Genomic DNA, 576,716 nt, shown 5'->3' with positions numbered 1-576,716 from the left:
CACTGTCTGATGTCTCCCTTCACCCACTTTTCTGTTGTCCGTCCCCAGGGAGGAGATTATATGCAGATCCCTGTAATTGGTTCTCCCTTTCCACCCCACCCTCCCTCTACCCTCCCTGCATCCGTGATGGATTCCCTGTGTTTCCAGTTCCTATCTGTACTACTGTACATCCTCTGGTCTAGCCAGATTTGTAAGGTAGAATTGGGATCATGAGAGTGGAGGGGAGGAAGCATTTAGGAAATAGAGGAAAGTTGTATGTTTCATCGTTGCTACACTGCACCCTGACTGACTGGTCTTCCCTGTGACCCTTCTGTAAGGAGTGTCCAGTTGCCTACAGGTGGGCTTTGGGTCCCCACTCCTAGTATACCATTGTTTCTTCTGGGAAGGCAGAGCCTTCAATACACGTAGGTAGCAGCAGATCCACAGGGTTTATGGAAGGTCGAGGAACAAACAGCTCCTACTTCAAAGAGCTGCCATACATTAACCAGCACATTGAAGATGTTACGCTTGGAAGGTGTGATGTATTTGTAACTGTAAATATTATTATTGTCATTATTACTAATAAAACTAATAGCCCATGCCCGTCTGTGACTTGGATTTTCCCAAATAGCCTTTTCGTGTTGTTTATTCTCATTTGACCCTCACAGCACCACCATCCCACCCCACCCCACCCCACTCATCCCTGTGGAAACCCAGTGTGGCAAGATTCAGGGCACAGGGACTTTAATGAAGGGAGAGAGCTAGGCCAGTTCTCACCCGTGTCCGGCGTCGTGGCAGTGGAGTGTGGTAGCTAAGTGACATCAGCTGCTGAGGGTTGAATCCCTGCTCCGGCTGTGCGGCCCTGGGCAGCGTCCTGAGCAAACTCAGCACCTTCGTAAAGTGGAGAAAAGCGAGGACTCCCGGCGTCCGTGGGAGACTGAAGCGAGCTCATTCCGGTGAGACGTTTAGTACCATGCCTGCTGCAGAGTGCATTCAGTGAACAGGTATGGCTAGTTTGAAATGCTTATTCATGAACAGGGGGTGCAGGAGCCCCTCTGTGCTCATGAGAGTCGTGCATTCCCAGTTGCCTCTCAGAGACGCCCTGTACAAAGGGAGCTACTAAACGCATTGTGGGGCTGACGCCTCACCCCAACAAGGCTACTTGGTCATTTTGCTCATGTCAAGTCCATCCCACAGGAGCGCTTAGCGGTAGTAACAGCTCCAGGCCATGGAGGAGGAGAAGGAAATATGGAGTTTTAGGCAACTGAGAATTAATCTGGCAAGAAAAGGTCAAAAAGTAAGGCCTGGCCCTTTATTATAGATGGGACCCATGTGCTTTGAACTTTACAACCACTATATTAAGTTGCATCGTAAGCAAGTTCACCATAAAGTTGAATTCACTACACAAATAACGCATCGAGGAATGCGCTCACCAGTCTGAATTTTTAAAATGCAATTAAAATCGGTGCAGACCCACTGCGCCGTGCCAAACCTTACTTCATATAACAGTGTGGAGAGTCACAGACTTCCATTACTTTTGGCAATGCCTTGGTTTCCCACTACAGGTTATTAAACGTGGCTATTTAGCTTGCTAATGAAAATTTGTCTTACATTCCTTTACAAAATATTGTGTTGCTGTGTTTTTGTGCTCTTTTGTGTTTGGGTCTACTTTCTTTCTTGTTAAAATAGTAAATGAGGTGGGGAGAGGGTTGCCTTTCGGACCATCCCCTTTGGGTTCAACCGTTTAGATGATTAGTAAACAGGCCCCAGAGTTGACCTCTCTACTCCTTGTCCTCCCCATCTTGTGCGTGCTCTTCCACCACACCAAGTCAACACCCACCCATGTGTAGCCCATTCCCTTCTCTTCCCTCCTTGGTTCTCCAATGCCCCCCCCGGGGTGGGGTCTCCAAAGTCTGTTCCCTTTGGTATGAATGTCTTTCTTTGGGCGTGTTCGGCACTTTTTCACTTATCGTGTTGGGCTTGTGTCATATCTGTCCTTTCACTCAGCATGATGTCCTCCAGGTCCAGCCATGTCGGGAGGGGGTGGGTGGGCTTCATGGCTTCGTTGTTGTATTTTAGGTATGCATCGTATGCCATTGTGTGTGTGTAGCAGAGTGTCTTTGTCCGCGCTTCGACAGATGGGCATGTAGCTTGTTTCCAACTTCTTGCTATCGTGAACAGTGCTGCGCCGCCCAGGGGTGTGGTATGCCCGTGTCGTTGATGCTGCTGCTGGGGGGATGTAGGTCCAGCGGAAGGACAGCTAGATCATATGGAATTTCCGTTCCCCATTGTTTGGGATGGAATCATTTGGCTTTCCACAGTGGCTGTATATGTGGTTTTTGTTTTGTTTTCTTTCTCTTTTATTCTGTCCAGCCCCTCTAGAAGAATTGCTGTCAACTAAAGAAAGCTCTCCAGCGGGCCATTTCTTCACCTAAGGCATCTTGATGTTTCTAGCGTCACCTGGGGTTGACCTCTAGCTTCATCTTGTGAACTTCATGTCTGTCTTCCACATCAGCAGTGTCAAGCATACGGATGACGAGAGTAAGAGTAATTATGGTTGTCTATTCAAAGCAATACTTTCAAGTCATTCGAATCATTTCACATTTCTCTCTTAACTCTTTAGCAGCACTAAGGATTATTTTTAAAGTGTAGGAGATGAAAGAGTGACATGAATGCTTATCTGTTACATGCTTCATCTTGAATAAAGCAGGAAAATAAGGAAATGCGATATAATGCTCCTTCTATGTTCATTTCACTGGGCTATCAGGTCTCTAGCTTCTCCGCCACTTTCAAAAGTGACACAAGAATACCCAGAGGATGTTAATAGCATTTTCACATATTTCACACTGCTAACTTCACAGAGATGTCATCAGTTATAGAGAAATCCTTTCTTCATGTGTGATGTGCTTGTTCATTTTACAGCCTTACTCAGCTAGGTAGCCTGCAAACTGAAGAGCTTGTGACCTCTGCCTATTGTTGACATTCACATAGAAGGCCAGAACTGATGCAACATGCCACTGGTCTGGCAATTTGTTATTCTGTGCTAGCTTGTGTGTTGCCCAAGTTTATGTCACTGGTATTTCAAATACAGGCAGGGTCACCCAAAGTGAACAGGTCCCAGCAGAGCTTCCAAAGGTAGAAAGATGACAAATAAGGGATAGGCAGTCCATGTCGGAGGCACTAGTCACTGGACGCCCTATGGATAGCATCGAAACATTGTTAGTTTCTGAAAACCTCATAAATCAAAGCAGAACATTGTCGGAGAAGGCACTCAAAATATGACTTAGGAAGAGCCACTTCAGGACCTTTCTTTGTCGATGGGGCGTCTCAAAATGGGAAGAAACAGATGCAAATATCTATTAGTGTTCAGAAGTTGGAATACCCAAAGCATGAATCTAGGAAAATTGGAAGTCATTAAAAATGAAATGGACCGCCTAAAGCTTCTGTTCTAGGTGTTAGTGCGCTGACATGGAGTGGCATTGGACAGTTTGAACCAGAAAATCATATGATTTACTGTGCCAAGAATGAAATAGTCATTGTGCCAGCTACTCCACACGAGAATGATAAGATTGTCTACTCCGGTAAAGATGTTTAGTCTTGGAAACCCTAAGTGGCGGTGGCTGAACTTGTCCTGTCGGGTGAGGATAAGAGTTTGTGCTAGGAATCACCTTCATGGCAATGGGCATGGGTGTATCAGGTACTCTTTCAGACATGTTATCTATTTATTCAATAGTCACAGTAATCCTAGTAAATTAGATCTTAGCAGTATCTCTTTTGGCATGGGGGGGGGCTGTGGGAAGCAGAAATTTAAACGTAGAGAGATCAAATAATTTGACCAAAAGAAGAAGGCTCTCGACGGGATGGGTTGGCACAGTGATCACGCAGAGGAACAATTGTGAGTGTAGACCCGGGCCAGGCAGTGGTTCACTCTGTTGGCCATAGGTTCTCTGTGTGTCCGAACCTGGGCCATGGCCCCAAACAGCAACCTCAAGCCTCCGCCTCCTCCCTTAGTCTATAGGATGGCTGCTCTAAGGGAAGTGATGGGTTAGAACTCTTGTGACCATGAATTCAGGACACTGATCGGTCCATCAGAACATTCCTTCAGCAGCGAGGATGGCAAGACTTTGACTCACTCATTTTGGACACGTCGCCCCGAATATTTGGTAAAGCAGAGACTCGGGAAACAGAGGGAAGCCCTCCTGGGGACCAGGGCTGACACAGCCACTACAGGATGGCCTCAAATACACCAGCGACGATGCAGGCCCGGGCAGGACTGGTGCAGGACCCTGCTACTTCCACAGTCTGGGCGGAAGGAAAGGGGCCAGCAGCAGTAGCAGCAGAGGCAATGTGTCCCCTGACTGCCAGCACTTTCTTTTCCTAAACATCCTCCCCCTTCTCACAGGGACTGGAAGAGAAAACAGGTTCCCTGAGGCCATTCCCGGGCTCTCCATGCCTCCTCTGGGTGTCCAATTGCCACCACACTCCCTCGCTCTGCGCTGCCCCAGCTCTGCACTGCCCCAGGCCCCCAACAGTCCTGGGCGCCTGGTTTGTGCACTGTCATTAAGGGATCAGCCTGCTCCGCAGCTTTCCAGAGGCCTGGCCCTGCCAGATCTTAAAGGTTAGGCCCTCCAATTGCAGAGGGCGGCCCTCAGATGAAGACTTCTATTAGAGAGCTTTGCATCTGGAATTTTCTAATGGTGCCTTCAGGGGGGAAAAAAAGAAAAATGAAACCACCAACCCACTGCCCCTCCCCCACCAGCGCAAGAGTTCTGACTCGGTTAAACAGAATTCATTAATAAGCAAGGGGGAAAATCACTCCAGGCAGTTTACTCTTGGAGACATAAACTGTTAAAACATTTTGCGGTGCAAGCCTTCCGCAAAGAATGCCTTTTCCCCCGGTGTCCTGTGACTCTGCAGGACTGGAGCTGTTTCGGAGGCCCACAGTCAGGCCTCAGACCTGGGGGGCGCTGGCTGGGGGGGGGGCAGGAGGCCCACAGTCAGGCCTCAGACCTGGGGGGCGCTGGGGGAGGCGGCAGGAGGCCCACAGTCAGGCCTCAGACCTGGGGGGTACTAGGGGGGGTGGCAGGAGGCCCACAGTCAGGCCTCAGACCTGGGGGGTGCTGAGCTGTGTGCGGTGGTTGGGGGTGAAAGTAGCCGCTGGGACATTTGAGATCCCTGGATCTCCCCCAGCTCCCAAATCCTGGGTTTTCGCCTTACAAATTAGGATTTATTCCCAGGCTGTGTCTGAGAAATCTTGGGCCCCTTGCAGGTATGGGATTATTGTCCAGCACGCTTGATGGGTGGGGGTCTCTCTCTCTCTCTCTCTCTCTCTCTCTCTCTCTCTCTCTCTCTCTCTCTCTCTCTCTCTCTGTCACGCATGCACGTATTGCTCACTGGAGTGGGGTGGGTGAGGAGGTCGAAGTGCCAGTGCGGCTGCGGGTAGGCATGGGGCAGGGGCAGAGGCAGAGGCAGAGGGAATCTAGAAAGAACACAAGAAAGAAGTGGCTGGCAGGCCCCTTTGAGGTCCCTGCTGGCTGGGCCAGTGGGGGGGAGGCGGGGAGGGAGGGAGGCAGGGCTTGGGAGGCGGGGCCTCAGAGGCCCCTTTGCAGGGGGTTCTCAACCTGTCTTTGTCTGCAGACTGGGCGCCCGGCCAGCCCAGCCCCAGCTTTGCCGCTCTTGGCCTGGGGCCCAGTGATGGATGGAGCTGACTGTCATTTCCCCACCCCCAGTGAGGCCCCGAGACACCCCGAGGAGGGGGGAGCAAACCTGGGCTGGGAAAGGAGGGGGGCGTGGCGACACTGGAGGGTCCAGCCTGTTTTTGTAGAACTCAGCTGGGAGGTGGGGGCTCCCGCGGGTCCCAGTCCCCACCTGTCAGCCCCCCTCCTCTGTTAGGGACAATAAGGACTCCATCAGAAGGAGGCTCTCTCTCGAGGCAGGAAGCCAGAGGAGGGGCACGAAGGCTTTTCTGCGTCACATCCAACGTGGCTTTACTTTTAGAGACTTCTGCAAAAAAACGGGAAGGCCGCACTCTTTCCCGGGAATGAATTCCACAGTTGAGCGCCCCCTCACCAGCAGGAAATTCTTCTTCACATCTACCTTAAATCACTCATACAACTCCCACAGTGCCCAGGGACTTGAAATACTGGACCATAACATATGGCAGAGGGTCGATTCCAACTCACAAAGACCCTTGTAAACAGGGAGACAAGAAGGTCTGACAACATGGGGCAAGTGAGCGAATGACCACTGGAGGAAAGCACTTGGGCGATGACACTGTATCCGCCCGCCGCTCCGCTGTCCCGCGCGGACTCCGCATCTTGTTCCCACATGGCTCCTGTTTGGGAAGGAACATCTCTGCACTGACAAGCGATTCAGCACCGCATAGAGAATCCCAGAGCTCATCTGGTTCAGTTTTCTTACCTTTGTGATGAGGACCTAGAGAGGTCACGTGCCTTTACTGGTCACAAAGGTAGGAGGGGCAGAGAAAGGACTGAAGGAGGCAAACCAAGCCAGCTGGGTGCTGTACCGCCGTCTCAGGGCACACTGCGGGCAAGGGCCATGCCTTCCCGGGTCTTCCTAAGTCCGTCAATGTGTGAACTTTATCTGCTTCTTTGCACACAATTTGGCCCGTGCAAGTGTTTTACAATCCGCAGCTCACCTAATCTAAAGATTGGTGGTTCTAAGCCACATAGGGGTTTGATAGAACCTCTTTCATTAAGACTCCAGCCAAGAAACCCACCCTGTGGAGCGCAGGCTGCTCTAAAACGTGAAGTCGCCAGGAGTCCGGGATCCACTAAGCGGCTGCTGACAGCAACAGAAACACCAGCATCCTTGCACCCAACACAGCTCGTACCACACACAGTTATCCCTCCATATCGCCCAGCCACTGGACTGTAAAACACATGAAATCATGATTCATATCTGTCTGGCTCTCAAAAAATCCTTAAGATCCAGAAAAACGACTGGATTCTAGAGAGTATGGATACGTGGTGAACAGATTAGTGAAGAAATAACAAGTGTCGGCACTGACCTGGCACAACCAGAAACGTGACAGTAAATCAGCCGGTTCCGACCCTTAGCAACCTTTACAACAGAACAAAACACTGTCCAGTCCTGAACATCCTCACAATTGTTCTCATGGTGCAGCCACTGTGTCGTCCATCTCTTTGTCACTGCCCTTCCACTTTACCAAGCATGGTGTCCTTCTTCAGGGACTGGTCTCTCCTGACCACACGTACAAAGTAGGTGAGACCAAGGCTTTTCCTTTCCGCTAAGGCAGCAATTCTCCACCTGTAGGTGGAGAACCCTTTGGGGGTCGAACAACCCTTTCACAGAAACAAGACACCATTATCCGTCTCCAGGCGGGTCTGCCCGCATGCAGATACGCCCACCTACGAGTACCCAGCATGAAGACTGTTACCCATGCTACACCATGCTGCAAGAAAATTTTCATTTATTTGTAATTCGAAATAAATACTTGTTTATTTTATTTTTTAAATCATTTTATTGGGGGCTCGTACAACTCATCACAATCCACACATCCATCCATTGTGTCAAGCACATTTGTACATTTGTTGCCATCATCATTCTCAAAACATTTTCTTTCTACTTGAGCTCTTGGTATCAGCTCCTCATTTATTTTACAATATATAATTACATATTGTTTTGTGATTAATCACTATGCTTTAATTATGTTCAATTTGTAACCATGAAAATACATCCTGCATATCAGATATTTACACGATGATTCATAACTAGCAAAATGACAGTGACAAAGTAGCGATGAAAATAATTTTATGGTTGGGGGGGTCACCACAACATGAAGAACTGTATGAACGGGTCGCGGCATCAGGAAGGTTGAGAACCACTGCTCTAAGGAGAATTCCGGCCATGCTTCTTCCAAGACACGGTTGTTTGTCCTTTTAGCAGTTGGTCCCTGGCATTGTCTGCATTCTTCATCAGTACCGTAATGCAGATGCGTCGATTCATCGGACTTCCATATTTTAAGGCTAACTGTGTTAGTCTGGGTACATTAGATATATCCACAGAAACTCATGTATAAGAGATAGTTTTATATAAAGATCAAGTGCACATCAAGAAAACACCCCAACCCAGTGCTGCCCAAGCCCACAAGTCCAACAGTAACCCATATGTCCAACACCAATCCACAAAGTCTTCCTCCATCTCACAAAACACATACAATAATGCCGACTACAGGAAGGAGGAAAGCCAAATTGGTGAATATGTAAGCATCTCAGCGCAAGTAGGGGTCTCCACACAGCTGCTCCAGCACCCAGGGCTGCATCAGGGTAGGTCCATGCAGCTTCACCTTGGGGATGTCTTGCAGGAAGTGAGCCTTGCCAGCTGAAGCAGGGAACTGGCTAAGGCAACTGACGCTGGTCCGACCATCGAAAAGCCAGAGACCTGAAAACTAGAAAGGCGAGGCTCACCGAGCCATGTATCCCTCTGCCCTTCACTTATCCCCACATGTGTTTATCAGTCAGGTTGGCACAATAAACTAGTTACCTCACTGACTTTCGCATGCACACAGGGGCTTGGGTCAGGCACACCTTAATCCTCGAAGTCAATTCCTTGCTTTTCAACTGTAAAGTGGTTTTGTGCAGCAGGTTGGCCTGGAGGTTCTTTGGCTCCAGGAAAAGCCCAGCATGACGGGGAGGAACACCTTACCTAGTGAACGCTTCTTGGACACTGGACCTTTAAAGGTCAGAGTCGTTCCTCCCTGGTCATGTCCTCCTTCAGGCAATCAAGTCCCCAGACTCTCCCAAGCTGGGCTTTCCTACAAATGAGTGGTTGGAAGTCATCAATTCAGTTCACCCGCTACACACACACTTCGCTTAACATCCCTGCGGTGTCGGATTGCTTATCCATCCGTGGCCCCACAGGTGTTTGGGCTTTTGTTTTCGTATTTGTTTGTTTGTTTTTAAGAGAAGGCATCCCTCCTTCTGTTTAGTATTTCTCCTGAGTAGTTTTAAGAGGCGCCTTGGTGGCTTAGAGGTGAAGCTCAACCTGCCGAGAGTAGACAGCGTGTGAGGTGAGTGTCATGTACTGAGTCAGCCCTCGACTGCTTCCTGGAAGGTTGGTTGGCAGGTGGAGCCTCGCACTGCTGCACAGGAGAAAGACGTGGCAGTCAGCTGCTCTGCTCCCATAAAGAGAATGAGTTTGGAGATCTTAGGGTCTTATAGGGTAGCTGTGAGTTAGAATCGACTCGATGACTTTGGGGCTTGGTTTTTGGTTTTAGTGACCGTGGCATATAATAGCATCGAAGCCTGTGAAGATCACGTCCTTTTTCAAATTTCCTTCCATCTTGCCGGGGACTCCTGGTCACCTTTCTTGTGAGCAGGGCATGGGTTCAGAGCTCAGGAAACGTTGACTAGAATCGATGCCATTGTTTCGTTTTCACATCTTCTATCATGGGCACCTCCACCTGTAGACGAGGAGCCCCCATGGTCTTGTGGGTGACACATGTCCCTGCTAACCACAAGGTTGGCAGTTCAAACTCAGCAGCTGCTCTGTGCAGGACAGAGGATTGCTTTCTGCTCCCATAAAGAGTTTCTGCCTCAGAAAGCGGCTCTACTTTGTCCTATAGGGTTTTTATGACTCCATGGCAATGTGTTTTGGGTTACTTATGACCTGTGTTTTTAAAACATCATTTGAATGATATTGTCACTTGAATGTCATTTGAAAATATCTTTTAAAAATAATAAGATAGCTAACATTTCTATAGCGCTCACTATGTGAGGAACCCATTCTAAACTTTAATGTGTATTTACCGACTGAATTCTCAAAACATTCCTTTCAGGTAGAAACCCTTATCGTCTCATTCTACAGATGAGAAAGTCAAAGCACAGAGAGGAACTAGGAACCTACGGTCCTCCAGTTAGGAAGTGACAGAACTGTAATCCAGGCATCCTCTGTCTGGCTCCATCACCTGTCTTTTGTGAATTGATCTAAAGAATGATGTTCTTCTTGGTATTGTTCAGGTAGTGTGTCCCGGTAGGAACCCTTACCAATAGAGAGCACAGATGACTGAACTTTGGGAAATTGCCCCTTGCCACAGAGTGACTTTTTGCCAGGCTTTTAAATAATAATGAACTATTGAAAACCCATTGTTGTCCAGCGAATTTCAACTCCAAGCAAGCCTGGGCAGGATTTTCAAGGCTACATATCTTCACAGCAGCAGAAAACCTCATCTTTCTTCCAAGGAACTGCTGGTGGGGTTGAACTAGCTTGTGAAAGAGAACTCCTTCTGCCTGGGTTCCAACAAAGAGCACAGTTTGCTCGAGTCTCACTGCCGCCAACTTTATTCCGACTCAGGCTGGCTCTGTGGTACAGGGTAGAATGGCCCTTGTGGGTGTCTCAGGCTGCAAATCTGTATGGAAGGTCAAAGGCTCAGCTTCCTCCTGCTGAGAGCCTGGCAGGCTCATACGGATGACCCTGAGGTGACCAGCTGCGTGCTTCACCCACCATGCCACAGAGAGCAGAAGATAACTCTTCCGAGCAACCAGAGCAGGGAAAGGTATTTGAGGGGAGTTTGAAAGAAAGAAGGTGGGCTGTGAATGATGGAGAGGGAGGAAGAGGATGATCATTTGTCCTTAGCTTTTAGGGACGCCCCTGCTAGAAGTGCTAGAAAGATTGGCTCTCACCCACCAGATGGCTTAGGTTCCTGCCCGCCTCCCCCCCTCCCACCCTGCAGTGCCAGCTAGTCCCAGCTGCTCCCAGCGCCTCTCTTTATAAAGGGCTTAAAGGAGAAACCTGAACAGCAATCTATTGATGGACTATAGATTGTTCTGTATTTTATTGAAAGTTTTCCATTTTTAGAATATATTGTGCAAACTAATTTGTACAAGGAAATTTAGAATCAAGCATAGCAGACTCCGGGGGCATTGTGGGGTGGGTTGCTAATGTAATTGGGAAGCGTTTCTTCTTTGGGATGATTGTGACTTTAGGGGGTCCCTAGTGGCAGAGTGGATTACACACTGTGAGGTCAGCAGTTCAAATACACCAGCTGCTCTGTGGGAGAAAGAGGAGGCTTTCTGCTCCTGTTAGGATTTACAGCCTCAGACACGATGCCCTGCCTGTGCATATGGACATAAGGCCAGTGGTGGAGAAACCTCAGAGGAGATCCAGATTCACATGTCATTCAGTAAACCTCAATTCAAGGTGGTGATTGAGAATGGGAGAATGTATATTTGTTATTGGTTAAGAGTGAACACATGAGTCAACTATCTATTTTCTCTCGTTCTCTTTTTTAAATCTACTTTCTCTTAACCTCGTTACTTTGGTTACTGTTTCTTAAACCGTGAGTTTAGTGGACCCTGACCTAATGCAAGTTTCCCAATTCACCAAAAAGACGGTATTTTTATAGCTGTCAGCCCCATTGTTTAATTGTTCCTCTAAGTAATTAGAGATAACTGAAACACCACTCCTCTTCCTCAATGTTAGGAGCATGTGTACAGTTAGACAATAGATGGCAGTGTTTCCACAAATTTTAATCTTCCCATGGTTCTTAAAGGAAGCTGAGTGTCCAGCTCTCTGATAACTTGCTGTGATCCCAGACTGGTTAGTACTCTGCCTGGTGGTTGCAGCAACCTCGGTTCGAATCCGAATCACGGCCGGAGGGGAGCAGCCTTGAAGGAGAGAACAGACACTGCTTTCAAGGCTGTAGAACGTTCAACGTTTCCTCAGCCAGACGTACGACAGCGAACATCCATAAAACGGAATCCGCCACAACCATCTTACACTTTAGAGCAGAGACATAGACGCCGTGGCTTGGTGAATGCACTAATCCTGTTGCGAGCGTGTTGTGTGTGGGTTTTTTTATTTGCGTTGACGGATAATATGATAAAACTGGAGTGCAGTGGGCATGTAATTATTATTAATTACAACTACTTAAGCTCTGCTTTGAGCAGCCTCGTCAAGTCTGCTTGCTTTTGAGCCTTGCCAGGGCTGTACAGTAATAACAACCCTGAATTATTTGGAAAGATGTCAGCCGTGGATGCGGAAATCCTGTGTAACCAGGCATGAATTGTTGTGAGGAGGTTGTTTGTCAGGATGACAGAGAGAAAATGAACTCTCCCTTATCAGTAATTGCAGGAAACATTTTGTGTCTATGATATGAACTGGCTGTAATTTAACTTTCCTGCATCCTTGGCTAATGTAAGGAGCCAGTTGTTGCACAAACCGAAAATCTCTGAAGTGGGCATTTGGGTCTGATACAAAGGGAATATTATAACTAGACAATGGGGCTCAAGCAATAAATAATGTCCACATAGGGGGAAACTTTTTGATGACATTTTTCCAAAAGACTGGGGTTTGAATTATAAATGGCTAAATGTTGAATTAATGTGTGTAACATGGCTTTGATGGGCCTTTCTCCAGGACTTAGACACATGAACAATGCAGCCTGAAAATGTCAACTGTGAGTCTGTGCGAATGAGGCTTTATGGCTCTAAAATTATAGCTTACCGCCTTTCAAAGAAAGGGCCACGAGAAAGCGTGTTTCGGTGCCTCGGACCCTTGCTTCACGGATGGCCTAGCAGAAACTCGTGTTTGCTATTTATGTGATACTAAAAACAACCACGTTGGGTAGAAATTTGGGCAGAGGGTAGGCACAGAATCTATTCAAGTTCTTTCAGAGTCAGTGAATTCCTAGAAATCATAGTGTAGGGAAAAGAGGCAATAAATACCAACCCCTTCTCTCCCTCTGCCTCTCACCCTCCCCTGAACACCCCCTCTAAAAAAGCTTCTAATTATAGACCCCAAATGGTTGACCTCAGGTCATCGTGAAATAAGGGAAATGTGCCTGTAGTCTCCTCCATGTCTCATTTTCAAGGTCAAGGCCATCTACCTCTCTGAAGTCTCTTGCTCTTCCTCCTGTGGTTGATTCGGCCACCCCCCATCCCCTCCCTGTATTCTGCAGACTGTCCTGTCCACCCACCAAGGCCCTGGTTGAGACTCTGCTTGAGGTCTGACAGGCCATCTCCTCAGGTTGGTGCTAGTGTGTCTAACGCAGTTGCTCATGAATTAAAAGTGATTTACAGAATAAGTCTATCTAAGATACTGAAGATACAATAAATTAATCCCTCGGGGAAGACTCTGAGGCAGAACTTGGTGGTTGCAAGTGACAGAAACCCAACATGAACTGATATAACGAGAAGGCAAGGCATACACCCAGGCCTGAGGACAGCTGGGCCTCAGGAACTATTGGAATTAGTTTGCCAAGCATGCCCGGAATACACAGCCACCATTTCTTATCTCTTATTTCTCTCTGAATGTTGCCTTTATTCTATCTACATGATAACAGGAAACATAGCAGCAAGCACCCATTCCTACTCATAAAACTTTATGTGTATGTGTGTGTGTGTGTGTCTGCACATGGGCACATGCAACAGAGCATCCCTTTACTTTCAGTTTCAAAATCCTAGCGAAGGAGCTGATTGGCTTGGCTTTGTCAGGTGGCCATCACCAGACCAACCAACTATGTCCGTGAGTACAGAATCCTAGGGCACAAAGAGAGCCTTCCTCTTGTCTTGAGGCCAACCCCTTCTCTCAGGAATTGCCAGCCCTGGAGTTACCTCCACAGAAGCTGAATGACCACATGACCAGCCCCCAGTCTTTGGTGGGTGTCTACACCACCTACCCTTGCGTTAGCATTTTCATTGCCTTGTGACGAAATGCCTCTCGAAGCAGCAGGGTTCAGTGATGAAGAGTCTGACCATCGTGAAGCCCAGGGACCATCGTGGAGACAGGAACTGCTTGACTAAAGGGGAGCATTTCATGTTCTCTCATCTCCGTTCAAAGGGAGGCCATCTTGCCCAGGATAGCCAGGGGAGATCCCCCAATCAGCCCACTCTGCCGTTGAAGATCTGTACCAACTCCAGCAAGTTATGCAAGCTCTCAGCATGAGGGAAAGCGTGGCGATGGTGGTGGAGGTGGTAGTGGTGGTAGAAGGAGGGAGAGACACAAAAGCAACATCCCGTAAAATATCAGTGTATAGATTTGGGATAAAAATAATAACCCAGAAAGGAAAATCACTTAGCACAGTGGCTCCTGGAGCACACGGAAACACCGGCACCTAATAATGGAGACACCTAAACCCCAAACCAAACCCACGGCCACCGAGTGCATACCCACCCACGGCGACCCTGGAGGACAGTGAGCCCTGCCCCTGTGAGTGTCCGAGACTGGGACTCATTACCAGCGGAGAAAGCTCTGTCTTTCTTCTGTGGAGCAGCTGGCGATTTCGAACTGCTGACCTTGCAACGTGTAAGCCATTTGCATTCTTTCTTCTGAGTCCAAGGCTGCACAGTCCCCTAACCACCGTACTGTCTTCCTTGGTGGGAACTCCACTAGGAAGAGCGTTAGGGAAAAGCCTTCGGGAAAAGTGACAGAGTGGATTCCAAATGAGTGGGGAGCCCAGCCCAGGAGTTCCACGTCTGCACATTTCATTCATTCTCACCTGCTTGTGGGGGTCACCAACATCTGTGGTGGCTTTTATAAGAAAAAAGGTTTATGTTTTTTAGGAAAAAAAAGTTTAATTTTTTTAACTTTTTATTGTGAACTTGGTGAAGGTTTACAGAACCAATCCATTTTCCTTTCAACAATTCATGCACGTTTTGTTTCGTGTCATTGTTTGCAAAGCCACACTATTACAGCACTCCTCCTGGGCTTTTGGTTCGAACCCCTTTCCTCACTCATCCTTTGGAACTTGACCTTGGTTCAATGCTGCCCTTTGGAACGCAAATGGTTGAGGGTTTGAAGGTGTGAGGACCTGCCTAGTGTGGTCAGTCCACTTACATACCGTCTAGTCTATTGTTTGCTGAAATTTGAGCTACGGTTGGGGGTTCCGAGTGGGTGAGCTCCTTCCTTTCCAGACCTGAAGGGGGAGTGGGGGACTAAGGTTCCTGGGCTCCGGAGTTCCACTGGTCTCTATCCAACAAGGAAGCCTGGAGTTTTGTATGATTTTGAATTTTATTCCACATTTTTCTATTCTGTCCACTACCCATTTCTCTGAAAGGAATTGGAAAATAAAAGTTGGTTGACATTGGCTTTCCTATTTGTCTTCTTGGCTGTTGTTAAACTACAGTGCTGGGATCTTAAAACCAACTCCTTATTCGGTTCGTTTTCAGAAACGTTGAACCGCAGATGATTAAAGGAAATGGATTCTCATTTTTAATTACTCTGATTTCGAGGCAGTCTCTTTTAAAAAAGCACTTTGCACATAAGCTCAGTGGACAGCATCTGCATGGTCATGACTGCACTCTGTGCAATTTCTTCAAAAGCCAGTGTTTGCTAAGGGAAAGTCTGCAAGTTTGATATTACCTTTCCGAAAGCATCCTTCCAAAGTGTCAGCTCTAAGCCACTTTGTGGCTCCCGTAACTCATTCTCAACTAGCTACCTCGGCAACTTTCTAACATGAATAAGGACATGCTTAAAGAACACGTCATGGAATCCACTCGAACCCTGCTTGTTCTGGTCGTACGCTGCGACAGTATCAATGTTGACAGCTGTCAGTGGCATCATGTCCGGCATTTGTTCATTCAAAATTGTGACGTCATTCCCTCACTGAAAAGTCAGGAAAGCGTTGTTTCCTTCTTTTCCAAGAAAAGCCAAGAGAGGCTTTAATTTGCTCTGATCGGTTCCCTGGGGCTGTCACATTGGTCCCAATGCCTGGGCCCCGCGTGCATCAGAGGAGAGCGCTGCAGGGTTTCTCAGGTTGATTCTACAGAGGTCTGCTGCCAGTCCTTTCTTCTGAGGCAACGCGGGGAGGGCAGTTTCTAATCTTTGCAGTCAGCAGCCAAGGGTGTCAGCCATTTCCACCAGGGACTCCTACTCGGCCACACAGCCTGTTCTCCGAAGCCCCACCTACTGGGAGGGCTGGGGATTGAGCAAGAGAAAAAGTTTTCCTTAATGTAACTCTAATGGAGTAACTGAACTAAAATGTGAGATCTATGATTGTATGTGTTTTGTTAGCATATGCGGTGGCTCTCGCTAAATGCCTCCTTTTTGCCCTCTAGAACATAAAACAAGAAGCCCACCTCCCTGCATTCGAGTCCCCTGTGCCTCAGAGCGATGCTCTAGAGCAGTGGTTCTCAACCTGTGGGGGTCGAATGACCCTTTCCCAGGGGTCGCCCGATTCATCACAGTAGCAAAATGACAGTGATGAAGTCGCAACAAAATTCATTTTATGGTTGGCAGTCACCGCCACATGAGGAGTTGTATGAAAGGGCCGCGGCATGAGGGAGGCTGAGAACCGCTGCTCTAGAGGGTGCCACCGAGACAATACATCTTTATAAGAGCAGTCTCTTCTTTCTGCCATGGCGCAGCTGGTGGATTTAAAGCACCCGCCTCGGGGTTGGCAATCCAACGTTGAACGTCCAGTGACCTCCAGGGCTCCGGAACGGAGAAGCATTTTCTCTATCATCCACCTGCGTACTTGGGGAGGGTCCGTCTTTCAATACGTTCTGTGCATAGAGCTCAGTGTGTCTTCACACAAAGAAGAGAAACAATTTTTTCCCTGCTCAAGTCATAAATGGAACGACCAAAAGCCAAGTCATAAAAAGAGTGCTTCTTATTGCAAAGTCAACATTGGTTCCCTAAGGAGAGAGAATGTAGTCTGACGTTACTTTGTGCAATCGGCATACCTTAATGCATATAAAACCAGGCGGTGTTTCAGTCTGCCATACATTGGATCACTACGGGTCACAACCAATGAGAGGGCACCTACCAACAGCAATAAGGTGTTAAAAAAAGAGAGCCTACAACTGGATTGGAATGGAGGGAGCTCACTCTCATGGAGGGGAGTCATGCTGAGTCATGCCGAGGAAATGGTGGGGGCGCTACCCTCAGCCTCACTGTGGGTGGGGTGAGGAGTCTGAAGACCAAGAATCGGAGCCTGGGGTCCCAGGGTGTGGCAGCTGGTGGGGATGCAGAGGAAATGTTTCTGGTATACCAAACGCTCCTGCAAATTCTAGCCCAGGAGGGGCCCATGTGAGAGCTGATCTGTGTGTAGTTTCTTAGGAACTTGTTGCTCAACTACAGGAAAGACAAGACCCGAAGAAACTTCCAGGGCCCTGGTCTGTTCTAAGCATTGCTGTTTGTCTCAGTCAGGCCTCAGAAAGGAGCCTGCAGCTGACACCTTCCCGGAGGAACGGCAGAGGAATGTCCCTGCGGACGCGGATTCAGGACAGCTTGTCTAGAGCGCATTGGGTCTTCACTTACGCTCTGCTATTACATTTCAGCTCACAGCGCCAAGTGGGTGCTTTCTAGCTTTTCTGATAAAGGGCCAGAACTGGGCAGGGAGGTCACGGGCAAGGAGGTGCCGAGAGGAACATCCGCTAGGTGGTGCTGCTTGTTGTTCTTTCTCCTCGGACAAGGGGCTCCTTTTTCTTTCCTTGTTTTTCCCTCCCCGATTCCTGGCCCCGGGTGTCCTAATCACAGCAGAACTTTTCTGTTCTCTGAAAGGATGTCCTGTTTTCAGCACATTGTCACCGAGATCTGAGGAACGCATAGACTCCACCCACAATCTGGGGGAATTACCTCAGCGGCTTGCCTTTCTCCAAAGGTGATGTTAAAAGAATACATTGTATGTGGACGTCAGCGTTCAAAGGCGCCAAGGCAGAAAATTCTGTTTCAAAAGAGAGTGTGATTCATGAAGCCACATAAATCCTGCGGAGGCTGGAGCCATGTCCGAGATCACACCACACAAATCAAAGAGACGAGTCTGTCAACCTCCCCTCTCACTTCTTCCTGTTCTCTGACTTCCGAGTGGTCTCACCCTTTCCTTTCCCCCAGAACAGGAGGGAACATGGTCAGTAATGGAAACATCACAGCCACAGCCATGCCTGCACATCCTTCACCCCGGAGAAGCCAAAGGCAGATTGGAGGACTGAACTCACATACCTCTCAGAGTGCTCAAAGGACCGCCATCCATTCAGGACCCAGTCCCATCAAGGTGTCTTATTGAAGACAAAGCAGAATTAAATGGTAGTGTAGAACCTTCCTGAAGTTACCCTGGAGAAGGCACTTCTCCATCTGTAGAAACATACTCTTCCAATCCCCTTTAGACACATCTCTGCCTCCAATCTCCCACTCACAGCAGCTGCTCCGCGCATCCCCTGCCCTCCCCGCTGGCGCTCCATTTTCTTGCTATCACTCTTCTCTGCTCTTGTGTCCTGGTCACACTTCCTGCCCCCCAAGAACCCTGGTAGTGAACCACTCAGCTTTGAAGCTGTCCAGTAGCTCCACAGGAGAAAGACTTGTTATCTGATCCTGTAAGGATCACGGTCTAGAAAATTGGGAGCAGTGCGACTCAGTCGCATGCGTGGTGCCAGCTTGTATAGGCGAGTGTCATGCAGCTTGTTGTCATGGTCAAGCTCATGGGCTCCAAAGTCAGATACAAGTAGTTCTTGATGACTTTGAATAAGTTCTTATACCTCCTTTTATCCACAGATAAAACAAGATTAAAATAACATCTCCTCTTGCGACAGGGCTGCTGGAAAGATTAAATTAGCCAGTTGAGCCAGTGGCATACGGAGCCACATCAGACCGCCGCAAGCTTCGGCAGGGAAGAGGAGACTCCAACATCACACCATCCCAAGGCCAGTGGCACAAGGTCAAGCGTTCCTCTAATTTCTGGTCGTCAGCCTCACAGCTTCACAGTCACCTTGCTTTATGGGCTTCGGAACTCCCTGCCCTGCCTCGTGAGCCCTGGTTAATGGTCTCGGCTCAGGTCCGCTGCGCTGCCTAATGGTCTTGGTGCTGTGGTCGCCGTGCCTCTGTGCCAACCCCACTTCAGGCAGAGATCTCACAGGTGGCTTCCCTGATGGTTCTTTTTGGTGCTGACCACATTCTCTCTCTCTCCCTCTCTTTGCGTCTGAGGTGGCTCTTTATATCCAGAAGAATGGCAACACCGACCAATGCCTTCTCTTAGTGTTGCACATACCTTATTTGCATGGTCCCACCCAGTCACTTGGTGAGAATTATAAAGACATGGATGGAAGAGTCATAAGTAATGGGTGGAAGGGCGATAAGTAGGTAATGTCACTATACCACACTAGTGTCAGTGGACGCCTTAAAAGACTGTCTTGCTCAGAGAAAGCAGGATGCAAACATTCACTATGACAATTAGTATCACCCTTGTCCTTAATTGTGCAGTAGCTCAGGCCATGGAAGAAATGATGAAGTCAAAGAGCTGAACAGGAAATTTCAAACGGCAGTTCAAAAGTCAAAGTAAAGTATTATAATGAAATATTCAAAAGCCGAGAGTCAGAAAGCCAAAGAGGAAGAACAGGCTCAGCATATCTTAAACTGAAAGACCTCAAGAGAAAAAGATTCCAACTTTGAGTTGTGATATGGAAAGTCTCTATGGACAAAACATTGAATGATGCAGGAAGCAGCCAAAGAAGAGGACAGGAGTACAGTCACTGCACCATAAGGGAATTAGCCCGCAGTCCACCGTCCAGGCTGCAGCATGTGAGCAGGAACCAATGGTACTAAAGGGATAGAAGTTCAAGCTGCATTGAAAGCATTAGCCAAAATCAAGGCTCCAGGCACTGATGGAAGGAAGAGCAATTGAAATGTTTCATCAAGCTGCCGGAGCCCTGGAAGCACTTATTACTGTGCACTAGGAACTTGGAAAGCAGGGCCTGGCACACCTGTGCTCTGGCTTTTCTTACCTTTGCCCGGATCTAGGGACTCTTCTTAAGGAGCCCTGGTGGTGCTGTGGTTGGGCATTGTGCTGCAAACTGCAAGGCCAGCGATTCAAACCCAGCAGCTGCCACTCAGGAGGAAGATGAGGCTGGCTGTTCTTATAGTGTTTCATAGTCTTAGAAACTCTAAGGTGGGTCTGCAGTTGAAGCAACTGGATGCCAGTGAGTCATTGGAGTGGCCCTTGCTATCAGGCTCAGCCTCCTCCTGAGTCCCTTACTGATGCCAAATCTCCTTTAAGGCTCTTCCCCCACACTCCCTGGCCCGGTGGAAAACTCCAGTTGCTGTCAAGGTCGCCCCGGCCCATAGTGACCCCCTGTGTGTCAGGTTAGCAGCACAGCCCTTGGGCCTCTCATGGGGGTGAGTGGACAGAAAGTCATCATCAGGCCTTTCTTTCAAGGTGTCTCTGGATAGGTTACAGCTGCCCTCACCTTCTCCCTGTGCTTAACTGTTGGTGCCACCACGGTCAAGCCCCTGGCTCCCCAGTCACCTGCCTTGGGGGGGCCCTGGAAATTTCTCATACCCCTGGAGCAGAGTCCTCATGCTCAGTGCCCCAGCCGACTCCTGCGCTCCTGGGTAGGAATCCAGCCTTTTCCCTCTTGTCTAGGCCAAAGCCCTAAGAGGGGAAAGTGGTGAAGATGCCACTGGGTCACCCTCTGCTCTCTCCCTAAAGGCCCCAGCCTCCCAGCGGGAGAACAAGCGGTCTTCCGGCCCCTCGTCTGATGTCCCTTCTGTAAAGTGCTCGTCAGTCTTAGACTGGCTAGGTCACCTGGGAGCGAAAGGCTCGCCCTCCAAAGAGCCTGCCTTTCTTGCCTATTGTTATCGTTACTCTGCCAAGTTCCCGCCCCGCCCGGGTCTGCGCAGTCAGTAGGCGCCCCAGCCCTGGTCTCTGAGAGATTGTGTTGGAACAATGAGTTCAGGAGGAAATTAAATCCATGCCTTGAAGATCTCCGAAGAGAATATCAGTTTTAAGATAATAGCACTGCGTTTCTTTGTTTCCTAATGAGGTAGTCGGAGGAATGCCGGGTTGCAGGTTGCCTTTGGGTAAATGAAGGCAAGTGTTTCAAGCTCAAATAAATTCAGGGAATGCCGAGTTAAACAAAATTAAATAGGTTTATTTAATGTGAAGCCCTCGGAGGCAGTGGGGGCTAAGGTTTTCTGTGGGTTCTGATTGGCTGTGTTTTCCAAATGTACGGGACCATGGAACACACATTAAACAATTCAGAAATAGAAGACCAGGAACATACTTCCTCCCAAGAATCAATTGTCCCTCTGTCGCACTACCCTGGTTCACCGAATCGACCGAGCTCTGTGTCGGCGCCACAGGGCTTCTGTGTCTACCTGCCTCCCACTGAGACCTTCCCTCTCTCCAGGGTGCTGTGCTTACAAAACGTCTCCCTTACAGCTGCAGTTCCATCCGGCTCCGGAGTGTTGTGTACCTTAGGAGAAGTGTGTCCCGAAGTGAAAAGTAAAAAACAAAATCAGCATAAACCATCTGTGCCAAAACAAGAGCTGCCCCACCAGCATCGGCCCCAAATGTGTCAGAAGAGAACTGTGTGCCCCCGTCCCCTGCACTTGGGGGGATCTTCAGGGATGGATTTTCAATTTTCAGATACATATCACCAGGACTTTCTTCCAAGGTGCATCTAGGAGGACTCACCCCCTTAACAGTCTTCACCACCGGGAGGGCTGCCCTCCCCTAGCTGCTCTGGGGATTCTCTAGTGACCACGCCCCCCAGCCTGCATGGAAGAAGGGGGTAGGGGATGATGGCTCCTGGCGAAAGACTGGAAACCCAAGATCTCCCGACTTTCCAAATGAAAATACATACGGTGTAAGATTACCGGGCCTTCCCCCACCATCCCAGGGAATGCAAATATTCCCTGCGTGAACAAGGAAAACAAGACAGAACGTGGGCTCCTCAGGACAATTTGGGCAAAACTGCTCTGCAGAGAACATAATGATCTCAAAATAAGGTCCCTCGCAGGGGCAAGGCCGAAAGAAAAATAATCAAATCTCAAAGGGCCCAGATGAGTTTGTCAGGAGGCCGATGATGGATGAGAGGAAATGGCAGGAGAAGCCATTGCCGCCAGGATAAGGGGGCCAGTGACCCTTTTCTTCTTCAAACGTCAGGCTTTCCTCTGGCCTAGTATCCACAGAGACGGGCCTCGGGCTTGCTATGCCAAGGAGCAGGGGAGATGGGCATTTTACCTGCAGCCACAGGGACGAGGGAAGACTAGGGCTCTGGGCGCGAGGGCATGACTTACATGTGCCGGTCAAATTTCCCTGGAGCAAATGCCCTGGGAAACAGGAAAGCTGGCGAGACTCCGATGCTGCTGGCCTCCCTGGGCCGCAGACTGTCCTTAAGAAAGACGGTGCCCAGCCTGTTGCCACAGGCCTTGCCCCTGAGACATCCCCTCAGAGCAAAAGTGATGCTCGTCAGTCAAAACTGGACACTGTGGGTACCAGTCCTTAAATTCTGTTGCATAATCCTGCGACAGCCTTGTGGACCCACTTGATCCTCACAGAGCTGTCTGTCAGCAGGGGTGGAGTGATCAACTGAGGCGCTTCGGGTCCATGTGTGTCTCTTAAAATGAAATGGAAATAAAACCCAAACCCCACACAATCCTTCCCGTACGAAGGCTACTACTCCTGAGCGCAGAATTCACGGAAATACACTGGGCTGCCTCTGGGCGCACCATTGTCAAATGCCCAGCGTCCTCTCTGCCCTTGTGAGCCTACTTCCTCCCCGACAACACTGGAGTCTGCACCCATGTGGCGCACCCCCTCCGGGGTCCCTGACCTCAATCTGACCACTAGAATAGCTACAGTGATCAGCCCAAGGTGTGGAAGCCTAACTGCATTGAGCCAATCAGAAGCTTTCCCAGGAATGCTGCTCCCTGAACGCTCGCTCAAGGATCTATCTTCAGAGCTGCCTATCCAATGTTTGGTTTTATCATGGGCCCATTCAGGGGTTTACAGCCCATTAGCCTATAAACTTTTTTGCTGTCTTCAATTTAAATGCATTTAAGCTGGTGCCTCTCACTGCATTTGAAAGATGCCCAATTAATGCAGGGCTCTTGGCAGGGTGATGACGGCATCTTAGCTTACAGCTCCAGCAGTCTCCTAAGAAAGTTGACAGAGGGCATACTCGGAGTGCCAGTCTGGAAATACAGTGGGGAGCAAACAGGCTCGCTTGACACCCAAGGAGGATACGATCGTGCAAGATGAGCACTGCAAATAACTAATAAATTTTGTTCAATAAGGAAATCTATAACCAGATGCCCAGTGTCTGCGGAAGAGGTGTCAGTGATGGAAGTGGCATTTAGGCTGGGACCTGAAGTGGGTGGGGCTTAGTCTCATCCATGTGGACCAAGGTCATTTTAACCTCAAGTAGCTCCTTGGGATTTAAAATTCCTTCTTCATTTTCCCCCTTACGTGAGCTGGCACCAGCTGCTTTCTCGAGAGTACCAAGAAGGCGACAAGGAGTTTTTCCGAACTTTTCACACCACCCAAACGTAGAGAGCTGCCTTTGAGTCCGTACCGATGGGTGTCCGCCCTGTCTTGCAAAGACGGCTCCTTGGTGTTTCCCAGTCTGTGCTGTGCGCCTCCGGGCGGGTTCAAGTCACCATCCTTGGGGCTAAGAGTCACGCGCTCATTTGTACAGCCCAGAGACACTTCCTGTAATGTCTCCAGGGAGCGCACACTGGAAGGGAAGCTCTTACCGGAACAAAAATGAAATGCTAGGTAGAAAAGTAAGACAAGTAGCCTCCCAAGAAAGAAAAAGCAGTGCTAATTGGTCTCCAATGGATCCAGTTCTCAGTAATTCCAAACCAGATACATGTGTATATATGTGTATATATATTTTTTACTTAGTCAAAAATCACAACAACACAAAAAGGCAAATTGTGTCTAATTCAGGACAAAGACTGCGTTCTTCTGTTGACTGTGCACTCTCAAGCTGAAGGTGGTGAATCTGGGAGAGGTTGTCTTAGGTGGCAGGGAGCTGGTTCTGCCACACAGGGACCCTGCCTATGAAACAGGGGGAACCTCGCCACCTGCGCCACCCTCCTCCCCACGCCCGTGGTGGAGCCCGCGGTGCCGGCCCTGGGTTTTCCCATCTCCCCCACTGCTTCCCTCTCTTTTTCGGCTGACCTCCTGCCTGACCGAGACGGTAGAAAGGAAGGGAATGCATGTCTCTCTCTTTAAAAGGCAGCGATGATTCATGTGAGATAAGATGCCTTTCTGCCTCACACCCAGGGTTTCCACATGATGTGATGGGGCGAGACATTAAAACCGTTCAAGGAAGGATGCTGAAAAGAAATCAATACGATGACTTATTAACTTAAGCCCAGCTTTTAGAAATGGAAAAAAATCGGCTTACTTTCAGTGATGCTGCTGTTGAACCGTCATCTAAACTATGATATAATTAGTGGAAGCATGTTAATTGAATTAAGTCAGCCCTGAGACAAGAGTGTCCCTTCTGATGGAAGAGATGCTCAGAATCCAGAACCCATTCACCCCTATGAGAAAGTTTCAGGAGTTTGTCTCATCCTGCCCCCTGGTCCTTTAGCACTTCTGAGGGAGCCAAATCTTGATTTCTCTGGTGTTAATTATCCAATTTGTGGGTTTTCTGGGCCCTTGGACGCATTTCCTCTTTTGCACAGGGTTACCAAGTTGCCAGCAGGGCTGGGTAGGCTGAAGCCCAGGAGCGGCTCTGTGATGCCCATCTGTTATTTGTACTACCAGCTCTCTCCACCAGGAAAAGATAAGGTGTAGGAGGAAATAATAATATTTGGGGGGGGGGGAGAGGATTAATGTGGAGAAAGAGATGATCTTTTCAGCTCTTTCTTCAATATGCCATTGTTAATTAAAATGTTGAAAAAGGACAGAAGCAGGGGCTGGGTGAGTTTGGGGGCTATAATTATCCATATGAACCTCATTTTCTAGTTGTTCCATCAGGAGCTGGTGTCAGTCCCGGAGTGATGCAAAAGCTAACGAAGTAAACAACAACAATGAAACGCACTGCCATCGAGTCCATTCTGACCCATGGTGACCCTCTAGGACCGGGTAGACCCGCCCCTGTGGGTTTCTGAGACTGTCACTGTTTGACGGGAGTAGACAGCCTCGTCTTTCTTCCATGGAGTGCATGGTGGTTTTGAACTGCCGACCTTGTCATTAGCAGCCCAATGCACAATCCCTATGCCAACCAGGATGCTTTGAAAGGTTAATAGCTGCTAACCCAAAGGTTGGAATTTCAGATCCATTTACAGGCACCTCAAGAGAGGCCTGGTGATCTACATCAGAAAAATCAGTGACTGAAACTCCCTTTGGAGCATAAGTATCGTCTGACCCCACCCACACCAGCCCAGGGAGACTGAGTCTGAACTGATGGCAACTGTTACCGGCAGCTTATCCATTGAATCATGTTCCTGACCTGACATTCATAAGCAAAGTTGCCTTAGGGAATTTCCTTCCTCTATCCAGGACTGAATTCACATTATAAAATGAGATCTCCATGATCCCCTTTAACTCCCAAATTCTACACTCTGGGGCTTTTCACTAAAGTAGCGCCGTGTTTGCCTGGGTTTTGAATATGAGTGGTGTAGGCTCGTAAGTTCTGGGCTGAGAAGACCACATCGTAGAGTGAATGCCAACCGTAAGCAGTGTGGCTTATGCCACTTGGAACTGTTCCTTTGACTTGACTGTAGTCACCTGGGTGTTGCTGTGGTGCCGGGAGATATGCCACCAAAGCTTATCCGGGATGGACAAATATCGGTGGCACTTTGGGACAAAAATGGCCTAGGGAAACCAACCTGGTAATCTACCCTCAAAAATATGCCAATGGAAATCCGCGGGATCCCAGCCTCGTGGCCCAGATTTTGACTTGCTCTGTCTGTGTCATGGCGAGGATTCGATAACTGGAGAAGGACATTGTGTTTGGTAAAGGGCCAAACAGAAAAGGAAGGAGACCCTCCCTGGGGTGGATTTGCCATACCAATGATCACGATGTTGGCCCGCGGCGGGGCTAGGTTCTATTCTGTTCCAGGGGCGATGGCCATGAGGTGGAGCTGGCTTGACCAGCAACTAAGAGCACCAAAATGATAAATGGAGGTGCAGATGCTTCCAGAAAAAGAGAGGAGGAGAAAGGCCAGGAGGGAGGAGGGATGGGAAGTTCCACACTGAAGTGTCCGAGAACCACGGCCGGCCCGGGGGGCGCTCCAAGCAGGGCCAGCCACATCTAGGCTGGGTCTAGCTGAAGCACAATGAAACTGCAGGACTCCTGGGCCAAAAGTTAATAAGAATTTCCACGTGGCACCAGCAGAGCATTAAAGCAACCAGGAGGCCCTTTGGTAGGGCCTGCCCCTGTGTGAGTGCAATTCTGTCTGCAGGCCGAGCTGTGGGGGGTTAATTCTGCTTCCAGAGACTGCAATCCCACTGACCTCCCTGCCTGGGTCCCTGCATCTACAGAGCTCTCTGCAAGTCAAGTCTGCTTTTCATTCGGTGCTTTTTTTAACAGTGCTGTAGCAGTATAAATATTTTACAGTTCCCTTATGAAAAGTTTCCAAGGGGCCCATGTTGAGGAAAGAATCTTTGAAAGGCCTTTTTTCCATAGCAATTAAAACCTTTCAAAGCAGAGAAAGCTCCCCAGTTCCACTTTAGCGAAACAAACCTTGATTTTTTTTTAAAAACCCACTTTGGATGGTCCTGTGTCTGAAAGGAAGCCAGCCCCTTTGTTCGGTGACATTTTGAGTGTAAGTTCTTTGCCTAGATGACAGAGCGGTGGGTAAAACCATCGAAGGTTTCTGTGATCAGAAACTCTGAACCCCGCCTCCTCTGTCTTCATTTACCGGGGCACGGTGATGATAAATCAACCCAAAGCTCATTTTGCCTCCCCAGATGAAGTCAAATGTGTACTCTGACTTACGCATTTACCATTTTTAGTTAACGCACCCATAAAAATAATTGTGTAAGCTTAAATTTGGAAGGGTTCCCAGCGTTTATGACAAAACTTAATAAAGCCAGGCACATTGAATATAATATGGGGATTTTATTGAAATGAAATTAGTCCATCATGTAAGCTGCACATTTTCCTCACATTTGTTGGACTCTTCTGGGGACCCAGATGCCAAAACCAAACCCACACTCACCACCTTGGTGTCAATTCTGACTTAAGGCCTCACAACAACCCTACTGGGCAGAGGAGACCCCTTCTTACAGTTGCAAAGGATGTCAGTCTTTACAGGCACAGACAGCTCTTTATCTGTCTTCCACAGATCAGCTAGTGGGTTAGAACCACCAACCTTGCAGCTAGCAGCCCCATGCTTAACCACTGTGCTATGAAGACTATTTGGTGCAGTGTGAGTTCTGGCTTGGGCTGCAGTGAGAAGCTTGCTATGCTCTGTGCTGAACTTGCTGCCAGCAAACCACCCACCCATTGCCCTCATGTTCTTACTCCAGGGTCCTCCGAGCAGAAATACTCAACCTCCCCATCACCGAGTAGATTCTGACTCAGAGCGACCCAATAGGACAAAGTAGAATTACCCTGTGCATTTCTGAGACTGTAACTGTATGGAAGTAGAATGCCTCACCTTTCTCCTGCAGAGAAACTGGTGGTTTTGAACTCTGCAATCCAACGCATAACTCACAATGGCACCAGGGCTCCTTAGCAGAAATCCTCCTCTGTTTTAGCTCAGAGTGTGGCATCGTGGGGAGTCGAGGATGGGATTCTTTATGATTCTAATGACAGCAGCGTGCTGCAGAGACCTGGTTGGCGATTTCCCTGGGGACCAGCATGGCGGCAGCCATCACGTTTGTCTGTATAGAGTGTGTTGCTTGACTGTGTTTAGGGATGAAAGCCAGGGGTGGTGAGATTTTTTTTTTTTGGTTGCTGTTTCTTGGCTGTGGTTGTCATTTGTTGTTGTTAGTCTGCCATCAAGTCGCCTCGGACCCACAGCGCCCCTACGTAAGCAGAATGAAACACTACACAGTCCTGTGCCATCTTCACCAATGTTCCTATGCCGAGCCCATCGATGCAACCACTGTGTCCATCCATCTTGCCCAGGACGTCTTCTTTTTGATGGCCTTCCACTGGTAACAACACGATGCCCTACTCCAGGGAATTCTTTCCTGGCACTATGTCCAACGTATGTAAGATGAAGTCTTGCCAGCCTTGCCTCTAAGGAGCACTCTGGCTGTACTTCTTCCAAGACAGATCGGCGTGTCCTTTAGCGGTCCATGGGACTTTCACTCTTCTTCCCCAGCACCACAATTCAAAGGCCTCTCTCTTTCGGCACTCTTCCTTATTCATGTCCATCTCTCCCATGCATATGAACACCACAGCTTGGCTCAGGCGCACCTTAGTCTGCAAAATAACATCCTTGTCCTTCAATACTCCAACGAGGTCTTGTGCAGCAGATTTACCGTGTATATTCAAGTAGAAGCCGAGTTTTTCCTGTAGTTTTTGTGGTAATATCACGTGCCTCGGATGATATCTGGGTCAGCTTCTACTCAAGTCTATATGGTACTTAAGGCAAGACACCTCTTGATCTCTTGACTGCTACTTTCATGAGCATTGATTGTGTATCCAAATCCTTGCCAACTTCAACCTTTTCTCCATTTACCAGGATGTTACCTATTGGTCCAGATGTGAGGCTTTTGGTCTTCCTTACATTGAGTTGTAATCCACACTGAAGGTAACAATCCTTGATCTCCATCAGCAAGGGCTTCAATTCCTCCTCACTGTCAGTGAGCAAGGTTGTGTCATCTGCAGGCCGCAAATTGTGAATAAGCCTTCCTCCAATCCTGATTCCACACTCTTCTTCATACAATCCAGGGTTGGATGGAGACATTCCAATAGAGGAATTCAAGTTCTAAACGAGATGATTCTCAAACTTCGATGTGTCCATAGACACTCCTGGGGTGCTTGTTAAAACAGCAGATACCTCGGCCCAACCCCAGGGTACTGACTGCATTACACCCATAGCTGGACCTGGGGATCTGCATTCCCAGCAATTCTCCAGATGGTGCGTGTGCCTCGCAGAGCTCCATTGTTCGTCATGAACAAATATGCTCAAAAGTGTTTAATAAAGTGTTTTCTGTCCTGGGACTGGGAGAAAGTCTTGCAGCCCAGTGACATCATTGCCTTTGGACCACGATCCAATAGGTGTCTATCCTCAGGGAACAGATATTTCTCAGCTTCCTTTCACAGTCCTTACAGCACTCAACTGTCCTACATGTTCAGATTTTTCCTGAGGTCTATCCAAGTACCTCCTTGCGGAACTTGGAGACCACCACCCCTCCCCCAGAGCAAACTCAGAAAGGCTGGAGAATTGTCTGTGGGGTTTTGATGCTAATTCCTTACAAGTTTAAAGGAGGTCAGAGCTCCCAGCCTCCTCTACCTGGAGACCAGAAGAACTAGATGGTGCCCAGCTACCACTACTAAATGTCCTGATCACAGACCCAAACGATTGGTCTTCACAGGTGAAAAAAAAATATGGAACAAGACTTGAAATTATTTTTTTAAAACCCAGACTTACTGGATCTACAGACGTTGGAGGTGTCCTCTGGGATCAACACTGCCCTGAAGTCACCTTTAAACTAAGCGTTTAGTTCATGACCATCCTTGAGTTCTGCCTTCTTTTAAAAAACGAGCTATATAGGACCAAGTGAACAAGAGCGATGGGCAAGCAAAGAGAAGAAGGTTGAAGGTCAGGGAGATTAAATCAATGACTGACGCAGCCAGCACAGGAATCAGGGTTGTGCTGACCCGAAGTGAAGAGCATGACCCGTGCTGAGGGTGACCCATGCCAGTGGGTTTGCTCAGTGAATTCTCGTGAAAAGGAAAATATTGTAAACACAGATGGACATACATAATAAAATAAAGCTAGGGCTAACTCCCTAGAAATCCGCAAAACAGATAGATGAGCTCATGGCTCAGGGGCCAATTTTCATCCGTAAGACCTCAGGCTGGTCGAGCGAGGATGGACCTGACACTTGGGTGCCTCCCCTCACAGCTGTCCCCAGAGCCCTCTTGGAGGGAGGCTGGGATCTGGGGAGCTGTGCTGGGTGCCGCCTTCCTCACTCTGTAGTTCACATGGGGAGAGGAAACTGCCTTCTCTCCGACCTTCACTTAATCACAGTTCCTTCCCCTTTCCCTCTCCATCCCCAGGTTTCATCCCTCTAATTAACAGACTAGAAAACCTTGCTTGACCTCTGTGGGGGGAGCAGAAAATGGAGCCGGAAATGCTGTGGACATCAGGCAATGTCTTTTCCTGCCTCTGACAGGGGTGGACAGTCTCTGAGATGACCTTCTGTTATGCATTGAACCCCTGACCTCTGACCTCCAAATATGTGTTGGAATCCCACTCCCCTACACCAGATATGCTCACATTTGGGAATAGGGTTTTCTCTGTCCTGTTAATTAGGCCATATGGAGATAGGGCACATCCTAAGCTTCATCACTTCGGAAGAGTAGGGAGAGCAGATTAGACACAGGAGCTCGCACAGACTGGGGACACGGGGGTCGTGTGAAGAATACCAAGGACCCCAGGGACGCCGAGGCTGCCGGAGCTTCCCCTGGAGCCGCCATGCAGAGAGAGCCAGCCCTCTGATTTGGACTTCTGGCCTCCTGAACTGTGAGAAAATATACTTCTTTCCTTAAATTCATCCATTTGTGATATCTCAGTTTCTGTAACCCTGGGAAACAAAGACCCACCCCACCCCTTACTCCCAATGACCCTCATTTCAGGGAATTCAGACTTTTGTGTGGGCAGGTCCTGTGACTGGCTTCTAATGACTAGAAAAGAGTGACTGTGATAGGATATCATTCTGTGACTATCGTGTATTATACAAGACTCTGTCTTGCCAGCAGATTTGCTCCTTGCTGGCTGGCTGAAGTAAGCGGCTATGTTGGGATTCGTCATGTGACAAGGAGCAGTGGGTGACCTCTAGGAGCTGAGGGCAGCCTCCAGACAACACCAATGAGAAGCTAGGAATAAGCTGGGAAGTAGAATTGTCCCCAGTCAAGCCTCCGGATGAGAATACAGCCCAGTTGATGGCATAGTGATTGTGTCGTGACACAGAGCCCCCAGCTGAGCCACGCCTGGACTCTTGACCCACAAAAACTATGAAAGAATAATTATTTGTTCTTTGAAGCTGCTAAGCTTGTGACAAATTTTTACACAGCAGTAGAAACCTAGGAGGTTAACCATTTCATTGGACTTACCTAGCTGTGTGTATGGGGAAGTATTCACGTTTCTATGACAGCGGTTCTCAACCTGTGGGTCGTGACCCCTTTGAGGGTCAAACAACCCTTTCCCAGGGTCACCTAAGACCATGGGAACACACATATTTCTGAGACACTGTTCCTCTATCCATCTGCAGGCAGGTCCCCCCACATGCAGATACACCCATATGCGAGTACCCAGCGTGAAGACTGTTACCCATGCTACACCATGCTTCAAGACAAAATTTTGCTTATTTGTCATTAGAAATAAATGTTTCACAATATAGAATTACATATTGTTTTTGTGACTCATCACTACGCTTTCATTATGTTCAATGTGTAACAATGAAAATACATCCCACATATCAGATATTTCCATGATGATTCATTGACAGTAGCAAAATGACAGTTATGAAGTAGCAACAAAAATAATTTTATGGTTGGGAGTCACCACATGAGGAACTCTATGAAAAGAACCACTGCTCTAAGAGAAGCCCCATCCACTCAGCCCCAAACCATTGAGCCTGGACATTAGCTCATAAAACTCAACTCAAACTCCCTGCCATTGAGGGACTTCCTCTTCATAGTGATCCTCTGGGGCAGAGTAGAACTACTCTTCTGGGTTTCCAAGCCCCGTCTTTCTCCCGCAGACAGTGGTGGGTTTGTACTGCTGGCTTTGACATGAGTAAGCCAGCACAGGCTCCTGGGAGCTTCATAGGTATACATCTATGGATCTATTTTTATTTTTATGGGTAAAACCTATTAAAATCTACCATCACGTTTGTTATATTATCTGTTATAACATGTATAAAGGGTGTCTTCCTTTAAAGTACATAGATTCAGGAAAGCAGCAGCTCGCGTTTGTTTATTGAGCATAGACAATATAAGCTAGGCACTCTTCCAGGTCATTGAAATACATCACTGACTCTTCTTCATTTCTCTCTCTAGTAGACACTAACATTCACCCCATTTTACAAACGGAAACTAAATACTAAGAAATAAGGCGATGATTCAGGGTCACAAACTATCGAGTGAGTTTGCAGGTGGGGCGGTCGGAGGAGTCTAAAGGGCGCTGGCTATTTGAAGACCAGGTCTGTTTCTAGAGGTCATGACTTTTAGCTTTGTGTCTCTCGAGTCTTGACCACTTCATGTGTGTGCAAGGAGGAAGGTGCTCCACAGCGTTTCCAATGGCGGAATTTTAGACCGGAGCCAGCAACTTCTCAGTGGGGTAGAGCCTGCAGAAAATGAGCTTGGCATGGGCCTCATGAGACTTCTGAAAATACCTGCGTAAACTCATCGCAGAGATGTTTAACCCAATGACAAGGTGGTTGGTAGTTGTCTTCACATTGATTCTGGCACCTGGCCACCCCCAGCGATGACGAATAGATGACTTCACTGGTCTTTCCTGGCTGCCGTCTTAGCAGAAGCAAATCCACACCCTTTGTCTTCATGATACCACCGGTGGGTTCAAACCACCAACCCTGAGGTTAGCAGTTGTTGAACACAAATCATAAGGACCGAGTATGCAGAAGTAAAGACTTCAGTAATTTATGAGGGTGAAAATGGTAGGTGATCAAACTCAGGAAGCCAAATCGAATTTCGACAGGCTCACTAACTCTTTGGCAGGCCCCTTGCAGCTTTGTCTCTATTTTAATGACTCTTTTTTTGTATATTTTCAGTTTTATTAATATTCTTTGGAAAAGGTAGAAATGACAGAGTAAGGCTTCCTTGGTCACTGGAAGGACTATTTTGTGGTTCTCATGGGTCAAGCGGATATTTTTTATGTGTCCTGGAAGGATATGAAATTACCTTTGGAAATAGCAGCCTCACATCCCCGACTGGTAAGCAGCCTATGATTTACTCTTTTTTGTAGGCCTTAAATTTAATTAAGCATCCCTAAATTCCACTTGCAGCTTTTAAATTTTTTTTAATATTTCTTTTGGCCACAAGAACCCCATTCGGATTCAGCTAACATGTTTTTAGTGAGAGCTAGGGGGCAATTCCTAGTGTCTTCACTTTACAGATTTAAAATAAAACAAAGCTGAGACTCAGAAAAAGCTCAACTATCCATGGTTAAGCAATGAAAAATAACAAATCTTCCCGCGTCCTGTCTACCAGGCCAAGATGAGGACTGGATTTTCCTCCAAAAATGTTCTCAGTGCGAAAGTCGAAATGGATGGACCTGGCTTCCCCAACACCTCCCACCTCCTTCCACCTAAACCTATTCACCTGTGAGTTATTTAAGAAAAAAAAAAAGCCGATTTAACCTGGACACCGCATGTGGAGGAGAAGAAGGATATCACGGTCGATGGCCAAGGAGCCAATGGAGTGCCGGGGCCACTGATGTGGAACGAAACAAGGCTCTCTGTCCCTAGAAATGACAGAGGAAGAAGCTTTCTTCGGGAGCGGTGGCCCTGAATTCAGACGTCTAGTCTCCTGAACTGGGAGAAATAAAGTTCTGTTCTTTAAAACCACCCACGTGTGGTGTTTCTGACCCCAAAAGAATGGGTGCCTTTGAATGCTGGTGTTGGCGAAGACTATTGAAGGTACCATGGACCGCCAAAAGAACCAACAGGTCCGCCTTGGAAGACGTACAGCCAGAATGCTCCTTAGGGGTGGCCGGGGAGACTGTCTCCTAGGAGAGACCAGACCCTGGAAAGGGCCACCTTGCTTGGTAAAGTGGAGGGGCAGCAACGAAGCGGAAGACCCTTGACAAAGTGGATTGACCCCATGGCTGCGACCATGCCTGAAGCATAGTGATTGTGAGGATGACAAAGGACCAGGTTGCATGTCACTCGATTGTGCCCGGAGTCACTATGAGTCGGAACCTACTCTACAGTATCTAACCAGAACAGGAAACATGAAGACAGTACTGAGAACAGGAGGTGGGGGAAAGGTGCGCTCATTGAGAACCCCTCCCAGTGGGAGAGAAGAGCCGGGTCTGACCCGGGTTACTTGTTCCCTAGCTGGCAGGTCCTATCATCCCACTTTGTGACCTCATCCATGTATTCATTTGCCTGATGTCTTCTCCTGAGTCCCTGCTAGGTACCAGCACTCTTCCAGGCCGAGTACAAATGCCATGGCCAGCCGAACTCCCTTCCTCAAAGCGGAAGCACTTCACTGGGAGTGTTAGACACACAGCACCGACTCTCCTCTGGAATAGTACATTATATGGGAACATATAGAAAGGTGGCCCAAGCCCACTGATTACTATCTGCTGTTTCATACCAGGACCCCCATTGTGTGTGTGTGTGTGTGTGTGTGTGTGTGTGTGTGTGTGTGTGTGTGTGTGTAGAAGTTATGAGTTGGGCTACTAACCATAAGGCACTCTGAGTTAAGCATTGAACAATTAACTGCAAGGTTGATGGTTCAAAGTCACCTACCTCTTGGTGGGAGAAAGATGAGGCAATCGGCCTCTCCTCAGGAGAAAGACAAGGCTTTCTGCTCCCATTACGAAGTGCAGCCTTGAAAACTCCCAGGGCCTAGGCTAGCTACAGAAACAACTGCTCCTGCTGCTGTTGCATATTGTTGGCTTCCCGGCTGGTAAGGTCCTTGGCCTTTTCCATGGCTGCCAGTGCCGTCTCCTTTGCTGTGTTCTTGGCTCCCTTAGAGGTTCCAACAAATGTTTTTGGAGCACGGCTTGCCCAGCAGCTTGGCCGAGATGTACTCAGAACCCTTCAGAGTCTTGGTCATGTTGCTTTAAACTGAGCCAGACAAAATTCCTGGATGTCTCTAGAGATGCCAAACAAGCTTCAGGAGACCCAGACTTCCTGGTGGATTTCTGCCCAGCCACCGGTATCCAAGTTCATGGAGCAAACCAGCCTTCCTGCAGCCCCAGCGTGGTGGATATTCCAGGTGAAGGTGCTCGTGCTCGGCTTCGGGGGTCCATGGGGGCATCCTCCAGGAGGTACACCGATGAACAACAGTGGCAGGAGACAGTTGCTTGGTCTCGGTCAGGAATCATCAGAATGAACAGGAGCCTCTGGCCAGTGGTCACCACCAGCAGTGCTATGTCTTCCATCAAGGCGTTTTTTCGCTGTAGAGATCAGATACTGCTGCCACAAGGTGGATCACAAACTTGCTCTCAGGAGCATGCTCCTGCCTAGGAAATACTTCATCATTGGCTCAGGCCGAGTGTGCAGCCCGGGGCTACAGGAAGGCCCCAACTGGGTTCTCCCACCAGGCGGCCAGCTTAGTCACCTCTGTTCCTCCTCCAAGCGGCCACCAGTGCCAAGAGGGGTGGCCAGGGCCTTTTAACTTCTCTTAACTCTTTTAATGTTTCTAATACCTTCCCTTACCACGAGCAACATATTAGTTATATTGCAAGACCGATTCCGGTTAACTCCTTTTCATGGGGTGTAAGTTCTTTTCTTTCCGTGTTTATTGATTCCCCTGCCACCGCCCACCCTACACATACCCATGGTGTTGCGGAGGATGAGGCTTGCTCTTAGGGTCCTGCTTTTTCAGGAAAATGGGGGAAGAGTGAGCTATGTCACAGACAGGCTATGTCTTCAAACCGCCGTATTGGCCGCTAATTCACATGCCACACACTCCAATGGTTTAAATGTATTTGACTGAGATGTGGAGTCATCATTGCAATCCAGTTTAGAACATGTTCTTCATTCTTGCACCACGATTATGAGCTCTCCCTTACCCCCTGCCCCCCAAACTCCTCTGCCAGCCACTCAGGGAACTTGTCGTAATCTAGTTACTTGCTGCTATGGCGTTGCCTACCCTGGATTTCATATAAAGGAAAACACACCAAAAACCTCAACAACGACAGCAAACTAAACACAGGCAGCCCTCAATCCAAAAGAAAGCAGATGATAATAGAAACCAGAGCAAATTAAAAATGGGTCAAACAGAGAAGCAAACAACAGCGAGTTAAATTTTAACCCAACTGTGTCTAGAGTCATCCACTCTCCAGAGCATTCTGTCTGAGGGCATGCCTCTTCCTCACATGCCTGCTCAGAGGTCTTAGAGCAGTGGTTCTCAACCTTCCTCACGCCGTGACCCTTTCATACAGTTCCTCATGTGGTGGTGGCCCCCGACCATAACAGTATTTTTATTGCAACTTCATAATTGTAATTTGCTACTGTTATGAATCATCATATAAATATCTGATAGGCAGGATATCTTTTCATGGTGACAAATGGAGCATACTGAAAACATAGTGATTAATCACAAACATCATGTCATTATATATCACGAAATATTTATTTCTAATGACAAATAAATGAAATTTCGTCTTGAAGCATGGTGTCGCATGGATAACAGTCTTCACGCCGGGTCCTCTCATGTGGGCGTATCTGCAGGTGGGGGACCTGCCTAAAGACGGACAGAGGAGCTGTGTCTTGGTCCCTAAGACCCTTGGAAATATGTGTTTTCTGATGGTCTTAGGTGACCCCTGAGAAGGGGTCATTTGACCCCCCCCAAAGGGGTCATGACCCACAGGTTGAGAACTGCTGTCTTTGCGAGTTCAAAAGCTTCATCTTCTTGGGGACTCTGCAAATACATTTTGGGATTTTCAGTAGCCTTTGGAAACTGGGTGCTCAGCATTGAAGTGCTTTGAGCTTGCATTTTATTATTTACAGTCATTGGATCGCACAGGCTGGTGTGCTCCTTCTGTGTGGACGCCTCACTTAGATGGCTGCCTGTTTTAAGACAGCCTTTAAAACCCCAGGCGCTAGTCTTCCTGAGAGCTGGGCGTCGGCTGATTTCTCCCCATAGTTTGCCATAGTACCATCTCTTATGACCACTTCTTGAGAGCAAGTATTGAGCAAGGCCCATTTTAAGAATTAATTGCTCTCAGATTAGGGTTTCCACTTAGTGGGAGCGTAAAATCCATTTGTATATCTGAAGTTTATGTCTACCCCTGGTCCACTGGAAAGGCAGCATTATCAGCTTGTTGAGAAGTAATTTAATTAAGTAACCTCCGTAAGAGATTTAGTAATTCTAATAGCAACATCATTAATCTAAGCCAGGGGTCGACAAAGTGTGGTTGGAGAACCATATGTGACCCTTTTGGTATGTACAGGTGGCTCTGAAGTAAAATTGAAAATGAAAATAAAACTATCATAGTTTCATTTATAATATGACTTAATTTTCCTTATTTGTAAAAATATATTTATGGGTCTCAAATAATTTTAAAATTGTTGTGAGGAACTGAACTGGCTTTTCTGTTTAGCCAATGATATAGATTTTAAAGAACTACTGAGACAAAGGAAATATGCAAATATAGGAAATCTCCTTAGACTAGAATCCATGGAATGTTCACTTACAGAAGTTAAAATCTTAGACACAAGGCAAAAATTTCAATCATGCTCTTTCATTAGGACAACGCTACATTTGCAGGACTGACATACCACAAAAAGCCAAGAAAGTGTGAAATAGCAAGTACATGGAATCTGAAGTTGCCAATTATTGGATAATTGCAAAAGCAAGAGATGTGAACCAAAGTCCACCGATGTCCAAATCTACCATCCAGTTCTCTGCTCTGCTCAGATGGAAGTGTTTCAGCTTTAAGTCCAAAGGACTAGTTCAGTTCTTTGAATCTGCAACAGGTTTTATTTTTGCTTGGTTTTGTTTTACATTTTATTGGGAGCTCTTATAGATATTATAACAATCCATAGTTCAATTAGATCAAATATAATTGTCCAATTGCTGCCACCATCATTTTCAAAATATCATCTTTCTTCTTGAATTCTTTGATATCAGCTCCCCTTTATCCCCGTCTTCCCCCACTCTACCCACCTTGTTGTTCTATTGGGGAGATATGTATGTATATATATATATATATATCTTACACCATCCAGTGTATCCATTCACCTACCAATCTATTATTGGTTCTCCTCGACTGGGGTTATACAGTCATCATTGCTATCAGTCCCCACCACCCCCTTTCTGTACCCTCAGGTGTTTTAAGAGTGAACTCTGTTTCCCTTGTGAGGGTTGAAAACCACACACTTCTAATGAGGTCCATGAAGAAACCTGCACATCTGAAAAAGACAGACATCTGAGAACCAGGTAGCCTCAAACAAGCATCCCTGGTCACCAAGGGTGAAGAAGAAATTCTGTAAAAAATGCGTGATTAGCAAGATGACACTGGGCAGATTCTCCCATTGAGATTCTAGATAAGCAATGTTACTGGTTTTCTTTAAGGACAAGCTGCCCCTCCTTGGCTTATCCACCTACAGAAGTGAAATCCCTTTCTCAGAGGCAGACACATCATGCTCTGGACAAGAATCCCCATTGAAATCACTGATCACCATTACAGGATGGAGACAGGGTACTTCCATGGCTGTTCTTCTGAGTGGTGGGGGGCTCTTTTAATCATGGGCAATGTCCCAAACCTAGAACTGATCCCTCTGAAGACATACCTCACTACTGCTGCCGCAATAGGGCGACGACAGAGAGCAAGAGCAGACCCAGCGCCATGGCTCTCCCACTGCAGACGCCCAACCAAGCCTTTGGTTGTTCTTAACATCCCTCATCTTTGGACTCCTTTGTGCCCCAAAGCTTACTTGAACCTGCTCATAGGAGCCAATTGTTCCATTCTAAGTCAATTGTTAAAGATAGCCATTGTTAAAAATGAATTTACATTGGCTGACAAAGAAATTACATTTAAAGTAAAAGTAATTACTCATAACTTCTTAATCAGTAAGCTACACGTTCCTCTTATCTAAGCAATGGAAGTCTTGGAAACTCACAGGGACAGTTCTGTCTCGTCCTTCAGGGTCACTAGGAGTTGGCATCAACTCAATGACAGTGAGTTTGCTTTTTCAGTTTCATACATTACTAACCAAGAGGTTTTCAATTCAAATCCACCCAAAGGCACCTGGGAAGAAAGGCCCAGTGATCAATTTATCTTTTAAAAACTCTCATTGTTGAAAATCCCATGGAGCAGAGTTCACGAGGCTTCCATGAGGTGGAAGTGCTTCAAGGACAACGAACTGGGATCTTCTTGAGGTCCTTGACCTCGGTCCTATCTCTGTGGTAGAAAATTAAACAGTGTCCTTCTGGGCACCGCTTCCAACTCCTCACTCATTGGCCACACTGGCAGCTTCACATCAGCCCCTGTGGGTGTCACTATATCGCAGATATCTGCAAAACTCTACAAATCAAAGTTCCTCCCCACCCTCCACTCTAAGAAATGGTTGTTACACATTGACCAGCATACACCTAGGAACCTTCTTCTGTGATTCTGAGCTTTTAGATCTGTACATGAGCCAGACTGGTTGGATTCAAGCCCAGCTACTGCCACTTACCACCTATGTGACTTCGGCAACTTATTCATTTCTCTATGTCTCATTTTCATCATATGTAAAATGGGGATAATATGACACCTACTTCATACGGTGGTTATGAAGATTAAATGAGTTGATTTTTGTAAAGCATTTTGGTACAGTGCCTGGGCCCTAAACGGTCCTATGTATTCTTCATTAAATTAAATCACATAAATATTTATCCTGAGGCTTGCTGTCCCCCTTTTAAATCCTATCTCATTGTTTCCCATCTCTCAACATCACTTCTGCTCTTCTTCTACAATAATCAAGCATCCGTTTTATTGTTGAATACAAGACCATCCAAAAGAAAGGCTGGTTTCGTAGCCTTTTGTGAATAAATTCTATTCACTCTAACCAGAACTATTATGAGCCAGCTTCCAGAAACCTCCCTACATGAGAGGTAGGACACACCCTTTGCCCTCTTCCTTCTTTTTTTCTCTCTTCTTTCACGATCTCTGAGACTTGGGTGTGATGGCTGAGGCCATGTATATTGAACCTTGGGGTACAAAAGGGATGGTGGGAATTTGAGCCAAAAAATAGGAAAAGAACCAGTTATTGCTGATGACAGCGAAGATATTAAAAGTAGCTGAAATAGACTAGTATCTTACAATGAGAATGAACATACATAGAGTCAGATTTCAAAGGCCCTTAGAGCTAAAGCTGACCTTTGGGTACCACATCCATGAGACTCAGCTAAAATGGCTCAGTTTAGAAATTAATTGCTGTTGATCTCCTATAGTAAGCCTTCCTGACTTGAGCTAATGCAATCCATTCCTTGTAAGCAACATAGAAACAAACTCAATCCTATGGTTAACAGTAGCACCTGAAAGGTATGAAATTGTACCCACATAGGTAATTAAGGAGCCCTAGTCAAGTAGTGGTTAAACTTGGGCCTATAAACCATAAAGTCAGCAGTTTGAAACCACCAGTGGCTCCAAGGGAGAAAGATGAGGCTTTCTGCTCCCATAAAGAGTGACAACCTAATGAACTTGCAGTGACAGTTCTACCCTGTCCTCTGGGGTCGCTATGAGTCAGCATTGACTCCACAGGAGTGAGGTTGATGGATAGATATGTTTTACACGTGTATATATTGTTTGTGCGGACAGAGGTATAGCAGAGAAATTGAGGCTTCCCTTTGGATGTTAGTGTGCTTGGATATCAGGTTGCATTTTCAAGGGTCTCCTGAGACATTTATTTTTTTATCATTTTACTGGGGGCTCGTAAAACTCTTATCACAATCCAGACATACATCCATTGTTTCAAGCACATTTGTTGCCATCATCATTCTCAAAACATTTGCTTTCTACTTAAGCCCTTGGTATCAGCTCCTCATTTCCCCCCGTCCCACCTGCCTCCCTGCTCCCTCACAAACCCTTGATAATTTATAAATTATTATTATTTTGTCATATCTTACACTGTCCAACATCATCCGGGGACTTTTCCATCGTGATCTGCATTTTCATATATTAATCATCATCAGTTTTGACCTTGAAAATAACAAAATTAATGAACTCCTTTCATTGTTTCCTGCCAAAGAAAGGGGCTCAGAAGGGTCGAATTTCACCAAGTCCATGTTCCAAGCTCCTCCATTAGAAGGAGCTCTCAAGGGTCCGGCAAGGAGCCCTGGTGGCGCTGTGGATCAGGTACTGGTCCACTAACTAGAAGGCCGGTCTATTTACCTTCCTTCCCGCCATCGCAGGTGCTCCATGGAATAAACACGAGGCTGTCTGCTCCTGGAAAGACATACCGTCTCAGAAACTATAAAGGGTCACTGAATTGGACTCGCTCCCGTGACACTGGGTTTGGTGTGGTTTGGGATGTGTCTTGTACCTGATTACTTCCACCTGGGATCTGCTCTAGGCTTGGCGACATCTCTCTTTTCCTGTCTCCTCACAATTGACCAATATCTATTTTTTTTCTCCCAAGGCATTACTAAATAGCTGTCTGGTTCGCTCATCAAAGCTGACCACTTGATTCGCATTGAGATAATATTTGTCTTCGCTGTGAGCTCTACTACTGGCTCTCATGGAGTTCTTCAACTGGGCCTTCCAGTGAAGTCCAAGGGAAATTTAATATTTGCACTTAGGTGTCAGGCACTTTATTTTAACCTTTATCACTAGGGTAGTCATCAAAGTTTGCCTTTGTGAGCAAGAGAAACCTGTTCTGGGTGACTAAACACAGAAATGAAATAAACAGATTCAGAAGTTACCAAGCTCCTGGGATTGTCGGGAGGGTCTCAGAGCCAGGTTTGGAAAAGGAGCAGGAGTCTTGATGAGACAACAGCTGTATCTGAGTTGTGATAAACTATCTGCATCCAGAGAAAAACTGTGACTTAGAATACAGTCTATTTCTCATTCAAAGTTCATGTGATGTTTGAGGGGTGAAGGTGTGGGATTACGATCTATGAAACCATCCATGAAGCCAGACTGGTTTAGCATTGCCACACTGGACATCCAAGATCACCTTTAGCTTCAGCATTCTGCCAGCATCTGGGAGCAAGAGCAAGTGAAGATACACTTTTTTTTCATGGATTAAACTTGGAACCAACATATGTCACTCCCATCCGCATTTCACTGGTCAGAACTCGGACACAGGACCACACTTAACTGCAAGACTGGGTAGGAAACACAGGCCAGCCAGGACCCAGGAAGAAAGAGGAGCTACGGGGTACCAGACCACCCTTCCAGTTGTCAGCTATCGATGCCACCCTTCTTGCAACGCAGAGAACACACTGCCCCAGGCAGGCCTAGAAAGATCACCTAACTTCGTAGCCAGTCATTAAGTTCTACTCAAAGTTCAGATTTCCTGGGGATGCTCAATATTCTCCACTGGGTCCAGGTTCTTGGCTAATCATTGTCCTCTTACAATAGTTTAGAAGGACAAATTGCCAACTTGCCTCCTTCCCGGTATAACCAACACGTGGCGGGGGGACAGTGATCAGTTAATTGCAGTAGGTAGGAGTCACACAGCAGTCGTGGGTACACCGCGACGATGATCCTACAGTGCAGGATTTGTGAGAACTCCTGTTCTAGGGGTCAAGAAATTTCTAGACCACACCTTAGATCTGTGTTCTGGGAGAAACTTAGTTGTCCACTGTTCTTCAAGGAGCCTGGCTCCACCATCTATAAGCTGCTTCTTCATCTCTTTCTTCCTTGCCTACTTCGGAGATGGGTGAAGGAAAAGAAAGTCTGTTCTTCTAGAAGATTGAATGGCTTCCTCCACTTACCTCTTGCTGATGAATTTGAAAGCCCAACCTCAAAGATGGTTGCAGCTCGAGCTTGTTTCTTTGACCCTTGAGCAGCTGGTAGACTTTTAAGCTCATTGCCTTCCAATCAGTCCTGAGTTTTAGTAACCACACCCAAAGTTATTTCTTAGTCCTAATTCTTGAGTCTGCTGTATGGTTTTGCTGCTTAACTCCCATGCTGCTCTACCAATTGTTGGAGCCTGGATAGGAAGACTTCACCCTTGATTTGATCTTAGCTGCAGGACTGCGGCTCATCTGATCTGATTTCTTACTGGTTGAGTTTCAGAAGAAAACAACTCTCCAGCTTTTCAGCACCTCTAGTCCAGTTTAATTTCTGCTTGAAAATAAGCCAATCCCTGCCTGAGTTCATCCCCCCTTAAAAATTGCCAGGAGCATTCTGTTTCACTAGTCTTTCCCCTGGAACTAAAGAACCAAACATGCACTCTGCTCATTTTCTGAGTCATCATAAAAGAGACTTCACCAAAGGTCATGCCATTGCATGACATAGATCTCCATCTTTCCAGCCTTCCGATCCAGATTCCTTGCCCTTAATTCCAGACAATTTAAATTTTTGTTACAACAACATTCCACTTTTAGTACTTACGTCTTCATTTGTTCGTGAAGTAGTTTATAGAGATAAACCCTGAAACACCAGCAGCAGAAGACCATGGAACTTTATTTTCCATGCACTAGAATCTAATTGGTGAGGAGGCTCTGCTCCCTGCAGTCACTCAGGGACCCAAGTTGACGAAGGCTGTGCCATCTTCAACATGTAGCTTCCCAGGTCTTTCTGAGCATCACCACCAGCCAGTAGACGGAGGAAGACCTTCTGGAGGGTTTCACCAGAAGTTGAGGTGAAACACTTGAAAGCGATATACATTCTCTTGATCACGCTCTTCTGATCAGGACCCAGGATGAAGGCCACAGCTAACTCAGAGGGAGAAACGGAAAGGCAGAGACCAACTTCTATCCAGGAAGGCGTGAAGATGGGTTAAGTCTCTTCCTGAAGCCAGTACCACAGAAACTCATGCCCCCAAAGTAGGTCACTAAGGGCCCCACTGTCAAGGCCACTGAAAACTAGTCACTGCAGCTTGTACCACCAATAATGCCAGCATTCAAACCAGGATGCTATTATATAGTACATTATTTGTTTAATTGGCATCAACTCGAACTCCTGGGATTCCCATGCATGTTGGAATAGGACTAGGTGCCATAGACCAAATAGCTGGGTTTGTTTTTTTTTTCAGAAGTGGATCACCAAACTTTTCTTCCAGGTGCCTCTGGGTGAGCTCTTTGACTTAGTAGCTGAGCACAGTCACTAGTTAACCCACAGGCTCCTGCCGTGCTGTTGCCGTTCCCTCATCACCAGCCAGAATGAATTCTCTAAGGTCCTTGTCTTGTGAACTCACTAATTCCCAAATTAAAGCCCTCAGCAGGCAAGATATGACAAAATAATAATTTATAAATTATCAAGGGCTCATGAGGGAGGAGGGAGCAGGGAGGGAGGGGGAAAATGAGGACCTGATGCCAGGGACTTAAGTGGAGAGCAAATGTTTTGAGAATGATGAGGGCCATGAATGTACAAATGTGCTTTAGACAATAGGTATGTGTATGGACTGTGAGAAGAGTTATATGAGCCCCTAATAAAACAATTAAAATAAATAAAGCCCTCAGCAGAGGCATATGAGTGTTTGAGCTTAAATCATATGCTTTCTCTTCTGTTGAAAAGATTGCTGGGAAAGCAAGTCTCTGCGATGTTGGACAATACGGCGAGTGACCGTCTCTCCACCAGAGTAGCATTCTTCCTGTGGGTTCCCATGAGTGAAACTCTTTACAAGAGTAGAAAGCCTCAGCTTTTTCCTGTGGAGCGGCTGGTGGTTTCAAACTGCCGACCTTCTGGTTAGCAGCCCAGCTTATACCCTGCTACACCTCCAGAGCTCCCAAAGGCCAACAATAGGAGTTAATAAAACTTCAATATTAACTTACTGAACAAGCCCAGAGACCCTCCTGCCTGGTTTCTGGCTGTGGGTGGGAACCTTGGTTAGTTACTTAGTGTGGTTTGTTGTTTGCTGACCTTGAACCAGCCCTGAGGCTGGAAATGGAATGCGCTGTGGCACAAAGCGTGGCCGGCCATCAGACTATTGGGCTCCATTGGGTTCTCACCGGCTAATTCACAGAAGTCATCCGTCCTACTCCTTGGTTTCATTATGCCAGTTGCTACCAAGTCCATGTCACCTCGTGGTGATCCTGTATGTGTCACAGGAGAATTGTGCTTCATGGGGTTTCAGCAAGTGGCCGATTTCTTGTAGGTGGGTTGCCCGACTTTTCTTCCAAGGCACTCTTAGGGGGACTCAAAACCTCCAGCCTGTCTCATAAAAGTCAAAAGCGCTGAGAACTTATGCCAAACAAGCGGACAAAGAAGAATAGACAAAGACAAAGAACAGACATAGAAGTGGGAGGGAAGACAAGTAAACTTAATTGGAAATTATGTTTTAAGATTTTTTTCTTAGTGTTCACCTTTCATAAAGAATGTCAGGAGATAGAAATCTGAACATTTAAATTGTTCTTTTTTTTTAATTCAAAGAGAGTCATATCTTTGGCCAGTACATTTGCAACGTTTTCTTTAGACTTTTCCTTTTCTGTAATAGGCTAAGAGGCTGGGGTGCTGGTAGCATAGTGGCTTCCTTGTTAGACTGCTAACCACAAGGTAAGCAGTTCAAGACCCCCAGCCACTCTATTGGAGAAAGAGTCTTTTCTATTCCTGTAAAAATTTACAATCTTGTAAACCCACAGGGACAGTTCTATCCTGTCGTACAGTGACAGGATACTCGATGACAGGGTGTCTGGTTCGGTTTGGGAAGCTTGTTGGCCCTCTGAGTATGTGTGTGCATCATTGGATCATAGAATGTCTTTCTGGGGGTGCAAATCATGACATCTCTTTGACAGACAAAGACTTGTTTTCACAGACATTTAAGTGCCATTGAGTTACCTGAGCTACAGAAGAATTGATGTGTTTGAACTATGGCAATGGCAAAGAATATTGAAACTACTAGAAGGACAAACAAGTCTGTCTTGGAAGACATACAGCCAGAGTGCTCCTTAGAGACAAGCATGGCAAAATTTTGTCTTACATCCTTTGGACGTGTTGTCAGGAGAGACCAGTCCCTGGAGCAGGCCATCATGCTTGGTAGAATGGGGGGAGAGCATCGTGAGCACAGGAACAATTGTGAGGATGGCGCAGGCCCAGGCAGCGTCTCGTTATTGTCCCAGGATTGCTTGGGTCAGAACTTTCGCACTGGCACCCGGCACTCAACAATGACTTCCCCGATTATATCTGAGAATCAGCTGATGACTCTAGGGGCAAGGAGATAGACTCCTTTTCTCTATAAATTAAAGACATCCTCCTTCCTTTTTGTGCTATTTTCGTAGGAACTGGAGCAGCATGACGGTCTCTGTTTTAGAGGTTAACAGTTAGGGACTGAATGAAATCTGAAGACAGGAAAAGGAAAGAGAAGGTAAGTTAGGAGGAAGCACTGAAGAGAAGACTGGGCGTGGAGGGGAGCAAGAGGGAGGGGAGAAGAAATGAAAGGAAAGGAGATGGGGAAGGCAGGGAAGAGGGGACAAAAGCCTAAGAGGGAGGAAGGGGTGGAGGGCGGGAAGGAGAAGCTGGCTTCCTTTCCCAGGACAACTTGGATTCAGAGTTTAAAGACGACAAAATTAAGAGTCTAGTTACCATGAAAACAAGGGAAACTTCCCGGGAATGGAGGACAGGACAGTGGAATCTCCTGGGCCAGGGAGGCGAGAATATTTGTCACTTGCATGGCTGTTGCTTGCAAAGCTCTGGGTTCTGCATTCTGCCCAGGGCTGCTCTGGATGGAGAGGCATCCCGCTCCTGTGGTTCATAGTCCTTCATGCTGAGATCTGTTAGGTGACGGGCTGGGCTGATGCACCCTCAGTTCAAATGATGCCCAAGAGGAGGCTCTCTGTCGGCGGAGGGAGTTCAAAGAGGCCCGAGACTGGTGGCCAAGGCGTGCTCCGCCTGATTCATGGTCTGGAAGCTTCCCAGTATCCACAACTGGCCTTTGAGACACTGGAGGTTTATAACACACTGCCTATTTTTGTTGTGGGATGAGGTGAGGTCTAAGGAATGTGTGGGTTTGTGTGTGTGTGATTTCATTTGTTTGTTTTTAAAGAAAAATCATCGCAAAAATGTTTGTTCCCATTCCGAGCACATTTGAGTTAATAGTTTTGGCATCTCGTGTTTTATTTCAAGGCTAATATAGCATGCCATCTGCCAAGTGGCCCTGTCTTTATTAGGTTACCAAGGTCTATAAAAAGCAAAATGCTTTGCGAAGGCTTTAAGCAAGACGACTTCTATCCTTAACAACCCCCTCCCTCCGGTTTTTTTCCCCCCAAAATATAAATTGACATGTTTTCGAGAAAACTGTCAACATTAGAACTATAAATATGATGATGCTAAACTACCCAATAATGCAAACCCTATTATTTTCTCTGACAGCCTTCATTGATTTTTTTTTTTTTTAGTGAGAGAATAATTCTGAAGCGGAAGGGCTCCTTTAAATGTATCTAGTTAAACTACGAAGCCCCCAATACCGGTGGCCACTGGATCAAATGCTCAGAATTCTTTCTGGAAAAATTCATTTTTGTAAGAGGGCTTTTCTCCAACCTTCTGAAAGAAAAAGGAAGTGGTTTCACGCTCCTGCGTATTCTGGAAGGCAGAGAACATGGTCCAAGAAAATGAAAGAAAGAAAGAAAAAATACTAGGGTGTTACACGTTTGGACATAAACTAAGAGTCTCGGTGTTAAAGTTGAGAGGCTGCGTGCTACTCTGCTACGCCGGCAGCGCGGGGCTCGCTTTGTCCCGCATGGGAGGCTCTCGCTGGTGTGTTTGAGGAGAGTGAGAGCGATGAGCGTGCTAAGCTCCGGCAGTCAACGGCCCAGGGTTTCTCATCCGCCTGTCTCGGGGAAAGTTGTCCAGGCTTCATTTCTTCCATATGCCTTGTAAAAAAAGAAAGAAAGAAATGTAGGACGTTGTTTATGTTCTGAGAGATGCATTTATTTAACGGAAATACGTTAAATACGTGCACGTATCTGACGGAAAGGGACAGAAACTCACATTCTCTTTCCAGGACTTTGGGAATTCATATAAGCCCACGGGAAGGTGTCCTGGCCCAGCCAGTACCATTGTGTTGCTGAGACAAGCATGCGATAGATTGTGTAAGAGAAGAATTGCCCTGGCCTAGCAGACACTGGGGGTGGGAGTGGAAAGAGACCCTGGTCTCCCCTTCCCTAGAGATGAGAGGAAAGTGACATGGGGTGGGCGCTAGGGGAGACCCAAAAAGCACTCTGCATCTTGAGTCCCAATTAAGACAATGTTTCTGATTAAAGACTCGACTATTCGGACCCACCATTTAGAAAGCGCATTCCTAAAGAGACCTGGGGTCTAAGAGAATGTAAGTTTCCAGGGGAAGACAATGAATACTTAATGGGTGGCTATAGATACTAGCAACTCTGTTAAAAACAAAATGAAGCAAACAAATAAGTCCCACTCCTGACTGCCCTACGTGTTACAAAGTAGAACTTTGCTTTGCTCCACCTGGGTTTCTGGATGGTTCTCTTTGCTGGAAGCCACACAGAAAGGAGGGAGAGACTGAGGGAGGGGCTTAAAAATGGCTTCAGGAAGACAGATATGGCCTCAGGCTTCCTGTCCCTTGCAGAGCAGCGAGGGGCTTGTCTTTCCCAGTGTTACAGAGAAAACGAAGACCCTGAGTATGGAGAGAAGTGCTCATGAGACAACTCTCCCAAGCCCGTAAGGTGGGCAGGACTCTGGCTGAAGAATGGCTGGAGGGAAGGCAGGGCTTGGCTGAACTTGACAAAGCTCAGATTCTGCACTCAGTTGCCTTGGCGAACGTTTGAGAGAAGGGCTGTTGAGAAGTCGGTATGTGGATGCTCAGGGGACTTTATAGTCCTCTGTCTGCTACGAACTGAAAGGTGGGTGGTTCTCCGGGGAGAAAGGTCTGTCATCTGATTCTGAAAGGTCACAGCCATGAAAAGCCATGGAGCTCAACACGCCTCTGCGCCCAACAGGGTGGCCGGGAGTCGGGATGAACTTCCCAGCAGCGGCTTTTTGTGTTGTGTTGTTTGCTTGTTTCTGTTTGTGTTATGAGTGGTGTGTAACTACGAAGCTGCAACTAAGCCACGGGTATACAGGTCACAGCCTGGCCGTCCACGGCGGGTGGGCTTCAGGTGGCGCTAAGACAACTAGGAAGAAAGCACTGTTGATCTGGTTTGCAAACTGCCCCGTCAGAACCTTCCAGATCCCAGCGGACTATTGCCTCAGAGAGTGCTGAAAGGTGAGCCCCTGGGTTAAAAGGGAACAAGGGACTCGAGTCACTATGGAGAAGACCCAAGACTAGATAGCAATGGCTCTGTTATACACAAGGTTGGAGCTGACCCGACACCAACTAACAATAACCTTCTCCAAGGGCCCTTTTGTTTTCCGACGGTGGGTTAGGTGCAAGGACATCCGATTCCGTATGCAGCTCAAAAGTTACCACATGTTATGGTTCCTTGCACCCTGTCCCCTTCCCCCGAGGGCCTTTGACAAAGACTTGTAATTGCCTGTCATATAAATTGCCTGCCACGTCTTGGAACTTGAGTAATCTAACTAGAACGCTACCCACATGCTTGTCTGTCCCTTCTCTGGAAGATTAGGTCCTGCTGGTAGAGAGACCCATCAGAAAGGGGAAGGAATGGAGATCCCCTTAGCCGGAGGAGTGGCCGCTGATTGGCCACTTCACAGGTGGCTCGCCAGGGAGGTCTTTGCCAAACCCTTACCTCCTCCCTGCCCCAATGATGCAATATCATCCTACCAGAATGTTTTATTCTCCACAAAACCTTGTTTCAATGGCTACGTCCCATGAACCAGGCCAGCAGATGTCAGTCCTGATCCACTTTTTCTCTGTAAAGAACCGGGAGGAAGAACCGCTCTGACTTCCCAATCGCTGCCTGCCTCCTATTTGCTGGCTTTTTGTCTTCCTGAGATAGAGCACCCCCCTCCCACCCCCACCCCACCCCCACCCTCGCTTGGTTTGCTTTGTTAATATTTGCATTATTCAATAGTTATTGTGCGATAAGCAGGTTGTTTGTTTTAGGTTTGGCTTGGTTTGTTCTCTGACGCTTTTATTCCTAGCTGGTAGCTTGAGTTACAGCTGCCGCCTGTAACACCATTACACAGCGTTGGCAAGATGAGATGCGTGTTGTTACCGCTTACCTGGTGCCCCGGCCATCCAAAGTGGGGTCCACAAACTGAAACCAATGAACAAAACATCCAGGGGAAAATGTGTAGCTCTGATTCCACCAAAGGGGGCTGGGCGTGGGGAAGGCTCCCTCCATGTCAGCCTGAGATTTATCTTGTTCAGAACGAAAAAGCGTGTGTTTGCAAGAGACTGGAAGCATCGCTTCGGAGGGAAAGTACTCCTCCGCCCTCCAATCTCTAATACAAAATAGCAGCCGCGACCATCTATCAAGCAGGAAGCTTGTCCTTGAGGGAAAACATTTTTACGTCTTAAAACTCAGAGGTACAGATGGAGCACTTTTAAGTAAACAATTCAAAACTATGGTTTGCGATGAATTCTGCTATTTATTATATACTATTTATTGTGAACGTATGCTTAAAAGTTAAAAGGGAAGTTTCAAACCCCAGGACTTGTTAGTGAAGAAAAATGCGTGTTTGTGCTTTTGATCTAGTACTGGTTTGTTCGAGCTGATTAACTGTTGCATGCGCCAAGGTACAATGGTCAAAGGAGATGATTTCAGCATGCTTTGGAAGAAGCTGAACATCGTGAGATAGCCAGGCACAAGAGCCCATTTGTCAGTCTGCTGCTGCTTCAATTAAATGTTCAATATTTATTTACCGTGCTGCTTACTTCAAAAAACGAGAGGTTTCTTAATTTACAACGCATGGGGATAGGTCTTCAGATATATTTGCAACTCCTAAAAAAATGCTCCTGCATTGAATGTTGTAGTGTTGTATAGCTTTTCAAAATGAAGAGTCTAATGATCTCCTGCCTAACATTGACGTTTTATCTTTTCACTTGAACTTGACATCCGAGTTTAAAGAATCGTTTAAAAAGCTGATGTAAGCAAGGCTTCAGAATGAACTTAAAAGCATTAGGATTCATCCGTGATCTGATTTTTTAAATCATCTGTGGGGAAGGCTTCAAATATATGCTCACTTGAGAGTCCCCCAGAATGGTAACATTTAAAAACCACAGAGGAGATGTTTGCCATTTTGGGTTTCAAGCTGTCATTTTAATTGTTCAAAATCTCCTTGCCTATTTTTTTTAAATTAAAAAGTGGCTCAGTGTTAATAAAAATACGTTTACGCAATGAAAACTGTAAGAACTGCGCTGACATGATGAAACACAGGGCTCGTGAAATATCTTCTCCTGCTGCACTTCAGACTGTTCGGTGAAGGTCGGCTATGAAATTAAATGCCAGGCAAAGGTCATTGCGAACATTTGTTGTCTTGGTCTGTGAATGCCGGTCCTATTTCTCTGCCAATCAGCATCGCTCCTTGTCTACGGAAACTTCACAGGAAACTCCGGTGATTATACTTGTCCTCCGAGGCACCTTTTGTAAAAAGTAAAATTGATTTTAATAATACAGCTTATTCCACCCTCTCCTGCCCAATGTCACCTCAACCTCGAACCAACATGTCAAAATCTCTAGATCCAGTTATTCTATTTAAGGTGAGCTTCATCCTGTTCTTCATATATTTTGGTTGCCCGAGCCAATACCTAGCCATTCCAATGATTTGTTTTCTTCAAAATTTTTTTTCACATTCAAAACAAAACTATATGTGACATATTTTCAGTTCTTTTCTGTGTCTTATGTCCTGGAAAATCCAGTGTGCCTCTTACACTGTTGACTCACCTCAATGTTGGCCAGCCACAATTCAGGTGTGCAGCCCCCCCCCCCCCCCCCCTAGAGCTAGTGCTCGAGTCCTGGGCCGTTCACGTCTAGATAATCCAAACCCTGTCAGGACACACGCTGCTGACCCTCCCCGCCGAACGGCTCCGTCAGAAAGCTCTCGGTGTCAGAGCAGGGTGTGCTGCGGAGCACTCTCCCCGAGTGGACAAGGAGTCGTTTGTGTCTGCTTTCTTTTGGTTTGTCACCCTCTGCTCCGTACACAGACCTCGATCCCCCACAAGCTGTGAGACCCTCTGGTGCCAAGCTGCTGAGATCGTCACTCTGAACAGGGACCTGAATCAAACATCCCAAAGCGGCCAGGCTGGGAGAGGGAGAGCCCATAGGAATTTCATGAGCGGTTCATCCATCCCAAACGTGGAAACCATCCCAGTGTCTGTGGGCTGGAACTGACACATGGGATTTCTCAAAGAATGTCGACTGCGTGCCTTGATTTTCAGGGAAAATCGATTTTTCAAGTAGTTGGGCCAGTTGTGTGTTGTTGGTTTTTTCCCCCAAGAAGCCCCTACTTCTATGTCACGTGTCTCAGCAAGGTGACTCCTCTGTACGTATTCCTGCAGAGCTCAGGCTTCTTTTCTGGGCCGGAGGGCTGGTGGTGGGGAGTGGGGAACATTTGGAACTGCTAATAGAGGGAGTAGGGGAACATTTGGAACTGCTAATAGAGGGATAAATGTCACGGGGGGAAGAAATACCACAGATACTCTGAGACGTCCCTCGCCCCAGAGACCCTAAATCACGGGGAGGTAGTCAAGGGAGAGCTTCATCGCTAGAATGGAAAAGAATCCACGAAACACAAACACCCTTCTTCTTGCTTCTCATTTCTCCGCTGTCGTGGGCCCCAGTACAAGGTCCTTACCAAAAACCAGTAAGGAGCCATTGGGCGTCACCATTTTAATCCTGTAACCCTTAACTGCGGGAAGAGATCGTGTTACACAAGCAATTTGCACATCACCAGGAATGTAGTGGGAACTCAATAAAGGAAGGCTATTACGAGAGACCCCACATGGGCTAGGAGCCATCCAGGCAATGGAGACGAGAAGAATGGCATCCTCACTTTAATATCTGCCACTTTTCTGTTTTATCTTGTGCACACTGAAGAGCAGTTCTACCCCCATTATTTCTTCCTTGCATCATTCTGAATGGAATCTTCTTTTCTTCCTTATTAACACATCACAATTAGCGGCGAGTTTGTAGTGTCCTGATGCCAGAACACCTCGGTCGGAGAGAGGTCCGGCATGACAGTGCCGGCTGCCTTGAGATCTCCTTAGGAAGCTGAAAGAGTATCGCTACCAAGATTGAATCTTATCTCTACCATGTCTTGCAAAGTAATTCAATGGCTTCCTTAAAATGGTACCGTCACTTCTTGGTCATGGATCATGTAAACACCCCTGAGGAATTCCCCAAATTTTGAAGGGAAAAAAAGTCCTCCCCCTACAATTTCCAACTTCTAAAGAACACTGTCAGCATAGAGCCATCAGAAATCTCCTAGAATTGAGAAACCAGATCTGTTTTCTTCAAAGTCAGCACTGCCCCGTTCTCTTCAGGACTAAAGATCCACTGCTGTCTGTGAACACTTGCAGAGAGCAGTTCCGGGGTGTTTACCTAATGGCACAGGGATGGTGTTCTCTTTGCATATTTACCTAAGGTACTCTTTGCACGGTTTTGTTATTGTTTGTTTTTTGAGATCATTATATATATGTATATATCACTACAGACAAATTTCAACTGAGTGGCTACAGCCATGTTATTGAAGTTAGGGTAGAAGAGGCAGCTAGTGTATCTGTGTGCGTGTCTCTGTGTGTGCATGTATGCATTTGTGTGTGAATGTGTGTGCATATATATTGCATGAGTGTGTGTATTTGTGTGTTTGTGTGCATGTTGCATGTGTGTGTACACGTGCGGCTCATTTCGCATTTCCACTGTTGCGTATCCAGTATCCATGGGCCCTTTATGTACAGAGAGTGGAGACTCTGACAGAGACAGAAAGGCCGGAACATGCACTGTTTATCACAAAGACGCCCCATCTTTCCACAAACAACAGGGAGACAGCTTGATTGGGAACTCAAATCCTACCGAAGTTTTGGAATCAAAATGGTGTTTACTCCTTGTTGAAGGTGCGACACGGGCACTAGAACAATAGCCTTCCCCAATCCATCCGCATCCCGCACCCGCTGGGCATCGCTCCTCTCTCTCCAGCCAGGCACAGCCCAGCTGATCACAGGAACCTCGGCTTTGAACGCAGAGGAAGCTCGCGGGTCACTGTTGGGCTCCGGTGACAATGGCATTTTCTCTGAGGGTTCTGCACAGCTGTGTCACTGTTAACTTTTAATGAACCTCCTTCCTCCCTTCCTTTGAAAAGTTGCAGTTCACCGACATGGCTGTGCGGTTTCCGCCTTTGTCACCAGTGTACGTGAAATGATACGCAGTCATCCTTTGCATTGACAAGCCTAATTTGGGGTACTCTGAGCTAATCACATAATTTTGCTCACAGCTCCACACAAAGGTAAAATAAGATTTCTTTGAAAGCTCGGTAGTCTTGCAATAAACATACCACCAAAGTGAAGCATCTCTCCACAGCCTGCACGGGCCGCCTTGTCCGTTTCAGGGCAGGGCAGGCTCCCCGGAGACCTCGCAGGGGCAGGCATGCCAGCCGCTCCCGGGACAATGAGGGCCCAGAGGCGCTACCACCTGGGTTTGAGAGCATGATCCACAATCCCTGGGCTCTGCGCATTGAGCATGAAGCCTCTTTTCAACCATGTGGAACTGTAATAAGGTGCTAAATTAGCCCGTGTGCCCGTCCATTGTCCCCAACATTCTGTGATCTATTATTCCATCATCCTTTTTATAAAAACAATAATAATAAAGGGGGAAATAGTAAGAAAGGGAAAGGGGTGAGGTGGGGTGGGAAGCCCAAAGCAACGACACGTTTTAAACCTTCAGAGCTGCTTTGCCAGAGCAGTGATTTATTGGCATTTTTTTTTTTATGGATCGAGATAGATATTTGGAGTCGACTGCGTTCACACGATGAAAGCCCAATTAATATCCAATAGCACAGTGCACCGCCAGCAACCGGGAGCTACAAGGACAATCGCTGGCTGCCGCAGCCAACACAGACAGCTGCAGTGGCCTGATAGAACGCAGCTTCAAAGGGCCGATCCCCGCCCCCACCCTACCCCACCCCACCCTCCCCGTCCTCCCTTCATCGCTCACCCTCACTGAGGCAGAGCCTGCAGGAACAGATGGGGTACCAGAAGCAACCCGTGGCTATCTGTGATGTCACCAAGTGAGGCATTCTGGGACGCTGTTTGGGTGGCAGAAAATGTCAAAAGAGGGGGGTGAAGAGTGGGGAGGAGGATGTTTTCAAAGGTGAAATCATCGGTGGGTGAAGGCGGTCTAATAGCTTCACGGATGGGCCATGGCGTGGGGCAGCTGACAATCTGTTTTCTTTTGGGGTGGATTCCAGCAGCTTTCTATTTCTTGGGCTCACAAGACGCCCCATGGCTCTGTGTCCTGTAGGTCCATTTGCTTTGGATTCGTCTAGGATGGTACACAGTGCCAGCCTGCCCTAGACCTTACCCGGGCGCTTTTGCCACCATGTGCCCTTCTCAGCAACTACTCTTTCTTCCAACCGAGATTCGGCCCTTCTTCCTTCGGATGGGGTTTCGCTGGCCTCGTGTTCAGGACTTCCCAACCGCAAGTTCATCTCTGACTAGATTGAAAATGAAGGTCTATCCCACAACTCTCCAAAGTGGCTGTCTTGGGATGCTGTTCCCAACAGGCAGAGGAGTGGCGGGGCAGTGATATCTAAACCAGTCTGCCGGGTGCTCTCCCACCTTGATGGCTGCTAGCCGGATACCCAAGGTTTGAGGACATCACCAGACAGCCAGAGCAGGAACGTTAAGCCTCACGTAGCTAGGCTGTTCCACAGAGAGAGAACAGGCCCACCTCAAATTGTCGGTGCTTACAGAGGTTGGGTGGGGCAGAGGGGCCTGTAAAAGGAAAGGGCTCCCCCTGCCTTGTAATATGAATCATTATGCATTTATCTTCTTATAGCCTTTTAGAGTTTATAAAGCATTCTTGTGGGATCTTCTCTGTAGCTCTGGATACTCCGGGCAATAATTGTGATGATACTGCTGTACACAGGAGGCAACTGAGCCTCAGAATTAGGAAATGAAGCGGAGGATTTGCTCCCAGCCTTCCATGTCCTCTGTAAGACATGGAGACCATCAGAAGCAACCAGGAAGCAGTCAGTTCTTACAGTACCACACTGCTCCTGTACCAGCGTGTTCCTCCAACGAGAGGGCCTCGTTTACTCTACAAGGGTCCTGCATGCTTTGTTTCTGCTTCTTGATCAGCCCCCAACCCCTCTCTGCCATTGAGGCAGAGGCTGCCTTATTCACTGCTGGGTCTCCAGCAGCCAGTATCATACCTGGCAATCAGCAAATGTCTATTGGAGGAAGATGGAAAGATGGCTGGCTGGCTGGCTGGTTGGTTGGCTGGATGGATAGAGTTGTGGATGGGTTGTGGATGGATGAATGGCTAAAAGTCTTTCAGCTATTTGTATTATTTAGCAGTCATTATCCCAATCACAAAACTCCCTTTCATGGCTTTGAAGAAATGCAATTTGATGGATTAGTCATTTCTATATTTGCAGATATCTCCCCCAAACACGTGAACTGGCACTAATACAGAAAGAATAAAAAAGGGGGGGCTGCCTCGTCTCCCTAGGGAGGGAACATGATAAAAATATAAGAACAAACATCCAGCCTGTGTTCAACTTTTAAAGAGCTGGCAGTTGAAGCCCACCCCAGAGCCCTGCGAGAGAGAGCCCTAGTGTTCTGCTTCCATAAAGATGACCCCTGAGAAAATCCTGTGGGACAGTCCTTCGCTGAGAAAACGGAAGGTCGCCACGCCATGAGTCACAGTGGACATGGGTTTGGTTTGGGGTTTGGGAAGAACAAAGTTACAGGTAAAGAAAGCAGGCCCTGTGGGGCTTTTGTTCTTGTAGGGTCTGAGAATGACCTTGGCTTGATCACTGTCAAGCCTGCTCTGGAGCCCCCGGCTAAGTGAGGTGAACTTCCTGGAAGGCAAACGCGTCTGAACGCTTCCAGTGCTTTTTAGACGGCATCCAAGCAGGCACTCGGTGCGGACTGAGAGCTCCGGACGTGCCGGCTAGATGTGGGGAAGGCTCCTGGAAGAGGCGGGAGTTGGAGACAGCCTTGGCTTGGAGAGAGTCGGAAAGCTTGGAGAGGTTGGGCGGAGGCTTGCCGAGACTTCTCCGGTACAGAACTACCTCCTGTGCTCAAAGGCACATCGGAACCGGCCCCTCAGGGAGGGAGACACAACTTCCAGTTGAGTTGGGGACAGGATTCAAAGAGGATTTGTGAAAAACTGGAAAGGCTGGCAGAATAGGGAGGAGTCAGACACAGGGTTCGTGGAGGCGGACAAATGCATGCCTGTAGGTCATACCCAGTGCTGTGAAAAAGCGGTGGATCCCCATAGTCCCCCCTGCTTCCCTTCGGCAGCATGTCGGGCCACAGTGCACGAGTTGGGGCCGACAGTAACTCTGCCTGGGCTTCCATGGGGAGCTTATGACGCACATTTCTCATGAACCGGCTAGACGTTACATTTGTTAGATGAGGCGGCAAAGAGGAAGGGCCTTATTTGAAAAGCAGCATTGTTCGGCTCTGTGCTGAAGTTTGAGAAGATCTCATAATCCCCGAGAGCATGGTCTAATTCATTCAAGTTCCATCCTGACCGGCAGAGAAGAGGGCAAAGTGATGGAAATGCCCAGCAAAGAAACTAATCATAGGATTCCCAGGAGCATTGATCTCTAAACATATGACTGGATCATCCAGGTCAGGTGGCAGGGCTAGCTCATCATTTTTCATGTTCCCCGAGGTAATCTGAATATTCCATTTTTGGAATGATCTGCTAACCTGCTCAAGGGTGACTCTTGAGAATGATACTTCCGACGCTGACCAATAAGAGTTATGAGTTCCCTGTGCCAAGCATGTGTTTACTGCCTTAAATTTCCCAACTACCCCAAGAGGTAACTATTTTCTGTAACCAACGTTTTGTTTTAGAGTAGTGTCATCTTATAGAAAATGTACAGAAGGGATACATAAAGTCCCAAATACCACACACCCAGTGTCCTCTATTTTTAACATGGATTAGTTTTCCATAGCTAATGAACCAATATTAATACATGATGATTAATTAAAAGCTACTTCCTTCAGGAGTCCTTAGTTTTCCCAGTGCCCCTTTTCTGTCCCTCGATCCCTCCCACAGCACCCCATTTCATTTCACTATCATGTCTCCTGTTTCTTAGACCATCTTTGTTTTCAATGACCTTGCCTGTTCTGAGGAAAACGTGGCAGGTATCTTAGAGACTGTGTCTCAGCGTGGGGTTTCCTCATATGTAGACCGGGATGTGAGTTTGGGGAGGTAAAAAAGTACCCTTCTCATAACACGAAGCGCCTGGTGTTAGATCGGTGAGGTTAGTGGCTGAGATTTGATGCCAGGTTTCTCCAGTGTACAGTTACTTTCTTCTCCCTTGCCATACTGTGTCCTTTGGAAGAAGTCACTCTGTACCCATGTGGGGACTTACGTTCCATCTCCCTGAGGGGATAATATCCACCTACATCATTTGGTCATTTCCTTTCCCTTTGCTCTGGGTGATTTGTCTATCCCCCCCTATTTCTTTCTTTATCCAATCACTTATTCAAATCTGTATGGACTGAAGGATGTTTAGTCTACACTTGTGATAATTCAGTATCGAGTTATTTATGTTGTTGCTCAAATTGTTCTAATTTGGGCCATTGGGAACTCTTAAAACTGACTCCTTTGACTCTTTGACTTAGCCCCACTTGTTTTTTGTTTGCTTTGTTGGTTTGTTTGTTTTTGAGCACTTCCTCATTCTCTGGCAAGGATCCTTCATGGAGTAGTAGTTATGCATCCGGCTGTGATTCACAAGGTCAACAGTTCAAAAGCACCAGCCACGCTAAGAAAGAAAGATGGGTCTTTCTACTTCTGTAGAGCTACAGTCTCAGACATTCACAGAGGCAGTTCTACCCTGTCCTATAGGGTCACAGTGAGTTGGCATCAACTGGATGGTAGTGAGTATTTGAGGTTTATTCTCTGGCATTACAAGATGTTCTAGGCTCATCTTTATATTCCCCGCTCCAGCCTTGGAATCGGCAATTTCCTTCTTCAAGTAGGCTGGTTCCTGCAATTGAAGGAAGGGATGAGAAACCATGATCTGTGTGCTGGATATGGAGGTAACTGTTTTTATTATCTCCCTTGTATGTGTGAGGAAACTGATGTTTAGAGAGAACGGAGCTTGGCCAAGGCCGTGCCTCAGTAAACTGCAGAACCCAGCCTAAAAGCTCAGGGATGCCTGATGTTATAACTGGAACACGGTCTCTCACCTTTTCCCACCTTCTGGGCACATCATGCCTCTTCCAGCCAATGAAGCAGTGCTGGGATGTCTCCTGGTCTGTTGGCATAGACTGTCTTTAGCCTCCTGGTTTTTCACCATCCCTGGGACCAGGCTTTGGTAAAATGTATTCAGGACAATGGCACTTTAGTCAGTGGTTCTAATCTACACTAAGTATCCCCAGTGGTTTTGCCGAGGGTCTGAAAGTGATTTTTCCATATTTTGAGAGATCTAATAGAAATCATACGTTTACCATGACACAGTTGCCAAGGTTAAATAGATTGTCACATTTCTTTGATTCTGTGTCAACTCACAACTCCATGTGACTGGCTACCCCAGTTGTTTCAAACCATTAGACACTTGGATTGGCTGACAATGACGTCATAGAAATTTCCGATGTTGGGAAGGATAATAAGGTGTCTTTGAGGGGGAGATGTTGCGAATGGCCTCCTGCGGTCCTGTGCTGTTTGTGATCTATCTCGACGGCAGGGAAAGAGTAACTTTGAGGGATTCCAAGTAGACATCTTTGTATTGGGTGTATGTTTTATCAGTTTGCTGTAACGTTTTAATGTTCAAAATGCTGGCCCAAGTTACTTTTTAACTTCTGCTAGATTTTAAATGTAGGCTTGGTTTAATTTTTTTTTGAAGATACACATTGGAAAGATTTTTTTAATTCTATTTTCTGAATGAAAAAAAAAGTATATCTTAGTGTAGATAAGCATATGGATCTATTTAATATGTTCAAAAGCAATGCCCAAGAATGACTCAGAGCTTAGGTTTGTGGTGTTTGGATGAATTGCCTGTTGGAGTGGGCTCAGAAAGGTGGGAGGAAGCAGGGGGAGGAGGGTTGAGGACCACGCAGAGCAGAGAAGAACCGAGCATCGATGGAGAAGCAACACGAGTGACGGAAGCAGGGGCATCCGGAAAAGAACCTCCAGTACTTCTAGAAGGAACGTTCTCAGTGGACTTTAGCGGCACTCAGCTTCACCTTGTCTTCCACCCAGTTTGGCTCACAAGAAATCACATGAGGAAACTGAGATGAAAACCCATTAGAAATGTAGAGTTGCGTTAGAAAGAAACCCTTGAGGTCATCCAATTCAGTCTTCCTCAATGCTGGGCTGCACACAGAGCTTTTTAAAATAATCGTGCCCAGACACCACCACTCATGATTCTGATTTAAGGCCAGCATAATAGCATGTGAGATTAAAAAATTTAAAAACAAAAAACCTTTTAATAACTAAAAATGAAACAATAAGAATGGGTAAAAATTACACACACATAAAACCTCTCGGCCCACCAATTCAATTCTGACCCCTAGGAGCTCCGTGTAGGATTTTCAAATGCGTAAATGTTTATAGGAACTGACTCAAAATAAACGACTCACTGCTACTGAGTCGATGCTGACTCAAAGTGACCCAAGGGGACACGGTAGAACTGCCCCAGTTAGTTCCGGAGACTGTAACTGTTTACAGGTGTAGAAAACCCAGTCTTTCTCCCTCCGAGAGATTGGTGATCTGGAACTGCTGACCCTGGGGAGTGCAGCCCACCACATAAGCACTAGCCACCGGAGCAGGCAGCCTTTACTTTCTCCTGTGGAGCAGCTACTGGGTTTGAACCGTCGATCTTGCAGTTGTAGCAGCCCCATGCTTATCCAACAGTGACACTAGAAGGACCCAGGGGGAAAAATAATCTGATTTAACTGGTTTGAGGAAATTCTTTAAAGCTTCCCGATAATTCTAAAGTATATTTAGCCGTAAGATCATTGACTTAGCTTTTTTAATAAATTCTGAAATATCTCAAAGATATGTTTTTGAAAATACAGAGAAAATATATTAAAAACATAGTCCCTGGCTATCTCTCTTAATCTCAAGGCCATCGAATCAATGATGACTCACAGAGATCCTGTAAGACAGGGTAGAACTGCCCCTGTGCCTTTCTGAGACTCTAACTCTTTCTGCCTCAGTGGGCTAGTGGTTTCGAACTGCAGACCTAGATGATCCCAACCCAACACATAACCACTAGGCCACTAGGACGCTTCACTGCCTAACATTGCCAAAACCAGACCCACTGCTGTTGAGCTGCTTCTGTTTAACAGATACACTGCCTGCCACATGTACTTCCTTTCCCTCCTGTTTAATGTCTTTATTTTTGTTAAGAAGTAGGATCTCACAGACATCCTTGGAGTCCCTCATTCGCCACCATATCCCAAGGCCCTCCCTCCCTCCCTCCCTCCCTCCTTCCAGAGGTAATTGCCACCTTGAATTTAGTGCTGTCTGCTTTTCTGTGTTCACTACATAGTCGTCTCTGTATAGATGGTTGTGTTGCTCTTTAAATTTCATGTCCATCGTATCATAGTATCATGCCACCTCTGGCCGCTGGCTTTTCCCCACCCCTCATGATGCTTCCGCGATTCGCACAGGTCATTCCAGTTCCTGTATTGTAACTGCTATGTGGTGCTCCACTGTATAAACATGCCAGAACCGATGTATGCTTTCCCCAGCTGATAATGACTTAACCTGTTGTTTTGGTTGGAAAATCAACATATTGTGATGGGCATTTGGTAGGCGTCTCCTCGAGTACATGTAGGACAGAGCTCCCCGCCCACTGCTGGGGAGTCATGAGTCATGTTTCATTGCTGGGTAAGAGCCAGGGATCCCCTCTGCCATCAGGAAGGCCAGGTGGGATATGAGATGATCCTAGTGGCCCCCAGAGTGGATCATTTCCTGCTCTGAGCAGTTCCTTTGGGTCACCCCAATGAACTGCATGACTACTACCATCTTCTGTGGGTGTCATCGTGTCAAAGAGATTGGAAAACACCGCCCTAAAGAATGTACCTAGAGGTGAACGTCTAACTCTACAAAGCAAAACAACAAAACAGACCCACTGCCGTCAAATTGATAGACTTCTAGTGTCCTTCTGTGCTTCCAAGACTGAGAATCCTGTGGGAGCAGACAGACGGACTGGTCCATTTCAACCATCAAACTTGCGGTTAGCAGTCCATTGTCTAGCCCATAGTGCCAAACTGTTATCCAAAGTAATTTCCTTCTTCTTCTTCTCCCTCTTCCTCTTCTTTTTTTTTGTGATAAATCAGGAGTCTTTTCATATGGCTATAGGTACATGATTATCATCTGTGTACTGGCAATTTGTATTCTTTGTTCTTTTTTTTAAGTTGAGTTGTTTCTTTCTGCTTTTCTGTAACTGTCTGTATTCTAAGTATTAATGTTTTATCTAGTCATGTATTGCAAATATTTCGCCTCAATATATGGTTTATCCTTTAACTTTATTTTAAGGATTATTTTCCTTTAAAAAATTGATTCTTTTTTAAGCTTATGTTTCCAAGGAAGAAACCTGAAACTCACATTTGCACAGTAATATTTCTTCACCAAACGTGTCACCATGCTTGCCACGCTAAAGCACTGTAGTCAAGTTCAGAAACACATTCATCCAAACCCAAGGATTCAGAGGTGCAGTGAGCCATTTACTTGATAAGGCTCTTCTACCAGAGTCTTGTAACTCTTTCCAGAGCAAAGCCCTGTAGATTGAGTATCTTTCCTCTTTCCCTAATGGCTGTCGGTAAGGGAGGATGGAGAAAAAATGCTAACAGGATAATATGTTTCAGTTGTGAGTTAACAAGGTTTATTGTCCTGGTAAAAACTTATCACTCTAATTCCCAATTAAGACATTCCTCAATTGTGCCATTCCACTGCCTATAAAATGAGGCATCTCAGAAGCAAAAAAGAGGTTGGGGCGGGGATTCTTTGTACCATCAAGAAAGAAGAGCCAGGAATAGAGTGTGTCCTTTGGACCCCGAGATCCCTGCATACTGAACCCTCTCCTCTACAAACAAATTTGCCTCCTCCAGGAGACAAAGACTTGAGGCACAAGTGACGTGACAGAGAAGTGGTGACCGTAGAGGCAGAAGCACTAAGAACACTAGGCAGAGAGGTGGGTTTCCCAGCCCTGGGATCAAGAAAGCCAAGTGTCTTCAGGCAGGAGACCCACTTGCAAAGCATGGTGCCTTCAGGCATTTAACTAGGGGAGCTAATGGCTGATTCACAGAGCTAGTGATGAGCACCTTCCGGCTGGGGGTTATGATAGAATTCGGTGCCCTTTCGGCATATAATAGAAGAGTTTGCGACATTGCTCAAGTAGGTCAAAGACCAAGCAGGGGCCTTATGGCTGAAAGGTGGCGAACCAGAGAGAGGTGTATTTGTGGGCATGACAGAGAAGAGGCACTCTTGACCAATAGAACTGTATCCTGAGTATTTCTGCACCTGAGTTATAAGCTGTTCACTTCCCTAATAAACCCTATCATTCTGCATACTGTCTGTGAGTTCTGTGTGGTCATGGAGATGAACTATTGAGCCTATTTTGATTCTCTTTTCCCTTTGTGAGATCAAAGGAGGTCAGATGTGGCCCCCATGCCACTATTAAGAGGGGTCTTTTAGAATTGTCATGGAGAATTCACCAAATATGCATTAAATCCCTTAGCACAGTTGCCCAGCGTAAGTTCTGAGAATTGCTTGATTTCCATGGGGATTGAGCCCAAGACTTTCAGCCAAGTGGGAAAAAATACCTTGAATGAGATACAAACGAATTAGCCGCCCTGGGCATGTGCACCAGCTCATAGCAAACACAACCAAACTCGCTGCCACTGAGTCAGTTCTGACTCAGACCCTCCCTACAGGACAGACCAGAATTGCCCCCTTTGGGGGTTCCTAAGCTATATAGGAGCAGAAAGTCTCATCTTTCTCCCAAGGGTGTGAAGTGTAGACCTTGTGGTTAGCAGTTCAATGGCGGCTGAACCAACTGCACCACCAGGCCTCCTCATGAAGAAGCTCCTCGCCTGAAAAACCAAGATCAAAGACTGGCTCCCAAGAGAGTCTACCGTGTTTCTGAAATTTTATTCAGGGCTTGGTATTGAGCTGTGCCTTGAATACCTTTCTGCCTTGATCTCCTTTCCACAGGTAGTCCTGTTCCTGCCATCTGGGATCATTGATCAACTCTCATTCTGTCAATGTCTCTTTATTGTAAACCTTACTGGAGGGTTTGGGCTGGTTTTGTTTGTTTGTTTTCTGACCTTTCTCTTGAGAACTATTTTTAGATATTTCTCTCTCTGGAATTGTCCTGTTATTAATCAGTGAGTTTACCCACATGATAATATCAACCAGAAGAAAAACCATCAAATAGCTATTAACAACCCCTGACCTTGGATCCTAACCTTCAGTCCAGTCACTTGGGATAGAAAAGTGCAGGTTGGACCATCTATCCCATAACCATATGCTTCTTTGTCTTTGAGATGGGGGAGCTGGTGAGGATTGGCACTGGAAAGGGGGGGGAAATAACTCCAACTTCAAATAAGACGTGAGCTTTGAAGGCAAAAGGGGTGGGGGAAAGGTTCCAAAGTAATGGGGCTTTTCTCCCAGGTATCATGGCAGGGTGGGGTTTGCTTTCTGTGCCGTCTCTGGACTGATTTTATCAGCAGTGTTTCTCCCAGGCGATTGCCTTGCGCCGAGTGTGTGTCAAGGCCTGTCGAGGAGGCAGCCAGACACGAACAGCTGAAATTTGGTCTATTTGGAGCACGATGTCTGCGAGGAAGTTGTGGCGGGGCTGGGGAGCTGACAGTGGCTGTTGCTATGAGAAAGAAGGGCTCTCAGGAGCTGTCATCAGGATGGTGATGCCTGGTTGCAGTGGATCTTTTTTCAAATGCCAACCACAGGAGGATGTGCAAAGGAGCATGTGGTGTTCTCTTTGTGAAGTGAGAACGGGCGGAGGGGTTCGCTCAGCATCATGCCTCCACCCCGCACCCCTGCAGCCAATCACCAGCGTGGGCACCCTAATCCCCTTCCCCACCAGCCCTTAGCCCCATGCCCTCCCCCCTATGCAGTTGCCCACTATGGTACTTAAAGCCCCGTTCCACAGCACCCTTGCTGTTGTAAGATTTCCCAAGAAGCCGGTGCCAAGAGGCTGTTCTTTCCCACTGGCTTTTAATTTGTACATTTAAATGGGTTCCTTTGGAGGTGGCAGTGGAGGTAGCATTCTGCAAGGTGGCCCGTGATGGAAGGGTCCCAAGTCAAGCTTCAGAGCGCATTGCCTGCCATCAGGACAGATCGTGTGGGAAAAGAGCCCTGATCAGATTCTCACAGTGGGCATGCTGCTTTGTAGAAGCCCGTTGTAAAAGACATCCGTGATCAGCGGCGCTCTTGCAGAAACTTGAACATTGCAGAGTTTTGTTCAACAGCAAACCACCCTGGAAAAGGCCAGGACAATGGACGGACCACTGACTCACTCTCTGCTCTATCATTTTGCCACCCTTCTGCCCAAACCAGATGGCCACCTTTCCCAGATGCCAAACGCTGTCTCGGCACACCCCTCTCTCCCTCCTGGTGCAGCCGCCCTTGTTTGAACGATGAGCCCTGAAACGCCTCCTGCTCCGAAGCCTGACCTCTCAGGGGCCACCTTTTCTGGAGACCACGGATGTTATCACCTGGCATCTTAGGACACACTTGTCTTTCGGGATTTCTGCTCCAAATAGCACTTGCTTCTGATTTTCAAAAGTGGGCCTTCAACAAAAAATGTATTTGAAGAATCACCGAATGGCCACTTGCCAACTGAAATTGTAAGCAGATACGCTCAACAGCTGACTTCACCTCTGTGACCCATTGCCGATATCCCTAAGCACGTGCGTACCCCGTGCTGTCGTGGAAGTTGCCAGGAAGTCGATTTCCACTCATGGCAACATCGGGCCAGTGGAGTGAAATGTTGCACATGTCCTGGTGGCTGCCAGTGGAGCGAAATGTTGCACATGTCCTGGTGGCTATCTTGTCACTCCATCTCAGCAGGGGACTCGCTAGCTCCTGTGGTCCTCTGCTTCACCTCGTACGACGTCCTTCTCCAGCCATCAATCCCTCCTGGTGACCTGTCCACGGTAAATGACTTGAATGACACTCTGCTGTGATACACAGGGCCTTCATTAGCCAATGTCCCCAAACAGATTGACAGATCTTTCTTCCACGCTGTCTACATTATCTTAGGCTGGCAGCGCTGCGGACACGGTCCAGTGGCGGTGACTTTGTGGGCATCTGAAATGACAGTGGCATTGCAGGAACTCACAAGCACCACGGGACTGCAAACTGACAGAGGGGCTGGACTTGGCTGCTGAAGTTGCTTTTGCAGATGCTGATAAGAGTGTCTCGCAGGTCAAGTAACCTGTGCCTTTTGCTCGATTTTTGTCATTGTCACTTTGCCTACTAATGCCCGTCACAGGGCACCACACTGTTCCCATTGGGCCTGAAGTGACGTTCTTCGTTCCTTCTCTCCAAGTGGCGGGATGCACTGGGAGGGGGGGTGTCTAGATATGGAGCTCAAGACAGTCGGGCATTAAGGTCACCGGGTCTCAGCTTCCCTTTCTGCGGGTCCTTCCAAGCCCGGTCAGTACTCCGTTCTCTTGCTCTTTCCGGGACTGCCTTCTCCGCATGCTGCTCTCCTCTGGTGGTGTTCATGTCCTTCCATCATTTTTATTGTTGGCATCTACTCCAGGGCATGACGCCATCGCTGTTTTTCCGTATCCTATGAATAGATGCTTAGGTTTTACAAAGAGCCCCAGGGTGAACGTTGTTATGCGTGTCACCTGGTAAAGGTTGATAAACAAGTGTTTCTTGAGGATTCATGCGTCAAGATGTATACATGATCCCGTGTAAATTAAACGTCATTCACACATAGTTAATTAAATTTAAAAGTCAGATCCACCCTCCAGGTGGCTGCGGTCTGGGCCAGTGTCTGTAGAACATCCCCACCATGATGAAGAGCTCTACTGGGCAATGCTGGTGACAGCAGTGTCTACACCCAATTCTGTGAGAACAGCATCCCGGCCAGTATGGAGATTGCAGTCGTAAATTGGGATAGAGGGGTAGGGAAAGCTGCAAGCTGAGAATAAAGAGAAGACAAAATACAATGGCAGTTGATTTGGGGGAGGGGGGGTAGGCACAGAGACACAAATTGATGTACCGTATACACTCGTGTATAAGCCGAGTTTTTCAGCACATTTTTATGCCATTTTTGTGGTAAAATTAGATGCCTTGGCTGATACTCAGGTCGGCATATACTTGAAGATATATGGCACATGGCATTTTGTGGGCAAACTGGAAGTGGCCGCAAAGACACTGACCCTTACTGGGTCACCAACAGTAAGCCACCACCACGGGTTATATCCACAACCGTTGAAGAGCGTTGTTTGTGCATGCAGTTTTGTTGTCTGAATCATGGGAAATGAGAGGGTGACAATGAGGAAGCCCAGGCTTAAGGGACAGGGACTTTCCATGTTGAGGGTATCTGGATGATGTCGGAACATACAAGGTGGACTGGTGACTACACCCACCAGCTGACGTTCAAATCCTGGCCCTGGTCTTGTCAGGCTGGGTGGCTTTGGGCAAGCTCTTCAGACTGGTGCCAAGAAACAGTGCCGGCACCGCAAAGTGTCACGTGGATTCGAAATGGTGTAAAGAAGACACGGCACCAGGCACCGGGGAAACCCCCAAGAATTGGTTGCCACTCTCCAAAATGACTCAGTGATTTGGCACAAGGTTCTTGGTAGGGTCTGATGGACAAGACAAGATGGGAACCGCACTCTTTAACATTTGCCTGGCAGCCACTTCCTATCGAAGGAAGAACTCGATCTAACCAACTGACTTAGTTCGCTAAGCAGGCTCCCTTCTATGCTATGGGGTACTGGAACATGTAGATGGCACCCAACATCAGAAAACGGCTTTTCTTTTTTTTATATATAGTTGTGAATAAATTTTTTTAAACATTTTATTAGGGGCTGATACAACTCTTATCACAATCCATACATACATCAATTGTATAAAGCACATCTGTACATACTCAGAAAACGGCTTTTCAACCCTGCCGAGATGGAGTGCCTCTTTCCGTGTGCTGAATGATAGGAAGTGGCTGCCCTGTAAAGACTTAAACATATTCTGAAAACTGTACATTATCAGGTGATGACAAGATGATGACAAGAGCCAGCATTTCCCTACACCCTGGACCCAAGGGGGCCAATGATGCTTCGTTTGCTTTAATCATTTAATTTAATTTCAATGTGCAGTGCTCTTTAGGAGAATCACTTTGCTTCTGGTTTTCTATAGAGAGAAATTCCGAGTTGGCTCAAAGTAAATGAAGACAGTTCCATGAAATTTAACCTCTTTCAATTCCCTTGAGTTTTTATATCACCAGTGTATTGGGTCAAAATCTGGCAAAAGGATTAGCCTAGACTCCGTGGTTGGTATAATTTGTTTCTCGCCCTCAGCCCTCAGGAGCGGAACTAACATCTTGAGTGTGCAGGTGCCATGGTTAGAAGCTTGACCTCTAACCAAAAGGGAGAAGGTTCGAACCTACCAGCCCTTCTGTGCAAGAGACAAGCGGCAGTCTGCTTCTGAGAATATTGCAGCCTTGGACACTCTCTGCGGCGGTTATTCTCTGTCCTACAGAGTCTCATGAGTCAGAATCTATTTGCTGGCAATCAGTGACACATTGTCCGTTAGGAGCCCGAGGATTCCTGGTGGGGTCGTGGATTAGGCACGGGACTGCTAACCACAAAGTCATGGTTCAAACTCAGCAGTCGCTCCCAGGGGCAAAGAGGAGGCTGTCTGCTCCTGAAATTGTTTCTCATCTCAGAACGTCTGTAAGATTACTATGACTCAGGATCTGCTCGATCGCAGTGAGCTTGAGTATAGAAGCCCTCATAACACAAAGGTTTAGCATTCAGCTACCAACCAAAAGGCTGGTATTCTTGATGGTGCAGAAGAAAGAACTGATGGTCTCCTGGAATAGAGATTCAGCGAGGAAAACTCTACCGTGCAGTTAGCTACTCTGTCCCGTGTGGTCACTATGAGTCCACTATAACTTGACGTCACCCAACAACAACCCCATTCCAAAGAAAGGTGACCCAATGGAATGCGCAAATTATAAAACAGTATCATTAATAACACATGTGAGTAAAATTTGGCTGAAGCTCATCCAGCAGTGGTTGCAGCAATGCATTGACCCGGAGCTGCAGGAGAACACTCAGAAGGGGATGTGGAACAAGGACTATTGTTGCTGATGTCAGATGATCTTGGATGTTTTCTTGCGTTTTATTGGACGTTCGACTTTGTGGGCCTTAACAAACCAGAGGTGGCCTTGAGAAGAATTGGAATTCCAGAGCACTCCATTGTGCTCATGCGGAACCTGCACCTGGATCCAGAGGCAGTTGTGGGATCAGAATAGGGGCACTCTGCATGGTTTAAAAGCAAGAAAGGTGAACGCGTTGTATCCTCTCACTGTACTTATTCAATCTGGATGCTGAGCAAAGCAGAGAAGCTGGATTGCATGAAGAAGTCTGAGGCATGAGCATTCAAGGAAGGCTTGTTAACAAATCGCAATATGCAGAGACACAACCTTGCTTGCTGAAAGGGAGCAGGGTTTAAAGAACATGCTGATGAACATTGAGGTTTGCAGCCTTCAGTCTGGGTTACAGCTCAAGGTAACGAAGGCCCAGATCCTTACGCCTGGACTAACAGGTGAGATCATGGTAAATGGAGAAAAGATTGAAGTTGTCGGGGAGTTCATCTTACTCGGATCCATAATCAATGCTCATGGAAGTAAGCAGTCAGGAGCGCAAATGACAGTGCATTGGGTAAATCTGCTGCACAAGACCTCTGTAAGGTGCTGAAAAGCAAATACCGTATATACTCGTGTATAAGTCGAGTTTTTCAGCACATTTTACATGCATATTTTTGTGGTAAATTAGGTGCCTCCGCTGATATTCGGGTCGGCTTATACTCGAGGATACACGGTCTATTACTCAGAAGACTTGGGCGTGCCTGAACCGAGCCGGGGTATTTTCATACTCCTCGGGTGAATTCGAAAGTCGAACATGGAATAACTAAGGCCCAGGAAGAAAGGATGCATATGAATTATGGTGCCAGCGAAGAATATTGAAAGTATCATGACCTGTCAAACGAATGAACACATGTGTCTCAGAGTAAACAGAGCCAGAATGCTCCTGAGAAGCTGGGTGGCGAGACTTTGTCTCACGTAGACCTGCCATCAGGAGAGACCCGTCCCTGGAAAAGGACATCTTGTTTGGCACAGTGGCAGGAAGCCCCCCCACAGACAGAGTGACACCGTGGCTACAACGATGGATGGAGGAACAACCGTGAGAATGGCTCAGGACCCAGCAGTGGTTTGTGATGTCGGAGAGAGAGTCGCTGTGTGTTGAAACCGATTTGATGGCGCCCAACAACAACCACCTTGTCTAGTCTTTTTAAGAGTCATAGGTGCACTGGCTTCCCCTTATTTGGCCCCATAGTTGAGGACTCAGAAGGATTCTAGGCGGGGTTGAAAGGTGTTTTCCTGGGGTTGAGCGCTATTACATTTTCCATTATCCCACAGTACAGAGGAGAGCCTCCTTAGTAAATTCAAGTCTATTCACTTAAACGTATTTTGAAAACTATAATTAGGTTAACAGATAGTGGCAGCAGCCAGAATTTCCCTAAGTCCTGGACCCAAAGGGACTCATGATGCTTATTTTGCTTTAAGTTAAGAAACCGTCTAGCTCCCTAGAAGAACAAAAAAAGGGGATTCTATAATCTGAAAATAAACCAAGCTCCTTGGTAACCTACTCTCCTCCAAAGCCAAAGGGAGGATCTAGGGACTATCTAACCAGTGACCAAGGACTGTGGGATCCTCAGTGGAACGGGCCAGGTTCTTTAAAAACCATTGCTGTTGTTCTCAAAGGAGTCATCCTGGTGGTGTAGTGGGTGAAGTACTTGGCTAGAAAACAAGAGGCTATTGGTTCGAACCTGGCTCCTGAAGGGAGAAAGATGAGGCAGTCTGCCCCCATGGGGCACTCCCAGGCTTTCTTCTTCAGGATCAGTGTGCATCAACGCTGCCTCAGGGCTTTGCATTTGGGGTTCTTATTTTCATTCAAACAGCCAGGTAGTAGGGGGGGGGGTTCACCTGCATGCACAAACAGCCTTTTATGGCTCAGCTGGTGAAACCATAGAGAGGTTGTTATTCTACAAAACAGCTTTTCACAGAAACCTAATTCAATTGGAAGAAAATGAGCGTGAAGGGAAAGTACCTGTTCTGCTCTCTCAGGAGCTCCCCCCCTCCCACTCCCACTCTTCTTTTCCTCCAAGCCCAAGGGTTCTTTCTCTTTCCTTCAACCGCCTGAGGAGTTTTCAGGGTGTCCAAACAAACGCCTGCCTCTCATTGTTCGGCTAGAGGAAGACCTACTCCAGCAAGCTGAGGGGACATAATGGATGTGCGGAAAGTTAGGCAAGATGGTAAGATGATGGATTCGAGAGGTGTTTGGTTTTCAGTTCTCCTGAACCCCCATCCTCCTCCCTGTAAAGTAATTCCATTATCTTCGCCAACATGACTCTGCTGGTGAGGTACAAAAGGCTGCCATCGGCTTTCTCTACGTTTCAAAAGGCTGTTTCTCGTACAGATGTGTGAAACGTCTCCATTCTTCTCTAACGTGACTGGGAGAGGGACAGAGTATCAGAAGCAAAATTGAATCCAAACCGTACAAAGTTCTGTTCTTTTTCCAAACTACACACTGACTTTTCTCTTCCCACGTGGCTGTACAAACACTTCCCCAGCTTCATCTGCGGGAATGGGGGAGGCAGAGCGTGAGCTGGGCCAAAGTACTCCTTTGGGCCAGCGGCATTGAGGCCGTGGGCTGTGACTTTAAACATTGCACGACTCCAGTGGAAGCACCCAGGGGACACTATGTTCTTCCCTTTCGGATGGTATGTTGGCATTAAGGATGTTATGTGGGAGTACGACAGGGACTTCCTGTTTTGTTTTTTCATTCAATATCTGCTCTTCCTTGATTACTAGTACTGACTTCATTAGGGATAGTAAATTTCCTTCCTAAAGACTGCTCCCAGGGCTGTGTGACTAAGATTTAGCCAATGAGTTATAAGTGAAAAGATTGAGTCATTGCTAGCAAGTCTCGGTGAAGGGCGCTTGCTAACCCACGCTGGGAGAGTGGCTCTTGGGCTCCCCCTCAATCCTCGTCCCTGCTTGCATAGAGCGACTAAATGATCCCTCAAGGAAAATTAGGAGGTAGCAGTGCTTCACTGGGAGAGACCGCCCTTTCAGGCCGGAGACTCAGGTGTGAAGCCACCGTCCGTGGAAGCTTGCGTGTTGCCAGGATGGGTATTTCAAGATGGTTCCAGACTTGGGCTAAGGAGATCTGTTTCGGAAAGTCAAAGAAAACTCCATGGATCAGATGGTTTGGTCTACAAGTGATCAGAAGGAGAACCCAGGTCTGGTTAGTATTTCATGTCACGGTGCCAAGGGGTCACCGTGAAGCGGAGTTGGCCCTGAGTTGGGGACCAACGTGCCGTAAGCTATTCAGCAAAAAGGAAAGTCATTAGCCAGGATGGTGGAGCAGCCCGTCACGAGCCTGCCTCCCTGATGGCACTGTGGAGCTGTCCTCGGAGCTGGACAAAGCCTCCCTCTGTGGTCTCTTTTCGGCTAGAAATAAGCTTTACTTACAGGTTTCAACTATTTGAGTCAAAATCCTTACCTGATCGAACAGGGTCTTTCTTTCCTTCGGGAGAAACGGGGGCCTGGAATAAGATGAGCATGCCATCCGTCCATCTGCGTGTCTCCATCTCTGCGCTCGCCTTTTCCTTCCTTGGCGTTACGTTGAATGAACCACGCTTTTGAAAAGCAAAAGCCAGCTTATGGAACAACCCATGGTCTGAGTCTTCAGTGCCTTGTACTCTAGAAAAGCACGTGCACCCCATCTTCCAACTCATAGACACCCCAGTGACCCGTCCTGTGGCTCCCCGAATGGCTGGAGGGAACATTGACTCAGACCCTGTGGCTGTCACCAGGCTGGTTGGAACTGAAGTTGTCTGCACAGATGAGCCCTTCTCACTTGTTTGTGTTCCATGGGGGGGGGAGGGGGTCCCATTTAAAACAAACCCCTGGTAAGCCCCCAGGCCCTACATGAATATGGGCTGTGTTTTGGGTATCCTTTGAAACCCCCATGCTGCTTTTCTCTGGGAAGAAGGGGAGGTGAAAGCTTAAATAAAAGAAGAGATTTTTGTTTTGCTTTTGTTTTTTAAGAAAGAAAGAAAAGGGAGGCGAAAAGAAACAAAATAAAAACCATATTTTTAACAAAGGGATTTTTGAAAGCCTTGGAAAATGTTGTGTTCGTGCACATAAGGCCCCACTGTTTAAAACATATTTTACTATAATTTTTCCTTCAAAATCCTGACATGCGAAGTTGAACAGGGCTCTTTCAGTGCACAACCCCGGGACATGGAGAAATAAAAAAACAGTATTCCAGCTAACGCGTACTCAGTGGAGACATAATATCGCATAATTGCTTGAAATCCACAGGCTGATCCGATGTCATCCTCAGAAATATGCACGTTTCCCTTTGTTTTCTGACTTAGAGATATTTCCTTGCTTTAGGGCTTAACCCTTCAGTTGCTGCCCCACCCCACCCCCACCCCCCAGTAACTGAAACCTGATTAAAAATGAATGTGGAGCTGACCTCCTGAAACCCGCTCCACATGTTAGGTAAGAGCCCCCCAAATCTGCCAACTTTGTTCAAACAGGAACACAAACTATGTACTGTATGTTTCAGTGAACCTCAAGTGTTCTTCTCTCCTTTAAATGTCTTTCTGTGAGAAACTTTAAAAGCATAGAGAGTTGTTATTTCAGAACACATAATGACATGTTCAAAAGCTCATCAATTCCCTCTCCTTCAAGCAAACACACCAACTGGCAATGAGTCTAAAATAATAATTTTTAAAGATTTAGAGAAGGGGAGACAAAAAGAATCTTTAAGGCTTCTTGCTCTGTAGCATGAGGTACACCATAAATATACCACTGATCTGGAAGTGATTACAGCAGGCTAGGAGACAAAAGATATGCCTAAGCGGATACTGCCAACAATGGGCCTTCTCTCCAAACCCCCTCAGCATAAAAGCAGAGTTGGGAAGGTACGTTTTTTGTAACTGCTAATCAGAGGTGCCCTCCACTCCAAAGAACTCCCAAGGGTACATTCCAAGAGTAAATTCGAAGTCCTCAGCCATAACTGATTGCAGGAACTCATTACAGCCAAGGTGTCCTTTCAGTCAAGGTCAGTGGGTCCTTTCCTTACGAAATGTCCCCTCCATCCTTCTCCAGTTTTACCTTTGCTTCTCAATCGTCAATGTCCAGGACTTCCTAAACAGGATCCTTGGAAAGAAGAAGCGAAAGCACTATATGAGGGGGTACCCCCCCAAAAACTGGATTTTCCCCCTCAAAGTGATGTATTTATTTGTTGTTTCATTTTTTTTTACAAAACAACACTATCACCTTCAAAGTACACTTAATCCATTTGTCAAATCTGTGATTCTATTCTTGGAAACATTTTTCAAACTCATTTGTTTGGAGGGCTGACAGCACCTCCTCTCTCCTTTCTTTCTTCACCTCTTCTAAGTCAACAAATCACTGCCCTTTCATGTTCCTCTTCATTCGTGGAAACAAAGCGAGGTCAGGTGAGTAAGGTACTGAGGGAAGACACGCATGCTGTTTTTGCCAAAAACTTGCACAGTGAGATGGCTGCGTGAGCAGGTGCATTGTCAGCAGTGGTAGAGCCAGGTGCCCATCTCCCACAAATCAGACCTTTTTTGGCCACACATTGTTATGCAATCTTTTCAGAGCTTCTAAATATAGAACTTGATTAACAGTCTGACCTGGTGGGACAAACCCCAAATGCACTATGAGTCAACATTTTCATCTGTTGGGGAAGTTGACAAACGTCCAGAATAGATTTGTCATCAATAGACATTTCACTTTTTTTGAAATAAGAAAACCACTCATACACTTGAGTTTTTCCCATAGCGCGGCCTTATAAGCTGTGTTTGACATCACAACAGTTTCTGTGGCATTTTTCTCAAGCAGGAGACAAAATTTCTCAGCTGCATGCTGTTTACTTTTAAAATACATCACCAAAAAGCAAGGTTCAAGCGAAACTGTTTCTGTGAAAAAATTTGCTGTGACCATAGAGAACCTCCCCAGGTGATGCCACTGGGTGCACTAACTCAGAGCAAGTTGCTTGATACTCGCCTAGCTGGAAAAAATGCATACTACCAAAGCTCTGCTCTGCCCAGCACAATACGGTTTTGGGTTTTTTTGGGGGTGGGGAGCATCCTCTCGTATAAATACTTTGTTCTAGAGGCTTAAGTCAGCCATGTATTGACTCCCCTGTACCCCATAAAAGGAATATCCAGCAAAATCTATGCTTCCCAATGTATGCTTCTGTAGGTGTTCTTTTTCCAGCCCTCTTTCCTGAAAGCAAAGGAAACCTGACTTGTTCACTCTTCTCAAAATGATTCAACACTTGGATTGGAGATACAGCTAAAAGAACATCAAGCATTGCATTTTTCTTGATGGGATAGCATTAGAAGTTAGAGCCAGCCAACTCAAAGGGACACTGCAATGCCATTTTATAATTAAGCAGAGCCCCGGCTGGACTGCACATTGAAACAGATGTTTCCTGGCCCCAGGTACTAAGCCAGCACACAGTAAAGGTGCCCAGAGCCTCCCCCGGAGCCAAGATGGGTCAGTGTCTGGAACAGCTCCTGTCTGGTGTCTCTTGCTTTAATTAGAGAGTGAGGCTAGCTTTTAGTCATTAATTCCATTTGAAAAATAGCCATGGCTAAATTAAAAAGAAAGGAAGAAAAAGAAGAAGGGGGAAAAAACCCACACCAGAGTGTGTATGAAATGGAAAAGCCCAATAAGAAAACTGGGATAATTTATTGGTGATTTATTATTGCAATCAGTGTTTTTAGACCTAATATAAATTCTGTACAATGCAAAACATTCACTCTATTTATAAAATGGATAATGTTAATGGCATGCTAGGTGTTAGGGCTGGGAAGGGTTATATAGCCCTCCCCATTGCCATCAAGCCGATTCTGACTCATAGTGATTGTGTTAGGCCAGGTTGACTAGAGGAAAAAATCCAGGGACTGACTCTCTCTCTCTCTCTCTTTCTCTCTCTCTCTCTCTCTCTCTCTCTCTCTCTCTCTCTCTCTCTCTATCTATCTATCTATCTATATATAACTTCAGTTGTCATATATATATATATATATATATGACAGCTTTATATGAAAGATCAAGTGTATATATTGAGAAAACATCCCAGCCCAGTCCAGATCAAGTCCTTAAGTCCGATATTAGCCCATGCGTCTGATACTACACCATAAATTCCTCTCAGACTGACACAGCCGCAGCAATGATGCAGCATGCAGGAAGATCACAGGCCAGTGGGTACAAAGTCTTGTAGATCCAATGGCGGTGGACTCATCACAAGGCTCAGGTCTCCACATGGTTCTTCCAGCTCTCCAACTGTGACTCTTCAACAGGAAGTTGAAACAGAGAGAGAGGAAATTCCCAGAATCCTCATGAGAAGGCCATGCCCACAAGGAGGCATCATCAGGCTGTGGCCTGATAGACAGGCTAGCATACACCCCTGCACTTCTTCATCAAGTTGACATGCAACTTCATGTAGGACAGAAGAGAATTTCTGCATAGGGAAGACATCTAAGGCTGTAAATCTTCATGGGAGCAGGATGCCTCATCTTTCTCCATGGAGCCACTGGTGGTCTCAACCCATCCACCTTGTGCTCAACAGCCAAGCTTTGTACCACCAACGTTCCTTGTAGATTGGTTAGTTTCCATGAAATCAAACTCAGACTCTTCTAGTGACCAATTGGTAAATGAACAAAGCAACTAAACCATCACCCTTTCTACCTATTTTTCTTTCGTTTTCAGTGAGACAGGAGCACAAGACCCTCTCTCTACTCTGAGAAAATGACAGTTCACGCAAGACTGGAACATAGGTGACGCGCACCTGGGGCATTGCTGTCGGTGGCTTTGAGTCTCCTCCAAACTCATAGCAGCCCCACATAGAGAAGAAAAATGCTGCCTCATCTTGTTCCATCCTCAAAATTATTGCTCTAATTGAGCCCACTGTTGCATCAGCCTGTCAGTTCATATACTTGAGAGTCCTTCTCTTTCTTGTTCTCTCTCTCTCTCTCTTTTTGCCAGCCCCCTCATTTACTAAACAAGACATCGTTCTCCAGGGATTGGTCCCTCCAGTTAACATTTCCAAAGTAAGCAAGACAAAGCCTCACTGTCCTTGTTTCAAAGGAGCATGCTGGCTTTACTTCCTCCAAACCAGTTTGGTCCATTCTTCTGTCCATGTTCTCCAGGAACACCATAACGCAGCTCCATCAATTCTTCCCCAGTCCTCCTGAAGTTAGCTCAGTCTTTATCGATGGATGCACTGATGCATCTATCTCCCCCTGGATCTCTCCAGAAACTCTTGGAGCTTCTGTGAGTCAGCTACTAGGGGGAGTAGCATATGTCCAGAATGCTACCCTGGCACCAAAGGCAGTGTCCACACTAATGGACCAGCCCTAATGCCTCAATAGTTACATACCATCCTTGAAAATAAGCAGAGTGAGAAATAGTAACTGATACAGTGCTTTGTATGTAGACAAAAGAAAAAAAAGGCAAGAGAAATTGATGAGGTCTCTGGGGCCCTGCCTTATGGAAAGGGGCAGCAGCTGTGACTAGCTGGGTAGAAATGTGGGGCCAGTGGGCCCAGCTCATCAGATTTCAAGGGAAGGTGATCGTTGTTGCCAACTTCAAACACTGTAAGAGGGAAAAAAGGTGATCTTGTGGACTAAATCTAGCCTACTGTTATTAATTGCTGTCAGGTCAGTGCTGATTCACTGCAATCCCAGGTGTACAGAGTGTAGCTTGGCTCCATAGAGTTGTCAAGGTGATGACTTTTCAGCAGTACATCAGTAGGCTTTGCTTCCAAGGCAACCCACCTCAGGGTGGGTTTGAACTGCCAACCTTGCAGTTAGTGATCCAGTACTTATTCATTGACACCATATAGTGACTCCTATGGCTTTTAGGTGCTTCCATGTCATCGCCAACTCATGCACAGGGTTTTTATTACCTGATTTTGGAGAACTCAATGGCTAGGTCTTTCATCCCAGGCACTGCAAATGTGCAGCCTTTTCCATTCCTGAGACACACTAGAGGACTCCAGTGAAAGTGGCTTGACCCAAGATAATTCAAGGGACCATGACCAGAATTAGAAGCCAGGGTCTCGATTCCTCATGCATTGAAGTCTGACTTTCTTAACAACTGGTCCTACAATACCCCTTAAATGCTTTTCAGAAGGATTTGTAGGCTGCCAACCCTAAGAAGTACAAACATAGATGATTTTAGGGTTACAGTTCTTCATACTAGTGTTTTCAACTCTGCGTTAGCAAAACAAAAGATCATATCTAAAACTGATCTATAAAGATGGAAAAGATGAGAGCTGTTCCAGAGATAAGTGAGACCTTACATGGATGTAAGAAAAGGCGGGTCTCTGGCTTGTGGAAAATTACTTTTTAGGCAAAGAAACTGATAGAACTCCAAGAATAACAGAGGTTGAAAACATCCAATGTGTGAAGAAAGCAATCCATTGATTCATAAGACAGCGTCCAAATCTAGAAACTTTACTATAACCACTAATCAGAGTTTAGTGGATTTCCATGTGTCCTAAGACCAATCTGTCATTTCATAGTTTATTGCCTCTGTTTTTAAGTAGAGTTGTGCCTGAATCAATTTTTTCCAATTGTTATCAAATAGATATGTTCATGTATGTAACATGTATCTTGAACACCTACTATGGGCCAGACTAGCATTCCTCAATTATTATTGTCTTACCATCTTCATGGTAAGCAACTTTTACCGTTTGCAGAGTTCTGGTAGCATAATGGGTCACATGTTGGGCCGCTAAACTCAAGGTCAGCAGTTTGAAACCACTAGCTGCTCCATGGAAGAAAGATGAGGCTTTTGTCTCCCATATATGGTCTCAGAAACCCTGTAAAGGGTTGCTATGAATTGGAATCAACTCAGAGGCAGTGAGTTTGGTTTGGTTTGGGGCTTTACCACGCATACTGCTATTCACTCATTAAAAACAAAACAAGCCATGTGCCATTTTTCCTTAGATAGCAGACTTAATTATTATTGTGTTAGGGTTGGCATTGCAAAGATGAGTTAAGTAGTTCTGAAATACAAGCCCCCATGAATGAATGGTTAATATATAAATAACCGACTGTAATAAACATGTTGGAAGTACTGGGATAAATGAGTCAACAGATGCAGTCATTAATTCTCCTTGAGTCAGATGAGGTGGGAGTGGTGGTAAGGGCTTTGCCCAGGGCACGTTATTAAATGGATCCTTAACAAGGAGTGAGGTATTTTCAAGGCAGGTAAAGAAAGGAAGGTCAGTCAAGTCAGTGTTTCCTAAAGTGAATGACACCAGATCCCAGGGAGGTGGGAATGGTCCTGGAGGCTTGGCAAAGTAGACACCTACACTTTATCCTGGATTATGGGATACAGTACAACAGTTCTCAATTGCTAGGAGTGCAATTAAAGTTTGGGAATTCTGTTCTAGGACGAGGAAGCAACTTGCTTGAAGGAAAGTACAAAGTCCTAAGAAGCGTGCTGGGTGCTTGGAGTGCAACTTGGGGGAAAGTGGTTCAGTATCAACCACTAAGGTGAAGGTCACACTACATCAGTGGTTCTCAACCTTCCTAAGGCTGCGCGATCCTTTCATACAGTTCCTCATGTTGCGGTGACCGCCCCCCCCCCTCAACCATAAAATTATTTTCATTGTTACTTTAGAACTGTAATTTTGCTACTGTTATGAATCGGGTAACCCCTGTGAAAGGGTGGTTCCACCCCCCAAGGGGTCATGACTCATGACCCACAGCTTGAGAACCACTGCACTAGATGAATGGCCGGGAAAGTCTACTGGCTGAGTTTTAATGTTGTTGGTCGCTAAGGATTCAGCCCTCACTCCTGAAGAACTCATGTGTCACTGAAGGAAAAGCAACAACAGAAGTGCTCATCGGCTACCTTTGAGTCTGCGATCGTCTAACCTCGGCCCCTTTCATTAAGGGCTCGCCTTGAGCCCGACCCTCTGCTTTGTCTAGCAACTGGATTCTTTTTATGACACGCCCATAAGCTAGTCAAAGTCTTACCATCTTGCTTCCAAGAAGAATTTTCTGGTTCTCGTTCTCTTAAGGTGGCTTTGTTCATTCTTTTGGCAGTTCCAGGTATATTTGGTATCCTTGTTGACATCACAGTTCCAACACAGCAATTCTTCTAGCTTCCTTTTGTGTCATTCTCCTTTCACGGGGGTGGGAGGCAATGGAAAAGACCATCTTCTGGGCCAGGTTCATCTTATTCATCAAAGTGACATTTCTGCTTTTTCTTTCCTTCAAGTTTAGAGAGCTCTATTTATACTAGATTTGCTCAGTAATATGTATCTTTTGAATTCTTGATGGCTGAGTCCACGGACACTGATGGTATTCCCAAGTAGAACGAAATTGTTGACAACTTTGATTGGCAACTTCATCTCCATTGTATAGACCTTCTTAACTTCCACCTGTGAACCTTTGCATTTTGTCGGCCTTCTGCTGGGCATGCCCCCCTCTGGGTACAGCTAATGGAGCTACTACAACCCTAAGCAGTTGGTTTTCAAGTTGATTCCAACTAATAGTCATCTTGTACATGCAAAGCAGAACTGCACTCTCTGAGGGTTTCTTAGCTATGGACTTTCAGAAGTAGATAGCCAGGCCTTTCTTCCGAGGTGCCTCTGGATGGGTTTGACCCACCAACCTTTCTGTTAGTAGTTGATGCTTCACCATTTGCCCCTCCCAGGAACTCCTATTCATCTTTAGCCACACTTGAGCTCAAGTGGTCTCTCCTCTGTGAAGCCTTTCATGATCTGTGTAGCCTTTCTAGTCTTTGTACCCACAATACTGTGTTGATTATAAAATCCCTCAAGGTAGGTCATTTTTACTTTTAATCTGTTTGTTTCCCTTATCAGACTATGAGCTCCTTGAGAGAACGGACATTATCTTCCACATCTCGGCATCGCCACAGTGTGCTGGTCTGCGGTACGGGCTCAATAAAATTGTGCATTAACTAGAATTCTACCCAACTGCTATTATCACGCATAACACATCACCAGCTAGGGGATTCTTGCCCGAGTAGACTTTCTTAGCTCTGCTCTTTAGTGTGATGGAAGACAAGACTGCGCTCACTCCTTGCTGTGTCTGATGCAAAGAAAAGAGGGATGTTGTCTACTGGGCGGGGAAGAAGAGAGGTCGGCGGAGCCCCTAATGGCTGGTTGTGTCACGGTGGCATTCAACAGATAAGAATTCTAGCACAGGCCACGCCACTTATCTCAGAGGGTTTGGACACATTTTCTGGGAAAAAGAAAAGAAATGAGCACAATTAAATTCTGTGGCCAGAGGTTAGAGAGAGAAAAAGGCGTGCGTTCCCACCAGGGAAGAGGAAATGGTCTTGTCTCTCGTAGCTGGGCTGTCTAATAAATCTGGAGAGTTTTATGGACTTCATGGGCGAAAAAATAACCACCCGGAGGAGACATCAGGTTTCACTTATTTTTTTTGGAAAGTAATTTTTCACAGACACAAGGTTAAAAGAAAGTGGCTGCACGGGCCTCGGCTGGGGTGGTGAGTCTCCTGGTATGCGTCATGCAATTGGGTCTCACTTCTGGGGCGATGCCCAGTTCCAGAGGTCTAAAGCCTCTGTTGAAAGCCGTGAGGACAAAGTGCTGCCAGCATCGTATGTAAGCAACTGGGGTTCGATTGTCTTGGTGAGAGGGGAGGCTTTGATCCACAGGGTCTCCTTAAGCACTGCTGCAGCCCAGAATTCTACAGTCTTGCTGTCTCATTGTTCCCAAGTCTACTACAAACCTCACAGGGCCCCGGCATAGGCCCTCCCCAGTCCACGGCTCTGTCTCAGGCGGGGAAGGTGCTCCTGAGTGAGAAGGAAACACCGTTGAGGGGGTGGGTCCTATGCTTTACTTTTGGGTCTCCTGTTAAACCACTCAGAAAGGAAAAGGCTTGAAGCTCTCTCCCTCCTTCCTCAGGCCTGGGATTCATTAGAAAAACTGGGAAAAGTTCCCCTGTGCAAAGACAAACTTTCCTAAGAAAAGACTTGATAAGAGGGTATGGTTGTAGGACGAATTCTTCCTTTAAAAAGAAGAGCAAACCCTATCAGGATCAACAATGGAAGTGTTAGCCTGACTTAGAAGGTGTATGTCCATTTCGGGACTCCTTGCAAACACCTTGATAATTGCGGAACAGAAGAGCCGCTTGGAAATGTTCTGAGCCTTTTAGAAGTGTCTTGCTCAGTCCCCAGAGTGAACTTACAGGGGTCCTCTCCCACAGGGCCCTGCTGCTGTTAACTGTGGCAGTTGAGCCCAGGCCAACTCCCAGCGGCCCTGAGGCACAGAGAACTTCCCCCTGGGGTTCCTGGGGCTATAAATCTTTACAAAGCTGGCGGCCACCTCCTTCCCCTGCAGAGTGACGGGTGAGTTGGAACCACCAACCTTCCAGTTAGCAGCTGAATTCATGCGCCTCTACACTACCTGAGCGCTTTCCTTGACCTCACCTGCTGTGAAGTCGGTTTCCCACCCCCCACTCAGGGCAGCCCGACGACGGACAATGGGGAGCAACGCTGCCAGCTCCTGCTCCGTGCCCACAAGTGGTCACCAATCCAACGATTGTGATCCATAGACTTCCCCCTGGCCGACTTTCAGCCGTAGATTGCCAGGACTCTTCCTAGTTCCGCTTGGTCTGGAAGCTGTTGGAATATGGTCAGCAACATGGCCACGCAGAAGCTTCCACTGTCAGACAGTAGGGGGACCAGGGGGTGGAACCTCTGCCTAGACCAACGAGCAAGCGGTGTACCCCTGAACCACCCCTGCCCAGCAGGGAATTTTTGTTGTTTGTGCTGTGTGCCACTGAGTGGATCTCGCTGAGAGGGCCCCTGTCCAGATAGAGCTGAACTTCCTCCGCTGGGTGTCCTAAGCTGAAATCGTGATTAGAGTAGATCGCCCTGTCTTTTCTCTCACTGAGCCCGTGATTCATTCAAACTGCCGACCTTCCCGTTAGCACTTAGCTCACACTTAGCATGAGGGCTCTTGCGGGAGCGCTCTCCGTGTCCTCGGAGTTCTTCTGCAAATCCACAGGAACACGGAAGAGCATCTGGCCATGATGGAGGAGCGTGGGGCCTCCTGGTGTGCAGGGGCCACGGTAGTGCCCTAGGAGTCCCTACACACACCATCAAATTGGTCTGGGGTCCACGAGCAAGAGGCGTGGCCATTGTATTGGGAGTCAAGATGGGGGGATTAAACTTAAAACCACCCCATTGGGGACAGTCTTCTTTTACGGATGACAAGAGTAACATGAGTGAGTTTAATGCTTGATTTCAGCAGCAGCGTTCTGGTTCAAAGCAAAACCTTTCATCAGAAAAAGTAGCAAGCATTTATTGAGCGTGGGATTTGGAGGACACTAGATGAGGCACATTGTAAGTATTATTTAATCTGCACGTTGTAAAATAGAGTTGTGATTATTTGTAGCTTTACATACAAGGAAGATGAGCGATTAACTATGCATTGTAAAGCAAGAGTTAAAACAATGTGAAACTCACTACACGAATCAAATCCAAGTGGGGATACTGGAGTAGAATTGGAGGTAGAATGGCACAGATCCTTAGTCCCTGCTTCTTTGCCCACCCACCAACCTCCCCTGTCTCCAAGGCTTAGTGGAGAATTTGGCCACCTCTTAGCCAGTTCACCCCCGAAACGTCTTCCAAGTCTAAGAGCCAGTGGCCCTCTTTCTGGGACCTGTACCATCCACTGCTGTTGAGTCCGACTCATGGTGCTCTTGAGTGTCAGAGGAGAACTGTGGTCCAGAGAGTTTCCAGTGTTTAATTTTCTGAAGTCAACTGCCAGGGGTTTCTTCCCAGGTATGTCTAGGTGGACCCCAACCTCTACATCTTCTGTGAGTAGCCAATCTCATTAGCTATTTGAATGGTCTGGGGACTCCAACCACGTTCATCATGAAAACAAAAGACAGTAAACAAAGCGGTGACTCTGCAGTGAATTGGAACTCATGGCAACCTGTAGTGGCTGTCAGAACAGGCTCCTGAAGTCTGGTCATCTGGCCGACTTTGCCTTTCTTCAAAGGGCTGGTTCAAGGCACCTTCTTACACACCTTGGAAGAAAAAATGTGTCTAACGAAATGGCTTCAATAAACACCCCCAATGAAATCAAGGAATCACACAGCTGTAAACATTCTGGGGCTGTAAGATGAAATGTGTTGTTTATATTAAAATAGCAGTGCTAAAAAGTCAGGGCCAATTTGTATTTCTTTGTTAATTGAGTTATGAAGCATTCTGTAGCTAATGCATTCACTGACAAATGCCCCTTAATCAGTCCAGCTACACCAAAGTCACAGGTGTGGGGATTGTTGCCCCTGGAATTAGCTACCAGTCTGGCTCAGTGGGGGAGGGAGTTCATCGAGGAGAGAGGCACTTTTGATCTCTTCGTTCGTGTTCCACCAAGGGAAAAACCCCACAGGCGGGACCTCTTAACTCCTAACCTATATCGGACATCCCTATATTGCATGGTTTTAGTGTTGCTGGGGGAGGGCTGGAGAAATAGGTTCTTTCTTCCAGAGTGGCTGGGCGGGTGGAGGGGGAAGCGCAGGGGGAGGTAAATTGTAACATTACTGAAGAGCAATTTGGCAATAACTATTACAACTGAGTCATACTCTTTGACCTAATAACAATTCATCTTCTTGGAATTCATCATAGAGCAGGGTTCCTACACGTGCTCAGGATCCAAGTGTAAAATGACATTTGTGAGAACATGGGTGACAAGAAAAACCGAGGTCAAATAGCCTCAAATGTGCACTGACAGGCCAAGGACACGCTTTGGTTGGGTTAGGCATGCAGTGCTATCCATGGGGCCGTTGGCGGGCAGACGGAAACAAGAGACATCACTTTATAGAGACTGGCACCGACTGATGCTGGGATAGATTGCCAAGTGGAAAGCAGCATGCTATAGAGTTGAGGGTATAATCCAGTTTTTATAAAGTGATAAAGAAAATGTTTATTTGTGCCTTAAACCCAGCATTCATGGCTCTCGGCTGATGGAGTCGTGCCATCACAAGAGCCTCCTGGTGTCGTGTGTTGTGCCTGTGTGGTTAGCTCAAGGTCAGGACCTTGAACCTACCAACCTCTCTACAGGGAAAGAAGACGAGGTGGCCTACTCCCAGAAAGGCGCACCGCCTCCGAAGCCCTGGAGAGCAAGTATTCTCTCTCTCCTAGAGGGTGGATAGGAGTCAGAATTGACTTGATGGCTGTTGGCTTGGGTTTTATGCTGGAGTAGTGGTTCTCAACCGATGGGTCAAAACCCCCTTGGGGGGTCGAACAACTCTTTCACAGGGGCTGCCTGATTCATAACAGTAGCAAAATTACAGTTCTGAAGTCGCAACGAAGATAATTTTATGGTTGGGGGGTTCACTACATGATGAGGAACTTCATTAAAGGGTCACAGCCTTAGGGGTTGTGCTGGAGTCTTATAATGGTTCAAATTGTGAATGTGTAGATAGTTGGATAGATAGATAGATAGATAGATAGATAGATAGATAGATAGATAGATAGATAGATGGATGGGCAGATAGGTAGGTAGGTAGGTAGGTAGGTAGGTAGGTAGGTAGGTAGGTAGGTAGGTAGGTAGATAGATAAGCAGGTAGATGGATAGGCAGGTAGGTAGGTAGGTAGGTAGGCAGGCAGGCAGGCAGACAGACAGACAGACAGACAGATAGGCAGGCAGACAGACAGACAGACAGACAGACAGACAGACAGATAGATAGATAGATAACTTGTATCTAGATGGATAACTTGTATCTGTACATGCCATTACTTCCATAATCAGGGAAAAATGTTTCAATGGCTTTTTTTTTTTTTGAGGGCTCAGTGGGAGAAGTATGGAAGCCTAGTCCAAATCTATCTACTGGAAAAGAAAACTTGGCTGTCATTGGGATAGTCATGTCACCTCACCCCCAAGAGGACCAGGCTTTAGGAGTCATTACAGCATGTCACCCACAAAGGAGTGTTCTACCAGTGAGAAGGGAGGGGGAGGGGGAACCCGCTGCAGGTCATTCATGAAGCACTGCTGCAGGCCTGAAAGGGCAGCTGAGCAGAAACATCTCAGCCCTACTAGGGACTTGCCAAGAGTTGGGGGCACCCATCAAAGATGAAGAGGAAACAATGTGTACTTTCCACGCTTATCAAGCTGAGACTTGGTGTAACTTCTCTAGCTGAAGGGCTTATCTCTTGTTGGTTCTGTTTTGTTTTTTAGGGGGGGGGGTCCTATATCTTAGGCAAGAAGTCCAGGTGGTACAGTGGTTAAGTTCTTGGCTTCTAAACAAATGGTTGATGGCTCAATGGCCGGCCGCACCCCCTGCCCTCCACCAGCTACTCCATGACTGTATGCTTCACTAAGGAGTTCAGCCCAAATACCAAACTCACTGCCATCAAGTGACCCTAGTTTCCAAGACTGGAGCTCTTTAGGAGAGTAGAAAGGCCTGTCTGTCTCCCAAGTGGAGGCTGGTAGTTTCGAACTGCTGATCTTGCAATTAGCAGCCTAATGTATAGCCACTGCAGGATGCCCCCAGGGCTTCTCTATAGAGACCTGCGGCTTTGAAAACTCTGAGTGGCCGTTCTACTTTGTCTTGCAGGACCACTCTGAGTCTGTGCAGAGCTCACAGAGCAGCCCCGGTGACACAGTGGCTAAGTGCTTGCCTGCTAACTGAAAAGTTGGTGGTTCCAACCCATCCTTTGGTGCCTCAGAAGAAAGGGCTGGCAACAACCTTCTCAAAGCCTAGAGAAACCTCTGGTCTGCAGCACCTGGGATCCTCCTGGGTCAAAATCAATTCCAACGGTTGGGTTGTGGCTTAGGTAGAGTTCCTCCAACGTAGAGGGCTCTTTTAACAAAAGAATGCAAGTTGAAAATGCAACACTGATCCAGAGGTTTGGAAGGGGCCCCTGGGAAAGAGAGGAGCTTAAGCTAAGCTTCCTTAGCTCCACTCTGAATCCGCTCTGCTCTGGCTCAGAGTTGGTCGGCCAGATCACACAGCCCGGGCGCATGTCCTTTTCCTGAAGGCGCTTCCTGTGCCAAAGCCGTGGAAGCCACAGGGAGAGCGTCCTGGGCCCCGGGAGACGGGGCCATCTGAGCTCTTCTGGGGATACTTGTGTTTCTGTGGATGCAAATGCTCGGGAGAAATGCTATTTGTTGATAATGGCAGCCGCCCAGTTCTTGATGCTCATAAAAACGATGGCAGTCAGCATCGGAAAGATATATTAGGTCATCAATCTAGACTTGGGTCCAAGGAAGATGGCTCTTCATTGTAATCATTCCAAGCCTTTATCCGAGCGGCCCTGAAATGTCTCAAGGGCTTAACTCTTAGAAGACTGTTTCTCTGGTCCAATTTCTGCACAAATGCTGCGGTGTTTGCTAAAGGAAGGGGGGGGGGGGAAGAAACAAGAGGCGTGTGAGAGTTGGATCCACACACACAACGACTTAATGCTATCCATCCACCTAGATTTGGATCAGAGGTTTCCCCAGGAAGAAACCGAGTGGGTGCAAAGAAAGCCTTGTATCTCCGGCATCAGGTTGCCATCAAGGAAGCAATGGCTGATTGTTTCCGGTTCCTTGTATTTCAACTGTGGCGGTGAGTTTCTCTTTAGCTTTAGGGGAAAAAGGCAAGCCTGTTTGCCTTCTCCGTAGCAGGGCACTATCAAGCGTGAGTAATACTTAGAAGCTGCTCTTGTTAATGGGAAGAGAGCGGCTTCCTTGCCTTTCCTGTAACCTCGGTCTTTGGTAATATCTGATGTGGCCCTAATTCTTATTTGACGCTACTATGGACGAGAAACACAAGGAATCTTAAAACCAAGTTGGTGGCCTCTGTGTCCCTTTAAGGTCATATTGATAGTCATCCCAATTTCCCGAAGGATTCTAGTGGCTACTTTTGGGTGACAGAGAGAGGATTGGTTTAAACACAGTGCGTGAAACCGTGCAGTCCAGACCTACCAGCTACCCTGCAGAAGCTGGGCCGTCCTGGAAAGATCGGCAGCCTCCGAGACCCTCGGGAGTGCCTCTGTTCTGTCCTATAAAATCTCTGGGATTCAGAATCGACCTGAGTGAGTCAGAGGGGAGCCCAAGCCCAACTCACTGCCATTGAGTGGATGCTTACTTAGAGCAGCCCCGGAGGACAGGGTAGAACCGCCCTTGTGAGTTTCCAAGACCATAACTCATTTCAGGAATAAAAAAAACCCCGTCTTTCTCCCTCGTAGCAGCGGGTGGTTCTGAATACACCACGGCTCCTCAATACACCAGAGTAAATCTCAATTAGGAGCCCTGGGGTATAGTTGTTATGCATTGGTCTGCAATCTGCATGGTCAGCAGTTCAAAACCAGCAGCAGCTCCTGAGAAGAAAGATTGGACTTTCTATTCCCGTAAACAGCTACAGTCTCAGAAACTCACAGAGACCCGGTGGCAATACGTTTGGTTTGGTTGTTGTTTTTTTTTAAGACCTCAACAAATAGCATTAATTGATTGTGTGTTACATGCCCTTAATGAAATCGCGTGCTCCTTGTGCCATGCTTGTGTGGGTCTGTGTGTGGTTTACTGGGTTGTTTTTGTTTGTTTTTATCGCTCTTTGAAGACTATTATTATCACCACCATTTATAACATAGGAAATAGAGGCTCATGGAAGTTAAGACCCTCATCTAATGGAGTGGCCATTCCAGGCACTGAATTCTACAAATGCTAACTCCAGAGCTGAGGTTCTTACCCACCAACCCACAGTGCCTCCTGGAGGCACCGTTTGGTTCGGTCCACATCACACCAGTATGCATCTGTGGTGCGGGTCCATGGGTGTTGCCAGAGCCATTTTCTTTTTGATAGGTAATATCACTAATTAACAGATCTAAAAGTGCTACGGAATAATATCACATTTGTATCTTTCCACTGGAAAATCCATTTCTATTTCAAACCAAGACAAGAGGTATTAGTGAGGAGTATTACTAATAAGTATTACCATATATACTCAAGTATAAGCCGAACCGAATATCAGCCTAGGCAACTAATTTTACCATAAAAACTACATTAAAATGTATTAAACAACTCAGCTTATACACGAGTAAATATTGGTTGTATTAGTAATGAGCTCAATTAGCAACATGTAAACACTCGGTAACCTTACTTAAAAAATTTTTTTAAATTATGGTTAACCATCAAGAGACTCGTGATGAGGATGATCTAAGTTGAATTTATCTGCCCTTCACTGGAGTAAAGATTTAAAAGTACACCTGGGAATTCTTCCACAATGTACTCATCAAAAAGCAAAGGTATTTTAAACAGGAGGAAAGGCACAGGGTTATGGTGCACAAGGTTCCTTTTAAGGCCTTGGACACTTGGTTAAAGCTAGGTATGTTAAGTGGGCGTATTTCTACTTCGTAAACAGTAGGTCTGTCTCAGGGATGTATGTGGCAGGTTATATTCCTCAGTGTACCTGTCCACCCTCACAAATGAGTAAAGATCATGAAAAACAAGAACCCTGAGAAAGGTATAAGATGCCCCAAAGTACAATGTCATTGAAAATCATTAGAAGGATATTCTCCCTACCAAAACATTCCATTTACCAGGAGATCTTCTTCTTTAGGATTTGTGAATGTATGTAAAAGCAGTTAAATACAAGAATTTAAAATATTTTACCTTCCTATTAAACACATTCCCTTTAGGAAAAATAATGAGCTTGTGTGAACTTCGAACCATCCAGTGAAACCAGGGTTGATGGTGAATCTATGAGGATAGCACGCAGAATAAAGGAAAGGGGGCAGAGCAGGGGGTGGGTGGGTGCAAGAAGGAGCTGATGTCCAGGGGTCCATGTAGAAAAAGAATGGTTGAGAACTGATTGAGGTAGCATGTGTACAATTCTACTTGGCGTGATTGAAATATGGAATGATATGTTATACATACGTGTTAAAGCCTAACTTAAAAAATAATCCATCTGGAAAAAAATAGAGACTGTATAATTGAGAAGTCATACGTTTCATGAGCTCACTAACTGTGGGCTGTACTGACCTCCTCGCCAGATCGGATATGTATTGTAAGCTCGTAAATGAAGTGGCTGTCTGACAACAGAATGCCTTAGACATGGCTCCCTCAGTCTGTGTGTGTGGAACAAACGAACCTGATGGAACTCAGGTCGATTTCGGAGGGTTTCTGGTTTGTTCTATATCTTCCTGATTGTTATTGTTAGTTCTGCCTGATTTAAAAGGTAACCAATCACATGATAGCAGTCCCGTGTACTTACAACCCCCTCCATGCAGATGATCACTTTCAACTGCTTCGTGCAAATGGACGAGGCTGCAGTAGTGAGAACCTAGTGTTAATCGAAAAGACATGAACTCATTTGCACAGTAAATATTCCAGTAGGACAATGGATCCAGCCTCCCAAACCATGTTGGCGGGAGATGTGCTCTCTTAAGATTCTAATTTCACTGCGCTTTGGGTTCGTTTGATTCTGAGGCAAACGTGGTGACAAAGATGGATCTACTCCGCAGCTCCCAGCGAGAAGAGAGAGTTGGAGCTGACCTCCCTTAGTCCCAGCTGGCCACAGGCCCGCTGCAGCGCCGGCAGGAGGGCTGCAATGTCGTGCTGGTGTCTCAGCTGCCTGTGGCTGCGCCACCAAGTTAAAACAACAGCCGCGGATTCTCGCTCCTTTCCGGAGGCCGGCTCGCCGAATTCAGTCGGGGCAGAGCCACACTTCCCAAAGTTCTCCAGAGCCCATTCCTTGTTTTTTTCTAGTTTCTGGTGGCTCCTGGGCTAACCCCCACCCCCACCCCCCAAATCACTGTAGTCTCTGCCTCCATGGTCACCTGGCCTCGTCCTCTCTCTCTGTGCCTCTCTGTCAGATCTCCCACAACCTCGGTAAGGACACACAAAATTGTACTTAGGGTCATTCTGGAGAGTTCATATCACAACCCTTAACTTCATGACTTCGGCAAAGATCCTTCTTTTCAAATCAGGTCACAGTGAGTGACACATTCCATGGATAAGGAGGTAGAGGTATCTTTTGAAGAGGCCTCTCTGAATGGCATTTCTTCAGCCCATGATCACTGGTGATTGTGTAACAAGCTCCTTGGCAGGAAGGCCACGCAGTACACATCGGACGTGTAGTATGTGCCTATTGTTGAAGCATAAACACTGTCACCATGGCCAATGTCATGCTGACAAAGTGAAGTCCAAAGAGTGGAGTCGGGGGGCCAGGGGTACCGAATAACACTCTCCTAAACAGCGTTCCCTCCACAGAGACCCGGCAGCTGTTGGTGACCTCAAGCAGGGGGTAATCATCATCAAGCGATCACTTCCAGAGTTGTTATGTTGGTCTTCTAAGGCATTTCAGTGGAAGGTTATACATTTTTTTGTTTGGTTTTGTGTGTGTTTTAATCATTTTATTGGGGGTTCATACAATTCTTATCACAATCCATACATGCATCCATTGTGTCAAGAACATGTACATTTTTTGCCATCATCATTCTCAAAACATTGGCCTTCTACTTGAGTCCTTAATATCTGCCGCTCATTTTCCCCCTCCCTCCTTACTCCCTCTACCTCATGAACCCTTCATCATTCATATATTATTATTATTTTGTCATATATTACACTGTTTGACGTCTCCCTCTGCCCTCTTCTCTGCTGTTCCTCCCCCAGGATGATTTTATATGTAGATTCCTATAATCAATTCCCCCTTTGTTCCCCACATTTTCTCCACCCTCCAGGCATTGCTACTCTCATCACTGGTTTGAACGAGTTATCTGTCATGGATGCCCTGTGTTTCCAGTTGCTATCTGTACCAATATATATCCTCTGGTCTAGCCAGATTTTCAAGGTAGAATTGGGATCATGATAGTGGGGGGGGGGGGAGGAGTATTTAAGAACTAGAGGAAAGTTATATGTTTCATTGTTGCTATCCTGCCCCCTGTCTGGTTCATCTCCTCCCCACACCCCCTCAGCATGGGGTGTTGGTTGGCTATCACTGGGCTTTGAGTCTCCACTCTGCACTTTTCAATATGATTTTTTGTTCCTTGATGCTTGATACCCGATCCCTTCGACAGCCCGTGGTGACATAGGCTGGTGTGTTTCTTCCATGTGCGCTTTGTTGCTTCTGAGCTAGATGGCCACTTGTTTATCTTTGAGCCTTTAAGACCCCAGACGCTATATCTTTTGATAGCTGGGCACCATCAGCTTTCTTCACAACATTTGCTTATGAACACGTTTGTCTTCATTGATTGTATCAGAGAGGTGGGCACCCACTGATAGAGTTTTTAGCTCTTTGATGTCTGATAACAAGATTATACATTTTAAACCTTAAGAGTGATGGCATTTGACTACAGGCACTTACAACTCCCCACTGGCTGGGTTGAGTTAGGATGAGCCCTGCAGAGAAACCCACTGGATAGACTATGCGATGGGACAGACCCGCGTCTTAGGACATTGGGTCCATGTTCTCCAAGGCACACACCCTGAAAATGGGGTGGGTGGCTCCTTCACAGAAACTCGAGGTGCTCTTCATGAAGGATAAAGGAATACGAGGAAGACGGGAAGAAAGCAGCCGGGCCGGCATCACGGTGTGAACGTTTTAATGATTGCGGGCTAAGAAAAGAACAAATTTCCGTCAGTTTCCGAAACGTCTAGTTGTACTTGTATTGCTGTGGACCTGCAAGTCACATCCTTTCGACCTCAGGTAAAAATGAACATCACTGGATTCAGCTCATAAAATCTGGTTTGAAGCGGAGGCACATCCATCTTCCCAGGTGAGCGGGCGCTGAAAGAGAGAGAAGCCAATGGTCTTCTTTGTCCTTGTTTTAGCTTCGCTTACGATGCATTCTACAGCAGGTCAAAACAGTCATCCCCTACGAGTGTGCAGCCCTCCATGCATTAGTGCGTCCACAGACTTGTGCAAGGATGATTACAAGTCATCTGAAAACACTGCAGCGCCCACCAGCAAAACCCCCCACCTTAACAGTCCTCATGCGCCCAGTCCCCTCTGGGTGGCCACAGATTGCCCTAGGCTGGTCGTATTTCATATAACTGTGGTCATCTCTGACTGGTGTCTTTCATGCAGCCTGATGTTTCCATGGTGTAGTATATACATCAGCATTTTATGCTGTGGGTGGCAGGACTGCATCTTTTAACCCTTTCACCAGTGGATGGACACTGGGGTTGGTTTCCCCTTTTGACGAGTAAGAATAATGCTGTGATATGCATTCATGTGTTTGTATGGTCTTGTGTGTGGACATACTTTTTTTTTTTCTCTTCAGCCAGTGGTCTCTGTAAGTTTAAAAAAATGACAAGTTTTCTCACTTTCCACATGACTGAAGAGATTGTTATGTAGGCCTTAAATCAGAAGCATCACATGTACATTCTCAAGGCTGTTAAATATTGGTTCACTCCTCCCACCGCCACAAGTTTGGGGCAGAGGAGACAGAGTCTGTTTGTGAGGACAGTGCAGGAGCTGCTTGGGTCCCACAAGTCACTGCCCCGGTTTGGTTGAAGCCCTTCTGCAGCACCTGAGTCCTAGCCAGAAACCCCAAACCAAACTCACTGCCATTGAGTCAAGTCTGACTCATGGTGACCCAGCCCTACAGGACAGCAGTTCTCAACCTGTGGGTCGAGACCCCTCTCACAGGGGTCACCCGAGTCATAACAGTAGCAAAATGACAGTTATGAAGTAGCAACAAATATAATTTGATGGTTTGGGGGTCACCACAACATAAGGAACTGTATTAAAGGGTCGAGGCATTAGGAAGGCTGTGAACCACTGCTATAGGACAAGGAGAACTGACCCTCTGGGTTTCTGAAGCTGTGAATTTTGACAGGAGTAGAAAGCCTCATCTTTCTCCTGTGGAGCGGCTGGTAGTTTTGATCTCTGTACCTTGTGGATAGCAGCCCAATGTGTAACCCACGATGCCCCATTGACTCACCAGAATAACCCTAATACAGTGACATTCCATATACAAAGTATAAAGTATAATATATATATTTAAAATCATTTTATTGAGGGCTCTTACAACATTCCATACATCAATTGTATCGAGCATATTTGTATACATGTTGCCATCATCATTTCTAAAACATTGTTTACTGAGACCTTGGTATTAGCTCCTCTTTTTTCCCCTTCCCTCCCCCTCCCTCCCCTCTTGTGAAACCTTATGAAACAAATGATATATTGTTATCATTTCATATCTTACACTGTCCATTGTCTCCCTTCATCCACATTTCTGTTATTCATCCCCCTTGTGGGGGAGAGGCAATATATCCAACCTTGTTTCTAGTTTCTCCCTGTTCCTCTTCCCAGACCATCCCCTTACCCTCATGATATCGCTACTCTCACTACTGTTCCTAAGGAAGTAATCTGTCCTGAATTCCATGTGTGGAGAACTCTTCCCTGTACCAATGTGTGGTCTCTGGTCTAGCCAGAATTGTAAGGGAGAACTGCGTCATGGTAGGCGGGCGGGGGGGGGGGGGTTGCGGGGAAGAGGAAGCTTTCAGGAACTAGTGGAATGGTGTGTGTTTCATCAGTGCTATGCTGCACCCTGGTTGAATCATCCCTTCCTTATAACCCTTCTGTGGGGAATATCCATTTGTCCACTCCAACCCCCTCGTTCGCATCAATATACTTGTTTGTTTTGGATCTTTTGATACCTGATCCCATCGACACCTCATGATCACGCAGGTTGGTGTGCTCTTGCCATGTGGGCTTATTTGCATCCACAATATATATATTTAAAACCAACTTACTCTGACCTAGAAATCAGGCTCGGGACCTGGGGGGTCCTGAGGGAAGAGGAGCAAAACTGAGTTTTCCTGGGAAGCCAGGGGAGAGGCTGGTTCTCCCGCGTGCCGGCCTATGGGGAGCGGTGTCTGCCTTGTGCCCTGCAGACCCTGCAGAGGAAGATGGGGCTGCGTCTTAATGCCATGGGCACTTTCTGCCCAGACATCCAAAGTATTTTTAAAAAGTCTTTCACTCAACTCCCCTGAAAGAGTTTACAGAACACCCACAAGAAATGGTTGCTTTGACAATGTACATGTTCCAATTAGCCAAGACTGGGCAGAAGCAGAACTAGGGAGCCAGACCTCCTGGCTAAACATTCTTATATCATCTGTGCGGTGAGTACATCAACCAAAACATAGCCTCCTAGACGGGATCTCCTCAGACTATCCCTAGGCCTCCTCTCTCCAATGAGGCTGATACACCTGTCACTGGGGAGCAGGACTCCCTTTCCAAGTCAGAACGCACTGGTTCAGCACTCACTCACAGGCAGTCCCCAAGGGTGTGTGTCAAAGGAGGGAGACTCTCAACCCGATGGAGTGGCCCAGTGGCTGCAACCACAGGCTCACACGGAAGAACAACGATGAGGACGCCCCAGGACCAGGCGTGTTGGCCTATGTTGGATCCAGGGTCCACTGAGATGGAATAGCACCGGACTCAATGGCACCGAACGATAACAGGTCCTCAGGAGCGTGCAAACCCAGAAATAGGGAGTCTCGATTTTCGTAGTGCGGTTCAGCCGGCCAAACTCAGCCCAGCAAGGGCCCTGGCTCGGCTCTGGTTCCCCAAAGCACAGCTTGTGCCGGGGCGGATGAGTCTGAGAACGTCTAGTAGGGTCCCTGTGGTCAGCAGCACCCAGGCCGCCACCCCAAACACTTAAGTTTCTTGTGTTGGGTTTTCTCCTCAAGATCATCTCAGGGTGAGGTTCTCATTCTACATTCCTGAAGGGAATGCTCCTGATTCAGGGACAGTCTAACTCAACTCGATTCCCAGCGAACGAGACTAAGGGAGTGTGAACATCTCCCTAGTGCTAGAGTCCCCACCCAGGCACTCCTGGGGGCAATCCTCCATCCAGGGAGTAACGCCCGTGCCCGTGCTGTGTTCACCCTCAGGCATGTTTTTTGGGAGCCCCTGTAATCTTACCCCGTACATTATTTAAAAGGTGACTCCACTGCCATGTAGGGCCAGGTCTGTAATATCTAATGCCCAGGACAGTAGGGCAACACAGGCCCCCAGTTCAGCAGGTCATCAAGCCAAAGGTAGGGCTCTATAGGACCACGCAGGCCACGTGACCATGAAGCAAAGATGATGATCTTGTCTCACGGCTAGAAAATCCACCTGTACCCCCACATAGCACAACAATGACTGTTTGCTTTAGAAGGGGCCCTGGTTGACTCGCCCCCTCACCCAGAGATAGGGGAGGGGCTCAGCTGCCATCAGTCAGCGTGTTTGTCCTGCTCTGCTTCTTCCTGAGGCCCACCTGGCTGAGTTCAAGGAAGCTGCCCCAGGAGCCCTGACATGGTGGCGATGATGAAGTGCCCTGTTGCTAGCCACAAGGTGGGAGATTCAAATCCACCCAGAGGAAGTCCCTCTGGAGAACGGCCAGGAGATCAACTTCTGCAAACACCAGCCACTGAAAGCCTTCTGAGTGCTGGGGCTTCCAACCCTGGCATTCCTGGAGACACCACGAAGCCCACCAGGCGGCAACTGGTTCCTGGCTCTGGCTCTACAGGGCCGCTGCCTGCTGTGGAGTAATGACTGCGCCCATGTCCACATCTGCAGAGCGAAGGGTGCAACCTCATAGGAAAAGCGTCAGTTACACACACACACACACACACACACACACACACACAAATTAATTGTGTTACTCAAGGTGGAACCAGTCCCTGGAGAGGGGTATCTTCCCTGGCAAAGTGGAAGTTCTCCCCCAAAGAGGAAGACCCTCGGGGGATGGATTGACATGGAGGCCCCAACAATGGGCTCAGACATAACACGGTGAAGATGGCGCAGGGCTGGGCAGTGCTGCTTCTGCTGTACAGTGGGTCGGAAGCAATTTAAGGCCTCTCACAAGAGCAGCGTTACTAAAAGACGCCACGTGCAGTGTGGGAGAAATTGCCAGAAGGTCTACAAGACTGCTCCCCTCCAAGGGTGCATGCTTCTCCTCAGGCCTGCTCAGCCTTAAAAATCACCTGCCTGGGCCCAGGAGGGCCCTGCATTTCAGTGGGCAGCCAGGCAGACAGCCTCTTCCAGGGGACATATTCTCAAATTGGTCTTTGTACCTATTTGTGGAAATGTTAGCCAGATTATAGCTGAAAACTCTGCTAATTCTCAGGAAGTTTTTGGTCTTGTGCCTGGAATTATTGAAGCATATATTCACACCTACCACATGTAACACTTAGTAGCATAATTTCCAGCACGACACTTTATTTTTTAAAGAAACAGGCTGGCGACGGAAGCCCCGCCCACTCTGCTGCTGACTTGTGAGAGGCTCCGCATAAAGTAGGGGTGGGGGTGGGAGGGTATGTGCAGAAAAGAGGAATCGTTTGCATTTTTTAAAAGGCGAGGGGGACTCTTTGCCGGGACTCAGAGAACTGCTGATGCCAGGACTTACGAAGAGGAGAAAATACTGTCAAAATTTGCCAGGCTTTCAGAAGAGAGGCTGCAGTGTGATGGTTAGCTAATAAGATTCCAATATTAAAGAGAGACGTGGAAAACAGCAACATCGACCTTGCTCTATCCCCTTAGGATTGAAGACAAGGAGAGGGAGGTTCTGACATTGTAAGGGCCTGGACGCAGACCAGCTTTCCACCTAAAATGCAGGAAGGATGTCTTTGCAGCCCATATACGTCCACCAGGCTACTTCTGAACAGGCATTGTCCGATCGGTGGGGAAAAATACATCACATACAAAAACCTCCATTCTCTCCACCCTGTCTCCGGCTCAGATGCAGAGTTGGGGATAGGCGAGCTATTTAAACTTCCATTCCCCTCGCCTCTGACCCCAGCTTTCTCCAGCTGGCAGGAGGTGAAGGGGTGGGGGCTGGCCGCCTCCACAGCCTCTCTGCAGAGAGCTGGCACCACTGTCCAGTCTGGCACCAGGGGGCGCAGCGTCCTTTGTCCTGACTCTAGCTTTGAAGGCAGGCTCTCTGATGCCTGGCTGGGCCTTCTGGAAAATTAGAAGTCCCTCCTTCCAAGGTTTCTCTTTGAAAACAGCCTTCTTCCACCCCCTCCGCCCCTCCATTCATTCTCCTAGGAAGCAGGCTTCTTCCTCCTCCTTGTCACTGGGATCTCCCCTCCCTCTGCACACAGGTTTGCACTTGTTGCTGGACTGAAGCTGGAAGTGTTTTTCCGGAGACCCTAGCCCCTCCTTACTTGTGGCTTTTCCTCCTCCTCCTCCTCCTCCTCCTCCTCGGCACAGCCTCCAGCGATGGTTTGCTCTCACACTGAGGCCCCCACCTTCCAGATGATTCCAGAAGGAATTTCCAGGAGCCCTCAAAGACAGGGCAAAACTCTGCCACGTGCACACCCTCATATCCCTTCTCTTTCCACTGCAGAGGAAAATAATAGACATCACACCACTGTGGTCCCGGAAGCTCCCCACCTCCTGGCACCCATCTCTCTGTCCGCACCTCAACATTGAAAGGACAACCTATCGTGGTGGCCACCAACCCCAAAGGGCTCACCCCTCCACAGCTCTCAATCATGTAAGGTGCATACCTCTTCGGCCCTCAGCGGCAGGGCACAGTCTGATCGCCAGTGGGAAAAGATGTCCTCTCCACAGCCCACAGACTGCCTCTAGGATGACAGGCTCCCCGCCGCTCGCAGAGCAACAAACACCCTCTCCCCTTTAGGCTGAATAAGTGAGGTTCAGGAAATCATTGGAATAAATGCTGTTTGAACAGTGGGTAGGGCAGAAGGGGTAAACCAGTTTGGGGCAAGAGGAAAGATAAAGGATTGGGCTCTTCCTTGGGTGTAGTTGGCACCCTGGTCATTTGCTGAAAAGGAAGTCTCTTCCATTGTGAGGCATCCTGCTAGCCCTACCCCTAAGGCCACAAAGAAACACAAAATGCCTCTGCTCTTCAAACCTCCACACACACATTTACAAAACAGAACCCTAAAACGCCACTGTCTCAAACCGAAGAGCCATTGGGTGTGACCCTGGCCTTTGAGGAGTAGCTGCTATGTTTACCTAGAGATTTGTAGTGTACACAACTGTTACCCATTCAAGCCTGTGGACAGCCCTGAGAGAGGGGGGGGGGCCTCAGTGGCTTAAGAGGCGGGCTGAGGTCCCACAGCTAGAATAGCAAGTGAAAGCACTGAGGTCCTGAATGTGAGAGGCTCGGGGGACAGCCGCTGACTGTCCACTAGCATTCAGGCCACTGTGGTGCAGAAGGAATATTGCATCACAAATACTGCGCTCAGACAACCTCTGGTCTCAGCTCCTGAAACACGGAGGAGCTGGAAGAGATGAGAGCAGAGTACAATAAGGGTTGGCAGAAACTCAGCTCAGACCTTGCTTTGGGTCTGGGGCCTCACTTGCTCCTTTTTTTGTCCCCACTCACCTTAGTTAAGGAGTCCCAGGAGCACAGCAGGTACGTGTACAGCCAGCAGTTCACAGGTTGGCAGTTCAAACCCGCCTCATAGCACTGAGAAGGCCAATCTGCTTCCAGAATTTTAGACGAAAGCCCAGAAACCACCTGGGGCTGCTCCCCTCTGTTATCTTTGGCCACTATGAGTTGAAAGTTGACTGGCCAGCACTTAATGACAATAGTGGGGAGTTCCAGGCCATACCATACTCATGGGCACGACTCTCAGATAAGAAGCAGACACCAAAAAGATGAAAACCGTAGCTGTTGACCAAGTGGAGTCGGAGACTCTTCTGTTCCTTTTTAGGATCTTTTGTGTTGTTTGTCGTATTGACTTCATGCATGGATTTCTGTAATGATTTTAGTTTCAATTTTCTTATTGGGGCTCAGGCCTCTCTTTAGAGTGGCTGGGAGGCTGTGCTAAACACCTGGCATGTGTCTGGCAAGTGGTCTAGCACGCCACTCTGTCACAGCAGATGCTCAATCAACGCTAGTTTACTATCAGCCGTCCCACCTGCCTCCACAGAGACCACGAGCACATGGACTTCCAATCAAGACGCCCGAGGTCTGGTCTAGGCTACTCTCTGCTCATCCAGCCCCTACTCGGCCTCAGCGTCCCCCATCTGTTAAAGCAAAGGACATAGGCCAGTTGACATGGTGAAGGGTGGGCTGGAGAGGCAATGTGCCCACCATCTAAAGTTGCTTCTAAAATTTGTTCGGGAGTTTGAGGTCACCCTATAGAATCCCTTCTTGCAGGGCTTGCTACCTTAGGTTGGCAAAAAACGCCAGAGAGAGTGGAATGCTGTAAGTCCGGGAATGAAGTGAGAGAACAAACAGCACTTGAACACGTGCAAGACAGGGCAGAGAGCATCAGTATGGGGTGGGTGAGAAAGAAAGTTTGAGCTCTCCCTTGGATGTAGTTGGTGCCATGGTCCTTTTCTGGTGAGAAAGATCCTTTGATGGCAGAGGCGGCATGACTGGGAGGTCTGAGCCTCCTGGCCCTGGCCAATGGCAGATGAGTTCTGAGTTCCCTAGGCTGAAATGTCTGTACCTAACACCTCGCTGGAACGGGTCCATCTAGAAGCAGAGTTGCCCTTTGGATGAAGTCGAAAGGAACCAGTGGGCCTTGAGGATTGGGCAAAGCATCTCTGAAGTCCCTTCAAGTGCTAACTTTATTTGAACAACAACAACAAAGTGGTAAGAAGCAAGCCAGAAGAGGTGCAAATTCCCAGGCACTGCTTCTCAGTTAGCAGCGAAAAAAGCCTGGCTTAGCTGGGTTGGGAAGATTCTTTGTCGGCCTCCAGACCCCAAGCATCAAATAGGGGTCTGATGTCGGAGCCAGGCTGATGGGAACCTGCTGGAGTGCTTGGACTTTCCAGTGCTGGGTCTTGTGAGGGGGCATGGGGAGGGGGCACAGGTAGCCTAGTGGGTGGGTAGACTGCCACTTTTTTGGGGTCGCCTTCCTTTTAAAGCAGCACCTCCTGGCAAAGCTGCCTCCTGCCAGCATTTGCAGGTCGGGAGATTTTCTGGCTTTGTGAAGGGGGGGGCGGTGTATGGGAGCAGATGGGAGCCCCTTTCCCCAGGCCATCAGGCACAGCAGAAATAGGTTACACCCGCACCCGAGAGGGACTCCCCTCCTCCACTCCCGCGGGCAGCACCCTGAAAGTATATGCGAGTACATTTTGAAAAACACGATAAAAAGGAGAAGGTTGGGTTTCATACTATCTTTTTTTAAAAACACACACAGACACACACAAAAAAACAAACGCCTGGAATCCTGAACCATCCGGACATGCCTGCCTCCCCTGGCGCTCCTAACAACTCCCCCCAAACCCCCGTTGTCATTGCCTCAAAGGCGGGTGTTTTCAGGTCTAGAAGGATCTGGAATAACGGGATGGGATTCGATTCGAGCGCTCCACACCTGGGAGACCCCTCCTGTTCAGGTTGCTATTTTGTGAGGCTGGAGGACCGAGGTGTGGAGAAGGGCGCTGGAGCGGTGTGCAGCCAGTCTCTGGCAGGTAGTGACAACTCCGCTGGCTCCCCGGAGGCAGAGCCAGCGACATGAAAACTGCTCCAGCCGACCTGCTTCACAAATCCTGCATTCTGCGAAATCCTCTACGATGGCGACATGCCCTCCGCGGGCCAGCAGACAAATCACTCACAAAGGCAAGCCTAAAGGGCTATACACTTGTTAAAAAGCGCCTCTGTGCTGTCTTTTCCGCCAGCTTCGTCCCTGCCTTCATTTGTGTCTCCAACAAGCACCCTCATTTCTTACCCTTGGGTCCGAGCCCCTGGGACCTATGGAAGATAAAATAGGAGCGCCCGAGTTGAGCGCAGGAAACGACTCCCGGCTGCCCAGGCCCAATGGGCCCCGAAGGGTCTCAGGGCCGCCAAGCGGCCAGCGCAGCCCAGCGGAGCGTGCGGGCGTGCGGGGCAGAGGGCAAGTTTGCTAGAGATATGTTGGGGTTTTTTAACCCCCAGACGCAGGGAAGTCCTGAACGTCCCGCAGTAGAGAGGAGCCAGCCGAGCAAGGAGGAAAATGCCACTGAGGGACGGGAAGGGAACTCTAGGACGAACGGGCTTATCGTGCGGGCGTCCTAAAGCGGGACTGCGTTCTGAGACGTCTTTTAATCCCCAGTCTCAACCTTCTTCCCTCCCAGTAACTTCTCCTCCATCCATTCTCTTGCTGCCGCCTTCAAAACCAGGATCTGAAACGAGACTCGGTTGACCGCCCTCTTGCCCCGCGGTCATCAAATGTGTGAACCCCCTTTCGTTGTCAGCCGGTTGGCTCTTTCGTGACCAGGGCGTAGGGGAGCACCCGCGCTAGGTAATAAAAGCCCACGGCCCCAGAGCAAGAGTCTCCTTCCCTGGAACCTGCCAACGCCTCCCCCCCCCCCCCAGCAAAGTCTCCCCCAAATCCTACAGCTCCAGAAACGCAGTGGATTTCAAAACCTAGAGGCAGAATCCCGCATCGGAAGACCCAGCCTTGAGTGCCTTTGTAGGTCGGGGTGGAGTTGGGTAGGGGTGTCCGGCTGCGCCCCGCCTGCGCCTCACACCCCTCAGTGGAAGTCCTGGTGGCGGGATCCGCTGCCAAGTTTGCCCAAAGGAGGTGGTGGCAACGGGCGCGCCAGACCCGGGCTGTGCGCTTCGCAGGGGACCCTGCCAGCCCTAGGACCCTGCTGGAGTGGTCTTCCCTGCGTTCGTGAGCCCCCTGCCTGCCACCCTCGGAATATCCCCCCAATAGACTCTCCAAAGTGTTCCGGCGGCCCCCGCTTACACTGGGTGGTTTTAAAATGCCAAGTCGTCTCGCTGGCAACAACAAAAACAAAAACCCAGCAGGCTGGTCCTTCGGCAACTCCAGCCAGCGTGGCCGGCATCCTTGGGCTTGCCGCGGGGCGCCTGCGCTAGCAGAGGTCCCCCCACAATTCACAAAGCGACCCGGCGATTTTCGGTGCAAGGGAGGAGTTCGGGCTGGGGGGCGCCGGCCAGGTGGTAACCTGTCGTGTGTTGGATGCGGAGCCGCGCGCCCACGAGCGGCCCCTAAGGGGCCCCGCTTCGTGCTGCCCCAACTGGGCCAGTGGAGAGGCGTTCTGGGCAGCCAGGGGCTGGTCTAGGGGATGACAACAGCACCCAGAAAGGACAGTTGTCAGGGACAGGGCCCCGCGAACACTCCAACCCTCCGCGCCTGGCCACTGCTGCCACCAGGGCGCGGGGGACAGCAGGACTGAACAGTGAGGCTGAGAGATTCTCCCAACAGGTAGTTTCACCTGAGCCGCAAGGTCAAGGGCCAGGCCACCGGCCGGGTGCTGAGCCCGGAGCCTGATCACGGAGGGGACCTTGGAACGAAAGCCAGGTCCTGGGGGAGTGGGAACTGGAAATAACCGCGTTTTCTCTCCTCCCGAAACAGCGCGAGTCGCGCTACTGGTCCGCTTCTGGGCCTCTCCAAAGCCGCCGGCGCCGCCGGGAGACACTCAGCCCCGCGCCCTGCTCTTGCTTTTGGGGTGCTCGCTCCTCTTTCCTCGTTTTAGGAGTCACTACAGGACCCCTGGACTCGGCGTTGGAGTGCGGGGTGTTTATTTGGGATGGGGACTTTCCCGCGGACGGCTGGGCTGAAGGTCGAGAGCCAGCGAGGCGAGGGCTGCGTGGCCTTCCTGAAGGGGATCCGAAGGCGCCTTCCCTGGTGCCCCAGGAGACAGGCCCACCGCCTCGCCCTCAAGTGAGCCGTCCCCGGCTTCCTGCCCTGGGCCCAGGGAGAAGTCGCCTTGGCCCACTGCGTCCCTTCCCGCAGCCAGGTGAAGGAGTCACAGATGCCAGGCTGAGGGTGCGTCACCGCGTCCCCTGCGGCGGCGCTCCGCAGAACTGCCGGGGCCCCAAGCCGTGAGCGCGGAGCTCCAAGCACTGGGCAAAAGCGCGCTCGCCTGTCCAAGCTCCCTGGGGTGCTCAGCCCTGCCGGGCTGGAGGTAGAGGGCCCGGCCCTGAGCCATGGTTCTCCTGCTGGTCCCAGTCTGGGGCAGAGTGGAGTCTCCGCCAGTTCGTGCTTTCCGCAACGACACCAACGGAGCCGGGCTCCGGAAGAAAATCCTCCCCTAGCCTTCGGGAGCCGGGCTCGGTGACTGTCATAGGCCGGGCACTCTGCCCTCGCCCGCCCTGCGCCTCCACCACCACCCGCGCTGTCCAAACTTTCTCAAGAAAAGTTTGCTCCTGCTTTGCCGCCGAGAGCTTGCCTCCACTGCCCGTAACGCGCAGAGGGAAAGACAAGCCCCCGCCCCCCGCCTTTCCTCGCCATTCCCCGACTCCTCGCGATCCAAACCTGGTGGCAGGCGGGCGGCCTGGAGACCCGGTGGCACAGCCAGCTCCGCCGCAGAGGGAGTTCTTGCGTCCCCACCCTCTGCGCCCCGCTGTTCCCGCCCCTTTCCCCCCCACACGCTATCAGCGGGGACCTGCAGACTTGTAGTTTAGTTTGGTTCAAATTTAACTTTTTTTCCTTTAAAAACGTTAAATAATAGTGAATCCACGCAGCAACGGTCTCCAGTGCCCGCCTTTCGTTTCCTTGAGAGGGGTGTGGAGTGGGGGTGGGCTGTCAGGAGACGCACCCTTGTGCCAGGCGCCCAGGGGATTCCTGGCTGCGATTTCTCAGGTCAGTTTTCATCTCCCAGGAAACCCGAACTCCTAGTGGGAGGAAAATGCACGCCTGAGTTTGGTCCCGGGGCAGCCTGCGGTGCGCCCTGTCCCAAATTTACTCAGGCTGCTGGCTGAGAACTTTGGAAGGTAGTTGTTTTATAGGGGTTGTGAGCCTCTTGGGTCCCGTCCTAACACCTTCCAGGTGTGAAAGTTCCTTCTCTACACCCCAGAAAGCGCTCCAAAGTGTGGGGGTGGGGAGTGGTTTTCAGCTAGGCAGGTTGTGACCCAGCACAGGACCCTAGGGCTACATTTCAAACCAGCAAGCCCACAGAACGTTCTGGAGAAACCGTTGTCTGTGGAACTCATAGAACTCCTTTGGGGAATGGAAACGAAATCAGCCTGGGATGGCGCCGCAGAAATCCCCGGATCTCAGAACGTCCTAGCTGGGCCAGATCAGAACCGCCCCTCCCCCTCAGGGGGTTGGGGTTGAGGCCGGATTGGACACACAGGCCCGAGGCCAGCAGGGCACCCTGAACCTTGCATGTGTCCCCCAATTTTTGGCATCCCTTGAAGACCCTGCCAGCCCGGGGCTGTGCTTTGCTTTTGCTTTTGCTCCCGGGTGGTGGTTTACCTAGAGTGGTTCCCAGCCCCCACTGCAACAGGCACCCTACTCTGCTGGGGACCAGCGCCTCATCCCCTGGGCCCACACCTACTGGGCCTGGGAACCAAAGGCGGCGCCCCTCCCCTTCCCTCCTCAGGGCTGCCCCTTCGCTTGCACCCAGGGTTGGAGAATGGCCCTGGTAGGCTGCCTGGGGAGGGGACCTTTCCAGTGACCTCCGAAAAGCTCCACAGCAGATGCAGAACCAGGTTTTGCAAGGGGCGTTTTTAAGGGATGGGGTTCTAAGGAAGAATGAGCTCACGGAGAGTGGATATAGTTGTGGGTGTAAGAAGCAACCCTATGTTTTAACTTCCAAGCACGACAACTCTGCTCCCTGCCCCCCCCCCCAACAGCTGAGCGGTTGACAGAATCCTCTCTCCTGAAGTCCCCAACCCTTAGGATATGGGAGGCAAAAGAACCCTGACCCCTGAGCCAGTGCTCGGCGGGGGGCACCCACCCTCCACCCTTTCTGAGGGCAGAAGCTCCTGCTCAGATCTGGGCTCACTGAGAACCTAATGGATCCCATTCACAGAGGGGGCCCTGGTCGGGGTCCCCACCCCCACCCCCTAGTTACCCACCACTGTAGCTGAGGGTCCTCAGGCTGTGCATTTGGGTGCCAAGAGGGGGGCAACCAGGGTTGAGAAAGGACTGGCAGTACATGGCGAGCACTGGGAAGGAAATGGCAATGGGCGTGGGGGAGGATGAACTTGAGAGGAGGGGTGGTTTAACTTTTTCTTTCCTTCAGACACTGCCCCTATTAGAGCAAACCCCTTTTTAAAATTACCTCGAGGCTAGGATGGGAAGAGTTAGTGTGGAAGCAGAAATTCAAGGTTTGTGGACACCCTTTTCCCCTATTTCAAATGAATCCATTGCAGCTCTGGCCCAGTTCAGGCACCCACTGTTCCTCTGTTGTGAAGGCAAGGTCAACACCCCTCCCAGAGGGCACGGGGCTGGGCTGTTTCTGCCTGGCCTGGGACAGAGCAGGAGCAAGGGGCCTGCTGTCAGGCTGTCAGGCCCAGGTTAAGGGCTTTGGCAGCGTGGGGGTGGGAAGGCCACCCCTCCTCTTCAGAGCCCCTCTCCTTTATTGAAAGCTTCAAACGTAGATGTCTAATCTTGCTTCCCTAAGTCAAGGAGGGGGTGTTATTTACCAACATATATTTGAAGTTATTGGTGCATTTCTTCATTTGCTGCCGTTTACCAGGCTTTCTTGTCCGTTTGGTTTTTCCCTGCCTTCCCCTGCAGGGCTGAAAACCCTGGCAGGGCAGGCTTAGCGGAGAGGGTGAAATTGCCCAGTTTATTCTCCTTAGCCAGGCACAAAATTAGCATAAACACTGACTCTTCTGCTTTAAAAAAAATCTGCTTTAAAAAATAAGGCGACAGTCATTTGGGGAGAAACTGGTTAGGGCTGAGAAATCAATACCACTAGTGAACTAGCTCATCCTTCCCCTTTAAGGAAAATCCATAAAGCGTTTCCATCAGCCTGGGAAAGAAGCAAACTAACTGCTTGGAACAAAAGAGACAAAGAGGCCAAACAACAAAACAAACAAACAACTCCCCCTGCCTCCCCCTCGGAGACAACAATAGACTAGACACAGCAAGTGCAGTGACTGCCTGGCCGGCTGCTCTGTCCACCTGCCAACTCTCCACATTTGGCTGGAGACTGTCTCTCGCACCCCCATCCTGTCCCCTGGTACCCCCCTCTCCCAGCCCTTTCTGTCTTTCTCAGTGTGTGATTCTCTCTGTGCCCCTCTCTTGGGGTCTAGCTGTGTGTGTGTGTGTGTGTGTGTGTGTGTGTGTGTGTGTGTGTGTGTGTGTGTCTCGCTGTCTGTCTCTTCCCTGCTTGTGGCTTTCACTGATGCCGCACAGCCTCAGACACCTTTTTCTTGTTCTGTCTCTTTCCGTCTTTCTCTTTAAAAGCCCTCAGCACACTCAGCATTTATTTATTTATTTGCTCGGGAGCCTGATTCTCTTCCAACAGCCTCCTCAGAACCTCAGGTTTTCTGGAGTCAGCTCCTAGTGACCTATTTTGTATTTTGTTGGCAGCAGCTCTCCCTGCTGGGAGGGTCCCCACATCCATTTGCACTTCAATCTTCGCCTTCAGTTCTTTGCTTCTTTGCTCTGGGGCTCCTGGCACACTCTCCTTCCCCCTCACCCCCAACAGCCCTTTCTCTGCTTCTTGGCAAGGCATGGGGAAGGGGAAGCTCATGCCTGCCTGCCTCTCTTTCTCTCCTTCCCTCCCTTTTTCTCCGCCCCCCACCCCAGCAGCTGGCCCCCACTCTGGCCCCCAACCCAGCCTTTCCCCAAACTTTAAAAGGATCCCCTGGACCTCTTTGGGTCTGGGGTTGCTTTTCTTTAGAAAGTGAATCTAGGCGTCATTGCACAGTCACGGCAGAGGCGAAAGCTGGGGACCAGGCTCCTGCCAACAGCCCTTCCCTTTCACACTTTTTTTTTTTAATAAACCCTTTTGTGAGAGCATCTCCTCCTGAAGCATCTGTGTCTGCTCCAGGGAAAACCTGGCCACGTCTGTCCTCCACTGGGCAGCAGGTGCAAGGCAGAGTGGCCAATGGGGAGGCAGGCAGCAGCCTCAGCCCTAAGCCTCCCCAGCCAGCCAGCCCCAGCTCCAGCTCCCCTTCCTCTTGGAGCTGGCGGGGAGAGGTCTTCCATCTCTCTTTAAGAGCCATGTTGGATGACTGTTTGGAAAGGGACTTCTCCAAGAGCGCTGTCTGGGAGTAAAGGAGGGCATCTCAACTCTCAGGGGGTTGTGGGCAAAACTGGGCTCCAGCTGTGGATCTGTAGGCCACCTGAGAATTCCCGGCAAGCAGTACAGTGAGTGAGTGACTTTCCAGCTGGGCACAGCCCCCTAATGGCACCTGCTAGACCCCAGCACCAGGGCAGGTGGTGGTTTTCCTAGGCCTCACCCTTTCTTCTTTTTCCTCTCTGGTCAATAATATTCAGGCAACACCAGGGGAAAACGCTCAGTGACAACCTGAAAATGGAGAAACAGTTCTCTTGGGAAGAGTAGTAAAGAGAGACAGAAAATGTACCCCATGTTTGGTTGCTCGGTGATGGGGCAGTAATAAGAAACCTTGGTGTTTGTTATAAAACAATCTCTCTGTCTGTCTCTCCTTCACTCTCTCTCTCTCTCACACACACACAGGCACATGTACACTTTTGTATGTGTGTCTATTTCATAGGTGGAGTCAACTTGGAAAGAGGGGAAAAGAGGAATTTTGTCATCAGACCAATCTGCCACTTATTAGTGAGGTGACTGCTGGCAGGCAGGCCACTGTGACCACCTGACCGTGTTGGCTGAAAGGTTCAGTGGCCCTGTGCATATGACAAAGGTAAAAGGGAGACAATGTCCAGAAGTCCATGTAGGAAAAGAATGTTTGGGAATGGATCATGGTAGCAACTATCCAATCCTACTTGGCATAATTGAAATATGGAATGATAGATGTATTAAATCCCAATGAATTAAAAAAGCCCAAAGAGGCAAAGTGCGCTGGCCGGCCCACAGGCCGAGCTCAACCAAGGAGTCTGTCCTTTCTCTTCCCTCCCTCCTTTCCACCCACTCCAGCTTCGCTGAGCTGCCCCCAAACCCCTGTGTGCCTGGATGTTCAGGATCTGAGGGAAGCCATCCTCTCCAAGTGCTGGTACTGGCCCACCAGTGCAGACTACTCTGATGCCTGAAGGCCACCTGGGACCCTTTGTTCTTGATGGGAGCACTGGGTTCCCCAAATCCACCTTCTCCCCCAGTGCTGCCTTTTTAACAGTGGGGCGGGGCGGGGCGGACTTGGAGCCAGTACCCAACCATCATGTTTTTCTCTTTGAGATGGGAGCCCAGAGTGCCTCTGTTATTGGGGACAGATTAAAAATCATCCCCTGGCCAGAACGCCTATGAAGGGAGGAGCTGACATGAATTTGCTCTGCTGAACTCTGGACCTGACCCAGAACTGCCCAGCTGGGAATGCTGTTTGCTTGGTATTTTGACCTTGTCAGAATGACTGATTCTTGTTCCCTCCAGAGGAGTCTCTCTCTAGCCCAGCAGTGTTTCTTGAGCAGTGTTTTGGGACACATCGGTGCATCTGGAAGCACTCACTGGTGGAGGCGCCTGTGCTGGCCCTGCTGTTGCTGAGATTCCTGCTCCTTCGTTGTCTTTCCCAGAAAGGGAGCCCAGTTCTAACACTATCAGGCTAGTCTAACAGTATCATGGCTGGGCCCCTGACTTCAGTTGGTGGGTAAAAGATCACATAAAAAACCAAAATCACAACAATAACAACGAAGAAACCTGGCCCCCAACTCAGACTCCCTTTCCCCTGGAATCTGATTGTCTGCCATCCAGACCCTCCGTGCGCACACCTCCCCACTTCCTGTGCTATTTGCTCGTCCCGTTGGAGGTCCACCCACTGGGGATCAGCAGCAGCAGCGTATGCTCTCCCCGCCCGGTGCTTTGGATCATTGCCTTCCTCGGGTCTCTCCGCCACCTGCTTTTCATTCCCAAGTTTCTGCTACCTGTGCAATGGACGATGTGCAAGGACCCATCGTTCTCCCGCCTCAAACCAAACCAAATAAGCAAACAAGGTGCCACGGGCTCATTTTTGCCTCCTGGTAGCCTCACCTGTTTCAGAGTACAAGGGTGTTCCATGGGCCCTGGTTTTATTGAAGCAGATCACCCGACCTTTCTCCCAAGGTGCCTCTGGGTGGATTCAAGGCACCAAACTCTCAGTGAGCACATAGGCCTTTACTTCCACTAAGGACTCCTTAAACCAAAGTCCACACTCAGTGCCCTGAAGTGGATGCCGACTCAGAGCAAGGACCCCATAGGATGGAGTGGAACTGCTCCTGTGGATTTCCAAGACTGCAACTCTACACAGGAGTGGACAGTCTCATCTTTCTCCCAGAGAGTGGCTGGTAGGTTTGAACGGCTGACCCTATCGTTAGCAACTTCCTTCATAGCCCGCTATGTCACCAGGGCTCGTTGGGGATCCCATAGGCACCACGCTTTCCATCGATGATTTCTTGTAGCATCTTTATATGAACCATAAATAGAGCTGCCAGTCGGATAGTGGTTACATGATGGGTTGCTAACTATGAGGTTGGCAGTTAGAAACGGCCAGCTGCTCCATGAGAGGAGGGTGGAGCTTTCTACTCTCTTGTAATGAGTTACACTCTCAGAACCTCACAGGAGCAGTTCTGTCCAGTCCTATAGGGTTGCGAAGAGTCCACATGAACTTGATGGCAGTGAGGTGTTTTTGTTTTTATTCTTTCCCTTAAGCACCTCTTCCCAGTGCAGATTTCCGCCCCCTTGGGCAGCGTACAACCTGCACCACCTCACGTGGGAGCCGTGAGCTCCCCAATTGTGACAGGTGTGAGTGCTGCGGGACATTTCGTCACTTAGGGGTGTTCCCCTTAATGGAAGAGACCGCCACCAAGTGGGGCACCAAAACACTAGCAGCCTCTGTTGCCTTCCCAAGCCTTGTCGTTTATTCTTCTCGGGCTCTTGTCCAGCAAGAAGCCTGAGATGGTGTTTCCTTATTTTGTCTTTGACCTACATTATCCAGCCGCCCAAAGCTTGGTTGCCATCCCAGTGGCAGGAAGGCATTTGTTATTGCAATGGCTAAGGTTATGTTCAAAGAAACAACCCGCCCCCGCCCCTGCTAAATGGATTTCTCTTTCCCTCTAATAGGTCAGTTTTTGTAGTCAACAAGTAATCAGTGCTGGAGCTCTCGACACCTTTAAGGTCTCAGGTTGGCACAGTGATTTGCGTTCGGCTACTAATCAAAAGGCTGGTGGTTCAAATTCACCCACGAGGTGCAGTAGAATAAAGACCTGGCCATCTATGTACTTTCTCAATATTAGACCCATGAATACCCCGTAGAGCACAATTCTGCTCTGGCCCATGAGTTGTCATGAGCTGGATTCCATCTCATGGGTATGTGTTTGTCATCGTTTCTAGGCTCCTGACTGTCTACACAGCCAAAGTCAAGTTCAGCAAAAATCACAGGTGTAAACAGTCCCTGAGTAAATCCAGCTTGACTTGTGGACATTATGCACTTATACTTAAGGATTTAAAGCCTACTGTCTTGCGTCTCAGCCTTAAGATGCATGGTTTGTGATAAGGAGCACACACTAGTCTGTGATGCTCATGACACTGTGTGGCTCTAGCTTCAAGGAAAGAGACTCCCTAGGCCTTCTAAGCCCAGACCTGGTGCTGTGGACACTGCGTTCAGTGCATAGCTTCCTATTTGGCTTCCGATATCGTTATTTGATCCTTACAACCAGGCCTCCAAAGCTGACATACAACGCAAGCGCTGGTAAATGCACTCAAGAAAATGAAACCGTCACCACTGAAAATGAAGTGGAAAGAGCAGAGCCATCGAAAGAAGTGACAGGTCTTTGGTCCTTGGAACGGTGTGAGGGCTGTAGTTGGTCGGCCATCTGAAGCACTCTAAAGGATCGGGGAGAGAGTGATGGAATGTGTGTAAGGTCTTAGGGAACGAGAGCTGTCGGGGACAGCCTTGAGGAAAGACTCCAGAACCAAACACGGTTTGGATGAGAGTTCGAAGGAAGCCCTTCTCCTGGCACGGCCAAGGCCTTGGGGTCCTCAGACTGAAGGTCACCCAAGTTTACCCTGCAAAGATTTAGGGGCTCAGCTGCCTGCAGGTCATGAATGCGAGCACAAGCACATGTCTGCAAAAAGCTAAAAAGCAAAAGCCTCTCTCGGGGTCCACGTCAAGCAATGGGTCCATCCTAGCCCCCAACCCCTCCAGCAGCTGAGTCAAACTCTGGTCTGAGCGTCACACTGCCATCTTCAAGAGCCGCCTTCTCCGCGCCTTTTTCTCCTGCACTCACCGATCTTCGGTGCCAACACAGTGTCCCTCACCAGTGTCCCTTCTGGCGTCCAGGTAATGATGGGGCCCATGGTCAGCTTTCATCACGATAACTTTCCTTTTCCTTGCTGTCTGGCATGTTGTGGGAACCGTTGGCTTACTCTTTGCTTTCCTCTCTCTATTCCAGTAAAAAGTTAGTCTTGGACACCCACAGGGGCAGTTCTCCCGCCCCAGGAGTCGCCATCGATTTGATGGCAGTATTTGTTTGCTTTTGGCAAACGTACACACATACTCACACAGATTCTCTCTCCAGTACTAGTTAGGAACCCTGGTAGGGTAGTGAGTTTTGCATTGGGTTGCTACTCACCAGCTCAGTGGATCATACCCACCTGCCTCTCTGACAGAGAAAGATGAGTTATTTTCTGCTCCCATAAAGATTTCTAAGTGCCCCACACCCAAAGGAACTCTCCTGGTGGGTCGCTCTGAGTTGGAGTTGACTGATGGCATTGAGTTTTTTGGGTTTGGTTTTCAGTACAGTTTTGTATGGGGTTACTATTATTAACTTTGTTTTTATATGTATGATGCTCTGGTATGGTTGGAAGTCTTTCTTGCGTATTCCGGATGCTACAAAGGTAAAATAGACATGATATACCAAGACAAACATTTGAATAACTAATGCTAAATAAGGACAACAAAAATTCTGTTCCAACATGCCTACAACTTAGACAGGAAGACAGACGTAGGACCAGATCTCCTCCATAACCCAGGGGCCATCTGTACCAGCAATGGATGAAGAGGTTGCTCACCAAATCCTTTTGAGCCCAGCCAGTGATGTGATTCACATTCTCATCAGGGGAAGGGAATGCGGCTTGGTCCAGAGGTTGGTTTGTGACTGCTAAGGTACCAGGATTCTGTGCTGACCCCTTTCTGTATAACAAGCCGCCCGGTTTAGGAGTCTTTGGAAAAACACTTTATCCTGGGAGGCGACTCTCAACCCTGGCTGCACATTAGAATCGCCAAGGGAGCATTAAAAAATTACCAGTGCCTGGGCCTTTCCTCAATCCAATTAAATCAGAATCTCTAGGGGCATGGTGTGGGCATCGGTATTTTTTAAAAGCTCTCCTGGGTGATTGTAATGTTTAGCCAGGGATGAGAACCACTAATTTATAGGTAGAGAGAACAGTGAATTGTGGTGAATAGTGCTCATTCCTTTAATACATTTGTCACGTGCTGGAGACAGCCTTGACCTTGCTGGAGACAGAAGGCTCAAGTTGTGGGCACCTCGCTTCATTCATGAGCTTAGTTGCACCGGGCAACCTCTCACGGGCCAGTGTCTGAGGCCAGATGAGCTGTGCGTCTGGATTCTGACAAAGAGCATGGGCACTGGGGATTCAACTCCTCACTACACAGGGAAGTGCCCCCGGCCAGGTCGCTTTACTCCTCTGGGTCATCTGCCCAAAGGAAGTGTCTGGGCTGCAAACTTTATCTTAGCCCACATCCCCACTTCCGCCTTCCTGTGACTTGCTAAATTTTCCAGGCAATTACCAAACACATTTGTAGGCTGGCTCACTTCAATCCTGCCTTCTCCTCCTGACAACTGCCTTTCTGATATTCCACCAAATCCCTTTGCCCAAACCCTAAGTATCAGAGTGTTAATTTTTAAATAATCCTGGGCTCCCTTAATTCTCTCCCCTGGTCCTTTGCAAATTAGCAGATGAAGGGAGTGGAGAAGCGGTAAAGTGGATGAGCAGTGGGTAATGACTAACAGAAGTTTATCCAGTTGGGTAAATGTCTGGTGAATTGCTGCTGGGGTCAGTGTTAGTTCTGGTCTTAATTAACATCTTCATTAATAGTGTGGGAGAGGGAATGAACAATAGCTAATGATATTTGCAGATGGTAGTAAATTCAGAGGTGTTGCTACTACCAGGGAGAGCAACGAGAGCCATGGGGATTTCGGAGATGTGAACAAGAAGTGATGAGAATGATGTTTGTTCTGGAAATGGCAGAAGGAAGTGTTTCGGGGGAAGGATGCTGGGGAAACTGGGAGATGCTCAAAGACACAAGCATCACTCCCATTTGTAACTTGGTCCAGCACTTGGCAAATGGTGTAGCTTGTAGCCTTCCAGCTCCTGCTGTACATACAACAACAACAACAAAAGTAACAGTATCCAACCTTTACTGAGCGCATACAACATGCCCTGCCGGGCTCTAAGTGGTTCACATAGAAGTCATTTTGTTCCTAATATGAGAATGCAGTGCTCGTAGGCTTCCTGTGGATGTGGGCTCTCCCAGCAGCCCCTGCGGTGGTGGTTCTTGGATTCCTCGGATCAGAAAGGTGTGAAGAGACCTGTGCCTTTAAGGGAACAGGAGGGAGTGGGCCAGCTGAGTGCAGCCTGATGTGTTCTCTGAGCTCCTGGCTCAGAAGCAGAATCTTTCCATCTTTGATTTGTTCCTGTTCCCAGTCCAGCCTACCATCCTTCTTCCCCTTTAAGCAATGGCTGGGGAGGGCAGGCAGAAATACCTTGCAAATGCTTAGCAATCAACAAAGGAAGAAAACAAGGAAACAAAAATGTAGCACTACTCCTCATCACACCACAGCAGCAGGGGTTCAGGTAGCTTCCTTCAGCTGGTTCCCTTGCCTACCCCATGGCTGTCAGGGAGCCGCTGAGTCAGCCCCAGGCACAATGGAATGGAAAAACTCGCTGCCCGGTCCTGATCGCCTGTCATCAGTTGGGGATCAGACGCTTATGATTCAAAGGTTTTCATTGGCTGATTTGGGGGAGTAGATCGCTAGGTCTTTCTTCCATGGTCTTAGTCTAGAACAGTGGTTCTCAACCTTCCTACTGCTGTGACCCTTTCACACATTTCCTCCTGGTGTGGTGGCCCCCTAACCATAACATTATTTTCGTTGCTACTTCATCACTGTCATTTTGCAACTGTGATGACTTGGGTGGCCCTTGTGAAAGGGTCGCTTGACCCCCAAAGGGGTCGTGACCCACAGGTTGAGAACCACTGGTCCAGAAGCTCCGCTGAAACATGTTGGGCATCCTAGCACCACGCCGGTCTCTCTCTTTTTTCTGTGAACCACGGCTGCCTCTTCATTTTCCTTATCGTGTAGTCTCTCCGAGTACGGAACAGGGATGAGGGGAAGCATTAGGGATCCCTTCCCAGCTGGGGCTAGGTCCCTTCGAGGAGGCGTCCCAGAAATGCCTCGGAATGTTTTCTCCACATGCAGGCCTCTCCTGATAGGCAGGAATCAGACGTGGGCTCCCTCATTGCAGACGGAGAGCATTCTACGGTTGTTGCCACGTGCTCCATCGCAACCCCCTGTACAAGAGAACAGAACATCGCCCAGGCCTACGCCAGCCTCACAATTGTCTTTCCTTTTGAGCCCATTGTTGCAGTTACTGTGTCGATCCATCCTGTCAAAGATCATCCTCTTGTTTTGCTGTCCTTCTCCAGGGACTGGTCTCTCCTGACAACAGGTCCAAAGTCCATGAGACCAAGTCTCACCATGCTTACCTTCAAGGAGCATTCTCGCTGTACTTCTTCCAAGACAGATCTGTAGGTCGGTTGGGCAGCTCATGATCCTGTCAGTAGTTGTCACTGGCACCGTCGTTCAAATGCATCGATTATGTCTAACTTTCACATACACGTGAGATAATGGAAAATACTGTGGCTTGGCTCGGGTGTACCTTAGTCACCAAGTATCCCACTTGCTTTTCAGCACTTTGAAGAGGTCGCACGCAGCAGTCTTACACAGAGCAGTCTATCCGTTGGTCCCTTGACGGTTGCTCCTATCAGCCTTGATCGTGGATCCAAGCAAGATGAACTCCTTGACAACTTCAATGTTTTCTCCATTTGTCTGATGTGAACATTCCACCACTAGATTCATGGACAAATCAAATGCTCACACTGACTCTCTCTAGTGGTGATGATCAGCCCTGGTTTCTGTTGAGGAAAGAAAAGAAGGCTCAGAGAAGTTAGATCTCTGATTGTGAACAGACAGCTAGTAGGTGGAGTTGAGGTTCAAACTCCAGTTGGTTTATTCTGCAACTCACGTGCATTCCAGCCACGGATACATATTTTCTTTGCTTTCAATTTAGCCCTGCCAGGGTTCACGGCAATGCACAGCTGCACAGAGCGAGCCAGAAGGTGGGAAGATTAAGAAAAGCATAAACACTGAGAAGCAGAAGTATCAAGGGAAAGTGGCCAGGACACAGAGCCACGGCCCAAATCAAGGTGATTGAATTATTCGTAATTATATTTTGAAATTAGGAAAAATGGAATTTCCAAACAGAAAAGCCTTCAAGACAACAGAGCCCATAATAATGTGGATTTGCCCCTTGAGGGAGTTTGGCCCAGAGCAGGAGTGTCTGAGACGAAAGTAAACTGAAAAGAAAAACAGTGGGATGTGTGGAAAGCCAAGACTCTCTCCTTGGGGAAAGTGAAGCCCAGGGCCAGGTGGGCCACCCAAGGTCTTCCAAATGACATCAGAGGGGCTTCCGGAGGGCAGGGTTCTGTGACCTTGAGCATGAATACATACCCTCATACCCTAACCTCACGGTAAAACAGGCTCAAAATGCCAAAGCAGGTTTAAAAATGAGAATGAAACATTTAAAGTGATGGATGTCTACACAGAGAGGGGACATGTTCCTGAGCATATCTCATTCAAAGACTTAAATAATTCACTGTCATTGAGTCAGTGACTACACATAGTGACCCTAGAGGACAGGATAGAACTGCCCCCATGGGTTTCCCAGCCGCTAATGCTTTCTGGGAGTCAGCAGACCGTCCCATTTTTCTCCCAAAGAGCGGCTGGTGTTTTTGAACTGCTGATCTTGAGGATTGAACACCCCCCCCCCAAATTGCTATGTCACCAGGGCTCCTGATAAAGAAAATACCAATGTAATCATGACGCAGGCCAAGTAATGCAATGGTGCCAGGAACCCAAAGACTCGCTCCTCATTTATCCCCATTTTCCTTAAAAATCAACCATCTTTGACACCACAAACTTGCTTGTATTTATTTTTTAGCTGAGTTTTAGCTAAAACTGGGTAGGCTTCATTTTGAAATGTGTAGAAATATAGTCACGCGACATGGATGCTTGTCTTGTGCGGATAACGTTGCAGATCCGGAAACTTCCCGTGCATTCACCCACTCGACTGGCGAGGGACCTCTTGGTCGTTTTGGGTGTGGAGGACTGAGGAACGATTCTGCTGTGGCGTTCTGGTTTCTGTCACTTGCTGCACATGAGCATTCATTCTCTAGGGCAAGGCCGGAAAACTTGCACGGACGTGTAGGCCCAAGGCTGTTCAGTGCAGCTTGTGAGCAAAAAAGAATGGTTTTTACATGTTCAGATGGCTGAAAAGAACCGAAAGAAGACACTTTTATGATACATGGTGATCATTTGATGATGATCAAACTTTCAGTGTCCACAATAAGGTTTCATTGGCCTGCAGCCACGTTCACTGTTTCCACACCGTGAGTGGCTGCTTTGGGTCTGTATCATGAGAACAGAGCGGTTTTGACAGGCCACAGGGCCCACCCTACGTAACAAGCCCTGCCAAGTGGAAAGGCAGGGCTCCTACTTTACAAATGGGAGCTCTGTTGGTTGGCACAGTGGGTTAAGCATTAGGCTGTTAACCGTAAGGTCAGCAGTTCAAACCAATCAGCCACTCTTTGGGAGTTAGCTGAGGCTTCCTGCTCCTGTAAAGACCGAAAGCCTTGGAAACCCACAGGGCAGATCTACTGAGCCTTACAGGGTCGCTGTGAGGCAGAATCGACTCAATGGCAGGGAGTTTTGCTTTAAGAACTACATCGAGTCTGAAGATAACAATAGCAGCAGTGTGAGCGTTCAACGGGGCCTTTCTGAGCACAGGGACCCCTGCGACTACGCAGATCCATCGGCTTGAAGCTGATTCTGCTTCAGATATTTACTCTGGTTCATTACAAAAATGGTTTACTAGCATCTGCTTTAAAACGCACCCCCAGAAGTGAACTTACACAGGACTTTGATAAATAAGATAACTGCATGAGAAACACCCAACACAATACCTAGTGACTCCCAGGCAGGTCTGCCATTGGAGTCCCCTTCCTCAACCCTTCCTCTGGGGCTTCCATGGCCTCCAGGGGTCAGTTCGAGGGCCTTTACAGAAAGAGCCACATCTCAGCTGGTTGTCAATTATCATAATGGCTGATGACTCTGTGGCTTATGTTACCACCATCTTACTCCCTTGGAGGTTCATGCATTCTAATAATAATAAAATAATATAATTATAATAAATCTTTGAGTATAAAGTGATATTTGGGCCCAAAGGATGCTGTATCCAGTTCCAAGTGGAAGAGAGTCTGGTAAAGCAGGTTCAAGGTTTTTCAGAAGTAACTTGTTTAAGGAAAAATACACCCAGAGGGTATATGAAATGACTAACATGAAAGAATCCCTCAAAAGACAATGTTAGGAAAATTGGTTGGGTAAGACCACCTGATTTCAAGACTTATTTTAATGCTATAATAACTTCCAGTGTGATCGTGGCAGCAAGCTAGACAAATAGATCATATAAATAGAATAGAGTTCGGGAATAAACACACATATGAGGAGATGCCCCCCACCCCAAAAGACAGGGATTGTGCTGGGCAGAGCAGAGCTTTCATAGAACACATTTTCCTCTAGGAGATCATCCAGCTACTTGCTCTGAGTTAGTGCACCCAGTGGCATCACCTGGGAAGGTTCTCTCTGGTCACAGTGGATTTTTTCATCAAAGTAGTTTTGCTCAAACCTCACTTCTTTTGTGTGATGGCTGATTTAAGAGAACAACATGCAACTGTGAAATTTTGTTTCCTGCTTGGGAAAAATAACGCAGAAACTGATGTAATATTAAGCACAGCTTACAAGAACAGTGCTATGGGAAAAACTCAAGTGTATGAGTGGTTTTCTCATTTCAAAGAAAGGTGAAATGTTGATTACTATCTAACCTCATTCTGGAATGTCTGTCAACTTCCCAAACAGACAAAAATGTTGACTCATGCATTTGGAGACCAGACTGTTAATCCTGCTTTCGTTTTAGAGGTTCTGAAAAGATTGCATAACATTGTGTGACAAAAAAGGTCTGATTTGTGGCTGAGGGGGGACTGGTTTTGTCACCATACCAATGCACCTGTTCACACAGTCCTATCACTGTGCCAGGTTTGGGCAAAAAAATAGCATGCTTCTCTTGCCCCACACACTTTACTCACCTGACCTGGCGCCGTGCAATTTCTTTTTGTCTCCTGGAATGAAGGGACATGACAGGGCAGGGATATGATGACATTAAAGAAGTGAAGAAAAAAATGAGGAAGATGCTGTCAACCATCCAAAAGGATGAGTTTGAAAATTGTTTCCAAGAATGGAATTGCAGATTTGACAAATGTATTAAGTGTAATGGAGAGTACTTGAAGGAGATAAAGTTGTTTTGTAAAAAAATGTAAATACATAGCCTTGGGGTGGGGGGATCCATTTTTCTTTCGTACCCAAACATATACAGACAACTCACAAAACTGGAAAGGCAATTCAATGAGGAAAAGATGATATTTTCAATAAGTGGTACTGGAACTGTTTGATGTTGATATGAAAATGAAATTTCAATCCATATTATACACTATACACAAAATTTAATCCAAATGGATTAGAGACCTAAATGTAAAACCTAAAACTAACTGTAAATGTTCCAAAAGAAAACATAGGAGAAAACCTTTGTGATGTAGAATTGTGCAAAGACTTCTTAGCTATTAAAAAAAAAACACCAAACTCCCTGATTCATAGATTAAAGATTAATAAATTGGATTTATTCAAAATTTAAAACCTCTGTTAAAATTTAAAAGATGTTGTTAAGAAACAGAAAAGAACAGCCCTGGTTTGGGAGAAAATAATGCAAATCAAGTGATAAAGGACTTGTCTGCACACACCAAAACAAAACCCAAAACCCCTCTATAAACACAGTAGCTAGACTACTCCATCTGAAGACCAGCCAAAAGATTTCAGTAGCTATTCCACACAACAGTATCCATAAAAGATGCCCAGGCTTACACCGTTTGTCTCGAGGTCCACAAATACTGAAATGAGAATGAAAACAGCTGCCCACCTGTTGGAATCACTAGAATGAAAAGGACAAACTTCACCGAGTGTTGGAGAGGGCATGGAGGAACCGGAACTCTCACGTATTGCTGTCGGGAATGCAAACTAGTGCAACCACTTTGGAAAACCTTCTGGCTGTGTCTTAAAAATTAAACAGATACCTCACATTTGCCAGGAATTCCAATCCTAGGCATTTACTGAACATAATTGAAAACATGTGTCCATACAGAGATGTGTACGTCAATGCTCATAGCAGCTGTACACGTAATGGCCCCAACCCAAGAACAACCTGATGGCCCGTTAATAAGGCGATGGGTAAATTTTCACATCCCATTCAATGAAATGATGTTTTATTATGCAATAAAAATAAACTATGGATTGGTACACACAACAATATGGATGCATCTCAAAATCATAATGCAAATGAAGTACAGACCAGAAGTAATTATACTCTGTAAGACTATAGAAAATTCTAGAAAATGAAAATGAAGCTGTAAAGGAAGGAAACAGATTAGTGATTGTAAGAGAGGAGTAGGAAGAATGGACACAGAAAGACTTTCGGGGGTGATACACCCTGTCTTGCCTGTGGTCATGGCTTCATAACGTACACATATGACAAACTTACCATTTTAAACTACACATATATAAAGTGTGTAGTACATCAATTCTATTCAAAATAGCCTTTAAAAACAAGCCAGCCAATAAGTTCACTACGAAAGTGAACTTACAAGGCACAGAGTAAGAAATGATATTTGCAGCAGATATCATTGGCCAAGGGCTTCCACTTAGAAAATACGGGTAAATAAAAAGGCATTGGTAATGCTCCCAGGGTTCTAGTTCACACATGCATGAATTTATTCCAAGCAAAACAGGAACAAACATGTTTCTGCAACCTGTGGATGGCTGGAAATAAGTTCTCTGTCGTATACTTGTCTTAGTCTTGCTAGGGTGCCTAGACACACACGCACGCACACACATGGGCCCAATCAAAATTGTGGCTTACACACACACACACACACACACACACACACACACACATACACACACACATGGGCCCAGTCAAAAGTGTGGCTTCTTAAGGACTGCTGTGTGCTGGGACAGTTCAATTCAGAGCAGAGAGGTCAGTGCGGAAGGTTAGGGAGGCTCCTGTTGGGATCCCTCAGAAATCATCTTGACAGATTTTCTCAAAGGACACAAGACAATCACCGGGGCTTATAAGGAAGAGGTGTTAAGAAAACTAAAAACTGCATAGGTGAGAACGAGGCTAGGAATTTGGACCGAGAGATTTTTTCCCCCATCACAATTCACCAGCTTGTTCTTGAAAGGTAGCAAGGGCTGTCCTATGAGAATTTTATTGGGAAATTTTATCTTTCCTACTCTACCACCCAAATTTTGTCCCTTCAGATGTCTTTCTGTTCCCACAACTCAAAGAACACTTAAGATTTTTAGAAAAATCATTTTATTGAGGGCTTGTACAACTCTTACCACAATCCATACATACATCCACTGTGTCAAGCACATTTATACATTTGTTGCCACCATCATTCTCAAAACATTTGCTTTGTACTTGAGCCCTTGGATTGGCTCCTCCCTCCCCAACCACCACCACCCTCCACAACTTCCCCCCCCCCCCCCCCCGCCATGAACCCTTGGTAATTTATAAATTGTTATTTTTTTCATGTCTCACACTGTTCGGCGCTTCCCTTCACCCACTTTTCTGTTGTCCATCCCCCAGGGAGGGGGTTATATATAGATCCTTATAATTGGTTCCTCCTTTCTACCCCTCCGTCTCCCCACCCTCCTGGTATCGCTACTCTCAGTACTACTTTTGAAGGGTTCATGTATCCTGGATCCCCTGTGTTTCCAGTTCCTGTCTGTACCAGTGTACATCCTCTGGTCTAGCTGGATTTGTAAGTAGAATTGGGATCATGATAGTGGGTGTGTGTGTGGTGGTGGGGGGGGAGGAAGCAGCATTAAAGAACTAGAGGAAAGTTGTGTTTCATTGTTGCTACACTGCATCCTGAGTGGCTCATCTCCTCCCACAACCCTTCTGTAAAGGAATGTACAGTTGCCTACAGATGGGCTTTGGGTCCCCATTCTGCTGTCCCCCTCATTCACAATATTTTTGTTCTTTGATGCCTGATATCTGATCCCTCATGATCACAGAGGCTGGTGTGCATCTTCCATGTGGACTTTGTTGCTTCTAAGCTAGATGACTGCTTGTTTACCTTCAAGACGCTATACCTTTTGATAGCTGGGCACCATCAGCTTTCTTCACCACATTTGCTTGTGTCCTTATTTGTCTTCAGCGATTGTGTTGGGAAGGTGAGCACCATGGAATGCCAGTTTAATAGGACAAAGTGTTCTTACCTTGAGGGAGTACTGGAGTGGAGGCCAATGTGCAGACGGGTTGATACTTTTGTTTCATAAAAGTGTCCATGATTTTGTAGCAATATTTTTTCTGACCAATCCTCCTATCTAGAGAACTTCTGTAGGTAAATAAAAAAAAAAAGAAAAGCCTAGATAGGAACAAAATTATCACCTATTGGGACTGGTAGTTGTATGGGTAATGCACCTAGTTACAATCACTTCTGAAGCCCACTCGTCTGTATGCCTGCTACATGGTTGTCCTTTTCATGACCTTTCTTTTAAAAAAAAATCATTTTATTGGGGACTTGTACAATTCTTATCTCAATCAATATATCCATCCATTGTGTCAAGAACATATGTACATTTGTTGCCTTCATGACCTTTCTTAAAACATGAGTAAGGGGACAAGGGCTCACCACCTGAGGGATATGAAGAACTGGGTCAAGGTTGCTGACACTCCAAAATCCACTACCATCAAGTCGATGCTGACTAATAGTGACCCTAAAGTACAGGGTAGAACTGCCCAACTCTTTTTCAGGAGTAGAAAGCCCCGTCTTTCTACCAAGGAGTGGCTGCTGGTTTCAAACTGCTAACCTTGCAGTTAACAGCCCAACTCATGGCCACTATGTCACCAGGGCGACTTCTGTAATGTCCCTTAGTGACCGAGTCCTGACCAGCCTTGCAGTGCTGCTCTGGAGTTGTGTCAAGGTTTCTCGGCTGCTATGGGTCTGAGAACATGTCCTCAGAGAGGGAAGGAGGCATTTCAAGGGTGGGCAAAACCACTCTGATGGGGAAGAAGGGGCATTCAGGGAGGAGGATGTGATTGGTGGCTAAGAGTCGAGACTCTGGGACCACTCTCCCCGGAGCTAGGGCGAGTTTGCCTCTGTTAGAGTTGGGTTACTCTAAGGATTGCATGAGTTGAGGTGCTTAGTGAACAGTAGAAACACACATCAGACAGCTTGAAAGCAGCAAACAAGACCAGAAGCAGGCACGCTTGTGGCTTCTGGGAAGCGAAGCCCTGGGGCTGCTAGCTCAGTGGCCCAAGCTTTAAAGTATCTATAGAGGCGGGTAAACACTTCCCAGCAAGCTTTCCAGAACCCTCAGGCCATTCTCCCAGCCTCAGGGAGAGGTCTGAGACCTGTGGACTCAGAGCAATGCACACAGACTCTAATGCAATTAGTTACTTCTGTCTCCTGATCGCCTAAAAAGCACCTCTGTTGTGTTCACACTATACCTCCTGGACGGGGTAGGCGTTCTCACCCCTTTGGAAGCACCATTCTTTCTTTTTTTTCATTTATTAAAAGATCATTTAATTGGAGGCTCTTACAACAATCCATACATCATTTGTATCAAGCATATTTGTACATATGTTGCCATCATTATTTTATAAACATTTACTTTCTATTTGAGCCCTTGGTATCAGCTCCTCTTTTATCCCTCCCTCCCCTACTCCCTTGTGAACCCTTGATAAATTGTACATTATTTTCTTATATTTTTTACACTAACTGCTGTCTTCCATCACACAAGGTTTCTGTTGTTCGTCTCCGGGGTGTGGGGTGTGGGGTGTGTGTGTGTGGTTATGTGCTGATCATTGCAACCGGTTCCCCCTTCCTCCCTTCCTGGTATCACGACTCCCATTCCTGGTCCTAGATTCTATGGCGGTCACCAAAGCAGCTCTTGGGAGACAGCTCCTGAAGAGAGGTGTAGTAAGTGACCTTTGTCCCACACTGAACAGAGTGCGGCAGCGGGCAGAACCCCAAACCAAACTCACTGCCATTGAGTCGATGCCGACTCATGATGACCCTACAGGACAGGGTAGAACTGCTCCTGTGAGTTTCCTGGACTATAAACCCTGTCTTTATTCCAAGGAGCACCTGGTGGTTTTGAACTGTGGACCTTGGTTTTGCAGCCCCTTGTGTAACCACTAAGCACCAGGGCTTCTGGCTGGCAGAGGGGAGGCAGTCTACACACACTGCGGGAGGAGAGGACATACTCAAGAGGCTTTTGTATTTCTGGAAAGAATGAGTGGGTCAGAAACTTCCACAACTCATCTTTCCTTAAATATATCTCCTTTACTTAGCATCAGGGAACTAAGGGCCTCATTCATTCTTTCTTTCTGCATATATATATTAATGGGAGCTCTGACAGATATTGTAACAATTCACACTTTAATTAGAACAAGCATAATTGTACAAATGCTGCCACCACCAGTTTCACTCTTACTTGGTTTTGTCTTTTTAAAAAGCCAGATGCCAACAAATCAATTCCATCCAGTCAGCTGGAAGGTGACCCCTTAATATGTCCCAGTAGAATTGTGCACCATCGGGTTTTCAGTGGCTGATTTTGGGGAAGTAGACTGTCAGGCCTTTCTTTCAAGGCACATCTGGGTGAACTGCACCACCAATTTTTCAGGGCTCAGCCCATATTTACACAGAAAGGTTGCACAGAGGGGGCTCAGAGGCCTCATCATTGACTCAGACCATACCAACTGGTTAATGGTGTGACCTCACACTTTTAGGATGAAGACAGAAACATCTATTTTTGGATTCAGGAAATATTCACCCTAAGGACCATGGCTCAGACATAAGCAGATGTATTTTGACATATGATATCTTTTGATTTTCAAACAACCACAATGAAGCAGGCATTATTTTCTTAGTTCTCTTGGCAGGTACAGAAAGGAAACCTCAGTTATCCATGATTGCAATCCTTGCCCAGGGTCACAGAATTGGGAGTGGCCAAGCCAGGATTTGAACCCAAGCCCCTGTGGCATTCCTAAGACCTAACTGAAAGCCTGTATCCCATTACTTTCTCAGCCACGGTACCTGGTTGAGAATGACAATAATCTTGCTACAGTCTGCCAGGCCATGTTTTCCCAACCCAAACTGGTTTACCCAGCTCGATAAGTTCTTAATCACCACCAGGTATTGGATGAATCATGGCTGAATCCAAAACTCAAATCCACATTCAAATGAGGAAGATCTGCCCCACCGATAATGTTTGAAGGAATGTGCCTGTGGTCCCGCAGACACTTTCACAGGATGAGGGAGAGAACTGCTGTAAGGCAGACATACAAAGCCTCCTGGGAAGGGGCTGCCTTCATCCAGTCAGTTCCAGCCTGTGCTCGCCCCTTCTTCTTGGACTCCCCTGCTGTGGTCATGGGCCCCGGGATCAGAAGGACCTGGCCTGTCCTTCCATGGGCTCTTGAACCCTTCCACCCTCAGCCATCTCATATCTTTAAAACCGGGTGAGCTGCAGCGTGGAATGGGGCAGCCACCAAGGCTCCAAAATGCTGGGATTTCCACGGAACCTGACATATGGCGAGCTGGCAGCCGTCTAGAGACAAAAGCAGGGCGGACGAGTAATTTTTGAGGGTCAGTCAGTTTGGGGAAAGGGTGAAGGTTCAAGAAGTTCATTGAAGGATGGAGCAGTGACAAGTGGAGAGTGGTGATGGCTAAGAAGCGATGAAAGTAACTCAGGTCACTCAAGTTCATTTGTTTTAAAAAAAGGTTGACGTGTGTTTTGTTACGCACACACACATATAAATAGATAGGCACGACTTTTTAAAGATGATATATGTGACATGCATAGCACAAGGCACAGTCATAGGTAGACTCTGGTAAACACTGCCTTTTCACCTGTCAGGAAACAATGCTGACAGAAACTCAAACTCACTGCTGTTGATGGATGCCGATTCAGAGGCCTCCAGAGCAGGAGAGAACTGGCCCTGTGGGTGTCTGAGATGTACCTCTCTATGGAAGTGCAACTGTCCCATCTTTCTCCCTCAAAGGGGCTTGTGGATCACAGCCCAACCATGGGGAAACCATTCAGGTACCTCCATGGACCTAACACAGGACCAATATTCATCATTGCCAAGGAGATTCCTCCTTAACATGCTTCCAAAGTAGCTGGTCTAGTTGCATCAGAAGGAACGCCATCCAGAGGTGTCTGCATACTCTAACATCCAGCATTCAGTCCCGTGGCCACCCTGCCCAGCTCAGACAGCGCTTTGGTCGGAATGAAGGCCACCAGGCCACCTACTGCAGCTGCAGCCTGAAGGCGTGAGGACCTCTTCTGTGCTTGGCAAGAGGGTGACTGTACACTCAGTTCAACATGTGCGTCATGGACAAGCTTCTCAATTATTTACCTGTTGACTCCTTGACACTGTGTATCCTCGGGCCCATCTGCACGTGGGGGGCAGAAGCCAGGGAGCATGTGCCTGTGTCCCAAGAAGCAGAGCACAGGAGCGTGTCAACTATGCGAGACACTTAAAGCTCACGCCAACATGGCAGCTACCATCATCAAACGTCATTTTCTAGGTAAATGGTGAAGAACCAACCCCTGTTGGGAAAGGATCGGGCACTGTTGGAGGCTATTTATTTTTATGATTGGCGATAAACCATAGCCAACAATGATTCAGAACCCTGGTGGTGTTGTTCCGTGTTGGGCTGCCAACTGCAAGGTCAGCAGTTTGAAATCACCAGCTGCTCTGCAGGAGAAAGACAGGGCTTTCTGCTGTAAGAAAAAGTCCTCGTCTTGGACACTCAGAGTGGTGGGTCTACCCTGTCTTACAGGGTCACTGCAAGTAGGTAGCAACTCGATGGCACTGAGATTTTTTTTTCTTTTAATATTACTTTTTAAAAAGACTTTTCAAGACACTTTAAAAACGTTCTTGGTTGCACCTCATGTCCAGGTTCCATGCTCAAAAGCCTGCTGTCTGTCGTTCTCTGGTTCCCAGGAGAGTGATTGGGAAGGTACCCCATCTCGTATCCGTAAAGTGTGTCTGATAGGAGAACTATACAGTACTTAACATTGCAATGAGGTAGGGCTTTTTACCAGCAATTTGATGTTACCGCTATTAAGCAATCCTCTCCCTTGCTATTTTATTCTGAGTCGGAGAGAAAAGAGCAGTTGAGCCTTGGGGTGAGTGGGCCCAGCACGTATGTGGGGCCCAGCTGCTTGGCTGGCTGGTGTCAAATGGTCTCTTGGAGCAGGAAAGGTGACAAGTGACTGTCTCAGGAACTTTGGGGCTCTGAAGCAACTCTTGTGCTCACAGCAGTTCAGGTGAGGCTGTTCACACTGGTGCAGGGAGCCAGCGCATTCTGAAATAGCGCAGAAGACAAAGGGAGCTTGTCTGCAGCCAGGAGGCCTCTTGGATGAGGTGGGCATGGCTGCAAACCAGCTTAGTAACCTTACCTTATGCAAGTCACTTTACCTCTTTGCTCTCAGTTTTCTCTCCCCCCCACCCCCGCCCCCGAGCAGCAGGGTATTTGGTCTGCATCAAGACTTGTCAACTCATGGGCACAGCAGTCTAACCGAAGTGAGGACCAGGGGTCAGGGTAGCAGCCCCATCTAAAGGGCAGCAGCCACTCCCCTCCAACCTGCTGGTGCCATGGGCGATCATTGTCCTGAAGTGCCACAGCCTGCCCTGTTTTCAAGAGAGGCAGATCTAAACTTTCCAGGGAAAAGGCCCCATTTTGAACTGTTGACAATGATGCTCAACATGCACATGGCGCGGGGAGCACTAGCGTGCTTCCAGTCTTGTCTCTTAATCGCTTGTCTAGAGGGCTCTCTCTAAGCAGTTACTAAGCACGATGTCATCCGTAGCTATGCAACTAGTCTGTGTATAATGCTAGAATGCCGTATCCACAACAACAACAACAACAAACATGTTTTTGTTTGTTTGTTGTTTAGGCAATGGATGTAGGCAGATGTCTTCCATATTTTGGTAATTGTTCATTTAACGTGGTTCTGAAGGAGCCCTGGGGGAGAAAGACGAAGCTTTCTTCTCTCATAAGGAGTTACAGTCTGAGAAACTCAGTGTTGGTGATGGTGGGGCGCAGTTCTTGCCTGTTCTATAGGGTTGCTCTTAACCTTATGGAAATGAGTCACTGGCTTAAGTAAGGCCTGGTGGCGTCTTGGGCTACGCAATGGCTGCTAACCACGAAGCCAGAGGTCTGAACCCGCCCACGGCTCCAATGGGAAAGGTGAGGCTGTCTACTCCTTTAAAGAGTTAAAATCTCAGAAACTCAACAGGGCAGTTCTACTCTGTCCTGGAGGGTTGTATTGTGTTGGAATCAACTCGATGGCAGGAAGATTTGTGTGTGTGTGTGTGTGTGTGTGTGTGTGTGTACTATTTGTACAGACAGATAATCAGTAACACAAATATGCAGTAGCTGGAGCAGGTGAGCAGAGTGTCGTGCAAGCTGATGCAAATAGAAAGGTGGTTTTGTTGTTATTTGAACTCGGAGAACTCACCTCTCTAGCCATGCACTCTCGTTTTGCTTGTCAGCCATCCTGAGAGAGTAAGCTGGTAAAAGGTATCTTCATGCGGAGTACACCTTATGTGCCTGAAGTGTTCCTCCTCCCCCTCCAGTGCTGACAGAGATGTTCCCCATGGCCTGAAGAAGAGTGGTATAAGACATTTCTAACCTTGTGGACTTGGCTGGGTAGGCTGGGGAGGTGAGGGCAGCAGACGAACTGTTCTTAATCACATTTTTCTTTGGTTTCTAACTCGGTGTTTCTCGTCAGCCCACATCGACTGCTGGTAAAGTGAGCAGGAAACCTAGGGCTGTCATGTGGCTGGTTTCTTTGCAGGCTTTCAAAATACCCCACGGGAAGGTGATTCTCTCCCAAATTTAGAGAAGCTTGTTAGTACACAGGGAAGGTGGTGGTGGTGGTGGTGGTGGTGGGGTGTGTGTGTGTGTGTGTGTGTGGCGGGTGTGTGTGTGTGGAGGGTTTGCATTATAAATGGAGAACTCCTGTTAACACCCTGCCTCTTGGCCTGGCAGCACCCAGCCCATGGTGCCCAGGATAAACACACAGTGCACAGGTACAAGGACTGGATTTTTCCCCTTCTCTCTGGCAGTCATTTCCGCTTTCTGCACCTTGCGGGTTTTTTGTGATTTTTTTTTTTTGAACAGTAGAATATAGGCACACAGGGTGCTTCTTGGCCTTCTGTATGTAGTGAGTAATTCGAACTGACTTGGCCATGTTCTAGATATGCCAAGAGAGATCTTTGACACTGGAGCTGTCAGGCCACAGTGCATGGGGGTCGTGGCATCCACCTGACTGGAGAAAACGGGCCACGGGGCAAAGGGTAGGTGGCTCGTTGCCAACACTCTATGGGAAGATCAGCAGACTGTCTCGCGCTTGTGTGCATCCTGTTGTCTCCCTGATTTCGGGATTGCCAAAGACCTCTTTTAAAAAAAATTGGTTAAAATATAAGTAAAAATACCTTTGTGACTCTGTTGTTTCAGAATCCCTACAGATGGCACAAAATACCCTGAAAAACTTTTGAGATGACAGTGGATGGTTGGGTTTTTACCTTTTTTTCCATCTCCCATTGCACAATCTTATCAGCAAGATAGCTGGACTCATTCACATTTATTTCTTGACTTTGTATGGACCTTTCAATGTGTGGAATTCAGTGTGAGAAAGGAAGGTCGGAAAATTTCATTGCTCATTGGGTTTTTTGTTTGTTTGCTCCTAAGTGAATCTTAAACACCTAAGTGGACTATAGAATGGTTTTCACTTTCAACTGAGACTTCCTACCCATTTGGAAGAAAGTTATTTTGAAGCTGGTAGGCACCCACAATGTACTGCCATTGGATCAGAGAGCAGCTTGTTTCATATACTGAGTCATAACTACAGGATCCCCCACCCCCACCCCTTTCTCTCATTCCCTTCCATTTTGGTAACCACCTTAAATTACTCTTTAAAACCTCAGACTGGTACAAGGAGGGAGTCTGCCTCTATTGAACCTGTGAAATTTAACGATGGCCTGGGCTTGGTGAGGGGTGAGCCCTACCACCCTCTCTGGGTTTTGATGGCACCACAAACCACTTGAGATTTATTATGTTAGCAGATGTCACCAGATATGTGTGTGCACAGGTGCAGCATGCAGCCCGTCAAAGAAGGCACATTGAGGGTGTCTATTTATTTTTGTGCCCATGCTCTCAACAGTGAGACAGGGACCTGGCTGGCCTGGCTGCCCTGGGCAATGTGGAGTTTCAAGTCCATGGCGAGGCCTATCTGGGATCTCCTGACGTCTTTCCCGCAGATAGAATCCAGTGTGTGATGACCAGCTGTGTCTGGTGAGAAAGATACTCTCTGTAGTTGTACAGCCAGTGTCTAAAGAAGAGGCATTAGCAGACGAATGCCAAAAGACTGCTAACAACCAATGGCCAAGAAAAAGTGACTTGGGTTTTCTTGTAAAATGATTATTTTTTAGACAGGCCTTCTACTGGCCCTATATGCAGAGAGTTCTCACCTATTGAAATCTAGCAAAATGCCCAACTCTGGCATGGTATAAATATCCTTTATTAACCTTCTAAATATTTTTAAAATAATGACAAGATCATCGAGACAGTTGTCAGGAGGCTATCTGAAATCTGAATGTTTGCAATGAATTACCCAGCAGATATGTTTTTAATTCTAAAAAGTAATTATCTAATTGTTTTTGAAAATATGATGTATGTTGCATTTCCTATTCTGCCACAAATACCTCACTATCCTTATTTTTTAACTACGTTGAGTTTCTACAAATGCTAGCATAATAACCAACTAAATATAATCTCATAAATTAGTGCGTACCCACTAATAATTTTAAAATAATAGAAATAAAAACACACTTCCTATATTTTCAAGAAATAGTAAGATAAAATAAACACCTTTGGGGTAATGACTGAAAATTACTGGTTTAGATGGGGTAGAGGAATTACTTCAATTATGACATAAAGCATTGTAATAATGCATGCCTTTTAGAAATAATTATATAGTGATTATTCTCAAAGATAAACACACACAGATGTTGCTAGTACATTAAAAAAATTCTTAATTTGAAGAAAACATACAGAAACTGCATTTCCAGTTAATTGGCTTTAGGAAGACCCAGAAAATCTAAAGTATCAGTGTACCTACGGAAGCTTCTAGTAAGTTCTAAGGGATGATTTATGGCTGCAACCTGAGATAGAAAGCCATTACCTTTTGGCATGTCAGTTAGATGTGCCAGGGCCAGAACAATGACATCGCAGTGTATGAGAGGGCTCAGTTCTTCATATGAATGGTTAGTGATCATTTTTACCAAGATGAACATAAAAAAAACATTCTGGACCTGAATTATTCTAAGGAAGGCTTTTAATCAAGATAATTCTCATCTCACAGCAAGCATCTATTTTTAAAACACTTCCCAATTTCTACATACTTCATAGCATCTCTAAAGAGGAGAGCATGAATACCAACCGATGTTACAGAATCGAAGACCACGATCGTTCATTCATTAGAAAATGTAGCAACCACATCCCATCGAGGTGACTACAAATCAGTGAGAGTGATTTCTAGAAGCCATGCTTGGTAAATCAGTCTCCTAATTTTATAAACTTTGTATATTATTTAATTATGATATGTGTATGAATTTGACAGACAGGGGAGTGATGGGTACAGGAATAAGCATGCTTGTAAGCTTCACATGTCAAAAGAAACAAATGACATGCAAAGAAAAAGAGAGAAATTACGAAAAGATGAACATGACTTACAGTGGTCTATTTTATTACTAAATAATATGATTAGAAAGAAACCCTCTGGCAGGTGACACTAAATCTATTCAATGAGTCATCAATAAAAGTACAGGAAAGCTATTTCTTTCACCTTTTCCCATTTCGTCTCTTTCTTAGGCTAGATCCCAAACAATACTGGGTTCTCACTAGAATTTCATTTCTCCTTTACATGGGAAGGATTAGTACCTCTGCTCTGACTTTCGATCATTACAAGAAAGACTTCCTTGCCCACGTGCATGTGTGTGTGTATATATACATACATACATACACACAGATGTATAAACTGAACTGCATTGGATTTGATATTTTATATTTGGTTCCTTGGTGCTAAATTTGATTTACAGAGCTACTAAGGGACTATTAGGACAGCCTAGAATAGAGATAGATTTGTTTTTTATCCACTTGAATCGACCGCCTGGATGGACTGAGTTATAGCTACATTTGCCGAGTGGTTACATTACTTAGCTTGGAGCAAGGTAGATGTTAAAAAATAATTTTCCTTGGGAAGTTAGAGCTATGTGTGAAGAAACAGGCATTTCCCATGGCCCTCTCTTCCCAAAGACATACACTGTGCTACTTTTCGAATGAGACATTAACCCTGCAGTTGAACAATCCATTTTTAAAACTTAGGCATATTCTAAAATCTCATTGGGGCAAACCCAGCTTTACAAAGTTTTCCATTTATTACGAAAAATAAGTATATTATTCACTTGTAGCCAAATATTTATAGAATGTGTACATGTGTATCGCAGGTTCTTTCTTTTTCACGAGGCCAACCTGTCATCTTTTGTTTTTAAAATGTGTAGGGTGGAAACTCAGCTTCTGAACAATGTTGTGTAAGTTAAGTTCTCGTGGACTTTGAGGGGAAATATGATTTGGAAGAAAATACTGACACGCTCCCATTTGGCAGGGAGATAAGAACAATTCACTCGGAGCTATTCTGGTCCCACTGGTAATCACATAATTGAACAGGGTTTTTAGAGGATATTTGAAGCTATTGTTGTCTCTTGTGCAATTACATAATTAGTCAGGATCTCTGTGTAATAAAATCTTTTCTAAACACATGTGGGTTAGTACTAAGTAAATTTAGGGGGATGGCAGTGGGTTTGGCTATATTTTTCTTTTCCATCCTTCAATTTAAAATTAAAATTATCTCCTCAGTTTAACCATTGCATACCATTTGATCACAGAATCATTTAAAAATAAAATGCTATGACTTGAAACACAAAACGAAAAACTACCCAACTTGCACACCGACATGCTAAGCATTTACAAAATGTTCATCAAAACTGCTGTATTTGTGAAGGTGCACTCATTAGCAAATCTAACTGAAAATGTGTGGGATCCAGGGGCTGTGTATGTTGGCTGTTTCTTCCATGTACCCTGAGATTACTAACTTATTTTTATTTAAAAACATATCTTAAAAACATTTTACTTACTTTGTTGTTGAGAATATCTACAGCAAAGCACACACCGATTCAACAGTTCCCCTCTGTCTAACGGAGTGACACTGATTAGTGACCTGTTTCTGACATTCACTCGGTTGCACGCAATGTTTCAGGTGCATTTTTCCTGCCATCCCGCTTTAAAGCGAACGCAGTGAGAACATTGCCCAACTGCTTTCACACACAGACAAACGTGGCCCAGCGAAGTGGAACCCTGCACGGTGGTGGGAAATCGGGAGGGCTCACATATTCCATGATCTTTGTCGTGATGTTTGAACAAGTCTCTGCAATGCTTCTGCCCGCGCGGACCGACCCCACGCGGTCCCCCAGCCACGGCCACGTACTCCGGGAGCACGGAGACCCACGAGGTCTGGCACCCCCCATCCAGGTGCTTCCCTCTCCCTCTCCCCCGCCCCCTGACCCTCAACCCCCCCTATCCCCCGGCCGCACAAAGGCCAGACACACTGCCCCTCCCGGACCCCCTCCACGCAGGGCGCCCGCCCCCGCCCCCTGATGAATATGAATGATGCGACGCCCTCGGTTCCGCCTCCGGGGCGCCTTCCCGCCGCCAGGCGGAAGCGCAGAGCTGCGCTTCCCGCGCCCCGGCGGCGGGGCGGGGCAGGCGGCTTGGGGAGAAAGAGAAAGCGAGGGGCGGCGGCGGCGGCGGCGGTGGCCGGCGCGGGCGGAGCGCTGAGTGCGCGGGCGGTTCCGGGGCAGCCCAGCCGCCGGCCAGGCCAATCCGGAGGCCGGCGAGGGCCCGGAGCGCACGGGGTCTGGGCCGACCGCCCCACCCCGCGATCGGCCCTGCTGAGACAACCATACAACTCACCACGCACACGCACGAGCGCGCGCGCACACTCACTGGACAGCGGTTAAGTCCAGCAAGAAAAGCAGTCTTCTGCCAGGGGGAGGATGAAGGCGAGCTATTTTCTAGACAGACCGGGGCTTCTTGCTTTTAGTTTTGCCGCCTTCTCTACTGCAAAAAACAAAACAAAAAAAACAACCGGTGCATTGCCGAAGCAATCATTAAACAATAAGACTCCTGGATTGCTCTAAAAAACAAGACAGCTAAACCCAAAAGGCGACACCAAAGCAACCCTGGAGACAATCTAGAAATCTGTAGAAGTCTGTGGGCCACGGTCGGTTACAGCTTCAAGATCTCTCTTGCCCAAGACAACACAGGGCGGTCCTGTGGTGACCTGAAGTGACAGATCTTGGGCTTGGTTGTTTTGTCCCCTGCACCCCTCTTTATCCCTGCACAGAAAAAACTGCTCGTCCCTAAATGCTGAGGTCATTTCTGCTTTACTGGGTGAGCTAGCTTGAGTGCTGGGTTTCCATGCCCGAGGCAAATATGTTTCTTATTTTAGCTTTGGCAACTTTAGTGTTATGTGCCATGCGTTTATGGCGGGAACCCCTGGATTACATTGTGAGTCCAGATAGTGGGGAAAGCAAGCATTTTCCTTGTGCCAACTCCCTGCTGTCTCTACACCCGTGGCCTCCAGTTTCAGACTCAGTTGTAACATAGGGGTATGGTACAGTGCCTCCTATGGTTTCCCAGACTACACATCTTTAAGAGGCAGATTGCCACATCTTTCCCCCGTGGTTCCAATGGTGCTTGAACCAACAGGTTCATGAGGGGCAGACCCTGCAAGGTGACACACTTCCAACGGGTGATACCAATATGACTAAAATTTCTTGACATGAAATTTACTTTTTGTAAAAATATCCCTTTAGTTAGTTGTAACAACAAAACTATATTCCAAAAGCCAAGTTTACATCTATCAGTATATTTACAGTGCTAACCACAACGGAGGTTAGTAGTTTTTGAAATTTTTTTAACCTTCAGTTGGATCTGCCATTATTTCAGTTACAATGATGCTTTCAATCACGTGATTTCCCCTGCACGTGGCACAAGTATGAGTGGTTGGGGTGGTGTTTCTGCAGCAATACCGGATCAGGGAGTATTTATAAACTGATCCCAATCCCCACCCCTCATGAAATAATCATGAAAAGAAAAGGAGGGAAAAAAGACTTATACGCAGTTACTAATAATATTGTAACTAACAATACTGTAACAATGTAGAAAGTTAACAAATTTGTTATTAGTATTCATATCATTTGAGAAATAATACATCGAAGCAATTTACAATTACATTCCCCATACATTATCATCTTATTAACACTAACAGCAAACATTCCTGAGGGTTCCTTAAGGTCTGGTAACAGAGGTGACCCTGCGTGGCACCAAGACATGGCTGGAGCTGCAGACCTTCCCATTAGCAGCAACGCTCTCTCAACCTCTGTGCCACCAGGGCGTCTCTGAGGCATCTTCAAATGTTGGAGAACATTACTGTACAAATAATACTTTAGATGTGTCTATCGCCCCTTTGCTTGCAGAATTGTTTTTTTTAAGGAGTTTTGTTGCATGCTTATTTAAAGCATCCCCCCACCCCAACGGAAGAACTGTTTTGCTTCAACTGTCTAGTTTGTTGGAGTTTTAAAAATCAAATCGGTGTTTTGCTTTAAAGTTTAACACTTCCAGTCTTTTCAAGTTCCCAAACCTTTCCACCCTACTCTCATCCCCACCACCAACGTTTTGGGATCGAGTTGCTATATCTCTTCCCGCCCCTCCCCGCCTTTTATAAAGGATTCTGATGGATTTCTTCCAGCTCCTGTACGACTCCCCTGTACCCACCCTGCCTATGTCTGCCTCTCTCCTTCTTTCTGCCCGTCTCCCCTTTCTCTTGTCCTCTCTCCTCCAGTATGTCTGCGCCACATTTTAATGCACAATATCCCATCCATTAAGTTGTGGTTGAATGCGGAGTGGGTTTGGACTTGGCAGCTCTCAGGTTCAAGGGGGCGGGGAAGGCAGTTTCGACTTTGACACAAGATGCCGAAGTGGCGTGATCGGAATTATTATTAGGGCTGTGAAAATGGCCATCTTCTCCTCGGGTTGGAAGAACTGCCATTGAACTTGAGACGGAGCAGACAGGATCCCCAAGGCTTCTCCCCTCCCCCCACTCCAAATACAGTAGCTGGCCGGGGAAAAGGCGCCAAAAGACCGGAGATTAATTCTACCTTTCTTTGCAAGGATCTTACATGGCACCGTCCTTTGTAACTTTAACTTTCAGCAGGCAGGAAAAAGTTAACTTTTGAACCCAGATTTAAATAGACATTTACAATAGCCCCACAATGGAATAAATCCAGGAAGTTATATACACATGCTTATGTGGTTAGAAAAGAATGCACGTGTAAATAAGCGGTGTGTGTGTGTGTGTGCTCGCGCGCGCGCGCGCGTGCATGCGCAAGGGTGTGTATGTGTGCGCGCGCGTGTGTCTCAGAGGAACACACGATGGAAAAAAATCAGAATGTGTGAGGCTTGCGGGTGCCTTTACTGTTCAGGGCGCGCATTGTGAGGCCAAGAAATTGACCTTTAAGCAGCCAAAGTAAAAACTGTAGAGAGTTGTGAAACACATAACGTTGTGGTTTCCAGTTTTACATTTGAGGTTTGATGTTTTCATTTAATAGTATGAGAGATGGAGAAAGCTCCAGCGCTGAAAAGTCCCTATTAAATCATACTTGGGCAAAGGTCAAGCACTCCCAACTCACTGATACAAAGTACTGCAGATTCCCCGCCTCCTTCCTGCCTGGCTCCTGCCTCGCCAACGGGTAGCTCAGGAAAAAGTGCTTGGGCAATAAAACTGTAGTAGGCTGGCAATTACCGTCCGCGGTTGGGGCTGCATTCTTGTGCGCTGGGAAAAGGTTTTTACTGACCCTGGTATTGTTGAAAGCTGTTTTAATAGGAAATTGATTAGCTGAGTGCTTCATACAATAAATAGTGACACTTTCACTGTTTGATGTCCAAAATAAATCCCTTTCATTCTTTTGCAGGCATAGGCATCCGTTTACTTTACATTTGATCCCAAGGTGCAGCAGCATAATAGTCAGAGTGCATGTGATGTCACAACCCTCTGTCACTTTGCTTTTAGAGTTTGTGAGGTCACCTAGTTGGACCGTATTCCGTAGGGCTTCGAAACGTACTGGCTTGCTGTGCTGTGAAAATGATTTCGGATGCATTTCAGAGGCAATGTTTACTTACCATGCATTTTGCCCAGGCCCAAGTGTTTGGTTTTCCTCTGTCGGACATTAAGTTAGCTGTCCCATGGATTTAAAGTGAAGACATGTGACTGTTGTTATTCCTGCTTGTGTGTAACACCCCCCACCCCCTTCACATAGAATGGCTTTCAGAGGAAGAATTAGGGAGAGGTGGCAGCAAGTGTTGGTTGGTTTGCAATGCAACTGTTACCCTTTGTAATACAGAATGTAAGGATTATTTAGGTTATTTTGGAGCAAACCTTCCAAACACCCCTTTACCACCCATGTGATTTCAGATGTGGCAAAGGCAGGTGCCCGTGGACCACAACAGGTGCTAAGACAGAGGAACACTGAAATGATAGTCCAGTTTGATGTTAAAGATCAGCGGCCACTTTCAGAAGTCAGCAGTGAGGCTGTGTATTACTTTAGGCCAAGCAACTATTATTATCATTTTCCAGGTTCAAAATCAATCCTGCAAAAGGCTGAGGCTTACAGGGCAAGTGCTACCTTGGTAATCCAGGGAGCAGATGTCTTGCCAAGATAACCCCTCAATCTTTGTAGGGAAGTGCAAACCAAACCAGCCAACCTGTAGCTTGTGTATCTGTCCACCCCGTCCAGTGTACATGCACTTGGTGGGACCACCCCTCTCCCCCTACAAATAGTTAAGTACAGGCATTTCAGCAGCCAAATCCATATTAACGTCATTTTTCTCATTTAGTTTTGTCCTCAGGGGACACCAAAAGGCTCTCAGAGGAGGGAGGGAGGGTAAATCCATGATTATTTATTCATTTCAGTGAAAGGCAAAAGTTCTGTGGGTGGGGAAGTTAGCCTGAGTGGATTCTCTAGTGGGGAGAAAGTGCTACCCGAATTTGACAGGAGTGTGAGCGGCTGGGGAGCTGGGCATGATTTTGCAATTCCCATCAAGTGCAGGCAATTCCAGTACTTGCTGGGTGGTTGTTTATAGACGTACTTTTGTGGGGGTTGTTTGGGGATCTAGCCTGTGCGTATAAAGTTGCCTGGGCCAGGTTGCACACCTCGGAGGGAAAGCCTTAGAGAAGGTGATTGTGATGTCCGGATTACCGCCTTTTTGTAGGCCCATTTCCTGAGGTCAGGAGGTCAGCTGTCCCTTTTGTATTTAGTTTTAAAATATAGATATTGGTGATGAAGCCAGGGTGAGTGGAATAGTTGAGCCTCCTCTCAAATCACAATCAAGAGCGAGAGGGAGAGAGAAATAGGAGGAAAAAAGTCATCGGAGTGTATTGGAAATGACAGCTTTGTTAAGTGCCAAGAAATCTTCCCTAAACTGCTCGGGATTTGCAACCTGTCACTGTAGTTTATTGAGAAGAAGTATTTAGACCCCTTTGAGATGGCCAGCCTCTCTGGAGAGGCCAGTGAAAGGTTAGTTCAGGTTGGCTGTCAATGCTGAAGTGAAAGAATGTTTTTAAAAAATATGTAACTGGGTTTAAAAAATCATTCACCGGAAGAAGCGCTGGTGTTCCTTTTTTTTTTTTTAAACATCACTAAACATTCTTCCAACTAGAAAAGAAATCTCTCTGTAGAAGGTGACAGGAATTAAGGAATCCAGAGAGGAGCTCGTGAGGAATCCAGTGCTGACTTCCCAGTCCTCAGTAGGCTACTCACATCTCCCTGCTTTTCAGGCAGGTTTTGGAGTGGCATAGACTTGCCAGTCACCCAGTGCTTTCATGTAACCCTTTGGGGCTGGGAGGGGAGAAGAGAGTTTAGAAGCAATTAAGTGCTAAAGATTAAGATGCCCAGTTTGATTTCCTGACACTTCCAGAAGGTTTGCAGATACAGACATGGTAAAATGAAGAAGGAGAAGAAGAATTATTATTATTATTAAATGTGTGTACTTTCCCTCCTTTCTGTAATGCTGGTATTTCTCAAAGTCAAGGTGGTGGGGTGGTGTTGTGCCAAGAGAAGTAAGATGTTAAAGAGAACCAAGAGGAGATGATAGGGCCAAGAGAAGCCATCCAGACTCTCTACAGTGACCTGAGCATTAGTTGGAAGAACAATATTTGTGTGTGTGTGTGTGTGTGTGTGTGTGATCCTGCTGGTGGCCTCCAAGTGTGAAAGGAAGGCAATCCATGCCATATAATGTAAGCACCCCATAGATTCTGCCAGAACACCTCTGGTCCTCACTGCCCCAGCACCACCACCCTTCCCTGGATTTCCTCACTTACCAGGACTCCTTTCCAATTCAAACCCCCTCCCTCCCAACTACCAAGCATCCTCTATGGTCATCAATCTGTAATGGAAGGCAAATGCCACACCCAAAGTGAAGCACCTGAAGGAGGTTTGACCCCCTTTGTGCTACATCTGTGGGTCCCCAGCTGTCCCCGATTTCCATTTCCTTGGGTCTTACCTGTATTGTCATCTGCTGCTGCCTGTTTGTTCGGCTGCTGCCGCAGCCCTTCGTGGGCTCTTCTGGCCAGTACTCATCCATTTCTCGTTGCTCTTTTCGAAGCTGGTGGAGAATTTTGGCTGCCAACTAGTTTGAATGGCAGATATGAAACCGTTGGAAAGGGAAGCTGAAGGGGCACACACTGCTCAGCCCTGGGCCTCTTTTGCCAGGGGACAGTGGATGGGTCTGGGATCTCTTGTTGAAAGGCTTGCTCTCTGGGTGCCAGGATTCCTCCGGGGGTGGTGTGGAGAGGGGGCGGGAGGAGGGAGGGATCGGGGCGAGGAGGGAGATGGGCACTGGATTTTTAAAGAGAACCCTAAAGAATGACTTTTGTAAGTCCAGGCATTCAAAGAGGTAGGTTCAAGGACAGGAGCGCATTCATGCCAAGGGGAATATCTCTTATGGTAAATTAACTCCAGTTAAATTGAAGATTTGTTCAAAGGAAAGCTCCAGTAGTTTAAGCCCCGGCCCCACAACACACAAAATCTTGGGGCGGAGGATACAAGAGGGCTGCAGCCTGGGAGCCATCCAAAGATGCCGGGGTGTTTTGTTTTTTACCTTAAGAAGAGGCTGCCCAAACATTTCTGAGACATGAGTATTGATTTCTTTCATCTGCCAACTTTATTCCAGTCTTGCGGGCACACACAATATATCTATATAAGTGTAGTATGTGAGATATCCTGTCTATATCTATAATAAAGAAGGTAAGAAATGACCCACACAAAGGAAAGGTCGCCGCTGCCATTAGGGCTTTTGCCAGGGAGTGAGGTGGATGGGGAGTACGGAAAGCTGATCCCAGCGGTGCGCACCCTAAAGGGTTAAATTGCAGGGACTCTCTCCATTTCGTCTACTTTACCTGTCTCCCCGGACCCCTCGCTCCCCTGGCCCCGACCCACGACGCCCCCCCCCCCTGCCCCGCGGCCTTTCTTCTCGGGGGCTCGGGTTGACTGGGGCTGCAGCTGGTAGACTTGGCAAAGCTCTCCTCATTAAGAGCGCGCTTTGAAAACGGACTGTTTGAGCATTTCCCTAATGAGGACAGGACGGGGTTAAAAAGTGACCATTTCATGGTTGACTTGAACCTGCCTACTTTTCTGGATGTGTCCTGGTGAAATGTTTGATGTGGGGAACTCGCTCCAAGAAGGAAAAAGTCACTGGTTCCTCCAGGTCGGCGGGGGGCGGGGGGCAGAAAGGGGGCGGGGCAGACCGAGAGAAAAGAAACTTGGGGAAATCGGGACCAGGGGCCGGGAACAGCGGAGAACCTGGAAATCCGCTGCTGCCCCCACCCCCCAGTTGGGGGCCCTGGGCTGGCGAGGTCCCTGCCTGTCCTGAAGAGCTCATTTCCCGCCCCCCTCCCCATTGTCTGGGCGCCTGCGGCCGCCCCCAGCTCTCTAGTTCGCCCCAGATCCAAAGGCAGAGTTGGGGGAGGTGGTGCCAGGCTTCCAAATCAAGTTCATTTTCCCGGGTGGGGGCGGGGCGGAGACACAGGCACCCCGCGAGCGAGCTGGCACTCCCGCCCCGCAGCCCCAGGCGCGGCCCCGCCTTGCTGCCCCCCGGCGGAGAGGGAGCTGCGTTCCGCCGGCGCCCCGGGACCCGGGGGTGGGGATTGGGTGCGCGCCAGCCGGGCTGCAGGAAGAGGGGAGCGGAGCGGGGCGCGGGAGGGAGGAGGCGGCGGCGGCACCGGAGGAGGCGGGAGTGGGAGGTGGCAGCGGCCCGGCTCGGTCCTCCCGCTCGCAGCATGGCCACGAGCACCCGGCACCCCAGGGAGGGCGGCAAACCGCGGCGAGGCACCGCGGGCCGCTCAGGCGGAGCCACCCGGGCGCGAGTCTGCGCTGGGAAACCTCCGGCCTCCCCGCCCCCCGCAGCGGGCGGGAGCCTGGGGGGCTGGGCGCCGCACCCCCAAGTCCAAGGGCCCCAACAGTCGGAGTTCAAGTTCGCAGGGCCGCCGCCTCCCCCTCCTCCTTCACGCCGGCCGCGGCCGCCTCGGGTGCTAGTGCCCGCGGCCCCGGCCCGGCCCGGGCCCGCCTGGGTGTGAGGGAATTTTCCATTCCTTCCTTCCTGGGGCCCAGACCGCTCCAGCGCTTCTCCCAGTTGGCGGTGCCCGCGGCTTAAAGAGTCGGCCCAGAGCCCCGAAATGCCCGCAGCTGGGCGGGCTGTCGGGGTGTGCACGTGCGAGCGGGGTCACAGGGAGGGTGAGGGGCTCGTCCAGAAAGATGTGTGTGTGTGTGTGTGTGTGAGAGAGAGAGAGAGTGTGTGTGTGTGTGTGTGTGTGTGAGAGAGAGAGAGAGAAAGGAGAGAGAGAGAAGAGAAGAGGAGAGAGAGAGAGAGAGAGAGAGAGAAGAGAAGAGAAGAGGAGAGAGAGAGAGAGAGAGAGAGAGAGAGAGAGAGAGAGAGAGAGAGAGAGAGAGAGAGAGAGAGAGAGAGAGAGAGAGAGAGAGAGAGAGAGAGATATGGGGGAGAAGTGAGAGAGGCAGAGGGAGAGGGAGGAGGAGGAAGGTGGGGGCCGGGGGTGTGGAGAGGCTGGTGCAAAAGGAATGCGCGTTTGCAGGAGGAGGAGGAGTAAAGCGATGATTGTGTAATTAAATAATAAAACAATCCTTAAGTCTGATTTGGAGAGAGCTCCAGCGGGGTCCAGAGGGTGGAACCGGTGAATTTTTCAACTTCCAAGTTTTGCAACCAAGGAAAGCGAGGGGGCGGGGGGGTTGTCGGAAAGCGCCCCGCGCAGAAAAGAGAGGAGTTTGGAGCCCAGCGGGCACAAGGGCGCGATCGGTTGGGATTTCTCCGGAGAGCGCTCCACTCCCCTTGGGCTCCAGGCGGCGGCGGCGGCGGCGGCAGCGGCGGCGGCCTCCTTGCTCGCTCAGCCCGGTCAGCTGCGCGGCGGGCGGCGGGGCGCGGCGGAGCCGGCGGGGGCGGCTGCAGCCTGGGACCGCGCGCGCCGCGAGCCTCTTCCGCCCCAGCCCCGCGCTCGCGCCCCCCTCCCCGCGGCCTCTCCCTGCGCTCCCTCCCCGCCCCCACCCGGCTTCTCCCGCGCGCGCCCCCCCACCCGCGCGCACTCCCTCACGCTCCCCCTGGCGCACACACATGGTCGGCTCGCGGCAAAGTTTCGCCGCCGATCGCCACTCCGGGATCCTGCCGCAGTGCTCGGGGCTGTAACCTTGAACTTTCCCAGCGCGGTGACACATTCTCCACGCTCCCCTCCCCTCCCGCCCTCCCTCCCGCGCCCCCCTCCCCGCCTTTTAAAAAAAAGCATTCCACCACCAACCACCACCCCGACCCAACCCAGGCCGAACCTCTTCGCACCCCAGGCCCCCAACACCACCACCAACTGCAAAGCAGAAAACAAATCCCCAAAGCCCGGCGCACGGCAGCCCGCGGAGGCGGCGGCAGCGGCGGCGGCGGTGGAAGCAGCGGCGGCGGCCTCGGAGAGCGACGGGCTGGAGGGTGAAGGAGTAGATTGGATTTCACCCCGGGAAATCTAGCTCGCGGAGTGAACTTGAATCTTTGGCTATTTAAGGAGGACTGGGTTTGTTGTGAAGTTGCGGGGAGCCAGCGCGCAGCCCTGTCCTGATTGATCGCAGCGCGGGGCGCAGATGTCTGGAACATGAATAGATGAAATTCTCGCTTCTCGAAGATTATTTGGCCATCTCCGGGAAAGTGCGTTGTAAGGCGAAGTCATGATGTATTCTCCCATCTGTCTCACTCAGGTACACGGCGCGCTCGCTCTCTCCTGCTCTCTCTCTAGCCCGAAGTGCCTTTGTTTTGTTTTGTTGCTCTCGGGTGCGGACAATTAACGGCTTGACTTAACCTCTGCACCGCGGCGCGTCCCTGGCTGGCACTAGTGGCCCGGCGGGGCGGGCGGCGTGGGAGCGGGAGCGCAGCCCCTCGCCCACGGGCACCGCGCGCGCCCAGCCCCACGTCCGGGGCACGGAGAGAGGCGCCCGCGCGCCGATGAGGCGGCCAGCGGAGCGTGGCTGCCGGTGGGCAGGGCTGGGGCCCCAAGTGCGGGCTCTCGGTGCGGCATCCCCGCTTGGGGTGCCCGCAGGACCCCTAGGCCGCTGGCACGCGGGCGGAGGCGGACCCTGGCGCTTGAGTTACTTTCGGGAGCCGGGGGCTCCCAAACACGCAGGGAACTTTGGCGAGGGGAGCCGGGCGGGCGTGGGTCGGTGTGGGCGCTGCAGGCGGTGGGCCGGCGGCGAAGCGAATCGGCTTTGGCCTGCGGGAAAGCGCTTCTATGCGGGATTTGGGGATTTGATTCCGGGTCAGCACTCCCCGGCTCCACGGGTTGCTGGTGACTGGCCACAGAGGTGGTCTGCAGTGACACGGGTTTCCTGGGTCCAGTGGACTCCGCAGGACCTCCAGAACGCGTTTTACGCGGTGGAGACCTGTTCCTTTGGCGCTATTTGGGCGTAGCTCGTAAGGCTTCAAGTAACACTGCGAAGTCAGGTCTCTCTCTTTCTGCCTCACCCACGCTCTCTCTCTTTTTTTTGGTTAACTTTGAAAATTGCCCCCAATCTTAGGAACAATGGCACTAGGCAAAGCGCTGGCTTTCTACTTAACACACGCACACAATTTAATCATTTTAGAGCAGATGGTCCGATGCAAAGTGGGGAGACAGAACCTACTTACCTGAGGGCAGTTTTCCTCGATGCCCAGCTAGCTGACCCACTAACTGACCGACATAACCACTTTCGTCTAGAATAGTTGTAGGAAGCAGCGGAGGAAACCCCTAAAGGTGTGGGGGCAGTTCCCTTCAGCTTTTAGGGGAAAGTGCCACGAGGAGTTGGGAATTCATAACCACACATTGGCAGGAAAACGAAACAGTTTTGAAGTGGCGGCTGGTTTGGGGTATGTTTAAACATTTTTAAAAGAGTTAATATGAAGACGATGCGTTTTTATAATGGACAAATGATTAAGATTTCAATTGTATGACAATTAGAAGCCATTGTGATTCAAAAGGACAGAGGCATTCATAAATTGTGAGAGAAGATGAAAACAATGATAAGGCTTATTCAGTGATTGGATACAGCCCTGTAGCTTTTTGGCTGACACATTTTTTATTGTTTATATTTTGTTTGGCATCTGAGTATGATTGACTTAGATATGGCTATTTTCAGCAAGTAAACGTGCACTTTAATTGAACAAAACTGGACAAATGAGTTGCTGAGTTATTTGTATTTTAGAAATGATGGATGATTAACAGCCAATAAATATGAGGAGGGAAATGTTTCAGGTATAAGGGGTTGCCTTTTTACCTTTAGTCTTACCTATCAACAGATCGAAAAAATAAAATTTATCTTGGTAAACTACTTCCATTCCAGCCAGTTTTTATACTGGGATGATTCTTGAAGATTATAGCTAAAATAGAACAAAAAATGCAGTAAGCTTTATACTTCCAAAGCACTGCATGATTTCTTCTCACCTGTAAAGTACTGAGCAGTTGTCCCTTTCTCTATATTCATATATACAGTTCAGCATCGGCTTTTTGCAAACGCTGCTTGCGGCCAGGCTGCATTTTAAAAAAGCCTCCTCTAGATCAGTATGAAAAAAGTAACTGGCTTTATCGTAATCCATGTATGTTAAAATGACATGGCAGTGTCCTGACATATGACATCAGGCACTCACACAATACAATCCTTCACCTTTCACTTTAGTATTCAAGGATGCACATTTCCCGAGAATTCACTCACGATGACTAATCGTCTCTCCTATTTTAGCAATGTAAACCTGGGTTGATACATTTAAGCTGTTTGGAGGATTTAAGGCCTATAGTAGAGAAGGCATCTTAGCTTTCAATGCTCACTAACCTCATGCCCCTGACTTTAGAGGTCACAGGGAGGAAAAGGTGTTGCAAAAGTGAGGAATCGTACATAGTTTTAATTTTCCATCAGCCTGCTCTACATTGATGCACAGGGCCTAACAGCAAATCAAAACAAACACATTTTTTTTAAGGACATGCAAATACAAAAGAGTAACATTTAGGAATTGGTTGAGAACTTTCATATGTATCTCATGAGTTAAAAGAAAGCATCTAGGTTTTGAAAGGGATCTTAATTCAAAAGGAGCTACTGCTAAAGTTAATATTTAGCAAAACAGTGTGCTATATAGTAATGTGCCCTGATAAGCATAGCAGCCATAAATCAGATGAAAAAGGAAAATGAACAGCCATCATACATACTTTTTTTCCCCTACCAATAGTGAAAAACCTTCCTAAGATAACTTTCAGTTGCTATCATTGGGTCAAATATGTATTTTCTTCTCGGTGTCTTTCAAGTTCTTTGAGTATATATCTATATACATAAGTACACACACATATGTGTATATATTCCCCCCACCCCTGCCCTCCTAAGTTTATTGTTCCACAGCACTGCGCCTGGAACACTCAGAATCAGAATTGCCCCTTCCATCTTTATAGGGGTCTAGTTTCCCGGCCCTTTCGGGGAAACCATTGTGTCCAGGAACTATCAATATGCCCACTGGAATGAAAACCATTTCTTCAGACCATATATGAAATTTGTGACTTGGTTATTTGATCGATTATTGAGTGCAACTAAGAGATGTTTTACTAGGGAAAGGAGGACTGAAATGGAATGCATTTGAGTAAAAATCCTGAAAGATCCAGGTGGCATGTGATCTAAATGGCGAGTCACTGCACCCCACGTTCCCTGTGTCCTTTACAGAGTGTAGCGTGCCCTGCGACTGTGCTGCCGATTCACGGTCCCCTAAATCACTACGAGTATGTACAGCTTAGTATCAGAGAACAGTCACACTTGGGAGATGGCATTTAGGCATGTTAATAAAGGTATGCATGTGACTGATAGCAAACCTCCACTAATAATGTAATTAAAAATAAAAAATAAAAAATATATAGGTTCCCTTGTCTAGTAAATGACTAATAATGTAATTAAAAATAAAAAATAAAAAATATATAGGTTCCCTTGTCTAGTAAATGTTTCGCTGGTAACGAATCAATGTAATAGCGAAGCTTTGGGAAAGGTCAATAAGGCTGCTTTTCAGCCTGGGAAACTTTCCTACGTCTACTTATCAAGGAGAAACCCCCCAAAAGGAGGATGTTTTAAAATCCCGTTTGGCAGCAACAACACATGAAAACAATCTCAGTTAACATCACTTGAGCAACTCGATAAACTCAGATGCCCAACCCAAGCCTCAATGTTTGCATTCTGATCATGCAAAGTCATTTATTAAAAACGCCGACGTCTGTTCACCTGGTAAATCGGGAGCTTTCTGATCCAGTGGTGGAACGCAAACAGACTTCATCAACACTATGCGTGACGTATTTATAAGAAAGTGAAATGTCACTGAACATAGTACTTAACGACGAAAGTGCTTACGTGTTGCCTCATCGCTTATTATCTTGTTAAAATAATACTGCCTTTGAGAAAGCGGGACCAGAGTACGGCGTGAGGCCCAGCTTCCTCCTCCTCTCCATGGGCCTCGCGGTCTCAAGTTTTAAGCTCATGATGTGTATTTTTAAAAATCAGACCAGTGACTCATGGTAGCTAGTCAGGTTATAGGAAATGCTCTCCTGTAGCATGTTCAAGTCCACATTTCCGGGAGCAAGCTTTCCTTTCGCATAGGTTTCTAAGGGGTGGGTGGGATCCACAAAGTTTTTGTAGTTACAGCGAAAGCTGAAAGCATGTCCTCAGAAAGTGTGTGCAGATAGGGAGGTCTTATCGTGGGCTGTGGTTACAGTGAGCAGGGCAGCCTTCCCACACAAAGAACAGATTGTGGTTTAACTCTTTGCACGGCCTAGTTTCATGTGCTCGCGCGCATAGGAACCGAATTGTTCAAATCTCTGCTGGAAACGACCGATCGGTTTAATGATTTCCTCTATGGCATTTGGTTATGCCTCATGCTGTGATGTAATCATCTGCATGCTGCATTGTGAAATTTTGGTTTCCGACTTACTCGGCTGCAGCAGGGCTCTTCAGGGCAAGCTGCTACACCGCCAGAGGACTATGGTATGGATCGGGTGGGCAGGCGCCTCTCCAGGCCCCAGGGTCTGTGGCCTTGGCACTCTGAAACTCCCCCTTCACAAGAGCTCCACAAACTCCCTGGGATCCTTGGGGCAGCTTCTTTGTTAGGGTCAGGAGTTATACTTTCCTCACCTCTCCCTAGTGGAATGCACCAGCCTGCCGCTCTCCAAGGGGACTTTGTGCCTCAGTATCTGGAAGGATTGGTGCTAGCATGGCCATCCCAGTGGGTCCTGACCAGTGAGGGAAAGCTCCTTGGGGGTTGGGGTGATAAGAGAGCCAGTGCCACCAGCAAAGTGGTCCTGGTGGAGGCCTCGCTGCTTCCGATCTGGGACTGTGATCCTAAGCCATGTGCACGGACAGTGAGTGAAGCGCTTTCTGTGAGCAGAGAGGCCTGGGCGGACCAGCTGGGTCTTACCGTGAGCAGGAAGTAATGAAACACTGACCAGACCTGGGAATCATTTGAAATATCTTTAGGTCAAGATGATTTGACACCGCGCATGCCCCCCCCCCACCACCACCCTATGCCAATATAAAAAATAAAACCCAAAGCCCTTGGGTGAAATGGGCAGGGAAGAAACCTCTGGGCCTCAGGTAAACCATGTCCCGTGAGCGGCCCACACAGCCTCGCAGCCACGGTTCTTCGCAGGGCCCCCAAAAGCAGCAGCCGACCAGCAGTACATCCCGGTGTCACCCGGCACACCGAAGGCAGACACACAAAGAATGCGAAGTTGGTGCCAAGTTGCCATTTTTCATTGTTCAACTCAGATTGATTTTTAAGGGGTTTTGAATAATTGCCGTCTTCCTGCGTTCGGTTAACAAATTAACTGCCTTGGTGGGTCTTCGGGCCCTCCAGCAAAACTGCCGGAAGAATCCGTGCAGTTTGTCTTTTCAACTCCCGAAACTTTTATTTTTAAAATGCAGGAGTGTGCGTGTGTGTGTGTATGTGTGTGTGTATGCAGAGGCGGTGTACTGCTGAAGGAAGTATGGAAACCTTCTATTCAGGACGCGGATAGGGCAAGCTCTGTCCTTTGCCTACTTTCCCTCACTGTATTCCGGTTTCTCTAGTTACCGCTCTTGGAATGGTGCTGTTTCAGTGTTGGAATGTCGGACGTTTGATAAGAAAATGGATCAAGTTTAATGGCGCATGCTCTTTGTGCCACCAGCAGCCTCTTGCTGAGAGCATGCTCCAGAGTGGGGACTGTTGGCAATGCACGGAGCCTCGGTGTGCTTTGTGTTTCCGTGCCACAGAGAAGAGAAATGGACGGCGGGGCCGCTCCTGCCTCCCGAGCACCTCTGCTCTGATGTTGAAAACAACGACGAGGACACCACCCTCACTCTGGTCTTTGTGAAATGGTACTTGGCCAGTGGAACATTTAAATATTAAATTAGGTGTCAGGATTTTTTTTTTCTTAAAAGCAATATAGAAGGCATGGCCTGGGGATGGGAGTAAGGGGGCTGGGGTGAGAGTGGAAGTACCCCATATACACCTGACTGGGCTTTTCGGAGGGTGAATCCACTTGGGACTTTTGGTGGACAGGGGCCTCTTGGTGAACTCTCTTTTCATCTTGTCCTGCTATTGAGATAATTCTAAATAGGAATGTGTTATTGTCAAGGGTAACTTTTGGTGTGGGATTGACAAGGAGATGTGGTATTATTATTATTACTTATTATTATTATTTTCAGTGTTTCCAATCAAACTGACTGTGTCTTCCCCCACCCCCCGCCCCAATCTTCCACAGGATGAATTTCACCCATTCATCGAGGCCCTCCTTCCACATGTCCGTGCAATCGCCTACACTTGGTTCAACCTGCAGGCTCGGAAACGCAAGTACTTTAAAAAGCATGAGAAGCGGATGTCGAAGGACGAAGAAAGAGCAGTCAAAGATGAGCTGCTCAGCGAGAAGCCTGAAATCAAACAGAAGTGGGCATCCAGGCTCCTGGCCAAACTGCGCAAAGATATCCGCCAGGAGTACCGAGAGGACTTTGTGCTGACCGTGACTGGCAAGAAGCACCCGTGCTGTGTCTTATCCAATCCCGACCAGAAGGGTAAGATTAGGAGGATCGACTGCCTGCGACAAGCAGACAAAGTCTGGCGTCTGGATCTAGTCATGGTGATCCTGTTCAAAGGCATCCCCTTGGAAAGTACCGATGGAGAGCGGCTCATGAAATCCCCTCATTGCACAAACCCAGCACTTTGTGTCCAGCCCCATCACATCACAGTATCAGTTAAGGAGCTCGATTTGTTTTTGGCATACTACGTGCAGGAGCAAGGTAGGAGCACATTGTTCTTTCTTCTCTATGACACCCCCTGCCCCCCAGCCCCGCCCGCCTCCCCCCCACCCCCCACCCCCTGTACAGAATATCTGCCTTGGGTGAGATGGGCCTAGAGGCCTTAGTTCTGCACCTCCCCCCTCTGGGTAGCATGGCGTGCCCACTTTCACACGGATGTACACTCCATGTACTCATGTGCAAGCCGTGTACATAGTCACACTGCCCTATCGTCCATGCCTCAATCGGCTTGGAGATTTACAGATGCACCGCACAGCTGTGTGGCTTTCGAGTATCTGAAATAGGATCTACCGGACACTGAATAGCCTAAAAAATATATAGCTGCTCACGCATCACTTTCTGGCCTAGACAACACTTGGTGTATAATAATCATGTTCCCTCAACTAGAAACTGTCCATCTATTTGTGTGGCCAAACTGTCATCTCAGCATCCTTGCACCGGCCTCGTGAACTAACCAGGCAGAGAAACCGATATGGGATCGAGATGCCCTATTGCAAAATGCTTAAGATGGCCAGTTATCACCAAAACAAGTAGACCTGACGTCGACCAACTTTATATAATCGTAGTGTTTCCATCGACACCCACTTTTTGATTGCGCAATACCCGCTGTAGATTTAGGGGGGCTGTGGTTCTTGTTTGAAATAATCTGTCATGATCTCTTCCCCAGAATGACGTGGGAACATATTGTGATTTTACTCAAATGCAAACGCATAAAACTTAACTGAGGAGGAAAGAAGGAGCTTTTCCTTACGGAGCAATGCAGAACCAAAACACAGCGTGGACTGGTTACACTGGTTCAAAGTAAATCTAAAAGAATGCAGACATGGCATTCCGTACATAGTTAAAAAAGCAGTAAAGAGTGTGATGTAAATATGTTTGCTAAATAATTCAAAAACAGGCAGTACTTATGAAAACGTTTGGAAATATGCCTTTAATATTTTTGTATTTCTTAATATGTTTTCCTTAAGTAGGTGAAAACTTTCTTTCTTCAAATGAATGTACCAGGCAATTGATGTCTTTGGATTAGCCAGCAGCCTCTAGTGAAATAACATTTAAAAACGCAGCACGTCAAAAGCAGGCTAAAGTTTGACCTGCCATGGAGAGCAGGTCGTTTCCTAACTTGGCCTGGTGTTAGGAGAACTGGCCTGCAGACAGCCAGGTGGCAGGCGGTTATCTGATGTGTGGGATTTAATAAATTTGGTATGAGCTTTATTCTCATCATCTAACGGTAAAATACCAAACCTGCTCATTGACTTAGAAGTCTAGGTGCTTGCTTCCTACTTTTTGCCTTGCTAGCGGGGAGATAGTTTTAGAGAACCACTTCAACTACTGTCTAAACACGTTTAATCTGATTTTAATGAATGGTGCTAGACGCGGCGCACATGGCAATATTACATTTGAACTTTCTTAAAGAAAAAAAATAAAGCAGCATTTTCACTTAATTTCATGCACTTAAGAATTAAAACTCTAAGCAGGATGAATTGGTGGAAGATATGTATTTCTGCCTGATATGCCCCGACAGAAAAGATCATTAACACCTAACAGTTCATTTGATTGACAGCTGTCTCAGAGGAGACGGTTGAAGGTGGGCTGTCTCATCTGTGTGTTGGCTTGACTGTGAATGTGTGCTAACGGTCTTGTGTAAACTAAGGGTGGAAGTAAAGTTCTGAAAACTGAGGCATGTAACTTGTTAGAGCAGGCAGGGGGAAGATCCGCAGCTCCCTCCTGGCTGTTCACATTTTAACTGGCCCAGAGGTGAAACACACACACACACACACACACACACACACACACACACACACACACACACACACACTCCCTCCCTCCCTCCGGGGGCAGGCTGCCAACTTGCTTGCTTTTGATTAGATGACAATAAAGAATGCATCCTTTGCACTTGTGAAGAAATATGGAAGAAAGGCACATACCTAACTGCTTTCGGTGGCCCCACTGAGGAGGGCCATCAGCAAGTTTTCAGCAACTCTTAGTGACCACGTTTCTGATCAGCCCTGGGCGCTGGTGGTGGGGTGCTTCCCCAGCCTCTTCTCAGAACCCTTCATGATTACACACCGTGCAGGGTGGCTCTTCCCAGCTCCCCACTACCTGCCCGAGCGTCCTCTCCCGTTCACATCTGCTGGCCCTTTCTCTGAAAAGCAAAGTAAAACTCACACCGGGATGCTTTTGTGTCTCTCCTCCTGTTCAAGATCCAGATCTTTTCTTTGTCCAGGGAGGTTAATTATGCCACTTGGCAGTGCGATTGATTAAGGGGGAAGGTAGGTTTAAAAAGAGAAGTCTGGGCTCTATCAGACAAGGCTGTGCTTGTCACCTCACGGCGTGTTATTCCCCCCCCTCCCACCTCCCCCCGAGTGTGCAGAAACCCAGGAGCGCCTGTTTTATAGATCAGGTAGAGGAATTGACAGAAAAAGATGCGAAAGAAAAGAAAAATCAGAAGAGAAACGCGTCATGCATGCAAGAGAAAGAGCAACAGCATCGCTGCACCCTCCCCCTTTTCTCTCTCTCTCTCTCTCTCTCTCTCTCTCTGCCCTGCTTCTAAATGACTGGGGAAAAAAAAAAAGCAACCCGAGAAAGAACAGAGAGAATGCCAAGGATGGTTACCATTGGCACCAGGATTGGCATCAGACCCTCTTTGTTTAGCTCAGGATGCTTGTGATTTGTTAGTTGGCGTCCGCATTGCAGTGTGGAACTGTGCTACAATAGATTGACAATTTCCAGATCCAGAAACGTCCATAGTTCTCTTGGTGATTCCTACAAGATCACATGTGGCGGCTCTTCAGGGAATGCCGTAAAGACCAACATAATAAACTTCCCTTGTTGACCAACTTCCTGAGCTGTTCTTTCCCCTCTTTCTTGTTTGGTGCTGACCACCCCCCCGCCCCTTCTTCATGCCCAGCTGCCTCTTTTTTTTTTTCCCTCCCCTGAAATGTGGAAAGAGTTACTAGTGCTTTCACACAAACTAGAGCACTACATCTGCATCTGATATGGTTTTGGGGAAAATGTATGCATTTTGAAATCATTTTTGATAGAGAGTTCATTAGCCTTTCGCATCACATGGCCGCAAAGCGGTTATTTTCTGTACCGCCTGGCTCTCTTTGTTAGTCGGCTCCTTGTGCGCATATAGCTGGCTTGGCCGCAATTGAGCCCGTCTTGCTCTTTTCTTTACATTAGCTGAGTGTCCTGTCCGATGTGGTGGTTTGTAGAATTAGATCCCATGTTCCCTAAACCGTGCGCATCATTTGGGAGTCCCTGCGTTTAAGTCCATAAAAATCACTTGACGTTACTGTTTCAGAGGGCTGTGCTTCGGCTGTTCCGTTGCTACAAGAACCGCCATTTTGTTTGTGAAGTGCCAGGGGGGGGAGGGAAAAAAAGGCAGACACTGTGCTTGATGCCAATAATGGTTGCCAGTGGCACCGAGGTTGGCATCAGACCCTCTTTGTCTGGTTGCTGAATGCCTTTGATTCGTTGGTTGGCATCCGCAGTGCAGTGACCACACTGGAAAGTTTGTGACAATCCTGAATGGAGGGCTGCTTGCTTGTTCGCTGCAGCAAACCTTAGCTCCTATAAAACCTGCCCTTTTCTTTCTCGCTTTCTTTCTTTCTCTTTTTAAAAAGGCTTTTCCTGTTCTTTTGCTCCTAGGCTGTGACAGATTACAGGGGAGGAAAGTCGCTGTGAAGTAGCTTCCATCTCCCCCCACAGATTTCAAAGGTGGCCAGTGATCCTTGGGCAGGTGGAACCCATTCCCCCTATTGTCTTTGTTATTGCCTTCAGGAAAGCAACGCAGAGCAAAACATAGCAGCCAAACCAGGCAAGCCTTGCAGGGCACACACCTCCCTGGGCTGCAGGTGGTAGCCTAGGATGCACCTTGAGAAGGTGTGTGGAAGACTAGCCTCATGGAGTGATGTTGCTCTCTGTCACAACTTTGCCGCTTCTCTCTTACACGCCCTCCAGGCCCCTCAGTTTCCCTGCTAGCACATTTTAGAACTATAACCCAGACCGGGAGAGCTTCTCTCTCCTTTCTAGCTCAAATGGGGGGCCAGTGTCCACCGTGAGAGACAATAGGAAACCCCTGGTGAGGTCTGATAGAAGGTAGTCTTCCCTGAATTTCCCAGTTCAGCCTCCAAACGTTGACACATTCTTAGTGCACAATTCTGCAGGCCAGGAAAACCAATCGAAAGGGTAGCGTACTTCTGCTTGAAGTTTCCTAGATAGCTGGTGCTAATATTGCTTTCCGGTTAACCACCATTATCTTGTTAACTAATAAGAAGGATTAGCAGTTGTACCCCAAGGGCTTCACACAGGAAGTATGGCCTATAGGAGGCCCCGAGTCGCCAGACTGTGTCCTGTCTGAGGGGGAAAAGGCAGGCGGGAGGTGGGGGTGAGGGCTGGGGTGGGGGCATGGAGGGGGGACTGGGCTTTCTGTGGGGAGGAGAAGGGCTTGGCAGCAAGAGAGAGGTCACAGCATACTCAGAAGTTAAAACAAAATAAAAGTCCTCAGAGATGGGAGCTGGTGTCCTGAATTTAGCAGATTAGAGTTTAATCGAAAGGCGCCTAGCTGATTTTTGGACTGTACTTTGCACTCTTACTAAGCCGAAGAGAGTCCAGAGACCTCAGGCCGTCCTGCACGCCTCGCTTCTCTGAAGCCTGGTCGACCCCTGTAAAGTCTGATCCTCTGTGGAATGGCAGCTCTTGTCCTTTCATTGTAGGTTGTCCCTGGCGTGAGAGTCTGTTCTGAAGTTGTGAAAGATGGGTCTTGTTTACAGAAGAAGTTATAGACGTTATGAACTGGTTTTGAAATAGAATCCTTCCTGGTTGTCTCATATCATTAGCCAGGAAGCGAACACCAAGCACTATTTTCCTCTCTCAGTGTGTGGCTCTCCAGGCTCCGTCTTTTGGCGGGGGTGGGAGACGGGGTGGGGTGGACAACGATTTCTTTCCGAAAAGCTGAAGTAGGTGATTGTTTGCCAGTGGACACCGTCTTTGCACCTTTCTGTACATCTCCCTTCCTTTGCAGGTATTTCCTATGAGAAGGCCAGAGAAGCTGTTTTTGTTTGTTCACATGGGGCTGCTGGGCGGGATGGTTTGGGGGGCTGGCGGTGGGAAAGGCTCAGGGGAGTGGGAAGTTGGTGACTTCTTTGTGAGCCTCTGCAACTCAGGGGAGCACTGTTTAGTGTCCCCATCTCCTGTTCTGTCCTTGACTGAACCCATGAACTCCAGGCCACATTTGTTTGCTTTCTGGCTCATACACAGCTCACCAGATAAAGAAGGGCTCTGATTGGCATGTCTCGCTTCAAGGCTTAATGAGACCTTGGTGGGACTATATATTGTAAGATAAGATACTTGCCTCTTTTCTCTGTGATTAGCAGAAACCACCGTCTCAGGAGCCAGGAGGTCGTCCTCTCTGCCCCGATGCCCCAGTCTCACCAGAGCTTTGCCAGACCACTCAAGAGTTAAACTCCCCGGCCCCTGTTGCCAGCTGGGGAGCCTGGCATGTGTGTCTGATATGGCAAACTAGGCTCGTGCATGGCTGTTAATATGATCTCACTTTTGAAGGGGTGGGGGAGAGGGAGAGAAGGCTCATCTGTTACATCAATTATGATTTTTCAAATTAAACAAAAAAATCTAACCGACCCACTTTCTGGAAGTAGCAAAAGTAGTTAGAAGATCCTGCTGGTGGCACGAGGCACCTCACTTTTACAGGCACGCTCCCTCTCCGGCATCAGCATTTCACATTCTGCAGTCAACCCCCGCAGCTAGAGCATCATGTGTTTGGATTTGCAGATCCAGTGCATGCTGCCTCTTGTGTGGAAAAAGCGCTCCCGAGGAAGAAAAGCCGAAGTTACACCCACGCTCTGGACTGATGGCCAGTTTGGGAAGGAGTTGTGTGTGGCAGTGATGGATGGTGGTGGCTGCGGTCCCCGAAGGATGGCATCCTCCTTGTCTGAGTTCCTTTCTGGGCCTGGACATGTGGAAATGGGCAGGGACCATTGTGAGAGGTCACTTATTCTGGCCACAGCTTTTGTCCTCTCAAAAGTTTCTGTCTCCCAAAGCGTCACCCTTAAGAAGTCCATGCAAACAGCTATAGGAGATCTGTAATCGATTGGATATGATTTAGACTTTTTTTTTATTTCCTTGTTCTTGCCTTCGTCTGGAAGGTAGCGGGAAACTGCCAAGAGGAAATGAAAGTTTCAATCCTCGGTTCAGCCCCTCCCCCTCCCTCCCCCCACTTTTCTGACGTTGGGTCTGTAATTTGAAACAAGGAGCCACGGAGGCCAGCTTAGTAAGGCCTTCCTCCTCATTTCTTCCTGCTATATGAATCCTAAAGGCTAGAGCCATGGGGTTGAAACTGATGTTGGTTTTATGTCCCTCTTTGGCTCCGGCCACCTTCTTGCTATTTCAGCACCTGAACTGGGAGGAGTCCAGTGGGAGGCTGGGGTAGAATTCTCAAAAATCGAGCTACGCGTCTTTCCCTTTCGGTGCGTCCGAGCAGTGGCTTGCATGTGAGCCGGCTTCGTCATCAAAGCGTAAGGATGGCTCTGTCTTGAGACGTAGGGTTTGCAGAGAATGGACACAGCTTTTGGACCACCAAAGAAAACGAGTCATTCTCAAGTAATGGAAAATTGTGGGCCACAGCAAAGGGGGACCCCCTCCTTTAGTCTTTCAGCTGGCTTTGGGGTACGGGTCTCTCTCTCGCTTTTGAAAAAGAAATCATGTCGGTGATGTGTACACATACCTTCCCTGACCTGAGGTTGATGGGAGTAGAACTGGGGTCCCTGGGGAATTTTGGAGTGCATATGTGGTCGATGTTCAAAGCAGACTTTCTCTGCTTCTTTCCCACCCTCCATCCTTGTGGAGGAGGGGTAATTTTAGAAATCTCAAGGACTCGTGGTTATGGGATCGGAAATGGGGCTTATTACTGCAGCACGCCTCCACACCAAAGCATGGCAAGAAGACGCGCCTTCTCGGGCCTGCTCATGTTACTGTGGCCCGTGGTGCGTCGTCTCTCTTTAAAGTTCAGTTCTTAGGTCCTTGAGCACCAATTATGCGATGTGGTTAATTTAACTGCAGTCGCTTGTTAGCGTTTGGCATGAAGAGTAAATCATCAGGCTACAGAGAACTTGTGAGAACCAAGCAAGCGCCCAGAGTGAGGCTGGAGCTTGCAGGATTCGACTGTGCGAGGCTGAGCGGTTCCGGCTGTAAGCCTAATGGGACTCGAGAGGCTGGGCATTTTGGTGGTTATAGTATTCCAAAAAAGTGGAAGAAAAATGGTTACCAATTAACCAATGAGGTAGAAAGACCTTGAGGCTGCAGCCCCACCCCCTGTTCCCCCCAACCCACTCCAACCCCGAAATTAAATAAATCTTCAAAATTTAAATGAGGCAGTGTTCTAAGATAGGCTTGCAAGCTACTCCTGGGCATAAATTGTTGGTAATAAAACACACGTAGAAGCACATTCCCGCCGTGGGTGCTGGTAGATTAAACAGGATGGCACCGACGGCTCACAGACACGAGTGAAAAGAATTCTGAATAAAGACTTCATCATTGAAAATGGGGGTGGTCGTGGTGGCAGTGAGGCGGCGTTGAGGGAGAAAGTCATGTAACTAGCTGAAAGTTGCCTGCAGGTTATACATTTGCAGAATCCTGCTTTAAGGTGGTGCAGAGCCTCTAATCAGTTACTGATAAAGAACAAATCCGTTGAGAGTGTGATTTGTTTAAACACGTGCAAAATAAAATCAGGACTGCAAGTGAAACCACAAAAGCACTCCCCACCCCCACCCCCCAAAAAACTTTCAAAAAACCAAAAACTTCAATGCTGAATGGATGCAGTTTCAACATTCTGGTTCACGTCCACTCCTTTTCTCAGAACAGGAAATAACACTCGGCGTTCACTTGAACGTTTCCATGGCACGAAACAGCAGAAAGACAGTTGATGAGCATCAGTACCACGATTCAAAGTCTCAAGGATTTCTCATGAACTTCATATTTGTGGCTCACATATTAAAACAGACACACCAAGAAGGGTCTTGCCACCAGGGAAGGGAATCGGTAGCGCTCCGGCCCCCAGATCTAATCCTGAGCCCAGGCGTTAAGAAAGTTATTTGTCCGAGGGTGTCTTCTGTCGTTCAAGTGAGTGGGGGATTACTTTTATGCCGATGTTAATGACATGTGTGTGTCAATATGGAGTCTATACCCATCTATTAGTGAATTCTGAAGTGTGAAAAATGTCCCTGCTTTGGGCCAACTTGTATTTTATTATTCTGACATCTGCAGTTTCTGGATGGATTACCTTAAATTTGCTATGCTGTGTTAAAACCTTGTTTTATGAGCTCAGTCTCAGCTTCTGGCCTTGCTGTCAGGAACCCTGCTACGTGATGCAACTGGCCTTGTTAGGTTTAATTGACCAAAGCTGATGTGTTAAAACAATTCATTTGCGCTGTAACTTATGCCCTGGCTAAATTGCTACCTGAATCCCTTGACCTTGACTTGTCTGGGTCATGAAATGGCTGTGAGCAGCTTTTGACCTTTCTATTGTGTCCTCATGTCACTGTTTCCTCTTACTCTTTTATGGTAATCGGACTAGCGGTCGGACAGAGGGGCCCCAGCCCTGCCTTTCCACCCCAGTGGATTCCGGGCGTCCCCTTGCAGTGGCTCTGTGGTCTGCCTGTGGCAGGGCCTTGCATGGGTTTGCTGACAGTGACGGGGACCCGTCTGCAGCCCTCCTCTGTACAGGAGGTGGAGGCAGCCCTCTGCCATTTGGACGGACTTGAAGTTCTTCTGCTTCGCTGTTCAGTGTCCCCTCTGCCGCTCTTTGGAGGGAGGTTAAATGCTCAGTTCTTGATGTTTATGGCTTCCTTACGAACTGCCTTCCAGTGTTTTCACCTGTCACAGTCGAAGCACCGGATTGCTACTACGGGGAGTGAAAGTAGGAAGCTCTAGGATGCTTTGGGCTACTCATGTGCCAATCCTCCGACGCATGCCTTCTGAAAGGACTTGGCGCTGTCATTCTTTTGTCTGGTTTTGGGGAAAATCGCTATCCTACGAACGCGAAGTGAAGACAACAAGATAATATTTTTTTGTGTGGCGTAGTGGGGTGGGGCGGAGAGGTAGGGGAAGACTTAAAAAATGAGAGTGAAGTGGTAACTCTGTATTCCACCTTATCATTTTTATGAGGCAACTGCCAAAAATTAAGGAAAAATCCCACAATCTTCTCGCTTCCACTTTCCCACCGACAATTTGACACCCGCCCCCCACAATGTGTTCGGGTTTTAAGGAAAGCCTGCTTTCTTTGCAACTTCAAGAGCCGAAGCTCAGGATGTGGTAGAGAGTCACAAGTCAGCAGCAGGCTTTTCTTTCTCCGAGCATTTCATGTCCCAAGTACGTGGCACTAAATATTGATTTCTATTTTTTAAAAAAATAGTTTTTTTGGGGGGGGCGCTTGTACAACTCTTATCACAATCCACACACATATACCCATGTGTCAAGCACTTTTGTAATTTGTTTCCCTCATCATTCTCAAAACATTTGCTTTCTACTTGAGCCCTTGGTATCAGCTCCTCATTTTCCCCCTCCTTCCCTGCTCCCTCTTTCCCCTAAATATTGATTTCTAATGAATGTAAATATACTCATTTTCTATTTCTCATAAAGACCTCAGATGCAGAAACTGAACTTTTTACTCCTGATCTTCTCTTCTGCAGCAGTGAAATTATTATTATTATATTTTTGGAAAAAGATTGGAAATGTCTTCTAAAATGTGAAAACACAGATATTTTTATCCTACCAAATTTTTCTTTGGCAAATATGACATTGTAGTTTGTGATTCCCCCTCCCCCCGTATTTGCCAGATTAAATATTTAAAACCCAAGCTGTTATGTTTTATTTTTACATTATTAGAGGCGGAAAGGAAGTTTAAGTTAGAATGAGCATTTCCTTACGTGTGTGTGGCATACTGTTTACACATGTGTGGATACACTGACAGATGAGAGACAATGTGGCTGAGGGACTAGAATCTTGGAAATAGCACTAGATTTTAACATCCTCATTTAAAAAGTATCTGTCAACAGCAGGTAGGAAGGGTTGTATGTATGTGTCTATGTGTGTGTGTGTGTGTGTGTGTTTTGTAAGATTCCCCCTCCACTCCCCTGCCCCCCATGATGTTTGCAAGATTGGGGACTTTAAATGCTTTTCAGAATTTTAACTGTGCTGAGAACCCAGCATCCTACTGGCCAAAGGAAGAGCCAATGCAGTATACCGAGACTGTTTCGTGAATAGCCCGTTTCTCTTTCTTCGCCTGTATGAGCTGGTCAACTCAGAAGTGGGTCCCTTGTCTTTCTCCTCTTCTCTCGCTTCTTCAGTGTTAGGGCCAACATGGAGTCAGGTTTGCATGTGGGTAGTGGGCAGTGCCGGGGGGGCTTGGCCATTAGAACAGCCACCAGCTCCCAAGGAAAAAAACCCCAACCCCCCAGAGCACCTCCAGTACCATCAAGTGGATTCTTACTCATAATGATGGGATAGGACGGGGAAGAAAGGCCCCTGTGGGTCCCCGAGACTGCAAATCTGTGTGGAATAGGAAGCTTCATCTTCTCCTCCAGGAGCGGTGGCTGAATTTAAACCCTGGCTCTGTGTTTACCAGCTCCGAAGGACTGGAGTGGGGAATACAAAGTCCGACGCCCGCTCGATTCCTCCGTTGAAAGGAGGAGTTCCTAGACGATGGACAGTTGGTGGGCACTCGGGTAAGGAACCCTGGAGGCCCTCCAGGGAAAGTGCCGGGCCCATCAGGTCTGCAGTTCAAACCCATCAGATGTGCTTGGGAGGAAGATGGAACTGTCTGCTCCCGAAGGATCGGCAGCCTTGGCAACCCTTTCTAGCGTCGGTATGAGCCGTCATCGACTGGCAGTCGGTTGGTGTGTGGTTGTGTGTGTTGGGGAGAAATGTCCTTGGGGGCGGGGAAGGGAGCGAGAGCGAGCAGTAAGGTTTAGCAGTGGCAGGAATTACTTAAGAAAGAAGGTTCATTCACGGACGGAGGAGTAAGTAGCATGCAATTAAAAATACTCTATTTGCCTTTGAATTTGGGATTGCTGTCAGAGTTGGGCAGGGACACCGCCCCCCCGCCCCACTGTCTTTGTATTTTCTTAGAAAGTAGGCCCATCGAAAATGATGTGTTGTATTCTAGTCTTGGTTCTGCCTTTTCTTTATCAGCTGTGCACCCCACTGGAGTTTCTTAAGCTCCCTGTTCTTGGTTTTCTGTTTGTAGAGAGGGTGTTGAAGAGCCGACGTTGTAGGGTTATGTTACCATTAACTGACATAACGCCAGTAACGTGAACCCCACATCCTTGATAACCCCCGCTGCTGTCACCGTTGTGAGCTGGGCTTGAGTTCATTTCAGCTCGCTGAGCCCCCATGTGATCGCATCCAACTCCCCAAAGAGTTTCTAGGGGCGGAACCCCACGTCTTTGTTCTGCGCAGTCGCTGGGTGAGTTTCTCCCGCTACCCTTTCAGATTGCGGCCAATCGCTTCCCTGTTGCACCCCCAGGGGTCTTCAATATTAGCACTTGTTACCATGGCAGAAGGCGCGGAACCGGAGCTAGACCTTCTCCGAGAAACCATCCAATAGTGGAGCGCGGGAGCGTGGCGCATGAAAGCAAGAGGTCATCGAGTAGTTTATAAACATCTCAGGGGATGAGGTACCCCAGAAGGAAAGCGTTCTGCATCTAGATACTGATAGGGGAACCCCTGTGATGGTAGCCACTTGTGCACAATCATACAGCTTGTATACATTAAAATGACTGTGTACGGTATGAGACACCTTGAGGCCTGGTGGCGCTGTTTGGTAAGCGTTGGATGGCTCACAGCGAGTTTGGCGGTTCAAACTCACCAGCCACTCCAGGGGAGAAAGATGAGGCTTGTGTGTTCTTGTAAAGACATACAGCCTTGGAAACCTCAAATAGGGTTACCATACGTGTCCAGAATGATTTGATGGCAGTGGGTTTTGGTTTGGACTGAGGATACATTAACTCTTAGGGTCCAGTGAAGGGTGTGTTAGGAAGGACTTGTAATTCATCGCATTACTACCAGCCCTCTAATAAAAGCGTAAGATTTTCATTTATCCCCTCCCCCTGCCCCCCACTCTCCCCTCACACACAGGAAAATAGAAGTGCCAACATTTGGGAGAACTGCCCTTCTGTTTTACATTTAGTTGATGATGCTGTGGCTAGACTGGATTGTTTTTGAAGAAGAGCAGGCTGCTGGTTTTTACAGACGCTTCGTAAGTCTGAAAGCGGCTTCCTTAAAAATGACTTTTAGTTGGGTCACATCTTTGAAATGTGTAATGAGTAACATGAGCTGCTTTGACTTTATTGTCATTTAACTCATCTTTAAACCTCTCTTTCCCGTTCCCCCTTTTTGTGGTAGTGGGAATGAAATTCTAGCACTCTACAGGGGGAAAAAAGTTAATATTGATTACTTATGATGATCTCACCTTTACCAGGAATAACCAGAGGCCAGCTAGGCAGTGGTGAGAACATTTACTTCTGACTAAGCTGGTTTGGGGGTTATAGTCTGTGTCTTGGGATAGCTCTGGTTGGATGGCCCCTTGTTGCCCCCTAACCACACATTTGTGGCCACATCCCTGGGGAAGGCTACCTGTGGTCATCGGGTTGTGCCCCTAGCTCAACTTTGGACACCTGGTTTGGAAAGTGGAAGGATTAACTCGTATCCACAGTCTCTAAATGGGGAAATACCTTAAAGCCCATGCCACTTGGATGCAGTGTGAAAAAGCATCATATTCTTTTGTGAAGGATTTTATAATGTTGTTTATCATTCTATATCTTGGGGTTCTGACCAGGAGTTAATAGGAAAAGCGATTTCACTGTTTGCCTTCTAGTTAAAGAGTAACTGGGGTGCACAGAAAGCAGGGTCAGAACAGCGACTAGCTGGTTTAGATCCCGACACAGCTTTTAATCATCCATGGCTTGCGTGGTCTTCTCCAGAACGTCCGTGGTGGCACTTAGCTGCTCATCACGGTTACAGAAAAGTACGAGAGCACATCTCTTAATACACAAACGGCATCCAACCATTCAAAAGAGAAGTAAACTAGATTGTTTTCAATTGCAGAAGGATTGGGCATGTTTTGCCTTTCTAATGCATTAGAAAAGGTTTGCTTACACTTCATGATTTGGCGTTCATGTTGACCTCCAATGGGGCCGTGTAGATGGTTCTTACATACTAGCTGCCTTTCATGATCTTCTGGAGATGCTAAAGCGTGCCTTTAACGCTCCTGATGGTAAAGCATCAGTACTTTGGGATATGACTTGAGAGTTATCGTGTAACAATTTCTGTTCTATTTACAGTCTCCAAATAAGGGAAAAGCTGCTTATAGTAATATGAGGATCACTGGTCTTACAATAATTAAATAGACTTGTTATACTACATTAATCCCTTTTGGAACACTTGGAATGACTTCTTAGTACGAACAAACACAGCATTAGGGCCTACAATTAATCTGCTTTTTGTATCCAACATTTGTATAAAATAAAACATGTGGATAGAGAAACATACTTCAGGTTTAAGATGAGTTCATGGGAGGATAAAACAAAGCTATGTTGGATGGTTGAGCAATAGGAGTATAATTTCAAGTGCTGAAATCATGTGGGATTCGTTTAGGATCAGCACAGGTAGATTGTTCTTCGTGTGTGTCGGTTGGTGAATATCATTGGCAAGCACTCAGAGTAATTCTCTCGTATCCCAGGATCCCTGTTTTGTGCATGACACACCAGGTGTGTGTAGTATAAAATGTAGCTGCCTTTTGGTATTTTGGGATTAGTTCCAGGACCCCCTTAGATATCCAAATCCACAGACGGTCAAGTGCTTTTTATAAAATGGTGGAGTATTTGCCTGTAACCTACCCACATCCTCCTGTGTGTTTTAAATTACCTCTAGATTACAATGTAATTCAATGCCAATGCCATGTAAATAGCCCTTTACTCTCCCTCTTAGTCTTGGAGGGATTACTTTGACCACGTAATTGTCCAGCCGCCCCTCGGCCCCAGTCGTTTCTGTCTGAGGTTGGTTGAATCCATGGATTTTAAAGCCCATGGGTCCCCCGGGCCAACTGCAGAAACATTTGTTTCTGTCTTAATCCAGGAGGTTGTGCCAACACTTCACGAGCTGGTGTCTCAGGGTACCTGCCGGGGACACATCTGAGAGGAGATTCAGTACACCCAACCTTAAAGTCTCCCCCAGTGTTTGTTCTCTGCTGTTCACAGCGTGGTTTACAATGCGGGTTGACCTTGCATTTGCTACTCAGAGCACATTGGGAGGGACCTGGGGAAGGAGTCCGGCGCCTGCGCCCATCTTTTCCTGGAGGAGCACCCCGAGGCATCTTTCCTCCTCTGTGCAGGCTTCATAACAGCTGTTGAGGTTTCCACACCTGGGATGCGCATTCGTTCCCGCCCTGGACCAGCTCTAGCGCAGGATCAAGCGCTCCTCTGATTCCAGCACAGCTTGCATGTGTGCGCACAGACAGAGGACCGCGGCAAGCCCGAGATTACCGAGTGGTTTGCAGCCCTTTTAGACTATGTGCCTGGGACCAGCTAACACACTGTCAGGGAAAAGCACGATGTAGCAACAATATTAGATCATGCAAATGAGACTACTGAATAGTAATAGTTATGGGCAATATTTTGGAAAACACTGATTAGTGACAGTTTTATTACAGCAAATGTATGTATCAAGTCCCCAGATTTCATTGTAATGTACTGAAAACAGATGTCAAAGTGTCCCAAGCAGGATTTCATGGTTAATCTACATATTGCATGGAAAGTACAAACAAACCATTTAGAATTCTGTTATTTAATCCTTTTAGAAGGAATGAAAATACACAGTTTAGAGTTCTTCCATTCTTTCTTTTAATTCCGGTTTTTGTTTTCCAGGGGTGGATGATAAGATATTTTTGGTTTGCTATTTTCTTGAGTTGCATATAGGAGAAGACTTTTCTGCAGGTGGACATGGTTTTCCTTAATAGACTTTGAACTGTAAGTTTCTGAACATTGGCTTTTGAGTTTAAAAAAGAGAAAGAAAACAAGAAGAAAATTAGTCTCTAAATAATGAACTGATCCAGGTAATGGAATTGCCTTCTTCCCTCCCTTTGTTGCCTGGCATCCTCACTGCTAGCCAGTCAATCCAACTCAGAGTGACCCTTTGGGATAAGGTAGAACTGCCCCTGTGTGTTTCTGAGACTGCAGCTCTTTACTGGAATAGAAAGCCACGTCTTTCTTCCACGGTGTGGACGGTGGCTTCAAACTGCTCAACTTGTGGTTAGCAACCTAACAGTTGATGACTGACATTGTTCCATTATAGCTCCCAGGTATGTATACTGAAGTGGAAGAAGAGGGTGTTTGTAGTCCTCATGGCTCTGAGGGCCATGGGATTTGGGTGTCAGGTGAGGGATTCCATATCAAAGGGTCCTCCCGCCCCTCTTGGCCCCTGGCCTTCTAGGATGTAGGCTTACGGTGACCTTGGCAGAGGGAGGTCTCCTTCATACTCAGCGCTCTGTGTGCGAACATTGCACAAGCCGAAGTCCACAGTGGTCAAATCATTGGGTGCAGTCTGCCTGAAAAGCTTGTTTGTAAAGAAAGAGACCTTCAGCTTGGCGAATTCCAGAGCTGGCAGAATCCCTCAGCGACTCCTCACTTTGTGTCTGTGGGCGTCACGTCTTTGAGGCCCAAAGCCACTTGAGTTGCTTGTACTCATTCCATTGCCTCTTGGGCATAAATAAGCACATCCTTTCGTAGAATCAGCTGTGTTTATTTTGTGACGATAACAGCAGCTTTTTTTCCCCTTAAAGACATACAGTGACAACCGTGTGACAAAAAGGCTTGTGCTATGTCTTAGCATTTGTTGAAGTCAATTGATTCAAGAGTCCCGCTTTTCTTTAAGGCTTCCCCTCTGTAAGATGTGTTTTCAGGACGCGGTCTGTAGCTCCGGTTCGTGGGGTTGCTTTAATTTCTTCACAGGGCGGATTGCCTTTCTCTCTCCTGGTGGACAGAGAGCACGCGAACTTCTGGTCCACTAATCTCAGGGATTTGCTAGTGATCGGAAACCAGAAAGGATCCAGTAAAATCCACCGTCAGATTTGCAACAGTATTCAAAGGTCCCGGGTGAGACTGGTTGTAAGCAAACCCTCCTGCCCAGTGGAAATCAGATATTGGAAGACAAGGTGGAAGCTAGTTCTGAGGAACTGGTTTAAATTCTTGTTTCCTGGATGTGTACCGTTTTCAGACTAGCTCGTCAGTTAGCAGGTGGTCATACTCCTTTGTCTAGTATATATCTCTCATCTCAGTTAAGAAAAAGGGGTGTGTGTGGCCGGTTTAACACAGCCACATGCCTTCTTTTACTTAAGAGCTGTGTCTTACGGGTTCTTTCCTAGTATAATTTTTAGAAATCCACACAATAAATTCCATTTCAAAGAGGGGAAACTCAGTTTCAGGAAGAAACCTTCCCTGAGTCCTTTGGTTAAGGTAAGGATCCTTACAGAGCCCGAAAGCTTTCTCTGTAATCTTATGTTTCCACGTGCTTGAATACGTGACGGCATCCTTGAACACAGCAGCGATTGATAGCGAAGAGGCATTGGCAGTCTTTAAAAAAAGTTTAACACCAACTCACTTCCAGTTTGACTGTTTGTGGAGGGAACTTGAAAGGTGTCCTAAAGGCGCAGTTGGAAGGAGAACAACAGGTGAAGATGGGTATTCATGAAGGTGAGAGGCTGGTGATGCCATGGTTAAGCCCACAGCTGTTTCAATGGGAAGGGTGGGGTTATAACCTATCCTGCAGGCCTCCTCCCATACCGTGTTCCATCTAGAAAATCCTGTGAGCCGTTCTGCTCCACCTCATGAGTCACTCTGAGGTGGAACCAAGGCGACAGCACTTACTGACCACCATCAGGCAATTGCACAAAATCCAAGTCAATGAGCATGTTACGTGAGACCTCGCTAACATTCAGTATGATTGAGTGAACAAGTGGATGAATATACGTGATTTAAATGGTGTACGTAAACCATCAGGACCAAATTTGAGTCGTACAAGGGGAGTCCTGCGAACTAGGAAAATCCCTCTTGGTAAGACTTGTTTTGTATTTATCGATAGGGCCCCTGGGCATGGGGCCATTATCTTCATGCCATCCCCACCGTTATGTATGTTACACGTCAAGAAGGAGTAACATAAGACCATATAAAACATCTCACGCGCTTGGTGACAGCTTATACTCTGGGGTTGGACTGTGGGTTCAATTCTCGTTTTGCTAGTCTTTGCCCTGCCGTTGGGTAAATGCGTGTTTTTGTCTCCTCAGTCCTGGGCGCTTATGAGGGTGAAAGATGACGTGCTTAGCATCTTGCCTGTCCTGTTGTGGGTAGTCACGAAAACATTTGCCGTTGTTGCTGTGGCGTCCAGCACCCAACATCCTCTCTTCCCTTGGCCATCAAGTGGAGTCCGCCTCAGCCTGACCCTCTTGGACAGGGCGAGCTGCTCCACGGGGTTTCCAGGCCATCAGTCTCCGTGAAGGTGGAGGTGGTAGGGTCAAGCTGCCGACATTCCTCTTGTCATCCGAGCCCTGTAGTCATTGTGTCACTAGAGTGCTTGTACTCAGTGTCAAAATCCAAACCAAACCCACCGCCACTGAGTTTATTCCAGCTCCGAAACAGCCTCTGAAGGATTTCCAATCACTGCAGGAACAGGTAGCCTTACCTTACTCCAACCGAGCAGCTCGTGGGCTTGAATCACTGACTTTGTGGGTAGCAGCCCAACACTGATGCACCTCGTCTCACCACCATGACTCCAAAATTAGTTGTCATCCACCATAGGGCTCCGACCTCTGGTGACCTCAGGGGTGGCATGATGGTTGTTAGGTGCCATCGAGTCTGCGTGGCCATGTGCTCTATCCAAAAAAATCCCCAAACTCACTGCCATCTGGGAGATTCCATCATAGTGACCCTATGGGACAGTGTTGGACCACATGTGTAGAAAACTTGCTCTTTCTCCTAGGGAGTGGCTGGTGGTTTCAAACTGCCGACCTTACTCTTGGTAGCCCAGCCCGAGGCCCATTGTGTCATGGCTCCATGTAACGCCCCAGAGGTGTTTGTCAAATAGGCTGACTTTCCGGAAGTAGATCCCAAGTCATTCCTTCCCAGGCACTTTCGAGTTGACTCAAATTTCCAAACTGGATTTGTAGCTACTTGCTTCAGCCCTTTGGCCCCACCCAGTGACTTGTCTACATAGTAGGTATTTAGTACTTAACTAGTTAAGTGAACTCAGTATTGTTTGTGGAGAATTCTGGAAGATTTGACCTCTTTTTTACAGGCAGGGACAATGCTATCACAAAAGCGAGAAGGAAAGATAATTAAATATGGTAAGAAATTCAAATATTGTGGTTGCGCTATAAGAGTCCACTGAAGATGTGACCGAATCCCAGCAAACTGTGTGTTCCTTTCACGCCTGGTGGGTGACTTGAGGAAGCAGTCTTTATTGGGAGCCATTGAGGCGTGCTGGGTCCCTGTAGAAATTCCTCCTTGGAAGCCAGCATACTTTACTGCTATTCATTTTCTCATAAGGCCTCTCATTTAGGTTATAAGAAAATTCCAGACAAGAACATAATTGGAAACAAAAGTGAATGTACTGGTGACTGTTGCCTAGGAGGGGAGACCAAGGCGGTAGTGGTATTTATGTAGGAAACCAAGATTTTAAAATCCCAAACATTTCCAAGGGCTCGGCTTGTGGTGTACATACACGTGTATACACACACACACATATGCATATGGCTTTCAAAAAGGAGACATACGTGTTCATTATGACTTCAGTAATACACAACTACAGTTCCACAAATAAAATGGGAGGAAAGATCTATATCACTCTTTGGGGTAGAAGATTATTTCCCAAAGAATAATTTAGACTACTTTGTGACTGAATTTAAAAATAACTTTACTGGAGATATATTTTAAGTGCTTAAAAATCTTAGTATTGGAAACATTTCTCAATAGTCAATGGATGGTAACTTTATTTTAATTATGTATTATAAATATATGGTATGTTATAAATTATATATGTGTATGTAGGGGTGTATAGATGTCTCATGCATATAACCACACGCACTCACCTTTAGAATATCCATTCTTCTATTAAAAATAGTGTTAATGAGCTATAATTCACATGTCAGAAAATTTGATAATTCAACCACATTAAGAAGGGCTATCATCACCACAACCAACTTTGGAATATTTTCTTTCTCCCAGTACCCATTGCTGTTGATGAATATGCATTCTCCTTGCGATTTTGCCTGTAGTAGGATTCCACACACACCTTCTAGTTCTGGGAGTGCGTATATGTGAATGGATATAAATGGGTCTTCAAAAGAACGTGGAGGACACCTGGGATAAAGCTGGGAGGAGGATGGAGAACATGCATTTTTGCGTCAGCCCGGCCCCCTCGAAGACAGAGACCTAGTTCCAGGAGTTCGAAAGCAGGTTAGAAATAGGGAAGTCCTCATCCAAATCCATTCTGAGTAGAGAGCAGAGCATAATGGCCACTCGCAGTGTTTATGGGAAATAAAAATACCAAAGATAGTGGGACAAGTGTATAACCAACCAGCCAGTCTCACCACCTGCTATATATAGGGATCTCTGCAGAGCCCCATGGGAGGACCCCCGGAGGGAGTGCGATGGAAAGGTCACCGAGAGGAGGTGAGCCTCGGCAGAGTATTCTCAGGGGTTATGTAACAAAAACAAAATGAAGTGAAATAGAGAAGCAGCCCATCGACTCGACTCGGCAATGTGCTAAGCATAATGTATGTGGGGATTTTGGTTGGCACATATTGGTGTTTTGGTTAAAATAATTTTACTAATAACCCCCCCAAAACAAACAAACAAACAAACATCTAAGAGGATGTATTTATCCAGGTGTTAAAAGACTCATGACTGAATGGCTTTGGTTCGTCTCTTTGGTGTTCGTTTGACCAGTCATGTTAGATTCTGCCATCTAAGTTTGCAGACAGGGCTTATCTTTCAGACTCAGTCTGTTTACGGTTGTAGGGGTTTTGCTTACGACTACCTTATGAAGTACCTTCTTTGTTGAAGACGACTTTGTACAGTGTGCCTGCTTATGATCTTAAGTTTAAAATACCAAGGATAGCTTGGTCAGGCATCATTAATCATCATTGTTTGGAGCTCTTTTAACACCGAAAAGATCATCCTCCAGCAACCCAAGCAGCTGGAGAGCAGAAGCGCCCCAGAATACTCTGAGGTTCGGTGAATTCAATTCTGCCCATGTTTACATTACTCTCAACTATTTTTTACATAAAGCATGGCTCCCTGACACAGCAGGGAGTAGTGAGAATAAAAAGCATCTTTCAGTCTGGTGCGGCGTGTGTTCGTTGTGGGGTTGGGCTTCCCTAACTGTTGACATTCACATTTCCACTTTTGCTGAAAGCAAAAGTTGAGGCCGGAGCCCGTCCAACAACAAGACCCAACCCCATTTCCCGGCTTTGTGGATCTAGTGTTCCAAGTGCATTTTCAAATGATCCCTGTGGAGCACATTGTTTCTTCGGAGCTGATCACAGAAAAACGGACACATCTCAGGGGTCCTGTGATTATCGCTGTAGCTCGGCTCTTTTACCCAGCTTTCTGTAGGTCCAGGTGGCTCGTGTCATTCAGTGTGTGAGGTTCTCACTTCCTAAATTCCCTTAGCCCTATCAAGAGTGGATGTAAGGGTCTAGAACAGTGGTTCTCAACCTGTGGGTCGCGACCCCTTTGGGGGTTGAACGACCCTTTCACAGGGGTCGCCTCAGACCAACGGAAAGCACATATTTCGATGGTCTTAGGAACTGAGACACCTCTCCTATATCCGTTTCCAGGAGGGTCTGCCCACATATGACTACCCGGCATGAAGACTGTTAGCCATGCTACACCATGCTTCAAGACAAAATTTCACTTATTTGTCATTAGAAATAAACATTTCACTATGTAGAATCACATATTGGTTTTGTGATGAATCACTGTGCTTTAATTATGTTCAATTTCTAACAATGAAAAGATATCCTATGTACCAGATATTTACAGGATGATTCATAACAGCAGCAAATAGACAGTGATGAAGTAGCCATGAAAATAATGTTATGCTTGCGGGGCCGCCACCCCATGAGGAACTGCATGAAAGGGTCACTGCCTTAGAAAGGTTGAGAACCACTGCTCTGGAAGGAAATGATCAGGCTTTGATTCTCTCCCTATCTCTTTAGCCTACACTTCTCTTTTTTATTATCTAGCAGGGGGTTTTCAGTTGATTTGCGTTGATGGTGTAACCGAACATTGATTGTGCTGTGCCAGTGTGGCGGAGGACTGTCACAGCGCTTTAGAGAGACGTCTGATTCAGTGTGCCGTTTTTAAGATGGCAGTTAAAGCCAGGTTTTTTTTCTGCCCACGGGCACGCTGCTTAGTCACTGAACAGATTTTTTGGAGCACCTACTATGTTTCAAAGTGCTCTCGTGGGTAGGGTAGGCCTTGACCTGGTAACTGCCAGGTTGGTGGTTCGAACCCACCGGCCACTCCACTGAGAAAAGATGTGGCTGTTTGTTCTTATCAAGATTTACAAGCTTTAGAAATGGGCTCTCTGAGTTGGAATGGACTCACTGGCAATGGGTTTGGCTGGATGACCTGTATCAGGCACTGTGTCAAGTATTGGAATAACAAGATAGAGAAGACATTTCATGGACTTTGTGGTAGAGAGACAACAAGGACCAACCGACCCCGATTCTGTCCTTAAAAACATGGAGATTGTAGAGTGTCAGATAAGTACTTTATGGAGTGATGTCGTTATTATGCAAACAGCACCTGAAGGAAATGATTTACAGAAATGTGTGACAATTACTGAGAAGGCATTGTGATCCCAGAAATGGATTTCTCTGATGAGCAAAGTGATAATGTTTTTTCATCTGTACAGTGGAAAATTTTTTTTTCTCTCTTTGTAAGCTATAAATGGCAATGAGGACGATTCCCTACGACATCTGCAGCAGGCAGCTTTCCTTGCAGGACATTGGAAACCTAGATGGATGCATCTCTGCATTCTAGATGTGAGTGTTGGCATTGGAGTCTGGGCAGTGGTAGCACCAGACTGTGGGGATTGATAACACATCTGGGTGGTGTGATGGTTCATGTGTTTGGCTGTTCACTCAAAGGCTGGAGGAGAGGCAAGTAAAAGAATGGGATGTGGAGTTGGGTCACAACTAATCATTTCTCCCAACTCCTCCGAGACCAACAGATTACTGTGTTTTCTGGCCATTCATCAGTCAGTCTGGTCATGCAGAGACATGAACGGCAGTGTCTAGGAGGGCAGGGGGTTTGAACTTGCTGAGAGGAGGTATTGACAACAGGTGGGAGCCAGGAATGCTCCATCTGGAGCCTTCTTCTTCTTCTTTTTTTTAAAAATCATTTCTAGTTCACTTACTTTTGGCTAGGTGGTCATACCCATCTTACAAAAGCTTGTTCCGTGGCTAAATTAGTCATTCTTAGTTGTTGAGTTGGCTCCCACTCATGACAACCCGTGTGCAACAGAAGGGAATGTCGTCAGCCCTGCACCCTCTTCACAGACATCGCTCTGTCTGTGGCTCAGCGAACTTGTAACTGGAAAAAGAGTAAAGAGGACGCTCTTTGATCCTAATGATCAGGAGCAAGGCTAGAGACCAGAGATGCATCCTGATAGGTTTCCAATGTCCTGCAAGGAAAGCTGCCTGCCACAGGGTGTCAGATGGCATTGCCATTTGTAGCTCACAAAAAAAAATACTTTTGTCAAAGATCGTCCTGTTGTTTTGCTGTCCTGCCCCAGGGACTGGTCTCTCCTGACAACATGTCCAAAGTACATGAGACGAAGTCTTACATCGTTGCCTCTCAGAAGCGTCCCGGCCGTTCTTCCAGGACAGGTTTCGTTTGTGGTTTTGGCAGCCCATGGTGCTTTCAGTGTTCATCGCCAGCACCGTAGGTCAAAGGTATCAATTCTTCAGTCTCCCTCATTCAGTGTCCAACTTTCACCTTTTAAGTCAGGCGCATCTTGGTCCTCAAAGTGACATCCTGCATTCGCACACACGATCGAAGTCTTGTGCAGCAGATTTACCCAGTGCGATGCATCACTGGACCATTGGATGGCTGCTTCCCTGAGCAGTGATTGTGGATCCAAGCAAGCTGAGTAGAAGGAAGAAAAGAAAATGTTAAACAGCCAGGGGCGAGGGAAATCACTTATTTGAACATTAAAAAAAAAAAGTTTGGGACGATCCTTGGTTTTAGCTTTGATTTGTAAGTTATTTCTTTCCATTTTTATCGATTAGCTTTGATTGACAAGGTGTAATTATAGTGATGGCCCAGCAAATCGTTTTCTCCTAAGCCAAGAAGCCTTTCTCATTGTTGTTTCTTCGTATTCTAGTCTGCTTTTGTATATCAGACTCTGAAAGGAGATGTGTTCATTGTGCAGGCTACAAAGGATATATAAGGGGAGATCAGACAACTTTAAGGAGAGGATTAAGCCAGTCCAGAGCCGTACATGAAAACCCAACTCTTCAAGAATCAGTGTCACGGTCTTTGTGATTGGCTTATGGTAAAACCCTGTCTGTCTCAAAACACCATCCCTGCCCAATAGATGGTTTATCGTACAAGCCTTAGAATACATTTTTATCCGATTTCCCACATTTGTCTGGGGGTGGTGGTTAGTTTGGGGAAGGGAGCAGGTCTTTTCTGTGTGCTATAAGAGTTTCCCCACCTGAACAAGGTACACGAGCAAAGGACATGCATTTCGTTTCCCTCCCCCCCCAGATTGTTGAAGTTTTAAAACGAAAGTCAATGATTGAAAGCTGGGTGTTTGTCTTGTGCAGGATTTCTATCAGGGATCATGAGCTCTTAGTTTTGCACCCCATCCTAGAGTTTTGGGAGACAGATACGTCCACCCCTTCTTTCCAGGCGACTCATTTACATGTTGGCCACAGGCATTGATTTCACTCTTCCATGAGGATGCTCATGAGATGGGCGTGTCTCAAAATGACCCTCCTTTCTCTTCAGAACACCAGGAATCTCTTTTACCAGGCATTTCCCCCGACGACAGCTGTCCTAACGAGACAAACGTAAATACCGTGTGTTGAAATAGCCTGCGCGTGGGGAAGTTGTTCTGTGTACAACATGCACCGTCAACCATTAGTCACCCAACGAAGCAGGTCTTATTGTCATCAGTGGACGCTTGAAGAGCTAGAGGTGAACTCTGCTGAATAAATCTTACACAGCTGCTCAGGATCCGAACCCAGGACTGCCCGCTGCCTTTCCTGACCTCACCACTCCTATCTTTCATTGAAATGCCTGTTTATCCCCTGAACAAAAGAATTTCTGAAACACAACAGCAGCCAATAATATAAGGCATTCTTTCAAACAAAGGATTTCATCAGCGGAGCAGAGGTTAGCAACTGAGGGCAAGACATAATTGTATGTGTGCACTCTCTTGTTCGGCCCACTGAAAAGCGCTGTCCCTACCTTACTCGGTGTGCCTGGGTTTGTTCCACAGACATTGCTGTTCTGTCCCTCACCGAGCAGCGAGCAACAGAACCTTCGCCGGTATTCTTAGAGGCCAGCATAGAACATTTACACATAACGACTTTCTGTAGTTGCCCCAAAGTCAATATAGAGCCCTCTCTCTCTCTGCTTGTCCCAGGCCCTTTCAGAGATGCTTCATCAAAAGAACAGTGAGGCCCAAGCTGGATAAACTTGAGTTCATGCTGCACTGAACATTACTGGGCTGCTCTCACCCCAAACGAGGAGCCGATTGTCCTCCAAGACGCGATGCAAAAGCCTTTTCAACTGAACGCTCAGTCAAGATTCTGGCCTTGCCAGCTAGTTCCACAGAAACTATTCTGTCTAGGCTGGAATGTGGCAGTTGAGACAGTGGAACTTTGATCCCCAAGATAAAGTGGGCAAGACGCTGGGACACTGATGCCCTTTTACCAGTTTCAATTTGTATAGTTCCTACTCAGTTGAGTAGAAACTTTGAAAACCTGTGCCCTGTGAGTGGCGGGAAGGCATAGCTAGAGGAATGCTTTTTTTTAAAAAAAGAAAACTTTGAAGGCCAACCAATGCAAATGTCTCCTCAATATTTCCCAGTCAAGAATGGCAGTGAGATTTAGTTGTGTTAGTTTCTTAGAAGGCGTGCCAAACTTTTGCCTTTGGATTTCATATTTACACGATTATTTACTTAATCTTGGACCCACCTCACCATTGTCATGTCACCAGGCTGGCCCTAAAGTTACAGTGACAGTGCCGGCATTAACAAGCCTCAGTAGGTGTGAAGCACTTCCTGTGTGCAAGAGCGTTTCCCAGTTCACCCTCCCTGCTAATTTCGTGTGAACTCATCACAGGGATCCACGTCTCCTTGCTGCGGGGGGGGGGGGGGGGGGGAGAAAGAAGACGTAAGAAGAAACAAGACAAAACAATACCAAAGAAACCAACACAACTACGTATACCTTTAAGAAACACGCAACTAGATGTGAGGGTTTCAATGGCACAACCGGGGGATGGGGGGAAAGGATTATGTTTACATATTGACAGTTCTGTGGCGCAGGCTGTAGAAAACGAACAACCCCCCCCCCAAAAAAAAAACAAACAACTCACATGGATCATCAGTGCGGTTTGAATGGGACCTTCGCAAAGTGGGCCACCGCCGACAGGGTGCAGTCTGACTTCCACTTGTCCACGAGAGAAGATGTAGCAGGAAATCCTCTACGTTCCCCCCCAGTATGATGTGTAGGGAGATGCTTACTGACTGTGCCGCTCTCTGAATACGCTCTGTGCCACTTCGCTGGGGAGGCAGGCAGACTGCCCTGGACGACCAATAGGAGGGCAGTAGTTCTATCTGTATCCAGTAAAGCGGGGTCGTCGAGTCATGGCTGAAGAAATGCTACCAGTGTTAGGTAGCTGGTAAGCATTTAAAAACTACTCTCTAAGTAATGCACATTCAGCTTACAGTACTTTATATTGAAACCAAAGCTTTTGTATCCACCTGATTACCTTGACTCCCCCCCCCCCCCCACACACACACCACATAGAGGCCATTGTAACATAGGTGTTATTCAGCACGGACACTTAGCACCATTTTCTTTTGAAATTTGCACTTGAATTATGAATCAAAAAAGGCTTTGCTTGTTTTCATTTGAAAGCACAGTTTTCTGACCCACAGAGGACCTATTTTACGTGCTTTCTGGTATTGATAACACTATCACTTAGGCGTTCTTATGTTCGCGAATTCACAGAAGACAGGTGTGGGCCGTGCGTGCGTGTACATCGGAACGTGTGAAGTGGAGCTGAGGGATTACAACAATTTAGTCAAGGTCATAAGTGACCCAACGTGCCCTCCGGCGTGCTGTTTATTATTGCTGTGGTTAGTTTTCCTGCTCACTGTTTCTACCTATAATGTCAAAACACAATTATATGGAGTTGGTATGCTCACTAATAGCAGTTTATCTCTGCATGGTTTATAGACAGAGTCAAAAGCCAACAACTGTAATTACATCCATGTTTCTAACTTAGCAGCAAGCTCCAGAAGTGTGGTGGAAGCAATGCTGAGAAGGCCGAGAAGCCAGCGGGAATGACAGGGAAAGGCAGGGCTCTGCATCCTTTTGGTTTTACAATAATTGTGACTTAAAGTTTGTTTTCTGCATCTTGCCACTGTCTGCTGTGTTTATATGACCGCATAAAGAGGGGCTGAGTTCCGGGCCTTTCTCCCTGCTGCCTGTCTGCCTCCTCTCTAAATGTCCTGGTGTCTTTTCGCTTTTCTTCTGACTCAGCAGACAGTGAATGTATCCCAGTTAATCGGTTTCTGAAGCAGCCTGATATTCATGCTCCATGGACCCCATAAGACTACTACTATTTGCATTATATGTTTAATTGGATAATTATGGGAACCATGTTGAACTGTTAACAACTGTCAAGCCTTTGATGAATCTCTTGAATGTTCATTGGCATGGCTCAGCCAGCAGCCACAAGACAGATTTTTCTTTTTGGATGCTGCCGTTTTGAGGGCGTGAGGGGGTCAAAGTGATTTCTCTAGAAAAGGTGCTTTACCATTGAGACTCCTCTCTTTCTCCTGACCCCACCCCACCCCACCCACCTTTGCTTGTGCTGGTGAAGAAGGCAGCACCACGTGTGACCTACCTACTTTCTAAAACCTCAGATCGATGGCAGTTCTTCAAACCTTCAGGTGACCAGAAAGCCCCCGGATTTCTTCACCGATCTCAGGGCACAGAGTATAAGAGGAGAGCTTTATGTCTGAAAACTTACAGATTTGAACCCGTGTGTGGGAGGGGAGCTAGAAAGGGGCCCACCGAAGTTTGAAGCGTATTTGATACTGAGCCGTGGAATTATGAATCCATGATGCACAAAGCCATTTTCTCACCTGTGTGTGTTCATTTGATATGGATCTTAGGTTAAGAGAGCACCTGAGCAAAAACAGTGCACATTTTTATTCAAACACAACTCTCAGGCCCAATTTTTTTGGCATATCAGTATATAGAAAAAGCACATTTTTGGAGCAATTGCATTTCTGATCTGCCTTTAGTATTCTAGAAATATAATATTTGACTTAAGAAGGTACAGTTTGGGGTTTTGTGTGCTTGCTCACTTAGGTAGAAAAACAATTCTAGGTATGTAGTGGAAAAGTCATAATAATAAATAAACTGTCATGTGAGTGAACAAATCCGCAGTGCCTAAGTCTCATAAAAGACTTAGGCTGACTTGATGTTGACCTTGACCTCTGTTTTCCTTAAACGTGCTGCAACGTACTCTCTTTGGTATATTTACTGAGAGATATTCTGCAGAATATCTATTTCTCAAGTTTTAGAGTAGAACCTTGGATAGGCCTATCTCCACGAGATCCAGGCCTTTACATGTGATTTTTAAAAAAGTACACAGGTAACACGTAAATAGATTTTCATTGTAATAACTGAAATACACAGAGGCAGCATTTCTCCTGACTTGAGTACTCTTTTACCTCCAAGGGGACTTTTGTTTTCAGTTGGGTCTCCTTCCCAGGCCTGCTATCTGCCAGGATAATGATTATTGTCATTTTTCCATTTTGCTCCTCATTGGAGAGTGTTCCTTTGCTCCCAATGGAACTACAGCACCCTCCTGTGCACCCACAAGGAGCGGGTTGCTTCCTTCTGAGTCCGGGGTAGGAATGGAATTCTTCCTGAGCTTGTTGCAACAGGAGAAGACTAGTCAGTGCCTTATACCCTTAAGACACGCAAAGGATTGAATGGAACTCCTGGATCATGTAGTGTTTGCCATTAATGCTCTTGGTGGCTAACTGAGCATTCCCAGAAGCACCTTGGAAGAAAGGCCTGGTGATCTACAGCTGAAAAACCAGCCATTGGATAGTCCCAGGAGGACAGTTTTCCCCTACGCATGGCATGGGCTCACCCGGAGTTGGTATCCTACCTGACCTATGTACCTTACAAATAAACAAACATCAGTGGAAGGGCAAGGGAGTTCGAAACATTAACAGTGTTACCATAGGCCTCACTGGAAAGGCAACAATTGAATGAAGATTTGAAGGAAGTGGGTTGATACTTTGTTGCATGCCCTCCAGGTGATTCCTGCTCATCTGACCACATAGGACCCAGTGGCACTTCCTCTCAGATTTCCAAGGCTGTAGCCCAGGCGTCCTCAAACTAGGGCCCACGGGCCACGTGCGACCCGCTGAGGACATTTATCAGGCTCGCTGGGGTGTTTTTGCCCCATTTTTTAACTTCAAAATAAGATATGTACGGTGTGCATAGGAATTTGTTCATAGTTTTTTTTGTGTGTGTATGTGTTTTTAAACTATAGTCCGGCCCTCCAACGGGTCTGAGGGACAGTGAACTGACCCCCAGTTTAAAAAGTTTCAGGACCCCTACTATAGCCTTCATGCAAGTAGATTGCCTACCCCTGCCTCCTGTGCTATGGCTGGTGGACTTGAACTGCGGACCTTTCTGTTAGCAGCTGTGGGCTTAACCACTCTATCAGCCAGACCCCTTAGGCCAAGTTTCGGATGGAGAATTTCCTCTGGGGGCGGGGAAACTGCTGAGCTCTGACGGGTTTAGGAAGAGACAACCCAGTCGGCTGGTTCTCAGTCTGCCTGTCCTACAAAGTTGGCAGGAATAAGTGTGAAGGGAAACTTGAAGGAGGAGGAGGCAGGACTTGCCTGGGCTCACCGAGACTGTGGAGTCTGAGTACGTGGCTGTTGCCATGTGCTGTCCAGCCGGTTCCCATGCCCAGTGACCTTATGCACAACAGAACCAAACACGTGCGTCCTCCTCGCGAGTGTTAGGTGTGAGCCCCTGCTTGCCGTCCTGCTGCGGGTCCATCTCACGGAGGCTCCATGAGGCTCTCGTCTGAGCACTTTTGTGGAACAGAGGCAACCGCGCCTGACTAGTGAGTGGTGGAACCGGGAGTTGGACGTAGGCGGTTTTGTTCAACTCTAGTTTTCGAGCAGCCACCTGGGATGGGAAGCAGCTCGTGAGCGAGTACATCCAAGGCTCGGCTTGAGTCCTTGCCACACCTCTTTCAGGGAAGGAAATCGCTGGCTTCTCCCTGTCCTTTCCATCTGAAGTGCCATCTTAGATCAAGTTAATGGTGGTGGCCTGGGCCCTTCAGCTGTGCCCCACACAATCCTGCTCCTTAGCGCTGAAAGTGTATTTTGGTGCTTTGAATCCAATGCGGGAAGGATGTAGGGGAGGACCGTTTTAGAAGGGAAATATGCAAAAATGATCTAAGCACCATTCTCATCTCTTGAGTTGGCAGTACTATGATAAGACTGTTGCTTACAGTTGGGCTCTTTCTTTACGGTGATTGTGCCTTCTATTGAGATTCAAGCTGGCCTCTTCAACCAGCTCCTAATAGGATGATGGAGTGGAGAGGAAGAGGGGAAAAGGAGTTGAGCCCGGGATTCAGCCCTGGAGCAGAGCCTGTGACGAGCCCCAGAAATAATCATCCAGGAACATGTCCTTGTCCATGAGAACTTCCTCCAACCTACGTTGATGTGTTGTCTGCCGATAGAAATGATTTCAATGCCTGCTGGCCCCCAAACTCTTCTTCCTCCAAAGTACACCTTTTGACCTACCTTCTCCATAGAGGTCGCCTGGTCGCTTCACTAACGCTTCACTGCACTGTCAGCAGGGCTGGCAATCCTCGCCCAGCACAGTTTCTGTGAAAACTGACCAGGAAGGCCATACAACAGCCAGAGTGTATTCATTCATTAACATGAAAAACAGGACGCAGAATAACCCCCGAATGCCACAGAAAGGGACTTGGAAGGCTGGTGGGAAGGCCTGACTTCTAGTTGTTGGGCACCACTGTGAGTTACTGAAACTGCGCTTCATCCCTCCCTCACTGCCATTGTGTCGATGCCCGCTCACGGCGACCCTAGGGGACAGGGAAGAACTGCCCCGATGGGTTTCTGAGACGGTATGTCATCATAGGAGTAGAAAGCCTCATCTTTCTCCCTCGGGGCAGCTGGTGGTTTCAAACTGCTCACCATGAGATTGGCAGTCTCTGTAAATGGTGACAGGATTTGCAGAGCATTCTAAGGATCAACTTAGATAATGCTTGTGACAGGGCTTCTGAATTGTATATTATCTACTAACCGATTTTTGTTGTTTTTCCCTTTCTCCCTTTCCCCTTCATTAGTTAAATTAAAAAAAAACCACCAAAACCCCCCAGGGCAAAAGACATGCCTTCGTCCTAGTACCCCATTTAGCACATGGAACTTATTATTTTCATGTACTGAGCCTTTCTGCCAGCTTCAGCTAGCACAGTGCTTTCCCATTGCGCCTGTAGTCTACAGGCGGAGCAGACCTAAACACTGTTGGGAAATGCTAGGAGCAGATGACACGGGTAGCTTCTCGCCTTGACTGAACGAGTTCTTTTTAGTCCCAGATTTTCACTTTCTCCCCCCCGAAAGTCACCAGTGAATGAATTATTTTGTGGCTCAGTGGATCAGTTCCCCACCAGAAAGTCCGTTCTTCACACCTTACCTCCTGAGCCCGGTGGGGTCCTCCCCACTCTCTCAGCCCGCCTTTTTTCTGTGTGTTTGCTCACTAACTTCCTACCTGATGTAGGGGCTCCCATTTTTTTTCTGGGTCACCGAGACAGCCAGAACGTGTGTGCTTACGCGTGTGCGCACGCAGTGTGCGGTGCCTGTTCTTTGTTGTGCTGCCCACTGGTTTCCAAGAATTTTCCCAACCCTTGGACTGTCCACTTTTGGAGGTCCCAAAGAAGACGTCAATCGTACACATGTATCTCGTTAGCAATTATCTCACAAAGAGCTGCAGCTGTATAAGCTCATCTTTTGTAGCTTCACACAGGGGACTCAATTAACAATGGGCCGCTGTCAGCATTTAATCCCTTTCACTCAACTCTTGGTTCCTGTGAACTTTTCTGTTGGAATCCAGGGTTACTCGTACCACAAACAGAAGCAATGATCAAACACCGCAAAGCCATTGACCTTCTGGTGTTCTCTCGGTGACCAGAGAAGAGCTGGCGGTTGTGATATTACTTTATGGGTTCTGATGAGAGAGACACATTGATCATCAGGATGGCTGTGGACTGTGATGATGGAATGGGGGGTTCATTTGGCTGTAGGATTGCTTTGGAAGGTAGCACCAAAGCACACGGTTGGTTGGTCAGTCGCACGAAGTCTAAAGTCTTGGACAGGGGCCAGTGGTGGTTCCGTGGTAGAATCGTTGCCTTCCACGTGAAAGATGCAGGTTCAGTTCCCAGCCACCGCTTTCTTCGGCAGCCACCACCTGTCCACCAGGGATCACAGTTGTCTCTGGGATCTCATGGTATCCCTTGTCTTGGAGATTGCTCAGGGCCAGGAAGGATTTTGTTTTCTCATAGGTACCCAAGGCTGCTGCGCGGGAGGCAGGGCCAGCTAAGAACAACCCAGGAGCAAGCAAAGCCTCGGCTTAGCTTCCCCAAGAACGAGTCACAGGAGACACACATCTGTGAGGACCTTGCCTTGTCAACGTCTAGTTTGGGGCACCATCATCCCAAGACGTGAGAAACCGAGAAACCCCAAGCGACCCTTTACCACTTTCGGCAATTTCCATCATTGTTTCTTGTCAGCAGAAAGAAGGCCTTCCTGGGTGTGCGGGCACAGCAAGGGACCCAGAGAAGCGGGAGTAATAGCCTGAGAATAACAATGAACCAAAGTTCAGGTTCCAGTTTAAATGTACTTGACATTTGATCCGCCGTATGGAGGTCTTGCTTTAGGTCTATCTATAGAGGACACCTGACATTCCTTTGGTTTCTAAGCGATGGCCAGCGAACAAGAATGGATGACAATGGGAGAGAGAGATAGAGCTCAGACAAGTTGTTGTTAATTCTTTCTTTCACCTAAGAGGACTAATGAAAAGCTTAAATTACTAAATTCAGGCTCGATCGTTGTCGCTACTTGCCAAACGGTACATGCTTGTGCGTCTGTCTAATCCATATTTGAAAGCCACAAACAGGAGCGCATAATTTGGCAAGACACCAGAAACATGCCTCGGCACACTTTGGGAGAGTCTTCCAAATGACTTATTGATTAAAAAATCTCGTGTGTGTTTGCACGTGTGCGTGTGCGTGCGTGTACGCGCGTTCACACTTGCGCGTGCAAGTACAGGCATGCAGAGCACCTGCGGAGCACCGTATGTTCTGCACTTGCTTGGGCGACTTGAGACTTTCCTTTCAGACTTCTGAATCGTCAAAAGCAAGGAATACGGCTCTTTTCCTGGCCAGTTACTTGTCTTTTCTTTTCAAGAGAAGAAAGTCTAAACCTTTCATCTGGAAATCTCCCCAAACAAGGTGGACCCACAGTCTTCTTGAGAAAAGGTTAAAATAGTCTCTTTGTTTAAAAAAAATTCTTTTTAAACATGAATGCATCACAAGCAGCACTTCATTATAAGACATTTCCCAGGGTGAGCAATTATTCTTCCCTATTTATTTATTTCAACAAAAATGGGGTTTCCCTTGGTTTTTGCTTGCCATAGAAAAGATGCACTTTTGATCAGGCCATCTGAATTCAATCCAGAATACTTGGGGGCTTTGAGGCAGGGGCGACACGACCTTGTGTTTACCAGGCAGGTAGGGAGGGTCCGTGAGAGCTCTTTGGTGCACATTTTTGGGGCAAGCAGTGACTTTTTCAAATCAGGGGCTTTTCTGAAAGGATGGTATTTTATTTATATCTTGTGACATCTGTTACTTAATAGGCATTATTATTCCCCTTTACAGATGAGGGATTAAAAACGTCACGAGTTTCAATAAGGTGTCCAAGAGCTTTACAGTCAGCACGTGGCAAATGTCGGCTTGATCTTCAGCCCGCCTGACTCCACAGATGACATAGTGGACACTCCACTTTAGAGCCTTCTTAAACCAAAACCTAAACTCATTGTCGTGGAGTGGACAGTGGCTCAGAGCCACCTGACGGTTTTCAGACATGCTCAATCTTGATGGCAACGGCTCGCCTCATCGTCCTGCAGCAGCTCAGAGGCTCTAAAGGCTGACCTGCTGATCCCACCACCACCAGGGCTCCTTTGGAATGTGTTCAAGCCCCAAACTCCCTGCCCTCGAGTGGAATTAGATTTATAGTGACCCTCCAGAAAGGGTTTACAAGCCCTTAAATCTTTATTCGAGCAAGATAGCTTGAACTCTCTTCCAAGGCGTGATTGCTGGTCTCAAACTGCTAACCTTGCTGTGAGCAACCCAACTCTTAATGCACACCACAAGGGCTCCTTGTCCTGGGCTAGGGCGAGTCCATAGTTCAAGGTCTCTCATTCAGTCATTCATCTTCTCTCCACCAGGTGGTCCACTCATGAATTCTAAGTTATACAACCAAACCAAGCTCACTGTCATCTAGTCAACGGTGACTCAGCGTGACCCTCTAGAACAGGGTAGATCTGCCCCTGTGGGTTTCTTAACTGTTTATGGGGGTAGCAAGTCCCATGTTTCTACTGAGGAGCGGCTGGTGGTTTCCAACTGTGGACCTTGTGGGTCAGAGCGTGATTCAGAGCCACTGCGCTCCCAGAGCTGCTCTCCCAGAGACTGTCAACTAAATGTAAAGTGCTCCTGGATGTTAACTGAAGGAAGGAAACTGTTATTCCGTTTAGGGCTTTATGTGTATAAGTTACGAAGTCTTTTTTTATCTTCTGATTATTGAATCTCAGCTAATATGTATCCTAATTGAATGAGGCCAATATTGTTCCCATTGTACAGCTGAGCACATGAGAATGAAAATCATTCAGTCACTCACCCAACAGGTGGTCAAGGATTTGGCTTTACGTTTGTCTTTCCCCAGCTTTATTTATTTTTTACGCATTTTCATGACCTCCAATGCTTATCTGGCCACCCAATACTCAGCCATTAAGTCTGGCACAGGGAGAATCAACCCTCTGGCCTAGCTTAACATTAAAACAAAGATTACAAAAAAAATTAAAACAAAGCAATCTGCAGTTCTTTAGGATGAATTTTTGTGACTTGTTTGCGCATGTGATTTCCCATCAACGTGCACTGGCTGTTGGTTAAACTCTGCCGGTTTGCCGAGAGAGCCTCCTTCTGGGGAATGGTTGAGAAGACCTCTTTTTCTCTCGTTGCCTGATGTGCTGGTGGGGTTAGGAGCACCAGCAACCTTCAGTCTTTGGGCTTCGCAAGGCGTAACAGGATTAGAGAGGACGTGGTTAAATAAAAATCACACGCATTTTTTTTTCACAAAGGATAAAAAAGGGAGGGGAAGAAGGGATTAATTCTTACGCCTTTCTTCTTTCTTTTTAAGTGCCCAGGAATGTGTAATGCCTTTCCTGCCCAAATGGAGGCTTGCTTCTGCGCGAGTCCCTTAGTGTGCAGGTGTAGGGTAGCATCCCCACTCAAGTCCTTGTAGGTCACTGCACCGCCAGGGAATGGGAAGGCCAACGAGGTCTTAAGCCATAGGGCTTTCTGTCACCAGCTCTTCAGGGTCATGCCAGCCAACTGGATGACTCAAGAGGCCGTCACCAGCCTCCACCTTCTTGGCAGGGGTTTCTGACCATGGCTCCCTCGAGCTTTTCCCTCACTCCTGGCTCCCACCGCACCGATATCCTTTCCTTAGTCCTCTGGTGGTAGCTGTGAGATGCACAGTGGCCCAGGCCCCCAGACCATTGTGGGTTCAAGTGTGTTCAACAACTAGAGCGAGGTGATCAAGAGGAAATCCGCCTTAGCTCAACAGAAAGGTTTACCTTGCCGATGATCGAAATAATGTGACACAGACAAAGAATTTGCAGGGTGACCATGTGGCCTAATGTTATCGTGGCCCACTTCCTATGAAACACTCATTAGAAGGGTCTCTAGGCAGCAAAGCCTGGCATTTGCAGAAGGATGGAAACCTCGCCCCACCCGCACCCCCATCCCCTACACATACTACCTTCACACCCCCCCCCACCCTCCCCTCGTAGATGGAACAGAGGACTGAGAGAATAGGAAACAGCCCGCTGCATTTTATCATGGACATTTTTATTAGATTGATAGTCTGGGACAGCCGAATAGACACGCTCCTGAGATAAATGAACTGACCAGAGCGCTCCTCCTATGTGCCAACTGTTGCCTAATCTGCTGGTTCTGGGCATTTGACTTTTGAAAGAAGTTAGCTATACAGCTACCACCGCCCGTCCTCCCCTAAGCAATGTTTCCCAAGATTGTTACCCTTCCACTGGCTCTCAGACCCGAGTGGGCCCCGTTTTTGTAAGAAAGAAAGTAACACCCACCGCATTTTGTGCATTTTGGCCTGATTAGACTTAGTACTTCTCGGGCCTCCCAGTGGGTCCTTGCACTAGAGAAACGTGATCCCAGGAATGCTGGCAGTTTGCTCTTTCAGAATGGGACGATGCTTTAGGTTTCTGTTCAAATCTACAATTGCAGAAGAGTCAGAAACTACACAAACTCTACAAGGGAACGAGGGAAGACTGCCTGACGTCCCTTGGAAATGACGAGCTCAGCCAGGGCAGCACCTTTTAGAGCCACAAAAATGACAAAGAAAAGCTGCTCAGCCCAGTGCACGGAGGTCAACTCACTCACATCAGACTGAAAAATGAGGGCTGGCCTTTGAAAAGGCAACCCTTCTGCCTGGAGGAAAGCTTGTCATTTTGGGCCGGCTGCTGCCCGCCCTCCCAGCCCCTGAGAAATTCTGAAAAACATTACAGGAGACTGTGCTTTAATATGGATGGCTGTGTGTGTGTGTGTGTGTGTGTGTGTGTGTGTAGGAAGGAAGTATATTAGAGAGAGAAGGGAGAAGAGAGCAAGAAAGAAGAATGATTTAGGATCGAGCCCTACCAGTGGGCATTTCTAATTGCTGAAAAAGAATGTGCACCTGGTGTTTTCTGCCCTTCAGTGAATCAAATATCTGTTAAGAGGAGCCACTTCCAAGGTAGCCCTGTGTAGTCTTGGACCCACTCTGAAGAAGCCACTTCCTAAAAGTGCTTGGTTTATAAAGAACATCACTCACTGGTAGGACCTCCACTCGTGGTTTTATCTGTGACACGCCACCAGAGTTGGACAAAAGACTGTTTGCTAGTCGTTCGTGGCGGTCAGTGGTACACAGTGTATTGGATTGTAGGCTCCAGGAGGCTGTACGGCTCTGCCTCTTGGGAGGGGACTTTTCCTCTGCAGTTCAGCTTCAGGAAATGTGGACATTTGTGTTTTCAAGACCACATACCACTGGGAAGGAAGTCGGGGTGGAGGTGCTTGCCGAGATTAGGGGTGTTCGAGAATCTCTGCTGTGTGGGCTCTGGGACTGCAGGCTTTGGTGTAGCCTCTAGCAGTTTTCCAAGTCACATGGTCAACAGTGCAGACACTTGGGAAGAATGTGTTTTCATAGAACAACTGATGTACTTTTCAGGAGCGGACAGACTTCTGTCCCAAGTGCCCTCGCTGTTGTGTGAGTGTGTCTGCTACCAGACACAGTTGTCCTTCTTTGGGATCCAGAACTTCTTTCCAGCATGACAGAGGGGCTTCATGGTTGCGGGAGCCAGGGATTACAAAGCAACCCCAAAGCTTGTTTTCAGGAGAAAGGCCTTAACTCTTCACAGCCGGTGTTGGCCATTTCTCCCAGGATCCTGCTTAGGTGACCTCGAAGCATGCAAGTCCCAGTCCCGTTCGTTCCGTGAAGAGTTATGCAGACAGGAAGCAGGAAAGCTGCGTCTCTCTTCAGGATTGACGAGGAGGAAGACGACAGAAAGTTCACCCCCTTTAGAAAGAGGGCCTTGAGTTGCTGCAGACTTATACTTGGGAATGTGTTTTCCCAGATGCACAAAAAAGCTCCGCTGTCCTGTTGGCCAGTTCACGAGAGATCTCCCGGGCCTGCTGTGCTGGGCGCTTTCTCTTGAATTAGGACTCACACTCTCAAAGTCATCTTAATTCGTTTTCTCTCCAGGCTGACTCAGTCTCCTGATCTCAGCTGGCTGAGTCTAGTGTCTCGATGGCCATGATCCTGTTTCCTCTGAATTTACATATTACAGTTGAGGTGAAGGAGCATGTTTAAATAAATCACCTCAACCTCAGTCACTAAGGTGAAATTGCTTTACTGAGAGAAAAACAAAACAAACAGACAACAACAGCAACCTGATTATATTGCTTCCTGAGATTTGCTCTCCTGAGATGCTGGTTTCAAAGGAAAACTTTGGTGGGTTTTGCTGCTAGGATGCAAAGGGAATTTAAGTAAAAAAAACCCCAAACCAAACACACACACAAAAGCGGGCAGGAAGTCGTTCTCACTGTTACCACCTTGGCATGGCTTCCCTGGAGGTGGCGTAAACTGGGCAGCCGGCTAATACCATTTGGAAAACAGGACTATGCTTTCAGAGAGGTACTCCCCGTTTCTGAACGTACCAGTCTGATGGCTCCAGAAGAGTCTTCAGAAGTTCGCTCAAGAACGAAGAATCTGCAGACTCGCAAAGTGGCTTTGCATGAATAAGTGTAAGTGTCAGAATGTGGGAATGTTTGTTGGAAAAAGAAAAAAGGCAGTTGATCGGATTAATGAAATGATCTTTGCAGAATGGATTTATCACAACGGCCAGGAAATTGTTGTGGCTGGATCAGATGGACTGTGATCCTATGAATTTCAAGTTCTGCTTAAAATGATTGGACTTTTATTAAGGTTCACTTGTATAGATCATAATTTTAAAAAGGACTCAGATTATGCAAGCAGGTTATTTTAAGATGTATTCTCTAGTTGGAAGTGCTAGAAATGGATGGGGAGAAGGGTTAGTAGCAATTTCAGGTTTATTGACAACGTATGGTGGAAACTTAATACTTCTAATACTGTGAATGATAAGCAAAACCATATTGATGATGAGAAGTAGTGCAACATGTCTGATATTAAAATAGAATGGAATTTTCCTTTTAACAATGCTAATTTTATACACTTGTGCTTAGGTAGTGCAAGACATATATAACAAGTTTTTATTTCCATCCCGAATGCACTTTCTTATTAGAGTGAAATGTAAAACAACAACGAAATAGCTCAAACCTGCTGCCACGCAGTCATTCCGACCTGTCCTTGTGGCCCTGTAGGACACAGTAGACCTGGCCCACAAGGTTTCCAAGGTGCAGTCATTCCGACCTGTCCTTGTGACCCTGTAGGACAGAGTAGACCTGGCCCACAAGGTTTCCAAGGTGCAGTCATTCCGACCTGTCCTTGTGGCCCTGTAGGACAGAGTAGACCTGGCCCACAAGGTTTCCAAGGCTGGGAATTTTTACAGAAGCAGACGGCCACATCCTTTTAACCAAAAAGCGGCTGTTAGATTTGAACCGCTCACCTTTTGGTTCAAGTTGAGTGCCTTGACCCGCTGTGCCTCCAGAGTGCCTGGCTGTTGTTGGCCCTTCTTGAATAGTTTCCTGTACCTATGAGAACCCATGATCCGGAATCCTTGTGAGTCTTTTTAAGAAGGACCAAATGCCGTGGGGTCCCATCAGGAGGCTCAGGAGGTGCAGTGTTCTAGGTAGCAATTCGGTTGGGGATGGTGATTGCGTCCTAAGGCGTTCCCCGCGATGTGCCGCGTCCCCAGTGTGGCTGCTACACACACCCCCGTGCATCCCTCCTGCCCGTGCCATTCGCCGAGACAGGATCCACCTTTCCAACCTCCGAAAGGTGCAAGGAAGCATGTGCTTGGTCCAGCTGAGCCTCTTGGTTCAATCCCCCTCCCCCCACCCCTGGTCCTAATACATGTTTATTCCTCCATGTGACAAATCTGTAGTCGTGTTTTCTTTCGGCGTTATAATGACTCAGATGTCATAATTAATTTGATGAGCAGGTGGGGGTTATTAGGCTGGTGCTTCTCTCGCTAATAGCTGCACAGTTTTTCTAAGGTCCTCTTTCAACTAAGGAGGCATTTCTTCACATAGAATAAACAGTGCCGCACAAAAGCCTCAGTTAGATAACTATCCGTGGGCTTGAAAAGCTGCCAAGCAGATGTTGTTATTGGAGCTGGCCCAGGCGAGATTGGGCAAGGCAGATGCTCGTGGGGAGGGGAGAGGGGAGGGGAAGGGGGAGGAGAAGTAAGAGAGTAGAGGTTGGGGGAGAAGGGGGTGGTCTCTAGGGCTCAGAGGCTTTCTTTGCAGGGGTTGGGCCAGTTTGGGTTGGGGTAGGAGGTGTCTTCTCCCAGCCACCTCCTTGGTGTTTGGCCTTAGGTCGGTCTCCTGAAACGGAACTAGATGAGGGTGGGGGCAGGGCGGAGGGAGTCCCTCTCTACAGATCCACATGGGACCACATCCGAGCGTTCACCCAGCAGTCGGAGACTTCTGGTTTGCATTAGGTCTGCTGTGTGCAATTCTTGAAGGGCCTTCGGAGACGGCCTCATACCTCTCCACGTATGTAATGGATGTGACATTTACCAGAACGCCTAGGCTCTGCTTTGGCGCTGTCGATTAGCCTGTGCAAATTCAAGACAAAATGCAGTTTTGTTTCCTTTCACCTCACTATGTAATCTTCCTCCCAGCCTTCCCCTCGCTTTATTACTGTGTTGGGAAGTAACAACACACTCCCGGGAAGGCAAAACTGCCTCGGAACATCCTCTGATGCGTACGAGGTACGGAGGAGGTACATGTGCATAAGGAAGAAGGTGTCTTCTGTACCCATCTCTTGTCTGTCCTCTGTTGATTCTGTCTGCCACCCCCTTTTTGTTTTGGTGGTGATCTAAGGCTTTGTAAATTCGTCTCTCACTCTCCTTCACTAGATTCAATTCTATAATCTCATTTTCCTTTGAGCTGATCTCCAGCCAATGGTCTGGGGAGTTTATTGTCCAGGGGGAGTTTGGATAATGGGCCATCACACCGCCTGCAGCTCCTGCCCGGTCTTTCACATTAGGTTCTGCACGGATTGTCTTTCTGGGAGGGAAACGTCCTTCCTTTGACAGAGGCAACTGCATCTGTGTCACAAGCTACAGGAAATCCTCCCGGGATGCTCACACCCAAAGCACAGGTAACTAACTAGTCAATGGCCAAGAGCAGTAGCGCCTGGCAGGCAGGGCAGTATCAAGGTTCCCCGGGATTTGGGGTTTATCCTTGGAAGGCAAAAAGAAAACCTGTTTTGGTCACGTTCAGGCCGGCTCAGTGCATTCCGACAAGAGGGTCTTCTAGTATCCTTCAGGTTGGGAGTGAGGTGGCTCTGGGCAACTAGGCAACTTCACAGGATTGACTTTCAGTGATGTTGATAGGGTGCTTAGTAGCAGGTTAAAGCCAATAGCTCGTGGAACAGAGGCCAGATAGCACCTATCTAAATAACCAAGGTGCCCTCCAAAAGTAGGGAATGTAAAATGACTAAATGTCCGTAACTTGCCTTTTTCGCCCACCTTCAGTTCAGCGCCCTTTCTTCCCTTCAGCTTTCCCTGTGGAGCGATTAGCGTGAAAGTGAGGAGTCTGGGGAGGGGAGCAAACGCAGCCCCAGGACCCACCCTGTGGAGCCTGAGTGGACTTTGAATCGCACAGCTTTAGGCCAGTGCTCTGAGGCTCTCACTGATTTGGTTTCTGGGGGGGGGAAGTTTGGCCACATAGGCACACGTATGGTAACGCAGAGCCTCTCAAGGTACTGCATGCCCTCCTTTCCTCCTCATGTGTCCAATTAGGCTGCAGAGATCAGATAGGTGACGGGCTTTGCTGCAGAGCGTGCAGATGGTAAGGACACTTCTGTCTCCACTCCATGCTCTTAGCCCGTGCGCCTTATCACTCAGTAGCCCGGCAGAGGCATAGGGGTGAGTTCGTTCATCTGCTGGTTGGGATGACACTGGGATGCTACAGTCATTCGGCAAACTCATTCTTGGTGGAGGAGCTGGCCTGAAAGTGATGACAAAATGGGACACTGACAAGTCTAGACGTTGTATCTAGAGCTGTAAGATGGCTTCGGATACAAGCTCTTCAGCCTTCTGTGATGGAAAGAGAGAAAGAGAAAAAGAAAAGGAGAAAGAAAAGTCTCTATATTTCCTTTTGATGCAGAATTTATAAAATGACAGATGCCTTATTATCAGCAGGTGGTGATTGAAAAACTCCAGAACCATTGTTAAATCAGTATGGAATGAGATATATATACTATGATTATATGTGATGTCAGATTAAAAAGTAAAACTTCAGCATAGGTACAGAGCTGCTACAAATGCTTTCCTCATGGAGTAGACCACCAGTGTACCATTTTGTGTGCATATTTAAGCTCAAGTACTTATACATACATGCAGACATGTGGTATATGTATGTGGCTTATATACATATCATTTCAGTTTTTTATTCAGTTCAATTTAGGTTCCTGTTGCATATTTCCGACGAGTAATTGAAATGAAAGTTACAAGTTCTGAGAAGGCCAACAAACCAATTTCTCGTATTCTCTGTGGTAGAACAATGGGGGTCTTGTTAGCATAACGTTAAAGCCAATATATAAACTGAAATCATTTTTCTGAATCTGAAGAACCACAGGAAACAATTACTTACATACCATGGTAAAGGTATCAGGTGGTGATTAATTCTAACCTGTTTTAGCAAATGGTTTCACTGTACTTGGACCGTCACCTATAAGATTGAAATCCCCAACAGTGACCACTGGGTCATGTTCACTCTGCTGCTGTCGGGGCATTGGGTTAGTGACTGTCGGGCACCTGGAACTCCACAGAAATGTTAAGAAAATGCAAAGACCAAGTAGGGACTGATCCCTGCTCCATAGGGGTTTACAGTATAACTTACAGCAAACTCCTCAAACGTGGTGGACAGTGCCACCCAAAGAAGAATGCGATTGGACCGGAAAGGCTCTTGGAACGCAAGAGATGAGCCTGGCGAGTGATAGAGTTTTCTCAGGCAGGTATGTGAGAGATGGGGACAAGAAAGGCACATCCCGGGCAATGGCTACGGATGTGGGTGCTTGGGGGCCACGCACAGGAGGGAGGTGATGACTAGGTGTTTGGAATGTGTGTGCGGGGGAGCGGAGGAGCAACACAGGTGATGAGGCTGAAAGGTTCGGGTTGCTGAGGGCTTCAAATACTCGATTGAAGGGTTTCCTGTTGACTGCTCTTTACGTGTGTGAGCCGTTATAAGTGAGTTCTCGTTCAGCTAGATGACAGTCAACTGCAACATGGATTGGGGACCGGTAGAAATAGAATCGGGCGAGGAGGCCATTTTAAGTTGGAATCTTTAATTTTTATATAAAACCATAGCTTCATCTTCTGAACCATAGTGGTGGTTTAGAGTGTGCATGGCCTGGAGACTTTGTGTTTATTCACTTAGATGATTTTTAAAAGTGGTAAGCACCAGCTCTCTGCTGGTGATCCTTCTAAGGGTTGGAGAGGGCAGCCGTGAAGGTCTGCATTCTGTTGGGAGGAGGAGAGTCAGACAAGTAAAACCAGTTGAGATGCAAGGTCGCTTCAGACAGTGGTAACCCCTCTGAGCAAACAGTGCTGTGGAGGAAATAGACAGGTTCAGCTCGAGAGGCGGTGTGGGGCGCCCCTTTGCTAGGGAGAGCCGTCTGGGAATGCCTTTCTGGAGACAGGAAACACATAAAGATTGGAGACAGCTTGAGTACACTAGTACCTCCGTTAGACATTTAGCTCTCTTTAAAGTCCATCTAAGGCATTTGCTGTCACAGCGAGAACCTCAGGGACAGGTTACCCTTTCATTCTTGCCCAACAGCTCGCGTTGAGAAGCGCTTCACTCTCTTCCTCTGTAGATGGCCTTTCCTCAAGTCGACCTCCACGTAAAAGAAACATGTAACAAGAGTTTTACATGGAAAATGTCCACAGGTAGAACTTGGCTTCTTTTGCAAAACTAGTCATCCCGGCTGCTCAGTGTCCCTCTGTTCACCTCCCCCGTAAGATGTGTCTCTTAGCAATCTCTTCCAGGGAGCGGACTTACCTTTCTGATAAGTTGGCTTGCCTCCTGTCTTCCAGCGAGGAGACCTGCGAAAGCCATCTGATTTTCTTCCTTTCCTTGTCTGCTAGGAAGCTCCGAGCCTCTTTGTCTGCTTCCGTCGGATTGATTTTGTGTTTTGTTTCATGTTGGTAGGCTCTTGTGGCATTTTCTGAAACGGCATACCAAACCATTATCTGTCATGATAAAGCACTACCAGTCCGTCCTGTAATCTGGAGGGTGGGGGAAACCTGAGGGCATGCGTAATGAGGACATGCTACTGAGGAAAGAGACCCCAGGGAGGGAGAGGGAGGAAGAGGGGGTGACGATACCACAGACGGAATGCTGACGCTGCTCCCAAACACGGAACCCAGAAGAAGAGCTGGTTTGCAGGAAGGATAAAGACTTGGGTTTTAGAAGTTCTTGGTCACGGCGGGGCCCAGCAGGGGTCGACAAGTTGGGTTGCTAACCTCAAGGTCAGTAGTCGGAACCTCCCAACTCCCCTGCTTGAGAAAGATGAGTCTGCCAGCTCTGGCCAAGGTTGACAGTCTTGGAAACCCACAGCGTCCAGTTCTACTATGAATGGGAGTTGACTTCATGGTCTGTGTGTTTGTGTGTGTGTGTGTGTGTGTGTGCATGTGTGTGTGTGACATTTCTTTTTCTCTCCTGGTTGCCGATATGATCCACTGTGTAAGGACCTAAGAAGCAGGGTCTGAAACAGAAAAAAAAAAAACCCACCAAAGTCCATGCAGATACTGCTGACCCGTGCCCGCTCAGTGGGGCGATGAGAACCGCCCCTGTCAACGGGAGCAGGGCAGACGCTTAGGAATTGGTGTCTTAGGGGGGTTAGGGACACCAAAGTGGAAGCTAGCTCCCTTTTCTCTGAATCCTGACCAGAAGGCCTTTGCTGGGACCCACATCAGACTCTGCTCAGACCAAGCTCTGCCCCCGCAGATCTGTGGTGGTGTTCTCAAGCCCCATCCTAGAGAGCTTCGTGCGTTGTGCGCATCTGTCTTTCTGCTCACTTGACACCGTTGATAGTACCCCAACGTGCTTAGGCTGCAGCTCGAAAAGGAATGTCCTGAGTAGAAGGCTGTCAGGCACAAGAATGTGTTTGGGAGGGAAGTCATAGAACCTGATTTATTTTAACGTTAGATTAGATGTTATCTGCCCAGCTTGCTATAGGTGTGGCTTTGCTTTAGGTGGGGGGGGGGGCTCTCTTAGAGTTTCTTCTTGGCCTCAACAGTCTCTAATTGAAATTTAAGGACTTGTATTTTTAAGGTTGTTGGGTTCTTACCCCCGCCTCTCCCCTCCCAACACACACACACACACACACACACACACACACACACACACATCCTGGAAATGTAGCCTACTGAGTATGTATGTGATGGCAAGGAGAGATGTACTAGAAAAGAGCCTTTGAATGATTATGGAAAATATTGGTCGCTACTGTGATTGGATAAACCTCACAGCCGCTGAGCTGATTGTCCCTCATAGCCATTCTATAGGACAGGGTAGAGCTGCTGCTTTGGATTTACGAAGCTGTAAATCGTCCTGGGAGCAGAAAGCCTCATTTGTCTCCTGTGCAGCAATTGGTGCTTTTGAACTTCTGACCTTGTGCTTGGCAGTGAAGCAGGTGGCCCACTGTGTCACAAGGTCTCCTATATATAAACCCAAACCAGACTCCCTGCTGTGAGTCAGTGCTGGCGACCCTCTAGGACAGGGTGGACCTGGCCCTGGGGGGTGATGAGAAGGTGTCTCTTTACAGGCACAAGAAGCCCCGTTTTTCTCCTGGGGAGCTGCTGGGGGTTTCCAACTGCTGACCTCGCAGTTCATTAAGCCACCAGGGCTCTCTTAGAATGTTACTTAACAGCCTTTAATAACTTCTTTACCCTTAGAGCATTATCAGGTGTGTATATTTGGATTGTAAAAAGCAGCCTAATACTTCCATGAACGTTGGGGAGGGCCCTGGCTGTGCCCTGAGTGCTCGGAGGAAGCATGGCCATGGAGAGGAGGGAAAAGCAAAGCCACTGTTTAAGACAGCCTATCAGCCTGTCCTCCTCGGCCTGTCAACTTAATTGACCTTTGTGACCAATTCTTTAATGACCACTTCAATCCTTCTAGAAGTTTCTCTGGAATTGTGTTCCCCTAAGGCTGAAAGTCTGAGTGAGAGGCAATACCTTTGACGTTTGTCCTTTATCTCCCTTTGCACGTTCAAAACTCAAATCCTCTATGATACAGGACAAGCGTGGGCTATTGTTCTATCGACCCTGTGTTCTTGAAAGCACTCTTGCTGTCTTGAACTGGGAGGTATTATTAAGGTATATTATTATTTTTTCAGAATTGTCTCCTTATTTTGGGGGCGGAGACCTGACCCAGGAGCAGGTAGACTTTGTGAGGGGAGGGGAGAGGGGCCCGTGACTGACAGCCGGGAGACAAATTCAATGTATGGGTCAATGGATTCCCCCCTATGCTTTCACTTGGATTGAGTGGATGGCTTCAGATGTCTGAGGAGCCCTAGTGGTGCAGTGGGTTAAGCACGGAGGGGAACCTGGGGGAGGGGGACACGCTCATGGAACGTTTGGTGGTTCCTGCCCACCAGCTGGTCCACAGTAGAGAGTCTGCCTCCTTAAAAGGAAAGCCCTAGGGAGCCCTAGGCAGGAGTCCTCCTCGGTCCTCATTCACCTGAGGCCCGAGGCCCCTCTCTCTACCTCCAAGTCTTTCACTCATGAACTTGATAGGGGAGGTCCTTACTTGTTTTTGACATTAGAGGCAGCAAACCAAAGCTTGGGGTTATTTTTCAAGCTGTCAGTGGGGCAATTTGGGTGGCGCAGGGAGGTACACGCAGGCCCCTGGGATTACCAGCCCTGGATTACGCCTGCGGAAGCACATTAGGAAAACTGCCCCCTTCGCAAGCCTCCTCTCCTTCCCGTATTATTGGGAGGAGTCTGCATTTTAGTATTTTAAACATAGTCTTTCCTCACAGACAGACACAGGTACAGAAGTAGACTTTAAAAAGCAGGGTCCCCCCCTTAAGGAAGGATCTCGTGGAGGAGACGAGCCAGTCAGGGTGCAGTGTAGCAACGATGAAACATACAGCTTTCCTCTAATTCTTAAAGGCTCCCCCCCCATCATGATTCCAGTTCTACCTTACAGATCTGGCTAGACCAGAGGATGTACACTGGTACAGACAGAAACTGGAAACACAGGGAATCCAGGATGGATGATCCCTTCAGGACCAGTGGTGAGAGTGGCGATACCGGGAGGGTGTAGTAGAAAGGGGGAACTGATTACAGGGATCTACATATAAGCTCTTCCCTGGGGGACAGACAACAGAAAAGTGGGTGAAAAGTGACATCAGACAGTGTAAGATATGACAAAATAATAATTTATAAATTATCAAGGGTGCATGGGGGGGGATGAGCTGATACCAAGGGCTTAAGTGGAGAGCAAATGTTTTGAGAATGTTGAGGGCAACGAATGTACAAATGTGCTTTACATACATGATGTATGTATGGATTGTGATAAAGAGTGGTATGAGTCCCCAATAAAATGTTTTTAAAAATGAAAACAAAAATTGAAATAATTCTCAAGAAATGGGAAGTGGAGAAAATCATAAATATGTGGAAACTGTTTACAAAAAACAACAAAAAGAAGCAGGGTCCATGCTTTCTCCCATCAGCGGAGGAGGGAGCGTGTGGAGGGTGGGAAGGATGACTGTGTTCCTTCATTGGCGGCCGTTTCCTCCTGGCCGCCCTTGAGTTTGTGGCTTTTATGAATCAGAACCACCCACCCCTTAAACCATAGAAGACGCTGTTGAAACCGCCATCATTAAATACAAGATTGCGAAGCAAAACCAGGGAGCCCTTGATGAACGGTGCTCTTAGAGGCTGTGCAAGGAACAGACGGCGCTTTCGGTGACCATGGTTCTACGGGCTCCTTGCTTTTGGGGAAGTGGGCCAGGTGTTTAAACAATATGGCAGGAGCCGTGCGCGCCATAGAATCCAGAGACCCTGAGAAAGAAATCAGGCCTGCACCCTCGTGTTTCACAGTCCTAGACCCTTGACCTAAAACCAGCTTAACCAGATGTTCCAGGGATCTATGTCGACGTGGAAAATCCTCCCCCACCTTTGGAAAAGGTTGCCTTTGGAAGCAGAGCTTTCTATTGGGGAAAGGATCCGATCAAGAAGCACGCCTGTTTCACGTGGACACTGTTCGGGTGGGACAGGAGCGGAGCCCACCTCACTGGCAAGGTTGCTGTGCTCCAGAGCATCTTCTCTACCCCCTTCACATCTGGGTCAAGTGCAGTGGTTCTCGACCTTCCTAATGCGGAGACCCTTTCATGCAGTTCCTCATGTGGGGACCCCCCCCCAATCACAAAATTATTTTCGTTGCTACTTCATAAGTGTCCTTTTGCTACTGTTGTGAATTGGGCGACCCCTGTGAAAGGGTCCTTCGACCCCCAAAGGGGTCACAACCCATAGGTTGAGAACTGCTGGTCTAGTGGGTCCAGATGTCCCTGGGTATCATGGAGACCGCCGCCGCTAATCGGAAGGAAGGCAGTCTGAATCTGTTCCGAGCCATTTTGGGAAGAAAGGCTTTGTGAGCTACAGTCCTAGGGAACCTTCCTTCCGTGTGGTTCTCCGGTGGGGCACACAGGGTGGCCTTGGCGCAGGGTGACTGTGCTGGAATCAGGAGTGCAAACCTTCAACAGACAGAGAGCAGAAGAGGTCCTGAAACCCCTTAGCGATGGGCAGAGTGTAAACGGGGGCTTCTTCACTGCCCCCTTCTCTCGTACCCCTTTGCTCCATCTCCCCAGGCTGTGCTGCCCTCCCTGCTGTGAACCCACGGTGAGGAGTCCCCCCACCCCCAACTTGGATTGGCTCAACGTGGTGCCTTGCACCGCAGATGCCCCGTTGAAAGCGTTTGCTTCATATCTGACATGCTTTCTGGGCGTTCGCCTGCTTTGACTTGCAGAGGGAGAAAGAAAGTAGTTTTACTGGAGGCCAAACAGCCACCTGTGAAAACTAATTGCGTAGGTAGAGGTTTGATGATATCTCTGGGAGGGACCCAGCAGGAAGAAAGCAAATGTTCTTAATCTACACGGAAATCACCTGTGTGCCAAACTGACCCTCTTCATCAAAGCCAGGAATGAAATATCCCATCACATTTTGGCCTGTGTTTGGGAGGCAGGGGCGGTGAGCGGGAGGAGCCACTGGGAAGGCAGGTGCGGTGCAGCTCTGTGAGCAGTGTAGATAAGCAGAAAAATGACAAACATGCTAGACTCCACTCAATCGCCTCATTAAGGGCTGAAATGTGATATGAATGGTGTATCATTACTTTCTAACAAAAGGTTGAGACGTGACTGCCTTTCACTTCCTTCTCAGTAAGTGCTCCTTTCAGAGTTGAATTTTACTACCTGGGCTCCCCCGCCCCTTTCCTTGATTCCACCAATCTAGTCTACCCAAGGGCTCCTTGCTTATACCTGGCCACGTCTCCACTGTGGTGGGGAGCGAGGAACCCATGATGCAGGGGGCCTGTCTCCCCAGCCACTGTAGCTCTCTGCATTGCTTGTCAACAAGTCCCAACATTTCAGGTCCATGGGCATCAAGGTAAAGGTGCTGCTTTCATCTGCACAGGATTCGGAAGACCTGTGAGTGGTCTTCTAGTGCTGCCGACTGGGGCCTCCATTGGGTCAGTACTTCCAAGTGAGGTGCAAGCAGTAGGCTTAGGACTCCCTATGCTCACCTGCCGCGTGCACACGTTGCCGCCATGGGGCCGTCAGAAAGGCTTTGCTGTACGTGTCTGCCCACAAGCGACTCCTCGAACTGGTGCTTTGGTGGGAAGGGAAAACACCAGGGGAGGCAAACGTTCCTGTGTTTGAAGCCTCATGCGATTTAGAGAGAACTTGGGAGAAACTAGATCATTTTTCCAGCAACCCCCCCCACCCCTCCCCAAAGAAATAAATCTTTACAGAGACAGAGGCAGCTAAGGAAAGAAAATGAAGAGAAATTCATGTGATTTCATTTACATGTTTGTGTGTGTGTTTAAAGCAGCATTTTTGTTTAGAAAACCTTGGGCAGGTTTCTGGGTGTCTTCAGCCGTCAGTGCTAGGGTAGGTTCTCTATCTTCCCCGGGGAGCCCTGCATCAGAGGACCTGCCAGCTCTCTTGGAGGTTCTGTTGACGCTTAGTGACGTTGGATTCCTACCTCTGAAGTCCATGGGCCTCGCTTATCTCGGTGCACTTTGGCTTCTCCCTCCCTGCTTCCTTTGAAGGTAGCTTCTCTGGGGCCCCAGCAGTTCTTCCCAGCAAGGATGAGTAAGCATGCTCTTCCAGGACCGACTACCTTAGACTCCCATTGGGGCCTGTCCAACGAAAACGACGCTGGCACCAAGGTGGATCCCTGGGAAGGCCACGATTCTCAGCTAAGACCTCGGAAGTCTCTGTGTTTTATCAATCAGTGCCCTTCCGTTAGGAGACCCCGGGCACCAGTGCCAACACACTTTACGCTTCGTCTTTCCGGAGGCCCTCGGGCCATCATGTAGGTGAGACTTTTCTCCAGCCTTAAATAGAAGACCTTGCTCAAGCTCTGTCCACTGCCAAGTCTAGTTTTTGCCCTCCAGGATGCCCAGGAATGTAGGCCTTTTATTTCCTTATCATCAGAAGCAGTTGAGTTTTCTTTTCAGTTGTGGAGCAAAGGAGCCATGTGACCAGCCCCTGACTTTCTGTGTCACCAGGACTAGAGAGAGTACAGCACGCCCCCCCCCACCCCCCCCGCAGGGATGGATGTTGACCAGTTGGCTGGCTTTACTCCAAACCTAGACCTGTCTCTAATGGGCAGAGCTTCAAATTCGCCCCTCAGCCGAACTTCAGAGTTGATGATAGAACTCTCTTGCTCCACCTTCGAGAACTTTTATTAGTATCTCATGGACCTTAGACTAGAGGTTTGGGAACACCTTGGTGTACCGTGTCAGCCCCCAGTTGAAGGGATGCCCTAGAACGATGTGTCGAAAACAACCGTGGATGTTGAGCCATGTTATTCCCGGGACTCACTTTCAAGTTCATGGGATGTTCGTACAAGTATATGTGCGGCGCAGGTCTTTAATTTTTTTCTTCATAACATCTACTGCAACATGCTTTGAGATGGAAGGCTGCCATTACTAATCTGATTTATGGAGCTGTGATCTAAAACCTTTCGAAAGTGTACCTGGGAAATGGGGCTGTCATAGGGAAATAAAGAGTGGAAAGAGCACAGCGGTTTCTCCACGTGAACTTCACAGTTCATAGTGAACTTCCGGCCGAAGCTTCCTTTGGAATGGTTTCTACCATAAGGTATACTGGGGCAAACTCCAAACTCGATGGCCGTTCCCGTGGTAGAGAGATTCGTTGGGGATGCAGTGGTGGGACCTCACCCGTCTTGGTCTGAGTTGTAAGGGATGCTTCCGTGCTACGTCCATGCCCTCCCTGGGCCCTTTGAGGGACGAGGCCCAGCTCAGGGAGCAGGCTGGGAAGGCAGGGGCCAGCTGTATGGGGCCATGTGCTCCACATGTGTACAAATCCCCCCAGATATGTAGACAGCCTGCTGTTCTCAACCTCCAGCAGAGCTGAATTACTCAGCGTAATCCTGAAAGCATTGTTCCCGCTCCTAATAAGCATCCAAGGTTAAACAGCCTGGTGGTTAAATTGCATGTTGGAAGAAATTGCCCTGTTAGAGTGGCCGTAAAAGTAGTAGCCGAGCTGAATGAAAGCTCTCTGTGATGATAAGCGGGGCCTTTGCCGCCATTGAATTCAGATTCAGAAATGGCTCCTCAGAGGTTCTTTGCGGGGGGGCTCACGCAGCCCTTCAGAGAACGCTCCGGGATTTGTAACAACAGCCCCTGCCCCCGAAAACACAACTGAGACAGAGAGGGACCCGAAAAATCCCAGACTGGGTGACAGTGGAGTAAAATGGCATCATTCAAACCAAACCTAATTAGAGGCGATACCGATATAATGTGGTTAGAAAACAACTCTTGTCCCTTTTAAAACTCATACCGTGCTTTATCACTGTCACAAATAATTCTGCCGATTTATATCCATAAAGCCCCAAAGCCGCGGTAGCCCTGGTGACCTCATTCGTGAACTGTGCTCTTCCTACGGAGGATTTTTAGTCGATGGTGTTTTACCCTCCCTTCCCACTCAGCAGGGCCCCGCAAAGTGGGGTCGTGGGGTGCTGTAGCAAGCAGGAGAGGAGCCCCATTTCCACGCAGCCTGTAACACCGATGCAGCTGCAGCAGGAGTGACGTCAGCACCTCTGTGTGTCCATCCAGTCCGGGGATGTTGGGTCTCCATGGAGCCACGTGTTCTTGGAGGGCTCCGCAGCGAGGTGGGTTTGCATCTCTGAGCTTCTCGTTGGTGGCTGTGTCGTTGAGTCAGTTCCCACCGATAGTGACCCGCTGCGGCGCAGCACGGAACCCTGGCCTGGCCCAATGCTACCCTCACCCTTGTTCCTGTGCGTGCGCCCACTGCTGTAACCACGGTGTCAGTCTGTCCCTTTGCGGGCCTTTGGCTCTTCCGCTGCTGCCCTCAACACGCTTGACGTCCTTCTCTTGGGACTGATCTCTTCCGAAAACAAGCCAACGCATGTGCTTACTTGGATCCTGCATTTACCCTCAGTTTATCCGTCAGGAACCTGAGGCTTTAGGCTTAATGGACTTACAGAGAACTGGTAGATGCCAAAGTCAATTCTGAACCACGGAGCGCTTAACCCTCGGGCAGTAAGTGTTGCCTAAATGTGACCGAGTCCTTGCTGGTCCTTGGCCTTTTTCTCCTGGGCTCACACTCTCAGGCCAGAGCAGAGTCAAACCGGAACTTGGGTGGTGGCAAAGCGAAGTCACAGCATGTTATCACGTCTTAGTTTAACAGGCAGGCTTCGGGAAGCTCAGTGTCTGCAGAGACTCAGCCTTGAAGAGGGCCCCTGGAACGGTGCAGAGTTGGCGCCAGTCATCAGCCACTCCACCCCCTCTTCCCCTTCTCACCCAATTGGTCTTGTCACCTTGAGTCCAATTTATGAGCTCTTGGTGAGGCGATTAAGTAACCATGACTCTCATATTGTGTAATTGTGACTGCCAACCAGACTAGTGTTTCTAAAATGTTTTAGTGCTCTGCCATATTCCCTTCCCTTCTGGAAGCGAGTGGCCTGGAAGCAGGCATATGGACAGTCTGTTTTCTTCCCTTTTCTCTGCCTGTGTCTTTTTCTTCTTAGATTTTCTTCCAGCTTATCCCACTTAGACAGTTTTTCTTCAGCTGAAGCAATGGATTATTATTGGTTGGGTAGACTAAAGGAAAGATGTGTATGTATATGTATATATGTGTGGATTTTAATGGAACAGAGCTTGCCTAGTTTAATTTTTATAAAGGAGCTTTAGTGGTGGGAGTGTATGTGAAGCACTGAGCTACTAACTGCAAGGTCTGCAGTTAAAACCCACCAGCACCTCTGCGGGAGAAAGATGAGGCTATCAGCTCTCATACTGATTTGTAGTCTCGGAGACCCTATAAATCTCTGTAAGTTGGAATTGATAGCAGTGGGTATGGTTGGGTTAATACAGACTGGGCATACTATGAATATTTTTTACCATAATTTTTACCCTTGTCCCTGTATTTGGGATGGATAAACGTCCATTGTAAAAACTGCAATGAGACCTCCTCACCCTCAGGTATAACTCCTGTAAGTCTTGATGAGTACTTTGTTCATGGTCCTTGAAGCAAAACTAGTATGGGTCCAACTTTATTAACGGTGGGTATTCCACCGAGATAACTGGAATTGGAAAAATTACGACTCAACTGGCACCCCGTTAGAAACCTCATCTTCCTACTGGAATCGAAGGTAGCATGCACATTACACTGCAACAAAATCTCTTAAGGGACAGAGTCAGAAGCAGTTCAAAGATGGCGGCCAACTCCACCATTTTGAATATGTGAATGTGTGTTGCTCTCCACAGCCCTGGCAGTAAGCCACTCTCCCACGTTAGGGTCCCCTAAGGGCTAACCATGCCTCTTGTGAACCCCCATGGCCTCTGATGTGTTATCTTCTCCAGTCTAGTTATTGTTTTCGCACGTGTAACAGATTCAGTCTGTTCCATTTTACAGTGGGTTGGCCAAGACTGAACCGGTTCAGAGCCCTGTGTGTTAGCACCGTACGTGGACTGCAGCGAGTGCAACGTGTCCACAGGAAGTATATTTAGTCTGGTTCTCAGCAGATCATAGCCATTGCAGAACTGATCAGACCTTCTTAATGACGTTTATCATTCCCTGAAGTCATAAGCCACACACCAATTTACTTTTTAAATTTTACCTTTGATTTTTTCCCCATTTAATGAGAAGAGAAAACTATTGGCCTACTTCATCAACATGCATTTACCCTTATGGGGGTCTCGCACTCAAGGTTGGTCAGTATTGTGTTAGAGGCAGAACAACAAACACATTCAGCAGGATTCTCTTGCCAGTTGCTGACTGAGATATGCCCAAGTGGTCGGCTCCTTGAAATTCAGGCAAGTTTATTCCATTTTGGAATTTGGAAGCAAGCTTGATGCTTTCCTAAGCCAATGCTGGGAGGCTTGAAGCCTAAATGCTTCGTTGCTCGAAATTCCCTGAAGAAGGATAATAGATCATTGTGAGGCCTCAGCCCTCTTGACCCTGCTTGTTAGCCTCCCTCTACACACACACACACACACACACACACACACACACACACCCTTAGAATTCTAACTAGACAGCATTAAAACAAAACAAAGCCGAACGTGTCCAAATGAAGAGGTAAATTCTGCTCTTGGTGAGACATTAATGTGCGTGTGATAATTAAATTATTTATCTCAGAAACCTCTACGCGATTATGAACACCAATATCGCAGGAGATGAGTGTTTGGATCGGCGGAGGGCCTTTGAACGGCTATTAGAGAGCGAGGCACTGGAGTACTGTCAAATAAATTAGCCCCATCAGTTCACTTCAGATCAGCAAACCACTGTTGAGTGCGCACCCCCAAAGGTGCACATCTCCATGCTGATGCACTTAGGCCTGGGGGAGGGGATAAGATCAGTAAGTCATGCGAGGCCATGCCTGGCTAGTCTGTAATGGAGACACCCATGTGGAGATAACGTGGCGCACGGGAGGGGCTCCTGTCTGGTGGTGGGGAGCGGGAAGATGAAGAAATGGCTATTTTCAGCTGACCTTTTCAAGTCGGGGAAAGATAATTGCACTAGGAGACCAGCAGGGACAGAGGCTAAGAGGCAGGAGAATGTGTGAGAAGTTGTTCAGTCAGACTGGCATACAGAATTGAGAGGCGACCAGAGAGCACAGGGCAACAAGGAGCCTTAGAAGGTTGCTTACGAGTGTTCAGACTTACTCTCCTCCTCCTCAAAGGTGCCCAGAGGCAGCTCCCAGGATATGGTTCATTGTCAAAAGAGAATTTGGCTTAAAATATTTGATTTTGCGTACTATTGCTCCGCTCTCGGACACATCAACATCTCCTTGGCTTTTTGTTTCCATCCAGGACTCTGTGGGCAGCATCGTCCTAGTTCCCAAACACTGTCCCCTGATGGCCTTCGCTCTTTCAGCACACCCCGCCCTCATGAAGCCATCATGCGGAGAGCTGTCACATTAGCCAGCTCTCATCTAATTGGTGGTGACTGCTTAGTCCCTCTGCACCAGGGAGTGTGCATATAGCAAGCTCCCCTTTCTTTCAAACATTTGTTAGTTCATTAAAGATGTTGTGTTAGAAGTCTAATAGGATGCAGCTGAGAAGAGGGAGAAAAAAAATGACCAAGTAAACGACAAGTTGAATAGTTAAAGAAGAGCTGTAACTATTGAGGAAAGTTAAGGATCACACCTGAATTTGGTTGAATCACTGGTGGTAACATTGGCTTTGAAGTTGTTGCACATTTGCTTAAACTTTTATTTTCATGTGTTGAATGAGTTTATGAAGTGTTGGCACAAATAATGCTTACCCTCTCCCTCCTTTCCTATCTTTTAGCCATCCATCCATCCATCCATCCATCCATCCATCCATCCATCCATCCCTCCCTCCCTCCCTCCCTATCTTTTCTTGCGCACAGTTTCATTGTTTCATTCACCAAACACCTCCTCTCCTTCGAGCTGAACTGGAATTCGTGCATTTCTTAGTTTTGTTTGTTGGGAGGTTTTTTTTTTTGCATCATAACTGCTGCAGTTTCTCTTTTCTTTTGAAACCTAAGTGTTTTCCCATCCAGATGCATCATATGTTCCTGGATATCCTTCTCAGTGCTTCACATTTACTACTTTATTTACTGACAAAAAATGGGAGACTGGAAATCTGTCCATCTAATGAGACAGTAGAAAAATCTAAGCACACCTTAAATAAATTAAAAAAATCATGATTTAAACTCTTTTCAAGTGTTTTTTCAAACGAATCACTGGTGGTAGGCTACACAGCCCTTTAATAGAAGTAGTCAAAAAGAGGAGAGTTAGAATAGTCTGGGGGCCTTGAACACCTTTGAAAACTGCGAGGCGTTGTTCAGGGGCGCTATGAGGTCCGCTGGCCCTTTTGCTTCCCTGGACGTCTCACATGTGTCCCAGAAGAGGATGGGCTCAAGAGTAATCTTGTTTTCATTTGTCAACCTGTTTGGGGAACAAAATAATTTCTTTTGCTGAGAGATAATTGTAACCACAGTTTGTAAAACGCCTATAGACCCTGGCAAAGCCTGCAGCAACTAAAAACACCTCTGATAGTGCTGGACATTAATGGACACCCGGCTGGTGGCACAGTGGTTAAGCACTCAATTGCTGACCCCAAGGTCAGCAGGTTGAACCCACTGGAGAAACATGGGGCAGTGTCCTTCCACCAAGATGCCAGCCTTGTCAACCCTCTGCGGGATGTCTGCTCAGTCCCATAGGGTTGCTGTTAGTGGGAATTCTCTCGGTGGCACACAGCCCCATGTGATATTCACCCCCCCACACACACACACAGCATGTGGCCCGTGTGGAGAAAGCTGAGTAAATCCCACAAAATGTGTGTGGCTTGCCCAGGAAACCTCAAACAGTGCAGCGTCACCCGGAGCCCAAGCCTGTTTCGTGTTATTTTTTCTGCCCAGCTGGCTATTTATAAAAGTCAGTCCTGTTTGTTTTGTTCGTTCAGTGATCCTGGGTCAGCCCTAGTCGTTGGAGACGACGGTGGGGTGCAGGACTCCTGTGCAGACTTGGGGTCCCTCTCGCTGGTACTCTGGGGTCAGCCGGCCTCCAGCAGGAGAGGATGCCTGAGACCTGCAGCAGAGGGAGGATGTGTGACCTCTCCCAGTGCAGGGCTGGCCTTGCTCGCTGATACAGTGTGCAGGAACCTGAATGACTGGTTCTTCTGGTCAGGAGAAAATAGCACTGACATCATGTGATTCTGGCAAAGTAAACCACATTGGAACTTGGCCTTTGAATACCCAAGGGGCTGGCAGCCATCTCGGGGGTTGGCTGGGAGCCCCATTGAGTTCACTAGTAATCAGTTGACTGCCGAACTGGACAAGCTGCCCTAGTTTTCCTGACAAGCTCTGTCGAAAAGAATGATGGGCATTCTGCCATTAGGGTTTTTTAGCTGGGTTGCTAACGATGAACTCTTTTAGCGACTGCACACCCATCGTGCCCTGCACCCTGTGTTGGTATGCAAGTGCCTGGAGTCTCGGCGAGCAGGTTCAGGTTCGTGCTGCATGCAAGGCAAGGAAGACCCAACGACCAGTGAGGGAAAGAACCTGAAACTGAACAGCGCTTCCTGTATGTATTCCAGAGAAAGGCCGGTGGATGGGTTTGCCTGGCAGTTTCTACTTGCCGTTGGTATTTTCATCTTAAAACAACATGATAGCATCTTTAATCATGAATCGTGTAAAACGTTACATCCCAGCCCTCCCCTGGGAATACATAGCCCACAAGGGAAGCCTTTGAGACTCTATGAACAATGAAAATAAGTTTATGTGACCGGAGCCCCCCTCCATATGCTGTGCAACCGAGCTTCTGACACCTCAGACTATTCCAGATGCAAAGCGGGATCTGTGACCCGGGAAGTGTGGCCTAGGCACAGCCAAACCAGTTCTCTGGGATCAACTTGACTTGTCAATATGCGTATCTTGCTATCTTTCACCAGGAAAGGTGGGACGCTGGTAGCTGCTCTTCCTTCTCCCAGGTAGTTCGCAGAGACACCACCGGTAAGCTCCAACAAGCTGGTCAAAAGTCCCATCTTGCTGTGTGCCCAGTGCTGCGGGCGGCGGAGTCCATCCCTAGAACTTTCCTTTAAGCTTGCTAGGGAGTTCTGACTGGCAGCTAGACGCCGTCGTTTGGAGCTTGTGCTTCGACACTGCTGTATCCAGTCCGATTGGTAGCGATGGTGCCGTTGGGGGACGCGGAGTGATTCATTTGACCGAGTGCATGGGTGGCGTGCGTGTGCGAGTTCCAATGGCAAAAGCTAAGGTTTGTTGCGCCGGCGCCTTCATCCTGGTTCTCCGGTGACCATGCCTTCTCCAAAGCCCTATGTGTGGAATGAGACGGTCTCTCTCTCGAGTGGAAGAGGACGCTGCCATTCGCAACCTGGAGGCATCATTGTCCACCTGAGCATTTACATTAAGAATCCAAGAGAATATGTGATGTGTGGAGGCTTTGAAAGGGATTCTTGTTCCCTGGCCTCTCTCGTCTCCCTTCCCCCAGCACACTGAGGCTTGACAGGCCATTGCTTCAGACGGCACCTCCCTCCATGGTAGAGCTAAAAATACACAACGATGAGCCGTTCACATGCACAGTTAAAGGAAAATGTGAGCGGATTTTTAATTTGGTGTGTCACCCCTAAAGTGTATCAAAGAAGAGATGAAACAGGCTCAGGATTTGGAATAAAGGTTTATAAATAGGTGAAGCTTTTTAGCATGTCTAATCCTACTGGCTTGGTTTTGAGTGGGGAATCAGTAAAAATATCCCCAAGACTTTTGCATTCTTGTTAATATTCCTACTTCATTGAGGAATTCTTCTATCCATCCATCCCAAAGCAACCAAGCTAACCCACTGTCCTCTAGTCTGGTCCGTCGCCCAACAGAGAGGGAACGGACAGAGTAGAATAGCCCCATAGAGTTTCCAATGCTAGTGTCTTTATGGAATCAATTTCCACATCCCCTCCCCCCATAACAGGTGGAGAGTTTCAACTAACAACCTTTGGGTTTGCAGCTGAGCGCTTACCCCATTGCCCCGCCATGTCTTATGCGTAGCCCCTCATCTATCCTAAGAAAGAGCGTGGGGTTGTGACGTGGTGGGACAGGAAGGATGTGGAATGCCCCATCTCTCTTTACCATGTCTCCTCCTCCTCTTCTTATGAAAACAGTACTGATTGAGCATCCAAAGCAGCAGTTAAGTGTGGAGCTGCTAACTCAAAGGCGATGGCCGGGAGGAAGCTGGGGCCGCCTGCTTCCGTGAAGATCCACAGCCACGGAAACGCACGGAGCAGCTGCTGTGCCATAGAGTCGAGTCCCCATGAGATGGAGTTGACTTGACGGCAGCGGGTGTGGGGTTTTCAGGAAGGTCTAAGGAGTCCTGGTGGCACAGTGGTTAAGTTCTTGGCTACTGACCAAGAGGCTGGCGGGAAGTCGCCAGCCTCTGTGGAAGGGTGACATAGCAGCCATCGTCTACAAGGAACGCCAGCCTTGAACCCTCAGTCGGGCAGTTCTACCCGGTCCCATAGTCATTCAGGTTCACAGTCGACTTGACAAGAACAGATTGGGTTGGGATTTACTTACTATTGTGAGCATCTGTTTCCAGGCAGGTCATGATGATGCCCGAAAGCAACAGTCGTTCTGAACTCAGGGGCTTTTCCTGTAGTGGGGATGAAGGCATTATCTGTCAATCTCCTAAAAAATGTGGAAGAAACAATTGTGGTCAGTGATTTGGTGGAAAGGCTTGGAAAAGGCTTTGTATACCTGGGACATTTCTGGCCAGTGCCATGTTTCTGGCAATAGTTCAGGAAATGAGGATTTCAGATCTAGGCGTGCCTCCCAGCTCCACAGCCTGCTCTTTTGACTTGGTTGATTCAGCTAAGCTGTCTGGAAGGTGGGGGATCATAATATCTATGCCACAGGATTTTCACGCAATGAGCAATACTGAGTTTGAGACAAGGTAGCACAACATAAGCATCCAGTTAGAGGAATCTCTTACTATCATTCATACTGTCATTGAGTGAAAGAAATGTCCATCTCTGTTTTTCCTGGCACCATCAAATGCACCATCGAGCTTTGTTATTGCCCATCATTTCCATCTCAAGAGAGCGGGGCTATTCACATAAGAAGTTCATGTCTGAAGCGCTCTCATTGCTAGTCTGGATATCTCCTAGTTTCACTCACAAATTGAACTAGCATTCTTGTAGGGTGGCAGTGTCTTTAACAAGAAAACCAAACAGCTGCCTCTCACTACTGCTTCCCTAGTGTTTCTTTCTGTTTACTTTCCGGACTCCTTTTGGTCACAGAAAGGTGTCGAAGCCCTTTAATTGTTGCAGGGTAGTTGCAGATGTCCAAGGTTGAAGGTGAGGAGATGCAAAGTGGGGGCGGGGTGGGGTGAGATATGGTAGGGCAGCAGGACAAGGCTGTCTGTCTGTGCAAAGAACTTACACATTCTGAAGCATCTGGAACAGTTCTTCTCCCTTCTCTCGGGCCACTTGGAGTCAGAATGGACTTGAAGACGGTGGGATTGGTTTGGGGATTTTGGAAGCCTGAAAGCGAAGCAGCTATGGGCTGATGGGATTCAGGCATTCTGATTACTTACTGGGGGTGCAATGGTGAAGCTTTCAACTGCGAACCAAAAGGCTAACGTGCCCGACTGTCTGAGAACCGAATGGTTGAGGCTGAATCCACCTCGATAGAAAGGCCATGTCCAAGGGGGCAGCCGGTGGGCCACCATTGTACCTTGACACACCTAGGGTCCCCATGAATCAGAGCTGACTCAAGGTCAACTGGCCCTGCTGAAGAACTGAGCCTGGACGGTCTGCCAGGCAGGTCACCACATAGTGGTCAAACTTCTTGCAGTTTGTTCCTGATTTTCACAGGATAAGTCTTAAAACCCTCATCTTACAGAAAAGGGCAGTGACATCCAGTGAAATACTGTAGCTTGTTTAAAGCTGCCCTGTTCCAAAGACGGGGCTGCAGAGATTTGATAGCTCCTATGGACGTGCCGCCCCATAGAATTGAGGCTTCAGGCCACACAGTGAAATGCCCCTGAGGCTGAGGTAGCTGGCCGCTTGGCCCGTGGGAAGTTCAGCAGGCTCCTTTCCCAGGACAGACCTCTGAAATCCAGAACTCGAGTCCTGTTCCAGGCGTGGTCACTGCCTCTCCTTGCGACTCAGAATGACTCACGGAAGGCCTGGCACCCAGAGTTTTAACTCTGCAAAATGGCAACAATTCTGTTAGATTATTGGGGAATTAAATAGAATTAATTGTTGGTAAAATTGTATCTATTGAGCATCACTCAACCAAAAAAACCCCCAAACAAACAAAAGCGTAGCTCTTGAGTCAATTCCAACTCATCGCAACTCTGGACAGAGTTCTGCCATCTCATAGGCCTTGCAGGCTTGCAGATCTTTACAGAGACAAACTTCCACATCTTTTTCCTGTGGAGCAGCTAGCTGATGGGTTTGAACTGCCAACCTTTTGGCTAGCTGCCGAATGCTTAATCATTGCATCACCAGGGTGCCCTCAGTATCACACCAGAGGCTTAAAGAAAAATCAGTCTCACCACTTAATTGTGGACTGCTCAAGTTCTTGTCACTAGGGTATGGTATTAGTGGTTTTATAAGAACCACACATGTACATTGGAATTTTACTCTAGCCATTTAGGGTTGTGGATAGCACCCAACAAGGGGGCTTGGAGAAATATATCCGACTATTATTAATTTGGGGAGAAGGGATTTTCACTTACTCATTGCCATCCCCGGTTAGCATTTCTGTGTTAGAAAACGGGATGATAAACACGGTCATTCAGTCGACAAGTCCAAGTGGGAGGTGTGTGGGAACAGGGGTCTTATAGAAAGGAATGGAAGTTCAGGGGAGGAAGTAGTAGTCGGCAATCAACTGGGAGGGGAGGGATCTGAAAAGCAAAATAGCTGCTTCTAGTGCAGGATCAACGAGACTTCGCAGGGGAAAGGAGGGCCGAGGGGCATCCCTGTGGCTGGAACTCAGCCCCCCTCAACAGGGAGGCAACCTGTTGCCTTCAAGATGGAGGGAATCCTCAGACTATGTTGGAGTGATGGCATGTGTGAGAATTGATATGTGCTCAGGTGCCCCGGGGATCCGAAAGAGGGCTTGGAGTTTATTCCAGAGGTAGTGGAGAGCTCTTAAGGTATTTGGGGAAGGGGAGCGTGTCCTAGTCAGGTCAGGGCTTGGGACAGGTTGCTTTGGAAGGCAGAGAGCCAAGACTTGGAGGGGCCTGGGTGCCTGTGGGCTAGCACACACGGCTCCTGCCACTTAGAATGCTTACCTCTTGTTTCCAATGCCTTCCTCTTTCTTTGGGCGCCCACTGAACTGCTCATCTTTCAGAACACTCCTCTGGGGCTGTGTCCCCAGCAAGGTGATGGCTGACCTGTCCTGAGAGGATAACCGCCCCCTCTCCTGCCCTCTATCTGTAACGCCTACGTGCCTGTTAACACTTTCTTCTTCTTTGTGTCATGGAGGATTTCCTTACCTCTCTCTCTTGACTTCAAGGACTATGACAGAAGGCGTGTGTGTTTTTCTGGCTTCTTTGGGATTGCTCTCCACGATACATTGCCTAGTGCATACTAGGGTAGCTGTTCGTATTTAGTGAACTTCAAGGTTTTTGTAAGGAATCCTTGAAGCTTGGTGGGTTTAGAATTGGGCTGCTAACCACGAGGTCAGCAGTTCTGAACCACCAGCTGTTCCCCGGGAAGAAGATGAGACTTGCTACTCCTGTAATGAATCACCATCTTGGACACCCACAGGGACAGTTCTAGTCTGTTCTGCACGGTCTCTGAATTGGCTCAAGGGCAGGGAGGAGTTATTGCTGTTTTGAGAAGGTTCCCCTAAAACTCAGGGGAGAGCCAAGAAGACCATGGAAAAGATTGGCTTTGTAGAACTAGAAAGGAGAGGATGTATCATGAGTGGAGGGAGAATAAGTTAAAGGTGATCCTGAGCCTTCCAAACTGATCCCCTGGGTGAATGCGAATTCCCTCAGCAAAGAACAGGAGCATCAAGGAACCACAGAGTCTGGAGAGGAAATGTTGAGTCTGGTTGCTTACCGACATTCCAAGTGGTCATGTCTAACCATTTAGATCTGAATTTAACTTTGCTATTATCCCAGACCTTTGGCCAAGAACGCAGAGCGTGAGAAGGAGGGCCAAGGATACAGCTCTGAGGAATGCTGACTCTCAAAGAAGTCGCAGAACTTTGAAGTTCACCAAGGAGAATGGAAGTGAGAAGTCAGAGAAGGTGGAGGAGACTTAGGAGAGCTCGTGTCATGGATTGGGAAGGATGAGACGTAGCCACATGGAGGCCAGTCTATGGATCGCCTGGAGAGTGTCATTATCAGTGTAACAGCAGGACGATGCTAATAGCGTTGACTATGTTTCTTGGCATTTGCTATGCCCTGGGCATTTTGGAAGGAGCCTTGGTGGTGTACTGGTTTATGTGTTGGGCTGCTAACCACAAGGGCAGCAGTTCGAACCTTCCTCCTGCTCTGCAGGAGATTGATGGGATTTTCTGCTTTCTTTGAGACTCGAAGCCTCAGAAACCCACGTGGGCAGTTGTACTCTGTTCCGTTGTCTTGCTGTGAGTTGGTTTCGGCTGTCAGTTGGTCTTTTGAGGTGTTTGTAAGGGTTTTGTATACGTCTCTCATTCGTTAACCTTATGGTTTAGTTACCTAGTGCTGCAGCACCACACCACCACACGTGGGTGACTTCAAAGAACACACATGTACTGTCTCACAGTTTTGGAGGCTAGAAGAATGAATCAGAGCATCAACCCTAAGGGAGAATCCTTTCTCATCGGCCACTCTGGGAGTTCTTGACATTCCTGGGCTGTCAGGCTTACCCTAATATGTATTTCTGTGTCTGCTCTCTACTCAACTCACAAGTCATTAGGTTTAGGACCCACCTTCAGCTAGTACTGCCTCATTAGCATAATAAAAGAACTCCTCTATCAAGAGGTCAATTTGAAGACTAGGGTCTGCCTGACCCACACCTTGCTATTTTTCAATGACATCATGTGCATTCCAGAGCTGGGCAGTGAATGTGAAGACCAGAGGAGAGTTCATGTATTTGGATTATGATGTTTATGGAGGCTATGGATGATACTGCGGTCAGCCAGAGGGGTGAACAAATCTGATCTTGGCAGAAGCACAGCGCCTTGTGTTTTTAAGAAGCTCCTAGAGCAGTGGTTCTCAACCTGTGGGTCTCGACCCCTCTGCGGGGGTTGACCGACCCTTTCACAGGGGTTGCCCGATTCCTAACAGTAGCAACATTGCAGTTATGAAGTAGCAATAAAAATAATTTGATGGTTGGCGGGTCACCACAACATGAGGAACTGTATGAAAGGGTCCCGGCATTAGGCAACTGAGAACCACTGCTCTAGCGGGTCCATGACCTGGCAGTGTTTCCTTGCCTTGTAGGTCAGGTTGCTAAGAGACAAAGCTACACGAAGGCATCTAATAACCTTTCCAGATGGAGTTGGACATTTACACATGTCCCTAGTTACAGCTATACAGGTTTGGGAATTACAGTTCAGTCCACAAGACCTGATTTAAACATAACTAAAATGAAAACCCAGAGAAATCAAGTAAATTGTCAAGGCCAAGTCGCCAAAACACATGGTCACATTGGACATGCCCGGTGAACCCCGTGGAATGTGTGCGTGTACGTCTTTGGTGACTGGGGTAATACAGTTAGCTGCCACCTTCACTCTAGTTATTTCCCATTGACTCAGAAAGTGTATTTCTTTGCTCCTTTTGTGAATGTGAGAACGTATGAGCTGCCCCTTTGACCTCCTCTCGTGGAAGAGGGGGCATCGGTGACTCGGATGCCTGCAGCTGCACCCGTTGGCACGGACCATTAAACACCATCCGCACCGACCTGATTCTCTGCAAACGACTGGCACCCATGCAGTGCAACCTGAAATGTTGTTTCATCAAGGAAAGACTGTTTGAATTAGGGGGAACCTGAATATTTTTAGCAATTGTTTTATTTAGTTCTTCCAGGTGGATTTGCATATGTAAGGGCCACACAGTGGCAATTCCTGAAAATATTTGCTCATAATCGTGACACTGTTACGGATGTGTTTTCATATATAATTCAGGAAAGAAAAATTATTGCCTGTGATAGGTTAGTGTCCTGACATAAAAGTAGTGATCTGCATGCCCTATTTTAGAGCAGCTTCGATTCCCAAGAGAGAACTATACAGCCATTTCCAGAAAAGCAGACGATTTAGCTCTGCTGCCAGTGTCATCGTAAAGCAGTGGCCGGCACTGTGCGGCTGACGCTCTGGACTCATCCAAGCCCTCGTGTCAGGAAATCCACGCGCAGCGGGGAGCCCTGGCCTGGGCTCTCCCCACCCCAACCGCCAATTTATTGCTCCTCCCAGGTCTCTCCACTGGGCAGGCACTGATGGTTTTCCCTGTTCCCTGGCCTTTGAGTGGATAATTCAAACACCAGAAACACGCCAGGTTCCCTCGGCGGCTGAGACTCATGTGGCCTCATGCTGTGCCACAGGGGAACGCTGCTTCATAGGGTGTCCAGTGCCTGCTTCGGGGGTGATCGATCACCAGGCCTTTTCCCCAAAGGGCCTCTGCATGGACGCACCCCACTAATCTTTCAGTGGAGGTCAACAACCTCGCCTGCTAACTGGTTGTCTCCCGGGACCTCCTGAACGAGGTATATCCTTGCCCGCTCGTTGGCGGCATTCTTTGCCAGGCACACGTGACAAAGTGCTGGGCTACCCACTTCATGGTGAGACTATCATTTTGTTTTGGAAACAGTCGTTGTGCAATTTGCTTTTGCTTCTCTCTTGTACCACTGAGGAGCTTCACGTGGAGGGCAGAAGTCCGCCCAACCCCTTGGGGGATTTGTAGCCAGCGAAAGTGTTTCTTACATTGTCCATCTCTCAGGAGGGAGAGAACGAGGTTTCAGTTCTTAAACTCTAGTCTCGATGCTAAAGAGATTCCCAACCGCCGTTAAGTCCGCCATCTCTTTGCACGAGTATTGGATTTCTTTCAAGGTAATGTCTTCTTGCTGACGGGATTGTACAAATAACTGCCGTCTAATACAACTATCTCATGATGTGTTTAGATCCGGTAGACCCTTTTATCTTTCAAACACGCATCATTTATTTAAAATGCATAGGCGTGTGTTCAGAACAAAGTTATTTTCAGTGCCTATGTATTCATTTGCCGGTGTGTGAAAGTACATTTAAAATTATAACCATTTCAGCTTTGTTTTTTCTTTCTAAACTCTTCTTCTCTCTCCCTCTTGGATTCATGACACACTCGGCCTGGACCCCTTTAAAACCATCACAGGGAGCCAGGGCACACTTAGCCCTCTGTGATGGGGGCAAAAACCACGGCTTTGTTGATCATATGCCCCTGCACGGTAAGATATGCAGACGAAGAAATCTGGGACCGAAGTATAAATAATACGTATCTGGAGGCCAGCATCTGTCAACGGCTTTAGCACAGAAAGGGCGGAAAGATGGATGGAGCCACTTTGCTTGTGCTCCGTGAGGCTTAGTCGATTGTTATTAAATTCCCAGGTAAAACTTGGCTTTCCCTCCAGCGACATCTCGGGTGGAGACAGAACAAGAGGGGAGGTCATGGTATCGGTCATGGATGGGCCAAATCCCCAGTCTCTTCTTAAAAGGCTTCTCTCCTTCACTTCCAGGAGTGGGACCCGTGCCTGACAGGTTTGCCCTGGGCAAGCTAAGCAAACGCACCCCAAACTGTAGAGCCTTCTGACTCCTAGAGAACCCGAGACGCAGTTCAGGACTCTCAGGCACATTCCCATCTCTGCAGGAAGACTACAGGAATGATTTCTCTTTGGAGGTGGTCGGCATGTTCGTTGGGTGTTCAGAATTTTGAGCAGGTTGCAGACTGGTAGACAGGGTCACCGAAGATTGTAAAGTTTTTGGCAATCTGGCTGAGCAGGCAAAAGATCTGCCGGTGCTGTGGGCCTTGCAGTGTGGGGTGTTTTGTCTTTTTTGCTGGCCGCTTCACTTCAGAGGCCCTGCATTTGGAATGTCCCGGCCTGCCAGGCTTTCTCCTTTGAGTAGACCCTGGCAGGAAGGCTAGTCCACCCATGACCAGAGGGTTCTGGTTGTGGCTTTATGTCAAAGAGTTTGTAGACAAATACCATTCCACTTTTTAAAAGGAGGGGAGTCCCAAAATGATCCTGACAACTGCTTTTCTTAGAGTCTAGATCCTAACGAGAGGAAGATGGAGACAATTAAAAATGCAGCCCTACTTTGAATACTACTCTATCTGGTTTTGAATTTGCTTTTTTCTTACATCTGGTACACACCAGACTAACCTGTACATAGTATTCCTTTGGAGACATATGCTTGCGGGCTCTAAGCCAAACGTAGCTTATGTATCTACATTTCAAAGTGTAAGGTTTGTGGAAGAGAAAGGGATTGGGGAAGGCGGGGGTTGGAGAGACGACGTTGGGACTTGTTGTTAATGATTGTTTATTTTCTAGGAAATATGGCAAGCTGTAAACTTAGCATCAGAATATCTGTGTTTTTGAATTCTGTAACATGCGGCTCAGGAGAAACGTGTCTGACGGAGCCTTTCGAAGGCAATTCCAGGTGTCCAGAGAAAACGCAAGCAGCTAGTTCTTCCTCCGCACTCACCCTTTGACGTCTACATTTCACGCTTTGGAATGACACATGGCGGTGTCTTCCCTATAGACGATACCAGCGGATAGAGAGGCTGATAAGGACATAGCCTAGTGGACCTCCCGTGACTCCAGCTGGGCACCCATTCCTGCATCTACCCAGCCACACGCGGTGCATGTGGAGCAGAGTAGGCAGTTCGGGAAGTATTTGAAATCCTAGCCCACACGTGGTTTAAGTGGTAGGTTAGCTGCAGACTTTGGGTACCTGTGTGTATTCTCAGTAGCCCTGGTGGTTGAAGGAGGGACTGCTAACCACAAGGTCAGCTGCTGGAAACCCCCAGCCACTGTGCAGAAGACACACAGGCGGCTTTCGACTCCTGTAAGGAGTGAGAGCGGCAGTCCTACCCTGTCCTGTTGGGTCTCTCTGAGTGAGAATCCACTTGATGGCAGTGAGGTTCTTTTGGCTTGGCTCGCCCTCTTTCTTAGCTGCAGCTGATTCAGGAAGCCCCCGTGGAAGAACTATCAGAAGAGAGAAGAAACTTGCAGAAAGAAGACTGTCCTGCTCAATTTGATACAAAAATCGCCTTCAAGGATGTAGTGTAGCTGGCCCTGACTGTCTAACCTTAGCTCTCTCTCGGGTTGCAAGTTGCTAGCAACCCACCCACCCCCACCCCCACCCCCAGACACTCGCACCGTACCACGCTCGCGAGTTGGTCTGCTTTCTGTGTTTCTGTCGAGTGTTTCTGAGAAGGCGAACCGAGGCTTGGGAGCCATTGCCAAATGAGGTGGCGATGATGGCTAAAGAGACTTGGACTTGGGGAGTGCTTTCTGGCAGTGGTACAATGCAGACGGTATCATGTTTTTGACCATGGTACTTTAGACACGCTGCCAAGTGTTTGTAACACGATAGGGCTGTTACTATATTTTGCTTTTAACTTTACTTTTTGCATGCAGTACATCGTTCTTGTTTTATAAACTGTGCCGCATACTTTTTTTGGTGCCTCTATAAACAAGGGAAGCTGTTGAGTTTGGGACAAACTTTGAGGCCGTCTTGCACGGCTTCCTCCTTGCTCTAAGCTCCCAATGAAGAGTGGGAATAGCAAGATCTTGTTTTCACACCATTTATAATACGATGCACATTTCGAAGGCAATTTAAATTCTTTGGGCTCTCCGGCCATATGCTTCAAAATGGAGGCGTTATGCATGTCTGGGTAAGGGGTAGGTAGGAAATTGTGGCATAAAGATAGACAGCAGGGTCAGATCGTGGGGTGATAGTGTCGTCATTGAGAGAGAGAAGGGGAGAGAAAGGGAAAGTGAGTTAGTTCGGTCCAGGAAGGTTTCCAGACTGGGACCCCATTTTGCTGGGGGGAAAAAATTATAGAAGAAATGTGAAGTGTTTCCACAGGCCGCACCAGGACGTTTACACTTGTAATTTATGTGTCTAATGAGATTTTGGAACTTTACCAGTGTATTATTCGAGAAATTGGCAATCTAGTCAAGAGTAACGAACTTCAAGATTCAGTTTTTAATGGAAGGGCGAATACTCGATTCCTGTTTCATGAACACTTTTTTCCCCTCACTCGGAGGCCTTCTGAGTTGTTCCTCCCCGCCCTCCCCCAGCCTCTCAACATGTCTCAGTTTGTCTCCACGCTGGAAAGGAGAAGCGAAGTAAGTCTCCTTCACACATACATCCACTCGCTCTCTCGGTCTCTCTGGAGAATACTTCTCACTGTTTTCATAATTCAGTCTGCCTGCGGAGAAAGCACCAGATTTCTCCAATGTCCTGAAAAGAGCGTGCACTTTGCTTCGATAGAAATATCCTGTTTCGACACTTGACTCCCTATCACCGTGCCAGTCGCGGTCACGCCGCTTTGATCAGATGGTGATGGCCATCCTGATCGGTTATTTTGACGATTGCTCAGAGTATTAATATGCTTATATACTTTGAAGTTAGAACAGGCTCTCCTTTCTCTTCCCTTATCCACCCCCTCCCCTTCCTATCATAGAAAACAAATGACTTAGAATAGTAGGTAACTAGTTCCTTCTGGGATTCTCATTGGAAATGGCTGCGTGCTGCTGACCCAGGTGTTGCTGCGTTTGTAGGTTAAGTATCTCTGAACAGTATCCACTTAGCATCACAGTCTTAGGATGCACATGCCATTGACTCCTCTTGTTCTCTGGGAACGGGGTAGGTGGAAGTGGAACTTTGGGAAGCAGACAGAAAACCCAACAAAGCAAAACACTCAATTCCCTCTCTCTCCCTGTCCCCCTTCCCCTGTCCAGTGGGGTTTTTATTAGAATGTATCAGTCGTGATTATTAGTGTGGCCATTCTGTAAAAAGAGTTTTAAGGGTTAAGTTGCTATTCCTGGGTAGTGACGTTCTGACAGCAAAATGCTTCAAACTTTTTTTGGCCCAATGAGTGAGGATCATTTTTCCTGTTCTTTAGAATGAGTTATGTTTTGTGTCCGACTTGCCGAGGTAATGGAACGAACACATTACCGACTCTCTGGTTGAATCCAATGCCATGTTCTTTCCCGTGGTTATAAACCACGTTGATAACGTAACCGTGTTTGCGTGATTCCTGTAAGATGCACTGTCACCGTCACTGGGATTCATGCTGTTTAGGAGACAGGAGGAGGAACTGGGGCGGAGGAAACCGGCAGAACGGAAGCTGGGCTGGCTGGGTGGGTGGGGGCAGAGACAGGAATTGAATTTCATCCACTTATTCATTCATTTTTAAGGAGAAGGGTGGAGAAGTCCACAGATGGGTATCTCAGTGGAGTGAAACGGTGTGACTGTTTATCTGTCCCGTTTTCCCCTGGTGGCAAGGAGACGTGGAGAACGGACACCCACTTCCAAAGACACAGAGTTCCAAAGGCCTGAGTCATGAGGGTACAATGCTGTCCTAGGAAGCAGCCATTTCCTACCTTTGTTTAGGGAATGAGCTGATTGGCCCAGGCGGATGTAAGCCCTCAGCTGCAGCACCAGGCAGGAGGAAATGCTTTTGGCCTCTCTCAGGAGGTACTGAATGCTCTTTAGCAACCTCTTTGTATTTAGCTGGATCAACCCGTGCATAAGACACTTCCTAGGGTCTGCGAAATTTAAAGTTCCTGGGCCCTGCTGACGGCGGGTAGGTCTACAGTCTTTCCATGCTCACGGAGAGGCACAGCCTCCTTACACATTTTAATCCCGTGCATTGTTGTTGTTGAACGGTGTGTATTATCAACGCATGGCCTATCTCTACAACAGTCTGAATTTATTTGTGTGGCCTACACAGTGAATGGTGATTGGCAGTTGGTGCACGGTCCTCCCCCTCCCTCCCTCGTCTATAGTATATGGAGCTGCCCACTGCTTCTCCAACACAACTCTCCTCAGCCCCTTGGCTCTAGCCCTGCTGTCCGAGTGGGTTAGGCATTGGCCTCTTCATCATGATCAGTTTCAAACCATCCACCAAGCCCCAGGAGAAAGACGAGGCTTTCTCTCCCCTTAAAGTAGTGGCTCTCACCCTTCCTAATGCCTCGACCCCTTACAGTTCCTCATGTTGTGGTGACCACCCCCCCCCCCCGATAAAATTATTTTTGTGGCTATTTCCTAACTGTCATTTTGCTACTGTTATGAATCAGGTGACCCCTGTGAAAGGGTCCTTTGACCCCCAAAGGGGTCACGACCCACAGGGTGAGAACCACTGCCTTAAAGGGGCTTGAAAACCCGCCAAGGTCTGTCCTGCCAGGTCCCTGTGAGTCAGAAGCACCTGGCTGGCAGTGGGCTGGGTTGGGTCTGGCCCTCTCTGGTGGTTTCCTTGCAGGGTTTCCTATCACTCCTTCGGCATTCCCCCTGCACAACTGCCTGCGCTCTGCTGTCTCACTGGCACGGTCCTACCTGGCATCGTTTCTGCTCTTCTGTTTTCCTACTTATTGTTCCCCTTGCCCACCAGTGATAAACCTTATAGAGGTGATAACTTTGACCATCCTGTTCATTTGCCCAAGCCTAGAATGTAGTGGAATATATATATATATATATTCGGCATAAAGTAATATCATGGGATATAGTAGACATGACATTATATGCAATGCGCTGTATGTTATCTTTAATATGTCCGTTTCCCAGCCGCTATGAAAGACCTGGTAGATTGACAATAACGATCAATTGAATGAACAAATGAGGGAGACAATCAATAGAAGGTCCTAGCTCCTTATACTGAGTCACTTCACAAATTAACTTATGGAGGCTTCAGCTTTCCTGGAAGGTAAGTGGAAACGCTATTGTGAATACCTCAGGGGCGTCATGTGAGGCCGCAGTGAACTGGAATCGGGAGTTGGAATAGATTAAACCTGAGTGTTAGTTTCGGAAGAGGAACACACACCTAATGAGGAGCATCCCTTGCTGGGCGGTGGAATCTCGTAGGGGTGCGGTGTTTCTGGGTGCCGTCACATGTCAGGGCTTTAGTTCAGCATCCTATGAACTTGGACGGGGTGGGGAGAGCCGAGAATGGCAGAAGCAGGAGGTTCATGGGGCGGGTGGAGGCCATAGAGTGGAGAGGGTAGTTAGGAGAGACGTGGGCTTGAAGGGGAGCCTGGGGAACTCAGGCTAGTGTCTCTGTGTGAGCCGGGACTTCTCAGACAAAGGGCCTTTCCAGGGTTTTCAGACGTGTGATTTTACCTTGGACTCGCCCGGGCTGGGAACAATTGTTTATGTGTCTGCGTTCATCATTTGCAGTGTAGTTTGTGTGGGCTAGTGGCCCTACTGTTCAACTGGATGGCAAATCTGTGCTAGGAGGACGCCATATGCACCAGTATTTTCTTAAATAATGTTGGCGTTTGCCACTGGTGTTAGAGGAAGAAGGAGGGGCCTTTTATTTATTTATTTATTTATTTTTTTTAAAGAGAGAGCATAATTCTGGAAAGCCTCCAGGAAGGGGTTAGGAAAGAACTTAGGGACAAATGCTTCTACTTGGAACACAGCACCAAATAGTGGTTTTTTGTTGGTTTTTTTTTTGTGCATATTTTTTTTCTTTTTTAAAGAGAAGCCAAAATTAAACACAGTAGAGTTTACTGTTTGCTAATCAGCATGTGTTTACTTTCTCTTCCAAAACTGAACTTGCCAACCAATACATTTCCTACCCAGTGCTATGAATCTGTCCAAATAAACATGGGAAGTAGTAAAACAATGACACCACATGAAAAATATATCCTCATTCATTAACTAGAATCCAAAAAAGTCTCTGGAATTTAATTGTAGCCGTGAAGCGGGGCCTGTGTGGTCTGCCCAGGGAGGGTGCAGGCTCCCCTTCCGGTCTCCGGCCTGGAAGAGGTCTTCCAGCTCAAGAGTGCAGTCACCTAAACCCAGAGATGGAAGTGGAGTCTCTGCGATCAGCCCCCTCTCCCCACAATCTCCCCTCCCCCTCCCCCGGCTCCCTGTGGGCAAGGCCACTGGGGGCAGAGTATAGTTTTATGATAATGGCAAGAGTAAGCCGCTTATAGAATTCAAATAATCAATTTTAATTCCTGGCTCAATCACTAAAGATTACTGACAAGGAAGTTCTCAAGATGAAATTAAGGAGGGCGTCCTCTGGAGATAGGGCAAAGAGCAGGTGGAATGAGAAGCGTTTATTCTGTGGGTGATTTTGGTCAATAAAATGCGCAGCCATCTTGGACACGAAAGAGGGCTTCCGGTTCAGAAGGAGGTTACGCAGCCTTCCTGTGCAAGTCTGGGGCCTTGGTTCTAAGGCGCAAGATGGAGGTGTAGCAATGACTGTGTTACCGTTATTCGACTCCTAATGTACCCTTTAAAAATAGCCTTTATACTCTTTTCTGAAGTCCATCCCTCAAAGCCTGAATTCTTATATTCTAGCAAACCCTGCTTCTGTAGGAGATAATGTCACTATTGTCATTTACCTTTTCATGTGAATTGAAATAAATGCACTGGGGTCCCCGTAGAAATTCAATGAAGACCCCATGGATAGTTGGAGCCTTAAGTGGTAGAAGTCCAAGCCGTGGGGATGAGGGTTGGGAGTTTGGAAAGGACAGATATTCTCTCTAAGAGAACGACTCCTGCCAGGAACAGGTGAGTCACGTGGGGAAGAACACCTGTGCCACCCCTCACCGTCAATGAATATGAAAGCACGAGTAAGCCCTGCCTGTGTCCTGGGTCATCCAGCCTCCTCTCCTCTGCTGCTGTCCAGTGGATTCTGGCTCAGAGTGACCCTATAGTAGAACTGCTCTTCAGGGTTTCTAAGGCTATATTAAAATAACAGACGTTTTATTGTGCTTAGGTGTGCATTTGCATGCCAGAGACAATACTTGTGTGTTCTGCAACTCGAATGCCTTATCAAGGTACAGAAGCAGGTTGCTTTATCTTTCTTACCAGCAGAAGCTGGTGGGTTTGAACCGCCAACTTTTCAGTTAGTATACCACCACTTAATTTACTGCTTCACCCGGGCTCCTTCTTTCCCTCTCAGGGACTGTGAATTTGAAAAGAGGCTACAGTTGTGTAGGTTTGATAGCCAGGTAGATACCAGGTAGACCTAGAATCTTTATTACGATACAACACGTGGAATTGCTCATTGGAGTTGTTCACGATATGCTTATTACCTTGCTTATTGGATAATTCTCCCCCACCACACCCCCACCCCCACCCCCAGCTGCCACCCAACAAAGGTGACTGTTTCTTCCGCCTATACAAATAAAGCCAGGCCCTTTACCTTGCCTCTCAGGTAGGTCCCAGTGGGGTTTCTGAGAAGGGATGCTTGGGGTCTCACCCCTAATTGTAATTCACATGGTTCCATCTACTATAGCACACCCACAGCTTAAAAGAAAGAGAAAGAAATTAATTAGCTGGACAAGTTTATTTCCTGGTTTTAACCAGGTACATGGCATATAAGCAGGTAACTCACTGCCATCGAGTCGATGCTGACTCATAGCAAGCGTATAGGACAGGGTAGGACTGCCTCTTTGGGTTTCTGAGAGTGTTGATGGGACTAGACAACCCCATCTTTTTCCTGAGCCAAGTAACAATGTCCTGTAAAACCAGTATCTTCGCACTTGACAACCCAAAGGAACCATTGAGGACGAGATAGCATGTGTCAAAGCTGTCAAGCGAATGGTTGCTCTGTGGTCTAATCTAATCGTTTACAGATAAGGGTCCTGAAACCTGCAGTGCACCAGGCTCCTGGGGCAGCCCGAGCTGGTAAGGGGCAGGCTTGAGCCAGAAGTTGCCAGGGACCCACATACAGACCTCATTGCGCTTGCCCAGGCTGCCTTCCAATGGGCCCATTTAGTGTTTAGCAGCTCTCTTGAGCTCTTCAATATTTTTCAAGCCTGAATTTAAAGGAATAAACTGTTGAGTTAATTTCAGCAGAGTAATGCCAGCAACCTCTTTCAGCATTCAATGCGAACCTTAATATCTGATAAAAGTTGTGCAAAACTTCAGTGGTCTTTTAAGCCCTCTTGTAGAGTCAAGCAGATATTGATCCTTTGTAGCTCTTCATGTGACAACCATATCTCTCAATTCACTGCCATTGAGTCATTTCTGGTTCATGATGGCCCTATAGGGCAGAGTAGAACCGTCCCAGTGTGTTCCAGAGGCTGTACATCTTTATGGGAGTAGAAAGCCTCATCTTTCTCCCGCAGAGAAGATGGTGGTTTTGAACTACTGACTTTGCAGTTAGCAGCCCAACAAGTAACCCACGATGCTACCAGGGCATCTCACTATGTATATGTATATTCTTACTGCCTCTGAGGCGATCCCGACTCACAGTGACCCTATAGGATAGGATGGAACTGCCTCTGTGAGTTTCTGAGATGTCGCTCTTTATGGGACTAGAAAGCCTTGCCTTTCTCCAGTGGAACAGCGGATGGTGTCGAATGGCTGACCTTGAAGGTGGCCCCCTCGTGTGTGCTCACCCTCTATGCCGTGTGCTCACATAAGCCGTCTGACAGTCTGGGAAACCCACAGGGGCCACTATAAGTCAGCATTGACTTGATGACACACATGCATGTACACATGCACACACTACATATCTGCCATATTTTGGCATATATGCATGTGTATGCCATATGTTGATGCACACCTATACATCCATTCATGTATACTTGATTATATTTTTCTGGGAAAGAGGAGGATGTGAAGTATTAAGAAACCCATCAAAATAAAAATGGTTCAGTGCACATCCTTGTACACATCGCCGTTTAAGAGACCAGCCTCAGACCAGCAAGCCTCTGCATTCCATTGCCGTTCATTCCCTTTTCATGGCACCCAGAGGCCCCACCTCTTCTCCATGAACGGCCCTTTACCTAACTGCACACGCGCGCTTTCATCAGGTTCAGCTGTTGGGATCACCAACCTCGCTACCTGAATATAGAGCAGTGGTTCTCAACCTGGGGGTCAAATGACCCTTTCACGGGGGTTGCCTAAGATCTTATTTCCGATGGTCTTAGGAATGGAGACACCAGTCCTCTATCCATCTCCAGGCGGGTCCGCCCACATGCAGATACGCCCACATATGGGGTCACCACAACATGAGGAACTGTATTAAAGGGCCGCTGCATTAGGAAGATTGAGAACCACTGGTTTAGAGGATGGCAGGGAAACTCTTGCTGCTATATTTATTTATCTATTTCTAACACCATTTGAGGGCTATCTGAAATTATCAAGTTGAAAATCAGCTTGCTTGATTTGGTCCAACACTGAGTTGATTCACCCTCGTGTTGGGGGAACTGCTTCTCTTTGGGGAGGTGTGTGATGTTAGCTGGGTAGGTGATTTCATGGCCGGAGAGACCCACACTTGCTCTATATTGGGGGCCCTTACGCTTCTGCGAAGGAAGAATGGATCCTGTCCTTCACAGCAATTGAAAAGATGTTCCAGAGCCACGGATATATATTGAAAAACAAATGAAAGCACCATTATCTGAATTATATACTTAATTTTGTTTCACTTTTAATTCAAAGCCACATGTACATAGTCTAGACAAGAATCAGATACATTGGACTTGGCAAACCTTCTCCTGGTTTTGACAGGGAACTTTTGGCTCCAACCCTGGGCCTTCCTGGAGACTGGGAGTCCTCCTGGCACCCTCTCCTTGACAGGCTCCCCAATGATGACGATCCACCCACACTCCCTGTAGTAAGATGAGATGCAAGTTACAGTGACATTTTCATTTTGAGATTGGAGGGGTCTGGCAATAACAAAAGGACCTCTCTGTCTCCCTTTCATATCAAATTTGGTAGGCCAGCAGGATACTGAAAGATTTCAGCTCACCCCCACCCCACCCCCACCCCCAGTTCCTCTCCTCTGTCTTTGTACAGAGGTGCACTATTACATGTGTGTAGCGTGCATATGGACTTTTGAGAATAGTAGGAACACGCTGTCTGCTGAAGCTCAGATGTTCCCAGCATTCCCAGGGGCGCGTGTGTTCCATGTTGTCTCAAAAGTGTGTGGAATCCCTTTCTGAGATATTCCTTCACATCTGTAAATGTCAGCTTCCAGTTACCCACAGAGGAATAGAAGGGTCTCATTCTAATTTGCGTTTGGAAGCAGGATGCTGCAAACTCTGTTGGCTTGGCTTTCACACTTGCGACATGATTTACAACCTTTAGGGAGAAAACAGATGTCAGCAAAGATTGCTGTGGAAGGGCAGTGGTAGGACTAGGAAATGGCACAAATTAAGCTTCCTGTCGTTTGCCTTGGTTTTCTTTAAAAAAGTGATCTTTGTGCTGCTCCGTCCCTTGTGTGAGCAGAAGGAAGGAGGTGAGGCACGCTCGCCCTCCTGACCTGGCCCAGAGCACATCCCTAGTTCCCTGGGTGGGGACGGGCAGCCCCGGTCATGGCATCAGGAGGCTTTTCCAGCAGCGGGTGAAGTGCCCCTTGTCTCTGTGACACAATGGTTTCATGTTGGGCTGCTAGCCACAAGGTGAGCAGTCTGAAACCCCCAGCTGCCCAGTGGAAGAAAGATGAGACTTTCTACTCCCGGAAAGAGTTACCGTCTCAGAAACTCACAGGGGCAGTTCTACCCTGTCTTACAGGGTTTCTATGAGTCAGCATTGACTCGATGGCAGTGAGGTGTTTTTGTTTTTTTTAAATAGTTGATCAAGGAGTGGCACGTGAGTGAAAGAGCTGAAGTAAACACCTAAGTACTGCATGGTTGACTCATCAGAGGAATGTGTAACGATTTAGAACAAACCAAAGTTCACTGCCGTGGGGTTAATTCTGACTCGGATTGACCCTATAGGACAATGCTCCTGTGGGTTTCTGAGGCTGTAATTTTTTTACGAAAGTAGAAAGCCTCCCATTTTCTCCTGTAGAACAGCTGGTGGTTTTGAACCGCTGACTTTGTGGTTAATAGCCCAACACATAACCACTACACCATCAGCGCATATGCTATTTAGCATTCTTTTGATCATTTAAGAGACATTCAAGGGTCCTAGTAAATTTCAGCTTTTCAGTAATCTAAGGATCTGGGTGGAACCATCGGTTCTTGGACGCTAATCAAAAGTTTGGAGGTTGGAACTCACTCAGGAGCTCTGCAGAAGAAAGATCTGGGCAACCTGTTTCCTAGAGATGACCCATTGCCTTTGTGTAACTTCTGACTCAGTGACCCTGTTGGACACAGTAGGACTGCCCTGCAGGGTGCATGTCAACGCCGGTGCTCTCGAAGACGACTGAAAGTACCATGAGCTGAAACGACAAAAGATAAAACAAGTCTGTCCTGGGAGAAGAACAGCCAGAAATCTCCTTAAGAAGCAAGGATGGCTCGACTGCGTCTCACATACTTTGGACATGTGATCAGGAGAGGCTAGTCCTGAAGAAGCACATCATGCTGGAGGATAAAGTAGATGGGCAGCAAAAGAGAGATAGATTAACACCAGGGCTGCGACGATCGGCTCATATATTAGAACAATTGTGGACGACAGGCACACAGCTGGGAGGTGTTTTGTTCTGTTGTACGTGGGGTTATCACGGTGCTTAAGGGACTGGATTACCACATTGTTCTCCTTCATAGAGGGGGTTGGTAACTTTCAGACTATCAGACTAGAGACCTTCCCGTTAGGTCCTGAGCGCTCAACCACTGTGCCACCAGGACGCTTTCCCTTCAGTATTCAAGCCAACCAAACTCACAGCCATTAAGTCAACACTGACTCACAGTGACCCCTAGAAGACAGGGCTGAGCTGCCCCTCTGAGTTCCAGATGTGGCAACTCTTGACAGGAGTAGAAAGCCTCGTCTTTCTTCCTTGGAGAGGCTGGTGGTTTCAAACTGCTGACCTTGGGGTTAGCAGCCCATTCCTAAACATGATGCCACTAGCGCACAGTTTTATTCCGTCATTGGTGTTGCTTGGAGTTGAAATCAACTCTTCAGTACCTAACAACAACAACAACAACAACAACAACAACAACAATGATGCCTGTCTAAGGAAAAGAATTTAGTCATGAGGCTTTAGCCCCGACACTTGATCATGAAGCAACCTGCCCCTACCCCTCTTTGTGCTGTCTAGCTTCTGGTCTTCCTTCACTCTGTCCATGATGTGACGGGCACCTTCGGCTTCCTTTTGTCTTTCCACGAGCAGCGGGCCTTCCTCCAGCTGATGGCAAATGACTGAGAGGGCCTGGGCCAGGACCTCGGGGTGGGCTGTGCACTTTGTAGCAGCAGACAGGCACGCCCAGAGCTAAGCTTGGGCTGCAACATGTTCCCTGAGCATGTCCAGTGTGGCAGGTCCCTAATCCCTAAGCGGATGCCTTTCGGGGTCTCATTATTGTGGAGAAGCGGCTCTTGTATGAGAAAACGCAGCCATGCAGAAACAGCACAAACGCCCTTGCCTGTCCCCCTTCTAACACGGGGGCCTGGCCCTGGAGTGTGGCTCTGTCCCTTTCCACACCTTGAATTCACGAGACAAAAATACAACCAGTAAACGGGCACGCCAATAAATAGAATCAGACCCGAACATTCCTTGCTGATAAGGAGAGGCCGTGGTGCACCTTGAGGTCTTTCAAGTTTGTTGTTATTGGCTTGGACCTGGTTTCTTTCTCCAGTCTGTGAGCCACATGGTGGCTTCTCGAAACCTTCAAGTCCTGTAACACAATATTTTGTGAAGCAGGGGGCAAAACTGGGATTTCCCCCACCCCTTGCCTTTGTTAACCCATTCTGGTTTTAGGCGCCAACAAAAAGGGTTTTTGTTAACTGGAGCTTAAAATTGGCCCGCTTGCAAAGTATTCTTGCTTTTTCTGCAGGGAGGATTAGCTTGGCATGTTATGCAGTTCTCTTGTATGCGCCATTCACGTGTGCTGTCATAAGGTGTATAATTACTGCACTTCACCATCAGCAGTCATTCTTAAGTTAAAACCTGTTTTAAACCTCTCATTAATATAAATCATACCGGGAAGGTGGAAAATACACCTTCAAAAAGCACGGCGTGTTAGGGAGTTAATCTGTTCTTTTCATAATAGACCCAGAGTAAATAATTTTTACTTACTGCTTTTCTTCCTATGCAATCAGAAAGGTTTGTGAGAGAAGGGCTCACTCGTCCCAGGACCGGGCCTGTTTGGTGCCAGCCCAGTTTTCCCTCTGTCACCCTTGGACAGTGAAGTGTGTAATCCTCCATTCTTTTAAAGTCAGTTTCTCTGACAAGAATCTCTCTCTCTCTCGCTCACACACACACACACACACATACACACACACAAACACGCGCGCGCGCACGCGTGCCAAACTCATTGCCTTTGAATCGATGCCGACACAAGCCAAAGCTACCTTATAGGTCAGAGCAGAACTCGCCTACCCACAGGGTTCCCGACGTTTCTGGCACAGACTGCTACCGCTCTGCCTCAGGGAGTGGCAGGTGGGTTCGAGCCACTGACCTTTTGGTTCGTAGCAAAGTGCCTAACCATTGTGCCATTAGGGCTCTTTCTGGTTTACACAGAAGAGCCCTGGCAGCAAGATCTTATCCTTTTTAGCACGTTCTTTCAGGCCCCTGCATGCCCACACAGCATTCTGAGCTGAAAGACAAACGTCTCGAAGGTGCTTTTTCTCTCCGGGAAGAGTCCTAGTCAGAAGACTCCAGTAGCCGCCATGGAGTTACAGGTCGCCTCGTAGTGAAGTTCTGTTCTGAGAACACCTCCTTAAGTGGTTGTGACGTAAGTCCCTCCTGTCCCTCCCTCCGGCCTCCACCGTCCTGTTCATTATGATTCCCTATCATGTCAGTGTCTTTATACATCTGCTCTTTGCTTGTCTCTGGGGATTGGCGCGAGAAAGAGAGTAACAGCACATTGTATGCTGCCATTTTGCATGCAGGCCGCAGTACTGACGTTAAGATGTGAAGAAGGAAAGAACCAGAAAACCAGCAAAGGTTGTAAATGTGGTTCATCACGACTCAAGCTCGTCCTGAGATCGCGACCACCCACACGTTTGTTCTCGGACAGGCACAGCAGCTTGGGGGGCATGGCCCCCAGCACACTCCTCTCCCTTCCTGGCTCACCCTCCTCCTCTCATGGGGCCACAGTTCAGAGCTGTTGTGGGGGAGGGTGTGGGGAAGCCCCATCACAGATGGGGCCCCGAGGGGAGGGGTTTGGCAGCCTCTGGAAAAGTAACACCGTGAAGACTCAGCTTGGTCTGGCCCTTGCTCACCTCCACACACTCATTTCTCATGTCTGCCCCTGTAGCTCTGACACATCACCTGTCCTTCCTTACCTGTACTACATCACCTGTCCTTACCTGTACTACATCACCTGTCCTTCCTGACCTGTACTATATCACCTGTCCTTACCTGTACTACATCACCTGTCCTTCCTGACCTGTATTACATCACCTGTCCTTCCTTACCTACACTACATCACCTGTCCTTCCTTACCTGTACTACATCACCTGTCCTTCCTTACCTGTACTACATCACCTGTCCTTACCTGTACTACATCACCTGTCCTTCCTTACCTGTACTACATCACCTGTCCTTCCTGACCTGTACTATATCACCTGTCCTTCTTTACCTTTACTACACCACCTGTCCTTCCTGACCTTTACTACAGAGCTCTGTTTTTTTCCTTCCTGTGGGCTGTTCTCCCTCCTGATCTCACTTCTGCCCACTTGTTTGTGTTCATCTGCCAGGTCTGTGCTCCAGTTATGCAGCCTTGTTTCTTGCACATGTTTTCAGTTAAGTGCCTACTATGCTCCAGAAATTATTCTAGTTCTTGAGATCTAGGGCCATAAAGAGAGATGGCGCCCCTACTCTCCGGGGCTTATTCCTGGTAGAAGCTTCCAGCAATGACATCTGTCTTGGCACTCCGATGTTTGTTAGCTCTCTCTATTTTGTATTTCCATAGCACTGATTCCTCATAACATTCATTTACTAAAGTCAGCAAATGTTTCTTAAGGCCTATTAGGAAACATGGGAGCCCTGCTGGTATAGTGGTTAGGCACTGGGCTGTGAGCCACGTGGATGGCAGTTCAAAACCACCAACAGTTCCTTGGAGGAAGACTGGGCTTTCTACTCCAGTAAACAGCTACAGTCTGGGAAACCCACGGGGGTTGCTGTGAGTCAGCCTTGACTCGATGGCGGGGAGTGTTAGGAAACGCCCAGACAGTTGGAGAAAGGTCTGTCTTTCTGATGAACTCTGAGCACTGCCATTTATCTGTCCCAGCAAGGAACAGGTGTCCAAGGGATGCTGAGTGATTGAATACAAGATTGGTATCTTCTGATCTATTCCCAGGTATCTTCCAATGCCCTTCACTGGACGTGTTTCATGTCACCCTGGTATGGTTTCTTAAAAATTACACCAACCTGAAATCATGGATGTCAACAAGTATTTTTTCTTAAAAAAAAGGAGAAAGTAAATGATTGAACATGATTGTTTCTAACTGACAGCAGCTGATTTTCTTTGAGCCCCTGGTGGGTACAGAGCTGGAGTTGGCTCTGAGAGGGGCTTTTGTAGAACCTGGAACAAGAGGGATTTGGTCCAGGGAGGGTCTTGTTCTGGGTGCTGGAGCTGGGCAGGTGGGTCCCCAGGAGAAGGGAAGCGTGCTGAAAGGGAGCCACATGGGCTTCTGTGTCAACTTTGGGTTTCTGAAATTTACCCAGAGAAGCTTCAGAATAGCTTTTCTCTCAAATGAATCAAGGAAGGGAATTAAAATGGGCCGAGAACCATATATGTGTCAGGGGCTTCGCATACATAATTTTTCTAAAGGCCTTGATTTTCTCTCTAGTTTATATTTAAGAACAAGATCCAGATTAATTCTAGAATCAGACCATGTAAAGCAGATAGGCGAGGTCACCTTTTGGGGCTCAGTTATCTGTTGAATGATCAATGACTTTCATTGATAAGTACTTGATCTCATTTTGAGCCTAATTCTTCTGAACACCATCTTGCCGAGACCCAGAAAGAATTTATATTGATCCTCTTCCTATGAGAGGCGAGTTGCATTCCTGATTGAGTTGCATTGGCTTTGTGGGTTGTAAGAAGAGACAAAACCCACCCAGTCTCTGTTGTGAGAGGCCAGGAGCTTTCATCCTGGTTTCTAGACCACTGACTCACCTTGGAGCTATGAGTGCATCATTCATGAGTGGATTGGGCTGGCCTGTATGTGAATGCAGGAAGGTGTTAACATTAACCCTTTAGCCTTCTAGTCTCCTGGAATAACTCCCTTTCTAACACTGGGTTCAAGTGGCACATTTTCTCCCTGTGGCTTTGTTCTGTTTTTTTTTTTTTCCCTATGATCCTCCCCAAAGCTCTTTATAAGTAGGTGGTACACAAATCACGATGGTAGTAAAAAGCACAATCTCCAAAGGTTTTTCTGAAGCAAAAGAGTTAAAAGAATTTCTAAGATTCCAGAAATATCAGCTCTTCTGATTTGTCCCTGTCATATATTGAGTCACTGGGAACATGACACTAAACTGGTTTTGGTTTGGGTTCATGTAAATGGGAAACTACATTAGCCATGAACCCTAATAAGATTAAAATACAATAAAAAGGAGAAACCTCAGATGGACTGAAAGACACAAACCATAAGATCCTTTCTTGTGTCATGGGAAAGTCTGTCCAGAAATAAAGCCCTTTCACAAGAATATGTTGTAAAAGCTAAGCATACACTGATTGGAAAGCAATTTGGATTTCTATATATTGAATAAAATAAAAATGCAAAGCATGTAAGGAACAATTAAATGTTTATAATCTTGACCATTGAAATTGAGTGGGCAGTGGTAACAAGTAGGTTTTTAAATGGGAGCTCAAATAGAACGGAGTATGGCTTCGATGTGGGAAATTCTAGTAAGAATCACAAGATTTATTTCAATGGTCTCATGACTTTCAACGCTTCTTTATGAATGGAATTCATTTGCAAATGGACATCTTTTGTTTACGTTTGTTTTTATAATTCGCTTAAATGAAGCACTAGTATGCTAGGGGTTAGACTGCTGGCTTCCAGATCCGTGTGTCGAATCCGCCATCACTCTAGCGAAGAAACATGAGCCTGTCTGCTGCTTTAAACACGGAGTCTCAGAAACGTATGTAGAGTCACCACGAGTTAGAATCAACTAGCCGGCAGTAGGTGTAGTTTTTTTGTTTGTCCAGCATATGTATTTAGGCTGTTACAACACATGAGCATAAAGGGGATGGTTTAAATGTATCACATCTCTTCTGACATAGTCCTGTGCGTGAGAAGCGTACAATCAAAGTGGTGGTAGAAGCACGCTCCTTCTCAAAGCTCTAGTGAAGGGTCCTTTCCTTGGTTCTCCCCAGCCTCTGGTGACTGCAGGCATTCCTTGGCTTGTGGCCGCATCACTCCGATCTTTGCCTTTCTGGTCACATTGCCTTTTCTTCCTCTTTCCTCTACCTGTGTGTCCAGTCTTGCTCCATGCCTCCCTTTTAAAGATACTTATGATGACATTTAGGACATAGTTGGATATTGGAGAAATTTAATTTGCTTCTATCTGCAAAGTTATTCGTTCCAAATATGGTAACATTCACAGGTCCCAGAGCCAAGAACTTGTTCTATTTGCATGGCCTTAGGGAATCCCACTAGAGCGTTACATTGAAGTAGATAGTCACTGTTTCTAAATGGCTTCCCTCTGCCCCCAAAGAGATGTAACACGTGAGGGAAAAGAATATATTACGTTGGTGGATTACAAAAAAAGATACAGAGATAATGTGAAAGTGGATGAGAAAAACAAAGGGGACATTTGAAAACAGTTAACAAGGAGCAGCATCTGATTAAAGGAAGAACAAATTCATTATGCCTAATGAATGAAAAGATGAAATTTTTCTTTACGGGGTTTATGTAAAATTCATTTACACGGATGCCATCAAATGTCAGGAGTTGCTTCAAGAGGCGGAAGGTGTGGCAGCTTAGCGACCAGAGCTCAGACTCGGAAGCCCAGGCGGGCTGCTTTCTGCAGCTCGTGGACAGCATGGGCCCGGGAAAGTTCTTCACCTCGAGAGGCCTCTCGTCCTCTGTAAAATGGGGCTACGAGTGTCCATCTTGTAAGGTGATCTTGAGAAGTAAAGCAAACCTTTGTGAGCGTCTTGGAAGATGCTTGGCTTATAACTTATGAATGGTGGCCATTACCAACCATCCCTGAGTATGGGAGGAAATCGCTTCAGAAAAGATTGCGCATCTGTCCCTATAGAAGGCCGTTCCTGTTCAAGCCAGTATTTACAGTACTTAGGTCAGAGGTAAATACTCAGTTCGTGAAAATCCAAACCTAATGTACATAGTAGAATACACCAGGAAGTCATTCAGTAAAATGTTTTCTGGACCTTTATTTTTTAAAAATGTCACCCATTTCATGTCTGTGCCCACCCTCTGGCATTTACTGGGTACCTAATAATAGTTCGTGCCAGCTACTGTGCTGCAGGTAACTAGGGCCCGGGCTTTACCGCAAGAAGATCATAGTCTAAAATTCCCGCCAATGGAGTGGAACTCCATTTAGACCAATGGTAGAACTCACAACCAAACTCACTGCTATCAGGTCGATGCGACTCATAGTGATCCTACAGGACAGGGTCGAACTACCTCTCTGAGATTCCGAGACCCTCACTGTTTAAGGGAGCAGAGAGCCCTGTCTTTCTCCCTCGTTGCAGCTGGTGATTTTGAACTACTGACCTTGTGGATTGTTGGTGGATCTACCACCAATGATAGGTGGTAGAAATCTTAGAAGTGATACATTTGCTTTTAAAATCAGTTGTAATATTCTGGGTATGTTTAGAAAATATTTCTTACCATCCATCTTGAGCTTATGCTAAATTGAGAGGCTACTTGTGTTCTGGGGGGAAAATATTGTTTTTAGCTTGTGGCAAAGACAGAATTTTCTGAGTAGCTCCAATAGTTTATTTCAATGTTTGGTTAGTTGTCTTAGTCTATTCTTTGTTTAAAAATGCGATTAGAAATTATTTGGGATGATTTAAAAACGATGTGCTTATTATGAAGAGATCACATGAAACAGATTTTTCGAGGTGACATGGACTTGCGTGCTCACTGCTTTTCCTGGTTGTGGCTTGCCTTAATAGAATTTGGCCAAAATTATTTTCCAAATATTGTTGATTAGCTTATTAAAAGGGAAATGATTCATCTCCCACTGAATTAATATTTTCAGTGTTTGTTATAAAGCCAAATTGGCATAGTTAAATGTTTTTTTTTTAAATAGGTTCTTTGTAATGTATGGTGTATACCTCCTCAATCAATTATGAGGAAGCAATTTAAAGCAATGGACAATGAGAGGCAATTTAAGATTATAATTGAATCTTCTGAGTCAGTGTGAATAAATTTACCTGATCAGTGTTTTAAATCATATTTGAATTGATTTATTTAAATCGATGCATTCAAAAGGACATAGCCCATATTTCATCAGCACGATCAAATAGTATGCCCCCTAAGCATGAGAGAGAAGCCATATTAGAACCAAGCCTGCTATCCTGGGTCTCAGAATGTTTTGCTTTGTACTTCTGAGTACTTACCTGGCTCTTTTCCTGGATAATTCCATGAAATTTGAAAATGTATTCTGATACTGCGGTAGAACCAGATCTCCCTGTAAGCAAGCACAATGCCTGCTTCTTAGGGCTAGAGGGCTATTTTTAGTGTCAGACTTACATATTATTGGCAATGAGGGTCTTCTCATGCCATCTTTGTAATATAAAATTTCCCCGTAATTGTAAAGAAAAAAAATTAACCACAGACACTTCAGGCATAATCCACCCTGTTGTTTCAGCCCAATTTCAATCATGACTTTCACATCTATCAGGAGAAATCCTTGTTCTTGAGAAAGAGTATAAATATGAAGCCAGTCCCAGATAGCCACTGCCTTTTAAGTCCAGCACTTCTCCCACCCCCTTCAATACATTTTTTAGAATAAAAATTGCTTCGGTATCCAAATGAAGTGCATTCTGGGCTGGAATTCATATTTCTGTGCAGTACTTTCAAAGGGAAATTTCCATGATATTGAAAAATATTCTCCAAGGGAAGAGATCTCGTAGCCTACTTTAATGGTAAAGAAAATACACTTTTGGCAAGTATATAGTTTTGCAAAGGGCCAAGGTAGGCGGAACATTAAAGTGTGACCACAGGTATCTTTGTTTGCTATTTTTCAAGACACTTTCAGTTCCAGTGATTTGCTTTGGCTTTTCTTAGCGGGTCATTCAAAGGTGAGACCAGATGTCTTTTATTGTTAGGGAAGTGGGCTCTTGTGCATAGACGGATGAGGTGAAGTCTGAAAATTAATTGTAGTATTTGCCTGTGATATCCACAAGCAGGGACCTCAACAAATGGTGGTGTGATTTCATTTATAGTGGAGCACTTCTTTTCCACGCTAGGTCAATCTGAGCTGGCCTTCTGGTGAACCAAAAATATCGGAAAAGCTGTTATTTGTGCAGGGAAATGCTATAAAGGGTAAGATTGGAAGAAGTAATTGGAGGAAGAACTTATTTTTCTTTAAAAGATCTTATTCCATCTAATATTATTCCAGCTTATTTTGGGAGAAGTTTATTTGCCTAGAGGGGCAAAATCTTAGAAAACCCACAGAACACCCACTAGTGGCTTCTTGGGCCATGGGAGTATGGCTGCAGGGATGGCGATGCAGATTTGATAGGTCATGGGAAACAAGCCAAGGCCAAAGAATTGAGGAGACAAAGTGTGTTCTTCGTACTGCACTTCTGTATCATTCCAAGGTACTTCCCTGTCCTCGTTAGAGGTAGATTTAGAGGAATTAAACCAGAGTTAGTAGGAGGATGTTCTGCTTTTGCATGTCCTTGAAATGAGGTTGGCCACTCACCAACTCATTTATGAACGCATTTCCCTCTTTCTCTTTTGCTCTTTAAACACTGAGCAGAAACAAGGTTTTCACATTTTTACCTTTCAGTTTTGTGTCTTCAGTAGAATTGGGTAACAGGAAAGAACTGGCAGTAAACAACATTCAAGTGTGAAATATTAAATGAATTAGTGGTTGCCAATATTTCTTAGATCAGTGTCCAAAAAAGAAAATCTTCTGCAATGTTAATTTTGAAAGTGAGTTTATCTAAGCTTGTTTCTAATGAGACAGGGGGATGGGATCGGGCACGCTACAATTTCAGTAAGTGGCGATTCAGAATGAACAAATGAATACGTGAAAATGAAACTTAGAAGCTCGTCCGTCTAGCGAGCCTGACCTGGGGTCTTTAGGTGCAATGTCTCATCAGTAAGGGAGATGTGCTGGGGAAAGGAGCACGGACAAAAGGCATGGAGGACAGCTTTCCTGGGGGCTTCTGGAGTGTTTATGAATGTCCAACGTTGACCCTGGGAGATACTTTGGGGACAGATCCTTGAGAACGCTGATCACCGTGTGATAGAGTGACTTGACCTAATAAGCATATTAGGTTTTTATCTTGTGTCACAGACTACCTTTAACCTAGAGACTTAAAATGACACCTGCCTTTTAGCTCACAGCTTTGCTGGTTAGAAGTTAGGTGCAAAGGTGCTGGATTCTCTGCACAGGACTGAAATCAAGGTGTAGGCCGGGGTGAGTTCTCATCTACAGGCGCTGGGGGAAAATCAGCTTCCACGTGCATTCTTGTCACAGTTGTAGGGCTGAGATCACCGTGTCCTTGGTACCTGTCAGCTGGGGATGATCTGCTTCTTGTCTCATGCTTTGACTCCTTCTCCTTTGACCCCCTCTGACGTCTTTTGTGACCCGCCAGAGAAAACGGTGCTCTTACGGTGTGCTGGCTAACAGGTTGAGCTGCTAATCCCAAGGTCGGCAATTTGAAACCACCAGGCACTCCTAGGGGGGGAAATGAGGTTCACAGTCTCTGAAACCTACAGGGGTAGTTCTGCTCTGTGCGGCAGTGCGGCTAATGAGTTGGAATTGACTGGATGGTAGTGGGGGGATTGCATCAGACCCGCCTGCTTGAATCCTAGTGTCAACCTCTCTGATCAACTCTCTGTCCTCATGCAGAGCTGTAGGGAGGCCAGGATGAAATAATCGTGAATGTTCCAGTCTGGCACATAGTCAGTTCTGAATCTATAGTGCCCCCTTTTCATCATTTTCCAAGGAATTGAAGACTTTGGAACCCGGCGCTCGGCTATAGGGCCTAAGCACGCACGCCGGGAGAAGCTGCTCCCTCTGTGATGTGTAACAATTGCCCGGTTGTGGTTGCCAGAGGGGAGTGTGACATGCAGGTGGAATGAGGGACTGCCAATTGGAAATACGAGTCAGGCAGCCATCGTTCTGCTTGTCCTGAAATACAGTCTGATAACCCACTGGGGAATACAGCTTCAGAGGGGCTCAGGGGTGGGGTGGGGTGGTAGCAGCAGGTGTGGATGGCTTAGTAGACAACAAACCCACTGTAAGAGAGGAACACTCTCAGGAGGGGTGAGAGAGGTCTGATGAAACAAGGGGCGACGTGCGTGTGTGTGTGCGTTGGGGGGTGGTGTGTGTAAGAATTCAATTTTGGATGGAGAGCAAAACTTCTGTGGGGCAGTGGAAACATCCAAATGGGAGCTGATTTTTTAGCCATGAGCAAGACAAGAGGAAGTGACAGCTAAGTTTAGGAGGAAGCGGGTGTGCCTGAAGGAAACGTAGTTCCTCAGGCAGGAGGACCAGGCTGCACAGAGGCAGGGGGAAGACAGAGACTGGAGGGAGTGAAGTGTGTGTGTGTTTAGCACCAGGGCCCAGGGGATGGGCACACAGAGATGTGACAACCGTTGGCTCTGGTCCCCTGGCAAGAAGACTGAGGCTCCTATGTCCAGAGAGATGGGAGGAAAGCAGGACCTCTGACCGCTAGTCTCTCTGAGCTCTGGGTTTCGTCAAAGGGGAAGCAATCATACTTTGTAATGTTACTGTCTTTCCCCTGGTATAACCACTTAAAAAAGCAGAGTTCAAACTCTCTCTCCCTCTCTCTTTCACTGTCAACTCCAAGGGCTCTAAACCTTGACAGAGAGCTGTATTTACCTTGTTTGCGATGCAGGTACTAATTATGAGGAGCTGTATTGGCTTTGGGCTGTAAGGCTTTGCAATGGGCCTGTGTCATCGCTCGTATCAATAATAATAATAAGAGATTAGCCCTTAGAACAGGTGTCTGGTAATCTTTGATGGAGGAAATTCAGGGGATCTTGTTCCCGGTCTTTGCCTTTCTGCCTGCACAGGAGATGGACGAGCCCATCAGACTGCAGCGTGTTGGGAGGAGCTCCCTTGGCTCAGCGGGAAGGGATGATAGGCTCAGGGTCTGGCTTACCCAGGGACAAAGGCCCATTGCCCTGATGCTCTCCTGAGTCTGGAGATGGAGACGTGACGTTGTGGTCTTTCTCTTGTTCTCCTAGTTCCCAGGCAAGGCCTGGCTCCTTAGCCTTCAGTGTCACGGGGCAGACTCAGATGAAATGAATCAAGATTGGCTCTTGGAAGGACTCCTGCTACAAAGCCCAGTTCACCATGGGGGCAACCCCATGGGTATGCATAAATCTGTGTTTGCCATTTTTCTAGATAACTAAAGAACTCCTGGTTTCTCACATCCCACCCAGTGCAGTGCTACTTACTTACTCACGCGTTCTCCCTGGATGCAGCCCCGGAGTGTTTGTTGGCTGTTACATTAATCTCTGCGACATTGCTCACCACTTAGGAAAGGAAACAAAATGACACAATCCCCGGCGAAAACACCTCCGCCATCAAACACGCATAAAACCAGGATCACAGGGAACGAATAAACCCCGGCTTGCAACACATGCAGAGTTGTTTGTAATTTTGAGTAAATGAGTCTGCAAACCAAAATAGTTAGGAGGTTTAATTTTAGGTTTACAGTTTTGAGATTGTAACCCTAAATTACATCTTATTTTGGGGGAAAGAAACCCCAGAGAAACAACAAACTCTCCCAACTCAGACTATTTTTGTTGTTGTTCTTCTTTGTAAAGTTTGTGCCGCAAGATGATTCTGGAAGAAGCTTCCCTTGAAGAGGCTGTAGCAGTGTCTGTACTGTGAAACGAAGGATCATTCGTTAGCTGCACCTTCCAGTTGTGATTCGTGCTGCCAATGTTGGTCATCATTAATAGACAGCATTTCAAAGCAACCAACCAGCTTGGCAGATAGAGCACCTTCAGAACCTGTACCGAACTCCATAGGGTGCAACATCGCAGAGAGAAAAAGGACTAACCACAAGTTTCAACCCCATTGGGTTATCTACATGAGTTTCACTCGCCACCCATTCATGAAGAACTAGCCGTGAAGAAGTGTTTTTGTAGTTAGAGAAGAATTCAGTTATTTAATGGTCTCCAGTAAAAGCCAGTCAGTGAGTAAGAGAGGGATGGTTTTAGGTTCCCAAAGGGTAGGACGTGCTTAATTGAAGTCAGTCTATATGGTGCTTCAAGGGCATCAAAAGCTTACTAAGTGTCTTTATGGTGCTGGCTGTGGTCAAGAGGAGGGCGGATCAGTAACCGAAATTACCTGGACTTTTAAGACTGAAGGCTCACCAAAATCTAGGTAGCAGCTGGGTACGAGGCCAATGGGAACCATGCATTAAATGGATGCATTTCCACTGAGAGTCACGGAACAAAGGGACAACCTGTCTCAGATGCAAGGCTCCCAATTGAATACAAGCAGTGATAACGCCTTTTTGACCCTTGATAAACCTCCCACTCCCCAAGAAACTGGCCACTGAAGTCAAAGTATGAAGCGAAGGGGCTTCTATGTAGACTGGTCGAGAGACAGCTGCAGCCTGGAGCACTCGCTAATACCACATCTGGTTTGCCCATCTCCTCCAATGCCTCATATTAATGTATGAAACCCCTTTGAAGCACTTATGCAAGCTAACAGAGCCCTGGTGGTGCAGTGAGTTAAACACTCGACTACTAACTGCAAGGTTGGCAGTTCAAACCCACTGGCCTCTCCACAGGCGGATACAGCAGCTTGCCTCCCCCAATATTTCTAGTCTTGAAACTCGAGGGGGGCAATTATACTCTGTCCTGTAGGGTCACTCTGGGGCAGAATCAACAGATTGGTAGGTTTTTGTTTGGTTTTAACTAAAGCTCCGTGAGCGTGGACAGAATGCCAGTGGATGGAATGTACATTTTTATCAGGTACTTCTTAGAAGGGAGGGTGGCCAGACTTTATCTCACATAGTTTGGATGAGTTGCCAGGAGAGACCAGTCCCTGGAAAAGGATGCCATGCTTGGTAAAGTGGAAGGGCAGCCCCAGAGGAGGAAGTCTGTGGATGACGCTGTAGACCTTGAAAGACCTTGGACAACGATGGGTTGACGCTGTAGTTCAAACAGAACAAGGGCTTCAAGCATAACCACCCTGGTGAGGCTGGTGTCGGCCCATTGGACATCGGGTTGCTAGGCGTCAGTGCAGGAAACACTGAAGACAGAACCAGGGCTTCGAGGTGGTTATTCCGAGTCAGAATCTTACCAGCATCTTAGAAACAAAACCCTTTAAAACTTTCTATAAGATGTTATTGCTTCCTTTTGTGTTTGGCTTCAATGTGGTGATGACGTTGCCTTTGGGAAAAGTTGCTTTCCAAACGCTGCCTTCTAGTTCACAACTCATTATTCTGTCTCCGCATGCGTGGCAGCCGAGGAGCCCTGCCCGCCTTCCTGAAAGTGCCGGTAGGTTCCGGGGGTCACACTGGGACTGAACACAACACAGAAAGCACGGACTCTGAGTAGCGCATTGTTTCTAACCGACCCCACTGCCAGGGGGTCGTGCTGACTCAGAGCGACCCTTCAGGACCACGCAGGACCCCCTCCAAACTGGCAGTTTCCAATGTGGCAAATCTTCATAAGGTCAGCTAGCCACATCTTCCTCCCGTGGAACTTGTTGCCCCATTTTTGGGGTTGGCGGTGAAGTGCTTTCACCGCCGTGCCACCAGGCCTCCTGTGTCACCCGCTGCCTGTATCTATTTTATTTCCTTACTGTCATGCTCTCTGCAAACCAGATGGGCTCTTCTCCTCCGGTTTATCTGGGGGACATGTATGTTTTTGTAAGCGTTCTCAAATCTTTGAGGGGAATGAAGCAGCTAGATCAATAAATATTGACATGGTAGGTGAGGTCATCTCGTACTGACTTCATTAAACGAGATAATTAGCAAATACCACCATTCAGACCAGGATTTGATGAGTCTTTGAGAATAACTCACATTCAGCCTTTGCTCTATTTTTAATCATATTTTGTATCTCTCTAGTATTAAATAATTAGATAGTTTATATCTTATCTTTCGCTTACTCATGCCCACTCCAGAAATAATTTGTAAGGGAATCTAATTTAGATTCTATCTTCTTTAAGGAAGAATCCGTGTGGTTTGAACACAGCTTCTGTGAAGAAGTAACCTGAGCAAAACAAAAGCTATTGCCTGGAAGCTTTGGAAATTTATACCATTCTTTCTCTGATCATCCAAAGGAGATGGAGTAAAGTGTTGCTAAATAAAAGGAACACGCCATAGGAGCATAGCAATGCTTAGTAATTCAAAAGCCCACTCATTTCATATATCCCCCGCTTTTATCCCCCTTTAGGTTTGGTCCAATGAGACACCTTGCTAGTATTATTCATAATCTTGTAATACTGTTAGGGGAGTGAAAGAGCCCTGCTGGTGTAGTGGTTACAAGTTAGGCTGCTAATCCCGAGGCCAGCACTTCGAAACCACCAGCAGGAAAAGAAGAGGCTTTCTACGTCTGTAAAGAGTTACAGTCTCGGAAACTCACAGGGGCAGTTCTACCCTGCCCTGTAGGGTCGCCGTGGATCGGCAGTGGCTCAGTGACAGCGAGTTTGGTTTTGTGTTTTGGTTTTGGGAATATTATAGAAGTTGGAGGAGGGAAGCTTCTTTTTCAGGCTTCTGTGTAAAGGACCATGAGCTTTGCCTGGCCCAGGGTGTTTGGTCTTTTAGCTGTAGGTCTGTCGGACGCAGGTGTTACTAGAAAATAAATAAAATTTCCATTCTGTAGTATCATCCAAAGCAGTTTTTAACAAATTCAACCTCACCTGCAGCGTGACATTACGGGGCTGGTAACTGAAGTGGCTTTTATGTAGGCCTGACCTGGGCTTTGGGACTTGAGGAATGTGAGCCCATTGGTGCTTGCAGCCTCTCTTCTGGGCTGCAGTCTTTCTGTGGGGGTCTTACCTCTACCCCTTATCCCTCTCTGCGCGCACACACACACAGCAGTACAGAACCGTCAGTACTACTTGGGGTGCAGATGAATCATAGCCGCATCCACCTGTACCTGCTCTGACTTTTCTCATAAGTCATTTGGTACCATTTCCCTCTGACCCTTACAGGCTTTATGGGGTCAGCAAAGCGAATTGATCAACACTCATCTGCCACCTTGTTAGTGAGCGAGAGCCTTCCCTGTGGGATTGTGCCCATTTGCTACTCCGTTTCCCCCATGTTAATTAGTAAAGCCATTGAAAGTATTTTGTCACTAATTCACATTTATTGTAGACAAGTGCAAAAAAAAAAAAAAAGTCTTGACCTGCAGCATTTGGTTGCTCTCTGTTTTCTAAATAAGAACCAAAGTCTCATTTCTTCATGCGCAGCAGTGCTTTCGACTACATTTGAATTCCATTGTGTCCAAGAGAATTGAAACGGTGCCCTTTCTAAGAGTGTGGGTGATAGCGGCGACCATTCATTGCACAACTGCCGCGGACGAGGCCCCGGCCTGGGAGTTTTCATAAAGTACTTCAAGAGCGTCTCACTGCCGTCCTGCTCGGAAGGCCCTTTGGAGTCCCTTTTCCAGAGGACAGCAATTCTGAAACACCAAACGCGATGAACGCTGGAAGCACACAGCCAGCTAATTCTTCATGGCTCTTACCTGCTTTGGTAACAGGAGTAGCCACTGGGTTTTGTAATAAAATTGGAGAATTCTATTTAGTCTTAATCTTGGGACCATCTTCCAGGAAAAACCACAAGAACCCACTCTGAACAAATGGTGTTTTTTTTATCCACCTTTTTTGAGAATAATGTTTGTAGTTTATCGGATAATTATGAAATACGATTTCTACTTTTGTTTATCATGAGGGTTGATAATGTATGTTTCTGTATTTTGTGCCACAGAGCCAAGATGTATTTTAAATTTAGAATAAGCAAGAGTTATCAGGGCAATTTTTCTTTTTACATACTCACTTTATGACATTTTTAGCTCCAAAGTCTTAAATTCTTCTTTATTTATGAATTAATATTTAGCACACACTCACTTTTACACTAGTTGTCACCTGGTATATGCAGATGTTTAATATTATCACTTCTATTTTCCTTTTAATACAATTCAATATACAGGAGCTTATAATTTTCATACTCTTTGCTCTAAGTATTTATCCTGCTTTACTTTAGTCCTGTTTTTGGCATCGGTTATAAATATGCTCGGCAGTCTATGGAAAACTCATGTGAGCAGTTTGTGTCTTTGGAGATTAAGTAAAGACTGCTTTAGCTCTTAGATTCCCATTTCTTGCTCTACTAAACACCCAATTAGCGAGCTTGATCTCAGATTATTTTTCCCCCAGCAATTTACTTTGGACAAATAAAAGTAATATATTCACAGAAAATAATTTAATGCTGCAAACGGGTAAAAAAAAAAAAAGGAAAGGTGCATGCCCTTCTGCTGGGTCTGGCCTCCAACCCTCAGTTTCTTGTCTCCTGGGGGAGGTGACCCTAAAGGAACCTGCAGGACCAGTGAGTGGTCTGGGTGAAGACTGGGACAGCCATATCGCCCACGACGGGCTCTAGATTTTCCTGAGGGGTATCTGGAGAAAGTGGTGAGGGGACCACGGTAAACTCTCCCTCCCTTGACATGTTTTTTGGGGTGGGTGGGGTTACTGTGGAACAGTGTTTCTCCAAGAGCTGTCCCTAGACTAGCAGCTGCAACTGTGAGCTAGAAACACCATGGGACCAGAGAGCCTGTCCTGACCAAGCGAATAAAATCTCCCAACGATGGGCCTGAACCCCTGTGCTCGAGCAAGACCTCCCCAGGTGACTCTTAAGCACAATGCAGTTTGCGAACCATCTGCAGGGGACTTGGACATTGCTTATTATAAAGCCCTCATTTCACTCACAAGGAACCAATCACTCCCATCAGATCGTTACTGAGTCTGGGCGAGAATGAAGATACAGTGCTCTTGACGGCTTGGTCTTTTTATCCCCCAACTCCCCAGGCAGCACAGGGGTTAGCCTGGTGTCTTCACAGCGGAAGATATAATTCTGTTTTATAAACTTCCCGAAGTCGCATCTGCCAACCATGCCTAGTGCTTTGGCAAGTAACGCAACTCGTGGTAGTGATTGCTAGATTCATTTTTGGTTGTGTCGCATTTCCTCCACTCTGCATCATGTGTTTGTGTCTCTGAGGTAGGAATGGGGAAGAAGGAAGTGGCTGTTATTAAACTTCAGGTAATTAGTCTTGAAGCAGGGAATTGACTAGCTCCGTGACCTTGGGCAAAACATTTAATCTCTTGGGCAGAACATTGAATCTCTCTGAGCCTCCATTTCTTGTTTATACCAGGTGTTAATGCCAAAGGGGGGGCAATTGAGGAGTTTTACCAACTTCCGCGGTCTACACTTGGCCAAAGATGTGATCGGGATGCATTCATAATGAACAGGTGATTGAGATGTGATTGCTGGAAGCAAAGATGAATTATTGGCAATTGGATACTATGTCTCGTGAACGAAATTTTGCCAGAGATTTCACGATATAGTTTTGCAAGACCAATGACTTACTCATATTAAATACCATCTTCCAACAACATAAATGGAAACTATACATGGGCTTCCCCAAATGGAACACACAGTAATCAAATTGACAACATCGATGCAAAGAGATGATGGAGAAGCTCATTATCGTCCGTTAGAACAAGGCCAGGGGCAGACTACAGAACAGACCATCGATTGTTCCTATGCAGGTTCAAGTTGAATGGGAAGAAAATGGAAACAAGTCCCTGAGAGCCAGTGCTTGCCTTTGGGGGTGTCTCAACTGAAGTGAGAGAACATCTCAAGATTTCACGTGAAGCTCTAAACATTAATGACCAGAGACCTCATGAACTGTGGATGGTGTAAAGGCCATCACACACGAGGAAGCAAAGGGTCACGAAAAATACAGGAAAGAGCCAGAAGAGCAAAATGATGCAAGAAGACATTGTGAAACGTGTTCTTTAGGGTAGAGCAGCTAAAGAGAATGGAAGAAGTGATGGAGTAAAAGGGCAGCTTGAGAAGACAAAAACATCATTATAATGAAATGTGTGCTGCCCTGGGATTGGAAAACCCAAATAGAATCACATAGTTAGCATTTCTCAAGCTGAAAGAACTGGAAAACATACATGCAAGCCTCAAGGTGCCATACTGAGGAGTTCGATGCGCACGATGCTGAATGGCTCAGCAGCTGTCGAAAGCAGATCAGTACACAGTCATGGGCACCACACATAAGGGGTCAACCTTCAGCCACTTCAGAGCGGAGCACATGGTCAAGATGCAACAGAACCGAGGACGACGTTCAAGCTGCCTGGGAGGCACGAGGGAAAAACAAGGCTTCCTGAAGGTGGAAAACCTGTTGAGATATTTCCACAAACACAGGCAGCCGGGCTAGAGCTCACTCATCTCTGCGAAGAAATGTGGAATTAGCTAAATGGCCCACAGACTGGGAGAGACCTATGTTTGGGCCCCTTCCAAAGAAGAACGATGGAACAGAATGCAACAATAAGGTCCAACAGTATCATTAACATTGCCTGATAGCCTTGCAAAAACTGGACTTGACTTAGGTGTGTTCCTTGCATTTGAACTAGGAAGAAAACTTCATGCATTTGAAATATGCCATTGCTGAAGAATATTGACCGCCCCGTGGGTTGCCAGAAGAATGAACAGATCTATCTTGGAAGAAGAGTGTGCAGTTCAGTTGCATCTTGATCACGTGCTCCCCTCTGAAGTGGCTGAATGTTGACCCTTTCTTTGTGGTGCCACGACTGTGTACTGATCTTCTTCCGATAGTTGCTGAGCCTTTCATCATCGTGCGCATCGAATTCTGTATGTTTTGCAGTTCTTTCGGCTTGAGAAGTGCTGGGCATGGGATTGGATTATTCCAAGTAGGAACGGTGAGACAGCACCTCCCAGGCTTTGGACACACTGTTAGGAAGGAACAGTCATCAGAGAAGAGCACGTGGTTGGTAAAAGGATAGAGGACCAGCTAAAAGGGGGACTGGATGGACACAGTGGCTGCAGCAGTGGGCTCCAGTCACACTGATTGCCAGCACGATGCAGGATGGAACCATTGTTCATTTTGTTTATTATACGAAGGGTCACAAGCTGTTGGAACCGTCTAAAGGGCCCTAACAGAAACTTGAAATGGAGGCAGTTGTGTCTACCCGACATGCCAGGGTAGCTTATTTGAAAGTGATTTGCAAGCTGTGCTGCATGATACTTGTAACTGATATTATTTCCATGTTGTAATTTAAATATGAATGCATCTATCCAGCAAACATTATTATTAAGCATGTAGTCAGGGAAACACTGTAAATATTGCCTTTCTTGCGTGTGTTATTTGTTCAGAACAATTACAAATGTTTTTAGGTCATTTCCTAACTTATCTACATTATTTTTCAAGAGAAGACCTATTCAAATCTGATATGGAATTTTTTTTTTAGTTAAAATGATTAAACCTAGTTTTGGGATAGAATTGGACTCTAGGTAGTTCCCTTTTAACCGTTTCTTCACCTTTTAATTCTTTGGTGGCGGGGGGGGGGGGGGGGGAATCATTAAGCACACATTGTGAAGTGCCCGCCACTTTAGTGTTTGCAATGCTGCCCTCCAAGTGCGATTCAATTGGAGAATTAAATGAGTGTAGAGTCATTTGTATAGCTTCTCTAACAGCAATGAGAGTGCATGAGGAATTCCCAAGTAAAATTAAGTCCGTGAGTGGTTTATGTGACTCATCAAACTTTACAGTGAGTTGGAATCGTTTTGCTTTCATCGTTTAAAAATAAACATACTCCTGCTTAATAGGATACTTTTGACTGGCCCGTTTAATGAGGACATAGCAGTTCCTCATGGCTGTACACGAGGCCGTCTGGAGGATTGTGTTAATGCGCTTCTTTTGTGTTTGAGCGCTTCACTTTCGAGGGACGGCCCCTTGCTTCTGCAGGTGGCAGGTATTCTGTAATAGATGGCAAATGTGATAGATGCCATGCTTTCAGTAATAGTGTGCATACTAAACCCCTATGGCACTTACCAGTTGAGTCACACTTACCAGGGATGCCTCTTGGTGCATGATCCGCACGTGCCTGGCCTGGCTAAGGGAGAGACACAGTCTGTGAGCGCTTCCATCTTTCACATTGTGGTGCTTGATGCTGAAGACCCCTCTGAAACCCTGCTTTCTGCCTTTAGGAACTATCAGTCTCTCACAACACAATCCCCCTACGGCTCATCTCGGATTTTGTTGTAGGACCCAGGAAAGGGCTGACCTGGCGGCGGAGGGTGCCCACTAGCTGGACAGGCCCGGCATGGGTGTAGACAGACTCGGGTGACCCTCATGTCTTTGTTTTAAAAACACAAGAGTTCTGGCCCTTCTCGTCATCGCCAACACCTGGGCAAGACACTTTGCCCAGGGCTCCTCTCTTCCTGATTCAGACTTGAGCATTTTAAAGTTACTCAGTATTTTCATGTAGACCATGGGGGACAGGATCAAAACCCCTTCTCTATGAACTCCTCTTTATTATAGGGCCATTTCTAAGTCACTGGGATATCCGTTTATGTATCGGCAAAAAGAACATCCATTTAGTAATTCCATTCTCCTTCCAGGTTGGAAAGAATGGAACAGGTAGTCCTACTATGTAAACACAAGCCGTATTTAATCTTCAAGACAATATTTTGAGGCCATCAAGGCAAGGGCAGCCTTGCTTTCAAATCAAAGATTGTATTTTCCCATGGTGCTATGATTCTCACATTGTATAAATATATATAGATATGTATTGGGCTACTAACTGCCAGGTCAGCAGTTTGAAGCCACCAGCTGCTCCTTCTTAAATATATATATATATCAATCTATACCTATATCGATAGATGTATCTCAGGATCAGCTGCCATTAAGCCAGTAAAGGTTAGAGTAGAACTTGTTCTAAGTCAGTGGTTCTCAACCTTTCTAAGGCCACGACCCTTGAATACAGTGCCTCATGTGGTGGTGGCCCCCCCCAACCATAATATTATTTTCATTCACTACTTCATCACTGTCATTTTGCTACTGTTATGAATTGGGCGAACCCTGTGAAAGGGTCGTTTGACCCCCAAAGGGGTCTTGACCCACAGGTTGAGAACTGTTGTTCTATGGGGTTCTCAGTAGCAGAGTTTTTGGACGTAGATTACCTGGCTTTTCTTCCAAGGGCATTTTGGCTGGACTGAATGGCCCAACATACTCCGTGAGCAGCTGTGGAAGCAGAAACTATGTGTGTGTGTGTGTGTGTGTGTGTGTGTGTGTGCATGCGCGCACGAGCCATTCTCTGAAAAAAAAATCATTGGTGAATATCTGGCTTTCAGTTTAAACAGAGACAAAAGAATCACATATGCACTGATGTACAATTTCAGTAAAATCCCATGCTAATTAATTAGCTTCCTTTTAGTTTCACTTAGGCACTGGTAAGTTGCAAAAGAAATTCCACAAAATCCACAGCATCCAAAAGATATAGGTATTTTGATTCACATATCAAGATCTACTTCGAATAAATGCAATTATTAAATGGGAAGATTACTAGGACCCATGACATTGGAAAGTTAAAAAATTTTTGTCTGTGTCCCACGATTTGCGCCCAACCCCCAGTAAAAATGAAAACAAAACAAAATTGAAATAACGAATAGTGATTTTTAGTTTGTTTATTGTAATTACCTCTTCTGGTTGAAATTTTATTTTTTGGCCTTATGAAGTGACACACCATTACAGCCAATTTGTGGTTTTAACCATCAGAAGGAACTGACTAATGATGCTATTCATATTTGGTTGGGGATTAAAGGAGACTCATTTAGTGTGTGTGTTCATGCGTGTGCATGTGTGTTTGTGCTTTTATTTCAACGTATTTTCTTTATAACTGAAAGGCCACAGACAATTTGTAAAAGCAGTTCTGAACTTCTGGTATTCTCAGGCTCAAGGATTTTGAGCGCCTTTCAGTTCAAAACATTTTAATGACTTAAAAATATATACCATTAAGGATCCCTTCCCCCTGTTCCCCGAACTTTTGTCTTTATAGAGAAGCAGTTGGGGAAGGTGGAGATCTTGAACCATAGGAAAGACGACGTTTTGTATGTCTTCTATGTTTGTGATTTCACTTGCCCAACTTGGATCCCTCTCTAGACATTTTAGTTTCATTCCGGTTCTCCCGTTTGTGTTCTCAAAAAGAAGCAAGAGAATCCCTTTTCGCCCGCCCCTTCTCCTCCAGGGAAAATGTTGGGAGTGTCTTGGAAAAGATGAGAGCAGATGGCGTTGTGAAGCTCTGGGGAGAAATAAGGCTAGCTCTTCCCTTCAAATTGTTGGGCAAAGCCAGAGGTGGCCACCCAGCTCCTAACGGCTGCACTTATTTATTTATCTGCCTCAATCTGAGCGCGCCAACCAAAAGGTAGGCAGGGTAGAGGGTTGCTTCTGAAGGGCAATCAGAAGGCATCTTACCACTTTGTCATCTTGACTTCACCAAGTAGGTGCCCAAGGCACCAGACTTTCGTAGGAAAAGAAGTCCTCGCGGAGAAGTAGTCGCGATCGCTGAAAATGTATTCTGTAATTTCGGGTTTCACAGTGGGCGAGTTTACCCAGATGCAGTGTGACAGCCTATTAGCAAAATAAACAGATCCTCTGAACTTGGAGTCTGGGGCTCTTTCCCCTCCACTTTGAACTAAATTAGCTTTGCAGTGCATCAAGGCTGGGGTTGTGGTGGGGTGCATAAAGGGCCCCCCCCTCCCCCCACTGCTGTGATTGAACAGCCAGGCATCCATTACCAATACCATCTCCAAAGTGACGTTTCCATACAGGCTGCCTGCTGTTTCATTCACAACCACAAAACGGCCCTTAAATGACTTACTTCTCTTTACAACTTGCAAGGAGTTAATGGACTGTGCTGGCCCCCTGCCAAAACCTTTAAGAAACTTTATTAATGTATTATGAGGCTGGGACACCATAGCACGGGATTTTATTGGTTATTCATCTTAATGAATAAAAATATGTATGCACAATTAAAGCCACATTCTCCAGCAATTGCTTTCTAATAAATGTGGAGTTGTCAGTGCTCATCTTTGCATTTGCTGATCAATTTGGATCACACCCCGCCCCCCCCTTTTCTTTTTTGTAAACTCCTAGAGGAAAACGTAAAGTTATCAGCAGCAATGAATGGAATGTCATGGCCTTCAGTTAAAGGCATTCCGTCTTGGTATTTGAAACAAATACTTGTTTAATGACGAAAAGCACACTCAGATCCAAGAGGTAAAGTGAATAGGTTTCTAAAAACAGACCGTCTCTGCGTCAAAAATCTAGCCATAACCCACATCACTTCCTCATCATTAAACAAAGAAAGATGGGTTACGAGTGTACTGATTAGTCATAAGATGGAAGGGACATGCGTTTGCTGTGGGTCGCGTGGGGAAAGAGCCGGTCAACCAGCAGCATGAACAGTTTTGACACACCGTTTCCCTAGCCTTTATTGTCCTTTCACCTCCGACCTGTTCTCCCCACCTTGGAGAGAGGGTGGTGGTGGGAGACAGAAAGAGTATCATATTGAAAACCAAATTAGAAAACAGACGGATGCAGCCAGCAAGTTCAGACAAATTTATGATGTAGCGATCAGAGAAAAGATGAATAGCTCCACATCTTTTCAAATATATATTTCTCCTCTTAGATTGAACACTCCGTACCTTTCAAAAGATGTTGACTAATCATCTTCGGGGAACAGAATTCCCCTAGAATATTTAATGTTGAGAAAGCTTTCGGGAGATTTTTGCCACCAAGATGCGCACATTGTGATTCTTGGAGTGGGAAAACTTACACGATTTTATCAGTCTTTTCGAAGAGTGATTATGAAACAAACAAACAACAAATGCCTTTCAAAAGCCCGTGCAAGTAAAAATACCAAGATAATGAGGACATTACACATTGAAAATATTAAAATAAAATTTTAAGCCATGACTGCTTTTATGAACATTGTGTTAAGAGAATATCTTCATCCGCAGTCACATTTCGGAGGCATAGAACTCTGCCTCTAGTGGAAATAATAATCCAATCTTGAATGACAGATTCAGAAATAGCACGATTTCTTTCTTTGCATCGGACACAAACCATTTAACCTTGATGTTTGAATGGACATTTATTGCAATGAAAATCTGAACTGTCATGCGATTGGCTAACTTGCTGACTGACTTTCTGAGTAACGTGGTGTTGTGTCATGAGGCCGACTGGCCAGGACGTCAACAAGTGGCCAGATCATTCAGGCAGATCCCAAATGTAGAAGACAAGGTGATTTTGAAGTGACGATTTGGGGGAAGGATGACATTCTCTAGAGAATAGAAAGCCACCTTTCCCCTTGCCACCTGATCTTTTCCAGGTGGGCTCCTCAGGCTGAGGGGTTTGGCCTTGTGTGTTGGCTAAGAGTGTGGGCTGGGTGGTGAAGGCATGACTGAGCTGGAAGACTGGATTTTGACTTTACTCTCGCGTTTTGCATCCCATCACGTCACAATCACTGCTGTCAAGTCAAAACGGACTCATGGTGACCTGATCAGACAGGAAACAAGAACTACCTCTGGGAATTCCCCTGAGGCTGTGACTCACGACTTCAGTAGAAAGCCCCATTTTTTTCTCCCGAGTGGCAGCTGGCGGGTTTGAACTGCTGGCCCTGTGGAGGGCGACCCGACGCGTAACCACCAAGCCAAGAGGGCTGCAGCTTATGCAAGGGAGTGGCGAAGCCCCTGGAGAGCTGTTGTTTGGCGGCAGCCACGCTGCAGCTATGGAAAAGGCAGAGCATGTGGGTTTGAAATGCAGCAAAGAGGGCACAGGGCAGGCGCCAGATGAGATGTGACTTAATGCCACCCACAGACCCTCTCACTGCCATTCTGCCCATTCTGACTCAGAGGGTCACTGCAGGACAGAGTAGGACTGCCCCTTGGCTTCCCGAGACTGGAACCCTTTCCGGGAGCAGAAAGCTTGTCTTTCACCCTCGGAGCTGCTCATGGTTTTGAACTGCTGCTCTCGAGGTGAGCTGTGCAGCGCGGCACCAGTGTGCCCCGGGGCTCCTGGTTTCTTGATCGTGTGGTTCATGAAGCCTCAGGACTTGGGTGGGGGATTAGGAGGTTAGTGGGAATGCAGAGGGCTGTGGATCTGCGAGGGGCGTCCGTTGTTCCCCTGCTGCCCCTGGGTGGAGCTGCTCATGCCAGGTGTGCCCTCTGTCTTGCTACATGGACTAGTCCTCAATTTGTGGCATGCAAGGGGCACCATGGGGTTTGTGGGCTTATCCCAAACCACAGCAGGAGCTCCCCACAGTCCGCAGCAGCCTCCACCCGAGGGAGGCTCTCACCAGTCCCACCGGGGCACCCATGAGTCGAAAATGAGGAGAAATCGCCCAACGACCTGTCATGGTACAGGTAAAATTCCCACCTGTACTCTGTTTCTTTTTCTAATGATGCCATCTTTAATTTGAGAAGACGGCAACTTGAGGATGCTGGATTCAGCTGGTTTGAGTTTAATTCTCAGCTTTTGAAATTTCTAAGTTAATAGGTGACTAGCTTTGGGCAAATTGTCTCACCTCAAAATGGGAATAATAATCCTGTGTACTCCAAACGATTATTGTTAGGATGGAGTTTATATAACAGAGTACTAAGAACAGTGTTGGACTTGCAGAACCAGACCAAGCCAAGAGCTCAGTGGCTGTGACTTGCGGTTTATCTGCTCTGGTTCTTCACTCCCCCAGGTAACGGTTGATGAAGAGGCCAATGAGCTAAGCCTACACAAAGCCTGGGCCTGTAGTGCTTCACACAAGTAACTGCCATTTGTTCTCGCCGAGGGTCTCTCAGGGGCAGGTGTCAATTTGAGCGGTACTGCGTTGTCATGTAGGACTTATATACTCCCTCTTCCAGTTGGGGAGATCAAAGAGACCCACTTGGCAGTGTGTACCCCAAAGGGCCAATACAAGTCCCGGAGTCTGAGACTCTCCTGGAGGAAGCTGGCTGCCTTGATTTTGTCGTGGTGTCGAATAGAGCCGGGTTTCCTTGCATTGTCGTAGTTGCTCCGTCCAAACCGAAGACCAAGCTCGCAGACATCCAATCAACTCATCGCGTCCCTGTGGGACAGGTCAGAACTGCCCCGCAGCTCTGGACGCGATGTGTGGAATGCCTCTGCTTACAGAACGGATGGCCATTCATTTAGAACAGGTAAGCCATCAGTAAGCAGGAGCAGACTGCACACATCTCAGGAGAGGGAATAAAATTCGTGTACACGTGAAGAAGCGTTAGTACGTTAACCACGAACTAAAGATATTTTCTGCACACACCATAACCTTGCTTTGACTCTCCGGGTTGCTGAGAGAGCCCCGCAGGTGCACAGCTGGGCGACTATGACCCTCTTGATAAGTAATTAAACAAGTGCTTACGGTCCGAAATGCCTTTGGGCTGCGTGGTAATAATGGTGAGACACGCTTCAGCCTTTAGGAAGCCCTGGGAAGTGTATGTATGGAGATGTGTTGTTGTGTGTCATGTAGTCTACTCTCCCTCAGGCAACGGTAGGGGGCAAAGTAGAGCGAGGCTGAAATCTGAGGGAGGTTTGAACTGCCAACCTTCCCCTTAGCAGCTGAATAAAGCTTTACCTTTGTGCTCCCAGGGCTCATCAGATCTCGGTATTCATAAATGCAAATGCCTACATAAATAATAATTAAAACCCCCCTGCCCCCCCAAAACTCACTGCCATCAAGTCAGTGCTGACTCATAGAGATCCCCTGTGGGTTTCCAAGACTACAGCTGTTTATGGGAGTAGAAAGCCCAGCCTTTCTCCCAAGGAGCTGCTGGTGGTTTCAAACTGCCAACCATGTGGATCTCAGCCCAATGCATAAACACTAGGCTACCAGGGCTCCTCATGTGTCTACATTGCTTAGGTGACTACTGGGGACTAGACAGAATTCAAAATAGGCTATTAAGGAGCCATTAGAATTTCTATCCTTTTGTTGAGGTTTTTAACAAGAGAGTAGACATTCTTGGTTGTGGCTCTGCTGAGGGTGTGCACCTAAGAGTTCAAGCTGAAAGACTAGGCACTTAGTAAGCTTGACAAAGGCCACCCATCTGTGCCAATGTTATGGAATTCATCTTTCTCAGTGGAGTTATCTCTGTGGAGGCAAGACTGCTGGGTTCAGGTGAAGCTGAGCATGATGGAGCCGTAGTCACGGCCCATGATGCTTATAGGGTAGTATACAAGGTCAATCTGAGCCGCGCCTTGTGGAGCACCCTCAAAGGGAAAAACAAATCGAGTGACCTCATTGGTTGGTGTTTTGCAGCTCCGAACACGGCATTTTCATTGTGAATTAAATTTAATAGAGAGACAGGGTCAGGGGCACGAGGAACAGAGACAAAACACACCTTGCTTTACTTAGGTGTATTTACCAAGCATGTCCTTTGCTTATTCTTCAAGTGTTTTTCTTTCTCTCTCTCCTGTCCCCACTGTGGGCACACACCTATGTGTCCTGGGCCTTGGGTGGTGCCAACACTTTGCCCTTGGCTAATAACCCAAAGGTTGTCAATTCAAATCAACCCAGTGGTGCCATGGAAGAGCTGTGGGTCGACTCCAGTCAAGGTTACATTCAGGCAAACGCTGCAGACAAGTTCCACGTGATAACCCAGGAGGTGGCCAAGAGTGGGAATGTACCCCAGGCCAGGGGTAGATTTTAGGTGGGGTTTTAGGTTGTGGGGCAGACAGGAGGCCATTTCCTCTTTATCTCTGCTTCTCTCTCCCTCTTTCTTTCTTCTTGGTCGGCACTTGGCACTTGACAAGATGTGGATGGATTTGATCTTGACTCTTACACCTCACTCAGTGGGTTTTGCACCCCAGACAAAATGCATTTCCCCAAGTGTGAGGGCTTGGCCCGGGAAGAGTCGGTAAAACATTGAAAACCAGCCCCAACCACCCTGTTACATGTGTGATACCTGACAGAAGGGTAGCCTGGGAACAGAGAAGAAAAAAAGCACATTTTCAAAGAATTTGTTGTTTTCGTGTTGCCTGCTCATGTACCGGACTGAGAAAGACGATCCAGTGCGGGTTACCGTTAAACCTTTGCAAATGGGGTCGCGTTGGCTCTGCGCACGGTGTTCTGTAGGACATTCTGGTATGTCCAGCAGTTCAACACCCCCCCCCCCCATGGGGGGCAGGGGAACAACCCTAAATGAGTTTCTGTCTTTAGCAGAAAGAACTGTGGGCCCGAGGCGGACAGGCATGTTGAGGTGAGAGGAATTGCACGAAGGATTCCCTAGTCACTCCTTTCTGGCTTACAATTTTCCAAGCCTGCTTTGTGGTGGTTTTTTTCCCAACAGCTTTTTAAGAAGTTGTGGTACCAGCCCTTATTTATGTGGGAAATCTGCTTTTCTGGCTGCGTCTGAGTCAGACGCCAGGCCCTCCCGGGCAGCCAGGCTGCCCTTTGCCCCGGCTCGGCGGGCTCGGGCCGGCGACATTTCAGGAGGCCGCTTGGCAGCCATTTTAGATCCTGCCCGCGCCGAGAGCTCCCGGCTGCCAAAATCTGCAGCCGCACGGTGCCAAGACACTCTTGGCAGTGGAGATAAACTTTGTAGAGATACACAGTCCAGAAATATCTTATAATTACAAAGCACAGGGGGCAGAATGTTTTTACAATACAGCTGTGCTAATGTAAACATTTAATTTGGCTGCCTTCTCCACCCACTTTTCAATTAACCGGGTTTAGGCAGAGACTTTAGGTTGGTAATAACTTTATTGCTACTTTTCTTAGAATATGGTTTTTGGAATACCGATTTGGGGGACTCTTCTGGGGGGCTGGGCAGGGGTGGGTTCTTCAGTCCCTTCGGACAGCGCACTGTCCGGGCAGGGTGTGGAGGTTTTGTGCGTGTGGTGTCTCCATGCACCGCAGATCTGGCTTCAGGGACCGTTTGGGAGGGGAGACGTGGGGGGCCGTCGCCTGGGCTTTTAGAGCATGCAAAAAAAGATATTAATAGGAAGAGGTGAAATCGCTGCTAGCTACAAAAAGACCCTTGTGTTGGTGATCATTAAAGAGATGAACGTGCCCTGCGATGCACAGGACTGTTTCAGAGATAAATTCCCAATAACAGTTCTCACAGATATAATTATAATAATTGTGTGATCGCCGTGATAATTATTCTTATAGAGTGAAAGAAATAATTTTCTATCTAAAGTAGCATTCAAGTGTTCAGCTAACAAAGCTCGTCAATAGACCCTTTTCAGCGAACCTTAAAAATGGTAGAGGTCACAGAGTTTGAAAGCTAATTTTGGTGTTCACTGACATGGTAAGAAGGTTTTCTTTTGTTGTGTGTGTGTGTTTTATTTTATTTTTTTAAGGACTAGCACATCACAATCCGTGTGCTACTTTTGCCCTGGATCTCTGGACACATTTCTCAGTAAGATGCAGGACTAGATAAGTAAGAGCCGCAGTAACACTGAACATGGTAAAACAAAAAGGATTGTGGTCTCATGGTCACGTCTTTTGATGGAGAAACCTTGCCTTTGGGTGTGGCAAGGTTATTTAAATTAGCTGTTAAAATTTGGGGGGTGATGGAGCTCAGGAATAGATTCCCCATTCTTCTCTTCTTCCCCAGCACTGCTTTGGGCCCTGCATTCAGTCCGACTCCATCCCTGTCCTGTATGACGGGGTGAAACCACCAAGTAATAGTCAGCCCGAAGTAGCATTGAATGGTTCCGCTTCCGGAACTGGTCAATGGATCCTTTCAGCTGTCCGAGAAGACAGCAGAAGCCAGAGAGGCTCGCTTTTTAAAGTTGTTTTTTTTTTTAACATCTGTGGTCTCATTATTTTATAATCCCATTATTCTGTGCTGCTGTGGCTGGTTTGCCTGCACAGTGCCTTTCGGCATTCGGCTTATCACAGCCGAGCAACACATTTTCATTCTGTGGCTTTAATCACCCAGGTGTTTCATTTGTTAAAGACAAAATAAATACATAAACAGCAGCAGCAGCAGCAGCAGCAACTAGATCTTCTGTAATGCTAAGTCGTGTGCATGCATGCTGTGCGCAGCCTTGGTGGTATAGTGGTTGCATGTGGGGTTGCTAACCTCAAGGTCAGCAGTTCAAAACCACCAGCTGCTCAGAGGGAGAAAGAGAAGGCTTTTCACCCTTGTCAAGAGTTACAGTCCCAGAAACCCTCTGGGATGCCCCAGGCGTATAGGGTTGCTTGCTGTGAGTTGGGAATGGACTTGATGGCTGTGATGGAGGGGGCGTGCACACCAGTCTTCCATTTTCAAATACAATAATTGAGGATGCTGTTTACTTGCACCTTACACATTTCAAACAGTTTGCGATGGTCGTCAGCACCATGCAGGCTCACGCAGGCCTGTGTCCGTCACTGCTGTCCACCAAGTGCCAGCAAGGGTCGTTGGCACCTTGCAGGTGTTTGCCTGTGCTTTTTGAGTAAACACACAGTGAATGAAGCAATCAGAATAGTGAATGTTGGTTCTCTAGAAGATTGAGTGTTGCTGCATTATCCCAAATGGTGGATGCTGATGGCTCATGGTGATGTGTTCTGCAGCTTATTTTAGCTTTGGTGTGTGTGTGTGTGTGTGTGTGTGTGTGTGTGGAGTTGATGCTCTTTGCCTCCGTAATTTTCTGGGTAGTTTGTTCCAGAATGAGCATCCTCTATGACCTTCGATGAATTCCCAAAGTTGCACCAAGTTTGGGTAGAAGAGGGGACACTCTGATGGTGGGGAGGCACCCAACCATGGTTCAGGGGCAGATTTCTTTGGAGGAGACATGGGCACGGTGCTGTGGGCTCTGAGGTGGTGGGGCCTCACGAGGAGGGGTAAGCAAGGCTCAGGGAAGGGGTCCAGAGAAGAGGGACAAAATATGCGAGCTTCCAAGGTTGAGTTCTGAGTTTGTCTAGCACCGAAAGGATGCTCCAGAAATCGACACAGGCGAACACAGGCCGAGAGACTTGCAGATGCGTAGCGTAGTCTCGGAATTTCAAGAATGGCAAAGAGCTTAGCTGTGGGGGTTGGGGTTCGGGATACGGAGGGGTAAAGAGGATATGGGGGCTGTGAAGGTTCAGCCGTGGAATCCTTGTCTTCCCTGCGGCAGGGCAGGCTCCTTTTCCAGACAGTATGCACCCACCACCCACCTGCCATTGGCAGAGGCGCCCATGCACAGGCTGCAGTATCGTCTCCAACTAAGACAGATTAGAGAGGAAGATTTGGGGACGTTATTGCCCAAAGGAAATCAGCCCACGAAAACCCTATGGGTCGTCATGTCAGGGCGCACGGCTGGACAGCATTTCAGCCCTTTGGACAAGTGGTTGTCCGAAGCTGACCACAGCACCAGGAAATGATGTCTGGTGGCTATCATGAGAGATGCATCTAGTCGGGAGCCCAAAGGTGCAGAGCCTCGAGTGCTGTACCAAAGAGGTTATTGATTACGTATGGCAACCAATCCGAAATACCAACTCGCTGCCATTGAGGCGTCGCCTCATAGTGACCCTGCAGGACAGACTAGAACTGGCACCCATGGGATTCTGAGACCATGACTCTTCATGGCATTGAAAGTCTAGTCTTTCTCCCATAGAGCATCTGGTGTGAACTGCTGGCCTTGCACTTAGCAGCCCCACGTGTCATCCCAGCCACACCATAGGAAGTCAGAAAAGAGATGGAAGGGGTGAAGTGATATGAATCGGAGTGGCTGTACACAGGGTGGAGCCTGGCTACGGTGTGAAGAGTGAGTCATAGTGGGCCGAGGCGGCTGAGGTGATAGTGGCTCAGAAGCTAGGAGACGCAGCACCAGTCGGGATGGAGATGAGGATACAGGGCCTGGCAGCTAGACTCAGAGTCTGTACAGAATGGGAGACTATAAGGAGCTGGGGTTTCCAGAGTGCACGAGCACCCAGTTTGGGAAACTCAATGGATGTGGACATGCAACCAATTGAGAGAAGGAATCAGGTCAGCGAGTGAGCATGCGTGGTGGCGGGGCCCTGGCCACAGTAGATCAATCTGCAGTGAAAAGGAGGGGTTAGGATGTAGTGTTAGATATTTGGAACCCTCTGCAAGAGGGGTGATATTGATCATTGATATTGATGATATTGGTTTGGGTTTGTTCAGGAAAACCTGAGAAGGTAAGGAAAGGGCCACCTGCCAGGATGGATTGTCTTCAGGGCTGCCACCACCGTGGAAGTGGAAGCATAAGCGAAAGGGGAGGGAACAGCTAGTGAGTTTAGAAATAACCCCCCAAAAAGAAAGGCTGAGCCCCAGGAGTGGATCACACATTGAAGAGAAGGGAGGGCTGTCTGAGTGTCCAAGCTGAGTTTGGTGGTCTGGGAAGGGGAAGTAGGCCTTGGGAAGTAGGCCAGTCCTAGACTTCCTGGACTCTGAGCACTACTGCTTGGCATGGGGATGACCAAGCACTTACGCATTTTAGTGATAGAATCTGAGATTCTGGACCTTCACGGACAGCTGATGAAATCATCAGGAGTCTGGGGAAGGAGCCCGGGTGGGTTACACTTTGCTGTTCTGAGCATCAGCTGCTCTGTGGGAGACGGAGGAGGCTCCCTGTTCCCAGCCCTGGAAATCCAAAAGGACAGTTCTACCCCGTCCTCTCAGGTGGCCATGCATCCAAGTCAGCTTCATGGTCATGGGTTTGGTGAGGTGCTGGGTGGTTTAAAAGATGAATATTCTGTCATAGAAATATGTTATCCCTCCCCTCCCATGTAATGTAATCACAGGTGTCTATAGTTTCGAAGCCCAGCAACTTGGGGATGAATGTTGATGTGTGTGAAGGAGAAGGTGCAAGCAATGCTGTTGGAAACGAAAGGAAATGAGCCCAACCACTGAGCATACCCCTTTAATTGCTCTTACCAAGCCTTCTGAGGTTCCCTGAAGGGGAAAATGACTCTCTGGGCCCCAGGCCCTTGGGTTCCCTCTGTTAGCAGCAGCAGCAGCAATGAGGAGCGATTTATGTGCCCAACCCCCTCTGCCCTTCCTCTCGCTGTGTGATTCCCCAGTTTGGCAGTGAATGACCCAGAAGCAGCTGCAACCCTGTGCAGTCCCTTCAGAATCACGCCAGACGCGTCCTCAGGCCGGTGTATGTGCCTGATGCTGTGTACCGGTCCAGTTGTAGGGCGTTTGCTTTCATTACGTTGAGGTAGAATCCACAGCCCAGGCTGTCTTCGTATAGTGCAGCTTCTTTGAAGATCTGCTCAGCATACAGATTGAATACAAGTATGGTGGAAGGATACCACTCTGATACATCCCTTTCCTGATTTACACGACGTGGCGTCCCTTTGTTGTGGTCCAGTTTTGCACGCACATGCGTAAGCATATTTAAATGTGTTGGGATTCCCATTCCTTGCAAGGTTACCCACAGTTTGTTCCAATCCACACATCCGAATGCCCTTGCCTTGTCAATGAAACACAGGCGTCCATCTTTCTGGTTGTCTCTGCTCTTAGCTAAGAGATACCCCAGCCTTTCTTCCCAACCTTTGAAAGTCTCCAGGCCTTACCATTCTCAAACGCGGCTTTGCTACTTTCTCACGGAAACACCACCGGGGCGAATTAAGTTTCCCAAAGTAGAGTGGGATCCTGTTTAAGTAGCTGAGAGCCTGGCCTTGTGTTTGACTATCAGGCATTGAAGGCGGAGGATGTGCACTGCAGCCGGCAGTGACTTACCAATTAGCTGGGCTTTCCCTACTGTTTCTGGCTTGGCAGGGACCCGGTGGTTCACCCTGCTGCACTGCTGCCTGCCAAGGACACATGGCCAGCTCCCGGCTTCCTGTCTTCCGCTTTGTGTGCCGGCTTTGCCTGCCAGGGAGCTGCCAAGACGTCATGGCCAAAAGGCTTCCTTCGGAAAGGTCAAGTAACCTCAAATCACCTGTGCCAATATTTGTCTTTTCTTTTGCACCGTTTTTAAAGAAAAGTGTCTGAAGGAATGTGGGCTCCGGGAACCCGGAGTTGCTTTGGATCGCTTGGATAAAGCAGTGTACCCCAAAGAATCTCAGGGTCTGCTGCTTTGTGGAGAACTCTATGCAAAGCTTGGGGAAGTGGGATCGACTTCAGCAGCGTTCAGTGTGGATGTGGGGTTGGTCGCCAGTGTGCACGTGTGATTTATGGCTCAAGTGGAGACTCCTCCTTCATCCCATGGCAGGGCTTGGGAGAAAGGTGGAGGGAGGGCTTGGCCTCACGACAGCAGTTTTGTTTGCTTGTTTTGGGGTTCCCCAGTCACATCAGCTTTCTGCTTTCTAGTTTGGTGTCTGGAAGAGAGTTTCAGCAGCCAAGTCCCTTGTACCCAGTCTGACGACAGTTCACAAGAGGACTACCCGAGGTGCTTGTTGGATCAGATTGGTTGTTTGTTTGTTTGTTTGGTGTGTATGTGGTTTAGCCCTCCCAGCACTGCCAGATGAATCACAATCTTTAGGGATAGGGCTAAAGTACCTGAATTTTTAATAGGCATTCTTGCACAAACTCAATGCTCACTAAACTTTGTGGACTGAATGTACCACTGATTGCAAAATTAAAACAAGGCAAGTAGCATGTATTTTGCCTGGTACATTAAGTTGTCCCACATGTCTTCTTCAATTGCTCTTCTTGGAAACCTAGGGCTTAATTTGAATCTATCATATACAAGCTAGCAGCAACAACGAAAAGACCATTTCGTAGAAGATTGAAATAAAAAAACAAGAAAACGAATAACACAAGAAGCATTTTCCAAACAATCACTCTTCCTCTTCAAAGAATCACGTTCCCTCTCAAAATCCTAAATTGTAAGGTTTTTAACAGGATGTAAACAAAATGGCAGACCAAATGATAATGTAACTTGGGTGCTCCCCCACTTCTATAGGCCCCTCCTTTGCAGTCCACGTGTGGGCGGCACTCCCTGGAGATGTGCGATGTCGGGACCTAGTCATGTGTGACCAGTTCCCATTGCGCCAGTTCTAGTCCATGGTGACCTCATGTATAACCGGAGGAAACAGCCCGGCCCTCTGTCCTCCCCCTGATTCCCATGTCTGAGTCCATGAGTGAAGGCGTTATGCCCCTCTCATGGGAGTTTCGCTCACCCACCTGTCGCTTTTTTGAGAGTCACGCGGTGTGCATTACGTGTTGCTATGACGTTGGAAGCGATGCCATGGGCATTTTAGCATGTAGTCAGGTGGCCTTTGGTGGACGGGGTTTAGTGGAGCTTCCAAACTAAGACAGACTAGGAAGAAAGGCCAGCCATCTCTTTCTGAAAAGTAGCCTGGCCATCCCAGTCATGAAAGGTTAACATTTCGTGATGTGTGGAGCAACTGTTTGCTTTCAGAAAATTCCACTGGTGGATTGTAGACCTCCTAACATGCCCCCAAAGAGGAACGACTACACATTCACATAGGTGCTAACATGAGGCAAGGGCCGCATCAGGGAGCAAGGGATGCTCTGCGTGTTGACTCCGGGAAGGGGCAGCAAGACCCCATCTTTCCTCGTGGCTTTCTGCGTCCGGTTGCCACCAGCACTTCTTCCCAAAGCCCAGTCTCCTCGTCCTTGGCCCCTTTTGCACGTTGGGCTCTAGCATCTTTGTTGGAGCGGGTGATCGAGCCTGGGACTTCTTGTGTCGCCGAAGGGTCTACAGCCCCGGTGACAGTCCTAGTTTTGGAACACAGGCTGCCCTCGCAATTTTGCCCCCCACCCCCCACCACGTATCATTTCCAAAATGTGGTGAAAAACTTCAGCCCCAGGAGGAATCCCCTTGCTTTTGGACTTGAGGAACAGACCTTAGACTAATTTGGAACACATGTTCTGTCGAAGTTTACCTAGAGCCTTGGGCCCCAAATTTGCAACCTCAGCATCTCCCAATGAAAAGAAACAGCCTATTTTTTCCTTCAACTCCCCCTTTGCCTCCGCTTGAACTATAGTCTTTTATAGCAGTAATAAGGAAATGTGGTTATAGGTATAATTGCCATGAGGCAGTGATACCCTGGAGGGCTGGCAGCATTTTCTCCCCTCTAGCCGAGGGCTGGGCTCCATCGTGAAGACCCATTTGCAAATAACTCAATTAGAATAATAACAACAATGTCTTTATTTTTTATGGCAACTTTCCCTATAGAGATCAAAGCGCTTTTGAGACATCCTATCAGATTCATTGTTCTAATACCCCAGTGTACTGGAATAAAAAAAAAAGAAAAAAGTTTTATTATAGCTTGTTCTAGATAAGCGATTGAGACAGAGAGGTTCAGCGAGATCCCTGAGGTCACAAAGAAACTCCGTTGGGGGAAGCACAAGTAAAATAAAGAAACACAACAAAACAAAACAAAGCCAAAAAACCCTTCTGCTTCCTGTTACTCCGCAAGCTACTAAGCCACTTTCTTTTCTGGGGCCATTAGAAAGGATGAGAATTCAGCATGGTGCGGTGTCTTTTAGGATCGGCAGAAGAATGTGGGTGAAAGTGCTTTGAGTATTGTGGAGGTATTGTTTCTATCTTTATCACAGCACACTTGCAAGGGAGGCAAGAAGCTCATTGTCAACATTTAATTCTCCCAACATCGATGACAGGGATTCTGCAACGTTGACTGCAGCGACCAATTGTTTTGATCATTCGTGAAAGATTAATGAAAAGTTACATTTGTGATTCTGAATCGTGGCTTACAGTTAAGCGGTCTTAAAGCTTCTTACAATTCTTAAGTGAAGGAAAAAAATTCCTTAAGATAGACAAACAGAAGTTTGAACAGATTAAGAAGCCGCAGAACAATCTTTCTCTGATTCGATATTCTGCCTCACAAAAATTTACCCCAGTGGGCTTGTTATTATTTTTTTAAGGCTTTGACTTATAGACTCAGCGGCATGGAGAATTGGGGGTGAGGAACTTTGGCCCGATTGTTTTCATAGGAATGGGAGAATTGGGAGCACAATTGCAGCTGAACCTCCATCCTGATTTCAAGAACCTTGGAGGACAGCATCTCTGGGGAGTAGACACAATTACCTTGATGTTCTTAATTACTATTGTTTGCTCTCTGGTTAAAGGTGGAGTATTTCTGCGTCGTGTTGCTGGTTCCCCAAGTGGCCCGAGCGCCACTGTTGGGGAGAGTCCTGGGCATCCGTGTCTCGCTCGAATGGGAATCTCGGTCCATGAAGGCCATCACCAACCGCACACGAGAAATCAGAAAACCATGCCAAACCCAGACAAGAAAACAGCCCTGTGTTTTCTCAGACCTCGGTCTCTGGTGTGGGCATAAAAAAAGCGAGAAAGAAGTCAGGCAAAAAATATCCAAGTTTGGGTTTTCAAAGCTCTCTCCTGGATCTCCAGCACCCTTGCATGGAGTTCCCATGTGCCCACGTTAACGCAGATAAATGAAGCTATCTTCTACGTATCAAACCTCTCTGTGACTCTCAGGGGAGGAGCAAAGGCCTTGAGACTCTATCGCATCATCACCGGGCCTCTTGTTGTGTCTCATTGCTTAGTGAAGGTTAAACTGAAAGCCAGTCCAGGTAAACAAGTGAACCGAAAATAAAGTTCAACCAGGGCAGACATGCTTGTAAACAGCAGGGACGGATGTCACCCACCATTAACTAGCACCATTAGTACGGCAGTGCACAGAGCAGATACCTGCCATTTTCTACCAGGCAGTGGACTTGATTGGACCATGTATTTCATGGATTGTTGCTAGATGAGGTGCCTTAGGGAATGCTGAGTTCTTATTGTATTATGGTTGCTTTATTGTTTGTTTTTTTTTGTTTCCAAAGGAAGCTTAAAGCCTGTTTCCTATGCGCCCCCATTTTCATTTAAATGCCCCACCTGTTGATGGCCTCTTGGCTTTCATGCATTTCCTGTTCCATTGAAAGATGACTGAAGATTGTTGTCACTAGCAACATCCGGTTGTTCTGAATGGGACCCTAAAGGGAGGGGAAGCGCTGGCTTTGAGTTCCTCATTGGGGTAACCTTGGGTTGGACCCCGCATCCCGACTTGGTCGCAGTCCTTGTTTGCGCCATTGGATAAGAAGCCTAACAAGCAGATGAGAATGAAGCGGCAGCAGAGAACCGGTCTTACTTATAGTTTAGACTTTCAAGCAGAAAACAGAAACCATGTTGAAAACATCGGCGATTATTTCTGTGTTTCATGTCCTTCCAAAGTCACTGGGATGGTAGCCCCTGTTTCCTTCATCGAAGAATTCCTGAGATTTATGGTTTGCCAAACATTTATAAGAAATTTAAAAAATGACATCTACTGACCACAAGCTGTACAGTGATGGCGATCCTCTTCTTTGAAAGACCGGTTGCCCGGCAGAAATGTGTCCTAGGCCAGAGGAGGGCCAGGCCCCTGCAGGCAGACAGCGAGCCTTGCAAGCTGGGGGTCGAAGCTGTGACATCAATCCTTTCTTTGTTTGTTCGCTGGTTTATGTTCTGCTGGGTCAATCGCACCCAAAGCCTCTCACTTCTCGCAGATACTGATTGGTCCTATGAAGTAAAGTAACGGTTTCAGTTCAAGTCTTGGCCAGAGAGAGACCACAAGTAGTCTTCTCTGAGAGCACCCTGGTTGGCAATCTTAGCCAGCTTGGCAAGACTGAAACAGGACTAAGCGAATCATCAGACTTCCTTCCGGTTCAGGCTTTGGGTTTTATCGAGAAGCCAGGGGATGCCACACTCGAGTATTTAACTTTCCCTTTAAACAAAAAATAACAAGAGAGAGAGAGAGAGAGAGAGAGAGAGAGAGAGAGAGAGAGAGAGAGAGAGAGAGAGAGAGAGAGAGAAAGCGCAGGCTGAGTTGAGATGGCACAGTATACCTCTATTATTTAAAAAATTATTTGTTTATCAACAGATTCAATGTTGTGTTGTTCACTGGTATCTGCTGTGACATTTGTAAGTGGATGGAGGTTTTATATTTGTTGGCTTCGAACCAAATCCTCCAAGACACTGTCTGAACGTGGGGATTAGTTCCCTGCACTATCAGCCCATTTCTGGGAGGATGCCTCTTTAAGCCTATTTCTGCCATAATCTCAGTGAGCTCCTTAACATGATATAAGCAGTTGAAGTTCGTTTGTTTGATCAGGGCTGTAGCTGGATTGTATCTCCCCCTGGCATGGCTCTTCAACCAAAGAATACACAAACACAGTCCACTGGGACAGCGGAGGGGAGGGTGCCGGGCATGATTTCTTGTTGCTTGTTGTTGTTTTTGTTGGTTGTAGCTGATAATGAAAGTCAGTCTAGGTTTAGGAAAAGCTGGTTAGAATTTGGATTCACTTTCTGCCCGACTTGGATTGCCTTCCATGTCTTTCCCCAGGAGCTAGGGACTGCAGAGGTCTGGCCCTCCCTGTGGTCTCCACGTGATTCCTCGTAGTCTGACGGTCTGTGTTCCATGTCTACTATTATGGAAACTTCCTCTTGAGTTACCTGTTAAACTATAATTTCCTTACCGGGGGAATAAAGTAGGAATAGGAAAACACAAAAGTGGAAGTTATTGCTAGACTTTTACATGAACCTTTTTTCCCCATGCCTTTTATTCTACAACTCCATTTCCTTTGAGCTGATTATGGCCCAGGCCAGTAGCGTCTGGTTAGCTGAGCACAGCACCTCCACTGATTGTCCGGTGCATTATTACCGTATATACTTGAGTATAAGCCGACCCGAATATCAGCCGAGACATCTACTTTTACCACAAAAACCGCAAAGAAAATGTACTGAAAAACCTGGCTTATACAGGAGTACATATGGTAATTGATTAAATTGGCGATCATTGATTAAAATAGATTTCAGGCTCAGGTAACAGACAGAGAGGCAGATAGAGTGATTTTTTTGTTGCTCTGTTCTCTAGGTAAGGTATGGTGGCAACTATCCTAAACTGGTTGCTCAGTGCTTAAAGAGCTTGGTTGTTATTCAAAAGATTAGTTTGAAGCTACCAGCCTCTTTGTGGTAGTAAGGTGTGCCACCCGCCTCTGTAAAGATGACACCCTTGGAGATCCCGTGGGACAGTAATCTGTCCTATAAAAGGTCCCAATGAGTCAGAATCAACTTGGTGGCAGTAGGTTCAGTTGTTGTTTTTTGCTTACCAAAAATCAGGGCCGTAAATGCTATAAAGAGAAGTGAGAAATCGGCACTCGTAGGGAGTCCCACCTGGTCGGGAGTGAAGAATGACAGCGGCATGAGCAATAGGGTGCAGTGCTGGCCGCATCCGGATCCAGTCCCATCTGAAGGACACGGGTACCATAAGTTTTCTATGATGCGCTCCCCTCTCATAGGGCTATTTTAAACCTTGAATAGATTGGGGTTTTGTTTGTTTGTCTCTGTGAATGTAAAGTGTAGTATCGAATTCATATACTCTCCTACGTGTACAAACAGATGTTTTTGTGAAATGTCCTGTGGGTGGTGCGTTCTTTTAAAGCGCCATGGATTATACATGGGATGGGCGATTCTTGGAGGAAATACTTGGGTGACCTTTGTGATCTGAACGTGGAAGCCATCAGTTGAGGTCTTGCATTCTGTTTCCCAGGGAAAGCTCCTTGTAACAAGCTGTGTATCTTTATCCATATATTAGGAGCCCGGATGGCGTAGTGGTTATGCGTTGGGCGGCTAACTGCAAGGTCAGCAGTTTGAAATCATCAGCCTCTCCAGGGGTGAAAGACGATGGGGCTTTTGACTTTTTGTTCCCAAAAAGAGTCACAGTCTCAGAAACTCACAGGGGGCAGTTCTACCCTTTCCTGTCGGTCACTATGAGTTGCCGTCGACTCGATGGCAGTGAGTTTGGGTGGGGTTTCTTTTGTACATTCATTATTTATAACTCTCCTCTATATACCTTTTATGATCCAGTTGGAAATGGTGACATTTCTTGTCCTTTCAAGCTTGCCTTGTTCTTAAGTTGATGCAGATGGCTGTATATTTAAGACCATCTTTTGATTGTCTCTGCAAACGTCTCTTAATCTAGATAATTGCTAAGCATCTCGGAGCTGTTTGTGTCATGAAATTTAAGAAAATTTATAGTGCTCTATAAAAGCGATCAGATTTATATCCAGTGCAGACGAAGGGCGTCTTTCGTGTTGGTGGGAAAACAACAATAACAACACCACACTGGAAAAATAAAACCAGCACCCCGGGGGGGGGGGTGCAACTCGTCAAGAAATTGGGTGGAGAGCTTATGTTGTGGTAAGAAGATAAACAAGGTCCTTGGGAAAACTTGGATTCAGAGCTTGACGTTGAACATACAAAGAATTTCTTTTTATTTAAAAGCTTGATGGTTTTACATGTCAGTCTCATGCATTCTCCAAAGACCCAGAATGTCAAATGACATACACCTCCTGAGTGGGTGCACTGCTTCTCACCCTTTCTGTCTCACTAGCACCTTAATAAATATAGGGAACAAAAAAATATATATGAATAATGAAGGGTTCATGGGGTAGGGGGGGGAGTGGGGAGGGAGGGGAAATGAGCAGCGGATATTAAGGGCTCAAGTAGAAGGCAAATGTTTTGAGAATGATGAGGGCAACAAATGTACATATGTGCTTGACACAATGGATGTATTTATATAGATTGTGATAAGAATTGTACAAGCCCCCAATAAAATGATTAAAAATAAATTTAAAAAAGAAATATAGGGAATTTGTTAATATTCTAAATGGTGTTATATTTCATTTATTTAACACTGCTTAATTCTTTTACCTGCTGCTTATCGTAGGGTGATAATGATGCATCAAACTTCAAAGGAAAACCTAGCTATCAGTGCTCAGAACAAAAGAGCCTCTGCCAACGAGTGCAGAAATCAACAGTTACAATGATGTTAGAACCATCGAAAGGCCAATGGACAGTGAGGCAACCCAGACGTTAGTTGTCAAGGGTTCACCACCACAGCCAGGGCTGGAGAAGTACCGGGAAAAGGTGGTGTTTCCAGAGCCCTTGATGCGGGAATAGCGTGGCACAGGAGTAAGTGCCTCTGGTGAGGAGAGACCTGCCTGATTAGCAGTTAGAACCACAGAGAATGCGTAGCCACCACCGCTGAGGAGACCTCTGAAAGTCGAGATAAGCCAGGCACCAGCCAACAAACCCTCCACCTTGCCTTCCAACCCACCCACTTCCCAGCCCTTGGCCAGTTCCTCCCAGCGAGTCAGACTCTCAGCTGATGCCAGTTGTGGAGAGCGTTGGAGAACATAATGGGGAGGAACAGAGACGGGCGGAGGGGCTAGATCTGAGGGGAAAGTGGTGACCCCTCGATAGGGTACCCAGTAGCAATTCTGATTTCTGGGAGGGTGACAGAGTGACTTTTAGAAGAGATGGAAACCATTCACGTTCCAGTGGGTTCAGTTTGTGGAGTATCTACTCTTAGGTCTTTAGACACCAATTTTTTCTTACTGGGGTGGGGTTACTCCGTTTTCTAAAGTCCCACCTAAGATGTTGACTGATCCCAGTGTGTTGATGTATGTCTTTCCATCATGACGTTACTATTAGGTGCTTTTGCAGATACTCCACGAATGGTCTTGTTGGTTCCTTGGGCCATTTTTAACATGCTCCGAATACCTGGAAGAGTTTGATCTTCTCTCACCATTCAAAACCCAAAGCCACAGTGACAGGACACTCTTTTCTGTGTCTCGTGGCACTGCCTGACAAAGATGAATGGGCTCTCCCACATCCTTTACTATGTGCTGGAGGCACAAAAGGAGACAAGGAAAAGGTCCACTGCCCCTGTAACCAACCACTGTCCATAGGCTCGAGATAACGATTTGATTTCTCGGTTCTCTTGTGATTTTTGTTGGAGACGGCTCATGCAGAAGAGTTTGTGTTTTTGATTGGAAGGCAATGGCCGCGCTGGAATGGCAGCATAATAATCAATTTGGAAAATTGAACATCAGCCATGGGTAATGCTACGTGCAGTGAAAATGATCTTTCAGAGCTTGGGAGATGAGTTTGCAGTGAAACAAGCCCGACGTTGGTCTGTGTTAAAATGTTGTCACATCTGGAAAGCATTTGATGTGTAAAATTACATAGGTTTGACACCACTCAGGGCTAAGACACATGGTTGGGACTTTATGCAGAAACTTGTCTTTCTCGTTCTCTCTGGGTTTGCCTAGAGATTTTTGAATCATAAGGAGTCCACTTGAATCTCGATTAAAGATGAACTGAATAAAATTACAAAATGAGAAGAATTCTGAGCCAATGGTCTACTCAGCTTTGTAGGTTTCTACTTGACTTTTCTTTGGAAAACTTAGAGCTAGCAAGTGAACATACCATGCCTCTTGCTATTTCTTATTTTCCAAACATCCGTAGTAACAAATAGTAGATTCCATGTCAGGTTTCAATAAGAAGCGCTTTATCATTCTTGGCTAAAATGACCTCTATTCTTGACCTTTCTTTTAACGTGCCCAGTGGAAAGGGTATTGTTTACGAAATTGTAGTGAGTCCTCATATCCCTGTTGGGCTATAAACTTTGAAAAGTTTTCCTGAACATATTATCTTACTTACGTTGAACAATGGTGGCCTTCCTTTTAAAAATTATGTGAGTGAAGTCAATTTGGGTCTTCATTTTATCAATAAAAACTGACATATTTTTCTCGTCAGTCGTCCTAACTCTCAAAGGGAAGTTCCTAATTCTTTGTTTCCTCATTTTGTAGCGTTCCTAAATGTATTAGTGCCTGGGATTCAAGTAGTTTTATTCCTGGTAAGTTAGCTTTTGTCCTGGAAACATGCAGACAGGAGTTCTTTGAACTATCAAGGAACTGTTAGAACATTAATTCCATTATTTGCCACATCTGCATGATTATCAAACTTCCTCATTCATCGAGTGATTGCGCGGATGCTTCTCAATGTGTTGAAAAAGTTATTTTATCAAAGGAAGCAATAACGAATATATTATTATTCGTTATTACGAATAAGCAACACAGGCATGTTCAACATGGGTAGGAGGTATGCTGTGCTTCACCATACTCTATTCTGTGAACTATTAAGCACCTATGGATTGACGGTGTACATTTGTATTTATATACATATCTTCATGGTCTTGGAGCACAGTTTCACTAGAGACAGCATGAGGACTGGTGCCGTGGCTGCAGCAATGGGCTCAAGCCTAGCATCATTTGTAAGGATGGCCCAGGAACCGCCAGCCATGCTGCTGAGTCACCAGGAGATGGAGTGACCGCAAGGGCACCTGATGACAACAATACTAGTTCTTCATTGGACTCTTAGTGACTGTAGGACACAGTCGAAACTGCCCCTTTACCTCTATTGTAAACGTAGACAGCATCATCAGCCTGCTGAGCAGCAGCTGGTGGATTCGAACAGCTGACCTTGCAGTGAGTAGCTCAGTGTGTAGTCCACACTGCCTCCAGCCCTCCACCCACCCAGCCCCTGCCTTATTTCTCTTCCTTTGGCCATGAATAAGACCCTTGCCTTTTTCTGAACTTTAATTGGGTAGAAACCAACTCACGCAATGGGGGACTTGTCCCAGGTCAGAGTACACAGTGGTTGGTGACCGTTGAAGGGAACCAGGAATTGTGACACTTCAGACACCTTAGAGAGACCAGTCTTTCTCTGCAAAGCAAGATTCCAGGTGAAATACGGTCACGTTCCGTGCCTGGTTTTAATCTAGATATTCAAGATGATATTGTGCTTGGGGAAAATACATAAAATGACATGGCACAAAAGAGCTCTGTGTACATGGGTGGGAATTTAGTAGATTCGGATGTTAGCATGCGGCAGATACAGCCCAGGACAGAGCAAGCAGGGTCTGCAAGGCAGTGTACTGAGCAGCGTACGGAGTGCTGATCAGGGGTCTGCAGCTTAAACAGAATTCATTTTCCCATGCGTATTTTTTTAAAAGAGAATTGAAGACTAAATAGGATCATAAGCATTGTCTTTGGGCTTTATTGAAGTTTTGCATTGATTTTTCAATTTGCATCCATGGTTATCTTCTTGCATCTGATGATATTCTGGTTTTAATTTTCAGATACATATTTCACCACAGTTTCCTTTGCACTACATACCTTGCTGTACAATTCAGGTTTCTTGGCTTCCAAAGGGAAAGGGATGGGTGGAGGGAGGGAGGGGCGGGCGGGCGCGGAACAAAACCAAACCCCAACAATCCAAAGTCTATTACATAGGATAGCTGAAATCCACAGTGCCTCCCAGATGGGAAAGGCACAACACCGTCCCGTCTTTTTCTACTGGCTCTGACCAGGCTTTTGGGGAGCACTGCATGTCTTTGGCGTGGCAAATGCACCGGCGAATCGTGCCTTACAGGATGACGCAGCGGCAAGCTCATCTCATATTATGAGATATGGGCCATATTTATGACAGATTATAAATCTTACTGCTCTCTTCAGAAAACTTAAAATACAGCTGGAAATGTTTTGCTTCCAACAAACATGCAATCTTCATAAAATTGGAAGAGAAATGTTTTGAATAAATAATGTTTTGGTTTATCCCTCGCTAGTGCGAGAACTACTTTTTTAGTCAAAATCATGCCATAAAACCCCGCCCTTCTCTACACTAACATGCTTGCCTCTGTATTTATTTTATCCTGCTGTGTTAAAAAAGAAAAAAAAATTCCATCAAATATACCGGATTGCTTTGCCTTGTTTTCCAAAGATAAAAAACTGGATTAGCTCCCAGGGACTCTTCCCCAACTAGGCCAGTTTAAAAACGAAACAAAGATTGAGTCAGTTAATTAATTTAAATGAGATTACAAATCAAAAACATATTATGCAATCTTGATTTAATTACCACATTTTATTTACTTAATTGAAAACATGCTGTAGAAAGTTAGCCATTTTGACAATGGCTTGCCCGGTACGGTGCCCTTGCATCGAATGGGATAGAGGTTTCCAAGGCAAGAAGTCCCAGGTGCTCACAAGAGTGACCTTTGGTGCAGCCAGTCCCTGGACCAGTGTTGAACTTCATCTCAGGGCAGAGAGGTCAGAGGTGATTAGTCTGCTTTCTTGCGTGGTGGCTTAAAGCGAGGGCATGGTTCAGGGAAACCTCTGCTTAGCACTGTGGGTCAGCACCGTGTCTGCAGTGGTCAGGCATCTGTGCCGGTAAGTACTGGACAGAGCTGATGTCTTCTGGTGTGGAGATGTGACTCTTTTCTTCTCAATTCACCCCTGTACATTTATGTCAGTGAGTCCCTCGTGGCCTTCAACTCAAACACATCCTTAATTTCATCTTTGGGAGCGGATCCCTGGAACCTCAACTCTACCGCTAAGCAGGGGAAAAAATGAAGTTTAATCATAGACTTGGTAGAGTGAATAGGGTTGAGAAATAGAAACATCTTACATATTTACATTCTTACTGTATGTATGTATATATGGCAAACTCACTGCCAATCGAGCTGATGCTGACTCACAGTGGTCCTATAAGACCGGGGAACATTGCCCCTGTGAGTTTCTGAGACTGTAACTGTTAACGGAGCAGAAAGTCCTGTCTTTCTGCCTCAGAGTGGCTGATAGTTTAGAACTGCTGACCTAGTGGATCACAGGCCAGTGTGTGGCCACACCCCACTAGGGCTCCTCATTATACATGTCCAACTTAATGACTTTATCTGTAAGGATCCTCCACACAGCAGCTTCGTTGAAAGCTATGTTTTGCTCTCAAAAATAACTCAAAACTCTCTGTTAACCATAAAAGGGGGCATCTGGATGTAGGGGCATTCGATTGGGAAGGGATGTAGATGGAAAAAGTCATGAGTCAAATTCCAGAAGAACTGCCTCCCGGATGATATTTGGGTTCTGTGAAATGTATTCCCAGAGCCTTGCCTCCTTTGCATTTGATAACTGGGTTTAGGGGCAGGAGGCACAAGTTCACCAGACCTCTGCCCAGGGCTCCTTTACCAAGTTGATAAGATGAACACTTTTCATGTAGTTAATCAAACTTGGAAAGATTTTGGCTCCTAAATGATCTAACATTGCGCCGAGAACAGGCAGAGATACAGGGAGGCAGACAGAGATACAGGGAGACAGGCAGAGAGAGAAATAAACAAATGCAGACAGAGACAAACACTGTGGAGACCCCAAGAGACCCCTTTCCACACAATCACCTGCTTATGCAAGACAAGGGAAGCCCCCCCCTCCGTTTTCCCAGCGTGTGTGTGTTAACTTTAATAAACACTTCATCGGAGGAAAAGAAAATATTGTAAATTACAGTTTGTGTCACCCGGATGGATCAAGTAGTCTTCTGTTGGAACTGAACCTACATAGTGTTTTAACCAGAGGGGCGGGAGAAAGCAAAACAAAAAAACCAGGCAAATTATGTAATAGGACTTAATGAGTATGTAAAACTCACTTGCTATAAATCTCAAGGAAATCAGTTATTGTCGATAGCAAAATGCCAAGAGTGAAGTGTACCGTATTAGGCAACTGGAGGTCAAACAGAGAGAGAGAGAGAGAGAGAGAGAGAGAGAGAGAGAGAGAGAGAGAGAGAGAGAGAGAGAGAGAGAGAGAGAGGCTTTGTCCAAGGACAGGGATTTAGTTTTCTGAAGGATTTTTGGTCTTCATTTTTCTACCATCTTAAGGCGCATGCCTTTGGAGCCCTTCCTTCCAGCTTGAGGAGCCTGTGTCCCTCTTTCCTTGAGAGAGCCTTTCTGATTGACTATATGTTTCATTTGTAAAAATAGGCGATTTGAGATGCTGCTGATTACTGATGTTTCTGCAGGAAAGAAGGAGGCTGTGCGGAGACTGGTCCAGCAGCCGAGGTACCTACAACAAGCCCCTCCTGGTAGTCTTGCTGACAATGGGCCATTTCTTCACCTGCTTAAGGCAGAGAAGTTAGACAAAGGGGCCCTTTGATCACACGATGACCAACTTTAGTGCCGCAAGAGGATATCTGCCGGTTAATAGAGTGCAGTGCGGGTTTCATTTGCTCTCCTGAAATCCTTTGATATCAATGTTATATTGTGATGGAATCAGAATTTTAGAGCCAAAAGGGACCCGGCAATGACTCGCTCAGTCCCTTCTTCGCACCATTTTGGCCGTAAATGAAACATGCGCTGCACAAACACGGGTTTCCCATGGAAGACCCTGGCAGTCGTGGTGTGAGTGAATGAAACGAGTCCCCCGAATATGTTGCATGTGGGAGCAGAAAGACAGAGAAAGTGCAAAGGTCACGAAAGGCCCTTTGCTCTTCTTCCTACAAATTCGGTTTGTGTTTCCTGGACTCCCACCAAACGTCTCTTCCCTGTATAGGACAGTGCCCCAAATTAATTTTTGACTAATAATAGTTGCTCTTGTTTACCTGCGCCCCCCCGCCCCCACCCCCCCACAGGCGCTACACACACGAACATATACCATATATTCCTTCAGGAAGTGAAGCAGCATTGAGCCTTGTCATTAGTTTGGGACACCGAGTCCTGGGATTGGAAATTTACTCATCCCCAGTGCACGCTGCAAAGGATGGTGTTTGATTTCTAGTATAGGCATCTGCACGATGGGACATGCTGATTCTTTTCCTGGGATCACTTGAAACTGTTCTCTAGCTGCGGACATAATCGGATCGTCTAAGCAATGTCCCAAAGCGTAGGGTCCTCGAGTGCCACGTAGGGCGGCATTCTTGCCTTCGTGTTGTTCACAACCGGAAAGGATGGCTTCAACGTGGGACTGCGTGGAGGTCAGAGAGTGGCCACGTGGCAGACTCAGAGCCATGAAAGGGACTGAAAGTGAAAGTGTGACAGGGGTGTTGACAGGGTGCAGGACTCTGGATGGCACCCTAGCACTTGTGGCGTCTCCCTTGGCTTTGTGCAGGAGACGGCAGAGGGTCATAGTGCAGAAGGGCCTGGGTCGGTTTGGGGTATCCAGAGGAACGCATTCGTAGAGATGGGATACAGACTAGAGAGGTATGGGATTGGGACATTGTCCACAGCCCTTCGCCCGGGCTCACTCTCTCTCTCGTATATTTTATGATAAGCCCTTGCCCAACTCGCTAGAAAAAAGGAATCATTGTATTTTGATGCATACCAATTTATATACCTTTAACAGTATATTGCGGTTTTGTGTGTGTGTGTGTGTGTGTGTACATTGCTGTCTTTTTGGCTAGCCTATGAACTCCCAGAGGGATAGAATGTATATTTTTCATTCTATTTCTAAAAGAAAAGTAATCAAAGGCCATTGGTTTATACAAATAAGCATTTATAGACCACCAAAACCTCTTGCTGTTGATTTGGTCTTGACCCATGGCCATACTAGGGTAAGTACGTGCACACGGAAGATAGCCTCATCTTTCTACCATAGAGGGCTGGTGGGTTAGAACCACTGATCTTGTGGTTCGCAGCCCAATGCTTAACCCACTATGACAACAGGGCTCCTTAGAATATAGTAGGTGTTCCATAAACATTACTGCTTGGATATTTACGTTAATGACTTTCAAAAACACCTAACAGTTTTGATGTGAAACCCACTCCAGACCATTGTAGTTCATCCTCCCAAAAATCTAGTAGCCAGCAAGCAGCATTTAACAGGCCATTATTCATTTACAGTCAGATATGTTTAGCAAACATTTTTTTGACCTTCTTCCAGATTGTCAGTAAAGGGAAGGGGCAGGAGGATGAGTAAGGGCGAGAGAGAGAGGAATATGAATTTTGCTTGTCTAGCTGAGAGAATCCAAACCAAATTGAATTTCGCGTTGCCCTCTTTTTAAAACAATGTCTATATGGAGCTCAGTGATATAGCATTATTTATTTCCCACTTAGAGAGAGAACAGCTAGCTTGTTTGTTTGTTTGTTATTTAATTTCTGTAAGAGGTTTTGAATGAATTGGTAAATTGTGGGAAGGAGGAGGGTGGTTGGGGAAAGTCAAGTTCCCAGAAGCATTTAATCTGCTGCATGATCATTTTGGCTTTGATCATCTTAAGATTGTATCAGAACCTTTCCAGAGGGAGTCCCTGTGTCGGCATGGGTGGCTCATAGCGAGAGCACGTCTTTGGATTTGCTGTGCAACTTTAGACAAGCCATTTGATCACCTAGCTATCCCAGGGTTCTCCATGAAAGCCAGTCATCAGGGGGAATCTGGTTCTCTTCAGGTACATTTTAGGAAAATCTTGGAAGATTGGCTGTTTTCTAAAAGACGTCATGGGATTAGAACAAAGGGCCATGCAGGGGTAGTGGTGGCGGTGTGAACCTTTTTTTTTTTTTTTTCCCCTTCCTGGAGAATCTTTATCCTGGGATAGGGTAACTTGATTGAGTTAAAAGAGTCATAGTTTAGAAATCGTCTCATTTGTTTTCTTTTCCCTCAGAAAAAGAAATATAATATTTTTAAATCGCAGTCTTCAATAATGAAGCATAGAGAATATGAGATCTTAATAAGTATGTAATAGAAAACAGAATTCAGTTCTGCATTGTGGTCTGATTAAGCCAGAGAGAGCCCAATGAAGAAATGTGGAAACTACTGACTGACAGCGAGGATGAGACGATTAGAAGTGATGGCAGGGAGGGAGGACTGGTACCTCCCAGCCTCGCTGCCCTTTCCTTTTCTTCTAACCCCAATTTCAATGACATCGTTGGGGCCCCCCCCAAAAAAAAGATATTGTGGCTACAGGTGGGTGGAGGGTTAAAGAGCACAGGAGACCTGATGTTCATTGGCCCCAGTAAAAGAGGGCGGGTCGGGTTCAATTTATCATGTTAAGATTAGCCAATGGTTGATCTCTTCTCCTCTTTCCTCTTCTCTCTACATTGAGCCTTAAAAAGAAAGTTATAGCGGTCTCCTTGTGAACACACAGAGTAACTGCTTATAGTGAAACTTGTGTTTCAATTAAAAAAATATTCTTTACAGACTCAAGACCCACTGGACTGGGCAACCCACATGGCGATGATGACTGGGCTTCCTCTTGGTAGATAGGAGTTTCCCAGAAGGTAGTTTTTATCAGCTGACTGCTATCTGGAGCCTCTTGTGTGTGGCAGCTCCTGAAGGCCTCCTGGAAGCGGTATTCTTTCTTTCTGGGATCTAACTCACTGCCACCCAGTTAGTTCTGACTCATAGTGATCCTATGAAGGGGCTCCTAGCTTTCTGGGGTGGCGTGATGAATGCATTTATCACCGGAATTGTTAACCGGGTACGCACATCCACGCCCCTCCTGGCACACCTTTTGTAGATAAGTACACTATGATAGACAGAGTTTGGTCTCTCTTTGTTCCCAATAGATGATTACAAATATTAATAACTTTTTATTGTCGGCCCTGTGATCAATTCTCACTGCCACCCAGTCAATTCTGACTTATAGTGATACTACAGACAAAGTAGAACCGCCCCTGTGGTTTTCTGAGGCTATAAATTTTTATGGGAACAGAAAGCCTCATGTTTGCTCTATGGCTCACCTGATGGTTTTGAACTGCTGACCTTGTGGTTAACCCACTACACCACCAGGGCTCTTTGGTGAATAAGAGCACCTTATATTTTCATTGAATTGTGAGATGTATCTGGCCCAGTGATTGGTGCTTAATTTAATAGAATCTTTGCAAGAATTCTGTGAGGTAGATAGTATTATTGCACCTTTGAATACCAAGACCCCGAGACTCTAAGAATTAAATCGTTTTGACCAAGATTGTACCACTAGTGAGAGACCGAGCCAAGGTTCACTCTAACACACTGTGTCCTCAAAAAAAGAAAGAAAAAAAGGAATTCGGTCCAAGCGATGGAAGTGGTTAAATAAAACCATTGGATGTGAAGTAATTTGACCTAGGTGGTGACTTGGAAGGGTTTTAGATGTGGTCTGAGTAATTCCTTCTCTGAAGTCAACCACAATCCCAGTTCATTTTGGGTTTCTCTGCCAACGGCGGCTCCTTGGTTACTATCCTTTTCCAGGAGCTAGAATTAAGTGACCAACAGAAGGTGACATGTGAGTTCATCGTCGATTATAGTGCTGGAGTGTGGAAAGTGTATGTTCTCCTGTGTGCTCCCTAGGGGGCCTCTCCTGTGCGTCTGAGCTGTAGAATGTGGACGTGAGAGCACACAGGCGTTGCCCTTTCAGGGACTGCCGGCCTTGTGCTCTGTGTGCCTTCACACACCAGCTCAGTTTAGAAAGTGAAATTACTCTAAAGAACACATGTGCGACTCAAATTAAGGCTAAATTCAGTTTTCCCTCCAATCCTCTGTGTGTGCGTGCGCGTGTGCGTATACTTTAGTATCTGTTTTTAAATTGAGAACTTCGTCCACAGTTGTGAGAAATAGGAGAAAAAGTAATTTGCAGCAGAAAAGAATAGTGTTTCCTAAGGTGAAAGGTTGCGGTAATACGAGAGGGCCATTAATCTCGCTGGATACTCTCTCAGGAGTGGAAGGAGCCTTCATTGTGAACTCTACAGGCTGGGAGTTGGTCCTGCTGCTTTATGGCTGATATAACTATGTTTTTGTGCAGAACCTACAATTCCAAAAATGAAGTTGTTACTGTAGCTTGTCCACTGTCATGAGTGTGGCGTTAGCAACCTGAAGAATATAGGTCTGTTGTTGTTGGGTCAATGGTGTATCTTTTTTTTTTTAAACCAAGAATTTATAAAGAGCAACATTGTCTACAAAGTTATTGAAGTCTATGAGTTTTGCCTGAATCTTTGAAAAAGTTATAGATGAATTGATGAAAGAGAGAATTTTTGAGCGTGCTCAGCTATCTTTGTTGTGGTTGTTAGGTGTGATCGAGTCCATTCCAGCCCATGGCGACCGTATCTACCACAGGATGAAAGAGTGTTCGGTCCTTTGCTCTTCTATTTGAACCCATAGTTCCAGCCACTGTGTCCATCCATCTTGATGAGGGCCATCGTCATTCTCGCTTCCCCTCCACTTTACCAAGATTGATGGCTTCTTCTAGGGACTGGTCTCTCCTGACAACATGTCTAACGTGCCTGACCTGGAGCCTTGCAATCCTGGCTTTTAAGGAGCATTCAGCCTGCGCTTCTTTCACGGCCGAGCTGTCGGCTCTTTTGGTAGCCCACGGTGCTTCTAGGAGTCTTCATCAGCACCACAGTGGAAATGCATCAGTTCTTTCCCCAATCTTCCTTATTCGCTGTACAACTTTCACAGGCGTATGAGGCAATTAAAAGGACGATGCCTTGCCTTCGCTCAGGCGTTCCTTAGTCCCACAGTAAGTAACAGTTTTCATTTCCAACACTTTCAAGAGATCTTGTGAAGCAGATTTACCAAAAGCAATGTGCCATTTGATCTCTTCGGTGCTGCTTCTGTGAACATCGGTTGTGGATCGACCATAACGTTATCTACTTGTCCAGTTAGGAGGATCTTGGTTTTCTTTACATCGAGTTGTAGTCCATACTGAAGGCCGTCATCTTGATCTTCATCAACAAAGGCTTCAAGTTCTCCTCATATTCAGCTAGCAACATTGTGTCATTTGCATATTGCAAGTTGTTAATAAGCCTTCCTTCAATCCTGACGCCACAATTTTCTCCATATAATCCAGCTTCTCTGATTATTTGCTCAGCACACAGATTGAATAAGTATGGTAAGAAGATTCAACACCTTTCCTGATTTTCAGCCATGCAGTATGTCCTTGCTCTGTTTGCACAACTGCCTCTTGATTCAAGTACAGGTTCCGCACGAACATAATGAAATGTTCTGGAATTCCCATTCTTTTCAATGTTGCCCATAGTTTGTCGTGATCCACACAGGCACATGCCTACGAAACACCACTACACATCTTTCTGGTATTCTCTGCTTTCAGCCAAAGTACATCTGACATCAGCAATGATATCCCTTGTTCTGTGTCCTCATCTGAGTCCTGACTGGACTTCTGGCTGATCCCTGGCAATGTACTGCTGCAGCCTTTGCGGAATGATCATCAGCAAAATTTCACTTGCGTGTGTGCCCTATCAGTCATACCGCTCTAGAGTTTGAGCGTTCTGTTGGGTCACCTTTCTCTGGAATGGGTGCAACTAAGGACCCCTTCCAGTCAGTTGGTTAAGTAGTTGGCGTCCAATGTCCTGGTGTAGACCAATGAGCCCTTCCAGTGCTTCTCAGCTCGTTGAAACGCTTCCATTGGCATGCCATCCCTTCGGCCAGCTTTACCAGTTGAACACTCGTACCAGAATCCAGATTGTATTTATTTCCATTTGGGGGAAGCCTTGCATGACCGTGAGGGTTCTGTGGCACCCCTAGCTGTATGTAGCAGATGTACTGACTACTACTGCCCCAGGACAGAAGGAACCCTAGTGGTGAACTCTGGTGTTTGCAGCCATGGAAGCTCCAGCTCGGAGGGAATGGTTGGTGGTGGGAGCCAGCAGGCGCTCTGCGGGAGAAAGTCACAGCTTCACCAACCTGGTGAGGCTGTTCTATTGTGTCATATGGGCTAGTTCTTCGTCAGCACGGATCCAGAGTTTGGGTATTCAGGACAAAATGAAATAGGCAATTTAGGAAATGAGAGGAAAGAGTGGCACACTGATCGCAGCACTACATCAAGCTGGCAGATATGACAAAGGGAAGAAATAATCAGTTTACTGTAGAAAGAAACTAACAGGCTGGCCCTGTGTTTCATAGTAGAGGCAGTGACGGCAGCAGGCTAAGCTCCCACGTGGGTCTGTGTAATAACCCCGCCGAAAAACCAGCACGAGATGTTTTCGCCCCTGCTCTTAAGACGGCATCCCTTTCTTAGCTTCAGTACAGTGACAGGATTGCGGGGAGGAGACTCGGTGTGTGACTGCTCCTGCCAGAGCCCCGTCTGTGCTGTCCTAGCACGCGATCGCATTGAAATCCACTATCGAACGCAATCCACTATCTGCAGGCCAGCAAGGCTGCAGAAGCCAATCCATCCGTTCCTCTGGCATTCATTTACTGGAAGCCTGGTGCCCTCGCAGCCGTGAACTGCACCCGGAGGAAGACTCCGAAGTAGACAGGGGCTCTGCCTTTGCCTTCTGGAGCGTGCAATTTAGTTGGGGAGACAAAATTTAAGCACTAGAACCAATAAAAGAAGATTACAAAGCAACCGGCAAGTAAGTGCATAATAACATAGGGCAGACGACACGCATAAATGCAGAGGGGACATGGAAGAAGGAAGAGCGCTCAAAACACAGCAGTGCTGGAGCAGGCCTGGGAGGCGGGCGCTGTCGCAGCGGGAGCACCTCCCGGGGCCTCGCGGTTGCTCGCTCGGAGGAGGGATAACGTGGGCCACGGATTCCCCATCCCTGCATCCACCTCTCCCGGCTCATCTGCGACGTCTGTCCGATGATCACAGATGGAAATTAAATTGATTCCACCATGTGCTCCCCGCAAAGCCATGTTGGTTTCTACCTAGTAATTTATGCTCTTCTTGGTGTTTGCAAATCGATTGCTATTATGGATGTAGACAAATCTGGGCCTGGATCCAGTAGGTTGGGGATTATTGGAGTGGGTATGTATGTGTGTGTGCATGTGAAATCCTGGAAAAACAGACCTGCATTTCTATGTATTTTGCTCACTGAATAAAAACATATTTCAGGGTTTAAATTAAATATATATATATATTTAGTTTAGAGTGTGTTTAATCACCTCCGATTCCATTTCCATGGACTTCTTTCAGTTCATATTGCTCTGGACAGCCTTTGGTATTTGCCCAACTTCAAACCGCCTTCTGCGGCTTTTTGTTGCCAGACCCTTTGTTTCCAAAAAGCTTTCCTTCATCCCAAGACTATTACAGATGACTGGCTGGCGTTTCATTCCATTTTATTTATTCATTTTTCGACAGGAATATATTTCTAGATACTCGTCTCGTTGGAGAAATAAAAAGGGTTGCTACCCAAAGGCTTGGGAAAGTAAACTTTATTTAAACACTTCGCTTCATTGTACCTTTTTTTTTAAAAGTCCTTTAGAGGATTGTGAAAGTCTTTCCAAACAAATTAAAAAGAAAACATTTTCTGTGATTTCTTTTCAGATTCTGGACAATCAGGAAGTCCAAGCCACAATGATCCTGCCAAAAATCCTCCAGGTAAATACGTGTTCCAGGACGTTTGCAATCTGCCATTGTCAGAGAACAAAGTCCCACTGTATAGATAAACAGCCATACTTGGTCAGCTGCCTATTTTGTTCTGGCAGGCAGGTGTGATCGGGACAAGATGTGATTCTGTTTCGGCCCTTTGCAGTGGCAAATACATCCACTGGCGTCATCCGTTTTGACCTGACCCACCAGCTTTTCCATCTTTGTGGGTGTTTCTTTGTAAACGAATAGGAGTGTGCTTTGGTGCTAGTCGTGGCAGCTTGAAAGTCCTCTTCCAATAAAGCCTTCAATGTTTCTTCTTTCGTTTTTTTTTTTAAAGATTCCGACGGAAAATGCTTTCCATTGCTCTTACTACAGCTAGCCAACTCTTGTTACTTTGAAAAGAGTGGTGGTTCAATTCCTATTTGATTTAGTTTTTTTTTTTTTAGAAAAGGATTTTTGCATAAAGAATCTTCACCACCACCCCCCATTTGCGTTGGATCCCCAGGGGCACAATCATGAAAGCAGGGCTTTACCTTTAGTAGGATGTATGCCCCGTACCCTCTTTATTTTGAAAAGTTGTTCAAGCTCTCGAGCTTGGGCGTCTTCGCAGTTGTGTTGCTACACAATCAGAACAGATAGCATTTGGCTTGCTTTTGATTTGGGAGGACTCGTTTTTCTCCTGTGGGGAAACAAGCATAAAGAGGAATTTCTAATATCTCATCATCCTAAGATTTTTTTTTTAAGCAAATGGGAAGAAATTTATTGGAGCCCATACGGGAAACCCTAGAGGGGCCCAGCATACTCTCCTATGTAGGCATGCCCAGGCAAAGGGTCACACCATTCACTGTACCCCCATGTCCCAGAGAGACTCCCCTTGAGCCGAGCCCCCAAACCCTAGGACTGGCTGGGGGTGGGGACGAAGATTTTTTCATTACACTCACAGCTTGGTGAAAGTGTGCCCCCGCAATAGGATAGCAAAACCCAAACAAATCAACCCGCAAACCCAAGTCAGCCTGTAGACCCCAACCTTCTCCCACCATCGCTTCAGTCTTGTCTTTGAAAACCGTCCAACAAGTTTGTACAACGCCAGATGAGTGAGTTCTCCATGTAGACTTGGTTTGCATCCTTATGTACAGCAAACACAAATACGATACATCACAACAATATACATTTTTTCCTTTCGGAGTCTTCCTTCTGTTTGGGATTTTATTTGTAGCTTAAGAGAGCTCGCTTTCTCCCACTAGGTACTGCTTTATTCTGTTCTGGTAAAAAAATAACCAAAACCAAACAGTGTCCGTATTGCTTGACAACAGTGAGTAGGTGTGCTTAAGCGATAGGAGGTTCTAATTGGGAAGATGAAAATCTCAGTTTAAGCCTATTTTAAATTGATTTCTTCCAAAGAATCTAGTGTCCCTGTGAATGGGTAACAAAACCTAACACCTGAAGTTTCAAAGGTAACTGCTCGTTGGATTGGTTCTTCTGCGTCGGCGTGCGTCTGAGGGATGGGGGAACAGTCAGACCAGCTGTCTTTCTGGAAAGGGATCGATGTGGAATAGGATGCATTTTGCCCGGCAGTTTTTGAAGTTGAGGACATTTTAAAACTTAAAATAAGTCTTTTAATTTATAATTTTTTTCCCACTTAGCCATCTAATATGTTCTGTGTGCACACAATTGACCAAAGGGAATTATTTCCAAACAGTTTATAAAAGCGTTTTCACTCCTTGTACAAAGGAAGTGGAGGGGGTGGGGGCTTGATTCAGTAGAAGAAAGAGTTGATAAGTATTTTAAGTCAGACTAAACAAAGGCTAGGCTCTTTGTCTTTGAATGACAGCTTGATTTGGAATTAATAAATCTGTTATTGTTTGAAATGCATTTCTGAACATGTACAGAAGGGAAATATGCTCACCTAAATATATTCCCTACTTGAGAGGAATGAATAATCTTTGATTAGTTATGTAATGCCAGAATTGGATTTTTCAGTGTTTGTCAAGAAGCTTAGTTAAATTTTCCTCTTGCTACTTCTGTCTCTTGAAGGATTGGTTGCTGTATAACATGGCAAACAGAAACAAACCATCGGGCTGGTCTACTTTTTTTCTCTTCCGGGTGTTTCTTGGAAATCAAATCCTTTGGAGGATTACCTCTTAGAATTAGATGTTCTAGGTCAATAGATATCAGGGAGAGTTGGAAATTGTACATATGCAAAGCAGACCTGAATTACCAGGTTTTTCGGATTTCAAATACATATTCAAAATTAGGTTTAGCATGCCTATAGCGTTTTCTGTGATGACTAAGGTGTAATTTAGTCTGATGTGCTTTGTGTAGCACTATAAGGCGAGCTGAGCCATCGCGGGTCTTACTAATGAACCGTGGTGGAGGAAAGGAGAGTGAGATTTTGCCCTGTAATACTTTGAAATCAATGCAGTCATGAGGATTTTTCTCTCTGTTTGTAAAGGTGAAAAATCAGACATGGATAACACTTTCCTGGTGCAGTCAACTGGACTAAATTACACTGTAACATGGGCATAAGCGTCTTTGGTACTTTGGAGTCTGATTATTCTTAACCGTCCCCCAACCCACTATTTCGGACTCATAGCAACTCCGGGGCTGTCCATCTTGATGGGAGCAGGTAGCATCCTGCTGGTGGATTTGACCTGTCCACCTTGTTAGCAGTCTCCCCCCTGACCCAACACCGCCTCCAGAGCGCCTTCAAATGCACCGGTAGGAGGCCACCGTATCTTCATGACTGGCTTCTGGCCGAAATGTGAAATCACCAAAGTTGAGATTCACTATCTCCAGAAGGCACAATCCATTTAGAGGAAAATTGAAATCCTCTGCCTTAAGTTTAATAATAATAATAAAAGACCCAGGTCGGCAGTTGGGCAGACCCACAACTAGGAGCCGCTCACCGTTTGCCGAAGTTCCCTGGATTCTCAGCACCATTCCCCTTAGGAGGTGTACGCCCATGAGCATTGTCCCCACTGCCTCTAGTGGGCCCTTTCCTAACAGCTTGGGGAGCAATGGCAACCATTGAAGCCCTTGCAGAGGTAGAGGCTCTTTAGAATCTGCTCCTCGCTGATGACAGGAGGCTGGGATCCCCTCCAGCCACCCCAAAGTATAGATGCATATGTCTCCCTAAAGCCCTCTGGGCTTGGCTTTCCTCCAGCCCCAGACAGGACTGACTGAGAGATTCCACCCTCCTCAGATTCAGGAAACTTCTTAAGGGCAGCTCTTCAAACATTTCACCCAAGTAACATCTTGATTGGAAGGAGAAAGCCCAAACAAATAAAAGCAACTCCCCCCCCCCTTTTTAGCAGCGAGATATTAGGTATTTGTGATTTCTGAAGTAAAAAAGTAAATAATCCAAGTAATTTTGTTGTTGTTATCTTAAAAAGTGTTTAAGTAGTCTTATGTTCTTTTTAAAACCCTGGACCTTGCAAATGGTTAATGGACTTGGCTGTTAACCAGAAGCTAGAAGTTCGTGGTCACCCAGAGCCGCCTGGAAATTTACTCGAGAAAAATCAGCCCCTGAAGACCCTCCTCTGTCACCCGGGGTATTGTCGGCGATCTCCTGAGTGGCAGTTGACATACTGGTTATGATTTTTCAAAGCACTTACGTGGTCTTTGTGGTATTCCCCCATACAGTTTATGATTGAATATGTTGTTTTTATTATCGGTGACAGGGTAGAGATGGGCCCAATAATATTTTCAGGACTATAATTCTGTAAAAGTCTGAGTCAGACCCATCCTGGCCTTAGCATTTTGATCTAAAAGCAATGGTCAATTTCATTTTTTTTAATGATCCAAATTTCCCTAGTTTATAATGGAACTCATAGGTTTGTATTCAGCTACTTTGTGAATATCAGATTGATTCTTTTTTTACTCATAGTCAGAAATTATATGCTTATATTCAATCGCCTTGATCATGACAAATAGAATCACAGAGTTTTCCCTGAACTATATCTGGTGGCTCACACGTAGGTGAAGCTATGACTTTAGGGGTTCAGAGATAGCCCTTTAATCATTAAACATTCCAGTGCCCCTTGGAGAAGGGTGTGCTTGGATTGTGACCTTGTAAAATTAGCTTCAGCTGGCTCTATTCTTTTGTTTCTCTGCTAGTTATTTATTTAGTTTTTTAAAGATTTCCCAACTTCATCAATTGCCCGATGCTGGCATGAGCGCTACCCAAGGCAGTTTAGTTGTCCGTTTACATTCCCCAAGTGTCATTTGGCGCCCATAAAAATGGTGGTTCTAAGGGGAGCTTTCTCTTTTCTCAAAATTTAATGAAGAAATAGTGAGACTGTGACACTTTTTGGTAAACGTGATGATGCAAACCAACGAAGTATCTCAAGCACCATTAACCCCAGAGCTTTCTTATATGGAACCATTTGGATTCACGATCAGCTTTTCCTTTTTGCATTTTTATGGGGTGTTTGTGCTATTTTGTGGGTTGATTTTTTGTATTATTCTGGGGGAAGCCTCAGGAAGCCCTCAGAATCCTACATTGGGTATGCCTTCGGTAAGTCACCTCGTATCCTCCGTGGAATAGGAGCGGGGCCAGATAAATCAATGTGTAAGTCATTGACGGACATAGCATTAAAATGTGCTATATTACTTGCCTTGCATTTTAGAAACTCTTTAAATAAAAAAAGAGTGATGCCCTTCTTCCCCAGCCCCACTTTGATGATATTGAAATGGTAGCCGGTAGCGGGTTCTTAGGAACCGAATCCCACCGACCTCCAGCGTGATAGAAAAACTAGTGCAGTGCGTGCAGCCTTAGTGCTCCGCTGGGGAGTCCCGGGCCCATATTCCTTTGACTTTTCAGTTTGCTTTTTCCAAATTTAGAATTGGGGACACATTCAGTATTATGGTTAGTGGAACAGTAAAACGGTTTTCTTTGCTATTTGCATATGAAAGCAGAGACATTTGCATGGGCCTTCCAGGGCTTCATAGAGCTTGTTTTGTCTTAGAACGTGGTGTTCTGCATCCAAGAAAAGAGGAGATTGACTCTGATACATATTTTTAATTGTAGCCTTTTCACTCTGTAATGAATACGTTCCATATTCACCTCTTCTTATATCGCATTTATTATACCCATCCAAATCAAGACTTTTTTTATGGGGAAAAACGAACTATTTCCTGATACTGAGAAGTAATTTTAAACGTTGGCACTGGATAATATACAGCGGACTATAAACAGGCTTTCTATTCATAAAAGTATAAATACAAAAAGACACTAAAAGGATTGGTTGACGGCGGTAAGACCTGCTGTCGTAGGTAAAGCTTTTAAGTAATTCGAGAAGGAGGCCTGCACAGGTCGGTTCTGAAATCAAAGGCATTTGTTCATCACAGACCTTGTTTCAGAAACATTTTTATTTTTTATCCTCAACCACTTTTGACGATGCCACGTTCGGCCAAGTTCACATGTGGCCTAGCAGAGGAGAGGATAAAGGAAAGAGCATTTCGTTCACTGATTATTGTTAAGCCAGAGGGGCGCAGGGCTGCTTATGTTTCCCCGGACACATTGTGAGCACTGGCGTACAACACGTTTCTCAAAGCTTGCTCGACGTAGCGGCTCTGTGCCCCCTGCCCCCTTGGCAACCGCTCCTGCTCAATTCCTGTGTTTCTTTTGAGGGAACTCCATGAAGACCATATGGGGATTGTCATATAAAGTTATAAAACAAGGAGATCCCCCATCTCTCCCAGGTGTCCTTCCCTCTAAGCAACAAATACCGAGTGTTCGCTGGCTGTTGAGCTCAACATTTGACATTAGCTTCCAAGGCCTGATGTGAGTTAAATCAGCTCAAAAATAAATGGACAGTTCTTTGCCCTTGGGCAGTTGGGAAGATACACCGGGCCATGTTTACCAAAAAACACCAACTCAGAAAGAGCTATCTTTAGGTGGAATTTTCAGGCAACATATATATTGTATGGAAGATCCATCATTTGTTCGTGCTATTATGCTTTGTGCTCTGGTGATAAAAAGGGAATTATACATGAACCTTGCTCCACCCAGACCCTTCTCTGTCCACACATAGATACAACACGTGTACATGGAAATATACACACACCTAAAGATACAAATGTATACACATGTATGTTACATTCAAGTATATGCACACGGGGAACCCCTGTTGCCCCGGGGTAAAATGCTCCGCTGCCAACCAAACGATCAGGTGGTTGTTCGAATCTACCCAGAAAGACTTGGAGACCTGCTCCTGGCAGGTTAAGAACAAGGACAAGCCCTTTGATCAACTCTGACACACAGCAACTTCATCAGGGCCTTCTTGAGATTCGAAGTCTTCATGGGAGCCAGTTGTCTCATATTTCCCCCAAGGAGCAGCAGATGGGTTTACACTGCCTGCTTGCAGTTAGCAACCCAAAGCCTACCCCACAACATCACCAGGGCCTAGGAAACCCTGTGGGACAATTCTCTTCTGCCATGTTCTAGTCATATGTGTACGTATGTTAGCACGGAGAGCAATTATGACTTAGTGCTGTCCCTCAAGCATCCTTGGGAGTTCAGACATGTGACACACCATTTCCAACCGTTGTTAGGAGTTTGGTAGGACGGAAGAAACTTGGGCTTGGACTTTGACCATGAGCATGAGCTCACGCAGGTCGGCCAACTCCTGTGGAAGTCAGTCAACACAGTCCATGATAGGTGTCTCCCGTCCCCGTCACCATCAGAAGAGGCACTCCTGGTAGGAAGCAGGGAGCCCTGGACAGGGAAGCTGTTTCCAACATGCTTTCTCATCCAGCTGGGTTCATCAAGTAGGTGTCATGCAAGGGGTATCCTTTGACATCTTTATTTATTTTTTTAAACTGCAGTCTTCTGAAAACATTTTAAGAGGAGTACACAAAAATCACAGGGCAAGAGAAGATGCATAAAAACAGAACGGCAGGGATTACGTTTTTAAACTGGCAGGAAAAAACCAACATTTTCAAGTTGAAGGGTGGAATGGAGAATTGTCATTTTTCAGACAGCAAATTTTTGCCCAAGTATTTTGGCATCAGAGACAAAGGCAGAATGCCGTTTTGTTACATAGTTTCAAATGCTGAAATGAGAATGAGCACAAATGTATCTTTTGAGATAGTTTTCCACCTCCTGGCAAGAGTTTATCTCCTGGGTCCCTGTATCAAACTGCTGTAAACATTTCCCCACTTGTTTTTCCAGAACACTCCCGCTTTCGGAAACTACCAGCTTTCCTATCTCCCCTGAAACGTTCCTCTGCCCTGCTCTTCCCAGCCCCCTTGGTAGCCTTCCCTAATGCTGTTGGTTCCTCCTTAGCGACTTATTGCTTATTTAAAATATCAAAACCTCTTGCCTCTCGTTCACACAGCCCGCCCCCTTCAACCAAGTGTCCCCCTTTGCGCCCCACCCCCTCCTTTTTTCCTGACCAGCCTTGGAAGGTGCTGGTGTTCCCTCATGAGTCCTCCTGCAGGGGAGCCTGTGCCCCCACGGGAATCATTCTCCCTGAAGGCTGCCTGCTGTTGGCCCTCGAGCCAGCTCTTCCTTTCCATATTCGCTCCCCTTTCTTGAGCATTTAATTGAAGGAGCTGATCACTTGCTACTTACAATCGCCTCTCACCTTTTCAATGGCCCCTTTGCTGGTTGTTGGTGAATCTCTGTTTTCTTTCGGCTCTCTATGGGGCCTTCTTTGCTCTTCCCAACCAGGGTTTTCTTCTCAACCCCCTAAGGCAGTGGTTCTCAACCTTCCTCATGCCGGGACCCTTTAATACAGTTCCTCAGGTGGTGGTGACCCCCAACCACAAAATTATTTTTGTTGCTACTTCATCGCTGTCATTTGCTGCTGTTATGAATCGTCATGTAAATATCTGATATGCAGGATATCTTTTCATTGTTAGAAATTGAACATAATTAAAGCATAGTGAGGAATCAGAAAACCAATATGTAAGTATAGATTGAGAAATATTAATTTCTAATGACAAATCAATGACATTTTGTCTTGCAGCATGGGTAACAGTCTTCATGCCGGTCCTCCTATGTGGGTGTGTCTACATTCCCCACCTGGAGAAAAGAGGAGTGGTGTCTCAGTTCCTAAGACCATTGGAAATATGTGTTTTCCAGTGGTCTTAGGCGACACCTGTGAAAGGGTTGTTCGACCCCCAAAAGGGTCACAACCCACAGGTTGAGAACTGCTGCCCTAAGGGTTGCTCAACCCCCTCAGGGATTCTAACGACAATCTCCTTCGTTCTTCCAAAACATGTCCCTTTGGAACAGAGAAATCAAAGTGTCAGGTCCAGGTGTCCTGCTCTAATTTGGACATGCTTCTTTCTCTAGGTGTCCCATGAATCCTACCAATTGAACATTTCCAAAAATTTTTTTTCCCTACCAGCCTCCCCTCCTCACCCTCATAAGCTGTCTTATGGCCACCAACATCTATTCATGTTCCCTTGCTTAGAATACCTCCTTAGCTGGTAACCATTCCCATTCCACATTTCCAGGGCTCTTGCATGGATCCCTTCCTCTCAGTATCCAAAGTGACCCTATAGCACCGGGTAAAATCATCTCTGTGAGTTGCCAAGACTGTAAATCTTTGTAAGCCTAGGAAGCCCTGTCTTTCTCCCTTGGGTGGCTAGTGGTTTTGACCTGCTGACCTTGGAGATTGCAGCCTAACATGTAACCACTATGCTACCAGAAAAAAAAGGTATACTTTTAATCCCTGTACCCCTTATTTGGCTCTAGATACACACTACTTCTTGCATGTCACTCTGAAGAAGTGTTAGAAGCATCTTTCTTCTCTCCCAATTCATTCTCTTATTGCACATATCATGATACATCATAAGACATAAGTATGTCTTGCTTAAAAGTTTCTGATGGCTCGCTAGTTACGTGGCGTGTTCTCAGTCAGGCCTCTGGATGGCGCACAGCATCAGATACGAGGATCTCTCCCTTTCTCTTTCTTCCCCCGACACGATCTTTCCCTGGCCAGACAACCTTATCAGCCCAACACACTCCTACCCAGCTGTCAGGCCCAAACCAGCCCTTTCTCCCAGGTGGAGCTGGCCACCTCTGCCTCCATCCTGATGGCTGTGTTACGTGTAACCATCTGTGTGCACAGAGCTCTCCTCTCATACTCTTACTTTTTTTCAAATGAGTAAATTTACTACTGAAATCCCGTATCGCTTTTGCTTGACACAGCCTAATACACATTACTCAAGAAAACACTGGATGTAAGTGCTTGCAGACCACTAGTCCAACATTTTCACTTCACTTATGAAAAATGAGGCAAAATGAAGTTAAGTGACTTACTCCAGGTCCCATTTGTTATAGGTAAATGTAGGTTAAAATCCACGTTTTTCATGGGTCAAAACCTTTAAGTAATCCCGCCGCATTCTTAGTACTTTTCTCCTTGTCCTCTGTCTCCATCCCCAGCTGCCCGTGCGAAGCAATACGATTTATTATGGTGCATTACTTCTCGGTAAAGTGAGCCCCAAACGTGCCCTAGTCTTTCCTTGACCTTAGTATTCAAGTCTGCAACGAGATGCTTCACCAGGACCAAATCTAGATCTCCACGCACAGTGGGTGCCGCCACGGGGTTAGGAACTGATGAGGGAGGGGGCTTCCTCCATTGCAAGTTCTTGCAGTTGTTAGCATTCAGTAGCCCCCAACTTTTCCTAACTTCTCTCAAATATCGTGGGCTCTGCCTTTTGTGCAGATCAGGGACCGACTTGGTACGCTGTCATAAGCATAGTGTGAAAGCACATGGAATGCTCTCCTTTTGCAAGGCTGGAGGAGAAAGGACTAGCTCTCGGTTTATAGTCAGTCACGTTTTTATTTTTCTTAACTTTCAACCCATATTTCAGGGTCTTGTCATTATCTGAAATGATAATCTAAGACAGCAGCAAATCCAAATGGACTTTCATTATATCCAAGTAGGCAGTCCTTTTATATTGCACCTAGATCCAGAAAACTTTTGCGAGAACTTGTGTGCAAAAAGGCTGCACTTGGTTCACTTTCCAAACACGTTACTGTGGTGCAGTTTTCCTCCTTTGTAGAATGTTTAGGGGTCCCCACAGGGACGGTCAGAATCCCCTTATGAAAAGAGGCCTAAACTGTAAACACTCCCAGATTGACCGGTGACTGACTGCACCCACTGTCCTGGGCGGCCTTTAGTGCATGTCCTTTCCTTTCAGCAAAGGGGCTTGGATTCTTTTTACACTGACCCACGGGGTCTGGAGTTTCCTCTCAATGTCCATTCCTCTCCCTCTACACCTTCATGAGGCCCACTTTTTGCAGCGAACAGCGCCAGTTTAATAATGCAAAGCATCTTCCTCCTTACAGCTGGCCTGCTAGGGTGGTTCTGCATCTCAGATAGAGGGGGCTTGCGCCAGGCTAGCGCAAACCACTGACCTCGGCAGAAGCTAAGCTTGCTGTACTTGTTTTCCTGTATGAAGGCTCCAAAGGGACTCCCTCTTGCATAGTAGAGCATCACGCTTGGAAAGCGAGATCAATTGTATAGTAATATATTGCAAGCTGACTAAACTACCAAGGAGGTACAGATCTAGCTAGCTCCCTGATGTTTCATCTTTTCGAAGCTGGAAGACTATGCTGTGACGATAGTCGGAAAATCTTATACTAAAATCTCACTTCTTTTTTTCTTCCTGTAATCACAAATGGGTATCACAGTATCAAATGGTATAAACTCCAGTTCTTGCGTAACACGGTATGGGGAAAACTTCAGCATTATCTGATGATAAATTATTTTTGTAGTTGAACTTTTGTTGGCTTTTACATATCAATGTAAGAGGTAGAAGAATTTCAGACCAACTTCTGGGTTTCAAAGTTACAAGCCTCCTTGGGTCCTTTAATTTGTATGTTGTTCCTCAAAGATTTTGCATTTTTTATTTTTGTCTACATTGTAAAATTGGGGTGAGACACCTACTGGACTGTGATCGTCATCATTGTTGACCCTTTAGAGGAAGTCCCTTATGGTCCCACTCTGCTCTGAGCAGATTCATGTGCTCGGCACTCAAGAGGAAGAAAGGGAACAGGAAACTACTGACTCTCAGACTTGGTTGAGTGCTTTTTAAGACTGTTGTGTATTTCTTCATACCATAAAACAGTGCCGTAATGTACTATATTGTAAAAATCTACTGGATTTTCGTTGCAAAATTAGGTGTCTGGGGTTTTAGTCATTATTTAAAATGAACTTCTTAGTCTTTATTCAAAATTGGTGTTTTGGGTCTGAGTATTTAAAATGAACTGTTTTATTTATATTTCTAAACAAGTAAGCAAGGAATAAAAGATAATAGTTTCCATCATAACATAACGAAAGCTTATTATCTTTCTGGTATTTTGTGATTAGTATGTCTTCATTGATGCTTAGAAAGAAACCACATCAATCATGCTAGTCTACCTATTTACTCAGTGTGAAAGGACCAGTGAGCTTTTTAGAGAGCACAGGTGAGGACAAGAGGGAAAGGTCTTAGGGCATTAATGGATCTGCTATTGCAACGACGAAGAGGAGGACGACTGTTTTTCAAAAAGAGAGTTGGTACAAAGCTGAAATTTTTTTACCTTGTTTCAAAGAAATATTTACAATCCTTTCTCTTTAACTAGATCACCTAGGTTATTTTGATAATTGCCTCTCTCCAGGGTCCATCACAGACGTGTGTTGATTTCAGTGATGTGCAAGTATTAGTTCCTTCCCCTCCTTACGCACTGAAATGGCTCCCACCCTCGGCTAACGCTTGACTTGTACATGCACTATGGCAATTCATGTTTTGGTTTCCGTTTAACCGCCCACCTGAACCTTGTGTTTGGTCTTAGCCCTGGGCCTCGCCTTTCTGTCTTCACTCACCTTGTTTCTCTGCCGGAATGCCTGTACCCTTTCACTACCCGATCAATTGAGTGGCAATAGAGTTTAAACTGCTTAGCTCGGGGCTAGGTAGCCAGCAGACAATAAATGATACCATCATTACGGTCATGATTATTGTGATAGTTTTTGTAGCTCTAATCACGTTGGAGAATTTATTTGCAGTTCATAAGCATTCAGATCCAAGACTGCTGACTCTAGACCCCTTCTTCTCAATTCATGTTCTGCAGCAACGAAGAGCCGCAGACTGGGGCCAAACCCCGAATCAAGACACAATCATTTAAGTAAAAACCGAATAGCTTCCACAGCTGTTTACGCTCAGTGACACGTTATTCAAGAACAAGAGGACTAGCCCAGCATCGAGATGTGAAGGCATACCGTAGACACTGACAAACCAGAAAGAAACAAATAAGAGTAGTTTGTTTACTCGGGGAAAAAAGAAACACATGGAAAATAATCTGGCTCTAGGAGCCAGATGCTACGGAAGATGAAGCCGTGTTGTCAGAAAACCGGTTACTGACAGACGGTTGGTATCTGCAGTGGAGGGAATGCCGGGCTTGATCTAATGGAAAGCAGTTACTGATCTAGAAAAGAAACATATACTTCTATTGAGCAGAGACTCCGAGGACGAAAGGAAATGTTGGTGGGGGAGCATGGAAAGCTGAGAGTGAATGTGAGTGTTCTGTGTGAAGGGCACAAGGCGTTTAGAGGGAAGCGATTCAGAGACAAGCGGCTGTTTCTGTGAGCTCGAGAAGACCGAAATATGCAGGTCAAAGGGGACACAGTGTTAAGCCAATTGCAATGATTGGCCCGGTGTCTAAATCTTTTTGAAAATTTTTAATCTCAAGAACAAATAAGAAAATGTTGCAAGCATCCTGGAGGCAAAGCCAGATGCTTATGTATTACTCTTTAGCACTCATTAAATACCGTTAGACAATTCCGTTGAAGTATAAGGGAGTTTCAAAATGCTTATGGAATATGGAATTAAAGGACAGTGACATATTCCTACAAACTCTTAAACATTTATGTGAACGTACATATAGGTGCATATATAGTATGTATAAATATATCTATGCATACATATACATATATCCTAAGCAAAGGCAACAAATATATTGTGTTACTTGTGGTCTTAAAGAATAGGGTCTCTCATTTTCTCTCTAAAAAATTTTACTTGTCAACTCCTTCTAGCTGACCGAGTGATTGACTAAAAGAAAAACTTAGCCATAGGCCAGTCTGCACGTCTGTATCTATGAGATAGAAATACAGGCATGGGCCACAATGCGTCCTAGAAATTAGCATGCTGTGTGGTTGAGACGTTGCATGAACTGCATATCCTGGGTGGGTCTTACTTCTACTTTAAGCATCTCAAACAATCTTTGGGTGTTAGCATGTGGCCCTCAATCCAAGTCATTAGCAACCTCTGTATATCTGATACAAGTTCTGCCCACATTTAAAAAAATCATTTTATTAGGGGCTCATACAACTCTCATCACACTCCATACAGACATCAATTGTGTAAAGCACATTTGTACATTCGTTGCCCTCATCATTCTCAAAACATTCACTCTCCACCCAAGCCCCTGGCATCGGGTCCTCATTTCCCCCCTCCCCCCTCCTTCATGAACCCTTGATAATTTATAAATTATTATTTTGTCATATCTTTCTCTGTCCCACGTTTCCCTTCACCTACTTTTCTGTTGTCTGTCCCCAGGGAGGAGGTCACATGTAGATCCTTGAAATAGGTTCCCCCTTTCCAACCCGCCCTCCCAGTATCACCACTCACACCGCTGGTCCTGAGGGGATCATCTGCCATGGATTCCCTGTATTTCCAGTTCCTATCTGTACCAGGGTACATCCTCTGTCTAGCCAGACTTGCAAGGTAGGATTCGGATCATGACAGTGGGGTGGGGGAAGGGGGTAGGAAGCATTTCGGAAATATAGGAAAGTTATATTTTTTATCGTTGCTACATCACACCCTGACTAGCTCGTCTCCTCCCCTAGACCCTTCTGTAAGGGGATGTCCAGTGGCCTACACATGGGCTTTAGGTCTCCACTCCGCACTCCCTCCCTCTTTCACTATGGTAAGATTTTTTTGTTCTGATGATACCTGATACCTGAACCCTTTGACACCTTGTGATCGGCACAGGCTGGTGTGCTTCTTCCATGTGGGCTTTGTTGCTTCTGAGCCAGATGGCCGCTTGTTTACTTTCAAGCCTTTAAGACCCCAGATGCTGTATCTTTTGATAGCCGGGCACCATCAGCTTTCTTCGCCACATTTGGTTGTTCACCCTCTTTGTCTTTAGCGGTTGTGTCGGGAACATGAGCATCATAGAATGCCAATTTAATGGAAGAAAGTATTCTAACATTGAGGGAGTACTTGAGTGGAGGCCCAATGTCCTTCTGCTACTGTAATACTAAACCTATAAATATATGCACATAGATCTATTTCCCCATCCTCATATATAAATATATTTGCATATATACATGTCTTTATCTAGACCTCTATAAATGCCCCGTGTCTCCCAGTTCTTTCTTCTATTTCCTTTGACCTCCCTCCTGTCCCACTATCATGCTCAGTCTCCAACAGGGTTTCAGCAATTCCTCTTAGTTACATTACCCTTGATCATGCCCAACCAGGCCTCCCACACCCTCCTCGCCACCCATTTGGATAGTTAGTTGTTCCTTTGTCCCTAGGTTTATTAACACCACTACCTTTCCCTCACCTCCCCCTCTCCCATGTCCCCGCGGAACTGTCGGTCCCGTTGTTTTCTCCTCCAATTGTTCATCCAGCCTATCTTATTTAGAGAGACCTGCGGAGATACTAACATGCACAAAAACAAGACAGTCTGCTCACATTTTCCATAGACATACAGCTTTAGGCTGTAATCTTTTCATAGGGTGGAGAAACTGTTTTATTCTGATGATCACCCTGTTGAGTGTAACCTTCTTCATAACAAACAACCCAACAGCACTCCATAGTTTTCCACTTTCCAGTTGAACATCCTTTAATTTCTCCTCTGCCTCTTGTTGCTGGTCTCACTAGCTTTGGGCTTTTTGTGTAGCTGATTTTTTTCTTCTAGTGATGATTTGGATGGAAGTGTACAGAATAGAGTGGGTTTCCCTTCAACAAGTTTTTGTTTTGTGACATTGATTTCCACACTGTAACAACACGGCCCCGACTTCCACCCTGTGCTTTCAATTCTCCTTCCTCTTGATGGATTCTCTCTAAACACGTTATTGTGAATTCAAGTGAAGATGTGCAGAGCAGATCACCAGTCTGACACTCAACAACCCTTAGACATTTGTTTCAACTCCTCCATAGCAATCTCCTCATTGTGTTATCTCTTACGCTGCTTTCTCCCGGTGTTTCCTGTGGCTCACCTTCTGCTGGTAGTGGTAGCAAGGCATGATCTAGTTCTTCCGGTCTCTGGACTGTGGAGATTAAAGCTTGTGACAAATACTGGTTTTGCTCCATTTAAGAGCCATGGTGTACTTCTCCGTGAAGTTCTCTTTTTTTTGAAAAGAGAAAATTAAAGGAGATAATGCTGCAATACTGAAAGAGACATGTGACACTAGAGATTGGATGTTGCTGGTTTGAGTTGAAGCATGTACTGGTATACTGTGAACTTTTTGGGTAGAAGATATAGTCGACACATAAACCAGTAACATAGATGTTTATTTTGAGTACCAAGACATGCTGTATTATAGGATATATATATATATATACACATATATATATACATATGCTTTAAAAAGTTAATGGGAAAATGGAGTTAAAAACCTAGTAGAATTTTTCCATGAGCTTGTTGGAACTCCCTCTTGTGTACTGTACCACTCTGTGCTTTATAGTGCGATGGATTGTGGAACAAGCTGCTGCGTTGTCTGTACCCCATTCTCTGCTCAGGATTTCTAAATCATAACCATATGGGACCATGGAAGCATACGCGGTTGGACACTATCCCAATAGACGTTACAGAACATATAATTGGAGAGAAAAAGACTAAATGCGAGCAGTAGCTACTTAAGCAGAGTTATGTCTACGTAATTATTGTAAATAAGGTGACAGACATAAATATCAATGTTAAAGGTAACTCGTGAAAATATAAAAACAGAAATCTAGCAACAGTTATTGGGCCTCAAACTCTGGATTATGTTTTTAAGGAGTGAAAAGAGAAGGTGACTGGAGGGACTTGGGAAACTAGGGATGGCAGGTTGTGTTTTGCCTTTTAATATATTTTGTTGTTCAATTTTAATAACGAGTAGTGTTTTCTCTTATTTCTGTTTTTACTTAGATTCACTATCAGGGAGATCCACTACATAATGTGGAATATGTTTTCAGTATGAACTTACATGATGGTTTGGTGTTTTTTTCTATCATGTCGATCGATGTTTTGGTAGCTTGTAGCTGTCATTCATGGAATGAACCCTTCATGATAGTAGTGCATTGTTCTTTGGATAACATAGCTGAATTTGATTGGATCTTATTTTATTCAATATTTTTGATGCATGTACATTTGAATGTTTGCTCACTTCATTTTGTTCAGTTTTGACAGGGGAGATTGCAAGTTTAGATACTGAAGTTTTGCTGGCCCCATTTTAGAGATGCAGGAGGGAATTTGTTTTCTAAGGCCTGGCAGGGAGTGGTGGTGGTGGTGGTGTGTGTGTATAACAGTGGAATTTTATATTCTTCTTAAGACACAGGAAAGCTAAAATCGGGTGTGGACCCATCTGGACCTGGTGCCTTTGTGGAGTCTCTTTAACGCCCTGTCTGTTTTGCCCTAGGATTCACAAACTTTTAAGTGCTGATGAATAAACTGGAGATCTCAGTAGCCTGCAGGTTCTGGTTCTGAGAGCACCCCCTCCCTGCCGCCCCGGGGGAGGAGATTGAGATTCTCCCATTTCTACAGTGCCCCCAGCTTTGACTAGTGTTGGTTTGGGGCCAAACTTTCAATAACAAGGTGCTAGGTGGTGCTTCCCAAAATATGCTGCACATTTGAATCACTTGAGGAGTTTGAAAAAATATTGATTCACAAGTCCCACTCCATTCTGATTTCTGCTGAATGTCAGAAGGAAGGAGCCAGGTGTCAATTGTTGTTCAAGAATCTTGGGTAGTTATAAAACTGAGCAAATTTTGAGAATCATTTTGCTTAAGTAATTGGTCTTTTCAGGTTTCCCACCTTTGCAGTCAATTTGTGTTACTTTCATTTTCCTGATTTCTCCAAGTTGTAGTGAATACGTTGCATCCATTCTTCTGTTAACTCGTTAACTCCAGTGCATTCGGCTTCTCACAGTTATGTATTCTTCATGTTCTAGTACTTGTACATTTTTGCTTCTTCTATTGTCTCTTTTACTTCGACCAGGTTACAAGTGACTGCTCTTATTTTATTCTCAGAATCTCTTATTTTTTGTTCTTTTATTGATTGCTTCAACTATTTCTTTTCTCCATTTAATAATCCCAGCATTTATCTTTAATTCTATCTTTTACATTTTCTTGGATTGTTCTTGTTTACTTTTCTATGGTAGATAGTTTGTCCCCCCCCCTTTTCCTTTTCATTGATTTACAATATATCCATTTTGGTTTTTCTCTTTGGGTTCATGGCATTTTCTTAATTTCTAGGTAGTTTGGAAAATGTGCTCACTTTCTGTTCTTTATGCTTTATTTTATTTGCTGAAGATGAGATAGTATGGCCTGAAAAAGTCTCTGTTTTGAATTACTTGTTAACTTTTTCTCTTTGGTGAAGGACATGATCAATTTTTATAAAAGTTCTTTGGACATATAAAATAGATAATTTTTTATTCAATAGTTATAAGCTTCTCTTTTGCCTCCTATATATGTTCCATTTTACAAGAGATTTATTTAAACTTCCACTGTCATCTGTTTTGTTGTTAAGTTTCCTGTACTGTAGTCATTTTTTGTTTCCCGTTTTTCTCCCCAGATCTCTTTCAGCAAGTGAGGGTTATGATTTATTTACTTTACCAACTGTGCCTTTTTTTACTCATAAACTATATTCTGTTTATTGGATTTTAACTTAAATGCTCTCTTGATTCCTACTAATGGGCACTGCTGTTTGTTTAAACTTGCTTTATTTCTCTTTGCTTGCCTAATTCTTCTGAATTTTGTGTTGTTTCTTGTAGTTTTCATTTTGTTCTGTGTTTCTAAAACAATAAGGGCAAGATTTTACTTTTTCAGTTACTCTCATATCTTTATGGGAATATTCAGTCTGTTTTCATTCCTCTTCCTGACCCATGCGCTTGATCTGTCCTTTCTTACTTTACTATTTATTTTACATACTATTTCCGCATTGCTGCTGTGCTGATGCAGCTCCTTGTTCCACTTTGCTCCTAATTTAGAAGCTCTACTTCTTTATTTTTTCCTTGCTCTCAGAATAAAATGTGGGTCTTTTTGCTGCTATTTGAAAGCAATAAGTCGTTTTAATAGATTGACTTTTAGGGACTATGACTACATTTTTATTTGGAGAAGAGAAATTTACCTAAGGTGCATGTATTAATAGTAGAGCTCGTTTGGCTCCAGAGTTATCCTCTCCACTCCGTGCTTTAGGGGATTTGGATGGAGTCGCACCATCCATATCCATGGACAAGATAAGAAGATGGACAGGCTTATTTTATTACACCCTAAAGCCAAACATATCCACTAGCAAATATCTGTGCTAATAAATTAGAAAATCGGACAGAATTGATGGCTTTTTTTCATAGAATATAGATTTAAAAAATGGCCTCAGAGGGATAAAGATCACGAAAGACCCAAATTGTTGAAGAATGTTCCTTCAAGCAAAATTCTGGCATTGATGATTTTACCAGTGAGGTTTCTTTGTTTTCTTTTTTCTCATGTTCTCAAGAACTTTTCAAGAAATGCTATTTTATTTCCTTCCAGAGCATAAAGAATAGTCGACTGCCACCTAAGCCACTGTTTGAAGCAAGCATTTATCCCTGGTATGAAAACTTGATGAGTGAAACACAAACATTCCCCTATGGCAAATGGAAAATTCAGAGGAAACTATTAGTCAATCAGTTGAGCATTAATTACAGAAATTATTGTCTATAGACAGCAAAAACTAGTGTCAGAATCAAGTAATAAGTGGTATGAATAAATGCTGTAAGGGGAAAAATGAGATAATCCCTACTGATCATAAAATATTTGATAGCATTCAGTAATCATTCTGATCTGAAAGTGTTTCAACCACCTGAGATAAAGAGGGATAACGGTGTATATCCTTGAATGATTGGGGAGTGCTGGTAGGGGTGTGTGGTCATCAACCATAAGAGACAATGTTAACTGGCCAAAAAGCGAATTGCACACTCATTTAAATTTGATCCCAATTTTGTGAAAGAGAAATTATTTAGAAACACACATATTATTTATTTGTAGAAAAAATATTTAAACCAGAAAGAAATACTGAAAAGCATAATTAGCTTTGAAATTCTAGAAATAATTTCAGTATTAGAAATAACCATCCTCCTGCTAGTCCAGTTTCTGTATCATCCATTTCCAATGCTATATTCAAAGAAAGAACGCATCTTTGTCTAAAAATCCAACTTTAATGTACTCAAATAAAGGAATGTTATAACAAGCATCTTTTCCCCAGTCGACTTGCCTCAATTCTAAAGTAATTCTTTAATACAGAATGCGACAGCAGGGTATTGAATGGACACTTTCATGACCTGCTTGAGGAAGTATAAATTGGCAAAAATATTTATGGAAAGTAGTTGACAATTTGTACCAAGAGTTCTAAAGACATTGATGTCCTTTGACCCACTAATTTCACTTCTGGGAACTGCAGCCTAAGGAAATCAGGAGGCTTTCTGACAGTGATTTGTGTGTGAGGATATTCATTGCAGGGCTGTTTACGATATTTTGTAAAAATGGGAAACAACCTAAATTGCCACACAGTACGAGAATGGTGACTACACGTGGCATAGCTAGCCGATGTCATATTCCAGTTATTTAAATCATGCTTTTGGAAAAGATTTATTTGAAAAGGAAAGGTGCAGGATAAACTAGGAGAAAAAGCAGGATAGATGTTCATTTTAAATTTTATCCCAATATTGTGAATGTACACATACATATTTATACACATGGGGACATTATCTACTTGGGAAAAAAGTCTCTTAACTGGGACAAATACTGGATAAGACAGCACCTTATGAGTGCTTTAAAGTCAGGAAATTTCTGACTTTCTTGCAGTTTACTTGAATCACTGGTATAGTTTTGCTTTTAAACTGAAGAACAAACTGGGAAACACACTCCTGGCTCTAGACCGAGGTTCAGTACCTCTTCTGAGAATCACTAGCTTTTCATTGGCTTATATTTCTATTTGCTAATCAGAGATTTTTAGCCGTGGGTAGTTCAGAGACATTGAAAAGCTCTAGCTATAACTCCATTTCATCATCCCACTCCTAGAGAATCAGCAATGTCTCCCTTTTGGTCTCTGGAGTTAGGGGAAGATGAGAAAGGAGCAAGTGTGTAGTAATCTTAATCTTGGCTCCTCCCCCTCTGCCCCATAAGTAAATAGTGTATTGTGTTTGTTAGCTGCCATTGACGGGGGATCTCTGAGTCATGGTGCCCCTTTGATCCTCAGTGTGTTCATTGGCTGGTGTTGCAGAAGTAATTCCCAACCCTTCCCTTCCTTGCCTCCAAGTTCAGCTGAAACCTCTCCAAGGTCATAGCAACACATACACCTCCCCTGGCAGAAGGGCAATGGCTGGGCTTGAGGGGTGTTTGTTGGGAGCAGAGGCCAGGTCTTCCACCTGGAAGGTGAGAATTCTTCCACCGAACTGCCACTGCCCCATATCAAGGGCTTGGACCATTGTAGGCACACCACTGAAAGGAAGTAGCTGGAATTACAGTGCTGACAACAACCTGCGAGGCACCCAGTTTCCTTCTCTCCTTGTGCCAATCCAGGCAATGCATGAAAACCACTGGTAGCTGGAGTCAGGGTCAGAGGTTCTCATCCAATATCCTACCCAAAGTACAAAGTTGTATATCTTTTGCAGGTATTTACCGCCATGCGGGGAGCACACTGCTTCTGTGTGCACTGTCTTCTCGTGTGTAAAATGGCGACCAGACACTGCCTAGATCATTGCACACTTGTGAGCGTGTGAAATGAATTAATGGTTGTGAAGGCTTAAGTGCACTGCCTTACACATGCTGCTTATTGTTACCTTTATATACCTTCACATTTTTGGTGGGGAGGAGACTTTTATTATTGGCTCATAAAATGTTTATTGAGCTAGAAATCAGCTCCTGAAACTATGCAGAATAAGCTGAATCCACCATGTACATTAACAGCCATTCAAAATACTTGAAGACGGCTCTCATGAATTTAATAACTGCTTTCTGTGGCTTTTTTTTAAATTTCAAGAATAGAACAGAGTAGACTTTTAAAATGAGTGTTATCAGTCTTCCATTGGCTTTTCTATGTAAATGTTGTTTAACATTGAAATGGTGCTGATTATAATTTGAGATATTAACAGTTAGATGTGCCATTGTGTCCCTCTGTTATTGTTTGTAAAGAAGGTTAAACACTGTATTAACTTCTGAGTAGTGATTTGCTGTGGCTTTTGTTAGGGAGAAAGGAAAAAGGGAGCAATAAAATAATGTAATTTTGAAATTGCCTTTGAGAATTTTCCGTTTGCGGAGGTCTTTTATTTCCTCCTCAATTTCATTTTTTAAGAAAGCATACATGCAGTGTAAATACAGCGCCACATAAACGCCGAGTTGTTCTTTTTTCCCTGGTTGAAGCTGGGGTGTAATACTGCTGCGTAACCATTAAGCAGCTGCTCTGCCTCCGCGATGCTCGCGTTTTCTTCCTGAGACGAAGGGATTGCAGCATCTGAATGTCTCCAAATTGCTCTGAGATCCTTGGCCCTTCATGTGAGCTGTTTAGATTCACAATGGTCTCGGTAACAAATGGAAAAATGAAGGGCCCCAGCAGCCTGAGAAGTACAGGTGGGCTGTGTTAACAGTAATAACGTACTTTTCTGGAGTGAGTTTCACCTGTAGTTTCTTGTGAGAATTCCTCAGCAGTGACTCCTACATGCTTATAAGCAAACACCCCCACCCATCCCAGTACTATGTGTCCGCCATGACTTCTCTACTCCGCCTTGTCCGAGATAAGGCCGACTCAGTGTTGCAGGAATCGATTCAGTTACGTGCAAAGATTCAGTAATGTGACCACATCTGCTTCAGGACCTCTTTCCATCGCGACTCCACTGCCTGATTCACTTCACTCCACTCCTCTCGGGACTTCATTCTCAAGAGCCAAAGACTCCCCATGCTCCAGGCAGCAGGGGGACTCAGTGGGACCTGTGGGATGGCATTTTCTCCAGTGAAGACCACAACAGTTCTCATGTCCATCGCTGCCTTTCTGACCTTGAGTAGAATAACTCTTTCAACTTGCCTTGTGGATCCCCTTTTCTTAGAACCAGGGGGAGTTGGAGTGGATGAAGGCGTGGGGGCATGAGTATACCTTGTTGCATTCTGAGTGCCCTTTCCTGTTGTGTGAGAGAGTCTTTGTATTTTCTACATTCCAGTGCCTTACTCTCTTCCCACTGGTAGAAGGAACTTGGAGCTGACTCCTTGGTCTCCTTTCCGATCAGGCTCCTGACAAGCTCACCCACGCCTTCATCCGAATGGGCACCGCGTGCTCATGTGAAAAGGGAACATTGGATCACTACGGAAATGAACTTCAGATGATATCTACATTCTGAGTGGTTAGGATGTGTAAATGTTAACTATGTATTTGCTCACTCGTTCATTAATTTATTTTAGAAGTATTCTTGAGCTCTTACTCTGCACACCTGAAATACTCTCAATTCTTCTGTGGATATTTTGTACGGAATGCCTAGGACGATCCAGTAGTACGCAACGGAACCACATTTGATCCCAATCCTTACTACCTCGTATCCCACCCCAAAGTCCAAATCCTCAGCAGTGAGTTGCTGGGATCCACACGGATTATACTGGGCTTTCCTCATCTTAAACCATTGGTTTCTGTGCTGTTGTAAAAGGACTGATGTGTTGTGACCTCATTTTTAAGTTACCATGGAAGACGTTGTTTCCCTAGTGCTTATTTGACATCGAGGACACGGGGTTGTGGTTCGAGGTGTAGGATGAGCAAGACCTAAGTCACTCCCATAAATACATGAGCCGAGCCTCTAGCTAGGAAACAAGCCTGGAAAGCAGAGAGCTCGGAGAACCTGGGCACCCAGCGTGCTGCAACGTCAGCACAAACGAGGTGCAGAGGGCAGGGGTTGTTTCTGACCAGGACATGGGGCGAGGGAGGATGGTGTGGGAAGGAGCTGTGGAGAAGGGGAAGGTTGAGTTAAACCTGCAAGGAAAGCAGTGGGAAGGAGGCTGGCGAGAGCTGCTGGAGCTGGGTCAGATGACCCACTAAACCCAGACAGCCCTGTCATCTGGTCTTCCAAGGGCGGGTGGGTATGCTCAGACATACCCGATTTCCTCAGTTCACCGCGATGAAGCATATGTGCTCCTTCAATTGTTGGCTGCCTTTTCCTGCTTTGTGCCCTGACTTCTTCTCCCGAGAAATTTCTCAATAGAAGCTTGCAAAGAACCTCTGGGATGGTCCTGAGGCCAGGGTGTGTAATGTTGGTAGGCTGGTCGTGATTCCATGGACGAATCTTAATTTATTGGGAACATCTAATCAGTGCTTCCCATCAGTTTTGCATTTTCATCTCCGTATTCATAGCAACTCTGTGAAGGAGATAATTTTATTACCTCTACTTTAGAGGTGAGAAATCTACAGGCAAAGGGACTGAATAATGTGGCCAAGATTTCCCACAGCTAGTAAACTACGGTGCTGGAATTTAAGCCCCGTGCTGTCTTGAGGGTCCCGCCATCCCAGGTCTGGCTAATCCCTCTTTTACATTCAGTCCTACAGCTGTATGGAAAATCCAACCGAATCATCTGTTCTTGGATGCTAGAGTGTTCTTTCAGGAACTATTTCAATTCTGAAGACTACCATACGGTTCCAATTCTTTCCCTGAAAGGCAGTCTGTAAACCGTATCCCTTCTTTGTAAGGGCGCCTCCTTCCCTCCTCCGGGCAGTGCCTCTTTCTGTTTTGCTCAGGGTACCCGCGAGTCAGACAGCTCTTGATGGCACCTAATCACAACAACGAGCCCCTCTGCACCCTCCTCGTACATCCTTTATATACGTGAAGACTTGGCAGGTCTGCCTGGTGTTCCTGACAGTCCCCAGCTCTTGTGCCGGGCATGGTGGCAACCAGACCGGCTACCAAATGGATCTGAGTTTACTCCGGCTCTGGAACGGTGCGCCATAGCCACTGTTGACCCTGTGTCTTGGTGGCCCCTAAGAGCCAGGAGTATTCACAAGGGCCTGCATTCACTACTACCTGCCAGACGTGTCCGATTCTTAAAGTGAAGCGTCGAACAGAGCAGTGACACACATAAGTGAAGCCCTAAGACCCTGTGGGGCTGATGGAAGAGTCACACGGGAGGAGGAGGAGGCTGTCTGCTCCTGAGCAGATTTATCATCTGTCTCAGTGGCAGTCTGTCCTGTACCAGAGGGTTTTCTGCAAGTCAGAATCAAAGGGAGGGTGGAGGGCTTGGGTTTGGTTTATTGAAGGTTCTCGGAAATCGTTGATGCAAAATAGTTGCTGAGTACACAACTCCTGCTTTTGTGTGATTTCTACCCTCACACAAGTGGGTGGGTGGGAGCGCTGGTAACAGCAGCTGAGTTTTCTTTTAATCAGGGAAGGAATTGTGAAAGAACAGTGGTTTCAGGAGACCTTTGAAGTATTTCCAACAAGGTGTTAATTGTGGTTGTGGTTTTCCTTTTTTTTTTTTAATGGGTGGACTTTAGTCGACCAGGTGCGACTGAGCTGACTGCTTCCAGTCAGCAGCCCTGACCTCCATTCACAGAAAACCCCGCAAAATCGACCCCTTTGGGGAAGGGACAGAACATTCTCCAGCGGATGGTTTGACACTGAAAGTTTTGCTTTTGTTTAAAGAGGCCCAGATTGTAGCTCAAGGGGTTCGGATGTACTTGCTTTGTGCGTGCCTGCTTGGCTTTGGTTTCCCCCTTTGGGGGAGAAGCAGGCCAACAAAGTCAGTGTTTAAGTATTTATTGTGCTTCCTGCTGGTGTTGATCTTTTCCCCCTTGATGTTTATTTTCAGGATACCTTGAGGATAGTTTTGTAAAATCTGGAGTCTTCAATGTATCAGAACTTGTGAGGGTTTCCAGAAGTAAGTATACGCTATTTTCTGATTATTTAATTGCTCACTGTGATTGAAAATCTTTTCTATTGTGAACTAGAAAACACAGAGTATGAAATGACCAACTATTAGGAGATGTAGAGTTTTAAAGTCACAGACCTCTGGTGATATCATAAAATAATCATATGAGGTCTGTTTTCCTAAAATATTCACATTTCAATCATCAAAACTTTCTATTGTGCAAACATTTTTTGGTGGGGCCGGGGGAAATGTGTTCTGCTCGCTATGTGATTGGTGTTCAGGGTTCTCACTGTAACGATAGCTGGCCATTTATATCAAAGGAAGTGTGATTAATTAAATGCACTCCACGTTGTTATGATAACCCCCATAAGTTTCCTGCAGATAAGTGCTTTTTCATTTTACTCACATTTCGGTGGGGGCTAGAGATGTCCAGGATACACACGCTAGCATGCAGGGTGTGGAGTGATACAGAGATTAGCTTTGCAGATTGCATCTCGATATAGATAGAAAGCATTGTTGTCCAAAACAATGCCCAATTGTTTCTCACTGGCCATTTCACCTGAGAAACCATTCTTGGCTGGTCTGGTCAGATCCTGCCCCCACCCCCACCCACAACTGGGCTCAATTCACCTGCCCGGCTACCTTAGCAATGGGGAAGTTCCCTCAGTTAACTTGTCTGCTTATGACTGGCCTGTGCAAATTGACCTAAGGTGCGGGTGTTAGCTCAGTCATCATCTTAAAGGAGCCGACTCATTTCTTCTGCTTCTCGTCTCTGATTTGGCTTTATTTATATAGGTTTCGCCCTGACAGCTTGATATAAAGCATCCTAGTTTGGAACGATGCTCTTCAGATGATGGAGTGGCACTTTGGTCTTTGTTTAAGTTGGGTTTCTCATTTGGGTCAACTTCAGAGGGCACAGACAAGAATTATGATGATTCAAAAAGAACACAATGCAAGTGGAGAAATTGGCGGTGCTTGAGAGCCGCGTCCAATGGAAACCTCTCCTAGCCAGGAGGTGACTCTGTCTTTTGGCTGTAGCTTCTCAAACAGCCCCGACTTCTCATGGCGTTCGGCCTCTCACAGGCCCCACGGCATGTCTGTTCTTCAGTAGGTAGGTTATACTTCCACAGCTAGGAGGCATTGTGAAACCAGTGGCTGGGATCATTTGTTTGGAAAGATTTATTTAATGCCGCCTTATGTGCTATCATTTAAAGGAGCTTTGGTGGCACAGTGGTTAGGCGTTGGGCTGCTAACTACAGGGTCACTAGATCGAAACCATCAGCCTCTCTGAGGGAGAAACATAAGGCTTCTCACTCCTTTAAAGAGTTAGTCTTGGAAACGCACAGGGGCAGTTCCGCCCTGTCCTATGGGGGTGCTGTCGGTTGGAATTGATTCAATGGCAGTGAGCTTGGTGGTGTTTTTTAATGCACACTGTCTTAGTGGTGTCGTAGGAGATCTACGTGATTAGGTCCCATCAAGTTCCCACTTACAGCAACCCTGTGCACAAGAAGAATGCATTGTCGTTGTTTGCACCCGTTGTGACAGCCACCAAGTCCATTCTGCTCATTGAGGGTCTTCCTTGTTGTCATTGTCCCCGCATCCCTTCCTTTCCCAGCACCATGTCCCTTTCTTGTGGAACTGGTATCTCCCTATGTGTCCAAAGGACGTGTGACTACGTCTTCCTACAGAGCTTTGAGGCTGTACATGTTCCAAGACAGATGTGTCTGTTCTGGCAGTCCATGGTACTGTCAACACTCTTCGGCAGCCCCCGCCCCCCAGTTGAAACGCACCATCTCCTCTTCTTCCTTGTCCAACTTTCACAAGCATAGGAGGCTGTGGGCAACCCCAGGGCTCACCGCATGTGGTTTAATTTCTTGACTGCTGCTTCCGTGTGTAGTGATCGTGGATCCAAGCCAGACAACATCCTCCACAATTTCAACTTTTTTCTCCATTTGTCATGTGAGGAATTGGGTCTTCTTTGCACAGAGTTGGACTCTGTACTGATAGCTGCAATCCTGGATCTTCATCAGCAAGTACTTCAAGTCCTTGCTTTCAGCAAGCCAGGTTGTGCCATCTGCCCGGCGCGGTTCTTCACGAGCCTGCCTCCAGTCCTGATGCCGCTTTCAGCTCCTCAGCTGGTTTGCTCAGCACACTGACTGGATAACGGGCAAGAGGATGCTACCCTGAGCGCATCTTCCCTGATTCGAGACCACGCAGCATTCCCTTCACACAGCATTTCCTCGTTCGATTCGAGTGAACACGAGAATGGTCACAAGACTAGGCACTTCTGGGAGAAAAGAAAAAATCTGGGTTTCATTCTTCAAAAATGTGTGCCAACAGAAATATGACATGCCTAACACACTCCACACATCCTGTTTTGGTTTGCTTTTTGTTAGTTTGCCCTTAACAAACAACTTTCCCTTCTTACATGTTGGGCGGCTGCAAATCATTTCAGGGAGGGTGGGATGTGTCTGTGGTGTGTGTCTGTCTGTCTGTGTCCTTTAGGAGAACATTCTCCTCTTCCTCTTTCTCTCTGTCTGTGAGTGTATCCACCCTTGGGAAAGGTTCTCTCTCTTGCTCTCAGTGAGTGTGTCCACCCTAGGAGAAGGTTCTCAACTCCATTTCAGTTGGACAACTCCGGTCCTCAGTGCTCTCTGTGGTGTGGCGCTTATCGACCCCCTTCTCTGCTCCCTTCACCCACTCTTTTATATCTCAGAAGCGATTGGTATAAGACACTCACTACACTAATAAAGCCACATTAACATAACTAATTTAACCGATTCTCCAATAGTTTTTAAACCACATGTGTAAAAACCAAACCATATCCGTGATTTCTCCTCAGAGTGCCACTGCACTGTAGGGCCTGCGGGGCTCCTCCTCCTTGTGGAAGCCAACCGCTGCATCTGAGATGACTGCTCTCAGCTTTGAAGACCCCAGGCGTCAGTCACCAAACTTGGTTTCGACCATTGTCTTTATTTACTAATGGAGCCAGTTGATCTAGTTGTCCCAGGAAACTGTGGTCTTGAGCCTTCATACCCAATGAATGAATCACTAAGGTGTTTTTATATGACAAGAAAATATCAATGACTGTGCCCCTATGCTCTTTATGGTTTATGTGAATATATATCACATGCAAACATATATATATGTATATATACTTGTACCCACAATATACCTATATATGTACACATGTATCCTCCACTTCCCCATACCCTTGTACACTTATCTACTTGTGTAACCACTCATACACTTTTTGCTTGCACTCCGGTTGAAAAACTGTACGTGACAGCATTTGCTTCCATTGTCCTTTATTCGGGCCTACCCCCAGTCTTCGTTTTCTTTGGCCATATTGGGCTGATTTCTCCTGTTTTGTGTATTGCCTTTCTCGTCGCCAGAATGAATAAGCACCTAGGGTCTATTAAGTGATTCCCCTCCCCTCCTCTCCCCACACTGGTTCCCACCAAAGAGCATTGCTTTGCACGTCCATAAGAGTGTGCTCATGCAGTGCTTGTGCTTTGGGCTGCTCCACTCAGTGTAATGTCCTGCAGGTTTACTCAGGCAGGGTATGAGTACTCCCACACTCTATTTTTGATCACTGCGTAATATTCCATTGCCTCCACGTTCTGCAGTTTGTTCATCTATTCCTCCTTTGATGGCTACTAAATTTGTTTTCATCATTCATTCATTCTTAATTCATCCTATCATCTCTTAGAGGCTTTAAAGTTACTTGTAATAACAAACACTGCTGACTTGTAGTTAGCCCAGTAACTATCTACATTCATCCATTGGTTAATTTATCCTGCAAACCTCTGTTTTCTGCTCTGTATGTAAATAGGTTGTTGAAGAGTTATTCCCCATGTTCTAGTATAGGAATAACTTTTCATTAATATCTTGCTTATGCAATTGAATTTTGTTATTTTATGAAAGAAGGGTTTTCTACATAAACATGAGCCCCAGCACAACACTGGTGCTGTCTGTCACGTATTCCGATTTCTTGAGGATTAACAGTATGCTAATGGCTCCTGTCCTCTAGGGTTTTGCTATCAGCTGACCCACTAATGTGTCTGTTGAATTTAGCTAATGAAGCTATTCAGTTTTAGGATAGCGATCTCTCTATTGAGCGATATTATCTCCATCTTCAAAGTTGATTTAGGATCAGCCTTTGGAGGGAGAAGAACAATAAGAAAGATTAAGGGTTGGCCTCTAACCCTTCGAATCTGTGGCTCTTTGGTGTTTCACTTCTAAGAGGGTATTGGCAGCCTCTTAAACATGATTTGCTGCTTCCAGCTCCTTGCAGCTCTCAGGGAGTGGTGCTCACACCGATCTTTGCATCTCTTGTAAGTTCATCGAGAGGCTTTTAGACTGGAATACCTTCCAGAAGCCTGCTGTTCTCACACACGCTCGCTTTATCGTGCAACACATCTTGTGTCTGCTGTTTTAGTTCTGATTATATTTAATGTGCGTTTGCCTATCTTTCTGTGGCCTCCCACTGTAGCCCCCAGAAGGCGCACTGTATTGTTACAGTGCTTGTGTACAAATCTGTAGACAAATTGTTCTCGTCCTGGCTTAGTCCTCTGGATTCATCTTTCCAGAGGGAAATTGAGAAAAATGGAATATTTGCAGAATGTTTTCTATTCCCATTTGACTGGGGATGGCACCTAGGATCTTTACGGTCAAGTGGCCTGTACTAACATATATCCAAGCATTTGCATGAACAAAGACTACCATTCTTTGCCTAAATGTAGCATGGGCTTAATGAACTGCAACTATGGTATAGATAATATAACCTTAGGGTTCAGGGTAGTCAGTCACCGCTTTGATTTATATTCAGTACTATTGTAGGTAGCCAGATAGATTGGTTTCACTCACAGGCCCTTCCAATGCTTCCTTCTAGTACCACCCCGGCTTTTCAATGTCGCATGTAGTAATAAACTTCAAAGCTTGTGGGTACTTTAGGATTTAGTACCTTGCATTTGTTTAACCTCCAGTGTAACCCAAGCCACAATAAGCGTAACCATATTTTAGATGTCCAGAGAACTCAAGCCATCAGGCGTTCGTGAAAAATTGCATGCAAATATGTTCTGCATAAGAGGAGGCTAAAGTATATCACACCAACCACCTAATGGGAGGCACTTGCTCCAGAAGTTTGAAGCTGAAAGCAGTATTCCATGTATTGCATTAGTTCATTTGTAATAGCAGGAGAGAGAGATGCTCAATGTATATGCTTAGCTCACGCCTCAGAAATAGAGCAGGCGCCTCCTTCCTTAAAAGCTATATCTTAAATTCCTCTCGGTCTGCTTGATGCTGAAATGTGGTTTTACAACTGGGCGATTCACCTGAGAGTGAGCACGTTTAGAGCGTTCACCAGACACGCTGGGTAGAACAGTGCCTCAAAAATTGCAAACCCTTTGGGACGTGCCTTTCGAGGGCAGCGAGGAGCAAGGAGAAGACCAGCTGGACCACGTGGGAATTGCAGGGATTCCAGAATGCCCCTGACTGCAGCGCCAGGCTCTGGGGCACACCCTCTCTCATGGAAGTATTGGAAAGTCTGATCCCAACAGTTGCTAGAAATATAACCTCGACTGAAGCACTGTCAGTGCCCCTCTACGCCAGCCTGCTGGGGTTCCCCTCGTGCACGTTGGCTGCCCATGACTTGGCTTTTGCAGGAACCCCTGTTTGGAATGCCCTCCAATCAATAGTTTATTTAATCTCCAAAAGCACGTGGAGGCTCTGAACGGCCTTCTTAGGACATTCAGGTAAAGGCTGAGCTGTTCCTTCCTAGAAATCCCTCAGCAGTTGTTGCCTGTGGCACCTAGTTGGGCATTTCATTATTGGCAGCTGTATTTGACGAGCTGTATGAATGGCTGGGCTATTTTGTTCACCCCTCTTTTTGCTCTTGATGGGGCTATTATTAAGGGCAGGCTCCTTTGGGTCCCTGCAGCACTAGCTAGGAACAGCAGCAGCCAATAGCTTGCTAAGTGGGTTTTCAGGAAAGGGTCTTTGTGCCTCCCCGTCTGCTTTCAGCCCAGGCTTGCACTGCTCCATCTCTTCTATCAACCCCTGTTTAACAGGAAAGAGGAAAGAGGGGGTTTCCGTTTGCTGAGCACCTACAGAGCCGCGGACATGACGGTGCCGGAATTTACCCCTCCTTCTCTCATTTCATCCGCAGGTGATCACGTGCGACAGATTGTTAGTCATTCCCACGTCACAGTTGAGGAGACTGAGGCAAAGAGCCCAGGCATATCACAGGACATTTATAAACTAAAAGGCTATCTCTCCCAAGACTCTGCTCACGATAGCACAACGTGCTGCCTCACAGATTTGTGCAAGATGTCTAGAAATGCATTTTTAAAATTTGAACAGATGTCAACCATTGTGCAAAAGCAACACTTGCATATGAAAAATCTCAATTCATAATTATATATTGGCAAATTCAAAAGGATTATTTAACTTTCAAAATGACTCACATATGACCTCATGAATATATTTTAAATAATTTATAAATCTGTTGGATACATTTTCAAAATACATTGAGTGTTAGCATTCATATACGAAAATGGACCATCTATTTTTGGAAAGCCATGGCATTCTTTCATATTTATAAATTTCACTTACACCTCTTAGGCACTTGTATGCCTTGAAAGTTCGCTTAAAATTCCTATTCCTAGTACAACAGTTGATGATATCAAATATTAGTAAGAGTACTTCTACTATATCTTAGTGTTAATGTTAACATTGTAGAAAACAATGGTCTTTATTTGTAACCACTTGTTCATTGAGCTTTGAGGCTTCGCTAGCGGAAATGGCTTGCTTGAGGCTGACCACTAGGAGCCTCCCCCACCCCCCCCCCCGTGCGCTTGCGCAGGTGTCCAGAGGCTGCTGAGAGGAATGGGTACAGAAGGCTGGGGTTTGCGAGGGCACAGAAAACGTAACCCACGATGACATTCTCAGTGCCTCACGTTTCCCACTTTCCCGTCGTTATCTTATCAGCATTTTTGCATCCTACCCAACGCATATGGATGATAGTAGAGTCTAAAGGGAAAGCGTTTCCCCATCCTCCCTCTCAGGCATGAGAATACTGCGCTGTTGTGTTTGAAAAGGGGTGAAAAGCGCGCTAACGCCCCTCTCAATGCTTTGCTTTATCCCTCAGCGCCTATAACCCAGGGAACTGGAGTCAACTTCCCAATTGGAGAAATCCCGAGCCAACCGTACTACCATGACATGAACTCGGGGGTCGGTCTTCAGAGGTCGCTGTCTTCTCCACCGAGCAGGTAAGCGGAAGAGGCATTGCTTGTCACTGCCACCGGGAGCCGGAGCCCGTGGTTCAGTGTGCTTATGAACTCAGGCTGTATCAGTTATGGTTACACGGTCTTTTGATATTGTTAGGTTGGAGAGCAAAACAATTGGCTTGCTGTCATGAGAATGATCTCTGGCGTGTTGCGATCTTAAAAATGCTCGAGTGTTTCTGAATGCAAAGTGTACATCCTATTGCTTGTTAGTGCCTCTGGCTGATCAGTGTGCCGTTCATATAGATCTTAGCACCACTCAGAATCAGCTGCTGTATCATTCAGGATACACCGGTTCTAAAAGTTTCTCTCTACTACAGTCTTAAGGTCAAGGCTCTCCCATTTCAAGTTTCCTTTGCCTGCGTACTACTGACTTACAGATGGGGGAGTACTGGGTTATAAGATGGTTACAATACATATGGGTGAATACACCAACCAACAAACAGACCTTACTGCCATCGAGTCATCACCAACATGCAGTGACCCCATAGGAGTAATGCCCTAACCTGGGGGACATAAGAAGCAACGAAAGGGACGCTTTCTTTTATTGTGCTCGGCTTCATTGTGCTCCACAGGCACGGCATGATCTCTCAGTTGAAGGTTCGTGGTCACCCTCTGTTGAGTGTGTCTGTCGGGGCCAGGGCCATTTTTCTGAAAGCACACGCTTGCTTTGTGTCATTGTCACATTTTGGTAATTCTCACAAAGGATCGAGCTTTCATTGTAAGGCTTTAGGATACCTTATAGACTACCAGATAGAGCATGTCTAACTTTTACATGTTCTAGGAAAGAAAATATTACCATGACTCGCTGTACTGCAGTATTTGTTTTATGAGCGTCCCAGACAGGAACCTCGGAGGTGCAGTGGTCCCGCATTGGGCGGTGAACCGCAGAGTCAGCAGTTCCAAACCAGCAGCCTCTCTGCTGGAGAGAGACAGGGCTTTCTACTCCCGTGAAGAGTTGCAATTTCAGAAACGCACAGGGGGCAGTTCTGACCCTGTCTTATAGGGTTTGCTAAGAGTCAGAATAGGCGTGCCGACAGTGAGTTTAGTTCGGTTTTGAGGGTGCTGGAAACAAATGCATCCCACCCCCGAGCTATTCTTGTATTATTACTGTGGTTGACCCTCTGATAGAAATTCCCATCCTTCTCTGAGAGCTGTGTGTCAAATATTAGTCCAGGGAAATTCACAGATCGTCTCTGTGTCCTTGCAGGGCTTGGAGACACGGGGCGGTGGAGCGAGCAGAGCCACGGAAGTCAGAGGCCTTGCTTTGAGTTTTGTGTCTGGCTGCCGTGGCCAGTCGCTCCATTTTTCCAAATCTGATCGTAAAAGCCAATTGCAGCTCTCAAGCCCTATGCGATCATGCATATTATCAGTGCATAAAGTTAATTCAGGAAATTTTTCAGTTCTTACCCTCTGGGGTGTGAATGAGTTTCTGAACTCTTGAAGCAAAAAGTGTACTCATTCTCATGACTGTAATTAACTGTTGAATAAGGTATTGGAGAGGTGTAAGAGAGCAGTCTATCAGGTACGTTGCCAAGTACAGGCCGTATACTTGTGCTAAGTACTCACTTTGCTGATTGAGATTAAGCCATGTTTTCCATACTGAAATGTATCTCTTACAACTTACACAGGTCATTTTGAATTTGGCATTCACCTAGTTTCCATGACTGATTTTAAGAATGAAGAATTATCTGAAATTTTAGGAAAAATAAAGAATACACGAAGTGGCTGATATTCGCAAAAATACCATAAAGGGTTTCATTATTATTAATTATAGGCTTAATAATAATAATTAATGCCTAAATGCCAACCACTTACCTAAGAACTCTCCATTTAATCCCTCCTTTAATTCTCTCAACCACCCCTCTTTGAACTTGGTTTTATTGTTTCCATTTTACAGATGATTCAGCCGAGTTTAGAAAGTTTAAGGAGCTTAGGGTTGAAGAAGTACTTAGTGGCCTAGCTCCTAGTGACTTCCAGGTCAGAAAAGAACTGAGTCAGGTTCAACTGGACTTGATCACTTTATCTTTCGGTGTATATGGACACATTACACTGTCCCGGGGAAGTTCTGTGTGAGTGGGCATTGTTAACATCATAATAAGATCAACCATAAAACAGTTTTAATGCTAGTGCACAGACCATGTTAAGACTTCAGTTTTGTTAGTGAAGTTTCTTTGTGAGTATGTTTTAACAAGTAAGTATAACAATCACCATGTTTCTTAGGCACATCTAGGTTGAAGGTATGCTGTCGACAACTGAAAACATTTCTGACTTCTATTTATATCTTGCGCACTCACCACTATTTCAAAATGATATTGAAGTATCCTTACTTGCGTTTATGGAAACACACACAGTAGGGGCCTTCTCAAACCGTGTACTTTCAAATGCTACATGTTGACCTGAAATTTGTATTGATATGACTGTTGTTATATTTTAACAGCAAAAGACCCAAGACTATATCCATAGATGAAAATATGGCACCAAGTCCGACAGGGGATTTCTACCCCTCTCCGAACTCACCAGCTGCTGGGGGTCGAACATGGCATGAAAGAGATCAAGGTGTGTGATACGGGGATACCACTGGGGACTTAGGATATGACGTTGGCTCATTGCTTACGTCTCATGTAACTGAAGGAAACGTCATGAGTTCTGGCCAATTTTACAAAATTATTTCAGTGGAGCTACGTTTTAAAAGATAATATACACCTCAAAGCTCATCAGAGTTCACTCGCCCAATGTCCCCTTTGTTCTACGTGATTCATTGGACTTTTGGCAAAATTATTTTCTTAGAGCTCACTGTGATGTACGTGACTGCTTGCGGTCTCTCTACACGAAGTGGTTTGATGGCAGAAGAACCACAAGTTCGGATCCAGTTAGATCAGTTTGCTCTTTTGTCTGAGGGCTGCTTCACGAGGGGGCCAAACATTGAGCGGTTTGCAGGTGCCCCAAACGGAAAGACCCCGTTTAAGGCAAGCTATCACCGATTCCCTCTGGAAGCAGACAAAGTATAAGCAATGAATAAGAGTAAGTAACGTCGGGTCTGGATCAGTCTCCGCAGATACAGCTACTTCCCAATGAAAAAGCACTTTGGGTGGATGGGTGGGGGATACATTTTAGAAATAGGTATTATTAGGCTGAGTTCAAATGTAGCCCCTTTCCTTTTTTTGTTATTTATTAGATTAGATGTATTTCATTAGACATATGCATGCCTTTCTCCTCACAATTATAGGGAGACCATTAAATATGGAAATTTAAAATATATACCATTAACTTTTGTTTCTATGTGTGCACAAATGCCATTTTATATTGATGACATTTTGGCATTTTAAAATCGTCTTTTAAGTCAAAGCTAAAGTGAGCAGAACTGTGTCATGGTTTCCTAGCCCAAGACTAGAGTGTCTGTGTGCGGGGTGCTGAATGTGTGTGTGTGTGTGTGTGTGTGTGTGTGTGTGTAAGGGTGCTGGGCGGGATTTTGAATAGTCTCAGGAGACAAGCAACTTCAAAGCATAGCAATTAAGGCCGAAGTCAGTTACTTAAAATTTCTTTGTTGCTGCTAAGAATTGTTCCACCGAGTGACCGCAGAAGTTAAATAATGGCAAATAATTGTCAGGCCGGGCATTGGCCTCTGAGTCAGATGGATCTCCTAGCATGCTGGAGTTTCTAAGGAGTACAGAAGGAGGTGGGGGGGCGGTGCGGCGGAGAGAGGAGCAGCCACGCTCTAAGGTGGAGACGTGAAAACAGGGTTGGGGAAGGCCCTGTGTGCCCTGTGATCGGGCCCTGGGTCAGTGTGCACAAGGACTGCAAAATCAACTGGCCAGACTTCCCTCTTCGAAGGCATCCCCAAGTCCCTCTTCAGGGAGCAGACAGAATCTTCTCTAGAAAACCTGACCCACCTCCATGCCAGCCCTGACTCCGGGCCCTTCTGCGCCTGCCACTACTGTCCTGAGAAAATCATCACTTCCTGTAACCAACGGGCTTTTGAGCTGGCCTGCCTCCTGCCCGTGTCCCTCCGTCATGCACCAGGCCCAAGTCATTTTTAGATTTGGGGAATGCGGAACTCGGGGCTTTCACATCACCATGCCCTCTGGCCTCTCTGCTTCTAACTATTCATCTGGCAATGTTTTTTTCCTTGGGTCACCCTTCAGATCTTAGCCTAAATCGAGGAATTTCCATCTAAATTAGTACTTCCTGTTTTTGTCTCTCTGCACCCAGCATTGTTCCTGCACTGTACTCGTTCACTGCCGTTACGTATTTATTTATGATTAATTGTTTACCTCTGACTGAGCCAAGAGAGCAGGAATGGCTGGTTCTGGAACCATCACCTCGCACAGTGCTTGGCACACAGTAAGGGCCCAAGCAGTGCTGGTGGGGTGAGTAAACCATCGACAGGCAGAAGACCAGTCTATAGAGAAGGCAAGGGATTACAGGGACTTTCAGGAGGGTTACCGAAGTCAGACTACAAAAACAAAATAATAATAAACCCAAATCTTCAACTTTTCCTATTGTATTGTTTGTTTTACTGACATTGTCGGTGTCTTCTAAACAAAACCATATTTTCCTTGTCAGAAAATGATGCTGCAAATAATTCTAATGGGAATAATAAGAAAACATTGTGAGTATGTGGGAACGGGTGTGTCGTTCAGAAGTGTCCGTGTTCTTTATTTTCTAAGAGTGTCACATTGTGAGAATTGATTCCTCCTTCAGCCTATTTAGGAAAGCCAATCTCAAATCATGTTATAAAACAGTTTTGAAAAGGAGAAGGGAAACTGCCATTCTTTCTCATTGTAAAAGCGTTATATTGTCTTGGCGATTTTCTTTTGTTGAGATGACTAGAATTATTGGGGGAGTCTGTGAGAGCATATTATAGGAAGATTCAGAAAGAATGATCCATTCTCAAGTGAGCTTAAAAAAAACCCAACTCTGTCATTTAATCCTGAAGACCCTGAAGACTTTGAGATGAGCACAATAAGCCATTGTGGAAGGAAGACCTCAACCACAAAAACTAGGGCAGTACAGTACTATCTTTACACATTTGCTAAGCCCAGTGCAGTCCTTTTGTTCCTAAGAAAATTGCTGTTTAAAAATTTCCAAAACAAAATGCCCTACATTTGTTCTTGTCCGTCTTTAAATGTTCTCCGGACACACTTGCCTTTCTGATGTACATGTTGAGGCCCACTGTGATATTCTTATTGGCTTTTGTCTCTTGTTTCTCCCACAAAGACCTGTGCTAATTGGTTCTGATTAACTATTTATTGGCTAATTGAAATATGTGTTCATTTTGTCTAAAATTTTCTATTGGTTACTTCCTTGGTGCACCTTGTTCTGCCATTGTTACCTTGGCTTTAAATTTTACTATAGTTCTTTGCAAAACTGATTTTTGATATAGGAGAATCAAAGATGATGGAATCATGGCTAATTGGTTGCATTGTTAATTCCCTCATAATCTGAAACTCCGACCTAAATCGATGAGATTTATTTGAAGTAGGCAAAAATAAAGCATTTACTATGATGAAATTGTAGACTTATTTAAAAGGGAAATAGGGGAAATATTAAAATATCTGTGTTAATATGGCACATGTTCAAGTAAATTTAAGCTTATCTTTGAATTCTTTGTCTCTACAAACTTTTTGAAGTCTCCTTAGATGACACAACATTGGCCATAAACCATTTTTATGTGTACAATTCAGGTATTACTAATTAACTTCATCACTTTATACTACTACTTCCACTCTGCATGTTTAAATGTTGTTCCCCCTAAACAATAACTTCCCATTTGCCCCTGATAACCACCGATGAACTTGGGAATCTGTACATTCCATTTGAAATCATATTTATTTTTTTTTCCTCCTGAGGCGGCTCAGAGGTTTGTTTACTAGCGAATGTATTTTTCTTAATATCACCAGTGTTTTCTGTGAATGGATTCTGATATAAGGGGGGAAAAGTAAGAGGGAGGTGTTGGTCCTCCCCCCATTTGTGATACTTTAAAGGACATCAATCCACTTCTGATATCTGTTTCCAGGATTCTAGCATACAATAGAGTCTATGCTAGACTAGTGGAAATTATTCACTACTAAGATAACACGTGTCCTTGCCGTTGTAAAAGTCCCCAAATCACCTAAGTCAGAATGGAAAGCTTCTAAAATAGTACTCAGTAGTCTTTTAGTGAGGAAAAGATAGCCTGGCAATTGTCCTTGTAATATACACCTGGAGGTTTCTAAATGAAACTTAATAGATTATCGGTGACCAATTGGACAATTTGGAATTTGAAATTACTATATAGATTCAAAAAGATTGTCATGCAGTAAAGTTTCATGAACGTTTGGATTTGAAATGAATGTGGATCAATTAACATTTATCAAATGCCAATTGTATGCCAGGAATTTTTCCTGGGCATTAGGCACACAAATAGGGGTAAAACGAGTTCCTTGGCCTTGACCTGATGAGCAGGAAAATAATATTACACTGTTTACAATAAAAGAGACTAGATAGAATACATAATGTGAGCCAGATTGTGGTTGGCAGTCTGAGGGATTATTCGCACGCTTAAGAACTAGTTTACAGTGAAGTGTCTTAAAAGGCTTACTATCACTCTTCACAGAATCAGCAAGTTGGCATGCTAGCGAAAACCAGCATTACTTAGTGATGGGCTGTTTGGTGATCACAGGTGTTAAGAATATATGAAACAGCACATTGGACTGACTACTAGGCAATGTTTAGGCACTGTGCTCTGATTGCGATAGATACTGGAAAAACAATACTCTTGATCTGTAAAATTTTACTGTGCTGTAACATTAATAAGACCCCTTTACTGGTCTTTATGACGTTTCATGTATTTCCACATCTTAGAGATGTATCTGTGATAATCACAAAGGATTTCTTTAGCAATCAAAGACCTAAACATTGCTCTAAGTTTCAGCTTGCACTATTAGAATTCTATAAAGATTCAATATTGAATGTCAACAGAATTTAATCAAATGATTCAAGGGAGCACTAGCGGCTAAAGAGTCCTAATTCCGCTTAGTACAATGAGCTCCACCAGGTAAATTCCGGTAAAGAAGTGGGTGGCGGTGGCAGTACGCTGATTAAATAAGAGACCAGCGTTCCTTAATGTTCATTTGAAGAACCATCACCGTCTAGGTACAGAGTGGTGTTCTAAGTTTGGAAAATGTCCCCTGCCCCCACAATGGATGTGTAATATATTTAGTATCCTCCTGCATTTTGTGACTATCTAGGAAGGGATATAGATTGAGAGTGTTTATAAAGTTTGTGACTCCAGAACCTTGTAGGTCCATGCAAGAATCCATCCACCAAGTTGATTCTACCTCACGGCAGTCCTATCAAACAGAGCAGAGTTGGCCCAGAGAGCTGCAAGCTGCCATCTTCACAGCCGTAGCCCACCACAGCTCTCTCGCATGGCATTGCTGGTGGACTTGAACCACTAGCCTGTCAGTTAGCATCCGTGCAGTGTATCACTGTACCAGGAGAGTACCTTCAACTCTCCATCAAACCAAATACTCCTTTAGAAGTTGATTCTCATCCTTACTGTCTGGATAGGACAAAGTAGAACTGCCCCAGCAGGTTTCCTGGCTGTAAATCTTTATGGAGCAGACTGCTCTGTCTTCTTGTACAGAGCAGCTTTCGGTTAGCTGCCAAGTCGAAGTACTACTAGGGCACACGATTTGAAAAACCGCGTTCCAGCCCAAATGAAAATCTGATCTTTGATATCTTCATGGTTTCTCTAGAGCAGTGGTTCTCAACCTTCCTAATGCCGCGGCCCTTAATACAGGTCCTCATGCTGTGGTGACTCCCCACCCAAAGATTATTTCATTGCTACTTCATCACTGTCATTTTGCTACTGCTGTGAATCGGCAACCCCTGTGACATGGTGGGTTGACTCCCAAAGGGGTTGCGACCCACAGGTTGAGAACCGCAGCTCTAGAGCTGTAGGAGAAGAATAACTGAACAGCTTCACATGTAGTTGGATAAATCTGATCGGGGGCTAATAGTATGAAAGTACTAGAAAAGTGTTAGGGAAACAGCTGAGTAACTTCAGTGGACCAACTTTTCAAGCTTCCTGTAGGGACCAGATAGAAAATCAACAGTCCGTTGCATTTCTAGAGCTTTGATCTCAAACATTAAATACCAAATGTACAAATACAGCCATGTGTCACTTAATGTCCATGCTATGTTCCGTTAAATCGGATGCTTTGTGACTTGGATGTTGTGGGAACACCATGTGGGAGTGTAGCCCTGCTCTTTCTTTAAGCTTCTTGAACAAGCTTTGTGCCTTAGCATGGATCCTCAACCCACACAATTAACATTGTCTCCATATCTTACATTGGAGCCATTTAGCAGCCTGAAGGATTTCTATTTATTTTTTATGATTGTCATGTGTCACATGTCTAAATTGTGAGCAATTAGAAATTTTAAGAAGTAGAAATTTGTTTTAGAAAATTGTTTTTGTTCACAGACTGTCCACCTTGGTGCTGTTTCTTAACCTTCGATGTCACTTCTAAATCAACGCTTCTCCTTTGTCTCTTGCTGCCGCTTCTCTGGGGTAGCAATTTTGTTTTCCTTTTTTGCATTTGAGAGCCGTGATTCATTTCTTGAAAGAAAATTATACAGAAAGATAACACTCAAGAGACACACGGTACACACGATGGGACGCTTCCGCCTACTGCCTATGTGGTTGGATCCTAAACGCTCTTAGATAGAAGGGACAGTGCATGCACAATCCAGGAGGACAGGAGATGCTGATGGCCATGCAAGTCTATGTACTGAAGGCTATACGTGAACTGTACCACCATACATCTGGCCATGCGTTCACTTTTGCATGTTTAAGCTACATTTGTGAGTGGGAACCTGCTGCATTTCCGTCAGCTTATTCTACAATTGGGCTTTCTGAACTCTATTATAACCTTAAGGGAGCCCTGGTGGTGTAGTGCTTTTGTATTGGCTGCAGTCCTCAGGGCCAGCAGTTCGAAACTACCAGCAGTCTGTAGAAGAAAAGGGGGTCTTTTTACTCCCGTAAAGCGTTATAGTATCGGAAACTCGCAGAGGCAGTTCCACCCTGCCCTATCGGGTCACTGTGGGTCACCATCAGCTTAAGGGCAGAGGGTGACATTATAACCTTGTATGACCCTGGATGTCTATGTGGCTGGCTGTTATCTGCATGGATGTCATGTGATGCACGAGTGTAACACAATTTGGAACAAAATCAGAGAGGTGGATGCTTTTCGTGGATAAATCTAATTTAATGTTTAAGCACATTTGTAATTCCCTTTCCCTCCCCCTTTAGTTTCTTATTATAGAAAATATCAAAACTAGAACTGAGAGAACCTGGTTAAGGTCTCAGCTGAAGCACGAATGACTCAAAAGGGCCATGCTTTAATCTCACCTGTTGGTCTCTGGACCATGGCAGGCTGGGGCAGACTGCTTCTCCCTTGGAAACTATGAGCCCGCTCTGCTCTGCCCTGTCGGGTCACTCTGCATTGGTATCAACTCCACAACCACAGGCTAGAGAGAACTGCATGGGTATTTACGTGAACCATATGGCACCGGAGAGCCAACTTTAGTGAGACCTCTCTCCGGTTGTTTGATTCACATTAGTTACACAGCCGTGGTGGAAGAACTCACACAGACATCTGCAAAACAGACAAGAGGAGGGCACGTTTTCGGAGAAGGCTTAAAAAAAAATTCTTCACATTGCTTACTTATGATGCAATACCAATGCTCTTGTGAGTGTTCTGATCAGGAATAGCATTTTCGAGGGTGCCAGCGCGCGTGCTTGTCAGGACGGATACTGAGTCATATGGGGAGGGCATACCCATGCTTCCATGCTCTAGAACCTTAATAATTTGAAAATGTAACATTATGCAAACACCCCCCCCTAAAAAACATAATTTGTTTGAAAGAATAACAACTTGCTGTTTCATTCTGACTTCCTAGCTCGATGGAACACAGCCTAAAAATAGGCTGGTGGGAACCACTTGGGCCACCTCTTGCCTCCCTGTCCTGGTCGGTCATGCGACATTTCTTGGAGTGGAAGAGGGTTTCATTTCGAATTCTTTGAAACTTTGGATTTTTTGTTGACGCTTATTTTGAATTTATATGGCAAGCTAGTTTCTTCTGAAGTCTATGGAGGGCTTCTGAAAGTTCATGGGAAAATACCATTATCTTTTTCATTCCATTTTTCCCCACACACTTTTTGAAGCCCCTCATATTATAAAGATCACGGGCAATAAAAACATTGGCATTTTGGATATAGGTCGCAGACTGTGGGAACCAGCAGGGTGGTAAATTTCACGCTTACTACTTTACAGCTCACTACACCAGTGACTGAGTGACTGCCTTGTCTCAGTGTCCAGGTCATCAGTGACACAACCTCGGTTTTCTGCTTCAGGGGCTGATATTTCTTTCTTTAATGTATTGCCTTTCAACCTGCTTAGGGCATTATTATGCATACCTCCCTAACTAGGAAAAAGTGACTAGTTGTCAGTATTTTGTCCCTCTTGTTGGATGGTCTCTGTTCTTATTTTTAGGAAGTATGTCAAAGCACATCCCAGACATGTCATCTTCATATATAAATACTTCAGTTAGCAGGTTCTAACGGAAAATGACTTTAAAAAAATATAACCACCATACTTTGATCGATCGATCTGGCAAATACAATGGTAATCCCCTAATGCCTTCTCATTTATAGTCCAGGTCTCAATTGTTTAGATGCCCTCAAACTTGTTCAGTGGTTAGCTTATTTGAATAACAGGGTCCAGGTATGCCTTTTGTATTTCCAGCCTGGCTTTAATGCTTAATAGTTGCCCTCCAACATTTCCCACATCATTTATTGAATAAGTTATCTCAAAGTCAAAGTTTTTTCAACAAATGTATACAAAAACGAGGAAGGCAGGAAATTACAGCCTTTTGTGGTTACCGTCTGCTGAGTACATAGTACATGGCACGCGTGCTGTAGGACTGAGTCTACGTGGAATTTCGCTTGAAACTTTATAAAACCCAACGATCTAGGTCTCTCCTCCACTTTGGAGCTCACGAAACAAACATTACAGTGACCAAGAATCTTCACATAGATCATGCATATAAGTTTGTAGAGTTTGAATGGAGGCCTTTATATATCCAACAGCATAACGTGCGTTCATGAATATTACATGCATTGCTTCCCAAATATATTCTGATGAGGTTATGTGTATAATTAGGAAACCAGCTACAACATCTCTGTTATTATGGCACCTCGTCATTTTTCCCCCTCCTTTAACCCATGAAAACTTCAGTACAGATGAATATACAGAATTTCAGATGGGTTTCTAGATTCTCAGGCTAGATTCGTGCTAAGAATCTCTTCTCCATTTAATAATAAGATATTCTTAATAAGTGACCCCAAAGCCTAGAGAGCCTTCAGTGGAGGTGTGGTGTACACCCTGTTTGAAATGAGCTATATGGATCCAAACACAAAAATCACACCCATGTTTGTTATCACATACAGAGGAATACAGAATGCTCCCAAGTCAACAGCACGTCATGGTTGTGGTTTTCCTACGTCATCATTAGTTATATGCACGGCATGTGCTATTGTGTCCCGTCATTTGCTGATGTGATCATTCCCAGATAATCACTCATAGGAGTTCAAGGTTATGGCTTGTAAAGAGGCCAATAATAAAGGGCAGCAACAATGAAAGGGTTTTTTGTAAGGGAACCCTGTCAAAGCCAAAGACCACCCCAGGCCATCTTTCAACGCAATTTTCCTACAAACTTTGTGAAGCCTCCCCGCCCCCGTGTGTGTGTGTGTGTGTGTGTGTGTGTTTTAGTTCTTTTCTCAGTTTCTGCTGAATGCCACTAGCACTACAATTGTGACCAGAACTCTAAAGACTTCTGGTCTCAGCCACATGCCTTGATCTCAGGAAATCTTGAGTTTTCTCTGCTGGCAAATTACGAAGTTGAATATACAGATTCCTTGATCTTCCAACACTTTCAGTTGTTGCGTCTTCAAGCTTTCTATGAACGAGAACATCCATTTCCTTAAAATGGCATTTTGTGGGTTTCTATTTGAATGCGGTGGCTCCCACTGACGAATGCAGGAGCTGGGCTGTTTGTGTGCTCGGTGGCACCATGTGCTTTGTCTGGTACCTGAGGAATGCAAAATTCCCCCAACTGCCTGCCTTGTCCTGTGCCATGCTAATACTGCACATGATTGATAGAGATTGAGTTATTATAACAGAACCTTGTTAGGGAATCAGTGTCTCCTACTTTGAAAATAAATTACTCAGCCAGACGGCAACATTTATTTTTTTCTAAATGACTAGAGATGTAGCAATAGGAGACCATTATCCTGTGACAATATTCTGTTTCATTGACATTATCTCACAAATGTAATTGGTCCATTACTAAATAGCGGTTTTGTTACTGATCAATTTCACGTGATTTCTAAAACCATTAGGAAAATAAATATGCCATTGTTGTAATTTCATAGACAGAATCTTCTTTTTTCTTCATTTACATTTGTTGGAGGGGGGAAAATAGATTTCGGCTGAACTTAAACACTACAATTTATACCAATTTTGACTACTTTTCCATTAAGAGAAACAGAATATTGTGCCGAGTAATCGTATTTGTATTGAGCGGCTAAACTGATGACCTGGCCATTTTCGTTGCATTTTCCACCCCCTCTACCGCACCAAACCACACCAGGTCATAATTGTTCCCAAGCAATTAGTTTACTCCCTCCGTGTAATGATTGTATTTGAAATAAGTTCGGACTATTTCTAAGGCTTTCCTGTAAATCCACTCAAGTGACACATCAGTTAAGTCAGCCCTAACCACTATCTGCCTGGACCATCACAGCCTGGGTAACAACAGAAATCTTGAGATGTCTTGTAGCATGCATGCTTCTAAATGCCTGGCTTTCCCCCAAATGTTCTCCTCTGAAAACTCATCTGTAATCTTGTTAAATTAGAACTCTTCCAGTATCTTTCTGACTTTTACAGTTAAGGTTACGGTATTGATTTTATTTTATAGTCCACGGCTCTCAGCTGCGCAACACTAATAAGCCTTCATAGCCACGAGTTTCCCCCCAGAGGCACAGCGAATAGCAGCTAGTTACCTATGCCAATATTTAATAAGCGGCTAAAACAGACTCCAAAGTCTGCATAATTGTTCCCTGTTCTTTCCCCCTTCCAAATTAGGTTTGCTGATGTTACTCAAGACACGTTACCGTTGCCTGTTTGGAAAGAGATGCCTTAATGGACACATGCATTTTGAAGTGTATGTGTTTGAAAGCCGTCTCTATGCATATAATATTCATTATTTCAGCACTCTTCTTCGTGATACAAAGAGTTGTAAAAAAGTGTCTCAGGAAGGTGTAGCTTTGTATAGAGTTTTGTTATATTTCCCCCCTCTACAACACCAATGGAAATCTCTATGGGAACAGACAGCCTCATTTTTCTCCTGCAGAGCCCCTCGTGGGTTTGAACCGCCAACCAGCTCAACGCCTCACCACTAACACCAGCAGCCTCCATTTTTTTTTTATAGAAGGATGTCATCAATAAGATTTATTCATGGTCCTTACTGTCTTGAGTTATACATTAAATCAAGTGACTCAAGGATTAGAGTGAGCATTTTTATTTATTTGACACAAGAATATGACATTTTCTCCTTTAAAAAAGAACAGTCTTCTTTTTAAAAATGTAGAGAGATTTAATCGCAGATATTATCGCCTCTTAACATATCTTCCCTTCCCCCACCTCGTAGAGTTGTTTTGGAGTGTGATAAATGTAAATATATATATAAGGAGAGACTTTCTTAACATGGCAACTAATTATTTTGAATCATCTGGCACCATCATCAGACTAGTGTAGTGGGATTAAGTCCATATGTCTTCTCATAACATTCAGAGATTTTCTTAACTTGGAGTATGTGGGAAAGGGCTTACTCACATTTGCCACACAGTCAGAAAATTGTACATCTAGAAGACATTCTCTTATTTTCTCAAAAATTATTGTTCTGTCTTGAGCCAGGTAAATTGGGAGTGTTAGTATTAAAACATCCCATTTTTTTCATTTTTCGGTGCATTTCATACATATGGCCGATGGGAGGTCTCTCCCTCTTACGTGCAGGATCCACATTGTTACCCCATCATCCTGAATGGTCTGTAATATGCTGCGACACTACAGCTAACACGTCTGCCTTCCTCCCTTCCCCTAAAAGATGCATATGTTACGATTTTTTGGTTATCGTAAAGGTAAGAGTTTTACGGAAATTTCGAAAATAGAAATGAAAACACAGATAAATACAAGATATTATATAAATAGATAAAATCACTGCAGTTGATCATCTAGCGATAGATGCTAAGTTATAGACTCGTTTTTTTGTCATTTGTTCATGATTTGCCTTTTATATAACATTAGGGACATTCTGCCATGGCTTCAGTTTTCACTTCGTAGGATGCTCTCCGTAACACACTACCTTTCTGAGACAGTCTTTTTTCCAAGGTCTACCTTGCTCATGTGACCTCTTGATATTTTCCAAGGTTTCATAGTACAAATATAGCTGTATATCATAGGAATCAATCTTTTTGATTTATTGGATTATTTCCTTCCATCCTTTCAGGTCTCCACTCTGTCTCCATACTACCAGGCACCAAGTAGATGCACAGTAAAATCTCCTTAAGAAACAAATGCACTCTCCGTGTAGTGTAGCTGAGTTAAGTGGGCATCCATTTCTAAGGCTATTGATAAATACAGGCCCAGCCTACAGAATGGCCCTACCAGTTTACAGTGCACTACCTTGCTTGGCTTCACTGCCATGCCCGTGCCATGTAAATGGACCATGTGACCCAGTAGGCAATTTTGAAGTGTGTCCTCTGACATGTGTCCTTAGCACAGTGCCTCTAAGGCCTTGGGACTCTAACCCTGTTGCCCCCCCCCCCCTTCACCATCAGGAATTATATCACGCTTAATTTTCCTAGGAGCCAGGATAACTCCATTTTCTACGGAGGGAAATGGAGAAATTGAGATGGCAGGTATAGCATTGTGTAAGACTTTCCACTAAAGGCATATCCTACTTGATATTCTTCCTTCCTTCCTCCTCTCACAATAAACACTCTCTCGGGACACTTCCTCTCCTCCCCCCCCTCCCTATCATGCCCCCCCCCCATCACTAGTTCTTTACCTACAGGTAAAATATGTTAAATATCAGTGTCACTTTCCAAAGAACATTTCATAGAACCAAATAAGTACAGCTTTAATAGGAATGTAGGACGCAGTCCTCGTGTAGCCGGATCATTGTGAGGTTTAGGGGACGCTTATGCCCTTGTAAACAATCGGCAAAGTCTCCTCTTCTCAATAGAGTTTACTTGAAGGGGGAACAAAAAAGAGGAAGCAAAACCATGGTCCTTCTTAGTATTCTGCAGGCAGAGTCTTCTAGCTGCTTTCTCGGGGCCCTTTGTGTTTTCTGAGCGTCGCTGATTTCTTTTCTCAGAACTGACTCGGGAAGTCAGCCTGAAGTGAGACTTTCAGACTTTTAGCTCCAGGATTGACCCTTGCAATGAGGCTGGATACTTTCTCATTTTCTACCAACAGCATGATTATTTCACACAGATAATTTCCTTAGTTTGGATGCCCCAGCATTTTTAGTGGAAAGAGGAAAGGCCCTTATGGAGCTGATCCTTTATTCTGTCTGGTTTGTGTCGGCGGAGAGCTTCAGTAGAGCGATGGGGCTGTTAATTATCCTTGTCTTCATCCAACATTGAGTTTGGTCTCTAAAAATATATATATTTTAATGTCAAAAGTACTTGTAAACCTATCATTCATATAGACCAGTACGCACACACACACAAGTCAGAAAGCACTGCTATTGGGGTTCCAATTCATATATTCATGGATTTCTTCCAAGTAGTTTGTGCCTTAAGGAAAAAGGGACTATGGGTCATATTAAAACTGGTTGAATTCAAGGCAGAGAGGTCAGCCCCTAAGGTTGGGGCTCCCAAATTAGTGATCTGGACACATTTCCCTAAGGGATACAGAGTAATCCTTGAAGGAATTTTAACAAAAAAATTAAAAGTGCATTGGTGAGAAAAAGGGTCAGGAAAGTCTGAGGACTAACAAGGGCTGCCCCAGGAGAGTTTTGTAGGGAAACCTTATTGCATCTATCTGACAGCCCTGCTCTCGCCCCAGCTGTGTTTGCTCCCCAGCACCAAAGACCACTCGGTCCCTCCAGGAAGTCTCACAGCCATTTGACAGGATGACAATCCCACAGTGCAGAGTTCTTCGTTCTTTCAGGGAGAGTCAGAGAGCTGAAACCACCACCTCCAGGCGCGTATAGACCTAGACAGAGAATATGTCGAGTAGTTTCAGATTTTGATATTTTTATTTAATAAAAGTTCATATGATTTTGTGACAATTTTTGACTTCCTTTTGGGTGTGCACATATACATGGAGCTGTATCATGTGCACAAGGGACTTGGGAAGTTCATGGGAAAAGCCCATTGTCTTTCAGTTCGCTTTTCCCAAAAAATATTTTGAAGCTCTCTCATGGATACCAAAACTTAACTACTACCAAGTCAGTTCTGACTCATAGCAACCGTATAAGCTATAGTAGAGCTGAGACTTTAAGCCATATGGCCTCATCTTTCTGTGTGAGAGTGCCTGCTGATCTTGAGGTGAGCAGCCTGGCACATACCTCCCCAAACCACCAGGTCTCTTATTTATATAAATTTCTAAAACCTATATGCCCCCTCTCCCCTGCAAGTAAGATAAAGGAATCTGAAAATATATGTGGAAGTGTTAATAAGACTTTCTGTTATAATCTTAGAAGATCCTACCAAAGTGAACTATGTCTAAGTTAAAACTTCCCACCTATATGCATCCATTGTACCTTAAATTTTCTTCTCCAGAGGGGGAATAATACCTTAAAATGATCGGTGACTTGATAATGTAAAACATTAAGAAGTGATTTTAACATTGATTAGAAATATTTTTTGAATTACTGTACTTTCAACCACTTGGTATTAATATATATTGTAATGTTCAAATAAAACTCACTGCCATTGAGTTAGTTGATGCTGCCTCACAGGGAGCCAATAAGACAAGGTGGAACTGCCCCCGTGAGTTTCTGAGACTGTAATGCTTTATGAGAGTAGAAAACCCCGTCTTTCTCCCTTGGAGCGGCTGGTGGGTTTGAACTGCTGACCGTGTGGGTTAGCAGCTCAACAAGTGACAACCATGCCAAAGTTAAATACTAGAAAATAAGAGAAGCCAGAAACTGCTGACTTGAATCTGTGGTCTTCACTTAGATTTGTTCATAAGTATGGTAGGTAACTATGGAAGGTAGTAACTTCGTGGGAAAGGATTGGACTTTTAAAATATTTAGCAGCAGTACGCTTTGTTTTCCATCAGGCAAGTCTATTTTCTAAATTATAGTCAAGGCAGCGTTAATGTATTCTAATTTAGAGTTATGGTGCTCTGAAAACAGTACCTTCCAGGAATTCAAAGATGCTTGTTTATGCTCTTACATAATTGGTTTGAAATAGTTGTAAACCATAAGAGTGATTCTAAGGAGAAAAGTGGGAATTTTTTTGTTAAGCAAATGATGCGTTTTCTGCGTCAGTCATAGAAATCCGATTTGTAACCTTAATCTCTTTGAACATATTGGAAGAGGTACCATATTGCCCCACTGTATGTGAAAAAGGAGCAGGTGTCCCAGGCAGGCAGGTGTTAAGGTGGCTGTCTGAGCTTGCCCTAGATCACTCGTTGACTTCAGTGAAGTTCTATTAACAGGTGGCTAACTGATTGGAGTGGCATGTGACAGTTATCCCGGGAGCAACGTAGACGACAGGCTGCTACAGACTGAGGAAAGGGTCTTTGCTTTGATGAAGAAATTGCCAAAACCCATGTCTCATTAGTGTTTCCTGAGGTTCTTTGGAAGTGAACAACAGTTTAATTAAGGGCTGACGTAAACACATTTCTGCACACTTTCCCTGAAGCATTTTATCACATTAGAATTGATCAAAACTGTTGCCTTGGGCTGACTTGAACAGATATACATCTGGAGCGCCATTTGTGCAAGCTGCTGACGAGCAGAGTGCATACGCTGCGTATCACGGCAACGCGCTGCCTTTGTAGATGAAATTACCTTGTTGGGAGATGGGTTGAGCTCACTCTTTATTTACTTAAGCCCGTGTCTCTTTGAAGTGATGCTGTGAAATGAATGACCCACCAGGGCTGAGGATGTGTACATGTTAGAGTGCCAACCGTTATGCCATGGTTCGTCAAAATGACGAGGGCACTTGATTTTACCAAATACTAAGAGATACACGGGAGTCTGAATTGAACGAGATAGCTTACATCAGTAGCCTATTAAAATCTTCCTTACCTAGTGACCATTTATTTATTTATTTAAAATCATTTTATTGGGGGCTCATACAGCTCTTACCACAATCCGTCCATCCATGTGTCAAGTACATTTGTGCCTCTGTTGCCATCATCACTCTCAGAACATTTGCTTTCTACTTGAACCCGTGGTATCAGCTCCTCATTTTCCCCTCCCCCCCCACCTCCCCTCATGAACCTTTAATAATTTATAAATTATTTTTATTTTGTCATGTCTTACTCTGTCTGATGTTCCCCTTTACCCACTTTTCTGCTGTCCATCCCTCAGGGAGGGGGTTATATGTAGGTCCTTGCTACTGGTTTCCCCTTTCTACCCCACCTTAACCTCCACCCTCCAGTATCGCCACTCTCAGCACTGGTCCTGAAGGGATCATGGTCCTGATTCCCTGTGTTTCCAGTTCCTATCTGTACCAGTGTACACATAGTGATCTTTTATTATGTACTGTAATAAGACTGTTGGTTTCCAAAGCCACAGCTAATTGTCCAATTATAAATCTAACCGTAGTATAGACGACGCTGAAGAATAACACCAATGTGAATCTTCCTTCTCTTTTTAATTAGCCTCTCTGATCTTTTGTCATTAAGATTTCTTCCTCCATGCTCCTACTATCGGAATGGCAATTACTGAATGAATGCGGTGTTTGATCTGCCCTCTCCTTTGAACTGCCAGCACCAGTAGCCCAGAGACTCTGGTAATGTTGATGCAGCAAAAATACCACCAGCGGGGGACTTTGAAGAACAGACATGGATTTTCTCACAATTCTGTAGTCTGGACGTTTAAAGTCAGGGCACTGGCTCTAGGGGCAGGTTCCTCTTTATGTCGTTCAGCTTCTGGTGTTGTTAGTTGCTCTTAAATAGATTCCAACACATGGTGACTTCCTGGAGAAAAACCACTCATAGGGTTTTCCAGGCTAGGACTTCAAAGAAGCAGATCACAAGGTCTCCTCTGTCTCTGGGCCGATTCAAACCGCCAACCTTATGCTTAGTAGTTGATTGTGCCACCTGAGAACTCAGCTCCTAGTGACTGCTGGCAATCCTTGACACCCCTGGGCCTGTGGCTGGATCTGGTTTTGTCACCATATGTGCCCTCCCACCCCGCCCCTTCCAATGTGTGTCTTTGTTTATTCTCCTCATGTTAGAGGACATCTCGTAGAAAACATTCGAATCAGGACCCACTTGCTTTCATAGGGTCTCCTTAACCGAACAAGAGAAATACCTATTTTCAAACAAGATCATTTTGGTAGGTGTTAGACATAACTTCCAGTCCCTCCCAAACCTTATGCCTAGCCACAGTTCCTTATGCTTACCTTTGTTTTCTCTCTTCGCTCACCATCCAATGACTCATTACTCATCGTCCGGTGATAGCTATTTGTGCAATCAGGATTTAAAAATCTACTGATCTTGCTTATTGCACGTACTCTGCACTACCACTTGCCAGCCCTCCATGCACCTTCATTTATCTGCAAGATGACCAAGGGAATTCCCTGGACTCACTGGTTTCCTTACCATCACTACCTCCTCTCAATCCTAGTTTTTGCTCATTCTCCTCCCAGGTAGCAGGTTCGCTCAGCCTCCACATCTTTTACGTCTTTGAAAAATATTCTTACACAGGAGATCAGCCATTAGTCAACTCAGAAACAAGATCAAACAAACCATGTGCTGTGGATAGTATGAGTGTAACATAATCATCGTGAAAGAAGCCAAGCCATCAGATAATATAAGAAAGAAACACAAGATCATCAATGAGATCCAGACCTGAACATTTCCTAAGAGGGTATATTCGAGAGGAAAATAAATCAAATTGGTTCAGGGGCTAAACTAATGTCCTTCAGGTAGAATGATAGGTTGGTGTAGCGAGGTGCCCTGAAGTCAATTCCAACTCATGGTGGTGACCCCATGTGACAGAGTAGAACTGGCTCCGAGGGTTTCCAAGGCTGCACCCATTATGGACAACAGCTTACCACGTCTGTCAATCATGGCATTGGGCTGGTTGGGCTCAAACTGCTCCACTTTCGATTTGCAGTTTAATGTTTAGCCTTTTGCGATACCAACCCTCCTTGAAGAAAGCATGTTGTGTACTGTCAAGTTGATTTCAACTCATATCAATTTGATTTCAACCCTACAGAACAGAATAGAACTGCCCTACCATGTTTTCTAGGCTGGAATGTTTCTCAGCTCTTTTCCTCTCAGGGTAACGGACTAGATTCTCAATCTTTCAATCAAGTGCATCACCCCTGCACCATCAGAACTCCTTGAGTAAAGAGAGCCCATCGCCCACTGCCACAATCTAAATCTGACTCACAGGAATGCTATAGACACACTAGACTGCCCCATGACCTTTCCAAGGCTGTGAGTCTTTATGGAAGCAGATTTCTGGGGATATTTTTGCTTTAAGCTTAAAGATGCTCTCAAGGACAGTAGTGTCAGGAGTTCATTCAATTTTCATGGCCCTAGGAGAGTCGGAAATCATTGAGAATTAGAGATTTGTTCTCTATTTTCTCCCTCTGACCAGGACTCTTCTATGGGGCATTTGATCAAAGTATTCAGCAATGGTAGCATGTATCATCTCTTCTAGTCTCGTGACAAAGGAGGCAGCTCACAGAGGCAATTAGCCATACCCATCCTCCTATTCCTGATTCTCCTCCTTCCTCTGTTGTTCCAGATGAGTAGAGACCAATTATTATGCCTTGGATGACTGCTTGCAATCTTTCAAGACCCCAGGCATCACACATGGAGTTAGGAGGTAGAACAGATGCACTAAACATGTTATTAGGCCAATTAACTGGGATGTCCCATCAAACCATGACCCTAAGCAAGAAACTAAATCCCATGATGTTTTTGATTATATATAAGTACCTTCAGCAGCTACTCTTTTTCTTTATTTTTGTCCTTGTTGTAAATATACCTATCACACATTTTTGCCAATTCAGCTTTTTGCAGGTGTGCACCTTATTGACGCTAATTACCATAATCAGCTGTGCAACCCTTCTCTTTATCAACGCGATATTTCCATCCTCATGAACCCCCGCTTCTAGCCCTCTGGTCCCTGACTACCACTAGCGAACTTCGTTCTCAATGCATTCTCCTCTTCCTGTCAGTGAGGTCATCCACTGTCACTTTGTGATGGACATTTCACTCAGCGTGCTGTCTTCCAGCTTCATCCAATACTCGAGCACATACAACGATTTCAGGTCTCCCACTGGCAGAGTCATATTCTCTTGCGTGTACACACCACACTTTGTCCATCCACTCATCCAGCGGTGACCATTTAGGTTGTTTCTATCATTTGGCTTTGTGAATCATGCTGCAGTGGACATTTCTGTACAAGTCTCCGAGTCTCTGTTTTCAAGTCGTTGGGGTACACGCTTAGAAGTGGAATTGCTGGGTCATACGATAGTTCTATTTTTTGTTTTGGTTTTTGAGGAGTGCCCCCCCCCTTACTGGTTTTCAAAGTGCCTGTACTGTTTCCATATTACGTGCCCCTCACCAATGGGTAAGACTTCTAATCGCCCCACATCCTTGCCACTCTTTGTAATTTGCTGTTTGATGTTAAAGTTTACAGTGACCTTCTATACAACAAAACAAAACGCTGTCTCCCCTGTGTGAGTCAATTGCTGCAGTCTTCGTACCAACTCAGCTGGAGGGTGCCTTTCTCCTGTTTGTTGGCCCCTGTACTTTACCATGCATGATGTTCTTCTGCCAAGCCTGGCCTCTCCTGGAAGCCTGTCCCAAGGTCTCACGATCCTCACTTCGAGCCATCACAGTGGGATTGAAAGGCCATTTCATTGTCTTGATTCGAAGCTCTCTGATGGGCAGGGATGCTGCTAAGAATCCCTTCATGTGTTCGGTGTTTTTTTGAATGCCTTTTTTGGGTGAAATGTCTATTCAAGTCCACTGACTCTTTAGTGGCCAGGCTATTTATCATCTTATTAAGTTGTCAACGTTTTACATATTTTGCCTTTTGCATTCTTGTCTAATACATGGTTTCCAAATATATTTTCCCACTGAGCTCGTCATCTTTCCACTTTTTGGTAAAATCCTTAGATGGAAAAAATTCCTGACAATCCCATTTATTTTGTCTTCTGCTATTTGTGCTTGTCTTGTTACATTAAACAGCACTTTATTGACAGCTGGACCCAACAGCATCGCCTCTGCTTTTTCACCTAAGAAGTTATTGTTTGTATTTAGGTGCTTGATCCATTTAGAATGTATAAGAGTCCATTTTAAATTAAAAAAATTGGAATGGAAACTTAACAGAGGGATAAGAAAAGGGGAATCTTTTCACTTCTAACAGTCAGTATTTCTTGGGTTTAATTTTCAGAAGGCAGGCATCTATATTTGTAGTATTCCCTTTTGTAATTGGGTAGCTCTTAAGTGAAATTCAGAATTATTATCCTTATTTGCTCTGTCGGGGTTGCTCAGCTGAAATGAGCACTTCAACACAAGGCAAGTGTCTATCTCCCCAAATCATTGGAACTTATCAACAAGTTTACCGGAATGCTGCTCCCAATGACACAGTCGTTTTTCGATGGATCAAACACTACGAAAGCTCAAGTAGACCTCAGATGACGTCAAGGCAGAGAGAGGTCAGCTAAGAAGGTTCAGGTGACTAGAATTTGGGTCTCCAAAAGGGTAATCTAAAAAGATTTTCTCGAGAGAGAGAGAGGCGGGGTCCATTTTGAAATCATTTGAAGGAAATTGTAAACTGCACCAATGAGAAAAAAGTCAGGACATTTCAGTCAAGGATGTTCTCCCAAACATGGCAGTGCCGGCGCTCATTCTCCAAGGGCGGCACCAGCTGTCCTGTGAGAATTTTGTTGGATGGAGAAACCTTACTCCATCCACCCTCCTGCCCAGGTCTCACTCCCCCTTTACAGCTTTTGTTCCCCAAGTTCCACGTACCTGTGATGTGCCTCAGTCGAAGAGTACAGAAACCTTTGGGGGAAAACTCTCATCGCCCGCGGGTCGATGCTGACCTTATAGGACGGAGTAGAAGGGCCCCGTAGGTTTCTGAGATGGTTACTCTTTACAGGAGTAGAAAGCCTCATTTTTTTTCTACCCCTGGAGCAGCTAGTAGTTTCAAACTGCTGACCTTGCAGTTAGCAGCCCAACTCATAGCCACTATGCTACTAGGTCAAGAGATGGAAATACCGCCCTCCACAGTACATAGAGCTAGATGTAGGCTTTGTCAAGAAATGATAGCTTCAGGCTTTGATGATTTTGTTGGATGAATGTCTGTGACTTTGTAGCAGCGCTTTTTGACTTACCTTTATTCGTTAGACATTTTTGGGCAGTTATTGGTACCTGCCCACTATGTAAGCGCCGGAATGCTAAAAGGAAATGCATAGTTTTATTAGATGTTAATTTTTCAAGTGATAAATTTTAAAGATAGTGGGTTTTTCTATTAATAGTGCCCTGAACGCTCCATTCAAAAATTACTATAAGTGCAATAATATATACAAATATATATATATTTATGTGGTAATAGTTTTACTTTTTAGTCTTTTAATAAAAATTCCTTGGGGGCGGGGCCCCAAAATTCTTGTCATTAAGAAATGTGTACTGAGATATCTGTAGGTGAAAATATATGATGTTCCAAATCTGCTTTAAAATAGTACTAGTAGGGGTGGGGGATGAACAGGAGGGTTGAGGATGAAATGAGATCGGCCTTAATGCTGGGAATAGTTGAAGCTGAGTAATGGGTACATGGGAGTTCATTACTATCGCATGAAGTAAAAGAACAGACTTCATAGTTCCTATCATTTTTGGAATGATGTACTATCAATTTACAAATCTTCACAAACATCAAAATTATTCAAGGTTTCCATTCAGGATACCTCTTTTCTACCAGTCACAGGTTCCTCGTGGTCCCTTTTCCAGCAACTGTACCATGTAATCTCTTAGTCCCCAGGGTGGAAATCTCTACGCCATTACCCGTGCAGTGGAGTTAATTCGGTTCATCTATCGCATTAGCTTCTTTCCTACTCTTATGCCAGGCTCTGATGACCTAGCTTCTGGAAGTCATACTTGTGCCACGAAGGAGGGCAGGCCCTCACGTCATACTGCTTACAGTCTAACCCTTCTTTTTCCATTGTCCATGTCTCCTGCTGGCTTTTCCCTATGATAATGCTGATAGAGATTCAACTCTGCCATTATCAAGCTGGCATCGTGGCGGACATAAATCAGGCCTCTGGTAGATCTCTAGTGAATGACTGTTCATTCATCTGTCACCTCCAGTGTTGTCCATTCTGGTGAATTCCTCCTCTATCTCCCTTTGGGACAAACGGTTTTAAACTGTAAATGTGATTGTCGTCCCTCTCTCAGAAACCTCCCATCAGGATCTGGCCCAGACATTTCCATCTTCTCCCTCTGGGTTCTGCCAGCTGCTCTCTCCTTCATCTCTGTGCCACAGACTACTGATAGATCTTGATTGTTTTATACCGACATTTCTTCTCTCTAGGTAGGTCATTCCAGCTACGTTTTTAGCACAGTTGCTCTGGGGATGCCTTCTTTTCCATGGGGAGGCTGATGACGTGGTCACTGCTATAGGCATTGAAGCAGCAAATGTGACAGTATCCCTGATCTCATCACTTCTTCCTTCAGGACTGTTGAGAACCATGACTTCCATTTCCCTCTTTGCTAGCAGGGCACATCTCTCACTCCCACTGCCATAGAGTCAATTCTGCCCCACAGGACAAGCAAGAACTGCCCCTATGAGTTGCTTGAGACTGTAACTCGTTACAGAAGTAGAAAGCCTCGTCTTTCTCCCTCAAAGTGGCTAGTGGTTTCAAGCTGCTGATCTCGCACACCTCTAGAGCAGGGATTATGTATGGTTTTTTTGTTTGTTTTGCTTTTTTTTAAAATCCTCACTTTATCTATCAAATTGAAAGACCCCAATAAACACATGCAAAGTGAACAGATTAGAGAATGGATCTTTTTGCTAAGTGACTGATTTTTCCATAAAAGTGTTAAATTGATAATATAATTGCCAGGGTACCCAAAAGTGGTTTTTCACATTTGTATCAGTATTTCTTATGTGTTTGTTTGCTTTTTTTTCCCACAGCATAATCACGTGGTCAAAGAGCAAATACATGTATTTTTTTGTGTAAATGAAATGTTGAGTTAACAAAAATGGGGGTGTGTGGGTTAGGCTTTGAACCAAGGGACCAAAGGAAACATAGTATTCTTGTTTTCAAAAGTTCAGGTTTGATTTTGTTTAACAGTAGAAATTATCCTAAAGATAATTTTCAGAACTCTTTGAGTTAGCATCCATGGAGACTCTACGTGACAAATACATCAAGCCTTCAACATAGCCAGGTCATTGACCCTAAACGTACATCTTGTGAAAGAGGCAACGTACAAAACAACCTATAGACTTGAGGATACGCCGAGCTTTTCAGCGCATTCTTTAGTGCCGTTTTTGTGGTAAAATTAAGTGCGTCAGCTGATCTTCGGGTTGGCTTATACTCGAGTATATACGGTAATGCAATGTCCGACAAGGAAGTCTCTTATTATGTTCCCAGGAACCCTCTCGCTAAGGAGGTCTTCCAGCTTGTCTTTTGTCCTCACTCCTGCCCGCTTCCCTTGCAGATATGTCTTCTCCAACTACTATGAAGAAGCCTGAAAAGCCGTTGTTCAGCTCGACGTCTCCACAGGACTCTTCCCCCAGACTGAGCACTTTCCCCCAGCACCACCACCCCGGAATTCCTGGAGTTGCGCACAGTGGTGAGGAGTGTCAAGCATAGACGCACAGTCTCCTTCTAGTCTGCAGGGCCCAAACCCTCAGGGGATGGAGCAAAGGCTTCCCATTGTGGCTGTGGTGATCATGTTTGCACAACCAAAGGGGGGGCATCATTGATAAAATACCTCTCCCCCACCTCATTTCATAAGAAGCAATTCTCAAAGCAGTACAGTTCTAAAACGCTTGTGTCTGTATTTTTATGTTGCCTCTACTGGAAATTTTACAATCAAAAGGAATTAGAAAATATGGGATACACAGTTAACTATAGCTTCTGCATTGGTCCTTATGCTTAATATTTTTCTAAGGAAAAGATTTGATTAGCAAGCATGTTTCTGAGTTTAGAGTATCTCTAAAGGATTGAATATCTGCAAACATAATTTCTATATATATATATTCTCTTTAAAAAAACCTTCATTGCGAATTGTGTGAAGTCTTAAAGAGCTGAACACCAGTTTTGCATTCAACAATTCGGACACATTTTATTTCAACTCACTCCCATGTACTAGCATTTAACCCACTTCCCCCTGCAATTCCGACTTCCATTTCTCCTTCTTTTCTAACCTTTTAAACTTTGTCCTTGGGTTACTGCTGTCCCTTGACCTGCTGATTCTACCACGGGGGTGAGTTCAGTGTTAGACCTGTAGCGTGAATAAAGGCCATAGTCCTGGGGGTTCTACCAGACTAGTCAGCCTGCATGATCTTATGACTCTGAGTTGTGTTCCACATTTTCCTCCCACTCTATCGAGGACCTTATTATAGGACCCCTTTCATTGCAATTAGTAGTGGTAGCCAGGCACCCCAAGTTCTGGTCTCTGGGTTGTGGGGAATGATGTTTGTGGGGTCCATTGTGAGTCCATTATTCAACTCGGTGTTTCCATATGCAATTTAACTGTCATCCAGAAGGGGAGAGACCAGTAGTGACACCTTAGATGACTGCTCATTACCTTTTAAGACCCAGTCAGTATCCCTCACTAGAATTTAGAACATTGTCTTTGCGAGCTGTCTTATGCCAGTTGACCTTGGTGTCCACCAAGCCTAGAGTCCTGACCCACCAGGCCCAATGACTCACTCCATCAAAGTATTTTGGTTATGTTTGATAAATGTTCATCAAGTTGACCCCTATATGCTCCAACACACTCGCAGGTGTATTTTCAGTGAAGGTAAACGCACATATAAAGTTATTATTTGACTTATCTCTCTAGATTGATAGATACACTCCCACTTTCCCTTCATGCCTGTTCAGCCTACATATCCAAGCTTCTACTAGTAGACCACCAGTATTGCAAAGTTGTACATATAACAATAATTCTCTCTATTGTTTTTAACTCTTGTTCACCTCCCAGTATCTTCCCTGCCGCCATCATTTTGCCAGTCTTTCTTATTGCATACCAACTCCCCCTGCATACAAATCATACTTGTCCACCCTTCTTTCATAAGCATCTCCCCCTCACCAGTGTCTTTCCTCATCTGTTCTGCTTGTTTCTTTCAGTGTAGGGAAATATTTTCTTGTTTTTCTAAAATAGGCATCACACATTTTTTTCTATATACAAATCAATATTTTTGGGGGAATTAAATTAATTAAAAATAAGTATTTAACAGCTGTTTTATAGTCACATTCTTCCTTTCCATTATATCTAATATTTTAATTAAAATAGGAAAAAGAGCCCAATATTTTACACTTGTAATGTAAGCTCATCATGGCAAATGGAGAAATATTAAAATTGTCAAGTATTTTGATTTATCTTGGATCCAACAGCAATCCCCATAAAAGTGACACTCAAGAAATCAAACAACATATTGCACTAGGCAGATCTCCTACACAAGACTTCTTTAAAGTGTTCAAAGTCAAAGACATCACTTTGAGGACAAAGGTATACTTGATGCTTGGTATTTTCATATGCATGGGAAATCTAGAGAATGAATAATGAAGAGAGAATAAGAATGAATGAATTTGAATGATGGTGTTGGCAAAGAATACTGAATGTACCAGAAGAGTGAACAAATATGACTTGGAAGAAGTACAGCCAGAGGTTCTTTAGAAGCAAGGATGGTGAGACTTTGTCCTATATACATGTTATCCAAAGGGACTAATCTCTTAAGCAGGACATCCAAACTTGCTAAAGGTTCTTTTAAAAGAGGGATGAGCCTAAAGAGATGAATTGACACATTGGCTGCAACGTTGGGCTTAGCCATAGGAACAGTTGGAGGATGGCCGAGACTCGGCAGTGGTTTGTTCTGTTGTGCATCGGGCCACTATTAGTGGGACCATGCAACTGTACCGATAAAAGTTATGATGACCTCGAAAATCAGGAGTGAGTTAAAATTAATAAACGGTCTTACAGACTTTCAATCTTAGCTCTACACATTAGTAAACTAAGATTTAGATACACAAAATGTAATACTTAAATATTTGTAAAGTTTATTCTATTTGTTCTAAATGTATATGTTGACAATTCTTTGTCCCTCACTCCAGTGAAATCTCATTTTCCCATATTTACTCCAAGGATGTAACGTCTCTTAAAGGCTTAACTTTGGTTTCTATGTGTGTGCCAATATCTGTTGTCAGTACAATTTAGAAATAGATGCTTTTTATTGTCATCATTAAGGCAATATAAATTCGAGAGGAGAAATACACAATTTAATGTGGTACACAAATGTTTCAGTTTATTCTTTGCGTTGCTGTTGAAGATTAGTAGCTATTTCTTAGACTTTAATCATTGAATTTTGAAAAAAAATAATTCAAATTGTCCATTTATATCAGATTAAGATACTAATACTCCTAAAGCTGTAAAGAAATGAGCAAAATCATTTAATATGATGAAATGCAAGGGATCTACGTAAGTCTTTTATCTTAGCCCTTTATCAGCTGTGTGTTCAGCACAGTCTTGGGCTGTTCTCTCTAAACGAGCAAATTCAAGGAAATGGTTAACATGATCACCGAGGCTGGCAGGTCCTGAATCCCTAAGTCAGGTGTCACCTACAGGAACTTCCTGATTTATGTGGTTTCTGGGGTTCATGCACCCAGAAGGGAAAAGACAGGCAACAGGCTGTTGGCTCATGGGACTGGAGAAGTGGGCAGATTCCAAAATTTTGTGGTCAGGTGATAGACTACTGGTTGGTATACAGAGCGACAGAAGTGACATATCCCAGTCCATCAGCAGGTCGGATGACAGCCTGCCAGCTCAGGTCCCAAGAAACAAGTTACATGAGGACAAGCCAGATGCAGAATCCAGATCATAAAATGAGAGACAACCATGCCACCCTGGGAATCATGGCCCCGTCAGGTTGACACACAGCCATGTCAATCAGTCTACCTTTGGTCAGCATGGCACTTGCACACATCTTCTTAAGTCATACGTAATCTCGAAATAGAAACAAGTATACACCGTGCTTGTGTTTAACTTGATACAGCTACCATGTGCACATAAGAAAGCAAAAACAATTGTCATGCACACACATATACACAATAAGAAATACTTGTTGCAATGATCATTCTGGTTTCTGCAGCAGGCCACATGATCGTAGTTGGCATTTCTTGCTGCCATCAAGGCATTGCCAACTCAGGGAAACCCTACAGGACAGCGTAGAACTGCCCCGGTGAGTTTCCAAGACTGGAACTCTTCGTGGGAATAGAAACTCCCATCTTTCTCCGGAGGATCAGCTAGTGTTTTCGAACCGCTGGCCCTGCAGTTAACAGCCTGGTGTGTAGAACTACCTTATTCCCCCCAGTCATTTATACTCTCGTTACCCTCAGCCAGCACACCCGCCCTCTGGGGTGACCCAAACTTTCTTCACTGAATGGTCTGGGCCATTTGTAGTCGTGTTGGAAGTGGGTTTCCGTAGTCGCCTTTGACCTTAATCACGGGGCACGCTCGTGCTAAGGGTCCCCTCAAGGTATTTCTTATATTCCAGACATGCTCTTCGTTACCACCCTATGTCATGTCAGTTCGATTTCCCTTTCCTAATCAGAATCAGTCACACTAACCAATATGGTAACTCCGTGCGTTTTTTTGTTGTTGTTGTTGTTTGCCTGTTGATCCAGCGGCATGAGGAAGCCAAAGTGAGTGGCATTCCTAACATCCAGGTCAATAGAAATCAGTGTTGTCGGAACCTGTTGCAGATCCAGCCTCCTCTTGTTCTGGCCCCGCTTCAAACAGCTTATTGCATTATTGAGTATATAGATAAATGTAGCACACACAAATGTAGCCGCCGAGATCCAAAGAGGCCCATCAAGTATTGTGTCTCCTTTCCAGTGGCGAAAGGGATCGGATATAACAACTTCTCCCCCATTTTAGAAGGAATATCTCTATAGGTTCCACACCACTCAACTCCTCAAAAATGCCACTAAGGTAGAAGGTGCCTGCCTACTTGTCAGATTAATCTCTGACCCTGTAGCATGCAAATGCCTTACCAGTACATCCAGAGTCATTGGTACCTATGTATTATTAGGTCTAGCCGACATAATCTCATCAAAGTAACGTGAAGTCTTATTGAAGGGAAGGGTGATCCGTGCCCTTTAGACTAAATGATGCTATCAGGCCGGAGAGTTGGTCCACTGCTGAGGTAAGATAGTACAGGTGTATTACTGCCCTTGCCAGATGATTGCAACCTGCTTCTGGTGTTCCTGCAGCCTTGGTTTACTAAACCACGAAAGACATGCTTTTTCTTAGCTCTTATTCCACCTGTCAGGTACCAGTGTAAGGATTCTGCCAGTTGCTGTCTGAATTCCAATGATTCATTCTAGAGCTAGGGAAGTCATTCCAGCCTGGCTTCAGGGACCCACTGGACCCCATGTGGGCAGGGCCTGAGCCAAGGCACCATTTCATTCTGGACCTCCACATACCCTCCTTCTGCCTGGTGGGCCACCGTGCTGTTTTGAGTCTCCTGGAATTAGTGTCCGTTGAGAGCTAATTTAATTGCAGCAAAGTTTGATTATTTCCTTTTGCTGAATGAACGGTCACTCCTTTAAGAGACCATGGATCAAACAGTACCATTTTTTGGCAGTGCAGTGGGGGTCCTTTTGCAAGGATAATTGTCCTCCCCATCACTCATGGGGCACTGGCTCATGTCTGGGACATGACTTTCTAGTCTTCTAATTCTAGAAAGACTGCCATTCACATTGAATTTTTCCATTTTGCCATTCACATCATCACATCGAATTTTTCCAAGTGCGCAGATCAAGTAAACATCTGTTCCATCTGTTTGACTCCCAAGTAACACCACGGTTACATAGCTGTCACCAGAAGCCCCTGTGACTGTTGTGATGACGTTGGCTCTGTTGTCCAAAACGGTAGCCCCTGCCTATCTTGTCTCTGTGGATAAAGTGACATCACGTGGCCCCGAGCACCATGAAGCCAATAAGCGCCATTATAGTTAGAGATCTTAATGCAGGACCATTTCCACTCTCCACTGTGTACAGTCTTAGCAGTTTTCAAGGACATTCTGACGTCCTTTACAAATTTACTCTTAACTCTTATCGTAAAGAGTGTATTCGTTGGGCACCTCAGGGGTAAGCCTATAGGTTCAACCTGATCAATCCGCTGCAACATGCCAATCATCCTGTTGGATACCCACTTACCCAGTGTACTAAGGCGAGTCTGGCACTTCAGTTTGGTTTAGTATAGGGCACTATTGAATCTGTGCTTCAGTGGAACAACCAGACGTGCTATTAGGATCTTTTTGAACCTCTAAAACTGAATCAGTATATGGAGAATCTTTGCTTAGTGGGCCCATAGTAATAAATCAAAAGGTACACACACAAAGGAACTATTTGGAAGAGCGTGTCCAAGATCTCTGTCTAGAGTAGTCTAGGAGATGCCCCAAGGAAATAGCAGGTATGGCTTGGTTTACACACGACTCAGGACAGAACTTAGTCCCACTTTAATCCTGTAACAGAGGACCTCCCGCCTCCAAATGGGACACAGCCATAAGGTTCGAGTCCAGAATTATAATATCGCACATAAGGGACCGGGGCTAGAATGGCCCTATTGATGCACTAGACCTCACTTGTACCATTATAGCTTTGCCTTAACACCCATTCCTATACATATTCCCTTGATCTGTTTATGTAAGAATATTCAGCTTAGTCTTTTGGATTATAACGTAAACTCCTCCGGAGTCCCACTTGCTGCTTCATTTACGGGAGCTCACTGAGAATTAAGTGTAGTTATTGGCCTAGCAGCACAAATGGGTGATGGGGCGGGTCCTGGAAACATTCAGCAATGTCTTATGTAATCTATCTCAGGCGATGGCCCAAGTGTCCATCTCAGCAAAGACACTTCTGGCATAGTTCGGTTAATCTTATCAAATAGGACTGAAAGGGCTAATGGCTTTTCTGGAGTGGATCGATTAGCAAAGATGTGTAACCTCTTCGGGGGCTTGGGGGGGGGTGTTGTTGGCAGGAGTGATGCAGTGGAATGTAAGGGCCGCCGCATGCCCCCGTCTTCCTGATTGGCTGTTTCTAGGTCCCAAGTCCAAGTTTAGGATTCCGTTCCTTCCTAATCAATCATTTAGCTTCAGACAACACGCAGGTTTGGGAATTCAACTGGCATTTGTAACTCAACTACGCTTCCAATAAAACTCTGAGCGTTTTTTTAAAGGCAATTCAGATTTGTTGCAAAAAGAAATGAGACTTTTTTTTAAGGCCACAGCAGCAACATTCCGATTTTTTATGGGTCACTTGCACAGTGATTCTGAAGCCCGGGACCCACTTCTTTCTTTCACCACTTTGTTAGGTGACACTGGGACCACACAGCCAGCTTCCTTATATTTCTCATCCTGACAACGTGTTAGAAAAGTATCCAATAGCAACCAACCCGAGCCTGTTTCTCACAAATGCTTCATCTATTCATGGTGTTTTGCTTATTCCTTTTGCCTCCTTCCTCAGTGCTTCATTACCCCTTTCCCCTCTGGAGGCGTAGTCACCGTTGCCTTTGAGACTGGCCATACAGGAGGACCCATTCAGAAAACGCAGTCTTTCCATTTTCCCTCGCTAGAAGCGTACTCAGTACCAGCCAGCTTAGGCTGGGTCCTCTGGGGAAGCCGGCCCAAGGGAATGGCACATACGAGTATGGATTTGGGAAAATCCTAATTCCATGCATCAGATTGGAGGCTTCTCCTAATTTATGTGGCTGTGGGGACTGAGAAGCCCACAGTCACCTGGTCCGGCAACACGCTGTTGACTCAGGGGGTTACAGAAGTGGGTGAATCCCAGAATCAACAAGTCAGATGACAGGAACTGGAGGTCAATGATGTCAAGTCAGATGCAGGACAAAGCAAACAATCATAAACAACACTCCTTACATCAAAGTAAGGGTGTGATTTGAATAATGGAGCGACTTGAATAAAGGAAGAATGTGACTTGATCCCCTCCACACTAGTCTTGCTCTGTTAGTGTGTAGGGTTTATGACACAGACCATGAACAATAATTGCATCATATCATCAGTACATATTAGTCACATGAGATCCCAGATTACAGGCAATGACACCAGGCTGGGTATTGTGGCCTGGCCAATTTGGCACAGTGGCTGCCATCCGTAACACTCGGTACAAAGGTAAATATGAAAGCATTGCTGCTGGGGCTCCAGTTTCTATATGCAGGGCTTATTCCAAACAAAGGTTAATTAAATGTTTCTTTGCAATTAATGGATGGCTCCACATACATGTCTTCCTTCTTTGGGTCTGATGGTAAAGCAAAATGATTTTGAGGTCAGGGTTAATATAATATTTTTAAACAAAATAAAACTATTTAAACAAGCAAACATCTCAAATTATTGAAGCTTGGCAACAGTCTTATAGGAATGCTGTCCCACCTAATATGACAGTTTTTAGCTAGATCAGGCATATTTTAAGGAAGGTTGAGAAGACCGTCAACCTCGATCAATGAAAATGCTTGGACCAAGTCCAGAAATGGATAGATAAAGGCCGGCATCTTACTGATGGTGTGATGACTCTGAAAGTGGGATCTGCCCCTAGTTCATCAGAAAGTGGAGCCTCAGAGCAGTGCTTTCTTATTTACTTTGCATTGTGTCTGATGACTAACGGTATGTCCCTTTGGCCAGGCCACGAGCCCCAATATTGTACGGTTGCCCTCAATTAGTGGTTTTTAATTTAAGCAAAGATCTTAGCCTCCACATGCTTTTTACTGAATGGGTACCCAATGCATTGCACAGAGATCAAAAGATCTGAGACCCCATCAGTCCTTTAAACAAGATAGAGGTGAATAAAGGTAATTTTCTTAAGTGAATTGTAACTGGGACAATTTCAGCCTTACCAGTATGATCCAGAGAGCAAGGTCCAAACCAATCAGTGATTTCTGAGGGGACTTGCTGAGTCAATTAAATTTAAGGTAGAGAGGTCAGATTAGGTTGTCCTGGTAACTAAATTTAGAAGAGGGTCCCAAAGGGGGAATCATATTACAGTGTTCTCTAAACATGCTGATCATAGAGGTTTATTAGTGAGAAATATTAAGAACATTAACAATCGTATTGGTGAGAAAGAGACCAGGCAAGTTGTGCCAATGACTTTTTCTCCATCACGACCCTCTTTGAGGGCAACAAGGCTATCCTGTGGGAAACAAATGTTTGTTTTTGAGATTTTGCCCCATCCACCCTCCAACTCTGGTTTTGCCCCTCATATGTCTTCTTGTTCCGCAAACACAAAGAACATTTGCAGGACTATGATCCTGGTCCCTGGAGCATGCCCAAGCTGCCATTTTGAAGTGGTGCGAATTGAAGATCACAGATATCTACAGGGGCGGTTCAAGCTACCCAAACACACTCACCGCCATTGAGTCTGTCCTGACTCAGAGTCATGGGAATTCTGCCTTCAAAAGGTGGCAGGCCAGTTGGAGGATTTGTTGTGAGATAGTAACTTCATATTTGGGGGGGGGGGGTGTTGTTGTTGTTTTTAAATAAAGCATTCTATAATCTTGTAGCAGTACTTTTGGACTTCCTGTCACATACTGGAGCTGTTATAGATGCCTTGTGAAGAACAGACAGTTTATGGCCCGAAGGGATTCCTAGTCTGGAAGGGAGATAGAGGGCCAAGTCATTGACTAGGCACCTCCTCTGAATTGAACTAGCTATTTGCCAGAGATTAGATGTGTGGAAGGGGTGTGCTCTGAACTGAAGTCTGAAGGATGAGCTCCCCGCACAGAAGGAACGATACGGTAGGAGGCAGGGCGTTTCAACGAGAGTAACTTGCCTCCATGTCTGAGGTCCTTGCAGGAAGGCATTGCCCTCTTCCAAGGACCCACCGGCTCCTTGGTATGCAGGGAAGGAGTGGCTGGAGGTGAGGCCAGACGGGTGAGGAAGGCTGAGGCATTTGGATTTTATGCTGCAGTTAAGCCCCTTAGGACTCTTGGCGGACCAGTTACTTGGTGCGTGTGATTTTAAATAAAACCATTGATAGATGAGGGAGAAAGCAAGATGAGGGAGAAAGCATTGATAGATGAGGGAGCCACAAGGTCAGTTACAAAGCTTGTGCCATCATATAATCTAGGTAGGAAATATGTTCGTGCAAGTATGTACGCATGGATAGGGGGATTTTCACATAATGGAAGGCAACATGTATTTTGCTTCATATTTTTTGAGGGACTAGTGTGACTTATTGAGCAGATAGACATCTTGGCTTCCCAGAGCTGCCATAAAATACACAGCTCAGGTGGCTTTCAAGAACAGAGAGCAGGAGTCCTAGTGCAGGGCTGAAGATTGTCCTTGTGTCTTGTAGCGCCTGGTGGCCCTGGCCTTTCTTGACAGTCTTTGACTTATAGTCGTGCTTGTCATTGACCCTTGCTCTCGGTGTGACTCTCTGTTCTCTGCTCTTAGAAGACACCACTCGGAAGGGATTTGGACCCACCCTCCTTCAGTATGGCCCCTTGTCGTCATTAGTAACATCTGCACAGAAAAACCCTATTGCCCCAGACAAGGCCACACCCACAGGGGCGGGGCTTGGCATTTCAGCCTATCGTTCAGGGTGATGACTCAATGCATAATGATAGCTACCTGGATTTTGGATTGAAATATGACATTCTATCAATCCAGCTGCAACTCATTCAAGCAAAGTGCCAGAGTGAAGGACGTGCGTTCCGATGCGATTGGTGCCAGTGCACTTTCCTGCTTTTAAATTCTATCCCATCACCTACACGGACTCTTGAGAAGAGAATGCCCCCAAAACCCAAAGAACCCAAGCTGGAGCTGGAGCTGCGCCCTTGAAGGTTTATGGACGGATGTGTGTGGAATTGGTTGAGCTGAGCTGAGATGAAAACACTAAAAGCCAGAGTCCAAAGAATCCAATTTTATGTAGATGCTGATATTGCCTTAAAGTATACCTTTAATTGTGTGTATGCCTTAAATTAATACTTCAAAGTGGGGGGGTGTCTGCTTTAATAAATAATATAAATTTTATTCTGAAATGCATCTCTTGGTGGGTTATGCTCAAAATTCAATGTGAGAAGAAATGGAATAGGACGCCCATTTGGAATGCATGCTGGTGCTTTCCCCCAGGGACTGGGGATTCCAGGCATCTGTGGTTGGCCCAGAAGTCTGCCTTCCAGCAGCCATTGCTGGGCATTCTGAGGAGGAGTGTCCTGCACACTCCAGGGAGTAAAGTTAGGATCACAGATGTGCATTTAGGGATATGGAATGAATTTCTTACACCTTCTAAGAAACTTTCGTTTAGGAGCGTTAAAGCCTTTCAAAAGTTAGATTTTGAACAGTGTCTTTATTTATTGGTACATAACCTCAAAGTTGGAGAGAAGGCATTCTAAAAGATTTTATTTTATTAAAGTCAGAGAATTCAACTTTACATACTGTTTGGTTTGCTAAGATGTCTCATGAAACATAAAACATTCGCATGTTCCTTTATCTGAGCTAGAAGAAGTAAATAGAAAACGACCACCTTCACATCTACATGTGTTGGTTGATATTCTTAGTCCGTGCCTATATGATTATTTTCTTCAACGTGATAGAGATAATGAACATATAGTTACCGTTTTTCCCCATCTTTAGAACTTGAGATATACTTAGAAAACGAAACAATAAATTCTGGTTATAATAATGCTGAACTGAAGCTCAGTAAAATGAAACATTATTTATAGTCTGTATGATTTATACAGTATTTTTTTATATAAAATGTGGTTTGTGGATAAGTTAAGGTTTTAATTTACATTTGCTTGGGCTTTCTCCTTGAATTTATTTTAGCAACATCTCTTAAGCTACATACAAAAAATAAGGTAGGATGGAAAGTAACTGTAAAGTAGGGCTCTTTGGGATTTAAAAGGAAATATTCCCAAGGTCCCATGTTGAATATTCATAAGCATATGGTTTAACGATTGTGACCTTATCCCTTATTAATTACTATATTTCCTTATACAGGACCATTAGCCAGTATTTATAGATTTACTTAAAAATTGAATGACACTTTGATTTCCATCTTAGTAGAAAATAAAAGTAGCCTCCACTCCCCGATTCTGGATTCTTGAGACCGAGAACTCCTAATGGAAGAATGAGGGAGATAGCACTCTGCTCAAAGAAATGTGTGAGCCAGTAGCAGCATACCTCCTACAAGAGAAACTCTCTGTAACCATTCCTGGATCTGGGAAGCAGGGTCGTCAGTGCCCCGCAGTGAGGTTAGGATGATGTTTGCTCACCGGGACTGGCACTGAGAACAATCGTAGAAGATAACTGGTGTCATCGGAGGATTGGGTTTAAATCCTGAAAACGCTAACCAACCGTGCTCCATCTTTTTCTCGCTTCCGCAGTCATCTCAACTCGAACGCCACCCCCACCGTCACCGTTGCCATTTCCAACACAAGCTATCCTTCCTCCGGCCCCAGCGAGCTACTTCTCTCACCCGACCATCAGATACCCTCCCCACCTGAATCCTCAGGAGACGCTGAAGAACTACGTACCTTCGTATGATCCATCCAGTCCGCAGACCAGCCAGGTAAAAACGTTCGAGAAAATAACTTACCGCCCGAGGGATCTGGCACGGGGCTAACTGTGGGCATGAAGGCTAGTCAGACGGGACGTCTGGCAGAGCGACAAGCTGTGTGGAATCCATCATCACAGGGTTCTTGGTGACTCACTCAGTTTTCATGTCAGTGTGGCTGAATGACAGGTAGGAAGTGTGTTGCCCCAAAGGGCATATTTGTGACGATGTTTTGGGTTTGATGTTTTGGGACACCCCACTCCCACCACCCACCACCCACCCCTCCCGGCTGAAGAGAAATCTATGTCGAAAGTACGCCGACAAGCAGGCTCTGAACTGGAGTTCACACCTCCGAAATACCTGGCTTGACACAGCGACTCGGTGCTTGTTTTAGGCAGGAGCAAAGTATGCGCTAAAATAAACACACACAAAAGGGCTTACTCCGTACAGATAGGCCAACTATTAGGCATTAAAGTCAGCTTTGCTAATGTAAACATTTTCAGTGTTTGATGACTACTTGAATATTCTTTGCACAGACATGACTACATTGAATAATGAGTGACAGTACTAGAAGCATCTCCACCCCCCGCCCTCCTTTTATAAACATTGTGCACTAGTTTCAGAGATTCATTCAAGGGTAGTGACTCATGGGTATTTCTCACTCACCAGAGATGCAGTTCCTTCTATGGCCAGGCCATTTCTGAGAGATTTGGTAACACGAGTAGGTAGTCTTCTTGCCAGTGCTGGGTCAATACCAATGATTGCCGTGGCCAATAGATCAGCGTTACTGTCCTCTTGATCTTACTGGGCTGGTACTTGGCTTTGCTCCTTCACCTCCAAGCCTGCTGTCCACTGCTGATTAGATCTTCTCAGGCTTTGGGGATGTTTAAAGACATTCTGCTAGCAATAGCACTCAGTTATGAAGGTGGCGGTTATTCGGATGTGCATCGCATCCCTGGTGCTGCTGCGGATGGGGCCTTAGGCTGCCACCACCCGGCCCGTGCCACTGAGGAGACCCGGGAGGCTGTCTACTCCTGTACAGATTTCCAGCCTCAGAATCCCGGAGGAGGATCCCCATGAATCAGAACAGACTCTTGGGTGGGGGGAGAGGGGGTTATATTAGTTAAGAATTATAAACAAAAGAGATGAAAGGGGTCTCTTCAGACTTCGTGTAATTGTTCAGCTGAAGCAGACGTTCCTTCTCTGATGCTGAAAGTTCTAATAACGGCAATTGTTGAGCTACTTACAAAGTTACCATATTTCTGGCCCCATGAACTGATCAACTAAACCAAGTAGAGGGTTCCTGAATTCTGAGGGCGGCGGTAAACCCACTGTGGGTGTTTTTAAAGAAAAGTTCAGATGCTGGAGGACCTTTGATGGGTCTAAATACTAGTGAGCTATCAGTAAAAGAAGGGGGCCTTCAGCTTTGACATAAAATTTTCTGTCAGAGCCCGGACTCAAAAGTCTCCTGCTCCATAGAGCGTTTTGCTAGACTCAGCTGGGAACAGTGCATACAAGGTCTGATTTTAATTTGTGTAGAATTTCCATGAATAACAAAGTCTAATTAAGGCATCCATTAAAAGTCCTTAACGTTAATTCAGTGTGGAAAATCTTAGAGTTCCCTTGGATTTTTTTTTAAACTGATGTCTTAATTAGGCACTGTTAGGGGAAAAATTATGCAAATTAAAATCAGGCCCTTAGTGTTATGCATTTCTTTAATTATTCAGTGCTTGTTTTAAGTACATTTCAATTTCTTTATAAGTTAAGAGGGCATATTAGGTGATAATCTGTCTATATTGTTCTCACTTTTTCTTCATGTGTTCAAGGTAAAGAGTGACTTCTAAGAGGAACCGCTTACTCTAAAAAAAAAAAAAAAAAACAACAACCAAGAAAACAAAATACCCCTTATCAGGGTTCTGTGTAACGAGTACTGAGTGAGAAAAGCTGTTCAGATACTCCATCGGTGCACTTCATTTTGGGGTGCACCTCTCCCTTTTCATACCTGCAGTCAGAAAGTTCATCTATAAATCTCCTTACAAGGGGAGAGTGGAACTTCATCTGTTCAAATAAATAGAAAACGGAAGAAAAACCATTTCCCCATTTTCCCCTGACCCCCAAGTTTCAAAAACTGTCTCCGCACGGGTGTGGGAATTCGTTGTCTTGCCCTTTTGTTATAATCAAACGGAAGAAACTTCGGTGCTTGTGGGTGGCGATTCCCTGCCAGCGCACACAGCTCGCAGTCCCGGCAGGCTGTTCTCCGCTGGGGTGGCAGTGGTTTCTAGTGTCACTCTGATGCGTCTCCTCTTCCCACCCTCTCAGGTAGATCTGCTCAAAGAGTGTTTACGGAAACACTGTCTCCAGCAGCGTTTCGTCCTACGGAGTGCTGAAACGCAATCTTTCTTTTTTCGGGCGGAGGCTAGGTAAAGCAGTCAGGGGTGACCAGGTCTGCTTTCGAAGCAGGCTGCATTTTTCTCTTGGAAGCAAGAAACAAGAAAGAATCTTTGTACTGAACTTCACCTTTGTTTTTGTGGGAACATTATATCTGCATTGATTTTTTTTTCAGTTCTACCTCAACCCCATCCCTCCATCTTTCAGAATAGGGCTCTTGGTATTCAATCTTGTAAGCTCGAGATACGGAAGAAGACCAGCATCCGCTCACCTGTAGTGAGCTCTTCCTCCCGTGTCCTCCAGCCCTGCACTCATCTCGGTGGCTAGTCAAGCCGCTCGGCCGTTCGGAGATGAACGGCAGTGCTGCTGTACACTTTATAGTCAGGCACCGTGCTGTCGATGGAATGCTTGAGATCAAATTAGTGGAAGACAGAACTCTCCCATAGGTTTCCACAGGGGAAACCACGGTCAATTTCCCTGACGTGATGTTAAATACCTAAAATTGCGCATGATGAATCATCAGGATATTCAAGAAGTCCACTTTATTCCGAGAATAAATGAAGCAGTCTCTGAGGAACTCAACCAAAGACTCAGCTCATGTCCTGAAGCCGCAGTACTTTTTCTTGCTACTCACTGACCATCCTTTCTCTTCCGAAGCGTCTGCTTGTCACTGGGGTGCAGGCATTCGGGCAAGTGGTTTCCTTCCCTTGGTCCTCTTTGCTTGGGCAGTTTAGATGATAGGGACGAACGGTTTGTGGAGAAGAGAGTCCCAGCAAACGGTTAGGAACCCAACTCTGGAAAATCTGAAGAGGGGCTTAAGGAAAAATGAGCCTTCTCTGTTTAGGAAATGTAGTCCAGCATTTCTTCCAAGATGTTGTCTTCTAGCACATCGATTCCATTTGTAACCAGGGATTAAGACATAGGTTGGAAGGTCTTTTCTGTCCTTGGCCAGAGGGACTTCTGAGTGAATCCCCACACATGTCACCAGTCAGTAGTGGACATAGTTCTCCATGAATAACAATGGAATTGTCACTTGGATCGAGCTCTGTTTCACTTCGGGACGTTTTGATTTACTCTCAAAAGCTTTTACCTGTAGGAGTAAGCCAGCCCCAGTTCAGCATTGTCTATCGTTGCGAGGAGCTGGAGTTTTCATTCTCCTTCTGTCTGCCTGCATAGGTAAATCACCACGAGTTCAAGGGGATCCTAGACTCTAAATGGTCTAAATTGTGTGTCTGAGCCTGCTTGCCTGTGAGAGAGAGCTAGAGGTTTCTGTATGCCCAAGAATGGGCCTTGCGGGTAAACAATCGCATTTGCTGGGTGCGATCTCCTGACAGGCTTGTCTTCCCTTCTGTCAGCATCCTCATCACTGAGGGAATGCTTTTCCCGGAAGCCCAAACCCTCGGACTCGTAGAGAATGAAGAGCAGAGCACAAGAAAGCTCTGGGTTTCGCACTGCAGCCACCTTCTGCCAGGGCTTCCAGTTCCAGCCTTGCGCTAAGCATTCACATCTTCACTTGAGCTGTCTAAACACCAAATACAAAAGGACCACGTGGGCCCGATTGTCCGAAGGGTGGTAAAGACCAGGGAACTTAGGGAGGCTGCTTTGAAGATGAGACCCTTCCTGAAATGCTGTTGATTCTTACGACTACTAACCAGTGGCTGACCGCTCCTCCTGCGACTTGAAGCCGCGGGCGCTCGGGTGGCCGAGCGGAGTGAGCAGAGTTGAGGGAGTGGTTGGACAAGATGACTGACTGCCTTTGGGATTGTTTCACCTGGCATTCTGTTTTTGTTTTGTAGCTTAACAGCAGTGGTCAAGTAGTAGGGAAAATGCCTGGCCATTTCACTCCTGTCTTGGCACCCTCTCCCCATCCCAGTGCAGTACGGCCTGTGACCCTGACCATGACAGATACTAAACCCATCACTACATCCCCTGAAGGTGAGGCAGCTTCACCTACAGCAACCAGTAAGTATTTCTGGAGGAAATGAGAAATGTCCATCGAAGGTGCCATTGGATGTCTGATCCAAGGTGGGAAACACAGCAACTTTTCCAGCTACCCGACCAGATGGAGATTTCTCATTTGTGTAGAACTGGCAGGCATGCCTGGAGCCCGGCTAGCGCCTGCTCTCTCTTATCAAATTCCAATCAGTGCATCCCGTTTGATGAGGGAGAAGCTTACGTATTGGAGTAAACAACAACTGCAAAAGTAATCCAGCCATGCCTGCTTGTTCAAGGTGTACATCTAAATTGCACTGGAATAACATAACGCAGTGTACACGGGCTTTTTGTTAATCACTTAAAGAGAGATCAGGTCATTGTTACTCATTTGCAAATTCCTATAGAAATCAAGTGCCTTTCGGAGAAGGGCTAAACCAGTTGCCCCTGTGAGAGAATTGCATGTTTATGTTAATGGGGATTATGTCATTGGTAGAAAAGGTCACCGTACTGGGTGCGGGTAAGAGCCCTTCCAAGCTCAGTGTCAGGCACACCTAAGCCACATGCACTTTCTTGATCTGAGAATGAAATTTTTTCTTCTTTTTAACTTTTTGATCATTTTGCCTATCAGGGTACATCAAACCCTGCACTTTTTTTAGCCTGGCTGTGACATTTTAAAATCCAGCAATTACACCAGTGCACTTCCCCCTGAGCCAAATGGGCTTCCATCTTCATAGAGCACCTACCCAAGTGCCCAAGGGATGGTTCTCAATGTGCTTCACCCACACTACGAGCTTCTAAACTGGAGCTTGTGTGTACAAGTGGGAAGTGGCATGAGCTGGGCCCCAAGAAGGAGACTTCAGCATGCTTCCTGTCAGTTGTACATATTTCTCACGCTTTCCCCCTGCCCACTCTAGTACAAGAGTGGTGCTCTAGAAAGATCCATGGTTTCGTAGCTTCTTAAAGACTAGAAAGGACTCCTGTTTACACCCCCCCCACTACCACACAACGGTCAATTCTCTATATGTGTACAGTGAATCCAGCTCCCATCCCCTCAAAATTCATGAAGTCCTCTAGACTAGTAAATCCATAATACCTATGAATAATCATTACTACTTGTAACCTGTTTGTTGTTGGAGGATTCTGTACTAGTAAAACTACCCCTGAGAGCCAGTCAATAAGACTGAATGAAGTTCTTTTGTTCGAAAGTTTAACTCTGTACATGATAGTCACTAAAACAGTGTGTTACAATTTTAAAAGTGCTATCATTTATTCTGTAGGCAAACAAAGCATTTTAAAGCAATTCAACAACAACAGATTGGAAAAACACACATACACAACACACTTTTAAAAATGAATGCAAGACTACCATGCAACAAATGATTAAAACCTAACTCCAGAACCTTCTGGTGCTTACTCTCACATAGTAAAATTAATAGAGGAGATTCAGGGAAGCATCTGACCCAAATAGTCCTGGCTCATTTCGAGCTGTCGGTGAATTGATTTATGCTCATGCGCAGGTTGATCAGAAAAGGGTCAGATCTATTAAAACGACACAGCTCAAAAGGACTATGCTGATTGTAAGGAATCCTGGTGGTATAGTGCTTATGAGTTGGGCTGCACACCTCCAGGTCAGCAGTTCAAAACCACCAGTCTCTCCTTGGGAGAAAGAAAGAACTTTCTACTCCTGTAAAGAGTTACAGCCTCAGAAACCCATAGTAGGGGGATTCTTTCCTGTCCTACGGGGATGCCATCAGTCGTAATCGACTTGATGGCTGTGAGTTTGTTTTTGGTTTTTGGTCTTGAGTGTACAAAGATGACTGTGTCTTTCCACTTTGAACTCTTAAGTAAATGAAATCTAGAGAACAGCTTTCTCTTTTCTATAAACACAGTCTCATGTAACTCCATCCCTCCAGACGCCAGTGATAATGAGAAATGGTCATTGAATTGACAAATCAATAAAATGCAAGCAAGCCGAGAGGCCAAGCCAATCCTTTATCATGGAGGCCACGGCAGAGCAGCACAGGGCTAGTGCCCACTCTCTATGGGTGACACCCATTTTCACGGTTCCCATGCTCTCTGATGGTTTCCATAAGCCTGGGGAAAAAACCCAAAAAGCCAAAACGCAACTTTCCATTTGTCCTGCTGCTGACAGCTACCGTTCCTGGAGCTCTTGTATCAAGGGTGATTAAAAGATGGAGTCTGAGCCTCTGCAGTGGTTGTTTGTTTTGCTTTGTTTTTATGAAATTGACCTTAAAAAAATCCAGCTACCTCCATCCCTCACACGCACATGGCGAAACTAATAAATTGATTTTCTTAAAAAGTCAATTAAAATGAATATCTGGGTTCCTCGTTAATCATTTCAAACAAAGCACGTTAACTTTCTCCCGAACGATAGATGTAAGGTATAGAGTCCAAATGCAGTGCCGCTTTTTCTCACACGGGACGCCGGCACTGCACAGGGCTGGGCAAAAAGAGGCTCGTCAGATGCATGCATTTCATAAAGAAAGGGCAGCTCTTAATAACTGAGAGAAGCTTTTCGTTCACAAAAATTCACTCTGTACCCAAAAGCACTTGCACCAGAAAGCACTTGCAGGGCGAGACCTTAGCAATTGAAACATTTTTTTTAGTGATCACCATAGGCATTTACTGCCTGGTGGCAAAATCTTTTTTTTTTTTTTTTAAATGCCATCAGCCCCTTCCAGTCCCAAGACATTGGGTTTCATGTGCTTATGGAAAGCAAAAATGATTTTTATTGGTTTATTTTTCCTTTTCCATATGAATCATCAAACTTCAGGTCATTTTCACATCCAATGCAACAGTCAGATCCTTCAGGCCCCATCCTACAACTGAGGATGGGCTCTCGCCTCACGGTAGTCCTGCTCGATTTTCTGTCCTCTTAAGTGAAGCAGTTTCCATTATTGTCATCAAGCACATCTGTGTAAATCCCACTATTAAAAAGAAAACACAACAAACCCCAAAGACCGAAACGCAGCTTTCACTTTGTCCTGACAAACTTGTAGATAGTCTGCTGGTACGTTCAGGATCACAGACCGCCATGGATGAGTCCAGTATTTGACAAGCAATGTGTGGGGGAGAAAGGAGAACCGGGGAGAATGCCTTCCTGTTCAGCCATCCCTTGCTACTTCCGTAGGACCCTAACCAGAACACACTAGTGAGATGGCCATAGCAAACACTGGGGTGTAGCTTGCTGGATCAATTCTTTCTGTTGGGGGTAAACTGGTTGATGGGAAGTCAACCACCATCTCTTTTTTGGTCACTTGCTATACACTCAGACAAAAGAGAAGTGGAGACACCCCTTCCCCCCACAACCCCAATTTTTTTTGGTTCCAAATCCTACTTCTCTGGGTTCTTATACATGGACAGGGTGTTCGTTCTGGAGTTCACAATTTTTATCTTTGTTTTTGTTCTTCCTTAATCAGCCTACACAGCCTCAGGCACATCTCAAGCCAATCGATATGTGGGACTAAGCCCAAGAGACCCATCCTTCCTACATCAGCAACAGGTGGGCACGCTTCACCCAGGTGTAATGGGGTAGCTCTGCTTCCGCACGGGCTTCTCTCCACGCTGCCTCTCGGCTCTGGACTCAGAAGGGGGTTCGTGGGGCTTACAAGACAGCAATCGATCATTTTCATTTTCCGAAACAGCTTCTCATTTTGCCTTTGTTTCGCAACCTCTCTGAATAGGGTTTCTCAAATTGGCTTTTGTCCATTTCCATCTCTGTCATCTGTGAATGTAGTATTTCCAGCAAAGGGTATTTTTCCGTCTTCTTGACTAGTGAGGAGGGCTAGCTTAGTTTTCAAAGACAAGCGCTGAAGTCTGATTTGAGAGCCAGTTAGAATAGAGGCAGTACATAGTTTGCATTTTTGAGTTCTTTCGTGATTTCCAGATGTTTTGCCCATCATTTCTGCGTCTTAGTCCAAGAAGATGAGTTTTGAAGCCAAGATCTCAGGCGACACATCCTTCCTATTTCAATCGGTTTAAATTGGTTTACTGATTTCAGATGTGATAAAGCACTTTTTGTTTTGTTTTGTTTTGTTTTGGGGGTTCTGCTCTCTTACATCATTTATGTTTCAAGTAGCATTTTACATTTCACATCTCATTAATGCTGTAAATTCAATGCAAATGAAGTGTTTACCCAAACTGTGAAATATACAGCTCAGATTAATGGTGGCTTATAAATAAATTAGCCACTGTAAAAAACATGGGCCACACCAGTACAAAAATCCCAGGAAAGAATCCTCAACACTTCCGAATTTTAAAATATTGCATGATGCCGGTATTAGGCTCTCACGTTTTGCTATAGCAGTTGGCAGTGAATGCCAGGCACCGTGACAGCGGGAAGAGTAGGTTATAATGACAAGAGGTTGGCATGAACTAGCTTGGTTTTCATTTATGTGTTGTTTACGTATTGCAGGGCTGGATGACTTTTCATAACAGGACTTCAGACAGTTTGTTGCAAAATTCTATTATCTTTTCGTTTCACTATTTCCATGAACTTTTTGGAGCCCGCTTGTACATGCACTAAAACTGTAGGGCCTCGTGCCTGCTTCTGTCGTTCTTTGCAGACTTGTCCACAGAGCGCTGCTTCTTGTGGCCACTTTAAATGTGCTTCCCAGCCCAGCTTGGAATTCCCAAGGCCTTCCCAGTCGCTGGCCAAGGTGGCCGAGTGCATATATTAAAGGTCACCACATGCAGAGTTCAGAGAAAATCATAAAGATGATAGCTTATTCAAGATACTTGACATTTTGCCAGTTTTTAAAAAAGCAAGACAAAACAAAACAAAAGAGTGAGAACTAACTGAAAACATCTGTACACAGTTATGAAAATACCAAATAATAATTAGTGGTTTTGCCAGCCATTGGCTTTTCAACATATTTCTCTGGAATGTTGCTTTTTTTTTTAACCTCTAAAATTGCTGTAATATGAAATGTGTTATAATTACTATAATATGGTTCTGCTTGACAAATGTATGTGTTCATTGTTTTTTTAAATACATGTAGGGTATATAGGTTTACTTGTTCTTTTAAAAATCACTCCACATATTTTGAGAAATATTTTTGTCGTGGTATTTGCATTGGTCTTTATGGCATAGCTTTAATTTCTAGTTAAGTTTTTAATTCATAAAAAAGTGACTCCACTATTTAAACCTTTAGCCCCAACCACATTGAGAAGATTATAGCCAATTCTGTGTATTTTGAAGCAGTCTTCTCCTCTCCCCGCCCTAATCCATGACAGCTTTGGGCACGCATGTAATTATGATCACAAAACAACAATTAATTAAAAAAATCTTCTCCTTCCACATATCTAAAGATAAATCGGGACAACTGAGCTAGCCTATGAATCTTAGTGTCGAGTGCCGAGCAAATCTTAACAGAAGAAAATGAGTTGCCGAACTAGCAACGGTTTTTCCAATGAAGAACAGCCCTTGTTGTTGAAGCAGGCAATGCCAAGTGAGGACCGACCACTTGGGACAGAAATCCGTTTTGTTCTGTGACATGTGGTTGTGAGATGGGATGTGCAGCGACCCTCCGCAGATTAAGCTGTGCGCTTCGTAGCCAAGGAAGTAAAGCTCAGTTTTAAACATGGCGCCATGCGCTCTCTCGACAGTGCTACTTTTTGAGTCAGAGACGCCCAATCAGGCCAAATTCATCATGAGCAACAGTTTGGAGATGTGCAGAGAATAATTTTCATGTGCATATTATATGTTCCATGTATGTTAAGCTAAGGCACCAATTTAAAGCCTGCTGCTTTTCTTTTCTCATTTTGAAAAGTATCATGGACATGGCATTTTGTGTTGACTACTCAGGAGGTCAGAGCCGAAACAGAAATAGTTTGAAAGACTTGGGTGGAGTCTAGGTCATCCTTGGCTACAGCAGAAAGGAGATTGATTTACTGTGTTCTTTCATTACTTTACAAAGATTTAAAAGAGACCACGCTTCTGGAGGCAGGTTCTAAATGCATTTCGTTTCAAGCCACTCAATGATGAATGAAAAGGAAAATCAAGGGGTACATGAAATAAAGGCAATCCATCATTTTATATTAGCGAGGAGAAATTCAAAATGAGAAAGGCAATGGTTTTAGTCCGGGAGCGGTCTTTTAAACATTCTCCATCGCCTTTATAATACATGACCCCTTAAGAATAAATATTGTCACCAGGTACATTCTTCACTTCGCTGGCAACTGTTTTATAAAGATTTATCCGTTTCGGTTATGAAAAGTATTGATGTGCATTGTTAAGTGGTATTATTTTTTCCCTAGAAAGGAACTTTAATATAGCCGACATAAATTAGAGTTAACAATAAATTTTAAATGGTTGAATAATTTTGACTTCTTATAAATCATCTTTCCATAAAATGGCACATGTGCAGAACTTTCACTGGGCCCCTTTCTAATTCCCAAGGATGGTGACATTCTTAAACATCGATAGAAAATACTGGAAGGACCCTCTAAATCTCTTGTCAACGTAGTCAATTCCCACCGCCAAGTAGGAATTTGCCAAAAGTAAATGCTTTTGTGCCCATCAACCTGGCGCCCATGCAGTTGTTACTAGTCATCACACAACCTGTGCTCCTGCTCATCATGGCTGTAGCTGATGAACACTGGTTGCAGATTGCCTTCAAATTCTAGTTGGGGTCCCCCCCCCACACTGTAATCTCATCCATCATTATAGGTATGTTATCTCATTTCAATCTTAATAATGAAATCCTGTGCTCATGGAGAATACTTAAAAAAGTCGAAGGCACAGCAACCGATAATTTCCCATCGAAACTAGTCCCTGTTAACCAGCCACAGTCATTAGCAAATCAGAATGGCATTTTAAAATTGCCCTGTATCTTTTAACTCCGTCTTGAGAACTGTCGGAAGCTACTGCCTTGGGAGTCAGCGCTCAGTGGACGCAGCCACTTTTGGCAGGGGGAACATCTTTCCATCAGAACTTCAACTGGGGCTTCGCTGTTCTTTCACTCTTCTAGTGGAAGACGGTGTGGTGGGTGGAAGAACCGTTGGACGTTGCTTCGACAAGCAGAGCTCTCAGTTGCTGTCGAGAAATGTGATTTTGTGGTTTGGAGTTCTTTCAGAAACGTAGAGGACTTCCACTCCAACTTACCTCCCAGGAGCTTAGTGAAGTGCGGTTTCCTCTCCGCCTTGTCCTTCCTGAACACACTGGGTCTGTGCATCACCGTGGGCGATGAAAGAGCCACATCCCCGCATCGTCTCCTTAAGAAAATGCACAATCACTCGCAGAGTTTGGGTGGGGGTTGCTTAGGAAATACAAAAATGATTCTATAATCCTGTCTAACAATTGAAGTATAACTAGGTAATGGGACAACTTAGTTGACCTGACACTTATTCCATTAGCTAACCCCATAATTTTGCTCCTTCTAGACTCCTTTCATTGCTGTTGTAGAAAGTTTGGTGATACAAGAAGAGGGCCTAGTGAATTGTCACCATTATATTTGATTATGGGGTCCTAATAAGATCATACAATTTTACTTATCACACATTAATACAGACATTGAAAAACCTTATCACAAGGTGAAAATCCAAAAGTTTGTAGCCAAGATGCTTCTTGATAAATAGAAAAGGGTAGCTTCAAAATAGCGCTTGAAGTGCATATTAAATTTTGATACCCAAGATTTTTAGATAGGATCATGGAAGGTAACGAAGACAGCAAAGTCAAGTGAGCCGAGTCTCTAAGATTGAAGGCATTATCTCCATAATCCTGAAGTTACCATCTACTGACTATACATGCACCCAGATTAGAGCTAATGAATGTGTGGCCTGATAGCTCAGGTCTTGCACTATTGATCACACTTGCATGGTTTTACTGGTGCTTGGGCTTCAGCATGTGACATCTTTTGCATGACTATGTAACCCTTTAACTACCCTATCAATCACTGGGCTATTAGAAGTCACTCCAATGTTGGGGTTTTTCTTGATAAACATTTTTTAGCTGCGGGGAGAGGGGAGGAAATAAAATTTTGGAACTAAAATTTTGAAGTTTTTTCCTAACACTGAAAATGAACATTTAAAAAAGAGAAAAACCTTATAAAGGCATTCCACCTGAAGGTTTTGAAAAAAGCTCAACAACTTCTTTTAACTAAGATATTAGTTAAAATCCCTTTATCATATCTGTTCTGGTAAATGGCAAAGCCAAATGTTGGCACATTAAAATCACTGGAAGAGTAGTCTTTTATTCAAGGCAAGCAATGGAAAGGCCACAGCAGGACTATCAGCTTAGCTTTTCGTAGAGTCAGGAGGCAGGCTCTCTCCACGGGCTGTTCTGGTGGTGTCTGTTATAAATGACAGCTTGACGGAAATCCCTGTCGCATGGCGTCTCAGTAGGTATGGACATGGATAAGAGGTCCCTTTTCACATACGCAGGCTGGAAAGGAAGCAGGGCTAAAGGGAGTTTCAGTCAAAATAACAGCCATGCAAGTGTTTAACTTTTTGGTTTACTTTTCTTAAAACAAGCCTTCCATGATCCATCTTTTATTATTAGTCATTTATTCACTCATCTTTTCCTGGTTAGAAAAGAATACTATCCGATGGGCTATTTCAATGCAGGTGAAAATGAAATTATGTCTAATGGAACCGTGCGCTTGAAAATCATGGTTATAGAGATCATTTAGCCTTGAATATTCGTGGGCTACAATTGAAGGATAAGGTAGTTTAGGAGCCATGGCAGGTCAATTGGTACAGTGGGTGAGGCTCAGAGATGGGAGTCGACGCCCAGGAGTGCTCAGCGGACGTGAACAGAGCATGTCTCAGGTTGGGCAAGTCCTTCAATCTTGCTCTACTGTGTCCTTATCTTGGAAAGGAAAATGATGAGGTTGAACTTCACGATCTCCCAGTTCCCTTGAAATTTGGAGATTTGACAAGCTAGAGTAGCTTCCTAGCAAAACTTTTACTTTCTTAGTAATTCTCTTGTGGCTGTGGTCAGTAAAGATTCCCGGTGGTGATGTGGTGCGTGCACTTGACCGTGAACTGAAAGGTTGGAGGTTTAAGTCAACGCAGGGCACTTTAAAGAAAGACATGGCCGTGGTGCAAACCCTAAGGCATGAACAGCTTTGCTCTCACAATGGGGGGTGGCTGGGAGTCAGTTGACTGACAGCAATTCGTTTTTTTAAATGTTTGGGTTAGCTCACCAACTATACATACCCATTCCATCCAATTCCATTTAATATCACGAAGCATGCACTTCAGAAATGGCCATGAGATGTCTTTAAGACACTAGGACAATCTGGAACGTTTCTTTTCTTTTTATTTTCTTATCTGGAAGTTGCCTTTTATCACACAAACGTCCTTCTCAGGCTGGTGCTGGTGCAGTGACCGTCAGATTCACTCAGAGCTCCTGTGATTTGTCCCAGGGCCAACAGTAATAGTAAAATAAAATTTAAAAATCCTACGAATCGAAACATTTCCGAATGAATACTGGAGTATTCCTTTACCCCTGCACACTTCCCATTTTAAGTCTTCTTCCGTGAGCCTGTCTGGAGGAAGGAATGAGGATGGAGCAGACCTATCAAGGTCATTGTATGCTTTAAAAAAAAAAAGTGAAAATGTAAATTTGCCTGTGTTGATTACTCTGTTTACAACTTAATGATTTATTGGAACAATTGAAAACTTGTCATCATGAGGGACAATTAGTAGGACATCAGTCTGTTTACTGAGTCTAGCAAAACAGGGCATTTGGCTTCCCTTCTCTCTTTTGTTCTCCAAGCTGATTGTGGGACATTTAAGGAAAGTCCCTGTTAATCACTGTGGAGAGCCTTGGGGCGAGCAAACAAGCCTTTACTCAGAAGCTACAAACGAGATCGATTCCTTGGGGCTGCCAGCTACTTTCATGATTATGTGAATGTAGTGCAGGACAGGATCGTGGCCCAAGTATGAGGTGCCTGGATTATAGGTCTTTCCCCCATGCAGCTTTTTGAGGGGGCCTCGACTGTCCCCGTCTTTGTTTGTCAGAGACGCGCTCCTTCGAGTGAGCCAGGAACCAGTTCTCATTCCACAGATTTTACGGAGCCCCCAGGCCCACCCCCCAGAACATCTGCAGGAGAAACTGTGCTTGGGTGCCCATGAGTTGCCAACGATTCACACGGGCCCCAGGGTGACTCAGTAGAACTGCCCCTTGGAGTCTCAGGGCCGTAAACTTTACAGGAGCAGATCACCACACCAGGTCTGACACCCGTGATGCCACCGGGTGAGTTCCACACACCAACCTGCTGGTCCGCAGCCAAGCCCTGACCTTGTGTCACCAGGGCACCTGCCTTTGTTTCCTGTTCACACGGTTTCAGCCTTTCCCCTTTGTCCACAGCTCTTGGGAAGAGAATCCTACTTCTTTCAACTTTTGTTTGACTTTGTGATTGCAGGCATACTTATTTTTAGTGTCATTTGCCTGACTTTTTATTTATTTTTTTAATGTCATTTTGCCTGACGTTTAATTTTATTTATTTTAATGTCATTTGCCTGACTTTTCTAGACAGAATGTACCTTCATAGCGGTAGGGTAGTTCCAATGAAAAATTAAAATGGTTTATGTTTGTGGGCAGTTTTGTGGGAGCTGCGTGCGTCAGATCTTCCCAAGAGTCTGGACGCAAGTAAGTCAGAAAGCCTGGCCACGGGGGTTTCCAGTTCCTACCTGCACACGCTTACAACAAACAAGCATGCTTCGTGTGCCTCTACAATCAACGGGTGGCTGCAGACAAGTTATCGCAGTCATACGCTTGGCTTAGTCGTGCCTTAATGCCTTGTTTTTCACAAAAGAATTCTTTTGTACCATGGGGATAGTGGGTGGGAACCAGTTTTTTAAATCAGTCAGGTTTACTACCAAATTTTTAACAAAACCCAAGTGGGCATCTTCCCCAAACATTGAAAGTTTGCAACAAGTTTGTGGAAAGTGATGCCCCACACAAACAAATAAACAACAGTTGTTAGTTGGATCAAGCATTTCAAAGATGCTCAGTCTTTATGAATGAAGAGACTGTGGCTTAAGTCCAAAAATTAGTGGCAGCAGACCATAGTGTTGCCATTGAGGTGAGCGCTTACTGCAGTGGGGATCTCACGTGCTTGAAGAGTCTCAGTGTTAAGGGAACAATTTTGCCACGGTGTGCTTTTGGGTGGTTGGGTGCTAAGAACATTATCTGAAGATCAACTGCCTCAATGAGTTTCCATCGCTCTCTTAAGCAAGATCAAATCAAATGAAAGCAACTCGGTGGACTGAAGTATACCTAGAGGCCTGTCTTGGATTTGATTGGAACGAGGTCCCATGGGAATGGTGGCTTCTGAGGGGACCTGCTGGTCCAGTTAAACTCAAGCAGAAAGGCCAGTTCAGTAGTTAGGGTGGCAGTTTTGGGGGCTTTCAAAGGATCAAGCCTGGCAGGTTTTCCTCCAAGGTTGCAGGACAATCACTGGGGCTTCTTGGGAAGAAGTTGAAAGAAAATCGAAAGTGCATGATGAGAAGAAGGCGAGGAAAGTTGTGTCCAGGCCCTTTCCTTTGTTGTTTCCCTAGAGAACACGGAGTCTGCCCATTTTTCGTGGGTAGGTAGGACCCGATCAGTGACTGATGCTGTAGTTTATCTGGCTTCACCAAGGCCTTTTCTCTCTGAACATGTGCATAACCTAAGCAGAGGGCCCCATGAGGCACTCGTTAATCACCAGGAGAATTCACAGTGCCTTTAATATGCTGGCATTGCTATACACTTACATATATTTATATACACCATATACACGTGTGTATCTGTACGGTCTGGGCCAGATTGCTTCTTACGTTCTAGTCTCCCAGGAAATGCACTGCCCTATGGGAATTTCACTGGGAAACATTACCCCATCTATCCTACAACCCTGACCTTGCCCCTTCAGGCGTCTTTTTGTTCCTCAGACAGAAAGAACATTGAAAAAGAACATGATTTGGGCCCCCTTGATAATGCCCAAGCTGCCACTTCAACAGTGTCCATTGGCGGGTGCAGAATCCTTTGGGGTAAAGGCTAGCGATGCCAACGCGGCCTGCAGGAGTACCTGGAGCATGGGCAGGTGCAGCGTGGGCTATGGAGATCAGAGAGGCTATTGAAAAGCAAGAGGGTCAATTTTGATATTTGTGTCTAATCAGGATGTCAGCGGCTGCATAGCAATTCCTCCTGACTCACACACGAACTGTTACAAAAACAAGAATTGTTCCCCAATTCAGCAGACTAAGTTTTTGAGCCCAATTCTGTACCTAGTGTTTTAAAGTTGGTTCTATTTGGAGCGGAAAATTATTTTCTACAGCATGATATTTAGTAGACAATGCAGTGTTGTTGAAACCCAGGATATTTTCCATGTAAATAAAGAGCATTACGTAGGGGCAACGTGTTAAAATAAATGTTTTGAAGCTGCGTTTAACAAGGAAAACCATTAACCCTTGAATGACCCAATCCTGACAGGGCAGAAACTGAGGTGATAAGCCCATTGAGTATTAGTTAATGCAAAATCTTTATTAGGAACACAGACTTTCATTGAGTTCCTCAAATAATCTGATGTATAAGTTATGTTTACCTGTCAACTAGCCTCTCTGGCAGTGGTTCTCAATCTTCCGAATGCCAGGATGCTTTAATACAGTTCCTCATGTTGTGGTGTCATTCCCCCCGCCGCCCCAACATAAAATTATTTTCGTTGCTACTTCATAGCTATAATTTTGCTACTGTTATGAATCGGGCAACCCCTGTGAAAGAGTTGTTCGATACCCACCCGCCCCATCCTCCCACACCATCCGCCTTGAAAGGGGTCGCAACCCACAGAGTGAGAACCACTGCTCTGTGGGAATTTTGCTGTGTCGGGACTGTTCGGCAGGCCAAGCACAATTCTTTAGAATTGTTTTCCATTCAGAGATCGATTGTGGAAATCTGGTGAATGGGTGATTTCTATTTGAGTTATTTAACTTTTCCCCACCTACACCATCACCTTTCAAATTTAACTTTATTAGAAAGTGTATTTATTGAAAGACATCCCATGAGGAGAGAGACTTTTGTCAAGTAACCTGGCCAGACTCAAGTTCTTTGCCTCCAAGCCGGTCTAGCACATTCTCTGCAGGCATTTTATAAATGTTGGAAATGTTTGTCCACATTCTCAATAGGCAATCCGGATTAAAATGGTAGTATTTTTAGTAATCAGAGGGAAATTAATGCAATATTAATGGGCACCCTGCTAATTTCTCTGATACTAAATTATTGCACGGTTTTAAGGTCATTTCTGTTTATGGAGGGAGGCCAGCAGCCAGAGGATAGACCGACAGCCTCTCTTAAATAAAGGTGAAGAGCGAGAGTGGGAATTTACATAAGAAAAGTGAAAAGGACCACTGTTGATCTGAAGTGTCCAGCATGTGGTCTGTGATAGCCCATTGGACACTCGGGAGAGTGGCCAAAACAAAACCACATAAGAGCAAGACCGTCCACCACAAATTCACCTGCTAATGGATGCATCTTACCAAGCAGCCTTGCCTTCTTGCCGTTGTCTGGCAAAGGGCCCGGCCAGTGAGGGCTGCTCTACCTCACCTGGCTTCACAGTCTGCGTTTTATCCTTTATGCCAGGGTTGCGGTCCACATTAAGGTCAATGTGGCGTTGCTCCGTTAGGAGAGTTACTGACTTATAGCTTCTTTAGGAGGATAGCTATCACTTATCTGTTCATCTCTCTTTACCTCTCTATATCTGTCAATCAGTCCATTCAATTAGAATGTCTTCGCAGAAATATCGGGGTGATTACAACACAGGTTTTAGAAATTTCAGATGGGATACTTGGGACCTCGTAGACCTTTAGTTAAAAAAATTTAAAAAAAGAAGCACGCCTCATTACTCCCAAGCCCCAGATTTACTATTATATAGAGTGCATACAAGCAGAAACCTAAAAGGTGAGCAGGAGAAAATCAATACTCAATAGCCAGTCACTGCTATAGCATCCTAGAAGAGGTAACACAGATAGTGTACCCACTGTAAATACACCTTGGCGCCAATCATCATCTTCTGGATAATCTCACGGAAAAGCAACAAACAGAGTTCAGGGACTTGCTGTGAACAAGTCATCTTTTCTATGACAAATGCTACTTCGTACACGAAAGAGGCAGTTAATTTACAACAGGGATTTCTAGAGGTTAAAAAACCGTGATTTTCTAACGTTTCCCCCCACTCCCCACTACCAAAGCCAGAGAAGTTTACTTTCTTAAGCATAAAAATAAGCAGTATATCTTTTCAATAAATCTGCTAGCACTGTAGGGCAGCTGTTAACCAAACAGAACTGGATAGAATTACGGGAACAATCTCTGAAGGGCCGAGCCGATGATTCGGAGATCTGGGAAGAATTTGTTTCAGCGTGTATTCGGTGCATTCCTCACTCTATGCAGATGTAATAAAGTGTTTTAGATGCCACTACTCAATGCAAAATAAGAGTAGAAATCCTTACTAACTCTTTCTAAACAATGCCACTTTGAGTTTCAACAAAATTAGGGAACATCTAAAAAACTGTTAAATGCCTTGAGACTTCGAGACACGCGTGAGGGAAGACGGCTGTAGAGTGGGGGTCCTTTCCCTTCTAAACTGCATGTCTTCTATGTTTTGCAAACTGCATGCTTAAAGTTATTGATTATTTTACCCCAGGGTAGATTATTTGGTGGGTGGGGGAAGCATTTTTATTTTCTTTCTAAAATATGTATCTCTATTGAACATTAACATTTGCTTTTGTTTCAGCTCAATTTGTACTCTAATAATGGCTAATTGTTGTGTTCTAAGCACTCGTTTCTTTTGTACGCTTTAATTCATAGAGAAGCTGATTGCCATAGCGTTTTATTTTTATTTTCTCTCTTAAAAAAAGTCTGTAGGAATATTGCTTCTCAGAATAAGATTTGCTTTTGCTTATTTCATTTTATTTTTCTTTAAGTTGCCTCCGGGGAAAGGAAGGCTAATGCCATGTACAGTAGTAGTTTGCATGTCTTCATTTGAATACTAAAAACTGTAGTACTGCTCGATCCATATCTGACTGCTAGGTTTCAATTGACAGCTGAGGATTTGTGACTGGACCACGAATCAAAACGGCAGGCATTTATACCCCAGTGCCAGTGAGGATACATTGGGAATTACTTGGCAAAGGTAACATTTTAATTATTTCCAACCCTACACTTGCACCTAAAAATTACATGAGCTATGTAGTGTTTGTTTTTAACGAGCGTTGACAGAAAATATATGTTAAAGATTTAGTTGTTTCGGCTCTACTGTCCCTCTTCTCCCATCCTACCCCTCGTTATTTCCCATTGAAATGCAACTTCAAATTAATTAATTGGGGACTGTGTCCGATACCACTTGATGATGGGGATGTGTAAGTGCTGGCAATGTTTTTTGTTTTGTTTTTGTTCTAACATTGAACATATTGTCGGTGGGTGGTCGGGTGGAGGCTTGGAGACTTAGGTTGTAGGACCTGAGGAAGGACATTTCATAGTAAGGAAGAGTTTCAGCTGCCTGACAATCAAGTGTTGGGTTTTCAGACATCAACATTGTCCTCACTTTTCAACCCTTTTCCCCTACGGGTCCCTAGGAGCCCATTTACTACCCACAACCCCTATTAGAGAGAAGGGAAAAACACAACAGGAAGGTAAATTGCAAAGTAATTAGTTTTCTGTTCTTATTGGCATCCATGAAGATTGTAGTCATCATTAACTAAAATAGGCATTTGGCCAACTCGTGATTTTAGCTTCTCGGGGCGCGTTGGTGTAGCTCACTGGGGCTTGAGGGGTGACTTTGGTTAGTTGACTGGGGGAAATTGTCCCCAAATTTTATTTTCAAAACCAGTTTTGGTTTTGTCTTATGTGTTGGTTTTAGAAAGTATGAGGTTCTATGTCAGCTTCCTATGTATTCTCTTAATAAAGAACACGTATGTTCCAGTTGACAGCTGGAATAATTAAAATCCATGGTGTGCACATATACCATATACACTCGAGTATGTGCCAACCTGAATATCAGCTGAGGCACCTAATTTTACCACAAACACTGCATAAAAACTCAGCTGATCCTCCAGTGTATACAGTATTGCCAAACCCAAACTCCCTGACATCAAGTTGAATCCAACTCATAGCCACACCGTAGGACAGGATAGAACTGTCCCTCTGGGTTTCTGAGCCTGTAAGTCTTTACTGGAGTAGAAAGATTCATTATTCTCTCACAGAGCAGCTGGTGGTTTTGAACTGCTGACCTTGTGGGTAGCAGCCCAAACCACCCACGCTCTCACAAAAACAAAACCCAACAAACTCACTGCCATCAAGTCAGTGCCAACGCATAGCAACCTTAAATGATGGGGTAGAACTGTCCCATGAATCTCCGAGACTGTAACTTCTTAGGGGAGTAGAAAGCCTGCTCTTCACAGAGAGTTCAAGGTGCAGAGTCAGGTGGCATTTGTGAATGGACTGCCCACGTCATGCTGGCTGAAGGGGCACCAACTGGTCAGGGAATCCTGCTTTCCCAAGGTCTTCTTTCACTTGGGTTAACACTCAGAAAATTCATGGGATTCCATTTTTAAAGCCGTAAATGAACCCTTACTAATTCACGTAACAAATATGAATACAGTGCGACTGTGTCTCTGGGTAAAGATTAAAATAACATCCATCTTTACTAATTTATAATTTTGTCCATTTTTGGTGCATTTGTAGGAAGTTGACAGTATTCCTGTAAAAAAAAAAGTACAGTAAATAGTATCAGAAAGAAGATCAATGAGCGTGCCCTATTTCAGATAGCCCTGATCCATAGTCGATACTCTCGATTAGCATTTTTAACTTCAATGAGCTGGTCTTATCTGGCCTTTATTAGCGTTTACAAGTTAATTAAGTTTGGTAGTGCCAGGAATGGGCTGTTATTGAATAGCTTCCGTATAGTACAAACTGCACCTATCACTTAGCAAGATGACCCATGCCTGTGTACGGCCTTTGTCGACTTACAAAACTGGAGCTCAGGCAGCGTCTGAAAATTTGCCCAGAGCAGTGTGAACTTCCCCATGGAGGCTTCCTGAGGACATTCACTCAACCGAGCAGGATAGCAGCTCACTCAGAGGCAAGTCAAGGGTCCTGTAACCACCAGGGGTTTAAAATACTGACACCACACCACACCTCTGCCCATCCCCTCAAAGCCAGAGGTGAGCGGATTCTGACTCGACAGGAAACATGCATATCAGAGGGAGATTCGTACGGGCCAACGTCGGTTTTCTATACCTCGGTGTGACCATCACTGTCATGTAACAGGCAGACAGAAAGTCAGAATTAATGTAGCCGTGGCTTCTTCACATGCCCACCCCCAAACAGGACGGTGATCTTCCGATTAGGATATAATCCATGTGTAGCCTGGCATTCACAAGGAGGAAACTTTTCTTCCTTTTCCTTCTTTTCGATCCCCTGTGGTTCAAAAGGCACAGAATTGACCCCGTCGGCGTCCAGCGCAGACGTTTATCCAGGGCTGGTTGGCTCTCTCCGGCCCATCCTGCTCCAATACCGGGACCCCTGTTCTCACACTTCCTAAAACAGAAGTGTCAGATAGTTCAGAATGAATGTACTCAAATCCGGTAGCAAGTTTTGTTGTTGTTATCGTTGGCAAAAGCTGAAAGAAGTCCAATCCATATCTGATGGAACTGCCCGTGTGGATGGACCAACAGCTTGTCATCATTTTATTTTGTCCCCTGTGACTTTTTCAGAACATTTTTCCCTTTGTGTTTACATTTTAATTTTTTAATCATTTTATTGGGGCTCATACAACTCTTACCACAATCCATACATACATCAATTGTGTTAAGTACATTTGTACATTCGTTGCCCTCATCATTCTCAAAACATTTCCTCTCCTCTTAAGCCCTTGGTATCTGCTCCTCATTTTTTTCCGCACCCTCCCCGCTTCCCTCTCCCTCATGAACCCTTGATAATTTATAAATTATTTTGTCATATCTTATACTGTCCGACCTCTCCCTTCATCTACTTTTCTGAACATTTTTAAGAGAAATGTCCTATGTCTGTCACTGACTTTTTTTTTAATAGTGTTGTTTTTAAGGCAGGTAACAGGAATCTAGACTTTCAACGAATATTATGGCTCTAGGGTCTCCTATATGCAGATGTCTGAGAATTGGGGCTCTGGTCAACCAGGGCAGTAATTCCCTTTTGTCAGGACTATGACGGCAATAGCAGGTGTTACTTGGAGGCTGGTGCATAGAGAGGGACATGGCAGCTCAGGCCTTTTGACATTGTTTTGTTGTCTCTAGCTTTCTCTGGGTTGTGTCCGTCTGCCCCCGGCAGCTCCCAAACATCCAAACCTCCTCTGAGGAACCAAGGCGATTCCTGCGGAAAGTTCTCACACGCTAGGTTAGAGCTGTGAAGGCATTTTGTTGTTCTGATCTTAGAGTTTTGTGAGCCATTTGTGGGGGTGTGTGTGTGTGTGTGTGTGTGTGTGTAAGAGAGACAGAGAGAGAGAGAGAGAGAGAGAGAGAGAGCTGCTGGATTACGTGTGAAGGAATTCGTTGCTGCTTGAAAAAGTGGATTTTCCTGCCTGGGGGAAACGTCTGGTCTTGCTGTTTGTTGCCTAGAGTGAAATTCTCCGTTGGGTTGTTCGGTGCTGGCTTATTACCCTCTTCGGAGGGTACTAGGTGATGGATTGCTTATGCTAAGGACAGTCGTGTTTGTGTTTTGTCCTCTTCTGAGGATAAATTACCGTGTTGCATATGTGAGCTGTGCGGGGGTATAAATACACAGCAGTTACTCTCTAACTAGTTTTCTTCCTTGAAACTATAGCCAGAACCTAGCCGGTTCCATCAACTATGAAAGAGGAATATAATTGAATGAGAAAGGAAGCCAAAAGACAATCCAAGAATAATATAAACATAAGTTATTTTAAAACATCGGCGAGAGTGCTTTATGCAAAAGAGAAACGGAATTTATTGTTCCATTCCCTCGTCTCCCCCTTTACCCTTTCAAGAAACGCGAAGCCACGAGTGAGTGGCTGTGTGTGTGTGTCTGGTGGCTCATATAAACATAGAAGAAGCCCTCAGATGGCTAAAATAAACATGTGCGCGTTACTGAAGGATATGTTTACACAAGCCATTTGCTCAGCCTCTGAAATAATGAATAAATGAAGATTTTACTGAAATAATTGGAAGGATTTCTGTGTTTCTGCTGGTGCCATAATTGAATGGCACCAATGAGACTTTTATCCTTCATTTTCCATGTTTCATGTGTTAGCAGTTCCTTTCTATGAGTGAATACTTCATTCTGTCGTTACTTTACACATGTTTTTGTAAGACATTGTCATTTATTACGGCAAGTCTAGAGAGCTGCTTGATTTCCCCAGAGAAACCGAGCAGCCATTAAAGACTAGTTGGGTCTGCTTGGTCAGGCAAAGAAGGGTGAGTTGGAAGCAGCAACATCAAATAACAGCCACCCCTTTCCTATAACTGCGCCTGCTTTGCCGTTTCCATTTGCTTGGGTCATAAATATTTGTTTTAGGCATATATGTTCCCCAAGGAGTTAGGCATGACCACTTAAAGGAAAATCATTGTCAATATTGAATTGCAAAACACGCACGCGCACGCACACACGCACGCAAGGGGACTTCAGACAGTTCATGGATGATGCAAATGAGAGATCATGAAGCCCCCATGTGTAAACATACACACACATATGCACTTGGAGCCCTATATGAGTACATACATGTGTATGTCCACAGAACATGGCATGGGTATGAGCGTAGTCCATGCCCCGGGCCGAGGTTGGATGAAGAGCTAAAGTATTTTTCCCACATGTCACTAGACCTTCCCTGAAAATTCACTAGGTCCGTCTTCACTGCTTTCGGTTGAACTTGACACAGCTGTAGCCCACACCTGGGCTGCTCCTGGCGTTCCTGCAGGGAGCTTTATTCTCAGAGTGCCGAAGTTCCTTTTCAGCTGTCAGCTCTGGAGTGTGTTCAGAATGTTCGACTGTGTACGCACTGGTCTGGGTGCCCAGCACCACTGCGGGGCTGTGATAGAAATGCTGATAGAATCTCTCGTTTGTGACAGAGAATTACAAAAGCCATCACAGAGCATACCTCTTGTTTGGTAGTAGGGCTAGGAATAAGGGTTTCTTTGAAAAATGTATTTTTGTATGCGTTCAGAATTCTGTTTTGAAATGCTGCATGGCGGTCTGATCTAAACTATTTACACCTGCCAGGAAGTCAAACGAAACATTTTCCTGTATGGAAAAATGATCTTCATGGGATAGTCAGTTTCTCTCTCTGTCTCTCTCTCTGTCTGTCTCTCTCTCTCTCTCTCTCTCTCTCTCACACACACACACACATCCTCTGCAACTTGACTGCTGAAAAAGATATTGAGATATTGGGATCCCTTATAGTTTTGTCAAACTTCCTTCGTGTACAAAGAAAGATGCACCCCACACAATGTGCCCCTTTTTTATCTGGGAAAACTCTCCGAACACTTCCTAAGAAATTAATTGTATTCCAGCCAGACTAGCATACTGCCATACCACAGGAAATGGGTCAGCAATCCATTAAGATGCCATTAGATAATCTAATTTGGAACTTAATCTCTAAATTAACCATGCTCCATACTTGAAGCATACTTGAGAGAGAGAGAGAGAGAGAGAGAGAGAGAGAGAGAGAGAGAGAGAGAGAGAGAGAGAGAGAGAGAGAGAGAAGTTTACGTTTGAATCGAGAGGGGAGCCGAAGCGTGAAGAAGGCTGTTTGTTTTTTCTGTAGCTGTGGTCACGTCTCAAGCCGTCTGGTAACCAGGAGAAACCAGACATGATGTAATTCCAGCTTGAACTTGAACTTCAGGGACTTAGGGTAGGGGAACAATGGACCATAGCAATCAATAGTGTCCATTTTCCACATGATTCTGTTTGGAGCTTTAAGTTAACCTTCTGGGCGAAGCAGGAGGCTGTGCAGTGGGAGCAGGATGAGCTGATCCGAAGAGAAGATGTTAGAGGAAAGGAAACCGCGTTCCCGGGATTTTTTTTTTCTTCCCTGAGCAGCACTGCCGACTCCAGCAGGGTTTAGAAAACTCCCCACTCCGCACTGACCCGGTGGTGCGTTCAGAGCGCCCTTTGTTCACTTAGGTAGGACAAACTTAATCTTAGGTTTCCCATCAGATGGTTTTTGGCAGGGCTGTGAGAGAGGGGGTGGGGGTGGGGCGGGGGGCTTGGGCCAGAAAAGCCCCAAATGTAAACCTTGCTGATTAACCCTTTGCCGGGAAAGAAAGTGTATGAAGCACCAACTTGGTTTGAAGGGTGTTTTTTTGTCAGGGACAATATTTGCATATGCATTCCCTCTCAAAGAAGCGCACCCACCAGCAGACAGGACACCATTTCTTAACGGGGTGCCATTTTTTAACTTAAAAAAAAGTCATCTTGGCTAGTGCTGTTGGTACGGATCATATTTAATTTAAGAAAGAGTGCAGTGGAATAAATATAGTAGCGAATGGCCTAAGAAACCAAGAAAAGGCAAAAGCCGATCTAATTTTAAGAAAGTTAAAGGGAAAAAAAACCCCCAACAACTCTTAAATAGTAAAGCTTGTAGGACGTTACAAAATCTTCTCACCCTTGTTAACGTTTGTTGCATGTGAGCGAAGTGTTTGGAGTTTGTGCCCCTTGTGTGGACAGAGCAGGACGCGGACTCTCTAAAGGGGTTAGTTCACTGTCCGCAGCAGCGGTCATTCCATGCTAGGGGATTCTGCTATCAGTAAGTTCTGTTCTGCAGAGGTAAATGTGTGCAAATAATGCTGTTTTTTTTTTCTTTTTAAATAAACAGCATTACTTGGGAAGGAGTGTGTGTGTGTGTGCATTTTTTTGCATGAAACTTACATTTCTAGTTTAGCATGCTTGCCGTGACTTTGTCCCGTAAAAAGGCACTGTTTTGAAGCACTATTTTAGTAGAGAATTTTGTCTGCTGCTGACGAATCACAAATGCAAATCAGGGGCGCAATAGCATTTGTAACAATAGCACTGAAAAAAGAGTGTAGGGAGAGAGAGGAACAGAGCCCAGAACGAGGATGGAAATCAGGATTGGAAATCAGCATGTGAGTTTCTTCACTCCATGGCAGCCGGGCCGGGGATAAAATAACCCGGGGCAGTTGACAATTCTGTGTTTTAATTGGCTTAAAAGCCTGCCCAAGCGACAGGAGCCCCTAGCTACACGAGCTGTTACGTAGGTACGTAGGTACGTAAGCGTGTGCTGGAACGCATCTACAATGACGTGACTGCATGATCGTTCTCCATCTACCTTTTTCAGCTTCCAACCCCCAAAAGTTTGAATCTGTGTTTTTGAGTCTAGTTTATTTAGGGGACAGGCGTGTATCTCACATTTGAGATAAAAACGCCTGGGGAAGTGGGGGAGGGGGAGTAACTTTTAAGTAGTTAACCAACCTTGTTGATTGGTTTTCCTGGATTTGCAGAACTTTGTAACCAGAAAAGGTCATTGTAAGAAGCACATTCAGTATTTCATCGCAGACGTTCCATAAGGACTTTTCTTGGCCCAGGTTCAGTTTGAGATAGAAGTTGCTCATTGGCCTAGGCCATTCTTTAACTAAGAAAATCTGAGCCCTCTCACACAGTCAGGTTACTAGTCAATCCAGCATGTCCCAAATAACTAAAGCACATCTGAGACAATTGCCTATAAATTAATAAGGTTTGAAGACCTACCGTTATGGTATATTATTTTCAAAACCATTGGTCCCCAAGGAGTAGCCATAAAGAAGGCTATTTACCTACTTAGTTAAGAAGCAAACACTTTCCCCGTTCATTACTATGAAGTGTTTGCAGTTAGAATGATTCCACGAGCCACCTGCAGTTTATGATATTTGGCGCTTCCTAGAGAGCCCACCAGAGTACTTTGCAGTGCAGGTAAAAGCTGGCCAGGGAGCTCTCAGATACAGATTATTACAAATAGTAATAATCATTAGACATCATCTCGCATGCAAATAAGATCGTTCAGATGGCAGTTGCAATCCTTTAAAAAATGGGGAAAATAAATCAGAGGAACCCAAGACCTGTGGAAAGTGCATTGTCTATTTCACTTCCAAGTCTAGCCATAGTCGAAACAGAATGCAACCAGGGAGTTACCGACCTGTCGCTACGCGTGTGTCTACGTGAATTAAAGGCAAGGATTCCGCGTTGAGAAGCATCTGTCCTTGAAGAAGTAAGATACAGCGATGTGCACCGATATTTGGAATTGAGAAAGACACGGAGGGCTTTCCTGGAGAAGTCCAGTGTGTCTGACTGATTCGGACCTTCATTCATAGGAATGCCATGATCCTTCAGGGGCAAGAGGAATTCTATCCAGTTAGAGAGCGATGTGTGCTTGGACATCAGGAGGCAAGGTCATGGATAAAAGCAGACACCGAGAAGGAAGCACAGCCCTGCAGTTTAAGCCCAGCCTTCTACAATGTTTCATGTGGGCAAGCAACTTCACTCCCTAAATTCAATTTCCTCATCTCCGGAATTAGGCTTATGATGATGCCTTGAGGCAAAGTGTAGCGAACAATGCCTGGCGGGTCCTAGTCAGCAAAGGCTAGGAGCCCTGTTGGCGTAGTGGATTGCACATGGGATTGCTGACTGCAAGGCCAGCAGTTTGAATCCCCCAGGCTGCTCTGGAGGAAAAGATGAGGCTCTCTGCTCCCATTGAGATCGCAGTCTCGGCAGCCCAACCGGCAGTTGGGTTCTGTGCTAGAGGGCTACTATGAGCCGGAATTGACAAAAAAAACAGGGTTGGATTTGAAGGATTTTAATGCTAGCAATGATTATATTTATCAAGTACTTTTGCTGATGTTCTTGAACTTATCTACTTTCTTACTTCAGCAAGTCCCACCCATATATACCTTCCACTGGCCAAAGCCATTGCTTTTGTACGTATTTTAATTCTAAAACCTGAACTCATTGTATAAAATGGAAGTGAACAATCAGTCCAAAGGCATCCTTCAGCCATAAACCCTGGCACAGGGTCTAGCCATGCTGGACTCGCCCTTCCCTGGATTGCCACACACGGTTTTTGTCTTATCTTGCAGTTAATAGAGGCAAAGTGTTGTGCCGTGTTTTGGAGGAACTAATAATACCCGTGTGTTAATATTGTGCTAATAAAATCAGTAGTTTTTAGCCAAGGAGGTGAAAGCAAAAACAAACACCCCCAAACCCACAAAACTTCCTTTCATGGGACAATTTTAAACTGGAGCAAAGGAATTAAGTGTAAATTCTTTTCCATTAAAATCCCTATTTTATTTATTCTCTAAGCTTCCTGGGCCATTAGTCATCTTTCTTGCTATCTGTGAACTAACATGGCCTCTAATAGTTGATACGCATGCACCAATGCAAGAATTTTATTCCTGTAATATTTTATAAGCTCTTGAAAGAATATTTACTATCTTTGAAGTAAATACAGCGATTTCATGATTAAATCAGTGTGTGACAATCTGAGAGAGATACTATTATTCTCTTTGAAAGTGTTAGTATACTGGATACTTTTACACTCTATAAAACACTTAACCAATAATCAGCCCATTATCTGATCCACTGCAGGAAAGTAATAAATGAATTTTGCCACCTAAGACTAATGTTAGAAATGAAGTTTTTGGCCTTCTTGTTTGGGTCCTCACCCAATGTATGAGTTTATTTACACTTATTTGGGACCCAATGAGGAGCCTTGATAGCGCAGTAGTACAGAGCAGGGCTGAAAGGACAGCAGTTCAAACCCACCAGTCTGCATGGGAGAGAGATGGGACAGTCATTTGTAAGGTCACCACTGTGGAAGTCCTATGGGGAGTGTGACCCTATTCTATAGAATTGCTGTGAGTGAGAATAGACTCATGAGCATCAGGTTGGTTCGGTGTTACCTTTAGCATTCTTAGGTTGTTACTAATTGAAAAGTTAAGGGTCAAATCCTTTTGGGCCTAGAAGACGTGGACATTGAATATCTACATTTTCATAAGCGCAACTATCAAATGCTGCCTTGACTGTCCAGAGTAATTTTCTCCCTTTTTTCCATGGAAAGACGTGGGGTATATGTTTAGACCTTGTAGATGCAAAGACTGACTATATTATCCAATTCATTCAGGATTAGAAATGCAGACTGTATTGTTTTCCAAAGAAATAGATGTGTGCCTTCGTTCCCCTTACCCCTCACCCTGATATCACCCCAATAGACCATGAGGACATTTGTTTTCAGAGGAGGTTGCTAGTATCATTGCTCGTTGTCAGTGAGTTGGTTCTGCTTCATTCTGGAGCTATGTATCACAGAACTAAACACTGCCCAACACTACACAGGCCCACAGCGCTATTTTTGTTCTAGCCACTGTGTCGGTCCATCCATTAGAGGATCTCCCTTTTTTGGGCTCACCCTCTGCTAAGCAAGATAGCTTTCTCAACGGTCTGGCCCCTCCTGATAACGAGTCCAAAGTATCAGAGATGAATGAAGTCTTGTCAATTTTACTTCCAGGAACCATTCTGACTGTACTTTTTCCAAACCAAGGGTGTTCGTTCTGGCACTTGGTGGTGTATTGAATGGTCTCACTAACACTGGGATTCAAAGGCACGGATCCTTCCTTGTTCTTCCTTATTTCTTGTCTAATTTTGCCATGCATGTGGGGTAATTGAAAAACCATGGCTTAGGTCAGCCACACTCTAGTCCTCAAAGTCACAACTTTCCTTTGGAACTTTAAAGACATTTTTGTTTGTTTTTGCAAATTTTCTGTGGCATTAGTTGATTTCTTCACTGCTCTTTCCATGGACCTTGGCCCTGAATCAGAAAGTAAAAGAAAAAGAAACCCTTGACAATTTTAATATCACGATATTGCTTAGGGTTTTTGTTTTCTTTGTGTTAAGGCATAATCTATAATAAATGCTATCATCTTTTATCTTCATCTTTAGGTACTTCAAATTGTCTTAGCTTTCAGCAAGCAAGATTGTGTGATCACAAATTGTTACTGAGCCGTCCTCTGACCCCCGATGCTTCCGTCTTTTTCATCTAGTCCAGTTTCTTGGTGCATTGGCTCAGCAGACAGATCAAATAAATATGCTGAATGGATACAATTTGATGTATACCTTTTCTGATCTTAAACTATGGAGAATACTCACAGGATTCCCTTGTTTCGTTCATGCAACTGCGTCTTGGTCTATGTACAGGTCAGCATGAGCACGCTTGCATAGTCTGGAATTCCCATTGCTTGCACTCTTAGCTAAAATTTGACCTTGACCCCCACAATCCCTTGCCTTTGCATACTCAATAGAACTCAGCTAAGGAGTTTCCCGGTATGCTCTGCTTTCAGCTTACTTCCAGCTGATGTCAGCAACGGGAGCCCTCATGTCAGCCTTCTCCTCTGAATCCAGTTTGACTTTCTGGCAGATCCGTGTCCATGTACTGCTGCCGCCCTTTTGAAGTATCTTTAGTTTTGTTTTTCTTTCCTGTGATATTACTGATATTATTCTATAATGTTCTTAATTTGCTGGATCACCTTTCTTTGAAATGGGCACAAGGCATGGGTTTCTTATAGTCGGATGGCCAGGTAGCTGTCTTCCAAATGCATTGGCACAGATGAACGATCACTTCCAGGGTTGTATCCATTTGTGGAAACATCTCAATTGGTAGTCTGTTCATGCCTGGGTCCTTGGCTTCCGCGGTCACTTTCAGTGTAACCTGATGTCTTCCTCCAGTGCCACCAGTTCTTGTGCAGAGGCAGCCACTAAACATAGTTGAATGTCAACCGTCTCTCTCTGGTGCAGTGACTCTGCGTTTGTGTAACTTGAGATTTGGACTTGTTTCTCCTGTTTTATACTTGAGAAGCACAGAACGTGGGTTTTCATCCACTCCGGTGTTTAGGACATTTCATGACAGTACTTCACTTTGTCCTCTTGGGTCACCCGTTGAAACCTTCTGCGCCTCTCCTTCACCATTCCTTTGTTATCCTTCCAGAGGAGAGCAACACTCCATCTCAGGCTCCCTGCCACCGCATCGACTCTTGACTCATAGCAACCCTACCAGGAGGTCACTGCGTACAATGTTAGGGTTGCTTGGCTGTCCATACCGAGCGGTATTCTGTGCAGAAGCCTCGTCTGTAACATCAGTGAGATGAGGTTCTCGCCTGTTAGGCGCAGGAGGAATTGGCTGTGTACTGAAGTAAATCCATCTTGGCTTCAAACACTCCTGTTCAAACTTTTCTGTCTGATGCTTGGCCCAAATCAGACTTCTGCAGAAGGTTGTTGGGTGGAGTGACTTGGCCCCAGGAATCAGACAGAGCAAACTGTATCCAGGGTCTCCATGGGGGATATTGGGCAAGGGACTTAATCTCCTCTTCAAAAATCGATGTCCATACCTTTGGATCATGCTGTCGTCTCAAGAGGCCATGCAGGGAATGATATAACACACCGAGGATGGCACCTCTATCATAGCAGGTCCTCAATACTTCCCTCCTTTATGCTCATTTTGTTCCCTCCAGCTGGACAGAAGGCTGCCTTTCCCCCCAACTCAGCTGTCATGTCCTCCCTGTCTCCTCTCGCTGTTCTTCACATGGCATGGTTTGGTGACTGTGTTTCCCTTGAGGAGTCATGCCTAAATGAAATACACCCAAAGGTGATCTTCCCAATGTCAGAGCAGGCAGGACTCTTACCATTCATGATGCTCGAGGCCAAACTAATTTCTGGCTCAATTTTTCTTTTTGGGGGGTGGGTGGGTAGGAGCAAATGGAGCTACATGAATGCATCTGGTCAGAAAATTGTGAAAATGTAATGATGTCAGATATTTTGTTTTGTAGAAATCTGATTAACTTCTTGTGGGTTGTTTTTATAATTGAGTATCTCATGGTGCACATAGAATGGACGACAACAGCCTTAGCTGTGCTTTGTGTTAAATTACCATCAAAATCTTGTGGGCTTTTTTCCCCTGAAACTACTTACGTTCTTTTTAATGGTTAGTGGCTAGTATACATTTTGTAAAGATGTGTTTTCAGCTTTGGGATATTGTTACCTTCTCTTTGTCCAGCCAGGCAAGATGATTTGTCAATGGAAAATGTACTGGGGGGTGGGGCACGTGGGGAGGGAGAGGGGGGACCACAGTAAATCTATGACTGGAGATGCTTTGCTCACGTAGCTTACTTTGACCTTGAACATTTTAAATTTGTTTCAAATCTAGAATCACCTCTATTAATAGACTGTGACTCAGATTTCTGGATTGAAGATTAGAGCCACTCTGGAATTCCAATTCCTTTGCAAATTAAAACTATAAGCATTTTTATATAACTAATTTGAATATGTAGATAAATATGAATGTGTGTTTATTTTATCCATACATCTGATCGTTGGCATTGAGAGAGAGAGAGAGAGCTAGATACATAAAAGTGCACTGTTAAAAATCGTCCTCAATGGGTCTGAATTTAAATGATCTAGATTATTTTGTTTGAGAAAAAGCTTTGCTTTACATTGGTATCAATGGTATTTGAATCCATTTCGCCAGGTTTTGGGGTTTTTTAGGGGACCAGTGAGCTCTAAGAAATGCCTGTACCTTAGAGTTCTGAACTTAACCTACAAATTGGCGGTCAGAGACTTGTAAAACTCATATATGAGGTCTGCACAGTGTTAATGTTTGAGGTTCGTTTCCCCCCAAAGGTTCATAAACAGTATTGACAAACATATCACACACTGTAATTATCACGTGGTCTAATGTAAGATGGGAGCTTTGAAAGGTGTAAATATGCATCTCCGTTGAATCGGTTGGGCCACTGCTGGAGGTAGTCCTGCTCCTCGGTGGCATCAGTTTAGTATGACTTTTCCAAAGAAGAGTCTATGTTTCTCTTAAGAACTAAAACCCCTCCCAAATAACCTGAGTTTTACTATCACTAGCAAGTAGCTTTCCTTAAAACAGGCGTCCTCAAACTGCGGCCCCCCAAGGACATTTATCTGGCCTGTTGGGTGTTTTTGCCCCATTTGTATTTTTACTTCAAAATAAGATAAGTGCAGTGTGCATAGGAATTTGTTCATAGTTTTTTTTTTTAACTATCTGAGGGACAGTGAACTGGCCCCCAGTTTAAAAAGTTTGAGGACCCCTGACTTAAAGCGCCATGTCGATCTTTAATCATTAAGATAAGGCTTTATTTTCCTAAAGTTTACAATTTGTAAACGACCTTCCGGAGCCCATTTAATTTGGGACTCTTGCTAATTTTACAAAACCGTTTACTTGGCCCTAACCTCGTCTTGACAAGGATTGTTGGTTTGAACGAGTCTTTTTTTTTTTTTGTATGTTTGTTTCTTTTTTGACATTTTCTTCCTATTCCAGATCTTTTTAAAAATTCTGCTTTGTCATTTTGTTTGTTAAAGAAATCATTATTTAGTATTGACTATGGCCAAGCCTCCTAAAAATTGCTAAGGCAAGGTTATTTTCTTTATGAAGTGTGTTTTTCAGTTAGTAAGATAATCATTGATACACACAATTAGGATATGAACTAATAAATGCTGTTTGAGATTATGTACAAAGTGAAATGGAAACACATTTGAGGGGAAGATGAATTATCTTAATGCATTATGTAACACTGTTCCCAATGAAACCATGCAAGGCACAGAAATAATTGTTGAAGATGTGTGTGGGAAGAGAAAAGTATGTGAAGATAATTAAGTCCCTTAGAAAACTGCCCAATAACAGATACTCTTTTAGAGATATGATTTTCCAGCAAATAATAAGGGCAGATCTTTTTGAGTTGAATATGATTATTCCTGTATATGCATTTATATTTTTTGTTAGGGCTAAGCAGCTCTAGTTTTAAGTCAGTTGTGTCTATTTGCTTTTTATGAGTAACCCAAGCAAAATCTCTTTGAGAGGTTATGTGATTATGAACAAACAACACTTTTTAAAAATTGGGTTCAATTTGGGGGAAAATTATTAATTTGACTATCAAAAAAAGTACTGCACATCAACAGAATGGTAGATGCTAGGTATAATAGTGCTACACATTAACTTCTGAGCCAACTGGAGATAAACATGCTACACTGGAGCTCGTGCTTTCATTAAACCCACATCAGATGTGATTGTGAATTTTTTATATGTTGCACAGAACTATATTACCTACGCATTTAGCAAGAGAGTATATATTGTATAGAACTATCATTGGGGTGAAAAATAGCATGTATCAATTTTTTTAACCCCAAAGCTCCCTCAGGCCTATAAGGTCTCTGCACCTTTGGAATTCAATTCTGAATCGCGGAAGGTGTGTAAATTGGTAGCTATACTCATCTAGCCCGTCTCACCTCGTGATTCCAAATTGAATGGAAAGGCTACCAAGCTAAATCATAGACATTGTGATGGTGTCTCTAAGTTATGGTTCAACTGGGCAGGGCATCACCAATCTGACATTGTCTCGGTTCATGGTTATTTATGCAGCTGGTACGTATCGAAAACTCATTCCACTTTGATTGTACGGAACATCTGAGTAGATATTCCCCCAAATGTAGGGTGCCACCTTCCACTGCGGAGACCTTGTGTTGCTTGCCTTTATGCCGATGTGTGTTCGTTGGGAGATTGGGCCCGTATCTCCGAGCCCCTGTGTGGTACAAATGGTTGTGGAGGCTGGCTCTACCAAGAGACTCCTCCAGACAAATTCCCGTAAATCGACTTCTGAACAATTGGCCACTGAACAGCTTCTAATCTGCCACTCACTGGGTGATCAAGGCCAGAACGGACTGAACTGAAACTGGTTTATGCCAGTAGTAATTCAAGAACTATTTCTGAAACATTTCTGAGCAGCCCCAGTTCAGTGTATCACGGAGCAGAAAATAGAGTTGTCTGGGTTGGAGCAGGCAAGAATAGTACCTGCTTGCTCCCTCCAGGCCCCTCCCATCCATCAACTCCATCCAGTCCATCACCTCGCCCAGAGCAACTCGGAGGCAGCATCCTCCCCTGCTGGTTGTCACCCAGTGGCCCAGACTTAAGTGGTCAGTCAGCCCATGGAAGGAAACATGACGTAGAGGAAAATAGGGATTGAGTCAGTCATGGAGAAGGGTAAGAAAACTCTTGGGGAGCTGTGGACCCAATAACTATGAACTTTTGGGGCCGCCTCTAATGGCTTTCTCCCCCACAGGTCTTTTCTGTAGGGAATGATAAAAACAAAGTTGCATGATTTTATTAGCTAGCATTTTACTAAAAGCACAGATTAGAAGTTAAAACCAACCAAATCCTCTACCATCCAGTTGATTCTGATGCGTGTTTATTTTATCTTTTTGTTAGAGAAATCTTTTAAAATGTATTTTTATTAAACCCCATCCAAATAAAATATCCCTCAGCTAAGGAGTCAGTTCTGACTCTAGTGATGCTATGTAACATTTCCAAGATGGCAAGTCTTTCCTGGAGCTCACTGCCTCCTTGTTTGCCTTGGGAATCACAGGTGGATTGGACCCACCAACCTTGGCCGTTAGCAGTCTAGCACCTAACCCACAGTGCAACCCAGGCCCAATTGACAGCTCACACATTGAGACCCCTTTTACCAATGACTGTCTTGGGCATTAAAGGCTATAAAAAAAAAACAACCCAACTCAGAAATAACTAGCAAGTTGTTATTCTATAAGAGGCACCCTCATGGATTTTCTGCTTTAGACCAAAAAGACAAAATCACCATGTTGCCTATGTACTGAGGTGGATCAACTATTGTTGGAAGAATATCTTCAACTGATCAGCGTTTCACCATTCTCTGCGTACCCTCCTCTGTGTTTTTTTTTTCTGTCTCGCGTTTAGTTTTAGTGCTCATGAGAGAAATAGACATTAAGTATGATATTTATAATGAAGCACATTTTATCTCATGGTGAACTGAGAGCTATAACAGTAATTTAGATGCATATGGAATTGGTAGGTTTACTATTGTTGCAGATTTTAACCTTGTGTTTCTTCTTTTTTCTCTCCCCCCTATCCCCTGCCTCCTTTCCACAGTCCTGGTACCTGGGCTAGCTTGGTTCCATTCCAAGTAGCAAATAGGACACCCATCCTACCGACAAATGTCCAAAATTACGGTTTGAACATAATTGGAGAACCTTTCCTTCAAGCAGAAACAAGCAACTGAGGGAAAACAAAATACAACGATAGTTGAAGAAACTAAGAGCAAAACAAAAGGAAGGAAGAAGACTGGACAAAACACAGCGTAACAAAAAAAGGGGGGGTGGGGGGAGAGGAACAAAACTGAAGAAAGAAGATATTAGACCAGCAATTGCAGCGCTTAACAATCACTAATCCCCTTAAGGTTGAAACTGTAAGGACATCAAAAGGGTCGATGATATTTCACTGATGTCGGCAGTCCCTGCAACGTAGCCTTGTTCCATGAAGTCCGCTGGGAAATAGAGGTTCTGTCTCTATGACAATATATTTTAACTGACTTTCTAGATGCCTTAATATTTGCATGATAAGCTAGTTTTATTGGTTTAGTATTCTTGTTGTTTACGCATGGAATCACTGTTCCTGGTTATTTCACCAAGAGAGGTTAGGAGGCGCGTCAGAGGGGCTGGATGACAAGGGCCTTGACCCAGCCATTTTATAAGCACTCTGATTTCTAAAAGTTAAAAAAAATATATAAATATATATATGAGATCTCTGTAGCCTTTAGTTGTCAGTACAGATTTATTAAATTTGGCCCTTAACCCAGCCTTTTCCAGTGTGTAACCCAGTTTGAAATCTTTAAAAAGAAAAAAAAAAAAAAGGAAAAAAATAGGGAGAGAAAAAAAACAACCAGTTTGAACACAAAGGCTCTGTGGAAGAAATGCCTCATGTAGGTGAAGTGTTAACTCTGCATGCAACAGTAAAAATAAAAAGTAATATAATATTTTCCCCACAAATGAAAACACTTAACAGAGGCAAGTGCAATTTAAAAACTTATATCTAAAGGGGAATCATGATGATAAGTCCTTCAGCCCTTGGACTCTAAATTGAGGGGATTAAAAAAGAAGAACGTAAAAGAATTTTGAGTGAATTTATGTTCCCCTCAGTTTTTGAGGGCATTTAAAAAAGGCATTCAATCAAGACAAATCATGTGCTTGAGAAGAACAAAAAAGAAATTAATGAAAACACAGCACTTATGTTGGTTTAGCTGCAGCCTCCTCGGAGGTAGAATTTATTTATTTAAAATTACTGGTTGCATCATGAACCCATAGGGTGTACAAAAGGTCCTATGAAATCTGCATCCTAGAGACAGAGAGGCAGGCAAATCCATGTCACGGGGGCGAAACTGACGGTTTACAAACTGGGAACGCCAGGCTGTAGGAGCAGAAAGGCACTCTGGAGAAAACTCGTGTGATCCGGGCGCTGCAAACTTGCATGGTGCTTGCACACATTAGCCGTGTTCACCGATTTCTTGTATTGACAGATCCATAGTGTGCATGGGCAGACACATTTTGCCTCTATGTCTCTGAAAATTTTAATTGAAAAAAAAAAAAAACTCTTTCCAGTAATCCTGATTTGCACGAAACTATAATGTCCACATTACGTGCCTTGCCTTGAAATCTAAAAACAAAAAATGAAAAAAAAACAAAAAAACTACACACACAAAAAAATCCACAAAAAAACAAAAACAAAAAAGTGACATCACTACACTTGTTTTGCTGCATTTATTATCATTTTAAATCTTTACCATTTTTATGACAAAATATTTTGTACTCCAGACGAAGAAAAATGTGTGACATCATGGATTTTTTAGACAGTTATGCCTTTATCTCACATTTATAAAGCATATCATGGCTGTGTATAGTTGCCGCTTAAAAAAATTGTAATCGACCAGCAATATTTTCAGTATTTTGGTGTTTTTTCTATTAACCTTTCATGTTTTTCATCTTCCAATTAATATTTGGGGGGGGAGGGGTTTCAAATTTATACGAATTATGCAATACCAAGTTTTGCCTATGTAGGTAGTGCTTTTAGCTGTATTGGTTATTATAGGTAAGTACACAGATTTAAAAAAAATAATGTATGCTTTTTTTGGTTGTTGTTTGTTTGTTTGTTTGTTTTAATTGACCAAAGTGGGTACTGCTATTTTTGCAGTGTGATGAGGTCCTTTTGTGTACTGAGAAATGGACAGGGGATTTTTAAAAAGTATATACATATATATATATATTCCGGGGTGGGTGGGAGGATTTTTAACACTTTACAGGTAGCTGTGAAGCAGTGCCCCCTGAGATGGGCCTGGCTACAAAGCAACTCTCCTGTGTACTGTGACAACCCTCACCAAACACAGGCCCCCTCTCTCACGGTCCCACCTGGGGTGCAAGCTGGACCCGCTCCTGGCTTCCGTAAGGACAAACAAACAGACAGATGGCTCTCTGAGGCAGACTTGGCTTCAGAAAATGGTCTGATCTTTCCTTGGTGGCGGCGGCAGTGGTTGGTCTTTCTTGAACGTTCCAGACCCACGGTTGAGAGTGAGCCTGTCTCATTGAGCAAAGGTATTTGGTCACCTGTCCACTTAGCGAGGACACCTTCGTGGTTCGACCACTAGTCGGAAGGGTTAATGGTTCGGAACGCTGCTCCCCCCTCCCCCGCACCACCCCCCAACGAAGCAGTTCTACTCTGCACACTAGTGTCCTCTCCCCGATTTGGAATCGACTCGATGGCTTTCTCGTACACGATGTGTCATCCAGCTAGAGGGAGAGCTTCCAGACTGTCCCCCGCCACTGTCCTTCTCTCTCCCTTCATTTCCTTCATGTCTGGTCTAGGACTTACCTGTGGCGTCCTTCTCCACATGGACAGCAATGTAGGTAGGGTGTTGGTGGTGGTGGTTCGTATCCAGAAGACAGAACCGAGCATTGCTGTTATTGAATGTATTTGGACTTATGATTAAAATCAAAGTTCATTTTCTAAGGAGGAATCATAATAATAAAAAAAGACCCATGATAAGTTTTCATTTCACTTGCCCCTTTTACACTGAGGACCCGAGCAGAAAGGGAAGATAGAATTTTAAGAAACCAAGTTTCTCATGATTGAATGTGAACCTTTAGATGCCTTTTGAAGGGATGGTACCCACATTTTCAATGAGATGTCCCTGGAAAGGTAAAGGGGAAGGGAAGATGGATTCATTTCAGCACCCCCTGTGCGCCCCCCCCCCCCAATCCACTTGGATGAAGTTAGCACTAAAAAGAAAAACGTCCAAGCGACTGAGAAGGTAGGCTGTCGTAAGAAGCTCCTTCTGCTAGGCCAGTGGCCTAGTAAAATAAACTTCCATTTGATCTCATGGTGAATCATTTAATAATGAATCCTTTAGAATGATGCCTATGGGCCACAGAGCGAGATTTGATTTCCCTGCATATTGAATGGCACAGCAAGATCCCAACAGTGCAAGTTCAAAAGTGAAGTCCACTCCTTTCTGTGCTGCCTGCCCTGGGAGAAGACAGATCATCTCAGCCAAGTTCTTCATCTATCTCTCACGGAGTCCCCCTCACAGGACTCAGTCCCACACTCGGCTGCCCCCCGCCCCCACTTCTTTTCTTTTTTTTTTTTTTTGCCAGTGAATGAGAAATTCTAGCGGATAAATTACACACTATGGGGTTTCCTGCCTGCCTCTTGAATACACAGTCTCAGTTCGACTGGGGTTTGGTTTTGTTGTTTGTTTTTGTTTGCCTGGTTTGTTTTCTGAGTCGGTTTGTCTCTTTTCCTTTTGAGATAAAACGGCTAAACCTTTAAAACACATTTAAGATAGCTCTGTGATCTGAAACTCATGATTCAGCTTCCTTCATGTGTCAGGAAGTATCTTTTGACTGGGCACCCCCATTCTTCCCCTCCCTCGTCTCCCAGCCCCGCCTTTGCAGGTCTTGCACACCCCATCCTCATCCAGAACTGCACAGCTTCAGGATGGTGGTCACAGAAAGGTATCCCCTTGGGCCTGGTGGCTGAGCCACCAGGTTCCAGGGCACCCACTGTTCAATCTCTTTTGTGTTGCTTTGTGACTCACCATCTAGCACTGGGGGTGGGGGGTGGGGGGACTGCCTGCCTGGAGCGCCCTGAGCACTTGAGGCTGTGTGAGGAAACAGAAAAGGCGGTGAAGGAGAGTGTACAGAAAGACATGGCAAAAATCTGAATGATAGCAATAGAGTTATGGGGTGATGTTCGGGTGGGCAGCTCCATTTAAGAAATATATATATGTGAATGACTCTGTGAAGCTGCAAGTAGCAAGAAGAACGAAGGTCTTCTTCATCAACCTTAGAGACAGAAATTTGTACACTGTATAGTTTTGTTAAGAATTTCTTTCTTTCTTTCTTTTTTTTTAAATTAAAAGTTCCCATGTTTGTAAAGCTAACTTTTTAACAAGTAAAATGGAACAGTATGTTGTTTCCATTTTTTAAAGTAAACAAGAATATTCCTTGTTTAGAGGCTGGACTTGAGTTAAAACTCTCCAAGTCTCTTAAGTTATGTATTAAGAAAAAAAAAAGGAAAAAAAATAAGACCTGTCCATGTTAGGAGTTACTTCACAAATTCCTGTGCTTGAAAAGCGTAGGACACTAATCCTTTAAAAAGAAAAAGTGTAAATGGAGAAAAGTTATATTTTATGAAGGTTATTTTGTTGTATTTAGTACTGGAGAAGTTGGTTTTCAGAGCATTTCAGAATGTCGGAAGCACCACTGTCTTTTTTTATTAGTATAGACGGCCTTTCTCGGGAGGAAATTGTGTGTGTGTGTGTGCGATTTGTTACGTGCTGGTATTTAAGGTGAAGTTTCACAGCGCAGTCAGGCTAGGCAGGAGCGAGAACAGTGCCATGCCTCACATAACGTGTCCTCAGGGAGCAGAAGCTTGGACTGGTGACTCGTAGCTTCATACGGAGTCAACGACAGACTGTACGCAGTCATCTTCAGCGGTGCCCTTCCAGGATGTGTTCTTTACTGAGATGCAGGATTTCTATGTACTGTGTGAAACGATGAAGGCTCCAGAGAGTTCTCCCAGATTCAGTGTACAGTATTCATTTGTAAGGAGACAACTCTACAATATTGCTGGCAGATAGGCCCCAAGCATGACATTCAATAGCGTTTACATGTTCCTGCCAAGGTCTTTTGTTAACATGAACCAGCTGCATGCTTCCTGGACTTAAAAAAAAAAATTAGGGTTTCTGTAGAAAACTTTTTTCTTTCTTTCTTCTTCTTTTTTTTTAATGTGCAGGCAATTCAAGTTCAATAGGAAAAGCTCAAAAGTGAATGTTCTACTCCATGCTGAAGGAGCTGAAAGCTGCCTTCATGTTTTGCACTTTCTGGTAGTTCCTCTGTTTCATTTTTTTCCCTTCTAATTCCTTAAAATTGTGTGGGTGGGGTGGAGCACTGCAGTTGGGGGGATAACATGGACCACTGATTTTGCCCTTTGACCCTGCACAATGACCTTTGCATCAGCCAAACTCATTGCCATGACAACTCGTTGTACTGTGTCCGTGCCACAGATCTGTTGGTCACATTGTTCATAGTGAAGGGGACAAGTTGGAGATGGTCAATTTTTACTTTTTCTTTTGTTTGGGTTGCATTTTTTTTCCCAATGGTTGTAAGTAGTTTTTTGGTTTCTTTTTTCAAAGTAAGAAAAGGGTTCACTAGTTACTACTCTTTAGAAATATCTGTGTGTTGTAATTCAAATGTACATTGAGATTGTGAAAAAAAAGAAAAAAAGTGCTTCAGTGCTACTAGCCTACCAGGACGCTAGATTAAGCCTTCCCTGACTGGTTGCATGATGCTGCCGCAGTACCTGTCACCCAAAGTGGCCCAACCACATGAAAAGCAGTGTAAGCTAGTGACACTAAAGCCAGTCTTGTATTACTGTATTTTTGACAGAATGGTTTTGAAAACTGTGCTACAGGGACTGATGTGGCAAATATATCTCTTTATGCAGAAGGAAGTCTTCGTTTTTGTTTTTTTTTAAAGAAGTATGGCTTATTATGCATTCTTCATTGAGAGCATTGAAGTTGCATGGACTGATTTTAAAAAAAAGTTGATGCAAAATGAGAAAGAAACAAACAAAAAAAAAGACAAAAAAACAAAAAACCAGCAAAATGTTTACCAAAAAACTCAAACAAATGAGCAGTGCCTGTTCAATTTCACAGTCTCTGTTGAGTTCAGTTGTAAATATGTTTCAAATGACATTTTCTTGGGGAAAAAAGAAATCTCTACCACGCTGTAGAATGTGAGGGGTACTACATCCCAGGCATAGATTCCTCAAAGCTGCATTAGATTGTCTTCATCCAGCTGTTCATTTGTGCTTATGTCATATAGAGTTTTTAGCATCCTGGGAAGAGGTGCCCCCATCTCAATGATATTTCTCGGAGAACAACTTTTGTAGGACTGTGTGTTTCTTTAGATACATTTAGAACAACTGTAGGTGCCCAGTAGTCAGTTATTGCTTGCTACCTGCACACCAGGGTTGATCCATTTTAAAACTTTTGGCATTTTTGTCCTCAGAGGCCATAAAGACAGAGCCGTGTGTTTTAATTAAATTTCGAAGAAGAAAGGGGGTGGGGGGGCACACGCACAATCTCTGTGTAATAGACCTTTAGCCGTAGGATGTGTTAGGCGTCGGTGACTTCACTGCTGTGTGCAGGCCTCTGGGATGGGCCCAGACTGGGCCGCTGGAACGTGAGTGAAGGTTTTATTGTGCCCGGTTGGAGGATAAAGAACGTTCTTTGGGTACTTTTTGTGGGTTGCAAATGAACTCAGTTGCCACAAGTTTTAAACTGGTGTAAATCAAGCCTGACTTAATGTGATCGTTACTGTTGTATATCCAGCCTTTACTGCTAGCAGCTGCTCATACTGCAGTCAATTACTGGAAGCGGATCTATTTCCTATGCAAAAACTGTTTAAACAATAAAATGAGCTATGCTACAGACTCTGGCTTCATGGTTTTCGTTTTTTTCCAGTTTGTTTTTGCTCCTCAGCTGCTGCCTGCCCTTCTTTGCCACAGTGGTTGTTGGGCTCAGCAGGATCCTGAACGTCGATCTTGCGCCTTCCACTGGGGGCTGTCCAAGCACTGATTGGAGTCCTCCGCCTCTGGGGTAACTAATATTTGCACCCGTGCTGCCCCTCGACCTTGGGCCACGTGTCTCTCTGTGGAATCTTCGTTTGCAGTTCCAAGTGAATATGGGGGGGGGGTGTCCAAAAAGGTTTGTGGAAAGAAAACCTCATTATGGTTGTGCCTCACTTTCCCCACACATTGTCGATACTCCCCCCCACCCCCATCCTTTACTGTCATTGCATGCACAGCTATTGAATTTCAGACCCCACTTCCCCAGAGAGGCCTTTGAGTGATGGGTTGAAGTTCATGTGTACGGGGGACGATTTGAGTGATCTCGACTGCAAACCACAGGGCCTCCAACGCACACACGCTCGCGCACACTCACGCTGCACCAGGAAAGCGAGGCCGTGGGGCGTCCCTGTGGCTGTGGGTTTTGTGGTTACTCATGTCTGTCTCCGAGAATAAGCCGGGCCATTTTCAGTCCAAGGAGGGTGGGTGTCCTCTGTGCCCAAGGAGATGCCTGGCAAGGGCTTGAACGGAGCCCCTAGTCCCAAACCCAGACCCTGCAGGCAACCCTTCTGAATGGAATCAGCTGGAGTTCAATAACAGTTCATTGAAACGGAATGTGCTTCAACGCTTTTGCGATCCATTTGAGTGATGCGCACAAATGAAGCACAAACTACACAAGCTTCATTGGCAACCTGAGCTAAAAATCCCTGGAATTTGACCAGCCCCACCAAAGGCGTGCCAAGGCAGCCTTCAAGACCCCATTCCACCTGCTCCCTGCTTGGGGGCCCTCTGACTTCCCCAAAGGGCCTGTGTCTGCAGTTAGGTGAGTTTACCTGAAGCTGTGTGAGAAGCCCTAGACTACAAGGCACTGGAAAATGGTGCATTCCAGAAGGATTCAACACCACCGTCACTGTGTTTCTTAGGACATTAAGAATTTGGCTTGGGAATGATTTGAGGATATCATTCCCCTCCCCCACCCCTCCCACACTCTCTCTCTCTTTCTCTCTCTCTCTCTCTCTTTACCTGTAGGGATAGTTTGGGGCTTTTTTTTTCTTCTCCCTTTTATAAAAAACAGTTGGCTATGTTGACATGGATCAAGATTTGGAGATGCCAACAGGCAAGGGAGAGTGCAGGGGGACAATTGACACCCGTGCACTAAAGTTAAACTGTCCCATTTTGGAGCTGCGGAATAAGGTGAGTTACATAAACGTTCATTGCCTCATTTCCCTCGTGTAAAACCAGGTATTGTTGCTCATACCTATCTGACTAGGTTGTTTGTGAGATTTTGCATCAACAGCGCTCACTGTCATTGGCGCACATTTCTCTCCCGCCCCCCCCCCCTTTCTTAATCCTCTCGATATGTTAGCTATGACTAGATCAATTATTTTGGAGTAAGGATATAAAGGTCTGAGTGGTTGGGTTTTTCTTCTGTTTTTAAAGTTCAACAAGGTTTTTAGTTAAAGAATAATCTTTGAAGCATTTTTTCTGAAACAGTAGCCATAAAATTTGGTTTTACTTCCCCCCCCCCTTAAAAATGGGGACTTCTAGTGATCTGAAAGGACAGCTCAATAGGGTGTCGGGCTGCATTTTACCACCATTTTCCTGAGTCAAATATAACTGAAGGCTGCTGGCGGGCTTCATGATAGCTGGTCCCTTGTCACGTTGGTCCCACGTGGCCTATAGCAAGTCTCTGTAGTAAGTACTCCAGCCAACTCCCCCAAGAGTCTATATTCTCTGAGTGGAAACTGCGCCTAGGAGTGATCTCATCTTGCACAAGAGAGGTTCTCTTCGGCGGTGTCGACATTTTTCAATAAAAAGAAGGGGAGATTTCTGAAGTGCATCCATTCTCTAAAGAGTTTTATTTTGCACTGTGGCTCACTCAAGCTTGAGGGACAGAAGTTTCTTTCAGTAGAGAAAATGATGAGAGCCCAAGGCACGGAAAGAGGAAGCCCGAGGCCGGTGGCCGATGGAGTCACACCTTGTTGGCCGTCCTCCTCCTGCAGACTGCCCTGTGGTGGGCACTGCTGACTATGCAGACATGGAATCGAGGGACCAGCAGGGAGGCCACATCTGACCTCCAGCTTCTATGGGGAGGAGAATCCCACTCCACGTCAGCCCAGGGCCCATTGCCCCAAGGCTGAGGTCAGGCACACCTGCACCTCCATACTTTGATCCTATTCTGACACCGTCCATTCCTCCCAAGACCCTACGACTGCGGGGCTTCGGAATCCACAGCGGTGGTCACACCGAACGGAGACTAGACTCAGGGATATTGGGAGGGGATGGGAGTATTAGTGACGTTAACAAGTTGGGATAAGAAAACATTAGGCAAATAATCTTTTGTCTCAGCTGGCAGCTCCTGCCTCATTGTCTGTCCCGCACTTGTTCTTGGATCCTTAGCCTCTCAGCCACAGGATCCGGGGCCTCTGCCTTGTTCTGAAGGCTGTTCATGATCTCACGGCTACCCTCGGCTGCCCCAGCTATTCAGGAGACAATCTCAGGCTCCACGTGTGGCTGTTCCTTTTTGATGGCCAGAGGGTTCTGCTTCTGGTAGGACCTGTACTCAGAATAACCAAACTGACCAATCCGCAAGCGAGTCCTCTACACCTGATTTGCGTGGCCCCACCCATCATGGTCAGAGATATAGGGAAATGAAGCGCACAGCTACTTCACTACTGGAACCAACTGGGAGAAACAGGATTCGCGTGAAATAAAGAGGCCACTTTTCAAGCATGATTCAAAGGACTCCACCCCTGGATAGGAGGCAAATTCTTTCTCCTGCCAGGCCACTTCCTCTTGTAGGACCCCTCTTTTGCATTCTCTCTGTACACCACGTCCCTGGGCCCACCATCCCACTCCTGCTTAGGTTGTCCCAAGTTGCCCCTTCTTTTCCCAAAGGGAAATGCCATTCAACAGGGTAGCACAACCAAGTTCACAAGGGTGTGGGGACTCTGAGGATCTGGAGTGAGACAGAGTTTCACAAAACAAAACCAAAATCCAACACACTGTGAGGGACAGAGGAAAAGGCATGGTGGTTGAATATAGCTCACGCACGAGCCATCCTCGGCGCCTGAGGCGGGGTGTTCCACAGAAACATCCTTATTGCCTCCCCCAGCCCCACTACTAGGGCACTCAGAGCTATCCATAGACTGCTTTGTTTCCTGACACAGGGTTCCCCATGACCCCTACTCTTCCCCCTCTCAGTGGCCAAGTTTCCCCGAGGCTGAAAGGGAAGAGGCGTAGAGCAAAGTCAGATCTACCCAATCCCGATCAGCTGGATGTCTCCCCGTTTTTATTGAGTCTTTCAGCCTCAGCCAAACTACCACTGCTTTACATCTGTCCTTTGAAATACATAGAAGAATTAATACTGCTAGAACTTTACCTAGGTCAGAGGTCCCAATCAAATATTAAAAAAAAAAAAAAACTAGCTCAAGATTCATTCAAGCAGCAATTCTTTGTCTTACTTCGTAGAAACGAAACCAGCCAACTAGCCCACCAGCTTGTTGTTTCCAGTATTTCCCCAGTGATTCCGAAGACTTTAATCGTCTGTGTTGAGAAGTTAACTCAATAGGAGATAGGTGAGTGCCTCACGAATTTATGCTCTGTACCAGAAACAGCTGGTTCCCCTTCAAGAGAGTATGGACGTACACTGGAGCTGTAAGGTGGCGGAGACATCGATAGGAAAGAGCATATTGGAGGCCTTACCCTTTTTTCGTTTGTGAAATCTTGCCGAGGTCATCCAGCAGAGCAACCGGTTCCAAGTTCTTCCTCATTAGACAAGAGTAACACAGACAAAGCTCTCCCCCCCAGCCATCAACAGAAGGGCTCATGTCCATGGCCCAGATATTTTCCGACAAATACACATATAAAGAAGTCAAAAGTTAAACCTCATTAATTTGATTTTCTTGCCAACCCAGGGAGAGGAAAGAAAGGAAACGAAATCAGAAAAATAAAAAGAGACATGAAAATGTGGTGAATAGAAATAGTAAGTAGTAGGAAAGGATGAAGACTGGGAAAGAACATGGATTTTAAATGATTGATTTACTTCGATTTCCATGATAGTCACAGAGCGATAGTCCCGCACGAACACGTCCATCGTGGACTGGAGGAAGTTCCGTAGAGCTGAATCAGTTCCAAATGGTTTCACTTTTCCCAGCAAACACATTTGGGTCATTTTCACAAGTCCAACACAGAATATGTCAAAAGAGTATTGGGATAAAAATCAGAGACCTTTACTAAGACAAAAGTATCGCAATGTGAAGCTGTAACTTCTTTTGCTCCCCTTCATCTCGTTTGGCACCCTTTTGAGGGCGGCGTGTGCATCTCGCGCACTTGCCCCTGAAGAATTCTCCACGCTTTCGTTTACATCGACTCCCCAGGGCAATTGCGGCATCCTGGGAGAACTCATGCCATGTCCCAATGAACCGCTCGTTCAATGTGGGGGGCGAGAACACTCAAAGGACGGGATCAGGGTTGTAAGGTGGATGGAGTCCGGCCTCCTGAAGGAGTGCTCATAGGACAGGCCTGGCTGCTTTGAAGAATGAGGAGGTACCTTGTGATTGGGAGAAAAAAAGACAAGAATGAAAAACTCCCTTCACATGACTTTCCTGGCATTTTCCCTAATAATGAGGTTTTTAATTTTTTCATAAAACTTCTTGCAGTATCCTTCAAGAAAATTTATCAAAGTTAGCGCTTGGGAATTCAAACCCAAACAAAAACAAACCCGTCACCATAGCCTTCTGAGCTGATCTGTCTGCCCTAAAGCCACAGCTGTGATTGGATTAGTTTTAAAGGCACCCTAAGGAGTCTAAGAAGCCCTTGGTGGTGTAGGGCAGTGAGAAGCCACTCGATTCTCTGTGGATGAAAGAGAGGCTTTCTCCTCTCCTAAAGAAGAGTGGCAGTCTCGGAAGCGCAGAGAGATTTCTACCCTGTCCCATAGGGCCACTGTGAGTCAGAATGGGCCCCGAGTGGAAGGGCACCGAGTGCGGGCACTACAGCGAGAGCTTGTTTGCAGCCATGCTGTGAGTCCGAGGCTTGCACAAACAGGCTTTGTTTGGAACAAACCCATCCGCACGGGAGCTGGAATGCTGTGTGTTGACTTAGCCTCCTTTATGTTTCTTCAATTTTCCCAGAGGTTTCTATTTTATCTACCAGTGCTTATTAGTTCATCACTAGTAAAAGAATGACTAACTACTATTAAATTTTGCACCTTTCCAGAACTTTGCACATCAGGAAATTCCTTAAGTAGCAAACAATCCAAATTTGCTCTGAAGTTTAGGAAATAAGGCCTTGCTGTTCATTCCAGAGAAAACTGGATGATCTCATCCCAGGGAGCACACACCTCATTATTCGGGGGGACCCCGTGGGTGTTTGCAGTGACCGCATGTCAGGTAGCTTGAAGTCAAAACTGGGTTCAGCTGTAGCTTACATTCTCCCTGGCAGTACTCATTAAATTGTGAATAATGTCGATCTGGTTCGAGCTCACTGCCATCGAGTCAATGCCAACTCACAGTGACCAGTAGGGCAGGGTAGAATTGCCCCCGTGAGTGTCTGAGAATGAAACGTAAGGACCGTTTGGTAGTTTGGAACCGCTGACCTAGTGCATTGCAGCCCAATGCATAACCACCATGCCTCAAGAATTCCTTGGTACTAATGAAAATTACATGTTCAAGAGGAGGGGCGTCTCAAGTTCAGGCCTTTTCTCCTTCCGGTTTCTGGAGCACCCACTACCCCCACTGGCCGGTGAGAAGACTTGTGCTCTCACCATCCAAGTAAGGGGGGCTGTAATGAAAGTTAATAGCACATGTGAGAAGTCACCCCCAAGCCATGAATAACAAGATGTATCATGAACAGTAAGAAAGGTGCATGAAAGAGGAGGAGAGAGGGAAGGAAAGGCTGTAATACTCAAGGTCAAAACAGGCTGGGCTGTAACAACGTTACAGTGAATGTGGCTAACCTTGGAGGACTGATTTGGAATCAAGGCCCAGGTCTAAATATTGTACGATAACATTTCTATCTCCTCAGACTGGAGAAAGGGAAGTACTGTTCGCATACTATCCCTGTTTCACAGATTAAGGACCCGAGATTTGAAAAGGCGAGATGACTGGGTCAAAGCCATACAGCTAACAAATAGAGATAACAACATCCAACTTGAGGTGCGATGGTTGAGCTTGACGCAAAGGCTGAAAGGTTGACTGACAGGAGGTGGGAGGTGACATGGCGAGCTGCTCCCGAAAATATGACAAGACAGGAAAGCAAACGGGGCGGTTCTGCTCCGCCATATGGGGCCTCTCGGTGGTTATTTCTTAACATACTTAACATTTGGTCTGATCACCCAATTTGGTTTTCTGTTTTTAATATTATAGAACTCAGGGATTTTTAATATTCTCAGCCCCAAACCTGAACTAGAAATGACACCACCACCATTGCCTATTACGGCTTGCTAAAACTTCTGTGTGGTGTAATCCCTGGATGTCCACTTTTGATTTAAACCTGAGTAAGTTTGGGTGATACTGGAAAAGATCACCAGCTATTCTATCTCCATATTCTATGAATCCCCCATTGAGTTTATATCCGAATACTAACACAAACCAAACCCATTACATAGACTCCATTCTGATTCAAAACAATTCTAATGCGTTACATAAGCAGAAGCCTCATCTTCCTCCCGGAGGAGTGGCTGGTAGATTTGAACCACCAACCTTATCTAAGATTATGCCAGGTCATCTGATTAGCAGCACAGGCATTAGAATCAGATAGAACTAAGTTGGAATCCCAGCTCCACCTTTTACGGTTTCTCTGCTCCCAGTCAAATTACTTAAAATCGCCAAGTCTCTTTCATTCTACTTAAATTGGCAATGAAAACAGCACAGTTGAGAGGTCGAATGACAGCCACATCCTACTCCCCCAGAGTGGCTGGTGCTTTGAAACGCCCGCCATGTGGTGAGCAGCTCAGCACCTCCCTCGGGGGCCACCAGGGATCCCTACAATGGTAAGAGCTCCCATTTGGTAAGAGTTTACTCCTACTGTGTCAGGGCTCATCGGAGCTCATGCTAAATATTTCACACCCACTATTTCATGGCATTCTCTACACTAGTTCGAGGTGACCATCATCCCCATTTTACGGCTGAGAAGCGAGAAGTTCAGGGATTAAGCAAGTCCCCTCCAATGCACCCTCTGTTGATGTGGTGGACTCCGGTTAGAACCAGGTGTGCCTGACTACAAATACCAAGGTCGGAACCCTGTGCCTTGTCCTATCACGTAAACCGCGGGAACCAACAGATGAGGCAAAGGTAATGGAAAGAGATCAGTGCGTGAACATGCACTTGATTTTTCGTGTCCTCATGCCACCAACCCTTCTTCCAAGAAGGTCTTCTGCATGGTGGACTCCGGCCTTGGCGCTTGCTCAGCTCTGGCGCAAGGAATTGATCTAGCCTCACTCTCTGACCTGAGGATGGCCTATAAGTGCTAGTGTCTTTGTGGAAACGAAAGCAGCCAGAAGCCACAGGGCAGGGTGACCCGACTGCGAGGGCTCCTCAATGGAGTCCTAACCTTTCAGGGGGAAATGCAGCCCAGCGCCAACTCCAACTGCTGGGCCCCTGCCTCTGCAGGTCCCTGAGATCTGGAAGTGGCTCCGTGTGCTCACTGGGAGACGTTGGCGGTGAACTGTTGGCCGAGCAATCTAATTATGATGAAAGTGGGCTTTCCAGGCCTCAACAAGTTTTCTTTCACGGTGGTTGCCTGCAGGACAAAGGAGGGGCTCTTGGGATGGCCTCATTGCTATGCAGGTGCCCCTCCGTCAAACAATGGACTCCATTGACAATGGCGTGCGCCCCACACTTGCCAGAGCCAACGCATATTGCTGTGGGCAGGTATGGAAGTCAACAGTGAGGGAGAGCCAGGTGGGAGTTCAGGATGAAAAATGGTCTCCTCCTCAGAGCTGGCAAGACCAAGTTGGGAAGCCGATTATTCTCAACGGTTGCAAAGACAAGTCTGTGACGTTGACATGTTGAACTTCAGCCCCAAAGCTTCTATACAAGGGCCGAGGTGACTATTGTTGGTCTCTTCTGCAAACGATGAAATCCAAGTACTCAATGTGGAAGGTGACCTGCATCGTGTGGTCCAAGGGAAGAGGCTGAGAATTGCTTCCCTGTCCCAAAGGAGAAGCAATCAAAGAAACTTTCTGGGACTCATTTACTGCTTCTATTTTCTGGAGGAAAAAAAACAGGATCTATACGGATAGGAATGTCAAATAGATCTCTTTTTTTTAAGTTCTGAAAGGAAATCACTATCCTAATTCCATGTGTTGAAGCTTTGTCTTCCAGTCTAACTTTCACAAACCCACAGCTTAGAGACCAGCTGACATGGAAATGCACACAGAACAGTAGGAATGCACCGAGACATGTGGGAATGCTTTACAGAGAAAGAGTATTCACGAAGCACTGATACTTTCACTCATTCAAGGGATCCTGAAAAAGCCCAAAAGATCAGCAGTTTGAAACCACCCACCGCTCTGTGGGAAAAAGATGAGGCTTTCAACTCCTGTAAAGAGTCCGTCTCGGAAACCAACAGGGGCCATTCCACCCTGTCCTGTGGGGCCACTGTGAGTCGATGGCAATGAGTTTTTGAGTTGCGGTTGTTTTTAACTCGGTGCTATACATTCTTTTCCTTCTTAGGAGCTTTTCAGATTTTGTGGATTCCAAATAATGGAAGATGGTTTACCTTCCCCTTGGGCCTGCGATGAGCATTTGCATTTTCTCAAAGAACTTTATTGGCTACAGCTACAAAGAAACCTGCTGGACCACTGCTTCCCCACTGGCCCAAAGGTCAGTCATCCAAACCCACCAGCCTGCTCCACAGGGCTGAGACATGGCAGTTGGCTTCCACAAAGATTATAGCTTTGGAAACGCAATGAGCGGAGGGCCACGGGACATGTACCAAGTACCATGATTTGCCCAGGGGACATAAGAGTAAGAAAAACTGACCCCAACTTATTAATTTTTTGGCTTTGTTGGCAAAAACTAGGGCTTCCCGTGCCCTTTCTAACATTTTCTGCATGAGCAGAATCTCAGAGCAACTCTGGTTCTATAAAAATGAGCAGAGACCCCCCCCCCCCCACTTGGTAGGTGAATTCCTTGAACTTTCCATGCCTCAGTAGCCTCACCTGTTAAACGGGAGAAATGCGACCAACCTGTTTGTACACCAGCCAGCACTGAACTTCACGTCTCGGAAGTCAGAAAGTGAGTGCGTTTGGAAGAGAATGTATACCCAGCCCTGGGGTCGGAGACTGTTCTGAAGACCCATGGAGTCGATTCCAGCAGGTGAAATTCCAAAGTGTATCAGTGGGAGAGATTGGTCTTTTAGATATCCAAGTCTCTTCTCTGCTTACCCCAGATCTGATCTTTTCTCTTTTCCCTCCATTGGACCTTATTTCAAGTTCTTCTCTTTCTCTCTTTCTGCCCAACAGGGGTGGATGATGGGAAGGTGTGGGGGAGTAGGGGGGTTCCCCTTTCTTGACTCTCAAGATAACACTCTCGTCCCTGCTCAGGAAAGAGGATCTATCTACCTTGGGGAAGATGTGAAAACCAGCCCCAGGGCTTGGCTTTCCAACCTGGTTGTGTGGGCCGCAGCTAAGCGGAGGAACCGCTCTGGCCTTCTTGGCCAAGAGAAGGCGGCAGCACCTGAGGAAACTTTGCTAGGCTGTTTGTGTTGGCTTCCGGAGCTCCCTGATGACCTGAAGGGGTGGGTGCGAACTGGGTCTTATGGGAACTGGGTCTTATGGGAAAGTGCATCTGACCACTGGTTTCCTGCTGCTGCCTTGTGACTGTGCTCCAGGAGGGGCCTGTGAATCAGGGTGAGATCCCGTGTCCGGTGAGGCTCTCCGACAGCACCCGCTTCGACCTTTAACCTTGCCTGGACAAGAGATGAGAACAGCAAGCAATGGATTTGCCCAGTCTCTGGAAAGTTGAGTGGTCAACCCAAAAGTTAAGGTTTTCCATTTCTTCAACAGCAGGAGCTGGTCCTAGACTGGGTGCCTGTGGAACAAAGACCCTTTCTCGAGTTAGGGCCACAAAGTCTACACTGCAGGTCAGCACACAGTAAATGCAACTTCGGTTCATTCCACCCACTTCCCCCCTTATTCCGAACACCTTTGGTGCCAAAATCGACTTCACAACCCACCCCCTGTCTCCAACAACTTCCTGACCCAGTTTCTGAAATGGACACTCTGAAGTCACAAATCGGTTTATTGCCTCCACATTGCTGGCCTCACGATCGATGGGTCAGATCGGGTAGGTATTAAATGAGCTTTGGGTGGCAGGAGGGAAGGAAGAGGGGTCCGGTTCCCTTCCCTTTTCCTCTCTAGGTCTCTCCCCAATGTCTGGTGCTATGCAGCTTTGGTTCTCCAAAGTAGCCAGTTCTTTGTGACGAATCACTCCCCTCTCTGGGCCTCATTCTTTCAACATCCCCAAGACGATTTATTTCCTCATGGGCTGGGATACATTCCATTTTAGAATCAGGGGTGGGGTGGGGTGGGGTGGTGGAGGACTTTGTAGGGGATAAGAGATGAAGACCGACAACTCCCATGGAAAGATGGGCTACAGGATGAGACACTAACATTTTAGCCACGTGCTTGGGCCAAGTTAAGGAGCCCTGGTGTGGCTATGGGTTGAGCTGCCAAACAAGGCTTGTGGTTCAAATCCACAGGAGGTTCCACAAGAGAAAGTTGAGGCGGTCTGCTCCTGTATAGACTCAGTGACCCTGAAGCCCAGTTAGTAACACTGCCCTATAGGGTTGTTATGAATCAGAAACAACTCAATGGAAGCAAGCTCTAGTGAGCACAGGCAAGGAACCTAATAACTTTAAGCTTCAATATTCTCATCTGTAAAGAAGGGAGAATACATTTTTAAGAAATAATATATGTGGATATAAAATGTCTAGCTTGATGCCACCTAGCATATATTCAAAAGATGGCTGTACCTATGGAATGGCCCTACCTTTTCTTCAGACCAGTACTGAGGGGGATGATTGTTGAGTACAATACTGGGAGCGACTATTCTCACAGCCGCCTTCACTTCCCCATTAGTTTCGCATCCAGAACCTGCCTGTGAGAAATCTGGAAGGAGGAGAGAGAATCAAGCAGTTAGAGAGCTGCTGCCCAGTTTGGGCACCAACACCATGCAGTCCCCAGGTCTGCCAGCAAGGTTCCTGCACTGGAGAGAACAACAGGTCCAGTGGCCCCACGGCCTTTGATAATGAGCAAAACTAGCTGCTCTATGCTGAACCTGGTGACTGTCCTCTTTTCTGAAGGCGCCCCAAGTCTCCTAGGGACTCAGTTTCCACAGGCCACCATGGTTTTTCCCAATTCTGGTTGCACTCTGGGGGGTACTGGCTAGTTTTACAGGCTTCCTGGTGAGTCGAGTTGTCGCCCCAGGTTGAGCATTGTTCTCTAGGCCTGGCCTGGATCCATTGGAGGGTCTCCTCTAGAGGGACGCGACTATGCTTAGGACGTTGGTAAGCATCTCTCTTCTCACATGGATCCTAATTGATCATCGAAGCTCAGTAATAATTACTCCTCTTGCCCGAGTTCTTTCCTACTTTGAAACTACTATTTATTTATTTAAAAACATAGACCTTCCTCATTCCAACAACCACAGTCTGCTGTAGTTTGAGCAAGTCATGTGTTCCTAGTCTGCAGGTGAAAAGAAGGGAGGAAGGATGGAAGGAAAGGCGCAAGGCAGGGAGGAAGGAAGGGAGGAAAGGGACAAGGCAGGGAGGAAGGAGGGGAGGAAAGGGACAAGGCAGGGAGGAAGGAGGGGAGGAAAGGGACAAGGCAGGGAGGAAGGAGGGGAGGAAAGGGACAAGGCAGGGAGGAAGGAGGGGAGGAAAGGGACAAGGCAGGGAGGAAGGAGGGGAGGAAAGGGACTAGGCAGGGAGGAAGGAGGGGAGGAAAGGGACAAGGCAGGGAGGAAGGAGGGGAGGAAAGGGACAAGGCAGGGAGGAAGGAGGGGAGGAAAGGGACAAGGCAGGGAGGAAGGAGGGGAGGAAAGGGACAAGGCAGGGAGGAAGGAGGGGAGGAAAGGGACAAGGCAGGGAGGAAGGAGGGGAGGAAAGGGACAAGGCAGGGAGGAAGGAGGGGAGGAAAGGGACAAGGCAGGGAGGAAGGAGGGGAGGGAACGAACGCATCAGTAGTGAGGTTCCTTTCCGCAGCAACACCTGAGAGTCATCTGGGGCCGGGGATGGGATGAATCCTCCTCGAGTTGAATAAAGGAAACCTTTCGGTGTGATTCTCCTCTTGCTCTGAACTGGTCAGTTAGCTCAGCCTCCCACACAATGGTGGACATTGCCTCTCTGACACCTCTGTCATCTGAACTGTCCTTTCTAATCCGTGTTGCCTCTGCCATCCCGGAATGTCAACGGTTCAGGAATTGCTCATTCTCATGGCAGAGATGCATGTGGGACCTTGCCAGCTCTCTTTGAAAACTCCATTCCATTTTAAAGAGCCAAGATGAACATTATTCAGTTTCCAGGAAAACGGAACTTGACAGCTCTGTCCAGAGGGTTTACTTGACTGGAAGAAATGAGACACATGGAAGGCGACGTGGATGGCTGTGTTATGCTCAAAGGGTCACAAGCAGGACTAAGGGTTAGGAGTTAGAGGCAGGCACATTTCTACTTGTTGGCTGAAGATGACATGATCATGGCCAGCGCAGAGAGATAATGGCCAATCGTTCAAACACTGGAGAGTCAGAATGGTGGGTGTTCAAAGAACAATTGATGGAGTGGCTGCACCTTGCCTGCCACACGTATGTTCTCCAGGGAAACCAATGAAAACAGCGATTTGGGAGCAAATTCAATTCCCATCCCCATGGGCTCCCTGTGTCCTAAAGATTGAGAAGCCAGAGTTTGGTTCAGTCCATTCTTGTGACGTAAGGAAAGAAACCATTAACCAAAAAGGAAGGGTCAAGAAGATGGCCTGTGGCGCTAGGAACTGATGTCTCATGAGAGCGTTTGGTGTGTTTGATGCTCTGTTTATCCATCTCTCACAATCACCCTGGCTGACGGCTGCTGCCATTCTCAGTGAGGTTCTGTGACGTGCTGAGAGCCACACAGGTACTGAGCGGCAGAGTCAGCGTTTAGATAGAACTCTCCTGGCCCCTCCTTCACCATAGCGCTGGCCAGGTCAATAGTTGATTGTCTGTTGCGCTGTTAACCACAGGGCCAGCAGTTTGAGCCCACCAGGTGCTCTGTGGTGGAAAGACGTGGTTCCCATAAGGAGTGGCCATCTCAGAACCCCCAGAGAGTGGTCTCTACAAGGGTCTCAATGAGTCAGAATTAACTCCATGCCCCTTAATAGTTCGGTCTTGGGGTTTTTGCTTTGCCTTGATTTTTAAATTTTAAAATTTTTTCCCTCACCGAATATTTATGTTGCATCTTCCGAATCCCGCCTGGATGATATAAACTGTATATTCACTACCTTCTTGTATATTCACTAATATCTTTACCTAATATTTGGTCTGAACACCAAGCTAATTCTTCAGCTGTGCTAGCGGGCATGGTACACCAAGAGAGGGGCCTCCATTCGGTGAGTTTCCCAGTGAATAACTCAGTAATAGGAGGACCCAGGTCTTACTTGACTATGTTGAGTTTGTGGGGAAAAATTAAATTCTGTTTCACTTCTTTGACACCCAACAGTAAGGATAGGTTCAGTCTGATTCAATCTGTTTGCCTGGCTCCCACTCCTGTCCTGACATCAGCAGTATGTAGAGGCAGTACTTCTTTCTCTGACCCTGACCATTGGAGCTAGGGCAGAGCTCTCCAGGTAAAGGGCACTGTCCTCCAAACTTCCCAGCGTATACCACACCCCAGCCACCAGCAGAAGGCTTGGGAATCCCCCCAGTACTCGCGCCTGACTTGCAGGACACATATGTGGTATTTTCTCACCACCCTTTCAGGATGGTGGCATAAACTCAAGGTCCACACCCTCCTCCATTTTCATCTGATAGCTTCAACTATTCCAGAATTTGTTGGAGTAGCTCACAGAACTAAGGAAAGCACTGTACTTTGGGTGACATATATTTTCAAAGCAAAGATGAGACAAATGGAAAGACATGGGTGATGTTTGGATGGATTCCTAACTTGAAGCTTCACACACACGCATACACAGTACCCAATCACATGTACTGATGTCTGTCACCAACCAGGAAGCCCATGGGGCAACCATACCCAGAGCCTCTGCTGGGGTCCCACGGTACAGGTTGGAGTGATGGAATCAGCTCATCTCCCTGGAAGTTACTGCTGTCACTGGTGGTCAGACCCCACCTGAGTTATGTCATTAGCATACTCCTCCGGGTGCAGGTATGGAGGCCTCATCAAGGACACATCAATCACTGCTGAAATGCCAAGGTCTTCGGAGTCAAGGATGAATCCTTGGGGTCAAGGTGATGCGCATCCCACACCAAGCCTGCCTTACATTACTGAGTATGGGTGAGCCCTGGATCAGTTCTCACTGTGAGAGCAGAAATCATCTTTGCACTACCCAGGGGTGCCTGAGCGCTTGTGGGCAGTGCCTGTCTGCCTGTCCAGTGGTGGCAAGGGGAACAGGCCCTGCCCAACTGTCGTGGCTTCTCAGCGGATCACCTGGAACCAGACACTGAGCTCTTCTAAGAGCAGTTCCCTCACGGGATGCTTCGAGTTAAATGAATGAGCCCAAGTAAAGCGCTTAGTATTGTTTCTGCATAGCTTTACTTCCTTTCTAGGCCCCCTTTCCCTCGTCCCCTTCCCTTCCTTTGGGAAATAAGAATCTCGCCCCTGCTCTGTGCACGCCTTGTGCTAGATGCTACATGACTTTCAGCAATGAATTGGCTCTCAAGCCCCTCTTTCCTTGGCTAACTAACAAAATATGCTGTGTATCTATATTTCCTATGAAGCTAAAGAGTGTGGCCTGTCTCTGGAAATTAGGAATGCTGTCAGCTAAATCACAGCCCTTTTGTGTTTCCCACGGCAGGCTTGGCCACTTTCAATGATTGGGGGGGCTCAAGAAAAGAGCTTTCTGATCTGGGGTCCACACCGAATCTCTCAGGTAGCAGTCTTCCAGCATGCCGATGGCTCTTGGCTGCTGATGTCTCTGTTGCTGTGCCTCTGAACACCACCCCCTCCCCCATTGAGGTCCTTTGCTGCCCGGTGCCTTGCTGCGGGGATTTCCTGAGCCTGGCTGCTTGGCTCTCCAGAAGCCAGCGGGAAACACTCAATGCCATTCCCCACCCAGCTCATTAGTCAACTTCAGGACTTCAAAAGACATGCTCTGCTCCAGTCTGCTGCTTTCTGTACCTGACACATGTACAAATGTGTTCGGGGTACAGTTCCTCCCCTCAGCATGGCTTTGGGAAGCCTGCATGGAGACCCAGTGGTTTTCTGCTTTCCACCCTACATGGCCCATGAGCACGAATCCAAAGGCCAAGCAAAGGGGGGGGGGGGAGGTTTGGACATTGTTTCATGTCACCATCATGCTGCATGCCTGTAAAGGATTTCAAAGTTAGTGGCATGCTCCAAATGGTTGTTTCGTATGCCATATCCCTCCTTTGAAAAGATCAGATTGAATGTTAGCTTCCTTTTATCGAGTTGACTCTTAGGAATGTCAAATTGTTGACAAGTCCTATCCAACATTGTGCAGTGTGCAGTGCTCAACAGTCCTGGCGGGATAACTTCCTGTGTGCTTGTCTATGCTCATGCACTTGACTGTTCACTTTCAGACCTGGAGAAACAGAAAAACGTTGGACAATTTCACTGGAACAAGCTTTCTCAGGCAGGTTGCTGGCAGATAAGGCGTCCTGTTAGGAAATGCCCCAAGCTTCGCTGCATTCGTACTACTTTGACTTGCGTGCTGTCTAGGCTATGAATTTGATCTGGTTGCTAGTAAGATGGCAAAAAAGGAAGCAAATAATAGTAGCAAGCCTTGACTGGAGGACTGTAGAGGTTGGTTCTCTCCCACAGTAAACAGCCTGGGAGGACGGCAGTCAGGTGGAGCGGGAACTCCCTGGTGCCAACAGATGCTCAGGAAACATCAGAGCTTTTTGCTCCTGTCTGTGGTGTGTACCTCTTGTCTTCCTGCTCTCAGGACTTCGGCTCGAGCCCCACCCATGCTCAGGAGGAAGAGGGTCTCCGCCAAGAGCAAACTAAGTGGGGCGGCTGAGGCTGTCTTATTTGAAGACATTTTCTAGGGGTTCCTCTCTGAGATTTCTACTTAAACAAACTCGCTGCCATCAAGGCAATGCTGACTCACAGCAAACCCACCACCCCTTTGTGTTTCTGAGACTGTAACTATTTATGGGAGTAGAAAGCCCAGTCTTTCTCCTGCGGAGCTGCTGATGCTTTCGAACAACTGACCATGTGGACTGCAGCCCCAAACATAACCACTACACCTAAAGGGCTCCTGGATAGTTCTACTTAGATCCCATCAATCATAGCACGCCATCACGCTTCCACTCCTAGCTGCAAGGGAGGTCGGGGAGATGGATGGATTTCCATTTTCCAGCAGCAGTGGTGTCAGCTCATAGAGGTGTCCTGGCTAAGTTGTAGGGTCTGTCACATCGTCCTTTGGTTCTATCTAGAAGTTTTATTTACTCTTGGCTAGAAAGTTCTAAGAGAACATCAAGAAAAGTTACTGAACCTTCTGCCACATGCAGATCTAAAATTTTCTCTTCATAATGAACAACTAGTTATTATTGATGCTGCTGTTAGGTCTCATCGACTCCATCTCAATCCATAGGGCCCCGTGTACCAGAGATCGAAACACTGCCCGACTCTCTGTTTGGGCCCATTGTTGCAGCCACTAGGTCCATACATCCCTTTGAGGATCTTTCTGCTAGTCATTGATGCTCTACTTTACCAAACATGATGTTCTTCTCCAAGGACTGGTCTCTCCTGAAAATAGGTTCAAAGCACATGATACAAAGTGTCCCCCTTCTGTCTCACTTCTAAGGAGCATGGTGGCTATACTTCTTTCAAGGCACATTTGATGTGCTTCTGGTAGTACATGGTATATTCTCTATTCTTTGCCAACATCACAATTCAAATGCATTCCTCTTTGTTCTTCCTTATTGATTGTCCACAGTTCACATGGTAATAAGGTGAACAAAAATGCCATGGCTCTGGTCAGATGCACCTTATCCCTTAAAATGACACGTATGACCTTGAATGTTTAAAGGTCTTTTGCAGAAGATTTGCAGGATGGAAGATGGCATTGGATTTCTTGACTGCTGCTTTCTTGGACATTGACTACAGATCCGAGTAAATTGAAACCCTTGGCAACTTTGCTATTTTCTCCCCTTCCCATTGTGGCAGTTACATCATCTGTTGTCAATTTAAGACTGAAGAGTGAAGGGGTGGAGTTTAGCCTGTCAATCAGGTTGCAACTTTTTTATCTCATTTGGAGGCACTAAGGAAGATACATAGCTTGCTGAAGGCCAGTCACACTCTCACTCCTTGCGAGACATTACTGAGGATGAACCTTATGGAGCTCTGCTGATGCAGCCAGAACTCAGAGAGCTGGAGTTGCCACATAGATACCCATGCCAGCACCGAGAAGCTTCTACCGCCACTGGAGCCACAAGACTTTCCACCCACTGGCCTGTGGGCTTCCTGCATTTGGCATCATTGCATGTGTTTCGTGAGTGAAGAGGAATTTATAGATTAGTATCAGACATGTGGGCTAACATTGGACTTAAGGACTTGATCTGGACTGGGCTGGGGTGTTTTTTCAATATTCAATTGCTCTTGTTTATAAAGCTCTTTCTTCCACACAAGAGTCTCCTTGGATTTGTTTCTCTGGTCTACCCAGACTAGCACAGCCAGCACGTCAAGGTTTGTTTTGTCACCAAGGCCCTATTTCGCAACCACCGATGCTTTCATTTGCATTTCCAACTTTTGACTTCCAATTGGCAGCGATGAGTAATGCATCTTGAGGACAGGTCCAATCTGTTTCAGTCTGGAGAAGTTGGTAGAATTCTTCAATTGCTTCATTATTGGTTTTAGTGGTGGGTAAATTTAGTGGTGTGTAAATTTGAATAAGAGTCGTTTCAACTGGTTTTCCATGTAAACCCCTCCCTCCCCAAATCAACTGCCACGTGGTCAGTTCCAACTGTAAGCAACACTATAAGACTGAGCAGATCTGTGCCTGGGGGTCTGTGAGGGTAGAAGTCTTTCTAGAGCAGAAAGCTCCATCTTTTCCTTGTAGGTGTACAGATGCGATCTCATCAGAGACAGCATTGCACTTCACGATAGATAGGGAAAAACAACGTTTGACTGTGCATGTGATATACTATTCTTGAATTACTGTTCCTGGCATAGGAAACCATATGATTCCCCAATTGCAAGTGGCCAATACTAGTCCATTTCGGCTCACTAATTCCTTACCTTTAGTAAGGAATTTTTCAGGTTTTACTGTGAGTGAGAAATGCTCAGGGTACAGTTGTTTATTAGGATATGCTGCAAAGTTCTTTCAGGGCTGCTAATAAATCCCCAAAGTGGCCTATCACTTTGCTGTAAGCCACAGCGGAAGGTACTCAGTTGCACTTCGATGGGTCAATAAGCCCAACTTCCTCAATGAAGTGCCCAGAGGCACCCCATGTCGCGTGCCAGCCGCCATCACAAAAGTACTTGGCTTCGCGTGCTCCGTGGGTTGGAAGGGTTGGGAGGTCCACCACTCTCTTCCATGCTCTGGCTCCTGGGTCTGCTGCTGCTCCTGAGATGTTAAAACTCAATTTCAGGTGCAGGGGTTTCATTGCACAGGGATCTCACTTCCAGAGGACTTGCTCCACTCCAGGCTCCTGCTGATAGTAAAATCCTTCCACTCGCGCCTTAGAGGACTCATTTACTACACAACAGGATGGCTCCCCAGGAATCCTGTTCACAGTCACTCACGGGTGAATCCTATCACTACCTTCCCCACCTTCTTCCCAGACCCATGCCGGGAAAGGTTATTTGGTGGGAGCTAGAGACTGGCTAGAAAAGCCACATTAAATCATTCGCTGCCCCTGTGCCCAGGTTTGCATCTATCAGATTCATCCATGTGTGTGCTTGCCTGCCTATCCAAGTGGGGAGCCCTGGGTGGGTGCACACTGGTTCTTTTTCACTTTTTGTATACTTAGTGTATGATTTAAAAGAACAACAACAACAACAAAAATGGAGAGAGTTGCCTGTGAGCCACCTCCAATGCCTTGTGACTTTTGCTCTGTAGAGTTTTTAGTGGCTGATTTTTTTCTGAAGCGAATCACTGGACCTTTCTGCTGAGGTGATGGTGAGTGGACTAGAACTTCCAACCTTTTACTTAGCAAGCAGCACGTGATCACATTTACACTGTTCAGGGCTTCCTGGCTTATGCTAGGGGATTTTAAAACTATTGGCTGATTGAAAGCAACAATCAAACAAATAGTTGAGTTGAAGTCCGGCATTCACTCACACTGTTGACCACCGAAAGGCAGTGGTCACACATGAGGAGAGGGGGCATTCCAAGGCGGGACACTCTTGGGAATGGCAAGACGGAGGCAAGATGATCAAGCAGCCGCCACCATCGCTGCCATCCCAGCTGTATCCCTTTTATGTGAATTTATTTCCATCTCACATCTGCTTAGCCCAGCGGTTTTCAACCTGTGGGTCACGACAGCCTTTGGAGGGTTGAATGACCCTTTCACAGGGGTCGCTTAAGACCTCAGAAAACACGTATTTCCGATGGTCTTAGGAATGAGACACGGCTCCTCTATCCATCTCCAGGAGGGTCTGCCCACATGCAGACACACCCACATACGAGTACCCAGCATGATGACAGTTACCCATGCCACACCCTGCTGCAGGACAAAATGTCATTTGTCATTAGAAATAAATATTTCACAATATAGAACGACATACTGTTTTTGTGATTCATCGCTGTGCTTTCATGATGTTCCATTTGTAACAAGGAAAAGACATCCTGCCTACCAGATATTTACAAGACGATTCATAACAGTAGCAAAACGACAGTGATGACGTAACAACAAAAATGATTGTAGGGTTGGGGGGCGTCACCACAACCTGAGGAATGCTATGAAGGGGTCGCGGCCTGAGGCAGGTTGCAGACCCCTGGCTTAGCCTGTCTGCTCGGCACGCCCCGTCAACGTGTCGGATGCAAGCACCAAGCTCCGTCCACTGTCTACTCTGCTCACGTCTGCCTCCCCAGGGCGTCCAAGGGCCCCGGGGACCCACGGACCCACAGAAAGAGACTGGTGATGAGTGAGAGGAGTGCGGCTGGAAGGGATACAGGCTGATCACGAGGATTGGGGAGCTCACGAGGCAAAACGCGAAGTTACTCCAACACTTAATTAGCTATTTTTATTAAGTGTTCAAGTCGCCCTGGTTTAATGGGTGTTTTACTTCTTTTATCCCAAGAAAGATGGCAGAAGTTTGTGTCTTTTGGCTTTGATCACATTATTTCTGGGTTTTGTTACTTAATAAGGCCGAAGTTTAAATTAACATCATTCTCCGTGGCCTGTTTTTGGGTGAGTTGTACAGTATGGCCTGGTCTTGGCAACTTTTCAATGGAGGAAAGAAAAGGAAGGCGCTGGTTGAGAGCCGGAGCGGGGAAGGCAGGAAAGCCATTTACCTGAGCCCCGGGGGCTGCAGCTGCTTCTAAGAAATGATCTGCCGCCAAATTAAGCCTCCTGACGCAGGTAGGAGGACAACCTGCCCAAGGAGAACCCCCAGTGGCTGAGGGGTCAAAGAGAAAGGTTGGGAGGTGAACCCTAAGTCCTTTCTGTGTTCAGGGCCCTCTCACGCTCTTCAACGGGGTTTGGACGCATTGTCAGCCTGCACAAAACCATTTCTAGGCATCCTCCTTAAAATGTGAAATTGTCCAGACTCAAGTTTGAGCTCTATGCCAACGGGATACATAATTTCTTTTTCTCTCTAGCCATTCACCCACTGTTGGGATCGCTTGATGGTTTACACAACACATTCACACTTTAAGCAGCCCATTTGAATCACTCTAGGCGAAAGTTGGTTGCTGTATTAATTGGCTTCTGAGAAAACATTGCCTTCACTTAAACTCTTTGAATACCTCTTGTTGGATCATCGGCTTGAGCCAAGTGTTATTAATTCAAGACCCCGAATGCCTTTGGTTCATAGCGGATAAATGTTGCCCTAGTGAGTGTAGCATAACAGATCTGTTGAAGCCACAACACCCTGCAGCAGCAGTAGCAGCTCACAGACAAAGGAGGACCCGTTTCCTCTCCCCACAGACCCCGATGTGGTACTAAACGCTCTGATGTCGCACAGACAGCAACCGGATGAATAGAAATCGGGGTCCATGGGTCCCAGGGAACGGCCTTTATCGTCGTTGGGCTTTATCAAATTTGAACAGCCAGGGGAACATCTGGCTTTAATCCTGATAGAAACTGTAGGATTTTGGCTGTTCTCTGCCCTTGCATATTTTCCATCCTCTGTATCAGCGTCTGCTGTCAGTGATTTGATGAAGTTAAATCGACTGCATTTGATTCTTTGAGCACCAGAAAAATATCAGAAGGACGCTCCTCCCACCCCCATCCTGCCCCCACCCCCCTTCCTCCTTTGTGGAACACTCCAAATAAGTTTGCAACGAGTCCAGTGTGGGTCCCGCGGCTGAATCTTTAAGGAGGAAAGGGAAGACACAGAACCCATCCAGTCCCTCCTCTCAGAAGAGCACCCCATTTTGCTCAACAGTCTAAGGAGAACGCCCCCGAGCGGCACGGATGATGTCACTGAACCGGGAACCCAGCTTCGCTGGTTCGATTGCAGCCAGGGCTTCTCTCTCTGTTTTTAAACGGGGAAAGAGAGGCCCGTGCAGAAGTGCATTGCTGCGTCGTTTCATGGCAGTTTCTCAGAGGACGTGTCCAGCCTCCACCACCCTCGCCTCCTTGCCTCGGCTGGTCCGGTCGAGGTTGCCTGGCACAACTGGCAGCCCCAGCGCAGAAAATGACAGGACCCGAGTGAGGATGGAGACGGAATTCACACCTCATCACGTTCCATAAAGGGTGATTTGTCAAGGTCACCTTCTAGGTGAATGAAGGGAACAGCGCTTGGCAGAGGGCCCCAGCTCGCCCTCCGCAGGCCTCCTCCCAGCTGCCGCTCTTTGTGTGCTGAGCGCACTCACACGTGACTCTGATGAGGTTTCTGAGCGCTTCCAAGCAGGCTGGTGGGCCTGGGTGCATACTGCATTTGTTAAAAGATGTCCCCCCCCACCACCACCCGTGACATCTAAGAGTGGGGAATCTGAAACAGTGACTGTAATGACATCAGTGACGTGAAAATCGGCTTGGGGAGGGCCAAATTATTTTCACCTGGGGGTGAGAGAGTTCTAGCTGCCATTTAGCGGAATGCCAACCCAGGGCCTGGTCATCAAGTATTTCCTCCAGGCCAGTGGCTTCTGACAGGAGGGCCGAATGGGCTACCTTCCCGGAAGGAAACGAGCCTGCTTTTTGCTTATCTGAGGACCCTGTCTTGTCAGAGCTCGGGGACCAATGAGATCACCAGTCAAACCTGCTTCTTGAGGGTGAGGCTCTGCAGATCCAGAGAGGTTGAGTGAGTGGCCCAAGGTTGAACAGCTAGTTAGAAGCTGAGTCAGGCGAGGTCCTGCCTGTCTGTCTCATGCCTCTGCTGAGCTCCACGCTGCCTCTGAGATGAGAATGAACACGCTTCGCCGATTCCAGCTGGGGACCTTGTCTGGCTGTTTGAGATACTGTGGGTATGTATGTCCTGGTCGAGCCAGTTAAACAGTAGTTCATTAACATCTAGCCTCTTCCTAATTCTACTTTGCTCCTTGAGGCATTGAAGAGTCCTGAGATACTGTCTGTGTATGAGTTGTCATTATAAAATGACACTGTCATTACTGTCCTTTAATAGAGAAGGGACCAGAGGTAAAAGTGTGATATGGGCATTCATGTCTTGCAAAAGGTTCAGAAGTTCATGTCGGTTCTGAAGCGGTGGCTAAGATTTTGGTGGAAGGACTCAGAGTGAGCAGCATTGCACGTTGAGCAATAGCAGGAGGAATGTCATGGTAGCTGGAGCCTTACGCTAATAAAGATTGGCCTTTGAAATGAATAAACCCAAGGCTGTTTTCTCTCCCAATATTTCTACTGTTTCAACCCCCAAAAGGTTGAAATCTGTTATCACAGAAGCTTCTTCTTCTGATATACACAGAACTGAATTTCTAAGCTTTGGAGGGTCAAAAATCAAACCCACCCACCAATCAAACCAACCATCCAAACCACAACAAAAAACTCGATTAAAATAAGTTTCGTGGGCATATCTGTGAATACATCTTGCCCCTCTAAAAAGAATAATGTGTGAAAACAGTAGAACATAGGTGATACAACACACAGGAGGGAAATGGGGGCAAGAATCAAAATAGAGAGTAAAATAGAGACTTTTGTGAAGTCTAATCTTGACATGTTTAAGCGGTTCGTTCAAAGGAAGCATCACTGAGCGGGGCAACCAAGAGAAGAGTCTTGCAGTCAGCCCCCTTCTACAGCCTATTGCCCAGCCTGGCACACGCGGGCATGGGGAGAAGCTGGGATGCCAAGGGGCTGTGTGGGACTCGCAGGGCTCCCACATCACAGGGCGTACACCACTGGTGTGCCTCAGGCAGGGTGGCAGAAATGTTTATTCCTTTGGACATACTCACCCTTACCTGTGTACACATGCTTACACACATGTCCTCTGCAACTTTTCTACCATGGTTACTCGTGGCCCCGCGATTCGTTGTTCATATGTTGGCACCAGTAGAGCATGAAGAATGAACTTATTCCTCAAGCACTATTCATTCTGAATGAGTTGTGTCCCTTCTACCTGTCGAGTGGAAGTGTTACTGTTGAGTGTCCTCAAGTAGAGTCTGTTCATCTTGAGGCAGAAGAGAATGACCCTGTGGGCTTCTCTTAGCTGTGATTGCGAGTTCTTTCCCTCTGAGTGACTGGGTGGGCTAGAACGGCCAACGTTTTGATTAGCAGCTGTCATGGATTGAATTGTGTGTGTCCCCCACCAGTACATGTCAACCTGGCTAGGCCATGATTTTCAGGATTTTGTCAGTCATGTAATGTTGTAATCATGCCCTGTGAGGAGATCTGATGTGATCAGCCAATCCCTTGTAAAGTGGTAGAAGGGGATGCCGCCCTCATCTCAGAAGGGTTTTCCTGGAGTGTGGCCCAGAGAACTTATATCTTACAGGAGCTGAAAGGAGCAAGAAGCCAGCAGAGAAGGGGAGCCCTGACTCTACCACAAGAAAGACAGGAAATGGAGTGTATCACTGGGACCCGGATGGAGTCCCCGTGCTGGGAACATTCTAGATATCAGGGAAGATTGATGGCAAGACTTGAGATCTCCAAGGAACACTGGGCCCTCAGAGGCAGAAAGGAGACAAGGTCCTTCCTTTAGAAAAAGGAAACCTTCCCCGAAGTCCGGTAATCCCATGGCTACCTGAACTTTGACTCCAAGCCTTCAAAACCTTAGGAGAATAATTTTCTGTTTGTTTAAGTCATCTCCATGTAGTTTCCTGTTATAGCAGCACTAGATAAGGAAACAATAGTAATAGGGCCCAAGCGGTTCACCACCAGAGCGCCTTATGACTACTTAAGACATTTACATTGTAACAAAGAGCAAAACCGAAGGGCTGTCTAGTTTAGCATTTCTTTTTTTAAAAGTCATTTTATTGGGGGCTCATACAATTCCTATCATAATCCATACGTACATCAATTGTGTAAAGCACACTTGTACTTTCGTTGCCCTCATCATTCTCAAAACATCTGCTCTACACCCAAGACCCTGGCATCAGGTCCTCATTTTTCTCCTCCTTCCCCACTCCCCACTCCCTCATGAACTCTTGATAATTTATAAATTATTATTTTGTCATATCTTGCTCTGTCCCACATCTCCCTTCCCCCACTTTTCTGTTGTCTGTCCCCCAGGGAAGAGGTCACATGTAGATCCTTGAAATCGGTTCCCCCTTTACTACCCACCCTTCCTATTCCCTCCCAGTATCGCCACTCACACCACTGGTCCTGAGGGGATCATCCGCCCTGGATTCCATGTGTTTCCATGGTTTAGCTTTCTTAAACTGCACACTCCTGCAGTCAAATGCGTTTGAGCAATATCCCATGGTGACTGATATCCTTTGAGCTTCGTGTCTCCAGTAGAAAAGGTGAGACTCCCAGCCTTACAGAGGCCTATTAGTTTTATTCAGGTTTTTGAACTTATATTTGAAGAACCCTCCTCGCAGACTGTGTGTTATATTGTAGACCAGGGACGTTCTGTAGAATCATTTAAAATGTGCTTATTGTAAGACACTTTGGGGCCCAAAATGGAATTTACAGGGATGCTAGGATCTACAGACTGGAGCTTCATACCAGCTCGGGAACAGTCATGTGTTGGTATGCTGGTTCTTTTCCTTGTGAATTTCTTTCATTGTTGAAAGTTTTCATTGTTGAAAGTATGCAGCAGAGCATACATCAGTTCAACAGCCACAGCTTGCACAATACAACGATTATACTCTTCACATCGTGCAGTCCTGTTTGCCTTCCTTGTTGACTTTGTTCCCCCATGCTTCCGATGTCACCATTGGAGTTGTTATAGTTCTGCAAATGCATACAGTGCTCAGAGCAGAACATGTTTTACTAGTTAAGCTAGACTGGGCTAGAAAAGTTCAGGAGATATTTTTGTTTTAAAGTTTCAGGGTTAATGATTATCTCAGGGCCATCATTTTGGGGAATAATGCAGCTTCAGTGGGACTAAAGGATCTGATTTCCATGAACATTTGTGAACATGGGCATTTATTAATCCTTTCCTGCTCTCAGAAGCAAAACCAATGATGTGTGTGTATCAAGAAAATGGCTCTCTCTCTAGGGTGGTTCAAGTCCATGGGCCACCTATGGAGCTGGAAGCTTCCCCGGACTTGCATAGCTGTGGGGGCTGACAAACCAGGGAGCAGGAAGTCTAAGAAGGAAGACTACAGGCTGGTGGATGCAGAGAGAGGGAGAACTCCACCGGCAGGCCAGATGACTAGTCAGACCTCAGGCTGTTGATAGCTCCTAGGTTCCACTGGCAATATGGCACATCACTGACTCATTGACAAATCCAAAGAGGTCAACGAGTCAGATGCAAAATCCAGATCCAGCAAGAAGCTAGCTAGCGTCACCAAAGTAGTAACTTATATAGGAAGTAGGCCACACCCCCAAAGAAACTTGTGTCCAATTGCATTAGGAGTATAATCTGAATAAAGGCATTGTACTCCAATCTAATCTCACAACTACTTGGCTGTTCACAGAAAATCCCATCAAGGAGTTGATTGGGTTATGTTAGACCACGTCATGGTGGGGGGGGTACATGGGTTATTGCTAAACTCCTGAGAATCCTGGCCCAGCCAAGATGACACAAAACCTATCACACTAGTTTGTAAAGGAATTCCATCATAGAATGTTTTTCATCCATTATCTAGGAGGCACTCTATTAGTCCCAGTGACATTTCATTTTTATAACCTTTGGTTTGCAGGTGTGAATATTTATATTTGATCACTCAGGGGCAAGAAAGTAGTTGGATATTGGCGTCTATTCAAAATGAACCATATTTGTCAGGACTTTTAAAAATTATCAATAAACTAGAGAAAAAGAAACAAAATGTTGTTTAGTTCATGGAAATCCCTATTCCATTCTCGATGGCAGAAACATCTCAGAACGTTCCAAAGTTTCATTTGTCAGAGTCAAGTCACTCTGACACACTTTCAAACATTCGATCAAGGTATTAGACTGCGCCTCTCAGGAAAACACACTTCCTTCTGAGGGCTCAAAGCTCAAAGGTGGGACAGTACAGAGAAAATGTATCCCATGAGAGATTCTGATACAAGCGCTTCCTCCCAGGGTTTGGGTTTGAAAACAAGAACAAAAAGGAGTTCACGCGTCCTGACATGTTATCCATCAAAAAGAAGCAATTGAAGGTGATGTTTTATAAAATTGAGGGGGAACTTTCATGCCGATGGAGTGTTTAGGATTTTCCGCATTGTATCAAATGTTGTAAATTAGAAGAATCTTTCTGATCCCTGTGCCTCCCTCCGTTGGGTACCATCATTTCATCTAGTTGGTGGCACCAGACGCCGGTAACCACAGCCAGTCATTATGGGCAGGGGTTTCAAACATATGGCTTGTGCATTGGAGCCCCATCCTCTTCCCTCCATGAATTATTTTTATATTGGATGCCAACCTAGAAAATGCATGAATCTTGATGCCCTCTGCCAGCTTGCTTCCAGCCAGCCCTCCTCCTCCCTCTCCTCTGCCATATCATCTCTCCGCTCACTCTCCTGCACCAGAAGCTCCCACTGAGCATCTGCAAGGTGGCTTAGGAGAAGGTGCAGGCTGATGGCACCAGGAGGCTGCCCTTGCCTCTCCGCCTTACTCCTGCCGCCCAGTGTGCAGGGCTGGAGCAACCCGCCATTGTGCTGGTCTCATTCGCGCTGCTCTTAAAGCTGGGCTGCTGTTAGCGGCGGGCAGTGACCTGCAGATCTAAGGGAAAAAACAGATGTCCCAATAAATTTTTGTCAAAACGTAATTACCTCGGGATTAGAAAACCACATGGGGGCGGGGAGGGAGAGGAACAGATGTATTACCTTCCAATATGCAAGCATTATTTTGCAGAAGTTTAAATCATCAGGATATTTAAATGATGGCAGTCTAGCGAGTGCCTTGTGAGGGTCGTCTTCTCCCCCCTTTATCTTGGGCCTCTCCTGTCCCCTCAGCTCTGGGTAGTTCGGAGACCCTCCGATTTGCTTTGCACTAATGGTGCTCTGAGCAGGAGGAGGGCAGGTTGCACAAAAGTATCATCCTGAGTGCTTTTTCGTAGATAAATCTCAGCAAATATGACAGGCTATCTTTCCTCCAGGAACCCAGCCAAGTCTTTTCTTCTTCTCCAGCCAACAAAACATGATAAAGTACGAATTTTCTCCTCCGCCATAAAAGATTCTTATTTTCGTGATTTGAACTCGTAGGTGCAGGTCAAGGTAGTATATCAGGCAGGAATTCTCATGGGGGGAAATCCTTCTTCTGTGCTCTGATTTCACATTTTGTCAAGTGGGTGGGGGTGTTGGGAGCGGATTGAAGATTCATTGGGTTATTTGTTAGCTGGTTGTCCTGGGCCTCTTAAGGTGAGATGGTGATCTCTTTGAAGCATTTGCCCACGGGCCTAAGCATGGAGTGGGAAGCCTCAAGTCTCCAGAGGTTCAAGGAACAAGGAACCCCTGTGGTTTCACAGCCTCTTTGGCTAGAGCCTGCGCGAGGCGAGGTGTTTCTACACGACTACCCTCCGGCCCTTTCCCCAAGACAACTGGATCTGCAGCAATGGTTGAGACACCTTTTCACTGTCTTGAGTTCAGGAAAGAATACTCTGGATTTTAAGGCTTTGATAGAACACCACCCCTTGATCTTAGAAAACCAGGTTTTTGTCTAAGTAGCAAAGCAAAGTTTGGTCATGTTCTTTGTAACCAAACCCAAAGCCAATCCAAGACGGTCCAGTTGATTCCAACTCATGGTTACTCGAAACACTAGGCAGTGTGTCTCAGCCGGTCAAGTGTCACAGAAGCTGAGGGTCTCGCCTTTCTCCCCTGACCCTGACCCTGACCTTGTGCTGAGCAGCCCCGGGCCTAACCCACAGCATCCTCGGGGTCTCTTTGTAGTTACCAGCAGGCTTCACAGCATTCATGAGGAACGAGCTAAAAATTAATGGAACTTTCCCACATAATTTTTTGAAGCCAAAGTAAAATGGAAGGCAGAGAAGCTATGGCTCAGGGCAGGTAATCTAAAATGTTTACTTGTTAATGAAGCATAGACATTTCATGGACAGTTTTCTTTGGACACACGTAATGTGTCATCGATTTAACTAACACCTTTCAAGCAGGGAAGGTGTGCCGGACCTCTGAGGCACAGTGGAGAAAGGAGCATGGGGTCTGGGGGCCCATAGCTAGTGGAAATGAACCATATTTCCACGTTGGGGGAGAGAAGATTTAGTCATGGTTACAAATACACGGTGAAGGGTGATTTGAAAGCCATAGACCAAGATGAGGGAAGCCCAGAGAGGGCTCAGGACTTCGAGAGATGGTGATTAGCTTGTGTTCTGAAAGATGGGTAGGACTTGGATCTTTAGAGAAGAGCGAGGACATGAAGGACAAACGCACCATGTGTGAAGGCCACGGGAGACGGCAAAGGTGCTAGAAGCTAACGTAGCATCCAGAATGGATGGACGGGAGGTGGGGAAGGAGGCTGGCAAAGAAAGAAGGATACACCATTAGCGAGTGCTGCTTGGTCTGAGGTATTTTGCTTCTTAGCAGGTCCTTAATACTCATCCCTAAAGCCACCCTCCCCAAATCCCGGCCTTTATCCCTTTACGGGAGGCCCTGGGGAACACAAGTAGTTAAGTGCTCACCTATGAAACAAAAGGTGGGCGGTTCAAACATAACTCACCCTCTTTTCTACTTTGCCTAGCTTCCTGGAAAGGGGCAGTGGTGGAGCTGTGGGTTAGGTATTGGGGTGCTAACTGCAGGGAGTTAAATTAGGCTGCCTGCCCCTGTAAAGATTGACAGCCTCGAAAATCCTTTATAGGGTTGGATTCAACTGCACAGCAGTAGGTTTGGGGTTTTTGTTTGTTTGTGACCTTGAAGAAAGCATTCATGAATACCCAAGGGTACTTCGGAGGGCCAGTTTAAACCTAGGAGAGGTGCCAATCGATCAACTACGTCGAGGGAGCTGGAGACCTTATGCAGGCTGGACTGGAGGAAACGGAATTTTCTAGTTTTATTCTCCCTGAGAAAATGTGCCAATTTGTGTCTGAAGAAAATGTTTCCAAAACATACTCCTTCCTACAGGCCACTAGGGTTCAGGGTAGCTGACTACAGGGCCGTATTTCTAAGTGGGGTGCACTCCTGGGGTCCTGTGGCCTTACTGGGCTAAGCATGTTACAGACATTCTATGTATGACTTATACAGATATGGCTTACGGTGGGAACCTGAAACTTGGTGTGATTTTAGTCTTAAAGAAATTAGATTTTGCTTCTTGAGTTATAGGAATGTGGTAGTTAGAATCAGTACCAATAATTTATCAATAACCTGCCCACATCCATGAGAAGTGCTTCCTGCAGGTCCTGCCGGACCCTTCTGAAGACTCTGGAAGGGACATCAATGTAGAGCGAAGGTGATTAAAGAGCCTTTCAGGGTCCTACCAATTTTTGGAGATAGAGCTAAAGTTTGAATGCTGATATAAATGCCTACCAGACTTCATCAACCCATTGATGACTATTACAAATATTATACCTTGCAACCAACATAACCAGGGACGTGCTCAACGTGGCCAGAATACACCAACACAAAGCACCCCTATATCAAGTCACCTGGACCATACTATATACTTTTTCCAGATGAAGAAGTCATTTAAAACAGCCCTTCTGTTTCCCTTAGTTGGCACCAGAAGCTAGGATATACTGAAAGCTCGTGATAGATTTGAGCATGCGAGCTTGTTGAACTTGAGCACACAGTGGTTGGCCCAGAGCGGAACACGCATATTTAGACACGAAAGAGTTAAAAAGGAAATCCTCTGGAAGTCAGTGTGCAGAGAGGGTTTGACTCCAGCTGCTTCCGGGGGAAGTCTGATAGAGGGAGTCAGGAAACAGCCCTGGGGAATGGAATTCTGAGCAGTGGGGGCGCCTTCCTGGCAGCCCCGCAGCTTGAAAGCAGCCCTTTCCCCTCTAAATCCAGAGCAGTTTGTACCACTCGATAGCCACAGCAGCATGGAGAAGGGGCATTTTGCAAAGAGAACTGGCAGAATACAGTCACCCTTGAAGGACTGCGCCATTGGGATATCCGGCAGGATGTAGACTTGTGAACTAGCAAATAGCAAGAAGAGTGGTATGGAGGAAAGCCACGGTGATTGCCGTGGGAGAGACTGGGACTTCTGCAATTGGTTATCAGCCCTGATTTCAGGAATGGGTGAGCCCACCCCGAGACACTGCTACAGACCAGGCCATCGCGGAGGAAGTGCAAAAGGAAGAAGGCACTCGAGGGTGGCACAGAGGCGGCACAAGAGGTTTGTGCTTGAGCACGACCCTAAAGCACTCAGATATTGGTGCAAGTACTTTATGCCAACCATACTGTCCGCAGTTCCAAACACCGGCCACTCTGTGGGAGAAAGATGAACTCCCCCAAAGAGTTATCGTCTCAGAAAGCCCCAAGGGCAGGTCTGCTCTGTCTCTAGGCTCACTGTGAGTTGGACTCTGTTCAGTGATGATGGATTTTTGGTTTTGTGTCTTTTTTATGTATGTATGTATTTATTTGTAGGAAAGGACCAAGACAAAAGCCTTCTTCCAGTTGTGTTCTGATGAAAAGAAATGATCTCTGTGACTCTGTCTTTGCCTACGTACAGACTCCGCTTGATTTAAGACTTCATCTGTGAGTTCTTTGGATTGAAAATTTGACTTTCCATCGCCTTTGAATCCATTGTGACCCATAGTTACTTTATAGGACAGAGTAGAATCTCTCCCTAGCATTTCTGAGGCTGTAAATCTTTACAGAAGGGGAGAGCCTCAGCTTTCTCCTGTAGAGTAGCCTGCCTGTTTGAACTGCTGACCTTGTGGAGGGCAAGCCAACACATAACTCACTGTGACTACAGTTGAAAGGGAAGTGAAAGTTACCTCACAGAAGCATTCACTGAACTCAGCCCATGTTAGAGATGTATCCTCCATGTAAACATGACCCCCATTTAACACCAGCCTATGTCATAGTGAGCTCTTGACTCATCAGTGTCTTACAGCATAGACCCCCATTGGCATCAAGTTGATTCAACTCATGCCCCCTCACTAGGGCTTGGCAGGCGATACAGCTTTCTGGGAGTAGATAGTCTTGCCTTTCTCTGGCTTCTATAGCACGGAACTGTGAAACGCAAACTTCAATTTGATTGCAACGTGAAATAAAATCAACCTTGCAAATGGTGAAGGATTGCATGAAAACGATGTTGGCGAATCACTCTAATTGCAACATTTGAGTATCAAGCTGTTCTCAATGACTTAGCACTTGAAGTATAGAAAATATTTCAAATATAGTAGGTGTGCTTGGAGATAACAGGTTAGATGCCCAAGGTCTAAGAAAGACCCTAAGAGCAACCAAGGATCCTTCACGTTTAACGTGTTTTTCTATAATGGCTCTCCTTATGACCATCCTACTAAAATAAAATGTGAAGGAAAAAATGCCGTCAGATAAAAGAAGTCAGTTTTGTCACAAACTCATCACTCTAAAATGCTAACATGCGATCATTTATTTGTTTTCAGAACTAGAAGAGTCTAATCTAAACATGTTCTAGTGGTTGTTAGGTGCCATTGAGTCTGTTCATATAGACTGTGGTCCTATGTCAGCAGAATGAAACACCGCCTGTCCTTCACCTCCCCCCCAAAGGTTGCTATGTTTGAATCCATGGTAGCAACCATGTCCATCCATTTTGTTGACTCTGTCTCTTTTTTGCTGACCCTCTATGTTAGATAGGGTTCTCTAGAGAACCCAAACCAGAATATATATATATCACAAAGAATTAAATAGCTAATTAATTAGTCTACAGAGCAGTACAGAGGGCTCAGTTCAACTCACTTCCATGAGACAGTTAATATACTGGCAGCCCTTCAACTCACGAGGGCTGCTGGGTGCAAGTCAAGGAGGCAGACAGCTGAGTCTTCTGTGGAGCAATACAGGCAGTCTGACCACAGGAGCAAACATCAGAGCAGGTCACCAACAGTCAACCAGAAGACAAGATCTGACAGTCCTCAGCTCAAGTGATGTATTTGCCAGCAGTGTGGTGAAGCAAGTCTTGAAAGAACCTCAAACTATAGCAACACAGTCCATGGATTGGGCATCTCACAGGTGGTGTAGCTTGCAAGTTGAGGCAGAGAACTAGCTACGGCAGCCGCACACTGATCCAAACATCAGAGAGCAAGAGACAGAAAGGCAAGTTTTGCTGAGTCATTTTTCTCTTTGCCCTGCAATTAAGCTGCAACTTTATTAATCCCACATGTGTTTACTGGCCAGGTTGGCACAATAAATCTACCTATCACACCCTCCATACTGTCCTTTTCCAGGGATTGGTCCCTGATAGCATGTCCAAAGCATGTGAGACAGACTCTTACCAGTCTCCTTTCAATGGAGTATTCTGGATGTACATCTTCCCTGACAGATATTTGTTTGTTCTTCTGGAAATCACAATATCTTCAATATTCTTCCTTGGTCTTCCTTAGTCATTGCTCTGATTTCCCACTTATATGACCAATTGGCTTGGGTCAGGCATACTTTAGCTCTCAAAGTGACATCTTTGGTTTTGAATACTTTAAAGAGGTGTATTGTAGCAGATTTGCCAATGCAAATCTTGACTGCTACTTTCCTGAACATAGATTGTAGATGTAAATAATATGAAATCTTGATCACTTCAGTTTTTCTCCACTTCTCATGAGATTGTGTGGTAGTTATGTAATCTGTTGTCAATTTGAGACTTCAGAGTTAAAGGGTGGAGTTTAGCCTGTCAATTAGGTTGCAGCCTGATGACCTCATTTGGAGGCACTAAGGAGATAAATAGCTCACTGGAGGTGGGACACTCCCTCCCTCCCTGCTGTTGACAAGTCACATGGAGCTATGCTAGAGCCCTGGAGCTAAAGGAGCCATGTGGAGACCCCTGCCAGCACTGAGATGCCTCTACCGCCACTAGATCCACAAGACTTTTTACCCACTGGCCTATGATCTTCCTGCATTCAACATCATTTCATGTATTTTGTGAGTTTGAAGAGGTCATATGAGCTAATATCGGATTTATGGACTTGATCTGGACCAGGCTGGGAGGTTTTCTCAAGATTCAATTGCTCTTGTATATAAAGCTCTTTTTATACACAGATGAGTGTGTCCATGAATTTGTTTTTCTAGTTAACCCAGACTAACACAGATTGCTTATAGTCTAATTGAGAGGGTTTTTCTTCCTTTATATCGCAGTGCAATCCATGCCAAAGGCTGTCATCTTTGAGCTTCATCGGTAAGTGGTACATGCGTCAAGTCTGCACTTTCAGCAGGCAACATGTGTCATCTGCCTATTGCAGGCTGTTAGTGAATCCTCCTCAATTCCTGCATTGTTTTAGGCTTCTCGGATTATTATGGTAAAAGTGTACAGAACTGACACACATCTTTTCTGATATTAAACCATGCATCATCGTTCAGTGTTGTTCCAAATACTGCATCTTGGTCTATGTGCAGGTTCATCAGGAGCACAATTCCGTGTTCTGGAATTCCCCTTTCTTCACAATGTTATCCCTAATTTGTCATGGTTCACACAGTCCAATGTCTTTACATAGTAATAAAGCAGAGGGGAACATTTTTGGTAGTCCCTGCTTTCAGTCAAGAACTATGTGACATTTTCTTTTCTTTCAGTGACCTTTGGCTTTTTTTTTAAATGAAAGATGGCCTGGATCTAATCTGGCAATCTCGTTTGGTCTTCAGCCCTTGGGGTTCAATGGGCTAAGTCTATTTTTGAGATGATTTCTGAATCTAGGTTGGATATAGTCAAGGTTGTATTTTATTCATCTTCAACTTGAACTTGCATATGAGCAAACAATGATCTGTTCTGTTCTTGACCTTTAGCCTTGTTCCAACTGATGATATTGTGATACCAAAGGGTTTAATTAGACACATTTGATACTCTTCTATTAGAGAAAACATTTAAGAGTAATATTTTGAAGGAATCTCATTAAACATCACCAGTATATTTTTAGTGGTACTTTTATCAGACATCCTAGACATAGTCTAGTGAGCTTCTGGAACACTTCTCTACTATCTCACTTTCATCATTTTCTGTTACTCATGAATCTATGTAATGCTATTGTGATACTATGTATCCCAAAGTTGCCTGTGTACTTCCTGATGACTTCACCAATGGGTATGCAGTAACTGGAATATTCCTCCTTAAGCAAGAGGCTACCTGGATTCCAGAACCAAACCTGTTCCTACCTGAGTGTATGACCAGGGGAGGCTTGTAACCTCATTACCTTCTGAACACTGGCCCCATAATTTCTCCAGTCCCCATGTTTGCTTTCCGCCAAACTTAAAAGACCCACACAGTTGACCCCGGGGCCTGGTGTTCGCAGGTGGTTAGGTGGTTAGTTTAGTGTAACCAACCCACAGTCCACCGGGGCTTCATGGTGTCCAGATGCAGTCTGTCACACAGGACTTTCTGTGATTTGAATGCAGTGCAAATAGCTATTCCATACAGGTAGTCCTCCGTAGTGTGGTTTCCATAAAGTGTATTCTATTAAATCCTACAGACAAAATCTGAGATCTGTATCCACTGGATATATATATAGGTCAGCCTTGCCAGGTGTGGGTCTGAGCCAGGTGTGGAGTAAGACAGCAATCAGATCAGGACTTTTTGCACATTTGGGCAAGGTGGATGGTGGGTGGTCAGAGGGTGCAAAGAGGTGGCTATGGAGACCTCTGGTGTGGGTGCTGGGAGTGCAACTGGCAATGGAGGCCCTGATTGCCATCACCCTGTTGATGTGGCCACCTCCTAATCACATGTGATTGTTTAGCAGCTACTTGGAGACAGGAAGCAATGAGAAGTCCAGGCTTGGCCAGCTCCACCAACATTCACCACAGGAGCAGAGGGGCTATGGGACTGCAGCAGGCACCAACCACCCTGCACTGCAAATCAAAGGCTACATGGCTGCCAGGTGAGTGAACGAAGCTTGGAGAAGGGGGAGTGGGTATAGGCAGAGGAGGTACTGCAGCAGGGTACTGGAGCCCCAATAGCTAATGACTCTCCTGTGGGAGATTTGGGGCCTTAAAAGTCATTAGAGAGAAATAATAATAAAACATGAGTTTCTTTTCCTTTAAAAAAAAACACCAAGACACCTGACAGAACTGTGGATACATATAGAGGGGAGGGGGCATTGCTTGAATACACATTAAGTTACGAATACTCGCCCTCTAATTAAATTGCCGTGCTTGTAAGCAACCAGTCTATGTCCTCAGTGGGTTTCTCACAGACGACTCCCTTTAAAACAAAGATCGGTAGGGGCTCATCGCTTGCTTACCCCTTTGACACGATATCACTGGCTAATAAGCTTAGGAATGCTCTGTAAAAGCAAGAATGGGTAGACATCGTCTCCTTTACTCTGGACATGCTAGCAGGACAAACCAGTGCCACACATCCTTGGTGACAAAGAGCAAGCTCCTTGATGAGATGGAGGGACGCCGTGGCTGCAACCATGGACTCCAACCTCACAAGCGTGGCAAGGTGCCGGCGCGGGCGGGCAGGCAGCGTCTCCTTCTGTTGTTCACCGTGGCGCATGAGTTGGCACCTGACAGCAACAAACACCCGAGATCAGGAAAAATGGCGTTTTAACAAAGACCCACGTCTAAATGGAGAACACCTTAAATGTTGTCAAATGGGTGTCATCCACATGAGCTGTCACAAAGGTGAGCCTATCCCTGCCTGGGAGCCTTGTCTGACTCACAGCCCTCCTCGGGGACAGACTAGAAGTGTCCTGGGGATGGGGGTTCTGGTTAAGTCTTTCAGGGAGTCGAAAACCTCATTTTCGCCTGTGGAGCGGCTAGTGGTTTGGAACAGCCGATCTTCTGGTTAGCAGCCCAACTCATAATCCACTGAGCTACCAGAGCTCCCCTGAAATGTTCACCTGCAAGGGTGTCAACGTTTCCTTTAGTAGCAATTCTCAAAGATGAGTTTCTTTTAATACTTTTTTGGAAATTTGTTTAATGGTGAAAAAATATGTGGGAGGCACCAGTCTCTCACATGGGGTTCTCAGAGACTGTCTAGCATACTCACAATGCACAGCACAAGAGTGGCTGCATATCTGTACACGAACCAGTAACAAGTAAAGGTGTGGGGTCTCGTCGATGTCTACTTGTGTTAAATGAGAAATCAAATGATGGCGTTCGTCTCTGCACACAATAGTTGGAATCCATCTTTAAGAACGAATGACAGATGAAAGGTAACGAAGAAAGATGCATTCAAGTGTTTGTGTGTTAAAAGATACACTTAGGACCATCTTGAAAGTAACCAAGAAAAAGACACAATATTTGTAAAATAGCGATATAATTCTGACTTCTTAATAGCCAAGATGAAAGCCAGGAGACAATAAAGAGCCCTTAATAAAAATTTACCTATAAAATAATGTCTTTTGCATTTAGGACAATTTACATATATGAGGAAATAGCATAGATTTATGTGAAGGATAAATGCCAAATATTGAAAGACTCGTTTAGAATGGGATAAGAATGCTAAGCCACACTAGATTCATATCTGTAGGACATACGTTGAAAGCTTTGTGGTAGCCACTTTTAAAAAAGCCAAAGATTCAAAACCAACATGGTCATACATGAGAAAGTGATGCCAAAGCTATTTAATTAAGCGAAAGGTAAGCAGGAAATGAGTGAAAAAGAAATGCAGAGGAGGTGGGGGAAGAGAACACAGAATCTGATGACAGATTCAATTTCAAAAAGTGGATTAAATCCCAGCAATAAACCAGTGAGTAGATTTCAAATTCTGATTTTGTCTCATATGAGTACTGCTTTCTAGCTTTTCCCTCCATTTTTTAAACTTAAATTTTCCCGTCTTCTTAATTTTCACGAGGATGTCTTACATTACTAATTCTTTCATGGGTTTCCCATGTGTGGGGAAATCGCTCAATCTAGGAGACAGAACAAGGACGTGAGAGGAGGCCAGCATTTTGAAATTCAGTGAGATTTTCTAAATGAATATGGAAGCAAAAGCAACGTTGCTTCCTTGGGCTTCCATTTGTTCATAAGAAAAGAAAAATTTCTGGAATTGATTCACACCCCCCGGTCTTTCCCAGGCCCCACGCCGGCACTAGTTAGTTACCTTTGGACTGATTTGGACTCACAGCGACCCCATCTGTGTCCCCCCCTAGATTGTCAATCGGTCATCTTCAGAAGTAGGTGGCCAGGCTATCTTTCTCTGAGGCCTAAGTGGACTCTCACCTCCAGCAGTGTTAACCATTTGCACCACCTAGAATGTCCTTCTTGAGCCTAGGCTCCTCTTGACCTTGGCTCTATATCTATGCCGGAGGGCTAAGGTTAAAGAACAGCTATTGTCTTCTGAAGACAGTTGGATATGCCAAGATGATGGACGTCATATGCCATCTGTTTCCATCTACAGTGCCTCAACTAGAAAATATGAATATATATATATATTAGTTTCTTGTAATTCTTTTAAAAAAATCATTTTATTTAGAGCTCTTACAATGCTTTTTACAATCCATACATCAATTGTATCAGGCATATTTGTACATATGTTGTCATCATTCTTTTCTAGACAGTTACTTTCGATTGAGCCCTTGGTATCAGCTTTCCCTTTTCCCTCCTCCCCATCCCACCCTCCTTGTGACCCTTTGAAAGATTATAAATTATTATTTCCATGTCGCACACCGACCACTGTCTCCCTTCCCCCATGGTTTCCGTTGTTCTTTCCCCTGGAGGGGTGTGTGGTTGTGTGTTGATCAGTTTCCCTTCTACCCCTCCTGCCCCACCTTCACCCTTCCCATCTGGTATTTCTCTTCCCCTTCCTGCTCCAGGGTTGGGTGTGTCCCGAGCTCTTATCTCCTATCTACTTCGGACTAGACCGGAGCATGCACACACTGAAAATATTAATATTAACTTCACGAGAGGAGACAGAAGAATCAGTGGGCTAGGTTTAAGAAAACCGTGTTCTAGACCTGAAGATATGCTTATTAGACTCACTGCAATCATGGAGTCAATTCTGAGTTATTGAAACCCTACACGGCAGGATAGACCTGCCCCTGTGGGTTCCCTGGGCTGTAACGCTTTACTAGAGTGGAAAACCTCTTTCCTTCAAGAAGAGGCTGCTGGTATTGAACTACAGACCCTGCAGTTAGCAGCTCAATGTGCAGACCCCTGGGGCTCCTTATGTTCTTAGTAGCCATGTGGAATTGTGCAAGTGATCGACACGTTTGAGCTCTGTACTTGTTGTTAACCTCCTGCTTTGGGGCAGGGTTACCATCTGAAAAGCTTCGCATTGGTGACGGTGCACTTTCATAACTCTATCCCTTTAGGACTAGGTGGATTGGAAGATTGACTTGTAGAATATACAAGTAATGTCTTTTGGTTCAGGGAGCGTCAACTTGTTGTATAATATGCAATGAAGCTAGAGCCAAGAAACTTGGACTCAAGACACCACTAGTTCTGTGATTTTAGGCAATCCATTTAATCCTGTGTCTTTCTCTGGAAAATGGGAGCGATAATACCTACCCAGGTTTTCCTGAGCTAAGACAATAGTGAGTAAGAAGGTGCTTTAGAAACTATAGAACGACTTTACCCACATGAAGTTTTGTTAGAAGGGTTGGAGTCTTTTATAAGTAGCTCTACAAATGTGATTTGTACCAATGAAAGGGAACTAGAGACAAGAGCTTAATCATGTTTTCTTTTCGCTGATTACTGTGTTGCAATATCCGCAGAGATACGTGACAGGGTCAAGATGACGACTACGGGTAGAATTGGACACATATTTATGCAATTAGTAGATGCCTGATACTCAGCTATGTATTTAGGAATTTGTAAATTATATCCAAAAAAATCTACAAATACATTCTTGTTGAAGAAGTTCAACATAGGAAGACTATATAAAAAGTGGTTTCCTGTATCCTTCCTCTTTCTTTGATAAAAGTTTGAAGTCCTGCTTTCCCGATATTTTCCTGTACGTGTGTACAATTTAGGAAATGAAATATATTACACTCATACGTTCTACAACTTGCTTTTCCTAAAAAAACACGATGGAATGTCTTGAAGATCACGTCAGCCCGATAAATAGAAACCTCCTTCTTCCTTTCACTTGCTACATGTAATTCCATGGAAGAGACGTATCGTGGATATTATTAAAGATATTTCGGCTGACTGACTTTTAAAACATTTGGGATCTTGTGTAATTATGTGTATTTATCTAGGAAAGATTCTGAAAAATGCAATGGATTGAGAACATAGTTATTACATGTAACTTGAAAGATGTTGCCAAGTTTCCTTCCAAAAACAGTTCGGGTTTTCTCAATAGCACTTTCATCAACAAGATATGAACTGTTTTTCTTCCCACACCCTCATTAACATCGAACATGCCAGTAATTCATATTTTGAGAAAATAACTTATTAGTTAACAGTGAAGCAGAATAAAGTTTTATATGCTTTAGTTGTAATCTTGCATTTCTTCTTTTTAAATTGCCTGTTCATATCCTTCGTTGTTTTTTATTGGTTTGTCTGTTTCTAAATGCTTTATAACATAGCTTCATATTTTAATATTCTTTATTCTATATATGCTACAATATATTGCATTTATTTTAATTTATTAATGATATCATTTGTTCTTCAAGTCCTGGTGGTGCTATGTAATAAGCATTGGACTATTAACCACAAGGTTGGTGGTTCAAACCCACCAGTCACTCCATAGAGGAAACATGACTGTCTGCTCTTGTAAGGATTTACAGCCTCTGAAATGTTATATATGGTTGACAGGAGTCTTAATGGATTCAAAGGTAGTGGGCTTTGCTTTGTTTTCTTAATCATTAATTATTTTAAAAATATATTAAAATGATTGTTGATCTTTTCTTTATTGCTTCTATGCTTTTCTAGTATTTCTACAGTTGTGTTTTTATACATTGAGACCTTTTGGGGTCATATCGAATCTACTTGGATTATGATGATGACTTCTTCCACAAATGGATAGCAGTTATGTTAACACGAATCTCACAGTTCATGCCTTTATCGATTTTTTAAATAGAACACTTTTTGAATTATATTTCCATTATTCATGTATCTAACTGTGGAAATCTCTCATTGCATCTTCATTCATCTACCCGTATCACCTTGCTTTGTTAGGCACAGTGTAAAGTCCCATAGCTATATTTTGTGAGAGTTGAAAGGTGTCTTATTCATCCAGTAAATGCCATTCACCGTGTATTAAGACGATTCTTTTGTTGGTTTCTCTTTTAATTAATCAATTTTTGGAATTATAAAATGTTCCTTATGTTGAGCCATCCTCGCCTTTCTGGAAAAAATCAACCCATACCTGATTATGGTTGCTTTCATACAATATTGGACACAATTTTCCCAAACTTTATTTCAACATTTTCCATCTGTTCCCATTAGCAAGATTGATCTTCAGTTGAGGACATTCTTTCAAACCTTTCCCCATGTCTTTATAAATGTATTATTATTGTTACAATTTGACATCAATATTAAATTAGGTTTTTGGATAGAGCTGAGACATTTCCATCTTTTTCTGTATTCTGAAGATGTGTGTAATACCAAAATCAACTTTCCTTGAAAGGTTAGATGGACTTTATTCATGTAGTTACCTAAGATGATTCTAATTTTAGAGATAGATTCTTATTTATACTGTGATTAGGGTTACTCTTTTAGGAACTGTAGTTCAACCATCTTCTATCAACATCTAGTGTTTATTCTTCTCCCGAATGAGGTAAGAATCTTTCCAGGGTTTAATTTTCCCTTGCATCTCCATCCAATTGTCATAATTATCTGAGACTAGATCCAGATAGATTCTAAATATTTATAGTAGGATTTAAAAATTACGTATCTTTTTTCTTTGGGCCACAGTTCCAGAGGTTTTACTTGCCATTACAGTTATGCTATCAGAACTTACTTCATTACAGAAACTTAAGCTGGAAAACACATTTGTTGACCATGTAATCTCATGTAGTTTTATCCAGTTCAGAGCTATAAGTGTTCATGAGCATTAAAGTTGAGAAAAATAATTCTTCTTTCCAGTTTCTATCACATTTAAACTGCACATACAAAAGATATCCATATATTGGGATGTATGCATTCACCAGTCTGACAAAAGATGTTTAACACAAAATTTCCCCCCCCTATAAATTGGTCACTGTGTTGAGCCATGGAAAGTGGTTAGTGAGCTACTTCTTCTTTTTTTTTTTTTTTTACAATAAATTCTCCCAACCTTTCCAAGCAAGTATCTCTGATGAAGTCTTTCATTCAGATCTCAGCACTTGTCCTCAGAGGGCTGGTATTTTAGACTGAGCAATCAGGAACCCTCCACAAAACCTGAAAAGGGCTAATGTATCATCTTTTTGATTGAATATTTTTCTCTTAAAGAATGCATGTGATTTTGAAAACTTTGTCTGTATGTAAATGATGCTTCAGGTTGGATGGTTTTCATGGCTCCATGAGTCAGTTCATCACTATGAACATTACACCGTGATTTGAACACCTTTCAATCAATAAGGTCTCACGAGAGAATCCACTATACAAGAGATTGCATGTTGGAGGATGGGCTGAAGCACAGGAACCACTGTGAGGATGGCGCAAGACCTCGTTCTGTGGAATCGTTATGGGTCAGAACTGACCTGCCAGCCACTCAGGATGACGACGTTGATGAAGATACGCATGAACCCTTCTGGCCTTTCCCTCTCCAGCATGACTGCCTTTGTTGGATTTGGTTGACTCCTACTATTGCTTTCTGGCAGGATGAATCTTTCCTTTATCCCTCCCCTTGAAATTGAGTTAATATTAGTATAGTAAGACTAAAAGTACACATTTTACTTTTCTAATTAACCTAAGAACATTTCACTGTAAAGCAAAACTCAAGATTGAACCCAACTGAAAGAACTCGTAAATGAAACGATGAAATCCAGCATGTTTTCAGTTTGCATATTGTTATACATTTTGGGTCCAACGAACAAAATATCATTCAAAAGTCACATCACATTACATCAGACTCATGCAATGCTTTATGCGAATTGAATAACATACCTGAGTTGGACGCCGGTGAAGGACACTGAGTAGTACTGCTAGAGGTCACCCACCAGGCTGTGACATTAAGGTCTTCTGGCCTCGGACAGAGTTAGTCGAATGTCCTCCCTGCTTCTTTCTTGTGAAGTGATTATGTAGAACGGGCATTTCTGCTTTACATGATTGGTAGACTTCACCAAATCCATATTGAATCCATGTGGACCTAGTCCTTTCTGTTTTGGATCATTAAGTATTGATTCAATATCTTTACTAGCTATAGGCCCATTGAGATGATCAGTGTTACTTTTTGTGAATCTTTGTAGAGGGGAGTTTTCAAGGAACTGGGTCATGGTCTTTAAGTCATCAAATTTGTGGTCCTTGTTATTCATTATTACGATCCTTCCTTTAGTCATAGAAGTGATATAGTTGACAAAGTGGAAAATGAGAAAGAATAAAAATAAGCTAGCTCACACTGTATCCACCACCCAGAGGAATTCATTTTCTTGATCACCTGCCAGCCTATTTTTGTGCCAATTGGTGCCTAAATATAATGGAAAACACGAGCTCATTGTGTGTGTGCATGCGTACTTGTAATCTGCCTGTTCACTCACTGTCATGAACATTTCCTCGTGTCAGCCAGAGCAGCATGGCATTTTAACGGCCACACAGTATTCCATGTAGATCTCATTGCAATTTATATCCTCCTACTCCTGTTATCACTAATACCGTGCACAAACATGTTGCAGGAGATAATTAAAACATGGTTGCAGCTATACATTGATAGGGGACTGCCAGATATTAGGTTAGATTCAGAAAAGGACAAAGAATGGGGGAAATCATTGTGGGTGTCAGATTCATCTTGGCTGAAAGTAGGGAATATCAGAAGAAAATTGTGTTTAATTTACTCTGCAAAGACATTCGGCTGTGTGGATCATAAGAAAATACAGAGAGAAGCACGAAGAGTAGGGATTTTCACACTTCATTGTGATCACCTGTTCATAGGTCATGAAGCAGTCCTTTGAATAGAACAAAGGACCTATTGCCTGGAATAAAATCAGGAAAATTGTTCATCCAGGTTGTATCCTTTCACCATACTTATTCATCTTATATGCTGACAAATGATCTGAGAAACTGGAACACAAGAAGGGATAGTCAAGATTAGAGGAAGACTAATTAACAACCAATGATATGCCGATGACACAACCATCTTTACTGGAAATGACCAAGGTTTCAAGCAGTCACTGATCGGGATCAAAGCCGTCCACACGGATTATACCCAAACTTGAAGCAAGCCAAACCTGTACCACTGGACCAAGAAGCAATATCACAATGAAGGGAGAGAAGATTAAAATTGTTGAGGATTTAATTTTACTTGGATCCACAGTTAAGAAATCCAAGGATGTATTCCATTCTGCAAATCCACTGCAAAAGATTGCTCTGAAGTGTTAAAAAGCAAAGATGTCACTTGGAAGCCTGATCCAAATAATGCATTTTCAGTGGTCTCAGATGCATGTGTAAGTTGGACAATAAATACAAGAGACCAGGGGAGAACTGATGTCTTTGAATGATGGTGTTGGCAAAGAACATGAGCTACACTGTGGACTGCCAGGAGAACCAACAAATCTGTGGCGGAGGAAATGCAGACCGAGTGTGGTTTAGAAACAAGTGCACAGCACATTCTTGGGACAGGAGGACACCATGCTAGATAAAGTAGAGGGTCAGCAGTTTAGGGAGAGGCAGTATGCCTTGGAGGCTTACCTGCGTGTATCCTTGATTGAGATCACATAGTCATGAGTCATGCCCTGAATGCCTCAGAGAGGCCCTTGGACCAGTCTTGTAAGTGATCCTGTTTCCCACAATGTATGTGTCCCAATCTGGGCTAGGATGTATTGATCTGCCACCAACCATGTATCGGTGACAGTTTTCTTTGATCTTCCATGTTCTTTTAAAAATTCTGTATCTCAGCAAACCCTTGGATGCCACTATGACCTTGTGCTAATGGTATCTTTCATCTTAATAATATGCCTTTGCCCCTTTAAGTCTCTTATAAATGTTCTCTTTTAAAAAATTAGATAAGGTAGTGGGTTAGCAGAAGCGAGAAAGGCCCTCAGGGTGATCGATTGGCACAGTGACTGCAACATTATGTAAGAGTTGTGGAGGTGATGCAGGGCCCAGTTTGTTTCCCTCTGTTGCACATGCAGTCTCTGGGTTGGGAAGATTAGAACCGAATAGCAACAAGAACAGCTCCCATGATTGGACATTTCCATTGCTTCTAATTTTCCACTACTGTAAACATACTGTGACAAACAATATGAAGCATGTTCTTTTAAGTACAGTATTGGATGCTAATGACATGAAGTCTCCTTGAAGGCAGGGCATTTTCAAGCAATGAAGAGTTCTGAGTCATAAGGTCAGACGATGGAATTCATTACTTATCACTTTTGTCTTCTAAGACCAAAACACAAAATGTAAAAAACAACAACTCAGGATTATTACAAAGCACCTTCAGTTTCTGGAACCTTAAGTTGAGCTTAAGCCTGGGCAAAACTCTGCTGTGGGCCGCTCCTCAGCTCCTTGCCCAACCTTACTGTTCTTTCATTGTATCTGGTACCCTTTAGTTTTCATTTAATAACACATTTTTCTTTCTATAAATTGAGATAACTTTAAAGTTGAGCCTTGCTACTTGCAAAACACTCCAGAGCGACCCTCGGTGCCTGGGAAAGCACTCTCCTGAACACAGAATTGTGTGCTCATCTTGTGGGAATTTGAAGGTGAATAATGGGCTTGGAAGTTAATATGTAACCATTGTTTTGCTCTGTACCAGGTTTTTCACACTCATTAACTGAATATCACACCTCTTTAAAATGTATGCTCCACTCGAGGAAACCGAGTACTGGAGGATTTCTATAATATAACATAGGGGTAGCAAAACAGCAAGACCTTTGACAAGATTGACAGTGTGGCTACATCAATGGAGTCAAGCACAAAACCAATTGCGAGGAGGGCACAGGACCAGGCCATGCTGTTTTGTTTTACATAGGGTCACTTTGAGTTAGAAAAACTCAACTACAGCACCTCAACGACCACGACCACCACCACCACCACCACCACCACCACCACCACCACCACCAGCAGCCACATCAAGCCTAGTAAGTGTGTGAGTCTGATTGGAATCCGAGGTTGGGTGATTTCATGATGCTACTTCCCCTGGACTATGGACAAGAGCAGCCGCTACCCTAAAGCAATTCACTGCATGGTAGTGTACCGAGGAGGCTCTGCTCTAATCCCTGTGGCCCTGGTGGCGTAGCGGGTTACACTCTGGGCTGCTAATCCAAGGTCAGCAATTTGAACTCACCTGATGCTCCATGAGAGGCAAAGGAGGCTTTCTGCTCCCATAAAGCTAGACCTAGAGACAGGAGAGGGGGAGAACCATAGGACTCTCCCCTTCTCCTGTCTCTGGGTCTAGAACCATAGGATGGTTCTGCATCAGGATGGACTTGATGTTTTTCATTTGGTGCTGAGCATGAGTAAGTTGCCTGTAGATGCTATCTGTATTAGTCTGGGTACGTTAGAGAAACAAATCCACAGAAACTCATGTATAAGGGAGAGTTTTATATAAATGTTAAGTGTGCATCAAGAAAACATCCCAACGCATTGCTGCCCAAGTGCATAAGTCCAACATTAACCCATTAACCCATATGTCCAACACCAATCCACAAAGTCCTCCTCCATCTCACAAAACAAACACAATGATGCCGACTGCAGGAGGAAAGCTGAGTCAGTGAATGTGTAAGCATCTCAGTGCTGGCAAGGGTCTCCACACGGCTGCTCCAGCACCCAGGGCTGCATCGGGGTAGGTCCATGTGGCTTTTCCTTGAGGACGTCTTGCAGGAAGTCAGCCTTGCAATCTGAAGCAGGGAACTGCTAAGGCAGCTGCACCCTGGTGCGACCATCACAAAGCAAGAGACCTGAGAACTAAAATGGTGAGGCTCACTGGGCCATTTATCCTTCCACCCTCCAATTAACCCCACATGTGTTTATCGGCCAGGTTGGCCCAATTAACTAACTACCTCACTATCCCTTACTTATCGATCCCTCTGTAGTTCTTCTTGGAAAGAAACTGGGGTTTTCTTTACAACAAGGGAAATGCTTTCTGAAAGTGGGGCTTAAATGGAAATGGCCACCATGAAAGCAGTATTTGAGAGGACAAAAACTGCATGCAGTAAGCAGATGATGCATTCTTGGGAGACAGACTCCGGAATTATAAAGATTATTTAAAAATCAGCCGAACACACGTGATCTCAGAAACATTCAGCGCTGGGAATAAAATAAGCCGCAGCATAAAAAGAAGAATCTGCTCGTCTCCCTCCACGGACAGAGAGGGGCCAGCTCTCCTGCGGGAGCACAATGGGGACATTTGAGGAAGATTTACTTTTCCAAAATGGTTTTATCTGTGGCCCACCACCTTTGTGCCTGTGTGGCAAGGCTGCCCCTGATAAACAATTTTCAGCAGCGCTAGAGCAGTGGTTCTCAGCCTTCCTAAGGCTGTGACCCTTTAACACAGTTTCTCATGATGTGGTGACCCTCCGACCACAAAATTATTTTCGTTGCTACTTCATAACTGTAATTTTGCTACTGTTATGAATCGGGTGACCTCTGTGAAAGGGTCGTTTGACACCCCCTCCCCCCAAAGGGGTTGGGACCCACAGGTTGAGAACTGCTAGATGAAGACAGTGTGGAGAGGAACGGCCTGTTGATTTGCTTTTTAAAGTTGGTCAATGAAAATCACATGGATCATCACCAAGTCTTGTCAGAGATGGTGTGGGAAGACGAGTGAGTCCTCTGGGTTGGAAAGTACTCAACGCGCACAGTGGTCACAAGGGTGGACTTTCTCTCAAAGATCATGAAGACGGTGCAGGACCCGACCAGGCAACATTCTGTTGCACCTGGAAACCTCCAACATGTGAGCAGACGCACTGACAGTGAACTACCGCTGGACTCAAATTCTGCTTGGAAAGCACAACAGACCAAGAATCAGGTGGACTTTCGAATGAGGCAAATTTGATCTTCGAGGAGACACAGGTGTGCTACAACCTACAGCAGGGTGGCAACAGAGGCGGGGAGCTACACCAAGGAACCCTGGCAACTCGACATAGCAGGTTATGCATTGGGCTGCTAACCACCAGGTGAGAAGTTTGAGCCCATTGGGTGTTCTGCAGGAGAGAGAGGAGGCTTTCTGCTCCTATAAAGATTTATAACCTTGGACACTCAGAGGGGAAGTTCTACCCAATTCTATAGGTTTGCTCTGAGCCAGAAGCCCACGCACTTGGGCAAAGTTCTTAACTTGTCTAGATCTCAGGATTTTGCTTTGTTTTGTTTTTTTCTCCCCAAATGTTGAGTTGAAAAAAGGCTTGTTTTTTCTTCAAAAAACTATTTGCTCTAGTGTGTACTATCTTCTGCTTTGTTTGAGATTGCGGTTTTTCTGTGTTTAATTTTGTTACTCTTGTTGGGGGACTTTGGGGGCGGGGAGAGTATGCTTTTCTCATATGAAATCCAGGATAGATAAACCTAGAGGGACAGAAATTAGATGAATAGTTTCTTTATGATAAAGCAGGTTGAGGGCAAAAGGGTAGCAAATAAGAGTGAGCACCAAAACTAAGAAAATTCTCTACAACTGGCTGCGGTGATGGTCACACAACTCTTTTTTCAATATATTCAAACCATCGCGTTGTGTGATACATGCGTTATATGGCATTAAAACTGGTATGAAAACTACTGATGGGCATTAAGGTAAAGAGTAGACTAAAAGCCATCTGTGAAATATTGAGGAAAGTTGTGCTAAAACCTGCAACGTGGTGGCAACAGACAAAAGTTGCTGTAGGAGAGCCGGTATAGTTCATATTATTATTAGCCGAGCAACGCCTGATATCGCTTGGTACGGGGTTACGCACGACTTGATTTCGCTGTTTTAAGTAACTTTCCCATAGCAAGGAGTCTGCAGCTGTGTGGGTTCCGGCTGGAACACGAGGTGAACCTGTTGAAAAATTATGGGGATCACTAATGTGAGGAACGTCAGAAATGTGTGGGCTGCTCACCTCCAGCCTGAATTTATCGCTCCCATGTGACTGGCCAGTTTTTCCTGGAAACTTTTGAACCTTACGGAGCCGTAGGCACAGTGCACTTAGAAACGAGACAGGGATTCTCAGATTGGCATGCAAAACACACCCAATGCCTCAAAGCAACGTTGCCGACAGAGCACATTTCACAGAGGTCTGCATGGCGGGCAGCATGTCCGCAGTATGTCTGGAAGGAACTAGAAAGGTGCTGGAGCCCTGGTGGCATAGTGGGTATGTGTTGGCCAGCTAAGCCCAAATTCAACAGTTAGAACTCTCGAGCATCTCTCTGAGGTGGAAATCAGAGGCTTTCTGCTCCCATCAAGATTTACAGCCTCACAAACCCACAAGGGCAGGTCTGCTCTCTCCTACAGGGTCACTGTGAGTCAGGATCGACTCAGTGGCAGGGAGGGTTTTTTGTTGGTTGGTTGGTTGGTTGGTTTACATCTTCTCACAGTTCAGTGGGTTGTGCAAGTTTGGTCTCGTCCTTCCAGGGAAGGCTAAGCAGAAGCAGAAGTGCACGCTATTGACTTTGCTTCCTTGGTCCTTCCTTTTCTCCACAGCCATGCTCACCCCATTAATTAGGAGCATTCAGTATAGAAACCTTTGCCTGAAGCACTTTCTGAAATTCCACTAAGTATGAAGACAATCGGTCCAGACGGTGGACGGGTGCCTGGGTGCAGGCCCAAGAAAAGCCCGTCTCCCTGGGGGAGGGCCAGGGCCCTGTGTGTTCTGGAGGCCGGCGGTTCTCAGCTGCATCCCTGCCAGGTGCACTGCTGCAGTCCTTGCTTTGAAATAAAATGCACTCTTGCCAATTCTGCCATCTCCCCTTCCTCTGCCCTCTCTCTGCCTTCCCCCTCATCCTGGTACATGTTCCTTATTGAGTTCTCTTACTTGTGCTAGCACATTATCATCAGAGTTTCCTGGTTGGAGCTGGCTTGGATCACCCAGTCACTTGTTAGTTCATGTAGTGTTTACCAAACACCCACCGAGGAGCCCAGGTGGCGTGGTGGGTTGTATGCTTATCTGGCTGCTCTGCGGGAGAAAGATGAAGCTGTCTGCTCCTGTAAAGGCTGACATATTTAGAAATCCTATGGAACAGTTCTGCTCTGTCCTAGAGGGTCACCACACACCAGGCTGGGCTCCACAGCAGTTGGGTTGGTTATGTGCCCAGTATTTCTCAGGCGCTGAGCAAGGCACGAAGACCAATCGGGGGACAAGGCATCATCTCTCTCCAAAAGTATACACAACTTTCCATGCAAGAAAGCCAATAAACAGAGAGTTTCTCTTCCTCTACTCCGGGAAACCCACGGAGTAGGGGGAATAGTGGTGGTGGGCATATGCTCTACCTATCGTTGTTGGTTGCTATTGAGTTGGTTCTGAATCATGGCGCTCCCATGTGCGTGGAGCAGAACTGCTTCCTACGGGTTTTAAGGTTGTAGCCTTTGGAAACAATGACCAGTCCTGTCTTTCAATGGATCTCTGGGAGTATTAGAACTCTTGACCTTTCAGCTAGTAATTGGGTATTGAGCTGTCTGCAACAACTGTTGGCTCTTTTCTGCAGCACAAGATCTCTTTAAAATGTTAAAGAGCAAGGATGTCGCTTTGAGGACTAAGGTGCATCTGACTCAAGCTATGGCATTTCCAATCCACCCGTAAGCATGTGAAAGTCAAACATTTACGAAGGAAGACCGACGAAGAACTGATGCATTTGAATTATGGTGCTGGAGAAGAATGAGGGAAGTATCCTGGACTGCCAAAAGAGCAAGCAACTATGTCGAGGAAGACGCATATCCAGAATGCTCTGTAGAGGCAGGATGGCAAGACTTTATCTCACTTATTTTGAACTTGTCAGAAGAGGCCAGTCCCTGGCAAAGGACATCATCTTTGGTAAGGTAGAAGGGCAGCAAAAGAAAAAAAAAGAGGCAGATGTTTGACCAAATGGATTGACACGCAGGCTGCAATGATGGGCTCAAGTATCACAGCAATTTTGCGAAAGGTGCAGGACTGAGCAATGTTCTGTGCCATTGTGCATAGTGTCCCCATGAGTCAGAACTGACTTGCCGACACCTAACAACAGCAGCAACGGACTCCTCTCCACTTGTCAAAAAACAAACAAAACCAAAGTGGAACCCTACAAAGCCTGGTGCTGTTGAGTGGATTCTGACTCACAGTGACTTTCAGGACCGAGTAGAACAGCCCTAGAGCCTTTCCAAGGCCATAACCTTTGTGGAAGTAAACTTTCACATCTTCGCCCCTTGGAATGGTTGGTGTACTTGAACCACCAACTTTTCATTGTTACAAGTAAGCCTACGGTTTGGCAGGGCTGCTCGTGGTGGTGGGCACCTACCTCACACAGAGGGTATGAAGGGCCAGGCCTGCTTAAGGGAAAACACCTGGCTTGAATCCATATGAAATGAGCAGAAGTTGGATGTGGGAGAATCATGAGCGGGGTGAAAGTTTATGGTCAAGATTATGAGAGACAGAAAGGTCCATCAGAAGGTTCAGGTTGTTCCCTTTAATGGATTGGTGAGAGTGAAGGCAGGGAGTGGTAGGAAGTGCAGTGCCACAGGGACACGGAGGCCAGGGAAAGATGATGGTCATTCAGAGTAATTTGGACATTTTCCTGTAGACATGAATGAAACGAGGGGCTTAACAACAACAAGAAACATAATCACATCATGCTATGTTCGAAACCCCTCTTTAGTGAGAGTTGATTGGAAGAAAGCAAGAGTAGAAACAGGAAGAGCTGGCAGGATGGCATTCTTAACCTGGCTGTGCAAGGATGGGATCACCAGGAGGGCCTTGAAAAATACCGATGCCTTGCTTCCATACCCTGCCCACCCTACCTCCTGCCCCCAAACAACCAAACTCTGTGCCGTCAATTCATTCGGATTCATAGTGATCGAGTACCAGAGACTCTAAAATAATTGGTTGGGGAAGATAGCCTGGGCTTCAGATTTTGTAAAGGCTTCTAGGGGATTCTAATTCCCAATCAAGGTCAAGAACCATTGATTTAAGAAGTGGAGAAATGGGGGTGACCAAAAGACTGTCAAGGAGCGCTGGCGGTGCTTTGGTTAAGCACCTATTTCCTAATCCAAAGGGCAGTGGTCCAATCTCGCGAGTCACTCTTCAAGGGAAAGATGTGGCAGACAGTTTCCATAAGAATTACAGTCATAGAAACCCCATGGGACAGTTCTCCTCTGTCCAATAGGAGAGCTGGGAGTCAGAATCAACTTGAACATATCCAACAACAAAGGCCCCTATAGGTGTGTTGGGTGAGAGGAGAATCATGCTACAGGTCTTCTTGATATTCGTGTGTGTGTGTGTGTGTGTGTGTGTTCTAGATGTATTAGAAGGTCAAGTCTCGAATTCGATGACCCACCAACTGTAGGTGGGGCCTCAACAGACTATGAGGGGAACGGTGAGTCCTAAGTTCAAACGTTCTCCCATTTTCCTTGAGGGGATGTGGCTAAATCTCATCGAAGCGCCAATAAATCAAAGGACAGATTGCATTGGAAAAACCTGCTGCACAAGACTTCTTTGAAAAGTGTTAAAGAGCAAGACTGTCCTTTGAGGACATGCCTGTCCCAAGCTCTGATGTTTTCAACAGCCTCATATGCACGCGGAAGTTTAGACAATGATTAAGAATAGCCAAAGAAGGATGGACACATTTGAATTATGGTGCTGGACAAGAACATTGGAAATACTATAGAACAACAAAACGAACAACAAAACAAACAACAAAACGGACGAACAACAAAACAAACCTGTCTCAGAGGAACTCCGGTCAAAAGCGAGAATGTCCAGGCTTCTTGTCACCTACTTTGGACAGGTTCTTAGGAGAGCTCCCTGGGAAAGGACATCATCTGTGGTAAAGTCGAAAGTCATTGAAAAAGAGGAAGAACTTTGATGAAATCGACGGACACAGCGGCTGCAAGCAGTGAGCTCCACTCTGGCGCTTGCGAGGATGGGCAGGGCTGAGTAGCGCTCCCTTCTGGTGGACCTGGTGTTACTACCAGTGGCATGCCCTCAATGTGATCCAAGAACAGCAGCCCCAAATCTTAAGAATGGATCAATGAGTGGCTATCTAGGTGGAAGACATCGTCACTTAGGTATAAGTTATTTCTGAATTTTCAACCTATGACCCCCTTAACCAAGGAAGGTTTACCAACCACTCATGTCCAAATTGGGCTATATATTTTTTTCTCCCTCCAATTGATTGGGACTGGGCGGAAAGGCTCTACATAAATAACTCTGACAGTTTTATATTTAGCCTGTCCAAACGATGGCTAATTTGCGAACAACACCATCACCACTAAGAGAGGCGTTTATTTTTAAACTTCACAATGGATTGATTCAGTTTCTCCCTTTTGTTTGTGCACGCTTTGTTTTCCGCAGCGAGCACAAAGTCAGGGCTCACACTGCACACTTCCCCCGTTTCTCTCCAGCCCTTCTAAGAATTACTCAGGCCCAGGACACTGAGAACATTTCGGGCGCGTCCAAATACCACGGCGTTAACCCCTTGGTGGGCAGTCTGTGCGGCAGCGGCTGGCCTAGGAGCTGTCGAGTCCCCCTCGGCCGGGTGTCTGCCGACATGATGTGACTTAGGGGTTAAATGCAGTTTGTAATTTCAGAAAAAAAAAAAAAAAAAGAAAAGGCGTGATTTGTTGAAAGGAGCTCCCGGAGAAGAAGAGCAAGTGCCTGCAACGGTTTGCAGCCTCTGAGAAGGTGGGAGGGAACACGCAGAGGCCCTGGAAAACTGCCGTTGGGGGCCTGGGAGCAGGAGGGAGGCTCGCCTGGCTTTTCTATGGCTCTCCTCCGCTTCCAAGCCTTCCTGTTGAAGTTCCTGACAGTACCTTTGACAGTGTGTTATTATCGCACAATAAAATCTGTCCCCAACCCCTCCAACCCTGCGATCCCTTCTCAGTTTCTCCGGAGGTGTCAAACTGGGAACTGGCAGGAGACAGACAGCTCACAGGCAGGTTCGGGAGCTTCCTGGTGCCTGGATGCATTCATTCACGGGCTAGGCTGGGATCAAACTCTCACACTTTCCCCTGCTTGTAGCTCTAGTGGAATTGACAATGGCAAACGAGGCAACGCCTCCACGTTTACAGTTGTATGGCTTACTGTGTATACATTCGATCCAACCGAGAACCATATGGGGAATTCTGTGTTCTCGGCTTTGTGTGCGTGTGCGTGCGTGTGTGTGTGTGTGTGTGTGTGTACACCAGGAAGTAGTCAAATGTTCTGGGATGCTCTTAAGGCCTTAAGTTACAAAATCAAGATTCCACCTTAAAAATTTTCCATACTGTCCGTTGCATAGCCTGGGGTGCTGACTGCCTGCCAAATATCTATCAGAGAGTGATTTATGATATATGATACGGTCCCCAGCCCAAGTGGAGACTGTTTAGTTGAAACATGAGAAAGGGGAGGCCTGGCCTCTCGAGAAACCAGGATGGCTGGTTTCTGTTTGGCTTTTCCGAGCGAACGTACAGCACAGAATGTGCCACGTTTTACTGCACCAGGACTTCTGTAAGAACCGGGACGCGGGGCGGCTCAGAAAACTTCCGTTTCTCTTCGCCCCCAGAGCGTTTTCACTGCACGTCCCTGTCGCCCTTTTACCTCCGGGCGCCCCTCCCCATCCACCACCCTCGGTCCTGGGCTCTCAATAGAAGCAAACAGCTCTGTCCTGGCAATTGAACTATTTTAAGATGAAGTCTCAACTCCACGTTGTGAATATTTCATGTACTTTCCTTTCCCGGCGACCAAGGCTAGCTTGGGATAGTGGCGTAGTCTGTTCTGTTCTGCGAATGTTTTCTGGGCAGCTGCAAACATGCGCATCTCCCAGATGGCGCTGCGGACGCCACGCAGCGTGATGAGAGAACGCGACCTGCACTGGGGAAAAAGGACGCATTTTCCTCCCCATATCAAAATCTTTCGGCTTCGAATTTAGTCCACCAGCAACGGCAACACAAGGCTTGCTTTGCTTTCCAAAGTGCTGTTTGTAGCGACATTTGAACAGGTCGTTTTAATCGTCTCTGTGACTGGGGAGGTTGTTTTCTTTGTTGGTATTAATGTTTGTTACTGTATTTTTCTCTCCAAAAGGCATCCGCCCTCACCGAAGAAATTTCAGAGACACCAGCGTCTATTTAAGACAATAAAAATAAAATAATAATAAATGAATAAGTAATTAAAATTAGCCCATAAAACCCCTGATACCAATTCCTAAGGTTATCACTTTGACCTCTTTCCCACTTTGTTCCCTAGGCATATATACACAAGTATATAATTTGATAACAATTTTCAAAAGCTAATTTCACATGATATCTGATATGAAGACATGTATCTCATGATTATTTTTCAATATCATTACATATTATTTAAGAACATTCCTTGTAGCACCCCAATGTATGGTAATGTATCATAATATACTCGACTGTTTCTTTATTGCAGAATACTTAAGCAGCTTTTGTGTTTTCAGTTATATAAACAACAGTGATATGATTAGCTCTGTGTGTGGCTCTTGGGCCACAATTCTGTTTGTTTCATTAGGGTAGCTATTTCTAAAGATGAAAAGATCATAAACTCATTTTAATAATCTTGAGACAGATATTCACATTAGTTAAGAAAGTCAGTTCTTCATAGTACTACCTCCATGTTGCGTGACAATCTAACCTCATGTTCTTTACCCTGTGATGGTTGTTGTTGTTGGTGGGTTGTTTTATTTGTTGTTGTTTTTTTAATCTCACAAATTTGATACATATACAGTAGCCCTGGTGGTGGTGTCAGGTAAGTGTTTGCTGGGCTGGCTGATAAATCCCAAGTTGGTTGTTCAAATTCACCAGCCACTCCTTCGGAGAACGATGAGGTTATTTGCTGTTGTCAAGATTTGCAACCTTAGATGCAGATTTGATAGAGAATGAAGAGATTGAGGTTCAATCAACATTTTTATAATAATGAAAACATCATGTTTACAATTTTTTTAATATTCACTAACTATGATACAATGGTTGTCTTTGGCTGGTCATGGAGAGGTCCATGGAAGAAAGCGGTAGCGGCCCAATTCTCCAAAGATAACAGCTTTACAAACACGATACAACAGTTACCCATACCCTTGTCCTGTAGCATTACTATGAATTGGAATCTCACAGTGACCCGAGGAGCCCCGGTAGCATAGTGAGTTATGTATTGTTCTACTAATCCAAGGTCAGCACTCCCAAACCATCAGCCGCCCCATGGGAGAAAGATGAGGCTTTCTATTCCCATAACGATGTACAACCTCAGGAACCCACAAGGTCAGTTCTATTCTGTCCTTATAGGGTTATTTTGAGTCAAAAGCAAGTCCATGGCAGTGAGGGAGTGTGCCTGTTTATTTGTTTTAATGAGTCTGAATCTACTGGACAGCACGCAACAATGGCAACAACTGCTTCTGATTTTTTTCAGTGCCTTGGTTTAGTAAACTTTCTTAGAATTCACATTCCATGCATCAGAAATTTCATTTGAAATCCCCAAGACCCCAATCTCCTTGGGGTATGACCAGGGGATTATTGTCCTATTACTGAAACTGAGGATGTTTGGAAATGTGGCCAGCCCTTGAACATGGTTTCTGTAATCAGAGTGAATTCAAGTTCAGGTGTAGTGTAAATCACAGGTGGGAGCTTGTCCCTCTCTCGTGGGACCATTCCCTGCCTATTGTGTTACTCAGATAAACTAGGGAGCTGGATAGGAACCTGTAAAGCATTTCACAAAGGGTCTTTTGAACTTTGGCTAATTTAGGTCACGTATTTTGGGGAAATCCTTATCTGTCTTTATCTGAAATAGCTCCTCAGTGGACTTTCATGACTTGCTTTGAAAAACCAGGGTGGTGGCCCCCTCCTCCCTATGACGGGACGGAGAGGGTGAGCATGGCAATTGGAGCATGGCATATTCTCCCAGGGTCTCTCCTTTCTAGATTGTCATTCATGCATCACCTATTACATACATTTTATTGCCCCCTATGAACAGAGTGGAACTGCCCCCGTGGGTTTCCGAGGCTATAAATCTTTACAGGAGCAGAAATCCTCATCTTTCTCCCATGGAGCTACTGATGTGGTCAAACTGCTGATCTTGGGGTTCATAGACCTATAAATCACCCACCACGCCACCGGGATCGAGTCACAATTGACTGGACGACCCTGAGTTCATAATACGCCTGCCGGACACCCTTCCCCCTTGTATGCTCTTCACTGCTATGCAGTGGGGTTTGTATCATGATCACTTTCACAGACCACAACAACAACAACAAAACAACACCCCTCACCCCCAGCCCGGAGCTAACCGGGGACACAGAGATGATAGTGGCAGCTAGTAAGTAGGGGAAGGATAGTGGTGGGTTCAGAGCCCGGGTGGAGCTCAGTTGAATTCAGATCCACCCACGCTCCAGTGACAAGTATGGCCTAGAGAAGCTAGGTGGTGAAGTTCTACTCTAACACACAGGTTTGCAATAGTCACCATGATGGATGGAGCAGCACCACCATCACTACCACCAAGAATGACAGTTTAATTGTAGAATTCTCACCTTCCATATGGAAGATGTGCATTTGATGTCAGGCCAGGGCACCTCAATGCCCGCTTGTCAGCCAGTGAGGGTTTGCATGTTACTATACTGCTGAAAAGGGGTCCTGGTGGGTCACTGATTAAACACTTCGCTGTTAACCAAAAAGTTGATGGTTCGAACACACCAGTTATTCTGTCTGTTTCCAAGAAGATGCCAGCCTTGGAAATTCAGTGGGGAGTCGTAATTCTGTGGCAGAGGTCTTCTTTTGTGATGTTAGGAAAGTTTGGGTGGAGCTTCTGGACTAAGAGACTAGGAAGACAGGCCTGAATCTGTTTTTGAAAACCGGCCAATGAGAGCCTTAGGAGTCCCCATGGTCCAGTCTTATTGTGCATAGGGTCTAGAGTCTCTTATGCATGGGGCTGCCATGAGGATCCTAGGGGGATTTTTCAAGCTTTCTTGTTACAGATATTTAACTATTTAAGAGTCTCAAACATTTCTCAGATCATATACAAACCCTGAAAAAAATCTTAGCGCTTTACCCCTTAACCTTAGACTGCTGGATTTTGCCTACAGCATTGATGGAACACCTTGCCTTCCTAACTCCATGTGTCTCACAAATTCCTTTTCCTTGTGTCTTCGAGGCAAGGCACTCACCCTCAGAGTAGTCTGGTGTTCCCACAAACATCAGAGTTGATCATTTATGGAAGTTGACCACGGAATATGCTTAAGGTACTTTAAGGACATGCTTTTTAGTGTCCTCTCTTGGAAACTTGTACTTCAACTTTCCAGCGTCTCACGACTTTTGAAAAGAGGTTTCCTATGCTCTTCAGCCTCTGCAAGCTGAGATAACCTGTTGCTATTTTTGACTATAAACAGACCTTATTAAGGCATTAAAAGAACTACCCAAAGGGGGTTTCCCCCCGCCCTTTCTCGTTTTGGACTTTGGAATGTCAGTCTAAGTCTTGAGCTCTGAGAATTGGCAAGGAGGTGCTTGCAAACAAACATCCTGTGAACAGAATTGTCGGCCCAGCACTTGGTGTTCCAGGATGATTGACAGGAAGCAGGGTGTGTGTGGAGGAGGGAGGTTGACTCTCTGAGCTCCCCCAAACAATACCCAGGCTCCTAGGGAGCCCCACACATTCCTTTACCCCTTCTGCTTGAGTGGATGCCTCAATGACAGGTTGTGGTGGGAGTGAGGGAGGATGTGGACTGGACAGGAGGTGAACAGGGTCTTGGAACACAACCCAGCAATTTCCACCAGAAAACCAATGCCCTTTGATATGGCTTCTCCTGGAGCAGTTGGAGCATGGCGATATGCAGAAATCTAACAAAACCTCCCCACCTCCAAACTCCTCAAAAATGGTCATCCAAAGAAATCTGTGACTAGTCAAGGCAGAGGCTGGTCACTCTGCCAAACCAGCCTGGCGATGGGGTGATGGGAGAAGAGGCTGGGAACAGTGAAAGGCAGTAAATCAAAAGTCACACGTAAAAGAAGCTGGATCTGTTTCAGTGACAACCCTGAGGGAGCCTCTGAAAGTTCCTGGAAAAATGGAATTGAATATAAATGGAACTGGTCCATGGACTTTTTGAAGCCGCACTCATATGTGTTAGAATTTGACTCGTGTTTCTTACCTATGCCATGTTTTTGAGACAGCTATTATTCTGATGATTTTTTTGACACGGTGAAAGGAGTCTCAGAGGAGTTAAGTACACTTGTCCAAGGTGTACACACCAATGAGTGCCCCTCTGTCATACTTCTTCTGTGAGGTTGTCCCTGCCTAGCCCATCTGTTCCCTCTATGTCAGTCTCACTGGAGGATATGCAGAGAAGAATTGATCTCTTATGCTTAATCTTTTGCAATTTCCAAGATATATCCTCTCTTTGAGTCTTCCAAACTCCATTGTCTGCCTCATCAGGCCCTTTCATATCTCTGGGTTCTTATCATATCCCTTCTTCTGCTGACAAGGACTCTGTCTCCCTTGTCCCTAGAGTCTCCGGCCTGCCCACTCTTCCAAGTCCAGTTCCGATGCCAATTGCTTGAACCATTGCACGTCTTACACGTTCATTCACTCCCCCAGGTGTGGTCAGCACCATCTAACCCTATGCTTTCCTGGCAGTTTGTGGCTACCTCTATTAGAATTACCATCACCCTTATTTGGAATCTGAACATCCCTAGTTTTTATAATCGATGATTACCAAAAAGTTACCTTCAAATAGAGATCCTTGTTTTGGTAGCTTGGAGTCTCCAGGGTAAATAACTAAAAGGCTTTGGCCACTAACCAAAAGGCTGGAACGCACCCAGAGGAACCTCAGAAGTAAGGCCTGGCAATCTGCTTCTGGCAGGTCCCAGCAATAGAACATAAATCCTAATTAACTAAAAAGCAATTCTTTTCTCTTTTTTTTCATAGCTCGATGATGCACAATCCATATATCCATCCATTGTGTCAAGAACATTTGTACATTTGTTACCATCATCATTCTCAAAACATTTTCTTTCTAGTTGAACCCTTGGTATCAGCGCCTTATTTTTCCCCTCCTCCCTGACCCTCCTTCCCTCCCTCCCCCTTGATAATTTATAAATTATTATTATTTTGTCACGTCTTCCCCTGTCCAATGTCTCCCTTCACTCACTTTAATGTTGTCCATCCCTCTGGGAGAAGGTTATATGTAGGTCATTGTGATCAGATCCGCCTATCTTCCCCCATCTTCCCCTTACCCTCCTGTTATGTCTACTGTCAATATTGGTCCTAAGGGGCTTATCTGTCCTGGATTCCCTGTGTTTCCAGCTCTTATCTGTAGCAGTGTACATCCTCTGCTCTATCCAGATTTGTAAAGTAGAATTGGGGTCATGGTAGTGGTGGGGGGAGCATTAAAGAACTAGAAGAAAGTTGTATATATCATGGGTGCTATACTGCACCCTGACTGGCTCATCTCCTCCCAGAGACCCTTCTGTAAGGGGATTTCCTGTTGCTTGGGTCTCCACTCTGCACTCCCCCTCATTTACAATGATATGAGTTTTTGTTCTTTGATGCCTGATACTTGATCCTATTGACACTTCGTGATCACACAGGCTGGTGTACTTCCATATGGACTTTGCTGCTTCTCAGCTCGATGGCTGCTTGTTTATCTTCAAGCTGTTAGGACCCTAGATGCTATATATTTTGATAGCTGGACACCAGCAGCTAACTTCACCACATTTTCTTATGCACCTATTGTATCTTCAGCAATTGTGTTGAGAAGTGAGCATCATGGAATGTCAGGTTAATAGAACAAAGTATTCTTGTGTTGAGGGAGCACTTGAGTCGAGGCCCAGTGCCCATCTGCTACCTTCATACTTAACCTATAAATATATGTACTTAGATCTATTTCCCCATCATCATATATAAATATATTTACCTATATACATGCCTGTATTTAGACCTCTATAAATGCCCTTTGCCTCCTAGTTCTTTCCTCTATTTTATTTGTTTACCTTCCTCTTGTCCCACTATCATGTTCAGCCTTCATTTGCCTTTTAGTAGTTCCTCTTGGTTACATTTCCCTTGATCAAGCCCTACCAGGCCTCCTACACCCTCCTCACCATTGATTTTAGATCACTTGTTGTTCCCTTGTACCTGGGTTTGTTAATACCCACTTCCTTTCTGCCACCTCCCCCTCCCATGTCCCTCCCTAGAACCGCTGGTCCTGTTGTTTTCTCCTCCAAATTGTTTATCTTGCCTGTCTTATCTAGATAGACATGCAAAGGTAATAATATGCACAAAAATAAGACAAAGCAAAGCAACAAAAACCAAAACAACAACAACAAAAACCAAAGACAAGAAAAAAGAAAAGCCTATAAATAGTTCAAGGTCTGTTTGTTGACCTTTAGGCTCCAAGGTCTGTTTTTGGTATTCCCTAGGGACTTCGTTGCTCTCTACCCTTGCTGTTTTGTTGCATGCCCTTAGTGTTTTGCCTCGGTGTGGTGTGGTCAGATCAGGCACAATTCCCCCACTATGTCTCCACTGTTGTCTACCATAGCGCTATGGGTCAGTGAGGGATGTTGTGTCTCATAGTGGGGCCGGTCCTATGGTCCTCTCTGTGCACTGGCTGTTCTGAGCAGGAATATTGTCCTCAGGACATGGTGGGCCAGGATGTGCTCCACTCTCTCTCCCTCTGCTTTCATTTACTCCAGTGTACTCTGATCAGACATGCCCCTCTCCCTGAGATGTAGCTTCAGCGATGTCCTCTGTCATAAATTCTTCTCAGGTGAGGGGGGCTGTCCACATAGATGGGATTGGGGCCAGACCCTCAGACCTCTCTATTGGTTCCCTTCTTCATGCCAGTATGTTGCATTCACGTCTTGGAGCACCGCGATGATATCTGATCCCTCTTTCCCTGTGGAGATATAAACAACACCCTCCCCTTGGGTGGGTTAGTGCCCTGTTCTCCTGCTATCCATGTCTTTACCCCACCCCTACTTTTTAGTTGGCTAGCCTATGTATCCCTGGATTTGGTCTGGCCCCTGCCACACTACCTGGTGCTCCAGGGATGTTTGTATGCAGTTGCTTTTTCCCTGTGCCTCTTTTGGTTTCTTAAGCTTACCTCAGCGGACCCATGTTGTACTTGTCTTTTTTGTGCTTGGCTTACTTCACTTAGCATAATATCCTCCAGTTCTTCCCATGCGGCAATGTGCTTTATGCGTTCATCACTGCTTTGTAGGGATGTATAGTACTCCATTGTATGTATGTACCATATTTTTAAAATCCATTCATCTGCTGATGGAAATTTGGGTTATCTCCAACTCCTTGCAATTGTGAACTGTGCCAAGATGAACATTGGAGTGCAGATACCTGACATGATTTTTTTCTTGCCCCTTCTGGGTATGTGCCCAGCAGGGGGATTGCTGGGTTGTATGGTAGCTCAATTTCCATCTGTTTTAGATATCACCAAATCAATTTCCATAGTAGCTGTACATACCTACAGGTGCACCAGCAGTGCAGGAGCATTCATATCTTACTACAGCCCCTCCAACACTTGTTGTTCTCTGATTTTTTTTTTAATTGGGCTACCTTTGAGGGTGTTAGGTGGTATCTCATAGTTGTTTTAATTTGCATTTCTCATATGGCTAATGATTGGGAACATTTTCTCTTGTTTATTGGCCATTTGGATTTCTTCCCTTGTGAAACTTCTGTTCAGGTCCTTTGCCCAACTCCTCAGTGGGCAGTTAGTTTTCTTCCTTTTTGGAAGCTAACACAGTATTGTAGATTTTAGTAACAGGACCTTTGTTTGATGTGTCATTCTAAAGATGTCTTCCCAGTCTGTAGGCTCTCTTATTACTTTCTTGGTGAATTCTTTTGGTGTGCACAGGTGTTTTATCTTCAGTATATCCCACAAGTCAATTTGTGATTTATTTGTATTTGTGTCCTTCCCTATTTCTGATTGCCTGTGTAATCCCTGTACCAACATTCTCAGGTTTGTCCCAATTCTATCATTGATGGTCCTAATAGTGTGGGGTTTTATCTCGAGGTTTGTGATCTACCTTGAATTTATTCTTGTGCATAGAGTGAGATAAAGGTCTTGCTTAATTTTATCTGCAGGTAGATAACCATCCCCCCGCCATACTAACATCACTTGTTGAAGAGGGCATCCGCTTCCCATTTAATATTTTGGGGCCCTTATCAAAGATCTGTTGTCTGTATGCTTATGACTTAATTTTTCGGTTTTCAGTTATTTTCCATTGATCTGAGTATCTGTCCTTATACCAATACCGTGTGGTTTTGACCACTTTGGCTGTATAGTATACGCTAAATTCAGATAAAGCAAGCCCTCCCACTCTGCCCTTCTTCTTGAGGCATTCTTTGTTAATTCTGGGCTTCCCTCTCCATATGAAGTTGGTAATCAGTTTTTCCAATTCTTTGAAGAAAGATGATGGTAATTGTATCAGGATTGCATTAAACTTATATAGTGCCTTGGGCAGAACTGACATCTTTACTATATTGAGTCTTCCAGTCCATGAGCAAGGGATATTGTTCCATTTGTTGAGGTCACACTTGGTTTCTTGTAATAGTATTCTATAGTTTTCCTCATACAAATCTTTTTTTTTCTTTCCAGTCAAGTATATCCCTAAATATTTCAGTCTGTGCTTGGTTATTGTAAAGTTACCACCTGGGCTACCACCTTTTTGATGTCCTTTTCAGTATTCTTGTCTGATGTGTATAGCAGTTTGATAGACTTCTGTTTGTTGATCTTGTATCCTTCCACCCTGCCATATTCCTCTTTTGCTTCCAGTATGCCCCTTGCAGAGCTTTGGGGATTTTCCTTATATAAAATCATATCGTCTGCGAATAACGATTATGTCACCTCTTTGTGTCCCAAGCGAATACCTATAATGTCTTTTCTTTGCCTTATGCTGTTAGCATATTATGTTAAATAAGAGTAGGGACAGAGGACATCCTTGTCTGATTCCCTCTTTCCGTTGGATTGTTTTAGTCTTTGACGACCTCATTGCTTGTTGGTTTTTCATATATAGCTTGTATTATCTTGTTGAATTTTTATTCCATTCCTATTTTCTTGAGTCTTAAACAGGAATTGGTGTTGGATGTTGTCGAATGCTTTTCTCAAATCTATCGATATTATCATGTGGTTCTTATAATTTTTCATGTTAATGCGGTGCATGACACTAATGGTCTTTTGTATGTTGAACCATCCCTGCATCCCTGGTATGAATCCTACTTGGTCATGGTGAATTATTTGCTTTGTATTCTTTTGTATTCTACTGAACAATATTTTGTTAAGGATTCTTGAATCGATGTTTATTAGGGATATTGGTCTGTAGTTCTAAATTCTTGTGGAATCCTTGACAGGTTTCAGTATCAGAGTTATGCTAACTTCATAGAAAAAGTTTGGGAGTTTGCTATCTTTTTTATGTTCTGGAAGAGTTTGTGCTTTGTGTAAGATTGGTGTCAGTTATTCACTGAATGCTTGGTAGAATTCTCCTGTGAAGCCATCTGGTCCAGGGAATTTTTTTCTTGGTAATCCTTTGATAGCCTTGTCTATTTCTTCTATTGCTATGGGTCTGTTGAGATTCTTCACATCCATCTGGGATAGTCTAGAGAGGGACTGTTTTTTCCAAGAATTTGTCCATGTCTTCAAAGTTGTTGAATTCACTAGAGTACAATCCTTCATAGTACTGTATAAATATCCCTTTGATTTCATTAGGGTCTGTTGTAATGTCCCCTCTTTCATTCCTCATTCTTGCTATTGAAATTTGTTCCTTCCATTATTTGATTAGGCTTGCCAGTGGTCTGTTGATTCTGTTTATCCTTTTAAAGAACCCGCTTTTATCAGTATTTCCCCCATAGTTTTCTTATTTTCCCTCTCTTGAATTTCAGCCCTGTTTGTTATTATTTCTTTTTCTTTGCTATTAGTAGGATTTTTCTGTAATTTTGTGCCAGCACATCAATCACAAGTCTGTCTTCCTTTTTCATGTGTGCATGTTTTGCTATAAAACTTCCTTTGATAACTGCCTTTTCTGTGCCCCATAAGTTTTGGTATGCTGTGTTCTCATTCTCATTGGTTTTTAGAAATTTCCTAATTTCATCTCTGATCTGTGTCAGTACACAATTCTTTTGTAACAGAGTTATTCATCCTCCAACTGTTTGCCCTTGTTTTCTTCATCTTATTTTTGTTGATTTCTAGCCGTATGGCACTGTGGTCAGAGACAGAGGTCTGTATGATATCAATGTGCTTAAATGTATACAAATTTGACTTATGCCCCCGCATGTGGTCTATACTCAAATATGTGCGATGTGGGCTTGAAAAGAATGTGACTTTTTTTGTATTTGGGTGGAGAGCTCTGTAAATATCTATCAGGTTAAATTGTCTAGTTGTAGTGTTTAGATCTCTGGCCTCTTTGTTGAGTTTATTTCTCCGTGATCTATCTTTCTCAGAGAGCGGTATATTGAAGTCATCCACTATAATTGTTGAGCTTTGATCCTTTTTCCATCTTTTGAAGTATTTGATTGACGTATTCAGCGGGTCTCTCATTTGGAGAATATATGTTTAATATGCTTAGTGGTTCTTTGTCTACAGTTCCCTTGAGCATTATATAGTGTCCCTCCTTTCCTCTTTTGATAGTTTGCATTTTGAGGTCAATGTTATCTGAGATTAGGATTGCAACCTATGCATTTTTTGAATTGCTCTCTGTTTGGTATGTTTTTCTCTAGACTTTGATTCCCAGCCTATTTTTGTCTGTAGTCTTGAAATGTGTCTCCTGTAGGCTGCAGATTGTTGGATTGTGTTTTCTGAGCCAGTTTGCTAGCCTCAGCTTTTTAATGCTTAAATTCAGTCCATTGATATTCAGGGTTATTACATTCATCTATGGATTCTTTGATGTCATCTTATACCTTTTTTGTTGGGTGTTTTCCTACCTCTATTTCATATCATTGTGTTGTGTGTGTGTGTGTGTGTGTTTCATTTCTTTGTTTCTTTCAACCCTTAAGCCAAAGATCTCTTTGGGGCTGTTTTCTCTTTGCTGTCCTCTGGGTAGGGTTGTCCTATGTGTCACTCTCCTATTTATGCTCGGTGAGTGCTGTTCTTCTGCTCATACTGGGTCGGAAAGGATCTTTTGTAGGGCTGGATTTCTTTTAACATATTCATTGAGCTTTTCCTTGTTTGGGAAGACTCTTATTTCTCCATGTATCTTGACAGACAATTTGGCTGGATTGAGTATTATTGGGTCGGTGTTACTTTCCTTCAATTTGTGGAATATGTTATCCACTCATTGCTTCATAGCGTCCACTGATAGAGCATATTCTTATTGGGAACCTTTATATGTGACTGCTTATTTTTCCCTAGCTGCTCTCATGATTTTCCCCTTTTCCTCAAAGTTGGATAGTTTAACTATTATGTGCCTTGCTGACTTCTTCTTAGGATTTAGTCTAGCTGGTGTTCTTTCAGCCTCTTGGATGGTTCTTGGTTTTCATTCATTAAGCTAGAGAAGCTTTCCATTAAGAATTTGCTCATTATTTTGGCAGTTGACTTCATTGTTGCATCTTCCTCTGGTAATCCAATTGCTCTCATGTTTTTTTCTCTTGATAGCATCACACATACCTCTTAGGTTTTCTTCAGCTTCTCTGACATCTTATTGGAGTTTTGTTCATGTTTGTTAAAGTCTGCTTGGCTGTCTACAAGTCACTGGTGCGGTTCTCTGCCTCCTTTAATCTTTTGGCGAAGTCTGTGAGTTTGTTACTGGTGTTTGTTATCTCGTCCCTATGCTCTTGTATTTCCCTTTGGTGTATGTTGTATTAGTCTATCATTTAATCCTTTTTGTATTGTTTCCTTCATATCCTGTATGACTCCAAGCAGCATTCTGAAACTTTCTTTCTGTGGGAGATCAATGTCTGCTTCTTGTATGCACTTCGTTAAGTTTAGGACATCTTCCAACATTGCCTTTTGTGTCTCCTGTTTTTTATTTGAAGTCATTGAGGCTGATTGTTGTTTGTGATGCATTGCTTTAGAGGAGCCAGTGCCATTTTCCAGAGAGTCAAAGAGCACTGGACTCTCTCTGGGAGACTCATAGGAATGCTTCTTTGAACTGCCTGCAGCTAATTACACTATGGGATTGGCCTAACACTTTATCCTGCTGTTGACTTCACTCTTTCCATAGCTAACCAATATTCTGTTATTTGGAGGGCAAGTTGGATGGTCCACTCAGGAGAGGCTGATTGTATAATTGTTGACCCATTAAGGTGGTGCTGCGCTGGGTGAGCTTACAAGATGCCATAATGCTGTGACCCACAGAAGCTTAGGGCACCACAAAGGGCATGCAGGAGTGCCTGCTGCAATGAGAGTGCCGAAGAAAGCAGTTGAGTGTGCCTGCTCTAGTGTGGAGCACCGCGGATGGTGGGCAGAATTGCCCTGGTCAGCTCACTGCAGAGGTTGGGCAGAGGTTTCCACAGCAGCATGGAGTGGTGGAGAGTGTTGGCTGAGGTTCCTTAGGCTGTGTGAGGCACTACAATAAGTGGGAGGAAGTTCCCACAGTTATGTGGAACCACAGAGGATGGTCTGAAGCTCCCCAGCCAAGCATGCATGACTTCCCTGGATAAAGGTGGGCTGGATTTTCCCTGGAGGGTGGTAGGCAAGCTCTCCCAAGCTTCGTGTTATGCTGAAAAGAATGGACCTCCCCCAGCTGGGTTGAAGGCAGGCATAAACCTCCAGACCAGGCATAAACCTAGGTTAAGGAGAGTGGTCTGGAGGTCGGCAGTAGTGTGTGAGAGAAAAGGGAAGAGAAAAAGAAAAGAAAAAAAATAGAAAAACCTTGAGCCTGCCGAGACTGTTGGGGGAATGAGAGAAGAGAGGGAAACAAAAGTAACAAGATAACTGAGCCCAGACCGTGGGGTTGGAGAGGTTTACACCCTGCCCTGAGATGGTGGCAAGCTGTGGCTGTGTTGAGATAAAGGCTTGGCCTGGTTGAAAAATCCTGGCTCTGGTTAAACTTTAGCCAGCCTCCACAATGGTAAGCCAAAAGCCCACAGCTCCACAGAACCTAGTGGATCTGTACCTACTTATCTTTATGATGCTCCTCCTGCTACCCAGCAGTGTGGAATTTCCTTCTTAGTGACTCTCCTGCACTGATTTCTACAAAGTTCCTCTCGTATGTGGTACTCACTTGCCATCTCACTGGACCTCATTAAAATCTATCTTAAAGGGTTCCTGGGACTAGGTGGTCAGGAGGCCCCTAAAGCTGAAGCTGCTGCTCAGAGAAGGCAGTGAATGAAAATAACTCTCTCTGTCTCTGGGGTGGGAGTTAGCACCAGAAAAAAGCAAGAGAACACATTCCTGAACTAGTGTTGCATAGTCCTACCACCTCTGAGATTGAGAGATCTTCTGTTTTGGAATCTCAGTAGAGCCAATGATTGAACACTGGAAGACACTCACTCAAATGCTTAACATGCTCCATCAGAAACATGTTAGAGCTTTGAGAGTTGAGGATGGAACCCATAGATTGTTTTCAAGGTGTGTTCACCTAGAATTTCCCTATCTCTATAAGAAGTCTGCCTTTCTGATATTTGTGCACGTGACATTCTTCTCATTAAGTCTCTCTCATAAACTCTGTAGCAAAGCTGATTGTCTTCTATCTCTTTGCTCCTAGGTTTGCTGAAAAAGAAGGGGGGATGGGAAGAGGTAGAAGTGTCAGAGTAGAACACCCAGCATTATCCTATGTGCCAAACTACTTAGGGATAATTCACAGAGGATTTCAAGGACAATAGTTCTATACACGAACCCCAGGGCTTTGTGCTTATGCTTACATAATAACGTGTAATTTGGAGAGGCTCAATGGATATACTGTCAGAAGTCTCTAAGATGGAATCATCCAAGACTCTAAACCAATATGCTCTCTATCTGCATGTTTTGGGTAGAATTGACCTGTACATTCACATGTAATATGAAACTCTTAATGGCCATTGATGGTTTGCCTGGGGCTCAAAGCCTGGCCTTTCTCTTTTTCTTCCTCCTTATCACTTTCCCTTCCAACCTCTCTCCTTTTTCCCCCATTTCTTCCTCTGAAGTGCTCATCTTGGAGAAACCTAGGTACTGGTTTGGGGAATTTTTATTTAACATTTAAAAGGTTAGCGACACATCTATATTTGTAAAAGTTTCACTGCAGTTTCAATATTTTTGCTCAGAGAACAAAATCAAACTTCCATGCCTTGGTGTTCAAAATCTTTGTGTAATTGGCTTGGCACTACCCTGCCAGCCTCCCTCTGACTCCTCCACCCTAGGTAATCTGATCTACTCATTGTTCTGGAACAGTTTTGTCTCTTGGTTCCTGTTATTACACCTGCTTGGTTGATCAACATCTCCCACCCTCCCCCCCCCACATCCAACACTTCACCTTTCACAATTCTAGCCATCCCAACATGTCTTACCCACATCCTACCACCTCCTGCTTGAATGATCTACTTTCCTCTTTAATTTTTCTTAATCTGCATGAGATTATGAAAAATGTGGGGTTTTGCATTATATTGTTGTGCAATTGAATAGTATTATTTTTTCCAATTTATTTATTACCCTATTTTGTTGCCCAACTATTTGAAATCATAATGAACTTCATTCTCTGAGCTAATTATATACCTGTAATGCATCTATAATTTATTAAATTATTAAAGAGGTAATTTTTAATACTCAGTCTACCAGATGAAGAGTCAAGGAGGTAAGACTTGTAGACTCATATCTATGAATCAAAATCGACTTGATGGCAGTGAGTATCCACTTTACAGATAAAGAGATTTTTATTTAGAAGTGTAGAGTTGTTTGCTTAGGATCAGATAGAATATTTGACCAAGCTTGTTTGCTTTTTCTGTCCACCAAAATGTTTGCTTGTTCATTTAGTTCTTCAAGTGTCAGGCAGAAAAGATAGGATGATGAGCCAAATGAGAGCCCATGCAGGCAAATGAAACAACACAAGAGTGCACCAAATAATGACGCCAATGAATGTAAAACGAAACATACCCTAAGTGCTAGTATGGGGACATGCATGCTATTAAAAGAGCATATGATTGAACAATTGATTTACTTAGTATTTCCTTGCTCAAATAACACTTGAGCTGGCATATGTGAAGCGAGTGAGTGAGTGAATCCAATGAGGAGAGGAGTAGGGATATACCTAGAGAGAGGCCAACAAGTGTGAAGACCTTTGAGGGAAAGAGCAGCCAATAAGAAAGCCTGAAATAACAGTGTATGTATGTGTGTGTGTGTGTGTGTGAGAGAGAGAGAGAACAAGAGAAGAGGCCAGAAATTTAGTGGTAGCAGCTCACAAAAGACCTTGTAGACCACCTGTGTCTTTCCATTCAATTTTGCCTTTATCTTGAACACAGTGGCTCCATGACTCAGTTTTCAGTACATAGATAAAAGGAGTGTCTGGCAGCAATGGGAAGAGCAAAGGAGAATGGTGAGAACTGTGAGGTTGTGCCAGGCAGGCTGATGTGATAGCTCTGGGAGAGTGGTGGAGAAAATGAGATGACTTAGAAAGCTAATAAGAAGCTCAACTTTAAAAGACATCATGAGCTGGAGGTGAGGAAGAGAAAGAAAATGGAAGACTTTATTTTCTTTTAAAACTTACTGGATGGTATGACCATTGTTTGCATAAGGAAAAAAAAAGAAAATTAGATTTAAGGTAGCAATAGACACCACTGGTTTTGGATAAGTTGCAAAGGATTTCAGGTATGAGTGATGTGATAAAGATAGATAAATATGTCTGGTCTTTAGATGAAAGCCATAGGCATGGACAAGATGGCTTGCAGAGAATTGTCAGTGTGTGGCTAGCTTCCAGGACTATTCACAACAATGATGACACAGCATGAATGATACTTCGTCCTTGGTTGAAAGAGGCCTTGGTTTAGGGATGTGAAGTTTGAATATTCAGATCCCAAAGGCTAATATTTTTCAGCAGCAGCATCCTTTGCGAAAGCTAACGTGAGTGGGAGTCAATGCTGTAATTCTTGACCTTTAAGGTTTTTTTTTGTTGTTTTGTTTTCACTTTGTTTTCAAAGACATGTGGTTTCCTGCCACTGTTTTGGCACACTTGCTGTTGAGATTGAGAAACAGTTATGTGTATTTTATTTGGCAACCATGCTCATTACCTTACAGCAGTAGTGTGAGCTCAGGAGGTATAAACTTTTTACTTGGCAAACAGGAAAGCAGAGGGCCGGGCAGGGTCAGGAGAGCTTTGGGTGAGCTCATCAGATGCCCGGAGAGATTAGAATCCACGGCATTTCAACTCCCAAAACACTTCTAGTGCCTCTGAAGCATTCTCTCTTGACATCTTTGTGCTTTGGGTATTTTAATTTTTAAAAACAAAATTTTCCAACAAAGAGATTTTAGACATGTTATCAGGAAAGATGTATCACAAAAGTTCATTGTGTTTGGTCAAGTAGAGGTTCAGTGGCAAAGACGAAAACCATCAAGAGATAGGCTGGTGTAACAATGAGCTGAACCATATCAAAGATTTTGAAGATGACGTGGGATCAACGAAATCCCACCCTGTTATAAAGGCAGGCCTCATATGAGGGAAATTGAGGACAATTCCCTAACAACAGCGACAACATTATGAATAGTAAATTGAAAAGGAGCTGGCATGGTCATCACAGAGACTTGCTGACTGGACCATTGTATTCTAGACACATCTCTGGGAATAGGAATTATATTAGGAACACCAGCTCAGTCATTGCATTTGTAAACTAAAAAATAATGGTGAAGGCAAAAAATAATAATAAAATACTTCTATTCTCATAACATGTAGTACGTTATCTTAGTGAGTAATAAACAATATGGTGCTAATTTATGAAATCTGTCTACCAACACAGAGATACACAGGGAGGAAGAGAAAGACACAGAGATTTTTTAGGAAGGAATTGGCTCCTGTGTTGGGTTGGGGCTTCCAAGTCCACAAGGAGTCTTGGTGATACAGTAGTTCAACCCTCAGCCTCTAACCAGAAGTTTGACAGTTTTAACTCACCTGCCCACTGCTCCAGAGGAAGATGTGGCCTAAAGATTACAGTCATAAAGATTAAAGCCCTGGAAACCCCACACAGTAGGTCCACTGTATGCTTGGATCATTAGGAATTCAAATAGACTATGAAACATAACTCAAAGAAACTCATTGCCGCTGAGTTGAAACGGACTCATTTCAACTCTATAGGACAGTATGGAACTTCCCTGAAGACCCTGTCTTTCTCCCTCGGAGTGGCTGGTGGTTTTGAAAGGCTAACAGTTTGTATCACAGCCCCAGAGAGTAACCACAATGCCACCCATGGCAAATGCAGAGCAGGCTGTACCTTAATAGGTTTTGATCAGGGGAAGGGAAGAGTTTAGGGCAGATTATCTGCTTATAATCTGCAGGTAGAACACACTCTAGGGCAACTCCCTTTTCAACTGATTGGTTGATTACAGTGCACTAGATGAATTCATAGATGGTAATCACATTATAATTTATAATAGATTACATTATGGAATATCAGGTAGACTAGTGTTTGGTTAAACAACTGGGAACCAGCACCTAGTCCAGTGGACCCACAAAATTAACCACCCCATGCCCATTTTAGCATCCAGCTTTCACCTGTGTTTTATTTTAGCTGCAAAGCACCAAATAGTTTTGGATTGTAATAGTTCAATATTTTTAACTCCTCTTGAAAAATCTCAATAAAAAGAAAATGTGCTCAAAGAACTGACTGAGAAACCTGAAATCAGACTAGTTTTGTTTTACAGTTATATTGATAATAATTTGAGGGGAACAGTTACTCTTGTTTCCTGTTAATAAAAAAAACACCCAACTCTTCCACAATGGCGTAAATGTCAAAGATAGATGGTTTTTTTTTTTCTGAAAGGGATTGATTTTTATTTCAAACTTTCTATTATTCTATGGAGCTTTAAGGGAATTCCAGGCAATTGAAGGTCTTCTTCCAGCTCCACTAGGTTCTATCTGTGTCTCCTGGGGTGATATGCAAATACCACCAACAGTCTTTATCCCAAATTTCGTTAACCTATGTGTGTCCTTATCAATGTGTATCTTGTTCATCCGCATGACTCACTTCTGGTTCTGGCCACTGGACATCCTCTCTCTGCTGCTATCGTGTCCTTCTCTGACAAAGGGGAATAGTTTTCTTGAGCTAACTATTTCAACATCATCATAATTTCAGGGGCCTTTCAAAAGCCCTTCAACCAGACGATTTGTACTTTCATATTAAAGAGCCCTGATAACATGACAGCTAAGTCCCTGGCTGCTACCCAAAAGGATGGTGGTTGAATTCCCCCAGTGGCTCGATGGGAGGGACACCCGGTGATTCACATCTGTAAAAATTACAGCCAAGGAAACCCCAGGGGGAAGTTCTTCTTTATTACATGGAGTTACCATGACTTGGAATTGACTCAATGGCACTGAACAATAGCGACTATGCCTTCTTGTACCCATCCTTGCTGGATGTCAGAGACAGTCAGTCTTCAGCTCTTTGAATGGTATTCATGAATATAATAGCAAGTGTCCGCTGCTCTTGGGACCTTAGATCTGCCATATCCTCCCCGTAAATTCATTCTGGTGTTGGGTGCAGGGCTTTTAGCTACCCACACTACTGCGTCCTTCACAATCTTATCTCTGAAAGATTTCTTCTCTCCCGGTCTGGATTTGCTTCTCTAAATGAAGCTCCCATCTATAGTTAAGCTTGGAGCTTGTGTCAAGTGGGGATGTAATACATGAACCTGAATGTACAAACTATTTTTTCAGTCTTAAAATAATTAAACATACATTTAATGCATCAGTCATATATTCTTGAGGTATCGTCGCAAAACATGCATGGGACTCAGTTGTAAAACCCAACCTATTGCTAAGGCAACTTCAGAACCAGTTGTTTTGTTGTGTTATGTGGCCAAAAGAAACTACAGCATTTACCATTCCATGACCCAAAGGGGAGATCCCAATGATATTTCTACATGTGATTCGATGCATTATAAGAAAGCTATATGAATATTTCATAGACTATTGAATGTGCTGATGTGACCCATTGGCTGCTGTGAGGTAAGCTTGAAGCTGCACAGGACAGATCACTTCCTTTCAGGGTCATATTGGCACAACCCAATGAGGGATTAATGTGTGTTCAAGTTGTCATGATGTCCTTTTTAAAAATAGTGCCACTGACACATATCCCCTGAAATAAATGAGCCTTCCTATCTTGACTGACTCACATTTTGGAAATGGCAACTTCATAAGCCAGCAATGATATAAGTAGCAGGGCTGGGTAGAGGTGGGCAAAGGCCCAGCAGGAAGGCCACGGTGCATCAATTTTTAGAAGATGAATGGAGAGACTTTGAGCATTATTCTGGATGTCTATCAGTCTGGCCTCCACTTCAAACTCTGTTGTTTTCATCAGGGGCATGATTTTACCTCTTCCAACTCAAGTATTTTTGAGAATTAAAATATCATAGGGAACAATGACTGCGCTATGATGTGAGGAACTAATGAGATGCTTATAGAACACTTAGAAGACATCTTCACATACACCTATCTCCCAATGAATGGTTGCTGTTACTTTGGACTCTCTATGTATATTTTAACCAAAGAGTTTGATCGTTAGCAATGTTTAAAGAAAGAAATGAAGAGACACAGGAACCTCCCACTCTTAGTGCTTCGTATCTGATTCTTTGATTTTTGTCAGTAGAACATGATCTCATTCCAGGGATGGACAATAAATAACAAAGACCAAAGAAGAATCGAAGCCTTTCAATTACGATGTTGCCACAGGAGACGGACTATGCGATGGACTGCCAGTGAGCCAACCAAGTCTATTTTGGAAGAAGTACAGGCAGAATGCTCATTAAAAGTGAGGGTGGGAAGACTTCATCTCACACACTTTGGACATGTCATCAGGAGAGACTGGCTCCTGGGAATGAACATCATGGCTGGTAAAGTAGAGGAGTAATAAAAAGAAGAAGCCCCCCTCCCCTGAGAGATGGCCTGACACAGTGACTGCCACACAGGATCAAGTCTAACAACAATTGTGAGGACGGCACAGGCCTGGGCAAAGTTTTTGTTGTTGTTTTGTTCTGTTGTAAGTGAGGTCATTAGGAGCTGGAACCAGCTTGGTGGCACCTAACAACAGGACATGGTTTCTAACTTGATTTCTTAAGTTGCAGGCTGGACTCAGCTGATTCAGAGATGCTTTGTGAAAAGGAACTCAAGCCTATGTACAAAGACATAGTTGTGGCGAGGATGATTTTGGGTCATCATCTGTTGTTAATTGGTGAGATAGACTCCAACCTCAGGCACAGACCGAGCTGGAACACCACCCGAGTGGAAGGGAGCCTCAGGTCATTAAATCTTAGGGATGAAAGACTTCCACTCTTCACTTGAACACTTGGAGATGCTTGTTTCATCTTTGCTGGCTGTCATTTGGACTTAGTCAGCATTTTTTGCTATTTCCTCTTCAGAGGAGCTGCTTTTCATTAGCGATTCCTCACATCACTATGAGAAAGGTGAGTCAGCAGTCTATATTTTATATGCAAGGAAACTGAGGTCCAAGTAAGCCAATGTCATTTGACCGAGGTCACCAGAGAATCAAAGCCTGGAGTTGATAACTGAACCCCGAGTCTCTTAGTGTTGACTCGTAGTTGGGTTTATGTAGGAGGAGGTTCTGCATAGACAAATCAAAACATTAAAGTAAAACACAAAAAAGATGTTTCCTTCTCTCTTTAAAGACAAAAAATGCTTCACAATCTAACAGTATTGAGCCAAAGTGACCATTTTCAAATCAAATCTGGTTACGTCACTAGGAATGATTCTCCATCGCCTCAGGGTAAAATCCAGTCTCTCTAACACAAGATATGTGGCCTTGGTACCTCCTCTCTCCCTCCCTCCGGTCTCTGTCCTCCCTTCTTCCAGCTACACTCCAGTAACCCGAAATTCTTTGTGCTCTCTGAATATGAAATTGCACATACAATGTCAGAAGGAATCTTCCTCTCTCATTTCCAGTCTAAGTTCAATGTCATAAAGTATACGGATGCCACATTTTCCAAGAAGATTCTAGAATTCATTTTGGAAGACTGTCATGACAAAGTGCCACAAGCTAGATGGCTTTGTGGAACAGAAATGTATCGGCTTACTGTTTTTGAGGCTAGAAGTCTGACATCAGGATGCCATCCATGTCTGTTTCTTCTGAAGAAGACTGTCCCATGCCTGTCCCCTAGCTTTTGCTGGTGACCAGCAGCCCTCAGCATTCTTTCAAGGTCCTTGGCTTGTGGTTCATCACTCCAGTCTTGGCCTTCCCTTCCCATGGCCATGGGCCTTCTGTGGGTCTCACCTTATCTTTTATAAGGACACTATTCATGTGGAATTCAGATGTCCTCTATTCCACTATGTCCTCATGTTAAATATTGTCAAAAATCCTGTTACCAAAAAAGGTCCTTTTCCAAGTTACTAGGAATCAGGATTCATCACAATGTTTCCAAGGCACAATTTAGTTTTTAAAGGTCTTTTTAGACTTCTCGAGACTCTGTACAACCATAGAGTACATGATATTTATACTGCTTAGGATCCCTGGTGGTGTAATGGTTATGAGTTGGGTTGTGGTCTGCATGGCCGGCAGTTCAAAACTACCAGCATGTCCTCAGGATAAAGATTGGACTTTCTACTCGGGTGAACAGTTATAGTCTTGGGAAACCACAGCAGTGACTCAATGGCAGTGCATTTGGCTTTTTTTTGGACCACACCATAATTGTGGTCCAATCTGAAATTGGTGTTAGTTGTTCCCATAAGACTGTAATTATCTTGAGGAAATATTGCCTCCTTTATTCTGTACTCCATATTCCAGCAAAGTGTGTGTAAAGAGAGGGAACACGATACATTATTTTTTGACTGTAGGAGTGGCCAACGTGCCTTGTGACTTGACATTTTCCACCTCACACTATTATAATGTTAGTACCATTTGTGCCAGACTCTATGATCAATGGTAGTGTTATACTAGACTTTGATTGGCTGTTTCAACACGGAATTCCTGTAACTTCCAGGAGGGAGACGAGATGGCTTATAAAGTTTTGCAGTGTAGATGTTTTGACTTAAGATACATATCACCTTGGGTATACCAGTTTTTCCTAGGTATAATCAGGATGGATGCCCATATAATTATCCAGACTAGAACTACTAGAGGGAAAGTGGAAATTGCTGAGAATTACACTTGGACAAAACAAAACAAAAGAGACAAACCAAACCAAGACTGCCCCCACACAAAGTGAGTGTCTGCTCACCCTGTGTATACGGATTGCTTTAACGTATTGCCGGCCTTGTGTGAAATCCCCAGGTTAACTGGTCCCTGGGATGGACTGCAAACCTCTTCTGGGTGAGAAAGTGGCATAGTTGTGCTAACTGGACATGTAGCACTTACTTTGCAACATATGGTTTGAGAATCCCTTTCCTAATAGTTGTATCTTAATGACAGTAGCAGGTGAGAGAAGCAGTGAAGCAGTAGTTCTATCGCTCAGTACAAGTTTTGGCACCTGGGTTTGGACATGAAGAATGCTAACTGGGGAGCTGAAAGACGTCCAGATCAACGGAATGGTTCTAAGTTGCCAAGTTGGACTGAAAACCTTCCTATGCTTAAAAAAGCAATAATTAAAATATTACTTCTTTAGAGCTGCTTCAATGCTCCTGAATTCGTGGTTGTGCCAAACCCCGAACTGTGCAGAGGGTTATTATCTTTTGAGAGCAGGGAAGTAGCTTTCCAATTGCTGCAGTGCGGGTCTCAATATTGGCAAGAGTTTAGGAGGTGAAAGAGGAGGCCTTGCACATTAGTAATAAAGGTGAAAATCCCTAACACATAGAAGGTGTTGAAATTCTGGTTAGCTCCCTTATCTTTCTTTGGCAACTGCCCTCTATGAAATATAAGATTGCATGCTCTCATTTCTCTTTCCATTCTTTATAAGTTTTCTTGGATTGTATGCCTACCATGTACACCTAGAGAACATAATACTTTGTAACTACCAAATTCACTGGAAGAATAGAACATTATTATGATATTCTGGAATGACCTTGGGTTGGAATTAAGAACCCTTCTCTTTAAAAAAATCAGGGAAAGGATCCTATTTTAAAGTACGTCTTAGAAACCAGCATGCGCCAGTGATAGCAAAATCAAAGCAAAACACAGCAAAACAACAATGAAACTTGAATCAATCAATCCCTGAAATCTCATGCTACTACTGTCCTTTATCATTTTACTAGTTTTGTCTGTCACCAGTCTGTCAGCTAGTCATACTGTGGTGGCTTGTGTGTTGCTATGGTGTTGAAAATTATGTCAGTGGTGTTTCAAATACCAACATGTATTTCAAAAGTCATGCATGGTGGGCAGGTTTCAGTAGAGCTACTAGAATAATACAGATTATGAAGGAAGATTCAATGATAGAATTCTGAAAAGAGCTGGCCTTATAAATAGCATGAAAATACTGTCTGACATCAGACTGGGTGATGAACTTCTCAGATTAGGAAGCACTCAAAATACAACGGGGGTAGAGCTGCCTCCTGAAATTAGGATTGACCTTAATGAATTGGATGGAACAAAGCTTTCAGCACCTCAGAATGAGAAGACACAGTTGAAAATATCTATTAATAGTTGGAACACAGAATATATAAAGTATGAATCTAGGAAAATTACAAGTCATCAAAGATGAAAGAGAACAAATCAATATCACTAAACTAAACATTAATGAGTGTAAATGGACTGATGTCCATTTTGAATTAAACAATATTCTCCTGGGCTGGGAATGACATTAATCATCAAAAAGAACATTTCAAGATCGATCCTGAAGTGTAATGCTGTCAATAGTAGGGTAAGCATACAAGGGAAACCCTTTAATGCAACTAATATTCAAGTGCATATGCCAAACAATAATGCCAAAGATGAGGAAACAGAGGTTTTATTTTTTTAATTAATCTCTTCAATCTAAAATTAATCAAACATTCAATTAAAATGCACTGGTAATAATTAGTGAAAGGAATGTAAACACTGGAAACAAAGGAGAAGGATCAGTAGTTGGAAAATCTGATCTTGGAGATAGAAATGATGCTAAAGATTACATGATGGAATTTTGGAAGACCAACAACTTACACATTGAAAACACTATTTTTCAACAACACAAAAGGCAACTGTACATGATTCTCACTGAATGGAATGCACAGGAATCAAATGGACTTATCTATAAGCTCAATATCACCAGTAAGAATAAGGCCAAGGGCCAGCTGTGAAATAGACCACCGATTTCTCATTTACAAGTTTAAGTTGAAGAACATTGAAGCCATTCCATATGAGTTTAAGTACAATCTTGAATATATCCCACAAAATATGAGGAATTCATACACTAACCATAGTGGGATGACTATAGACAATGGGATGACATCAAGGCCATTACACATAAAGAAAGCAAAAGGTCATTAAAAGGGAAAGAAAAAAAAGAGCAGAATGGATATCGGAAGAGACCTGTAAGTAGCTCTTGAACTAAGAGGACTACAACCAATGGAAAGATGAGGAAATAAAAGAGCAGAACAGAAAATTTCATAAAGATCACTAGACAAGGCAGAACAACATAATATAATGAAATGTACAAATATCTGGAGTAAGAAAACCATAAGGAAGCCCCTGCTGGGCATTTCTGTAGCTAGGAGAAGTAGGATAAAACCCACGCCTTAGTTGAAACATGGAAGAATTCTATGGGCAAAATATCAACCGACAAAAAACATCCAGAGAAGGTGAAAGAAATATACAGAATCACTGTACTGGTTAAGAATTGGTGGGCACTTAACAATTTAAGGAGGTAGCATATGATCAAGCGCTGATGGTGTTGAAGGAAGAAGTTCAAGCAGCACCTAAAGGCATTGTTGAAAAAGAAGGCTTCAGAGGTGGATGGAATGCCAACTGAGAAACTTCAACAAATGGATGCAGCTCTGGAAGCACTTGTCGATTTCATGAAATGTGGATGAGAGCCACCAGACTAGTCCACTGCAAGAGATCCATTTTTGTGCTCTGTCCAAAAAAAGAAAATGAGACCCAAGAGTATGTAGAAATTATCAAAATATAGCACTTACATCTCATCAAAGAAAACATTTACTGAAGATAATTAAAAGGGTTGCAGCATCCCGTCAGCTATTACTACTCTGCCAATTAATCATTTCATGGTGGCACTGTGTAGTTATGATGCTGGAAGCTAGACCACTGATAGTTCAAGCACCAGTAGGGCTTCTGCAGGTAGACGGGTTTCTACAGACCTTCTAGATGAAGAACAGAACACTGGAAGGAATTGGCTGTCCACTTCCAAGGACTTAACCACTGAAAACATTATGAATGGCAGTGGGTCATTGTCCGCTAAAGAAAACCCCCGAATAGCAGCAGGAGATTAGCAGATATAGTGTCAGAAGATGAGCCACTCACGTTGAAAGGCTCTTAAAATATGAGTGAGGCAGAGCTGCCTCCTCAATGTAGGGTTGAACAGAAGGACAGGGATGGAGTCAAGTTTTCCAGACTGTCTTTTGCTAGTGGGGCACAACTCCAAAGAAAGAGAAGCAGCTGCAAGCATCAATTAAAATTGTTGGAACTTGAAATGTACTCAATATGAATCTAGGACAATGGGAGGTCCTCAACAATGGAATGGAACACAAAGTTCTAGATTCTAGACATTAGTGAATGGAAATGGACGGGGCTGGCCACTTTGAATCAGAAAAGTCGATGGTTTCCTATGCAAGAGTGCTACCGTCAAGAGGGCTGCAGTCGTATTCATTGTCAAAAAGGACTTTTTAAGATCTATCTTGAAGTGCAGTCTGACTGTGATAGGATTATATTTATCTGTCTTTAAGGACATCCAATCAATGCAAATATTATTCAAATGATGAAGAAATTGAAGAATTCTATCAACATCTTCCGTTTGAAAGTGATCAATCATGCAATCAAGATGTATTGATAATTTTTGGCGATTGGATTGCAAAAGTTAGAAACAAGAAGGAACAGTAGTTGGTAAATCTGATCTTGGTGACAGAAACGAAGCTAGAGTTCACATAATAGAATTTCACAAGACCAAGGACTTGTTCATACTAACTCCTTTTTTTTTCTTCAACAACAGAAGCAATGACTATACACTTGGGCTTCTCAAGATATAATACACAGAAATCAAATAACGATATCTTTGTAAAGAGATGGTGGAGAAAGTCAATATCATCAGCTAAAACCAGACCACTGGCTTAAACCAGGCCAAAAATTGCTCAGATTGAAGCCGAATAAAATTATAACAGGTCCATAAGACTCACTATGCAACCATGAATCTATTCCACATGAATTTTGAGAACATCTCAAGAACAGACTGGATGCATGGAACACTAATGACAGCAGGCCTGATGAGCTGTGGGGGATATCAAGCACATCCTACATGAAGAAAGAAAGAGGTCATTTAAAGGCAGGAAAGGAAGAAAAGATCAAAGTGGATGTCAGAAGAGATTCTGAAACTTGGTCTTTGTTTTTGAAACTTGCTCTTAGTCGTGGAGTAGCTTAAGCAAATGGAATAAATGATGAAGTAAGAGAACTGGACAGAAAATGTCAAAGGGCAGCTGAGAAGCCAAAAGTAAAATATTATAATGAAATGTGCAAAGACCTAGAAATAGAAAACCTAAAAGGGAAAACACACTCAGCATACCTTAAAGTTCAATAACTCAAGAAAAAAATCAAACCTTGATTTGCAAGACTGAAAGATTCTGTGGGAAAATATTGAACGATGCAGGAAGCAAACAAAGATGATGAGAAGAATTCACAGAGTCGCTACACCAAAAAGAACCAGTTGGCAGTCCACCACTTCAGGAAGTAGCATAGAAGGAAGAGTCCATGGTCTGGAAGAGTAAATTCAAGCTGTACTGAAGGCATGAGCCCCAAACAAGATTCCAGGAAGTGTTGCAATAACCAATCAAAATGTTTCAACAGGTTTATGAAGCACCGCAAGCACTCACTGTCTGTGCCAGAAAATTTGCAAGACAGCTACTTGCCCATCTGACCAGAAGAGACCCATATCTGTATACAATATACCTTACCAGAAGAGATCCATATCTATATTCAATATACCTGACCAGAAGAGACCCATATCTGAACACACACTATAGAACACTATTATGAGTAACATATACAAGTAAAATTTTTCTAAAGTTCACTCAACCAGGAGTCCCAGCAAGCAATACTTTGTCAGGGAGCTTGTCAGAGAAGCCAGACAGATTCAGAAGAGGTCGTGGAACAAGGGGTATCATTGCTGTTGTCAGATGGAGCTTGGCTGAAAGCAAAGAAGCCAGAAAGAAATGATGAAATAAATAAGCTGAACAGAAGATTTCAAAGGGCAGCTCAAGAAGACAAAATGTTGTCATGAAAAATGAAGACCTAGAGTTAGAAAGCCAAAGAGGGAGGACACACTAAGCATAGCTCCAGCGGAAAGAACTGAAAATTCAAGTATTACGTTGCACCATTAAAAGGGTCTATGGGCAAAATATTAAAGGATGCAGGAAACAACGAAAGAAGGTGGAAAGAATAAAGAGTCACCATCTAGAGTAGAACTAGCTGGCATTTAACCATTTCAAGAGATAATGATCAAGAACCAGGGTTACTGAAGGAAGAAGTCCAAGCAGGACTGAAGGCAACAGCCATAAACCAGGATCCTGGTGACAGAATACGAATGGAAATATTTCATCAGGCTGATGAGGCACTAGGAGCACTTTCTCTTCTAGACCAAGAAATTAGGAAGAAAGCTCTCTGGCCAACTGACTGGAAGAAATCCATATTTGTACTCATTGTAAAGAAAGGTGACCTCACATGACATGGAAATTATCAAACGATATCATTAATTTCACATAGAGGTAAATGTTTGCGGACGATCATTCAGCTGTGGTTGCAGCAGTTCATGGACAGGAATATGCCTGAAATTCAAGGCAGATTTAGAAGAGGACTTGGAACAAAGGATATCATTGCTGAAGTCAGATGGTTCTTGCCTCAAAGCGGTAGCTACCAGAAAAACCTTTACTTGCATTTTATTTCTTATGCCAAGAGATATGACTGTGTGAATCACAACCAACTATGGAGAGCCACGAGGAGAGTGGGGATTCCCGAACACTCCATTGTGTTTATGCTGAACCCCTACATGGATCTGTGAGAACAGAACACAGGTTTAAAGATCAGGAAGTGTGCTTCAGTTTTGTATCATTTCATCATACTTATTCCATCTGGAAACTGATTGAATAGTCTAAGCAGTTGCACAATATGAGAAGAAATTGGAGGGGGCACATTAACAACCTGTGATAGTTATTTTCTGAATGTGAGAGGAGGATTTCAAGTACTGGCTGATGAAGACCAAGGATGATGGCCTTCAATATGGCTTGCAACTCATGCAAGGAAAACCCAAATCCACACAATTGGGCCAATAGGGAACATCATGATAAATGAATAGAAGATTGGAGTTTTCAAGGATTCCATCTTGATCGGATTCACAACCAATGCTCATGGAAGTCGACATCAAACATCAAAGGATGTTATTGTATTGAGCCAATCTGCTGTAAAAGACTTTTAAAAGGTTGCGGGGTGGGGAGGAGGGAGTCCACATCACAGGCCAGATAAAGCCTGTGAATCATATGCCTCAGTGACGAGAAGCTATTCCAGCCATCACATTAGGAGTGATTTAATGAAATGTTTGGCCCATGAATGATATAAATGTCCTAACTGCCCTTAGCCAAAAAAAAAAAAAAGTTTCCCTACCTCTGCTTTTAAAGTTTTCAAAAGTAACATTGTTACTTTAGGACCAAGAAGCACCTGATTCGTGTCAGAGTGTTTTCAACTGCCTCATGCACACAAAAGCTGTGCAGTGAATAAGAAGACTGGAGAAGAATCAATGCATTTAAATTTTGAGAAAGGATCAGAGCGAATGAGGAAGATTGATTGACACCGTGGCTGCAACAACAAGCTCAAATATAACAGTTGGGTGGGAATAGGACTGGGGGATGTCTTGTTCAATTGTACATAGAGCCTTGTGATTCAGAACGGATCCGATGGCATGTCACAACATCATCTAATTTTGTATTAGGATCTTCCCCTTAATTCCTGAGTTAACACTAGTGCATTTATAAAATGCTTTTCAAAATTTCCTGCTTCAAACTTCATGGGTTAGAGACATGATGTTTTTGAGACCTGGACTCCTCTAGGAGAAACAAAACCAAGCAGAAGGCATGATATAAATGGGTTGACGCTATGCAGGTCAATTGCACTAGCCGTAGGCAATGCACCTATTGCATTGCATGCAAAAGAGAAAAAGAAATGGATACATCGTTTGATGCATATGAGTATAATTAGGAATCAACTTCTAATTTGATTATGATAACCCTTGGCCAATAACAGTTAAATATCCTTTATGATTATCCTTGGCCCATAACAGTGAGTATTTCATATGTGCAAAAGCATTAATGGCTTTAGAACAGGAATGAAAAGGAATCCTCCTTCCAACAAGACAGACTACAGCACAGGGCTAATTATGGATGAGAGTCTAGAATTGTACTCACTCATATGCTTGGGTAAGTTACTTAACCTCTTAGCGTCAATTTGCCCATCTTTAAAATAAGAATATTAAAAGTTCTTACCATATCAGATTTGGAAAGGATTAATAAAATAGTTGACAGATCAGTAAGCTCAGTTAATATTAATATAATCATTAAGAAAATAGTTATTTGATGCTATGGCTACAATGTTTATTTGGGGCTGTGTTTCAGTGTATGGTTAAGACCCACACATGTTTGTATTTCCCTCCCATAGGCCTCTAGCATTATATTTTTCCATAGGCTGAGGAGCTACTGGGACAAGACACATCCAGAAAGCCCCAGGTTTCCAGAGTGCCTCAGGAAGCCCAAGTCCTCCTCCCAGTCTGGGCCCGCCCCAACTTGCTCTGGGAAATGAATGGGATTGCAGCACCAGGCCGAGCCTGGAGGCCACACGTGATTCTATTCCCAAAGAATGTCTTTCAAATCGTGCACACTCCCTGTTGCTATGTTGGTTTTCTGAAAATTTGTTTTTCTTTTCCTGGATTTTTATTCCAAGGCAAAAATCAATTTAGAGGCTAGGTTAAGTGTCACAAGATGTGGGTATTGAGTTTCCCTGAGAAACCATATGTTTGGATGGTGACTTGTTCCTGGGACATCTGACCAGATTCTAAGAACATCCTGTCCTCCCTTTCATCTTACTCTCTCGCTTCCTTCCAGTAACATCAACCACAAGAATACTCATCGCTTTCTGTTGGTGGTGTTTCCCCTTTATTCTGTTTCTCCAACCCTTCCAACTTGTATGTAATGGATTCTTTGCTTAAAATATATAAAGTGACATACTTCAGTAAGAAGTAAGATACTTGGGATTCTGAGTCTTCTTGGACCCTCAATTCATTTCCCTGAGCTCTGGTCGGATACCAGTGGTCTTATATAAGTCAATTCACCTTTCGTTTCACAAGGTTTTTATGAGCCCACCCAAAACATTTCATATGTGACAGCTCTTCATTTACTCTTAAGATTTGGGAGGGCATCCGTTTATGGCTATATTTCTTTTTATATTCCATGTTGTTGCAAAAATAAATATATATTTAAGGCACTTAAAATGGTATTCTCAAGACCCTAGATTTCTTAAAATGACCAACAGACTTGATGTCTTGGTTCTTAATATTGAATCAGAAGATGACAAAAAATATTCTATGATTTATTTGCAGAGAGAGAGAGAGAGAGAGAGAGAGAGAGAGAGAGAGAGAGAGAGGAAGAGATTCATCCTTTGCTCTCCTCAGCTTTTTATTTGGTTGCATTTTTTCCTGTGTTTATTTATTTTGGATAAACAGAAAATCGAGCCAGCTCTTGGTAGTTTTATATTCTATAACGCCCCTGCAAACCCTGAAGTAGAGAAAACGGAACCAGGCTTGTCTGACCACAGATGCATGGCTCTAGTGTTTCACTGCTCTGAGCATGCTCACAGCTGCGACGGATGGGAAAGCACTGAAAATATTGATCTGGGGGCTACAAATAAATTGTAGCAGCTGGGGAATTTGCAGAAATGCAACCCATGAAAAATGAGGAGTGACTGACCTAGAGGTCTCTTAGTCCCTCTCGGTAATCTAGACGGAACCTGTGAAGTGTGCTTCAGTGCCATTTACTGAATGACTGCTCTACTTCTCCCAACCTCGACAGCTTTTCTGATGACTGGGGGAAAATGTCATTTATCACATGTTGGTAAGGAACTGGAATAGATATTGTTAAATGTGGATCTATTCACTAGAAGGCAGTGGTCATCTGGAAGACTCTTTGTCATTAGAACAAACCATCAGTATGTGACAATAACCAGGGGTTGAAACCGACTCCAAGGGAAATGGAAAACAGAGCTTACTTAAACATATTTTTATTTCTCTTCCCATTTCCTAGGCAGCAACTTCTTCAATGGCACACTAATGAAAAGTCCAATGAGATCGGTAGAACACGATTTTTAAAACTAAGAAGAATCCTACTAAAATCTTTACAACGAACCAAACACTACTACTCTTGTATTTGATAACTTATTGAAACATACTGAAAGTCTTTATAAAAAAATCATTTTATTGGGGCCTCATATAACTCATCACAATCCATCTATCCATCCACTGTGTCAAGCATCTTTGTACATTTTTGGAATCACTTTATAAAAATAGTTTTATTGATATGCATGTTTCATCTTGCATACACTTTAATCATTCAATCATATTGACAGTTGTTTGATTATTACCACAATCCATTTCACAATATTTTCTTTTCAGACTCATTATTAGCTCCTCATTGCTCCTTAAGCTCCTCCTACCTACACCTAAGCAATTATTAATTCCTGGGTTTCTTATATAGAAAATTGCACAAAACACAAAAAGGAAGGAAACAAACAAAACAACCTAGCACCAATGACTAAACAAAACAAAAGTTTCAACAAAAAAGAAAGCAGAAAATATCAAAAACTAAAACTTTGAAATGGGTCTAAAGGGAGCTTAAATCTGCTGTAATTGACTTCACAATCTTTGCTGTTTGAAAGCAAGACTATTCATATCCCTAGACTATGGTCTGAGGGGATTCACCAGAGACTTACTTCTTAATATAGGAATCTTGAAACTATATTTTGAGCTTCTACTGTCATCCATAACCTTCTCCAAACAAAGCATTCAAAGGTTAAACTCTGATACCATTCCCTACTCTGATTTGGATTTTATTATTTGCAATTCCTGGCTCATACAGGCTGGTGTGCAATTCTATGTGGACTTAGTTGAGGCCTCACTTAGATGACTGCTTCTTTTAAGAAAAGTTGTTAAGACGCTGGATGCCATTCTTTCTGATAGCCAGGCACCATCTGGTTTCTTCACTACACTTTGCTATTGCACTCACGTTTTCAGTGATTTCTTCATGAGGGCACGTGTTACTGGAGTTGTTGCCCCAAAGAGCTACCAAGTCTAAGTGGGTGAAACAAAAGAAAGAACATTACTGTGCCAACATGCCATTCAGTGGATTCATAGCCAGAGACTGAGTTCCCTACCTGGGGACTTGAGGACTTTTATAGGGAAGGGATTGCTCATAAGGGGCTGTTAGGAATTGGCTGGCAAGCAGCTAAGAAGTGGGTTATAGAAGGGTAATCAGGCTGATAGGTTACAGAAATGGGGCAGGTGTAGAATATTAAAGGTTGCTGGGTGTTTTTTTTTTTCATATTCGTTATCTTTCGTAGTCTCTGGAAGAGCACATTGTCCCTGCCTCACAAGTACATATTAGGGCTATCTCATAAGAGCTGATTGCTCTTAGATTGGGGCTAGAATTAAATTTGAGTCCATACTCCATTCATATATCTATAAGATTTTATCACATATAAAATCTGGTTCACTGTAGAAATATCATTATCATTTTTTTGATAGAGAGCCTTATAAACTATCCCATAGGGCATACAGTAATTCTATCGGTAGAGTCATTAATTTAGCCAATGGTCTGGAATTTAAAACACTTTTGAGAAAAGGAAATTATACAGCTGTAGGTCAACTTTGGACCACAATACATGAAGTGTTGACTTGTTTAGAAGTGACTGAACACTACTTACACAAACAATGGGGATGGACGATAAAACAAAACTTGCAATAACACTCATTCACAAAAGTAGAAACATGCTGTGGCAGTTACGTAATCTCCTGTCAATTTGTGAAGGAGTGTAGTCTAGCCTGTCAATCAGGTCATAGCCAATAATGCCTCTGTGTGGGCATGGCCTTCTCCAGAGGATTTTGGGAACTACTGTATTCCTCCCTGAAGGTGGGACACACATTTTCTCTGCGAGACATTCCTGTTGATAAGACATATGGAGCTATGCTGATGGGGCCAAAGCCCTGGAACTGGAGGAGCCACATGCAAACCTATACTTGTGCTGAGATGCTTCCACTGCCACTGGATCCACAAGATTTTTCCACGCACTGGTGATCTTCCTGCATTCGGTGTCATTGCATGTGTTGTGTGAATCTGGGGATCGTGTGACATAAATTTGCAAGGCCAACAACTTCTTCATAGTAAATAACTTTTTTTTTACAACACAAAAAGCAACTGTTCACGTGGTCATCTCTAGGTGGAATACCCAGAAATAAATTTGACGGAAACTCCTGGATGGACATGATCTCACCAGCTTGGTCTCATGATTGGTCCTGAGGTATTTATCTGTCCTGGATTCCCCATGTTTCCAACTTTCACCAGTACCAGTGTCTAGCTGCATTTGTAAGGCAGAATTGGGAACATGATAGTGAGGGGGAAGGAAGCATTAAAGAACTAGAGGAAAGTTGTATTTTTCATTGGTGCTGTACTTCACCCTGACTGGCTCAACTCCTCCCTGAGCCCCTTCTGAAAGGGGATGGCCAGTTGCCTACAGATAGGCATTGGGTCTTCACTTCGTACTCCCCCTCATTTGCAATGATAATGAGTTTTTGTTCTTTGATGCTTGATACCTGATCCTATTGATACCTCTTGATCACACAGGCTGATGTGTTTTTTCCATGTGGATTTTGCTGGTTTGTAGCTAGATGGATGCTTGTTTACCTTCAAGCCTTTAAGATCCCAGATGCTATATCTTTTGATAGCCTGGCACCATCAGCTTTGTTCACCATATTTGCTTATGCACCCATTGTGTCTTCAGTGATCATGTAGGGAAGGTGATCGTCATATATAAATATATTTACATATGTACATGCCTGAATTTAGACCTCTATAAATGCCCTTTGTCTCCTTCTTCTTTCCTCTATTTTCTTTTACTTTCCTCTTGTCCCACTATCATGCTCAGCCTTAATTTGGGTTTTAGTAATTCCTCTCGGTTATATTGCCCTTGATCAAGCCCTACTAGACCTACACCCGCCTCAACATCAATTTTAGATCACTTGTTCTCTTGTCTCTGAGTTTGTTAGCACCCTCTTCCTTTCCCCCACTTTCCCTCGCCCATGTTCCCCGGGAACCACTGGCCCTGTTGTTTTCTCCTCTAGATTGCTTATCTCGTCTCTCTTATCTAGATAGACTTGCAGAAATAATAATATTCACAAAAACAAGACAGAACAAAACAGCAAGAAAAGAAAAGAAAACAACAATCCAAAAAATGGCCAAAAAGGCCTATAAATAGTTCAAGGTCTATTTGTTGACCTTTAGGAGTGTTTTCCTGTTGAGTTGATGGGGTACCATGACCTGGCCCCAAAGTGTATTTTTTGGCATTCCCTGGGGACTTCATTACTCTGCCCCCTTGCTGTTCTGTTGCACACCCTGAGTGTTTCACCTTGGTGTGGTGGGATCAGATTGGGCACAGTTCCCCCACTGTGCCTTCAGTGTTGTCTACCATAGCGCTATGGGTCAGAGAGGGACGTCGTGTCTCATAGTTGAGCCAGCCCTATGGTCCTCTCTGTGCATTGGCTGCTCTGAGCAGGAATATCCTCCTCAGGGCTTAGTGGACCAGGATGTGCTCCACTCTTTCTTCATCCCCCTTCTTTTGCTCCTGTGTTTTCTGATCAGACATGTCCCTCTTCCTGAGCTGTAGCTTCAGTGTTGTCCTCTGACGTGAATTCTTCTGTGGGAAGGCAAGACTGTCCACGTAGTTGGGATTGAGGCCAGTCCCTCAGACCTCTCTACTGGTTCCCTACTTCATTCTGGAATGTTGCATTCACGTCTTGGAGCACCTGGTTGAAGTCTGTTCCCTTTTTTCTTGTGGACATATAAGCAATACCCTCGCCTTGGGTGGGTTAGTGCCCTATTCCCCTGCTACCCATGTCTTTTTCCCTCCCCCTCCCACCCCTTTTAGTTGGCTAGCATATGTATCCCTGGATTTGGTCTGGCCCCTGCCATACTACCTGGACCTCACCCGAAAAATGTATCATACTGAAACTCTTACGAGGTAGGTCTTATGATACCTATTTGTTTACCAATGACAAAACTAAGGCTTAGAAAGATTAATCTCTCAACAGAATGAAGCATCCTGGCTGAAAAATACATTTTCTTTTAACTAGTCCTGAGAAAATCAAGCACATCTTGCTTTCCTTATAGCACAGGAGATACTTTACCATCCTCGTTATCTTAAATAATAAAAACACAGCAATAACAATTTCCTTTGGCTTAATATTGACTAAACCTTTGGCCAAATATTTCCCCGATCTCATCACATTTAAGTTGTACAGTAATCTTTTGATGTAGGACCATTAGGCCTGTTTTACAGATGTGAAACCTGAGACGGTGTGAACTGTCAATCACCTGCCCACATTTCTGTAAACGTGTCTGTTTTTGAATCCTTAGCTAGTGCTACTCTCCTTGGAGTCAATGAACCACCTCTTCTTTGAAGAAATTGTTGGTCTTGTAGTTAGTGACTCTGCACAAGAAAATGAAACACTGCTTGGTCCTGTGACATCATCACAACTGTTCTCATGGTCGAACCCATTGTTGCAGCCACTGTGTTCGTCCATCTCATGAAGGACCTTCCGCTTTTTGTCGGCCCCTCCATCTCAGCAAGCATCATGTCCTTCTCCAGGGAATGGTCTCTCCTGACAACATGTACAAAGTATATGAGACAGAGTCTTGTCACTGTTGCTTCTAAGGAGAATTCTGGTTGTACTTCTTCCAAGATAGATTTTTTTGGCAGTCCATGGTATTTTCAATATTCTCCAGCACCGTAATTTAAATCACAGGTTTTTATTAAGCCTTTTTTTATTCCTGATATAGAATTACATTTTGAATAGCCTGCCTTCTCTGGTTACTTGCTGAGCATACAGACTGCATGAATATGGTGAAAAGATATAGCCCGGAGAACACGTTTCCAGTTTTTAAACAAAGCACCATTTCTTTTCCTTTTCCATTTTTTTCCTCAAAAAGCTGTACAGGTTCATGGTCCATGGACAGGTTCTGCATGAGTACATTGAAGTGTTCTAGAATTCCATTTCTTCTCAAAGTTAGGTATACTTTATTGAGATACTGCTACCCACAGTTGGAAGCCTTTGCATTATGAAGAAGCTGTCTTCTAATAGGTTAAGTTATTTGTACCCAAAGCAATACATATATTAATTTCATGCCCTTATATCGCTAACTTCATAAAGATAAAGTTGCCACAGAAGATTGAAAGTGTCCAGCTTGAAAGGCCTCCTTTCCTTTGGACCATGTTTGAGACCAGTTTCAAGGAGTCTGCTGGGACCTATCCATTATCAAACATCGCCCTTTGTGTTTGATTCATGTCACAGGAGCAGAGGGGTTCTGTGCATGAGTGCACCCCATGTCTCTGATTGCTCACACAGATGACACCCTTGCTCGGTCTCACCACACACACTTCACTTCTTGAAATACGTTTCCCTAACCCAGGTATCTCCGGTAACCAAACTTAACTACCTTCCCACATAACCTGAGATCGGGAAGCCAAGTGGGCAGTTCCAAGTCCTCTGTGGACCCATCTGAGGACGTGATCACAGTCCTAAGGTCAAATTTCATCAGAAGAAGGCCGGAAGAGGGGAGCAATGGAGAAACGCTCTCAGTCTTCTTATTGTAGTGGAATTTAACTGGAATAAGTGGATGCGATTTCATTTAAAAACCTTTCCCCTCTGCCACCTCATTAACACCTCCCCTGAAAGACAGCTGTGAGACTGTTAACTCTTTGCTTGCACCTTCTATAAAGTGCTATTGGCTGGGATCGCTGGTCCTTGTGAGAAGAAACCCTGCTGTCACCAATCTGGGTGTATTTAGCATTGAAAGGAGGGTCTTTCCAAGACCCATATTTATACCCCCATAGTGCACAATCCCATGGATGGTGACATGCATTTCTGCCAACTTTTACATAGTTTTTGAGCTACCATAAGCTGCAGTATGTTTTCTTTCTCCCCCTCCCCCTCTTTTAACTTGGCTGCCTGGAGTTCTTTTTGGAAATAAAATGAGAGCGTATGTGAACATCCATTAATTTATTCACTCATTCGTTTACCCACTCACACATTTAATAAATCACATTGGATAAGTGCCTGCTATATGCTAGGCCCCTTGTCAACATTGCAGGTATAAAGCTGAATAAGATATGGTCTTTTCCCTCAAGGAGTTTACTATTTAATGTAAGCTTAAGTCATTGATGTGAATAAAATAAAAAAAACCTCTCAAACTCAATGCCATCAAGTAGAGGCTAACTCACAATGACTCCATACAGAGGTCAAGGTAGAACAGCACCTGTGAATTTGGAGCACAAACACCCCCCCCCACCTTGCTCACAAGGAGCAGCGGGTGGTTTTGAACCGATGACGTTGCAGATAGCAGCCCAGCATGTAACCACTGTGTCCCCAAGTCTCCTTCATTGATGTCAATAGAGTATGGTAGAAGTGTTAAAAGTTATTGTGGGAATAAATGAAGCAGACAGACTAAGCGAAGTCCGGGAAGGCAGAGGAGAGTATCTTTGAACTGTTTTGAAGGGGAAACTTGATGTTAGTTACACGGAGAAGAGCTTTGATGGGAGGGGCCATCAGGAAGTTTGGTGGGACCTCTGAGACTATGGCCCTTAGCCATTCTTCTGCTCTGGACATGAATTCACTCCTGTGGCTCAATTTTGAGTCAACAAATAGACAAGTCCATAGGGGGTGAGGAGGTGGGCAATCACTTTGGGGTAGTATACCATAGAATAATGAACCATTTGAGATCAAAGGGGCAGCATTAGCCCAAGGACAAATTTCAGATGAGTCAGAAAAGAAGAAATGGAAAGTGGAAGCTCAGGGAGGAAGTAAGATAAGAGATGTTTCTGTGTGAAAATTGAAGTCAATGCGTATAAACAAAAAAGTGAATAAATTGTTGCATGGAAAAATGGTCTGCTCTGTACATCTTCACCCAATTCAAAATAAAAAGAGAAGAAAAGTTTGTGAAAAATTCCATTAGCTGTCCATATCAGTTTCTCCATGAATTTTCGCAGTGCCCTCCTTTGTGGAAAGCCAAGAAAGAATGGTTTGGGCATGGTATTGGAACATGATGACTTTATTTACAGTGTAGGGAAGGTAGAAGGTAATACTTCTTTGAACTACCCAGATCCCATGACAGAATTGAAGCACATGACTCCCCATTGCTAGGTATTTAAATCTTTTGGATCTCAGTTGAGCCCCTTTTGGAAATTGCACTCAATAAAAGCTATTTTATTCAAGTTCATCACTCTTTCTAGGGACAGCATGTATTTAATCTACTGTCATCAAGTCACTTCTGTCTCATAACAATCCTTCATGTGTCAAGGTAGAACTGTACTCCATAGGGTATACCAGAGTTTGCTTTCTAGGCACCTCTAGGTAAATTCAAATCACTAACCTTTAAGTTCATATCTGAGTACCTCACTGTTTGCATCACCCAGGGATTCCATAGCCAAGCCGTTGTTTTTAGGAGCTGTTGATTCAGTGCAGGCTCTCAGTGACCCTACAAACAACAGAAAGAAAGAAATGCTGCCAGGCCATGTACAGCCACTGTACCAATCCATCTTTTTTCACTCACTCTCAACTAGCAAACACCATGTTTTCCCCCAGTCTGTTTGTCTGGGTGGACGAGAGAAATATATCCAGGGAGACTCTTCTGTGTGTAAGAAAGAGTTTTATACATAGGAGCAATTGACTATTGAGAAAACATGCCAACCCAGTCCAGATCAAGTCCTTAAGTCCAATAGTAGCCCATATGTGTGATACCCATCTATAAAGTCCTCTTCAGAATCATGAAACACATGCATTGACACTGAATGCAGGAAGGTCACAGGCCAGTCAGTGGGAAGTCTTGTGGATCCAGTGGTGGTGTAAGTAACTCAGGGCTGGCAGGGTCGCCATGTGGCTGCTCCACCTCAGGGCACTAGTGTAGTTCCATGAATCTTGTCAGGTGCAATGTCTTCCAGGAAGTCAACAGAGAGAAAATGTCTCCTGCCTTTAAGGAGTTCCCAGAATCCACAGGAGAAGACCATGGCCACATAGAGGCCTCATTGGCTATGGCCTGATTGACAGGCTAGACCCACCCTTTCACTCTTAATCCTCTCAAATTGACAAATGATTATATAACTACCACTGCCAGAGCCTAATCTCTCTTTATAACATATCCAAATGATGAGAGATACCATTTTCACTGAAATAAATAAAACATCAAAAATGTCCTTGTGAATTAGGTAGAGGTTTGCATTTCAGATCATCATTCTGTTATCTAACAACTTAAATAACTGTTTAAGTCTCCTAATAACCTGCCATGTTCCCTGCCCTCTCCCACCCTCCTGTTTTTGTTCTCTTTCTCTCCTCCCTCTTGCAGGATATTGTCTTCGCCTTCACCCAAATTGACACCTGCCCGCCCTTAACCTATGGTTTCCCCTTTTTCCTTTCCCCTTCCCACTCTTGGCTACCATCAAAGTGTGTTTTCTTGGTACAAAAACCTTTGTCATGATTACTTTGTTTTATATAACAGTGGTCTCTACAATACTTGTCCTTTGTGATTGACTACACTCTTCAAAATATCCTCTAAATCCATCCATGTCCTGAAGTGTTTCACAGTTTCATCGTTGTTCTTTAGTAATGCATTAGAATTCCACTGCGTGTGCAGCAATGTTTATCCATCCATTATTCTGTGGATGGACATTTAGCTTGTTTCCTAATCCTTGTAATTGTGAATAGTGCTGTGATGAACCTAGGTGTGTATATATTTGCTTGTGCTTATTTTCTTATTTTAGGGTATATCCCTAGTAGAGGTGTTGGTGGGTCATATGATACTTCTTTCTTATTCAATGTACATCTTTCACAAGCATACAAGGAAACTGAAAATAACATAAGGAAGACCAAAGAAAAATAGATGCATTTGAACTAATTTTTTTCCTCAGAATTTTCTGTGTCATTCCATTGCTTTCTTGCCCACATAGTTTCTACTGAAAAATTGGAACTTGTTCTGATGGGTTGGTTTCCCTTTGAAAGTAACTTTCTATTTTCATAAGTTGGCTCCGGGATTATCTCCTCGTACTTAATCCTGGAAAGTTTGACTATATGTTGTGCTGATTTTCTTTTGGAATCTTTCAGTTTGAGGCTCTTTCAGGTTTTTGAATTGCTATTTCCTCCTCTTTGAGGTGTTTGAGAAGGTTTTTTTCACCAGGTCTTAGACTTTGCCCTCTGTTGCTTTTGCTACTGTTTGCTTCTTTCTGCTCTGGATTGCCCATCAGGTGAAAGTTATTCTTGATCGTGTTCCATATAATTCCTCTTTTCCTCTTTTTATTGATTGTTATTCTCATAGATTATTATTGATTTATATTCAATTTAGCAATTAAAGCTTTCTGATGCTTCCATCCTACTGCTTTACTCTTTTAAAGTGTCAACTTTTAATAACTTATTATTAATCTTCTATATTTCTATTTGCTGCTTTTGTGAGGCTTAAAAATTTTCATTTATTTTGTCAGATTGGTCATGCCGGGCTTTCCTGAGTTCTTCTGATGTGTTCACTTCAGTTTTCTTTCTTTATTCTTTCTTTCCTTCCTTCTTTTCTTTTTTCAAAGTACTCTCAATCTTTTCCTCCACCCATTGAAAGTATATGGGAATCCCTATCCTGAATTCTTTTTCCTGTGATTCCAATACCTTTTTATTCCTCAGGAGGATTTATTGGCTTTCTATATTGGTTACTTGTTTTTTTATACACTATCTTGCTTCTCATATGAATTGAAATGATCTGTTTTCTCTGGGATATTGCTGTATTTTATATTTGTTTATATTTTTTGATCAGGCAATACTTGGTGGTAGTCCCTAACTGTTGCTCTTGAAGGTGCTAGGGTAGCTGGTGTGTGGACACAGTTAATTCTGTTGGATGGGATAAGAAGAAAGGAATAATAACAAAAACAGCAAAACAAGCCAGAAACACAAAGTATTCACAGATCAAAATGTGTGTGCGTGCACACGCACACACACACACATACACACACACAATATGCAATCTCTATCTTAGTAACTCGGGCAGTCTAGAGCTTTCCCAGGGTGTGTACACCAGGAGTACAACCTCAGATGCACAAGGGTAGGAGTTGGCAACCTTTTTAGCTAATACAGTATTTTGGAGAGTTAAGGATGGGTCCGCCCCTGTTGTCTTGTGACTCAATATTTGTTTTTAATCCAAATCTGGTATGATTAATCCTCCCCAGTCTTGGATTCCCATGTGTTGCCATGGTCCGATCAGATCTGTCCTTGGAAAGTGGCGAGAGGAGAGCAACTGTCTTCTCTGTAGATGGAATGATATCCTTGACATTTCTGCATTCAATTGGTGGGTGGGGAGAGCAAGGGAATCTCCCACGGCTCTTTTCCAGGCATGCTAGGGATTGTTCTGTACCATGGGAAGGGTTGTTCAATTCAGAGGGAGCCAGCTGAGATTATGCTGCTCTCTTATTCTCTTTATGTGGGTTCCAGTCTTTAATTTTCTCTATTTGGTGCTCAGTTCACTTATTTCCCCAGAGATTTGGGGAACCAGCTTTTTCCTGGGGACTTTTCCCCTTTTTCATTTCTATTTTTGGAGAGGGTCAGTGTAGTTTGTCTGTCTAGGCTATCATCTTTACCAGGAGGCTGCCACCCTCTATTCTAAGGAGCATTCTAGTATTTCTTCAAAGACAGATTTGTCTGTTCTTTGGACAGTCCATGATACTTTCAATATGATTCACCCACACCATAATTCAAATGCATCGATGCTCCAGTATTCCTTGTTATTTAGCTTTTGCATGCAAAAAGGCAATTAAAACCACCATAACTTGTGTCTGGCAGCTTTTAGTTTTCAAAGTAATATTTTTACTCCTTAACATTGTAAAAAGATATTTGCCCGCAGATTATCCCAAATGCAATATGTCATTTGATTTCTTGATTGCTGCTTCCATGAGTGTTGATTGTGGATCCAAGTTAAATAAAATCCTAGACACTGCCCATCTTTTCTCCATTTATCATGATGTGGTTTATTGTTCCAGTTGTGAGAACTTGTTTTCATTACATTGAGTAATAATACATACTGAAGGTTGTAGCTTGATCTTCATTGATAAAATTCTGAAGTGTCCTTCACTTTTGGCAAGGAGAGTTGTATCATTTGCATATTGCAGGTTGTTAGTAAGTGTTCTTCCAATCCTGATGCCACATCTTCTTTTTCATATAGGCTAGCTTCTTGGATTATTTGTTCAGCATACAGCTCACTATACAAAAATATGGTGATGGGATACAAACCTGATGCCCATCATTTTACATTGTAAACCATGCACTAACCTCTTGTTCTGTTTCAGAAACTGCTTCTGTTTTATGTACAGGTTAAGCATGAGCACCATGAAGTAACTGTTCTGAAATTATAATTCTTTACTATGTTATCCATAATTTGGTGTGATTCCTATAATTGAATGTATTTGCATAGCCAGTTAAACAAAAGTAAACATCTTTCTGACATTCTCTGTTTTCATCCAAGTTCTACTCGTCATTAGTAATGATAGCTCTCATTTTATGTTCTAGTCTGAATCTGGCTTGGATTACTGGCTACAGAAATTACGCTATGCTAAAATGGTTTTTGAATTATCTTCAGCAACATTTTACCTGTATTGGGGATTAGTAATATTTTTAGATAATTTATGCATTAAGTCAACTTTTGTTGGAATTTTCCCAATAGTATCTCTATGGCTACTTATTCAGGTCTCTATCTTCCAAATTCTTCCCATAGAACAGTGAATGTTTTCAACTCCATATCTGTTTGTCAACACATTTCAATTGGCTTTCCATTAGTTCCTGAATCCGAGTGTGTGTGTGTGTGTGTGCGCGCGCGTGCGCGCCAATACCATCAATTCAGCTTGGATTTCTTACTTTAATATCATTGGTTCTTGATTAGATGCTACATCTTGAAATGATTCAACATTGACCAATTCTTTCTGGTGTAGTGAGTCACATTCAGGATAAAGTAGTATAAAGACCTGTTCCCTTATGAAAAGTGACTATTCTAAATATCCAGCTTAGTTCAGGAGCCCCTGGTAGGATTTTTTTGAAGTCTCTTTCCCAACTACATCACATTCCAACTTTTTCCTTTCCTCAGTCTTGTTCCCCACATTTCTCACAGGCAGTGCTCATTGGCAGATGATACAAGAGGAGATAAAAATGCTCAGAGAGGTGAATAAGCTTAAACCACCATCTTGGAGTCGATTTGGATTGGGAAGTATACCTGAAGCAGTGAGGATGGGGCATCATCCCTAAAAATAGAGTGAGTACTCAAAACAGTGCTGATTCAAAGTTTTCTTCCCTGAAATCTTTCCTCAGCCCAGAAACAGATGGGTGGAAGTATCCAACAATTGGTCACTGTGAAGGTCTAAATATTTCAATAGCTTTAAGGGGAAATTTGAACTCTGGAGGGCTTTTAGGATTATTTGAGGCCTCTGTTAAACATGCATGTGGATTACACACTCCCTCTGCCCAGTTCTTCTCCCCAGAACCCTCACAGCATTGACGGCATTCTCAAGTACAGCTCCTGCTTGCTTGTAGCAGAACGTCAGAGGTTAACTTGTGGCACCCCCAAGCTATAATGTAGTATGTATTTATTGGTTACGGTAAAGGCTAAGAAACTGCAAATTAGAGAGCTAAATGTTCAGTTCTTTACTATAAGAGAAGCAGTGTAGGAAGGTAAGGTGTAAGTACTTACATCCGAAAGCTGTGGGGAGTCATTGAGTTGAAAAGGGATTGGACAACAAGTAATTTTTAAGATGGAGTTTTATTATTTTTTGTTGCAAATACTCTCGTGTCATGAGCACTGTTCTAACATCTGTGATCTCTGTTCAGAACGTGGTTGAATATTTTCTCTTCTCCTTTTTTCCTCACAAAGAGAAAAGTTCTAAGGGGGAAAAAGAGATGTTGTTCAGCCAATTTAGATCTCTAATTGTGTATGAGTTGGTTCTTAATCTTTATTTGAATGAGGGATTAATAAGTATATCCTTTCTAATTCCCAAAAGCCCCGATTCTGCACACAGAGAAAAATCGAATGACATCTTCTATGACACAGGACAGTGTAGAAGAAAGAATACTGGAGTCTCTTGACTTGAGTCTAGATATCTGAACTTGGCCATGCTCTAGCTCTGCTCTCTATGAACACCTGCTCCAAGTCACTTAGCTACTCTGAATCTAAATACAGATGCTAGAAAAACGATCTTGAAGTTTCCTTTCCACTTAAAAACTGAATTCAGTCTGAATGGACCTTAAAACTGATGTTTGGAACTGGTTTGAATGGGGAGTCAATAATTCTTTAAAAAATTTAATTGTTTTAAAATGTGTATTTTGAAAAACTCTGTCACCGCTGTACTCTCAACCTCCTTGGGAAACCATCAAATTTATGACAGCAGCAACAACACACAACAACCTAGTGAGTTCTTCAGGAGCGTTAATAAATTATCTAAGTCAGGTGACAATATGTCTGATGCAGTTGCATTTCACTGCAGGATGAGTGAAGGGGAAATTCCAAGACAAGGCCCCTGGATAACCAATGGCTGCCTAGAGTCTATCGCATATGGCAAGAGGTTTTAGAGATCGAGTACACAGAGGAACCTCTAAGGTGTCTTTTCTTTATGGTGTTTTGATGTCCATGGGAAGGAGTTACGAGATCGGCCATTTAAGGAGGAGGCCGAAATTCTTTAGATAACCGTTCAGTTTGGGCAGCCTAGTTTGGGCAGCCGAGCACGTTCTTGGTTTCATGGAGCTGACTAGGGAGGGGGAGTGCATTTTCCTGTATGGGGTCCACATCGGAGGGTATGAAATATGGTCAACAATCGAGACATCAGGGGGTAGGGGGCAAATGAGGACTAGGGTGGGGGCCTGGGACTGAATGTAATTCCCCAAGGTGGACTATTATCAGGATACCAGGGCTCCTAAGGACACCCACCCCAAATAAAAACAAAATAAAAACCATGGAGGGTATGAAATATGGTCAACAATCGAGACATCAGGGGGTAGGGGGCAAATGAGGACTAGGGTGGGGGCCTGGGACTGAATGTAATTCCCCAAGGTGGACTATTATCAGGATACCAGGGCTCCTAAGGACACCCACCCCAAATAAAAACAAAATAAAAACCATGTAACTTCTTGTGACCTTTGGTGACCCAGACCTGTTATTTTCTACATCTTATAAAAAAAATTTGCACCTGTTCAAGGGTTAGTCTTGAAGACTTCAGTAATCCTTTGCTGTCAGCTGAATGTCTAGAAGAATATAGCTGATATTTGAATCAAAGGGCAAAAAGGTGTGCACACAAACTGGTAAGATTTTAGTGGCAAATCCTTCCTTCTCAGTAATTTTTTAAAGGCCAGTTTACATATAAAGTTGGATTTCCCCTAGATTAGTGGTCACATCAGCACTTAAAATGCTAACAGGGGGAAAGAATCAGTATCATGTTTGTCTTGAAAATGGAAGACAGAAGACACCTGGCTCACAGTTAATACTGACCAGGGGCACAAAGCCGCTCTTATTTGGAGCCGGAATCCGTCTGTAGTCTACAGTAAGAAGACAAAAGAGGATTGTTAGCATTTCAAGGCACCTTGACGCAGTCATACTGTTTGACTCTTTTATTAATTGCCCCATCTGCTAAGGGAGAGCGCTCTGACACAGGTTGGTTCAGAACGCTTAAAGCCCGTAGCCTGCTTCCTATTGGTTCCACATGTGTTTGCATTTGTTCTCAGTAGGCAGGGATTCCAGAGAGAAAATGAACCGCTGCAGATCGATTGCAGTATCAGTCATGCAGAAGACATGGCGAAGCGTGGCATTTGGTTTTGATCTAGCTTTAACCCTTGCCAGGCAGCTTTGCCGGCTCTCTTGGCCCGGATTTTTGTTTGAAGTCTTAAACGCCAAGGGTGGGGAGAAAGGCAGTGTGATGCCCTCGCTTTAGGAAATGTTGTGTTTCCCCTCAGTCAATCAATCCTCCATGAGACAGAGCTACAGAGAAGACAGAAAGCATCCAATGTGGTGTGTGTGTGTGTGTTCATGTGGGTGCAAAAGAGAGAGTTGCTGCTGTGAAAAATATGCCTTATTTTATGTAACCAATAATAACTCCGAACAAAAGTACGCTGACATAGTAGGCAGTCTCAGTCTAAACTGATGAAAGACAGACCAGCCAGACTCGAGCATTTATTGAGGTGACTCTCCTCCCCAGTATGATTTGTGATCATAGTTTCCTTTCTTCTTCCTCTTTTAAAGAAAAGATTCAGGAAGATTGAGTCGGGGCTGTGATAGCTCGTTCAGCCTCAGCTCTGCAAGGTCTACTTTTGGCCTGGATGTTGTTACAGCCATCATGATCCTGAGATAGTTTCCCGTGTCCAACTTGGAGATAGAAGTGAGAAACGGGAAAGGCGTGGTGTCTCCCCTCTATGTTCTTTTTTCCTAGACAGGACGCTGAAGCAGTTGAAAGGAAATCATTGATGCAGCTGTGAAATGGGTCTGGAGGGTTCATGGATGTGTGTGCGGATAAGGAGAGAGAAAGAGGGAAGAGAAGGGATGGGAGAAGGGAAAACAAAACAAAGCCACTGGGAAGTCAAATGGAAATTTTGTCTTGTGACTGTGTTTCTTCTTGTTCCATTTATTTAAGTTCCCTGCTCTGTCTTCTCTGGTTAAATAATGCTCAGGATCCTAATGGCGAAGGCTTGGAGAAAGGACACACACACATCTTACTAAACAGTGGAAAGCCAGGAGTTTAGGGAATGATGGAGAACAACTTTCTTGTTGGTTCCTGAACACTCATTTTTCTGATCTATGCCTCTAGTCAAGATGTGACTTTGTTCTGTTGCATTAAGTGGGCCTTATGCCTTCTTTCTTCAGTTGTTAGTGTTAGTATAACAAAAGATACCACAAGTGAGTGACTCCAAAGAATAGAAATGTATGTTCTCACCATTTGGGGAGCTAGACGTCTCAATGCAAGGGCGCTGACTCTGGTGGAAAGCCCTTCAGTGTCTAGTAGCTCTATCTTCCACTTTCAGTAGCTCTTGGCAGTTCTTGGCATTCCTTGCAGATTCATGTACCTTCTTCACATGATATTTCCCCTTTCGTTTGTGGTTGTTTTGCAAGACACTTCGCAGAGGGAGGACCTACCCTACTCTGGTATGACTTTATTAGCATAACACAAGAGAACTCCTGTTTCCAAACAAGGTCATATGTATAAGTCCAGGGGTTTGAGAATTGAATATAACTTCTTGGGGAAATACAATTCAGTCTCTATCGCTCTCCTATGCTGTCTTCTCTGGGAAGGGGGCAGTTCGCAATCGTTTGGCAGAAATGAAAGCAGATGTTTGGTTGAGTTTGGTGAACCTCTTGTTAAAATAGCACTTATACTCATGGTTCTAAGGTGGGCAACTGGGCAGTCAGCCAATGTGGAAATCACATTTACATTCCTTGCCGTTTTGTGACATTCCTCTATGCAGCTCTTTCTTGTAGCATAATCTAGTTTGATGTACCTTTTTATTGTTCTTATTTAATTATTAACTGTATGAAATAGTAAGCTACATTTTGGGGGATAGGGTTTTATTTTAATTCTTAAAATGGTCATTAGGGCAGCAAACTGGTTATTAAATTTTTTGAACCCCACCCCCAAGAAGGGATTGCCATTAAAGAACTTTATTCCTTAAAATCTTGCTGTTTGGAGGCAATAGAAAACGTAACCCAAATTGACTACATTAAAAGGCATTTTATGGACTCATAAATATGTGGAGGTAGGAGTAGTATTGACTTTTGATATGGCTGAATTTAGGGACTCAAAATTCCTCAAGAGTGGGCTATTTCTGTTTGGGGCCCACAGATTCTTTCAGTATTTCAATTGGGGGTAGATTTTTTCTTTAGTTCTTTCAGTTTGAGCTATGCCGAGTGTGTTCTTATTTGTGTTTCTCTAACTCCAGGTCTGTACACATCTCATAACAATACTTTGCTGTGCCTTCCCAGGCTGCTCTCTAAACTTCTCTGTCTAACTCTCTTATTTGATCATTTTTTTCCATTGGTTTAGCTACTCCACACTCCAGACAAATTCCAGAGTGTCTTCTGACATCCACTTTGATTTTTTCTTTTCCTCTCCCTTAAACTCCCCTTTCCTTCTTCAGGCACGATATTATTTATGTCATTTCACAACTCATGTCATCTTCAGTCATTAGTGTTCACTACATCAAACCTGTTCTTGACATGGTCTGTCATTTCAAATGGGATATACTCAATGTTGTATTTTGGCTCATATTTTAATTTTTTTCAGTCTCAATCTTAACTTGTGTATGAATATTGAATGGTCTGTTCCACAACCAGCCTTAACTGGTCTTGATTTTGTTGATGATATTGAGCCTTTCCATTGTCTCTTCTCACAAATGTAACCAATTTGACTCCAGGGCATTTTATCTGCTGAGGCTTACCGGTATAGTCATCATCAGCATTTAGTTGGTGTTGTTGAAAAAGGAAATTTGCAAATGAAGACTCATTGGTCTTTCAACATTCTCTCCTGTGATTGTTTCCAGCTTGTTTCTGTAACTACGGCCATGCCTTCCAAGTAGTGATCCATTCTCTTTCCTATTTTTCCTTTCCAATCACCAGTAATTACCAATGCATCTTGATTATATATTTGATGAATTTCAGACTGAAGAAGTTGGTAGACTTCTTAAATATATTCATCATTGGCTTTTATGGTTAGTCCAAAAATTAGATTTGTATTTACTGGTTTTCCTTGTAGATATGTACATATTATTTTTATCACTTACAGTGCTGCACTTCAAGAGACATTTTAGAGTGCTTTTTTTGAAGATAAATTTGTAATTCCTAACACAGTAAAACATGTGATCGTGTGATTCACAATCACCAAATACCACTACATTTTACCCCTCTAAACCCTAGCATATTGACCTATTGTGTTCCATTTCAATTTTCCTACATTCATACGTACAATCCATGTTCTGATTGATTAATGGATGTTTTCAGCTATTTTTTTCCATTTTGAGTCCTGCCCCATCAGAAAGTGATGGGAAAGGAAAGGACATTTCCTCAGAAAGTGATGGGGCAGGCCTCAAAAAGTCCCCCTAACTTTGCTCCATCCAAATCATTGATGTCAACTCTATCGTGATGAGACAGCTATTTTCTAGTCATATTTTGAATACCTTCCAACCAGAGGGTCTTATCTTGAAGGAATATATCAGACAATGTTCCTAAGTTACTCATAAAGATTTCAGTGGCTTAATCCTTCAGAACTGGACCGCTTATTCCTTCATAGCCATCCCATAGTCTGGAAATGCCATCAAACCTGCTCACCATGCCTGCTTGAAATACTAGTGCCGTTGCTTCCAGCATCACAGCAAGCATGCAAGCCATGACAGTGTGACACACACCAGCAAGACATGGATGTCCTCATTCTCACTTTCTCACTCATGTGTGTGTGTGTGTGTGTTTTATAGATGGAGATAAAATATCCTGAATCTGGTATGAGGCTTTCTGGATGCAAATCCTAAATCTGGCATTTACTAACTCCTTAGCTTTTTTGACAAGTTACATAAAATTTTGGATTGCTTTTAATTTATACACCAATGATTTGAGATTGGATCGACGCATTACAATTTCTAAAGAAATAAGTAACCACTGATGACTGTGCTCACCTCTTATTACTTACTCCTGCCACGAATAAAAATTATTTTCATGAATGTTTAACAATTGCTTAAAATTTTTCTTATACCCTCAGCTGGAGAGTTGTCCAAATCTTGTACATTCTGAAGGTATTCGTGTATTTCAGAAGGAAAAAGCTGCTCTATTATGCAAATATATCTTATTCTCCACTGTCATAAACCCTTCTTGAAGTGTATAATTTTAGCTTACATTGTACCCAGAAATGCTTCTCCTATCTCTCTTTATTATGCACTCTCTCTCTGATTTCTCTTTCCAATGGAAGCATCTTTTGCTGCATGTAAGTTTGAGCGTTCCCTCAGGACTCTATTAGTCCACCAAACTTGCACCCACCCACAAACATTTCAACAGCCGAGACACAAAGTCCTACTCAGGACAAATGTGCACACCACATTTACAGCCTGAAATCCGATCCTTGAGCATCACTTGATTAGAACGAACATTATAGTGCCTTGTAATTCTTTTCATTTAAATAGCAGCCAATACATTTGTACCACAATCCATTTCTCATGACAAGAGTATAATCAAGAAGGTTTCATTTAATGCCACTTTAACTAGTTGACAGCTAAATATTTGTCAAATTCTTTAGGTGCCCAGGGCATGTGGAGTGACCCAGTATTTACGAGGCTAGTAAACACATGCATATACAAAGAAAGTCAGATGCATACTTGGTGCAAATTGGGATCACGTTTTGACATAGCTCCTTAAAAAGTACTTTAGGAATACAGATCATTGCAGACGATTTCAGAGCAGCTTGGGTAAGACCTTAGAAGTGTCTGGTAAATTGTAAGGACGTGAGACCTGTGAATCGTAATAGTAATATGGTGATAGTTATGATTTTGATTACCAAGTGGCATCTTGGGCAATATCAATTCTATTGGGCTTTCCCCACCTAAACTGGCACAGAGATCGGTCTCCGCCATGTTTAGATGAGCCATTCGGGCTATATTACAGATCCAAAAGGCATGGTGCATTTATTATCACCTCTGTACATTAATCATCTTTTTTAGGATATGTGGAACTTGTTTTCTTTGAGAGTTTCACACAACGTTCCACCTAGTTTACTATCTTACCACTCACCATAGGGTTGGCCTCTGGTGAGCCCAGGTATGTCGGAGTAGAATGACAGGATTTGAAACAGCTAGTTTTGGGAAGTAGATTTGCAGATATTTCTTCTAAGGCATCCGGGGTGATTTTGAATCAACAACACTTTGGTTAGTTGCTAAGTATGTTAACCACTTGCACCACCCTAGGCTTCTCTGTTCTGGTGGCCTATTGGTTAGGTGTTGGGCTGCTAATCTCAGGGTCCACAGTTGGAAACCACCAGCCAATTGTAGGAGAAAGATGACGTTTTCTACTCCAGTCCAGGTAAAGGCTTCTCAGCATCACTACATAGCGCCCTCCCTAGTCCCACTGAGGACACTCCTGGCCTTCCTTACCTTGCTCTTCATTTTCTCTTTGACCGAGGATATATCACTGTCTGATCCAATAAATCTTTGCTGAGGATGCCTATTGCTTATTGTCAGTTTCTCTCTCGCAGAACTGAACTCCCTGAGCTCAAGGACCTTTGTCCCTTTTCTTGATCGTCCCGGTTGTTGGCACCTTGAGCACAGTGTGGAGGGGCTCATTAACTCTGCACATCCTCAACTCCATATTTCGTTCACATCACCCCAGAGAGGAGTTGTTTTGTTTTCTATACCACATGATGTTTTTCCTGAATCTGCAGCGAATAGTAGATATGAGCTAGTCTATTTTAAATAAGAAAAAGAATATAATTTTGACTTTGGGCAACCCTCTCTTGAAGCCATCCTACCCATCCTGACAACAGATTCTTCCATTGCCACATCTGGGAATGGGCAGGTGTTCAACATGCTATTGGTCTTCCTTACACTGCAAGTGTGGGAACAGACTGCACAGATACCACGATTGAACAACATGGTTGTTTGATTGTGAGGTGGGATTCGGCAGATGGAAGAGGAAAATACTATTGTAATTTTTATGGTTGCTGTCTAGTCATTGCTGATGGTCTCATACCATTCTCACAATCAGTGATAAGTTTGAGCATAGTGTTTATAATCACCCTGGCTCCAAATTTCTTTCAGATTTGGATGTTGCCTTTATCTCATATCTGAGAAGACACCGAGCACTCTTAGGCTTCTTTCTCTTTATCTTTTCTGCACTTGTGTGTCATCTATCAACCTAGTTTCATGGAACAAAAATCGGAACTATTGGTAGTTTAATCAAGATAACAAATTCAACATTTTGGATATTAGAAATGGTGTCAATGCCACAGTGCACCTTAGTTCTTGTGGTAGTTACATAATCTGGTGTCATTTTGAGGATTAAGAGTGTAGGGATGGAGTCTAGCCTGTCAATCAGGTCATATCCAATGAGGCCTCTGTGTGGGTATGGCCTTCTCCTGAAGATTCAGGGAACTGTATTTCCTCCTAGGAGTTGGGTCTCTCTCTCTCTCTCTCTCTCTCTCTCTCTCTCTTTCTCTCTCTCTTTCTCTTTCTCTTTCTCTCTCTCCCCTCATTCCCTAAGACTCTCAGCTCACTCCCTGGGATAGATTGCAGCTGACAAGTTACATGGAAATAAGCTAGTTCCTTGAGCTGGAGGAACCACGTGGAGACCCCTGTCAGTGTTGAGATGCCTCTACCACCACTGAATCCAGAAGACTTTTCACCCACTGGCCTGTGATGTTCCTGCATTTGGGATCACTGCTTGTGTTGCGTGAGTCTCAAGAGGAATTTATGGACTGGTACTGGAAATATGGGTGAATATCAGACTTATGGGCTATGACTGGGCTGGGATGCTTTCTTTCTTCTTTTTATTTTTTAGCACTGAACCATAATTATTTATGTATTTTTAACCATTTTATTGGGGGGTCATACAACTCTTATCACAATATTTACACACGTCAATAGTATAAAGCACACTTATACATTTGTTGCCCTCATCATTCTCAAGACATTTGCTTTTGCCTTGGGCTCTTGGAATCAGCTCATTTTTCATTTCTTTTGTTCCCCTTCCTTCCCCCATAACCCTCCCTCATGAACCCTTGATAATTTATAAATTATTATTATTTTATCATATCTTACACTGCCTGACATCTCCTTTCACCATTTTTCTGTTGTCCATCCCCCAGGGAGGAGGTTATATGTAGATCCTTGTAATTGGTTCCCCCTTTCTATCCCACCTTCCCTCCACCTTCCCAGTATCACCACTCTCACCACTGGTCCTGATAGGTTCATATGTCCTGGATTCCCTGTGTTTCTAGTTCCTATCTGCACCACTATACATCCTCTGGTCTAACCAGGCTTGTAAGTTAGAATTGGGATCATGATAGTGGGGTGGGGGGCAGGGAAAGAAGCACTTAGGAACTAGAGGAATGTTGTGTGTTTCATTGATGCTACACTGCACCTTGAGTGACTCATCTCCTCCCGAATACCCCTCTGCAAGGGATGTCGAGTTGTCTACAGATGGACATTGGGTCCCCATCCCACACTCCCCTTATTCACGATGATATGATTTTTCGTTCTTTGGTGCTTGATACCTGCTCCCTCAACCCCTCGTGATCACACAGGCTGGTGTGCTTCTTCCATGTGGACTTTGTTGCTTCTGGGCTAGATGGCTGCTTGTTTATCTTCAAGCCTTTAAGTCCCCAGATGCTATATCTCTCGATAGCCAGGCACCATCAGCCTTCTTCACCACACTTATTTATGCACACATTTGTCTTTAGCGTTTATATGGGGAAGGTGAGCACACAGTGATGAATTTTGTTCTTCGGTGTCTGCTACCTGATCCCTTCAACACCTCATGACCACACAGGCTGGTGGGCTTCTTCTCTATGGGCTTTTTTGCTTCTGAGGTAGATGGCCGCTTGTTTACCTTAAAGCCTTTAAGAGCCCAGATGCTATATCTTTTGATAGCCAGGCACCATCACCTTTCTTCACCACATTTGCCTATGCACATGTTTGTCTTCAGGGATCGTGCTGGGAAGGTGGGTATCATGGAGTGAATGTTCAGTTGAGCAAAGTGTTCTTGTATTGCGGGAGTATGTGAGTGGAGGCCCAATGTCCATCTGCTACCCTACTATTAAACCTATAAATATATGCACATACATCTATTTCCCCCATCATCAAAAATATATTTTAAAATGTTCATGTCTGTATTTAGGCCTCTATGTATGCTCTTTGCCTCCTACTTCTTTCCTCTATTTCCTTTTGATTTCCTCTTTTCTCACTACCATTCTCAGCCTTCGTTTAGATTTTAGTAATTCCTTTCAATTACATTGTCCTTGATCACTCCCTACCAGGTCTCCCACACCATCTTTGCCACTGGTTTTGAGTCACTCCTTGTTCCCTTGTCCTTGGGTTAGTTAAAACCTCTTCCCTTCCCTCACCTCCCACTCTCCCATGCCCTCTCCCCATTGGTCCTGTTGTTTTCTTCTCCACATTGTTTATCCAACATATGTTATCTAGATAGACCTGCAGAGATAATAATATGCACATAAAATTTGGATGGCCTTGACAGCACCAAACAAAGTGACACATAAAAACAAGGTGATGACGTTAGCAACAACAACAAACTAACAAACAAAAAAGAGAATGACATACATAATCTAAAAGGAAAAAAAAAAAGAAAAGCCTGTTAATAGTTCAAGGTCTGTTTGTTGACCTTTAGGAGTGTTTTCTGGTTGAGTCTGATGGGGTGCCATGCCCTGAACCCAAAGTCTATTTTTGATGCTCCCCCAGGACTTCCTTACTCTGCTCCCCTGCCATTCTATTGTACACCCCCAGTGTTTTGCCTCAGTGTGGTGAAGGCAGCTCAGTCACACATCCCACACTGTGTCTGCAGCGCTGTCCCATGTAGGGCCATGGGTCAGTGCAGGATATCGCATCTTGCAGTGGGGTGGGCCATATGGTCCTCTCTGTGCATTGGCCGCTGTCAGCAGGGCTATTGTCCTCTGAGCTTGATGGGCCCTGTTGTGTTCCACTCCATTCCTCCCCCTTCATTTGCTTCAGCTTCCTTCTGGGTATGGTAGGTCAGTTCCTTTCCCTCACCAGATGGTCTATTTTCATTTTCTATGGCATTTCCTTCCACGGTGGGGGTCAGGATGATTCTGGTTGGGGCAAAGCATGTTGTTCTGTCTTTTTATGGATTCCTCCACACATTATGTTGCCATCCTGGTTTGGCGCATCATGATATGGTCTGTATGCACATTCCATTTCTGTGGGGACACAACCAATACTCTCCCCTTGGGTGGATTATTGCCCTGTTCCCCCATGTCATCATCCAAGTTTCTCCCCACCCCAAGGGGGATGCTTTCTTAATGTACAATTGCTCTTGTATATAAAGCTATTTTCTATACACATATGCATGTTTATGAATTTGTTTCTGTAGTCTACCCAGACTAACACAGTTCTCAAACAGATATTTTTATTTTATTTTATAAATTAATATTTTATTGGACTATATTCTCTGCATCTGTAGCCTGATATAGTCCACAGGAGCACTGGAACAAGGAATACCTCGAAAAGACTTAATGAATTCAAATTATGGTATGTGTGAATACTATTGAACATTCCATGCCTATGAAAATAACAACAGATCTAGCTTGACAGAAGTATAGCCAGATTGCTCTTTAGAAGCCAGGATGGGGAGGAGTCATCTCATCCACATTGCATATGTAATCAGGAAGAAGTGCTTTATTCCTGGGACTTCCAAAACAGAAGTTCACATAAAAAGAAAAAGACCATCAATAGGATTCATTCACACGACGTCTACAAGAATGAGTTAAAACATAAGAATGACTGAGGATATGCTGAGGTCAGGATGTGCTCTGTATTGTCACAATGAGTTAAAACCAATGACATAATTTAACAAGAACAGCACCACAAAAAGGTACGTTAATTTTAAAAAAGTGGTGTAAAGTTAAGGATGGTCGGTCTGGTGTCATCAGGGAAGCAGTTAGGGATGTAGTCATCTGTCTGTTCTACTGAATTTAATGTAAGACTCTTGTGTTCATGACCCAAGTTAGTGGCGAACTGGAAGTCTTCATTTCTGTGCTCTCCTGACAAGGAGAAGGTAGGTAAATTAAACTCAGACATACCATACTCTATAGATTATATTTATATTTTGCCATCCATGTAGCCCTCTTGTTCATTAGTTTTACTATGCTTATGATATGTGTCTGCGCATCATGGGTATGCCAGATGCAAAAAAAATACAGCAATAAATTTGCTGTAATTTAATGGTCAGGGTTTAGTCTTGTGTCTATCACTGTCTAGATGGTGGTGTGAAACTATATCTCTTATTCTGGCAGATCACTGGACCAAACACTTGGGTCTGTTTGCAATTAGAGGCAGTCCTCAGGTTGTGAATGTCCAACTGATAAACTCCTTCTTGTACTTTAATGCAGGGGTTCAGGCTGGTTCTGTCAGGGTTGATGAAACAAAATAAGACCTTTGGGATTCATCACAGTAACCATCATGAAAACAAAATAAAAAGATGGGTAAAAACCCTGAATTGGAGATGCAGAAGAGGCTCAGTGAGTCTCTTTGGAGCCTGATGGATGAGGATGAATTATTGACAGGGTGGTGAAGAGCATGCATGCTCAAAGCGGCAGATTTGACGGCCATCTTTGAAGACCAAGTTTCATGTTATGCAAATGTGTTCTCCTCTTGAAACTTTTCCTGAGCCCTGGTGGTACTGCTGGTCAACAATGGACTGCTAGTATCTATCAGGCCAGTGGCTAAAACCCACTAGTAAAATAAATAAATAAATAAATAGATAGATAGATAGATAGATAGATAGATAGATAGATAAAACCCACTGGTTCCTCTGCATGAGAAAGATGAGGCTATCTACTCCCATGAAGATATATAGCCTTAGGAACTCTCTATGGGGCGGCTATGAGGCCAATGATTTGATTTTATTTTTAGGGTGTTTGAGATGCAAGTGATGTCAGGCTTCTAAAATGCCTGGAGCAACAAAAAAAAAAGTTAATATAAATTCTATCTTTTTTCCATGGAAGACTCTTGATGAGATGCATTGACACAATGGCTGCAACAATGGGCTCAAACACAACAATTGTGAGGATGGTGTAGGACTGAGCAGTGTTTCATTCTGTTGTACATCAGGGTGCTGCGAGTCAGAACCTACACAATGGCACCAAACAACAAGGCCCAATTCATTCAAGACAGTTTGACTCCTCTGGCCATCATGATTTGATTTTCTAAAGTCTCACGATCCTTGTGACTTCTATGACTGTGTCTGTGATCCATACACCACGAGAGCAGATGGATTTCTCTGACTTTGCTTTGGCTTATGGGACTCCAACACTAATATTCTTTATCTTTTTTAAGTGGATGTCTCTGATTTGACTGCAAACAAGCAGAGGCTGAGAGCCTTAGGGTAGGAGAATGAACTAGAAAGAGCGTTAGGAAATCATCACCTGAGCTCAGTTTTAGTGTCTGATGCGGACTCCCTGAGCAGATGCCAAGTGCGTCACTTCATTGATCTGAACTTCAGTTTCAGAACCATTGAAATGATAAGATTCCCAGGCTGCTTAGCAATGCTGTTCTAAGGATCAGATAAAAGTAGAGATAAAGCAGATGAAATGGTTTATAAATATTCTCCCCATTGTGATATACTTGATGGATAATGAATAAATATCGATTTGAATATATATGAAATACAGGCAATTCATCTGTTGAATTTACTTGTGTGGGCACATAACTGTCATTTTAATCTATCCTAAAGAAGAAACCCAGAATATCATGGTTTTGGCAGTATGAATGTGATGGGTTTTAGTTGAATAACTCTATCCTGTCTAATTATAACTCCAGTTTTCAATATAGCTTAGTAAAAAAGAAGACATTTGTGGAGTGCCAATATTATTCTAAAACAATAGATTTGGGTGTTACAAAGTTTCTTTTCGAGGAAATATTTTAGAGGAGCTTACATTTTGATCAACTGTTTTATAAGTGAGATGTCAGTGAGTGGGTTACATTGAATGAGCCCTTAAGTGAGATGTCGGTGGGTGGGTTACATTGAATGAGCCCTTAAGTGAGATGTCAGTGGGTGGGTTACATTGAATGAGTCCTTAAGTGAGATGTTGGTGAGTGGGTTACATTGAATGAGTCCTTAAGTATACTAAAGGAAATTTTTGTTTTGCAAAAATTGCTGCATCCTATCTCAGACACAAAGTTTACATCCTTTTCTAGATAGGCTGCATTTTTGAGAAGGTAAAAATCAAACAAGCAAACCAAAAAACTAAAAGCCAACTCACTGCCATTGAGTTGAAGCCATCCAAAGGGAAGGGCAGAACTGTCCCCGTGGGGTTCTGAGATTTTAACTCTTTACAGGAGAATTTGAGGGCGCATAAACATTTTCCCTACATATAAACAAATTTGTTCCTCATCCTCTTTTATTACTTGCATCATTGTTTTCCCCCTTTCTTGCTGTTAAAATAAAATCTAGGCCTGATATCAATTGAAATGTTAACTTAGAACTTCACATACCTACGCCATCATGTTTGCAGGACTCCAAATCAAACTCATTGCCCTCAAGTTGATGCCAACTCATAGCGACCCTATAGGACAGGGTAGAAATTCCCCTGTGAGTTCCCAAGCCCGTAACTCTTTACTGGAGTAGGAAACCCTGTTGTTCTCCCAAGAATCAGCTGGTAGTTTTGAACTGCTGATCTTGCAGTTAGCAGCTGAATGCATAACCACTGTGCCATCAGGATCTGCATTGATGAGAGGGAAGTTGCAATTCCAGCGGGGTAACTTTAGAGCCTCTATGACAATTTGTGTCTGCAAACACAGCGTGGCCTGTTTACATTTTATGTATTTCCATGTGTAGGGATTATGATCTTCCAGTGTCCAATCACATTTATGACTTGAAAGAACTCGTTGTTGAACCCCAGACTCTTACTGCCGTGGGAAATGCGTTCTTTCTCATTTCAGACTAAATCCTGCTGGCCTGTGTACTTCTGATGACTATGTTGGCACACTGGACTCAGTTGTCAAGCGTTCTCTTCTCCTTTCCCGTCGCAGTCTTCTAAACCTCCCTAGAGCGGTTCTGTTCTTTTTTCTTGAAATCATTTTCATGATCACTTTTCAGGACATAAAAATTCCGGCTCCAAGCTGGACAGAAATCAGAAGTAACCACTGACCAATGCTCCTCAGAGTCATGACATTACTTCTTACCTTCCCTTTGTCGCACTTAGTTTCATAGGTCCTGGCATTATATATTTTGTTATTGATTCAAATTCAGGTTATTGACTCTGGCAGAATCCTTTTTTTTGGACAAATGACTTTTAAGTGGCTTTTAAAACTTACTTTAAAAGTTAATACATGTTCATTTGTAATCATTGATATATACAAAAAGCACAGAAGAAAAAAATCACACTTAACCCCTTCAATTAGGGATATGCTAGTTAAGATTTTGTTTACCTATTGATCATGGCAGAACAAGTAGACCATCGGTTCTCAACCTGTGGGTGATGACCCCTGTGGGGATCAAATGACCCATTCACAGGGGTCACCTGATTCATAGCAGTAGAAAAATTACAGTTATGAAGTAGCAACGAAAATAATGTGATGGTTGGGGGCTCACCACCACATGAGGAACTGTGAGGAAGGGTCTCAGCATGAGGAAGGTGGAGCACCACCGAGGGAGACCGTTTCTTCCTTTGTGGCAGGGGTAGTGCTTTGCCCTCTCCTCACAGTTCGCTTTCCTTCCCATTGTGGGGCTCCATGAGCTGAGTGAGAGTCTGAGGTGGATGATCATGGAGGAGCAGGGTGAGCAGGAAATGACCAAGATAGTAACTTAAGTAAATATGAGAGTTAAACGTTGCAAAATGAGTATTATCTCTACCTGGAAATATCGTAAGTATGAAAGGAAGAGATCTATGTATATACATGTCCTCACATGGGTGGGGGGGAGATCTTGAGAAGTCCTTGGACAAAAGGAATGGAAAGAATAGGATTTTCACACAAACTCTTTGAATCCCCTTTGTAGAGGTTGCTGGGTGCTGAAGAGTCAGCTGAGACGTATAACAAACCTCGAAGACAGAGGAGAACTGTACCATAAAGTTTCCTAGGTTGGACTATTTGTGGGACTAGATGGTTAAGGTTTTTCATCTCTTCCAGAGCCACTGGAGGGTTTGAACCACTGACCTTCTGGTTAGAAGCGCAGATAAACTTAATCATTATTCCACCTGGGCTGCTTTATGTGAGTGTGTTTATATTTAGTATATTACATATAGATGTGTATATGCACACACAGCCATACAAATACACACAAGCATCATTTCCCAAAGAGATTAAAAATGTTTTTTCTTATCTCCAACCCTCATTGTTTGTGTAAATAGCATCTAAGTTGTTAATCTGTGCAAATCAATATTCCATGTACTTAGATCAAAAAATAAAAAACTGTCCTATACATGTATGCTTTTTCTAATTGATAGTGTTTTAAATTCCATACCATTGGCTAATCTCAATAGAATTACCATGTATCTCATGGGGATAATTTCTAATGTCCTTCATCAAAACAATAATGATGTCTTGAAAGTGGATCAGGGACGTATGTAAATATAGATATTTGAGTGGATTTTGAGTCCGCACTTAATTGTAGCCCTAATCTCAGTGTAATTACTTCTTATGACATGACTTTGCTCAATGCTTAGCCCTATGAAGTGATCACTGAAGATATGAGTGCCATAGCAAAGGTGGTGGAGAAAACAGATGGTGCCTGCCTGTCAGTAAGAATTACATTTGGGGTCTTAAAAGCTTGTCTTAAAACAAGTAGCCATCTAAGTGGGGTGTTAGCTAAGTCCACACTGAAGAAGCCCACCCCCTTACATGATTCAAGGATTGTAAATAATAAAATGCAAAGGGAGCAGTATTAGAGTTTTAATTCTGAACACTTATTTGCAGAAAGCTATGGATAGCAGTAAAATCTCAAACCCGAGTTGCAGGGTCCTCCGTGTGTATTAAACCTCGAGAATTCCCTCTGACTACAAAGCAGAGATAGGAAAGACCTTTGTTATCAGACAGAGCACATTGTAGGGTTGATTGCTGGAGTTGTAGTTAGCCCAAAATAGGACACCTTGTCGTTGATCTCCCTATTGATCCAATATGTAATTGTTCCAGTTTTTATTATTTTCTACTCTCTTTTTGATTGAGACTTTTCTGTTTCATTCTTCTATTGTTCTTTGGCTGTTTGATTTCATATGTTTTTCTGTATATGAAACCTGGTATAGATAAACCCCAGACAACTGGATTAATAGATTCAAAGGGACATGGCTGGAGAGATTGTTGGGAAATGGAGCTAACGACAACGAGTAAAAGGAAGAAGAACTTTACTGGAATTCATTGTGGTAGTGATTCTTCAACTCATGAATGTGATGGAACTATTGAAATGTATGCTATGTGAATTGTCTGTGAAATTGTTTAAAATAAAGATTAATTAAAAATAAGTCAGGGATCAAGTCTGGTAGTACCTTGGCAATCAGAAAATAATAAACAATTGAAACTATGAAAAAAAGATAATAGAATTTTCCCATGAATTTCTTGAGGCCCTTCTTGTGTATATTATTCATCCTTTCTCCTAAGATGTAGGTGTTTATTTTAAGAAGGGTCGTCAGGACAGAGAACTGGAGCTGGAGTGAGGTTCGTGCATTGAGTGAGAGAGAATGAAAGAGCATTTACATATATTCATTTCACTTTTATATATTGTCTAATGGTGCATGCTCCTTGACTTCCCCCTTTCTTCAGTTCGCTTTAGCTACTCTACAATTGAGAGTAAGTTTTAGAGTCTCTTCTGATACCCATCTCGATCTTTTCTTTCTTTTTTAATAACCTTTTGCTTTCTTCATGAATGATGGTCTTGATGTCCTCCCACAGCTCCTCAGGTCTTCTTCTGTCATTAGTATTCAATGTATTGAATCTGTCCCTGAGAAGTTTGCAAACTTCAGGTAGTATAGAATCAAGGTCATATTTTGACTCTTGTGGCTTAATTTTAATTTTATTTTTTAGCTTTACCCTGAACTTATATATCAGCAATTGATGGTCTGTTTCACAGTTGACCCCCGTCTGGTTTTAGCTGCTCATATTGAGCTTCTCCATCACATCTTCCCTCAAATGTCGTCAATTTGGTTTCTGTCGATTCCATCTGGGGAACTCCATGTATATAGTTGCCTTGTGTGTTGTTGAGAAGTATATTTGTTATGAACAAGTCCTTGGTTTTGGAACATTCTGTCATGCCGTCTCCAACTTCATTTCTATCACCATGTTTGTATTTTCCAATTACTGTTCTTTCCACTTTGTTTCCAACCTTTGTATTACAATCACCAATAACTATTGATGCAGCCTGATTTAATGTTTGATCAATATGCAACTGAAGTCATTGGTATAATTCCTTAATTTCCTCATCACAAGCTTTTGTAGTTGATGCATAATTGATACTGCACCAATTCAGGAACACATATGAGCAAGAATCAGTGGTGCTGATGGAAGGAGTTCAAGGTGCACTGACTGCATTAGCTAAAAATCAAGACTCCAGGAATTGACAGACTATCCATTGAAATCTTTCAGAAAGCTGAAGAAGAACCAATATTCCCTATTCATCTGTGCCAGAAAATTTGGAAAATTGCTACCTGGCCAAATGAGATCCATATTTGTGCTCATTCCAAAGAAAGGGGACCCAACAAAATGCTCAAACAGTAAAACAATATCACTCATATTACACACAAGTAATATTTTGCTTAAAATTATCCAAAAATGGTTGCAAGAATATATTGACAGGGAACTGGCAGAGGTTCGGGTCAGTTTCAGAAGAGGATGTGGAATAAGGGATATCATTACTGATGTCAGGTGATGGCTCAAAGCAGGGAATCCTAAAAAGATGTTTACTTGTGTTTCATTGACTATGCAAAGGTGTTGAACTGTGTGTACTGTCATAAACTGTGGAGAGCCTTGAGAAGAATGGGAGTTCCAGAATGCTTCGCTGTGCTCATTCAGAACTTATACATGAATCAGAGGCAGTTATTCAAACAGAACAAGGGAATACTGCATGGCTTAAAATCAGGAATGTTGGGCATCAGGGCTGTATCATCTTACCATACTTCTTCAATGTATATGCTCAGCAAATTATCAGAGAAGACTGTGGTATCAGGATTGGAAGACGGCTTATTAACAACCTGTGATATGCAGATGATCCAACTTTACTTTTTCAAAACGAGGCAAACTTGAAGCATTTGCTGATGAAGATCAAGGATTGTAGCTGTCAATATGGATTACAACTCAATGTAAGGAAGATCCAAAGCCTCACAACTGGACCAATAGTTTGAAGTTGTCAAGGATTTTGTCTTGATTGAATGCACAATTAATGCTCATGGAAGCAGCAGTCAAGAGATCAAAAGATATACTGCAATAGGTAAATCTACTGCACAAGACCTCTTTAGGGTTTTGAAGAGTAAAGGTGTTACTTTGAGGACTAAGGTGCACTTGATCCAAGCCATGGTATTCTCCATTGCATCATTTGCCTGTGAAAGTTGGATATTGAATAAGGAAGACCATGGACGAATCAATGCATTTGAATTGTGATTCTGGAGAAGAATGTTGAAAATATCATTGGCTGCTAAAAGGACAAACAGATCTGTTTTGAAGAAGTAGGTGAGAGTGCTCTTTAGAGGTAAGGATGGCAAGATTTGTTTTACATCTTTTGGACATATTGTCAGGAGACACCAGTCCTTGAATGAGAACATCACGTTTGATAAAGTGGAGGGGCGGCAAAAAAAGGGGAGACCCTGAACAAGAGGAACTGACACAGTGGCCACATCAATGGGCTCAGGCATAGGGGCATTTAAGGGGGGGGGGGTTTGGCTTTAATACATATAACATATCATTCCATATTTCAATCACATCAAGTAGAATTGTACAATTGACACCACAATCAGTTTCCAACCATTCTTTTTCTACATGAACTTTGTGACATCGTCCTTCTTTTACCCCCCCACCACTACAGTACCCCGCTCTCCCTGAACCCCTTATTTTACTTGCCGTCTCTATAGGTTCATCAATCCTGGGTTTCATATTGCGGAAAATGGAAAAACACATATCCAGCTTCAAAAGGGTGAACTCTATTGAGAAGACACCTCTGAGATACACTCTACTAGAAAGGAACAAAAACCAAGCAAAATAATACAAACCAAAAATACAGAAAATTTGGGAAACCAGATGGGGGTCCAGCCTGCATCATTGGGGGAATCTACTGACAAAATTTTAACTGTTCAGTCAGATTTATAGTTTTGATCTTCTGAACTTCACTCACCCAAACACTCTGTTTAGTGACCACATTCCTCCCATCCCTCAATGTTAGAGTGACTTCTCTGGAGACTTACTTCCCACGTAGTTCCACAAGAGAATCTTGGCCTCCCACTGTCATCCATCGCCTTCTGCACACCGGATTCTCTCAATTTAGGCTCTGATATTGTTCCCTCCTTCAACTTCGGATTATGGGGATTCCAATCCTTTGGTCGCTGATATGGTGTGCTTCTTCCATGTGGATTTAGTTGAGCTCTCGTATAGATGGATGGTTGTTTGGAGGCAAGCCTTTAAGGCCCCTGTCACTATTTTCACTGATAGCCAGGCACCATCTAAATTCTCCATCCCATTTTGCTATAGCAAATGTATGCATAGGGATAATTTTAAGGATGGTTCTGGACAGTGCAGTGCTTCTTTCTGTTGTGCATAGGGTCACTAGGGGTCAGAGCCAGCTCGACGGCACCTAACAACGTTGGACACATACACACACACATCATCCTGTTTGTTGTTATTTTTACACATCTTTGAGTTGTCTTTGCCTCACAATGACTGTATGCACAATAAAATGAAATACCGCACAGTCCTGGGACAACCTCCCAGTTGGTATATTCGACCCACTGTGGCAGTTACTATGTCAATCCATTTCATAGAGTTCTTCTCTTTGTCTCAGACCTAGTGCTTTATCAAGTGAGATAGCCTTCTTCAGGCGCTGGTCTCTCCTGATAAAGTGTCTGAAATACGTGAGAGGAAATTTCTTTATCTTTTCTTCTACAGAGCATTCTGGCTGTACTTCCTCCAGACGATCGTATTTAGTTCCCTTCAATTTTAAGCAAATGAGATCTGGACCCCATTTTGCAAATGAGAACATTTAAATGGAAGAGAATGATTAATTTGCCAACCTCACACTGATAATGAATGGAAGTACCACATACAAAACTGCTTTCCCCTTATTCTCAAGCATGTGTTCTTTTACAATGGTTGGCTCCTTCTTCAGAAAACTTAAACCAAACCAGTTGTGGTTGAGATAATTCCAAGAGTGTTGTCGCTTGTATTACCTAACAAGTTGGCTTGTGCACAGAGGTGCTAAGAATCTGCATGGAGTAACAGTGAAGAAAGCGAAGCCCTGGTGGAGTGCAGAGGGGAAGCACTGTCAGAGGGGGTGACACCAGGGACTTCCGTGTCAGTGGGCATGGTGGCACCCTGGAGATGAAGCAACCAAAGCAGGGGGATCACTGTAGATAGTGTCACCCATCACTCAGCACAGTAACTCCCCGCTCCCAGTCACCTGCCACTCAGGTGACTATCTTGCTTCCCATTATTGGGCAGAAAGGAAGCCTCCACCTTGGTCAGTGGGAGAGGGGAGAAGCTACAGGGAACTGTAGGGGAGGTTATGGGGCCGCGAGAGGATCCTCTGGCTGACTCATCCATTGGGAGGTGACACCTTGAATTACCACCCTGGGTGACATCAACCTTTGTGACTCCACTGGAATAGGCCAGAAAGTAATTAAAAAAGATATTCATTGATGAGGAGTCCTGGGAATTGAGAAATCCAATACTCCGGGTGGGAAAATCCAAAGCAATTACATCTGTGAGTGTTAAAAGTGTGTTGTGTGCTTTCTTTCTTTGCTGAAGGAGAAGGTTGTTTACATTGCGGGAGATCAGTGCAGTCTGTACTAAAGAGCTTGTTAAGGGTGACAGACAGGTTTGCTGCAGGAATGTGCACTCCAAATTAGATGAATGGCGAAATTATGAAGCAATCAAGTGGCAAGGCTTTTAGCAGACTACAGAATGCTGCCCTTTTCTGCTACCCCTCAGCCTGCTCACATAAAGAGGCTGTAAAGATAAAGTGCACAATGTTATTCAAGTCTCAGAGTTCAACAAACATGAGCAGCCGGCAGTTTATGACCAGCAGAGTCAGAAATGTCCGCGCTACCTGAAGGAAGTCGCTCTGCTACACTGTCGGAAAGGGTGGTTGGTGTTGAGTGCTGTCAGATCAGTTGTCAGCTCATAGTGACCACGCATGGCAGAGGAGAACTGCCCCATCGGGGTTTCTCGGCTGGACTCTTTCCAGGAGGAGTGAGACGTCCCCCCACCCCCACAGAGCAGCAGAGAGGGCATCCAACCCTTGGGTCAGCAATGAGCACTTCCTCATGGTACCACTCAGGCTCCCTTGGGGGACTAGTTCAAAACAGGCAGGGAAGCCAGAGCACCTGGCTCATCCTGCGCTTTGAGGGGTTTGTCCCCTTCAAAAAACCAAAACCTGCTGCTGCTGAGTCAATAGACAAAGTGAGTTATAGCCCTTAGGTCAATATCCCGCAGGAAGGGCCTTTCTGCTGTTCACCATCATGCTTGGTGAAGTGGAGCGAGGTGAGAAGAGAATGGTCCTTGATGAGATGGATTGATACAGGGGCTGTACCGACCCTGGTGTAGGAGCAGGACTTGGGGTGTTTCATTCTGTGGTGCACACGTTTGCTTTTGGACAGAACCAACTCAGTAGCACCAAGCTGCAACAACAACTACCTCTACTACTTCTTCTTGACCAAATATGGTGACTTTTCCCCCCAAGGACCAGTCTCTACTGATAGCATGTCCAAACTATGCGAAACAAAGTCTCACCAGCCTCACTTCGAAGGAGCATCTTGGCTGTACTTCTTCCAACACAGATGTGTTTATCCTTCTGGAAATCCAAAGGGTTTTCAATATTCTTGGCCAACCCCAGGATTCAAATTCATCAACTCTTCCTTATTCATTGTCCAACTTTCACATTTGTGTCGGGTGATTAAAAACATTATGGCTTATGTCGGCCGTGGTCGGTGTAGTGCTCAAAGCGACAGTCTTGCTCTTCGACACAATAAAGAGGTCTTGCAAAACCGATGTGCCCAATGCCATATGGCATTTGATATTTTTACTGCTGCTTCCACGCACATTGATTGTGGATTCACGTAAAGTGAAATCCTTTACAGCTTCCGTCTTTTCTCCGTTTCTCGTGATGTTGTCTATTGCTCCAGCTGTTTGGATTTTTTTTACAGTGAGATATAATCCATACAAAATTTGTATTCTTTGATATTGTCAGCAACTGCTTCGACTCCTCTTGCTTTCAGCCAGCACGGCTGTCCTAGCTGCATATCCCTTGCTGCTTTTCGGTGACATCAAGCCAGTCCCGACCCAGAGTGACTGTGTGAACAACAGCACAAAACACGCCCTGGGCCTGGTGCATCCCCACACTGAGCCAGGGTCACCCTATCTAATTGAGGGTCTCCCTCACTTTCCTCCCTTTCGCTGCCCCTTTAGTCTCCCAAGCACGATGTCCTTCTCCAGGGACTGCTCTCTCTTGACAACATGTCAAAAGTTGAAAAGACAAAGTCTCACCATCCTTGCCTCTAAGGAGCACTCTGGACCTACTTCTTCCAAGACAGATCGATGTGTCTGTTTGGCAGACCACTCTTCTCCAGCACTGCAGTTCACATGCACAGATTCTTCTTCAGCCTTCCTTATTGTCGCTTCGAATGAGTGTCCAACTTTCAAATGCATAGGAGACGATTGAAAATACGAAGGCTTAGGTCAGGCTCACTTTAGTCCTCAACGTAAGTAACCTCCCTGTCTTTCAATGCTCTAAAAAGGGCTGTGTAGCAGATATACTTAATGCAATGTATCTTTTAGGGTAGGGAAAATGAGGGACAGGAAAAACTTCACTCTGGCAGAGGTGTGACAGTCACTATTTTCTAAGTCCCTCAAATTGGAGAATCGAAGTTGAAACGTCAAAGAAAAGGAAAAAAGATTATTTGAATCTAAGTACTATACTTTTACCAAAACCTAAATTCACTGCCATCAAGTTGATTCTGGCCCATAGTTACTCTCTAGACACTATAGGTCTGAGTAGAACTGCCCCGTGGATTTCTGAGACTTCAAATCTTCAAGGGAGTGGGAAGTCTCATCATTCTCCCTTGAAGCACTTGTTGGATTTGAACTGCTGACCTGGTGATTACCAATCCAATGCATTACCCACTGCACCACCAGGCTGTCTCTCCATGGAGGAACAAAGAAAAGCTGGTATTCTCATTTTGCTGTCTATCATGGGAAAAGGTGAGACTGCTAGGATCAAAAGGAAACCTGAGCAACTGGTGGTCCAAACCTCTCATTTTAGAGTCGAGGAGCACACATCCTAGAAACAGTAAGTGGCTTACCTGATCAAAGCTACCCACCTATTGTACCATGGGCCTTGGTGTTTCTACTACAATAATTTTGGATAGGCGAGTAAGAATACACACACACACACACACACACACACACACACACACACAAACGTGCGCGCACGCTTCTCATACGAGGTAGTGGTGATTTAGTGGTGGAATTCTTGCCTTTCTTGCAGGAGACCCAGGTTTAATTCCCAGCCAATGCCCCTCCTGTGCAGTTGCCCAATGTCCACCTGAAGACCTGTGTGTCGCTACGATGCTGAGTAGGTTTCAGAAGAGCTTTCAGACTAAGGCAGGTTAGAAGAAAGGTCTCATGGACCACGTCTGAACATCACCCAGTGAAAAACATTGGGGGTGACAACCATCTGAGTCTGTTGTCCATGGTGTCTCCCGTGATTCAAGTACCACCTTGAATCAAATTGTGGCCATTAGCAACAATAACAGTGGTTGAGGCAGAGCTAGCGATTGGGCTTATCTTGACCTTGTATTCTATTTCAAGGGTGTATGATCAGCCTACCGTTGGTAAAGAAGTGGGCTCTGCCTTTGCGGACGCTTTTCCTCCCGAGAGGAAAGACTATGAGCTAAGATGAAACCCACAGTCCTCTACATTCTACCCTCTGTATAGGTTCAGGTGGAAACAAAGGGGTTCTTTTCTCCCCTGGAATATACAAGCCTGGGTCCTGGGAGTTACAGGCCATACTGGGGTTTCTCACATGACACATGTGACCCCAAGCCATGTGGAGGATCTTTTGTTCTTTCAGAGTCTGTGCTTATCGTACTATCTATCCCCCAGTCCCTCCACTTTATAAGTCTGGCCTGTGGCTGTTTGGGGTCTGTTTTATGGAGCTTATTAGGAATAACAGCCCACCACCTCTATGGGGCGCCACGCCTTGCTCACGTAGGAGGCCCGCCAATTTGCAGTAGCATATCGCACAGTTAACAACCCAACGATCCAAACTGTCCCATCTGCACAAGGAGACTGGGGTGTTCCTGACGCCAGACTATCCCAGGGAAAAGTGAACAATGCAGTCCACCATCCAGATGTTTGGTCCACGGAACAGCAAGCTCCTGCATAGCTAGTAACATCTGTTTTCTAGTAAAGTGCCCCCCCATTCCATTGTCTCCATTTCACAAATGCACATTTAGAATGTGCCTTGGAATTTGACCGCCTGCTGGATGTATGGGACACCAGCACTGACTCTGGCGTCTCAGGCCTGTTACTTCCCACAGCCCGCCCTGTACGGACAGATGAGGGGTCCTGGTGGCCATTGAATTTAGCTGTTGTCTCCCAACAAACAGTGTTTCATTTATAAAACTGCGATTTTTTTCCCCCTGAAGAATAAAACCCAACCCAACCCCACTGCTATTTTTGGAGGGTTTCTTTGAAATGAAAGGGCTCTGAAAGTCAACTCTCCAGCCAGGAAGCCTATACGTGAGCTTTCCAAATCTGTCCACTAAAGTAGGAATTTGAAAGCCCCACCACAAATTGCTTTTCACATCAACCAGGATGCTTATTATGATCCCCTGGCTCCACTCTGCTCTCCTATTACTTACACATGAATTTGGTTACCCTGTATTTTAATTACATGTATAGAGTAAGTTTTATGTTCTCTTCTCTGACTACTCCTAAAGTTTGCAGAGATCACCCAAAACCATATTCTTAAAATAGCCTTCTCTTATCCCTGTCGTGATATCAAATGACAGAACCTTGACCCATCAGACTTGTATTAAGTGCACTGAGCTGCTGAACCTCAGCTGCTGAACATATAAGGGGGTAAACCTACACCTAATCATGGAGTTTTGAGCCTAAAACACACTTATCAGAGGTGCAGAATCAGCAAGAGACTCAAGCTGGCTTTTAGATCATCTTTTGAATTCAGGCGTTTGAATGAAAAGCATGTTTGAATGAAAAGCATGGGTGCGGGTAGTCATTGTGGTGGTGCCGATTGGGCTTCTTTGCTGCTGTTGTTGGTTATGAATGGGCTCCAACTCTTAGCGACCTTCTGTACAACAGAAAGAAGATCGCCTTGGCCCATGCCATCATCAAGATTGCTGGTAAGCTAGAGCCCATTGGTGGAATCATTGTGTCAAGCCATCGCATTGGAAGGTTTTCCTCATTTTGGCTCACCCCCTACTTTCCAAACCCCACGTCCCTTTCTAATGACTGGTCTTTCCCGATGATGTGCCTGAAATAAACAACTTCAAGTCTTTTTATCTTCACGTCTAAGGAACATTCTGATTGCCTTTTTCTCCAAGACTGGTTCATTGTTTGGGAAGTTGACAGGACAGTCAATATTCGTTGGCAACAATCCAACTGCAGTGGATCAATTCTTCGGTCTTTCTTTATAATTGTCCCGTTGGCTCCTGGGCTTGGTGCACCTTCGTCATCAGAACGACACCTCCTCTTTTTAAGTCTGTAAAGAGGTCTTCTGCCAGCACATTTGCCCAGTTATGACAAAGGAGTAAAAAGGCAGGGTTGTCACATGCACCATGCAGCCCCCTGCTGGAGCCCCCCCCTTTCCCATATGCCCTTGTTTTGTGGTTTGAGATACGCAGAAAGTATCTTTTGTAATCATGCAGGAATGGTAATTTCAGCTGAACTGGAAATCCAGTCACAGTATTAAATAGCTCACTGAACTTCACATTGAGAAACTGTGTAAAGAGAACACATTCTGTTTTACAGCGAGGTTGTCCTGCCACAATTACCCTTTCCCCTATTCTTGCTCAAGAGTATTTGACTGCAATGAGAAGCAATATAAATCAGTCTCTGGCCACATAATAAAGGCTCATGTCTTCCTCCTACTCTCCTACAAATACAGAAGAGGAATATCATCCCTCTAGCAGATTGTTGATAAATCAGACACTAACAGCAATATTTCAAGTGACATGGTCATAAAATAAGGGGACTGAATGCTTTCCTTCCTGAAGTTTCAGTAATTGTAACACAATTCACCAAAGCAATTTTTTTAGCTCATATAAACAGACTAGCTAAAAAAGACTGTTTTAATAAAAGCATAATATCACATTCTGTTTTTTTGGGTTTTTTTTAGAAAGCAAGAATTAGAGACTTAACTGAGTGTCATTGCTTGTATGGGGCTAGAATTCTGGAATCCAGGGTTTTGATGTATCAGAGGGCTTCAAAAAGTTTATGGAAAAATCTCTTGATACTTTAATTCCATTTCCCCTATGAACTGTCCCACAAAGCTCACATTCCTCTAATTCAGTGTCACTCTTTTGGGGCTGAGGGTGTGGATTATGAGCATCACGGTCAACTAGTCAGACTTCCCAAACACCAAACTCATTGCCTTTGAACCAGTTCCCACTTAGGGTGACTCTCTAGGACAGGGTAGAACTGCCTCTGTGGGCTTCCGAGACTGTAATTCTTCACAGAAGTAGAAAGTTTCATCTTTCTCCGATGCAGCGCGTGGTGGTTTCGAATCCTGACCTTGTGGTTAGCAGCCCAACGTGTAATCACTAAGCCACCAGAGCTCCCGACTCAGACTACCCAGCAGCAATAATGATAGATATAGTGGTTCAAATTGGTGGTGAGTCTTTGAATTAATTCTCCTACCACTGAATTTTGAATAGAAGGAAAACAATCCAACAGACCCTCTCTTCTTTTGAAGTTCCAATCCCACAGTCTTGATAACTTGTTTGGTCTTTGTGTATGCACTGGTGAAGTTTTTCAAATTCCTGGGTCTTCAAGGGTAACGCTTTCTGATGACACATCTTTGGGAAAAAGGAATTCAGAATGAAAACAGATGTCTCAAAATTCATGTGTTTGACAATAGTTTTTCTTTAAAATAACAATGAAGCTCATAGCTCAACGTCAGGGAAGCTCGTATCAGTGGTCCTGATGAAAAACACTTGCATATTTTCTCTTGTGGTGTCTCATGGCAGCAGCACTGTGGCTGATGCTTCAAGATGACTTGAGTTACGGTCCTTCATGACGTAACCGGTTACCTAGCTTTCTTTTGCACGGGATTTGTTGAAAAGTCGCAGTTCGATGCACGTGAAGGTTTCCAGGTATGGGTGTGAGCCAGCCCGGTATTCAGAGCGGCACAGGCTGGAGACCAGATGTGCAGCCAAGCCTGGACTCCAGTGAGGTCCTTTGCTGGCAAACCTGGGTCAGGGCTGAGAGTTGTCACATGGTTGTTGGCCAGCCCTTTTCCTCTTGTGGTTGCTTGGTGTCTAATTTTGGTCTCTAATTGAACCAGCCATTTTACCACAAGACCACAGATGTAAGGTGGCCCTGGAGAGGAAGGAAACAATGCTGTCAGTGGCCCCCTCTTTCTGTTGGGTAGATTAAGCAACTTCCTTACCTTTTAACCATGGAGTATATCTTAACATACAAGAAAATTCATAGACAATACCTTGCCAATTTCTCATAATTCCACTCTCCATTGTCCACTAATGCAAACAGCCACATTTCATAGATGAGGAACTAAATCAAAGGTTCAAAATTAAAATGAGAATTTTTATTTAAAACTAAGGGCTTAAGTAGAAAGAAAATGTTTGGAGAATGACGAGGGCAACAGATGTATAAATGTGCTTGACATACATTCAATGGAAGCATGTATGGATTCTGAAAAGAGTTGTATGAGCCCCCAATAAAACGATTGAAAGCACAAACAAAAAACCGAATTTTCCATGATTAAAAAGAAGCCACGCTTGATTCAAACTAAACTTGATTGGTTTCGCAAATTATGGTAAAAAGAAAAGAAAAAGAATCTAGAAACAGACCTTTCACTTTTCATCAAACTTAACACAAAATTGATTATTGATCTAAACACAAAATGCATAGTTTGACTCAAAGTGTGCTGGGCCCCAGAATCTGTAGCCTTCCCAAGCCATTTATTGGAGCTCAGAAAATGTAGGTAACAACAATGTTTTAAGGGGTTGAAGATACTTCCAAGCAAAACATTAACTTGGATGTGAAGGTCCTTTTTAGGAAGCTGTTTATAGTTGGGCACCTGGGAAACATTTTTCTTCTATGAATACCATTTATTCGGTGGTTTCATATCAACAAAGCCCTACCAATGAATATGACTTCTTCCCCTACACTGGTGCTCCAAGGTCATTGGAGTCTAGTGACCAAGACACATGTGGCTCCAAAGAAGTCAAGAAGGCTAAACAAAAAATAAACAGCAATTAGTGACTTTTCTAGCCTGTGTTAAAAACAGCACCATTGCCACCACAGTCAAACTCCTCTAAGTCTTGGTGTAATCAGGGGAATGGAATTTAACTTGTGTAACCTGTGTAAGCCCTTTTAAATAAAACCAAGGGGAAAGGGGTATTAAATGTACAATACGTGCAAATTGAACTTTGCTGCTGAGGTTCTGTACCCCAAAACATCCAAGGAGGGGTCTGGGGAAATCACACCTTGGGGTATGCTGGGATGTGAGTGATCTTTGAAGGCATTCTGTGTGTGTTAGGGGGGAGGCTTTGCTTTTTCTCAGGTAGTTCCTCCAGTTGCTGACAAATTCAGAAAAGAGGACGAAACAGAAATGTTGGCTGTCTGGCTTCACAGCATGACTTAGGAGAACCGTAAGTTGTTCTAGCTAACAGAAATTCCCCCAGCCCACTCCCAAATTTTAGAACAAGACCTGGAGAAGTGCAGCATCTTTCCCAAACCAATGCAGCGAGTCAGTGGAAGAAGTGAAGTGGGCCTAGCAGCCAGACCCCAGTGTGTCTCCACTGAGTTCTCTGTCGGGTGATTGTGGGGCTAGAAACTCAAGGGAGAGGAAGCTTAGGGAGGGCGTGAGTGAGGCCTGTGACTTGAAGGGTCGATCTAAACCAGATGGAACCGAACGAAAGAATTTATAACAAGTTTCAGTGCTGCTAAATTAGAAGGGGTGAAGTCATTAACCTTGCAGATAGAAATTTATAAGCACTGACTAAACTTGACCTTAAGCCAATCACGTCTTCCAACTTCCCAGTATCCCAGGCACACATGCACAGATGCATACACCCGTGCATCGCACAGCACCACGCAGGCTTCTCTCTGTGGCTGTATGAGTTACAGCCACTGCAGGAAGTAATGATGATGAAAGTTTTTAACATGCTCTCTTCTTTTCTTAAATAATAATAAAAAATCCATCAAAAACCCTGATATGGTACAATCACTCATTGAATAGAAATATTTTTTAAGTGATTTATAAATAAGAGGGTGAGCCTTCGAATTAGAATTCTGCCATAGGTTAATTGTCTCCTTTTACTAGGAAAGACAAACCCTCCATTTTTGCCCAATGCAGAGAAAGAGACGAGGGCTGACCCCTGATGCGGAGAGTTCTCCCAGCTTTCTTGGGGAGTGGGGATGTGGGATGGCGTTACCCACTTGAAGGTGGTCTTGGCCACATGACTTGCTTTGGACAATGCAGCAAAGAAGTGACGTGCTTCTTCTGTGTGCCATACGCGCCAGAGGCTAAGAGCATTTTCCATCTCCCCTCTCTGCTCCATGGACCAAGTGGGCTGCCCTAACCCTGGATCCACAGAAGCAAGCTGACCAGAGCAGAGCTGCGGCCAACTCTCGGCAGACACATCGTTGAGAGAGAATCCTCTGTTTTTTTCAGCAGCCCAAATTTGGGGGTTGTTTTTGACCAAAGCATAACAGGTTACCCTGGCTAATAAAACACTGTTGATAGGCTACACTTTTGAATCATAATGACGTGCTTTCTCAAAAGGTCTATTGACTAATGGAAGCTTTTACACAGCTCTTGAAAGATGTAGAGAGGTCAAGAGTTCACTCACTGTACCCCCAAAGAAGTAGACAACCAGAACCTCTTCTTCTGAGAGTGCCTGACGTGTGTCCAGCTGCTAATCAAATGGCTAGAAGTTGAAATCCAGCCACGAGGACCTCAGAATTGCTTAACAAGCTGCTCCCCCAAAGCAGCCATGGACCCCTGCGGAGCTCGGTTGACTCCGACACACTCTGGGGCACCAAGCGCTGGAGTCAACTTCATGGTCAACTCCATGGTCAGTAAGCCCTTTCCCAGAAATAAACACTTTCATTCCTACCACACATTTGTGAAATAATTGGCCGTGTGATGTCACCATTTTTTAGATGAGGTCACTAAGATTTAGAAAGGTTCCATGATAGACTAGAAGGTGGTGAGAATGTTGGGTTCCATGCACCACAAAATCCTTCTGGATTCAGATAGACTGAGACAATGTAACCTCCCCATCCCCACCGCTAATTCTTCCTGTGCTATGGTGGTGGGGTCGGGGGCTAGTCCACAGAAATATATTGTATATTAAGAGATCAATGTGAAAAGATTGGGACTGAATTTTATCTACGGTAACCTTGCCTCGGTATTCTCACTAGGAGGATCAGTGTAAGGTGGGAATCAGCAAGTATGGCTACTTTTTAATGGGACCATATCCATTTCCTTTTATTTCCCATCTCTGACTCTGCCCTACTGCCTAATCTATGCAAGACATGGCACAGAGTTCCCATAGGGAACAGAGATAGGACTCTCATAATTAAAATTAATGTCTTTGATTAACCATAAAGCCTAACGTTCATAGTGTGTAAGAGGGTGCTGTGGTTGGCAGTCACTAGGATGGGTTTCAAAAAATGCTCCCTGGTATCTTATGTTCCTGTATAAATACCCTTGTCTGGTGTGTCCTATAGATTTGTTGATTAGATTCTAAGAAATAGAATACACCAGAAATGATGGGATATCATTTTCAAGATGTTATAAAATGATTTGTGACTCCTGTTTGGGGCCCTGTGTGTCTCTCCTCTCTCAGCGGAAGATTGTGAGAATATTCAGGAAATCCATGGAGAGGCCCATGGAGCAAGAAACGGAAGCCAGGCAACTGCCATGTGAATGAGCTTAGAGGAGAATTTTTTCAGTCTCAGTCGAGTCTTGTGATGACTGCTGTCCTGCTTCCAGCTTAATTGCAACCTCATGAGAGCCGCTGAGCCAGAGACAGTCAACTAAGTTGTGTCCAGATTCCTGACTCACTGAAACTGTGAAAATAGAAATGCTTGTTGTTTTAAACCGCTCCATTGTGGAGGCACTATGCTGTCCTGCACTTGATCAGTAACATGAAATGAGAACTTGGGCAAGGGACGCATACAGGTCAGGTCAAGTTCCAGAAGGGAAGACTCATTGAGGGATGCAAATCTTGTACTTTCACTAGATCTTTTTCATCCTAGCTTATAAGAATTGTGCCACCTACCTGTGCAAGGTGTTTTATAAGCTAATGGTCTTCAATAGTTACCTTACTCTCAATTATAAGATGAGCTTATGAACCAATTTTGAATCTTTTGTAGTCCTTAAGCCTGTCCAGAATGCTCCATTGAAGTGAGGCTGGCAATAGTTTGTCTCATGTATTTGGTCATGCTATTAGGAGAGTTCAGTCCCTGGAAAATGGCATCATGCCTGGTAGAGCAGAATGTCAGTAATAGAAAAAGGAAGACACTTGTGTTACACCGGGTTGACTAGAGACACAAATCCAGAGAGACTCAATATCTGTAAGAGAAAGCTTTATATCAAAAAGCAATGGTATAGTGAGAAAACATGTCAGTCTAGTCCAGATCAAGTCCATAAGTCTGATATTAGCCCATCTGTCTGATACTAGTCCATAAATTCCTCTTCAGACTCATGTTGTCACTCATGATGATGCCGAATGCAGGAAGATTGCAGGCTGGTGGGTGAAAAGTCTTGCAGATCCATTGGGCTGTGTCTGCAGATCTCTGCCACATGCCTTGTCAACAGGAGGGTGAATGAGAGAGAGAGAGAGAGAAATAGAGGGGGAGAGAGCAAAAGAGAACCATCTCCATGGAGGAAGAGAGGAAGTTCTTAGTATCCTCCTGAGAAGGCCACGCCCACAGGAAAAATCATCAGACTGTGACCTGACTGACAGGCTAGCTCCACCCCTTCATTCTTTTATCAAGTTGATATGAAATTGTGTAACTACCACAACACTCAGTGAAACAAATTGACACAGTACTTTGTTTTATTGTACACCAGGGTTCTATGAGTCAGAAGAGATTCAATGGCACTTAACAACAATAGGTCTGTGCCTATCACTGAGTTGGTGCTCACTGTTACTCGCTAATTGTTAAAATGCTACTACTTAATGATAATGATAATTGATGGCAGTCATCATATGCCAGACTGTGGTCAAAACACTACTTCACTAATCCAAACTTGGCCCCTCAAAATGACTCCATACAAGAAACACTCTGTACGTAGATGAAGAAGTGGAGGCATAGAACATTGAACAATGTTGACAGTCAAATAGTTAATGGCACGGCTGGAACACAAACTTCATACCTGGCTAGTTTTCAAAATCCACGGCCTCTCTTTAGGAACTGTGTATTGATGTGCTGCTTTTCATTAGGAGAAATTTAGTCAGAAAAAAACAAATTTGTTTTGTGGAATTGTTGTTGTTGTTAGGCGATGTTACACTGGATCTGATTTATGGGGACTCTCTTCTTGTATACCCAGATGAACTATCACAGCCATTGAGATGTTCACGTCCTTTATTGTATCCACCCTGTCAAGCCAACCTACAGCACTTGTCTTTTACATTGGACAGTCTTCTCTTGTAATCCACAGTGTTTCCTGGCTACTTTTCAGACGTAGATTATAGGCCTTTCCTCCTATTTAGAGTCTAGAATCTTCACTGGAACCTTCACTGATATTAATGATCAACCATTATGGACGACGCTGCTAGCATTGAAATATCAGTGACATAAATTCCAGCATCATGCTGTGGCTGCTTTTCTTGTGAATTTTGAAATGATTCTGACTCATAAAAGTCACCATAACAAAGTTTTCTGTAATAGGGTTTTCTGGCCTGTAACCTTTGTGGAAGGAAATCACCGGATCGTTGTCCTACAAAATCACTGCACGGGATCCCCCACCAATCTTTAAGTTAGTAGCCGTATGCTTAACTGTAGTGCCACCAACCATTGTGTGACTCCAGGACACAAACCGACCCAGTGGGACCAACCGAGAGATGGCTGGCAATATGGTAAATTAGTGGTTGATTTCTAGAATTTCCATTCAATACTATAAATGCTCAGCAATCCAGACAAAGTCATAATGAGTCATCTTCGGATCAGTCTCATTTCCAAGTTGATGAGCTCTTAAAAATTAGTCACTTGGGATGTTGAGGAGAAGCTGAGGTCCTTTCTCCCTGAGAAAATCTGAGAGACAAGAAACGGTCTGGGAATCATTAGCTGTGCTTAAAAACTCTCCAGGCAAACCCGTGAATTTTGCTTGCGTCTCTGAAGAGTGGTTGCTAGGTGCCATCAAGATGATTCTGACTCATAGTAGTGACCCTACAGAGAAGAGCAAAACACTGACCGGTCTTTCTACATCGTCATCTTCAAAATCACTGTTTCAATCCATCTTCTTCTCGAGGGACCTCCTCTTTCCCCACCTTCTCTCTACTTCACTGAGCATGCAAACCTTGTCTGTGAACTGGTTCCTCCTGGCCTGTCCCAAATATGTGAGACAATGTCTCACTATCCTTATTTCTAAGGAGCATTCTGCTAGTAAGTTTTTCAAGACAAATGTTTATTTCTCTGTCAGGCCATGGTATGTTTAATATTTTTGCCAACACCATAATTCAAAGACATCCATTCTTTGGTTTTCCTTATTTACTGTCGGGCTTTCACATGCACATGAAGTAATTGAAAATTTCAGGGCTTGAGTGAGGCGCACCATGGTCCTCACAGTGACATTGTTGCTTTTATATACTTTTAACAGGTTTTCGCAGCAGAGTTAACCAATGCAATGAGTCCTTTGCTTTCATAGGAGTTGATTGTATATGTAAAGTATACAAAAAATTTTCAGTGTTAATCTTTTTACATTTGATATCATGTTCCTTATTGGTCCAGTTATAATTTTTCTTCTCTTCATGTTGAATTGCAATCTCTATTAAAGGCTATAGTCTCTGATATTCATCAATAAGTGCTTCAGATTCTTTTTACTTTCAACTAGCAAGGTTGTATCACCAGCAAGTTGAAGGCTGTCAGCCAGTCTTCCTCCGATCTTCTCAGATGATTATTCACTACGTAGATGGAATAGAATCCTGATTTGAAAGTACCCAGTGTCCTCTTGCTCTGTTTGAGAGACTGCCTCTCCTGGTCTATGTGTGAGTTCTGCATCAGCCAAATTAAGTAGTTCTGGATCCCTATGATTTGTCACGCTATCCATAAATTGTTAAGCTCCATAAAAATAGGACTATAATTTTGCCTAATTAATAACACAGATGTAGACATCTTTCTGGTACTCTCTTTTTTCAGTCAAGCTCCAGCTAAAGTCAGAAGTGATATCCCTGTTTCATATCCTTTTCTGAATCTGGATAGATTCTGGCAGTTTTTTATATACTGCTGCAACCAGTTTTGAATTATTTTCAACACAATTTTACATACATGTCAGATTAATAATTTTATTCAGTAATTTTCATATTCCATTGATCCCCTTTCTTTGAAATATGCATGTGTGTGAGCCTCTTCGAGTCAGTTGTCCAGGTCATTCTCTGAAAATTGTTGTATAGATGAGTCAATACTTCCAGCATCACATTTGTTTGTTGCAACAACTCTGAAGTCAATTCTTGGAGCCTTTTTTAAATTGCTAATTCCTCCATTGCAGTTTGGGCATCTTCCTTAGGCACCATTGGTTCTTGATACATGTTTGATCTCCTGAAATGGTTGAATGTTGAATGATTGTTTTAGTACAGTGATTCTGGATAGCCCTTCCATCTTCTACTTACTTATTTATGATCGTTTTATTGGGGGTACGTACAGCTCTTATCATAATCCATACATACAACCATTATGCCAGGCACATTTGTACATATGTTGCCATCATCATTTTCAAAACATTTTCTTTCTATATGAGCCCTTGGTATCAGCTCATTTTCCTTCTCCTCACTCCCTACCTCGCTCCCTCCCTCATGAACTCTTGATAACTTACCATTTTTTTCATGTCTTACACTGACCACTGTCTTCCTTTGCCCACTTTTCTGTAGTCTGTCCTCCAAGGAGGGGGTTTTATGTAGATCATTGTGATTGGTTCCCCCTTTCTCTCTCCTCCCCACCCCCTCCTTCTCCTTAACCTCCTGGTATCACTACTCTCATTATTGGTCCGGAGGGGTTTATCTGTCCTGGATTCCCTGTGCTTCCAGCTCTTATCTGTACCAGTGTACATCTTCTAGTCTAGCCACATTTGTAAGTAGAATTGAGGTAATGATAGAAGGGGGAGGAAGCATAAAGTTGTATGTTGTGCTTGTGGTATACTGCACTCTGGCTGGCTCATCTCTTCCTTGTGATCCTTCTGTAAGGGGATGTCCTATTGTCTACAGATGGGCTTTGGGTCTGCCCCTCATTTACAATATGATTTTTCATTCTGGGTCTTTATCCTTTATACCTTTATCCCTGATACCTAATCCCACTGACACCTCATAATCATACAAGTTGGTGTGCTTCCTCCATGTGGGCTTTGTTGCTTCTCAGCTAGGTGGCTACTTGTTTATCTTCAAGCCTTTAACACCCCATATGCTATATCTTTTGATAGCTGGGCACCATTAGCTTTCTTTACCACATTTACTTATGCACCCATTGTGTCTTCAGTGATCGTGTCAGGAAAGGTGAACATCATGGAATACCAGGTTAATAGAACAAAGTGTTCTTGCATTTAGGGAGTACTTCAGTAGAGGCCAAATGTCCATCTGCTACATTAATACTTAACATATAAATATATGTTCATAGATCTATTTCCCTATTATTACATATACACATATTTACATATGTACATGGCTGTATTTAGACCTCTATAAATGTCCTTTGCCTCCTAGTTTTTTTTTCTCTCTATTTTGTTTTGCTTCCTTCTTGTCCTACAATCATGTTCGGCCTTCATTTGGCTTTCAGTAATTCTTCATGGCTACAGTGCCCTTGATTAAGTCCCACCAGGCATCCTGTGCCCACTTCACAATTTATTTTAGACCACTTGTTCCCTTGTCCCTGTGTTTGTTGCCACCACCCTTCCTTTCCTCCGCCTTTCTTATGTACCCTGAGAACCCTCAGTCCCATTGTTATTTCCTCTGCATTGTTTATCCCATCTATCTTATCTAGATAGACATGCAGAGACAATAATAAGGACAAAAGCATGACAGAGCTAAACAACAAAACAAAACAAAAAACTGAACAACAGCAGCTAAAAAAACAACAAAAGAAAAACCTTCCCCTCCCCTAAGAAGAATTTATTTCAGAGGACAGAACTGAAGCTGCAGCCCAGGGAGAGGGACATGTCTGATCAGAGCACATGGGAGCAAATGAAGGGGGAGGAAGAGAGAGTGGAGCACAACCTGGCCCACCAAGCCTTGGCAATGATATTCCCTCTCAGAGCAGCCAATACACAGAGAAAACCATATGGCTGCCCCACTATGAGACATGACATTCCTACAACACTGGAGACACAGTGTGGGAATTGCACCCAATCTGATCCCACCACACTGAGGAAAATCACTAAGAGCATGCAACAGAATAGCAAGGGGAGCAGAGCAATAGAGTCCCCAGAGAATACTAAAAATATACTTTGGGGTCAGGGCTTGGCACCCCATCAGACTTGACAGGAAAACACTCCTAAAGGCCAACAAACAGTCCTTGAACCAACTACAAGCTTTTCTTTTTCGGTTGTTGTTGTAATATATATATATATATATATATATTATATATTATATATATTATATTATATATTATATATATTATATATATAAATATATATATATATATTTGTTTTGTCATTGACTTTTTGTTGTTGTTGTTTTGTTTTCTTTTGTTGCTTGGTTTTGCTCTGTCTTGCTTTGATACATGTTATTATCTCCTCAGGTCTGTCTAAATAAATTAGGCTAGATGAACAATCTGGAGGAGAAAACAACGGGACCGACAGTTCCGGGGGAGCATAGGAGAGTGGAAGTGGGAGGAAAGGAAGTGGTGCTAACAAACCCAGGGACAAGGGAACAAGTGATCCAAATCCGTGGTAAGGAGGGTGTAGGAGGCCTGGTAGGGCGTGATCAAGGGTAATGTAACTAAGAGGAATTGTTGAAACCCAAATGAAGACTGAGCATGCTAATGGGACAAGAGGAAAGGAAAAGGAAAAAGAGGAAAGAGGTAGGAGGCAAAGGGCGTTTATAGAGGTCTAAATAAAGGCATGTACATATGTAAATATATTTATATATGAGGAAATAGATTTACGTGCATATATTTATAGGTTTAGTATTAAAGTAGCAGATGGACATTGGGCTTCCACTCAAGTACTCCCTCAATGCAAGAATAATTTGTTCTATTAAACTGGCATTCTATGATGCTCACCTTCCCGATACGATCACTGAAGAAAAAGCAGGTGCATAAGCAAATGTGGTGAAGAAAGCTGATGGTGCCCGGTTACCAAAAGATATAGCATATGGGGGTCCTAAGTGGCCATCTAGCTCAGAAGCAACAAAGCCACATGGAAGAAGCACACCAGCCTGTGCCATCACGAGGGGTCGAAGGGATCAGGTATCAGGCATCATCAGAACAAAAAAATCATATAATTGTGAATGAGTAGGGGAGCGTGGGGTTGAGACCCAAAGCCCATTTGCAGGCCATTGGATATCCCCTTACAGAAGGGTCTTGGGGAGGAGAAGAGCCAGTCAGAGTGCCATGCAGCAGTGATGAAACATACAACTTTCCTCTAGTTCCAAAATGCTTTCTCCCCACCCACTGTCATGATCCCAATTCTACCTTACAAATGTGGCTAGACCAGAGGATGTACACTGATACAGATAGGAACTGGAAACACAGGGAATGCAGGACAGATGATCCCTTCAGGACCAGTGGTGAGAGTGGCGATACTGGGAGGATAGAGGGAAGGTAGGTTGGAAAGGGGCAACCGATTACAAGGATCTACATATAACCTCCTCCCTGGGGGATGGACACAACAGAAAAGTGGGTAAAGGGAGATATTGCACAGTATAAGATATGACAAAATAATAATTCATAAATTATCAAGGGTTCATGAGGGAGGGGGCAAGAGGGAGTGAGGGGGAAAATGAGGAGCTGATACCAGGGGCTTAAGTGGAGAGCAAATGTTTTGAAAATTATGAGGGTAACGAATGTACAGATGTGCTTTATACAATTCCTGTATGTATGGATTGTGATGAGTTGTATGAGCCCCCAATAAAATTATTTAAAAAAAAAGAAGAGAAACCTATAGGTTGTTTGTTGACCTTTAGGAGTGTTTTCTGGTCGAATCTGATGGGTGCCACTCCCTGGCCCCAAAGCCAATTTTTGGCATTCTTTGGATGCTTCATTGCTTGGTTCCCCTTCGATGATTCCTGTTTCAGTCAATATTTTGCCTGTAGAATCATCCATTGTTGAAAATGGAAAATTTGAACAGTAGTCTGCCTTTTTTTCTAGTCATAGATAGCCTAGAAAGATAAGACATGAAGCCTTTTAAAATAGACTAGGAAAGACCTATAAAATGGGCAAATGGTTGAATAATTGTGAACAATCTAGTAGCAAATGACAAAGGAGTCTGAGGCAAGTAACATCTCTTGAATACACTTTCTGTGAGATGTATATGCCTTCATTTCACCTGTATCCCAGTGAGTCAGGTAATGGTAACCTCATCTCCCAGATAAAGAAACAGAGGCTCCAAGCGATGAAAGAATGATATCCAGGACCATCGGTAACCAAAATTCAAAATCAGGCCAAACCTATTTAATCTAAAATCACGAGATTTCCATTCTGCGCTAGAATATTCTACATCTCCTGCTAGTAGTTTTGACCGATGGTTTTTAGTAAGCTACAGAGTTAGTTGTGTGAGGGTTGCCGGTAAGCCAGAAGGTACTACAAAATGGCCAAGAAACTGTTGCTATTATGTTGAGGGGAGGAGGGAGGAACAGAGGGACTAAGAGAGAGAGAAGGAAAGACCATCAGAAATCACAAAAGACTGAGTCACAGAGAAGCCTTTAAGCATTTGACAAAATGCAGAAGGAAACAGGTCTTCTCAGGTGTGAACCTTCCAGAAGATAGCTCTCTGAATCTAATAACCCGATTAAACGGCTGAGGTAAGCTCCAGGTAACCTCAGGTACCTTCATCCCTCAGAAGTGCGTATTTTTCTCATTCTCCCATAGAACTCTGTTTATTGCACAGGGTCACTGATTTTAGACCTTTTTGTTTCCCCGAATCTTAAATTAATCTTTGACTTTTTTCCCTTTTCTTCAAGAACTGGCCTTCCCAAAATCAAATCACAGAAGATGTTTAGGTCAGCGGTCACCAAAGACTGCCTGTGGACCACAATGAGGCTGTCAGTGCTTTGTAGCAGAGTCAGTAAAACGGAAACTGCTCAGTGAGCTAGTCATAAAGAGAACTGCCTTTGACAGAGACAACCCTTGAGTTTCAGATTAAATTCTTTCTACTTGATCGAGGTTTTACTCGTCCTCATTTTATAAAATGATGGTGAGGATAGATGACAGTCCTCAAATATTTTAAACAATATTTAAATGGTCTACAAAACCCTTTCTCAGTCCATTGCACTACCAATTTGGGTAACATGTCTGGTCCAAACCTGATTGAAAGAAGTTTGGTGATTGGTACAGATTAAAGTTGAAAATTGTATGAACACAGAAGCCATTGATATTTTGATGAGGACATTCTTAGACTGTTTTACAGATTGCAGTAGCATGCATCTTTAAGGGCCACAGGAAGGTGTCTGGTAAACCCATGGTTCATCTTCCCTTTAATTTCCTCCAGTACATGTGTTTTTTACTTTCTTGACCTTTGCCTGCTAAACGTCAGCAGAAACATTCGATTTTAGTTTTGCTCACCAAAACAGCCTCCACTACAGTTTTGAATCCCATTGGTGGGTTGATGCCACATCTGAATGAGAATTAATGAAGGCCCAAGTGGGATTTCTTATAGCATCGTATAATCTATTACTCTTCCTTTGCCCCATTATAGATCTACAAACACACACAGAGTAAGTAATATAATCTAATTTGGGTCTGTTATTTTGTCACACTGTGGTGGTTTGTGTGTTGCTGTGTCGCTGAAAGCTATGTCATTGATATTTCAAATGCCAGCAGGGTCACCCGCAGTGAACAGGTTCAGGGGCGCTTTCAGTCCAAGAATGGAACATGAAGATTCAGCTCCATACTTCAGAGGCAGGAGTCACTGAAAACCTTATGCATAGCTGCCAAATACGGTCAGATCCAGAAGACCTAACGAATGGAAGCAGACCATTGTTGGAGATTGGCCGCTCTGGTCGGAGAACACTTAGAGTGTGAATGAGGAGGAACTGACTTCTCAGAGGGGAGTCAGCCATGAGGATGTGAGCTGCGGAAAGCTGGTGGCGGTGGAGCCTTTAGGATCTTCATTTCCTGATGGGGCACAACTCAAGGCAGAGAGAAACAGATGTAAAAATCTGCTAACAATCAGAACTTGGAATGTGCAAAGTCTGCAACGAGTAAAATTGGAAAAACTCAAAAATGAAATGGAATACCTAAAGATGGATATCATAGGCAGTAGCAAGCTGAAATAGACTGTTACGGGCACGTTGGAGTCAGGAAATCATATGATTTGCTATACCAGGAACAACACAATCAAGAGGAATGACACGGCATTCATTGTCACAGAAAAGACAATGCAAAATCAATCATGCATGCAATGCTGTCTGTGCTGGGATCATATTTATCTACCTTCAAGGAAATTTAATGAGAACAGGTATTCAAATTTATACACTGACCACAAAAACTAGTGATGAAGAAATTGAAGAATTATGCCACCTTTTTCAATATGAAGTTGATCAAGCAGGCAGTCAAGATGTATTGCTAATTAATGGTGATTGGAATGCCAAAGTTGGAAGTAAAGTGAAAGGAACAGTAGTTGGAAAATATGAACTTGTTGATAGAAACGAAATTAGAAAGCACGTGATAGACTTTTGCAAAACCAACAACTTGTTCATAGCAAATATTTTTTTCAACAACCAGCAAAGTGACTGTACACATGGACTTTTCCAGATGGAATACACAGAAATCAAATGGACTATATCTATGGAAAGAGAGAATGGAGAAGCTCATTATCAGCAGTGAAAACCAGGCCAGGGGTTGACTATGGAACAGACCACTAATTGCTCATTTGTAAGTTCAGGGAAAATTCTGAAGAAAATGAAACAAGTCTCTTAGAGCCAAAATATGAGCTTGAGTCTATTCCCACATGAATTTCTAGAGCATCTCCTGACAGAATTGATATACTGGAAACTAATGACAGATGCTCTGAGCAGCTGGAGGAGGACATTGAGGACATCATTCATGAAGAAAGCCAAAGGTCATTAAAAAGAGTAAAGAAAGGAAATATCAAGTGTATGTGAGAAGAGCCTGAAACTTTTTCTCTATCAAAGTTAAAGCAAATGGAAGAAATGACAAAGTCAAAGAACTGAATAGAAAAGTTCAAAGGGCAGCTCCAGACGACAAATCCAAACATTATAACGAAATGCACAAAGACCTAGAATTAAAAAAAAAAACTCCAAAGGAAAAGTAGGCTCAGCATATCTTTACCTGAAAGAATCCATGGAAAAAAATTCTAGTCTCAAGTTGCAATATTGGAAGATTCTATGGGCAAAATGCAGGAAGCATCCAAAAAAGATGGAAAGAATACAAAGCGGTAGTCACTATCCCAAAAAGAAGTAGTTAACATGCTAACATTTCAGGAAGTGGTATCTAAACAAGAACCAATGGTGCTAAAGGAAAAAGTTCTAGCTGCACTTGAAAGCATTGGCCAAAATCAAGGTCCCAGGAATTGATAGGATACTAATTGAAATGTTTCAATAAGCTGATGAAGCATTGGAAGCTCTCACTTGTCTATGCCAGGAAGGTTGGGAGATCGCTACCTGGCCAACTGACTGGAGAAGATCCATATTGTATCCAGTCCAAAAAAAGGTGACCCAACACAATGCTCAAGCTATAGGACAATGTCATTGGTATCGTATGCAAGTAAAATCTTGCAGAAGATATCCATCAACAGCTGCAGCAGGCAGTTGCTGCATTCTTCTGGATTCAGAAGAAGACAAGGAATAACGGATATCATTGCTGATATCATGTGGATCTTGAGTGAACTCAGAGAAGACCAGAATGGCGTTTACTTGTGTTCTATGACTATGCCAAGGTATTTGCCTGTGTGGTTCATAATAAATTATGGATAACTTTTGGAAGAATGTAAATCCCAGGACACTTTACGTGGATGGATCAAGAGGCAGTTATGAGACAAGAAGAAGGGAATATTGTATGACTTAAAGTCAGAAAAGGTGTGTGTCAGGGTTGTATCCTCTCATCATACTATTTCAATCTGTTTGCTGAGCAAATAATCAGAGAAGCTGTCTAAAATGAAGAAGAATGTGACATCAGGATTGGATGAAGACTTATTAACAACCTGTGATATGGAGATGACACAACTCTGCTGGCTGAAAGTGAGGAGGAAATGAAGCACTTGCTGATGAAGATCAAGGCCTCGAGTTTTCAGTACGGATTACGGTTCAATGTCAAAAAGACCTAAATCCTCACAATTGGACCAATAGGTGACATCATGATAAATTGGGGAAAGGTGGAAGTGGTCAAGGACTCTGTCTTGCTTGGATCCAATGTCAATACTCATGGGAGCAGCAGTCAAGAGACCAAAAGACGTGTTGCATTAGATCCTTTCAGAGTCCTTTAAAACAAGGATGCTACTTGGAGGACAAAGGTGTACCTGACTCAAGCCATGGCATTTTCATTTGCTTCTTATACATGTGAAAGTTGGACATTAGATAAGGAAGATTGAAGATTAATTGATTTAAATTATGTTACTTAAGTAGAATATTGAAAGCACTATATGCCACTAAAAGGACAAACCAATTGTTTTGAACAAAGTATGACCAATACCTACTATTACATACTTTGGACATGTCGGGAGAGAATTGATGTTTGGAGAAGGGCATCATGTTTGACAAAGTAGGGGCAGCAAAAGAAGAAGGCCCTGAAGGATAAGGATGGACACAGTGGCTCAGCAATGGGCTCAAGCCTTGGAACGGTTACAGGATGGTGCAGGACCGGGCAATGTTTTGTTCTATTGCTCAGAAGCTCTCTTTGGATTGGATATGACTTGATGGTATCGAACAACAATGACAACAGTTTTGGTCATCAAATGTTTAGATTTCCATACCTTTACTATGATCCTTGACCTTATTAAAATACGAATAGGTGTGTGAATTGGACAAGTGTTGTTTTCTCACAAAATTGATCCAGCATTGCTACCTTTGAATATTCTAACTGATGGATGGTCTTTTCACTTAGGCACCATCCTAAATGAATCTGTCTTCCCTCTTTTGTGCCCTGCAGTGTCATCTTTGAGGGGGCTTCAAACATTCATAGAAAAATTCCACTATCTGTTAAGTTTTGTCATGATTTTTAACCATCTCATATGTATTGTCTGAAGTGTGTGAAGCAACTGGTATAGTGTCTGGCATATAATAGTTACTTTTAATATATGTTATTAGAATACTAAATGAAAGACTACCGCTCACTATTAAATATCTTCTACTGAGGATTCAAGTGAAGACTTCACACGCTGTCATTCATTATTAGCCTATAGCTTCTATCTTCACCGTCTAATATAGATGTCTCTTACCTCTTCTCTATACAGTGTGCTAACTTAAGTTTTGCTTTAGCTTAGTGATCCCTTTATATATTCAACTTATATCTTATTTTAACCCTATTTTGCTTATGCCTAGAATTTTGTTGGAAGAAGAGAGCATATATTAATTTCAGTTTGCTTGAGCAAACACCCATACACCTAAATCCCTTGTATCTGTTTTCTTTTCTGGATTGGAGGAAGGGTGAAAGCATTGGGGAGGAGTACTTTCTGAAGACCTGTGCCTTTTTCCTTCAGCAGTCTCAAACACACACACACACACACACGCATACAGACCCATACTCACGATGAGTTGCATCAACCTTTTTTAGACCCTGTAGGGAGACAGACTGGACATGAAATGGCTCAGAGTTTGGGCATTTTAAGGACCTGACCTGTACAGTAGGGTATCAATCTGGGTCAGTGGGAAGGGAATTGATATTTATTGTGCTAGGCACCATGATAGATGCTTTTGTGCACATTATCTCATTCTTGCTCCCAAAGAACTCTGGGATATCATTATGGCAAAGCTGAGGGGAGGGAAGGCAAAGACTAGCCTTTGTTGGACACAAGGAGCCTTTGTTGTCCTGGTGCTTTTATATGACTTCACAATTTACTGCGGAAAATATATGGTTCTCATTTACAGACAGGGAGACAGAAGCTCAGAGGAGCTAAGCTCAAGGCCTCTCCACCCCCAGCGAGAAGCAGAGAAGGCCCGATTTTGAACCTTATTTGCTGGATCATACATTTACAGTACATGTTTTATGTGTTTATGTCTTGTTCGGTTTTGAGGAAATACATTTTCATGTGTTGCTGATTATTTCTAATTAAATGGCATTTTATCCTTCTCCATGTACATTTTATATTCTAGTGAGACTCCATTTACTGGCCTTTTTGATCAGTAACAGTGTTTGTGCATAGCTCTGCATTTGTTACTACGTTACAGAAGTTCTAGCTTCTTGATATAAACTGAGAAGTGTTTAATATTTCCAGTTCTTCAACTATGTGAAAATCCCCTTTCCTAGTGAGTTGGCAGCTCCCTGAACATGGTCTTGAACAGAGCCTATCACTTGCAGCCACTTTGCCATCTGCACACGCTCATTTCAACAGTTGTGGCTAAGTTCTATCCATTGATAACATTAAAAATTGGTTTTAAACTTTCTTCTTTCTTTTTGGAGAATTAAAAGAAAAACCAAACCAAACGAACACCAACCCAACCCCACTGCCATGGAGTGGATCCCAAGGAGCAGAGAGCATCCTCTTTTCTCCATAGGACACATGCTGGCTTTGAACTGCCAACCTCATGTTAGCTGTTTAATGCCTACCTACAAATGCCAACAGGCTCACCCAGGATAGGCGAATCATCTCTATGATTGAGTGAATGACACGATAGCAAGGAGGGGAGGGGATAAAAAAGGAGCAGAGTTGATCTTTATACAATCATTTCTACCCAAGGTGATCACACGTCTAGGGATAGTCTACGTTAATGTCAGTTGTCCTGGTGTAGTGATTGATAGCTACTGCCTTCATTTTCAAATGACCTTGTTTGGAAAAAATAATAACGAGGCACCCTACTTTGTCTTCTTCTTTGTGCTTCACATCTGAGGGGATGTGTGGAAATGGGAACCAGGGAGACAAAAATAGGATGGGTTGATTGTGGCAGCCATTGACTTGCTCTCTGTGCTGTTGCGATCCCTGAGTTCTTCTCTTGTGGGTGGTAGGTGGCTCTTTAGTAGATGCTGTATGGCACTTCCCACTGTAGAGTTCTCTGCCTTAGCTTACACACACACACACACATACACACACACACACACACATACACACACACACACACACACACACACACACACACACACACACACTGCTATCTAGTCTATATGGATTCACAGTGACCCTTTAGGACAGATCAGAATGACCTCTTTGGTTTTCCAAGACTAAATTTTTCTGGGAGCAGACAACCTCCCTTCTCTCTGAGTGACTAGCAGCTTCGAACAGGTGACTTTGTATTTAGCAGCTAAAAGTGTAGCCCACAGGCCAACAGAGCTTCTCTGCGTTGACTTGGGAGGTCTGATTTCAGTTTATCAAAGTTTACCCCTTATGAACGCTTGGCTCAGGCAATTCATGGCACACCACCTCCCTGTCCTACTAGGAAGAAGCATTGTCCAGACATACGAGTACTTTATTTTATTAGGCCGTCATACCTTTTATAATGAAGCAGGGAAGGATTAATGAGCCCTGGTGTTGTTCTGGGTTACACATTGGGTGCTAACTGCAGGGTTGGTAGTTCAAGCCTATTATCTGCTGCATGGGTGAAGGAGGTCGTCTGCCACGAGAAGGAGTCTTTGAAAGCCCAACGAGCAGTCCTGTGGGGTTGCTATGAGTCAGAACTGACTTGATTTTCCTTTTTGGCTTAGGGAAAAATATACCTGTGTTCACTGATGCTAACCCCCTGTACGTGTCCCATTCCTTACCTGCTGGTCTTCTTTTCACAGGGATGGGAAAGAGGTGGGATGGCTCGAAGGTTCTGCTCTGGTATTTCTCATTCATTCCTGGAGAGGTAGCTGGCTCATACTGCCTTGAAACAAGAATGTGCAGAGTTTATTGTCAAGGCAACAGGAAAAGTTCCACACGACAACTCACACCAGGTTCCAAGTTTATGGTGAAGAACTTGAGCACTCTCTGCCATTCTCCTTTATGTCCCCGCCCCATTCAGTTCATGTTGTTTTCCTTCCCATTGGATAATTGTAGTTACAATTTCTGGATGGAACAGGCTCCTCCCTTATAAAATATCTTGTCAAATGAAAGACATTTTCTTTTCATGTCAAAGCACCTCAACCTCTGAGGACGATTTCTCAAGAAAACTGGAAGAACGGCAGTAGACGTAACCGTGTCTGCTTATTGCTCAGCACCACCAGTCAGCATCGCCTGCTCTCTTTCCCTTTTCTTTCTCGGACACTAGACAAAGAAAGAGAAATGTCTGAGGGGTCCTTTCTGGTAGCTAAGAATATGTCTGGTCTGTACAATGTTGGTGGAAAGATTACATTATATTTTCATTCCATCTCTCCCACCAACCTTCTGAAGTCTCCTCGTATTAGTCATTCCAAGAAGAATTTGATCAATGGATGTGTTTCTAATTGTGCTGTCGGCAGAGCCTAGCTCAACGCTGAGCACGCATTACATGCTCAAACATTTTCATGAGTGATGACAAACCATGGAGTCCCTCTGCCTGATTCCTTAGGCTGCTTTCTGAAAGATAGGGATCCTTTAGAGAATGTGTGATTAGCTTGAACCGTATTTCCTAAACCTGGCATTCTTTGTCACAAGGACCGGTGCTGCCATGGGAAAGAGTCCTTGAATGGTCCTCCGAAAATGGCCTTCACACTTCAGTCCTTTTGGAGACCTCTTGGATATCAGTGTTTCTGTCTCGGCAGCCATTGGAACATTTATTTTTATTGACTTTTCGGCAAATGTTCTTTCCTTTGTTTAGCCCCGTTCTCTTCCTGTACTCGGGCCTGCTGCTGTCCCTGGTGGGGGGCAGCCTGGTCAGAAGTCAGCTTGACTCATAAATGTGGAAATAACACAATGTGTTCGCTGAAGCTTTGCAGCATTGTCAGGAAACGGGCTGCTTGCATGCTGCATTTCCACAGATCTGGAAATTCTGCCGAGCTTGGGTTGACTCCAGAAACAAAGTTTAAAACTGCTCAGGGAAGAGAGGCATTAAGCCGGGCCATTAGCTGGAGCCACCGGCGCTCCTGCTGAGTCTGTGTCTTGGCCCGCTGCTTGGTGAGGGAGCCTGCCGGAGCGGGTGCTGTGGACTGTGGCCCGGAAGTTTGCTCTTCTAAAGATCATGTCTTTGAAGAAACTTTCCTTCCCACATTTTTCGTATCCCTGAACTCCGGGTAAGAGGTGAGAGGTAGCTATTGTTCTCAACAGGAAGGAAATCAGGCGCTCAGAAAAGCAAATTCATTGCCACCAAGTCTATGCTGACGCTAAGTAACTCTCTGGACAGGATAATTGGATTGCCTCTGTGAATTTCTGAAACTGTAGCTCTTTACGGGAGTAGAAAGCCTCGCCTTTCCCCTGTGGAACTGGCTGGTGGTTTTGAACGGCTGATCTTGTGGCTAGCAACCCAACGTGTAACCACTTCACCAGGTCCAGAGAGGCATACACTCAGACTTTTCCACAAGAGGCATTGTATCTTCACCACCTTTTACTCAATCTGTCCTACCTGTTTTGACTCCTGGTGTCCCCAATCACAGAGAACTGTCCCATAGGGTTTTCAAAGCTGTAACTTTTTATGCAAGCAGCGTCACAAAGCTGCTGGGGGAGTGGGGGGGGGAGCGGGGTGTTGAACCAATGATCTTTTAGTTAAGCAGCTGAGTCCTTAACCCCTCTGCCACCAGGTTTCCTTCAGCCTGGTCCGGGCATGCGGAATCATTGAACTGATCAAAGAAACTACTATGTTGACGCACGTGCAGTTAAGACCAGACCTGAATGCCATTGACCACAGGCCGTGAGTGATGGAGCTCAGGCTGGGTGTTCTTGGTCCTGTTGATGACCTCCTCCTTATTTTGAACTCTGCGGCAACTTTTCCAGTATTTGACAAGTTCTAAATGGCCTTTACCGGTCATACGGTGGAGCTGTCATACTAGTGAGTAGTGAGATGGAATCTTGGTTGGAGGAAGACCAAGCTCAACTTTTTTCCCCATCTTTGTGGTTTTGGGTTTTTCTCTCTGGACCAGGTTTGTGGATCCACAGGGCAGTGGCCGTGAAGGCGCTGGTCCTTTCCCTAATTTAGACCTCAGGATCATCGGGAAGGGGATTCTGTGTCCTGGGTATGCTTGTGTCAAACTTCTCAGGGACCTCATCAGAAAGATGAGAGAGGAATTTGATCCCCACCCAAGAGAAATAAGAGGTAGTTTTAGGTTTATGTTAAATGTACTTGATTATTTTCTCTATGATTCAACTTGTGGAGGGTTTTCCAGGGACACAAAGGGGCCCTTTTCCCATTACACAAGTTGTTTCTACGGTGAGATTCTCTTGATCTACAATGGCCCCCGAATTTAAACACACGCTGTTGAATGAATTCTAACTAAGAGTGTCCCTGCAGGGCATGCTGAAATGCAAAGGGCTTCCAAGACAGTCCACCTTTGTGGAAGCTGACTGCTCTGTCCTTTTCCAATGAAAGCAAGTGGTGGATTTGAACCACCCTCCTTTGGGTTTGCAGCCAAATGTCTTAACCACTGAGCCACCAGAACTCTTGACCCACAACATTTGCATTCACATCTTGGCTTTGCTCTTCCCAAGCAGTTTAACCTTGAGCAAGTTACTAAATATCTCTGAGACTCAGTTTCCTCACTGGAAAATTGGAATAATGAAGGTTGCTAAGTCATAGGTTTGTTGTGGGGTATTAATGAATTGATGCAGGTAAAGCATTTAGAGTAGTGAATACATGCCAGTTGTCACTAAGGTCATTTTGTTTAAACACCACCAGTCAGGCATACCATGTGCAATAGATAGCATCCTGTCTGGAGGCTAGAGAAAGAATTAATAGAATGCTCAAGGATTTTGTTCAATTCATAAGCTCCTGTGGAAATTCTGATTTCAGTCTTTGCTACCTTCTCAAATGGCTATTGAATTGTTCTCGGCTCCAATCCCCCACATTCTTTTTAGAGCACAGTGTATTGGTTCTCCATATGGATTTGGAAAGAACTTGAGTATTTGGGTCATGTTTTTGAAATTTTCAAACGAAAGACTCTAAATGTCTTTTCAAGTCCACACCTCTGTGTAACCCCCCAGTTTTGAGCAGGGGTTATGAAATTGAAGTCGGGATGAAACGATAAAATGTCAGCGAATGGTTTGGAGTCTTCTGGAGTAGATTCTTGCCCTGTAAGCACTTTGTTCCTTGTCTCTAAATTATTATTATTTTTTTATAAAGGGAAGGGAAAAAAAACCAGCGAGGGAACTGGCTCAGATTATCTAGGCAAAGCAATTTTCCGTGAACACTGCTATCCCAATGCTGAACAGGAAATGTACTGAAAACCTAGCGAGTTGGAGAGAGAACAATAGCTAACTCAATAAAGAGTGCTAAGAGAAGCTAAGAGGATGGCACACAACTACCCAAGACAACCTGAACTCAGTTTGCCGTAAAGAAAACCTTCTCTATGGTTAGATGCTTGAGTGTCTCTCTAATGTTAGTGTGTATTCTCTCTCTCTCACTCTCACTCTCTCCTGCACTTACATTGCGGATAACCTAACCTGACATTAACCTTGGCATAACTTCAGAAGTAATATTTTTACCAGGATGAAATGCTGTTGAATGATTTCTCCAATGTATTAGTCATGCTTTGCTTCAACATTCGATATGCAGGTTTTCTTCCTTTTGAACTTATTCTTGTGCTTTCTGATTTGGTCTCAGAAAGAAGGGAAAAAAACCATCTCTAAATGCCAGAGAAATTTACACACTGATACCATCTAAATCAGCTCAAACTTTACCTGTATCCAGTGGGTGTATTTGATAAATAGGCGAAACTCTCTCTTCTGAGTTCCTGGGAGTCGTTCCTGTTCTTAGGTGCCACTGCACTGGGTCCAATGCATAGCAACTGGATGTAGAGCAAAACAAGAGCCGCTAGACTTGGGAGGTCACAGAGTGCTTGGACAAAGGAGCTGCTGGGTCTTTTAAACAGTGAACATGCTCAATTGCTCACCAAAGTCTTGGAGGAAAGGTCTGCTGATCTACATTCCAAACGTCAGCCATTGGAAACCTCACGGTGCCCAGGTCTTCTCTGATGTCCAGGAGGTCACCTTGAATGAGACTCAACGCAGTGACCCTGGTTGGCTAATTACGTATAGAACAAAGAAAAGAAAAACAGTGCTGGAGGCAGTCTACTGCTTTGTGCCGGGGAATATGTATTCCTCTGACATGTATTTTGTTGCATGCAAGAGGAATTAAAATACAACTGATGTTGTCATTTTAGTCTTTCTTTTAGTAGAAGTCCATTGAAGATCTTTAAATAATTTTGCATTTGATCTTGAGGTTATAATATATAATGACATGATGACTCCCCCCCCCGCCCCTCCCCGCCAGGGTCTGCTGGGTTAAAATTATGCTTGCTGATTGAGTTGTAATGTTAGTCAAGACAGTTGTTCTCTAAATGTCACTTCAAGGGCAGTAAACTATTTAATGTGGCTTTTCAAGCTAAAGCCTCTAACTCCCATCAATCTTTTCTTACATGGGTCTGGTAAGACGGCGGGGGAACTGACTGATAAGGTACACTTGTGAGGAATTGTGAAGAGACATCTCCAGAGTGCCATCATGCTGCATCCAAAATGAACCCTCTGAGAAGCAGGAGGAGCAATCTTACTACCAGCAAGAGCCTGGAGTGGAACCTGATCTTTGGATCTGAGATTCCTGCTCAGTGAACCTTCTGGATCCAGAAGACAGTTACACCATCAGAGGAGCTACAGTAGCAGCAGAACCAGGAGCCAGGGCACAAAGCAACCACACCACTTTCCAACCCATGGAGCAAGTAAAGCCGAGTGCTTTGGGACAGAAGTCAGCTTGAGGAGTGGGGTGCCTCTGGGCACTTAATTGGAGAAGCTGGGTTTGCTGACTCATGAGAGTAGAGCTGAGTGCCTCCAGGCTAAGGCTTACAGTGGAGTGTTAGGCCTTTTGGGCATTTATTAGCAGATTCAAATGAATTTTGTAACATGTCCTAATGAACAACTCTATCCTGGACATTTCTTACTTTCATTATAACCTGTTAACTTCCTCAATAGACACTTTAATCTTGACGATTGTTTATGAATTCAGTGTAGCCATTGCAATGAATATTAGAACCTAGAGTTAAAATAGAGAATGCTCCATAAAACAAGTCACCTGGGAATTTGATAGAAATTCAAATTCTCGCGCCTTAGCTCAGATCTACCGAACCATAGAATATGAGGATTGGATCTAGTGAGCTACAGTTTAATAAACCTGAAAGACATTTCTGCTTCATATTTGAGTACATTGAAATAGGGTAAATCTAATCAGCCATAACTTTAGCAATGGTCTAATTTAAGTCTTGCAATGAACAGTGAGAAAAAATTATTATCTATATTATACTGTTGTGACTGAGACTCAGAGGGGTTGAATTCACACTCCTGAAATTCTATCCTATTTTTTTTCTTTTCTTTTTTAACTGTCCTATAGGAACCATCTTGAAGTTAGCAGCATCCAGCCTCAAAACCCCACAGGGGCAGTTCTAGCCTGCCTAGAGCCGTTAAGACTCAGAATCAACTTGATGGTGATGATAAGAATCACGGAAGCTCTAGGTTCAGTACTCAGTTGCCCACTGAAAGATAGGTGGTTTGGTCCCACCAACTATAGGAGAATGCTTCGGTGCTCTGCTTCTCTAAGGATAGTTGCTGTTATCGTTAAGGGCTTTCAAGCCTGGCTTGTAGAGACCCTGTACACAATGGATGGAAACACTGCTGAGGCCCATGCCTTCTTCCCAATTGTTGCTGTGTTTGAGCTCTTTGTTACAGCACCGTGTCCCCGAGCCTCCTTGAGGACTTTCTCTTTTTTCTGTGGCCCTCTACGTTACCAAGCACGACGTCCTTCTCCAGGAATGGCTCCCTCTTGATGATTTGTCCAGAGCATGGGAGATGAAGCCTTGCCATCTCGACTGAGGCACATTCTGGTTGCACTTTTTCCAAGACAGATCTGTCTGTTCTCCTTGGAAAGTCTCTGGGACGGCTCAACTTGGTCTTTTTATGGTTGTATACATTGGAATTGACTTCAAGACAATAGATTTTAAAAGACTAACAATGCTAATGCTTCTACAGATAAATTTGTTTTTAAATTGTTTATAGTTTTAGGTCTGGAAATAATAAAAAACGGAACATATTATTAGCATTCAATCCAGAAAATATTTTTCCTTCATTAATTTGTCATATCAACAAAGCAAATGACCTTATTGTTGGTGGTGGTGCTGTCCAGTCAGTTCTAACCCACATTGACCCTATGTAGAAAGCACAAAACACTGCCTGGTACTTTGCCATCCTCACACTCGTTCTTATGTCTGAACCCAGTGTTGCAGCCTCTGTGTCAATCCGCTTTGTAAAAGACTTTCTTCTTTTCAGCATCTCTGGATAGCCCAAGAAGAAAAACTACCACGAGGTAGAGGTCGAACAAGCATCCACTCTCCAATTTTTTGATTTGTTTCTCTAGGAGCCGACTCCCAAGGTACCACAGTGTGTTAGTCTAGGATGACTGCAGAAGCAAATTCACAGACACTCATATGTGCATAAGAAAGAGCTTTAGATACACAAGCAATTGAATATTGAGAAAATATCCCAGCCCAGGCCAGATCATAAGTCCAGAAGTCTGATGTTAGCCCATATGTTTGATACCAGTCTGTAAATTCCTCTTCAGATTCATGCAGCACATGCAATGACTCTGAATGCATGAAGATCACAGACTAGTGGGTGGAAAGTCTTGTGGATCCAGTGGTGGTGGAAGCATCTCAGCACTGGCAGAGGTCTCCACGGGGGTCCTTCAGCTTCATGGCTCTAGTGTAGCTCCATGTGTCTTCTGAACCGGAATGTTTCACAAGGAGTGAGTGAGTGTCCCACCTCCAGCGAGCTGTTTATCTCCTTAATGGCTCCAAATGAAGTCGTCAAGCAGGGACCTGAGGGACAGGCTAAACTCCACCCCTTCACTCTTAAGTCTCACACTGACAACAGATTATGTAACTAACACACATTTGAAAATAGGAGAGTAATTCTGTGGTCTATTTTTTTATTCCTGTGGTCTATCTTATGTCTGGAGAAAAAAAGGAGTTAGGTCCAGGGGGCTTGAAGCTCCTCAGATAGTGTGTATTATGCCATTTACCTGTGATAGATAAGAATAAAAATTTAAAAATGAATCATACTTTAAACAAAGCAGGGGAGCTTCTGCATAGAACACATTCATTCTTAATTAGAGTTAAAGTAACCTTTTGTGATGCAAATAATCTTTAGTCAGTTTGCTTTGCCAAGGAGCAAACTCTTATAAAAGAATGCATCATAGAAAAATCCTTTTAATGGGAAAGGAAGGGATTGGGGATTACAAATTTCAGATGTACAATAACAAAGTTATTATTATTTCTCTTGGCCCAAGAATTGCAACAGTTAAAAGTGTTTTATTACTATAAGTGTGTAACCCTAAAACGTTAACATCACCAACTGTATTCAACATTTAATCACATTGGAGTTCTTTTCCTACCAATAATAGCCTTCAGTTTTCAAACATCACCAGCACTATTGTTCATAGGGACTTTATCTGACATATTTTAGTCAATGATTTTACATTTGTCAGGGAAGATTAAACCTACCATATTTTCAAGCTAGATGCTAATTTATTTTTTCTACCTACCCTACGGTTCATTCCCCGAGGAGATTCCTTTTTAAACAATAACATTTCTTATTTAATCAATTGGATTAAAACCAATTAGGGAGATAAAAACATGTGCTGCAGAGAAAAAGCACGTCCAGGTAGGTTTATGATTCAAAACTCTTTGTGCCATTAAAGTGTCCCACTGCTGAGCTTGAAGGTTTACAGTTCTCACACTGGCCTGCCTTCCTGAGTTTTTGGAGAGACCGAAAGTAAAAGCAGGGCCTCAGATTTCCAGGGTCCTCTGATGAGAACAGATCGGTTTCTCCGGAGAACCCTAGCACAATGACTGATACTGCTAGGGAGGCAGGGCGGGTGCAGTTTTCTGGGTGACACTGTCTGAGGGATTATACTAAAAGAACTGTCTTTAGGATGTGAGATAGGGTCTTGGCAGAAGTAAATGCATAAAAATGTCCCTGGGGTTGAATTATAACAACAAAAACAGATTTTTGAAAGCCCCTTTACCGGTATCAATATCCTTCGAAGGCACATTTACCTTTTGCACCCTCTAGCGCCCCCCATCAGCACAGTGGCTGTCAGCCAGTTACCATGGCCCTGCACACATGGTGCTTTGAATCCTCAGGGTTCATCCGGAAGACCGCTACAAGCACTCTCTGTTATTTTCATTGCTAGTGATGTTTTTATCGTCTCTGAGTTTGTCAAATTTTCTGGGATTTCCCCCACCCCCCAATGTTATGATCATTATTTTGGTAGAACCTATTTCAATAATCTTCTTTGGGAATGATGTGAGAGTTAAAGGAACAAAAGAGAAAACAAAATAGAAGCAAACAAACAAGTCTTCTGTAGCAATTACTAAAAAAAATTGTCAACTGGTAGTGTTGCAATTCAGTGTAGAAATATTTTGCAAAATAGTTTTTTAACATACCTCTTATAGAAGAAACAGCTTTTAAAGCAATTGACACTATATTAATTACAGATTATTCTATGGCTAAGCTTGATAATAAAGATTCCTAAGGATTCTATATGGTCTGGTATAAGACCCACTCCTGTTGGGGGAGGGGTGGCATCATGAGTGACTTCACCACCGACGGGGGCTCTAGTAATGTCGCTGCCAGCAGAAACATCTCCAGAAGGAACCAGAAAACCAAACCCATCCTTGCCAATGAGCCGATGTTGACTTACCGCGGCCCAATGGGTCAGAGTAGAACTGTACCTTCAGGCTGCTCAGGCTACACATCTTCAAGGAAAACAGTGGTCTCATCTTTCTCCAGTGGAGCAGTTGGTAGATTGAAATTGTCTGACTTCCTGTTACCCCAATACTCAACCCACGGGACAGCATCAGAAGGCTCAGAGGAGGAAACTATTGGGAATCAGAAGTTGCAAGCCCAGTCCTTGCAGGCACGCGGAAGGTAAATGGATTGTGTGAACACAAGTCTAGTAAGGACCGGCATTAGGGCCTAGAGCGCCTATCCCAACCAGCGTGGGCTTTGCTGCTCAGCAACAGCTGGCAGTTGTCATATGAAATGCTGCCCAGTGCTGCCAGGAAACCTTCAGAGAAGAGCTGAAAATGTGCTTTTCTATGGGGAATGCCCACATTTTCAAGGGTCCATTCAAAGGTTTTTGTGATAAAGGGATCCTTCATATGCAGAGAGAGCGCAGGCCATCCGCACAGTCTGGGTTTGAGTCTGATGCTGGGAACTGGTACCCTCTAAGAAGTGTGTGTGTGTGTGTGTGTGTGAAAAGTGGGGCAGTGGCAGTGATGGATTTGTAGTCACTGAATTTGTCAACTCTCAATGTGCTTAGCTTTGCATAACGAGGAAAAAACGGTTTACTATGGACCTGCACTGTTATTTTAGGAAGACTGGGCTAATCAGCATCCCCACTCTACACCCGGCTGATCTATATTCTCAGGGGGTCATGAAAGAGGTGGTTTAGGCGAGTCTCACTTGCTTTGGTTGACTAGCAAACATTATATCAGTTGCCAACACCTAACCATGAATGAATCCCCCTAAGCTTACCTGAAGTTCAATACCTTTACAGTGGCATCAAGATGTCAGTAAAGGGAGTTGGTGCAACCATACTTTGTATGTCAGTAACACTGTTTGATAAACATCCTTGGACATGAATTTGCCTTAAACAGAGGACGTAGAACACGCAAAATCACTCCTAATGTTCACATCACGAGGGTGACCAATCTAACTCAGACATGACAGGGCTCTGCTACTTGTGGTTGGTGTGGTACCTTTTGCTCTCCCACCAGTTCCCTTCCTTTGTCTTGTAAATGTAAATCAAAGAGGGGGGAGAAGCTATAAAAGAAACACAAACTAGAAACACTGACTAGATAGGCTAAGAAATAATGTACTGGAATTATTCCTTAAGGTATGGAAGTAATTTGCATAACAGAACATACCTCTCTTTCGTCAATGGATGGATTCCTGGAAAAGTTACTTATAAATCAATTTTGAGAAACTGAATCATATTTTACATGCATTAGATGGAGTTTCTATTTAAAGGAATGCTGGTGTGAATCTTTTTGGAGAGGAAAAATAAAAATCTTTTTCAAAATGAAATTTCAATGCTAATTTCTCTTTGCTCCAAGTTCCTGGAGTCTTTGACTAAAATCAGTTTACATGTTGGTGTTCCTCTTGTTTATTTCACTAGTATATCACACCTGAGATGAGAAGCCTTGCAAATAATGGGTTTGAAATATTGTTTTTAACAGCCAACCAACGGTTAAATTACCGCAATGTCTTGAATCAAACACAGTAATGGCAAATCCAGAAAAAGCACTATCTCAGAAATCAAGGTTCATGGGGTTGTATATGTAATGAAAGGGTCGGGGGTACTTTTAGGACCTAATTTCTTATAAGATAGCCCTTCATCCTGATTTCACACTCTGTAGAAATGAGACAGTTGGAACAAAAGATCATGTTAACCCACACATCTGGGCTCCGGCTCCCTCATCTGCCATCTTAATTCTGTAGCATAAAAACAGATGTGAAACTCAGCTCATCTCTCAATTTCTGTACATAGCTGCATACAGATGAAGCGTCCATGGGTGCAGAAGATTAAGGGGGTGGAGGTGGAATGGAGACAGAGAGAGGGTTTGAATCGCAGTAACAAATAATTCCCTTATTGAACATGAAAGCACTGCCATCTTTCAAAGGACATGTTGTTCCTCCACCGGGGACTTTCCGAGACTCCACAGCTTTACTTGATCCTCCGCCTTTTACAAGACGGGACAAAAAATCCTCTTCATGCGAGGAGTGAAGTTCTGTTGTCTTAATACCTGCCCGCCCTTAGTTCTCACCTTCTAAACCAAGCGATTTACCAAGATGTTTTGTACAATAACTCCACTCAAGATGTTTTGTACAATAACTCCACTTTCCTCTGCCAGTTTTCAAATAATAAACTTTATACTCCTAAATCATAAAAAAGCAATAGTATTTCACTCAAAATTATTTATATCTATATACATACATATATACCTATATATGTATATCTATAAGATCAGCATGGTAGTTTTATGGTTTTCTGTCAACTAGAGACACTCCTGGCTGGGAGTGGGGTCAAACCTAGCTTGCTCACACATCCGTGGTGGTGGCCTTTGTGTAAGGGTGAGGGATTCTGGGAACTGCTTCTTCCTCTGCCCCTTCACCTTCCACTTTGCTGGGATTTCACTGGGACTCTGTGTCAGCCCCGAGAGGTGGCCCTATCTTAGCTGACCCTGAGAGCTGTCGGCACACTGTGCTGTTTCCACTGGACTTGGATCTAGGTTACTGCACCCACCAACCTGTGATGTTTCTGCTCCACTTTTCTGTGTCACCGGCCCGCAACTACGTAAGCCTGAAGAAGTGCCTGGCTAGCATTGGGCTTATGGGTTTGAGTGGAGTTGGACTGGGATGCTTTCTCCACATTAAGCTCTTTCTTATACGTGGATGATTATCACTGGACTTGTTTTGCTAGACCTCCTGACCTAGACCCCAAGGACAGGACAGGAAGAGCGGTTGACCCTTGTGTCAAGAGCTGAGTTGGTATTCCTTCTTGCCTTCTTTTGATTTCTCTGAGGTCACACATCTCCTGTCTCATAGTCTCTATTTATATTTCCTTCATTTCTCTCAGGAGATGGACAATTTCTGTTTCTTTTTATGCACATGGCTGCCCTATGATATCAGTGCTGAACAGCATCTCAGCAGCCTCAGTTCCCACCCAAATTTCCTGGTCAGAGAATCTGCTTTGCCTGTCTTGGACCCAGACCTGTTGGGTACTATGGGAGTTGGTGGCCGGAGAGAGAGAGAGAGAGAGAGAGAGAGAGAGAGAGAGAGAGAGAGAGAGAGAGAGAGAGAGAGAGAAACAAACATCGCTGGGAGCTTGTCACTGAGATCTTAAATAATTGCAGTAGGTTTGATCTGGTTTGATCCTAGGTACTGTTACGGCATTGAAATTAGGCAACTAGGACAGAATGGAGTGTGACGGCATGAGGTGGTCGCTATTGGTGATGGTGGCCTTAGTTGCCCCCAGAGTCAGCTCGTAAATATGGTGACCTTAAAGGAGAAAACTAAAAAATGACACTAATTTCCATCTGTCCGGTAGGGGAGCGATCACCGTGAAAGATGGCAAGATGCTGGAAGGAAGCTGGATTCCTTGTAGCTGATTATGCAGAAATGGAGAACCACGAAAGGAAAGAAGCTGAAATAAGTTCAAAAGGGAATATGTCTCCTACACGGGAGCTGATCATTCTTCCGTGGTTATCACCACTGCCTCCTACTCCTGCTGTCTTTTATTCATTGGAATTTAGCCCTCCTGCACCCCTTTCACAAATAGAGCCACAGAGGCCCAAGAGGGTACAATTAACAATCTTTCCTAGAGATCTTTAGTTGTTGAATAGACCATTTACTAATGCTAAAAAGTTCCTAACCAAATCATTAAATGTGGATAGCAAATAGACCACTGAACTCCATGAAGTACTCATTCAATTCTACCAGAGCTTCTGCCTAGTCTATTTGACCTTGAATGCTCTCTGGGCTCAGGTCCTATGAAGACATCATCACCTCATTGTTGAAAACACCTGGCTATGGAGCCTGGCGTGGGAACGATTGCTGAATGACAAATACCCTAAGCACCAGCCTGCCTTACCTAATTATACATCTGCCTTGGTGCACTGGGCAATTTTTCTTTCCACCGGCTCCTCCCCTCTGCCCAGCGTCAAACCACATAGTAAAGGGAAGAATCCACAGAGCTCTGAATTAAGGCGTTTAGAGCAACCACAATGCAATCAAAGCATCAGGCTGCAGCACTTGCAGAAACCATTCCTAGCATGTGGCTGACCCAGATGTTGCCCTTGGGCTGTCATTTGGGTCAGGGGAGGGTGTTGCTCACTGAGGCCACATGTGAAAAGGTTGATGACTCAGGCTCTCTTCAAGTTTGTTCGGACTTTCGGTTCCTAACTTTGTCCTCTAGATAGATCTTTTCAGTTTTCAGGAAGGAGCTTGTGAATTGGTAGGGTCCGTCATGGAGCTGAGGGGACAGTGCCCACACATGCTCCTCGAGCTCTAAGTCTTTCTGTAATATTGTTGGAATCAGTGAGGAAACCGGTGATGGGACAAGAAACCAAGGAAGTATAAATCAAGGGACAGTGGCTAATTTATTTAGAGTTAGGGGTAAACCATCTTGTGAAATCATTTGGTAACATCTAGGAACCATTGTAAACATCATGTGATGTTAAGTGCACCATCATAGAGCAGTTCCAAGAATTGGGGACAGCATAAAAAAAGGTTATTGTATATGTGTTATTGGATGAGGTTTGAATTTATCAGAAACTAGGCTCTGGCTAAGAATGACTAGAAACTAGTAAACAGACTTTACAATTTCTTGGATCTTCTCCATTTCCACCCAACTATATAGAATATTAGATTCATGTCCAGATGCTAGCTTTTGTCTCAGTATTTGGTGAGAAATGGTAAGATTAGTGATAACATTTATTTCCTGATATTGGTTTCAAAGTACTTGACAGCTGCTATGATTTAAAATCTTGGATACTATGACTCATGCATTTTATTTTGTTACAGCTCTTTTTATATTCTCTATACCTTAGCAACATCACAATATATGATCACTAGTGCATTGAAAAATATTTTATTAAAAGCCATTGTGTCAACAAATATATGTTGAATATAATTAGAAAATAATACAAGTTATTCCATGTACCCAACTATCCATTTAATGAAAAATGACTGTGCGCATACTTGGTAACAGGGTTTTTACCCAGGTCTGGGTAAGACTAAGTTCTTAGAAATTACTCTAAAATTGAGAATAGGTTTTAAAGTTGTAGTAGTTATATAATTATTTGTCAATTTAAGGATTAAAGTGAAGGGGTGGAGTCTAGCCTGTCAATCAGGTGATAGTCATTGAGGCCTCTGTGTGGGCGTGGCCTTCTCCTAAGGATTCTGGGAACACCTGTATTCCTCCTTGGAGGTGGGAGACACACTCTGTGAAACAGTTCTGACCAGAAGCCACATGAAGCTACCCTGAAGCAGCCAGAACCCTGGGAACTGTAGGCACCACATGGAGACCCCTGTCAGCGCTGAGATGCTTACAATGCCGCTGGATCAACAAGCCCCACAAGACTTCCCACCCACTGGCCTGTGATCTTCCTGCATTTGGCGTCATTGCAGGTGTTGCGTGAGCCTGTAGAGGATTTTATAGATTGGTATCAGGCATATGGGCTAATATTGGCCTTATGGACTTGATATGGACTGGACTGGGATGTTTTCTCAATATACAATTGCTCTTGTCTATAATCCTCTTTCTTATACACATATGAGTGTTCATGAATTTGTTTCTCTAGTCTACCCAGACCGACACAAACATGAATTATCCAATATAGTAATTTGGATGTGTATTCATTAAAGTCTGATTATTTAGGTGTTACATTCATTGGAGACTACCATTTTGTTCTTGCATGAGTATCCCAAACTCAACTATGAAGAGATACAGCAATGACTGACCACAGTGGGACGCTTCGGTTTCCTTATAGAAGCAACGTCCATTTCATACTTTCCGATCTTCTGGCTAGAGGTTGAAAGCGTTGCTATCTCACACTATCCAGGGTTTCCAGGGAACTAGTGGTCACTGAATGGCAGAAACACTGAGGATTTCGGTTGGTCTCAATGGTGAGTTTCATAAAAGAGCTCTCTTTTCACCAAAGCCGTGATATCTAATAATATCTACAAAGGCTTGTTGCGATTTTTTGAGAAGCAAGTTGAAAGAATGTTGGACATTAAGAACAACCTGTGAATTTGGAGATACCAGGTTGGTAGCAGAGCAGGGCATAGGATGACAGGAAGCAGCCGTGGGATTCCTCGCCACCGAGCATCAGCAGGACCGGAGGGCTGTTTTGGGCGGCTGCATGCACGGAGGAGAAGCCGGCAGTGGCACCAGTGGCAGTAGCTCTGGACACGTCATTTCCTGCAGCAGAAATGAACGGAATGGATGCAGTGGGAGCAGGAAACAGACCTGCAGCTCGTGAATGTGGGCTGTGGTGCCCCAAGGTGGCTTCTGCAGGGGCAGTGGTTTTAGATGAGCAGTGTTCTGAGAAGGGACATGTTTTTCGGATGTGACAGGGAACTGCGCATGAGAATGGGGCCTGGGAACTCCAGGGCCCTGGCAGCAGGGAATGGACAAAGATGGCAAGGAATCCTCCTTGAACAGCGACAGAGGCCAGCCCTGCTCTTGGTCGGTCACTGCTCCGAGGCTGGGCGGCTCTTGCAATAGCAGCTTGACCAGAGCAGCATTAGAAATTCAAGGTGGAAATACCCCCCCCCCACTAGAATTTCCAGATTCTATTTCTGTTCTTACTTCTTGGAAGCTACAGAGTCATTGGTCTTTCCCCGCAAATCTTGACTGAAATCTAAAGCAAGCCAGGAAAATTCTCACACCTTAGTTTTGCAGGACATGCCAGTCAAGAGTAGACTTACTATCACTAACACAATTACTAATACTAGTAGACTTATTATTACTTGCTAAGTAGAATTACTATGGCATTATGAGAAGCCAGAAAAATATCTTGTAAATCATTCTGAATCATAAAGGATCATAAAGTCATCTTAAGGAAGAACACACAGTCCTTTGTTGATTAATGTTCATTCCTTGGATGGACTCCACAGCCCTGAAATCTACCACTCATTTATCAACATCTTGTTTTCTGACCTTTCACATTGACAACAGTAGAACAGACTTCCTACCTGACTCCTTTGTGCAAGAACAATGTACCCCGAGCAGGGAACACGTGGTGATGTGGGGACTTGAGTCATGTGGACTCTGACGGCGAAGGTTGTGTGTCAACTTGGCTGGATTGTGATACTCAGTGGTTTAAAAATTGTATAATGTGTCATCTGGCGGTCATCTCATGATATAGTAATCTTCCATTTTGACATCTGAAGTGTTCCTCCTCCATTTTCCCGTGTCAAATTTTAGCACACAATCTGGTCTTCAGAAGCTGACCATGTTGATAACTGAGGAATAAGGGTGTCCCTGTTATGTTCAGAGTGCTCTGGCATATTGCACCCAAAGTCCCCCTTCTTTTGCTCTTATTTGGGTTGCATTCCCTCTATTTCTGTAGTACAATTGCCATTGTGACATCTCCCATCCCTGTTATTCTAGTGTTATTCTAGAATTCCCTAAGTCTCGGAAGATGTAGAACTCGCAGAGGGGCCCCGTGGCACAGTGCGTTATCCACTGGACTGCTAACAGCAAGGCCAGTGATTCAAAGTCATCAGCTACACTGGATGAGAAAGGTGTGGTTTTCTACTTCTGCAGAGTTAGTTTCAGAAGTCCCCGGGGGCAAATCTACCTGTCCTAGAGAGTCACCGGGAGTCAGGACCGACCCAGTGACCGTGGATGATGCTGAGCTTTCTGTCCTGATCTGTAGGCCTCCCTGCTTTGGGATGGACCCTTGGATGTCATGGAGCACACCCACAAGGGACTTCCCGAAAAGAGGAGCATGGGAAGACGTGGTTTAGGTCTTTGATCAGCTAAAACTGCCTTCATCTACTCTGACTTTTGATTTATCATTTGATTGGAATCAGGATTCTGTTTTGGAAATAATTGCCAATAAAATGTAGGCCTTCCATTTTCATTTGGCCTAAAATCATTTTACTCTCCATTTTCCTCCTCGATCCTTTCCAATTGGCCTGTTATAACTCTTTGGACATCTTTCGGCTATTCTGATTATTTCTGATACTTTGAAATGCCAGGAAGATATTCTCTGTTCTTTTCAAAAGATTCTCTGGATCTTTCCATTATGTTAGACATTTGGTCTTTTTAATCTGAAAGCTGACTTACTTCAGATGTGGCAAATTCCATTATATTCTTTCTGTTATAAATTCTTCCTTTTCCTTGGCCCCCTTCAGTTTTGCTCCTCCGGCAATTCCTAGTATTGAGATGTTCAACTCCCTGTACCCTTCCTCTGATTTTGTTAAAATTTTCTCTCTTATTTTTCAATCTTACTTGATGTGTTAGCTTTATTTTCTGAAGATTTTTCTCAACCATCTTCCCTTTTTTATAGCATTTTAATTTAATTGTACTCAGAATGTTCATTTTAAAAATAGCCGAATGTTATTATTTCATGATGCACAAATCTCCACTGATTGCTTTGAGACTATTAATAATAATAATATATATATATTCCAATTTAATCTTTCCCCTCTGTTCTCTGCATTGTCTATGTTTCCTCTAAGAATATTTTATTTGTTTATTTTGGCCTGCCCTTCTCAACTGTAGGGTGGATCCCGACTCTCTGATATATTTGAAAGTGGAGATTAAAATTCTTGTGTGTAGGAGTAGCGGATGACTGTTCAGCTAGTGGTTCCCAGAGTCATTGTCTGATGATTCTTTTTGGTGATGGGGGGGGGGAAGGGGGCAGATCATCTTCCCAGAGAGGAACTGTCCCATATCCTGTGTAGGTAATAGTGGTCTCATAGTTCAATGGGTAAATTTTGTGTAGATCCCCAATTCCATTTGCAGGGACAAAGTTCTTCTTCATCGTTCGTGATGATCAATACCCTTGTTTCTGAATTTGCACTGAATTCACCTATTCAGGGAGTCCACCTCTTCAAAGCTAGGTAAGAGTTCTTGGTCGGATAAATAGGGGTCAGGAAATTATATGTAAAGACTTTCAACCATTTACTTACTTTCAACCTTACCTTACACTCTACTTTTATCTGGAAGAAAGCATTTCTGAGACAGTTTGGGGTTGAGTTGCTACAAATTGTCTTGCTGGCTCATTTTGTTCCTTTTCTACAGTCTTTGGTTACATATGCACATATATGAAACTAAACACACACATACAAATACACAGAGATGAATCATAGTAGCTCATAGAGAGACATGTATTTCAAAAATACTGAAAGAAACAAATATATTTCATAAATTATTTTGCACTCTTTCAAGTATTGAAAAAACATGGTTTCTAAAAAATAAAACCTGAAAGATGAGCTGATAATACAATAAACCGATTTGAAATTGGAACTGGTTTGGGGGGCAGGCAGAAATTTAAAATGAATTATAAGTTAAAAAATACTGTTTTTAAAGTAAACATTGAAGAACAGAATTTTTAAAATGCCATAGGAGTAGAAATAATAACACAGTAAATCTAATCAGGGCTGTAGAATAAATGCTTGATAAAGATCTCCCAGAATGCGAGGTAAATGAACAAAGAAACAAGGGCGATCAGAGGCTAGGTCAGTCAGTAGTAGGACATGTCATCCAGATCTTGCATTCAGAAGGAGCACTTTTGAGAACACAGAGCAGATGCAATACCATTAGCAAAAAAAATTCAGTGATGGTTGGTCAGACTAGAAAGTAAAACTCGGCTTTGCAAACTGAGTGAGCTCAACAAATTACAGAAAATATTAATGATCTATTTCATCAATTAGATGTATCCCGATGCAGCATTGATTAACACTTCCAGAAGAAAACAAAAGACGAACAAGCAAACCTGTCATGCATCTCAGCGGAAAAGACTCATAGTCAGTTCAAGAAGCACACAAACGAGCAAACAAAAATCCAGCCCTAAATTTTTTCTTCTGAACATGAAACACCAGAAGTGATTTTCTCAGATTTGTATAGGCGAAGAAATAATGTGACAAAAGATTACTCTACCATATTGTTGGATGTTGGCCAGGAAATTCTGAATAGTAGCGACATGACAGAATAAAACTTACCCACAGGGATTTCTAGACTAAAATCTCTACAGGACGTCAAGCATTTAGCAGCTTACCCAAAGGTCAGAGGTCCGATCCCTGCAGCTCTCTGGACAAAACGATTTTGTGATATTCTCCATAGAGATTAAACCTTTGGAAGCCCTGTGGGACAAGTTCCATTCTATCCATTGGGTTTCTGTGAGTTGAAATGGACTTGTTGATAAGTAACAATAGCTACAACAACCATCTTTGTGTGAGCAGATCATCATGTCTTTATCCTGTGGGGCACTAGGTGTGCTCGAACTTCTGACCTCATGGTCAGCGCCAAGGATTAAAGACTTGCACCAGGGGGGGTCATCCATCTATATTTTAGCTAGACCACATTCACATATAATGACCCCTGGAATACTTGTTTGACTCTGTAAAAGTCCACGGAACATCCTTTGTACAAACACTTCCTTAAGCACGCACACACACACACACACACACACACACCCCAAGTAAAGATCCCATGTCAACTAAGAGTTGAATACATATGCATACTCATTCAACAAGAAGACAATGATAAACTATAGAAAGATAAGGCTTAACACTATAAGAACAAAAACTTTAATAATAACAAATGAACAAGTGAGAGGGATAGTATTTTATGAGCAATTTTCACTATTTTAAAGTAAGAGTGATTTTACTACACTAGACTTAAACCTACGTGAAGGGGAAGGCAATATGCATCAGAGAGACGTCAGCGAAGAAATGATGGAGCCTGAGGAAGACACCAGGAAGTTTTCAGGAATTAAAGGCAACAAAGGCAAATACTGTTATATTGCAATCTTACAATAATGCTGATCTGTGGATAGATACAAGCACAGACATGCAGGCTGAGTGGGTACAGAAGGGAGAGTGGGAGTGGAGATATGCAGTTTGACAGAAGATTATTTGTATATGTATATTTAACTTTGCTGAAAATACACCTACAACTGTAGGGGGACATATACAAAGCAAAGTCATGAAAACTTCTTAGATAGGACCACACACTTTGAAGAAATAAATTCATGAGCATGAGGGATCAGAACCACGTCTTGGGGGCCACCAAAACCAATTGGCATAATAGAGTTCACAAAACAGTATTCTACATCCTATTTTGGTTAGTAACAAGTAAAATATTAATGGCTTGTGAGTAGCCATCTAAGGTGTAATGATAGGCCTTGTCCAATCGAAAGGAATGATGAGTGCCGACAATGGAAAGACATTTGGAAACACTTAGCCCAATGGACCAATGGACCACACAAACATCAGCCTGCACGATCTTTACATCAGGAGAACTAGGTGCTACCCTGCTACCACCAACAACTACTTTGGAAAGGATCACATTAGTAGGGTCTAGATAAAGTATAACAAATGCACAATCAAATTGAAAATCAAAGAAGCAACTAGACTTACTGGTTGGATAGAGACAGGTGAGATTACCAAGGTTTAGGCCCCGGGTCACTCTTGAGGTCTGGGATTGAAGTCCGCCTGTATTAGAATGATCAACTATTTAAGATCAAAGGGCAGCATTTACCCATGGACGAAGTTCAGAATGTCAGGAGAAAGTAGAATGAGTACAGGAAACCAGGGGAGGACATTGGACTGCGACGGAGGTACATTAAGGGGACTGCTGTGGATGAAGTGAAGCAAGCACATCTGAGCTATAGAAGCTAAAATTGATAATCTGCTAGGTAGACCATTACCTCATTCACAACAAAAAGTGTTTTACATTTTATTTTAAAGAAGAAAATATAAGAGAAAAACTAATTGTCCACCACTGAAGAGGTGGGCAAAAGTCTTGAACAGAAGTTTCACAGAGTCTGAAATTCGAATGGCTAATAAATATATAAGAAAATGTTCCCTATCATTAGCCATAAGAGAAATGCAAATCAAAACAACTATGAGATACCACCTAACACCCTCAAAGATAGCCCAATTAAAAAAATCAGAAAGCAACAAGTGTTGGAGGGGCTGTGGTGAGGCAGGAACTCTCATCCACTGCTGGTGGGCCTGTAGGTATGCACCTCCACTACGGAAATCAATTTTGCGATTTCTCAAACAGATAGAAATTGACTTACCATACGACCCAGCAATCCCTATACTGGGCATATACCCCGAAGAGGCAAGAAACAAACCACGGCCAGACATCTGTGCTCCAATGTTCATTGCGGCACAGTTCACAATCGCAGGGAGTTGGAAACAACCCGAATTTCCATCAACAGATGAATGGATTAAAAAAACTGTGGTACATACATACAATTGGAGTATTATGCAGCACTAAAAAGCAGTGATGAACGTATGAAGCATATCAACGCATGGGAAGAACTGGAGGAAATGATGCTAAGTGAAGTAAGCCAAGCACAAAAGGACAAGTACATAACATGAGTCCACTGAGGTAAATATATATATATATATATATATATATATATATATATATATATATATATATATGAATGCAAAAGGGGCACAGGGGAAAAGCTACTGTATACAAACACTCCAGGGTGAGGTCCAGGTAATATGGCAGGGGCCAGACCAAATCCAGGGGTACATATGGTAGCCAACTAAAAAGGGGGTGGAAAGGAAGAAAGGGAGAGAAAAAGATGTGTGGCAGGGGAATAGGGCACTAACCTACCAAGGGGAGGGTATTGTTTGTGTCTCCACAGGAAAAGAGGGACCAGACTTAAAGCCAGTGCCAGATGAATGCAGCATGTCTGCAAGGAGTGGGGAGCCAGTGGAGGGGCCTGAGGGCTCGGCCCCCATACCAACTACGTGGACAACTGTTTCTTCCCCCAAAAGAATTTACTTTAGAGGACGGCACTGAAGCTTCATCTAGGGGAGAGGGGCACGTCTGATCAGAGCAAATGGGAGAAAATGAAGGGGGAGGAAGAGAGAGTGGAGCACATCTTGGCCTACCAGGCCTGGAGGACAATATCCCTGCTCTGAACAATGAATGCACAGAGTGGACCGTGTGGCTGATCCCACTATGAGACATGCCATCCTTTGCTAGCCCAGGGCCCTAAGATGGGCAACACTAGAGACTCAGTGTCGGAACTGACCCGGACTGACACCGCGACACCGAGGCAAACCACTAAAGGTGTGCGGCAGAGCAATGGGGGGAGCAGAGCAGGGAGCCCCAGCGGGAATACAAAGGACAGACTCTGGGGCTAGAGCGTGGCACCCCATCGGACCTGACTGAAAGACATGCCTAGAGATCAAAAATCAAACCTTGATCTATTTATAGGATTTTTTTCCTTTAAATTTTTTGGTCTTTTAGTTAATCTATTCTTTTATGGGTCTTTTTGTAGTTATCGCTGTGTTCTCATTCATCGCCTATCTTGCTATGGCTTGATTTTTGTTGCATATTATTATTTCTACAGATCTACCTAGATAAGATAGACTGGAAGAATAATCTGGAGGAGAAAACAATGGAATCAATGGTTATGGGGGGACATGGGAGGGGGAGGGGGGGTAAGGAGGTGGTGCTGACCAACCCAGGGACAGGGGAGCAACAAGTGATCCAAAATCAGTGGCAAGGAGGGTGTGAGAGGCCTGGTAGGGACCCAGGCAAGGGCAATGTAACCAAGATAAATTACTGAAACCCAAATGAAGCTCTGAGCATAATAGTGGGACAAGCGGAAAGTAAAAGGAAATAGAGGAAAGAACTAGATGACAAAGGGTATTTATAGAGGTCTAAATACTGGCAAGTACGTAAATATATTTATATAGGAGGGTGGGGAAGTAGATCTATGTGTATATATTTATAGATTTAGTATTCAGACAATAGATGGACATTGGGCCGCCACTCAAGTACTTACTCAATGCAAGAACATGTTCTATTAAATTGGCATTCCATGATGCACAATTTCCTGACATGATTGCTAAAGAATTATCTAAGGAATTATGTTTATATGTTAAGTTGATAATTGGAGGGAAGTAAGTTTCTACACATTAAAAAACATGAGAAGATAATTTCTGACAAAGAAAGACATGGGTAAAAAGAAATATAACAAAGGGTGAAAAAAACCAAAGGTATAAAAATGCAACATTAAAGGAAAACTTTATGGGAAAAAGTATGCTTTCATTGAAACTATACCTCCTGTGAGAAGACCTGGTGGGGCAGCTCCTCTAGACTGCTAATTTGAAGCTGGAGGTTTGAACGCACCAGCCAACCTCACAGTCAGAAGATGCGGCAGTCTGCTTTTGTAAAGATCATGGCCCTAGCAACCTGGGAGGAAAGGTCTACTCTATCCTATAGCTTGCAGCTCCTCCTGCACAGGTAACACACCCTCCTCAGTTATCAAATGCTAATTTCTCCTTGTTGTTGAGTTGTTTTCCCACTGGTAGTTTTCAGAGAACTGATGACAATGGAAAATTTCTGTTCCAAACACAATTCTATTTTAATTGCCTATTTCTAATGCTCCATAAAGAAACCCTGAACCCATTAAACAATACTTCTCCATTCCTTATCTTCCAATCCTGGTAACCTCCAATTCTGTTTCTATGACTTTTGTGTATCCTAGATAGTTCCTACAAATGGAACCGTGTATCTATCTCTTTGTGTCTTACGTCACTTAGTACTATAATTTCAAAGTTCTGTGTTGGAGGATGCATTAGAATCTCATTCCTTTTTATTGCTGAATAATAGGCCATGGTTCTCTCTCTCTCTCTCTCTCTCTCTCTCACACACACACACACACACAGCCTGGGTGGCTAATGGAAAAGCCACAGGTCTCAAAAACCATTTGTAGGAGAGCTGTGAGTCAGAATCTGCTTGTGACACTGGGTTTGGGTTTTGCTATGTGAATATATACATATCTCTCTGTCTGTATCTCTCTCTGTGTACATATGTATCAGTATCTAGCTCTATCTCTATCATCACTACTCTCTATATAACATTGTGTTTCTTCCTTCAGATGTTGATGGTCCATTGGATTGTTTCCATCTGTTGGCTCTTATGAAGAATGAGGCTATGAAGCTAGCTGCTTGAGTCCTTGCTTTCAATTATTTTGGTATATACCTAGCAGTGGAATTCCTGTCTCATAGGATAAGTCTACATTCAATGGGTTGAGTACCCACCAAACTGCTCTGCACAGTGGTTAACTTTACATTCCTCCAATCAACGCAGCAAGGTCCCAGGATCTCCACAACTTGCTGACATTTGCTTTTTTCTGTGTCTTTGATAGCAGTCATCTTAGTGCGGACTGTCTTTTGAATTGATTATAACATCTGTCTGGTTTCCTCATGAGATCAAATATCTAATTTTTGTTCATTTTTATATCTGTACAATAGACACAACTGGACTCTTTAGAAATTATTCTTTGTACAAAACTGACACACTCTAGGTAGTTATAAAAATGGACTCAACCTTGAGTTTTATAAAAAGAATACACGCAAAGATATCAAGTAAGGTTAAATGAATTTACTCTGCTTTATGCTTTAAATAAATAAAAAATGTCATTAAAACATTTGGAGTAAAATATTTGAGGCAAATTCAGAGGCAAAACCTGGTGTTGATAATGTTAGCAGCTGAGTAGAATATATGTTGAACAATAATGACTGAAACCAAGAAGGTCAATTTTTATGAAATTGGAATTCCAGTCCACAGTGAATACAAGCTGGGTTCTGAATACATCACTGGATTGGTAATTCAGAAAGACGAGGAGATATGCGCAGGTCTGATAGTTGTACAAAGGTTGATTAAGGCTTTCCTCTCCTTTAGATTTGGAGCAGGTAATAAACATGCAAGCAAGCAAGTGAGCAAAATAATATAACTGACAAGATCAATTTATTGGTCATCCATTGAACTTTACACTCTATTAGCAGAGAGATGACACAGCTTATAGAATAGGTTTCAAGTCCCCAAAAGTTTTATGTGGTCAGTAGAAAGGACCATTAATTTCATTAAAAACAAAGAGTAATCAGTTCAACAAAGAGCCTTATAATATTCCTGAGTCTTATTAAGTCCTTGACTTTTATTTGTAACTCCATCAACTCCCATCTCCACTGTGTAAGTGATTGCTGGATTGATCAGGAAATTCGAGTTAAAAAATAAATAAATAAAAATGGGCAATCCCTATGTAATCTAACAACGATAAATAGAGAAAATAAGATAATCATGCACAGTTATTTAAAGGTAAAGTGATGTGTACGATGATTTATGCAAAGCAGCTATGTTGTAACCCCAATTACAATGCATAAGATCAGACCATTCCAATTGTTCCAGAAAGCGTCGTCGTCTTGGATTGTACTGTGCATTTATCTAATCGTTTTATGCTGCCGTTAAGGAGAACATTATGGTGATATGTTTAGTAACATGGAAAATGTACACAGTACATTAAATGGGAAAGAAAAGAACTGTAAACAGTATGCACATTGCCTTTTTATATTTGTAAGACAGGCAAACGTAAGTCATATGAAAAAATGCCACAATATTAAAAAACATTTTCCCTGAGAGGCGAGAGAGGAACTTGCTGTTATTTTTTCCATGACACTTATCTAGATTTCCTCATATTGGACTATAGAGGCATACATTTAAAATTTTTTAAATGTTGATATTTACATTAGGAATGCCCTGCATTTTCTTGTTGCCCAAATCTCCTTTTCCTTGGAGTTTTGCCCCGGTACTCATGAATACACGAGTGGGCGCTCTGGAATCCCTGGTAAGCCCAACAGCTGAATGTGTTAAGCATTCATGCCCATAGCTAAGGCGATAATCAGTGGTTCAAACCCAACAGCTGCTTCGAGGGAGAACAAGGACACGGGGAGTCCCATGAAGATTTAGAGCATCAGAAAGCCCACTTACTGTCCCCCAGCATCACTATCACTGTAATCGCTTCTCCGGAGGTGGGTTTCAGAAGCTCTGTGTCACAGCTGCCTGGATAATCCGACTAGAGAATTGCAAGACAACTCAATGACCAAATAGCCAAATGGGAAGACAACCATTCCGTTAACCACCTGGATGTTTTGTCTACCTGGGGTAGGAGGGGAGTCTGTGGATGTTTCCAAATATTTGAAAAAAAGCATCCAGATGTTTGGCCTTCTGCAATTCAAACATCCAGATGTTTGACCAAATCCCTCCCTCTTTTTTAACCAGCTGTCTGGCATCAAGAAGACTCAGCCATAGTTTTATTAATAACAAATCATTAGGTAATGTCATGGAAAATATTAGGAAGGAGAAAATCATGGCACACCAATGTGTGAAGGTCATAGATGATTGTAAACCTAAATAGTGGGGGAAACTAGGAGGGGCTTCCTCCACCGACTGATCAGGCTGCATCATTAATACTGTAAATTTCTGCCAATAATTCTCTCTTGCAGAGGGTCTAATAATTAGGAGTAATAAACAGATGTTGGTGGCTCTAACTTATTAAAAGGAGGCCGGGAGCATTTCCAGTTGGTCACCACACTGTCAATGTTTTAACATCGACCAAGTTGTGGAAAGAACATGTTCTGCTTTGATAGGGGTTGAAAATTCTCAACGGCAGGGAAAGGGGTTGAGGAGAGTTCAGTTTTATCCTCTTACTTTATTGGGCTCAGTTGAATGTAACCCGGCTGTGTCTCCAATTCCAATGTTCTTCCATGTGTATGAATCAGCCTAATAAAAGCACTGAGGAAAAAATAAGACCCCTCATTCCTTGGCTCTGCAGATGATCAGAGTGCAGGAGTCAGGGGCACCTCCAGATAAACAGATTCCTCTTTCTGCAGAGCGGTCATCTGAGCTTGAATGGAGGCGTTAAATGAGAAGACAATATTTTCATTCTTGTTAAGATGCTAAACTCTGATTTTTCGCCAACTTGTTGTTGGCGCAGACAAGCGAAGCCATAAATAAATAGCCACAGATGGATCTGGGTATCTGTTATGAACAATCATCTAGAAAAGGCTTTTATTTTAATTGATGGATAGTGAAACAAAAGTAGTATTCAGCCAGAACCTGACTGCTAGTCCGTGGTAATTATTTTTTTAACCAGTTCACCACTACATTCCAGGGGAGTGTCAAGACCTCCTACAGAGGTGCCTGGTACAAGGTCTGCGCCTGATCTGTGTTTGGCTTTGCATACCAAGCCTGAAATTGTTCAAGAAAGCAATCCCCCTCGTGCTTGCGGAGGCATAGCTTGCTGGAAAGTAACCTAGAGGTGGTATGGGTTTTTAGTGTTTGTTTTTTTTTAAGTTAGCCATCTTAGGACAACCTAGAGTTGGCCCGTGTTTAGGAACAAGATGGACTAAACACGTTTCTAGCCTGATGGTTTCCAAGACTAGGCTGACTCTTCATGGTTTATGAAGAAAGTGGAGAAAGAACCAGTCAACCTTAAAATGTGAAGCAGCAGCTCATATTTTAACTGCTTTCTAAAGATATTGATTTGCGTTTAACTGGAGAAAGCCATTGCCACAATCTCCTTTTAGAGCAAACATTACCAACATGGAGACCACGGGAAGCCTCTGTCGTTTATGAAGTACCAGGGATGCACCCAGCATTGGGATGATTTTAACAGAGGCAGAAAATGTGACTCTGGGTTCTGGAAACTTCGATTCATATGGGGTTGGGGATGGTGAGTCCAATTATTGTACAAGTTGGGTGGAACCAAAGGAGGAGCTAGTTACAATTTCTCTGATGAGAATGGCACTTTCCAGCTTTACATCTAAGTCGGGTGACACAGCAGAAGTGTGATAATAGAAATGATTAGTTCCAGTTAAAGAGGCCAAGTGCATCTTTGTAAGTGTAGACCAAATTAACAGGCTTTCTGTGAGTCAGAACCACCTAATACCAACATATTGGGATCTTAGTCCCCATGCTTCTTATGTAAATAACCTTTGAACTCAAGCTGCGCGAACAAAATACACTGAGTTGAAAAGTGGGTGAAGACCTGAGATGGGAATGGAGATATGAAGAAGTCCTATCGTAAGAACTGGAATCACAAATGCAATGAAAGCTGTCTGGGCACCGAGAGGGAGTCTCAGAGACTGGACAGCAGTAAGATGCTCTCATGTGTCTACAGAAAATGTGATGAGGAATATAGGGGGCTTGAGGGGGGTGGTGTTGGGCCAGGGAGCAAAATCTCCCAGCTTTCAATCAGGATTCTGTGGGCGGGGAAGAAAACTGGAATGTGCAGGGAAGGGCCTGGCTGATATTATTGTTATTATTTTTTGATGCAGCATTCCAGAACATATAATCAATGGCACCCGTCCAGTTCCCATTTAGTAACCAAAGAACTAGCTGCAGCTGTTTTTTATGCCTGGTTGTGCCAGTTTGATAGTGTATAATCATATTTGCATAAAGATAAAAAGGAAGGTGTTATAGAACACAGTTAAGCCTATGGTTTCACCATGAATTAAAGGTAATTTCAGACTAATTAGGTATAATTTGTTAAGGAATTCTTCCCAGCGATGATGACTCTGATTTTGTAATTACAGGACAATGCTTTCTGTGGCTTTCAAGGCAGGAGAAAGCACACCCGAGGGGGTCGTGTCCCACGCTACGCAGATCTAATGGTGCCACAAAAGACAGGTGTTTTGTCAGATATCAGCCACACGCTTTCACACCTGCAACACATTAACTACAGCAGCAATGTTAACGAAGACCAGGTGCCTGTTCTCCAGCCTAAATGAGGAACTGGCATGAGGTTTGCTGTTTGCTACCTGAGGTCTACCTCAGAGTCTCCGATTGCTGCCTTCGATAAGGAGGAAGATGAGGTAGGCTGGTGGGTGCTGGAGTGGGGTAACCCTGGTCCCTGGGAATGGGGCTTTGCCGTGTGGACACGTTGACCTTGCCGTTCATTAGTTCCCTATTTACCCACCCACTGAACTCCTCGGCAGCCCCCACCCTGAAAGGGTGCCTGCTCCCCATTTCGCCACATTCGGGGCCGGGCTCAGGCTCCGGGAGTGCTCTGGATAGAGCTGATTTGCACACTCGACAAAATGGATTTCTGGAAAATGCTGTGTTATCAGCTGCTACCAGGGAAAGTTTGAATGTAGCGACTTGAGTTCTTTTCAAACTTGAAGTTTTGCCATTCCCTCCGGAAATGAGTAATGGAGGCCTTGAGCAAGCTTTCTATTTTTCGAAAACACAAGGTTCTCATTGTGCGGGGCTGCATCATTTTCATGCTCTCCTGTTATGAAACACAAAGTCTTTCCCCCCACTTTCTTCCCTTGAAGCTCTCCCCTCCTCTTTCCCTTCCTTTTCTTTGTTGCCCTGCCTTGAGCTGCTGCTGTCTGTGGCTTGTAATTTCTAGCGTTTGCTTGATAAGTGAATTTGATCTCCAATGAAACAAAATGTTTGAACAGAGAGTGGGAAGAAGCAGATCTAAAATCTCTGCAGCAGGAACATAATGACCCCACTCAATGCCAGTGACGTTGTCATAGGAGAATCCCTTCACAAAGCAGTTAAGCTCTTTAACCCCGGCGGGCGGGGTGGGGCACAAATACCTAAATGCTTGACTACATATTAAACCCTGGGTCCAACTGGAGTCCAAAAAGAACAGAACCACAGACTTTTAGAATAGCAGATGTTAATCTTGGATTTAGAAGATAATTTCAAGGCCAAGGTTCTTTAACTCTTAAGCCCTTGAAGTAATTGTACTGACACCCAAAACCCAAATCTCAGAAACCAACTGGTAGTTGCATGGAGCAAAGTCTTTGGAGCAAAACCTTTTTGACTTTCATTACTGATGGGGCACTACTCGAAACAAGAAGAAACGACTTCAGACATCAATTAATAACAAACTTAGAATGTAGAAAATAAGAATCTAGAAAATTGGACATTGTTTCAGCAAAGTGTAGTGAAGAAAGCAGATGGTGCCTGGCTATCAGAAAGAACAGTGTTTGAAGACTTAATAGCTTGTCTTAAAACAGGAGTTGTCAACCTGTGGGTTATGACCCCTTTGGGGGTGTTGAACGACCCTTTCACAGGGGTCGCCTAAGAATATCAGAAAACACATATTTCTGATGGTCTTAGGAACTGAGACATCACTTCTCTCTTCAGCTCCAGGTGGGTCAACCCACATGCAGATACACCTACATACAAGTACCTGGTGTGATGACATCATTGTGCAAATCCCATCACATACATCCGTACAAATACAGGTGTATGTGACAGGGTCTGCGCCATAACGTACTTATGCAGACCAGTTACACATGCAGAGAGGAGCTGCTGTGTAGAAAGCAGCAGTATTGGAGGCAAAATGACACTTCATGAATTAAAATTACTGGGTAAACAAAATCATGTACTGTAAAATCAACTACTGAAAAAAAATCTGTACCATGGGAACTTAATCTGGTTGCTGATCAGTCTTTTTATATTCAGCTGTGGTTGATGTGAATTTTTGCCTCCTCGTGATAGTAATAGGGATGTAAAAAACACAGCACAGCAAGTGGTAAATCATAGGAGACTTTAATGAACTATATTGACTGGACTATGCCATGTATCATCTTTTGTATTATTAAAGCTATTGTTATATATTATTTTCATTAGCAAGCCTTCCCACTACATTGATCGTGTAGAGAACATTAAGAAAATATAGTGAGGATTTTTTAAAATATGGTTTTACCTCAATAATTACAGCAGGAATTGAGAAACCACAATGTGTTATTTCTTGTGACGTTCTATCAGCTGAATCTATGAAGCTGAACAAATTAAGATGCCATTTTGATAGTAAGCATCCAAGCTTTGCCAGTAAGGATGCCAACTGTTTTAGAAGCAAAGCTGGTGGACTCAAGAAAGCCAGACGGCACTGGTGGCAAGTACCACAAACAAAATGTAGCAGCCGTTGAAGCATCATATTTGGTGGCATATGGAATCTATGAAACCTCACACCATTGCTGAGGATTTAATGTTGCCAGCAGCCAAAGACATTGTTCGAGTTATGATCGAAGACAAATTTGTTAGGAAATTGAGTGCAATCTCTTTATCTAATGACACTGTCTGCAGAAGAATAGATGAAATGTCTGCTGATATTCTTGATCAGGTAATCCAGGAATTAAATCTGCTCCACTGCTTCCAGTATTTAGCATCCAGCTTGACGAATCTATAGACATTGCAAACTGTTCAGTTACTGGTTTATGGAGGTATATTAATGGTGGCAACTTTAAAGATGAGTTTTTTTTTGAA

At 44.9% G+C, this 576,716-nt stretch overlaps 1 protein-coding gene across 8 annotated transcripts; it reads left to right on the top strand.

Annotated features, from left to right (window-relative positions):
* The first annotated feature begins 142,558 nt into the window (after positions 1 to 142,558).
* Positions 142,559 to 398,506, top strand: NFIB (nuclear factor I B). 8 transcript variants are annotated; one of them, XM_075559921.1, is made up of 12 exons: positions 142,560 to 143,666; positions 149,696 to 150,227; positions 284,871 to 284,924; positions 309,933 to 310,001; positions 317,143 to 317,263; positions 319,719 to 319,837; positions 343,264 to 343,398; positions 355,177 to 355,361; positions 359,531 to 359,696; positions 363,110 to 363,192; positions 374,712 to 374,800; positions 391,613 to 398,506. In XM_075559921.1, the coding sequence occupies exons 1-12, from the start codon at positions 143,637 to 143,639 to the stop codon at positions 391,740 to 391,742; spliced, it is 1,713 nt and encodes a 570-aa protein (XP_075416036.1). In that variant the 5' UTR covers positions 142,560 to 143,636; the 3' UTR covers positions 391,743 to 398,506. The 8 variants fall into 8 exon arrangements, with proteins under 8 accessions (XP_075416038.1, XP_075416036.1, XP_075416037.1 ...); XM_075559922.1 differs by having other exon boundaries at positions 142,561 to 143,666; positions 359,531 to 359,669; XM_075559923.1 differs by lacking the exon at positions 284,871 to 284,924 and having other exon boundaries at positions 142,559 to 143,666.
* Positions 398,507 to 576,716: the final 178,210 nt, after the last annotated feature.

The sequence above is a fragment of the Tenrec ecaudatus genome, chromosome 10 (assembly GCF_050624435.1).
Source record: "Tenrec ecaudatus isolate mTenEca1 chromosome 10, mTenEca1.hap1, whole genome shotgun sequence".
Lineage (NCBI taxonomy): Eukaryota > Metazoa > Chordata > Mammalia > Afrosoricida > Tenrecidae > Tenrec > Tenrec ecaudatus.
The sequence above is the reverse complement of the archived record's forward strand: the minus strand, read 5'-3'. Positions and strand labels throughout refer to the sequence as shown.

Bases quoted from the DNA above. Each gene is read 5' to 3' on its own strand.
- NFIB (XM_075559921.1), top strand. From the start codon at position 143,637: ATGATGTATTCTCCCATCTGTCTCACTCAG. The intron at 343,399-355,176 runs GTGAGGAGTGTC...TCGCTTCCGCAG, and splicing joins TCCTGGAGTTGCGCACAGTG to TCATCTCAACTCGAACGCCA. The intron at 355,362-359,530 runs GTAAAAACGTTC...TTTGTTTTGTAG, and splicing joins CCAGTCCGCAGACCAGCCAG to CTTAACAGCAGTGGTCAAGT.